The 576,716-nt window shown below is 42.0% G+C and overlaps 5 protein-coding genes, 2 non-coding genes and 1 pseudogene across 26 annotated transcripts in view; 4 read left to right on the forward strand and 4 right to left on the reverse strand.

Annotated features, from left to right (window-relative positions):
• SH3RF1 (SH3 domain containing ring finger 1) overlaps positions 1-89,699 on the reverse strand; it is a 152,392-nt gene extending 62,693 nt beyond the window's left edge. The window contains exons 1-2 of one of the 5 annotated variants that reach the window (XM_036856067.1): positions 89,589-89,699; positions 87,720-88,184 (exon numbers count right to left, since the gene is read on the reverse strand). In XM_036856067.1, coding sequence (XP_036711962.1) covers positions 87,720-88,112 — 393 coding nt within the window. In that variant the 5' untranslated portion in view covers positions 88,113-88,184; positions 89,589-89,699. Of the gene's footprint in view, positions 1-87,719; positions 88,190-89,004 lie in introns of all 5 variants that reach the window. The other 4 variants (XM_036856065.1, XM_036856064.1, XM_036856066.1 and 1 more) reach the window with 4 other exon arrangements.
• A 10,780-nt stretch (positions 89,700-100,479) lies between these two features.
• LOC118897622 lies at positions 100,480-100,586 on the forward strand. Its single transcript, XR_005020509.1, has one exon. It is a non-coding gene; the product is annotated as a U6 spliceosomal RNA (small nuclear RNA).
• Positions 100,587-165,912: 65,326 nt separating this feature from the next.
• On the reverse strand, positions 165,913-389,972 carry NEK1 (NIMA related kinase 1). 10 transcript variants are annotated; one of them, XM_036855389.1, is made up of 35 exons: positions 370,565-370,963; positions 357,060-357,191; positions 355,200-355,348; positions 354,441-354,537; positions 348,342-348,439; positions 329,678-329,761; positions 327,154-327,221; positions 326,942-327,028; positions 324,925-324,979; positions 322,599-322,799; positions 318,381-318,441; positions 315,321-315,472; positions 303,486-303,545; positions 303,192-303,251; positions 303,050-303,097; positions 302,486-302,560; positions 296,941-297,104; positions 283,897-283,999; positions 251,683-251,766; positions 251,172-251,255; positions 250,672-250,749; positions 249,996-250,091; positions 233,413-233,544; positions 231,490-231,555; positions 231,178-231,406; positions 224,834-224,986; positions 204,250-204,429; positions 201,916-202,036; positions 196,568-196,656; positions 194,940-195,172; positions 187,748-187,899; positions 184,506-184,714; positions 183,351-183,481; positions 183,045-183,177; positions 165,913-167,147 (listed from the first exon to the last, which is right to left on the reverse strand). In XM_036855389.1, exons 3-35 carry the CDS (start codon positions 355,314-355,316, stop codon positions 167,134-167,136), a joined length of 3,714 nt encoding a protein of 1,237 aa, XP_036711284.1. In that variant the 5' UTR covers positions 355,317-355,348; positions 357,060-357,191; positions 370,565-370,963; the 3' UTR covers positions 165,913-167,133. The 10 variants fall into 10 exon arrangements, with proteins under 10 accessions (XP_036711284.1, XP_036711285.1, XP_036711286.1 ...); XM_036855390.1 differs by lacking the exon at positions 357,060-357,191 and adding an exon at positions 362,667-362,744; XM_036855391.1 differs by lacking the exon at positions 357,060-357,191 and adding an exon at positions 369,839-369,965.
• LOC118896863 lies at positions 280,984-281,773 on the forward strand (annotated as a pseudogene).
• Positions 389,973-390,396: 424 nt separating the features above from the next.
• CLCN3 (chloride voltage-gated channel 3) lies at positions 390,397-474,672 on the forward strand. Of its 5 annotated transcripts, none has more exons than XM_036855489.1 (14): positions 390,397-390,797; positions 401,901-402,076; positions 442,268-442,425; positions 447,809-447,908; positions 449,213-449,400; positions 450,386-450,508; positions 451,666-451,872; positions 453,979-454,059; positions 454,986-455,531; positions 457,785-457,971; positions 460,503-460,901; positions 466,063-466,279; positions 470,410-470,485; positions 471,926-474,672. In XM_036855489.1, exons 2-14 carry the CDS (start codon positions 401,917-401,919, stop codon positions 472,070-472,072), a joined length of 2,589 nt encoding a protein of 862 aa, XP_036711384.1. In that variant the 5' UTR covers positions 390,397-390,797; positions 401,901-401,916; the 3' UTR covers positions 472,073-474,672. The 5 variants fall into 5 exon arrangements, with proteins under 5 accessions (XP_036711384.1, XP_036711388.1, XP_036711385.1 ...); XM_036855490.1 differs by having other exon boundaries at positions 390,446-390,584; XM_036855493.1 differs by lacking the exon at positions 470,410-470,485 and having other exon boundaries at positions 390,401-390,797.
• Positions 474,673-478,785: 4,113 nt separating this feature from the next.
• Positions 478,786-501,577, reverse strand: LOC118896884 (histone PARylation factor 1). Of its 3 annotated transcripts, XM_036855495.1 has the most exons (9): positions 501,463-501,574; positions 500,889-501,023; positions 498,295-498,454; positions 496,078-496,267; positions 494,854-494,952; positions 488,597-488,747; positions 483,858-483,945; positions 480,665-480,837; positions 478,786-479,032 (listed from the first exon to the last, which is right to left on the reverse strand). In XM_036855495.1, the coding sequence occupies exons 1-9, from the start codon at positions 501,508-501,510 to the stop codon at positions 478,901-478,903; spliced, it is 1,176 nt and encodes a 391-aa protein (XP_036711390.1). In that variant the 5' UTR covers positions 501,511-501,574; the 3' UTR covers positions 478,786-478,900. The 3 variants fall into 3 exon arrangements, with proteins under 3 accessions (XP_036711390.1, XP_036711392.1, XP_036711391.1); XM_036855497.1 differs by lacking the exon at positions 500,889-501,023 and having other exon boundaries at positions 501,463-501,577; XM_036855496.1 differs by lacking the exons at positions 500,889-501,023; positions 501,463-501,574 and adding an exon at positions 500,479-500,848.
• A 14,247-nt stretch (positions 501,578-515,824) lies between these two features.
• Positions 515,825-515,931, reverse strand: LOC118897631. The gene has a single exon (XR_005020517.1). It is a non-coding gene; the product is annotated as a U6 spliceosomal RNA (small nuclear RNA).
• A 45,051-nt stretch (positions 515,932-560,982) lies between these two features.
• Positions 560,983-568,842, forward strand: LOC118896925 (bcl-2-like protein 13). Its single transcript, XM_036855562.1, is given in 5 exon segments — positions 560,983-561,060; positions 564,947-565,000; positions 566,281-566,743; positions 566,863-567,880; positions 568,494-568,842. Coding segments are annotated over 5 exon segments (1,962 nt in total).
• Positions 568,843-576,716: the final 7,874 nt, after the last annotated feature.

The raw sequence follows: 576,716 nt of genomic DNA on the forward strand, positions 1-576,716 counted from the left end.
GAACGATGCTCCCCACGGGGCGGGGGAATCCGAGTCAGGCTCCTTCCCAGCCTCCTGTGCTGCTTCTCCTTCCTCAGCTGCTCCGAGCCCAATCTTTTCTAAGTTCACCCCCAGGTGATCTCACCCGTTCCCTTCTAAAACCACGCATACCTGCTGTTACCAACCAACCTTGACTGTATATTAGGATCAAGTAGAAAGTTATTTTCCTTCTTTTGAAGTTGCTTAAGGTCCCACCCCAAACCAATTTAATAAAAATTTCCAGGACTGGGTCCGAAGTGTCGGTTTTTTTAAAGCTCCGTAATGGTTCTCATGTAAACGGCCAAGACCTGCTGGTTTATACACTGATGTCTCCCCAACGTGACCTGAGCCACAACCTCCCCCTGGGCGCCCGCCTCTCCCGCCTCCTTGCTGAGTGTCTAACAGGTGCCCCCAGGTTTGCAGGTAGACCCTTTGCTCTCCGCCTGCTTCCAACACCTGATCCCGCCCGTGTTTCCCGCCTGGGCTCCCTGAGCTGCTCGGGCCCGAGGACGCTTCACCACGATGCCTCTGCTCCTGTCCCCGACACCCCACTCATCAGCAGGCCTGGGGCTCTGCCTTCAGGCCCCATCCCAAGCCAGCGAGCTCGGCACCACGCGCGGTGCCACCGGCCTAAAAGCCAAGAGGACGCTCGCTCTAACGGAGCCTGCTGCCCACGCTGTCCTGCCTGGTAGCCTCCCGAGGTTTCCCTCCCTCCCGCTGAAAACGACACACAAACTCCTTCCCACCAGGAGGCTTTCCACACCCGGCCCCGCTCACCTCTCTGGCTCTCCCCAGCCCCTCCGGCTCCCGCTCCCGCCCGACACCTCCCAGGCTCTTCCGCCCTGACTCCCACATGCCTGCATCTCCCCCGGGGCCGCCCCAGACCGTCTGGGTCTCCCACAGGGCACCGCAGGGGAGCCCTGCCCCCATCTCCCCTGGCTCCTTCCACCTGCCCCGCATTCATCACGCCTCAAGCTGTACTGCTTACTCACCTACCGGCTAGTAAGCTCTAAAGACAGCGCACTGTCTTGTTCAAGGCAGGATGGCAGGCCTGTGTCCGTACCAGGCAAGCTGTGGGCACTTGGTGCACGCTGGCTTTTATGAACAAAATGCCTTTGTCCTCCTCAAAATTCATGTGCTGAAGCCCTAATGCCCAGTGTGATGGTATCTGGAGGAGGGGCCTTTGGGAGGTGACAGGTCTGGATGAGGTCACGAGGTGGAGTTCCCGTGATGGGATTAGCGCTCTTACAAGAGGAGATGCCAGAGAGCTTGCCTCCTCTTCCTCTCCCCACACGTGGGCACCAAGAGGGTCATGTGAGCAGCACGAAGGCAGCTATCTGCAAGCCAGCAAGACTCTGTTCCCGCCAAGGATGGAATCTACCAGAACCCCCAGCCTCCAGAATTGTTGTGGAAGCCACCCAGTCTGCGGTACTTCGTTACAGCGGCCCGAACAGAGGAAGACACTGGTGAAGTGAATGAATGAGTCGTCAGAAAGAACCCCAGATGGAGAATGCTGAGATGTGCCCCAAAGCCCTGTACCTGCCCATCCTCTGGGGTGGCCAGCATCTGAATCGATGCTGTGAACGGAGGTGCTGAGTGGTGATGGATTTGTTGCGACACACACCTAGCAGGGAGGCCCAGCCAATACGCTGAACGACAGAAAGATTTTCACCGATGATCAATGTGGGCCAAACCAAGCAAATGTTTTTACTAGAACGAACGTAAATTTGTGTATTTCATCGTTTAAAACCACTCGCACAGATACAGGAAACTACAGAAGACCTGCCTGACCAGCAGACTGAATGAAAAAGACTCAAGGGCTTTGCTGTCAGCAAGTTCCAAATAAGCCACCAGGACCATGTAGATGTTAATCAGGACATTAGTCTGCATGAGTGAGATGCTGGTGACAAACGGGGAGGGACAGTCCTTCCACGATGGACTCATCGATGGCATGGGGGAACCTTGCTGGTTCCGTGTATCCCGGTTTAACGGGAATATTAGGAACACGATCTCTAAACACACACGGAGAATGGTCTAGAAATCATGTTAGAAGGACTTAACTTGGGGAAAACAAGCAGAAAGGGAAAATGACAACAGCAGTAGGTGAGCATTGACAGCGTGCGGTGCACACACTCACACGCGCAACAGCCAATGAGGCAGGAATCACGACTACTCCCGCTGAACAGCTGCAGAAACCAACGCTGCGCCCTGGTGACTGGTGCGGTTCGACCCCAAAGCTCACGCTCACATCAGGACGGAGCTTTTAAAAACTCGACCATTTGATGCAACAGAGCAATATTAGACTTATTCTTTATAATGAGATATTCTTTATAGTTCCCAGGCCTAACACTAGAACAACAAAGGGACATCACGATGGGCCAAGCTCACTGCCAGTGGAAGGAAGGATTTTCTCAGCCACGGCTCCTGGTCAGCAGCAAGGACTCAGGTGAGGGCTCAGGTGGAGGCTGCCCGCTTATCAGTATCCTGCCCCGCACGCGCTCTGGGCCCCTCTCAGCACTATTCTTCAACAAGACATGCCTCCTTTTCCATCCAGACATCTACTCCACACCCACAAAAAAGAACACTGGTCATTTTTCCAACTCTTCACAGTGGTGTCAGCCAGGTACACTGGAAAGGACAACAAGCCATGTCTAAGTACAGCGCTTGTCTGTCGTTTAGTTATTATGAGACAAGGATGTTTAGTTATTATGAGACAAGGGATGCCAGCCGTCCTATGTCACCCTGCACCAGCCACCTGCTGGACACAGACGCTCTCGTAAGGAGCATTTGCTCATCTCTTTGTCCTCCCATTTCAAATTCTTTGGGAAAACAGATCTTTTATTAAAGATTTCCTCAGCCTGTACGCTACAGATCTTTATAAACACCTACTTGGACCCCAAGGAGACATTTTTCATCCTCTAATTAAATAAGGAGATATAAACAAAAGACAGCATTTGCAAGAACAAAAACAGAGTTATAAAATCAAGCACTGAAAGATCTCCACACTGATCTTAACACACAATAGATCTGTAAATGCAAGGAAAGTTTATGAAATAAACATGAAAGAACACTCATACTCCACTGTATATGTCCATACCACTAAGAGGATTACTCTAACATAAGCGATTTTACATGTTAATAATTTTATAATGAGGCACATCTTAACTGTGTCAACTGTGTAATCTACTATTTTAAAAGTAAACTAAATATTCAAATGTTTTAAAATAACTCTGTACTTTCAAGTTCCTTACATATATGGAGACCAGTTTCCACGGAGGTAAGGGGTGAGAAGACAGAGGGAAAACCCTAAACATATAGTTCACTGACACAGTTCCCTGCGTGACCGAATAGAAAGCATTCCGTGTGTACGTATGGGCTGAACGCACACCCAGACAGATACTCACTCACAAAGTTGATGGGTAAAGGTGCTAAAGCCTTGGTTCTCACAGATGGGGTCCTTGAGAGTTAAACAAATTTTACAAACACTGAGCCTGACCCCTGTTTTGAGACGTAGAATCACAGGTTGCTGGGGCTGGAAGGAACCTGCAGGATTACTTAGCCCAACTCAGGCACGTCAAGACAAAAAAGGTGACGCTTATCTCAACATCACGCAGCTGATCAGTGCCAAAGCCAGGACCCTAAAACCCGAGAAGATGTGATTTTATGGGGTCAAAGACACTTGCAAGTGTGAGGCAGTTAAGAGCCTTCAGACGGGGTGCTTAATCCTGGACTCAGCGGGCTGAATGTAATCACGGGGTACGTAGACTCAGAAGCACCCCGGCTGCGTTGGGAGTCAGAGGCAGCTGTGCTCAGGGTGAACCCTGCCGCCGCGGAAGCGGATGTACAGGCTGCCCCGTCGCGAGCCGGGAAGGTGGAGGAGGGTCCCGGCCCACGTGGCCTCCAGACAGTGGAAGCGGCAGGAAACTCTCTGGGAGCATCGGGAGAGCGCTCCGCCTTGCCGCCGCTGCAGTGTCGGCCCAGGGAGACTCACGGCGCCTCGGACCTACCAGATTGTAAGAACATACATCTGTGTTGCTTCAAGCCACTAGGTCTGTGGTGATTTGTTACCGGAGCCCTAGGAGACTAACTCACCATGCGAACCCGTAGCCACCACTCGCACACCCGGGCCAGTCCAAGGTCCAAGGCCACAGGGGACAGGCCCGGCCTCACATCACGTCCGTCTGTGCGGCACTTCCCGTCTGTGCTCGGGTCACACGAGGATAACGGGGCAGCTCTGCACGGCTCGGGCCGGGAGAGCAGGCTGCAGGGGGCCCAGGCCAAAGACAACTCGGTCTGGGACGGGGTTGTCCACGAAGAATAAAGCAGTGAGGGGAGAAGAATCAAACTGAACACCTGCCGAGGAGAAGAGCTTGCCACCCAGACCTCCAAAGGCTCGAGTCCCAAATCCCGCTCGTGTAAATACTGAGCCTCCCCCTCTGAGCTGTGGGCACCGCCCAACCAGCCAGCAACCGTGGTTAACAGGGCGCTGCACACACCGCGCAACGGGGCATGCTACCAACCACCGCCCGGGTCAGAGCCTCCAAGCAGAGTCAGAGGGCGCCAGGTGCCTCGGGCTCTTTTGACCCACACGGTCCAGCCCCCAGCCTCTCCCCGACCCCGTTCGTTTCGTTTTTTATTTACTTGGTTCAGCCTTTGGTTGTCACCTACTCAAGCGAATAAGATTCAGCAAAAGCACCTCAAATACACCGCGTGACAGAGAAAAACACTAATTTACATCAGATTCGTGCGCATTCGAAGCGAACTCAGACACTTTACTCTTCCCCTCAGTAAATTTTAACATAACCACTGCCCCCTCCCCCTAGAACAACTGAAACCCAATGCTTTCAGGCACTTTTATTACCCAATTTCTTAATCTCTAATCTCAACAAACACACAATTTAAACAAATCTTCCAACGACTCGGGCACCCATGGGCATTCTCCTCACCAGCTCAAGAGAGTCTCACCTGCCCACGACACCGCCTCTGTCTCTAATCACACACTCACTCCAGGGAACAGAGGAAGCTGCACTCTTTCCTGGGCGAAGTAAATCAAATCTGAAAGGAACCCACCCAAGCTGCTCAGGCAAAGCACCCCCTGTGCAGGAGGGCTCAGTCCTCCCATGGGACGTGGGGTGCTCCTTTACAACTGTCTGGGACCACGGCCCCATACCTCTCCTATCTGGGAGGAGATTCAGAGAACACCTCTTCCACTCCTCTTGTTTTACAGAAGAAACACAAGTGCAGCATCTTTTCCACCCTGTTGCAATTCAGCCACAAACCCCTACTACTTGGAGCCTTCCAGGCTGGGCCAGACCCTCCTGAGTTGCTCCAGGTAAGGGCAGAGACAGCGCTGTGGCCCCCGCTCCATCCTGAGAGCCACACTGAAAATAATGGCCTTTCTGGGAAATTCATCCTCTTTCTTTCCTCCCTGATTTGCCTGGTACCCCGTCTTCTCCCCGCTCCCTACCTGTGTCCCACATCCAAAATTCTTTTCACAAGCATTCACTTTCATAGACAAACCTTTTAATAGAGAACTCATCAAGATTAATGAGATCTTTTAGGTACCAAAGAAATTAAACTAATGGTGAAATCTGAGGCACCCTGACGATGTCTGAGTGTGTAAGAGTCCTCGGTCCCAGCTCTCTTCCACCTATAGCATGTCGACAACTATCTATCATACTCTCGTAAATTTAACTACTTATGTCATTCAATTTTTATTCTTTTTTTTTAAACAGACATCCCAAGTTGATGATTTTCATTTTATTTTATTTTATTTTATTTTTTTGGCCGTGCCACACGGCTTGTGGGATCTTAGTCCCCCGACCAGGGATTGAACCCCGGTCCTGGAAGTGAAAGCACCGAGTCCTAACCACTGGACCACCAGGGAACTCCCCCAATTTTTGTTCTTAATTTCATTTTATCGTGGTAGGACAACTTCACATGAGATCTACCCTGTTAACACACTTTCAAGCACACACTGCAGTCCTGATAACAAAGGGCACAGTCTGTTTAGCAGCCCCAGAACCATCCTTCCTGCATCACTGAAACTGTGCCCTCAAACCCACGTCCTTGCCCACTCGGTCCTTTTGAAACTCTGCGGCTGTGGTCCACTCACTCCCATTCTTCTATGACTGTGGTGCCGAAGAAGAGGGGACGGAGACCAGCACCAGACCACGACCCCGGGGACCTCAAGGTCACCCAGCTGGTCGGTCTTTCCTGCAAGTGGCCTTGGGGCCTAAGTGAGGCCATCTCTCCATTCAGCTCTCCAGCCATCTTCCTGACCAAGTTTTTCAAACTCAAAATTAAGCTGCATGGTCTGACAGAATTGGTCTGGTATTTGCATCCCCCCCACTCTCCAAATCCTCTTACTGGGCTTCAGTTTTCTTCATGGTTCTCATAGCCCACTGCGTGTCTATCTAGACACCTACGACACTCTGTGACATGTCTATTTCTGCTGTCTACTGTGTCTCGCCTATTAAAAGAAGGAGGAGAGGGACAGTATCACAGGAGAGCTGTGCCTGGCATGATGCAAATATTCAGATCATTTTTGTTGAATTAATAAATGGAGTTTTTGTGGCTTTTGTGAGAGAATGAAATAGAATATTTGAAATGGAGACTATTCCAGAAAATCCAAATATTTGATTGCCACATTTACACTGCATATCCTTTTTTTTTGTTTTTTTGGAAGTATAGTTGATTTGCAATGTTGTGTTAGCTTCAGGTATACAGCAAAGGGATTCAGTTATACACATATATATATTCTTTTTTCAGGTTCTTTTTCCATTATAGGTTATTACAAGATATTGAATATAGTTCCCTGTGCTATGCAGTAGGTCCTTGTTGGTTATCTATTTTATGTATAGTAAGTGTGTATATGTTAATCCCAAAATGCTAATTTAGCCCTCCCCCCCTTTTCCTTTGGTAACCATAAGTCTGTTTATGTCTGTGAGTCTATTTCTGTTTTGTAAATAAGTTCATTTGTATCATTTTCTTTTAGATTCCACATATAAGTGATATCATATGACATTTGTCTTTCTCTGTCTGACTTCACTTAGTATGATAACCTCTAGATCCATGTATGTTGCCGCAAATGGCATTATTTCATTCTTTTTTATGGCTGAGTAAGATTGCATTGTATATATGTACCACACCTTCTTCATCCATTCCTCTGTCGATGGACATTTAGGTTGCTTCCACGTCCTGGCTACTATAAATAGTGCTGCAATGAACACTGGGGTGCATGTATCTTTTCGAATTATGGTTTTCTCCAGATATATGCCCAGGAGTGGGATGGCTGGGTCATATGGTAACTCTATTTTTGGTTTTTAAGGAACCTCCATACTGTTCTCCATAGTGGCTGCACCAATTGACATTCCCACCAACAGTGCAGGAGGCTTCCATTTTCTCCACACCCTCTCCAGCATTTGTTATTTGTAGACTTTTTACTGATGGCCATTCTGACCAGTGTGAGGTGATACCTCATTGTAGTTTTGATTTGCATTTCTTTAATAATTAGCGATGTTGAACATCTTTTCATGTGCTTGTTGGCCATCCATATGTCTTCTTCGGAGAAGTGTCTACTTAGGTCTTCTGTCCATTTTTGATTGGGTTGGTTGTTTTTTTGTTTTTGAGCTGTATGAGATGTTTGTATATTTTGGAAATTAATCCCTTGTTGGTCGTATCATTTGCAAATATTCCTCCCATTCTGTGGGTTGTCTTTTCATTTTGTTTACGGTTTCCTACGGAGGCAAAAGACCCGTACTCCAAAAACTATCAATTGCTGATGAAAGAAATTGAAGATCACACAAAAAGATGGAAAGATACACTGTGTTCTTGGATTGGAAGAATCAATACTGTTAAAATGACCATACTATCCAAGGCAATCTACAGATTCAATGCAATCCCTATCAAACTACCAATGGCATTTTTCACAGAACTAGAACAAATAATTTTAAAATTTGTATGGAAACACAGAAGACCCCGAATAGCAAAAACAATCTTGAGAAAGAAGAATGGAGTTGGAGGAATCAGACTCCCTGACTTCAGACTATACTACAAAGCTACAGTAATCAAAACAGTTTGGTACTGGCACAAAAACAGACACATAGATCAATGGAACAGGATAGAAAGCCCAGAAATAAACCCACAAACTTATGGTCAATTAATCTATGACAAAGGAGGCAAGAATATACAATGGAGAAAATACAATTTCTTCAATAAGTGGTGCTGGGAAAACTGGACAGCTACATGTAAAAGAATGAAATTAGAACATTCTCTAACATCATATACAAAAATAAACTCAAAATGGCTTACAGACCTAAATGTGAGACTCAATACTATAATACTCTTAGAGGAAAACATAGGCAGAACACTCTGACATAAATCGAAGCAATATTTTTTTGGATCCACCTCCTAGAGTAATGGAAACAAAAGCAAATAAATAAACGGGACCTAATTAAACGTAAAAGCTTTTGCACAGCAAAGGAAACCATATACACTACATATCCTTGACTGAATACAATCAATTTAATAATTTTAAAGTTACTTGTGCATTACTCTATAAATTAAAAGAAGGATAATACGTTATTACAACTTATTTGCTAGATACAGCTGATTTTCATGTTCAAATCAGGTAAAACACAATCATTTACAGGAGAGGCTGACCAAGAAAATCACTTCTCGAGCAAGTGCTTGGACATGAGGACCCATGTAGCATGACCATGTTTCAACACACAGGTAATTAAGAATGCCAAAACATTCTCTATTCCAAAGTATTCTTAATTTCCTAACATTACCTTAAAGTTCAACATTCCTCAAAAATATGATGACGGAGACTTTGAGAGAACAGAAACTAACGTAACAGAAAAACCAACCTCCACAGTTTACAATATAGGAGACACTTTAATAGTTTCTATCACAGACTCATTTGGGATCTTTAGGTGCAATCTTGGTCTAACATGACTTACAAAGGGCTTACAGGAAAGGTTTCCCCTGAACACAAGTGACTGATTTGGGTCCCCGTTAACAACCCCACTCCTTTCTTGCTGCAGAAGGACAGAGAAGAGGCAGTGGTCCAGACCTCAGATGGCCCGTCCACCTCCTTAAAGACATCACACTGTGACACAGGTCAGTAGGCAAGGCACTGCTTTTTTCTACCATAAAAGGAAAGGAGAAAGGTGACTTTTAGCAGGGTTTTTCGAGACTTTTTAACAACTGCCGAAAATTTTTTTTGACGTCAACAAGAAACAAATGAGTTAGGACATGACTGTGTGTTGGAAGCCTTGGCCAAGAGAAGAGGTATGTAGAAAACGGATGTTTCATTTCTGTAAAATCACCAATTTATGCGCGTACAAAGCTCAAGCTGACTCGTTTTCTCCATTAGCAGGGCTCACAGGAAGGGTTGTTTGTTGTTAAAAGCAGTAATAGCTCCTGTCACTCCTTCTGCCCAAATCTGAGACCTGGGGTGTGGGGTGAGGGGCCCAGAGCCCGAGCACGGCCCTTGGTGACACACGGAAAGCCCCGCCCGGAGGCCCCAAACCCGGGCGCCCCACGAGCAGGTGGACTGTCACCCCCAGCCCGCCTCCCAGACCCACGTGCTGGAGCAGGAGCTCTCCCGCAGGCCACCTGCGTCTTCCCAGCAAACTGTCTGCTGGACGCGTCACAACAACGCGCTGCGCTCAACCCTAAATTTTAACGTGTTTCTAGCTCCATCGGCACCTCACACATGCACATACCGACACGGGTCTGACCTGGAAGATTCTAGAAAGCCAGACAGTGAGGCCTGTAGGGGAACCCATGTGGGCTGCGAGTGGTGGGTGTTAGACCTGGGCTTCACCCCCATCACAACTTCTTCACCTCCCTGGCCTCACGCAAGGGAGCTCTTCTTCTCCTTTTGAGCCACTCATTCAAATTGAACAACATGAGGTCATCCTGAAGACAGCGAAGGCTCCCGACCTTCACCATCAATCCACAGCCACCACTCATGACCTGTGAGCCACTGAGGAGGAGATGCCTATCTCTGGATGATGAGGCTGGTCCAGAAAGGATCCCTAACTTCCCAGTCACCCGGGCTGGGAGGCTTTGCTATTTTTCGCACGCTGGCTCCACAAGGAATATGCCAAGACAGAGTCTGTGTCCCGGGGTGTGAACTAAATTACAGCTCGGCGAGCACCTCCTCCAGCTAAAGCAGCAGAAAACAGACGGCGGTGGACAAGATCACACATGTGAGGGATTATCTTCAAGATAAGGCTTTTAGTTCCTACTCAACTTCTTGGTGGCTCCTAGTTTCAATAGCAATGTTGCAGGACCACCAAGATAAAAGCCTCCCTATTCCAAACATGTTTTAAGTGCGTTGTCTGTGTTATCTGCTTCCTACGATGATGTTTCAATTGAAAGGGACAAGCTTGGGTAGGAATTTCAAGATTTCCTTTCCTACATATAAAGATGCTGTTCTTTCATGTTTCTCACTCATCCCACAAGTGTCCACTGGGTGCCCAGCCCCATGCTGGACTCTGCAGATAAAATGATGGATGAGGAAGACACGGCCTCTCCAGGTGGGAGCCCACAGCTGGGCAGCAACAAATCCCAGGAGAGATAGGGCCGGGAGGAAATGGAACCTTTCGACTCCAGACCTTCTCAAACAGTTGAAATATTCTAGATATGCTGGAGAGAAAGAATTCTAAAAATTTAAAAGTGAGTTATAGTCTCAGCTGACCTCTTTAGAGGCACAGGAAAGAACTATGACTCTCAGGGAGCATCATGCTTTTCTTCTAGGAAAATATCTTAATTGAACGGTGATTACTACCCGCTGACCCCCGTTCTCCAAGCCGGTGTGGAAAGGAAAGAAGAGGGATGAATAAAGAGCTGGCATCCACCTAATGAGGTAAGAGGACGCAGGCCAGGCGCTGCTCACGCCGGGGGGCGGGGAGGGGACTAGGGGAGGGAGGGCAGGACGAGGCCCAGAGTTAGGGAAGGACGGGTCAAGGTGGGGATCGGGGGGGAATGAGTCCCAACACCAGGGTCCCAGCCTCCAGCCCGAGGTTCCAGGAGTCTGTTCTAAGCTGGGTTCTAACTCAGCCTCCTGTATCCCCGAGCCCTCAGTAGAGTCTGTTACACAACAGCTCTGAGGCGAGTGGTACTTTGGGAAGGAAGGAGAGGGGATGCTTTCCCCCGCTTGAGGCGGTGTGGCTGAGAGAGGGCCACCAGCACGGCTGGGGAGATGGGACAGGACAGTCAGGGCCCCACGGGAGCAGGGGTCCAAGGCCACAGAGGCCAGAGAAACGCCACACGGGCCCTCCAGCCACCTACTCCCCGGAGCCCCAGAAACGAGTCACACACTGGGCTGCCCAAACTCCACGGGGTGGGGACTCCAGCCGCTTTCTGTTACTAGGAAGGGAAGAGCACAGAGCTGAGAGATGTCGGGATCTGGAGGTTATACAGAAAACTTAGTGCAAATAGAGCAACGATTCCCCGTTCCAGCACGGGTCCCGATGGCCCTATTTCCCGAGTGCTTACCCTAAGAGAGAGCGCTGGGAATGCCCGACTCACTGCGAGGAATCTGTACAGTTTAGGTGTCTCTCTTTATAACACTGAACTTCTTTCTTCTCCAAGACTGACTATGAAATGCCTGTTTATATCATATTCTATTTTCTTTCTCATTCTATTATCAAGTATCCTGCTCCTTTAGGCTGAAGAAATAATGAAAACTGCACTTACAATTTTAAAAGGAACCCTTTATCTTTACATACATATTCCAAAACATTCTTTAGAAAATACCAACGTTATTAATAAAAATAGTATTTCCACAGGTACGTTTCCTCGGCTATTAAAATATGCTCTCCTATCAATAAATAATCTGTTCTTTACATTCGGTTTATACACCCTCTCCACTCCAGGGTAAATTAAGATTCTCTCTAAAATCTCAAGGTCTCTCTTTTACATAAAAGGATTCTTTTCGGTATTTATTTAACTATGAGAGCTACTAGCAACTATTGTTCTAGTTTCTGGTTAAAGTTTAAATTAGCTTGTTTCACATAGTTTTATTTTCTTTATGACAATCTCTTTCGCTCTCTCTTCTGGTTGACAAGCAATATGTGTAAGCTTATTTCCTTTTTCATGAGAATACATTTCATATACTGTATCCAGCAATAACAAAGTAGTCGAGATCTTACTGAAAACTAATCATGTAAAGATGTGGCACATATATACAATGGAATATTACTCAGCCATAAAAAAGAATGAAATAATGCTATTTGCAGCAACATGGATGGACCTAGAGATGGTCATGCTGAGTCAAGTAGGTCAGACAGGAAAAGATAAAGATCATATGATATCACTTATATGTGGAATCTAAAAAAACAGGTACAAACGAACTTATTTACAAAACAGAAATAGAGTCACAGATGTAGAAAACAAACTTATGGTTACCAGGGGGGAAAGCAGGCGGGGGTGGGGGTGATAAACTGCGAGACTGGGACTGACACATACACACACCAGTATAAAATAGATAACTAATAAGGACCTACCATATCGCACAGGGAACTCTACTCAATACTCTGTAATGACCTGCATGGCGAAAGAATCTAAAAAACTAAAAACAGAACTTCCATATGACCTAGCAATCCTACCACTGGGCATATACCCTGAGAAAACCATAATTCAAAAAGACATGTACCACAATGTTCATTGCAGCTCTATTTACAATAGCCAGGACATGGAAGCAACCTAAGTGTCCATCGACAGATGAATGGATAAAGAAGATGTGGCACATATATACAATGGAATATTACTCAGCCATAAAAAGGAACGAAACTGAGTTATTTGCAGTGAGGTGGATGGACCTAGAGTCTGTCATACAGAGTGAAGTAAGTCAGAAAGAGAAAAACAAATACCATATGCTAACACATATATATGGAATCTAAAAAAAAAAAGAAAAAGAGTTCTGAAGAACCTAGGGGCAGGACAGGAATAAAGACACAGATGTAGAGAATGGACTTGAGGATACAGGGAGGGGGAAGGCTAAGCTGGGACGAAGTGAGAGAGTGGCATGGACATATACACACTACCAAATGTAAAATAGCTAGCTAGTGGGAAGCAGCCCCATAGCACAGGGAGATCAGCTCGGTGCTTTGTGACCACCTAGAGGAGTGGGATAGGGAGGGTTGCAGGGAGACACAAGACGGAGGAGATATGGGGATGTATGTATATGTATAGCTGATTCACTTTGATATACAGCAGAAACTAACACACCATTGAAAAGCAATTATACTCCAATAAAGATGTATAAAAAATAAATAAAAATTAAAATAAAATAAAAATTGTAAAAGAGTGGATATATGTATAGGTATAACTGATTCACTTTGCTGTACAGCACAAACTAACGCAACATTGTAAATCAACTATACTCTAATAAAAATTTTAAAAGAAAAAAGAAAACTAATCATCTAATCAGGCATCTGCAGCCTATACATTAAAAATTTTAAGTTAAGCTGTAAATAAGGTGTCAGTAAAATGAAGTAAATGTGCTTTGGAACAAATAAGGAAGGATATCTGTACTGGGTTAAACAGTCCAAAATCCATGTCCACCTGGAGTCTCAGAGTGTGGCCGTGTCTGGACACAGGGTCTCTGCAGATGCAATCTGTCCAGATGAGGTCGTCCCGGAGTGGGGTGCGGCGGCCTCTAATCCAAGCAGTGGTATCCTGACACGGAGGCCACGTGGAGAAAGAAGGGCCGTGCAGAGGGACAGGGGCTGGGGAGCGGTGGAGGACGGCCAGAGATCACGCAGGGAGCGCGGCTGGCAATGAGCCCCAGGGCTGAGAGGGCGGGAAAGGACCCCTCCCCAGAGCCTCCCGAGGAAGCGGCCCTGCCCGCCTCGTCCCAGCCTCTCCCCTGGGGGCCTGTGGTCTCACGGCGCCCGGTCTGCAGGAACTGACGACAGCAGCCCTCGGAAACGAACATAACGTCCTTGACTCCAAGGCATGACTGGAGGAAAGCAGCTTTCCCAGGACCCGCTCACCCTTCAAGTGAAATCCTAACGCAACAAAGATACCTCGCGCGCTGCAAATCCCCACCAAGTATTCCAACCACGCCATCCTCCCCCTCCCACCACCGCCCTCACCGGAGACCGTGGGGTCCCCCCTCCAGGCAACCCTGTGCACCTGCCCTGCTGCAGAGCAGAAGCCCACGGGGCCTCGGACACCCAGGGGCTGAACAAAGCCTGTTCTTCCAGCAGCAGGACCGCTGGGGAGACACACACTTGTCTCCTTCACCACTTCTGGAGCCCTTCCCTAGCGCACAGTACAAAAAGGAACGGAAACGTAGTTTTAATTGTTAAAAGTCACTGAAAATCTGACAGGAAAAAAGCCCACATCCCAGAACATCGACACACCCAAAATCTTTAAAGCTTTTCTGGCTTATTTAATAATTTCAACCTGCCTGCCGCAGTTCAATAAATTCTAAATGAAAAGCTTTGTGCAGAAGTGGCCAAAGTGGCAAAATAATTTCTTCCATACTCCCTGCATGAGTTTTGAGTGTGTGCGTCAACCTTTCAGCAAGGAGTGTGAAACACAGGCTCTTTTCTCCTCCAATATTTTGGTGGCTGCATCAGTAGGGAAATAGTTTATCAATGTATCACTTGTAACTGACTTTTTCAATGGAATTATGGAGCTACCTTGACATTTTCAACAAATTATGAACTGTGGAAAAGAAAAAAAAATTATACATACACACACAAATGAAAATTTCTGGGAAGACATTTAAACTGTCTCATTCTCGTAAAGATAGCTTTGGCTTAAGGAGTTATTCTGAAGAGGCTCTTACCGGTTCAAGTAGAAGCTCTGCCAAGCGTCTAAGCACTCGGTGCTTTTCTCAATTCTATTTCCACTGATGCAACATTCAAGTGCCCTCAGAATAAAGTGACCATTGATCACAACAATGAACGCAATGCCCTCCACAGACCACTTAAATCAACTCAGCAGAGGCTCTCTGCAATCAGGTACACGGTAGAGCAGCGCAGCCTGCAGCACCGGCGCTGATAGTCTGCTGGTACTCAGTCCCATGAAAGCCCCTCCTTTACAGAGCTGGTCCCCACGTGGGGCCGAGCGGGCAGAGCCAGGGGGACCAGCACGAGCTCCCCGCCCATCACAGCTCCGGCTGCAAAGCCAGACAAGGCAGCATCGGGGCAGGGGGAGGACTCGGTCACGGCATGTGCACTACGGCTCCCCTACCGGCCTCTCTTCCACGGATCTTTCGAGTCACAGATTTTCTGTTTCAAGGGCCATCAGCACAATACCCCAGGTTAAAAATAAAACCAGTATCTCCCCGTGCCTTCATAGAAAGTGGGGCACGTGGGGGAAGAACGAGCCGTGGACCCCCGCCACCAAGCTTAGTTAGCTGTTTGCTCTCAGACAAACCGCTCAACCTCTCTGAGCTTCTTCATGCTCGTGCTGTTAGGCTGAAGCAAGGACGAACATGCAAAGCACCCGAGGCTACGGACTGCCGCTGTGCTCCCCCAGCCACATTCAGGTTTAAGTTTCAGCAGGAACACGGTGTCAGCCTCCAGCAGACAAAGCACGAGGACTCCTCCCCCTGGAGTTATTTGAGGGATATCTTTTCCTTTCACATAAGTAAGTGCCGGTAGCTATTCCAGAGCTGCTAGGTTCCGCGTCAGTATATAGAAATATTAAGCCTGCAAGTTAAAGCTGTCACTCAGAACTGTTCCCTCTGGGACAGACAGACTTTGCCCCGCTACTAAGGGTGCTGCGCCTGCTGGGTGGCTGAGGGATCATGACAGCGTGGGCCCTGTTAGCGAGCACATCCCGCCGCGCACACGGGGCGGGGGAAAGGTCTCCTCACGGCCTGCCCGTCACCGGAAGAGAAGGTTCCTGGGCCTGGGGACTGCACCGAGGACAAGGTCTCTGTTTAGAAGTTAACAGACACCCGCTCGGGGATGAAAGAGGACAGACAGCCCACGAGCCTTGGGAAGAAATCAGCTGCTGCAGGATTGGAAATCTGAATGAAAGAGTCTTTTCCAGGTTTATGTTCCTTTGATGTTACTGGGGTTTTTTTTTCCTGCCCTCTCCTCCCTGGATGTTTGGTAAAATCCTCTTTTTAAAAATCTTTATCCGCTGTGCTAAGGCAACCTAAGGGATGTGGATTTTGTTCATATTCAGGCCAGAGCTGTAAAGGGGACCAGGGGACCGGCCGACTCCTAGCAGCGAGCACAAGAGCCCCTAAAAACCTGTCCCAAGAGAATCTCCAAAATATTAAAAGAAAGACAGACAGACAGGGACAGACACACACACTCAGAGAAAATGAAATCAAGACAGTTCTCCATCTAAAATATTTTCTGTATAATTCAAGTATGACTGAGTGTGTATTTTAACCTTTTCGTTGTGAAATAAATCACCCGCAGAAACATGTGCAAAAACAAGAGACGCAGTTCAAAGATTGACCACAAAGGGAAACACTCACATACCAGCACCAGGTCAAGAGACAGACCCTGCCAGGACCCTGCCTCCCCATGATCCTAGTGACAAACAGCCCTTCCCCTTCCTAAAGGCTCCCGCCATCCTGCCTCTTACCTAAGTCTGCATCCTTAACCACGATGGCTCTGTGGTGCTTTAAAAAAATGTAACTTAAGTGAATCACGCGGTCTGTATTCCTATGTGTCTGGTTGCTTCTGCACCACGTTACGTGTGTGAAATTTATCAGTGTGGTTACATGTACTCGTCAGCTTATCCCTTTACATCCATGCACAGTCCACTGTACGCATATATAATCTGTCCGTCTCATCTTGGCGGACATGTGCATTCTTTCCAGGTTTTAGTCATTATGAATGTGCTGTCATGAACATTCTTTGAATGCGTCTTCTGTACGCACCTCTGTTAAGTGTATATTCGGAGTGAAAGTGCTGGATCACAGGGTATAAACGTCTGTAGATCACCCCAACTCCCTAAAGTGGTTAGCAACTCACGTTCCTCACCAGCAGAGCCAGAAAGCGCCAGCTGCCCCTCCTCGCCACACTTGGAGGAGTGTGATAGCATCTCATGGTGGTCGTACCTCCCATTTCCCTGTAATAAATTACGTTGAGCACATTTTCAAAACCTACATGTCATGTGTTTTAACTCTCTGTATATTTTAACCCAACAAGACATTGTTACTATTTTATATAGTGAGTAGTTTCTCGATTCCTCTGCATAGTCATATTTATAGTTATATTTCTGACCAGCTGGCATAATTTTCCTCCTACCTAAATAACACCTTCTAATCTAACCTTAAAATCTGCTCATGACAGAACCTTTCAATTTCTGTTCATCCGAAACGTCTTTATTTCACCCACATACTTGAAGGATATTTTTGTTGGACAGAGAACTCTAGGTTGGCAGGTATTTTCTTTCCACTCTTTAAAGATACCATCCCATCGCCTTCTAGCTTCCACTGTTTCTGCTAAGAAGTCAGTTGTTGATTTAAGTGTAGCTTGGAAAGTAATTTGTCTTTTGTTCTCTGGTTGCTTCTAATAACCTTCTCTCTGTTTTTGCTTTTATCAGTTTTACAACGATATGACGTGGAAGGACCTGCTTTTTATTTATCCTTCTTGGAGTTCACAGAATTCCTTGAGTTGGTAGATAGCCGTTATCATTTAGAAAGCTCTGAGTCACTTTCTGTTCAAATATTGCTATGTTCCGTATTAGCTCTCATCTCCTTTTAAGATTCCAATTATAAGTACGTTAAAACTTCTCACCACATCCTGTAACCTCTCTTGCGTATTTTTTCATCCTTTCGCTCTCTGTGTTTAATTTTGCATATTTCTTTCACCTATTTTTCAGGTTGCTAAATCTCTTCTTGGTTATATCTAACCTGTTGTTAAACCTAACCTCTGAGTTGTTCCTTTGGTTATTGTAATTTGCAGTTCTAGAGTTTTCACTTGGTTCTTATTTATGCTTTCCAGTTCTCTTGAATTCTTGTCTTTCCTCGAAAATAGTGAACATAATAATTTTGAAGTCTGTTTCTCATGACACCAATTTGTGACGCTTCTCTGCATTTTTCCACTGCTATTGTTTTTCTGGGTTGTGCTAATGTTGTCCTTCCTCACCCAGTGTTTATTTCTGATTGTCAGATGTTGTTTTTGGCAAATTGTTAGTAGAAATAATTTAAGGGTTAGGGTAATATTAAATTCTTCCAAAGGGGACTTAAGCTTGTTTCTGCTGGACGTCTATGGGACTAGTACTCTGGAATCACCTCCATCTCATTTCAGGGAAAGAGATGATTTGAAGCTGGGCCTCCATCCTCCCTGATCCTGGCCCCATAATTTTTCACTGTCTTATAACCTCCCCAATGCCTCTAAGTAGAATATTTTTTAATTTAAAGACAATTTTTAAAAAGAGAAGTTTTAGGTTCACACCAAAATTGAGAGGAAGGTACAGAGAATTCCCAAATGCCCTCCACCCCTACACATGTATATAGCCCCCCCATTATCAACGTCCCGTACCAGAGCGATACGTGTTACAACTGATGAACCTATGTGAACACATCATAATCATGCAAGGTCCATAGTCTACATTAAGGTTCAGTCTTGGTGCTGTATATTCTATGGGTTTGGATAAACGTACAATGACATGTATCCACCATCATAATATCATACAGAGTATTTTCACTGCCCGAAAAATCCTCTGTGCTCCACCTATTCTTCTTTCCCCACCCTCACCGCCTGACAAACAATGATCGCTATACTCTCTCCATAGTTCTGCCTTTTCTAGAGCGTCATAGAGTTGGAATCATACAGTAAGTAGCTTTTTCAGATTGGCTTCTTTCATGTAGCTATATGCATTTAAGATTCCTCTCTGTCTTTTCATGGCTTGAGAGCCTGTTCCTTTTCAGCACTGAACAATATTCTAACACCTGCATGTACCAGAGTTTATTTCTACATGCACCTACTGAAAGACATCTTGTTGCTCCAACAACAAGTTATATTTTAATTTGCTTTCCTAGTCCTCCTTAGCAAGAGGGTTAACTCAACTTACCTAGCCCACTGCCCTAGCCCTGTGTTTTATTTTAACAAGCTGATCCTTTACTATATCTCCTCAAAGCCAACCCATATATTCACCCATGAATTTGCCTAAGATTGCTTTAGTTTTATCCAACAAGACATTTATTCTCAACTTCAGTTTTGTCCAACTTTAGTCTTACTGAACAAGACGTTATTATCAAGTATTTAAAGTCCTTAAAATAGTTTTGACCATTTTATTCTAAAAATACTGAAAAAGAAACACTCAAAAGTAAACAAAAGTCAAGTAAAAGAAGACAAAGAGGGAAGACCAAGTGAAGGCCATGAAAGGTGGCACCCACAAGCCAAGGAGAGAGGCTCTCAGAGGAAACCAACCCTGCCCACACCTTGACCTGGGACTTTTAGTCTCCAGAACTAAGAAAGCAAAAAAAGAAAAAAGAAAAACAAAAAAAGAAAAAGAAAAAATCATCTGTAATTCTATAACTTTTACTTTTAATTACACGAAGGCCCACTGCAGAATAACTGTGCTTGTATTATGTTTTATAAAACAAACTGAATTTGGAATGGCATAATAATCCTTTAAATATAAATGAAATTATTAACATTTTATATTAAAATCACAGACTTGGTGCTCTTTCCATAAATAAATGATGAAACTTTTCTAGCACCTCTTGGTTAGAATAGTATTATATCCTTTTAAAATATGAAAAAAAGTTAACTCCTGACTATAGGACACTGAGGAAGAGAAAAATATAAAAAGTTCCAACAGTTTTCTTTGCTGTACAAGAAAACTACAGTTGGAGCTTCCCTGGTGGCGCAGTGGTTGAGAATCTGCCTGCTAATGCAGGGGACACGAGTTCGAGCCCTGGTCTGGGAAGATCCCACATGCCGCGGAGCAACTGGGCCCGTGAACCACAACTACTGAGCCTGCGCGTCTGGAGCCTGTGCTCTGCAACAAGAGAGGCCACGATAGTGAGAGGCCCGCACACCGCGATGAAGAGTGGCCCCCGCTTGCCACAACTAGAGAAAGCCCTCGCACAGAAACAAAGACCCAACACAGCCAAAAATAAATAAATAAATTTAATAAAATAAAATTTAAAAAAAAAGAAAACTACAGTTGATTTGCCTGCTGGAACTGCTAAATAAAAATTGACACCTCAAAAAGAGAAAAGAAAAATTTTATTTTTCCTTTGAAGGAAAAATTAAAATGTTCCATAATAGTGGTTTACAAAAATCAAATGGCCCAAAGTTACAAAGCATCTAATAAGATTTTCCACCCTCTCTGGCAATATTTTTGAACTGGAGAAAAAGTTAAATTACCTAATGGAAAGGTTAAAAACAAGGTCCTCTGTACCCCCCTTTCATTTGCTTTCTATAATCAAAAATTGACTGTCAAACTACTGTAGTTTTCATCAGTTTAAACCACAAATGAAAGGCCTCATTTTTAGACCACCAGCAAATGAATACTTTTATACATATGTAACATCCTTAGTTATATTCATATTAGTGTTCTCCTTCTGCAATGCATTTATGTCTACAAATAGCAGAGTATTAAAACACCAAGTTCTTAACTCTTTATATGCTGTAATTTTCCATAGGGCTGGTCAAGATAAATGTGTATTTAAAATTACACACCTTTGTACATGTCCCAAAAATACATGTATTTGTTTTTGCCCCTACTTTTAATATCATATTCAATGTAATATATATATATACATATACATACCAACACATGCAACCTGATTTGTACAATATTTGGAAAGAAATTTGTGTTATTAGAAATAATGCACTCCCTAGGGAGATGAATTTTATAATTGACCTTTTTTAGATCATCCCAATTTGTATAAATCTTTATAAATGTATAAATAAATACATTATGCAAAAATGAATATTAAAGAGAATAAGTAGGATTGGAAGAATTAATACTGTTAAAATGTCAATACTACCAAAAGCCACTTATAGATTCAGTGCAATCTCTATCAAGATTCCAATGTCATTTTTTACAGAAGTAGAAAAAAATTCCTAAAGTTTTTATGGAATCACAAAAGACACCAAAGACAAAGAAACCCTGAGAAAAAAGAACAAACCAGGAGGCATACTTCCGGATTTCAAGTTATACTATAAAGCTAGTCATCAAAACAATATGTTACTGGCATAAAAACAGAGAAATAGATCAAGGGAACAGAATCAGGAGCCCAGACATGAGCCTAATCATATCCAGTCAACTGATACTTGACAAAAGAGCCAAGAATATTCAATAGAGAAAAGACAATCTCTCCAGCAAATGGTGCTAGGATAATTAGATATTCACATATAAAAGAATGAAGCTGGACCCATTATCTTACACCACTCACAAAAATTAACTCAAAATAGATTAAAGGGGCTTCCCTGGTGGCGCAGTGGTTGAGAATCTGCCTGCCAATGCAGGGGACGCGGGTTCGAGCCCTGGTCTGGGATGATCCCACATGCCGCGGAGCAACTCGGCCCGTGAGCCACAATTATTGAGCCTGTGCGTCTGGAGCCTGTGCTCCGCAATGAGAGGCCGCGATAGTGAGAGGCCTGCGCACCATGATGAAGAGTGGCCCCCACTTGCCACAACTAGAGAAAGCCCTCGCACAGAAACGAAGACCCAACACAGCCATACATACATACATACGTAAATAAAAAGAATGTAAGCAGACAAGAATCTCATTAAAATATTAAAAAAAAAAATAGATTAAAGATGAACATGTAAGACTGTAACCATGAAACTCATAAGCTCCTTGACATGGGTCTTGGTGATTTTTTGGATATAACACCTAAAGCACAAGCACCAAAATAAAAAATGAACAAGTGGAACTATATCAAGCTAAAAAGCTTCTGCATAGCAAAAGAAACCATCAGCAAAGTGAAAAAACAACCTATAGAATGGGAAGAAAATACTTGCAAGCTATATATCTGATATGGAGTTAATATCCAGAATATATAAAGAAAACATAAAACAATAGCCAAAAACAAATAACCCAACTTTAAAACGGGCAAAGGACCTAAACAGACATTTCTCCAAAGAAGATATATGAAAGGCCAATAGCTACATGAAAAGATGCTCACTGTCACTAATAATTAGGGAAGTGCAAATTAAAACCACAATGAGGTATCACCTAACCTGTTAAAATGGCCATCATTTTAAATGCTGGTGAGTGCTTGGAGAAAAGGGAATCCTTATGCACTATTGGTGGGATTGTAAACTGGTGCAGCCACTATGGAAAAGAGTATAGAGGATCCTCCAAAAATTAAATATAGAATTATCGTATGATCCAGAAATTCCACTTCTGGACATAAACCCAAAGGAAACAAAAACGTTAACTCTAAAAGATAGTTGAACCCTAAGGTTCATTTCAGCATTGTTTACAATAGCCAAGACATGGAAACAACCTAAGAGTTCCTTGATGGATGAGTGGATAAAGAAGTTATGAGAACACACACACACACACGCGCACACACACACACACACAAAGAGTAATATTATTCAGCCATAAAAAAAATGAGGAAATCCTACCATAAGCTACAACATTGATGGAGCTTGAAGGCATTATGCTCGTATAAGTGAAATAAGTCAAAGACAAATACTACACGGTCTCACTTATATGTGGAATTAAAAACAAAAACAAAAACCAAACTCCCAGAAAAAGATATCTGACATGTGGTTACCAAAGGTGGAGACTTGGGGGTGGGGGTGGGGGGAAGATTGCAATTTGAGGAAGGTCACCAAAAGGTAAAAACTTCCAGTTATAACATAAATAACTGCTACAGATTAATGTACAACGTGATGACTATAGCTATCACTGTCAGATGATAAACAAGAAAGTTGTTAAGAGAGTAAATCCTATGAGTTCTCATCACAAAGAGAAATTTTTTCCTTTTTAAATTCTTTCTTTCTTTTCATTGAAAAAAAAGAAGAGGATAAATAAAAAGAAATCACGCCTAGACACATTATAATGAAATTGGAGAACATCAAACACAAGATAAGATTTAAAAGTGAAAAAAAGGTAGAACATATAACAAAGGAATAACAATTAGGCTGAAAACAAATTTCCACCCAAACAGAAACAATGGAGACCAAAAGTTAGTGGAAATATCTTTTTTTTTTTTTTTTTAAGAAATTTTTTTTTAAGGCATTGTTTACTTTATTTATTTATTTTTGGCTGTGTTGGGTCTTCGTTTCTCTGCGAGGGCTTTCTCTAGTTGCGGCAAGCGGGGGCCACTCTTCATCGCGGTGCACGGGCCTCTCACCATCGCGGCCCCTCCCGTTGCGGGGCACAGGCTCCAGACGCGCAGGCTCAGTAATTGTGGCTCACGGGCCCAGTTGCTCCGTGGCATGTGGGATCTTCCCAGACCAGGGCTCGAACCCGTGTCCCCTGCATTGGCAGGCAGATTCTCAACCACTGCGCCACCAGGGAAGCCCGGAAATATCTTTAAAATGCTAAAAAAAAAAAAAAAAAAAAGGAAAGAAAGAAAAAAGAAAAACAAAAGCCATCAACCCACACTTAAAACCTAGAATTAAAAGTATAAGAGAAAAATAAGACATAGTCACACAGACAAAATGTGAGATTATTTATTACTAGTAGAGTTCTATCCACTAGAGCTTCTAAAGGAGGCACTTCAAGAAGGAAAATGTTCCCAGAAAGCAAGTCTGATATGTAACTGACCTACCGAACACACAGAAATAAACAAAGACAAGGCAAAATGAGGAGAAACAGGAGTATTTCCAAAGGAAGGAACAAGACAAAACCCTTGAAAAAGAACTAAAGAGAAGAAATCTATCTTATAAAGAGTTCAAGGTAATGATCATAAAATGCTCAACAAACACAAGAGGAGAAAGGATGAACACAGTGAGAAATTTAATAAAAAGTTTAAAACTATAACTAAGAACCAAACAGAGCTGAAGAATACAATAACTGAAATAAAAAATACATTGGAAGGAATCAACAGTAGATTAGATGATACAGAGGAACAGATCAGCAAACTGGAAGACAAGAGTAGTGGAAATCACCCAAGCTGAAGAGAAAAAAGAAAAAAGATTTTCTTTAAACAATGATAGTTTAAGAGACCTCTAGGACAACATCATTCATACTAACGTCTGCATTATAGTGGTCCCAGAAAGAGAAGACAGACAGAAAAGGGCAGAGAACTTTTTTGAAAAAATAATAGCTAAAAAATTCCATAACCTGGGAAAGGAAAGAGACATTCAGGTCCAAGAAGCACAGAGAATCCCAAACAAGATGAATCCAAAGAGGACCACACCAAGACACACTGTAATAAAAATTGCAAAAATTAAAGACAGAATCTTAAAAGCAACAAGTGAAAAGCAACTAGTTATGTACAAGCGAACCCCCATAAGACCATCAGCTGACTTTTCAGCAGAAACTTTGCAGACCAGAAGTTTGCAGTTCTATCTGGAAAGGCTACCATTCAGATTTGAAGGAGAGATAGGGAGTTTTACAGACAAGCAAAAGCTAAAAGAGTTCCGTGCCACTAAATCAGCTTTCCAAGAAATGTTAAAGGGACTTCTCTAAGTAGGAAAGAATTACAATAGGGAAAAAAATCTATTGGTAAAGACAAACATACAGTAAAGGTAGTAGCTCAGCCAATATAAAGCTAGTAGGAAGGTTAAAGACAAAAATAGTAAAATCATCTATATCCACAATAAGTAGTTAAGGGATACACAAAACAAAAAGATGTAAAATGTGATGTCAAAACATGGGTAGGGGAAGTAAATGCAGTGTTGTTACAATGTGTTAGACATAAGAGAATCATCAACTTAAATTTATGTATATGTTGTTTTATATGAGTCTCATGGTAACCTCAAACCAAAAACCTATAATAGATACAGGTACAAAAAAGAGTAAGGAATCCAAACATAACACTAATGATTGTCAGCAAATCATTAAGTGCAAAGAACAAAATAAGAAAGGAACAAAAAAGAATTATAAGAACAACCAGAAAAGAATCAATGAAATTGCAATAAGTACATACCTATCAATAATTATTTTAAATGTAAATGGACTAAATGTTGCAATCAAAGACACAGCATATATGCAGCCTACAAGAGATTCACTTCAGAGCTAAAGACAAACACAGACTGAAAGTCAGGGCATGGAAAAAGGTATTCCATGCAAATGGAAACAAAAAGAAATCTGGGGTAGCTATACTTATAGCAGACAAAATAGACTTTAAAACAAAGACTGTAAAGGGACTTCCCTGGTGGGTCCAGTGGTTAAGACTTTGCGCTTCCACTGCAGTGGGCACAGGTTTGATCCTGGTCAGAGAACTTGATCCCATCCCGCATGCCACTTGGTGAGGCCAAACACCCCCCCCGCCAAAAAAATCCCCAAAGACTGCAAAAAGATAAAGAAGAACATTACATAATGATAAAGAGATCAGTTCAACAATATATAGCAATTACAAATATATATGCACCCAACACAGGAGCACCTAAATACACAAATCAAATATTAACAAACATAAAGGGAGAAACTGACAGAATCACAATAATAGTAGAGGATTTTAACACCCAACTTACATCAGTGGATAGGTCATCCAGACAGAAAATCAATAAGGAAAGACTTAAATGACATATTACATCAGACCAGCTTAATGGATATATATAGAAATTCCATCCAAAAGCAAGAGAATGCACCTTCTTTTTCAAAGCGCACATGGAACAATCTCCAGGATAGATCACATGCTGGGCCACAATACAAGCCCTCAATAAATTTAAGAAAATTGAAATCATATCAAGAATCTTTTCCCACTACAAACGCTATGAGACTAGAAATCAAATGCAAGAAGAAAACTGCAAAAAAACAGAAACACCTGGAGGCTAAACAACATCCTACTAAACAACCAGTTGGTCACCGAAGAAATCTAAGAGGAAATTTTCAAAAACCTGGAAACATAACGTTCTAAAATCTGTGGGTTGCAGTGAAAACAGTTCTAAGAGGGAACTTTCTAGTGACATAAGCCTACCTCAGGAAACAAGAAATATCTCAAGTAAACAATCTAAACTTACAACTAAAGGAATCAGAAGAAGACCAACAACAACAATAAACCACCAAAGTTAGTGGAAGCAAAGAAATAATCAAGATCAGAGCAGAAATAAGTAAAATGGAGATTTAAAAAAAAAGGAAAAGATTGATGAAACTAAGAGCTGCTTCTTTGAAAAGATAAACAAAAATAATATACCTTTAGTATATATTAGCAAAAGAGAGAGGGCTCAAATCAATAAAACCAGAAATGAAAAAGGAGACGCTACAACTAATACCACAGAAATACAGAGTATCATAAAAGACTATTAGAACAATTATACACCCCAGAAAATGGATAACAGAAAAGAAAAGGATGAATTCCTAGAAACATATAATCTCCCAAGAAAGAATCAGGAAGAAATAGAAAAGATGAACAAACCACCAGTAATGAAACTAAATCAGTAATATAAAAAACAAAATAAAACAAACGAAAAAAAACTCCCAACAAACAAAAGTGCAGATGGCTTCACAGGTGAATTCTACCAAACATTTAAAGAAGAGTTAACATCTATCCTTCTGAAACTATTCAAAAAAATTCCTTCCAAAAAAGGAAGGGAACACTTCCGAAATCATTCCACAAGGCCAGCATCACCACGATAACAAATCCAGACAAAGTCCCCACAAAAAAAGAAAATTACAGGCCAATATCACTGATGAATATAGATGCAAAAATCCTCAAAAAATTACTAGCAAACCGAATCCAACAAAACATTAAAAGGATCATACAATTAAGTGTCATTTATCCCAGGGATGCAAGGTTGGTTCAGTATTGGCAAATCAATCAAGGTGATACACCACATTAGCAAACTGAAGAATAAAAAGCATGATCATGTAAATACACGTGGAAAAAAGCATTCGACAAAATTCAACATCCATTTATGACAAAAACTCTCAACAGAGTGGGTGTAGAGGGAACATACCTCAACATAATAAAGGCCATATATGACAAACCCACAGCTTACATCATACTCAATGGTGAAAAGCTGGAAGTATTTCCTCTAAGATCGGGAACAAGACAAGGATGCCCCACTCTCAGCACTTCTATTTAACATAGTATTGGGGGTCCTAGCCACAGCAATCAGACAAAAACTAAAACAAAATTAAAAAATAAAAGGAATCCAAATTGAAAAGGAAGAAGTAAAACTGTCACTTTTTAGATGACATGATACTATATATATAGAAAGTCCTAAAGATGCCACCAAAAAAACTATTAGAATAAATGAGTTCAGTAAAGTTGCAGGACACAAAATTAATATACAGAAGTCAGTTGTTTCTATATACTAACAACAAATTATGAGAGAGAAATTAAGAAAACAATCCCATTTACAACTGCATCAAAATGAATAAAATACCTAGGAATAAATCTAACCAAGGAGGTAAAAAGAAAAAAACTTGTACTCAGAAAACTTTAAGATTTTGTTGAAAGAAACCAAAGATGACACAAACAGATGGAACGATATACTGTGTTCATGGATTGGAAGAAATAATATTGTTAAAATGTCCATACTACCCAATGCAATCTGCAGATTCAATGCCATCCCCACCAAAATACCCACGGCATTTTGCACAGAACTAGAACAAATAATTCTAACACTTGTATGGAAACACAAAAGACTGCAAATAGCCAAAAACAATCTTGAAAAAGAACAAAGCTGGAGGTATCATACTCCCTGATTTCAAATTATACTACAAAGCTACAGTAATCAAAACAGTATGGTATTGGCACAAAAACAGACACATAGATCAATGGAACAGAATAGAGAGCCCAGAAATAAATCCATACACAAATGGTCAATTAATCTGTGACAAAGTAGGCAAGAAGATACCATGGGGAAAAGAAAACCTCTTCAATAAATGCTGTTGGAAAAACTGGACAGCTACATACAAAAGAATCAGTCTGAACTACTTTCTCACACCAAACACAAAAATAAACTGAATATGGATGAAAGACTTAAACGTAAGACCTGAAACCATGAAACTCCTAGAAGAAAACATAGGCAGCATTCTCTTTGACATTGGTCTTAGCAATATTTTTTTGAATCTGTCTCCTCGGGCAAGGGAAACAAAAGCAAAAATAAACAAATGGGACTACATCAACCTAAAAAGCTTTTGCACAGCAAAGGAAACCATGAACAGGAAAAAAAAAAAGGTTGCCTACTAAATAGGAGAAGATATTTGCATCTGATATACCTGATGAGGGGTTAATATACAGAATGTACAAAACTCATACAACTCAACATCAAAAAACAAACAACCCAATCGAAAAATTGGCTGAGACCCTGAATATACATCTTCCCAAAAAAAGATAAACAGCCAACAGACACATGAAAAGGTGCTCAACATCACTAATCATCAGGGCAATGCAAATCAAAACCACAATGAGACATCACACCTGTCAAAATGCTATCATCAAAAAAACAAATGCTGGAGAGGGTGTGGAGAAAAGGGATCCCTCCTGCACTGTTGGTGGGGATGTAAATTGGTGCAGCCACCGTGGAAAACAGTATGGAGGTTCCTCAAGAAATTCAAAACAGAACTACTATATGAGCCAGCAATTTCACTCCTGGCATAGATCTGAAATAAAAACAAAACACTAATTTGAAAAGATACATGTACCCCAATGTGCATAGCAGCACTATTTACAATAGCCAAGATATGGAAACAACCCAAGTGTCCATCAACAGACGACTGGGTAAAGAAGATGTGGAGAGATATACATATATGTATGTATGTACGTGTATATAAATATATCATGAAATACTACTCAGCCATGAAAGAGAATTAAATTTTGCTATAGGCAGCAACACGGATGGACTTGGAGGGCATTACACTAAGTGAAATAAGTCAGACAGAGAAGGACAAATACTGTGTGATTCACTTACATGTGGAAACTAAAAAACAAAAATGAACAAACATACAAAACAGAAAGAGACTCATAGATACAGAGAACAAACTGGTGGTTGCCAGAGGGGATGGGTCGGGGGGATGAGTGAAATAGGCGAGCAAGATTAAGAGGTACAAACTTTCAGTTATAAAATAAGTAAGTCATGGGGATGTAATATACAGCACAGGGAATACAGTCAATAATATTGTAGTAGTTTGTGTGGTGACAGATGGTAACTAGACTTATCATGGTGATCATTTTGTAATGTATAAAAATAATGAATCACTATGTTGTACATCTGAAACTAATGTAATATTGTAAGTCAATCATACTTCAATAAGAAAAGAGAGCCTCTACATAATGACAAAAATTAACTGGAAGGTATAACAAATCTATATATTGTATATTTATTAAAGTTGCCTCAATTATGTAGATATAAAATTTAATAAAAACACAGGAGAAACTAATAAACCCATCATTTGGTAGGAGATCCCAAGACATGTTCAATGTAGTAAACACAGGTAGTACACTCAATAATAAGAATACACATTATTTCACATAAACGTTTTCAAAAACTTTGTATGTGCTAAAGCCACAGAACAACGCTCAAGGTTAGTTGATTTCAAGATTAGTTATTATACAGACCATGTCCCCTAATCACAAACCAATTAAGTTAAAAGTCAGTCATACATGGATAAATTTGAAATACCTATACTTGGAAAAAATTTTACCATTTCTAAGTAACCCATAAGTGAAAGTAAAGACTGGAAAGGAAATTTATAGATTAGTCAGAATGAATCACAGCTCACAACAACATAGATGAATAAAAACACAATACTGGGTGAAAAAAACACATTATGACTAGTGTATTTCCATTTCTTCGAAACTACTTGTACTAATTTGGTAAAGTACATAACTCTATTTTTACAAGACGAGTGAATAATAAACACAACCTGGTAGAGGAATGGGGCAGTGAAAGAACACACGTCACCTCTCACTCGCACACACTCTGACTCTTCAACAGAAGAGGTTCATCATATAGGCAAGTTTCATAACACAGACACCTTACGCTCTCTCCTAGGTATCATGTGTTACCATCATCTGATAACAGGCACTTATGCCTGTGACCAATTCAACTCTCTACGTACTCCTTCCGTCATTTGAAATCCTCTTTTATTTAAAAGAAAGCTCCACTTCTACTCACTAGTCTCTTCCTAATCACAGATTAGGAAATACTTCAGATCCCAGAACAGACTAGGGAGAAAGATACTTCTGATCCCACACAAATTTGTGGTACTAACTCAAGTGAGTGAGCTGACAAGCTTCTAGAGCTTCAGGGGCCAGAACCACGTGAGGCTCCTGTCACAGTAAAAGGGCAGCAGAAGAGACACAGACATCTCCAGGGTGCCCCGGAGTCAGGCAGACACAGGGCCGGTTAGAGACAGAGCACATGAGGATTCCAAATACACACAAAGTAGGCGGTGAACTCTCGCCACCTCCAATTCCCAGCGATCTAAAAAAATTTTCTGTGACAAGATTTAAGGCATATGACCAATGTTCTGAAAGAAGCATTTTCTGGAAAGGATTACATTTACTGAACAGACGACAGGAACATCGGAATTTGGGATTCAAGTTCTACTGGGAAAAGAATGTTTTTTTATGAACCCCCTCCATCCAACTGCAGAATCAGCATTATCAATTAACAAATACCCATGCTAACTTACCCCATAGGGAATCTGGTGATGCAAAACCCAGGATGAACTGGGAGATTTGGGATTGACATGTATAAAATGGATGACTAATAAGAACCTGCTGTATAAAAATATAAATAAAATTTAATTTTTAAAAAATTTAAAAACAAAAACAAAAAAACCCCAGGAAACAGTTTATCTCCACTGGGAATATCTTCAAGAAGGGATTAGAGGGGGCTGGGCAGGAAGGATACAAAAAAAAAAAAAAAAAAGCAGTATCTGCTAACTAAAACACATACGCACACATGGGAATTATTTTACTTCATCAAGTTCTGAAAGTAGTAACGAACCAGGGAGAGTAAAAAGAATCATTCACATGGGTGTTTCAGGAAAGCTGAAAGCAGCAGGCATTTAGACCTCATGTTGCTGAATTTGTTTGCTTTTCCTCAGCCTCTGTCTCCTTAGGCTGCTAATTTCCCGCTCGAGGTTATAGTTCTGCATTCATAACACCATCATCGTTGCCATGGTAACTTCCTGCGACGTCACAGAGAAAACACAGCTGAGTCCCTCCGGCAGCCCCGATTCCCCCCTACCCCCGTCAAATCATACGTTGATTTTACTCCTTCCAATGTAAATAAGAGGCTTACTATTGAAAGTTCTGGGGAGAAGGTCTTAACACCGAAACCCCACCTGCCATCCCCACTGAGGCAAGAGAAACCCAGCAGCCCGAACCCTGGTGAAGCTGTAAGGAGCAGAAGCCAGCTCCTGGATGTGTACCCGAGCTCCCCCGGCTCTGAGACATGGGCCTCGGGCACAGCACCCAATGGTCTCCAGCCTCCGTTTACCCATCTGTAAAATGGCCAAGGACCTCATTGGATTGTTCTGAGAATTAAATGAGATGATATAATGAGACACAGCACAGTGCCTGGCAAATGTCCACTTAGTCAGAGGCCACCTTGAGCTCCCGCAACTTTCATTGATCTCTGACCTCCAGATACAGAATTAAAGGGGAAGCTATGGGTTCAGTCACTCAGGAGATACCGTGTGTGCCTGGTCTGCCATCACCCAGTGCCCGGGGGCCGGGAAGGGGTAGGGCCGTGCGTGTGGCTGTGGCCACAACAAAGGCTGTTTCTCCCCCCACTTCTTCAGTTTAATGCGCACCTTCTCTGCAGGAGTCTGGCTCCTGGGATGAGATCAACCTTGGTTCTGGGCCCCATCTTCTCCTGTGTCCACACATCCAGGCAAATAGAGCATAGGTTTATAACTGAAACAGTGAGCCTCTGTGTGGACGAGAATGGAGTCCAGGGTGGACAGGACTATTTCAATTTACCATCTCCTCCGAAGGAGGGGAGGTGGTTCTTTTCGGAGGGGAATTTAAAATGAACAAAAGTCTTCAGCTTGCAGCCAGCTTATAATTATTATTTGGGTTTGAGGCCCAGGGACAACTGTCCGAACCTCTGAAAACCCAATGGAAGTAAATACCTACCTTGAGAAACCAAAGTATCAGTTCATTCCAGGCCTGTGGAAGTGCCTATTTCTAAATAAATAACATAATAATTTTACCAGGCAACTTCATGACAAGTGGAGAAGCAGTTTACGTTGCTTAGATACATTTGTCATCAGATATTTAATCTGTGCACCTAAAGTAAAGCTTAGTAATTTACCATTAGAAATGCCGAGGCAAAGACAAATATCATATGATATCGCTTATATTGGAATCAAAAAAAAATGATATAAATGAACTTATTTACAAAACAGAAGTAGAGTCACAGACACAAGAAAACACACCTATGGTCACCTGCGGGAAGGGGGGGGGGCGATAAAACTGGGAGACTGGGATGACATAGACGCACCAGTATATATAAATAGATAAAACTAATAAGGACCTACTGTACAGCACAGGGAACTCTACGCAAATACTCTGTAAAGACCTATATGGGAAAAGAATCTTTAAAAAAAGTGGATATATGTATACGGATAAACTGATTCACTTTGCTGTACACCTGAAACTAAACACAACATTGTAATCAACTATACTCCAATAAAAATTTAAAAATTAGAAACACTGAGGTGTTCTTCAATAAGAAGAACTTTGAAAGACACAATTGTGTGCTTTCTGAGCAGGGGAGGAAAAAAAAAAAAACTACAGGAGGAAAACACAGCATTCTGTATCTAGATAGTAACGTGAGTTCTCCTGAACACTGTTTGGGCTAGAACTCTTAGAAAAAAAGGGTTCATGGTCAACATAAGCTTGGCAATACCGCATGAGACTGACAATCCACATGAGTGTATTAATAAGGGCTCCAAGAAGTTCTGCAAGTAAAGAAACTATTTGTATTTGACCAAATACCCCCAGAACACACCTGAAGGAATGCTGTTGTTGAATACTTTCCAATCCCACATAGTAACATAGTTACTGGACATAGAAAGTGCACCACAGGGTATTAACTCAACACTCAAAACATTCTGCTGTTTGTAGTGCCCTCAAAATAAAGACATCCTAGTGTTGTTCTCTAGTTGTTTAACAACCTCCACCAGAGATAAGAATCATGGTCTAAAAATGTGTAAATCGCAGCTAAATGATATAAAAGAACGGAAGCCTGTTTGGTTGAAGATACACCTAGAACAGTATCTGGCATATAAAAATACGTGTTGAATGAATGACTGAATAATCCTCTTTCTTCTTCATTCTAGTCAAGAGATAGCTCTTCTGATTTGCCCTCCAAACTCCCTAAGAGGAAGCAGGGACCAGGGATGTTATGAAGTCACACACTTACGAGCACATGACAGAAGAAAGAACACAGACCTGGTGCAAAACAGGGCTGTGTGACCTTGAGCGCTTACTTTTTGCAAAACAGGAATTAAAACTGTTTTATATCCCGTCAGACTACTATGAAGAAAGTGCCTGGCGTGATCTTGGCACAGAGAAGGATTCAAAATATACCAATCCCTTCTCTCTCCCTCATTCTGACTGACTTTTCACTAATTTAAACCCCGACGAAACAGCAACTCAAAGGATAAGTAAAACGTCCTGGGGACTGTTGAGTGAGATGAATAAGCCAAAATAAATCCCACATCAAATACGAGACAAGAAGGAATTCGCTTCCAAAGACTGTAACACTACTCTGCGTTCGCCTTCCTAAAGGTCTTGAGTGCTGGAGCGTCTTTTAATCTTGAGGTGCTCATCTTCTTTATCACACTAATTCAACAAAACTCCCAGCATATCATCTCATTAAATCACCCTATTCTCTGTCAAAGGCTTCACAACTTCAAAATCAAACCAGCCAGTTTTCACAATAAAAACACGGTCCCTTTCGTCCAACAGCTCCACACCTAAAAATGTCCCCAAATAAGCCAAGTTTAGCACTGCACATACGCTAACGACAATTCGAGTTTGAAGATGGGCATGGAGCACACACCTAACTTACACAAATAAGACTGCATCTGGGGACCGCCCCGGCGGTCCAGTGGGGAAGACCCCGTGCTCCCAATGCAGGGGGCCCGGGTTCGACCCCTGGTCGGGGAACTAAGATCCCACATGCTGCTGCCACCAAGACCCGGCGCAGCCAAACAAACAAACAAACAAACAAACAAACAAACAAATAAATAAATTTTTTTTTTTTTTTTTAAAAGACTGCATCTTGCCAAGCTGTCAGATATCAACCTCCCCCTTTGAAGAGTCTGGGCTCCTGTTTATCTTGTTTCTGAAATCCGAAGTAATCTGTAATACTGAGAAGTTGATTTGATGATGAAAAGCCTTTATAACAGGGCTGGGTTTCCTTTCTCTGTGCCAATCAGGAATCAGGGAACGAAGGAGAGATGGGAATCACATATTAAAATGGAAATTCGTGCAGTTACCTGATATGCTGACAGAATAAGGGGGGAGTCGGGAGAAACTGCTTCATTAAATGCACTATTTACATTCCAGTAAATCCAGCGTTTGAAAATGTTGACATTTGTTTTGAAACCAGATTCAAATTTAGTACACAGTATTTCTTTGTTGGCAAGAGCTGCAAGTGAATGCCAGTAAGTCTGGCTGTTTTATACACACTCCGTGTGGAGGGTATCAGAGGACCTATGAATCAGGTCAAAATTAACACCACATGGATGACCTTGGTGAAAAAGAAATGACTTGTCAGACTCCTATCACAAAAACTAATTTATATTTTTGTAATCCCACTGATAAGGCAGTAATAAGCATGGCTAACTCCCCCATGCGCTATCTCTTTTATATTAATAACTCTGATTTTGCAAAACTAAGATCAAATCACCCAAAAATGCAGGCCAATTTCCAGGCCTGTCAAATATACTGCCCTGCACAGAGGGGCACGGGGGAGGCAGTGAGCACATCCTTCTGGGGTTGTTGTTAAACCAATCTGACCTCATTAAAGTGTGACAAATACTCACCTGTCAGAAAAATCTCCCAGCATATTTTTTCACTTAGTAACACAGCCAGGAACTCTTGGAGGAGCCCAGTGGCATCCCTAACTGGACTCATAAATTTCGCTCTTCCCCTTTCTTGAAATTTGCCAACACACCACACTGACACTCGTGAAAGTTTTCTGACTCGAGGAAAGGAAAGATAACACCAGGAATATGTGAAGAATTTCTTAACAAAACACACACACACACACACACACACACACACACACACACACACACACACACACACACACACACACACACACACACACACACACACACACACACACCACACACACACACCCTAACTTGGGAAAACAAGCAAACCACAGTCACAGGAGTTCTCAAATCCGCTTTGGCGAAAAAGCCCCTGAAAAAGCAATGCCAGCCCACTGAGGCCTTTTACAACTGGGTCTTGCCCTCACCACCAACACAAGAACAATAAATAAATTTTTAATTCATGTTTCTAAACGGAATAAATAGTGACCGGACCTGGAACGCAGCCAATGCAGCAGCCTGAGAGACACTGCGCCCGAACTCTCTCAGATCAATCAGTCCTTCCAGGCACTTGCAACAGCGGATCTGAAGAGCGCCCTGAATATCCCACTTGAAGAGAACGTGGAGGAAACATGACCAAACCTAGGAGACACTAACTGATGTAAGTGGCACCACACTTCCAGTTACCTGAAAATGATACCCTTTTGCATCATACATGATTCCGGCCACAAGGGACGCTGGAAGGTCCACTGGATTCATGACCTCTTGCAATAATTTCGCGACCAGTCCTCACCCGGGGCCCGATCAACACTGCCCTAGAGTCTAATGTCCAAAAAGACTGCTCACAGGATTCAATCAAATTTTAAAAAAGGAAGTCAAAACACACCTGGGCCGAGCACTTGCCCTGCGCGGTGAAGGTAGGTTATACAGGGAGCCCCCATCCCAAGCTCTCAGGGCAGCGAGTGTGCGGCAGGAGACACACCGAGCTGCAGACACGCACAGGGCAGGGACAGAGCGACGGGCAGTAATCCAAAAGGACACGGCACCCGCTGGCTTCTGGGTATCACACCAGGGTTCCTACATTTTAAACCGAGTCGCCACGGTACACTCCAACCTTTCAGGATCGCCTCTGGCCTCGGGACCAATACGCGCCCAGGGAGGCTGAGAAGCTGGGGCTCTGTCCACACACGAGGTCATGAGAGCTCCTCCACAAGCCACCCCGGTGGAGGACGCCGCTTCAGACAGCTCCCCCTTCTTTAACTGCTCTTCGACCGCCAGGACCCACGGAGACGCAACAGAGGGCTGCTGAGACGCATGCCACCCTCCGAAACGCATGCCACCCTCCGAAGGGGCCCCCGGGGGCACCCAGCCCGTGTGCCTCGGACTCAGGTCACAGGCCTAGTGCCCACACCACGGGGGGGACCCTGCACCGGAGAGGAGCGGGCAGGCGTGGCAGGGCCCAAACCAAGCCGAGTGGCACCCCTGGCCTGCCAGCCGGGCCCTCCTGCACCACAGAGCTAGTGGCACCCGCTCCAGCAGAGGAAGCGGGTCTAGAAATGTCCAGACCGAGCTCAGACGTGCTTATTCAAGGCGTCCAGTTTGGGCTTTTCTCCTAAAAGGAAACCACCTTCCTTCACTAACCCCTACTTCACCCACGCCCCGCTGTCGGACCCCAGGTACTGCAGTTTTCTGCCCAGAGTTGAAATGACCTTTGCCTTCCACCCCTCTGGCTTGGCCCGGAATTCCATCCATCCTTTGTGCCCATGGAGGCCACTGGGCCTCACTCTCCGCCCACTTTACTGTATTCCTCAAGAAACTCTCCACCAAGGAAGCACCTAGTTATCACTGGGCAGAGAAAAAAAGGACGAAAAAGCAATCTTAACAGCATAAAGCTATACCTCTTTTAGGAAGACAGACACAAAGGTTTCTAAAAAACATACACATAATGTATTGTATGTGGTTTTAACAAACTTGGAATGGTTGCTATCAAGTCAAATGTTTCCTTCCTAATGATTTAGTAAACAATTATTTTTCATTCCTATTTAATACACACACTGAAGGCCCAGTAAATGACCATCGGGCATCTTAGCTACACCAAGTCCGCTGTGTCCTGACAACCCAAGGACAAAATGAGGTGACACTCAGACTTGAATCAGTGTCAACGTAGGGCCTGCAGCTGCGAGCCAGCTCCTAGAGAGCCCCGGACATTAGCTGCGAGTCACACGTAATTGCAGGGACAGAGCCCAGATGTAGGCTGTGAGCTCCACCGCGCACAAACCCCGAGGCGTGAACAACGGTGTCAGGACTTCCTCAAGACTCTGGTTTCTATGGCTGGAAAATAAGAAGGAGTGGAAAAGAAAAAAAAATAGAAATGGGGAAAGATGAAACCACACCAAACAAAATAAAAATGACTCTGAAGTGAAGTGGAGAGTTGTGTTTGCCTTAGTCCTTCGGTTCTCAAAAAGAAGCCCCCTCCTCCAAGAAGTTTTCCCTGATGCCAGGGCTGTTTGAGGTGCTGCCACCCTGAATCCTCCCACGCACTCCCTTGTCTACAGCACGTATTGCCCTGCAGGTCACCGTGCAGTCACTAATCCACCCTCCCCACTGGGATTCAAGCTGAGTGAGGAAAGGGACCAGATGGAGCCTGTAATTGTAGTAGTTTCAATATCAAGCTTGGCCCATGATGAGTCAGCCACTATTACTAGAAAAAGGAAATCAGATGTGTTCAAACCCTGTGTCTTCTATTAACTCACACTGTGACGTGAAGTACTCAAATTTCCTTACCTGCAAAATGGAGACACTAAGGTAGATAAGATTGTATGTAACACACCAGGCGGGCGGGCGGGCTCAGCGAGGGTTCCAGGCTTTCCCTTCTTCCTGCCCTCCTCCCTCGACACCCCTCCTCTGCTCTGCTCATCCCCATCTGCCAGAGCCTCTCTGCTTTTTATCCTTCGCCTCCCTCTTCTTCCCCTTCCTGCTCCTCCTCCTCTGTTTGCCTTCCGGCTTATTTCCATCTTCTTACCACAGAGGATCATTTGCATCTGAAAACTGCAAGCTTCACCTTCTAACTCACACTAAGGCAAAATGTTTTGTGTGACCCCTTCCCTCATTCTCTAGATACCTTTCAACCTATGATTATGCATGATATGAGGCAAATAACGAAGCAAAGCTAATTTTATAAATGATAAAGAAACATTATGCAGATTTCAGTTTATTATTTCCAAAAAAGATGTAAGCCTAATAGGGTGTTTAAAAAAATTTTTTAAGCCTATTGAAATAAAATTGCATTTGCCTAAGTAGTTTATGAAAAACATTTCTTTTCATAATAACATGCACAACTTTGCATAATTATTATTTTATTTTTTTATGCTGCTTCAATGTTACGCTCTCAAAAAAAAAAAAAAAGAAAAACCACCACGTTCATCAAAACAGAATTACTTTCACAAGACAATGCAAATAAGAACAAAAGACCAAAAACACTTACATCCTTATCCCTAAGCCCCATAAAAAGTCTCCACTAATCTAAAAAATACAAGTAGTGAATATAACAAAAAAGAAGCAGACTCACAGATACAGAGAACAAACTAGTGGTTACCACTGTGGAGACGGAAGGGGGAGGGGCAAAATAAGGGTAGGGGATTATAAGATACAAGCTATTAGGTATAAAATAAGCTGCAAGGATATCCTGTACAACAAGGGGAATATAGCCAATACTTTACAATAACTATAAATGGAGTATAACCTTTAAAAATTGTGAATCACTATATTGTACACCTGTAACTTATATAATATTGTACAGCAACTATACAATTAAAAATAATAATTTTTTCAAAGAAAAAATATTAAAATCTATGCATTGCTTAAAAAAAAGTCTCTACTACTGTCCATAATTGAGCAGGTTTGGTTATTTCAACCCATTCTCTAAGGAACTAAGTCCAAGGTCGCCATGCTGCCATCATTCACTGGAGAATCAGGACAGGCTGGGTACCACCCACATCAGCCGGGTCTGCGGCGGATGAGGAACTAGGTCGAACCCTTCTTAGACAGCAAGTTACCTCGATTTCAATGGTGGCCTTGTGTGCGTCCACGGCATGTTTCATAGTTAAAGGCGCAGAGCACCATGGACAGTTATAGGCTAGACAATGAATGTATAAACCTATCTGTGTGGTTGGTAGACAAAAGCGTTCAGAAGTTTTGTTTCCATGTATATCAGAGAATCTGTCAGATGCCGAGGAAACGGGCACAAAATCGTGCTGATGCCACCCAAAGCCACCATCTGGATGGCTACCCCTCTGACCCCACTCACCGATGGGGCTTTTCAAAGTGGTGTTAACTTACAGTTTACATCCTAATGCTGAAAATGCAAGAAAAATGGCAAAAATCCAGTTTTAGATACTTCTTCCCAAATGTAGCTAATTAATCTTTCCGTCATTCATACCCCGACGTAGCCTTTTGCGAATAGCACTGAAGAGAAATAAATGTTTCTGTGATACCTTCGTTATCTCGTTTCTAAATTAGCCTCTGAAATGTTTAATCATTACTGAAGAAAAAGGAAAAATTTCTAGTCCGAAACAACAGAATGACACAATAAGTTCAGTACTCTTTTTAATATTTAAGCAGGTATCTTTATTTTTTTCCATCATTCCTTCTATATTTTTCCTTTTAAATAGACTTTGCCTTTTAGAGCAGTTTTAGGTCCCCAGAAACAGTTAGGCCAAAGTATGAAAGAGTTCCCATATAACCCTGCCCCACACACACACAGCGCCCACTATCAACAACCCTCACCAGAGGGGTACACCTGTTACAATCAACGAACCTACAGTGACACACCTAGATCACCCGAAGTCCAAAGTCTGCGTTAGGGTTCCGCCTTGTTGAGCGTCCTGTGGGTTCTGACAAATGTATAATGACACCCACTGTTACAGTCTCATGCAGAGTATAGATTCACTGCTCCAGAACTCCCTCACCCCTCCCCCGTAACTCCTGGCAACCACTGATCTTTTTACTGTCGCCATAGTTTTGCCTTTTCCAGAATGTCATATGGTTGGAATGATACAATATGTAGCTTTTTCAGATTGGCTTCTTTCCCTTAGTAATATGAATTTTAAGGTTCCTGCATGTCTTTTTATAGCTTGATAGCTCATTTCTTTTTAGTGCCGAATAATATTCCACTGTCTGGATGGACCACCGTTTATCCAATCACCTACTGAAGGACACCTTGGTTCCTTCCAAGTTTTGGTAATTATAAATAAAGCTGCTATACACAGCTGTGTGAAAATACGTTTTGACTCACTTGGAACACAAGTGCTGGACCGCCTGCTAAGAGTATGTTTAGTTTTGTAAGCAACTGCCAAACTGTCTTCCAATGGCTGCACCATTCTGCATCCCCCCCAGCACTGAATGGGAGTTCCTGTTGCTCCACATCCTCAATAGGTTATGTATGATGTTGTCAGTGTTCCAGATTCTGGCCATTCTAAAAGGTGTGTAGTGGTGTCTCGTTGTCTTAATTTGCATTTCCCTGCTGACATATGATGTGGAGCATTTTTTATATGCTTATTTGCCATCTGTGTATCTTCTTTGGTGAGGTGTCTGTTCAGGTCTTTTGCCCAGTTTTAATAGGGTTTTCTTTTTTTTATTGAGGTATCATTGGTTTAAAACATTAAGTATCACATACATTATATTTCAACTTCTGTGTACACTACAGCATGCTCGCCACCAAAAGTTCAGTTTTCATCTGTCACTATACACTTAACTCCCTTTACCCCTTGTTTGCTTTCTTACTGTTGAGTTTTAAGAGTTCTTGCAAATTTTGGATAACAGTCCTTTATCAGATATGTCTTTGCAAATATTAGCTCCCAGCCTGTGGTTTTTCTTCTTACTCTCTGGATAGTGTCTTTTGCAGAACAAATTTTAAATTTTAGTGAAGTCCAGCTTATCAGGTTTTCCTTCATGGGTCATGCCTTTGGTTTTGTATCTTAAAAAATCATCATCAGATCCAAGGCCACCTAGATTTTCTCCTATGTTATCTTCTAGGAGTTTTATAATTTTACATTTTATATTTAGGTCTATGATCCATTTTGAGTTAATTTTTATGAACGGTGTAAGGTCTGTGTCTAGGTTCATTTCACTGCCTGTTGTTGTCCAGTTATTCTAGCACCTTTTGTCAAAAAGACTATCTTTTCTCCATTGTATTGTCCTTGCTCCTATGTCACAGATCAGTTGACTATTTATGTGGGTCTATTTCTGAGCCTTCCATTCTGTTCCATTGATCAATTTGTCTGTTCTTTTGTGAATACCACCCTGACTTGGTTACTGTAGCTTTATATTAAGTCTTGAAGTCAGGTAGCATCATTCTTCCAACTTTTTTGTTCTTCTATATTGTGTTGGCTATTCTGGATTCTTTTGCCTTTCATGCATACCTTGGAATCGGTTTGTTGATATCCACAAAATAACTTGGTGGGATTTTGAATGGGATTGCATCAAATTTAGAGATCAAGTTGGGAAGACCTGATATCTTGGCAATATTGAGTTTTCCCATCCATGAACATGGACTATCTCTCCATTTAAGTTCTTCTTTGATTTCTTTCATCAGAGTTTTGTAGTTTTCTTCAAATGGATCTTGCACATATTTTGTTAGATTTATACATATTTCATTTTTGGAGGTGATAATGTAAACAGTATTGTGTTTTTAATTTCAAATTCCACTTCTTTGTTGCTAGTATGTAGGAAAGCAACTGACTTTTGTAAATAAACTTTGTATTTGCAATCTTACTACAATTGCTTATTAGTTCTAGGAGTTTTTTCACCGATTCTTTAGAATTTTCTACATAAACCATCATGGCAGCTGCAAACCAAGACAGTTTTATTTCTTCCTTCCCAATCTGTATACCTCTTATTTCCTTTTCTTGTCTTGTTGCATTAGCAAGGACTTCCAGTATGATGCTGAAACGGAGCGGTGAGAGAGCACATCCTTGCCTTGTACCCGATCTTAGTAGGAAAGATTCGAGTTCCTCACCATTAAGTACGATGTTAGCTGTAGGGGTTTTGTAGATATTTATCAAGTTGAAGAAGTTTCTCACTATTCCTAGTTTAATAAGAGTTTTTATCATGAATGGGTATTGAATTTTGTCAAATGTTTTTGCTGCATATATAGATAATCATGGCATTTTTCTTTTCTTTAGCTTGTTGATGTGACAGATTACATTAATTCACTTTTGAATGTTGAACCAGACTTGCATACCTAGGATAAATCCCACTTGATCATGGTGTATAATTCTTCCTATACATTGTTGGATTCAGTACGCTAATACTGACATTCTGTTGAAGGTTTTTACATCTATGTTCATGAGAAATATTGGTCTGTAGTTTTCTTTTCTTGTAATGTCTTTGTCTGATTTGGATGTTAGGGTAGTTCTGGCCTTGTAGAATGAGTTAGAAAATATTCTATCTTCTTAAAGAGACTGTGGAGAGATCAGCTCGGTGCTTTGTGACCACCTAGAGGGGTGGGATAGGGAGGGTGGGAGGGAGACGCAAGAAGGAGGAGATATGTAGCTATACGTATATGTATAGCTGATTCACTCTGTTATAAAAAGCAGAAACTAACACACCATTGTAAAGCACTTATACTCCAATAAAGATGTTAAAAAAAAAAATAAAAGAGACTGTGAAGAGTTGATATTTCTTCCTTAAATGTTTGGTAGAATTCGCCAGTCAACCCATCTGAGCCTGCTGCTTTCTGTTTTGGAATGTTATTAATTACTGATTAAATTTCTTTAATAGATACAGCCCTATTCAGACTGCCTATTCAGTGACATCATTTTTGTTTGTTATGGAAGTTGCATTTTATTTCTCTCAGGAACACCAAATTCACAGATTTATTATTGAACATGCAGGATAATCACTTGTTTTCTAATAGTCAAGTAATGTAGTATATGTAGTGTATGCTAACTATGTGTCTAAATCTTTATTTCTAAGCCAGGCAAATAACTAAAGAATCCTTTAAAAATCCATATTCTGTATGAGGTTTAGGAAAATTGGAAATTATACTGTTTAAAAATAAGAGGTTTAAGCATTTAAAAAGTTAGTTTAGCATTCCTCTCCACAATTCCTGAATTAAAGACATTCAGCTATTTTTAATTGCTTTCTCTCATTTTTGAAATATACTTTTTCATATAAATTTTTCTATAACTGTCCTTACTTATTTTGTTGTTGTTGTTGAGTGTAAATAAAATCTATGCAATGACCACCATATCTGTTCAGAAACAAGAAATGCTTTCTCCTCATGTTTTCATATCAAAGACTCATGTTACACTCTAATATATGAAGAATATGTCTTGAAGGCAAGTCATTTGAAAATTACATCTACATGTACAAAACAGTATAACTGCCTAGTTATTCCGAGCAAAAATTCTTTTCTCTCATCTACTAGATAAACACATACACACACACGTAAACTAAATATAACAATTAAACAATTATTTGGGTGTAGTTAACTATTTCTTTAAAAGACTTAACAGTAAACTAATTAAATCAAGTTTGGAATAAAGTTTTTAAAATCTTAGAATAAAATGTTAATAAAAACCGTCTTGGGGTACTGTCACAGGGTAAAGGAGCTGGAATAGATTGGGAGGCCACGCGGAGAGGGGCCAGGTGGCCTCTGCTGAGGGGCCAGACGTGAGGGGGAGTCATCGTGGACTTCCAAGCCCCAGCCAGGCTCCCAGCTGAATGCAGCCTACAGGGTGACGTCCGCAGACAGTACACGGGGTAAAGAACCACCCAGCCGAGCCCAGCCAACCCAAGAACCAGGAGAAATGATAAATTCTTGCTTTAAGACATCAGCTTTAGTGGTCGTTTGTTAGACAGCAATAAACAGCAATACAGCAACATAGGAAAGTATCTTCATAACCTGGGTTAGTACAGATTTCTTCAGCACCTCGTCGAATTTCTTAATGGGAATTATTCTTCCATCGCTTTTGTATTATCCATTAATCGCTAACTCAAAAATTGTTTTTAGAAAAGCAGTTCATGGTCTTCAGTACTTTTCCTGCTATTTAGATTTTTGGTAAATGAAATACATTTGGTATTTCATTTTTCAGTGTCATATATTATAATACAGTAATGTGCCATTTAGTGCCTTGAACAGTAGACTTCCCAGGGTCGAATTTTAAATCTGCCTGATGTTATTTCTCACATGGTCAGGAGGCCTTGGTTACCCACCATGAGCTGGGCAGGCAGGTCAGGACCAAGGCCAGTACAGGCAGCTGTAGGAAGAACAGAGCAGCCTGGGAGAAGTCTCAAAGCTGGAGGCAAACACCAGCGCTAACTGCTGAGCAACAGAGAGATGACCCGACAAAGCGGCACCATCAGGAGCGTCCGGCACCAGGCGGTGAATCGGAAAGACAGGAGCAGGGTAGGTGACGGCTGACCGAGTCAGCAAGTCATCAGCGAAGGGGCCTAGACACTAGTCAGAGCTCAGGGGAGGCTGGAAGGAAAGCAGCACCAGAGACAGAAAGTGAACCCAGACCTGGAGGGCATCTGGATGGGCACTAACCAGGGCTGGGCTGGATGAGACCGGATGTGATTGACGGTGAGGAATAAAACACTGACCTGGTAGCAGGGGGGGTGGGGAGGGAGGAGCAGGGGGTGACTGTTTGGGGGGAAGAGGAGGAGTTCTGCAGACAGATACACAACACCGTGAATGGACTTAATGCGTGAGAACTCTACACTTAAAATGGTAAATTGTATGTTACATATATTTTATTACAATAAAAAGAAATGTTTCAAAACTGAGGGAAAAGAATGCTTTCTATCATCATTGGTCAAAAATACTGGGTCTCTTCAACTACCCTGGGAAGTTCCTATGATCCGTCAAATCACTGCAGTGCAAGAACAGTCTGCAGATTGAACTTCCAACAAGAAATTAATTCAAGTATGAATGCCTTCATCCCTATGGAGAATAAGCAGTAGCCAGGATTTGCAACAGAATCAAGTTTGATGCAGCCACCTTTACTTCAAATGTGTGTGTACATACATACTTATACGTATACATACATATACGTATACATAATAAACATACCTACACACATTTAAATAAAACACTTGCCCCTCCCCCCCATGAAACTCACCAGCCTGACCTGGAAACCCCTCACCATTTCCCTGGAGCTGGGACTGAGAGCCAGGGGATGTGGCTGCAGCCACTGTGACACAGGCAGGGGAGGGTAAGAGCAGGGACCAGAAAGGACCATCACCACCCACGATCAAAATGCAGAGAAGGCCAAGGTCATTTACTGGTCATTTGGGAATTAGAGCAGCGTTAACTACCTAATGATAGCTGGTTGAAGCCAATACTGGGATGTGTTTGTAGGCATGCAAAGTAGGTAGTAGAGTGCCTAATAAATACATAAATTTATTAATGGGAGGAATTATGTAAGAATAAAAAGTGTAAGTAAAGGTAATCTAGAAGTAGATTTTGCTCAGGCTAATTAGGGGTTAACTGTTCTTCCAAGGTGCCTTAAAAAGTACACAGTAATTTAGAGCATTTAGAAATCAGACTTTGGACAGATCCACCCTCTAGCACACAGCCCTGAGCACAGAAGCATGATTCCTCCACCCAAAGACCACGTGCCACAAAGCCCCCAGACCCACACTCCTTCATAACCTTCCTTACACAGCAGAGAACTCACAGTAAACCCAGCTACCTGGTTTCTCAACGCATACAAGATTAGAAGGCGCGTCTGACAGGTGCAAGGATAGTAACGTGGAAGAGGTGACAGAGTCCAAGTTGGGTGGAGGCCTGGAGCCACACTGAGCACAGGGCAGGGTCCCAAATCCTTAGGGGAGGGCCGTCCACGCTGTGCAGTCTTTGTCCAACCCAGTGGAGGGAGCGCATGATGCGTTTAAGGAAAGACTTCATAAAAATTACAAAAGAAAAAGGGTTCTGTTATCTGATGTCATAAACAACAGTCCAACAAATATTCATCCATGAAGATACCTTCTTTCCCACCAATGTCAAGCCAAGGAGCCACTGCCTGAGTTCAAGGCTATCAAACACTGCCTGCTAAAAACGAACATATTCTCCTCCGACAGCCCTCATCAAGTACTGGAAGGATGTGAGCAAGCTTGCGTTCCCTCTCCTGTGTCCACTGTCTTCTGCCCCCTGTGGCCACTGCGGGCGGGTGCCCGGGACACAGCTGCCCCCTGACCCAGAGCCAGGTCCTGCGTTTCCTGCTGCGGAAACCAGGGGCTTATAAGTGTTGAAGGTGGGAATATTTCTTCATTTGTGCTCCTCTATCTTCTCTTATCAAGCCAGCAATCACCAGAATCAATTGTTTACTTGTCACCCTGTGTAAAAGCATTCCGTTCACTTAAATGTCATGCTTTTTATTCCGAGATTTTAATTTTGTCTCAGTGACAAAAATGATACTTGGATAGTTGTTTTTTTTTTTTTTTTAAACAATCAACACCCGTGCAATCAATTCAAATTAGCTTGTGCTAATCTAAATTAGGGGAAAAGCAGAAGGGAGGGAAGAAGAAAAAAGAGGAACTTTTCATTAATACTTTAAAGAGATATCAAAATTACTTCAACTCAAAGTGAATCGTCAGTCTGCCAGAATGCCTCACTGCCTGTCTACAACTAGAGAAAACTAAGCCAGGAAATAGTCTGTGTTCTAGACTGCACATACTTTTGACTGTTTTAATAATGAGATTGAAATTGACACGATTTTCTGTCTTTACTATGAACTCCTTGTAACGGGAAGAAAAACGCCCAGAGCTGGCTGCCTCCTCACAGGAAGACTGTGAAGAATAAATTTCATTCTGAATACATGTCACTTGACAAGTTCTAGGAGTAAACATTTATACTAGCTCTCCTTGGTCAGCAATGAATGAGCCAAATGAACCTCTGTGTGATCCTCTCTTCCACAAGATAAATTTCCTTTTTCTAGTACTTCTGCAATGCACATTTTGGCATGGGTGGCTTGAGGAATGGGGGACACTTGCTCGGCTTCAAGAGCGGCCGCTGTCTGGCCTTTGCAGATTTTAGCAATTCAAGGTCTGGCCCACCGTCCAGCAGTCTGGGCACCTGGGCACCCAGCTGCAGGGCGAGTCGCGTCCACGACACTGGACTCTTCAGCCAGACAGCTGACCGCACGGCTCCGAGCTCACCATCACGCACTCCCGCCTGGCCACGCTATAAGCCCCCTATCATGTAGGGGTGGGTGACACACAGGGAACGTGACTTTCCGTGAAAACGCGTCTGGAGAAAGAGTCTACCATCCATACGCTTCAAGAGGTCAGTATCATCATGCTCAAGAACAAAGTCACAGCAGAGGCTCTGATTATTGTGAAAATGAATGAGATGGAAGGTCAGTCACATGTAAAATGTGCCTTCAAGGCAGAAGTTTAACAGACAGACAATTCTGGTTTAGTTAAAAGTTCAGTTAAATTTGAACGTCACGTGTCAAAAAATGGTTTAAACACAACTTAACTGTAATTCCAAAGGGCCCCGAGCGGTTCATCAGAAATGAGAGGCATACGCTGCCTTTTACACAGCTTCCAACTTGCTGACACCACCCATTCCATGCCTCGGGGGACCCGGAGTGGCCCCAGTGGCATCAGGATGAGACAAGGGGCACCAAACCATGGCAAGTCAAGTCATGATTTTATTCCTTTTGTCATTTTTCTTTCGAGTGGAAGATTCCTAACTCTCTGCTCCTGGCAATGTTTATAAACAGAACTCTGAGAAGCCTCCAAACACATAAAAAAATCAGTCTTTTCAACAAAGTGTGATAAAGAGTGAACCAGCTGAGTCCTCACCCTGCAGACTCGGTGGAAGCCCTTTTAAGGCTTCAAAAACAAAAACACAACTCAAAAACTGCCCAAATTGCTGGTCTTGATCTCCATCAAAGAAAAATCATGTATAACTTAAGCTTTACCATAATCCATTATACTAACAACTCTGTTCTGGGGAAATTTAGAAGACGTTGACATTGGAAAAGAAGATTTGGTCAAATATATGCAGTAGGCTAAAACCTTCTCCTCAACAGCATTTCATTTCAGCCTATAAAGACTATACTCTTGGTAATGTACCTAACAATCTACAATTATGTCTTATAATAACAGAATGTAGCTGTTTGAGCATGGTGACCATTTTGAAATACACATAAATATTGAATTACTATATTGTATACCTTGAACTAACATAGTGTTATAGGTCAATTATACTTCAAAAACATGTAAACAAACTCAGAAAAAGAGATCAGATTTGCTGTTATCAGAGGTGGAGGTGGAGGGAGGGGGGAATTGGATGAAGGTGGTCAAAAGGTATAAACTTCCAGTTACAGGAAGTACTAGGGATGTAATGTACCCTGTGATTAATATAATTAACACTGCTGTACGCTCTGCATGAAAGTTGTTAAGAAAGTAAATCCTAAGAGTTCTCACAGAAAGGACAAAAAAAAATTTTTTTAATCTATATGAGATGGGCATTCACTAAACTTACTGTGATGATCATTTCACGATGTATGTAAGTCAAATCATTATGCTGTACCCCTTAAACTTATACAGTGCTCTATGTGCATTATAACTCAATGAAACTGGAATGAATAAATATTTTTAAAAAGAGCATAGCTGTTAAATCCAAGATGACATAACACTTCATTTTTTCCTCCCTAAAATTTGCCATGAATTTCATGTTTCATCATGCACATAATGTCTACATTCTACAATTCCAATAGCTTTTTATTAGAGGGACCCTGAGTCTTTGTATAGCACATATACTAAATTGCTAAGCTAAAGCATAACCATAGTGCTTACTGGATAATCAGACTACAATATAATAAACTGTACAATTTGTCCTTCTAAAAGTAAGCCTTTCTCCCTTCCTCCACCCAAAGGACACGCCACTAGCTCCTCCGTGTAACGTTATGAAGTGTGATAATAACATATATCGGATCCATTTGTTTGGTGTTTAAGGCTGACTTGTTTCCCTCCCAGGCAAAACATTCTGCAACATAAAATCAGCAACGATTATTACCTGTTTTTAAATTATAAGTCATTGGTTGTTCTGTATATTTTGACACCTTCCTAACAGGGATTTAAGATAATAGAGTTTAACTCCAAATTAACAACATCGTTAGATAAATACCGGAACAAAATAAAAACGAAGTCTGCTTCAATAAAAGTGGAATCATAATCTGAGGATAAAATTCAGTCAGTTTTCTGTTTCCCTTGTTAATCTTTCACCTTCTAAACTGCATTTTACAACTAAAAGTGAGAGAGAACTGGGGTTAACAACTCTCTACTTTGTGACTCTTTAACTTTTACGGGTTAACTCCCCGAGATCCGTCCTGCTCCCGACCGTACCCCTAACTCACCACTTCTGCTGAGAAAGCGGTCTGGACAGGAAGTTCTGCACGGGCTGACCCAGAACCCGAATGGGCGGGACAGCGCCCCCGGATGCACGCGGTGTGGACGGCACCCCTGGTGCTGTTGGTGTGGACGGAGCCCCTGGTCCTGTGGGTATGTGTGGAGCCCCCGGATGCACGCGGTGCGGACGGCACCCCTGGTCCTGTGGGTGCGTGTGGAGCCCCAGGATGCGCGCGGTGTAGACGGCGCGCCCGACACGTGTGGGTTACCAGGTGCCCCACGCGCCCGCCGGCCTGCGCAGCCGCAGCCCCCACGGGGGAGGCACCCACGACGCGGCCTCCAAGGCCCCTGCAGGTGGCCCGGGTCCCCCCCCATATGCACACTTCCCGGCCCACACCTCAGGGGGGGCCTCTCCTCCAGGAAGACACGGCAGGGCACCTACTCAAGTGACGGGGGAGGAGGTAGGCAGATAAAGGCCCAGGAGCGCTCTGAGGAGCCGCCAGATCGGACACGGCACAGCTGCAAGGGCCCCCAAACGACGGCGGGAAGCGGAGGTGCAGACGGAGCGCCGGAACCGGTGCGGGCAGCAGGGGCGGGAGCGGCGCGCCCCCTCGGTCCACGCCCGCCCCACAGCGCCCTCCGGAAAGGACGCGTCAGCGCAGGGCACGGGCACCAGGCGGTCACGGCGCCTCCTGGCGGGGGACGGGGTGCACCGCGAACGCGACCGGCGGGCGCCGCGCTCACGACCTCGTTCTCCAGGGCAGGAGACGGGTAGACAGACCCGCGGGCAAACACAAAAGCTCACGACAGGTCGTGAGGGGTACCGAGAGCAAAGACAAAGCGGAGTAAAGGCGCAGTGATGTTGGGGGCATGCTGCAAGAGGACCAAGGAGGAGGTGACACGTGAGCAGAGACCCGCACCAAGTGAGAGAAGTGACTCAGGCGGAGGAAGGAAGGATGGGAGAGCACGTGCAGAGGCCCTGAGCAGGAGGGCGACAGCAGCCTCGCAGGACCAGGGAGGCTGGGGTAGAACCAGCGAGCGGGCGGGAGACAGAAGCCACGGGAAAGGCAAGCAGAGCGGTGCGCTGTCCCAGCAAGGGCACTGCTGTCACTGGGGTAGGAGAGGGTGGTCCCGTCCCGCTCGGCATCGTGGGCCCTGAGGCACTGAAAGCCAACAGGACCATCCCTGTAACCATCAGAGAGCCACCCTCGTGCCAAACACTGCTGCAGGGACAGGAAGGGGCACAGCCGCCCCTGAGAACGGCCGGCCAGATCCCACGTGGCTTTGCCGCCACAAAGAGTCGGTGTGACTCTGTTCTGAGCACGACCGAGGGGCCCGCAGTGCTGGGAGCAGAGGAAGGAGCACGCTGTCTGTCCTCTGGAGCTGTGGCCAGAAGTTTACCTTAGAAGACGTCTCTGTCTGCTGCTCGAGGGCCTGACTCTGGGAGGGGAGGGCAGCCTGGGGTGACGGGGCTCAGACACTGCAGTCATTGGGGGTCACGACAGCCTGGACAAGGTTGGCATGGCAGGGGTGCTGGAGAGTAGCGGGGGGGAGGGATCATGAAGAGAGGGCCAGCAGAGCCTGCCTGGGGCAGAGCATTGAAGAGGGGACATCAGAGAAGAGGCTGGACCCCTGAGTCCCTCGGGGCCGGCCTGGGCCACGTGGCGGCCTTCCGCAGGTGACAGCGTGCCAGGGCAGATCGCCCCCTCTCAGCAGAGACCCCAGCACAGTGCGCATGCCGCGCAGGGACGAGGACAGACCGCAGAGGGAGCCCAGGTGCGGCGGCCCCGGGGGGCTGGGGGCAGGACGCCACCTAGACAGGCCGAGGGGTGATGCCCGCCGCCCGAGACTCCCCCGGGGGCACAGGGTGACAGGCCACGAACTAGCCGACCCGGAGAAGGAGGGGCCTGAGGAGAAGGGCAGCGCGCCCAGCTTCAGCCTCAGGCACCTCGGCCAGACGCCTCCCCAGCAGGAGAGTCAGCTGGATGTGGGCCCAGAGCCCAGGCAGAGGACAGGGTCACCGCTCGGCCATCAGCAAGGCGGCCCCCACTGAAGTCACAGACTGACGTCACCACCTGGGGGGTCGGCAGAGGAAACCTTGGGTTGAAGGCTGGCACGGGAGGAGGAGGAGGAGCCTCAGGAACCAAGCTGTGTGGCAAAGTCAGACGCACAGGTGCCTGGAGGGGACGCAGGTGAGGGACACCTGGAGGGGATGCAGGTGAGGGACACCTGGAGGGGGACGCCGGTGAGGGACACCTGGAGGGGGACGCAGGTGAGGGGCACCTGGAGGGGGACGCCGGTGAGGGGCACCTGGAGGGGGATGCAGGTGAGGGGCACCTGGAGGGGGACGCAGGTGAGGGACACCTGGAGGGGGACGCCGGTGAGGGGCACCTGGAGGGGGACGCAGGTGAGGGACACCTGGAGGGGGACGCAGGTGAGGGACACCTGGAGGGGGACGCAGGTGAGGGGCAGCGCTGGTCAAAGCTGCTTCGAAAGGAAGGGAATAAGGGGCGGGGGTCGCTTGAGGGAGGGGCGGGGCGGGGGAGAGGTCGTGTGAGAATGAACTCGAGGAGCTTAGAGGGAAGACCCCAGTGTCAGGGAGAGACGGACCCTCGGGGCGATGCATCTAAGGGACAAGACAAAGAAGACAGCCAGCAGCGTACTCTGAACGTCACCAAGGGGGGGGAGAGAGCATCCTGACGGCCACTGTCCCAGTAACGACATCAGAACAGGCCAGGCTGGGACTCAACGCTTGTCTCGTTTTGTACGTTTAATGCAAAGGAAAGAGGTGGGTGGTTAAGTACCTGTGGTAAGTGAACAAAGAAGCAGCTTCCAGATAAGGCAAAACATGCTGAACGTAAGAGTATATTTTGTTTCTGAAATTAAGTTAAACTCCCACTGGGTTTGTTTTTCACAATCACTTGACATTACAATTCAGCTTCAAATTCATAAATCGAAAGGATTCTGCTTTCCACCATAGTTGTCGTGTCTCTATACCAAGGTTTTTCCTGGTCACCAAAACACCCCCATTCCATAGCAGTGAAAAGCAAAACACGTAAGATGCTACAAGGAAGAAAATTTTGATGATGCTTCGTTAAAAAAAAAAAAAAAAGGCAGGAGAGAACAGAATACCTAGATGAATTAAGTAATTAATGAGATAATAAATCATAGCTCATGCTAACTTCATTTAACCATCCTTCCCTCCCCAAAGGGAGGTACAGTAACTGCACAGAGCAACAACAAAAAGCTTCAGGTCAGAAACTTTCTAAATATTTGGCCGTGACACACCATCAATTTAATAGGAAACTACTGTAGATAATGAAAGTGTATCTTTATAACTATATTTATTCAGTGCACCAAAACTGTCATGAAGGTAAAGCCTTATAATAACTGTGACTGGATAACAAACTGAATGAGTTAAAATAGCATTAGTTACCCTTAATTCTAAATCTAAGTTGTACACACCTCAATTACCAAACTGGTTTTACAAACACATAAAAAAAGAATTGGTAGTTCAATTAATTCCAATTACAAAATGTTAACAAGAATAGGAAGTTAAAAAATCACTAGACTATAACATCAATCAATAATCTATTTTCAAGAAACTCAATTTATTAAACACTAAATAGATTTGAAATGGCACATGAGAAGCAAAGAACTATTCCCTACTTCACATAATTTAAAAATGTTCCTCTTGAATAAAATGTATCTGTCACCAAATATTCCATCTTTCACTGATAGGTACACAGTAAAATGATTCACGGAGACCACCAATGGGAACAAAAGTAAGTGGTTTTCTTAACAGGTGTGTCAAGTTGGAATTTATGCTTTACAACTTGTATTGGAGCCCCCAGCAACGCAGTGTTTCTTTTAAAATCTGAATGAGCACTTTATACTCTGAAACAACATTTGCCGGGGGTAGCTGGGGTCCTTGGGGGTCCCTCGGCATCTCTGCATTACTCATCTCGCTGTACCACACACTGATGGTAATTACTCTCCACCGGTGGAAACACCTTGAGAGCAGAGACCTCAGATGCCCAGGCAGCAGAGCAGTGCCATCAAGATAAACCCGGCCACTTTCAGAGGAATGTCAAAGGGCAAGGGTGGCTACAGTGGAATTTCCCGCAGGGAAACATACCATCCAGGATTCTGGAGCAGAATCTCCCGCGTCCCCAAACGCTTCAATTCAGGCCACTCATAAGGAAAACTTTTTAAAAGGTATTTCACAAGAGGGAATGAAGGGAACTCTATAAATCCTGGAGTCATGAAGTGACTCTGAATCCCAAAGCCCTGATCTGAACTTTATTAAGGACTTTATTCCCTATGAAAATAACAGGATGCCTTTTCAATTCTTATTTTTCTTCAACAAGTCGTTACACTGCGTCACTTTTTAACTTTATACTGCGTCACTTTTTAAAGGAGCAGTAAGCAGATCGCCACTGAATACATACTCTAAATGCACATCTTCTATAAGAACTACAAAATCTGCACCAGAAAACACTGGCTGTAAAACGAGGTGATCTTCAAATACAGGGAGTCGACCCAAGCAGATCAGAGTTCACATGCGTATTAGCTTCCTGGGGCCACTGTAACAAATTCATACAAACTTCACGGGTTAAAACCATCCAAATTGATCATCTTAACAGTTCCGAGGTCAGAAGTCCAAACTGGGTCTCGCTGGGCTAAAATCAAGTGTGGACAGGACTGCACTCCTCTCTGAAGCCTCCAGGGAAGAACCATCCTCTGGCTTTTGCCCCCGTACGGAGGTCGCCCACCTTCCTTGGTTTATGGGTCTTTCCTCTACCTCAAACTTGCAGCAAAAGCTGAGCCCTTCTCACGCGGCATCACTCTGCCCTTCTCTGCTTCTCTCCTCCTTCGAAAGGCCCTTGGACCCCACTGGACCCATCTGGGCACGCCCAGGTCATCTCCTCACCTCAAGGTCAGCTGAGTAGCAAGCTTAATCCCATCTGCGCCCTACTTCCCCTTTGCCACGTGACAGCATGTTCCCCGGTCCCAGGATTCGGGGGGAGGGGGGCCATCGCTCTGGCCCCCCACAATTTCTAATCATCTACTAGTACACATACCATTTTATTTTTTTCATAGAGACACACAGACATATACCACACACACACACCCACACATACACTCTTTGGATTTTCCTGCTCCAGTTATGAGTTCTTGACCGACTGCTGAATAATTCTACAAACATGTGTAGAACTTGGTAGTGTTAAAAAAAAATTTTTTTTAAAGAAATCTGTTCTTGAAAGAAATTTCAGATGGCTCCTAGAGTACAAACCAGAAACCATCTTTAAGTAAAAAATAATAATAATAAAAGCAAAAAAGCCCCACCAAAGAGCTGTTTTAGGTTCATGGAGAGTTTGATACCTCCTATAAGCCCATTTCAGGGCTTATTCCAAAAAAGATCCAAAGGCTCCTGTAGGTATAATTCATTCTGCTACAGTCAGGTTGACCTATGGCTACACTTCCATTAAGTTAATTTTACTGCATCTCCAAAGAGTGAGTTTTTCCAGAAACTCGCAAGGTCTCCATTCAGTCAACCAAAGATATCTGAACTCTGTCTCAACTGTCACTGCTTTCCAATAAAAATAAAACATGACATTTTAATTCCAACCTCAGTTGTGGGAAAATGGACTCATCTTTACAATTCTCCTTTTTTTTATTAAGTGAAGAGACTTGCATAGAATAAATATGTGAATTTAATTAAGAATACTTTTGTCAAACTCAGTTCAATTCTCAAATACTTCTGTTGGCCACTTTCTTTAAATAATGATCAGAGGAACAGTTTCTGAATCTTCTAAAGAGCAATTTTAATAATAATTTATTCTAAAATACATGACCTTTTTGTTCCCCAAATTGACTGTGTTCCTTGGAACACTTGGAAATATAAATGGGTATATCTCAAAAAACAACAACAACAAAACCCAAAAAAACAACAAAACCTCTTCTGTGGTCACATGTGTTTGGGAAAGGATGTATACATTATCCTCTTTTAGAGGGTCACCAACGCATATTAACTGTTTAAAATTTACAAGTCCCAAAGCACTGAAAGCTCTAAGTGTTCAACCTCACTGTTCTCAGAAAGTTTTCCCAACGCCCCTGTGAACCTCCGGAGAATGAGAACATCTGCACAGGGCATCATTCACTGAGCACTCAGGGCAGTCTCCTAGCAAGTGGGAACAAAACCAGCCCCAGCTTAGCCCACGAGAGTTTATGGGATCTATTTGCAAATATCAAATGTACAATCAATGCCATATTGCAGCTAGGATTAAGATTTACTTGAAACAACACAACTGTGAAAATGTACTGTAGCCTCTAATGGTATTTATATGCATGGGTCATTTAGAAGAAACAATGTTTAACTCAATATGACTTTAAATGATCCCTGTCTAAACAAACCATACCATGTCTATAAATAGTCAAAATGTATCTTACTCAAAATGCTGGTCCTCAAATACAGCCATGGATGTTTCATCCACTATATGTAAGCAACAGATTGGTAAAAGGCATTCCAAAGGTTTTTTTCTTCATCCACGGAGTTAATCAAAAAGAATATTCAATTCAAATAAGCTGAGGTTAATTTTTGAAGGGATGGGGAATTGTTTTTAAGTGGTTCTCACCCTGTTTTTCAATAAAAGTCTAGAAACATTTCAATCTAAACTAAAAATCTCACCTTTAATCTTAAACTATTAGCTATTCAAATATTAGTGACTCTCCCTTTTTAAAAAATTCTATAAATGAGATCTACTTCTTTAAATTTATAGTTATTAAGTAGAAACAATACACTAAGCTCAACAGGTTAAAAAACACTGTCTGTGGTCAATGAGCGACCTGCTCTGAGAGTTGCTAAGATACAGCATATAAAGACCACAAGGTCGTGGCCCGGGCAGGATCCCAGCTCTGCACACGAGCTGCGGGCCCTGGGCTGCTCACCTTCCGGCATCCACGTTTCTTCATGAACAAACGGGAGAGGCAAGGGCCCTGGGTTAACATATGCAGATGCTGAGAACAGCGCCAGCACACGAGCATTCCGCAAACGTGTCCTGTTATTACATTACTGCTGATTTCACGACACTCCGGCTGATCATGTTTGTTGCCCCAAATTTGTTTGTTATTCACAAACACAAAGGAAAATACATCTCTCCCCCACTCCAGATCCTAAATTGTGAAGATTGGCTTTTCCCCAAAGCCGTGACAGGATACTTCTCCTCCGAGGACCCATAAGCACCAACTCCCACTTCTGTTGCCATCAGAGTCCTGAACAATTGATGCCTTTTTCTACTTCTGCCTGGACCATCTGTCTTCAATTACTGATTCCTTCAGCTATATTCACCAAATACCCAATACCTCTCGGGCACTGTTTGACACGAGAAATATAAAGATATATAAGTATCAGGTCCTGTCTTTAAAGCCTATTAGTCTGGCTTCCCTGGTGGTGCAGTGGTTGAGAATCTGCCTGCCAATGCAGGGGACACCGGTTCGAGCCCTGGTCTGGGAAGATCCCACGTGCCGCACAGCAACTGGGCCCGTGAGCCACAACTACTGAGCCTGCGCGTCTGGAGCCTGTGCTCCGCAACAAGAGAGGCCACGATAGTGAGAGGCCCGCGCACCGCGATGAAGAGTGGCCCCCGCTCGCCGCAACTAGAGAAAGCCCTCACACAGAAACGAGGACCCAACACAGCCAAAAATAAATATAAAAATAAATAAATAAATAAATAAAAAGAAAACTAATTATTAAAAAAAAAAAACCTATTAGCCTAGAAGGAGAAAAAATGAAAAAAAATTTTTTCAACAGTTTTAAAAATTCTAGAATGGAAATATATCCAAAACATAGGACACACTATTGGCAAAAAGGCAGGCCTGGCTACCTGGCTAAGGGGAGGGGCCCGAGGCCGGAGAGCCAGCCAGGTGGACAAGGGGAGGGAGGCAGCTGAGCATCTGCTCCAGGCGCCGGCCGGCCGGGGAGGGCACGAGTGAGGGCCAGCGGGGGCACAGGGAGAGCGGATGGCAGCCCTGCGGCCCGCGGACGGGGCCAACACTGAGAGGCTCTGTGCTCCACCCAGCAGAGGGCCTGAGAGGTTCAAGCAGAGGCCTCAGTGCTCACGTTCGCGCTTGGAAAAGCTCACTCACTGCAGCAACGGGGACAGTAAAATAAAGCAAGTAGGAAACATGGCAGACCAAGTCATAGAGCGTCACGGTTTTCACAGGCCCCGAGAGCGGTAGACCAACTGGGCCTCCTCACGCCCTTCCACGTGGGACACTGAGCCTCAACTAGGTCACGGCCTCGCCCCAGGGCACACGACAATGCTGGAACCACGGCGGAGACGGCCCTGAATCCAGGTCTCCTCCTGCCACCGGCCCCTCCTCTGCACCCCTCGAAGGTCAGATCAAAGGCCACCTTTGGTCACATCACGTCCCTGGCGTGGCCAGGGCAAATGAACCGACCTGGGATCAGATGCCTTCTGACTGAAACAGCAGGGTACACACATCACAGCTACACCAAATGAAGCTGATTTGGTACACCTGGGAAAACTGTGCTTGAGCCCTGAAAGCTGGCTGCTACAAGAGATTTTTACCCTTCTCCGGTCATGTGCTCAAACCCCCAAATAAGATTCATGCCCATCAAATACTTAATGCAGGACTTCACCTCTTCCATCCCTGTTAAGTACCATCTGCTCACCCGTCCTATGCTCTGAGATAGCCCTCGCCTGCCATGCTGATCCTAAGGAACCCCCAAAGTGAGAAGTATCCCTGCTTGCTGCTGCTGTGGTTCTTCCATTCTCACCTCACTCTGCCAAACCCGTCCATTTAGCCCACCTAAACACCCCTGGAAAAGCAGCGTCCTCACCCAAACCACTCCGGAACTGGGCCTCCATGGGGCGCGCTTCAGGGTTTTAGGTCCCTCCTGGTCAGGTGGAGGGGTTTGGGGAGGGGGCTGCTGCTGGCGTCTGGTGGGTAGGTTTCAGGGATGCCGCTAAATAAGTATCCTACGACGCACAGAACAGACCCACCCAAAAGGAACCAAAATGCCAACGGTTCGCAGTTGAGAAGCCCAGATCGAGAATGATCCCAGGCCAAGCAGCACAAGCTTCAAGCTCTCACAGGGCGCAAACTACACACAACTCTTCCAATACAGCGCCACGGCAGTCAGAGAGCGTGGGTTTGGGTGGAGAACCTTCACTGCATCTCAACAGAGACGTCCCGATCATTGCCTTCATCGAGGATGAATCAGCGCACTTCTGGCAGCAGACTTCTCACTGACCAGCCCCGCCACGCCCAGGGCACAGCCTTGCTAGGACAAGCACCCAACGCGTCTGGAGACGGACTCCTACTATCTCCAGTAGGGGGTTACAACGGCCTTGACTGCACGGGATCCCACCTGACCCGGAGGGCTCTTCCTATGAAAGCCATCCACGTGTACAGATTTCTACCTCTCGGTCAGGTTTCTCATCCTTGGCACGGCTGGCATTTTAGGCTGAATAATCCTCTAGGGCAGGGTCTGTCCTGTGCACTGAAGGATGTTTATCACCATTTCTGGCCTCTACCCACTAGATGTCAGCCCCACGTCCCCCATCCAGGTCAACACAGGTCCAGACACTGCCGGACGTCACTGGGGGTCGAGACCACTCCACTGATGACCCCTGCTCCAGAGCTTACACACCAGACTTCTCACTTAGGTTTACACATCTGCATTTTCATTCACTCATTTGCTGGGTATAAATGTATTTAATAACTAAATCAACAGGTTCTTTTACGTTGATATTCTTGAAATAGGATACCACCTGTAACCCTACCGTGGGAAACACGACTCAGAGCAACACTTCCCTGATTCTTGATGAACACAGATGGCAATTTATGAACACTGTTGGCACCAAGCATCAGGACAACCTGGCTTCCATGACATCAGAGCGATACCCTGACAGGCCAACCTGGTCGTCTGTCTGTTTTGCGTAGAGTTAAGTTTGTAGAGACGTCATTTACTCTGTGGCATGACGAAATTCACAGTAAAAGGTAGTAGCTGCCATTTGCTCAATATTTACTATGAATTCCACACTTGCTATTCTAATAGCAATACCCACTCTGTTTTAAATGATACAGTACCTCTATGTGACAGGTGCTACTGCTACTCCCATTTTACCGGAGGCAACTGAAGCACAGAGTGGTCAAGTAACTCACCCAAGGTCACACAGGAAATCCACACAGAGCTGGCATTTCAATCCAGAATCCACCCTCCCGCCTATCCTGCTCCTCCACCTCTCGTGTAAAAGCATGCCATATTCATAACTACAAATCATGTAATAATGAGCATACTGCAGGGGGATTTTACTTAATCTCTTTCAAAGACACGCCCTCTGCACCATAAGCGACAACACCGTCGCTGACAGCACGCACCTTAGGCCACCTGCCACGCACTCCCCACGGCTGTGGTCACTGCACTGCGGCAGAGGCTGGGTCGCCCACCAGGCTAGTCCCGAGGCTGCTCACAGACCCCACTGCTCCCTGCAGGATGCACCTCCCGCCGCCTTCAAACTGGGTCAGGGCCCCGCAAGGGTGTGCACAATGGAATGTGAGCAGGAGGGAAATGTGTCACCTCCAGGGGGTGGCGGGAGACGCTCTGGAAGCCAGAGCCCGCTGGCCAGCCCCCTCCTGGAAGCAGAGCTGAGACGGACCCTCCATGGCGCCGGGGCTCCGAGGACCGCACCCGGGGCACGCGGCACGAGTGAGCACTGAGTGTGGGTCCTGGGGGCCCCTCGGACTGCAGCGCCGCCCGTCAGCAGCCACAGCTTAACCCGCCCTCAGTGACACACGCGCTCACCAGCTGAGGGACCTTCACCTGGTCCCTCAGCTCTCCGTGTCTATTTCCTCATCCCTGAAACCGAGATGGTAACAGCGACCACCTCCCGGTGCTGCAGTGAGAACCACCCAGGCTCACAGGCGTGAAGACCCGGAACCCGCCCGGTGCGGTCGGCACCCACCGTCCACCCTAACCCCTCCCGCACGCCGGCCGCCTCGCCGCCAGGGTCGAGGGGCTTCACGCCACAAGGAAGGGCTGGGCAGATACACATACTGCTCCTGACTATCCTAAGAAGGAAACGATAAATACGCAGACTCAGACACTAACAAATAACTCACTGACCGTACGGAGGTTTCTCAAAAAACTAAAAAGAGAACTGCCCCACGACCCAGCAATTCCACTCACTCCTGGGCATAGATCGGAAAAAAATGAAAACACTAATTAGAAAAGATACATGCATGCCCATGTTCACAGCAGCACTATCTACAGTTGCCAAGATGTGGAAGCAACCTAACTGTCTATCAACAGAGGAACGGATAAAGAAGATGTGGTCCATATATACACAATGGAATATTAGTCAGCCATAAAAAAGAGGGAAATAATGCCACTTGCAGCAACGTGGATGGGCCTGGAGGGCATTATGCTAAGTGAAATAAGTCAGACAGAGAAAGACAAATACTGTATGGTTTCACTTATATGTGGAACCTAAAAAATACAACTAGTGAATAAAGCAAAAAGAAGCAGACTCAGAGATACTGAGAACAAACTAGTGGTTACCACTGGGGAGAGGTAAGGGGGAGGGGCAGTACAGGGGTAGGGGATTAAGAGGTACAAACCATTATGTATAAAATAAGCTACAAGGATATATTGTACAACGTGGGGAACATATTCAATATTTTTAAAACTATAAATGGAGTATGACTTTTAAAAATTGTAACTATATTGTACACCTACCTGTAACTTACATAATGCTGTACATCAACTATACTTCAATTTTTTTTAAAAAGTAAATAAATAAACAACTCATAAAAAAGAAAAAAAAAAAAACCTGAATAATAACACCCATGATCTCCTCTGGTACAAAGTGATGGAAAAAGAAAGAAAGTGGAAGAGAGACGACTGCCTTTAACCAGCCCAACTGTTGCTCCTGCCTCACCCTCTGCCAATAACACGCACATAAACAAACACAAATACACACACATCCCCTTCTCAATGAGCAGACAATCTGCCAGCCAGCTAGAGATTCAACAGGAGCCCAAAGTGCGGTGCCAGCTGGCTGTGTGACACGCACGGTAATGAATGTCTCCTGAGGTCGAGGGGGCGGGGACAGAATCGGCAGGCAGAGGAGGAGTGACGGGACGGGGAACCAGCCGGGGAGGTTCCTTGACACGCCGGCAAGGCGACGGGGCGGGGAGAGGATCGTGCTTGGCGTCACGGAACCTTCTGAGGAGCAGAATCGTCCCAAGGCCACTCCCACCAGGTGCTTTTTATTCACTTGGGAGAAAAGTAAAACTGATTTCGAGAGCGGAAATCATCGTCCGTGCCCACAGGAGGTCGCCCGCATCAACGACCAGCTTGTTGCAAACGCAAGGTTCTGACGTCTTTACGAGACGTAATTCTGGTGAAGAAAACAGAGGGGGACTTCCTTAAACGTAGAGACAAGAACCACGTTTACATACTGAAAAGTGTCTTACGCTACTGAAAAATAACCGAGTCAGGGGGCTGGTGTGATAAAATGTGTATGTGGAGCTTTACGTGTTTTTAACGTTTTTCTTGGAGTACAGTTGATTTACAATGTTGTGTTAGTTTCAGGTGTACAGCAAAGTGATTCAGTTACACATATGCGTATATCCGCCCTTTTTTAGATTCTTTTCTCACACAGGCCATTGCAGAGTACTGAGTAGAGTTCCCTGTGCTGTACAGTAGGCCCTTATCAGTCATCTATTTTATATATAGTGGTGTGTATATGTCAGTCCCAATCTCCCACCGTATTCCCCACCCCCCCTGCACATATCGTTTAAGTGCAGGTCTGGATGACAAGGCCCTGAACGTGGCTGGTGGGAGGTCCATCAGCTGAGTCACGGGCAGAGCCATGAAATCTGGGGAGCTTGCTGGCGGCGAGTTACAGAGGGTGCTGGACAAATCAAGGGGAGTACCCTGCGGCCGGCCAGAGGAAGAAGGCAGTGAGGACAAAGGTCAGATGCAGGCTTCGCCCCGTGAGGAATCAGTGCTGAGACCACAAAGGGTGGGCACCCCGCAGCCTCACCCAGGGGACAGGAAGACCCGCGCACGGTCCGGCTGTGGAGCCCTGGGAGAGCCCGGGGAAAGTGCAGGGGCCCTCTCTCCAGAAAAAAACACATTTTCACGTACACCCAGAATTTTAAATTTTGGTGGCTAGCCCGATAAAACGAAAAGTCTGTTCTGACCACAGACATCTACAGACCAAGCCTGACTTTGGCCAGTTCCTAAACACGAGACCATACCAGAGACACCTGGCTCACCTCAGTAATGCTTTGATGATCTTTTTCCTACTTACTTCCCTCCTCAAGTGGAATTTTTGCCTTTTCAAACCATATGTGGGTCGCTCTTTCGGCCACGACTGCACCAATAAGGAAGGTTAACCAATCGACCTGCTTTGTACAAAGGGATGTTTTTGTCGAGGTCACACATCTCTGTTAAACCATGAGGGGTCTCCTGCAGGCCAGGTGTGCAAGCAACGTGCAGACAGAAGCTGACGCCCAAGGGGCAGGGCGTAGGGGGGAAAACGGGAGGTTAGCAGGGTGAGCTCAGAGCCACACACAGTTGTTCAGAACACAAAACAAACAACTGCCAGGAGCAGCCCTGGAGCCAGTCAACAGGCAAACATGCATTTCCACTAAACAGCCGTTCACAGACTTCTCCGAAGAAATGAAAAGGCGGCGTCTAAGGTTTAAAACTTTCAACCGTTCCAGCGTTAGCAACGTCTGCCTCGTTACCAAACATTTCTACCTCAATGAAATAAGTACAATCTTTTAAAATACTCGGGAGAACTGCAATTAATTAACTGCAAATCATAATATAACACGAGACCCAACAGTGAAAAACTTTTCTTTAAAAATAATGAAGGGGCTTCCCTGGCGGTCCAGTGGTTAAGACTTTGCCTTCCAATGCAGGGGGTGTGGGTTCGATCCCTGGTCGGGGAGCTAAGATCCCACACGCCTTGCGGCCAAAAAACCAAAACATAAAACAGAAGCAATATTGTAACAAATTCAGTAAAGACTTTAAAAATGGTCCACATCAAAAAAAAAATTCTTTTTTCAATAAAAATTTTTAAAAATAAAAATAATGAAGTCTGACAGTCAGTATCACAGAGCACAGACCCTCCAAGTGGACACTGGGACACCTACTCCCAGAATCTTAAGATGGTCAAATTTCTGAAAGTCAATTAATACTTCTCAACATGCTTTACAATGAACTCAGTTTCACTTAATTATTTAAGGAAGTGGTTTCAGAAACTGTCTCCAACTTGGGATGCCAACCTGCGCTATTCCTTTCCTGCCTACACTGCCGGCGCACAGCGCTCGCTCGGTAAACGGTCCAGGACTAACTGAACATGGCCCGAGCATCCTTCTCACTGCAGGGAGGCCTCAGAAGGGAGTGAAGCCTTTTTGAAATGTTCACTAGGGGCTAAAAAATTTAAAGCTAGGCCAACGGCTCAAGTCTATGTGAAACGGACCTAAGTTTAAACCTTCCAATTAATATAGGAAATGCAGGCTGGATACACTTAGAAGGGGCTTAAATAGATTTCCTTCAACAAACACACCCTTCGGCACAGGCAGTGAACTTCAGCCCCACTTTTATGTAGGATCGTTTGGCCTTATCTTGTAGGGGTGCTGTTTGTGCTTTAAATTACCATCCCCTGCAGTAAGGGCCTCAGAGGTGAGGAAGGGTCGGAACGCACCTGAGCAAGGAGATGTGCTTTGGTGCAGGCCTGCCGCCCACATGGGCACCTGAGCTCCACGCACAGACACGGAGAAAGCCAGCAGGCCCCAGGGTGGGATCCAAGATCAGCGGCTCCAGAAATGCACCCAAACCGAAAGGAGAACATGGCTACCCTTCTAAAAGCCGGGGCCGAGACCCCACTGGAGTGTCATTCGGGCACCTGGACCGGGGACGTGAGGCCAGCCTCCCTCCACAGGCCCTCGGCGCCCTGCAAAGCCAACCCGGTTGTCTGCCCTTATGGCCGGTCCCTAAATTCGCGACCGGGTAGTTAAAACAGCAGAAGGCATAGCATCAAAAAATGTTTTAAAAAAATATAAGATGACATTTCACTTCAATCATATTTCCAATGAAATCTGAAAATTTTACATATAAACAATAATACTTATACGCTCCAAATATTATAAATAGGCTCCTTTGGTGGGAAAGGAGGGACGTGATTCTTAATCAAATATTTTTCTAGTTGAAGGAATTCCCTGGCAGTCTAGTGGTTAAGACTCTGCACTTCCACTGCAAGGGGCACAGGTTCGATCCCTAGCCAGGGAACTAAGATCCCACAAGCCATGCAGCGTGGCCAAAAATATATATATATTCGTATATTCTTTTTCTAGTTGAATTAGAAGACTTTTTTTTAAACAGAGGAGTAAAAATTATAATGATAAGTGACTCTGCCACTCTCCCCAAAGGGGAAATACTCTGCTGAAGCCATTTCGATCATTAATCTACCTGTGATTTAATCCCAAACATACAACTGCTTTTCTATGAAAACTTTTCTCCCCACACAGACACCTCGCTTGTGCAGTGACCCAAGTTCTAGCATCCGCATAATCATTTCTATCAAGCAATGTTTTTAGGATGCAATACCACTTCCAAAATTTTCCAAAGTTAAGAGAGATTTGAAAACATTCAATCCCTGTGTCTTAATAGCTAAGACCTGCGTTTACATCTTGGAAGTGTTTTCCTAACATTAGCACAAGAACTTGTTCAAAATACAGATTCCCGAGGGCCGGCCCCAGGAAACCGAAACCAGTGGGTCTTGGGGGAGGAAGGGGGGTACTAGGAATCTGCATTTTTAATAAGCACCCTGGTGTTTCTGATGCAGGTGGTCTCGAAAAATAGCACCGCAGGGAAGACAATTCATTTCCATTAGAGCTGTCTGTCCAGGCTTCAAGTCCGTGATTTTTTTTTTTCATTTGACACTTCTTAAACACTTGGATGAGTGTTTTTCAAGGAGAATCAGTGAAATGTCATTTTCACTGCAACTACAGCACAACACCAGAAGGCAAGGCACAGCAGACACAGTGAGGAATGCAGGAAAGCTCACCTCCTCTAAGGAATCATTTAAAATTACAACTGCACGCGATCTTGATCGTTCCAGGCTAGGTCTCTCATTTTCACCTTTAAACAATATTTTCAGCACTCCCCTGACTATTAATTTTGTTATCTCCATTCTCCAGTTACCTCATTCCGCTACAAAGTGAGAGGATGCCTGACATTTAAATCAGTCTCCGCAGCCTCTGCCCTGGGTTTTCAGGAAGTCTTCCTTTCAGGTACCACGCTTTCCTATTTGAACTTTTTAGAATCAGATTTTATTTCTGATCCTTGATGTCATTATTTTCCACAAGATGACTGAGAACCTACTGGAAATCTCCACCCAGCCACAAATGTAATTTGTCGCACCGACTACGGTCAACTCGTATTTTCAAATCACAAATTCAGATTTTCACTCAAATAACTGCAGACAAGGAGAGCTTACCCTGGCGTTACCAGAGTTGATATGTGCAGTCTGTCTCCAGGGCAACAGAGTAGTAAACGAGGTTGTGAACCGCACTCCTGCTCGTTTGTGATTTAGCAACAGGCTTCTACACGCTCCCATCATGCTCTGGCCATCCCTTTGTCTGATCTCGAAATTACACGGAGTGACTTTTTGGTGGCTGTCCTACTATTTTGTTTTAAGACACTCTATTTCAAATTTTCTTGCTGTTTCCACACACGTTACCTTTTTTTTTTTCTAATTTTCACTCTCAAGTCATTACATGCAGCTGCTCTACACAAACTGGACAGGGGCCTCACCACCATTCTCAAAGTTTTCCATGTGAATTGAGGACTGTAAGTATTCAGTGGCTTAATTAGAAATCTGCAAACCCCTCCACACAATGGCCTAGTGCTGATTCAGTAAGAACTTCCTGCTGCTTTTGTAAAAGCTCTTCCCAGTTTTTTTTTTAAAGCCACTACACAGCCGATCTCTTTCTACCCAATTCTGCAGTTTCACAATACATCTTCTTTTTTGTGAATTCAAGAATTCACTATGCTCCCAATGCCAGAATGTCAATCAATCTAAATTCTCTCAGACCACAAGTTAATAATTTAAATTCATCTAACTATAATCAGAATGACTTGAAGGGGGAAGAAAAACAATACCAAAATGCATATGGGAATATTTAAGACAATATTTAAGATAGAATATGGGAAGCCTGTCTCATAAAATCATACAGAGGACAAAATAATGATTTTTTTTTGAGTTGCACATATTTAACCAAGACACAATGGCAACCCCAGTGATAAGCTTTTCTAAACTTAACCCGTGGTTTTCAGTTCCGTTTTTATAACCTGTTAACTCCTTTAATGTCTTTAAATTGTACTATTATTTAACAGTTTATTAATAGGAAACAAAAAGGATAGTAAATAAGGCTCTGCATGAAAAAGGTACTGATATTATAACAAAGCAAAAACGTGAGTTACCCAGTGTTTATTAAAGGTTACGCGAAACGCGGGATACACATATACAGAGATGACTACGCACACGTGTATACACGCACACAGAGATGATACAACACACAGAGGTGAACACGCTACAGCAAACACACCCGTATTCTGTGAGCAGATACGCCAGCATAATGATAGCACAACTAGCATCGAACATCCGTTTAAAAGAATACATTTATCTTTTGCTTTACTACAAACCAAATTCCTAGACTGGTCTAGATTTTAAAGGAATGTGCTTATGCTTACCATATTAAGAAGAGTGGCTTTGTTTCAAAGATTAAAGGAAGAATAAACTTCTCGAACAACAACACTTTGACAGAGTAACCTCCAAGAAGGAAGGAGAAAGTAACTGTCACCCCTGAATGGATCCACTCAGAGTTAAGGCCTGTGTCTGCGGATGAACCGTGAACAGAGAGGCCCTAATGCTCGCGCACAAGCCTCACTGCCCGATGATCTACATATTCAAATGTCCGTGTTAAATATCTCCATCTAAATTTGTCTATCGCTCACCTACATCCACTGCATTCTGACAGCCACAGATGAAGCAAGCTTGTCTTCTTACACCAGGATTAGCGAAAACAGTCAGAAAACAAAGGTCCAACTGGCCTAACACCATCAGCCGTCTACCCTCAAGATCCCATTTTTGCAGGAGGAAACCTACATGGAGAAAACCACACAATCCGGCCGTAACTAGAGCAATGAGAGTCAAGCCCCAGTTTCTGCTGCAAATAACACAGTCAGAAATACAGCAAATGCAGCTGAAAGAAAAAGCAAAATCGCTGTGGTAGGTCGGTAATAAAGACTGTAGTCTTGTAACAGCAGGATATCCTGTAAAACGAACGTGTAATTTATAAATCATTTTTAATGCTACCAGAAACCAAAGGAAGGGCAATAGGGGAGGATTTACAGAAGACCACCTTCGATACGTCTTCCCATAAAACCGAATCTACGGAAGAGAAAAGCGCTCCGGTTAGCTTCTAATGAAAAGGCAGGGAAAACATCTCTGGTTCATTCTCCTGTGCAAACACCAACTGCTTACGTCGAAAAGAAAAACAGTTTTGTCAGGGGTGTCACATCCGTTGTAGCTGCACTAGTTGAAGACCTGGCGGGTATAAGAGGACTTCACAAGCCAGGTGGCCCCTCCCCCGGCCCCTCCCCCTGGCCTGCAGCTCTCTTTCATGCTAAGGGTAAGTTGTCAGGCAAGGTGCTACTTATTCAAGTTCTACTCTGAAACTCAAATCATTTCATTGTGTGCAGAACAGGACTCAGCTATGGTTTACTCCAAATTGGAGCATGAGAAAAATATTTCAGAGAGAGCTCAGCCTTCCAAAAATAAGATTTGGTTGGTGGGGGGAGGTAGTAGCTAGAGAACAAAAATGGTCCCCAGCACGTCTCAGTCTTGCCACCTAAGTGTGCTGGGCAGGTGTTGTCGCGGAGCTGGGGGGTCTGTGACCCTGCCCTTCTACAGCCTGTCACTCTGTTCTGCTCTACAGACTCTGACGAGGTCATGCTTAATGGCCAAGAAATCCACCACATGCCTAAAGGAGAAAGTAGAAAAAGATAGGCAGGCCTGCGGGTGTGACGTCTGTTGAGGCATGCAACTGTTATTTTAAACGTAATTAGACTAATTGCCTCGCCATCTCCACCGATGCAACTGCACACGCAATTAATTAGAACTGATTTTAAAAGCCCTGTTTGGAATCCTTTGTTCCCCACTTCCTACAGATCAAATTATCAAGGAACAAATTCAATTTTTCAACTTTTATTTTAAGAGAGGCACACACGTGCATTAACTGGGTCTGATCCACTAATGCAAGTCATTTAACCAGCAATTACTCTACTCTGAAACTAAAAGCCAACTCAAATTTTGAATACTATTATAAAATAATTCCCTGGGAAGTATGACCATCTTGCAAGACTGCTGGTGAAAAACATGAATAATCTTAATAGCTCTCCATCTAGAAAGGAAGGTGAAAGAAGACAAAGTTCTGGGACCTCCCTGGTGGCGCAGTGGTTAAGAGTCCGCCTGCCAATGCAGGGGACACGGGTTCGAGCCCTGGTCCGGGAAGATCCCACATGCCGCGGAGCAACTAAGCCAGTGCGCCACAACTACTGAGCCTGCACTCTAGAGCCTGCGAACCACAACTACTGAGCCCACATGCCACAACTACTGAGCCCGCGCACCTAGAGCCGGTGCTCTGCAACAAGAGAAGCCACCGCAATGAGAAGCCCACGCACCACAACGAAGAGTAGCCCCCACTCGCCGCAACTAGAGAAAGCCCACGCACAGCAACGAAGACCCAACGCAGCCAAAAACAGTAAATTAAATAAACTAGTTTAAAAAAAAAAGACAAGTTCCATTTCACAGGAAAATTAAAGTATCAAGAAAACCGCCTCTTAAAGAAAGTATCAAGAAAGCCGCCTCTTACCACGTGCTTTATTCTCCACAGGTTTTTCTACCCCCAGCCAAACGTAGTTCATTTTAAAAAAGACATTAAGGAAAACACAACAAAGTAGTGAATATAACAAAAAAGAAGCAGACTCACAGACATAGAGGACAAACCAGCGGTTACCAGTGGGGGTGGGGAAGGGCTATGTAGGGGGAAGGGAGGTACAAACTACTGGGTGTAAGACGGGCTCAAGGATGTATGTACAACACGGGGAACAGAGCCACTACTCTGTGATTACTGTAAATGGAAAGTAACCTTTAAAAATCGTACATTTGTTTTAATCTAAAAAGAAAAAAAGGCCTCCACGGGCTATTTAACAGAGTCGGGTGCGATGGGCTGATTGGCAAAATTGGGAAAAGGTGATGACTGAGGACAAAGGCTGAGATACTGGAGTTGGAGACGGGCGGGGAGGGGCAGAGGGGCAGGAAGATGACACAAGAGGTCGCAAGACGGAAAAGAGAAAAAGCAAGCTTGACGGCTGCAGGAAGGAGAGGCGGTGGGACCAGCTGGGGGTTCCTCCGGAATCGGCGTCTGCGAAGGGACTGAACCACGGGAGGGCAGCGCCCACGGCCGCGCCGGAGGTTCGGCCGCCCGCCCGGCCGCAGTGACCACGAGTGACCAGCCCCGCACGGCAGGCCTGAAGGTGGCAGCGGTCACAGCTCACGTGATCTGCGCTGACGTCTAAGCTCCCGAGGCGGCCGCACTCCGACCAAGGACGGCGATCCGCGCGGGGCACAGCACGGGCTGTCACTACAGAGCGGCTTCCGCCCACGCGATCGGAGGCCGCGGAGGCGCACGCCCTTGCTGCAGGCTCCGCAGCCCCCGCAGCTGAGCACGGGAGCAGGAACGGGACACGGGGCCAGCCACGCAGTCCTGCGGCCAGCGCTCCCAGCAGGGGCCGTGGCCCCCCGGATGGGACACCAAGGGGGCCCCCAGCGCGACCTGCTGCCGCCTCACAGCGACCCTGGAGAAGCGCCCGGAACCGCCAACAGGCAGCAGCGGGGACCCTCGAAATCTATGTGGAGACGGACCGTGTGCCGACACGTGGGAAAGCACAGGATTCCCCGGGAGCGAGAAGCACAAAGACCCCTTCCCCTGCTGGGAGCACCCGGGCAGCGGCGGGAAAAATCGATTTCCAGCAGGCGGCGACCTCCCGGGCGGGGAGCCGAGGAAGGGGTCTGGCGTGGTCCCTGGTGACACACAAGGGACCACGGGGGATGCCCCGGTGAGTCCTGCGTGTAACGAACCACAGCCGCGACCGGATTCTGAGCAGGAAAGTGGCTCCTGACAGGAACCGACAGCAACCAACCCCCCACTCAGCTGGGGTATTTTGGAGAGGAAAATACAGGCTATCTTAGAACGAATCTGCATCCCCACTGCATCACAGGAGGGCTATGCCGGAGTCACGACACAGCCGAGATGACTAGGTGTTTCCACCCACTCCTTAAGCAGCTGTAGGTACAGAAAACAATATCCCTCCTCCTCCCAAGAGTACGTGAAGCACAGGATTTGCAGAAATAAGTGAAAAAGACCACGTTCCTCTCTGTGCTCTCATGATTCTGGGAGCTTCACCAGAAGGAGCACTGAAGCGCTCTGTCAGTGATACAGGGCGTGGGTTCATTTCCAAAAGCTGAAAGCAGAGGCGCCGCTCTAGTCTGAAGTCACGTTGCTCACCTCTTGGGTTGAACAAAAGGGCTCACGGCAAGATTATTTTTTAAACCGTTCCACATTTATCCTCATAAAACAGAACAATACAAAATGAATGGCCAAATAAGCAAACACGACACTGTAATGTACTCATCTATAAAAGTTCTCAGTTCCAACTTAAAACATCTGAATGATTCACGATCATTTTCCCATTTGCCACATTTTTTCAGCATGACGTTTGCAGAGTAGTGGAGACCAACATACTTCAAGTAAAACTCATTCACCACTTTCTTGATTTAACAAATTCTTTACCGAGGGCCTATTACGTGCCAGGCAGCGTTCTAGCTGCGGGGGATAGAGACAGAAATAAAATGAATCAAAGTCCTGGCCCTCACAGAGCTTACTGTCTATTTAAGGGAAAGAACAAACAAGTAAGTAATCCATGATTTTAAATGGACCTAAGTGCCACAAAGAAAAATTAAGCAGGGCAAGGCCAGCAGAGTGACAGGAGGAGGGCGAGGGGCTTTTGGGGATACGGTGGTCAGAGAGGACCTTCTGAGGAAGACAGCAAACTGGAGGAAGGGAGCAGGCCACGTTGAGATGCAGGTGAAGGCAGCCCTGCCCTCCAGGGAGGGCAAACAGCAGGTGACAAGGCCCCAGGCCTCAGTGATTTAATAAACGGCAAGAAAGCTTGTGTGGCTGGAGCAAAACACGGAAGCAGCAAAGACAAGGTGGAGGGAAGGGCGGGGCTCAGGTACACGGCTCCCGTGTAACCATCCTGCAGTTCTGAACAACAGGCGTCACGTCACGCTGACGGAAACACCAGGGACCCCGGGGGACACGGCGGGGCAGGAGGACTAGTTAGGAGGCGATTTCAACAGTTAGAGCTTAATCTGACGCTCTAAACGCTTTCACCCTCAGATCTTGCAGGGGGTGGGGACCCACTTCTTAAATTCACCTCTTTCTAAAGAAACGAGACATGGAGACGTATTAGCACACATGCCTCAGCGACTTTATCAGTCTGAAAAACTGACAACTACTGTTTCAAATAATCTCAGTGGGGCAGCCTTAAAATCAAGCACAAAACACGACGACCATCCTCCCCTCCTTCACTGTAACTACGTGAAAGTCAAGTAGGAGTGAATAGCTCTTTTGTCCTTAAACAGGCTATTTGAAAAACAGAAGCACACTGTCTTTTATTGTCCATTCATGGTTCACGTAGCCCCTGGGGTTGGCTTTCGTCCTTCGAAAGCCTTTAATGGACAGGTACACGTAAGCCTTGCTCTGCGGACTGAGAGAGCTGAAGGCGTGGGGAGGGCCCACGGCTCCCCTGCGTGCGTGAAAGGAAAGGGGTATCAGGTACGCAGGGTGACCTCACCTGTGAGGTATGCGCCAGGGACTCAGAACAAAGGTGGCTTCCTTCCTTCATAAGGAAACACAATCTGTCCAGAAAACTGCTTCATTGCTCTTGAATGATGTAGGGCTGCACAGTCTACCAGAAATAGCTCCAGTCTTTAACCTCTGTTTATTTTATGAACAAAACTGTGTGTTACATCATTCTTTGTTCAAACCTTAAAGAAAAGCCCGGCATATTCATTAATCAAAACTATATATTATTGTTCAGGGCACCTTGGATCACGTGTGTTTGTGCCAGGTAAGTGTATTTATTCGTCAGAGACTGTAACGGACACACTGTACGTCTCCAGGGTCAGGACTCTGGTTTCCTGCCCACATGAAATGTGGAAGGAAGGCACTTAAGCTGATGTTTTAGGTTGTACTTAGTATATAAAAGGAAGGCCTGCATTTTCACATTTTAGGGCATGTTGAGTTTTCCAGCGTATGAAATGTTATTATCACTGCTCCCTTTTTCAGATAGGGATATCGATGCAAAACAAGTTCTTTGAGCACAGAACGCATTCAGTCATGGCTCGCCTAGATGCGACCAACAGAACACCAAGTTGCTGAAGTATTACTTCACTCTTTCAAGATCACAAAACATCTTGCTACATATTTTTCCTCCAAGGTCAGGTAGTCAAGAATTTACTCTCTTGAATCCCACACACATTACTGCATAGGATCAGCTCCTAAAGTGATATCAGACCGTTTAAAATTGATTTTGCTGTCGAACTACGATTGCTACTATTTTCACCCTAAAGTTACTGATAGATAGCTGTGATCTAACTTCTCCCAGCTTTGCAGATTGCCCTATCAGGACATAGCTGCCAATAACTGGCAAAGCTGCATACTTGTCAGATAACACTCAATGGACTAGAAAAATTGATACTAAGTATCAAACTGAAAATCAATCTTGGCCTCGATCTGCCTTTAATTCACCTATTCTACTCTTTGGTTTAAGTTACCAATGTGTCTGGTAACTTCCAAGAAATGGTGACCTTTCAATCCAGTAACAGAGAAAAAAAAGTGTACTGAACGGGCAAAACACAGCCTGTTTTCATACCTTCTGAAACTCCAACATTTATATGTAAGGCATGTTGAATAGGTCCCACCCTGGCCAGCACCCCCCAGTTACAGAAGGGATGGGTGGACCGCACCGCAGCAGGGCCGCAGGTAAACAGAGATAAGACACCAGCCAGCTCTTAACGCCAGGACTCCCTGCCCAGACCCTGACCTGATGCCACTATTGGAAGGAGAAAAAAGCCGCCAGCAGGGGGGTGAGAAATTTACATACCAGGTTAATGTGAAAAATAACCTTGCCTCTCAGTCCAGGAAGTAAAGAAAGCTAAGCTCACAGAGAAGAAACTTAAAATAAACCTAGCAACACATGCGACTTTGCATAATAAACACGGACGTACCATCACGCTCCTTTGACAGAAAACTCTCCACGTACAGCACGCCGAGAATGCGCGGTGCGAAGCATTTCTAAGGTTACCAAGCCTATCTGATGGGCTGGCTGTCCCTCAAGACGGACCACTCTCTTAACTATAATGAAATGTTGGGTCGATGTAGCGCTACTTATTTGTGAGTATCACACAGCTCAGTCTCCTGACAGAGGCGATAGCAACTCAAGGTATTTCCACGCATTATAGTTAAATATCTGACACATGAACAATCACAGGGACTCATCCTTGCAGGTATCTGAACCAGAGCTGGCTTAGGATTCGAGAACTGGAAAGTGTCCCTTGGGGCTACTTTATTCTTCTAACTGCCCCCTTTCTTTCCCCTTTCTGCTTCATTTTCAGGAATTTTAATTTAATTTTGACCGTGCATGATGCCTGTCGTGGGATTTAAGGTGTGGAGGTGCCATTCATTGCTACCCACATCACCACCTGTGCTTCCTGCCATCCGCAGGATTGCCGGCCACAGGAATTACTCAGTATCTCGATCACCTGCACCAAAACCGAGGCCTTGATTACAGGTAACATTTTCACTCCAAAAGCAGACTTGCAAGCAGAGCAATCAGAAGGTGTCTGGTACTTCAGCATGTGCTGTTAGGAAGCTGGACAGCCACATGTAACTCAATGAAGTTAGAACACTCCCTCACACCATGCGCAAAAATAAACTCAAAATGGCTTAAAGGGCTTCCCTGGTGGTGCAGTGGTTGAGAATCTGCCTGCCAATGCAGGGCACACGGGTTCGAGCCCTGGTCTGGGAGGATCCCACATGCTGCGGAGCAACTAAGCCCGTGAGCCACAGCTACTGAGCCTGCGCGTCTGGAGCCTGTGCTCCGCAACGGGAGAGGCCGCGACAGTGAGAGGCCCGCGCACCGCGATGAGGAGTGGCCCCCGCTCTCCACAGCTGGAGAAAGCCCTCGCACAGAAACGAAGACCCAACACAGCCAAAAATAAATATAAATAAATAAATAAATAAATAAATAAATAAAATTAAAAAAAAAAATGGCTTAAAGATTTAAATAGAAGACAAGATACCATGAAACTCCTAGAAGAGAACATAGGCAAAACATTCTCTGACATAAATCATACCAATGTTTTCCTAGGTCAGCCTCCAAAGGCAATAGAAATAAAAGCAAAAATAAACAAATGGGGCCTCACCAAATTTATAAGCTTTTGCACAGCAAAGGAAATCATAAGCAAAAGAAAAAGACAACTCTATGGACTGGGAGAAAATATTTGCAAATGATGCGACCCACAAGGGCTGAATTTCCAAAATATACAAACAGCTTATACAATTCAATAAGAAAAAAACAAACAAACAATCCAATCGAAAAATGGGCAGAAGACCTAAATAGACATTCCTCCAAAGAAGACATACAGATGGCCAAAAGGTACATGAAAAGATGCTCAACATCGATAATTACTGGAGAAATACAAATCAAAACTACAGTAAGGTATCACCTCACACCAGTCAATCACCGTCATCAAAAAGTCTACAAATAACAAATGCTGGAGAGGGTGTGGAGAAAAGGGAACCCTCCTACACTGTTGGTGGGAATGTAAATTGGTGCAGCCACTATGGAGAACAGTATGGAGGTTCCTCAAGAAACTAAAAATAGAGTTGCCATATGACCCAGCCATCCCACTCTTGGGTATATACCCAGACAAAGCTATAATTCTAAAAGATACACGTACCCCTATGTTGACAGCAGCACTATTTACAATAGCCAAGACATGGAAGCAACCTAAGTATCCATCAACAGATGAATGGATAAAGAAGATGTGGTCCATATATACAGTGGAATATTACTCAGCCATAAAAAAGAATGAAATAATGCCATTTGCAGCAACATGGATGGACCTAGAGATTATCATACTTATCAAAGTCAGAAAAAGACAAATACCATATGATATCACTTATATGTGGAATCTAAAACACGACACAAATGAACCTATCTACAAAACAGAAACAGACTCACAGACACAGAGAACAGACTTGTGGTTGCCAAGGGGGAAGGGAGATGGGGGAGGGACGGACTGGGAGTTTGGGGTTAGCAGATGCAAACTAGTATATATAGGATGGATAAACAAGGTCCTCCTGTTGAGCACAGGGAACTACATCCAATATCCATCCACATATGACAATTCTCTATTACAGAAACAGCATCTGGGATGGACAGGTTTCAGTTCCGATGGATGGTTACTGACTCTACCGTGAGGATTACAGAAACAAGAGGTGGTTTAATTAGGAAGGTACTCAAAACTAAGGGCTCAGGGCTTCCCTGGTGGCGCGGTGGTTGAGAATCCGCCTGCCAATGCAGGGGACACGGGTTCGAGCCCTGGTCCGGGAAGATCCCACGTGCCGCGGAGCAACTGGGCCCGTGAGCCACAACTTCTGAGCCTGCACATCTGGAGCCTGTGCTCCGCAACAAGAGAGGCCGCGACAGTGAGAGGCCCGTGCACCGCGATGAAGAGTGGTCCCCACTTGCCGCAACTAGAGAAAGCCCTCGCACAGAAACGAAGACTCAACACAGCCAAAAATAAATAAATAAATAAATAAATAAATACCTCCCCCCCAAAAAAAGTAATCTGTGACTATGGTACTAATAAAAAACAAGAGGGAAGAGATATGGGAACATATGTATATGTATAACTGATTCACTTTGTTATGGGGCAGAAGCTAGCACACCATTGTAAAGCAATTGTTCTTCAATAAAGATATTTAAAACAAAAAACAAAAAAAACAAAACAAAACAAAAAAAACTAAGGGCTCAAATAAGAGACGGGAGAAAACCAAACTCTCAGGAAGAGAAGATCTGAGGGCCCAGGCAAAGCATGAATCAGCAATGCAGGGAGTTATTTTTACACATACACATTGCATTGCACTCAGGAGGGTCACGTGACAGCCCTTCCCCAGCGCGAGGCTCTATTCTACCCAGAACTTCTTGACCAGGCTCAGGGCTCCTCTGGACCGGAACCCAAGCACAGGGAGGAGCTGGCGGGCGTCCAAAGGACAGCGACTAAAGCGGTCAAAACATTAGGAAATAGTAGGTCCTAAGAGGATGTGTAAAGAAAGTGCAGTATTTCGGCCAGATAAGGGCTGGTTAGGGCCGGCACAGGGAGCACTTCTTTCCCGTTAGGGACGGGACGATGAGAGGAATGGGATTAAACTGCAAGGCCGGGGATTTGTATTTGATACAAAAAAAAAAAACAACAAGAACTTCCTGGCTGGGAAGACTGTGAGGCTCTGGAGCAAGTTGCCAACAAGGTTTGAAATGTCCTTTTCCAGAGACTTTAAAATACAGTAGATGATCATCTTCATAAAAGGTTCACTCAGTGTCCTTTCTTACCCTACAAAGGCAGGAAGTGAATATTTTAACTATAAATAGAAGCTCCATTTAAAAAAAAAAAACAAACATCCAGACTTATTAAAAGTGGAAGCACTGCAAGCTTCTTCACTGTTGCTGCATTTTCAAAATTCATCAGAAAGTTATCAGCTGCTGGTGGCGCAGTGGTTGGGAATCCTCCTGCCAATGCAGGAGACACGGGTTTGAGCCCTGGTCTGGGAAGATTCCACATGCCACGGAGCAACTGGGCCCGTGAGCCACAACTACTGAGCCTGTGCGTCTGGAGCCTGTGCTCCGCAACAAGAGAGGCCGCGACAGTGAGAGGCCCACGCGCCGCGATGAAGAGTGGCCCCCACTTGCCGCAACTAGAGAAAGCCCTCGCACAGAAACGAAGACCCAACAGAGCCAAAAATAAATAATAAATAAATAATAAATATATTAAAAAAAAAAAGAAAGTTATCAGCTACATAAATGTACTTACTTAGCCAGAGATGGGTCTAGTCATATAAAAAGGTGATCAGCTGCTCTAGGTAGGAGACATAAAAAGAACCAAAACATTGATAAACTAACCAGAGTGTCTATCTAAAAACATGATGGGCGTGCTCTGGAAGGAGGGGCGGGCAAGGGTGAAAAAGGTAAACAAAAATCGGCCGCAAGGAATAAAACACACACACATTCTACATCCAGCATCCATTAAAGGACCCTTGTGAGGGCATTGTAATCCTTCCTAACACCAATTTTTAAAAATTAGAACCAAACTACAAAGCACACCTAGTCTTTCTTAACAGAAGTCTTAGGAATCTAAGACTCTTCAAAACTATGCCAAAGAACAAAGTCAAAAGATAAGTATTTCAAATTATTTCAGCTATTATTTTCCCCACATCATCAAAAAGAGAGATAGGGAGGGAGGGAGGGAGGGAGGAAACAGTCACGGCTGGCCAGCACATAAGGAATTCCACGGCCGCTGGGGCCACAGGAGCAGGAGAAGGAGAGACCTGAGGGCCCCAGCTCCTTTCACAGCCCAGGCCCAGGGTCACACCCAGCCAGTGGCAGAACCTGGACGAAACCAGATTTGGCATCATTTGCAGTCACTAACTCATGAACAGCTTGTGAACCTAAAGTTTAAGCTGCCTGTTTAAAACAGAGCAAAATGCCCGATGACGTGTACATTACAAATGTCGGTTGACTAAATCACCAGACTCCACCAGCCCGCATGCATGCGCGTGCACACGCGCACACAGGGTTGACTGCACCACGTAACTGACACAGGGCACTCCAAGCTCTCACTTCTGGAAACAGGATTGGCAGCTGAGCGTCGCAGGCCCCGGGCACTGGAGGGCGGACCCTCACGGCCCCACGAATGACGCCGGGCTAAGGGAGGTGCCGAGCCACGCAGGCAGCAAGGGGCAGAGGGGGCTCTGCCTGGTGACAAACCCCCTGCCTGTTCTGCCCCACGGCCTGCTCTCCTGCGCTCAGAAAGGAGCGTTCGTGCAGAGGAAGACTCAGCTCCCGAGTCCCCCCGACCCGTCTGAAGGAGCCTCTGTTTTCTGGGACATCTCCCCGCCCCGGATGAAGCCCCCGCTGCCCCAGACGGTCCCCGATGCCTCCCGTGGACTCTGCAAACTACCAACAGCATCCCTCCGCACTCCCACCGCACGTGTCCCTGTGTGCAGGATCCAGTCCACAGCGTCTGCCGTCCTCCGCCCGGGCTTGTGCGACCCCAGAGAAGCTCAGCTACTTCCCACCCGCATTCAGCATAAATACGCCGCCCGCCAGCTGCCGGTCAGAGTGGGACGGCACGGCGGTGAGATGGGCTCAGGCCCCTCCAAAGCGCAGCACCCCTGGCCGTGGGGACACCCCGTCCCCAGCTGTGGGGGGCTTCAGGCAGCGGGATGACACTGCGGGCGGAACAGAGGGAGGTCGTTCCGCCCAGGAGGCCCAGCGAGCAAACCAGCCCCAAGTCGGGCTCCTGGCTGCCCCCCACCTTCCTGCTGAACGCCTGGCCCACCCTACCGTCCGTCTCAAGGCCCCTGTGGCAGGCGGGGCCTCCAGGGGACACCGAGGAGATGCCGGTGTCCCGGGGTGACTCTGAGGCCCATGTCACATCACCGCACCCAGACGATACCCAGACGCCAGCCTCAGTCTGTCCTAAATGCTTCACGGCCGGAGCTGGCCTTGGCTTGGGCAATCGTGCCAAAATTTTCAGGGCCGCGCAGGAACTCGGATACAGAAACCCCTCGTTTCAGAGAAGAGGAAACGCCTGCCGATGGAACAGAAATCACTGGCTCCAAGTCACCAGGCCAGGACTAACACCAGGGCCCCATCACTTCACCACCGCGCAAGCGGCCCTCAAGTCACACTTCCTACATTCTCGCACCTCCTTCGGCGAGACCAGAGCTTCTGGTGCCACAGCTGGGCCTTCTGGGGCTTTGTAAACATTTCACACCGTCACCTGATGACGACCTCCAGCTAACGCTTCGGTTTCAACAAAATCACTACCTTTGTATGACAAGAGTTTGGGGTTTCCGTATCTTCTAATATTTTGAACTTGTCATAAAAATAAATAGAAAAATGAAAATGCTAATAGTATTATGTACTATGAAATACGAAATACGGAACGAAAGTAATTAGACTGACCAAAAGTGGCAAACATATTTAGCCTGAAAGACTTAAGCACTTCAGTTGTGCTCAGCTGCGGGGGAGAAAAGGTTAAAAACGTATGAAATGACGGAAATAATACATCAAAGAGTGTGTTTAAAAGACAAACTCAACCATGGGAGGAAAAAACTGAGACATCTGTTAACTAAATGTCACTTCGAATGAGCCGAGCAAATAAAAATTTAAGGTCTGAGGTTTCATTTATTACATACATTGTTTAATCTATGTGTTTAACGTGTTAAAGAACTTTGAAAGTTCTTTAAAGATATATGTTTAAAAACCAAGCAGTTATACAATGAAGAGTGTTAGAAGATTTTTAGCTCTACAGGAATTTAATCCCCTCGTAAGAAATCTAATGTTCACCCTTTCATCCTTGGTGTCCAAACACCCTTCCAGGAACCTTACACCGATGCCAGGGCTGCTGGTACCCACACTGAGGTTCTGCTCCGTCGCTGCTGGATTATTTGTGGGGACGGCGGGGGGTCCTTCACATGAATTACACCCAGGGATGGAGCCCCTATAGCAAACCCGCATTTCATCCTGGGCAGTTCTCACTACATTTTAAAATAAGGAAAATTCACCCCTGTTCATTCATTGCTGAATTATAAACAGTGAACATACAGTGTTTCGAAAGGATTTCTGTCCTTGCAAAAAATACTTGGAGGAATTTTTACTTCCTTAGGCTACGAGAAGAAAGTTCAAACTTGACAGGCCTTGCCTTTCTGCACTATGTTTACTGCAACGTAATTCACTTGCACGGCCTGCTTACTGCTGCCTTCTTCCACGTTCCACAAGACAAATCATCTACTACTTAACCGGCACCTCCATCCCCTTCCCCACTACCTGGAGGAGCCCACTCACGGGCCGTCCTTGAAGCAGCTGTGTCTGCAGCTGCACGTCTGCCAGCCTTCAAGAGGCCAGCACTCCATCCTCCGGACGGGGCACGGGCTCGGCCAAGGGCAAGCACGGCGGGGCCGCACACAGGGTGCTTGGAGCTCACAGGTTCTCTCTTTAGCGTCACCGCTCTCAGAAGTCTCTGAAGTTTAGAAAAAAGTGAGGAGATATACGCAGTCTTTAGGACAAAAGCTCGGAAGGATGAAGCCTGAGTTCCACAGTGAGGGTGCCTCAGCAGCAAGGCTGCTTCGCGTGTAAGGTGCTACCCCAGGCCGCTGTGCTGCTGCGGAGAGCCCGCCTGACCCACGCCCGAGCGGCACCCGGGTCCTCGCCATCCTGGGCGCGGCGCGCGGTGTCTCCACCGGGGGCACACGCGACCCCCGATACCGTGCACCCCGCGCCCGCCGGGCTGTGGGGGAGATGGGGACACAGACACACGGGCAGAAGGCCCTGTGAAGAGGAGACGGGGACGGGAGGGGTGCGTCCACAAGCCGAGGACAGCGGGGTGTGCCGGGAGCCCCCAGAAGCCAGCGGAGGCCACAGCTCTGCCGACACCTGGATTTCAGACTCTGGCCCCAGAACTTCTGTTGTTCTCAACCACCGGCCGGGGGGTGCTTCGTTACAGCGGCCACAGGAAACTAATACACATTCAACAAACCTCTCCTGAGTGTGTCCTGTGAGCCAGGCACCACGAAGGTTCTCAAGAGTCACAGGTGAACCAAACTCAGCAATCCTGGCCCCGGGCCCCGCGTGGAGCTTCGGGCCCTCGGTTCTGCGTTTCTGTGAAGAAACGGAGCCCAGAGCGGCCGACACAACCCGGACCTCCACCCCCCTCCCTTCCCCGCCGCCAGCCACACCGGGGAAGGGCTGGGCCCACCTACCTCCATGGCACGGGGTCCGCCTGCCCCTTTTTGTCAGAACAAAACAGGCACCAGGGACGGTGAGGCGAAAGGAGCCCCGCGAGTTACACTGAGGAAAGCTTCCAGGGCCGCAGCAGCGCGAGGGCGAGGGGACACGGTTAAGGGGGGTTAAGGGGACGAAGCGGGGAGCAGACGGGCCTGGGGTGGTGGCCGGCTCCCTCCTGACAGCGGGGGGCCTCGCACGAGTCTCTGGGCCTCTCCAGCCACCCTTCCCACGTCCATAACACAAGGATGCCTTCCTGACCAGCAATGAGAGCAGACGGGAAGCTCTGAGAGAGATGCCATTTCAGAGAAAACCTCAAATTGCAAAATAGCACATATAACACGATCCTATTTCTATTCAGTTTTTTCCTGGGGGGAAAAACACACAGAAAAAACCTCTGCACAGTGGTCACCTCTGGAGATTAGGGACAGACAGATTAGAAGCCTTGATTTTCCCCTTTACATCCTTCTCTACCACAAATTTCTTACTATGAGCACATACTACCTTTAATTTTTTAAATGGAGAGAAAAACAGTATACAGTCATTTAAAAAGCATGGAGCATGATAATTCAGTGAGTTGTACACTCACAATGCGTGCACTCTTCCGTATGTACAGTGTACCTCAATAAACAGGTGTTTTCTTTTTAACGAGGTAGGTGTATGTGCTCAGCCATGACAAGATTTCCCAGATATATTCTAGTCATCAGATATGCAGAGTAGGGAAACCCACTTATGTCAAGAATCAAAACAAGCAGATGCATACACATATAAACACATAAGAAGAGATACAGAAGGACACACATTATACTTCCAAAGTGGTGAACTTTTTTATAGCCAGAATGTTTTTAGGAACTCATTTTGCAATTTACATCTTGAACATTTTTTAAATAACAATACTCCTTAGCTGCAGAGGGTTGTTTGAGATTTACACGGTAACAGACGATACAAATGTGATAAAAGAAGACTCATTCAGCATTTCCGGTTGTACACAGGCTCCCTGCCCATCCCAGCCCTGAGCCTCGATGCAGGCCTGACTCAGGAACACGGGAGCGGTCAGGGCTGAGGTACAGGAGGGCTGAGCAGGGGTCAAGGATGACACGATGAATAAAGAAGAAGAGATCAAGAATGTCTGCAACACAGTGTTTGGCAAAAACAAACACCTTTTTCTACTTAGACTCGGCCACTGGGAAACATCAAAACCTCTCCCTCGGTCCAAACCACTACCTGGAAGTCTTGCTTCTTAGGTCCAGGAGGGATGGTCCCCGCTGTGCCCTGACAGCCACCCCCTGGCCAGGGGGAGCGGGTCCTGCCCACTCTCGCCCCCCTCCTCCACGACCCTCGTCACAGGCACGATCCTGTACCTCACCGCACAGTTCGGGGCCTCACCACCTGCTGCCTTGCTTGCTGTTTCTTGCGTGCTCGGCCTCCGCTAAACGCACTCTCCCCGACACGTGCGCTCGACCGATGCCCCGCCCAGCGGCGTCACCCCCCCCCCCCGGCCCCCCCCCTCCTCCCGCTCCTGGACCCCGCCAGTCCAGCCGGCCAGGCTCCACCGGCGGGCCTGGCAGGGACTGAAGGTCCACTCGAGGTGACTCAGCATCCAAGGGCGCGGAGGCCTGACCCCCGCCCTCCCGCAGGCCTGTAGGACCAGCCCCGCCGGCACGCAAGGGACCGAGGGGACCGAGGCCACGCGGGGCTGACCCGCAGGAGCCCATCCACAGGCAGCACTGGGGCTGCACAGGCCGGCCGGCTGAACAACAGGCGTTTATCTCATCATTCTGGAGGCTGTGCGCCTGAGACCGAGGTGTCGGCGGGGCTGGCTCCCCCCCCCCCCGAGGCCTCTCTCCTTGGCGTGAAGGGGGCCGGCCGTGTTCCCACTGCGTCTCCCCTCTACCCGGCTCTGCGTCCTGATCCCCTCTTAGGAGGACGCCAGACTGAGGATTAGGACCCACCCGCGTAAGCTGCCTTCACCTTAAGCACCTCTTCAAAGGTGCCACCCGTGAGCACAGCCTCACACTGAAGACCTGGGGGACGGGACTTCAACCTGTGAGCCTGGGGGGACACGTTTCAGCCGCTAACAGTCAGCTGCAGGGAGAGAGGGAGCTGGCGCTATGGGGAAGTGAAAGCGGCAGGGAGGAAAGCTCCCCTGTGCCCCTCTTCTTTCCCCGTCTCCCAGGCCCCCGAGGCACACTCCAGCCACTTCTGTGCTGAGCCCGGTGGTAATCTCAGTCCCGAGGACCCCTCCTTCCGGCCCCACGGGCAGGGCACTGACCAGTGTGGCCGCGCGGTCCTGGGCGGCTCCCGGCGCAGTGCTGCACCACAGGCCTCGTCGTAGGTCACCAGCCCGTCCCTCGCTTTGTTCTCACTCACTGTCCTCGTTTCTTCCTGGGAGCTCTGCCTCATCCGGCCGTAGGTCAGGACCTCTGGAATACTCTGTCCCTTTTCCCGCCAACCCCTCTCAACTAATTAATACCATTTCACCCTTAAGACCTCAGTTCAAATGCCTCGGCCTGAAGAAGCTTTTGAAGACACACAGACAGACACACACGCACTAAACCAGGCCCTCGCCTATCATCTCCCCAGCTCCCAGCCTAACACTTAGCACCTGTGATGACCTACCTGCACTGTTATCATGCTATTACAGGTGTGTCTCTCCCACCAGACACACTGGTTCATAAGCAGAATCTGAGTCTGGTTTGCCCAGCACTATCTATCCAGCAGCTAGGGCAGGGCCTGGTACCTAGTAAGTGCTTGATAAATATTTGCTAGATAAAGAAAAGAATACATGAAGTGCAAGTTAGTGTAAATCAGGGGTCATGTGATCAGTGTTTGCTGAATATGCTCGCTCTGAGGGAGCGAAGTAGCAGCACCTAGACAGACAGATACACGCACAGGTATTAGACCTGGAACCAGCGGAGCCACAGCTAGAAAGCAGAAATTTATTCCATTAGGTCACAATTCTACAGGGATTAATCACACATGTCCACATGGAACTCCGTACATACTTATATATATAAAATCCACCTTCTGCAGGTATTTTTCAGCCCCTGGAAGCAAGTGTCTGCAGCCACCGCTCCCTGCGCCTCGCCCCACTGGTCCACCGTGGCGCCAAACCAGCAGGGATTCTTTACTCGCAGTAAAGAGCTGGTGGTTTCCAGTGGTGACGCCATCCAACACTCTTCCATTTGCTCCTTCGTATGAGGCAGGAAACACTAAAATTCTGGGAACAAGATGTGTGTCACACGTTGGAAATATTCGCATCTGCTGATAACACCCAGTGTCCCTGAGGTACACACATGAGGAAGCCACATGGCCACGACCTAACGGAACATGGGACATAACCAACCACCGAACTGCATCCCACGTGGTATCAGCACTGGCTTCCACCACACGTGGGAACAGGCTCTCACACCCCCGGGTCGAGTCAGAGCAGCTGAGGATCTAGGATTTATGATGTCATTCACCTCAGGGGACACCCCAGGGGCTGGCTGACAACTCCACGGGTCTGACTTTTAAAAGAAGCATTTTCTAGTTTGGGATTCGCAGATGCAAACTATTATATATAGGATGGATAAACAACAAGGTCCTACTGTAGAGCACAGGGAACTATATTCAATATCCTGGGATAAACCATAATGGAAAAGAATCTGAAAAAGAATGTGTATATATATATTTATATATATATATGTATAACTGAATCACTTTGCTGTACACCTGAAACTAACACAACATTGTAAATCAACCATACTTCGATAAAATAAATAAATTTTAAAAATAAAATAAAGTAAAAAAATAAAAGGAGCGTTTTCTGAAATGTATATATCTTTCAGGTCCTTGGGCTGTTTGTGTACCCCTGGTTGTTTTGACTATTTCAAAGTAGAAGGTACCAGTAATTGCTAATGAGAAATTATTTTAGACTTGGGGGGAAAGAAAGTGCTTTTGACAAGAATTACAGCATCTGCTCAACCCACATTACTGAATAATTTTGTTTGTTCACTGTCTTGTCCTCCACTCTCTGTGCCCCCCGCCCCCCGAAAGTAACAGACATGATCATCTCCTGCTTTTATTGGCCTCAACTACTTTATCCAGATTATAAAGCTCAAGCTCAATTGAGCTTCTTGGCAAGTAATTTTTCTCATGCCAAAGAAGAAACATAAAGCAAATCAGGAAAATCGTATCAGCCAGAATAATAATACTGACATCATCAAAATCACAGAATAATGTACCTAAGAAACGTGAAGCTCAACTTTGGGAGATTAGCAGTTCAAATAAGTGAACATTCCAACATCACATTGTCAGTTTCCACATCAGAAAGAAAACTTAAAATCCAAAGGACACTGAGCTGAATGCTTGAGCCCTCTTCTTAAATTCCTTTTTATCAGTAATCAAACATTCACCACATTCCTCACAACAGGTAAGGCAACGTGTCAACAACTGAGACACTTCTAGTCACAGCCAGAGGCTAGGCCTCTCCAGTCTAATTAACAAGGAAACAAAATCCCTCCAAGGAAGCAAATCTACCCCCTAATTAAGCGAAGCAGACTTGGGTCGGGTGTCTCAAAAACGATGGTTCTGAGGTTGAAATATTCATGAGTCCACAGATACTAATCGTGTAAACTCCATTAAAAGAAGAAAATCTAAGAAAACCCTATAAGCAGACCAATTTCAAAACTAGGGGGCTTCAAATAAGCAAAGAAAACCTCCAGAACCCAAAGTTCTCACTAACTTTAAAAAAAAAAAAATTAAATATGACTCAAAAGAAACCTGATAGCCTGGGGATAAAACTGTTTTCCAGCAATTAAAAAAACACTTTGCGTACTCTACATCTAGTGATGTAAATACATCATTTGTAAAAGATGAACTTGAGAAGAAAGGAATGCTTAGAAGGTAGTCATTCCCTACAGCTCCCAGAGAGCCACATCTGTGAATTTACACTAGTTAATGCCATCCCAAAGGGTTATTCCTACCTCACATGAAAAAAGTCAGTTTTGAGTGTTTACTACGAATTTTTGAAAAAAGAATTCTCATCCAGATTAACTGTTCTTTAAAAATAGATTCTCTCAGTTTGGCCAATTATCAAGATTGCTTCTTCCGACAAAAATGGAAGTGCTTTAATTATCGAATGTCCATAACTACTTTTTAGGTTTACAAAAATGAGAAAAGCATGTCTTAACTGGGGTGCGTCACAGGCAACATAATTTACATTTCTTCAAAATACCTTACCTTCTAGAAGTTTCAGTAGTGGTAACTACCCAGATATTTAGCCTCACTTCAAATTATTTCAACCCAAACCCAAAACCCAAGAAAAATCTTTCTGATGGAAACATTTCATTTCACTCCCTATAAAACCCAACATAAAGCTACATCTTCTGCTGTCTTAGCATGGCTCTCAATGACATTTTGTTGCTACAGCAACAAAACTCTGCTACCTGTGGCCACGATTCGTTAAGAATTCCTCCAACCAGAAAATTCTGTGCTGTGCATTCATAAAACCAATAGAATGGCTCCAAGCCACTTAAAAATTAAAGCTCCATGTCCTACTTGTGATCTACCCACACACATATTTATAACACGTCTACATATATGCACACATACATACATACTCATGGCTCTCCCAACACCATCGAAAAGGTAAAGCCACACCAAATTTCCATTTTAAACTCGGCATAAAAAACTTCTGTATTTTAGATTTCATTGAATAATTGCTACTGTTTCCCAAGATTTACCTTAAAACGTAATAGAGGCCCACCATCCGGGAGAGAATTTTAAAAACAAGAAGAATTATTTCTATCCAATCTCATTCCAAAAAGAAAAAAAAAAAAATTCCCAAGGCATAATCTCCTATCTGTTCCAGTAACGCGACTTCTTTAGCCATGAGCTGATTTAGGAAACATCCGAAGACTAAAGAATACACACTGGCCATCAGCACCGTCACCCACCGCACCGCCTCTTCAGGCTACTCACCCTCACCGGGGGGCTCCAGGCTTGCGCCCGAGGCTGCTGTCCACCCTGGGGGCAAGGTGGATCTTTCGAGCTACAAGTGGCCACAGCGCTGCTCGGAGCCCTCGAGGCGTTTGTGCAGTTGGGGCCACTGCCCCCCGCAGGGCCGGGTTTCCAAGGCCTCTGCTTGATGCCGTCCAGAAGTCTGACCAGCAGGATATTGCTTGGAAGCTGCTCCACGCCCGCGCCCACCAGAGTCCGGCACTCGGGGCATCTGAGTTCGTTGCGGGAACCGACGATACCCAGCAGGCACCGTTTGCAGAACGTGTGCTGACAAGGCAGGACCCTGGCAGAGACGTCGAGCCGCTCCAGACACACGGGACACTCCAGAAGGTCCAGAAGGGCCGACTCATCCATCTTCCTGTAGCTCACCGAGGGAGACGCTCCACGCGGCCCTGACAGTGGCTCATGTAACACCCATGTCAGACGCTGCTCTGGGGGCACCGGGGCAGGGGAAGAAAAGACAGAAAAGTATGATCATCGGGGGAAAGGTGCAGAGGAGAGCCAGGAACCAAACAGCACACAGAAGCGCTGCCTCTGAAGAGCGTAGCTCTGCTCTGGAATATGGGGCCTGAACTCCAGCGTCAACAATTTAAAACAAAATAGGCTTTCTAAGCAATTCAAAATGAATCCGGAAAGGTATCTAGTTCAGTGCGCAGAAAGAGCTACCAAGTACTATTCAGGACTCTTGCCGTAAATAGGATTTATGAAACGTAATAAGAACATAATTTCTTCGGCTATCAAAGTGAAATCTGCTGCCTTAGTAAAGTCCTCAACTCACCTGAGAAGGTGAAAGTGGCAAATGAACGTTTCCTCCACCTGAAATTCCTTTTCAATCCCACCAAGTTCCCAGTATTTAAGCCACTCTGGTGGTTAAGAAACCGCGCCTCATGTGATTTCTGTGGCACATGGTCCCAATATTAAATACATATGTTTCTTCGCTGCTCTTAAAAATAGAACTGTTTAATCCTGCCCAACCAAAACGAGACGAAGGTTCACAATTCTAAGCAACACACTAAAGATGGGCCTGAAAGCAGCTCAAATATAACAGCACCCATCAGGGCAGCGGTTGCCAAACTCAGAAACGATTTCTGAACGGCCTGTGTTAATCCCATTCAGAAAATCTGGCAAAATTATCACCCAAAGAATTTGAGAATGGAATGCTGGACTGAGAACCGAGGGCTTAATATGAAAAAGGGGCCATTCAGGAAAAAGCGTTCAAACCAGAGCCTGCACCGCTCTCCCCTACCCCCAGTTCAGTGTGGACGTGTCCAGGGGAACCGGGTGGCGTTGTGGACGTCGGCAGGAACTGCTGCCCCTGACGGCGGGGCGGGGTCGGCCGCCCCTCTGCTCGCCGCAGGTACTGCGGGCCCGCGTGGACGCCGGTCCAGGTGCCGGGCCGCCGGTGTAGACGCGCCCACGGCCAGGGGCGGGCGCCTCCCGCGCAGACGCCGGGGCCAGGGGCCAGGGGCCGCCCGCGCAGACACGCCGAGGCTGGTGCCGGGAGCCGCCCGCGCAGACACCCCGGGGCTGGTGCCGGGAGCCGCCCGAGTAGACGCTCGCCGGGGCTGGTGCAGGGGGCCGTCCGCCTAGACCCCGGGCCAGGGCCGGCAGGGCCGGTGGGTCCCCCCGCCTCCTGGCCGCCGCCCCGCGCCCACGGGAAGTTTCGGGAGCTCAGGACCGCCCGCAGGCAGCGTCGCCAGGTCCTCCCGCCGTGCGCCCGGGCGCGCGCCGCCGCCGCAGTGACCCGGGCCGGGCCGGGCCGCCCCGCTCCGCTCCAACCCGGCCCGGGGGGCGGGGGCCCGGGGACTCGGGGCCGGGGGCGGGTCCTACCTCCGCGCGGCGCCCTCTTTGTCCGCACGCCCCGCGCTCTCCCGCTCACCAGCCTCGGACGCCGCGGCCGCACCGGGCTCCGCTCGCCGCCTGCGCGCTCCCGCCGCCGCCTGCCGGGCCCGAGGGAGGAGGAGGGGAGGGGCGAGGAGGGAGGGGATGGGAGGGGCGAGGAGGGAGGGGAGGGAGGGGAGGGGAAAGGAGGGGGAGGGGAGGGGGAGGAGCAGGGGAGGAGGAGGGCGGAGAGCAGAGACGGAGGAGGAGGAGGAGGACGGACGGGGGAGGCCTGCCGCCCGCCTCCCGCGCCCGGGCGCTGCCGGGGTCCAGGGTAGGTCCCGGGGGCACGGGGAAGGGGAACTGAGTGTCCGCCGCCGAGGCTGGGAGGACGGCCGAGTGGGGACGCGCTGCCCGCAGAGGAGGAGCGGGTGCCACCCGGTACCCCGGACACAGACCCGGGCGCGAGCCTCGGGACCCGGCCCAGGACCCGGAAGACGGGGTCGACGGGAAGCCCGGCCCGGAGGCCCGTCCTACCCGCCCGCGACCCGGGGGTCAGCCTGGCCCGGGGCCCGTGTGGCCCGAACCAGCCCCGCGGCCTCTGGGGGGCCCCCCGCACACACCTGTAAAGCCAGGCACACACCTGTAAACCCAGGCACACACCTGTAAACCGAAAGGTCCTTTGGAAAAACACGTGTCCACAAGTTTGGGGGTTTGTTTCTCAGCCTCAGTTTAGCGGTAAAACAAGTTAAAATTTTGTCATTGATCTCAAAATTGTCATTTGATTTGCATTTGCCATCCACATAACAAAAATTTTTCCCAAATACCCTCCTCAAAGGTGTGCAGAAAATAAGGAGAAAGGGTGACAGATACGCCTTTTCGAGAAACCAATGGCCGACCTCTAACCAGCCTGACCATTTGAAGGGAGTTGATGATCGTCTAGTCTCCAGCCAGGGCCACAGCGAAACCAGTGCAGACAAATGAGATTCACCTGAGTAAGGAACCGCTGTGACACTACAGCTATCTCTCCCTCACTGTGTGCAGTCACCCGCTCCACACTGGAGATGCGGTCATCTAGTCCTCACTGAAACTCTGTCCATCTTCCCTCTTTAGCTTTGTGCTAATGGATGAATATGTGGACAGCCCTACTGTATGAGTACCAGAAAGGATAGCCCACTTCCCCTCCATTAGAAGTGAGCAAATACATATATAGAGAATGGATAAACAACAAGGTCCTACTGTATAGCACAGAGAACTATATTCAATATCCTGTGATAAACCAGAATGGAAAAGAATATGAAAAAAGAATATATATGTATAACTGAATCACTTTTCTGTACAGGAGAATTAACACCACGTTGTAAATCAACTATACTCCAATTTAAAAATATTGATAAAAAAAAGAAGTGAGCAAATACACATGCATTTGAGTTGAGAAAGACAAAGGGAGAAATGATCAGAATAGAGCATTTTTAATCCAGTAATCCACCAACAAGTCACTCTAAAAGTGACTGCTTAGCCCATAAACTTCTGCACCTGCAACTGCGTGCCTGAAGGGGAGGCTGATTGGAAGGTCACAGTCAGTAAACAGATAAACATTATTATATGCCATTTACACTTATTAAAACCAAAACTCAAATAGGTTCACTCATCACAATAAGCCACGTTGGACCAAGACTCAACCTCATGTCTGGATTCCAAGTCCAGTTTTCTTCCCACCATCCCAAGGACCTCTTTCACAGGTCACCTCAAGCAAACCCGAATGCTCTTTGTGTCCTCCAAGGGAAAGCTGACAGTTAACCAGGTAATGACTCTGGAGACCAAGGGACAATTTTACTTTATTTTGGTCTTATTTTGGTTGCTTGTTTGTATGTAGAGAAGAGTACACAAGGTCCTGGGTGGAATGGTCCAGCTTTTGAAACTCCAGACCAGAAAAAGCCTAGTCGCACCCATTATCAAAGACCTGGAGACTGCGTCCAGGGTTCCAGGATGGAAGAAGCTCTGACGAATGTCACCTGGGACATGGCTCAGTTCTTTCAACATCCCCGCTGCTCATTCACTCTATTTTTTAGAATGCAACTCTTTTATTAGCTTTAATTACTCCAACTGTACAATGAAGTTTTAGGCAAATTACTTGAACTTCTTGAGCCATCTTTCCTCTGTCAAATGGTGAAAAAAATCATACCTTTCCTAGACTGTTGTTGAGGATTCTATGAGACAGTGCACTGGTTCTTTGTAACCTGTACATCTCTTTTAAAGGAAGGTATCATCATTATCTTTATCAGCCAAGAATTACCTGGGAAAAGTTATACTGGGCAAAATCCTTTCTTCCCAGGGTCTTTAAAAAGTCTTCAACAACACTAATAATTGCAGAATACTGTCGAGAGAATACTACAGCTGAAGGGAGAGTTGGGGAAAGAAAAACATGTTCACCTGACCATTTCTGGGAACTGAACCTGAAGGAAAGAATGTACACATGATATATTCATGGCCCCTGTGACTTTGAGCAGATACATGAAAAATAAACACACCCTGACATGATAATGGTAGCTTGGATTTATACAGTCCTTGTCCAACCAAGACTTCAAAGTGCTTCCCTAAACGCTATCTCATTTATCTTCTCAGCAACCCTCTGAAGCAGTGAAGACAGATATAATCATCCCCATGTTGCAGACGGGAAATAATGAGGTGTCGAGAAGTTACTGCTCGTAGTGATGACGTGCTGACACAAATCAGACTTTTCAGTTCCCAGTCCAGAGTGCTTTTTGGTAAGCTCTGGTACCGTGCTTACACACACGTATACATACGTGTGTCTGATGATCATCTACCTTCAAAACTAATTCCTCCTCCAACCCGCCTACACTGTTGGTGGGAATGTAAAATGGTGTAGCCGCTGTGGAAAACAGTATGGAGGTTTCTCAAAACACTAAAAATAGAACTACCATATGACCCAGCAATTCCATGCCTGGGTATTTATCAAAAAAAAAAATGATAAAAATGAAAACCCTAATTAGAAAAGATTCTGCACCCCAATGTTCATAGCAGCTCTATTTACAATAGCCAGGACATGGAGGCAACCTAAGTGTCCATTGACAGATGAATGGATAAAGACGATGTGATATATATATATATATATATATACATATATATATATATATATAATGGAATATTAATATAATATATTATAATGTATATTATACATTGTATATAATGGAATATTAATCTAATATTATATATTACAATATAATATATATAGGAATATATATGTAATGGAATATTACTCAGCCATAAAAAAGAATGAAATAATGCCATTTGCAGCAACATGAATGGACTTGGAGAATATTATGCTAAGTGAAATAAATCAGAGAAAGACAAATACTGCATGATATCACTTATACGTGGAATCTAAAAAATACAACAAACTAGTGGATATAATGAAAAAGAAACAGACTCACTGACACAGAGAACAAACTAGTGGTTACCCGTGGAGAGAGTGAAGCAGGGAGAGGCAAGATAGGGGTAGGGGATTAAGAGGTACAAACTATTAGGTATAAAATAAGCTGCAAGGATACCTTGTACAACACAGGGAATATACCCAGTATTTTATAATAACTATAAATGGAGTATAACCTTTAAAAATTGTGAATCAGTATATTGTACACCTGTAACTTATATGTTGTACATCAACTATACTTCAATAAAAAATATTAGAAGCCTCAACTTGTAACCAGCCTTCTTTAAAATTAAAATGAATCAAAATTCAATGATGTGTGATGAGAAACATTAAAAAGACATAAACTAAAAAAAAAAAAGACATAAACTAATTCTTCCAACATAAATACATTAAGAAATCAAGAATTGTGCACCATTAGTTACCACCTCAGAAAGTTAAAGAAAAGAAAGTTATAAAACATTTATGGGGCGTCCCTGGTGGTGCAGTGGTTAAGAATCCGCCTGCCAATGCAGGGGACACGGGTTCAAGCCCTGGTCCGGGAAGATCCCACATACCGCGGAGCAACTAAGCCCGTGCGCCACAACTACTGAGCCTGCACTCTAGAGCCTGCGAGCCACAACTACTGAGCCCACGAGCCACAACTACTGAAGCCCGCACGCCTAGAGCCCGTGCTCTGCAACAAGAGAAGCCACTGCAATGAGAAGCCCGCGCACCGCAATGAAGAGTAGCCCCCGCTCGCCACAACTAGAGAAAGCCCTCGGGCAGCAACAAAGATCCAACCCAGCCAAAAATAAATAAATAAATTAATTAATTAATTAATTTAAAAAAAAAAACAAAAAAACATTTATGTTTCAGTCATTCCACAAGAACCTAATAACCAAAGAGACACTTTGGAAATCATCCAGGTGAGGCAAAGCTGTACTTGACCTGTTTATTATTACTGGGTTAACAATTCTTATCTATGTTTATTGATATTTAATGACAAATTGAAAAACCTACGTAACTTTTTCAACAAATATTTGTGTAATTTCCCAGAAATTTCACACTTGATTTTAAGTTTTGTGGTTAAACAAAAAGCTTGTAGGGACTTCCCTGGTGGTCCAGTGGTTAAGAATCCTCTTTCCAATGCAGGGGACACGGGTTTGATCCCTGGTCCGGGAATTAAGGTCCCACATGCCGTGGGGCAACTAAGCTCCTGTGCCACAAATACTGAGCACGTGAGCCACAACTAGAGAGAAGCCCGCACGCCACAATGAAAGATCCCATGTGCCACAACTAAGTTCCGATGCAGCCAAAAATAAATAAATATTTAAAAAAAGAAAAGCTTGTAAGACGTATTTGTTAAAAGTAACTTCATTTGATTCATAATAAATATTTATTACAGAAAAAAAAAACTAATTCCTTGTCCAGTTGCAACAATATTGGTAAATAGCAGCATGATTTATTTATCCGGGGTTTAAACCAGGAACCCAGGGGTCATCATGATTTCTCCCTTTTCCTCTCTACCGCTCTCCATCAACAAGTCTGCCTGCTATACCCCCAGATATATTTCAGTTTCTACCCACTTTGTCATCTCTGCACCCTTCTTTCAGCTGTCACCGACCTTGGCCTCTGCGCCCCCTCACCAGCCTCTCTGCCTCCAATCCTGCCTTCATAGTCTGCCCTGGATGTAGTGACATTCAGAGCAAGCTGCAAAATACGCACAACATCGTGTCACTGCCTTGCTGAAAACTCATCAATTTCTTCCCATCACACTTGGAATAAACCTCAGACACCTTTCACGTCTGACAAGTCCCCATGTCGCCTGGTCCCTGGGCTAGCAAGTTCTGTACCATGTCACCCCCGTTATCTGTATAGTACTTTTCACAGGCTAAGCTTTCATTTCTTTCTTATTGCCTATCTCCCTCACCTGAATACAAGCTCCCTGAAGCGGACCGGGGCTGTCTTCTTCACCATGGGATCCTTGACAGCAACTCATAGTGGCGGCCAGAGGAAAATTCTCGAATAAGAATGAATCGAGTAAGGGGTTGTATGTACTGCCCAAAGCTACAAATACACTTACTACTTCATGGCCCTATGGATAGGAAATCAGGCAGACAGTGCTCCAAATTCCACTGAGTGGTTCTTATAATTGATCAATCAATACATTTTTAGGTAGAAAATGAGGACGGGTGGTTCTTCCTCTTATGTTTCACAGGGAAGCTGTAGAAGTAGCCAAATGGCAGCTATGTAACCCAGAACATAAATGTGATGCTGGTTTATCTTTGTTCTGGGTCTCAGCTAATGGTGTCACCGTTGACCTAGTTCCCCGAGGAAGCAAGAAAATGGAGCGCTGTCTTCACTCCTTCCCACACCTCCCATCCAGACAGGTGATCCAGAGATCATCAGAAGGGGTTCCCAGATCTGTCCCTTCCTCCCAATCATTATTTCAGATCTGTTTATCTCCTATCTGGGCAATAACTACCTTCCCTGATTACTTGATTCTGGAGAGACCACTAAAGTCAGGGCTCCCCCATCTACTAACGGGGTGTCCCCAGGCAAGTTTCTGGTCTTCTGTGCCTGCGTCCCCCAGAAAAGGGGGCATAATACTCCTCCCTACCTCAAGGTTTTTGTGGCAGTATTACATAAGTTAGTAAAAATACAGTGCTTGGAACTATGCCCAACACATGGTAAGTGCTTCATAAATGATAGTTAATATTATACTTTTCTTTAGGACCTGGATTCAACCTTGAATCCACTACCTGTTAACTGAACAACTTTGCAAAGTTCTTTAATTTTCTGAGTTTCGACTTCTGTATCTATAACAAATGGACATGATGTCATCCTTTGAAAGTCTGTTGTAAAAAAAATATCGATGACAAAACTGGTTGAAAAATCTAGCACAGCACATTTCTAGCACGTTGTGAGGACTCAAAATTTTGTTCCCTGCTTCTTCTTCTGTGTATCTGTTTGCATCTGTTCCACATAATGATGGAGTGGATTGGATTATCTCTAAGGTTCTTTCCAGCATTAAACATTTATCTCCATCCTAATTGCATAAAGGACATCTAAGGGCAATGGAATCCCCATGGAAAAAGGCAAGTGGTCCTGGGGCACTGGAGTTGTCAGGAAACAGGGCTCTTAGCAGCTCAAGGAAGGCAAGCCCGGAGGAGGTATTTCGGTCTCAGCAGTGGGAAGGTGGTGCAAACGCCACTGTCTGGCAAGAAGTCTGAGCAGATGGAGTATTTATAGGCCCTCCCCGGGGACTTCAGCGCAATCAGAGTGGATGCTGGGCCCCCGGGGACTTCAGCTCAGTCAGAATGGATGCTGGGCAGTGAGACCGAGGAGTGGGTGCAGAACCGCATCTTCCTCCATCATCCCTGACACAGGGTTGCACGTCTGAGGAGGTGCTTGACAGCCAAATACCTGGGGGAGCTGGAGCTCTCTAAATGCCTCTAATTCTAACCCAGCCTTCCGGGAGCGGGTCCTGAGGTGTAGTGCGGCCAGAATCACCTGCAGAGCTCATTAAAAATGCAAATGTCCCAGCCTTGTACCTAGAGACACTCCCTCGGTAGGTCCAGCATGGGTTCAGGAATCAGGCGATTCTCACATAGTGATGCTGGGACCACAATTTAGGAAAGGCTAACCTAGTCACCCAGAGCTGATTAGAGAAGCTAGTCCATCGAGGGCCATCTGGGCTTTGGTTAATATAACCAAGGAAGGATATGGGAGCTCCAGCCATTGCTGGTTTGCTGGGGCAACAGGAGAGACCCTGCGTGTTGCAACCTTCCTTCATTCTGGTTGGCCCCCCTTCCTGCCCACCCCACCATCCGGGGCTCAGCCTCTCCTCTTAATAAACGCTGCACGGATTTATAAAGAATATTGGTTTAGGGACTTCCCTGGTGGCTCAGTGGTTAAGAATCCGCCTGCCAATGCAGGGCACACGGGTTCGAGCCCTGGTCTGGGAAGATCCCACATGTCGCGGAGCAACTAAGCCCGTGCGCCAGAACTACTGAGCCTGCGCTCTAGAGCCCACGATCCACAACTACTGAGCCTCCGTGCCACAACTAATGAAGCCCGCACGCCTAGAGCCTGTGCTCTGCAACAAGAGAAGCCACTGCAATAAGAAGCCTGCACACCGCAATGAAGAGTAGCCCCTGCTCGCCACAACCAGAGAAAGCCCACGTGCAGGAACAAAGACCCAACACAGCCAAAAATAAATAAACAAACAAACAAACAAATAAATAAATAAATAAAAATTAAAAAAAAAAAGAATATCAGTTTAAAAGGGAGCCAGAAGATTAGCTTTCCCAGAGAAATACACATGGCTGGCCCCGAGTTACCCCAGGACCCAAATGTGGACCAGGGTCACCCATATCAAGCCTCAGGAGGTCCTGCTGCTTATACTGTGAAACTTGTATGAAAGCACACAGGAGCACTGGGTGCGCGAATATACTGCTGACGTAAGTTCAAAGATAAACGTAACCTCTGTGAAGAAAATGTAATAGGATGGCTTCCTTTCTATGAAAAATACTTTCTCTTGTCAAGCTCCATTCTCGTTTTAAAAGTTTAATCCTTGAAGTGGTCTTTTTGCTTCTAAGCAGTCTTCGCCCAGCCCAAACTATTAGAGAATATGCATCACTTTATCTCACCATCTCCAGGAAATGAAATCCCATCATCTTTCTTGGCAACCCATCTTTATATATTAAAGGTTGTTTATCAATTTTCAGACTTCTTTTTCTCTGTTCAAATTAAATATAAATGTTGACTTTTCTAATGGCATTTAAATAGGTCAGCTTAAACACACACACAAGAATGAATTCACGGGAGATTCATGATGTATGACCCAGGTTTCTGTTTTCAATATAATATTGGGTGAAAGATGGGCCTTTCTCCATTTACTCTCCCTAATTCACATGTACACTCAGACACAAGCCTATATTCTGTGATCTCGAAATGAGTGGAAATGATCCCATCATAACATTTGCTTTTGTCTACAGCTAACACGTCTCCTTCCCTCTTTCTTGCCCCTAAATAAACGTGAGTTTATCCATGTTCTTTTTAATTTAATTTAATTTATTTATTTATTTTTGGCTGTGTTGAGTCTTCATTGCTGCACGCCGGTTTTCTCTAGGTGCAGTGAGCCGGGCTACTCTTCGTTGCGGTGCGCGGGCTTCTCATTGCGGTGGCTTCTCTTGTTGCGGAGCACAGGCTCTAGGCACGCAGGCTTCAGTAGTTGTGGCACACGGGCTCTAGAGCGCAGGCTCAGTAGTTGTGGCTCACAAGCTTAGTTGCTCCGTGGCATGTGGGATCTTCCCGGACCAGGGTTCGAACCCGTGTGCCCTGCATTGGCAGGCGGATTCTTAACCACTGCGCCACCAGGGAAGCCCTATTCATGTTCTTAAAAGCATAATTATCATGACACCAGATACTAATGGTGCTACGCTTCAAACCTGTTCTTCTGAAAACTTGCCTGAATTCAGTAAGTGATTTTCCTCCTTTCGCTGAAATCAGATTCCTCACTAATTTTCTGTGCCTCAGTCTCCTCGACCAACAGTGCCAGAATTTTCACCCCAACATTTCACATTGTTCCTTAGAATTTCTGTCCTCAAAGCGTCTCGTGCACGTTCTTCCTTTTTTTAAAAATTTTGGGTAATGTGTGAATCAGGCAAGCATATAAAGCTTAAAAGGGCAATGTGAAAATCTTTTTTTAAAGTAATAAACATAATTTTTAAAATTAAATTTCCATCATCCTTTAATGCCACATAGGTTAATCTGATGAAATACCTAATAAATTTATTACAAACACTGCCCATGTAAATTACATAATGTATAATAAAAGTACTGAATAACTCATCTAAAATGTGTTAATGGTTGATATTAATGAATTAGACCTAAGCATGGCAAAACAGAAGATGTTCTTAATCATCTCACTCAATTTAATCTCTTTTCCTTGTGACTCAAAATGAGTGGCTCCAATAAATAAATAAATAAATAAGAAAAACATGAGTGGCTACAGAGCTTTTTAAAAAATAGGACACCAAGAGTGTGTCAGTCCACTTGCCATTCTCTCTCTGTGACAAGGTTGTGGAAGACTAAAGATTAACATAATTTCCCTGTTTTCCATGATGCTTTTATGCAAAAATGACGATTTGCATAATTTCTTTTCAGTGTCAATTGAATTTCTGAAGCTCTTTTTCAAGCAAACTTCCACATGTCTCCAGCGTACACCATCTGTCTCATCTCTCTTTCTCTCTTTTTTTTAAGTATTACAATTATCTTGTAACAGTAGCTGTCAAATCTTTATTCCCCAAGGATTCTTTCTTTTGATAAATGAAAAGGAACTGTATACACTGTTATGTGTGGTTGTACGAATGTGCCACGGGTTCAGGAAAGGTTAGATGTTCAGAGCAGTTACCGCTACACTGACATATTGGGGGAAATGTGATCAGGTAAGCTGACTAGAGATTTTCAGTCAGATTCTTTACTCCAGGAAAATGAAGCAATGTTTAGTCAAAAGGTGGGGAGGTCTTAAAGCAAGAAAGAATTTGAAAATAGTCTTTCCAAGAGTTCTGTGGCCCATACTCCAAGCATTAGAAAAAATATGGAAAAAGGAGGATGGCCTTACTCAGAGGCTGCAAATTGCTTATAAAGCCTATTGGCATTTGCAGATGGTTGATGCTTTTACTGGGAAATCAAGTTTTATATTTATACAGTAAGTGTACTCAGTAGGAACTTCCAGGAAATCTCATGGATTGCCAAGAAAAAGTCCATATTGAAGTATTATTTTGAAAAAAAATTCTGCCGAAAACATTTAAAAGCCTTTTTAAAATTGACGTGTGTGAGGAAATGCAATAGATAGAACTTACATAGGACTCAGAATTTACAACCAATATATTTTATAGCATTTCATAAAAATTTTACTTGCAACTTGATTGCGACCAATTTGTACAGATGTAATTACTGAAATTTAGTAAGAAGCTTCAAAGTACAGTTAAAGCTTCAGCTATCCAGAATTCTTGAAAAATGGGTCACTCTGGAAAACCAACTTTTTTTTTTTTTTTTTTTATAAATCTGATTCTTTTTTTTTTTTTTAATTAATTAATTAATTTATTTATTTTTGGCTGTGTTGGGTCTTCGTTTCTGTACGAGGGCTTTCTCTAGTTGCGGCGAGCGGGGGCCACTGTTCATCGCCGTGTGCGGGCCTCTCACCATCGCGGCCTCTCTTGTTGCGGAGCACAGGCTCCAGACGCGCAGGCTCAGTAGTCGTGGCTCACGGGCCGAGTTGCTCCGCGGCATGTGGGATCTTCCCAGACCAGGGCTCGAACCCGCGTCCCCTACATTGGCAGGCAGACTCTCAACCACTGCGCCACCAGGGAAGCCCTGGAAAACCAACTTTTATCTGGAAGAAAATACTTGAGAGATAGTATAACTTTCCCTGATTTTTGAAATAAAAAACATCAGAGAGCACTCGCTTCGGCAGCACATACACTAAAATTGGAACGACACAGAGAAGATTAGCGTGGCCCCTGCGCAAGGATGACACGCAAATGCGTGAAGTGTTATATATTTTTCTACCAAGCGTAAAATAGCTAGCTAGTGGGAAGCAGTCTCATAGCACAGGAAGATCAGCTCAGTGCTTTGTGACCAGCTAGAGGGGTGGGATAGGGAGGGTGGGAGGGAGGGAGACGCAAGAGGGAAGAGATATGGGAACATATGTATATGTATAACTGATTCACTTTGTTATACAGCAGAAACTAACACACCATTGTAAAGCAATTATACTCCAATAAAAACGTTAAAAAAAAAAATCAGAGATTAACATTTACAGATGACTCCAGGCCGTCATTACAAATATCAGTAATTGTACACACAGAATAGTTAGGACCGTGGACTCAGACAGACTTCGATTTGAGGGCTTTGGAAATGTTTACTTATGTGACTTCAAGGAAGTTATTTAGCGTCTGTCAGATTTAGTTTCATCATCTGGAAAATGGAGATAATGGTACCAACCTCACAGTTTTCTGTGAAGCTTAAAAGACAGAAGACATTTGAAGCGCCTGGTGTATTTACACAGCACTTAGTAAGAGGTCAGTAAAGCTTCAGCAGTCTTATCAGTAGTAATAGTGTTGACATGATTATTTTATTTTATTTATTTATTTTTTATTATTGAAGTATAGTTGATTTACAATGTTGTGTTGGTTTCTGGTGTGCAGCAAAGTGATTCAGTTACATAAATATACACTATATTTGTATGTGTGTATATATACATATATATTTATATATACTTCTTCATATTTTTTTCCCATTATAATTACAGGGTATTGAATATAGTTCCATGTGCTGTATGGTAGGACTTATTGTTTTTCTATTTTATATACAGTACAGTGTATCTGCTAATCCCAAACTCCTAATTTATCCCTCCCCACCCTTCCCCTTTGGTAACCAGAGTTTTGTTTTCTAGTCTATTTCTGTTCTGTAATTAAATTCCTTTGTATCATTTTTTTAGATTCCACATATAAATGATATCATATGGTATTTGTCTTTCTCTGTCTGACTTACTTCACTTAGTATGATCATCTCTAGGTCCATCCATGTTGCTGCAAATGGCATTATTTTATTCTTTTTCATGGCTGAGTAGTATTCCACTGTATATATGTACCACATCTTCTTTATCCATTCATCTGTCGATGCACATTTAGGTTGTTTCCAGGTCTTGGCTGTTGTGAATAGTGCTGCAATGAACATTGGCGAGCATGTGTCTTTTCAAGGTTTGGTTTTCTATGGGTATATTCCCAGGAGTGGGATGGCTGGGTCATAGGGTAGCTCTGTTTTTAGTTTTGACATGATTGTTTTACACTGAGGTATTTAGGAGCACTTTTTCTTAATAACATCAGAATTCTATGTCTTAAGTCTTGCATTTAGCTTTTTTGTTTTTGTCTTTCTTCTCTTTCTCTTGGCACCAGAAGCTGCCCAAACCTCTAATGGTGAGGGTTGGAAGTCAGAGGGGTTAGGGGACGGGGCGAGGAGGACAACCCACAGCCCTGCTCTGTTGGCGCCCTTCCTGCTCTGAGCTCCAGACCCGTCTCCCAGGACCTGATTCTTTGCTGAGAGCCGCCCCTGAGTCTAAACGTCCTTGACCTCTGATGCTCGCCTCTCACACCGACTCTTCCTCCCCTGCTCCCCACCCCCTCACCCGCCTTTGGTAAATAAGCGTCACCTGTGGATTTTGTCTTACACTGCCCTTGGACCTCTGTCTGCACAGATACTTTCCTGAGTGTGCCTGTCACCCGTCCAGCCTGCTGCTGCTGGCTCTGGCTCGGCCTCCTCAGCTGGGGCAGTGGATCTACAGACTCTTACCTCCCACTGTCTCACAGTAGCCATCTTTCTCGATTAATTTATCCAAACAGCTGGCGCCTCAGCAATCAATTAACCCAGATTGTAAGGACTGTGTGCAGAGCAATAGAAATTAGTCAGAATGGAGCAATACCACCGAAACTCATCTTCTCCTTCTTATCTGTACCCACCCGTCTCCCAAACCAATGTACGGTGCTATAACCACGTGGGTGAGCATGCATATTTTTCTACTTGCTCATGTAACCATACATAAAATGGCTACATGTATTGGGAAGTTAGCTTTGTTGAAAACATAGGATTATATCTTACATATTTCTCTGCATCTTGCCTTTTTTCCCGCTACAAATACATTGTAGGAATCCCTTTTAGTCAGCTGGCAAAGAGCTTACATTCTTTATCATGGTTGCATAGTTTTCCACGGGATGCTTGTATCCCAATCATTTTCCTATTAATAATCATTTACTGTTCTGTTTTTGCTACTAAAAACAAAGCCGCAATGAAGATTCTTGTCTCTATATCCTGATTTACAGAATAGATTCTCCAGGATGGAATTTCTGGGTCAAAGGAAATGCATTAAATAATTTTTAAAATTGAGATATAATTGACATATAATATTGTGTAAGTGTGAGGTGTACCACGTGTTGGTTTGATACACGTGTATATCGCGATATGATTCTCACAGTGGCGTTAGCTAACACCTCTGTCATGTCACGTCATCATCATTTCTGCTTTGTGTTGAGAACAATTAAGACCTAGTCTCAGTAACTTTAAAGTTTATAATACAGTGCTATTGACTAGGATCACTGTGTATTAAATCTCCAGAACTTATTTCTCTATTAGCTGTGATGGAATACCCATTTTTAACAGACATTGCCAGATTTCACTCCACAAAAACTAAACAATCTAGATTTCTACCATCAAAGGATGAAAATACTCACTCCACATCTCCAAGTCACACCTTCTGGCTGCCACTCTTTAAAATCTGTGTCATTATGATAGGCGCCTTATGATAGGTGGCCAATATTTTAATTGCTTGTCCCTGGCAATGATGAGGTAACCTCTTCTTGTTTGTTTGTTGTCCCCTTGCCATGTGGGTTTTCTCTCATTTCCTCTGTATCTTATCAGTTTAATCAGAGCCCCTAGTATGTTAAAATTTTAGCTCTTCTGTGAAGTTGGTGCTGTTCAGAGTTTTCCCAATTGCTAGTCTTTTCACTTTCTATACAACTTCTCAATTTTGTTTAATTTTGAAACGATCTCAAATTTACAGAAAAGTTGCAAGTGCAAGATAAAGAACTTTCACTTTCCTGAACCATCTGAGAGTGAGCTGCCGATATGATGCCCCATCACCTCACAGACGTCCTCCTACGAACCACAGCACAGCCATTGAGATTGGGCCGCTGGCTTTCAGACATCACCACCAGTGAGTCTGGTCGATCATCAGTAATAATAACAAGACCAAGGAGGAGAAGGGGGGGGGGGAGGAGCCAGCCCCGCAATGTCCTCTGGAGCAGAGATCCGTCTACTTCAGAATCACACTTTTCACATAGCTAGCACACCTCTTTACTCTCCTGCAGCTTGGAAATCATTCTCATTCTTGAATCCTTGAACTCTTCAATTCCCTTGAAGGTTACAGGCCAGATACTTTGTAGAACTGGGGTTTGACCCTATTCCGCATCATTAGAGGCGGGCTATGCCCCTTTGGAAGAAAATGCACGGAAGTGATGCTGTGTCCCCGGCCAGGCGTCCACCGGGGGCACACGAGGTGGGTTTGGGGATGTGCAGCTAGATGGCTTGTTTCAGAGGGTGTCGCCCGTGCTCTCCACTGCGGCGTTACATGTTCTCTCTCTAGTGTTTTCTTAGGAAGCATTTTGAGATGAAAGTATGCTCTTACTTCTCAAACTTGATGTGTATATGTACACACACTCTCATGGGTTTCAATTGCCTCCAGAGGGTTACAGGCGTTTCTATCATTAGCTGTTTTGATGCTTAATTTGTCCCCGATTTGTGGGCATCCTTCATGCTGGCTTCTGTGTCTCTGAGCTTCGGGAGCACTTCTTTGCTTCTGGGCACGGTAAGGCATTCCAGGTTCCTTCTGGACTCACTGGGCCTCAGCCTTGCAATCTCATTTCTCCAAGGAGCCCTGGCTCCTTTCAGGGGTGAATGGTTTTCAGAAACCAAGATCCTAATACTGCTGTGCTCGTTGCTTATGGAGTATCTCAGCCTCAGGCCACCTCAGTGGACCAAGGAGGAACACAGACACACACACACATATTTATTTCTATATCTGTATGTATGGAAATCCATGAGCTCAGGATACTTGCAATTCCAATCAGTACCACAGGGCTGATTCTATTTTCCCTCCTGTATGTATACCTCCCTCCACCCGATCCCCGTTTTCCTCAGCATGGATACTTCTTTGATGAGTCCTCCCGTGTGTCACCATCCCCGTGCCCTAGGCTGGCCCTGCCTCCTTGAGGATGCCCTCTCCCTGCCTCAGCTCTGGCCCCCTGCTCCCCACACTGGACACCCTCCCTGCCTAGCCCAGCCTCCAACCCCTCGGGCCAGGCCACCCTCTGACACCTGCACCAGGATGCCCTCCTCTGCAGACCCCCTCACCTGGCCTGGGTCCTGACGTCTCCGGTGTGAACCCTTCATCCAGACACCTTCCCTGCTCATCTCTGACCTGGTTGTCCCCCCCCACCGGTGGACAACTTCTCTGCCCTGGGCTGCCCTCCTGACACCTGCTCCAGCCTGCTACTCTGTCGAGACAGCGGCACCATCATCACCCCAGGCTCTGTCGCCTTGGCTGGGACACTCCTCTCCGCCCACGCCGTCCTCAGGTCGCGATAGCCCCAACCCATGGACACCCACCTCGCTCAGTTTTACCTAAAGCCCCTGGGACCGAATTGTTCAGGAAGGGAAGGGAGGGGGGAAGGGGAGGGGAGAGGAAAGAGTGCTTTATGGTTTTTTTCTATATTCAAATATGTCAGTCGTTTTAGTTACAGCTTCTAGGTTTTCTTCTTACTTAAAAGGTGTCCCCAGATTCTGGGTCACAATCCCCCTAAATCATCATCTCCTTCTTCTTCTCCTTCCTCTGTACACTGACGTCTTCACTCCAGCTGGCGCTTATTCATCTTTCATGACAGCATGTGGTTCGCCGTTTTATTCCAGACGGATGGCCGTTCGTGCAGCGTCGCTCATCTCCACATCCCCTCCAGGCGATACAGGAGGGGATTAGATTTCAGATGTGGGATTGAAGACAGTCAGTGCAGAGCTGCCAGGCCAGGCGGGAGTGCGGAGGGTGCTGCGTCCCCACCTCCCCTGCAAGTCTGCTGAAGCAAGCTTCAGGAAATACACTCGTAGTGGTGGACACTTGACGGAAAAGGATCCTGGCATTTCTCCCCCTGGCTGTGGGACCAGGCACGCATCGTGAAGCTCCGGGGTCTCTTGTGAATACAGCACTAGAGCTTGTCTAGTGCTGAGGGGTCTGCAGGGGGCAGGTGGGCTGGAGCAAGCCCTCCAATGGCCGGTGGGGGAGGCCAGCAGCAGAATAAGGAGTGTTTTCACCATCCCACAGTGAAAGGATGCTTCTGCTTTTTTCATAGAACCCTTAGTAGCAGGGCTTGGGTCATCTTGCAATGATTCCTTGAGAGAGAGCTGCTTGCCAGGGTGAATTGAATTCCAAAAAATCCCCACAAAACGAAAGGCAGAAGGCAGGGGTGAGGGATGGCTGGGGTGCCTCAGAGGTGGGCGGGCGAGTGCATCAGCTGCTCCAGGGAAAGATGCAGGTGTGGTGATCTCCTCGGGCATCTCCCAAGACTCCACACACCAGAGACAGAACCAGAACTTGAGAGCGTGTGTCAGGAGAGACCGAGGGAGAAGTACAAGTGGTGCCGGCTCCACGCGCTCACAGCCCCAGCTCTGGGGGGACTGGGGGCCTGGGGGGCAGGGCACAGGCGCAGTGGGCAGTCACGCCCCTCCCTCAGCACCGGTCCAGAGGGCAGTGAAGGGCCTGCCCCAGGAAGAGGGGAAAGCATGGACCTAATGAGATAGGTTTTTCACTTAGGTGGGATCAAACCGCCAGGTCCCTAAAGATGGGACCATTTTTAGAACGAAAGTGGGTGAAAAGCCATGGGAGCTACCAGAAATGTCACCAAGAGCAAGGCAATGTTTCCCACAAAAATGCGGAGGCAGTGGTGGGAGAGAGGGAAGCAGCTTCCTGACCGCGGCCCTCGGGCCAGCAGCTCAGATCACGGTCCTTACACGGGTTTTCGTGACTTCTCTCTCATTTCCCTCATCAGACCGGGAGCTTGTCTACTCAGGGGGTCTTTCTCAAGAGATCAGCTCTTAGATGGACTTACCTTTTCTACTTGTGTTGTTTTCTATTCATTAATTTCTACTTTAATCTCTTTTCCAATTTTTTGGGGGCGTTCATTTTATTGTGCTTGTTCTAATTTAGACTGAGCTCTAAGTTTATTTTTCTTCTTTCGTTAATAATAAGGCATTTAAGGCTATAAATTCCCAGTTGGAATAGTTTGAGCTGTGTCATGTATGTGTTGGTATGAAGTTTCCCCCATCGTTGCTTTGTACAATAGGTGATTTGTAACTTCAGTTTTATTTACCTTTTGATGAAGGGTGATTTAGGATATTGGTTCTTAATTTCTAAGTAATTAGAGGATTTTGGAAGGGATGGGAGTCCCTTTTCATTATTTATTCCTTTCTGAAAAATTACAGTCAGGTGGGCTTCCCTGTTGGCGCAGTGGTTGGGAATCCGCCTGCCAGTGCAGGGGACACAGGTTTGAGCCCTGGTTCGGGAAGATCCCACATACCGCGGAGCGGCTGGGCCCATGTGCCACAACTACTGAGCCTGCGAGTCACAACTGCGGAAGCCCATGCGCTCTAGGGCCCACGTGCTGCAACTACTGAAGCTCGTGCGCCTAGAGCCCATGCTCCTCAATGGGAGACGTCACTGCAACGAGAAGCCCATGTGCTGCAGTGAAGAGTGGCCCCGCTCGCCACAACTAGAGAAGGCCCATGCAGCAATGAAGACCCAAAGAAGCCAAAAATAAACTTAAAAAAAAATTACAATCAGGGAATGTGGATTATAAAACCTCTACTTTTGTGAATGACTTCATATATCTTATATATTATTTGGGACCAAAGACAAAATTAACTTTTATAGATGCTCCATTAAAATACAAAAGAGAGGTGGAATTAAGAAGGCAAAGTAGGAAGACCATGAGCTCACCTCCTCCCATGGATGCACCAAAACTACAAGTACATGTAAAACAACCTTTTCTGAGAACACCCTGAAGACAAACAGAGAGGTTCTTCTACAATTAAGGATGTAAAGAAAAAAACCGCATCAAGACAGGTGGAGGGACAGAGACATGATCCAGTCAGGACGCACAGCCCCACGGATGACCCAGGAGCAGAAGGTGATATCACAAACTCTGAGGTCCTCCCTAAGGAATGAGGGGTTCAAGCAGCACATTGGGCACCCCAGCCCTGGTGACCAGCACTGGGAAGATGAGCCCCCTTGATGGGTTTTGAAAGCCAGCAGAGCTTACAACTGGGAGAACTGGAGGGCTGTAGGAAACCAAGACTATAGTCTTAAGAGGCGTGCACACAAACTAACTCACTAGTCCCCACACAGAGGCAGCAGACGGAGAAGCACCTGGTGCCCTAGCCAGCCTGTCAGCTCTGGCTCCAGCTCTAGCCCACCCTCCACAGGCCCCAGGAGAAGCCCCACCCCACACTGGGCTACAGCTGCAGCCCCATCCTGCAAAGGCAGTGGCCCCCGGGACACCCTAGGAAAAGCCCCAACTTGTTCCCATTCAGTTCCAGCTCCTCCACCAAAGCCACCAGGCACACAGAGTCTGCATAGGGTCGCTCCCACACAAGGACACACCTTCAAGACCAGGAGACGTAACTGTTTTACCTAATTCATACAGACAAACACAGAAAATCAAACAAAATGAGAAGATAGAAGAATATGTTCCAAATTAAAGAACAAGATAACTCCAGAAAAAAGGGACTGCCCTGGTGGTGCAGTGGTTAAGAATCTGCCTGCCAATGCAGGGGACACGGGTTTGAGCCCTGGTCAGGGAAGGTCCCACATGCAGCAGAGCAACTAAGCCCATGCACCACAACTATTGAGCCTGTGCTCTAGAGGCCGCGAGTCACAACTACTGAGCCTGTGCTCTAGAGCCCATGAGCCACAACTACTGAAGCCCGCGCGCCTAGAGCCCGTGCTCCACAACAAGAGAAGCCACCGCAATGAGAAGCCCGCGCACCACAACGAAGAGTAGCCCCTGCTCGCTGCAACTAGAGTAAGACCACACGCAGCAACAAAGACCCAACACAGCCAAAAATAAATTAATTAATTAATTAATTTTTTTTAAAAAGGAAAGGCTTAAAAAATAAAGAACTCCAGAAAAAAATCTAATGAAATGGTGATATGAAATTTGCCTGATAAAGAGTTGAAAGCAATCGTCATAAAAGTGCCCACTGACTTTGGAAAAAATAGAGGTCATGGTGAGAACCTGAATAAAGAATTAGAAAATACAAAAGAAGACTCAATCAGAGCTGAAGAATAAAATAACTGAAATGAAAAATACACTAGAGGGAATCAACAGCATATTAGATGATACAGAAGAACACTTAAATGATCTGGAATACAGAATAGTGGAAATCATCCAATCAGAACAGCAAAAAAGAAAAATAAATTTTAAAAAATGAGGATAGTTTAAGGGACTTTTGGGACATCAGGTGTACCAACATTCATATTACAGGGGTTGCAGAGGAGAACAGAGAGAGAAAAGGGCACAACATGTATTTGATAAAATAATGGCTGAAAATTTCCCTAACCTGGGGCAGGAAACAGATATCCAGGTCCAGAAAGCACAGAGTTTCAAATACAATGGACCCAAAGAGATCCACACAAAGACATATTATAATTAAAATGACAAAAGTAAACAGAGAATTTTAAAGGCAGCAAGAGAAAATAAAGAGTCACATACAACAGAATCCTCCATAAGTCTATCAGCTGATTTTTCAGCAGTAACTTAGCAGGCCAGAAGGGAGTCGCATGATATATTTAAATTGCTGAAAGGGAAAAAACCTACAATCAAGGATACTCTACTTGGCAAGGTTATCATTCAGAATTGAAGGAGATATAAACAGTTTCCCATACAAGCAAAAACTAAAATAGTTTATCGTCACTAAACCAGCCTTACAAGAAATGCTAAAGGGCCATGTTTAAGCAAAAAAGAAAAGGCCATAATAAGACATAAGAAAATATATGAAGGAAAAAAATCTTGTTGGAAAAGGCAAATATATAGTAAAAGCAGTTGATCAACCACTTAAAAAGTCAGTATCAAGTTAAGAGACAAAAGTTATAAAATCAACTATAATAAGTAATAAAGGGATACACAAAAGGATATAAAATATGATGTTCAAAACATGAAATGTTGGGGGAGAGTTAAAAATGTACAGCTTTTAGAATGTGTTTGAACTTAAGTGACTATAAGCCTAAAACAAATACAATAATCCTAAAATTTGTATGGAGCCACAAAAGATCCCTAATAGCCAAAGCAATCTTAAGAAAGAAGAACAAAGCAGGAGAAGAATAGCAGAAGTTAGTTTCCCTAACTTCAAACTGTACTACAAAACCACAGTAATCAAAACAGTATGGTACTGGCTCAAAAACAGACATATAGATCAATGGAGCAGAATAGAGAGCTCAGAAATAAATCCATGCATCTATGATCAATTAATCTACAACAAAGGAGAAAAGACAGTCTCTTCAATAACTGGTGCTGGGAAAACTAGACAGCTATATGTAAAAGAAATGAAATTAGAACACTCCCTAACACCACACACAAAAATAAACTCAAAATGGTTTAAAGACCTAAATGTAAGACCTGAAACAACAAAACTCCTAGAAGAAAACATTGACATTGGTCTTAGCCATATTTTTTTCAGATCTGTCTCCTCAGGCAAGGGAAACAAAAGCAACAATAGACAAATGGGACTACATCAAACTAAAAAGCTTTTGTACAACAGAGGAAACCGTCAACAAAACAAAAAGGCAAACTACTGAATGGGAGAAAATATTTGCAACAATATGTTCAATTAGGGGTAAATACCCCCAATATATAGAGAACCCATATAACCCAACAGCAAAAAAACCCCAAACAATCCAATTTAAAAAATGGACAGATGATCTGAATAGATATTTTTCCAAAGAAAACATACTGATGGCCCACACGCACATGAGAAGTTGCTCAACATCACTAATCTTCAGGGAAATGCAAATCAAAACCATAATGAGCTACCACCTCACACCTGTCAGAATGGCTATTATCAAAAAGACAAGAAACAACATGTGTTGTTGGGGAAGGGGAGAGAAGGGAACCCTTGTGCTTTGTTGGTGGGAATGTATACTGGTGCAGCCAGTGTGGAAATCAGTACAGTGGTCCCTCAAAAAATTAAAAATAGAACTACCATATCATCTTGCAATTCCTTTTCTGGGTATTTATTTGAAGGAAACAAAAACATTAATTCAAAAAGATATATATTCCCCTATGTTCATAGCAGCACTATTTACAGTAGCCAAGATATGGAAGCAACTTAAGTGCCCACCAACAGATGAATGGATACAGAAGTGGTACATATACACAATGGAATACTACTTGGCCATAAAAAAGAATGAGATCTTGCCATCTGCGACAACATGGATGGACCTAGAGAGTATTATGCTTAGCGAAATAAGTCAGACAGAGAAAGACAAATACACTTGACCCTTGAATAACACAGAGGTTAAGAGTGCCAACTCTCTGGCAGTGGGAAACTCATGTATAACTTTTGACTCTCCAAAACCTTAACTACGAATAGGCTACTGTTGACCAGAAGCCTTACCAATAACATAAATAGTCAATTAATACATACTTATATGGTATATGTATTAGATGTTATATTCTTACAATAAAATAAACTAGAGACAAAAATGTTATTAAGGAAATCATAAGGGAGAGAAAATTCATTTACAGTACTGTACTGTGTTTATCGATACCATAAGTTTATGTTGTCTGTTTACAAGATGAATTGTCTTTCACTACCAAGGTCAATATTGTCTTATATGATACAAAACACTGTAGATTCTATTTGTACCACTAACACTAAACATCAAAAATGAAAAGATAAGGTGAAAAAGAAATTCATATTTATTCACAGGTAAAATGATTCATGCATTGATAATGAAGAAGCAGCAATATGGTTTTTATGGTAGCCTAACCTATACACTAATGAATCAATTGTTACAGTAATTTTATGACATGCAGTATTACAGTCATATTTATAATACTGTATCAGAAATAATTAAAAAAAAAAAAAAACACTCTCCTGTGATGATAGGCTGATATGCAGTTTCTCCAGTTACGAGAGAGAGAGAAAGAGAGACAGACAGACAGACATACTGTATGGTAATGTAATTTTTTGAAAGTAAAGTTATAAAACAGTAAGAAAACTAATACATTACTAATTATATATTAAACATCACCTATGCCTGTGTAAGGATAGACTAGTATCTACATATATTTTATGCATTCATGACATACCTAACTTCTTCTTAATTCTTTTGATATTTCTAGTCTATCTGGTTCATCTGTGAGTTTTTTCAAATTGTCACAGATCTCCAAAATTTTTTCCAATATTTTATTGAAAAATATCCACATTGAAAGAAATCCTTATGTAAGTGCACCTGTGCAGTTCCATCCCCTATTGCTCAAGGGTCAACTACACTGTATGTTTTCACTTATATGTGGATCTAAAAAACAAAACAAAGAACAAATTTCACAAAACACACACAGACACACAGATGCAGAGAACAAACTGGTGGTTGCCAGAGTGGAGGAGATGGGGGATGGGTGAAATAGGTGAGGGGATTAAGAGGTACAAACTTCCAGTTATAAAATAGGTAAGTCACAGAGATACAACGTACAGCACAGGGAATATAGTCAATAATATTGCAACAACCTTGTATGATGCATAATCTATAAAAATATCAAATCACTGTGTTGTACACCTGAAACTATTATAAGTCAACTCTACTTCAATTTAAAAAAATACAAAAGAAATATAGTTATGAGATGTAGAGTTTCCATACATCTTCTAAATCAAATTTGTTGGTTGTTTTATTCTATTCCTTTGTTTCTTTCCTTTTTTTTTTTTTTTGGTCTAAATTTGTCTGATCCTGAGAAATGGGTACTAAAATCCCCTATCATAATTGCATTTTTACTACATTCTCTTAATAGTTTTTGCTTTATATATTTAGCTACTATATTGATTGGTGAACATGGTTTATGGTTGTTATACCTACTTTATAAATTTGTCTTTTATCATTACATAATATCAATCTTTATCCTGTTTGTTCTAGTAATGGCCAGACTTGGCTTCTTTGGGTTTATATTTACCTGATGGCATCTCTTTACATCCTCTGAATTTCAACCTCTCTCGCTTGTTTAAAGTGGGTTTCTTAAGTAACATGTGGTTGGGTTTTGCTTTTTTACCCACACTGACAGTTGTCAGTAGATATTACCCTGCTGCCCTCTGATTTCAGAGTTGCAGATAGAAATCTAAAGCCAGCCTTACTCTTCTGCATCAATAACTTGTTTTTCCTGTCTGGGAGACTGTGGAACTTTATCATTATCCTGGAATGAGGACATTTTACTGCACTCTGTCTTGAGTGTCTTTTTTTTTTTTTTTTTTTTGGTGCTCCTTCCTTGGAACTCAAAGAATCCTTTCTATCTGAAGATTCGAATGTTTCTTTAGCTCTGGAAGATTTTCTTCACCTATTTGCTTAAATATTGCCTATCCTCCCTCGCTTGCTTTTTCTCCTTCTGAAATTCCTACTTACGTACACGTTACAACTTCTGCATTCACCCTCTGGTCCTCTTACATTTGCTCTGGGGTTACTGTCCTTACATGTTTGCTGCTTTTTTTTTAAAAATATTTTTAGATTTATTTATTGATCTATTGATTGATTGCTATGTTGGGTCTTCGTTTTCTGTGCGAGGGCTTCCTCTACTTGTGGCAAGCGGGGGCCACTCTTCATCGCGGTGCGCGGGCCTCTCACCATCGCGGCCTCTCTTGTTGCGGAGCACAGGCTCCAGACGCGCAGGCTCAGTAATTGTGGCTCACGGGCCTAGTTGCTCCGCGGCATGTGGGATCCTCCCAGGCCAGGGCTCGAACCCGTGTCCCCTGCATTGGCAGGCAGATTCTCAACCACTGCGCCACCAGGGAAGCCCCATGTTTGCTGCTTTGAGAGATGTTTTCCACTTGTTTTTCCAGGCCTCTGTTCATTTCTCAACAGTGGCCGTACCCTTTTTCAGCACATCTGCTGTTTTTTTTAAGTTAAAGCTCGTGTTGCTGAGTCCCGGTGACGGCAGCTGAATGCTCCCTCTGGAACTCAGTGCCCTCCTCCAGCCTCTGCTCTGCTGGCACCTGCCCACCCAGGGAGCTCTGCTTATCCTCCCCTACCTGCAGTGCTGTTCACCCTGCAGCCACATCGCAAGGAACAGTGATCCTATGAATTATGGGAGGCTCGGTGGTCTCTGCCCCCTCCGCTAGACAGACACGGTATCAGCTGGAAAATTCTCAATTTCTCATCCCAGCTTCTCTGCCCGCCCCGCTCCAGGTTCCTCAGCTCCGAAGGTTAGTTTTCTTACAGCCTTGAAGATACAGAGGCTTCAGCTCACCTGTTAACTCCCTGCCACTCTGTGAGGGCCAGCGAGACCAGCAGGTCCTTCAGGGACGCCAGATAAAATGGATTCCATGGGAAACATTTACACTGAGAGAATTTTTCAGTATTTATCTGAAGTACAAATTTAACTGGACGTTCTGTATTTCTCTCTCTCTCTGGATAAATTTGGCCTTCCTATCCACCTGGGTGGTTCTCCTCTAATCCTTCCTCTTATCTATGGATTCCATGGCCCAAGCTGTCTCCAACTTTGGGACTCTGACCCTTGTATCCAAGCCCCTTTCTGAGGCCCCTAATTCTCTCCAGCCTGGAGCACAGGCTCTGTCCACACTGGACCCCACAGCACCAAAGGCCCTGCACATCCTCCCTCCCCAACTGCCGCCCCCACTTGAGAAGGAGCTCCCGGGGATGCTGAGCTTGGAGAGGACAGAGCGCTGCTGGGTGTAAATTTAGGCAGCTCTCATGGAATATGTGAGGAAACCTTCTCCTCCTCAAGCTCTGTGGGCAGCCAATCTATCAACTACATAGAATACACACAAACTATTTTCAGACCCACAAGCACTCAGAAAGCCTATGTCTTACGTATTTTTCTGAAGAAGTTGTGTGAAGATGTGCTCAAGCAAACAAGGAAGTAAAACAGGAGAGAAGAAGCTACAGGATTAGAAAAAGAGCAGATTAACCTGAGGAACACAGGGAAGGGACGTTCCAGAGTGCTGGCCGTGCAGTCGGCCTGGAGTGGAGCCAGGCCAAAGGAAAGCAGAATCAGGACTACAGCAGGGAGATGCCCGTGTGTAAACAGTGTGGAGACCACAGAGAGGGTGAGCATGTAATGGGAAGCAGATGACCCACGTTCCCCCAGCCAACTTTTATTCAAGATGCGATCAGATCATTCCGGGCTGTTCACTCAGAGTTGATCCTATTCAGATTCCTACCCCCAGGGGCTACCCTCAATCAAACCAGTATCTGAAGGATGAGATAGGATGTTTGTTAAAAAGCCAATCAACGCAATCAATCCTGCTCAAATTCAGATTTCTGAGATTTCAAAAGAATTCATTTCAAACCTTGAGTTCCCACATTTGTCCTGCTTCCATCCATTCTAGCTAAAGAAAAATAGACTAAAAAGCGTACTTGTGGTTCTGGTCTGGCATGTCAGGAGCTTGGAAGTTGCCACTCCATTCTAACAGGGTAGAAAGCTGAACACACTTGAGAACTAAAATGTTGCTGCCATATCAGTAAACAAAGGATGCTGCAGCCGTCAAGCCATCACGTTACAGCCGCCCCGACGGTGAGCCCTGCGGACACTCAGGATGAGAAAGCACAGGACGCTGGCCCCAGAGAGCTGAGGTGCAGATCAAAGGCATGATTTCAGTGAGCCCAGCCTTTGCCTCTTCCCATACATAGAAAAGCTCTAAATGCATTAACTTGAGATGTCTAGCTTTCTTTAATTGACAGTAATCTTTTGATGTTCCGACTACCTGGTCTTTGTTGCAAAAACTCTTGTATATCCTGGCTCCCCCCATCACCTCCGTGGAGCAGTCTCTCAGAGTTATCTGAGATGCTGTCTCCTGGGCCTGAAGTCCTAAGCAGGTCCACCGCATAAAACATAACTCTCAACGTTTAGGTTGTGCATTTTTTTTTAGTTGACACATGAAAACCAACTCTCCTCAGATCTGTCAGAGAAGTGAGGGAGTAGAGCAAACCACTGTCACCAAAACTGGAGACAGACAGATGGATACAGAGGATGACAAGCCACTGGTGCACAGATCCACAGCTGAAACGTCTGCAGGAACCAGTGGCCAGGTAGGGAAACCTTCACGGTAGCTGACACATTGATGGAGGCCCATGTGGACAATAGGCATGGGGTACAATTGTGTGAGTTTCCCCTGTTGGAGCTCTACCAGCTTCTCACAAAATGTCAGAGAGAATCCCCTCTGCTTCTGGCAGGGGAGAGAAACACATAGGGCCTTCTGTTCTTAGCAAGGTGTCTGTCCTCAGGTGAAGGTAGTCAACCAGAGCCTAACCTGCTGGGTTTTATCAGAGGCTAACTGACCTGGGGGAAGGGAAAAACCCAACTCCAGGCCCCTCTAGCTGCCTTGTCCCACCTGTGGTGGGGGTGGGGGTACCTGAGAAGTACAGGTGAAGCTCACAGTCCAGAGGCACAGCTCACAAAAAACTAAGACCCAATCCAGGACCACAGAACGCTTCCCCTCCCCTGCACCGCAGCACCTCATTACTAAGAGCCCACTTACAGAAGTTGCTTCTAGCCAGCACATCACATCCAGCTATCAAGAAAAATGACAAGACATACTAAAGACAGAGCAAGCATCAGAACCAGGCTCACATACGTCAGAGATGATGGGATTATAAGACGTGGAATATAAAACAACTATCATTAATATGTTTAGGGCACTAATGGATAAAGACATTAGTCCTTATTAGACAACATCCAAGAACAGATGGGAAAGGTAAGCAGAGAGATGAAAATTCTATGAAAGAACCAAAAAGAAATGCTAGAGATCAAAAACAGTCCTAAAAAAAAAAAGAAAAAAAAAAAAGAAAAAAACAGAACAGAATATCCAAGAACTCTGGGACAACTACAAAAGGTACAAATACATGAACTAGGAATACTAAAAAGAGAAGAGACAAAGGAACAGGAAAAATGTTTGAACAATAATGACTGAGAATTTCCCCCAAATTAATGTCAGACACTTAACTACAGCTCCATGCAGCTCAGAGAACACCAAGCAAGATAAGTGCCCCAAAACTACACTATGCATATCACTTTCAAGCTACAAAAAAATCAAAGATAAATGAAAAATCCTGAAAAAAGCCAGAGGGGAAAAAACACCTCACCTCTACAGGGTCAAAAATAAGAATTACATCTAACTTTTCCTCAGAAACCATGCAAGCAGGAAGACAGTAGAAAAGGAAAGTATAAATTATTTGAGGTGCTGAGAGTAAAAACCCCCACCAACCTAGAATTCTATACCCTGTGGAGTTCTCCTTCAAAAATGAAGCAGAGGACTTCCCTGGTGGTGAGTGGTTAAGAATTCGCCTGCCAATGCAGGGGACACAGGATTGAGCCCTGGTCTGGGAAGATCCCACATGCCATGGAGCAACTAAGCCCACGTGCCACAACTACTGAGCCTGTGCTCTAGGGCCTGCGAGCCACAACTACTGAGCCTGTGTGCCACAACTACTGAAACCTGCATGCATAGAGCCTGTGTTCTGCAACAAGAGAAGCCACCATAATGAGAAGCCCGTGCACTGGAATGAAGAGTAGCCCCCACTCGCCACAACTAGAGAAAGCCCACACAAAGCAACGAAGACCCAACACAGCCATAAATAAATAAATAAATAAATAAATTTATTTTTAAAAAATGAAGGAGAAATAAAAGCTTTTTCAGACAAAACAAAAATTGAGGGAATGCATTGCCAGTGACCTGCCTTGCAAGACATATTAAAAGAAGTTCTTTAGAGAAAAGAAATATGATATAGGTCAGAAACCTGGATCTACATGAAGAAAGGAAGCCCATCAGAGAAAGAATAAACACTTCATTTTTCTTATTCTTAATTGATCTAACAGATAACAGTTTGTTCAAAATAATAGTATCAACAACAACAGATTATGTATGTGTATATATGTGTGTGTGTGTGTGTGTGTGTGTGTGTGTATATATATATGTAAAATGCTGATGTGTGCTAATGTATAAGTGGAATGAATGACAGCAATAATACACAGACAGGAGGGGGAAATTAGGATTATTTATCATATAAGTTACCCACACTACCTGTGAAGTAGTATAGTGCTATTTGAAAGTGGACTTGGATTAGGTGTAAATGTATATTGCAAACTCTAGAGCAACCACTAAAAAAGTAAGAAAGAAGAAGCATAAATGATGTGCTGAGAAGGGGGAGAAAATAAAATCAAGTAAAATGCTCAATGAAAACCACAAAAGGCAAAAAAAGACATGTAAGCAACCTAAATGTCCATCAACAGAGGAATGGATAAAGAAGATGTGGTACACATATACTATGGAATATTACTCAGCCATAAAAAAGAACAAAATAATGTCATTAGCAGCAACATTGATGCACCTAGAGATTATCAAACTAAGTGAAGTAAGTCAGACACAGAAAGACAAATATATGGTATTGCTTATATGTGGAATCTAAATAAAGGTTACAAATGAAATTATTTACAAAAGAGAAGCAGAGTAACAGATGTAGAAAACGAACATATGGTTACCAGGGGTTAAGGGGGAGAGGGGTAAATTGGGAGATTTTTTGGAACTGACATATACACACTACTATATATAAAATAGATGACTAATAAGAACCTACTGTATAGCACAGGGAACTCTACTCAATACTCTGAAATGGCCTATATGGGAAAAGAATCTAAAAAAGTGTGGATATATGTATATGTATAATTGATTCACTTTGCTGTACACCTGAAACTAACACAACATCGTGAATCAACTACACTCCAATAAAAATTTTTTAAAAATAAAAAATTAAATAAAACCACAAAAGGCAAAATAAAAAAGACTAGAAGACAGAAATAGGAACAAAGAACAAGGGCATAAGTAGAATATAGTAACAAATATGATAGACATCAATTCAACTATATCAATAACCACTTTGAAAGTCAGTGGTCCAAAGTGCACCAAATAAAAGACAGAGATTGTCAAAGTGGATGAAAAAACAAGACCCAACTATATGTTGTCTACAAGAAACTAACTTTAAATATAGACACACATGTAGATTAGAAGCAAAAGGATGGAGAAAGATGTATCATGTAAACCTGAATAAAAAGAAATCAGGAGTAACTATAATAATTTCAGACTGAGCAGACTTCAATCTAAGGCAAGTTATCAGAGATTAAAAAAGGGCATTACATAATGAAAAAGGGGTCATTTCTCTAAGAAACATCACAATCCATAATGTATATGCACTTAACAATGTTTCAAAATATGAGGCAAAAACTTATACAGATGAATCTACTACTATAGGTGGAGACTTTATTTCTATCAGAAATGGACAGCTCCAGCAGGCAGAAAATCGGTACGGACATAGTTGAAATCAAGAACATCAATCATCCAGATATAATGGACATTAATAGACTATTTCATCCAGCAACAGCAGAATACACATTCTTTTCAAGCTGACCTGGAACATTCACCAAGATAGACCACATTCTCAACCATAAAACATACCTTAACAAATTTAAAAGAATAGAAATCATACAATGTCTGTTCCCAGACCACAATGGAAATAAGTTAGAAATCAAAAACTGAAAGATAGCTGGAAACTCTCCAAATACTTGGATTTCAAATAACAAACTCCTAAATAACCATGGATCAAAGAAAAAAATTCAAGATAAATTTAAAATATTTTGAACTAAATGAAAATATAACTTATCAAACTTTGTAGGATGTGGCAAAAGCAGTGCTTAGAAACGAATTTACAACATTGAATGCACATATTAGAAAAGAAGAAATATCTAAAATCAATCATCTAAACTTCTACCTAAGAAAACCAGAAAAAAGAAAACAAATTAAATCACGAGTAAACAGAAAAAAAGAAATAATAAGAATTAGTGCAGAATCAATGAAATTGAAAACAGGAAATTAATAGAGAAAGTCAATGAAATCAAAAGCTGTTTCTTTGAAAAGATCAACAAAATCAATAGCCCTCTAACCAGGCTAATTAAGAAAGAAAGAGAGAGTACACAAATTAGTAATATCAGAAATAAAAGAAGGGACATCTCTGCAGATCCCATAAACATTAAAGGATAATCAAAGAGGAGATAGGTTCAAGATGGCCGACTAGAAGGATGTGCCCTCACTCCCTCTTGCAAGAGCACCAGAATCACAACTAACTGCTGAACAGTCATTGACAGGAAGACACTGGAACTCACCAAAAAAGATACCCCACATCCAAAGACAAAGCAGAAGCCGCAGTGAGATGGTAGGAGGGGCGCAATCAAGATCAAATCAAATCCCATAACTGCTGGGTGGGTGACTCACAAACTGGAGAACATTTATACCACAGAGGTCCACCCACTGGAGTGAAGGTTCTGAGCTCCACATCAGGCTTCCCAACCTGGGAGGCTGGCAGCGGGAAAAGGAATTCCTAGAGAATCAGACTTTGAAGGCTAGCGGGAATTGATTGCAGGACTTCGACAGGACTGGGGGAAACAGAGACTCCACTCTTGGAGGGCACACACAAAGTAGTGTGCACATCGGGACCCAGGGAAAGGAGCAGTGACCCCATAGGAGACTGAACCAGACCTACCTGCTAGTGTTGGAGGGTCTCCTGCAGAGGAGGGGGGTGGCTGTGGCTCACCTTGGGGACAAGGACACAGGCAGCAGAAGTTCTGGGAAGTACTCCTTGGTGTGAGCCCTCCCAGAGGCTGCCATTAGCCCCACCAAAGAGCCTGGGTAGGCTCCAGTGTTGTGTCGCCTCAGGCCAAACAACCAACAGGGAGGGAACCCAGCCCCACCTATCAGCAGACAAGCTGATTAAAGTTTTACTGAGCTCTGCCCACCAGAGCAACACCCACCACCAGTCCCTCCCATCACGAAGCTGGCGAAAGCCTCTTAGATACCTTCACCCACCAGAGGGCAGACAGCAGAAGGAAGAAGAATGACAATTCTGCAGCCTGTGGAAGGAAAACCACATTCACAGAAAGATAGACAAGACGAAAAGGTAGAGGGCTATGTACCAGATGAAGGAACAAGATAAAACCCCAGAAAAACAACTAAATGAAGTGGAGATAGGCAACCTTCCAGAAAAAGAATTCAGAATAATGATAGTGAAGATGATCCAGGACCTCGGAAAACGAATGGAGGCAAAGATCGAGAAGATGGAAGAAATGTTTAACAAAGGCCTAAAAGAATTAAAGAACTAACACCTAGAAGAATTAAAGAACAAACAAACAGAGATGAACAATACAATAATTGAAATGAAAACTACACTAGAAGGAATCAATAGCAGAATAACTGAGTCAGAAGAACGGATAAGTGACCTGGAAGACAGAATGGTGGAATTCACTGCCATGGAACAGAATAAAGAAAAAAGAATGAGAAGAAATGAAGACAGCCTAAGAAACCTCTGGGACAACATTAAATGCAACAACATTCGCATTATAGGGGTCCTAGAAGGAGAAGAGAGAGAGAAAGGACCTGAGAAAATATTTGAAGCGATAATAGTCGAAAACTTCCCTAACACGGGAAAGGAAATAGCCACCCAAGTTCAGGAAGCTCAGAGAGTCCCAGGTAGGATAAACCCAAGGAGAAACACGCTGAGACACACAGTAATCAAATTGACAAAAATTAAAGACAAAGGAAAATTATTGAAAGCAACAAGGGAAAAATGACAAATAACATACCAGGGAACTCCCATAAGGTTAACAGCTGATTTCTCAGCAGAAACTCTACAAGCCAGAAGGGAGTGCCACAATATATTTAAAGTGATGAAAGGGAATAAGCTACAACCAAGATTACTCTACCCAGCAAGGATCTCATTCAGATTTGATGGGGAAATCAAAAGCTTTATGGACAAGCGAAAGCTAAGAGAATTCAGCACCACCAAACCAGCTCCACAACAAATGCTAAAGGAACTTCTCTAAGTGGGAAACACAGGAGAACAAAAGGACCTACAAAGAGAAACCCGTAACAATTAAGAAAATGGTAATAGGAACATACATATCGATAATCACCTTAAACATGAATGGATTAAATGCTCCAACCAAAAGACACAGGCTCGCTGAATGGATACAAAAACAAGACCCATATATATGCTGTCTACAAGAGACCCACTTCAGACCTAGGGACACATACAGACTGAAAGTGAGGGGATGGAAAAAGATATTCCATGCAAATGGAAATCAAAAGCTGGAGTAGCAATACTCATATCAGATAAAATAGACTTTAAAATAAAGGGTGTTACAAGAGACAAGGAAGGACACTACATAATGATCAAGGGATCAATCCAAGAAGAAGATATAACAATTAGAAATATATATGAACCCAACATAGGAGCACCTCAGTACACAAGGCAACTGCTAACAGCTATAAAAGAGGAAATCGACAGTAACACAATAATAGTGGGGGACTTTAACACCTGACTTACACCAATGGACAGATCATCCAGACAGAAAATTAATAAGGAAACACAAGCTTTAAATGACACAATAGACCAGATAGATTTGATTGATATTTATAAGACATTCCACCCAAAAACAGCATATTACACTTTCTTCTCAAGTGCACACGGAACATTCTCCAGGATAGATCACATCGTCAGTCACAAATTAAGCCTCAGTAAATTTAAGAAAATTGAAATCATATCAAGCATCTTTTCTGACCACAATGCTATGAGATTAGAAATCAATTACAGGGAAAAACTGTAAAAAACACAAACACATGGAGGCTAAAAAATACGTCACTAAATAACCAAGAGATCACTGAAGAAATCAAAGAGGAAATAAAAAAATACCTAGAGACAAATGACAACGAAAACACGACAATCCAAAACCTATGGGATGCAGCAAAAGCAGTTCTAAGAGGGAAGTTTATAGCAATAGAAGCCTACCTCAACAAGCAAGAAAAATCTCAAATAAACAACCTAACCTTACACCTAAAGGAACTAGAGAAAGAAGAACAAACAAAACCCAAAATTAGTAGAAAGAAAGAAATCATCAAGATCAGAGCAGAAATAAATGAAGCAGAAACAAAGAAAACAATAGCAAAGATCAATAAAACCAAAAGCTGGTTCTTTGAGAAGATAAACAAAATTGATAAACCATTAGCCAGACTCATCAAGAAAAAGAGGGAGAAGACTCAAATCAATAAAATTAGAAATGAAAAAGGAGAAGTAACAACTGACACCATAGAAATACAAAGCATCCTAAGAGACTACTGCAAGCAACTCTATGCCAATAAAATGGACAATCTGGAAGAAATGGACAAATTCTTAGAAAGCTATAACCTCCCAAGACTGAACCAGGAAGAAATAGAAAATATGAATAGACCAATCACAAGCAATGAAATTGAAACTGTGATTAAAAATCTTCCAACAAACAAAAGTCCAGGACCAGATGGCTTCACAGGTGAATTCTATCAAACATTTAGAGAAGAGCTAACACTCATCCTTCTCAAACTCTTCCAAAAACTTGCAGAGGAAGGAACACTCCCAAACTCATTCTATGAGGCCACTGCCACCCTGATACGAAAACCAGACAGAGATACTACAAAAAAAAGAAAATTACAGACCAATATCACTGATGAATATAGATGTAAAAATCCTCAACAAAATATTACCAAACAGAATCCAACAACACATTAAAAGGATCATACACCATGATCAAGTGGGATTTATCCGAGGGATGCAAGGATTCTTCATTATATGCTAATCAATCAATGTGATACACCATATTAACAAATTGAAGGAGAAAAACCATATGATCATCTCAATAGATGCAGAAAAAGCTTTTGACAAAAGTCAACACCCATTTATGATAAAAACTCTCCAGGAAGTGGGCATAGAGGGAACCTACCTCAACATAATAAAGGCCATATATGACAAACCCACAGCCAACATCATTCTCAGTGGTGAAATACTGAAAGCATTTCCTCTAAGATCAGGAACAAGACAAGGATGTCCACTCTCACTACCATTATTCAACATGGTTTTGGAAGTCTTAGCCACGGCAATCAGAGAAGAAAAGGAAATAAAAGGAATACAAATTGGAAAAGAAGAAGTAAAACTGTCACTGTTTGCAGATGACATGATACTATATGCAGAGAATCCTAAAGATGCCACCAGAAAACTACTAGAGCTCATCAATGAATTTGGTAAAGTTGCAGGATACAAAATTAATGCACAGAAATCTCTTGTATTCCTATACACTAATTATGAAAAATCTCAAAGAGAAATTAAGGAAACACTCCCATTTACCAATGCAACAAAAAGAATAAAATACCTAGGAATAAACCTACCCAGCGAGACAAAAGACCTGTATGCAGAAAACTATAAGACACTGATGAAAGAAATGAAAGATGATACAAACAGATGAAGAGATATACCATGTTCTTAGATTGGAAGAATCAACATTGTGAAAATGACTATACTACCCAAAGCAATCTACAGTTTCAGTGCAATCCCTATGAAATTATCAATAGCAGTGTTTACAGAATTAGAACAAAAAATCTTAAAATTTGTATGGAGACACAAAAGACCCCGAATAGCCAAAGCAGTGTGAGGGGAAAACACGGAGCTGGAGGAATCAGACTCCCTGACTTTAGACTATACTACAAAGCTACAGTAATCAAGACAATATGGTACCGGCACAAAAACAGAAATATAGATCAACAGAACAGGATAGAAAGCCCAGAGATAAACCCACACACCTATGGTCAACTAATCTATGACAAAGGAGGCAAGGATATACAATGGAGAAAAGACAGTCTCTTCAATAAGTGGTGCTGGGAAAACTGGACAGCTACAGTTTACATTTACAGTTTCATTACAGAATGAAATTAGAACACTCCCTAACACCATACACAAAAATAAACTCAAAATGGATTAGAGACCTAAATGTAAGACTGAACACTATAAAATGGAGGAAAACATAGGAAGAACACTCTTTGCCATAAATCACAGCAAGATCTTTTTTGATCTACCTCCTGGAGTAATGGAAATAAAAACAAAAATAAACAAATGGGACCTAATGAAACTTAAAAGCTTTTGAAAGGCAAAGAAAACTACAAAGAAGACAAAAAGACAACCTTCAGAATGGGAGAAAATATTTGCAAATGAATCAACGGACAAATGATTAATCTCCAAAATATATAAACAGCTCATGCAGTTCAATATTAAAAAAACAAAGAACCCAGTCCAAAAATGGGCAGAAGACCTAAATAGACATTTCTCCAAAGTAGACATACAGATGGCCAGGAAGCACATGAAAAGCTGCTCAACATCACTAATTATTAGAGAAATGCAAATCAAAACTACAATGAGGTATCACCTCACACCAGTTAGAATGGGCATCATCAGAAAATCTACAAACAACGAATGCTGGAGAGGGTGTGGAGAAAAGGGAACCCTCTTGCACTGTTGGTGGGAATGTAAATTGATACAGCCTTTATGGAGAACAGTATGGAGTTTCCTTAAAAAACTAAAAATAGAATTACCATATGACCCAGCAATCCACTACTGGGCATATACCCAGAGAAAACCATAATTCAAAAAGACACATGCACACCAATGTTCATTGCAGCACTATTTACAATAGCCAGGACATGGAAGCAACCTAAATGCCCATCGACAGACGAATGGATAAAGAAGATGTGGTACATATATACAGTGGAACATTTCTCAGCCATAAAAAGGAACGAAATTGGGTCATTTGTAGAGACGTGGATGGCTCTAGAGACTGTCATACAGAGTGAAGTAGTCAGAAAGAGAAAAACAAGTATTGTATATTAACGCATATATGGGGAACCTAGAAAAATGGTAGAGATGAACTGGTTTGCAAGGCAGAAATAGAGACACAGATGTAGAGAACAAAGGTATGGACACCAAGGGGGGAAAGCAGGGGGAGGGTGGTGGTGGTGGGATGAATTGGGAGATTGGGATTGATATATACACTAATATGTATAAAACGGATAACTAATAAGAACCTGCTGTATAAAAAAACAAATAAAATTAAATTAAAAAAAAAATTTATGTCCACAATGTTCTACGATAATTTCTTCAGAAATTAAGACAGTATTAAGCGAGCATATTAAGTAAAACAAAAATCAGTGCCTAAGAGCTAGACATAAACTGAATAATACTCTCATGTAACAAAACACTTACCAAGGGCCACTCTACTCCTTGAGCTGGGCCTTGCTCGGGAGTCGCTGTAACCAGCAGGACTCCCTTCCGCCCGCAGCTCACTGTGGCCTATGGCACCACAGACAGACAGGTACAGGTAAAGCTCTCAGGTGCGCCTGCAGCGTATGGCAGGGCCCACGGGTACCAGCCACACCAGGAAGAAGATCACCCCTGAGCCTCACAGAGTTCACAAATGGAAGCAAAACCAGTTACTTATGCCCCCAGGAAAGTGAACCCCTTTCTGTCCTCACAGGAGCCACCGATGCCCTCCAGAGCCCTGGGTCTGCTCTGCCCTCTGCACACCAAGGTTGCCCCCCCTCGGCCCTCCCCCCGCCTGGCTGCCACCCACCTGCCCAGGGACCCCAGCGCCGCAGGGGCAGTGGGGTCCTCGCAAGGCATGGGGTAGGGGGTGCTTCCCAGGACCGGTCTGTGACCGGGACCCGAGGCCCCTCCGTGAGAGGGGTTGGGAGGAAGGAGTTTTTGGGGCAGAACGGTCGTGTAGACACCTGCAGACAAAGAGGGGCTTCCAAGCCATTGTAAATCCCCAGGGAAGGAATGTAGCTCCTCCTCCCGTTGCTGGGCTGCGCTGACTCACACCCTGTCTGCGAGGTTTTCCGGCTGTGCTGTTCTCATGCGTCACCCTCTTGCTAAGCACCTGCGACATCAGCCTCATCTCGGTGACTTGACCGCGTTCCGCAGTGACTTCTGTTGTTCGCTTGCTCCACACGAACAAACTGGTGTCCTTCACTGGAGCACAAACCACAGTGGGGACAGGCGCCGGGCCTTACGGGTGTGTTTCTTAATAACAGCTTCATGGAGAGATAATTCACAGGCCATACAATGCACCTCTTTAAAGGGTGCAGTTCCGTCGTTTTTAGCGTATTTGTAGAGTTGGGCAACCACCATCACAATTTAGAATATCTTCACCCTCCCCCAAAGAAACGCTGGACCTGTGAGCAGTGTCCCCCCGGTTCTCCATCTCGTGGGTTGAATTGTGTCCCCCAAGAGATTGTACGTTCAAGTCCTAATCCCTGGAGCCTGGGGAGGTGAGCTAATATGGCAACAGGGTTTTTGGCAGACGCCAAAGATGCAGTCACACTGGATTTGAGTGGCCCGAAGTCCAGTATCTGGCATCCTTAGAAGAAGAGGGAAGTTTGGACGCAGAGATACAGACACAAAGGGGTGGAGGCCATGGGAAGACAGAGACAGAGGCTGGAGTGTTGCTTCTACAAACCAGGAAAGCCAAGGATTGCAGACAACCATACGCTACATGAGGTAAGGAAGGCATCTTCCCCAGGCCCCTGGAACCTTCTTCTCTAGGCCCTTTGGGGGAGCAGGGCCCTGCCAGCAGGGATCTTGGACCTGTAGCCTCCAAAACTGTGAGAGGATAAGTCTCTGTTCTAAGCCACCGAGTTACGGCAGCCCTGGGAAACTTACACACCCCCCCTCCCCAAAACGCCTCTGAACTCTGCCCTAGGCAACCACTAATCTACTTCTTGTCTCTATAGATGAATGTATTCTGGACATTTCACAGAATGAAATGGAATTACACAGTATGTGACCTTTCTTTCACTGAGTGTGAAGTTTTCACTTAGTATAAGTTTCATCCATGTTGTAGCACGTGTCACAGTACTTCACTCCTTTCCACTGCGAAGGAATATTCCATTAGATGGGTGACCTAACCACGTTTTCCTTATCCATTCATCAGTTGAGGGACATCTGGGTTGTTTCCACCGCTGGCTCTTTTGAATAATGCTGCTATGAAGATTCACGTGCAAGTTTTTGTGTGGACGTGTTTTCATTTCTCCTGAGTACATAGCTAGGAGTGGGCTTGCTGAGTCATAGGGTGACTCTACTTAACCTTTCCAGGAAATGCCGTGCTATCTTCCAGAGTCACCGCACCATGTTACGTTCCCATCAGCGGTGTCTGAGGGTACCAATTTATCCACATCCTTTCTGACACATGTTATTATCTGTCTTTTAACCACAGCCATTCTCATGGATGGGAGGTGTATCTCACTGTGATCTGGGTTTGGGTTTCTCTGATGGCCAGTGAAGCTGAGAACCTTTTCACGTGCTTACTGACATCTTCTTTTGAGAAACGTCTATTCAGATCTATTGCCCATTTAAAAAAAATTGGGCTGTCTTTCTTTTTGTTGTTGAGTTGTAGGAGTTCTTTATATATTCTGGATAATTGATTGTCTCTTGCTTATTGTATATTCTATAGCGTTTAGCTATTCCTTGCCGTTCTCAGTACACTGAGGGCAGGATGGGGAGCATGTCTATATCTTGCGCGTCACTGGTGTTCAGAAAGGATCATGTGGTTTTCATTTTATGCTTAATGAACAGGCTGCAATAACATCTTCCAGAGCTGCTGAGTCAAAATTTGGGGTAAAGAAAGGAACGTAATCTTTACTGACTGCCCACCAATGCAGGTGTTGCTACCGGGTGACCCTCACAACAACCTAAGGAGATTCCGTGTCATTATCCCCAAGAGACAGGTGAGCCCAAGGAAATTACTTCCCAGACATCACACAGTTGATAAGCAGTAGAGCTGTTTTTGTCCCTAAAGCCTGTGCTTTTTAAACATCCTGCCCCTTTGTCCCTTCATGATGTTGGTAAAGCAAAGAGACATCAAAGCAGAAGGACCCTCCCCCGGGCCTCTGACGCACGTACACGTCACCTCCCGACTTCACATCTCACCCAAGCAGTATAAACAGTTTACATGGTTTTCCAGCTCATAAATGCATAAAGTCTGTGCAGATGCTTCTCTTGCAGTGAAGTATAGGAATATCCGTACTGTGCCAATTCTTCTGTTAAAACGGAAGCCCAGGATGGGAATATGTGGAAATTCACTGAGCAGTGGAAGAAGGAGGCTGCGCTTCTGGAGTGCCAGCAGGGAGCACGTGAGTCCGGCAGAGGCTCCCTGACGGGCCCGCCTTGAACTTCAGCGACATTTCCCAGGGGCTCCAAAGTGCACGTGGCTCCTGCAGCTCGTGGTTCTGGCTCCAGGCCAGCAGCGCGCCTGCTGGACCTGCAGCCAAAGGCCACGGACTCTCTGCCGAGCACGTGACCGGCGTGTTTCCGCCACAGAGTGTGCCCTCCTGGAGACCTGCTGACACCCAGTTCTCAGGGATCCAATTTCAGTTTTATGGACAAGTGTCTTCACACTTCCAACCCTAAAAATAGAGGTGAGACGAAAAATAAGAGTGCTGGTTGAGAGGGTCTTAAAAGTGCTCTATAAAGTCCCCCGAACACTTCAAATCCTGAGAGTCATCTCTGGGAAACAGTGCATCTGATTATCTTCATTTATAGCCTATTCTGGAAATTTCTCTCCTGGGAAAAAAGCCATCTGCAAGCTATTCTTGTTTGTAAATGAATTATTTTCTTAAATGTCAAAGGAAGACATCAGAAAGTAAAAAAATAATTACAAGTGGAATTATTTCCTGAAATTACCCTACTTGATTATGGGCAAGACAACCCGTAGGTCTCAGGAAAAATGAGAATGAGATTAATACGGCCATGTCAATAGTTTGACTTATTTTCCAGGGCTTTCCAAGCAGAGAGAGAGAAAGAAATTATTTTTCCATGAGATAAGGCTAAGCCCACCCCTGCAAAAGGGAATCCCCAGAAAGATTGCTGCTAATGCAAGAAAGATCATGTCTTTGGGATTTTCTCACATGGCCTGTGCCTGTGTACTTCTGTCCCGTGGGGACCTGCTTCCTGCTTGAATGTCCCCATGAGTCAGGCTCCACGAATGCCCCCAGGACACCATTGCTGCCAGAATTCTAGAGATAGTGGACGATGGAATTTTGCCTTCCTGGTCTGAGAAAAGGGCCGAGAAATGTTAGATTTCCCCAAAGGCCAGTTGAAAAGTGAAGCCCAGCGCTGGCCCTTCCCCCTGCGCTCCTGGTCCTCCGTCTCCCTCCATGGCTGCGGCATCCCCGGGCCTTGGAGGTGCTTGACAGCTGCAGCTGGAGTGATACTTTCTTATCCCAAGGTGACAAGTGGCTTCTGCAGGTTCTGAGACCCCACCGACAGTCTGCATGTTTGAAAGCGTGAGACCTAATTTTAACATCACTTTGAAGAAGCATTTTGTATTTATTTACACAGTGAGTGTATCTTTTTTATTCTGTACTTCCCCAGGAATGCGTTAATTGAAGGTCATGTCATCCTAGGTCCGGAAGGGATGAGGGTGACGAATAAGTTTCCTCTGGTTGCCAACTCTCCACCTTTCCTCACCTGCAGCTTTGCTGAGTATTATCCATCTCATCTGAACACCTAATTTGAACTAAAAATGGGTTGAGAGGAGTAATGGCTGAAAGGATGCAGTTTTCTCTTAGATCACTTATTCAGCGGGTGCTACAGATTTGGGGGACTTCTTGTCTTGATTGACGAGTTGGCCTTTACTTGGGTTAAATCCAGTGAATATCTGAAAGAATTACATAGACTAGGCCCAGAAAATTGTACAGTATATGTAAAACATGATTTTAAATGTAAATCTATATTCCTCCTTCACCAAAAAGCCAGTCATATTGGTGACAATAATGTATTTTTACGTATTTTTGGAAAATACAAAATCACAGGCAAATCACTACAGCACCTCTGGAATCATAGAACTGATTTACTGAGCACCCACTATGGGGGAAGGCCAGTCACTTTACGAATGTGATTTCTAAGCACCACAAGGTGGATATTATTACTTCCAATTTACAGATGAGAACTGAAGTTCAGAGAGAAGTCGTTTGCCTGAGGTCTGAGCCCCACAGGATCAAACCCATAGTCCACCAGGATGGAGTGGACCACGTGGGTCTAAGGTCCTAAAGCTGAGCTCAGTAGAGGACATGGTCACTGAGGACAAATGGGGAATGCACGGGATGCCAGGACACACGATCCTTTAAACGACAGGGCATCCTCTTGAGAGGGCACGCACCACCTCCCCCGTCTGGAAATACTCCGTGTGCAGGGGTTGAGACAGTGCAGTGGGGTGCTGGGGGCACTTCGTAGGAGAGTGGAGGGTGAGGAGGCGGCACTGACAGTTAGTCTCAGGCAAGCTGCTCCAGGACCTAAGTGCCAGGAGAGGGGCCTGACCTTGACCTGTGGGCCAGGCCACAGCACTGCTAACTCTGCCTGCTGATGGACCAGTGCTTCACCCCCGTTATTCCACTTGACACCAAGAGCGTGACGGCTGGTTCACCCAGAGCAGTCGGGGGACTCTCCCAAGACCACTGAACTGCTACGCAATGCGGGTCCCCGTTTCTGCAAAGCCTGGGCTCTCCCCACTCTTTCATACCACTTGCTAGCCTCCAAGTCACGCAGTCCTTCGGGATGACAAACTGCCATCAGAAACCACCAAGAAAAAGTGAAATATTTCACGTGGGAGAATAGCACATGGCCAACCCATTTTTCCATGAGCAGGGGTCACAGCGGTTCTCCGGGAAGGGAACAAAGTCCTAGGGGTGGATGTTAGGAATGCGGAAAGAGTGCGTCATCACCTTGCCTTGATTATGAAAGTAGTCAATACTTTATAGGAAATAGAGACTGTCATGCAGAACACAAAGGTCCCTGATAATTTCACAGCTAATAGACAACTTTACCATTTTGGTACTTTTCCTTCCAGCCTTCAGCACACGCTGGCCAGAAACTTGAGTGTCCTTCTTTACACTTTGCATCCATCCGACCCCTCCCGGCCTCTCTTGTACAGGCCGCCCTCACCCCTCGCCTGGATCTTTCCCTGGAGCATACCTCGCCCAGTCTCCGGCGCTCCAGCCCAGCACAGCCCTCCCCGGCACACATCACACATCACACCCATCCAGGGCAGTTTTCTAACATGCAACCTGCCAGAAGGCCGAGGACGGCTTCCACTGCCCCTGGGATAAGGCTCGAAGCACTCACCCTGGCTTCCAAGGCCTTCACCTCGGCGCTGGCGCCTCACCTGCGTCCCCCACACCCAGCTCCGCATACCTGGGCATGCCCTGTGGGAGCCGCCGCTCTCGGCTCAGGCCCTCGGGAGGATTTACGGGTCCCCTCCCTCTCTTTGCACAGGGTCAGAGGCTCCTGCTACAGTCTGATTTCTCCCTTGTAATAATCACTCCGTCATCATCGTCCTGTTTAACTGCCTGCCGCCTCCTCGTGGTGGGCTGTGAAGGGGGTCTGCACCCCCGCGCTCACTGCTCCACAGTCTGCATGGAGCTCAGTCCTGGCCGAGGGGGGGCTGGGCCGCCACTCACTAAGCGCACAGCGCATCCCGATGTGAAACGTACAGTGTGCCCAGACATCTTAGTCACCTTTCCGCGGGTTCTCCTGGGTCTTCTGTGTAGAAACTAATGTCGTCTCTGAATGACAGCTGGGCATCTTCCTTCTAGGCCCGATCCCTTCTGTCGTTTTCCTCGTCTTGCTGTGCAGCTAAGAAGGAGACCGCCAAGGCCGCGTGGAACAGATGTGCTGATTGTTGGCATGTTTGTACCTGATTTACAAAAGGAAAGATTTACCATTTCAACATTAAGTATCATGTGCGATGTAGATTTTTGACTGTTACTCTTTGTCATTTTAAAGTAATTCCCTTCTAGTCTTAGTTTACTAAATTTCTCTTTGCATAAATGACAATGAACGCCGAATTGTATCTAGTGCATTGTCTGCTTCACTGAGATGGTTTATCTTCTTTAATCTGCTGACGTATTGAATTATACTAGATTTGCTAATGTTCAAACGTGCCACATCCTTGCATTGGTCATGATGTATTATTGTTTTATACCCTGCTGGATTTGATTTACTCAAATTTTATGGAGAATTTTTAAAATCTATGTTTATTAGTAAAATTAGCCAATAATTTTCTTTTCTATTCTTATTCTTGTCTAGTTGTGACATTGAGAATCTTTGTAGTCTCATGAGTTGGGGAAACTCTCTCTTTTTTCTATTCTCCAAGACAATACATGTACGCATAATAAAGATTCCTTAAACGTTTGGAAGAACTCATTTATAAAGCTCCTGGACCTAGTGCAGGTTTATGTATCTCTCCATTAACTGAAGTTTGTTAATTGTCTTGTTCAAGTCATCTGTGCCCTTCGACCTCATGCTTCTTGTTTTTGGAAAGATTCTTAAATTTGTGTTACATTTCAAATTCAGTTTTCAACACTGTCAGTTCTGCTCTGTATTGCCTTTATAAGCACTTTAATTTTGTTTTATTCTTTTAATCCAGTGCTGTCTTTGTCTCAGTCTGCACCCTTACCCGTTGCTCTTCTGTATCTTCCATACCGTTTTGTAAAGTTAGTATTTTCATGTAGTTGTTTGAGATCACAAACGAGCTGGTTTCCAAGGCTGGCATCCACTTTTGCTACAGTAAATCTCCTCTAAAGTATAAACTTATTCTTCTTCTTTAGGGCCATGCTCTTCATACTTTAAAATTTTTATGGCCCCTATATTGTTGTGGTTTCCGTTTATTCATCTGTAAACACGAAAATCTGGAAATGCCTATGTACACTGACTGTTAGAAAATATTCCATGGTACCTATTACCTTGAATACGTGGCTGTACCTAGAAGGTTCCATATCATTCTAACGCGCATTTTTCACACGATGCCTTGGTAAGAGAGTCTTGTCCACGGTGCTCAGCCCCCGCCACATCCTCCAAGGAGCACAGGCCCATACTGCTTTTTCACCTGGTGTAGTCTAGATGCAGCTGACCACTGGAAACTTCACACAGGTCCTCCATCTGCGGACAGAGGCATAATAGAAGGAGGCCATCGGTAACCAACAGCACACCACGGGGATAACACATGGGTCTCATCTCAGCCTCCTCGTCACACACCAGGGACTGACTGCCTGGACAGCTTTGTCCAGGGGGATTCTGAGGCCCCCTCCGGCTTGCTGGGCAAGAGTGCACTGATTCATTAGTGATATCTACCAGGGCCGCGGGAGTGGGGAAAGGCAGAATGAAGCCGCTCTCTGCTGGCCCGTCCTAAGGGCTGTTGACCGCTGTGGCCTAAGATACAGGAGTCTAGAGTTGGCTGAAAGGGCCCTCGCCTCCCTGAAGCTTATAAGGGAGTCCGTTCCACAGGACTCAGCGCTATCGGACGGTGGATCTGCAGTGGAAAGCGCTTGCCCCAGACACTAGTGACCAGAAATTGGCCAAAACCCCATCCAATAGCAGACTCAACCCAGGCCCGCCGTGTGGTTCATTAAGTGCAGAGCCGCCCAAGCTGCCGGCGGTCTGGCTGTTCACGGCCACTGCGGAGCTGGGTCTGCACTGGCCTTGGAAGGGGCGTCTCTCGTTAGGTCTGCGAGGACCTGCGCCCCACACTCTCCCTCTCCCCTACGAAAGAGCCGGCCACCAGGGGGGCGCTCAGCCGTCCTCATCCAGGTAGCACGTGAGGCCACCTGGCACAGGCCTGGACCCCCAAACGGGGGGCGACCCAGGCTGGAACAGAGCCCTGGTCTTGGATCTTATGGTTGAGCGCTAGGACGCCGAGCAGGGATGCAGACGCCGAGCAGGGATGCGGACGCGGGGCGCTCTCGCCACAGGGATGCGGACCGCGTACAGAGGAGGAGGGGCAGCTGCCCTGACGTCAGTGGGGTCTCCCGAGCCTGCCATGTACACTGCACCCCCAGACTTCGCTTATTGACTCCATCAGTCCATGTTTGATTCGGGCTTCTGCCCCTTATGACTGGAAGAGTCTTGATGAACAGCACGGGGACTCCTTTCCCGGGACGCCAGGGACGTCGGTCTGCCTCCGTTGTGGAAGGACTGATGGGCAGAGGTTCCCTCGCTGGCACCGCCTCCACTGCCCTGGAGGCTTTCCCGAGGCCCGGGTGCCCCTCGCCTCCTCCGCTGCGGGGAGGGTCCTGCGGCCGGAGCAGCTGCCGCTCTGGGTCCACACCCCCCAACCCCAAAGCGGGGGAAGGCACAGGGCAGTCCGGAGAGCGACCTTCTCCCACCGACATTTATGTCTCAGTTCAGCCCGTCTAAGCTGGGGCCCCAGCCTGCGGCATGTGGCTTTCAGGCTGCGCTGCTGCCGCGGGGGCCTCCCGGGCTCTCCACGCAGGAAGCAAGGAAGGAGGTCAGGGGCTGGCGAGCCAGGGAGAGCCTGGCCGACGTGCTGGGCAGGAAGGATGGTGAACAGAGCAGCCTCCGGTCCACGCTGCCTGCAGCCGGCCCTGGCCAACGAGCCCATCCTCCTCGCCCTTCCCCCCGCCCGGTGCTGCACGACGACAGCGCTGCTGCTAGGATGGGTTTATGACGTTTAACCACACAGGGCGCCAATCAGTCATTTCATAAAGCTCAACGTGCACCGATGCGATTCCTTATCTGAGCTCTCCGGGGCGGGCGGGGGGATTGGGAGAGGAATGCGTGTCTCTCGCCTACAGAAGAGCTGTCAACAAATCAGCTCCCCATCTAATTCGAGGGGACAAGCAGGGATGATTTGTCCTCACGAGAGCGCTCTTGAGTCCACGTGGCTTTGTGAAGATAACACGTGTTCATGTTCCTGCGTGCCCCGTCTCTACTCCTCGACTCAGCAGATTTTTAAAAGCAAAAATTTCCCTCTTCTCTACTCCCCTTCCCTAACTGACACAAATATACAATGTTATAATAAATCGACCTCTTTACAGTTGTTCTGCTTCTCTGACAAGTGACTCGTTCACATGTTTTAGAGAGTTTCGAGGGAGGGGATGGAATTAAGTCAGGCATGTGCAGAGCGTGGAGGCAGAGCCAGAGTGGTGCCCACAGCCTGACGACAGAAGATTCAAGAATGGTGTCTGTCAGTAACTGGGAAGAGGCCGAGATTCAACCTACAGTCAAACCCACGAGTAAATCTGCAGCTTCCTGGATACTGGTAGGAGATGAGAGACTCCTGGGGTTAGACACGTCGTATCACTCACAGGAATGGCAGAGCCCAGGCGTCAGCATTCCGCATGGCCCCCAAGCCCCAAACCCCACAGGTGATGGAGGCGGGCCAGATGATGCCTGAACACGCAGTGGTCTGCACTTCAGGGAAGCCCTGAACGTGGGGAACCCAAATCTGTTACAAGGGGCAGTAGTTGTCCTGCCCTTGGCTCCGAAGGCAGATACTGCCTCCAAGGCTGATCCTTGAAAAGATGATCCAGGACAGAGGGCGGTCAGTGCCTTTCTTGTAAGACACACAGAAATGAGAATATGGAAGCAAACGAAGTGTCCATCGACAGAGGAGTGGATAAAGAAGATGTGGCACGTACATACAATGGAATATCACTCAGCCATAAAAGGAATGAAATAATGCCATTTGCAGCCACACAGATGGACCCAGAGATGATCATACTAAGTGAAGTCAGACAAATATCATTAAGATACCGATTATATGTGGACTCTTAAAAAAAATGATACAAATGAACTTATTTACAAAACAAACAGACTCACAGATATAGAAAACACACTTGCGGTTACCAAAGTGCAAAGGGGTGGGGGAGGGATAAATTAGGAGTTTGGGATTAGCAGATACAGTTGAAACTTTAAGTTTTCAAATTCACACTACTCTATATAAAATAGATAACCACAAGTACCTACCGTAGAGCACAGGGAACTCTACTCAACATCTTGTAATAAACCATAATGGAAAAGAATATATACGTGCAACTGAATCACTTTGCTGCACACCTGAAACTAACACAACACCGTCAATCAACTATATTTCGCTGTAAAAAAAAAAGAGATATTCATGGAAAATTTTCTCCCAACAATAGCCAATCCTCATTTCAACACGGTTGTATCAGTTTCCTGAAAGCTCCAGAGCCAATGACCACAGATTAGGGGACTCAAAACAACATAAACTTATTCCCACACAGAGGCCTGGAGTCTGGAATCTTTTGTCATATATATATGACAAGATGACAAATTATATATATATATATATATATTTCTCTGTGTCTCCTATACTCTTCCCTAGGATTTCAGACAGCTTACAAATACATATCAAGATCACAGTAATTACATATCAGTAAAAATATGTTGCAATGTGGAAAAATTGATAGATAAAATAGAACTAGGAGTGAATTGACGCAAGAACATATACTTCTAAAGATTAAGCAACAAATCTGATTCTAAGTTTTCTACCAGCCAGCAGAAAGAGAAAAATGCGATCAATGACACAATTCATGGTTCAAAAAACCCCACAAACTAGTTGCTGTGTTACCGAATCAGGTTCGTTTTGCCCATCGCACAGCAGAGGTTCATAGCAGAGGGTTTATTCTCCAGGCAGGCAAGTGACGACATGGAAGAATAGGCCTCAAACGTGCCCCCGAAGCCAAGGGGCCAGTGGTATTTATAGGATAACGAATAAAGAAGCAGGGCGGTCTGAGGCGTGGGGAGCCTGGGGAAAGGGGATTGGAAACAGGTGCACAGCCATCATTCAGGGCAGGTGTACCTGGGCTACAGGCCGATGCACGTCCTAAAGGTCACCGAGTGGACACTGGCACAGGCTAAGTCGGAGGGTCTGGGGTCCCATCCAGTCTCAACCAGCTCAGCTCGAATTCGACACAGCTGATTCCAAGTTTCTGGAAAACAACTCAGGCAAAAATCTTATTGTTTAGGCTCCATGCTGCTTGGAGGACGGACCTGCAAGTCTTAAAATGACCGATTAGTGACGGCAGGTGAAATGGATTTGACTAATAATTACACGTGGTTTCACTTGTGAGAAGCATGTCTATTTCTAATATTAAGCCTGAATCATAAATTTTCCCCAAGGGTCTTTAACTAACAGGGTATAATGTAGCGAAATGAGCACAGATCTCAACAAAGAGGAGTTGTAGGATATTTTTGGCGCAGTAAGCAGCTCTATGCGCAATAAGCCGCTCTATGCGCAGTGCTGAGTTAGGGAAGAACTTTCGGTTTGTTCTGTTTTGTTCATGTAGCTGCAACTGCATCAGACTGGCTTTGGGACTGTTCAAGACAAAACGTGAAAGAAGAAAAAGGAAGCCCGCGTGTATTTATTCGGTGCTCACCGAGGGCCAGACACGTTTTATGTGCCTCACTCAATGACGCATTTTATATGATATTTCACTCAGCAGGACTTTGAGGCCGCTCCATTTTACAGATGTGCAGACTGAGAGGTGACTGACCTAGGTCACCAGACTAGAAATCACTGCTTTCTGGAACAAGTTTCATGAGTCAAAGTGACTTCCTCAGCGTATATTACTGTTTTATGTTTGTGACCTAAAGAAGCCTCTCATTTGTATTAACTGCCCCAAGGATATGAATAAAACGGCCATTCAGTGAATTTCTGAAGCTCCATGCTGGACACCCCAGGGAAACCAAGGGGAACTAAATACAGTCCCTTTCCCAACTATGAAACTCACAACCGAGTGAGCTGCTCCTGGTGACACACTCTGATTAGGTAAGTGCATATTTCAAACAAACGTGACACTTTTGTTACAAATTTCTGTGGCCACGGTTGAAGTCTTTCAACTTACTTTAAAGATGGTATTATTGTATTTTGTAATGGCCTTTGACTAAAATCATGAATTAGTTAACTCTTTAAATTTTAAGTCTTCAAAGCTAAAAGCTCTACTTTGGAGTTTCCCAGGAAGAGGAATGGAGAAGGGAATAAGAACTGAAATACTCGGCAATAATTCCGGGACCCCTTCAAAGCAAATGCTCTCTCCTATGATTCCTCGACCCCCATTCCAGTCCACAATGGGGCATAAAATCCACACAGAGTATCTTTAACTTAAGACAATTTAAGAAAGAGTGACCATTAACCGATTTACATAGATACAAATGACAGATTCCAAACTGACTAGGTTCCCTCGGCAAACAAAAGCATGGTCCCTGCAAGTAGCAGCAGGACGCACAGAACCTCTTGAGGGCGGGGCGGGGCTCGAGCACGCAAGGGGCAGAGGGAAGATGCCCTGCTCAGAGAAAAAGAGCCTGAAGGCAGATTCCACTTTTGTGAGAAGCCACAGTGGACACCAAGGCTGATATATTGTTGGGAAACGGGAGCTGAAGGGGGAGAAGCTAAAATCTGAGAAACAGATATTTTTTTCCACGTCTAGTCTGGAGAAAAAGCCAAAAGTATTCATCCTATCCTATCCCAGCAACTTTTTTCCGGCTCTTCTGATTATCTACAGGTCACCCTTAAGGAGGCACATTCCATTGTAACTCTCCTAAGTTTCAGTATTCTAAGAAGCATTTTTGTGCCATCAAGAAAAAAAATCAACTCATGTTTTATAAGGTCCTTGTGATTCCATCAGACGGCCCCACTTGGAGCTTGGAAGCAATAATGGCGACCAGCTTGTGCAGCTAATTAGCCGGTGATCTCTTCCAGAATGACGTCAGGGGAGGGCCTGACCCGCCGTGAACACTGCCTTTGGCAGTGCAAGCAGCCGTGACTGCCAAAAGGTGCTATTTGTTGAAGCGTGAAACCAAACCAGGGAAGGATAAAAGGAGCTTAGTCCTTATAAAAATAGTATTGTTTTTCGTTAATGAGCTCTTTCTAATCAAGTGCTCTTAATCAGGAATGCTTTTCTTAACTAAAGTTTTGAGTTTCCATTTTCAGGTAAGAAGTTTTCAGTGCCACATGTAAAATTTATCTGATGAGGCTCAATCACTTTTATTGGCCAGCTACAGGAGTTCGTCATTTTCATTGCTTTTGTCTAATTAATACTACGCAAACTTTATACTGAAGATAAAATTTATTTTCTAGAATTTCCACAGGCTGTAAGGGATTTCTGTATTCATCCATTCAACAAACATTCACTGAATCCCTACTCTAAGGCAGGCATGGGGCCAGACATCAGAAATGCAAAGACAAATAAGACAGTCATTGCTGTAAGAACCTTGCAAAGCCTCTCGGGAAGGAATACTCAATCAATAATTGTTCTGCAATGTAGGAAGTGCAAAGCTTTGCGGTCTGCGTGGTGTCAATGTTTTCACAGAGGAAGGAGGCATTAGCAGTGTCTGGAGCAGTAGAACGTCAAAGAAGACAGAAGGGGCCACCCCCAGATGGCACCTCGGCTCCTAAATGGAGCCTGTAAGTGAGAACGGGCACCAAACCAGCCTCGCCCCTTCAGGAATCTTCACGCCAACCTAGTTGTTTTCACCTTATGTATCATGTATACCACTACTTACTGGAACTTATTCCTCTAAATGACTCACTTCAAAGATGAAATTCCGTCTGCGACGTGCTCTGACATTTCTGTAACCGTGCTCGTAGTGACCGGGTTGGCCTGGGTCAGTGTCCGCCACTTTGCGTGTCCCGAAGCCTCGTGTACTTTTGCTCCCAACGGTCAACACTTAGGACACTTCTTGACCGGCTGCCTTCAGGCCACTGGAGCACTGCAGCTTCTTTTATCTGTATATTTAAATTGGGTTTCCCTTAGGCAGGCACAGACTTGGCCTTATTTTTTTTTTTTTAATCCAAACTGACAATTTCTGCTTTTTCAGTTGGGGTATTTAACACATTTGCACATAATGCGATTATTGATATGGCTGGGTTTAAATCTGCCCTCTTGTTATTTGTTCTTGATTTGTCCCATTTCTCATTCGTTTCCCTTGTCCTCTTTTTCTCTTTTTTTTTTTTGATTAACTGAATTACTGTTATAATTTCATTGTTATCTCTTGTTGGTTTATTATATATAACTCTTTGTTTTCTTTCTTTTGGTGGATGTTTTAGAGTTTATAGTATACAACTTTGCTATATACCACCTAACATTACAGTATAAATTTTTGATGTCAAATATAAGTAAAAAATGGAGAAGAACATCTGAAAAATTTCTCCTCCATAAAAGCAATGATAAAATTGGCAAAAATGGTCGAGTTCAACTTTTTTCAGAACTCCGGAAATTAACCAAAAGCTTTCGGCAATCCGGGGAGCATTTATTTAATAAAAATGACAACCTCGGTAAGAGCAGTGAGATTCGTGGCACTTTAACTCGCCCTGCTCTCCTCTCCCTTTCTCTGGTTCTGCGGTAGCCTGGAAAACAAACATCTCTTAATCCTGATGAAAAACAGCAGCCTGGCAGGGACCAGAGGGGGCCAGTTTGGATCGGAACTCCTTCAAACCCTCACTCCCAGAGAACTGTGATTATATAACCTGTTTGGTGGTTCCCTGGAAGACCCCACTGCCAAGGCTGTTTTATTTGACCTGACTTGGAGCTCACTCAGTACAAAACTCTTTCCTCCGAAAGCATCTGTTGAAAATAATCAGAGGCACGTGTTGACTATCGTGGCTGCCTCAGGCAGTGGCTAACAGCTGGGCCACTCAGTAAGCTCGCCAAAAACTTAAAAGGAAAAATCTGGGGACTGAGACCCCCATCGGGGCTTTGAAATGCTCTGACGTATTCCTGGGAATTTAGAAGGCTATGTGCTTGCACAGGGCTGTGAACATGCTCAGGAAAGATCTGAGAAGGCCCTAAGCTCTCACCCTTGCAAACAGTTTGTTCTTTCTGAGGCTTACATTCAAGGTGGTCCTGTTAGGAAGGGTCAGAGCAGCCTTGGGTCTAGGAAGAATTCTGCACTACTACTGAGGCGGTATCTTTCCGAGTAGCCTACCCAATGCCCCGTGCATTGTTAGGTTTTTCCACTCCGGCTAGTGGGGACATGAACTCTTCCTGGCCATCTCTTTGCTCTAAAGATTGTTCCACCTGCTCTGTTCCAGTAGTGCCTTCCCGGAGTTTCCTTACACACACACTAATCAGGACTGACTGAGGTGAGGACTTGGGGGAAGCCCTCTGCTGGTTTCAGCTTGTCATGTGCAGCTCTCTCCTGTCCAGGGCTTTATTCTGCGACTTTTAGCCATCTTGGTGTCCTCAAATTCTCAACTCTTTTTCCTCATCCAAGGGAGACCAACATGGTCTTGTTTGCCTTCCTCTCCCTGTGCTGTATCCTCACAGCTTTTTCTAGGCAGTAAGCTGGGCAATGATAAGATTCACTTAATCAGTTTCCTTTCACTCAGAGATCATTGTTCTGTAGGGCTTTGTGTCCAATGTCTGAAAACTGTATTTTGTCTGTTTTTGAAGTCGTTTAAGGTAGGAGGGTGTGATGGTTAATTTTACATATCTACTAGATGAGTGCTTCTGTATGAGATGAACATTTAAATCGGTGAACTCTGAGTGTAGCAGATTGCCGTCCATAAATGCGGTGGGCCTCATCCAATCAGTTGAAGGCTTGAAAAGAACAAAGAGACTGGTCTCCCCGAGCAAAAGAAAACTTCTCCAGCTGACAGTCTTCAGATTCCACCTGCACCACCAGCTTTTCTGGGTGTCTGTCTGCCAGTTTTTGCACCATCAACTCTCCCAAGTCTCCAGGCTAGTGGCCTTAGAACTAGACCTGCCCAGTGTCTCTCCTGTATCTTGGGCCTGGTCCACACTGCAGGTTTTCTATTTCCTGACTCTATAATTATGTGAGCCAGTTTCTTATGATAAACATGCATCCTATTCATTCTGTTTCTCTGGAAAGCCCTGAAATTTACAGAGGGTAAATCTGTTCCATATTATTCCATCATGATGCATTCTAAAGCTGTAATAATTAAGACAGTTTGGCATTTATGCATTGCAAAGAAAATAAGATAGTGAACTAAAATAGAGAGCCCTGAAACAGATCCACAAGTACATGGATACTTGACATATACTGGGATTGCACATTTCTGGGGAAAAGATGGCAGTATAATTATTTTTGCTGGGGCATATGTTTATCTATATGAAAAATGAAAATAAAATGATTGCATTATAACCAAAAATCCATTTTAGAAGAATTAAAAAATCTAATGAAAACTTTTGGTAATAATAATGTAAAGTATATTCATAACCTCTGAGTATGAAAATAAAGAAACATTTTCAACAATGCCCCAAAAGCACAAATTATAAAGGGATTACATTTTTAAAAAGTGAAAATCAACCTATAAATTTGGAGTAGATATATGTAGCACATACAGCAATCAAATATTAATATTCAGAACATATTTAATCTTTAAAGTCAACAAGATAAAAAACTCAACTTTAAAAAGTAAGCAAGATATTTTAACAGGCATTTGCCAGAAGAGAAAACCTAACTGGCTACTGGAACAATCAGAAGGGGCTCAGCTCAGGGAAATTCAAATGGAAACCACTGTGGGACACAACTTTACACCCACGAGCCTGACTAGCATTAAAAGGATGACAATAATAAGTGTTGGTGAAGTGCTGGAATAGGAGGGCAGACCGTGGATAAATGTAGTAACTGGGACAAACATTTTGGAATATGATCTCCTCTCATAAATCTGAGCCGTGCTTCTAACTCAGTAATTCTTTTCCTATGGAGTAGGAATTCTTGACACACGCATGTATCAGGAGACGTGTGTAAGAGCGTCACTGTCTGTAACAGGAGGAAAACAACTGGAAATATTCCAACTATCCTTTGATGGGACAGTGGAAAACTAAACTGTGATATATTCACACATTTGAATACTTTTTAGCAGGTTAAACGAACGAACTTCAACTACTGTCAACAACATGGATGAACCTCAGGAAAATAATGTTAAAATTTTAAAAACAAGTTATAGGAGAATAATACCATACAACTATTTATACAACATTCAAACACAAGAAAAACTATCCAATATATATTTTAGGTAAAAATATATAAGCAGCAAACCCCAAAGATGATAAAACTCAGCAGGATGTTATCTCTGGAGGGGAGAAAGGAGCTGTGTTCAGGGAAGGGCCCAGTGGGTTTGATGACAATGACGATATTTTGTTTCTTAAGCTGGGTATATGGCCATTCATCTCATCGTTATGCTTATAAAGTATGTAAATCATATATATTCCATATTTATCAGGTATTTCATAAATTTAAAAAAGTTAAAGAGGGAAAGTGGAAAAAGAAATTGAAGGATGGAGAAGAAAGAAGGCAATAACAAGAAAACAGATGAGAGAATTGGGATCAATCAAAACAGGGAATGAGATCAAGAGATGATCATGAAAGGGAATTCCCTAATGGCGCAGTGGTTAAGATTCCATGCTCCCAATGCAGGGAGCCCAGGTTTGATCCCTGGTCAGGGAACTAGATCCCACATGCCACACCTAAGAGTATGCATGCCGCAACTAAAGATCCCACATGACGCAACTAAAGATCCTGCATGCTGCAACTAAAAATCCCACATGCTGCAACTAAGACCCAGTGTAGCCAAAGAAAAAAAAAAAAAAAGAGAGAGAGAGATGATAATGAGAAATGTACATCCCTAGAAATCCCAGAAAGTGCCAGCTGAGTTTCCCACAGTGTTTGGAATGAGGACTCAAGCCATTTTATTTAAGTATTAAAAGAAGGGATTTATTGAGGACCTATTATATCCAGGCCCTGTATCCAATGCTGATAATGAGCCTTATTTCTCAATGTTGGTCTTTTAAATACCTGTTCTATTTTTAAAATTATGTTGTTGATCCCTATTTACTTAGACATCTTTATTAGCCTGGTTCTGATTTCACTTTAGAAAGATGGTAATGATGAGTAGAAAAGTACCCTCTTGGAATTCTATGCCACCCCAAATAAATAGATACAAATATCATCATGGTAAAGTACCAAATAAGAGAATTAGCATCTTTGAGAGGGCCCACATGTAACCTTAAGAAACAGGTGGTCCATCTAGTAGTCTCTTGCTTGACATGAGTTAAGAACTAATAGATGGTTTTGTATTAACAGGTCACTTTCTGGGAGGTGTGGTTCTGCAAGCCTAATTCATTTGAAATTGGTTATAACCATACCCTGGTCTGGAGTCATAGATAACAGAGACTTGTATCCTAGTAAGAAATTTCAGTGATTTACCTTAAAGTAATGTTGGTAATGGCTGTGAGATTTGAATGTTTAAAGCTGTATGTCAAATGGAGGAAGATGATTTCACTCCCAAATGAAGTAAACTGTACTCATGAAAGAGTCCTGCGTTCCTTCAAAATGAGAAAAAATGTTCCATTGCTAATTGTGAGGCTTTGATGAATGAAACTATGTTGCCTACTCCATCCCTGGACACATTCAAGGATTAGAAGTTCCACAAGTAAGGAACCAAGTGCAAAAGCAAGTTTACTTTAGAAGCTAAGACATGCCCGTAATCTTCTTGTTGAGTCATGACTCAGCACACAAAACCAACATTTTCATGTTAATTCTCTAGAATGTTTTCTATTGAATAATTTACAAAATTACTATAATTGTCATAAAAAGCAGTCTCATTATGCTTGATTTCCTTTCTAATTATTGGGGACACTGATTTAAGTATAATTAAATAATTATAACTGAGTGTTTTTAACTCATTAAATGTACATTTCAAAATCTTGATAAATAATATTAGATGCTATTTTCAAAAACTGTGTCTTGCATTACATTTATTTTTACCATGTAAAAGAACCTACAATATACCCCCCTGGAGATGGATTCTTATATTCTTACAACTCTATAATCGGTTGTGAAGGTGCAGTTAATGCTCCAAGGAGTCCGTCTCAATGTGTGACACCAACTCCTAATAGAACATTTTTAGAAAGACAGCATTCCTCGTAGTTCCTGGCTGGGAATAGTGTTTCTCTAAATCCTCAAAATCTCAGTTTTACACCTAGAAAACTATTTTAAATGGGAACAAAGCAAATGTCTTCAGTAAATTTTTTAAAATTTTGAAAGAGATAAATTTGCTAACATTTTCAGTGAGCTATAGTTTATGAAACATTCCCACAGATAATTTCTCCTTTGATAAAACCACTCACTTTGCAGTTGAGAGCATGGGATCCAGCCTGGGAATCAGGTCTTCTCACTACATGCCCAGAAAGAAAATTGAATATGCATATACAAGCACTCATTCTGCATTTTGGCACATTATGGTGATGGGCACAAATATGTATCCCAAATCTGGCAGCCTGGGTCACTTGCCTAGAACGGTTCAGACTGGCCAGAAACTACCACCCCACCACTGGCCCTGGGTCTCCTTCTAATTACAACCCCTCCTCCCTTTTATGATAATTTATTTCCTTGTTTTTCTCTGTAATTTTACCCTTTATGATTGTTTCCCTAAGCCTACTTCTTTGAGGCTTTGAGTAGGTGGAATCCTGTTGGGTACATTCTGTTATCTTGCTTAATTCACACAAAACTCTTTAAGATTCATTCATGTTTTTAAATGTGGTATAATGTTCCTTCATACAAACAGTTTAGCTATCCCTTTTAATGCTGATGGACATTTGGGATTCTTCCAATCTGGAGCTTCTAAAAACGATGCTGCAATAGGCATTCTTGGGCATGAATTCTCGTGAACATGTACACACATTTCTGTTGGTTATATACCTCGAACTGGAATACTGGTTATCAGAACTGCGTATCTTCAACAATCTACAAGACAATGTCAAATCATTTCCAAACTAGTTGTACAAATTTATACTTCCATCACAACATGTGAGTTTACTTTGCCCCACAAAATTGGCAAGTATTGGATTCATCTCATCTTTGCTAATCTGATGGGTGTTTAATGGCTTTGCATTGTGGTTAATTTGCATTTCCTTGTTTACCAATGAGATTGACCATCTTATCAACTTTTTTGGGGCCATAAAGGCTTTTTATATATTCTAAATACTAGTCAAAATTTTTACTCTGTGGCTTGTCTTTTCACTTCCATTATGGTATCTTTTGAGGAAAGGAAATTCTTTTTTTGTTTGTTTTCCTTTTCTATTATGGTTTATTACAGGATACTGAATATAGTTCCCTGTGCTATACAACAGGATCTCATTGTTTATCCATCTTAAATACAATAGTTTGCATCTGCTAGTCCCAAACTCCCAATCCAACCCTCCACCGCAACCTGCCCTTGGCAACCACAAATCTGTTCTCTATGTCAGTGAGTCTGTTTCATAAATAGGTTTTAGATTGTTTTTTTACTTTCCGTTTCTGATATTTCATTGTTAGTATAAAGAAATGCAACCAATTTCTGTATGTTAATCTTATATGCTGCTGCCTTGCTGAATTCATGTATCAGTTCTATTAGTTTTTGTGCAGAGTCTCTAAGGTTTTCTATATACAGCATTATGTCATCTGCATATAATGACAATTTCACCTCTTCCCTTCCCATTTGTATACCTTTTATTTCTTTTTCTTGTCCGATTGATGTGACTAGGACTTCAGGAATGGAAATTCTTAACTCTGATGTAGTTGAATTTATCAATCTTTCCTTTATGGTTAATATTTTAGAGTTGCTTAAGAAATTCTTCTCTACTGTAAGGTCCAGAAGATATTTGCTTCTGAAAGATTTTAGTTTTCACATTAATATTTTGTCTGGAATTGATTTTTGCATGGAGTAATCTAGGTCCAGTGTCCTCCCTCCCTTCTTTCCTTCCCTCCCTCCCTTTCCCTCCTTTTTTCCTATGTAGATATGCTACTGTCCCAGCACCATTTCTTTAAGAGACTCTTTTCTCCACACCCCAGAAGTGCTACTTCTATGAAACATCCATATTTGGATGAATATGTTTCTGGGAAGTCTACTCTGTTCCACTGGCATACTCATTTTTCTCTGCACTATTATATCTTAATTGCTGTAGTTTTATAATAATTCTTGATACCTGGAACAGCTAGCCCATCTACCTTTTTATTTCTAAAAGTTTCTTCACTATATCTGACCTTTCTATTGGGTTGGCCAAAATGTGCCTTCGATTTTTAAGTAAAAATAAAAGACACATTTTTCATTTTCACCAAGAACTTTATTGAACAAACTATTTACCCTTTTGTTCCATTACCTTCTGCCATTTTTCAGGCAACTTCATAATTCCATCTTCCAAAAACCTTTTATCTTTTTGAGCAAAGAACTGTTCCAGGTGCCTTTTACAGTTTTCCAGGGAATTGAAATTTTTTCCATTAAGAGAATTTTGTAAAGACCTAAATAAATGGAAATCCGAAGGTGCAAAGCCTGGTGAATATGGCTGATAAATCAGAACTTCCCAGCCAAGCTGTAACTGTTTTTGCCTGGTCGTCAAAGAAACATGCCATCTTGCATTATCCAGATGGAAGATTATGTGTTTTCTGTTGACTAATTCTGAACGTTTTTTGTTGAGTGCTGCTTTCAGTTGGGCTAAATGGGAGCAGTACTTGTTGGAATTAATCGTTTGGTTTTCCGTAAGGATCTCATAATAGAGGACTCCCTTCCAATCCCACCATATACACATCACCTTCTTTAGATGAAGACCAGCCTTTGGTGTGGTTGGTGGTGGTTCATTTCACTTTCCCCACGATCTCTTCTGTTCCACATTATTGTACAGTATCCACTTTTCATCGCCTGTCACAATTTGTTTTAAAAACGGAACATTTTCATTACGTTTAAGTAGAGAATCGCATATGGAAATACGGTCAAAGTTTTTTTCGCTTAACTTATGTGGAACCCAAACATCAAAGTGATTGACATAACCAAGCTGGTGTAAATGATTTTCAACGCTTGATTTGGATATTTTGAGTATGTCAGCTATCCCCCGCATGGTATAACGTTGATTGTTCTCAGTTAATGTCTCCATTTGATCACTATCAACTTCAACTGGTCTACCCGACCGTGGTGCCTCATCCAGCAAGAAATCTCTAGCACGACACTTTGCAAACCACTTTTGACGGGTTCGATCAGTCACAGCACCTTCTCCATACACTGCACAAATCTTTTTTTGCATTTTGGTTACGTTTTTACCTTTCCTGAAATAATAAAGCATAATATGCTGAAAATGTTTTCTTCCATCTTCAATGTTAAAATGGCTACACAAAAATTCACCAATTTTGATGTCTTTTTTTAAATGCATGCTAATATGACAGCTGTCACATACAATCTAACAAAACTGTTTTGAATAAAGTTAAAGACAACTAAGTGCTACTAGAGCCACCTTATGGAAAAAACCAAATGAACATTTTGGCCAACCCAATATTTTCATATAAATTTAAGAATGAGCTTATCAAATTAAGATTTAGATTTTGATTGCACTAAACCAATATATCAATTTGGTAGGAACTGACATTTTTATACTGTTGAGTCTTCTAATTCATGAATATGGTACTCCATTAATCTAGGCTTTCTTTTATGACTCTTAATAATGTTTTACAATTTTCCCCTTGGAGGACTGCACACCTTTTGTTGCTTAATATTTTTGATGCTATTATAAATAGGACCTTTTATTTTCTATATGTTTCTTGCTGATATACAGAAATATAATTTGCTTTTATATATTGACTTTTTATCTAGGAACCTGACTAAAATCATTTATTAATTCTAAAAATTTGAGTTGGGAGGTTTTCTATGCACGTAATGATTTTATCTGTGAATAATGATTTTCTTTCTGTTCAAAACTTACCATTTTCTTATATTATTGCACTAAGATCTCCAGTACAATGTTGAATAGAAATGAGTAGTCAGCATCCACAACTTATCTCTCCATTTATTTATGTCTTTTAAAATTCCTCTCAAAAGACATTTTGTACTTTTCAGTATATAAAGCTGTTCAGATATTTTGTCAGATGTATCCCTAAGTATTTAAAATAATTTATGCAATTTCAATGGGATATTTAAAAATTCAATTTCTGACTTTTGCTAGCATATAGGAAAACAGTTGATTTTTGTATATTGAGCTTGGATCCTGCAATATTTCTAAATTCATTTATTAGTTCTAGTAACTATTTTGTAGATTCTATCATGTTTTCTAAATGTAGAATCTTGTTGTCTGTAAAAAAGGACAGTTTTACCTCTTTCCAATCCGGATTACTTCTATTTTCTTTACTTGTCTTATTGTACTAACTGGAACTTGCAGTACAATGTCAAATGGGAAGAAACATTACAATTTTCATCATTAAGTATCATTTTAGCTGTGGCCTTTTTCATAAATGTCCTTTATCAAGTTAAGGAAATTCCCTTGTATTCCTAGTTGCTTAGATACTTTTTGCAACATGTGGTGCATTTTCTCAAATACTTTTCCTGTGAATATGCAGATAATCATTTACTATTTCTTTTTAGTTTTGTGTCTTTATATGTTCCGTGGTGTAGCTTTCTTCATGTTTCTTGTGCATGAGATTTGTTGAGTTTCTTGAATCTTTGTATTTATAGTTTTAATTAAACTTGGAAAAATTTCAGTCATTATTTCTTCAAATATTTTTTAATGTCTCCTCCCTTTCTATTCTTCAGAGATTCCAATTAGACAAAATTAGCCCACTTGGATTTGTTCCAAAGCTCACTGTTGCTGTTCTATTATTATTATTACTATTATTATTTTCTGTTTTATTATTAGAAATCTAGTTTCTACTGTTATGTTTTCAAGGGCGATAATCTTTTCTTTTGCAATGTCTAATCTGCCATTAATCCTCTTCAGGGTATTTTTCATCTCACACATTGTGGGTTTCATCTTTAAGTGTTTCATTGGATCTTTTATTTCTTCCATGTCTATTTTTTTGAACATATGTAACATAGCCATAATAACTATTTTCTAATTGAAATCTTTATTGAGATAACTGTAGTTCACATGCAGTTGAAAGAAATTATAGAGGTACACTTTATTCAGTTTCACCAGATGTTAACATTTTGCAAAACTATAGTACAATATCAAAACCAGGATATTGGCATTGATATAATCCATCTCTAATTCATATTCCCCCAGCTTCTCTTGTACCAACATGTGTATGTGTGTATGTATGTCGTTCTACAATTTTATCACATATTTTTTTTATGTATCCACCACCAGAGTCAAGATAAAGAACAGCTCCATCACCACAAGTATCCCCCAAGTTGCCTTTTTGTAAACACACCCATTCCCTCCTCCTGGCCCATTCCTACCCCCTGACAAACACTGATGATCTGTTTACTAATTCTACGTTTTTATCATTTTGAAAATGTTATGTAAATGTAATCATACAGTATCTAACCTTTTGAGATCTGCTTTTTTTTTTTTTTTTTTTTTTCTTTTTTTTTTTTTTTTTTTAATTTTATAGCTACTTTTATTTTTTATTTATTTATTTATTTTTGGCTGTGCTGGGTCCTCGGTTCGTGCGAGGGCTCTCTCTAGTTGCGGCAAGCGGGGGCCACTCTTCGTCGCGGTGCGGGGACCGCTCTTCATCGCGGTGCGCGGGCCTCTCACTATCGCGGCCCCTCCCGTCGCGGGGCACAGGCTCCAGACGCGCAGGCTCAGTAGTTGTGGCTCACGGGCCCAGCCGCTCCGTGGCATGTGGGATCTTCCCAGACCAGGGCTCGAACCCGTGTCCCCTGCATTAGCAGGCAGACTCTCAACCACTGCGCCACCAGGGAAGCCCCTGAGATCTGCTTTTTAAAAAAAGTATCATAATTCTCTGGAGAGTCATCCAAGTTGTTACGTGTAACAGCATACTACTATCCTACTATTGCTGAGTAGTATTCCATGGTATGGATGTACCACTTTATTTAACCATTCACCTGCTGAAGGAACTCAGGGCTGTTTACAGCTTTTGGCTATAGCAAATAAATCTGCTATGAACAGTCCTGTACATGTTTTTGTGAAAATGTAAGTTTTAATGGTTCCCTAAATAAGTGCCTGAGATAGTTAGATCGGTTGCGTTGTAGTTGCATGTAGCTTCATAAGAAACTGCCACACTGTTTTCCAAAGTGGCTGCATCACTTTACATTCCCTTCAACAGTATATACACAATCCAGTTTCTATGCACCCTCATCAGCTTTTGGTGGTGTCTCTGTTTTTTATTTCAGCTATTCTGATAGGTGTGTCATGATATCTCATTGTAGTTTAATTTACATTTCCAACTGCTCAAGATTTTAAGCACCTTTTCATGTGCACATTTGCTATCTGTATATTCTCTCTGGTGAAATATCTGTTCATGTCTTTTACCCATTTTTAGATAGATTTTAATGTTGAGTTTTGAGAGTTCTTTATATACTCTAGATATTAGTCTTTTGTTGGATATGTAGTTTGTAAATATTTTTCCCAGTCCATGTCTTTTCATCCATTTCACATGATCTCTTGCAGAGCAAAAGTTTTAACTTTTGATCAGGTTCAATTAATATATTTTCTTTTTATGGATCATTCTTTTGGTGCCAAATATAAGAATTATTCTCTTATACCTAAATCTCAAAGATTTTCTTCTATTCGTTCTAAAAGTTCTATAGTTTTATGTTTTACATTTAAGTTCATGGTGTATTTTGAGTTAATTTCTTTTACAGGTTGTGAAATTTAGGTTGTTTCGTTTTTTTCCTATAGATGTCCATTTGCTCCAACACAATTTGGTAAAAAGGCTATCTTTCCGCCATTGAAACGCTGTTGCATCTTTGTCAAAATCAGTGGTACATATATGTATGGGTCTATTACTTGCTTCTTCATTCTGTTCCATTGATCTATATGTCTATTCCTGCACCAATACTACACTGTCTTAATTACTATAGCAATATAGTGAGCCTTAACTTGTGTAGGGTTAGTCCTCCCACATTATTCTTCTTTGACAAGATTGTTTTAGCTATTCTAGGGCTGTGCCTTTCCATATTAGTTTTATAATAAGCTTGTCTGTTTCCAAAAACCCTTATTGGGATTTCAATAAAAATCTCATTAAACCTATAGATCAATTTGGGGAAAACTGAAATAATTACTATGTTAGATTTATAGATTCACAAAGTATGATTCTCCATTTATACAAGTCTTCTTTGATTTCTATCATCCGCATTTTGTAATTTTCATCATATAGACCATATTGAGTCTGTGTACGGTTTGGGAAGTACTTCATTCACTTTAAAGTGACTATGAATGGCATTGTGTTTTAACTTCAGTTATGGCATGTTCATTGTTTATAGAAATGAGAACAATTTTTTAATATTGATCTTGTATCCTGCATGTTTGCTGAACACATTTATTATTTCCAGGAATTTTGTTTCTGTATTTCTTCCTTTCCCATTCACATGTCTGTTATTTCTTTTCCTTGCCTTATTATGGTGGTGAGAATTTCCAATACTAGGTTAAATAAGATTAGGGACAGTGGGCACTAGAGAGTTTTGTTTCTGATCTTCAGGTAAAAGACTTCAGTGGTTCACCATTAAGCATGATGTTAGTTGTAGATTTTTTGTAGAGGTTGTTTATCAAGATGAGGTAGTTTCCTCTCTATTTCTAACTTGCTAAGAGATTTTTTATTATGAATTAATACTTTTCTTAGCCTGTTGACATAGATTACACTGTTTGAATTTTCAATGTTGAACCAGGTTTGCATACCCAAATAAATCCCATTTGGTCTTGACGCATAACTCTTTTTTAAACAAAATTTTGGAGGGCAGATAGCATTGACTGATTGATTGATCAATTTATCTTAATCCCACAGCCCTAACTCTCCATCCCTCCTTCCCTTTCCCCTTTGGTAACCAATAGTTTGTTTTCTACATTTCTGAGTCTGCTTCTGTTTTGCTACATATATTTTTTTGTGTTATTTTTTAGGTTCCACATATAAGTGATATCATATGGTATCTGTCTTTCTATTTCTGACTTACGTCATGTACTATGATAATCTATAAGTCTATCCGTGTTGCTGCAAATGGCAGAAATCCATTATTTTTTATGGCGGAGTAATATTCATATACATACACATATACACATATATACACACACCACATCTTCTTTATCCATTTATCTGTTGATGGGCACTTGGATTGCTTCCCTATCTTAGCTATTGTAAATAGTGATGCTATGGACATTAGGGTGCATGTATCTTTTCAAATTAGTGGGGTTTTTCCCCCCCAGATACTTACCCAGGAGTGGAATTGCTGGATCACATGAGTTTTATTTTTAGTTTTTTGTGTAACCTCCATAATGTTTTCCATAGTGGCTGCAACAACTTACATTCCCACCAATAGTGAAGGAGGGTACCCTTTTCTACACATCCTCATCAATATTTGTTATTTGTAGACTGTTTAATGATAGCCCTATTGACAGGTGTGAGGTGATATCTGATTGTAGTTTTGATTTGCATTTCTGTAATAATTAGCAATGTTGAGAATCTTTTCACGTGCCTGTTGGCCATCTCTGTGTCTTCTTTGGAAAAATGTCTATTCAGGTCTTCTGTCCTTTTTTTTGAGTGGGTTGTTGTGTTTTTTTGTTTGTTTTAAGTTGTATGAGCTGTTTATATATTTTGGATTAACCCCGTGTCACTTGTATCATTTGCAAATATTTTTCTCCCATTCTGAATGCTATCTGTTCATTTTGTTAATGGTTTCCTTTGCTGTGCAAAAGCTTTTAAGTTTAATAAGGTTCCACTTGTTTATTTTTGCTTTTATTTCTTTTGCCTTAGGAAACAGATCTGAAAAAATACTGCTATGATTTACGTCAAGAGTGTTCCTTCTAGGAGTCCTATGATTTCAGGTTTTACATTTAGGTCTATAATTCATTTTGAGCTTATTTTTGTATATGGTATGAGGAAATGTTCTAATCTCAATGTTTTCCATGTAGTTCTCCAGTTTTCCCAGCACCACTTATTGAACAGACTGTCTTTTCTTCATTGTACAATCTTGCCTCTTTTGTCATAGATTAACTGACCATTTATGCATTGGTTTATTTCTGGGCTCTCTGTTCTGTTTCATTGATCTGTGTCTGTTTTTGTGCCAGTACCATACTGTTTTGATGACTGTAGCTTTGTAGTATAGTCTGAAGTCTGGGAGGGTGATCTCCAGCTTTGTTCTTTTTTAACAAGGTTCCTTTGGCAATTTGGGGCCTTCTGTGGTTCCATATGAATCATAGGATTATTTGTTCCAGTTGTGGGGAAAATGTCAAGGGTATTTTGATGGGGAATGCATTAAATCTGAAGATTGCTTTGCCTAGTATGGCCATTTAATAATATTAATTCTTCCAATCTAAGAACACAGATATCTTTCCATTTCTTTGTATCATCTTCAGTTTCCTTCATGAATGTTTTATAATTTTCAGAGTATAGGTCTTTCACCTCCTTTGATAAGTTTATTCCTATGTTTTATTCCTTTTGATGTGATTTTTAAAGGGATTTTAAAACTTTCTCTTTCTGATAGTTCAATATTGGTGTACACAAAAGCAACAGATTTCTGTATATCAATCTTGTATCCCACGACTTTGCTGAATTCATTTATTAGTTGTAATAGTTTTGGGGGTAGAGACTTTATAGTTTTCTATATAAATTATCATGTTATCTGCAGGTAGTGACAATTTTACTTTTCTTTTTCTTGTGTGATTGTTGTGGTTAGGGCTTCTAACACTATGTAAACAGAAGTGCAAGAGTAGGCATCCATGTCCTGTTCCTGAATTTAGAGGAAAGGCTTTCAGCTTTACACTGTTGAGTATGATGTTAGCTGTGGGTTTGTCATAAATAGCCTTTATTATGTTGAGATACGTTCCCTCCATATCCACTTTGCTGAGAATTTTTTTTTAATCTTGACTTTGAATTTTGTCAAATACTTTCTACACCTACTGAGATTATCAAGTGATATTTTATGCTTCCCTTTTTTTTTAAACATCTTTATTGGAGTATAATTGCTTTAAAATGGTGTGTTAGTTTCTGCTTTATAAAAAAGTGAATAAGCTATACATATATATATATATATATATATCCCTGTATCTCCTCGCGCTGGTGTCTCCCTCCCAACCACCCTCCCTATCCCACCCCTCTAGGTGGTCACAAAGGACTGAGCTGATCTCCCTGTGCTATGTGGCTGCTTCCCACTAGCTATCTATTTTACATTTGGTAGTGTATATATGTCCATGCCACTCTCTCACTTCGTCCCAGCTTACCCTTCCCCCTCCCTGTCCCCCTGTCCTCAAGTCCATTCTCTACGTCTGCGTCTTTATTCCTGTCCTGCCCCTAGGTTCGTCAGACCTTTTTTTTTTTTTAGATTCCATATATATGTGTTAGCATATGGTATTTGTTTTTCTCTGACTTACTTCACTCTGTATGACAGACTGTAGGTCCATCCACCATACTATAAATAACTCAATTTTGTTTCTTTTTATGATTAATAGTCCATTGTATATATGTGCCACATCTTTATCCATTTTTCTGTCAATGGACACTTAGGTTGCTTCCATGTCCTGGCTATTGTAAATAGAGCTGCAATGAATATTGTGGTACATGACTCTTTTTGAATTATGGTTTTCTCAGGGTATATGCCCAGTAGTGGGATTGCTGGGTCGTATGGTAGTTCTACTTTTAGTTTTTTTTAAAGGAAATTCCATACTGTTCTCCATAGTGGCTGTATCAATTTACATTCCCACCAACAGGGCAAGAGGGTTCCCTTACCTCCACACCCTCTCCAGCATTTACTGTTTGTAGATTTTTTTGATGATGGCCATTCTGACTGGTGTGACGTGATACCTCATTGTAGTTTTGATTTGCATTTCTCTAATGATTAGTGATGTTGAGCATCCTTTCATGTGTTTGTTGGCAATCTGTATATCTTCTTTGGAGAAATGTCTATTTAGGTCTTCTGCCCATTTTTGGATTGGGTTGTTTGTTTTTTGATATTGAGTTGCTTGTAAATTCTGGAGATTAATCCTTTGTCAGTTGCTTCGTTTGCAAATATTTTCTGCCATTCTGCAGGTTGTCCTTTTGTCTTGTTTATGGTTTCCTTTGCTGTGCAAAAGCTTTTAAGTTTCATTAGGTCTCACTTATTTTTATTTGCATCACTCTAGGACGTGGGTCAAAAAGTATCTTGCTGTGATTTATGTCATAGAGTGTTCTGCCTATGTTTTCCTCTAAGAGTTTTATAGTGTCTGGCCTTACATTTAGGTCATTAATCCATTATGAGTTTATTTTTGTGGTGTTAGGAAGCATTCTAATTTCATTCTTTTACATGTAGCTGTCCAGTTTTCCCAGCACCACTTATTGAAGAGGTGTCTTTTTTCCACTGTATATTCTTGCCTCCTTTATCAAAGATAAGGTGACCATACGTGTGTGGGTTTATCTCTGGGCTTTCTATCCTGTTCCATTGATCTATATTTCTCATTTTGTGCCAGCACCATACTGTCTTGACTACTGTAGCTTTGTAGTATAGTCTGAAGTCTGGGGGCCTGATTCCTTCAGCTCCATTTTTCTTTCTCAAGATTGCTTTGGCTATGCGGGGTCTTCTGTGTTTCCATACAAACTGTGAAATTTTTTGTTCTAGTTCTGTGAAAAATGCCATTGGTAGTTTGATAGGGATTGCATTAAATCTGTAGATACTTTGGGTAGTGTAGTCATTTTCACAATGTTGATTCTCCCAATCCAGGAACATGGTATATCTCTCCATCTGTTTGTATCATCTTTAACTTCTTTCATCGGTGTCTTATACTTTTCTGCATACAGGTCTTTTGTCTCCGTAGGTAGGTTTATTCCTAGGTACTTTATTCTTTCTGTTGCAATGGTAAATGGGAGTGTTTCATTAATTTCTCTTTCAGATTTTTCATCATTAGTGAATAGGAATGCAAGAGATTTCTGTCCATTAATTTTGTATCCTGCTATTTTACCAAATTCATTGATTAGGTCTAGTAGTTTTCTGGTAGCATCTTTAGGATTCTCTATGTATAGTGTCATGTTATCTGCAAACAGTGACAGCTTTACTTCTACTTTTACGATTTGGATTCCTTTTATTTCTTTTTCTTCTCTGATTGCTGTGGCTAAAACTTCCAAAACTATGTTGAATAACAGTGGTTAGAGTGGACAACGTTGTCTTGTTCCTGATCTTAGAGGAAATGCTTTCAGTTTTTCACCACTGAGAACGATGTTGGCTGTGGGTTTGTCATATATGGCCTTTATTATGTTGAGGTAAGTTCCCTCTATGCCTAGTTTCTGGAGGGTTTTTTTTATCATAAATTGGTGTTCAATTTTGTTGAAAGCTTTCTCTGCATCTATTGAGATGATCATATGGTTTTTCTCCTTCAGTTTGTTAATACTGTTTATCACATTGACTAATTTGTGTATACTGAAGAATCCTTGCATTCTTGGGATAAACCCCACTTCATCATGGTGTATGATCCTTTTAATGTGCTGTTGGGTTCTGTTTGCTAGTATTTTTGCATCTATGTTCATCAGTGATATTGGCCTATAGTTGTCTTTCTTTGTGACATGTTTGTCTGGTTTTGATATCAGAGTGATGGTGGTCTCGTAGAATGAGTTTGGGAGTGTTCCTCCCTGTGCTATATTTTGGAAGAGTTTGAGAAGGATAGGTGTTAGCTCTTCTCTAAATATTTGATAGAATTCGCCTTTGATGCCATCTGGTCCTGGGCTTTTGTTTGTTGGAAGATTTTTAATCACAGTCTCAATTTCAGTGCTTGGGATTGGTCTGTTTATATTTTCTACTTCTTGCTGGTTCAGTTTTGGAAGGTTGTGCTTTTCTAAGAATTTGTCCACTTCTTCCAGCTTGTCCATTTTATTGGCATATAGTTGCTTGTAGCAATCTCTCATGATCCTTTGTGTTTCTGCAGTGTCAGTTGTTACTTCTCCTTTTTCATTTCTAATTCTGTTGATTTGAGTCTTCTCCTTTTCTTGATGAGGCTGGCTAGTGGTTTATCAATTTTGTTTATCTTCTCAAAGAACCAGCTTTTAGTTTTATTGATCTTTGCTATTGTTTCCTTCATTTCTTTTTCATTTATTTCTGATCTGATATGTATGATTTTTTCCTTCTGCTAACTTTGGGGTTTTGTTTTTCTTTCTGTAATTGCTTTAGGTGTAAGGTTAGGTTGTTCATTTGAGATGCTTCTTGTTTCTTGAGGTAGGATTGTATTGCTATTAACTTCCGTCTTGGGCTTCCCTGGTGGCGCAGTGGTTGAGAATCTGCCTGCCAATGCAGGGCACACGGGTTCGAGCCCTGGTCTGGGAAGATCCCACATGCCGCGGAGCAACTGGGCCCGTGAGCCACGATTGCTGAGCCTGCGCGTCTGGAGCCTGTGCTCCACAACAAGAGAGGCCGCGACGGTGAGAGGCCTGCACACCGCGATGAAGAGTGGCCCCCGCTTGCCACAACTAGAGAAAGCCCTCGCACAGAAACGAAGACCCAACACAGCCACAAATAAATAAATAAATAAATTTAAAAAAAAAAAACTTCCATCTTAGAACTGCTTTTGCTGCATCCCATAGTTTTTGGGTTGTCGTGTTTTCATTGTCATTTGTTTCTAGGTATTTTTTGATTTCCTCTTTGATTTCTTCAGTGATCTCTTGGTTATTTAGTAGTGTATTGTTTAGCCTTCATGTGTTTGTATTTTTTACAGATTTTTTCCTGTGATTGATATCTAGTCTCATAGCGTTGTGGTCAGAAAAGATACTTGATACGATTTCAATTTTCTTAAATTTACCAAGGCTTGAATTGTGACCCAAGATATGATCTATCCTGGAGAATGTTCCATGAGCACTTGAGAAGAAAGTGTATTCTGTTGTTTTTGGATGGAATGTCCTATAAATATCAATTAAGTCCACCTTGTTTAATGTATCATTTAAAGCTTGTGTTTCCTTATTTATTTTCATTATGGATGATCTGTCCATTGGTGAAATTGGGGTGTTAAAGTCTCCTGCTATGATTATGTTACTGTAAATTTCCCCTTTTATGGCTGTTAGCATTTGCCTTATGTATTGAGGTGCTCCTATGTTGGGTGCATAAATATTTACAATTGTTATACCTTCTTCTTGGATTGATCCCTTGATCATTATGTAGTGTCCTTGTCTCTTGTAATAGTCTTTGTTTTAGAGTCTATTTTGTCTGATATGAGAATTGCTACTCCAGCTTTCTTTTGATTTCCATTTGCATGGAATATCTTTTTCCATTGCCTCACTTTCAGTCTGTATGTTCCCTAGGTCTGAAGTAGGTCTCTTGTAGACAGCATATATACGGGTCTTGTTTTTGTATCCATTCAGCCAGTCTACGTCTTTTGGTTGGAGCATTTAATCCATTTACATTTAAGGTAGTTATCGATATGTGTGTTCCTATCACCATTTTCTTAATTGTTTTGGGTTTGTTTTTGTAGGTCTTTTCCTTCTTTTGTGTTTCCTGCCTAGAGAAGTTCCTTTAGCATTTGCTGTAAAGCTGGTTTGGTGGTGCTGAATTCTCTTAGCTTTTGCTTGTCTGTAAAGGTTTTAATTTCTCTGTCGAATCTGAATTGAGATCCTTGCTGGGTAATCTTGGTTGTAGCTTCTTCCCTTTCATCACTTTAAATATGTCCTGCCACTTCCTTCTGGCTTGCAGAGTTTCTGCTGAATGATCAGCTGTTAACCTTATGGGGATTCCCTTGTATGTAATTTGTTGTTTTTCCCTTGCTGCTTTTAATACTTTTTCTTTGTTTTTAATTTTTGGTAGTTTGATTAATATGTGTCTTGGCGTGTTTCTCCTTGGATTTATCCTGTCTGGGTCTCTCTGCACTTCCTGGACTTGACGGACTATTTCCTTTCCCATATTAGGGAAGTGTTCAACTATAATCTCTTCAAGTATTTTCTCAGTCCCTTTCTTTTCTTCTTCTTCTTCTGGGACCCCTATAATTCGAATGTTAGTGTGTTTAATGTTGTCCCAGAGGTCTCTGGGACTGTCCTCAATTCTTTTCATTCTTTTTTCTTTATTTTGTTCTGTGGTAGTTATTTCCACTATTTTATCTTCCAGGTCACTTATCCGTTCTTCTGCCTCAGTTATTCTGCTATTGATTCCTTCTACAGAATTTTAAAATTCCATTTATTGTGTTGTTCATCGTTTGTTTGCTCTTTAGTTCTTCTAGGTCCTTGTCAAACGTTTCTTGCATTTTCTCCACTCTATTTACAAGATTTTGGATCATCTTTACTATCACTACTCTGAATTCTTTTTCAGGTAGACTGCCTATTTCCTCTTCATTTGTTTGGTCCGGTGGGTTTTTTACCTTGCTCCTTCATCTGCTGCGTATTTCTGTCTTCTCATTTTCCTTAACTTACTGTGTTTGGGGTCTCCTTTTCGCAGGCTGCAGGTTCGTTGTTCCCATTGTTTTTGGTGTCTGCCCCCAGTGGCTAAGTTTGGTTCAGTGGGTTGTCTAGGGTTACTGGTGGAGGGGACTGGTGCCTGTGTTCTGGTGGATGAGGCTGGATCTTGTCTTTCTGGTGAGCAGGACTGCATCTGGTGGTGTGTTTTGGGGTGTCTGTGAACTTATTATGATTTAGGCAGCCTCTCCGCTAATGGGTGGGGTTGTATTCCTGTCTTGCTAGTTGTTTGGCATAGAGTGTCCAGCACTGTAGCTTGCTGGTCGTTGAGTGGAGCTGGGGTCTTAGCGTTGAGATGGAGATCTTTTGGAGAACTTCACAGTTTGATATTACATGGAGCCGGGAGGTCTCTGGTGGACCAATGTCCTGATCTCGGCTCTCCCACCTCAGAGGCACAGATCTGACACCCGGTCGGAACACCAAGACCCTGTCAGCTACACGGCTGCAAGTGTTGGCGGGCCTCCTGCAGAGGTGGGGGGTGGTTGTGGCTCACTGCGGGGACAAGGACACTGGCAGAAGTTCTGGGAAGTACTCCTTGGCATGAGCCCTCTCAGAGTCCGCCATTAGCCCCACCAAAGAGCCAGGCTGCTTCCCTTTGTTAATGCGGTGCTATCACGTTTGTTGATTTACAAATGTTGAACCATCCTTGCATCCTTGGAATAAATCCAACTTCACCATGGTGTATGATCCTTTTTATATATTTTTGGATTTGGTTAGCTAATATTTTGTTGAGGATTTTTGCATGTATATTCATCAAAGAGATTGGCCTGTAATTTTCTTCACTTGGAGTGTCTTTGTCTGGTTTGGTATCTGGATAATGGTGGCTTTGTAAATGAATTTGGGAGTGTCCTGTCCTCTTCAACTTTTTGGAATAGTTTGAGAAGGACAGGTATTAGATCTTCTTTATATGTGTGCTAGAATTCCCTGTGAAGCTGCCTGGTTCTGGACTTTTTTTTGCCGGCAGTTTTTTAAATTACAAATTCAATTTCACTACCAGTGATCCATCTGTTCAAACTGTCTGTTTCTTCTTGATTTGGTCTTAGGTTGTATGTTTCTAGAAATTAGTCCATTTCTTCTAGGTTGTCCAATTTGTTGGCATATAACTATTTGTAGTATTCTTATGTTTTTTGTATCTCTGTGGTATCAGTTATTATTTCTTCTATTTCATTTGTTATTTTATTTGGATCCTCTCTCTTTTCTTCTTGGTGAGCCTGGCCAGAGGTTTGTTAATTTTGTTTATCCTTTCAAAAAACCAGCTCTTGGTTTTACTGATATTTTCAATTGTTTCTTTTTTTAAATTAATTAATTTATTTATTTTTGGCTCTGTTGGGTCTTCGTTTCTGTGCGAGGGCTTTCTCTAGCTGTGGCAAGCGGGGGTCACTCTTCATCGCGGTGCACAGGCCTCTCACTATCGCGGCCTCTCTTGTTGTGGAGCACAGGCTCCAGATGCGCAGGCTCAGTAGTTGTGGCTCACGGGCCCAGTTGCTCCGCGGCATGTGGGATCTTCCCAGACCAGGGCTCGAATCCGTGTCCCCTGCATTAGCAGGCAGATTCTCAACCACTGTGCCACAAGGGAAGCCCTTCAATTGTTTCTTTAATCTATATTTTATTTCCTCTCTGATCTTTATTATTTCCCTCCTTCTGTGACTTTAGGTTTCATTTGTTCTTTTTCTTTCAGGTTGTTTATTTGGAATTTTTCCTGTTTTTGAGGAAGGCCTCTATTGCTATGAACTTCCCTCTTAGGACTGTTTTTGCTGCATCCCACAGATTTTTGTATACTTGTGTTATCATTGTCTCAAGGTATTTTAAAGTTTCCTCTTTCATTTCATCATTGACCCACTGGGTTTTTAATTAGCATATTGTTTAGTCTCCATGTAATTGCTTTTTTTCTTGTTTCTCTTTCTGTGGTTGATTTCTAGTTTCATGCTGTTGTGGTCAAAACAGATTATTGAAATGATTTCTATCCTCTTAAATTTGTTGAGGCTTGTTCTGTGTCCTAGTATGTTGTCTACCCTAGAGAATATGCCATGTGCACTTGAAAAGAATGTGCATTCTACTGTTTTTGGATGCAATGTCTTGAAAATATCAATTAAGTCTAACTGTTCCATTGTTTCATTTAGGATCTCTGTTGCCTAATTGATTTTCTGTCTGGAAGTTCTGTCCACTGCTGTTAGTGGGGTGTTAACGTCTCCTACTATTAATACTACTTTTGTATTCCTGTCAATTTCTCCCTTTATGTATGTTAGTATTTGTTTTATGTTTTTAGCCTCTCCTATATTGGGTGCATGTATGTTAATAAATGTAATATCTTCTTCTTGTATCTATCCATTTATCATTATGTAGTGTCCTTTACCTTTATGGTCTTTGTTTTAAAGTCCGTTTTGTCTGATATGAGTATTGCTACCCCATTTTCTTGTCATTTCCATTTGCATGAAATATCTTTTTCCATCCCTGAAACATATCTAAATCATTTTGCTGTACATCAGAAACTAACACAATATTGCAAATCAAAAATACTTCAATTAAAAAAAGATGTGTTTAGTTCACAAATATTTGGAGATTTTCTAGCCCCTCTGTGCAGCTCTCTGCTTTCTGGAACTCTGCAGTGCAAATTATGGCTGCTTTCACCTCTCTAAATTCTAACTTCTATATCCTCAATTTAGGAAGAACCCTGGGTTTTTTATTGCTCCCCTGACGTCCATGCTATTTCTATGCAGTAAACTTGGGCAATCACATGGTTTACCGCATATGTCTCCCTTTGTTGTCTGTCTCCCACTGTCTGAGAAGCATTGCTTCATGTATTTTGTCCAGTGTTTGAGTTGTTAAAGGTGGGAAGGTAAATCCCCTCTCTTTTACTTCTTCATGGCCAGCAGTGGGAGTCAGAATTCGTTTTTATCCACCCATGAGACATTTTTACTACGTATGTAATTTGGAATGACAATTATTTTCTTTCAGCACATTACAGATACCATTTCAGTGTTTCACTACTACTGTTGAAACACCAACTGTCAGTCTTTAACATTCCTTTGAAGGTAGTATGCCTTTTTTATCTTCAACTTCTTTAAAAAATTTTTTTTGTCTTTGATGTTACACAGTTTTACTTTGAAGACACCAGGCATGCTTTTCTCTTACTTTATCCTGCTTGAAATTCACTATGCATCTGCAATATGTGGACTGGAGTCTTCCAACAGTTTGGAAAAATTCTCAGCCTTTATCTCTATGAATAACTTTACCCCTTTCTTTTTTTCTAGGACTCCAATCAAACATACATTAGACGTTCCCACTGAATCTCTTTCCTTCTCTTGTATACTTTCCAACTTTTTCTCTCTGTGTGCTTTATTATGGATAATTTCTTCCAGTTTTTTAATTCTCTTCCCTGCCACATACAGTGTGTTGCCAAGTATGTCCACTTGGTTTTTAAATTTTGGTTATTGCATTTTTCATGTAAATGAATTCTATTTGGTTCTTCAAATCTACATCACTTTTTAGCTTTAAACACAGTAAATATAGTTGCTTTATAACACATTTCTGATAATTCCAAATCTAAAGTCTGTGCATATCCTGTTCCTGCTATTTCCCACTTACACTGTCTTGATTTCTTGTGTACTACTGTATCTTTAACTCTGTGTTTATCATTGCTCTTAAAATTTTATTTATGGTGCTTTTCAAGACACAAAAGAAATGTGCCTTCCTTCAGACAGGCACTGGAATGGCTTCTGCTGGGTTCACGAGGCACTACCAATCAGGAACCACCTTAAATTATGTTTGAGTCTAAATTCCCCAACCCACCCAGGTTTTGTTGCTCAAGATACAAAACCAGTTGATGGCTGGTTTGTGGCTACAACTGCCAGGGGATTTTTGGTCCTCTTCTCTTCTGACAGTCCCTGAGTTTGGGGTTCTCCCTGATTGTGAGGATGTAGCCTTCTGGAGTCTCACCTTGACACGGGGTTTCCTACACGATTCTCCAGTGTGGTGGATGCTTGGCCTTACCTTTTGCACCTTTGCTCCGTGAGCCCACTCTACCCAAGTGAGAGGCACTGGACATATGTTCCAGTTAAAAGTGCTTATTTTCTCTCCAATATTCATCTCTGGGTTGAGGCTTTCTCCAAAGTGATGGCCTTGCAATTCACCTTCTTACCTCTTCTGTTTTCAAGTATATATTAAACACACACATACACAAGCAATCTTGAAAGATCCATCAATGAAGTGATAAAGGGTAGAGTATGTGCTAATTTATGGATAACAAGCCAACTTTATTTAACATTTAAAAGTTGTTTTCAATAGCGAGGTAAATTAGAATAGTGTGCTATTCCCAGAAACAGAACATCTCTGCAGAATTCTTAATGCATTAATGCTAAATGTACCTTTTCCTATTAAATCTATTCCTTTTCACTCTCTAGAGGAGATAAATTTTAAAAGAATGTGGAAGTAATAGCACAGGGTAAGGCCAGGAACTGGTCTGACCCTGGCCATCTACACAAGTGAATTCACTCATGTGACAACTCAGTGCCCTCGTCTGAGAAATGTAGATAATACTAAATTATCCTGATAGCCCTCGCTCGCTCTAACGTTCTATGAATCTATAGATGCCTCCACGTTCCTCCTCCAACACCTACAACAGACCTTACTGAACAATAAAAACCCTCTTTACCACTGGCACAGAAAACCTTTCCATAATAACGCCCCAGAGCCACTCACTACCAATTGACTGAAGATGGCACATATCCTATTTGTCACCCCTATTCTTATATAGATGACATCTTTTGAAATATGGCTAAACAACTCTTTCTACTGTGTTATACTCCTACTTGCATTTCTAGGTTAAGAATTTAAAAATACTCACTCCCACAAATCATTATCATCATTTAGGACTATAGAGAATTAAAGTACAGAATTCAAATATTCTTCTATTGAAAAAGAAAATAAAATGTTCAGGTAAAATAATCAAAAGTATTCTCAGCTCTCTGTAAAAGCATTCTATTAATAACAGTGCTAATAAATAAAAGACAACCAATAGTGTACATCAGGTAGATAGTAAAAATTTAATAGTAATATCATAAAATAAACAAACATATAAAATCAAGTATTTAGCTTTGGATATTAGAAATAATATACATAATTAATTCAGCATACTACTGATAGTGCTGCAACATACGATTTTACTGTTGAAACCACAGATTATGCCAATAAGGCTTCTTTGTTCTCAGAGTTTCCAAAATTCTGCTTTTATTACTAAAAGCATCTGGACTTCAGACATCTCTAATGATGTAATACCTGGCATATTGCAACTGAAGCTGTGTGACCATTGTCTTAATGACCTAACAAAATTTTCTCATAATGGTATTGAAAAGGTAAACATTTCCCCCCTTTGCAATACTAGTTACCAAAACTGTCACACTGTCAAAATAAAAATGATTCCTTTCTCCTTTTGAACCTCAATTAAAAAGCACATGCATGAGAGGAAGCTGAAAACCAAAAGGGCAACTTTATGCTATATGCTAGATCAATGTTAAAATTCAGAGACTAATTTTTAGATATAGTCTTCCTTGTTCTGGTCCTCAAAAAGAAACAAAAGTAATTAACCAACTTTTTAAATATCAGGGAATATATTTTTGCTATTTTCTCGTAATCAAATTTTTCAATGACTTCTAAGACTGTTTTTATAGCCTGTTTCCATTCAGCTAGTTCAGGAGACACACTGGTTGAAAAAGGACTGAGAATATAAACTTTAAGGCTAAAAGTTCCATCTTCGAAATGTTAAGATTTAAATAGAGCCCTCGACAAGGTTATTTAATCCAGAATTGCTGGCCATGAAAACAAGTAGACAGAAAAAAGGGTCATGCTTAAATGCGTAATTGAAAAAGCAAAGGCAAGTCTTTCACAACAGAAGTTATTCTTTCAACTTAAAGACATTTGCTGAAAGTAAAAATTACCTTGCTGCATGGTACATCTTCTTCAAAGCCATTAAGTCCAGTCTGGATCACTGTGTCTTACACTTTGGTTGGAACATTTAATAAAGTATATATTCTGTAGGAGATGACTATAGAACTCAACAAAATAAAATAGATAAAAAACTAGAATCTTGATTGAAAAATGGCATGTTTCTCCATCATTTTCATGCAATCAGTATGCCCATTTTAAATCTAATATTTCATTTATAAAAAATCGCTACATTTCCCACTGAAGCTTGTTATTCTGATGAGCCAAAGTTTAAATGCTTTCATTCCGCTGAGGATTAAAGAATGTTCTGAGGATTATTCATCATTATCTGTACAAAAAAGAAAAAAATTTAATTCACTCATTGCAAATCAAGCTCTATGTATTTACTTAGTAAAAAACTCATTCTCTGTCACACTAAAGGAAAAGAGCCTTACTGTAGTTTTAAAGGTAGTTTTTAGTACAATATCACACACTCAATGTGAAATATTCAGACATTACAATAAAGAATTAAGTGGGAAGCAAAAATCACCTATCAGCCAAAGACAACCAAAGGTAATAGTTTTATATAAATCTTCCCAGATTGCTTATCTATGCATACCCAAATATGTTTTAAAAAATTACAACAAGATGCAGTTCTGAGACTCGAGTTTTTCCCTTTAAAACACATAATGGATGGAAAGATGGACAAATAAGTGATAAAGCAAGATTATAAAATTTTAATGGAAGAATCTAAACTTTGATTGGGTTATTTGTATGGAAATATGCTAATATAAATGTTTCAGACATTACATGAAATTTCTAAAAATCTTATATGTTCTGGTATAATGTTATAAGTCATAATCCTAGTTATTACTTTAAAATGTATATCTCAGAAATAACTAATTTTCTTGTCAACTGCATTATTATGAACTTACATCAAATCTTTAACCGTGGTCATTTTTAAGTCTTTTGTCATTTACAGACAGTTCTGGGTGTACTCTGATGCTTTTGCAAATATGTTCCTATAAAAGGGTCTCATCTTCAAGAAATTCATGGAAAAGACTCTGACAAGTACAGGTTTCTGGCAACTGACTGTACTGCTGAACTGAATGAATAAGCATTTTCAGAACTCTAATGAAAAACTGATGAACTCATAAAAGGGCTAACAAAAGATCAAGATGAAAAAAAAAATTAATTACATGGGACTGAGTGAACTGATGAGGATGAGTATAATTTTTGTGACTTTCTGTTTGAATTAAAAAAAAAAATCCCACAAGGACTCAGAGGCAAAGAATATACAAATCAATTTTCACTGCAAAGTAAAGGAGCTGTTACAGTGGAGGATTACTGGACTGAATGTCAATATTATGACATAGTATGAGTGTGTTTCATGTTTGGTAATTGCAATCGTTGTTGCTTTTGTTGTGGTCATCCATGTACAATGCTTGGTGTCAGTCTATTTGTCTCTTGTAAAAATAAAATACAGTGTGTGTGTGTGAAAAAAAAAATTACAACAAGATGCAGTTCTGAGACTCGAGTTTTTCCCTTTAAAACACATAATGGATGGAAAGATGGACAAATAAGTGATAAAGCAAGATTATAAAATGTTAATGGAAGACTCTAGATGGTGGGCATATGGGTGGTAACTGAAGTTTTTTCAACATTTTCATATGATAAGAATTTTACAATAAAATGTTGAAAATGAATAAATCATAGATATATTCCATGTCAGTTTCAATGGCTGTGTAGTATTTTCTTTACAGATATGGCGTATTTAAATTAACCATTTGTATTTATAGACATTCTAGTTATCTCCAATTTTTCATTAGTCTAGAAAAACACGGTGGAGTGACTTAAACAGACTGCTTAATTTAACCTTACATAACAGTCACTATCTTCACACTCCAGAAAGAGCTCGTCCGTTAAAATCGAAGTGTCATCTCTAATCACTGCACTGCTTGAAACCCCTCACGAGCTCCCCACAGGCTCACGACAGAACCTGTGCTCCTTATGTGGACTGCAGTGCCCTTCAGATCTGGCCTTTTAAGTACTTCTAGCCTTGTCTACTTCCATTGCCCATCTTCCCCAGCTGTCCCCATAATATATGCTCTAGTAACACTGAAGAGTTTACAGTTCCTGTAGTACAACAGCTGGCACCCCTCTATGTACAAGTAGACATATGCCTTGGGGGATAAATCCTCACTTATCTTTCAAAATCCAGCTCTGACGTCCTCTCCCCTGGGAAGAATTATCCTGACACTTTTATTTCTTCCAATATAGCTGGACCATCACTTTATGCAACATATTTTTTTTGCTTTCAGTGTTACACTTATTGCTGTGTACTATAATTTACTTATTTTTTTACAATGACAAACTGTTTCAAACAGAAAAGTACAGAGAATAAACTAATGAACACACAGGTACCTAATATCTAGAATTAGTAAAAGTTAACTTTTGGCCACACTGGTTTGGATAATTGATTCAAGAAAAACACATTAAAGAGAGAGAGCACCCTTTTCCCATCTTACTGCCTTCTCCTCCTCCTGAGGGGTGTTATCAGTATCCTGAAATTGATGTGTGCCCTTCCTTCCCATGGCTTTTAATTTTTATTACATATATGCACATTTAAATGAAATTGTTTTTAAATATTATATAAATGGTATCATGTACTACTTATTCAACTCATCATATTGGTGGGGCTTATCCAAGTGATAGATGAAAATTTCATTCCTTCACTATAACTGGTGTACAGAATCCCATCACATAAATAGCACAATATTCTATCTAAAATAAATGTAGAAGGAAGGTCTTTGTTTCCTTCTTAGACGTTTACAAGCTTGGACTGCTAAGATCAATGTTCTACACGAGGACGTGCTGCTGGCCTTTGCCATTCTATCACTGTCTACAGTTGGCTCCTCCTCTCCTTAAAGAATAAATTTTTTAGAAATAATATAAAGCAGTTCACACATTGTACTATCTCTATTTGATCTCTGACTCTAGCCTAGCTAGTACCTAGCTAAAGACTAAGTGGCATTAATTTTACCAATCGCTACACCTGTAGGCACTTAGCAAATCTGCAATGTGACGATATGAGGGAGTTGTATAGAGTAGGTGCTCACCACACCTGCACTGTGACAGTATGGGGGTGTTGTATAGTTCAGGCTGTCTTTTGAGGACTCACATAATTTCTGATTAAATAAAACAGAAATGTGTTGTAGAAAATCTTTTTAACTTCTAACTTATTGACCCTGATACCACTATTGGGTGTACTAGATATCGTTATTCATTCCCTCCCTCATTACCCACCACCAACACAGAAAATAAAAGTGTCTAAGCACCATATGCAGATGACATGGTTTTACTGTTATCTCCTAAGATGTGACCTAAAAGACGACAGTCTGGGGAAAGAGAGCTAGATCTGCAGTATAAGAATTTCGAATAAGAAGGACTCTAAAGGGAGAGATCAAGATGGCAGAGTAAGAGGATGTGGAGCTCACCATCACCCCCACCAGGAACACATTAAAAATACATCTACATGTGGAACAATTCGCACTGAAAACGAACTGGAAACTAGCCGGATTGCTGTACAACCAAGGCTGTAAGAAAGATCTCAGAGAATCTGCTATGACGGGAAAAAGAGAGATTGGGTCGTGACCTGTGCCCCTGGGAGGGGACTCAGAGGAAAAGGGAGATTGCAGTGATGGACACTTGCCTTGGGGAGTAAGTGGGTCGAGCCATAGACTGGGGGTCCCAGTCATGGGGTCCTAGACAGAGGACACAAGCCCTGTTGGCTGGCTGGAAGATGCTGTGACAAATACAAGGGCTGGAGAAGCCTGGAGTCCAGTCGTGAGGATCTCGAGTGTTGGCCCCAGAGGCAGGGCAGAGAGAGGTGTGCTCTAACGGCTGAGGCTCTTCCCGGGACCACCTCATCACACAACCCCAGCCCGAGCACAGCCAATTCTCCAGCCCCATTCACTCCAAGCCACAGTGTTGCACTGGAACTGGGGCAGCAAGGACTGGGGAAGAGACTGAACCTTGGGACACAGAGGTGACCCAGGCCTGAGGCAGAGCCGGGTGGGGTAGCAGGTGCCACTGTTGGCACTTACTCAAGTGGTACCATATGATATCACTTATATGTGGAATCTAAAATATGACACACATGAACTTATCCACAAAACAGAAACAGACTCACAGACATAGAGAACAGCCATGTGGTTGCCAAGATGGGGTGGTGAGGAGGGATGGATTAGGAATTTTGGGTCAGCAGATGCAAACTATTATATATAGAATGGATAAACAACAGGGTCCTACTGTACAGCACAGGGAACTATATTCAATATCCAGGGATAAACCATAATGGAAAAGAATATAAAAAAAGAATGCATATATATATGTATAACCGAACCACTTTGCTGTACAGCAGAAATTAAAACAACAATGTAAATCAACTACACTCAATAAAAAATTAAAAATAGAAAAAAAAAAGAAAGAAAAGGCAGAGGAACTGCTCTCAATTCAAGGAGTAAGAGAAAACTCTGGATAAATAATGAAACAGAAATAAATAATTTTCCAGATAAAAAATTCAAAACATTAGTGAAGAAAATGTTAACTGAATTAGGGAAAAGAATTGATCTAAACACTGAACATTTTAATGAAGAACTAGAAAATATAGAAAAGGGCCAATGAGAAATGAATATTACAACAGCTGAAATAAAAACACACTATAAGGAAATGAATCACTAAGTGATACAGAAGACTGCACAACTGATCTGGAAGGTATAACTGAACAATGGAAACCACCCAATCAGAACAAGAGAAAGAAAAATTGCTTTCATTTAAAAAAATTTGTTTAAGAGATCTTTGAGATAGCATTAGGTGTTCCAACATTCACATTATAGGGGTCCCAGAAGGAGAAGAGAGAGAGAAGGGGATCAAAAATGTATTTGAGGAAATTATGGCTGAAAAATTCCCAAACCTGTAGAAGAATATAGATATCCAGGTACAGGAAGCACAGAGGTTCCAAATAAGATGAACCCAAATGGACCCACACAAAGACCTATCATAATTAAAATGGCAAAAGTTAAAGATAAAGAGAGGATTCTAAAGGCAGCAAGAGAAAAACAAAGAGTTATATAAAAGGGAACCCCCAATAAGGCTATCAGCCGAATTCTCTGCAGAAACTTTGCAGGCCAGAAGGGAGTGGCAATATATATTCAAAGTGCTGAAAGGGAAAAACTTGCAACCCAGGACACTCTACTCAGAAAGATTATCATTTAGAATAGAAGGAGAGAGAAAGAATTTCTCCGACAAGCAAAAATTAAACAAGTACAGCAATACTAAACTGACTCTAGTAAGAATGTTGAACTGTCTCCTCTAAATGGAAAAGAAGTAAAAACATATAAGAAAGGGAAAATCCCACTAGGAAAAGCAAATATATGGTAAGGATTGAAGATCAACCACTTAAGCCAGTACATAGGTTGAAAGACAAAAAAAATGTTAAAAGCAACGATAATTACAATGAACAGTTAAGGGATAAGCATGAATATGTAACATATGACATAAAAAACACAAAATGTGGGAGATGGAGTAAAAAATGTAGCTCTTTTGGAATACATTTGAACTTAAATGACTAGCAGTTTAAAACAAGTAAATATAATTATGGGTCAACATGCCAACATATATAAATCCCATGGTAACCACAAATCAAACCCTACAATAGATATACAAAAATCAAAAAGAAAGAAACAAAGCATACCACTAAAGAAAATCATCAAACCATAAGGGAAGAAATTAACAGAGAAGAACTACAACAGCCAGAAAACAGTAAGAAATGGCAGTAAGTACATACCTATCAATTAAGTACTTTAAATATCAATGGATTAAATGCTCTCATCAGAACACATAGGGTAGCTGATTAGATTTAAAAAAACCCCAAAAACCAAGGCCCTTCAATATGCTCCCTACAAGAGACTCACTTCAGGGCTAAAAGCAAACACAGATTGAAAGTGAGGGGATGGAAAAAGACATTTCATGCAAATGGAAATGATAAGAAAGTGGGGGTAGCAATACATATATCAGACAAAAATAGACTTTAAAACAAAGGCCATAAAGAAAGATAAAGAAAGACACTATAACAATAAACGGATCAATACAAGAAGAGGATATTACATTAGTTAACATACACGCACCCAATATAGGAGCACCTAAATATATAAAGCAAAAACTAACAGACATAAAGGGAGAAATTGACAATGCTACAATAATAGTTGGGGACTTTAACACCCCACTTACATCAATGGACAGATCATCCAGACAGAAAGTCAATAGGCAACAGTGGTCTTAAATAGCTCAATAGACTAGTTGGTCTTAACAGATCTCTATAGGACTTTACATCCAAAAACAGCAGAGTACATATTCTTTTCAAGTGCACATGGAACATTCTCCAGGATAGATCACATGCTAGGCCACAAAACAAGCTCCAACAAATTTAGGAGGATAGAAATTATATCAAGCCATACATCAATTACAGAAAGAAAACAGGGAAAAGAACAAACACATGAAGACCAAACACCATGCTACTAAAAACCCAATGGGTCGATGAAGAAATCAAAGAGGAAATCAGAAAACACCTAAAGACAAATGAAAATAAAAACACAACATTCCAAAACCTTCTGGATGCAGCAAAAGCAGTTCTAAGAGGAAAGTTCATAGGGATACAGGCCTCCCTCAAGAAATAGGAAAAACTTCAAAAACACAACCTAAACTACCACCTAAAGGAACTAGAAAAAGAAGTACAAACAAAGCCCAAAGTCAGCAGAAGGTACGAAAAAACATAAAGGAAATAAATAAAATAAAGACCAAAAAAAAAAAAAAAAAAGAAAAGATTAATGAAACTAAGAGTTGATTTTTAATAAGATAAACAAAGTTGATAAACCTTTAGCCAGGCTCACAAAGAAAAAAAAAGAGGACCCAAATAAACAAAATGAAAGTGAAGAAACAACAACCGATACCACAGAGGTAACAAAAAATCATAATACTATGAACAGTTATACGCCAACAAATTGGACAGAAGAAATGGACAAATTCCTAGCAACACACAACCTGCCAAGACTGAATCAAGAAGAAACAATTTGAACAGATCAATCACTAGTAGTGAAACTGAATTTGTAATAAAGAAAACCTCCCAGCCAAAAAAAGTCCAGGACCAGAGGGCTTCACAGGGAAATTCTACCAAACATATAAAGAAATAATAGCTATCCTTCACAAACTATTCCAAAAAATTAAAGAGGATGGGATGCTCCCAAATTTATTCTATGAGGCCACCATTACCCTGATACCAAAACCAGACAAAGGCACTACAGGAAAAGAAAGTTACAGGCCAATCTCTTTGATGAATATAGATGCAAAACTCCTCAACAAAATATTAGCAAACCAAATCCAAAAATATATAAAAAGGATCATACACTACGATCATGTTGGATTTATTCTCAGGATGCAAGGATGGTTCAATATTTGCAAATCTATGAATGTGACAGCACCACATTAACAAAGGGAGGCATAAAAAAATCACATGATCATCTCAATAGGTGCAGAAAGCATTTGAGAAAATTCAACATCCATTCATGATAAAAATTTCCATCAAAGTATGTATAAAGGGAACACATCTCAACATAATAAGGGCCATTTATGACAAACCCACAGCTAATATCACACTCAACAGTGAAAAGCTGAAAGCTTTTCCTCTATACTCAGGAACTAGACAAGGATGTCCACTCTTGCCACTTCTATTTTACATAGTGTTAGAAGCCCTAGCCACAGCAATCAGACAAGAAAAAGAAATAAAAGGCATCCAAATTGGAAGGGAAGAAGTAAAACTATCACTTCTTGCAGATGACATGATACTTTATATAAGAAAACCCTAGTCTCCCCCCCAAAACTATTAGAACTAATAAATGAATTCAGCAAAGTTGCAGGATACAAGATTAACACATAGAAATCTGTTGCTTTTCTATACACTAATAATGAATCATCAGAAAGAGAAAAAAAAATCCTGTTTAAAATCACATCAAAAAGAATAAAATACATAGGAATAAACTTAACCAAGGAGGTGAATGACCTATACACTGAAAACTGTAAAATAGTCATGAAGGAAACTTAAGATAATACAAAGAAATAAAAAGATATCCTGTGCTCTTGGATTGGAAGAACTACTATTGTTAAATGGCATACTAGCCAAAGCAGTCTACAGATTTAATGCAATCCCTATCAAAATACCCATGACATTTTCCCCAGAACTAGAACAAATAATCCAAAAATTCATATGGAACCACAAAAGATCCTGAATTGCCAAAGCAATCTTGAGGAAAAAAAAAACAAAGCTGGAGGCTATCTCCCTCCCAGACTTCAGACTACAGGAAGTCTCCTACATACGAACATTCAAGTTGCAAACTTTCAAAGATGCAAATGTGCATTCTCATGTCCTATCACATAAGTTAGTTCGCATGTCTGGTGTACACTGTCACATGCATGCATCCTCTACAAGTGGTTGTGCTTTTGTGTACGTTACTGTACAGTACTGTATAGAGTACAGTAACACAGTATCTTTATTTCAAGCCCAGGAAGCACACGTAAAGGCAGCGGTGTGTAGCTGGTATGGCTAAGAAGTGCCAAGCGATAACGATGGAAAGAAAAGTGAAAATAATTGAGAGTGGAGCTACAAGAGGAAGAAGAAGTAACTGAAGAACTGAAGAGATTCACGATGCAATAAATGGCAAGGGGATTTTCTTTATTTGAGGAAGCACTGTTAGTCTCTGAGGCTCAGGACCCAAACATAGAATGGTACACAAAGGTCGCAGCAGCCGTTCAGAATGCAATCCAGTGCTACCATGTCATCTACGATGAGAAAAAAAGAGCTACTACACAGACATCATTGGATCGTTTTTTTAAGAGGGTAGATAGAACTGAATCCAGCAAGGAAGCAGAACCTGTGCCATCAGCGTCAGGCGTGAGTGAAATTGCAGCTTGTCCTCTGTCTCCTATTGCTGACGATACTGCAGCTCTACCATCTCCCACCTCCTCTCCCTCCTCCAGTCAGTAGCTCTTCTTGCCTGTTCACTCGATGCCACCCCGGTATCCCAGCTGTTGTACTGCACTACTGTACTTTTCAAGGTACTGTACTGTAAGATTAAAAATGTTTTATTTTTTGTGTTTCTTTGTTTTTTACATATTATTTGTGTGAAAAGTATTATAAACCTATTGCGGTACAGTACTATATAACCGACTGTGTTATTTGGGTACCTAGGCTAACTTTGTTGGACTTATGAACAAATTGGACTTACGAATGCGCTCTCAGAACAGAACTCACTCATATGTAGGGGACTTACTGTCTACTACAAAGTTACAGTAATCAAAACAGTGTGGTGTTGGCACAAAAACAGACATATAGATCGCTGTAACAGAACAGAGAGCCCAAAAACAAACCCGCACACCTATGGTCAATTAATCTATGACAAAGGAGGTAAGAACATATAATGGAGAAAGACATTCTCTTCAAGGAGTAGTGCTGGGAAAATTGGACAGCTGCATGTAAAAGAATGAGATTAGAACATTTCCTCACACCGTATACAAAAATAAACTCAAAATGGATTAAAAACCTAAATGTTAAACCTGAAACCGTAAGACTCATAGAAGAGAACACAGAGCACTGCTGACATAAATCACAGCAATAATTTTTTGGATCCATCTCCTAAGGCAAAAGAAATAAAAGCAAAAATAAACCAATGGACCTAATTAAACTTAGAAGCTTTTTGCACAGCAAAGGAAACCACCAGCAAAACGAAAACACAAACTTTGGAATGGGAGAAAATATTGCAAATGATATGACTAATAAGGGATTAATATCCAAAGTATATAAACAGCTCATACAACTCAATATAAAACAAACCCAAAACCAAAACCAAAAAACAACCTAATCAAAAATGGGCAGAGGGCTTCCCTGGTGGCACAGTGGTTGAGAATCTGCCTGCTAATGCAGGGGACACGGGTTCGCGCCCTGGTCTGGGAAGATCCCACATGCCGCGGAGCAACTAGACCCGTGAGCCACAACTACTGAGCCTGCGCGTCTGGAGCCTGTGCTCCGCAACAAGAGAGGCCACGATAGTGAGAGGCCCGCGCACTGCGATGAAGAGTGGCCCCCGCTTGCCGCAACTAGAGAAAGCCCTAGCACAGAAACGAAGACCCAACATAGCAATCAAGCAATCAATCAATCAATAAATTAAAACTTTAAAAAAAAAAAAATGGGCAGAAGAGGGAGTTCCCTGGTAGCCCAGTGGTAAAGAATTTGCCTTCCAATGCAGGGGACGTGGGTTTGATACCTGGTGAGGGAACTAAGATCCCACATGCCATGGGGCAACTAAGCCCGTGCACCACACCTACTGAGCTCGTGTGCCCCAGTGAGAGAGCCCATGTGCCGCAAACTACAGAGTCCGTGCACTCTGGAGTCTGCGTGCCACAACTAGAGAGAAGCCTGCATGCCACAAGAAAGAGCCTGCGCCGCAATGGAAGATCCCACACACCTCAATGAAGACCCCCGTGGGCCACAACTAAGACACAATGCAGCCATAAATTAAAAAACAAATAAATAAAGAAATAAATGGGCAGAAGTCCTGACTAGACATTTTCCAAAGACATACAGATGGCTAACACACATGAAAAGATGTCCAACGTCACTAATTATTAGAGAAATGCAAATCAAAATGAGATATCACCTCATCACCTGCCATCACCAAAAAGCCCACAAATAACAAATGTCTGAGAGGATGTGGAGAAAACGGAACCCTTGTACACTGTTGGTGGGAATGTAAATTGGTGCAGTCATTATGGAAAAAAACTAAAAATAGAACTACCATATGATCCAGTATTCTATTCTTGGGTATATATCCTGAAAAAAACAAAAACACTGATTCAAAAAAGATACATGCACCCCAATGTTCATAGCAGCATTATTTACAATAGTCAAGATATGGAAGCAAACTAAACGTCCATCAACAGATGAATGGATAAAGACGATGTGGTACATATATACAATGGAATAGTACTCAGCCATAAAAAAGAATGAAATCCTGCCATTTGCAGCAACGCGGATGGACCTAGAGAATATTATGCTTAGTGAAAGTAGTCACACAGAGAAAGCCTAATAGTGCATGATACCACTTACTTTGGAATCTTTAAAAATAATACAAATGAATATACATGCAAAAAAGAAACAGACTCACAGATACAGTAAACAAACTAGTGGCTACCAAAGGGGAAAGGGAAGGGGGGGAGGGGCAAATTAGGGGCATGGGATTAAGAGATACAAGCTACTCTGTATAAAATATATAAGAAACAAGGATATATTGTACAGCAAGGGAATTATAGCCATTATCTTCTAATAACTTTTAATGGAGTATAACCTGTAAAAATAATGAATCACTGTGCTGTACACCTGAAACTAATATAGTATTGTAAATCAACTATACTTCAGTAAAAAAAGAATAAATGCATGACCTTCATTTTTAAAAAAAGGACTTTAAATTAGTTATTCTAAATCCAATCACTGTCTAACATTTAAGTGTCATATGATGAACAATACAAAACAGCAAGTTAATTTATTTAGAGCAGGGGTCCCAACCCCCAGGCCACGGACAGGTACCGGTCCATGGCCTGTTAGGAACCGGGCCGCACAGCAGGAGGTGAGTGGTGGGCCAGTGAAGCTTCATCTGTATTTACAGCCGCTCCCCATCGTTCACATTACCACCTGAGCTCCGCCTCCTGTCAGATCAGCGGTGGCATTAGATTCTCACAGGAGCGCGAACCCTACTGTGAACTGTGCACGCAAGGGATCTAGGTCGCGCACTCCTTATGGGAATCTAATGCCTGATGATCTGAGGTGGAGCTGAGGCAGTGATGCTAGCACTGGGGAGTGGCTGCAAATACAGATCATCATTAGCAGAGAGGTTTGACTGCACAGAGACCATCATATATCAGTTACTTGCAGACTCATATCAAAACCCTATCAGTGAGTGGCAAGTGACAATTAAGCTGCATCTAATGGGGTAGACTGGACATAAGCAACACACTTTAGGTGTCACTGTCTCCTATCACCCCCAAATGGGACCATCTAGTTGCAGGAAAACAAGCTCAGGGCTCCCACTGATTCTGCATTATGGTGAGTTGTATAATTATTTCATTATATACTACAATGTAATAATAATAGAAATAACATGCACAATAAATGTAACGGGCTTGAACCATCCCCAAACAATTCCCACCCCACTCCCCACTCTGTGGAAAAACTGTCTTCCATGAAACCGGTCCCTGGCACCATAAAAGTTGGGGATGGCTGATTTAGAGAATTCAATATACATTTTACAACCAGCTTAGTGAGTTGATACGTTTAGCTGCTTTACATTTTTTTCCAGGCTAAAGGAATTACTGCAGGCTTTATGATCCAGAACTCGGGGTCCTCGTGCCCTTTCATTTGTGTGGTAGAGAAAACCTGGTACTGCTTCTTGAGGAGTGCATTAGCCGGCATGATTGGTGGTGCTTTGCAGGGGAATGGCCTTCTGTGTAGGCATGTGTCCTTCTGAAACCACTCAGCTCTCACAGGACGGTGTCAATTCTACCTCGTGGCTCAGCTGACTGTGCTTTTTCTCCATGGAAGGGGCAAGTTTTCCAAATACCTGTCAAGCAACGCTAACTCCCAAGCACACTGTTGCTGACTACTTATGAAAAGCATCTTGAAACGATACTTGTGAGAACTGCCTGAAGGACGCAGTCTGAGTATGAACAGAGCTAGTCTGATACTCTCCACAGATCCACTCAAATGCAATCATTTTTCTGGCCTCATGCCATTAACTTCCACATGCCATATTATGAGAAAGGCTCCTATGAAATCCAAATATTGTAAAAGTTACTGAGAATGTTTTCAGGCCATAACAGGACTGTTTTATAAAATGGTGTCCAAGATTTCAATTGAATCAGGAATATACAAGTTCCAGATAATGTTTATATTTCATATATTCGTTTTGATAAAAATATTTTTTTATATATATAAAAAAACCCCATGTTTTATAGTAATAAACACAACTGACAGACATTTGCAAAGACTAAGACTTGAGTTTTTCACTGCGGTCTATGGACTTAGATTCTTGGAGTCTGACAAAGTATTTTCCCCTTTAGAGGACTCCACATGTTACCCGAGTTTGAGGAACACTGTATCATAGTCCCCTTTTTAAAAGAATCACTGGACATTTTTCTTTTGTTTCAATACCAAAAAGAGCTGTCCTCTGAGTAACGAACATATTTTGTCTCAAGTAATTAGTTAGGTTTCCTGCTTTGCTACAAATCTCAGCACCAAATTTGTGAATTATTTTCCCAAATTGTAGAGACCCTTTGACCATGAACTTTCTGTTCCTACTTCAACTTGGCTTAATATTATATTGCTTGCACTCATTTGCCTGAGGTATTCATTTGCCTGATATGTTGACTTTCCCAAACACTTGTTTCTAACTTAATTTCAGTTTTTTCTGTGTGTGTGTGTGTGTATACACACACACACACACACATATATATACATTGTACTATATATAATGTCGTTAAACGTTTTCTGGGGGAACGAGATGGAATATAAATAAATCTTATGAAAATTTATACTGCCAAAATTACGCATCAACACTTTAAATCCTTGACTCTAGTCTACAAATCATACCTTTAAAGTAATAGTATTAATTTTTGACAAATATTTTTAGAAATGAATTCTTGTTCAAAATATTCTAGATCAGTTTACAAACTGATTATACAAATTAGGCTCATTACTGCATGGTAAGTTACTTAAAAAGATCACATATCATTTATCTTGATTACCCACTTCATTCACTAAACTTGGTTGCAAGTAACTTTAAGCTTTTTCCAAAAAAATTAAATGCTCTCAGAATAGACTTGTATGAAGAAAGACAATCAAAAGAATCTGGTATATAAGCTGTCAGGGAATTTCTGAAAGAGAAGTTTCAAGATATTTTGTGTAATGGAATACCTTCATTAGAATAAGTCTGTATCTCTGCTTTGAAGACACTAAACATTTATTTGGATAAGTACGTTCTTATATTTTTTCCCCAAACTGGAATTACTTTATTGTCCTTTGGCATTTTTTTTAATAAAGAAGAGCTCCCTTAAGTTTTTACTGATAGGTTTCATAGCAACCACACCATAAGCATAAAACATGATTCTGTTTGTGCCTATTTCTGATAATCTGAACTACTACATAGTGAAGCACACAGGCAGCACTAACTGCTGGCTTACAAAAAGGACTGGTTTACATTCAATCTGTTCCTTGCTGCTAATGGCCTGAACTACTCCTTGGCAGTTATTCTGTTAGCTTAAGAAGAAAAGTAATGAAAATGCAGTGGGGTCTGAAGCTATAAGAGTACTTACTGGGCTTCCCTGGTGGCATAGTGGTTAAGAATCCGCCTGCCAATGCAGGGGACACGGGTTTGAGCTCTGGTCTGGGAAGATCCCATATGCCGCAGAGCAACTAAGCCTGTGCGCCACAACTACTGAGCCTGCACTCTAGAGCCTGCGAGCCACAACTACTGGGCCCGTGTGCCACAACTACTGAGGCCTGCGCACCTAGAGCCCGTGCTCTGCAACAAGAGAAGCCACCACAATGAGAAGCCCGCACACTGCAACAAAGAGTAGCCCCCGCTCGCCGCAACTAGAGAAAGCCTGCGCGCAGCAACGAAGACCCAACGCAGCCAAAAATAAATAAATAAAATAAATAAATTAAAAAAAAAAGAGTACTTACTCTACCTGAATATTTTCTAGTTTCAATTTAACGATAACTATTAGAATTTTAACAAGACTTTTACTTCCATTAAAGCAACTCAAGAAACATTTTTTGCTGAGCTTACAGTTAATGTAAATAAGTCTACATAACCATAAAGTTTCTCCCAAAATAAAAAGCATTCTTGAGTTGTGATTTTAGCAGACTTAATTTTTCATTAGTCAAAATGTCAAATATTTTAATAAAACCCTGGCTCTGAAATACCTGAACTGAACACCCCTCTGAACACGAAGTCCGGGTCCTCACCAACTCATGCCTACTGCCTTACCGTTTCCATCAGGTGCTCCCGCTGCCTCTTCCACTCTGTCAGTCCTTTCACTTCAGAAACCTTCACTGGTTTCCTCCATGTGCCTTACACATTTCACAGTGTCAATCACAAAGACTAATTCTCAACAGGAAGCTCCTAATACAGTCAGTCTAACCCTAACACACATGAATCGCTGGTTTGTTCTTTTCCCTACAAGTCACGCCCTCTACGTTTCTTTCCATTTTTCCCAGTTTGATCTCCCTTCTCTAATTCCTACTGCACTGAAAACATTTCAGAATGAGCACTTCTATGTATAGTTTTACACTTCCTTTCCTATCTATCTGTCTCATCTCCCAAGGAAACTGTACACAACACGTAAGCACAGACCGTGCCCTTCAGTGGCCGCAGAAATGAAGTGCCAGGCCCACGGGGGCCTCCATAAACACTCTGAAAACCCACCACAGTGCATGAGATTGGAGGTCATGCGCCATCTGACAGCAAAGGAAACAAACTCGAGGCAAAATGAATCACCTTGTGTCCTGCGACCAGCCTGTCAGAGCCGGGACTGTAACTCTGGTCTCTAGGTCCCATGCTTAGCGCTCTTGACCAATTCAAGGGGAAGAACATTTGTAACTTTAATAGCTTTTAATAAAGTCCTAACACATTCTAAGTGATTCTATTGGTAAATATTTTCCAAATATAAAAATGGTTTACCCTCAAATCACTGTAGATGAACTCTACTTGCTCTGAACAGAAGAGATTACATTTGGTTCTAGTTAGGAGAAATTTTACGTATGTGTCTAAAAATTTAATTCTGCTTCCTTAATAAAAAAGCATTCTAATTTCTAGAGCTGTCCAATAAGGAGGCTTTTAAAAAATCTCATTCAAATGTTACTTGCAAATTAAATTAAAATATTGACTTAAAAGACCAATAAAGCCAATAAAAGCTTATGCCAGAATCAGTCAAAGAGAAGGACACAGTTAATTGCTTAAAAGTACGAGATATAATTCCAATATAGATTTCACCAAAATGCATGTGATATAAGCTCATCAATTTACATTTGTCATTTTATTTTTTGCACGTTTATTTAAAATATAAGGATGTGAGGAAATCTTACCTTCTTGATAGGCTCCATCTGCCATAACTAAATGAAGAATCTTGGAATAAAGATGCTGATGTTCATTTCCCAAAAGATTCTGAACTACTGTTGAACAAATCTCAATATTTTCATCTTCATCTTCATGAACAGCCTATACCAAATTTCCAAATATAAATTAATATTTGAATGTTAACCTCCTCTAACTGGAGACTTTGTTTATTATTTATAATGGGTCTACTGACCAATAAAAATCACTGACATTTCACTAGTAATTCAAACAGAGCATATTTCAAAATTAAATGTTTTAAGTGACATTTTACTCACTTTTATTTTCTCGTAAACCTCAAAGAACTTTTCGAAGCCTATTTCCTGCTCTAGGTGAAGCCTTAGTTCCTCTAAATGATTAAAGACACTGTCGTATTCACATTCACTAGTTATCTCACCGTCACTGTTATCTAAAAAACATAAATAAAAAAGAAGACATTTTATGATTTAAAAGACTGAATAAAATAATTCTTACCATAATTGATTAAAATCCTGTGACACGTGAATATTGTCATTGAGATAGACTACTTGTACATTCAATATAAAGTTTCTGTCATTATAATACTTGTCATTTATATAGGTAATCAATGTACATATATATAAATTTGTCTTAACAGGAATGTTACTTTAGAAATCTTTTCTTTTATAGACATAAACAGTAAGTCAGGTTAGAATAAAAACTTTTCCAAGAGATGTCAGTGAATTTAGCTAAAAAAAAAAAAAAAAAAAAAAAAAAGGAAAAAGCATACCCATATGTTCTGCACTGAGGCAACCAACTCTATTTTTAAAAACTTGATATTAAACATGGGGCAAAACATGAACGAGCATACAGATGACCTAAGATGTATATCATAAAACTTGGAAGGCACTTAAAAAGTATTATAAATGCTTTATATGTTTTATGTCATGTACACACCCAAGGTAATTTGAAAAATTCTAGTAAAAAAAAAATGAATGCAGAATCATTCCTTTTCACATTACCTCTTCTTCTCAAATAAATTGTCATTTAAATACACAAATTTTCTATGCATCTTAGGGTCAATGATATGAACAAGGAACTGTTTCCAAACCAAAAAAAAAAAAAAAAAAAGTGTCAAGGTTTTAAAAACTCTTTCAGTTTAACCCTGCTGGTTAAGCACTGTATGTGGAAGCCCTTTGTAAAGCATAAAGGGCTAAGAAAACTAAGTTATTATCTTTATTACTAGGAAAGTAAGTCAAGAAGTGGAGGATAACAGGATAAAAATGCTTCAGAAAAGCATTTCCATACTTCAGTGGAAAAGAAATGGGACAACTACGTATGGAGACTTTGTGAAAAGAGAGAGTGAACGCCAAGTCAGCGACGCAGAGCAGGCTTCAGCCTCACTTAAGGCTGGAAGGGGCTCGTGTTGGAGGCCAGGAAGAGACACTCTGCTTGCAGGGTGGGCCAGCACGCACCCGAGTGCCACTCCTCGTTGAGAGCGCTCCCGCTGCTGGGGCTGTCGTCCTCGTCGCCCGCGTCCGTGCCGGTGGCGGCCTGCTCCGCGTCGCTGGTCCTCAGGCCCGACCCCTCCTCCTCGCTGTAGTCCTCCCCCGGCTGCTCTCGCAGCAGCTGCTCCATGGAGGCCTGAAGCGCTTGTAAGTCTGTGTCAGCCTCTTCAAACGCACTGAGAATTAAAAATTAAATGGAGCGTTACCAAAACTTTACCTTTCTGAAATTTTACTTCAACTCAATATACATGCGCTCCTTTCTACGTAAAAGTACTCGTGGTGGGTAAAAAGAAATCTGAAAAAACACACAGTTTTTAACAAAGGAAATGAGGATTCACACAATTGATAAATAAAGCACACAACACATCTTCTGGAATACATACGCCCAAAGATGACTTGTATAAAATGGTCCTGATTTGTCAGAGAGAATCACGTAACTATCAACATTATTAATTCCTTAAATTTTGAAAGAATGTTTCAATATTGAAGAGCCAGACTAAATATTTTTCTTTCATGTAGTTCCGAAGGTTCAGCAAAATCTTGGTGTGGATGTGCGACAGCTGTGCACCAGCCTCACTGCGGGGGGTCTTGCCCTCCAGGCACTGCCCAGAGTATTAATTCTACTTTCGTGCAATTACAGATGCTGAAATGAGCTGATTTATGCAAGTAATATCTTACATTCGTATAATACCTTAGTTATCAAAGCTGTTTATCCTATTTAAATTTTATCCATACAAAACTCACTTTAGAAAACAGGGAAACTATGAATCAAGGTGCTCAAGTGACTTGTCAAGGCCACATGGTCAATAAATGACAAAAACGAGACTGAGATTTAGGCCTTCTGACCACGTCTACAAGACCCAAGAACCACACTCAGCGGCTCCATTCCTCCGAGGAGCTGCTTCTTGCTCCCTGGGGCATACAAATGGAAAAACTTGGAGACTAACAGTTAATTCCAGTTTTAGATACATAAAGTCCTCTGAAAGATTAGGGACCCCCAGTGAGGATTTCAATAGTGGAAAAGTGATATTAAGCAGAACACAAGGCTGATGAAGCCCTTTCTTAAAGTTTAGACTCTAATTGAATACACAAATACTTACTGAAGAACTAAAACATAAATATTATTATGCGAGACCTCATACAAAATTTTCATTAACAGAAAAATAATTTTTAATGTAGAAGTATCTTTATTTTGTACATATGTGTACAAACTCCTACACTTTGACTTTGCAGCAGTTAAAGAAAAGTAAACATCATCTAATTAGAATGAGAAGGACAGTGTCTAATCTTTTGGATCATCCTAGGAGCAGTTAGCTTAATATTTAATTACCAGACTTACATACCACGCACATCTGCTAGGTGCCATTGCTATGTGACTAGGCATTAACCTGTTGGTAAAATCTTCCTGGAGAGGAATTAGTTTCCACCACAGATGGTATAAAAGCTAGTGGGCTGCTAACTATGCCAGTGTCAGAAAAGTGTAAGAGGATTAATATCTTTTATGAAGTGAGCACTCAAAAAATTGACTCAGATACTTTAAACCCTGGTCCTGAATTTTCTTTTTAGTAGGTTTTCTTATTATATGATCATAAGTAAAGTTTGGATCAAAAAAATGCATATTTTCCAAAGAAAAATGTCAAGTGAAATTTCCCTATATGCATATGGAGTAACTTACTTGAAAAAAACTTAGTTTTCAAATTTAAAAAATAACATTAAAAGCTTCTAACTTAAATTTTAAAATAAAATTCTGTCATCAACTCGTTATTAAAAGAATATAAGCCACAAATAAGCTATATTCACTCAGATAAAAACTGATGACTTATAAAAACTTTGAGGAAAAAAAAACTGTTACCAAGGATTTTGTCAACCACAGAGGTGCTGAAATGTTGTCCTGTTATCCAACAGGCTTAATAAAAATACAACGTGAAGTGCTTAATGACTACAGCCAAGCAGAAGAAGCAAGGATAAAAAAGTAACTTTTCCTCCAAATTTTGAGGGCACCAGCAAAAATCTACAGAACTCTATGGGGGGAAAAAAAATGTCAACCTTTATTTTATTTATTTCTTTGGCCACGCTGCGTGGCTTATGGGATCTTAGTTCCCCAATCAGGGGTTGAACCCGGGCCCTCGGCAGTGAGAGCATGGAGTGTTAACCACTGGACAGACAGAGAATTCAAAAGTCAACCTTTGAAAGATAAAGTTTGGCTAGAAATTTAAAAAGAAAGGGCAAGCCTTAAGAAAAACAAAAACAGAAAATAAAATGCACCAGATGCAGTGCCCGGCTCAAGAATTAGAGGGAGAAAAATCATGAGACTGATATCATGCTTTCAATTAGACCAAAACACACATTGTTTCTATTGAAAGGCAGAGGTAAAAAGGAGAAACTTAAATTCAAACAAATCAAAAGATAAACCATAAAAATTATAGCATTTTGCAACCTATTTTCCTGGTGACTTGAATACACTTCTTGAACACTCTGGTTTTATTTCCCCAAAAAGTCTGTAACATTTGTCGGATGGGCTGAGAAGGCCGACTGATATCAAGGAAGGTGAAGGGGTATTACTGTTTAAGGAGCTGCCAGTTACCAGCTCTTCCAGGAGTGTTGGTTAAATTTTCCTCGGGGATTCTAGATTCCTCAGGCATTAATAAGAAGGGAATTTTGTGAAAGCAGTTAAGTGCAGAACTCACATGCGAGCATGTGTGCACACATACACACACACACACTATTCCACCTGCTAACTCCCCACTGGCATGGTTTTGAAATCACAGCTGGCAGGAGACAGATGTGGACGGAGCTTTCTAGCATCTTCCTGGGGCAGAGTAGAGTAGTGAGTCCTTCAGTTTCCCACTGCAATCCCTGTACCATGTGGCATCACACTACCAAACAGTCATTATCCTGCTGAGGTTCACTCAGTTAAGCACCAGCCACATCAAGCGTTGTGATGGGTGCTCAGTGGCCAGTAAGACAGAGAACACAATGGTGACCCTGTCCTTACATTCCTCAAGTGGCATTAAGTTACAGTATTTAGAGGCAGACACACATATCAAAGTTAACTTGACTGTACTTTAAATACATTGTAAAAAGTTAAAGGAGTAGTGCAAGGTCAGCTACAGATCATGTTTAAAAACTGGGTGAGTCTCCATCTCCACAACATGTGTAAATTCAGAAATCCTGTTAGTGTCGGTATCTACGAATGTCACCATGCTCACATGTCCTCAGAGTCGGAAGGTCCTTCCTTCACATGCTCATCTTCCATTTCATCCAGTTCAAGATTGTCCTGACGTCCATCTCCGACAATGGGGATATCCATCAGTGTTCTGAACAGCTTGGAGAGGTCTGGAAGTGAACATGTCCTCAACATCTATAAAAAGGCAACCGACACCTTATTAGGAGTGAGACAGTGAGAAAATTAAAATGAGAGAAAAAATTAGAAAATTGGAGCTAATAATAATTTTGTTATTTATATATACACATCGATCATCCATTTAAAGCTAGAAGCTTCAGGGGCGACTTGCCTAAGCTGAGAACCTACTTCTCTTGAACTTCAGCTCAGTATTTTTTCAGTGATGAAAGTAAGCTTGCGAGTTCTGCTTGGGTTTCGATGTGAAGTGGACTTTAAAAGGTAGGGAGGGTGTTTATCTGGGGTGCGCACATGGAGGCAGCTGGAGCTGGGTCAGGCCCTGCCACCCCTCGGCCACGGCACCCCTCCTGAGTCTTCCTCTCACTTCCCGATGTCCAACGCGCTCCGGGTATTTTTGCCCAAGCTTGGCTAAGCAGCACCCGACACAGCTGGTGGCCCTTAGTGTCCCTTTGCCCTAGCAGATGCTGGGTGGCCAACGGCTTAGAGTGGGGCCTCCAGTTAGTGCAAAGAAGAGCCCCCTGGGGCCTCCCTGAGCAGCGGCCTGCGAGCAGCGAGCGCCTTTCCCACCAGAGAGGACGGCTGGGAAGACAGGCACCTCCAAGTTCACGCTGACAGCACCTGGAGCGGCAGGGTGAGGAAGAGCCCAGCACACCGAGATGAGACAGCAAAACACGGCGGAGGTGCTTGGAACGTGAACCGCGTTGGACAAGAGCAGGATAAGAGGGACAGCCTCTGTCCAGCACCCTTTCCACAGTTGGAACGTGACGGACAGACAGGGCTACGGCACACACATCTACAGAAGTCAGTCTCAGGGCTGGTCAACCCTAAAGGGATCGGTAAGATCTGAAACGTGACTCCTAAGGCCCCGATAAGAACCCAGCACCAGATGGGAGACTGTGCAGAACACACAGTGTTTAGCATATTAATGAAAATGTATATACTTGGCCAATTTTATTGGTACAATCTGTTTTTGAGAATAAAAAGGAATAGACTTCTATTATTTGAACTTAATTTACATATCACAGCACTCAAGAGGAAAAATATGGTGATGCACTACAAGATGGTGCAGATACACTGCCTGGTTAAAGCACTTAACAATGGTACTGTCAGCAGAATTTACGCTTGACTTGTTTGTTATCTGAATGCTTTGAGCCACATATATTATAAACCCGGAGTATGCAAAATACGCAGCCACTAACAGTCTACCCAGATACATGCTAATCGATAAAAATAAATAGCATATACGCATTGTATACCTAAATACAAGGGGACTACACAAAAGGATACAATATTTTTTAGGCTGAGATAAATTTTAGCCCTGGTAAAATCATCTCAATTCTAGTTTATTCCTGTCATTAATTAAAATAAACTTCATCACCTAACATAAAATAATAGGGTTAGAAAGAAAATTCAAGTGGTCTGTACCTCTGGGAATGGGTTTACACACCCAGCAATCCAACAGTTCCCAAAGGTCCTATATTTAAAATCCTAATGTTCACAGTCTTCCCTGACAGACTGTTAAAGTTTTAGACAGGATATTCATCTTCATAAGAAGAATTTTATATAAGAACACTTCCAGTTCTGTAATTCTGAGTCTACTAGATTTCTTTCATATTGTTTAAATAATATTCTATAGTTTGGACATTAATAGAAAGAAATCCTCCTGAAAATAGCTATTAATCCAGAACATGTTGCCTCAGATCTTACTTCATTTATAGTCAGACTAATTTTTTCCAAAATTTTTTGTAGTATGATTATTTATGCAGCTAGCATTTTTTTTTTTTTTTTTAACTTAAGCATCAGTGGATAATATCTCACTCTGTGACCCTGGAGAATTAATAAGCTTTATTTTATTTATTTATTTATTTATTTATGGCTGTGTCGGGTCTTCGTTTCTGTGCGAGGGCTTTCTCTAATTGCGGCAAGTGGGGGCCACTCTTCATCGCGGTGCGCGGGCCTCTCACCATCGCGGCCTCTCCTGTTGCAGAGCACAGGCTCCAAACGCGCAGGCTCAGTAATTGTGGCTCACGGGCCTAGTTGCTCCGCGGCATGTGGGATCTTCCCAGACCAGGGCTCGAACCCGTGTCCCCTGCATTGGCAGGCAGACTCCCAACCACTGCGCCACCAGGGAAGCCCGCAGCTAGCATTTGGTACCATTATAAATCAAACAGGAAACCAATGTTTTAGAAGACCTTAAAACATTTAAAAAAATGCAGTTCCTTTAGATCTCTCACTGTTGGTTCTATTTTTTCTCAAAAATGAAGACAACCACATAAAGAATGAATGAATTTAGTAGTAGTTGCACTAATAGAACTTCACATGAAATTCTACTTAATTCTATCAACTCAGTTTTTCATCTGTAGTATTTTTAATATAAAATTATATGTTAGTAATCCCCTGGCTATACTATAAAATAGTTTATGATGAGCACATTTGTTTAGCTTCTGCTTACTGCAATTCAACTGTAACACTACACCCTCAAAATAGCTTCTACAAATACTTGCTCACTTCAACCCATAAACAAGGTTAAAAATGGACTTAAAACATTAAAAAATTATGAACACTTACCAAAGGCAAAAATTACAGACATTTTCTAAGAATTGATATTTTAGCAAATCAAAACAAGACATTTAAGGCACTTGTGTTATTTGTGAATTGTACATTAATATTTACTTTCCCCCACTCTGCATTTTCTATAACAAGAAAGTAAGTTCTCCAGTTTTCATAGAGATCAGTCTTCCACTCTACTCCCCAAATGAGATCACTAGGTCTCATCTTTACACTATTTCATCCTGACCTATTACAAATTTACCTTCAATAATCTTCATTTATGTGTTATACTCTCAATTTTATTAAGTCACTCTGTTACAACTGCCTTATGAAAGCTGCCACTGTATTTATGGTGTTTCTTGTCAGAAACAGTGCAGTCCAGAAGACAACGTAAGTCTAGATCTAGCAGAAATACCCTTTCAAAGTGAAAGTGAAATTAAAATGTTTTTAAATAAACAAAAGCTAAAAAAAAATTATCACCAACAGGGACACAAGAAGTGTCAGAGAAGTTCTTAAAGTCGTAGAAAAATAATACCAGATGAAAATTTGAATTCTACACAAAGGGATGAAGAATGTTGGAAATGGTTAATATGTAGATATAAAAGACCTCCTTTCTCAATTTTTACTTTCTGTGAATGATAATTGAATGTTGAAAGCAAAAACAATAGAAATGTATTGTGGAATTTATAATACATGCAGAAATAAAACACATGGCAACAATTCCACAAAGGACAGGCAAGAGCAGGGGAATGGAAATGTACTGTTGCAAGGCTCTGATGCTATTCGTGACACAGTACAATATTTGAAGGCAGACCAGGATAAACTAAAGATGTATACTGAAAACTGAGAATGACCATTAAATATTTTTTAAAGTCTACTTTATAAGCAAATAGTAGAGATTAAATAAAATACTAAAAATACTCAATTCAAAAGGGAGAATAAAAGTAAAAAAGGAATGAAAGAAATAATGAGACAAATAGAAAACAAATAGCAAAATGATAAGTTTATCAATCATATCATTTTGATAATATATTGAAAATTACACTAGATATAAATGGTCTAACCTCTTTAATTAAAAGACTGTCAGAATGGTTAAAAAGCAAGATTCAACTATATGACAACTACAAGAAGTCTATATGAAATAAGTATGATTAAAAGTAAAGGATGTAGGGACTTCCCTGGTGGCGCAGTGGTTAAGAATCCGCCTGCCAATGCAGGGGACACGGGTTTGAGCCCTGGTCTGGGAAGATCCCACATGCCGCGGAGCAACTAAGCCCGTGCGCTACAACTACTGAGCCTATGCTCTAGAGCCCATGAGCCACAACTGCTGAGCCCACGTGCCACAACTACTGAAGCCTGCGTGCCTAGAGCCCGTGCTCCGCAACAAGAGAAGCCACCGCAATGAGAAGCCCGTGCACCACAATGGAGAGTAGCCCCCACTCGCCACAACTAGAGAAAGCCCGTGTGCAGCAAATACCCAACGCAGCCAAAAATAAGTAAATTAATTAAAAAAAAAAAGTAAAGGATGTAAAAATATATACCATATAAACACTAAGCATAAGAAAGCTAGGATGGCTATGTTAAAACCAGGCAAAGTAGATTTCAGAACAAGGTGACAGGATCAGGGATAAAGTGAGTCATTTCATAATGATAAAGGGGTCAATTTATAAAGAAGACATAAATATTATTAATTTACATTCAATTGACTGGAAATGTCAACAGTGCTTTCCCAGTAATTGATAAACAAGTAGAAAGAAAAGAAAAAGGATACAGAAGACTTGAAAAACACTATTCCAGAGTGACACTTCATAACAATAAATGTATCGATTCACCCAGAAGAGAGAACAATACTAAATTCTTATTCACTCAATAACAGAGCTTCAAAATGCATGGAGCAAAAGTTGACAGAACTGAAAGGAGAAATAGACAGTCATGCAAGTATAGTTAAAAATTTCAATCTTCTTTTCTCAGCAACTAATAGTTAATGTAGACCAAAAAAAATCAGTAGAAATAAAGAAAACGTGAACACCACCACTGGACTTAATTCTTGACATTTACAGAACAATTCACCCAATGACAGAAGAATCTATACTCTTTTAAGGAGATCTGTTAGTAGTAGTGGCTGCAGCAAAGGAAACCGGAGAGTGACAATGAATGCAGAGGAAAACCAGGAAAGATGGTACGCAGGATGCCTACAGATAAAATGATTATAAAAGGGTGTATATCAACTCTGTTGAAAGAAGAAAAGTCAAGAAAGGTGAGACAAAAAGGTACAGGGAACTTGATAATGTACTGGTAATTGGTGATTTTGGCAAGAGCAGTTTCAGTGGAGAAGTGGGCTGACAACCACACTGGAATGTACTGGGAAGTGAGTGGCAGGGACACTGCAAAAATACAACAAAGAGAAGTGGGGTGGGAGCGGGGGAGGACATGTGCTTACGGGAAGTTTGCCATTTATGATGGGACCTGTTAGAGCAGGTGTCCTGTGGGAATGACCCACCACAGAGAAAGACGTTCATGACGCAGGCTGGAGGGCAAAAGTAAAGGAGTGACTTCCTTAAGAAGGTGAGGGAGGTTAGGGTCCAAAGCTCAAGAAGGATTTCCTTTAATTAAAAAAAAGGACAAAAGTAGTATGACTTAACATTTAAAAAAAAAAAAACTTTTAACAAAAATCTCTGTAGGAGGTTAAATTATCCCATTTTAGTAAATGGATTCTATACACGCTTATAAATAGTTTTCACCTTTTCTTCATGATTTAAAGCCACCATTATGAACACTGATTATTTACTATTTTGGCACAGTGATGAACTCTCATGATCTCAGAGATTTATGGGATAGGCAGGCATGGCTTTCTGTCCTTGCCTTAAAATGGCTATAGACTGCTTTTATTTTCCAGAGATTTTTCTTGTCCCCTCCCTCTACATGAAATCTGCTTTGCTGTGCTTAAGTCCAGAGTAAGTACTTCTACAGAACTACTAAGGCTGAACTAAGGTCATGAAAGGAAATCAAGTAATCAAATGTATTATTCAGTTAAAAGTCCATTCACTTTTATAGACAGCAGTAAGTTATTAAAAAGCTCTGGGATAAAGACAGCTATACACCTTTACTACAAAAGTAAATACATGAATTATATGGTGATACTTTTCTGCCCACCAAGGATACACTAAGTTTACACCTTTGAAAATCTGAGTGCTATCAGATAAGTGAGAGAATTTAGCAGTCTCTGCATTTAAGAAAATCATAAGAAAATATTCCACAAAGTAAAAACATATCCACCTGGAAAATTAAACTGAAAATCAATTTTTCATTTAAAAAATATTTAAAAAACAGTTAAGGACAAGAGAATTCAGGTAATTCATTCATATGCAGAGTTAAATATATGAAAAATGTTCAACTCACTGGTAAAAACAGAAATATAAACTTTAAAGTGTTGATACCATTACTCATTCATTAAATACACAATTTTTAAGTAAATGATAATAGTTGGTGTTATTTAGAGTATGAACTCTCACATACTATTTATAGCACTATACACTGTTTCTTGAAGGAAAATCAGACATTATACAATATACCTTTTTGAATTATACTTACAGAAATTTATTTTATGGAAATAATTGTGGATATGAACAAAGATACAGACGAACGTGGTTATAACAACAACAAAAACTGAAATCTAAAGGCCCAACGATAAAAACAGATTAAAGAAAGCATGATATAGCAGAACAATGGAATTTGTTGCCATTCAGGAGGATATGAGAGAATATTTGACAATATGACAAAATACTGTTTTTGTGATAGTAATATTTGTAATAATTTTATAATATATACTAAATAGAAAAGCAGGTTACAAAAAGAGTATGCATAATATCCTATTTTATTAAAAAGTTACAAATATGTAAAAATTGCATATATGAAAAGTAATAAAATGATATGTGATTACTTACATTTCTAAATTTTCTATAATGTTCTAATCTCTTAATAAGAAAAAAATTGGTTACATATTTTTAAAACAGAGAGTGAGAAAAGATAAGAGGTCTGGAAAACTTTTACCAGCAAGTGCAGATGCACATCTACTAATCTTTCTAGGTACAAATTAGGCAGCACGGCACTTCCATCCCTTTAAGACATGATGCTCAAGCTTAGTCTAATACTGAAAATGGGATTTGGGCTGGGAATGGGAAGGGGACGGAAGAAGAGGGTGTACGAGGGACGTTCTGCTCCAGTAAGCGTGGACCCTGTGAAGAGGCCCTGCACACGGAGCCTGCGAGGCGGCCTTTGGCCTAGCTGTACCCCCAGTGGCAACTTCTTTTCAGTACTGGGGAGAAGATGGAGGCTTTTTCTTGTTTCTGCTTGTTTTGATGAGTGTGTTTTCATGTGTATGTGTTTGTTTTTAAGGGATTAAAACTCAATATTATAGCTTATCAAAGAAAAACAGAAAATGTGAAATGTTATCAAATGGATAACGTTTTCCACTTGAGGAGCCTACTTGCCTTTGGGTTGTTTGCATCAAATAGACCAGTTGAAAGTCCAATCAGCAAGGAACTCTGTTTTTTATTTCTTGGTGGTGAACCACAGTGAGATCGAAGTGGAGAGGATTCTTCTGGTGAACAGAGGACTGACTGGACTTGAGAGGCTGCTTTCAAGTGTTTATGGAAAAATGGTTCTGGTTGCATAGATTCATCTACATCACCCTCAGAGTGTGGAGAACCATCCACCCCAGGTTCTGTGGAATAAAGGAAAGATTACATGACGAGTCTATACAGTACTCAACGTGCTAAGTGATACTGAAAAAGTATACTATTTAACATGAATCATAGCAAAAACTCCATGAAAAACAAAATCAAATATATATGTGATTTTATTACCTTATAAATAATCTTTAACCAGGTATGTTTTATTTTCAGAAAGGAGATTTAACTTGTTAAATTCTTCCATTATAACAGAAGTTCAAAAATGTGACACAAAAGCAAGGACATGTGAAAAAGTACTGTTTAAACACTCAATAGCTCCAGGTTATCTTTGTTCCTATAGGTTAGATATTAAAAAATTGTACTTCTTATATTTTAATTAACACTATTAGAAATAAGAAGACCACTTATTTAATGTCCTGAGATACTGGCTTAGCTTTGGCAAGCAATTCTTTTTGTTTTGAACATTCAGTAAGATAACTGACCAAAAAGTTACACTGCCCACATTGCCAAACAATACAGGCTTATAAATGCAGAGTCCAGCAGCCATAAAAAAGAATGAAATTCTGCCATTTGCAGCAACGTGGACCTGGAGAAAATAATGCTTAGTGAAATAAGTCAGGCAGAGAAAGACGAATACTGTATGATATCACTTATATGTGGAATATAAAAAATAATACAGGGGCTTCCCTGGTGGCGCAGTGGTTGAGAATCTGCCTGCCAATGCAGGGGACACGGGTTCCAGCCCTGGTCTGGGAAGATCCCACATGCCGCGGAGCGGCTGGGCCCGTGAGCCACAACTACTGAGCCTGCGCGTCTGGAGCCTGTGCTCCGCAACAAGAGAGGCCGTGATAGTGAGAGGCCCGCGCACAGCGATGAAGAGTGGCCCCCACTCGCCGCAACTGGAGAAAGCCCTCGCACAGAAACGAAGACCCAACACAGCCAAAAATAAAAAAATAAATTAAAAAAAAATAATAATACAAATGAATCTATGTACAAAACAGAAACAAATTCACAGGCATAGAAAACAACCTTGTGTTTACCGAAAGGGAGAGGGAGCAGGAAGGACAAATTAGGAGTATGGGGTTAACAGATACACACTACTGTGCATAAAATAGATAACCAACAAATATAGCACAGAGAACAATACCCAATATCTTGTAATAACCTACAATGGAATCTAATCTGCAAATTAAAAAAATGCATCACTATGCTGTGCACCTGAAACTAACACAATATTGTAAATCGACTATACTTCAAAAAACATAATCAAAAAATAAATGCGGAGTCCAGTGCTCTATGCCTATTATATTTTTTAGATAATTAAGGTCAGTGGTTAGCAATGCTCTCCATTAATATATAGTCCAAATAGAACAGGTTAGTGCTAACGACCTTCCAGAAAGTAATCAGGCCAATACAGCGATGCTCACCTACGTGAACTTCACTAAGGTGATCCATGCTCCTCGGGGCTCCATCTTCAGAAACTTCGTTTTGCTGAATGGTGATCCTATCTTCCAACCTGCCACAAATAGAAACACCAGTTAAAAAAACATGGCTTACTAGAAATAAAAACACTCTCAAATACAAAAGAGTGGAACACAAGTTCACTAGAGCCCTGTGATCCCTCTTCCGAATACTCTTCTCACTTATACACACACTGTCTCTTATAAACACAATCCTACGTTTCAGCCGTTCAAACCTTCACCAGTCACACTCATTCACAACAACCAGGCTCAACATTCTCATCCCAGTGGTTCCCAAAGTGTGGCCCCCTAGACGTCAGCAATACATGGAGACCTGTGTGAAATGCAAATTCTCAGGCCCTGCCCTAGTCCTGTGAGTCAGGAACTTTGGGGGATAAGGCTGAGACAGTTGTTTTGAAATGCTGCAATGTTTGAGAACCACTTCTGTAAGCAATCAAAATGCCCCTTAATATCAGAGAATAGAAAGCAATGATGATATATACTATGAAATATTATGCAGCTATTTAAAAAATGAAGTAGAGATCTGTATAACCAGATATGGAATGATAAGATATATTATTAAGTAAGCAATTTTCAGACCAATTTATATTAAATGGTGTTAGGATTTGAAAAAATGCTGGGTAGCACAGTAAAAGGAATAGAATAATATGTATAAAAACGTTTTAACCCTTAAAGGGAATGAACTGATTTATGTAAAGAAGAACTCACAATTTTTATCTCAATATATGCTGGGAACTAAATTGATGTATTCTTTTTTTAACAAAAATGTAAAAACTAGAAGAACATGTTCCAAAAGTTGCCAGTAATTTATTTCTGGGGTTTTTGTTTATAAGGCAGTTTTAATTTTGCTAGTACTTTTTAGTCCATTTCAAATTTAAATAATTTTTTACTTTTTCAGTTTTAAATTTTGAGCAATTTTCTATTTTTATTTCTAAAAGTTTTGCTTTATTTTTAATCATACAAGTAATACATTTCTTCATATGAAATGTAATGTTCCTTGGTTCCTCAAAAAGTGAAACATAAAATTACCATATGCTGTGGCAATTCCACTCCTAAATATATATACTCAAAAGAACTGAATACAGGTGTGCAAACACAGAATTGTACACAATGTTCATGGCAGTACTATTCAAAAGAACCAAAAGGCAGAAGCAACTCTGGAAATGACCCACCATCATCTGCTGAATGTTGTCAACTGCTCAATGGATAAACATATAGGGTATATTCATGTAATGGAATATTATTCAGCTATAAAAAGGAATGAAGAACTGATACATCCTACAACACAGATAAGCTTTGCAAACAGTATGCTAAGTAAAAGAAGCCAGATGCAAAAAGCCACACACTGTACGGTTCCACAGGAAATGTCAAATCCAGAATAGGCAAATCCACAGAGATAGAAGCAGATCAGTGGTGCCAGGGGCTGGGGGAGGGGAACAAGGGGAGTGGCTGCTTATGGGCACAGGGATTCCTTTGGGGTTGAGGGAATGTTCTGGAACCATACAGTGTCAAATTGTACACTTTAAAATGATTAAAATGATAAATTTTATGTTATATAAATTTTACCTCAATTAAAAAAAAAATGATTCTTTTAGGAGTCCCCTAACCACTCAATTCCCAGTTGCCTTTACTGTTATCAGTTTTGTGTACATCTTACCATACTTTTCCCTCAAATTTACATACCTATATATTCACTTAAGGATATATAATAATTTTAATAGGATTATCATAGCATTATTCTAATATATGGAAATGTTTTTTATTCAAAATAATTTTATTCTGTTAATCATTCAATATTTTGACATATTTCCATATTAATACATGGAGCTCCGTTTTATTTCAGTGCTGCGTACCCATTATGCGGTATACTGAGAAAAGAACAGTATTTTTAGCTACTTCCATACTAATGATTACTTAGACTATTTCAAATGATTTCCTATGACTCTCCTGCATAAACATGCTGGTACAGCTTTGCATCCATGTCCAAGGCCAGCCCACCTCCTGCTTTCACAGATAAAGTTGCACTGCAGCAGCCATGCTCCCCTGTTCATGTGTTACCTATGGCTGCTTTTGCAGAACAAAGGCAGAATCGAACAGCTGCATCACAGACCATATGGTCTACACGGCCAAAAAAGTTTACAATCTGGCCCTTTACAGAAAACATTTGACAATCCCTGTTACAAGCACAGCAAAGGAAGGAACTTCCAATTACTTTTTAAGAAGGAAGATAAAAAGAACACCAAAATACGACAGTGATTTCCCATGACGAAAGGGAACTACAGATGACTCTCCAGAGTACTAATGCAAAAGTGCTAAAATGAAGCATTAGCAAACAGAAGTACATTAAAATAGTAGTACATCATGGCCAAGTAGAGTTTACTAAGGTATGCAGGATAGTTCAATATAAGGTAACCTATTAATATAATTCATTATACCAATAGATAAAGGAAAACAATTATATGAATGGTTCCATAGATACCGAAAGGTCATTTGACAAAATACACTCCTGACTTTTTTAGCCAGTAAAATATGAGTAAATACTCTGAGCTAGAAATTATAGTCATGCCTAACGAGGGTTAACATTAGAATCATTTCACTGAAATGAAGAACAAGACAAAGATAGCCCTATTTCCAATATTTAACACTGTATAAAGGTACGAAGCAATGCAACTGGAGAGAAAGAAACGAGTGTTAAAAAAAACTGGAAAGACATAAAGCCATCATTATTTTCATATGATATGACTGTATATCTGAAAAATACAAAAGATTCAACTGAAAATCTATCATGAACAATAGTAGATACCAATAAGATGGTAGGGTACAAAATCAATATAAAGAAATCCACAGCTTTCATATATACAACCTTCTAGTTACAAGATCTCACAGAGAAACAGGCACCATTTATAACACCAAACAAAAGATAATAAAGCTAGGAATAAGCTTACCCATAAAAGCACAAAGCCTAGATAAAGAAAACTCCCAACCTGATCAAAAAACAAGGCCTATTCTGTTCTTCTCGGACAGGAAGAACACACACAGCATGTTCACGTCCCTGCATTAATTTATGAATTCAGCATCCCGATAAAATATAAACTGATTTTTTTTATGTGAGGGAAGGTGGGCTAAATTTAATAAATTCTAAATTCAGATGAAATATTATACAGGCAAGAAGAGCGATGAAAGTGAATAAGCCTTACATGATCTTAAAATATCTTTTACATTTTAATTAAAACAGTGTGTACCAGCACACTGAACAAAGATCAATGGAACAGGAAAATAAGGTATAAGCATGAACCCAAATAATTAAGAAAATTCAGTACATATTAAAAGTGGCATTTTAAATCTGTGCAGGAAAGGTGGGCTCTTTAATAAATGGAGTTACAACTGTGTAGCCATCTGGAAGAAAAACCGAATCCATGGACACCAGGATAAATTCCAAATAGATCAAAGAGGTAAATATAAGAAGCGCCTACATGAAAGTACCAGAAGAAAAGATTAAAATACTCTTTGATAACCTTAGAGAAAACAAAGTTTCTCTGAATAATTATCAAAATCCAGGTAAACATGACAACGTAAAAACAAACAACCAAAAAACTTCTGCATGGCAAAAAAATAAAACATAAGTGACCAATGGTGAAATAATAGTTACAATTCACATAATAACCAAGTATCTCTAATATTTAAGGAGTTCTTACCAATTTATCAAAGACCAAACAACCAAATTTCAAAAATGGGTCAAAGATGTAAACAGGGAATTCACAGAAAAGGAAATACAAATGTGACTTAAACATCTGAAAAGATGTGCTCAACTTTACTTATAAAGAGATAAACTAAGACCCCAAACTGAGATACTACTTTTTAACCTATCAGACTGGCAAAAATCAAAAACTTTGGTAATAAAAGTTTGGCAAGTCTGTGGGGAAAACAGGAGGTTTTATACATTCTTTCGGAGTGCATAAACTAGTACAGTCCCTGGGGAGAATAATAATTGCATTTATAAAACCATACTTCTTCGTCTCTATCCTCCAGATACACAGTAGTCCCCCCTTACTGACAGGGGGATACAGTCCAGGACCCCCAGTGGCTGCCTGAAACAGGGACAGAACCGAACCATGTTTTCCATTCATGACTTTTACCCACAAATTTAATGGCTTTTCATCTTAACTAAGCACCTATCACACCCTGTAGGTGTAACGTCTACAGTTTGAGGTTCGACAGCAAAACTAGCACAGATTTCCTTTTCCATCTTCACAACTTCACAGGTAGAAGTTTCATTCTTAACATAGACCTTAGCAACCTCAGGTATACGATTTTCTTCTTTCTTTGTTAAGTCGAGAACTTTCACCTTTCACTTAAAGGAAGCATCTTGTGGCTTCTATTTGGCACATCCGAACTGCCAGCATCACTACTCTTGAGCTTTGGGGCTGTTATTAAGCAAAACAAGGGTCACATGAACACGAGCACTGGGACACCCAGACAGCAGATCTAATAGCCTAGACGGCTACTAAGTGACTGACACGCAGGTAGCACACACAGCGTGGACACGCTGAATGAAGGGATGGTTCACGTCCTGCACAGGACACATGGGGACAGCAGGATATGTCATCACACCACTCAGAACAGCACACAATTTAAAACTTATGAATGTGTATTTCTGGAGTTTTCCATTTCATATTTTCGGACTGTGGTTGATGGCAGGTAATTGAAACCATGAAGAGCGAAACCCTGTTGAATAAGGGGGAATGACTGTACTTATACACATGCAAACTACCCTTATTACTTAGGTTATCCACTACAGCATCATTTGTAGTATCCACTGCTGTAGGAGACTAATCAGAGTTATAGTATATTCATACAATGGACTAGTACATAGCCATGAAGTAACAAAAAAAGAGGAAGCCCTCTGTGTGTCAGTATGAAAAAATTCCCAGGTTACTGACTAAAATAAAAAATGTGTACATTATACTAACAACTGTACTTAAAAGCGAGGGAGACTGTATATTCGCTTTTGCTTCTGTTTATGTTAATATTCATTACTATTAAACATGTCTGGAAAGAGGAGAGAGTGGGAATTTGCTGGATGGGGATAGAAGTGGGAAAGAGATTTTTCACTGTTTATCTTTATACACTTGTGGATTTCTGAACCACATGAATGTAATATCTATTCCCAAATTAAACTACTTTTATAAGGTATTATAATAGGATTTAATGTAATATTGGGTTATTACACTATTTCTTTAAAAGGTATTACAAAAAGGGACCAGGTTTTGAAATGTAAGAAAGAGGTAACGTACTCAGCCTCCTTTGCTTCTTTAATCTCACTAACCCACACGTCGAGTACAGGGCATGGCAAGCCACCGTCCCTGTCTGCTCCACTTGGCTCCTGCAGAAATTCTGCTTCCAAGTCATCAGGCTCTGCACGGCAAAAACATAACAAGAAACAGGTCTCAAAGCAAAATCCATTTAGAGAAAATGGAATAAACCTCCTATAAGTTATCATACCTAGTTTTAGGCTAAAGTATTAACAGTAATTACATCGAAAAATTTAATATTTTATCTATAGATCTTTAATCTTACTGTGTTGACTCTCTAGTTGTTTCTGAAATAACAGACTTTTCCTTTTGCATTTTCACTGCAATAAAAATACCCCAAAGAAATACAGTACACTGTATTTTGATTATTATAAAAAATTTTGTCTTCATTAAAATTTCAGTAATATGTAAATTGCTTTCTAGAAGGTATAAAAACTAGTTTAAAGAATAACACTATCTGTGGTTAGAAATATGGAAGGGGAGAAGATATCACTGATTAGTAACTGACGGGAAAGTTCAATCATCAAAAAAAACAAACAAAAAACACTGAACACCCCATTACCCGGACTTTTACAATGATATTGAGAACATAATTGGAGTGCACTAAATCTATTTTCCTAGACTCTCAGACAATTAACAACCAGGGTACTACCTCTGTTTTCTGGCAGTGGCTCATTTTTCATCTGGGTGATAGTTCCTGGAAGTAAATAGTAATGAGAAACGGTTTCTGTCTTCATTTGTTAACTTTTCTTTTTCTTCTCCAGTTCTTATTTCAGCCACCATGACCACCGCTTTTTTTCCTAAAATCCAGATACTCTTTCCTTCTGTATTTTAAAAGTTTCCAATCAGTTGTCCAGTTTAGAAAGATGATTGGTATTGTACCAATCTTTGAAGTTCTTATCTTTTACTCAAATGATTTTTTGGTCATGCATATGAGGTAATAAGCAATTGGGGGAGGCGGATCCTTAAAAGTTTTTTTTAATGAATATTTGTTCTCTAGCACCTTAAGCCCTATCAATATGACTCATTCTACGAACTAGATTTGTCAATGTACTGCCCATAAAGTCGAAAATATTTACTATGTGACTCTCTATAGAAGAAGTTTGCCAACTCTTGCACTAGACTATACAGCCTCTATTTATATGCCTAACAGGGTTTTTCTTTGTTTTTTTTAAGAAAAGGCGTAAGGTACATGTTAACTATGATTCTAATGAATAAGACTATTTAAGTAACTATGAAGTTACTATGGTGAATTAAAGACAACCACACATGAAGCAAGGTGTCCAGCGTTCCTCTCATTTAGAGGGGACTCTGTTGCCCCTCTCCTTGAGTTTGCCCCGGCAGTGAGATCGCCGGGACCAGCTGAGTACAGCTGGAGTCTTGTAAGCCAATTCCACGGCCAGCCTTGAAGGGAACTGGCAGCTTCCACCTTGGAATCTGGAAGCCTAAGCCACATGAAAGAAGTTTAACGATCCTGCAAAGACCACATGGCAAGGCCCTGACACTAAGCTAAGGGGCGGGACCCAGCGGAACAGGCCCAGCCAAGCGCTGCCGAGATGCCACAAGTGGGAGTGACACCATCTCCCACCCTCCAAGGAGGCACAGCTGACAGCTCAACACCACCGAGCGATGCCAGCTGATGCCACAAGGAGGAGGAGAACCTTCCCAATTCCTTATGCACAAAAGTGTGAGATAAAACAAAACAGTTCTTTTAAGTCACTGAGTTTGGGGAGCAATCTGCTTTGCAGCACTAGATAAGCAAGACAGAACTTCATATCTGAAGGTGGGGTGCTGCCATGACAAAGCTTCTACAAGTACAAGCGGCTTCTACAAGTACAAGCGGCTTCTACCTGGGGATGTGGGAGCCCTGTGAGACGTCAGACCACCCTGCTGCTGGAAAGAGTGCATAGAAAGGCCTGGAGACCGCATGAAGAGGAAGGGGCGAGCCGGGCCCAGCCTCTGAGCTGTACCTGTCAGGACACCAGGTAAGCCCTCTCGGACCCATGAGACCAGATAATCACAGAGACAAGAGCACACGGATTAGAAAAGCACATGGCTGAGCCAGGTCTTGACTCAATTCCCAACACACAAAATCAGGAGACAGAGTAAAATGGCTGTTCTTTTAACACTAGGTTTTGGGGTGTTTTGCTATGTGGCGATAAAAAAAAAAAAAAGACCAGTTACTAGAAAAAAGAGTGAACTTAATTTGAGATGAATCACCCAAACATATATACATATTTTGAAGATCCATTTATAAAGAAGACATTAAAGTGTTACTAAATCAAATCAATCTCATTTTGCCCCATTAAAACATACCATCCAAATTTCCTTCTGGTTTCAATGCCGTCTGTGGAGATGGCTCACTAAAGTTTGGACTGTTTGTCTCAGCAGAAGAATCAACAGTAGCTGATGGCAGTGAGATTTCAGGTGAAATACATTTTATTTTTTCTTCTCCAGTAATTAAGGGTTTGCACTCCTCCCCTTGAGGAGAAATCTCTGAAACAACAAAAAGATGAAAATTCATGCTACGTTCTCAAAGTGACTTGAATTTTATCTGTAACAGCACTTAGAACAAAGTTCATTATTACAGCAGGTAATTACTGGGTAAGTTCTGTAATGTACTAGAAATGAATAAACGATTAAGGCACATGATAGCCACACTTAATTCAAATTGGAAAGGCATTTTTGTTATAAAGACATTGTTTTTCAGGCTTTTCAGATTAGTTAGAAAAATGTTTGCCTTTACTTAAAATCACAGCTCTCATTAAATTTAAAAGTGAGATAGTACTAAAACTCACTTGACAAGTATTCTGGACTTAGACATTTCAGCATTAAAGCAAGTTAGTACACATCAGTGTCCTAACCTTTTTGAAGGTCTGACACCTAGTTTAATAGCTAATTTAGCGTGTCTGGGTGGTGTTCTCCACATGAGCACCCAGTGATACCGCTGCTCTAGTACCCAGTTCTCTACAGCAATCTACGTTCCCCTCTAAGCTCTGTGCCTCACCTGTAATCACTGATGACAAGCGTGACTGTGAAGCATGACCAAACTGTACAACTGAATAGGGTAGTTTTCCAAAACTGTGGTGAAATACACGTGTGATATGGCTGACCCGCATGACTTTTCTATTTGCTGGGATTGGGTCTGCATTATGCCCATGGAGAGACATTTTAATGATTATGAATTATAAAAATCCCTTAAAATCAAAAAATTTAAAATCAAAAATTTCCCATGGGATAGAGACATATTTCAGTGTCAAGCATAAAGATTCTTAAATATACAGAATTAGGTTACACCATTCATATGTGTGTGATTTTGTAATAATACTCTCAAATTAATAAAAAGAGATTTCAATTTCTACCATTGTTGTATGAATGTAATTTTATTTTTTAATAACCACACTCATGTATGGTTTTGATTATCCCAGTTGAGTTACTGTGTATGTATGCACAGGAATGTTTTGTTCAAATATATTTTTGAATTTTCAATAATCATAAATCAAATCTTACCTTTATGTATAAAACCCTTTATGTAATATAAAATGTATAATATTATACATAACATTCAGAATACGATTATTTTGACATGTTGGTTTGTATTTTTTTTTTTTTAAGTAATTAATTTATTTATTATTTATGGCTGTGTTGGGTCTTCGTTTCTGTGCGAGGGCTTTCTCTAGTTGCGGCGAGCGGGGGCCACTCTTCATCGCAGTGCACGGGCCTCTCACTGTCGCGGCCTCTCTTGTTGTGGAGCACAGGCTCCAGACGCGCAGGCTCAGTAGTTGTGGCTCACGGGCCCAGCTGCTCCGCGGCATGTGGGATCTTCCCAGACCAGGGCTCGAACCCGTGTCCCCTGCATTGGCAGGCGGATTCTCAACCACTGCACCACCAGGGAAGCCCGGTTTGTATTTTTAATGTCCCAGTTGCAGTATTTAATTATTTGAAACAGACTGAAACTTGGTAACAGTCAATAAAGCTAAAAAAACCAAGTGGTAAAAAAAATAAACAAACAAAAATAAATTTCTAAGGTGGCTAACATACATTTCTAAGGTGGCTTACTTGCCTTTTCCTTTAGATGAAACTTTTACATATATATATAAATGTCAGAATGATATATTTATGTCAAAATGATATTTTTAAAATTATGAACTAACCGTTTTTGTGTGTTTCTGGTAATTGCTCAGAGACTTCCCATACTTTAAACTGACACCAGGAGAGGTTGGATTCAGCTCAGAACAGCTGACTGCAGTTACCTGGAAGATGCCCAGGTCAGTCCCGTCCATTCCTTGGAGAAGCTCCTTTCCAGCTCACTACTGGGAGCTCCCCTAACACCCATTCTGTCTTAGCTAATCTGCTGGACTTCTGGCTACACCAGTAAGCCTTCCTGTATCTATCTGGGCTGGTCAGTACATCTCCATGACGTTTTCTTCCCCCTCCCTCAGTCACTCCAATGCTCACATCTCGGAGATCCTGTCATTCAGTACAGCTCCTCAAAAAGTTCACTGTTAAATACCCCACCTTCTAATTCCCAACATCCTGTGTTTCCACTCACCTCCCTCTACTACCCCAACTCTAAAGAATGTTACCCGACCGGGACCTAAAATGCACTGATCCTACCATGGTTTCTCTCCCCATCGTCCCCATTAAAATCCATCTACAGCCCATCATTAAAAACATTCTCTTCCATACGTCCTCAACTCACGGTATTCACGGCAAAACCCCAACTCCACATCATTTCCATCTTCTGCCTGCCATGTCTGAACACATGTGGCTGGAACAGTTGGAGAAGAACACAGAGCCTTGCTCCCTGGTCCCAACTTCAATTCATCATCACTGAAGTCAGGTGGGGCCTTGGTGTTGCCCACGTCCTTCTGTAACACTGGGCTAGCAGGCACTGCCCGGTTCAGTTAACTCCTTAGGAAACACAGCTGCGCACACGTGCTTGTGAGCTGCTTTACCTCTTACTTCTTCCTGGCCCATGAGAACAAAACTACAGTGCTGCCCAGGTTCTGGAACATCTTCCCTTCACCAAGCCTCATCAACAATGTGACAGTGGCAGAGGTCACATCTGTGCTCTGCTCATTCAGTCTAAGTGTTCTGCTATAAAATAATGTCTATTAAAACCAGGAACAAGGATGCCAGACAGCACTATGATTACTGAAGATTGCTCTGGAGGGTCTAACAAATGCAGTGAGAAGGAAAGGGAATAATCAAATAAATACTAGACAAAAAAACCTATTTCTTATTACTGATGAGATAATCTGCACATTTATAAGATTTACGATGTCAAAGAAAAAAACTTAATAGATTTAATGAAATAATTCAGTAAGGAGTCTGGCTATAAAATTTTTACATAGCTGGGTAATAGAAAGAATAGCTTTATTTTAACTAGAAATAACAACCTAGGGAAATGGAAAAAATACATCATCTATATTATAATAAAGACAAAAATATACCCATTGTATAAAAATAAATTTACCAAAAAAGCTTTTAGAACTTAAATGAACAAAACAAAATGTTACTGAAAAACACAGAACAAGACCGGTGCAAAAAGAAAGACATACTTAAATTCTCGAAATAAAAAAAATTCCAAAAATCATGGGGACTTCCCTGGTGGTCCAGTGGTTAAGACTTCGCCTTCCAATACAGGCAGTGAAGGTTCGATCCCTGGTCGGGGAACTAAGATCCCACATGCCGCGGGGTGCAGCCAAAAATTTAAAGAAAAAAAAATGCCAAAAATCAATATACAAATTTAATACAATTCTAATCATAATACTCAATTAGATAAAGTGAACTTAAAATTCCTTTGAAATAATAATTGTCTAAAAACAACCAAGGACGGGACTTCCCTGGTGGTGCAGTGGTTAAGAGTCCACCTGCCAATGCAGGGGACACAGGTTCGAGCCCTGGTCCGGGAAGATCCCACATGCTGCAGAGCACAACTAAGCCCGTGCACCACAACTACTGAGTCTGGGCTCTAGAGCCTGTAAGCCACATCTACTGAGCCCACGTGCTACAACTACTGAAGCCCATGTGCCTAGAGCCCACGCTCCACGACAAGAGAAGCCACCACAATGAGAAGCCCACACACTGCAATGAACAGTAGCCCCTGCTCGCCACAGCTAGAGAAAGCCTGCGCACAGCAACAAAGACCCAACGCAGCCAAAAATAAATAAATAAATAACTTAATTAATTAAAAAAATACTACTATAAAAAAAATAAAATAAAAACAACCAAGGAAAATATTTTAGAATTCCAGCTAGGTTAAAGATTATATACATGTATGCATGCACATGTGTACACATGTCTGTTATCTATCTATCTAATCCAAAGATTTGCCAAATTTTTCACCCAATAAAGGAAGTTCAGAAGATATAAATAAAAGATATACTTGCATGAAAATTTTAAAAAAAGAAAAAAAAAAACTCTGTACGGCCAAAAATAGCATAAAAATAAGTGAAACAGCAGAGGGTGGAAAGAAACTGTGATGATATACTAGATAAAGGTTATTTATACCAGATTAAAAATTCATAAGAAAAAAAACTGGAAATGTAATATAAAAAAGGCAAAGAATATACACACAATTTACCGAGAAGCAAATCAAAATGGCCAAAAGACTGTGATATGATGAAATTCACTCACAATCAGAAAATCACAAATGGAATCTTAACTTGTAAGATTGGTAACAATGAAAAAAAAAGTGATAATATTGACAAGGCCTGCTTAATATTTGAAAATCAATCAATGTTATTTGTTACATTAATATAATCAAGGAGAAAAATCATACAATCATCTTAATTAAGTCAGAAAAAGGGTGAGATAAAATTTAATGACTCTTTATAAAATAAGACTAGAAGGGAATTCCTTAATCTGAAAATGGGTATTTTCAAAAAAGACTTGAGTTAACATGATACATTTTACTCCCTTGAATCAAGAACATGACCCTTCTATTCAACATTCTACTAAATGGCATTTTTTGAAGAGAAGTTGTTAATTTTATTATAGTCCAATTTATTCAGTCCTCTTCTTCACAGTTGGCATTTTTAAGGACAAGTTTAAATGGACAAGCCACTAAAAGACAAAATATATTTACAACACATGTAACTAACAAAAGGCTTCTATCCAGAATATACAAAGAACTCCTAAAAACCAAAGGGAAACCAACATAATGGAAACATAGGCAAGACACTTGAATAGGCACTTCAGAAAAGAGCATATGCATCTTAGTAAGAAATTTTTGGATATGACACCAAAGCACAAACAAAAACAAAACAAAACGGTGGGTCTACATGAGTAAAAGCTTGTGCACAGCAAAGGAAAAAATCAACAAAATAAAGAGGTAACCTACGGAATGGGAGAAAATATTTGCAAATTATATATCTGATAACAGGTTAACATCTAAAATATTTAAGTAACTCAAACAACTCAACAGCAAAAAGATGGACATATTAAATTTTTTTTGCCATTATTAATGACAGCAATTTAAAAATCGGCAAAGGAACTCAACAGACATTTCTCAAAAGAAGACATATAAATGGCTAACAGATATATGAAAAGGTGGCTCAACATCACTAATAATCAGGGAAATGCAAATCAAAACCACAGTGAGAGATCATCTCACTCTTGTTAATACAGCTATTATCAAAAAGAGAAGAGATGACAAATACTGATGAGAATGTGGAGAAAAGGAAACCCTTGTGCACTGTTAGTGGGAATGTAAATTGGTGCAGCCACTATGGAGAACAGTACTGAGGTTCCTCAAAAAACTAAAAATAGAACTACCATATGATCCAGCAATTCCACTTCTGAGTATTTATCCAAAGGAAATTAAATCAGTACCTTGACGAGGTATCTGTACTCCTATGTTCACTGCAGCATTATTCACAGTAGCCAAGACATGGAAACAACCTAAGTGTCAATGAATGAATAAAGAAAATGTGGTATATATATACACAGTGGAATATTACTCAGCCTTAAGCATGAAGGAAATCCTTGGAAGATACTATTCTAAGTGAAATAAGTCAGACACAAAAAGACAAACACTGCATGATATTACGTATAACTGGAATCTAAAAAAGTCAAACTCAGAAACAGACAGTAGAATGGTGGTTGCCAGGGGCTGGGAGGTGGGAAAAATGCAGAGATGTTGGCAAAGGGTACAAACCTTCAGTCATAAGATGCATAAACTTCTAGAGATCGAATACACAGCATGGTTAATTACAGTTGCCAATATTGTACTGTACACTTGAAATTTGGTAAGAAAGTAAATCTCAAGTGTTCGCATCACACACACAAAATGCTAACTATGTGAGGTGACGGGCATGTTCATTGGCTTGATCGTGGTGATACACGAGGTATACTTATGACAAAACACCATGTTGTAAACCTTAAACATATATAATTTTTAAAATTTGTCAATCATAACTCAATAAAGCTGGAAAAAGAATTAAAAGCCATATGAATGGCTATTTCACTCTGGATGCAACCTATTCCCACGGCCACACCCAGTTGCAAAAGGAAGCTGGGAAATGATGTCTCTGCCTAGGCAGCCATGCGCCAACCCAATCCAAAGTGGGCATGGGGGCATGGGGAGACGCTAGCACTAAAAAGGAAGGAGGGAGGATTGGACACCGCAGGACAGCAGCGATTTCTGACACACACACACACACACACACCATGTCCCACAGATGCCAGTAAAATGGGGGAATATATCAAGAAAAAAGAAGCCATGGACTCCAGACAATAAGAGATCTAACATCAGGACAGATCTAACATCAGGACAATAAGAGATCTAACATCAGGACAGATCTAACATCAGGACAATAAGAGATCTAACGTCAGGACAGGTTAGGGGAGAGGCCAAGATGGCATCTCTCCAGCAGGTCACAGGAAAAACTCGTCTGGTTTGGAGCCGGTCAGAGGGGATTCCGAAGAAATGGTTCCAAGATTAGACCCATATACTACCTAATGTATCTGGATGATCTGAGAACAGATAAACATATCTAGGGAAGAGTCTGGCAACAAACTAGAAATAAGTTTGTGAAAAACAATGCAATTATTCACTAAAGGGAAAACAAAATATTGTGCAAGAAAGAAAAGTAGTCATGGTACAATTACCGCAGCTTTGATTAGAATATACATGGTCAAAGTAATACCAACACTGTACGATGATTTCACCAAAATTACAAGTACATTTGGAGGATCTGGGGATAGGAAGTACAGCTGTATATGGTGAGATCAGGGGAAAAAAAAACAGATGGAGGAAAGGCAGCTAAATTCTTATCTTCCAAAGTAGGAAGTCCATAGATAATGTCTAAAACTAAAATAATAATAATAATAATAATAAACACTTTTAAAAATCAAGAAGTAATAGTATAGGTATATGATTTATAATTATGTTGATAAATAAGAAAACAAATAGTTAAAAGAACTGAAAGTGGCTGACTTTGGGAAGCAGAAAATAAGGTGACGAGTGATGTCTAGGAACTGCAGTTTTTCGTAAAAGACTTCCAGAGCTACTTGGCATTTTTAATTATGTGTACAGATAACTTTTATAACAAGAGAACTAGACTTTTAAATAAAAACAAAATTTATGTGATTAACAGGAACATAATCTCTAGGTAGCAAGGTTCTAGGTAATTTCAATTTTCTACAGCACAGTTTTTGGTATTTTCTAATGTTTTACAATGAAAATATACTATTATAGTCAAGGGAAGAAAAAGTTAGTTTAAAAAAATGTAGGGACTTGTTTTCCTGGCCATGACAATGTAACTCATATTGGATTAATTGCCCACTGAAAATAAATATCAATGATGAACAACAACAAAAAATATTAAAAAAGCTGTTTGGAAGCACTGGAGAGTAAGTGATGCAGGCAGGGCGCACTGGGCCACGACGGAGAGCAGCAAACACTAGGATGAGCTCCACTCCATCCCAGCTTCCCTGCGGGCACTTCGTAAGTCCAGCACAGGCAGGAGGCAAGTCTTACTGGGCTAATAAGCCTGCAGCTACAAAGTGACCCAGACTGCAAGGAAAAAATCACCAAAAAGTTCCCCTCAGCACAACAAAAAAAATCCCCTCTATTTTCGGCTAACTCCTAAACTATGCATTCATTCACAAGCAACACTCTGGGAAAGCTAGCATAAATCAGCAGCCAGGAGGGTGACGTGCTGGGCAAAGATGAGCAGCTGGATGGTGCTGGGAGGGAGAGTAGAGGTCAGGTCCCAGGAATGCGGAGGGCATGGTGAACAAACATCATCAGCACTGAGAGGAGGTCTCAGACAGATCAAGGCGTAGGAACAAGGGCTACCGCTTGGAAACAAACAGGCCACAACTAACTTCAACAGTATCAAGGTCATCTGCTGGCATTATTTAGTTTTAAGAAGAAAACTTAACCTTCTTTGAAGAAAGATAACATTACCCAGAGGCTATTAAATTTTTCATCCACAATGTCTGGCATCCAATCAAATACTGTAAAACTCAGGTACAAAAATTCTAACCTGCACTGTGGTTTTGTATAGCCTACAAGTTATGAAAAACGTTTACATTTTTAAGGGCTGTAGAAAATTTTTAAAACAAGAAGAATATGTATATATGGGCTCACAAAGCCTAGAATATTTACAATCTAACAATTTATAGAAAAAGTTCACTGCTCTATGTTATAAAGCATGGTTTATAACAAAGAAACAGGAAAAAATGACTGAAAACCAAGAAAAAGAGACAACAGAAATAGAACAGATCTAGCTAACAACAGATCTAGATGACTCAGTTATGAGATTTATCAAGAAGGGACCTTAAAATAAGTGATTAATATGGTCAAGAAAATAGAGATGGGCCAAATGGACAAATCCATGAATACTTTCAACAGAAAACTGTAATCTATAAAAAATATGAAATGGACATCCTAGAACTGAAAAACACAGTATCATATTAGGAACCCACTGGATTTGTTTAACAGGTTAGAGAGAGCAGAAGACAGAATCAGTGAAATGCTAAAGGGCTCAACAGATTTAAACAGACTGAAGCAAAAAGGAGAAAATGTAAAAAAGCAGAACAGAGCACAGAAGACATATGTGACAAACTCAAACGGTCGAATATATGTAACTGGAGTCCAGAATGAGGAAGAGCAAATGGGCAGAAGCAATACAGGAGAACCTACGCACATAATTTTCCCCAAACTCAAAAAAGATACCAACCTCCAGGTTTAGGAAGCTGAGAAAGCCCAAAGCACGTTAAAAGCACAGGAAACTCTACCTAGGCATATCCTGGTAAAACTGCTGAAAATCAAAGAGAAACTACTAGATCAGCTAAGAGAGAAACATATATTGCTTTCAAACAAACAAAAATAAGACATAAAACTGACCTCATTATGGATACCGGAAGAAAATGTAACGACACCTTTAAAGTGCAAAAAACAAAATGAAATAAAGCAAAAACAAACTAACCCCCCGCCTCCATCTAGCTAGAGTTTAATACCCAGTGATAATACGCCTTAAAACTGGAGGTGAAATAAAATCTTTTCAGACAAACAAAAGCTGACAGAATTTACGAAGAGCAGATCTGCACTACAGGAAATACTAAAGGAAGTTCTTTACACTAAAAGAAAAAGATATCAAATGGAAGTCTGTGACTTCAGGAAAGAATAAAGAGCATTGTAAAGAATAAAATATGGGTAAATGTAAAAAAAAATTGATTGTTTAGCATAATAACAACAGTAATAATGATGATGCCTTATGAGCTGTATAAGATATAAAAATAAAATATATAATCATAGTGGCATAAAGGGTTTAGAGGGGAATAAATAGAATAATATTGGTAAAAGGACTGTGCATGGTTTGAGAAGGGATATAAATACTAAATTTAGATATATATAAATGAGCATTATGGTAGAATTAAGCAAGGATGCAAACTGTAATCTTTAGGACCATGACAAAGGGCAAATGAAAAATGTACAATTAAAAACAAATAGAAGGACTTCCCTGGTGGTGCAGTGGTTAAGGATCTGCCTGCCAATGCAGGGGACATGGGTTCAAGCCCTGGTCTGGGAAGATCCCTCATGCCGCGGAGCAACTAAGCCCGTGCGCCATAAATACTGAGCCTGCGCTCTAGAGCCCACGAGCCACAACTACTGAGCCCACGCGACGCAACTACTGAAGCCCGCATGCCTAGAGCCTGTGCTCTGCAACAAGAGAAGCCACCGCAATGAGAAGCCAATGCACCGCAACAAAGAGTAGCCCCCGCTTGCCGCAACTAGAGAAAGCCCACACGCAGCAACGAAGACCCGACACAGCCAAAAATAAATAAATAAATAAATTTATAAAAAAACAAAACAAACAAAAAAAACCAAATAGACGATAAAAATGAAATGTTTGATTAATCCAAAAGGAGGAATGAAAATAATGAAAGGAAAAAACCAATAAAGAAACAAAGAACAGATGGGACAAATAAAGAACATATAGGGACAAACATATACATAGGCTAAATCAAAGCAAATCAGTAATTACATTATATGTAAATAAATTAAACTCTCTGAAAAAAAGACAAAGACTGTGGGGCTGGATTTCAGACAAGAGACACACTTAAACATAAGGAGTCAGAGAAAATGAAAGAAAAGGCTACAGAAAAAGATATACTAAGGAAACATTAACCAAAAGAATGCTTGCTGGTGTAGCTCTGTAATAGGGCATAAAGCAGCCTTTAAAGGAAGTAATGTTACTAGAGATAAAAGTGGACATGTCATAACAATAAAGGGTCAGTGCAGCAGAAAGATGCACAAAGTGACCAGTGCAATGATCTAAACACTTTAAGGCAACAACTTAAGTTGCTATGCACTAAATAACTTAGCTTCAAAGCATAAATATCAAAAACTGATAGACTTAAAAGGAAAAAATGTAAAAATCCATACATACACTTGGAGATATTAATGCTCTTCACTCAGTACCTGATACAACAAGCAGACAAGTAATCAGTTAAAAATACAGGAGATTTGAACATCATGATTAAACAACACAGAATATATTGGGTGGGCCAAAAGGTTCGTTCATTTTTTTTCCCGTAAGATGGCTCTAGTAGCACTTAGTTGTCTTTAACTTCATTTGAAACAATTTTGTTAGATTGCATGTGACAGCTACCATATCAGCGTGCATTTAAAAAAAAGACCTACATTGACAGATGAATGGATAAAGAAGATGTGGCACATGTATACAATGGAATATTACTCAGCCATACAAAGAAACAAAATTGAGTTATTTGTAGTGAGGTGGATGGACCTAAAGTCTGTCATACAGAGTGAAGTAAGTCAGAAAGAGAAAAACAAATACCGTATGCTAACACATACATATGCAATCTAAAAAAAACCCCAAAGAACCTAGGGGCAGGACAGGAATAAAGATGCAGATGTAGAGAATGGACTTGAGGACATGGGGAGGGGGAAGGGTAAGCTGGGACAAAGTGAGAGAGTAGCACTGACATATACACACTACCAAATGTAAAATATATAGCTAGTGGGAAGCAGCCACACAGCACAGGGAGATCAGCTCAGTGCTTTGTGTCCACCTAGAGGGGTGGGATAGGGAGGGTGGGAGGGAGACGCAAGAGGGAGGGGATATGGGGATATACGTATGCATATAGCTGATTCACTTTGTTATACAGCAGAAACTAACACAACACTGTGAAGCAATTACACTCCAATAAAGATGTTTAAAAAAATTCAACTCCACAAGCATTACTCAAGCAAAAAAATAAATAAATAAAATAAAAAAATAAAAAATAAAAAGACTTAACAAAATTGGTGAATTTTTGTGTAGCCATTTTAATATTGAAGATGGAAGAAAAAAAGCAACATTTTCAGCATATTATGCTTTATTATTTCAAGAAAGGTAAAAACACAACTGAAACACACAAAAAGTTTTGTGCAGTGTATGGAGAAGGTGCTGAGACTGATCGAACGTGTCAAAAGTGGTTTGCGAAGTTTCGTGCTGGAGATTTCTCGCTGGACAATGCTCCACGGTCGGGTAGACCAGTTGAAGTTGATAGCGATCAAATTGAGACATTAATTGAGAACAATCAACGTTATACCACGCAGGAGATAGCAGACATACTCAAAATATCCAAATCAAGCACTGAAAATCATTTGCACCAGCTTGGTTATGTGAACTGCTTCAATGTTTGGGTTCCATGTAAGTTAAGCTAAAAAAACCCTTCTTGACCATATTTCCGCATGCGATTCTCTACTTAAACGTAACGAAAATGTTCCGTTTTTAAAACAAATTGTGACGGGCAATGACAAGTGGATACTGTACAACAATGTGGAACAGAATAGATCGTGGGGCAAGTGAAATGAACCACCACCAACCACACCAAAGGCAGGTCTTCATCCAAAGAAGGTGATGTTGCGTATACGGTGGGATTGGAAGGGAGTCCTCTATTCTGAGATCCTTCCGGAAAACCAAACGATTAATTCCAACAAGTACTGCCCCCAATTAGACCAACTGAAAGCAGCACTCGACAAAAAGCGCCCAGAATTAATCAACAGAAAACGTATAATCTTCCATCAGGATAATGCAAGACCGCATGTTTCTTTGATGACCAGGTAAAAACTGTTACAGCTTGGTTGGGAAATTCTCATTCATGCGCCGTATTCACCAGGCATTGCACCTTTGGATTTACATTTATTTCGGTCTTTACAGAATTCTCATAATGAAAAAAATTTCAATTCCCTGGAAAACTGTAAAAGGCACCTGGAACAGTCCTTTGCCCAAAAAGATAAAAAGTTTTGGGAACATGGAATTATGAAGTTGCCTGGAAAACGGCAGAAGGTAGTGGAACAAAAGGGTGAATAGGTTGTTCAATAAAACTCTTGGCGAAAATGAAAAATGTGTCTTTTATTTTTATGTAAAAACCGAAGGCAATTTTTGGCCAACCCAATACATACATAAATACAGTAACTGTGAAATACATATTCCTTTCAAATGCATATGAAACATTTACAAAAGAGACCATAAGTTGGGCAAGAAGGCAAGCACCAAACATGTCAAAGGACTGAAATCATGTACACTATGATGTTCTATAACCACAACACAGGGTACAAAGCAACAACAGAAAGATAACTAGAGAAACCCCAAAATGTTAGGAAATTAAATGCAAAATACTTGCAAATGGTCCACTGACACAAAAGAAATCACAACATAAATTAAATTTATGATTTAAATCTTCCCACAGAGAAAACACCAAGTCCAGATGGCTTCACAGGTGAATTCTTCCAAATACTTAAGGAAAAAATAATACTAATCTTTCACAAAGTATTCCAGAATATAGTCAAAATGGGAATGTTTCTGTCAATAATAAATGCTGCCTGCCATATCGATAAACAAAGTAAGCCATCACATTACAGCTGCCCCAAAGGTGAGCCCTGAGGGGACTCAGGATAGAAACAGGATGCCCCCCCATCAAACAGTCACTGCTGCAGCCACTCCCCATCCCCCTCCGCCCCCCTCCCCAATGGTGCACCCTGAGGGGACTCAGGATGAGAAAACACAGGATTCCGGCCCCGCACAGCTGAGGTGCATATCGAAAGGTAAATATCAAAAATAATTATTTCAGTGAGCCCAGACTCTTGCATCTTCCCATACATAGAAGAGTGCTGAATTCCTTAACTTGAGATGTCTGGTTTTCTCGAATTAACAGCAATCTTTTGAAGTTCTGACTACCTAGTGTTTGTTCCAAAAACCCCTATATATCCTAGCTCCTCTATTACCTCTTTGGAGCAGCCCCTCAGAGCTGCCTGAGATGCTGTGTCCTGGGTTTAAGTCCTCAGTTTGGTTCACCAAATAAAACATAATTCTCAACTTTTAGGTTGTGCATTTTTTTTTCAGTCGACATTTCCCACCTTGTTTCATAAGTCAGGCAAACCTTAATTCCAAACCACCATAAGCACTTTACAAAAAAGGAAAATTATAGGCAAACTTCCCTCATGAATTATTTTCTTGGGTAGAGAGTTATAGGTGTTACATGTTAAGAAGGGAAGAATAGTCAAATTGAACAAAAATTTTTAGAGCAACACCATCCATGGATTAAATATTTAAAGCCAAATAGAGAAATTCTGGCAAGATAGCAAAGAACATAGTTTTTTTTGTTTTTTGTTTTATTTTTTTAAATTTCCCTGAACCCCCCCACAAAACAGACAAAACCAAGAGAACCAAACGCCCACAAATAACATCTAAAGCAAATCTAGGTGACCTCATAGCCCCCAAAACACATGTGAAAAGGGACAAATCACAGTCAGCTCCAGACTTAGGTGGCAATAGCATCTGTGCAAAAGAAAGCAGAGGGAAACAATGGGGCACCTGACAGACCCCAGATCAGGAGAACCCCAAAAAGCCAGCAAGTATTCACAGGCAAGCACGACTGGCCAATATAAGGAGGGTAGCCAAAACAGGAAGTGATTTTACACATTCCAATTTTCATTTAAAATGAAGGACCAATGGAGAAGTCAAAAAGGGTGGGGCAGTCTGCTCCTAAGAATTCTCGAAACTAACCACCTGAAGCGCCCTTTGAGATCAAAGCCCCACATTGAGGAGAAATTGCTGGAAAGAAAATCCAAATTGATCTGTGCAGGGATAACAGAAACAAAGGACAGAGAAAAGAGGGGGAAAGGAGCAAAGACAGAAGAGCTCAGACTCTACGAGGCCATGGTTTTTAAACATGCCATAAAAATAACAGAAGAGGAAGCTCAAGTTATAAAGTTAGAAAAGCTATTTTTACCCACTCTTCCTTCCTAAAATTTTAGCAAATCTAATTTCACATGAAAATAAGTAACATAAAAGGATCATTGTTAAATTCTATACAAAGTTACTGTCAGGAGAAAAAAAAAAAAGAATAAGAAGTAGAATAGAGGGACTTCTCCGGCGGCACAGTGGATAAGACTCTGTGCTCCCAATGCAGGGGGCCAGGGTTCGATCCTTGGTCAGGGAACTAGATCCCACATGCATGCCGCAACTAAGAGCTTGTATGCCGCAACTAAGGAGGCCTGGAGCCACAACTAAGGAGCCGGCCTGCTGCAACAAAGAGCCGGTGCAACCAAATTAATTAATTAATTTAAAAAAGAAAAAGAAGAAGAAGAAATAGAATAATGTCCCCATAGATGTGTTTCCCAACTTTGGCACTATTGGGTCAGATAATTCTTTGTTTGGGGAGAACACTTGTTACAATATGCACTCTGTGTGGCCTCTCCCCACTAGATACCTACAGTAACCTTATCAGTGACAACCAAAAAGTCTCCAGACAATGCCAAGTGTCCTCTGTGGGCCAGAGATAATAAAAATCCATGAAACAAATTAAAATTATAACCTACTACTTAAAAATCAAATAGAAAAACTAGGAACATGGTAGAAGATATAAGAGAACAACATAAAAATATAAATTACAATATAATACAATTACAGTGAGAAAAGAATCAGAAATGAGGCAGTTGATAGAGCTCAGGAAAGATTAGAAAAGAAGGAAAAAAATCTGAAAAATAAAGATTCTAGAAAAAACAAGATCATATAAGCAAAACACACAATGTCTTAAGAGATATGGAAGGTAAATAGGAGAAAAAAATTTTAATTAAAGAAAAAAATTGACAAAAAGGATTCAAGAGAAAGTGATAAGCAAAAAAGATCCAAAATATACCTAGAAGTCCCTGAAGTACACTTAAGGAACAGAACAAAGAACTCAGAAAACTATAATTCAAGAATACTTTCCTAAAAAAGACTGGAAACTACATATTAAAAAATATACCATGATGAAGAAAACTACAAAACTCTAATGAAAAAGATCAAAGAATAACTAAGCAAATGAAGAGATATTCCATGTTCATGGATAGGAAGACTCAACACTGTCAAGATGTCAGTTCTTCCCGACTTGATATATGGATTCAATGCAATTCTAATTAAAATCCCAGCAAGTTATTATGTGGATATTGACAAACTGATTCTGAAGTTTACATAAAGATGCAAAGATCCAGATTAGTCAACACAGCATTGAAGGAGAAAAACAAAGCTGGAGAAATAACACTACCCAACTTCAAGACTTACTAAAAGCTACAGTAATCAAGATAGTGTGATACTAATGAAAGAACAGCAAACAAATCAATGGAACAAGCAGAGAGCCCAGAAATATAGTCAACTAACATTTAACAAAGGAGCAAAGGCAATTCAATGGAAAAAGGACAGTCTTCTTAGCCACAAATGGTGCTGGAACAACTGGACATCCACAGGCAAATAAACAACTTTACACTCTTCACAAATATTAACTCACAATTGATTACAGACCTAAATGTAAAACTCAAAACTATAAAACTCCTGGAAGATAACATAGGAGAAAATCCAGGTGACCTTGGGTTTGGCAATGACTTTTTAGATACAATACCAAAGGCACAATCCATGAAAGACATTTAATAAGTTAATTTCATTTATCTTAAAAAACTTTTGCTCTGTGAAAGACACTGTCAAAAGAATAAGAAGACAAGCCACAGACTGGGAGAACATATTTACAAATGAAATAAAAACAAAGGACTGTTAACCAAAACACACAAAAAACTCTCAGAACAAAAATAAGAAAACAACCCAGGACTTCCCTGCCAGCGCAGGGGACACGGGTTTGAGCCCTGGTCCAGGAGGATCCCACATGCCGCGGAGTAACTAAGCCCACGCGCCACAACTGCTGAGCCTGCGCTCTGGAGCCCACAAGCCACAGCTACTGAAGCCCACATGCCTAGAGCCCGAGCTCCGCAACAAGAGAAGCCACCGCAATGAGAAGCCCACCCACTGCAACGAAGAGCAGCCCCCACTCGCTGCAATTAGAGAAAGCCTGCGTGCAGCAACAAAGACCCAACGCAGTCAAAAATAAATAAGTACATAAATAAATTTATATAAAAAAATCCATCCTTACATAGTTACCAAAAAGAATTAAAAAAACCAAACCAAAACTAAAACAAACCCAATTAAAAAATGCGCCAGGGCTTCCCTGGTGGCGCAGTGGTTGAGAATCTGCCTGCCAATGCAGGGGACATGGGTTCGAGCCCTGGTCTGGGAAGATCCCACATGCCGTGGAGCACCTAGGCCCGTGAGCCACAATTACTGAGCCTGCGCCTCTGGAGCCTGTGCTCCGCAACAAGAGAGGCCGCGATAGTGAGAGGCCCGCGCACCGCGATGAAGAGTGGCCCCCGCTTGCTGCAACTAGAGAAAGCCCTTGCACAGAAACGAAGACCCAGCACAGCCATAAATAAATAAATAAATAAATAAATAAATAAATAAAATTTAAAAAAAAATGCGCCAAAGATCTGAACAGACACCTCACCAAAGAAGATACAGAAGGCAATGAAGCCTATGAAAAGATGCTCCCCATCGTATGCCGTTACGGAACTGCAAATTAAAACAAGGTAACACCACTGCACACCTACTATGGTGGCTAAAACCCACAGCAGTGACAACAACAAATACTGCTGAACAATGTGGAGCAACAGGAACTCTCAGTCCACATGGGTGGGAACGCAAGATGGCACAGCCACTTTGGAAGACAGTTTGGTGGTTTCTTACACAACTAAATATACTCTTACACCATACAATCACAATTGGGCTCCTTGGCATATACTCAGATGAGGTGGAATCTTATGTCTACACAGAAACCTGAACACAGATGTTTACAGCAGTTTTAATCATAATTGCCAAAACCTGGAAGCAACCAAGATATTCTTCAATAGGTGAACAACCTATTAAATAACCTTTATTGACAAACTGTGGTATATCTATACAATGGAATATTATTCAGCACTAAAAAGAAATGAGCTATCAAGCCAGGAAAAGGCATGGAGAAAATTTAAATGCATATTGCTAAGTGATAGAAGTCAGTCTGAAAAGGCTACACACTGTGTGATTCCAACCATAGGACATTCTGGAAAAGGCAGAACTATGGAGACAGTATAATGATCAATGGTTGCTAGGAGTTTGGGAGAAGGAAGGGATAGTCAGGTAGAACACAGGGGTTTTTTAGGGCAGGAAACTATTCTGTATGATACTGAAATGGTGGATAAAGGTCAGTAAATATTTGTCAAACTCCACAGAAAGTACAACAGCAAGACTAAACCCCTAAGGTACACTATGGATTGGGGTGGTAATAATGTGTCAATGTCGATTCATCGACTGTAACACATGCACCACTCTTGGTGGGGAGTGATGGTTAGGGAGGCTCTGCATGTGTGGAAGAAGGGGGTATATGGGAACTCTCTGTACTTGCTGCTGAATTTTGCTGTGAACCCAAAAATACTCTAAAACAAAAGTCTATGAAAAGAAACAAACAAACCAACCATGTACTAAAAACAAACAAACAAACAAAAAACCAACAACAAAATATATTTTAAGAAATTGGATTTTAAGGAAAAAGATATCCTTTGAGTATCCAAACAAAAAGACCAAGCCATTTAAAAGGAAAAGAAAGTAAGATTGTCACCAGACTTCCTGACAGCTATGCCTTAAGTCACAATACAACAGTGTTATCCGTTAAAGACATTCAAGGAAAGGAAATGTAAGTCAAGGATTTATATTTAGCCAAACCTACCTTCAAGAAGAAAGTCTTCACACAAACTTATGAACATGCAAAATCTTTGGCTGCACTGTTCACATGGGCTCCTCCTAAGGAATCTATCACAAAAGAGCTTCAACAATCAAAATGATGAAAGAGACAGTGACATAAGGATTGGAAGACTAAAGACCACACAAGTCCATCCTGTTTGTCATTTAATCCACAAAACAGTCCTAAATGACAGTGTTTCCATTCTACACACCGAGCACCTGGAAGTCAAAGTCAGAGGAATTTGCCCCATGGTTGCTGGCAAGTGATGAAACCAGAATTTTCTTTCCATGACATGAAGATGCTCTCACACATGTTAACGAAACCTTTGCGTCTTTGCAAATTGCCTAGAATTTCGTCCTCTCCCCTAACTACCCAGTGGGCTCTTTTGTATCTTTGGCCCAGCTCAAAAGCACCTGCTCTCTCTGTGGCTTTCCCTGACCCAAAAAGCCTAGCAGCATCAATGACACGGGACAGTACTGATAACCCAGAGCCCCCTCGGCTGTGGGCCCACACCGTCTCACAGGCGACACCTCTGCCACACACTCTGCCACATGTGATCTCCGTGACGCCAACAACTGTAACTTCTTTGTCTTAAAATCTCAGCACAGAGCATATTCTTGTAATTAAATGTAGTTAGAAGAAAAATTTTAAAAACAGCAGATGACAGCGCCTGGAAGCCTTCCACTATCACAGATAAAGTCAATTACATAAACACCTCTGCACTACCTCTTAACTTTGTGGGTACTTCTAATCTTGCCCTTTTCATGCAATATTACCCTTTATTTGTTTTCATTTGTGTCTGCCTTCTGAGAGCAACGACCATCTTTTACTCTTTGTAGCTTTACCACCAAACACATAATAGTATGCACAGCTAATAAGTATTCAGTAGTTGGTAAATATGATTTTTAAAAAGACAAATCACAAAAAAAATTTCAGTTCCAATTCTATGTAGGTGGACTATTTGTATGGAGAAGGAGAGTCCTGCTTTCACACTGCCTAACTCTTATCATAGACCATTATTACATTTATTTAAGCAATAAAAATTTTACATAAGAGGAATCTGAATTTAAATGTAATAGTTCTAATGGGAATGAACATATTTAGGACTTTTAGACTACCAAATAATCTGAAATTTTTATTATTTTTGAAATGCTTTAGCCTGGAGGCACTTCTTTCTAAATAACGCCTGGGGCATTTGAGAACAGGCTCAGACTGAGGTGTAGGAATTTGTTACTAGTATTGTATTTTTGGTTGTGATTGTTATTTGGCATCAACTGCACAACTTCCAGACCCAAGAGTGTGAACAAATTGATTACAAATATACACACTCATGTACTTGCCCTTTTTTCAAACAAATGATTTTATACACTTTGTTCAAATTGTTTTTTTTCCCTTTAATATTAAAGAAATGCTATAATGATTAGCGGCTGGGAGGTTCACTCTTAATAAGGAAAGAACAACCTACTTTTGCTACTTCTGTAATAAGTATGTAGGTTCATTTCCGTAGCTAATTGTCAGCATCTGGCTAATTCCTTTTTACATAATGTGAGTAGCTTCACCTCCCAGGTTATTCTTGTGTCAGTTTTGGATATAAGTTTCACTCTAAGCTTTAAGGAGAGGCAGATAAAAAGAAAGAGAGGGTGGGAGCGAGCATGAACCCACAGAAAAGTGACATACACACACATTCAAGCCTTGACACAACTTCCAAAAAAGAAAATCCGTCTTCGACTCCCTCTTGGTTTGAGTAAGCTGTGAACTCCTAAAACACCTGTTTGATAACAGGAGCACTCCCCTCTTGGCGCAGCTGTAACACTGAGACCCATCGCACTCGTGGACCACAAGCGCGTTCCTCTTGCCTCACACCAACGCATCCTCCCAGGCCTAGGACAACGCCTGCCGTGCCTACGACAAGATCTTTCAGTCCTTCAGTCCACTCGACTCCTGAATCCCCATTAAACATACACCACTCATCTCAACGCACTGCTACTCCATCTTTCTTCACGTGAAACAGCATTCTGACGGCTCTATTTTTCCGGCTCCCCCTCTCCCATATACATTTCCTCTTCCTTTATTTTTAGATCCCACCCAGGTTACTTCAGATCAAAACTCAAGACTACCGTTTGAGACAACTCCCCAGAAAATGCAACCATTCTCCAGCTAACTAGAAAATTATTATAACAAAAGGTAGTCTATTACAAACAATTCATTTAAAATAGACACATCTTTAAAAATACAATTCCATTTTTAATATTATTTGTAGTATAGAAAAACAACTAGTTTCTCTGCTTACCACTTCTAATAGTTGTGTTTTCCAAGAGTTCTGTCTGAAGTTGTAGTTCAGCTTCTCCAAGTATCTTTAGAACAGAATCTGTAGGACTTCTTCCCCAGACTTTTCTTGGAGATCCACCAGGATCTAATTTAATAACCTCTCCCACTGTATGTTCTAGAAGAAAAAGATATAAAAAAATTTCTTAAGGCAGATTTAAGATCTTCTCTCCAACTGAGTGCTTCACAGGAAAAAAAGGTTACATCACAAAGAGAATATAACGATGGTGCTTAAAAATGGACCTACAGATTATCAAACTAAGTGAAGGCAGATAGAGAAAGACAAATATCATATGATATCACTTAGATGTGGAACCTAAACCAATGGTACAAATGAACTTATTTACAAAACAGAAACAGACTTACAGACTTCAAAAACAAACTTATGGTTACCAAAGGGGAAAGGTTGGTGGGGGGGAGGGATAAATTAGTAGTTTGGGATTAACATATATACACTACCATATATGAAACAGATAAACAACAAGGGCCGACTGTACAGCACAGGGAACTCTACTCAATACTCTGTAAAGACCCATATAGGAAAAGAATCTTTAAAAAAGTGGATATACGTATATGTACAACTGATTCACTTTGCTGTACACCTGAAACTAACAGAACATTGTAAATCAACTATATTCCAATATAAAATAAAAATTAAATAAAAAAAAATAAATAGTCATCAACATAAAAAAACAAAACCAAACCCAAAAAAAGGACTTTCGGCGAATGAATAATAAATGATAGAAAAAAACAAAAGCAACTAATACTACTAATAATAAATATATCTAAAGTTGCCTTTTAAAACACTTATGAATTAAACTCTAGTTTTAGGGAATATAAAAATGGAAAAAACATAAATTATGTTTCTGTAAAATTTTTATTTGAGAAAAAAAATTATTTTAAACCTAAGATAATTAAGAATAATTTGGGGTAGTACAAAAATAGATAAAATATAAATTAATGTTTTGCTTCTGTAAATTTCACTGAAGAGAATAGAAAAAAAAATCTTAAGATAAATGTGCATATGGATTAAAAGTAGAGAAAAGTATTTCTAAGAAAATTTGTTTTACCTTATTTATCGTAAGTAGACAACTGACACTTCCTTTTTGACAATAATAATTTGGGGTAAACCTTTTTACTAAAATTTAGCAAAGCAAAAACCAGAAAAGGACCTACTGAAGTTTGAGTCTTTAGAACATTTGATAATAATACATGAAGCATATAGGCACCTAGCAGTAACAGACAGGATATTATTATGGAGTGTAAGTCATATAAACTTTCAAAGGTGACCAAATACATGTTAATACAAATTTTTGTGTACTAGTCCATGAAAGTAAATATCTGCAGATTAGCTGGTAATTTCAGTTTTGTTCAGGGAAAATGATTACCAATAAGGAACAATTTTTAAAAGGATAGTTAAGAAGGGTAAAGAACCCAGAACCGACCCAAAGCTTACAGCCACGTGGTGTTGGATAAACGTGCCAAAGCAATCTAAAGGGGGAGGGTGGAAAACGGGGTGAAGCGGGTGGGGGGAAGGTGCAGAGCCAGCAGCCGGCTGTACACAGACAATACTGTGAAGAGCTCTGCTACAAGGAGGGCTTCAGAAATGGGGGCAGTGGAACAACAGGGTCCGAATGAAGGAAAGGAGCCCGCCGTGCAAAGGGCTTGGGAAAGAGGAGAGGGGAGGAGGGCCGTGAAGTAGAAAGAGCGGCTGGGCGCCAGCGGTGGGAAGGGAGCCTCACGAAGGCAGAAGGGGCAGAGCGAGAGGCAGTGGGGCCACGGGGCGCCAGCGCAGGCACCGGAAGGGACGCTGGGTTCCCATGTGCACCGCGACAGAGGTCAGGCAAGTACTAAAATGGGTGCGGGGATGCACTTTTATCCTCAAGGCTCTTTTCCGTAAGGTTCCAGCACCCGGCACCACCCTCATCTCTCTTCTCCTCACAGCTTAGCTTCTGGAAGAGGCTCCTTCCTCAGCTGCCATGCGCTTCTTAATCCCTGGATTCTATTTCTGCCCCCAGCCTTCTAGCGACGCTGCTTTCATCAAGGTCACCATGCCTCTACCGACAAACTCAGTGCAGATATTCTAGCCCTCGTCTTGCTGTCTCTTTTTCTTGTAAATCCATACCACACTCTCAGTTTTCCTAACTCTGATGCTTCCTCATCTGCTTTTCAAAGTTCTTGCCCTGACAAACTTGTAGAAGAGTTTCCCTTGAAGCCCTTACAAGTCTGTCCTCGAGAATCTCTTACATATGTCTGATTTTATTATCTCTCAGTTAAGGTCTTCAGTTTTTGTCTAGATGAGTGCAACAGCCTCTAAAAACTGGTCTCAAGTACGTCCACTCCCAGTAAGATAGAACAGGGTGACCAGAGTTATGCTATTGCCTGGATAACCAAAACAACTGGACAAAATATATAAAACATCAGTCTCAAGACACTGGACAAGAAGTAAGATAAGAGGTAAGAACATGGATCCTGGGAGAAGAGAAACAAACAAGACAACTCCTGTGACGGCCCCTCCTGCTGCCTTGGGAGTTTCCAGCTGCAGCTCAGGAGGGGGACCCAGGCAGAGCCCAGCAGATTCCCTGAGTTCTGGCGACAGAGCTAGGACCGACCCTTGGGAGACTAAGGCAGAAGAAAGAGAAGTCCAGAGACTTCCAGAAGGTAGCCTTGAGTATTCAGCAGACCACTGAAGGGAGCAAATGTGTGAAGAAATGACCTCAGGTAGGAAAAGAACCACGCGAGAGACTACAGGGAATACAGGACGTGAAACACTGCTTGTTCCCCACAGCCAGACTGGAAAATATCATAATTCGTGGTGAACTGGACACTCAGAAGGGCTTTCCCTCTGTGCTAGGAAGAATCTGCACTCTAGTTAAATGCGGCCCTGATCTCACCTAACAAATCTTAAAAACAGACATAAACGAATCAAACTGAGCCCAACTAACTTAACTGCATTCCAGAACAAAGCTCCAGAATAATTACAGAAACACAAAAAAACCTAGCACCCATCCAGGTAAAATTCACAATGTCTGGCATCCAATCAAAAATTGCCAATCATGCAAAGAAGCAGAAGAATATGACCCATAATAAGGAGGAAAATTAACCAATGAAAATGGACTCAGAATGGAGACAGACATTAGTATTCTCACACAAGCACACTAATAAAGTTTTTATAACTGTATTCCATATGATCAAAACGTTAAGTACAGACATGGCAGATACTTAAACCCAAATCGAACTTCTAGAGATGAAACACACAATATCTGAGATGAAAAATACATTGGATGGGATTAACACTAGATTAGGCAATGCAGAAAAAAATAAGTGAATCTGAAACTCTCCAGAATGAAAGGCACAGGAAAAAAGAGAATCTTAAACAATGAAAAGCACATCAGTGAACTATGGGACAACTTGATACACGTGAGGTTGCAGCCCCGAGAGGACGGGGAGGCAGCACAGGAAAATACCTGAAGAAATATTGGAAAAGACGTTTCCAATCTGATGAAAATGATAAACCACAGACCCAAGATGCTCAGTGAACCCCAAGGAAAAGAAACATGAAGAAAACTATGGTAAGGCACTTCACAGTCAAACTGCTCAAAACCAGTGATAAACACAAGTCTTAAAAGCAGTCAGAGGACAACAGCATGTTATGGAGAGAGGAACAAAGGTAAATCTGATTTCTTGTCGGGAACAACGCGAGTAAAAGGACGACAGAGCAACATCGTTAAAGCACTCAAAGATGACACTGCCAACCTAGAACTCTATACCCAGAGAAGACAGCTTTTAAAAATTAAGGTATACAATTTTTAAATTTAAAAAAATTTAAATTATACCTTATAAAATTATATAATTAACTCTATTAATTTAAAAATAAGGTATAAAATTAAGTAAAAATCCTCTTCAATATACAAAAGTTGAAAGAATCTATCACCTGCATTGCAAGAAATGTTAAAAGAAGGAAGATGATACCATGGATACATAAATCTAAACAAAGAAATTAAGAACAGCAGAAATGGTAACTACATGGATAAGTATAATAAACGCTTCTTTTCGTAGTGTTTACACGTCTAAAGGATGACGAGAGTTCCGACTCCTGGGAAGATGGAGGAATAAGCGCGCGTCAGCCGTGCCCCCCACTGACACAGCTCTAAGGACCAGGGCCCGCGCAGGAGCAGCTGCACGAGGACGCCGAGCAGCAGCCAGCAGCCGGATGAGCGGAGAAGACAGGAACTCAAAGCACCCCCGGCAGGCGGTACACTCCATCCCCCTCCCGTTTTCCCCAGTCAGGAACCCACGGGAGGGCACTGGGCTGCGGACAGAGGAAGCTCGAGGAGGGGCCTTCCACTCTGTCCCAAGGGCCGGGCCGGGGAACCCTGATGCCTGGAGAGAGGGAGAGGGTGAGGATCTCTCTCTCCTCCCTCCGCCGCCTCCTTTCCAGCCCCCACGCGCTGCCACGGGTAATCAGAACCCAGAGCCCGTAAAGCTGGGGAGAGGACGCTTCTGTCCTGTTTGGTGGAGACGTGGTGCCCAGACGGCGCGGCTGTTTCCTCCAGCTCTTGGCCACCCTGCTCCAAGCACAGGGCAGAGTGAGGTAACCAGAGCCTCAGCTTTCTGACCAGAGGACCAGAGACAGAAAACACCAGGGAGACAGTGCAGACAAAGGAGCTCCAGAAGGCAACCCCCTGAAGTTGCCTGCTATTACCTGCGCTCACCTCCTGTGCACACGTGGATCTGATCCTGTGCTGCGTATCAAAGACTGAAAACTGAGCCAGCAAACCGAGGACCACCCAGGTCCCAGACCAGCCGCCACGTGGTACACAGCCGGACAGGTCAAGAGGCACGGCCAGGCTCTGAAACAGGAGCCGACCCTGAGAGCACAGGCCACAGAAGGCAGGTGGGAGCTCAGGCCCTGACGCTAACTGGGCCGACTGCAAAACTGCCCATGTTCTCCGTCAGATGGAGACAAGACCAGAGCCTTGCAAGAGGTGTTCAGAATGTCTAGGGCATAAGTCAAAATTACTCAGCATAAGAAGAACCAGGGAAACCTTAACTCTCTCGGGAGGTGGCTACTAGCTGCCGACAGCAATGTAACACACATGCGAGAATGATCCAACAAGGATTTTAAAGCAGGTGTTACAAAAACGCCCCAGGAAGCAATCACGAGCACTCTAGACAGCAAAGGAGAAAGAGGAAGTTGGAGAGAAGAAAGAAGATATAAAGACAATTTTATGAAATTACAATGTCAGTGTCCCTAAAAAAAAAAACACCATACTGGAAACACGGCCCCACGAGTACCTTTGCACAGTGCCTGCTGCTGCTCCTGCGCAGCGGTGTCGGAGTGGAGAAGTGGCAGCACAGTCCCTGCGGCCTGCGAAGCCTAAGCTATTTCCTACCTGGCCGCAGACAGAGCCTGCTGCAGGCATGGTCCGCTCCAGCTGCGGCTTCTCCGTGCTCTGGGCCCGCTCACCCCTCCCTCCCCGGAGGATTCGGGGATTCTCACCTTCGCGTCCGTGCTAGCTGCATCAGCTCCCCAGGGTCCCAGGCTCTCCCCCACGTCCTGGGCTCAGGGCAGCTCACGCGTCTCACCCCTCAGCACGCCATGCCATCCAGAAACCACCTCCTGGCGACTGACCAATGCCCTGACTCGCACTCTGCTCTCAGGGAGGGGCTCTGTCTCAACCACTGTGGTGTCCTCACTGCTCAGCAGTGTGTGTGGCAGGTAGTGGGACTCAATACAGAACTGCTTGCTGTGGAGCCTGTGGACTCTCCTCCAACTCCAGAAAGAATTCTACCAAAGCGGTCCATCAGAAAACTCACGTAGAACTGCACTTACTTAGCTGATGGGCAGACCGGCCCTTTAGAAAGTGAGCCTCCTGCGAGCATGTGTGTCTGTTGGTTCCCTGCTGCACCTCCAGAGCCAGGAACCATGCGAGAAACGGGCAGTGGCTCAGGAATCATCGCTGAGCAAAGGGGTCACTGCGTGAGACCCTCTCGACACCCCTGCTCAATGCCGACGGGCCCTTCTGAGTCTTTGCTGAAGTTCACTACTCTGATTCTCACCAAGAACTACCCCTGCTAATAGGTGACTCTAACGTGGGAGAAAGGCCTAAAGTGCAGTAACACAATTTAAACGTGCGCCGCTAGTTCCCGCTCTCACGCTACAGACTGTTGTGAAAAACCCGTGCCACGTGAAAGCTGAATCGTCTTCGCCACGTTGCACCCATTACAGAAACCCTTCCAGCCTCTCTCAGCCCCTCTAAGCGCGCCAGGCCGCACCAGGCAGGACACGAGTGCGCTCATACGCACTTTCGGTCACAGAGAAGGACGCGTCCGGTGCCAGTTCATCCATGGGAATCACCAGGTGGCCTCCAGCCTCCCATTTCTTGCGATCCGACGAAACCGATTTTTCTTTTTCCTGCTCTTTGGCGTCTTCGTGAACAATTACTGCACCGGTTTCAGAGTGACTCTGCTTTCCGTTTTCATCTTCTTGAGCTTTAAGATTTTGATTTAATCTACGTAGTATTTCGCGCTTACTCTGAAACAGTTAAAATGTTGTATTTTAATAGGTATACTATTAAGTAAAATGATTGAGAGAGAAAATTTGAAAATTGTACCTACCGAAATAGCACTGTTAGCCTTCTGCATTTCTTCTGAGGTTTCTTGGGCATCAGTCAAACTTCTGTCCTTTAAACACAGATAGTTACAGAGTAAGAAATAATGTTATTTTAAAAGTCCACCTTAAAATTTTTGATATTTTTACTTTTTGTTTTCATTAACATTTCATGCTCCTTGTGAATTTTTTATTCCTGTAAAATGTTAACACAGCTTTCTTCATTATCAGCAATGAGAAATAGTTACATATTATCATTTAATAGATGTAATATATACTAGAAGAGCCAGTTCTCAATTATTTGTCATATTTTTGGATTGTTTGATCACATATTTAACTATATTCTCTTCCTCTTTGGCACCTGATTCTTGGTAATTTTACATTTACTGTAGAAATTTTAAAAATTAATTCATATACTCAGAGCTAGGGAAGTTTTGATGGATGAATAATTCAAGACAGGCTGTGTTATTTTGAAGCTGTCTTTATGTTTCAGGTACATATATTCTTATTAAGCCATACTACTTACTAAACATAATTGAGAACTGGCTTTTCTCCCTAAGCAAAGAGTAAAAATAAAGAGTTCTGAGTCCTTGGTACTAAAGATAAAATAAATTTTGTTTTTTGTTTAGTATAATCAGAGTAATCTAGACGATCTAGAATTTGTAAATATATGAAAAGAAGAAATTAGTAGTTATGAAAACTGCGAAAGCAAAGGTATCTGGAAGACTCAGGGCAAGGAAAAGCGGTTCTCAAAGTTTTCAGGAAGTGATATTTAGCAAGAAGACACATAAAGAAAAACCATTTAGTTACATGGATTACCTCAAATATTATTAAATAGTAGTCAGTTTTAAAGTAATACATGTAAAACAGACAAAGAGCATTTTACCCAGTAAAGTGGCAGGCATTAGCAGTCGCTACGACCAGAGAGGTGAGCAGCTACGTGGGATGTGAGACTGGGGACCGGGAAGGGCCCGCACAGGGGCATCTGAAGTTGGAGTGAACAACGCAGCACACACTCGTTACCAGAGAGAAGAGAGACTACACCTGCTTGAGCAACAGTGGCTTCCTATATCAAGTCCTTGAGGGTGACCAAGGCTGGTATTTCCCACTCAATCTTATTTTCAAGATAAACACAAAGGCTGTAAAAGACTGGTGTGCCAATAACGTCAGTGCTGTCTGCAAAAACTTCGTGAAATTCAACAAATAAAAGGCACAGACTTCAATGACCAGGAAAGGACAGAATCAGGGTAATGTGTAATATGACTCAGGACTCTTCCCTCTGCCTATGGAGCTCTAGGCTGAAATTCCACACCATGAGCCCCTTTCCCTGAACCTCAGAACAGAGTTTTTCACATTTCAGAGAGATGCCCGAAACATACTTCCAAGTTTAAACTTTCTACTTGCCCACAGTTCTCTGTTTTACTATCCATATGACATGATAGATTCAAAAGTAGAAGGTTAAAGAAATAATTGATGAATTAAGGGCAATTATGCTGAGTCCTCTAACATCTGCTATGCCAAAAAGTTGTAAATACATGTACACGTCCTGGACACTATTCCCAGAGTTAAGTAAGTACCAGAGAGACATTATTTTTTAAAAAAGTGAACCCTTGCTAATTGTGAGTGCTAGGGTATAAAAATGTTTTCTGCATTGTTTTTCATACATTTCTATATATTTTTTTGTCCAATAGTCTTTTAAAGTAAAAAAGAGAATCATTTCAATATATTCTTACCTACCAGGTGGTCTTAGATATAAAACCTAAGACCAGTGAGGTTCCAATATTCAGAGTAAACAACACATGAAAATCTTAAGAAGTAATTTTTTCCCTAGAAAAACCTAATGGGACATTAGGAATTAATGTAACTTCATTAAATTTAATCCTTTTAATAATCTTTTGACTTGGAGGAGTTCTAGATTTTACGAAACTTACCATACCCACTTCTTTCAAAGCAGAAGTCACAGAAATAACAGGTCTCATCTGTTGCTTTGATGGAGAGCCACCTGTTTCCTGCTGTCCTGAAGGTGGAGACACATCAGAGTTCTTTATTCCTTTGGCCACCAACTGTAACAAAGAATGTAAGTACATTGGGGAATTTATATTTGCATGAAGAGATAAAACGGTGTATATAAGGTCACTGTCTATACACTCTAACCACAGGGAGTTTTTTTCATTCCTCAAGTTTTGTTGCGCAAGGCAATGTGCTAGGTGCTGGGGAAAGATCAGCCAACACAGAGAAGCATCTCCGGCCTCACATGTAAACCTAATCATGCGCCACGTAGTACTAAATAACTCCTTTCCATCGCATTAACAGTGTTTCACAAACAGCCTTCCAAAAGATTAAACATTAGTCCTCTTACTCTAATTTTAACCCATTATAAAATTTGGCGAGAAGAAAAAAAGATTATTTACTCATCTTATACTTCAAAAAGGAACGCTTCTGAAAATTCTACAAGTTTGGCACCATCTTAAAGTTTGAATATCAATCACCCAACGTGAGAGCCCTGATTATAAAATTGTCAACATAAATAAGAAAGAAAGAATTGAAAAGTACAGGAAATAAGATTTACTTCACTAAAGATACCATTTGTTATATTCATATATGTTTTTGCTTTTATCTTGACATTTAGACTCTGTAAACAATGTGAAATAATGTTCTGAACTTTCGGTAAATATAAGGAAATGGCATTTCGCAGTATGCTCACAGGAACATGGCAGCAAGTCACTCCCAACTTCTATCTCTTCTTCAAACCAGTAAACAAGAATTTCTGTTGAGTAAATACCAATATTTCAAATGCAATATTTATTGAGCATCTTCTAAGCATAAGATAGTAATCCAATTCTAATATTTAGTTTTCTGTACTTTCATTTTACACCAGTATCTATTTTGCTCAAACGGAGATGGAAATAGCTAACACACTATTGAAGGAGAAGAACTAAGTTGGAGGAATGATACTACCTGACTTCAAGACTTACTAGAAGCTACAGCAATCAAGATAGTGTGATACTAATGAAAGTACAGCAAACAAATCAATGGAACAGAACAGAGAGCCCAGAAATAGAGTCAACTAACATTTAACAAAGGAGCAAAGGCAATTCAATGGAGAAAGGACAATCTTCTTGGCAACAAATGGTGCTGGAATAACTGGACACCCACAGGCAAACAAACAAACAAACAACCTTACACCTTTCACAAATATTAACTCACAATTGATTACAGACCTACATGTAAAACTCAAAAGTATAAAACTCCTAGAATATAACATAGGAGAAAATCCAGGTGACCCTGGGTTTGGCAATGACTTTTTAGATACAACACCAAAGGCACAACCATGAAAGAGAATTAATAAGCTGGTTTCATCAATATTAAAAACTTCTGCTCTGTGAAAGGCATTGTCAAAAGAATGAGAAGACAAGCCACAGACTGGGAGAGCATATTTACAAAAGAAATAAAAACAAAGGACTGTTAATCAAAATACACAAAAAACTCTTAAAACTCAAAAATATGAAAACAACTCAATTAAAAAATGAGCAAACAACTACTGAGCCCACGTGCCACAACTACTGAAGCCCGCGCGCCTAGAGCCCATGCTCGGCAACAAGAGCAGCCACCGCAATGAGAAGCCCGTGCACTGCAACGAAGAGTAGCCCCCGCTCGCCACAACTAGAGAAAGCCCACGCATAGTAACAAAAACCCAACACAGCCGAACATAAATAAATAAAATAAATTAAAAAAAAAAAAGGGCAAAAGATCTGAACAGACACCTCACCAAAGAAGATACAGAAAGCAATGAAGCCTATGAAAAGATGTTCCCCATCGTATGCCGTTACGGAACTGCAAATTAAAACAAGGTAACACCACTGCACACCTACTATGGCGGCTAAAACCCACAGCAGTGACAACAACAAATGCTGCTGAACGATGTGGAGCAACAGGAACTCTCAGTCCGCATGGGTGGGAACGCAAAATGGCACAGCCCCTCTGGAAGACAGTTTGGTGGTTTCTTACACAACTAAATATACTCTTACACCATACAATCACAATTGGGCTCCTTGGCATATACTCAGATGAGCTGGAATCTTATGTCTACACAGAAACTTGCACACAGATGTTTATAGAAGTTTTATTTGTAACTGCCAAAACTTGGAAGCAACCAAGATGAATGGGTTAAAAAACCAGTACATACATGGAAGAGTATTCAGTGCTAAAAAGAAATGAGGTATCTAGCCATGCAAACACAAGGAGGAACCCTAAATGCATATTCCTAAGCTAGAGAAGTCAGTCTGAAAAGGCTACATCCTTTAAGTTTCTAGCCATATGACATTCTGAAAAAGGCAAAACTACAGAGACAGTAAAGAGATCAGTGGTCGCAGGGGCTGGTGAGGGAGTGGGGGTGGTGGGAGGGATGAGCAGGCAGAGCAGAGGGCTTGCAGGGCCTGAAGACACCATATATAATGCTATAATGATGGATACATGTCATTACACATTTGTCCAAACCACAGAAGGCACAACACCAACAGTGAACCGTACTGTAAGCTATGAACTTTCGGTGAGGGTGTGTCCATGCAGGTCCATCCACTGTAACAAATGTAACATCTAGTGGGGGATGTTGATAATGGGGTATGCATGTGGGGGACAAGGGGGTACATGGGAAATCTCTTCACTGTCCTTTCAATTCTGCGGTGAACCTGCAAATGCTCCAAAGAAAATAAAGTCCTTATTAAAAAAAGAAGAGGAAGATGGAAACATTGCTTTAATCCCACAGTTCAGCACTGTTGAAGTATACTGATATTTAATGTTATTATAAATAACTTAAAAAAAAATCTAGAGCTCACAAAACTGAGTATTATCTCCCTGAAAAATTATATAGAAATGTTTTAAAACTTTGATTGTCTTATTACCATAGAGTATATTCAAAAAAGTATAAATTCTGAGGAAATATAAACATACTCCAATTGGTTCTGATCAAATAGCAGCATTTTTAGGACAAGTATGTTACTTCCCTAGATGATTATTTTGAAGGAAACAAATTAATCTGGGTGTGCAAACTCTGCCATTTTATTTAAATCAGTAATTACTGATGGGAGAATTTGAGAATTATTTGAGGGTTACAGCTCAGTCAAGTTAGGAAAAAACCCAATATATTATAGATCAGAACTAATTGCAGTAAGCAATTTTCAAAAAAAAAAAAAAAAGGAGGAAAAACCAAAATGATGACAAAGTGTTTTCTCTGAAAGGATTATAAACTAGAAGAGAACAGGGAACACATGAATCAATCAGCATGCTGCAGTGAAATAAAGTGGGCAGATGCATGCTCAATACTCTGGGGAGGAAGGAACTCCAGACCAGGGAAAGAGCGTGAGGTCGGACAGCCCCGCACACAGCCCCGCAAGTGCACACAGGTAGGAGGGGCCCACAGCTCTGGCGCACCTGCCCTCAGTGTTTCTTAGCCTCTCTGGACCTCAAATCTCTCTAAATTGGGAATGCGGTACTCACTGGATTAAATGTGTAAAGCGCACAGCTGTGTGCCTAATAAATAGTAGTAATTATTATAGTTCAGCAAACATTTATATAGTTTCCATTAAATAGGGTTATTTGCCTTAAACACTCAGAATCCGGTTTCAGTCCCTGACGAGATGAAGACATTTACACAAAGCAAGTTTCTGATCTCTAGAGTACAGCACAGAGCAAAACCCTCCCATCAGTGCAGAATCAGAAGTGAAAGTGTTAGCACCGTATGCAAAGGTTTTATAGAAGTCAATAGGAAGCAGAAACCTGAAAGACAAATACCTTACATTACAAATTTTTAAAAATCTAAGATAAAAAAGTGATCAATAGAGTAATTTAATTGTATGAATACACAAGAGTGATAATATGAATTTAACCAATTTCACTGAAGTAAGAATAGCACCAACCTCCCTTCTCAGCCTCTGATACAATTTTCATTGATGCTTATAGAGACTATCTCAAAAGTCATTCCCAAAATCACTGGTCAGCTGCCTAGAATAATAACATTAAGGAAACTCTTAATAAAAGAAAAAAAAATTCACCCATATACCCCTGCTCTGGCTAATTGCACTTCATTTATCTATAGTTCTTTTTAATGTTTATCCACACACACACATAATTCTTATATAATTTAAACAAGGCACTGGCACAACTCTCTGAAACTGGAGATATGTGACCTAAGAAGAATTTAAAAACCTCTATGGAATACTTAGCAAATTTGTCCTTAGTTAATGGCAAAAGTCACATATAAAGGGATTGAAAACCCTTTATTTTGACCTTATAGTCTTAAGTTGTAAAATATATTACAGACATTCCTATATTAGTCTCAACCTTAAAAGAAACCTAAAGTAACAGAAAAAAAAATCTGCTTATTGATAAAGTGCTATGAGTTAAACAGGGCCTGAGACCAATGACAATCAAATCCAGTCCAGCAGGACTGGGCTACGACATGGGAGATTTCTGTTAAGTTCTCTGCACGCTACTCATCTTTGAAAGGAAATCTTTTCTTTTAATCAACAAAAGGCATTTTAATGAAGAAAAAGTTTCACACATGACTATTGAAATTCTACTCCGTAGTATATTAACATCTGTCTGGCTGCCATACATATGGCTAACGACCGGTACAGACAGAGTCTCTAAGATATCTGATCCACTGTGTGAGAAAGTCATTGTCACCTTTATAAGAAGGATCGTCTGCAGCCTTCAGGAAATGCTTATGTTCTATAATCAAACATGTACTAGTCTCTCCCCGGGTCAGCTAAGCTAAACATACCAAAAGAACCTGAGATAACAAACAAGCAAAGAAAGATATATGAAATCTAAACCAAAGAACAAAAAAGCAAACAGAACACCCAATTTACTCTTAGAAATACTTCATAACAAAACTAATTCAGTTATTGAAAAATTAAGGGTAATTCAGGGTAACTACTGAGACGTGGCAACACCTTTATAAGCCAAGGTAACTTACTAAGTTACATCAGTAACTTACTAGCACAGGAGAACTTGGGCCTTCTGTGTAAACATCATGGATATATTATTTTTAGCCAGAAACGTTAATGTTATTCAGTATTAACCAGACCTTGAGATAGAAGATAATAATGTATCTTTAAATTTGTCAAAAGAGAAAACATTAGATCGAGCTTTTAGTTCAGAAAGATGACTGAATATGGTAAAACAACACAAAAATTAATTAAATTAAGAAAACAAAACAAAGTTTCATAGAAGAAAAAACCATAAAACTTCAAAACAAAAAACAAATAACCCAATTTTGTTACAAATTGATCACCTGGTTATGTCTAGAATACCTACTTCATTCTAACAGTTCTTCAAAATTCAAAGTTTAAAAAAAAAATTGCAATAGGAATAAAACATTGACCTGAAAGTTTCATAAGTCAGGTTTAAGAAACAAATTGCTTTAGAAGATTTTTTTCCCTAGCTATTTTATCATCAGGTTAATAAATTCAAGACTTTCCCATACTGCTTATATTTCCCCAAAAGATTTTTAATTATCACTGTAAAACTCCTCCTATTTTATCTGTCAGTTTTACTATTTGCTGAAAAATTAACCAGCAATGCCACCTAATGACAAAACTAAAAATTTCACCAAATACTGAGGCCAGGTTTATAAATACATGGAATTATAAGTTTAGCTACTCTTGAAGTATAAATACAAATACTATTTCATCTCTATATGCTGAATGACTAGTAAGATTTTAATGTATATTAGAAAAATATTATTAAATGCCCTGATTTAATATTTTGAGTACAGAGCAACTTCACACATAATTTTATGTAGCCTAAAGATACATCTTGGCCAAATTTTAGCAAATTCATATTTAACTTCTCAAAACCTTGTCTTTGAAGTACCAAAAATATAAAAGTGTTTGTATCTGAATTTTTTTTCTGAACTAGTACTACTATAATGCATTTGTAAGTATGTCTAAGAATAAGAACATGCCAAGGTAGCCAGAAGGGTAAGTGTGTCCACCCTGGTGGAGGCTTTATAGGCCTATGTGGCAGGTCTAAAGAACACGACAAAGACAGAACACAAATGAAATACACAAGAAAGAGTCCAACGCAATTAAGAAGAAACTCATACTCAAAATATAGTCTCTGAATTTCCCTAATTCTATTTTTCACTGAATTTTAGATTACTAAATACATTGCTACCGTTTTAAAAAACTGAACCTATCTTCCTTATATGTTTTACTCACCATATGAGCATATACGCTGGCTGGGAAAACCAACACTATTATTTGGGTGGGAAAACTCTATCATCACACATGAAAATCATTCTCCATTCTAAAGTCCTATTTAGTACTACAATTTTTACCATTAAGTGTGCCAAAAAGAAAAATTTATAAAATTGGGTATACATGCCAAAGAATCAGAATAATTAAGGCAGTGATTTTTACTGTTTGTTAGATAAAGGATACTCTTGAGAATACAATGAAAAATATGTGGTCTTACTGGGTAAAAATGCATCAACAAACATACAATCAAACCTTTAATGAACATTTCCGGGAGCGGAATAATGCTAAGCCCAGCCTGAAATACCATGTGAGCCACTCCTGAGTTAGAGTAGGTATAGACATATAAGCCCTATAATACATCTAGCTTGTGCTAAATTAGACTTCCTGTTCAAACAATTACTTGGTAAAATAACTTTTATCCACTCTTGTAGATTAAACTGGACCTAAGTACTTACACTGTGAAGGTTATTTTTCGAGGCAACATTGAGACACAACAACATTAGAGATGGATGAGGCAATAAAGGCCCCCAAACATTAAGGCAGTCCCCCAAGCAGGTTAATTATCTGGCAGAGCTGAGACTAGACCCAGGTCTCCTGACGCCCAGCCTGCCGCTGTCCTCACCGCTCCAGCACGCGTCCTCTGTGCACAACTCGGCACAGCATGAGCCACAGAATTCCTGGTGAACTCACTGCTGCTGCTATTTGCCAGGTCCCATGCGGAGCACGTTACACAGTCAATCTGTTAAGGTTCTTTGGCTGAAAGCAACAGAAACTAACTCTGGAGGAAGGAGATGGGGGGGATGGAGTTGGAAGAGAGGAGGGGAGGGGGGAGAAGAGAGAAGAGAGCTGTAGGCGGATCACAAAGCAAAGGGAAGCCCGCCACGAGAAGAGAACAGGAGCCGGGGTAGCTGCATGGATCTGGCAGCAGAAGCTCACTCCTGGCTTCACCAGGTTCTCTCGCTTGATGAAATCAACTCCAACTTCCAACCCGCTCACACTTCACGCCCTGGAGAGACTCCAGCTGGTCCACCTTAGATCACTGGCCTGTCCCTCAGCTGGGAGAAGCCAGGGCACCTTGTTCGACGGTCTTTCCAAAAGTGCACACAATGAAATAATTCTCCCAAACAAAAGGGGGCTGCTTGCCTGTTGGACCTCAAAAGCCAGGCTCACTGCCACAGTTTAATTAACGTTGCCACCGTAAAAACCTTTGTGAAGACACATGAGGAAATACAAAGTTGTGCTGCACTAGAAACTAGTATTATCTATCAGGAATACAGCCATAAAATCTGTCATTTGTGTGCACTTTAGAACTATCTAAGACAGATCTACCATTAAAATTAAAAAAAATTTACACTGGTTTTACATGGCTTAGAGAGCCAAGACTTCTAAGGGAGCTTTTCCTGGGCTGTACTATAAGCATGTGGTTGCTCGTGCAAGTGTACTGGTGGGTGTATGAGGTCTAGGGCAGCCTCTGGCAGAAGAGGCCGGGCTCCAGCTGCCATCTGAGGAGTCAGAATTGCTACTGTGCACGTGTGCAGCTGCCCAGCAATAAAGGTCTTATGATAAGAACGCAGAGCACCTGCTCAAAGCCAGACCACCACTGGACACAGTCTGTAAAGTACACTTGCTGGAACATAACACCTAACAGTGCTTCCAGAGGTGCTCCCCTTCCCCTCCTCCACCAACTGAGTACCCTCTGCTCCTGCTGCTTAGGGAAAGTCAGCTTGATGTTAGGAAGATCATCAGAGGATTCCTCGGCATAAGTGGAATCCTGATTCTCTCTGATGTTCTTGAATCCTTTGATGTCAAACATATATTTCAGAGATCTCTGGAACTCTGTTAATATCCAGTGAGACTTGGCTCAGAGAGCATTATTCCAAAGTGACCTCAGGATGTGTCTATTTAGATGGATGAGATTAGATGGCAAGACAAAGGATAGAAGATTCTGAGGTGGCCAAGTTGGGGAGTGTGTCCACCCTGGGGGAAGCTTAGAGGCCTGTGTCCAAAGAATGGGACAAAGACAGACATGAAATACACAACAAAGAGTGAAATGCAATAAAAGAGGAAGTCATCATATTCAAAACACAGTCTCTGACCTAACCAAGGAGCAGACTTTCACCAACATGCCGCCTGAATTGATGCGAAGAAGTGTGCAGACTGTGCACCAGGCTGTGACAGCTTAGATGACAGGGGTCACGACCTCATCCAACAGGCAGGACAGTGAGGAACAAGTGATGGAAAGGAAGCCTGCTTGGGGAACTGCACTTTAGAAAACCATCATACAAGATGTGCTCAAGACCACGTTTAAACATGCTTGTGGGCTATGTTTCAACCCACCAAGGGCAGATTTTGGGAAAGAAATATAATGACAAAGCTCATGCTTGTGTTCTCTGAGATATACTAACTTGAGCCATTAGAAGCGTAACATTCTAAATCACTAACGTGAGCGGTGCCTACGTGACTGGGAGAAAAGGAAACATCTCCCAGTGATTAAGGTGCTATTCCAGGGTCCCACGTGCCAACCACAACGTGAACGATGACACAGCCATTCGCTCCACCTTGTGTGAGGAACCATACAAGGTGTCTATACAGGCAGCACAGTGAGGGCCTCTGCATGCACACTGAGGGGAGGGATGCAGAGCACTGACCACCTCTAAGACTCCAGGGTGTCGCCATGCAGGCTGCTGTCATCAAATACTCCGAGGCCCCGTGCAGTTCTGCATAATGGATCACATTCTTAAAATAAGGCTAATGTGCACTAAGCATAAGCTCCTCACTGTATTTAATGGCTACCTTACTCTCACAATCGCCTTCATGTGCTATGCAGATGGCCAGAATGGATTATTAAAGACTAAACTGTAACCTAGGAGGGGGTGATGGCCCTTAAAGCTTGCAACTGCGATCCTGCAGCTGAACACAAGGATGACAGCAGCAGGCTGAACCCAAGAAAGGCCGATTAAAAAGGATACACAGGCAGTTTCATACTGTTTCACCCTGATAGAAACTGCCCCACTATGCAAATCAGCAAAGGACGAAATGTTTCTGCTTCCTGGGCTCAAGAGAACAAAAGCAGACCGTTCCCCACTCCACTATACAGAGTCCACCAAAGGTAGGCTCACTCTCATTTCCACATTAGGTAAGTTTGAAAGGATTCGGCTAAGAGGACAAATTACTAGCTCTGACTATGAAGATGAGATATTTCTACTTCTGACAAATGTGGTTGCTACAACGTTCTCTTGCAGAAGAGGCAATAAGTTAGCACAGCAATTATTTCATACTCACCACCTATGCATGCTATGTCTGAAACAAAGGAAAAGAAAGGGGGAAATATGCCAGAGGGCAGAGAGCAGAAGAAAAAAGAACTACAATCCTGCAGACTGTGGAACAAAAACTACATTCACAGAAAGACAGACAAGATGAAAAGGCAGAGGGCTATGTACCAGATAAAGGAACAAGATAAAACCCCAGAAAAACAACTAAATGAAGTGGAGACAGGCAACCTTCCAGAAAAAGAATTCAGAATAATGATAATGAAGATGACCCAGGACCTCGGAAAAAGAATGGAGGTAAAGATCAAGAAGATGCAAGAAATGTTGAACAAAGACCTAGAAGAATTAAAGAACAAAAACCTAGAAGAATTAAAGAACAAACAAAGAGAGATGAACAATACAATAACTGAAATGAAAAACACACTAGAAGGAATCAATAGCAGAATAATAGAGGCAGAAGAACGGATAAGTGACTTGGAAGACACAATGGTGGAATTCACTGCCATGGAACAGAATAAAGAAAAAAAAATGAGAAGAAATGAAGACAGCCTAAGAGAGCTCTGGGACAAAATTAAACGTAACAACATTCACATTATAGGGGTCCCAGAAGGAGAAGAGAGAAAGAAAGGACCTGAGAAAATATTTGTAGAGATTATAGTCGAAAACTTCCCTAACATAGGAAAGGAAATAGCCACCCAAGTCCAGGAAGCGCAGAATGTGCCAGGCAGGATAAATCCAAGGAGAAACACGCTGAGACACACAGTAATCAAACTGACAAAAATTAAAGACAAAGAAAAATTACTGAAAGCAACAAGGGAAAAATGACAAACAACATACAAGGAACTCCCATAAGGTTAACAGCTGATTTCTCAGCAGAAACTCTACAAACAGAAGGGAGTGGCACAATATATTTAAGGTGATGAAAGGGAAGAACCTACAATCAAGATTATTCTGCCCAGCAAGGATCTCATTCAGATTTCATGGAGAAATCAAAAGCTGTACAGACAAGCAAAAGCTAACAGAATTCAGCACCACCAAACCAGCCCTACAACAAATGTTAAAGGAACTTCTCTAAGTGGGAAACACAAGAGAAGAAAAGGACCTACAAAGAGAAACCCATAACAATTAAGAAAATGGTAATAGGAACATACATATGGATAATTACCTTAAACGTGAACGGATTAAATGCTCCAACCAAAAGACACAGGCTTGCTGAATTGATACAAAAACAAGACCCATCTATATGCTGTCTATAAGAGACCCACTTCAGACCTAGGGACACATACAGACTGAAAGTGAGGGGATGGAAAAAGATATTCCATGCAAATGGAAATCAAAAGAAAGCTGAGGTAGCAGTACTCATATCAGATAAAATAGACTTTAAAATAAAGAACGTTACAAGAGACAAGGAAGGACACTACATAATGATCAAGGGATCAATCCAAGAAGAAGAGATAACAATTATAAATATATATGCACCCAACATAGGAGCACTTCAATACGTAAGGCAACTGCTAACAGCTATAGAAGAGGAAATCGACACTAACACAATAATAGCGGGGGACGATAACCACTCTCTTACACCAATGGACAGATCATCCAAAATGAAAATAAATAAGGAAACAGAAGCTTTAAATCACACAATAGACCAGATAGATTTAATTGATATTTATAGGACATTCCATCCCAAAACAGCAGATTACACTTTCTTCTCAAGTGCACATGGAACATTCTCCAGAATAGATCACATCTTGGGTCACAAATCAAGCCTCAGTAAATTTAAGAAAACTGAAATCATATCAAGCATCTTTTCTGACCACAATGCTATGAGATTAGAAATGAATCACAGGGAAAAAACCGTAAAAAACACAAACACATGGAGGCTAGACAATACGTTACTAAATAACCAAGAGATCACTGAAGAAATCAAAGAGGAAATCAAAAAATACCTAGAGACAAATGACAATGAAAACACAACGATCCAAAACCTATGGGATGCAGCAAAAGCAGTTCTAAGAGGGAAGTTTATAGCTATACAAGCCTACCTAAAGAAACAAGAAACATCTCAAGTAAACAATCTAACCTTACACCTAAAGGACCTAGAGAAAGAAGAACAAACAAAACCCAAAGTTAGCAGAAGGAAAGAAATTGTAAAGATCAGAGCAGAAATAAATGAAACAGAAACAAAGAAAACAATAGCAAAGATCAATAAAACTGAAAGCTGGTTCTTTGAGAAGATACACAAAATTGATAAACCATTAGCCAGACTCATCAAGAAAAAGAGGGAGAAGACTCAAATCAATAAAATTAGAAATGAAAAAGGAGAAGTTACAACAGACACCACAGAAATACAAAGCATCCTAAGAGACTACTACAAGCAACTCTATGCCACTAAAATGGACAACCTGGAAGAAATGGACAAATTCTTAGAAAGGTATAACCTTCCAAGACTGAACCAGGAAGAAATAGAAAATATGAACAGACCAATCACAAGTAATGAAATTGAAACTGTGATTAAAAATCTTCCAACAAACAGAAGTCCAGGACCAGATGGCTTCACAGGTGAATTCTATCAAACATTTAGAGAAGAGCTAACACCCATCCTTCTCAAACTCTTCCAAAAAACTGCAGAGGAAGGAACACACTCAAACTCATTCTATGATGCTACCATCACCCTGATACCAAAAGCAGACAAAGATACTACAAAAAAAGAAAACTACAGACCAGTATCACTAATGAATATAGATGCAAAAATCCTCAACAAAATACTAGCAAACAGAATTCAACAACACATTAAAAGGATCATACACCATGATCAAGTGGGATTTATCCCAGGGATGCAAGGATTCTTCAACATACGCAAATCAATCAATGTGATACACCATATTAACAAATTGAAGAAGAAAAACCATACGATCATCTCAATAGATGCAGAAAAAGCTTTTGATAAAACTCAACACCCATTTATGATAAAAACTCTCCAGAAAGTGGGCATAGAGGTAACCTACCTCAACATAATGAACGCCATATACGACAAACCCACAGCCAACATCATTCTCAATGATGAAAAACTGAAAGCATTTCCTCTAAGATCAGGAACAAGACAAGGCTGTCCACTCTAACAACTGTTATTCAACATAGTTTTGGAAGTCCTAGCCATGGCAATCAGAGAAGAAAAAGAAATAAAAGGAATACAGATTGGAAAAGAAGAAGTAAAACTGTCACTGTTTGCAGATGACATGATACTATACATAGAGAATCCTAAAGATGCCACCAGAAAACTACTAGAGCTAATCAATGAATTTGGTAAAGTTGCAGGATACAAAATTAATGCACGGAAATCTCTTGCATTCCTATACACTAATGATGAAAAATCTGAAAGAGAAATTAAGGAAACACTCCCATTTACCACTGCAACAAAAAGAATAAAATACCTAGGAATAAACCTACCTAGGGAGACAAAAGACCTGTATGCAGAAAACTACAAGACACCGGTGAAAGAAATGAAAGATGATACAAATAGGTGGAGAGATATACCGTTTTCTTGGATTGGAAGAATCAATATTGTGAAAATGACTATACTACCGAAAGCAATCTACAGATTCAATGCAATCCTTATCAAATTACCAATGGCATTTTTTACAGAACTAGAACAAAAAATCTTAAAATTTGTATGGAGACACAAAAGACCCCGAATAGCCAAAGCAGTCCTGAGGGAAAAAAATGGAGCTGGAGGAATCAGACTCCCTGACTTCAGACTATACTACAAAGCTACAGTAATCAAGACAATATGGTACTGGCACAAAAAGAGAAATATAGATCAATGGAACAAGATAGAAAGCCCAGAGATAAACCCATACACCTATGGTCAACTAATCTATGACAAAGGAGGTAAGGACATACAAAGCAGAAAAGACAGCCTCTTCAATAAGTGGTGCTGGGAAAACTGGACAGCTACATGTAAAAGAATGAAATTAGATCACTCCCTAATACCATATACAAAAATAAACTCAAAATGGATTAGAGACCTAAATGTTAGGCCAGACACTATAAAACTCTTAGAGGAAAACATAGGAAGAACACTCTTTGACATAAATCACAGCAAGATCTTTTTTGATTCACCTCCTAGAGTAATGGAAATAAAAGCAAAAATAAACAAATGGGATCTAATGAAACTTAAAAGCTTTTGCAAAGCAAACTAGAAACAAGACAAAAAGACAACCCTCAGAATGGGAGAAAATATTTGCAAATGAATCAACAGACAAAGGATTAATTTCCAAAATATATAAACAGCTCATGCAGTTCAGTATTAAAAAAACAAACAACCCAATCCAAAAATGGGCAGAAGACCTAAATAGACATTTCTCCAAAGAAGACATACAGATGGCCAAGAAGGAAATGAAAAGCTTCTCAACATCACTAATTATTAGAGAAATGTAAATCAAAACCACAATGAGGTATCACCTCACACCAGTTAGAATGGGCATCATCAGAAAATCTACAAACAATAAATGCTGGAAAGGGTGTGGAGAAAAGGGAACTCTCTTGCACTGTTGGTGGGAATGTAAATTGATACAGCCTCTATGGAGAACAGTATGGAGGTTCCTAAAAAACTAAAAATAGAATTACCATATGACCCAGCAATCCCACTACTGGGCATATACCCAGAGAAAACCATAATTCAAAAAGACACATGCACCCCAATGTTCACTGCAGCCCTATTTACAATAGCCAGGTCATGGAAGCAACCTAAATGATCATCGACAGACGAATGGATAAAGAAGATGTGGTACATATATACAATGGAATATTACTCAGCCATAAAAAGGAACGAAACTGGGTCATTTGTAGAGACGTGGATGGATCTAGAGACTGTCATACAGAGTGAAGTAAGTCAGAAAGAGAAAAACAAATATCGTATATTAATGCATATACGGGGAACCTAGAAAAATGGTACAGATGAACTCATCTGCAGGGCAGAAATAGAGACACAGATACAGAGAACAAACAGCAAAGGGGGAAAGCGGGGACTGGGGGGAGGGTGGTGGTGGTGGGATGAACTGGGAGCTTGGGATTGACATATATACACTAATATGTATAAAATGGATAACTAATAAGAACCTGCTGTATAAAAAAATTTTTTTAATGAAATTCAAAAATTCAAAAAAAAAAGAAAGGAGGAAGTAAAGAACACTAGAATTAAAACATGATTTAAACAGCATAACAATCTGAAGCCAGGTAAGACTGGGACCAACAGGGCAGAAGATAAGTACCAGATAACAGTAATTATGATTTGGGAGGAAGATGAGATACCCTGTGACAGTTACTGTCTCATAGTCAAGACTTGTTCATGACGTGGCAAACAAGACGAGAGTTCTCCACTACTGGACTCTGGAAACTACAGAGAAAAACGTAACTAGCGGAGGGTGGAGAAATCAAAATTGCTGGGAGGAGAAAACGAAAGGGAACTATCAAAAAACCCTTAGACTTATTCTGATTTTTGGAGTTCTGTCTCTTTCACTCATGCTTCATAGCTAAACGGTTCTTTTTCATTAGGAATACGGTAAGAGAATCTCCCTGTATATGACATCAACGGGTGGATTCAGAAGAAACACAATCATATTAAGAGATACACAAAAGACATCTGATAAAACACCAAAACACAAGTCTGATAAAAACTGTAAAACCCAGATGTAAAATTATATTCCTTACTATTTTACCATACATAACAGAGAAATGACTAAAGTATTTCCATTAAAGACAGGAACAAAAGTATTATCCCCATTACTATTTAACTCTGTCCTAGAAGTTCTGGCCAATGCAGTCAGAATAAAGTGGTAATAAAAGGCAAAACTTAAAGAAAGCAGGGGAATTAGGCGTACCGCCTAAGAATACTAAGACTTCGATACCTGACGGGCACAGGTTCCTATCCCTATTCCATACTTCCTGAAAATGTGACCTCATCTAATTGTTTTATCCTTTCTTTATCTGCTTTGTAAAGTCGTAAAGAGTTAAGTGAAGCGATCCATGGGCAGTGGTTATAATCTGGCTTGCATACAATAAACAATTATGAACGGTAGCAATTAGTGTTAGGATGTATATCATGACTGCTTGTCAGTGATACTGTTGCATGCTGAAACCCCTCAAAATTGGTAGAACAGGCACACTCACTGCATAAGAGAGAAGCAAAACCCAACAATTTCTCCAAATATCAGCACTATTCTGTTAGAAAAAAACAAACGTTTAAAAGCAGAAATGCAATGATAAACCATCAAGAAATGAGCTTTACAAGAAATATAACAAGTATGAGTTAAAAATGATCAAAATTACGTAAGAGATATAAAAGATACAAGTAAATGTAGATATTTAACACGTTTCTGGATAAAGACTATTATAAACCCGTCAGTTCTTCTTAAGTTAATTTGTAGGTTTAAAGTAGTATGATCAAAATCCCAACAGGATTTAAGAAAAGAAAAAAGAAAAAAAATTACCCTAAACTGTACCTCTCAGAGAAAAAGAGAGCAAATAAGTAAGGAAAACAAATGAAAAAGAAGAGTGAAGGGGAAATGAGGGAAGAACCCTTCCAGGAATTAAATATATTCTAAACCCATAATTCCAAGCAAAACAGGGCCCTGGGGAATAGGCATGGACTCGTCCTCCAGGACACACAGGCGTCTCGTCTCTCACAGGCAGCACTGCAGATCAGGGGCAGAAGAAATGTTGCAGGCATTAAGTGATGCTGGGACTTTGATTAACTACTTGGCAATAATAAAGACTAAATAAAGCACACTGGGTTCTCACCTCAAATCAAACCCCAAAATAACTTCCATATGGATCGTCCTTAAATGATGACAGAGACAGAGAGATGCAGGGGAAATGAACGAGAGGGAGAAAATAGGACCACAGAACCGTAAGGCTGGCGCAGGACCCAGTGAAAGCGGGCGGGCAGGAACCCGGCAGGACGACGACAGGGGCAAGGCTCACATGCTCCTCCCACAGCTTCTTCTCTCTCTCGTACGCCTCCTTCCTCCTACGTTCTAGCTGCTCCTTCAGCACAGCCGCGCGGGCGCTCACCTGGGCCTGGAAATGAAGACAATCAGCACAGCTAGTGCCAGAAAGAAAGGTGCGGGGTTTGCCTGTTTGTTTTTCCAGGTCTATAAAAATATTTCCTTATTAGCCAAAAAAGAGGTGGGTGTGTGTGGTTCCAGAACACAAACGTAAGCTGCATGCCCAGCACCTAAACGGGCTGCCAACACACAGCAGTTGCTCAATAAGTATTTCTGGAATGAAAATAAATGCAGGTACAGTCAAATGGAAATAAAAATTTAAAAATTTACAACTATGACTATTATGCACAAACTTGTCTTCACAGAAATGGAGATTATGTTTTTCACTTTTAGGGTTACCATTTTCTCTTCTTAAGGTTACTTGTGTGATAGTTTCATGTATTTATGCTGTGGCTTCATCAAATTGCTCTCCATAAATATGACATGAAGAGAGAAAAACGTTATTTTTCAGAAATGCAAAAGTGAGGGATAAAAGGGAAAGAAAAGTTAAGGCAAGAGAATAAGTTGCTTTACTACGAAAGACTTAAGAACACAACTTTCTATCTCGAGTTCCCATTTCCTCTAAGAAAACCTGTATCACTTCCAGTACATACCTTCAGCACTTCCACTTTCTTACGCCTCACGTCAGCCTCCTCACTTCCTTCCTGTCCTTCGGAGCTGTCAGCTTCTTTCTACAAAATAAGTAGTGAGCAGACCACTTAGGATAGAACCACAAACTCACTGTAGACTTCACATGAATCAACTAACATCTAAAAATGAAAAATGGCAACTTGTTCACAGCTGCAACAGAACTCTCTACAACCGTCAACTCCTATGGACACTGAGAAAAAAGACAGAAACAGAAGGATATAAAATGTACCATTTTATATGTCCATGGGTACCACTCACACTCTCCTCTCAGAATCTCTCCGGAACAAAAGGTCTTATCAATTTAAAGTCATATAAATAAGATATACTGTAACCCTATGTATATAGTTTTCTGGTCTTTGACTTTCACTGTCTTCATCAGACTTTATTTTGTGTTAGTGGCACATAATCTCAGTGTATTATAATGTCATTCAATTACTTTCTGAAAAAGAGATTTTCAACCTGCCTTTTCACCACGAAGCTTGGCTCTAATCTGTTGGCGCTCATTGAAATTCTGCAGTCTTATTTGTCTCAGCCTTGCCAGATAAACCTACAAAGAGAAAAAAAAAAAACCACAACATTTTAATTTAAAAGAAAAACTACCGTTTGCATTGCTAAAATGCTTTTCATTTAAAGAAAGGTGTTAATGTGAATAGAAGAAATAAAAGTTTTGAAATCTGGTTAATGGCAATGTAACATTAGCTTTCAAGTGTTTAATCTAGATCAATTTGCTTCTGAAAAGAAATACAACACAATAACAAATTTTTAATTTTATCAAAAGAAAAGAAATTGAACTCAGAATTCTGAATAACAGTTATGGGGCAGAATTATGACACAGTATGTCAGTCAAAATATATTAACAGGTCCCTACAGACCTAAAGATGGTCCAGTCATTGTTAGGAACGTAAACCATGCAGGGAAGGAAGGCAATCAACTCAAAGTGACGGCGTGAGGCAGCGAGCATGCAGGAGGCGTACCTCTTCCTCTTTGCTTCTCGGCTTCCCTCCTCGCGAAGAGCTGCGCCTGCCTTCGCACAGAGCTGCCAGGTTGTGCAGGGTGCCCTGTGCATCATTTAATGTACTAAGGTTAAAGAACGACTAGGGCTACAGCAGCATCTTACCTAGGGACCACCCGGCGCCACTACTTCTGGTGGCAGATACTGATCATGTCTAGCTGATTAGCTGATAAACTGATAACAGACGCTGGCATTCTCCTTTGGCGATTTAACCAACACATTCAGTGAGAACAGAAGGAAGCAGTTAAACCCCAAATGTAATTATTCAAATAGAGACCAGCTACCTTTTTATTAGCCATTTAAGTCAACAGGTTTTTAAAAACTGCTTTGGAGGTTAGCTAAACCCCAAATCAAAATCTTCCTCTACAAAGGCCCATCATTTCCACGTGTTCGCTTACATAGTAAACACACATGCGTGCACACACACACGCACACGCACACACACACACACGACAGGGAATAACATGAGCTCCAACTCCCTGCACCCGGGCACGCCCTGGTCCTGGACTGCAAATGACCCGCCCAACCACATGCCAACTAACATGGTTTATCACAAGCATGGAATGATCGCCTCCTTAGAAATTACTCATAATTACCCACTTTCTCTTCCTGCGGCACCAGCTGCGGTTCAAGAGCCTCCCAATTGAAAAATCCTCGTCCCACTTCCCCTTCTCACGTCTTTCTGTCGGCTTGCTGAATGCGTACTTTTTATATTTCCCTGCTTTTACCTGCTTCCCATTTATTTTTAAATCTGCTACACTCTGTGTTCTGATCCCACTGTGGCTCTGAAAATCTTCCAAGACTACCAATGCCCTCCAAGTTCGTAATTCAAACGGACCTTTTGAGCAAATTTGCAATGAACATATCCATTGGAAATTAGTTTTCATTGAATCCATTTAGCTTATGTCAGTATTTTTTTTCTCTCATAAAAATCATATATGTTCACTGTTGAAAACATATCAAACAAAGAAAATACAAATCATTCGTAATTCTACCATCTGAGAAACTTACAGTTTCAGAGTGTTCTCCTCCAGATTTCCTTCTATGCCTATGTAGGAATTCAACCATTTTACTTTGAAATATTATAGATAACAACAGAAAGGTGAGAAGTAATGTACAGGGAGGTCCCGTGTACCCTTCATCCACCCTCTCCCAACTGTATCGTCCTGCGTAACTGTGGTACCTATCCACACTGGGAAGCTGGCACTGCACGAACCACAGAGATTTCACCAGCTACAAGCGCTCACGTTTCTGTATCTGCATCAGTCCAATTTTATCACACGCGTAGCCTTATGTGACCACCATCAAATCAAGATACTTAACTGTACCATTACTATGTCACTTGGCAGCCACAGTCACGGCTCCCATCCCTGCCCGTCAACTACTGATCTGTTCTCCACGTCCACAGTTGTATCTCACAAGTTCTGTACGTATGTCTGGAATCGCACGGTATGCATCCTTCTGAGGTTGACTGTTTTCACTTGCTATTACTTCCTCGCAGTCCCTGCAAGGCACTGGACGCACGACTGAATGGCCTGTTCCATCTCAGTGCTGAGCAGCAGACTATGGTATGGAAGTACCATAAGTTGTTCATTCATTCACCCGTTGAAGGACACTGGGGTTTCACAGTTTTGCCTATTAAGAACAAAGTTGCTAAGAACATGCATGTAATAAGTTTCTTAGTGAAAATAAGTTTTCTCTTCTCTGGGACAAATGCCCAAGAGCGGAATTACCTGCTCTTGGTATGACAGATCCATTTGTAGTTTTAAAAGGCACTGCCAAACAGTTTTGCAAAGTGGCTGTATCATGTAACATCCCTACTAGCAATGTTATGGTCAGCCACTTTTTCCACATTCTCACCAGCATTTGGTTTTATCACAATTTTATTTGAGCCATTCTGATGGATGGGTAGTGATATACTATTGCAGTTTTAATTTGCATTTCCCAAATGGCTAATGATGTTGAACATCTTTTCATGTGTTTATCTGCCATCTGTGTCTGTGTCTGCCATTCATCCTCCTCAATGAAATGTTTAGACTGTCTTTTACCCATTTTCTAACTGGACTCTTTGTATTTTTAATGTTGAGTTTTGGTGGGTTTTTATATGTTCTAGATACAAGTCCTTTGTTAAACATGGGGTTTAGAAATATTTTCCCCCAATCTGTAACTTGTATATTCTTCCTCTTACCAGGGTCTTTTGCAGAGCAAAAGTTTTAAATTCTCATGAAGTCCAGTTTATCAAGTTTTTCTTTTATGGATTGTGCTTTTGGTGTCAAGTCTAAGCACTCTTCGTCTAGTCCTAGGTCTTGAAATTTTCTTCTTTTTCTCTAAGTTTTACAATTTTATGTTTTAAATTAGAGTGCATGATCTGTTTTGAGTTAATTATTTTAGGTGTGAGGTTTAGGTCAAGGTTCATATTTTTGCCTACAGATGGATGTCCAATTTCTCCAGCACTAACACTGAAAAGGCAATCCCTCCTCCACTGAACTGCTTTTGCTTCTTTGTCAAGAATTAGCAGGGCATATTGGTGTGAATTTACTTCTGGGTTCCCCACACTGCTCCACTGACCTAAGCAAGCCGTGACACCAGGAAGAGTCATTCTTCCCACTTCAGTCTTCTTCAGAATTGTTCTGGCTATTTTAAAGCCTTTCTCTGTCTATATAAATTTTAGAATAAGCTTGTCTATAAAAAAATGTTTCTGAGATTTTACTAAGAATTACAATTATTAGTAAAACAATTTAAGAATACTTGCCGTTTTTATTACCTTGAGTCTTCCAATTAATGAACATGGTATGATTCTCCAAATATTTAAATCTTCAATTTCATCAAGATTTTGTCATTTTAATTGTACAAATCCTGCATGTTTTGTTATACTTTTTTTCATTTTCTTTGGAGCAACTGTAAATGGTATTGTGTTTTTTTTAATATGTTTCCACTTGTTCATTGTCAACGTACAGAAATCAGTTGATTTTTGTGAAGTGACCTTATACTTTTATAACTATAATAAATTCATTTTTTAGTTCTAGGAGTGTTTTGATAGAGTCCTTCAGATATTCTATGCAGATAATCATGTCAACTGGAAATAGCAACAGTTTCATTCCTTCTTTTCAAATCTGTATGCCTTTTCTTTCTTTTTCTTTCCTTACTGCAGTAACCAAAACTGCCAGCAGTATGTTGATTAACAGTGGTGAGAGCTAACTTCCTTGTCCTTTTCCAGACTGTAGAGGGAGAGCATTCAGTCCTCCACCTGTAAGTATTAAGTTAGGTGTAAGTTTGTTTATAGACGCCTATTATGAGGTTGAGGACATTCCCCTTGCTTTCTACTTACTGATAGTTTTTATTTATTATGATGTTGAATTCTGTCAAAAGATTTTCTGCATCCATTGTTATGATCACATGATTTTTCTTCTTTAGCCTGTTGATATGGTGGGTCTCACTGATTTTCTAATATCGAAACAGACTTGGGTTTCCAGACTAAATCCCACTTGGTTGTGGTTGGATTCAATTTGCTAAAATTTGTTGAGAATTTTTGCATTTAAGTTAATGAGATATTAGTCTGTGGTTTTCTTTTTTGTGCTGTATTTGTACAGTTTTGCTATCAGGGTAATACAGGCCTCAAAATGAGTTGGGAAGTGTTCCTTCTGCTCTGACAGCCTGAAAGAGAGAGTATCATTTTATCACATTGATGTTAATTCTTTGAGTGTTTGGTAAAATTTGCCAGTGAAACCATTTAGGCCTGGAGATTTATTTCTTGTCAGTTTTTAATCAAAAGTTCAATTTTAAAAATAGTTATAGGGCTATTTATCTATTTCAATTTGGCTAAGTTCTGGTAGTTCGTGGTTTTCAAATAGTTGGTGCATTTCTTCTAGGCTGTTTAACTTATGAGTGTAAAGTTGTCATCTTTTTACTCACTAGATCTGTAGTGATATCCTGTTTCATTCCTGATATTGGTGATTTGTGTCATCTCTTTATTTTTATCAATCTTGCTAGAGATTTATCAATTTCATTCATTTTTTTCTAAGAACCAATTTTTTGTTTCATTACATTTCTCAGAAGTGTTCCTGTTTTCAATTTCACTGACTTCTACTCTTAATGATTTCCCTCATTCTGCTTGCTTTGGGTCTATCTTGCTCTTCTTTTTCTAGCATCTTCAGGTAGGAACTTAGACTACTACTTAGACTACTGATTTGAGACTTTTCTTCTTTTCTAATTACCTTAGAATTAATTAGAATTCTTAATTAAGAATTAAGGCTATAGAATTATAGCCTTTAGTGCTATAAATTTCCCTCACAGCAGTGCTTTAGCTGCATCTCACTTTTTTTGATATGTGATGTGTGTATTTTCATTCATTCTTTGTATTTTTAACTTTCCTTTTAGATTTCCTCTTTGTCTCTGTATTATTTAGAAGTATTTTTAACTTTCAAGAGTTTGTAGATTTTCTTGTCATCTTTCTATTATTGATTTCTAGTTTGATTCCATTACGTTCAAAGAATATGTCATATAACTTTAATTCTTCTGAATTAGTTAAGATGTTTTATGATCCAGCATATGGTCTATCTTGGTGAATGGTCCATGGGCACTTGAAAAAATAATGTATTCTGCTATTGTTGGATAGGATGTAAATTAGATCTTGGTGGCCTGTGGTGGTGTTTAGCTATTCTATACCCTTGCTGATTTCCGACTAGCAGTTCTATCAATCACTGAGGATGTGTTCAAGTCCCCAACTATACTTGTGGATTTGTTTATTTCTCCTTTCAGCTCTATTAGTTTTATATATTTTGAAGTTTGGTTGTTTGGTATACACCCATTAAGGATTGCGATAACTCCTTATTGGACTGATTCTTTTGTTATTATGTAATGTCTCTCTTTCTCCCTAGTAATTCTGTTTGCTACGTTAACAACAAATTCTTTTAGCTTATTTCATTTGAGAATGTCTTTATTTCCCCTTCATTCCTGAAGGACGGTTTCATCAAATATAGGTTTCAGGGTTGACAGTTCTTTTCTTTCAGCACTTGAAAATTTTTATGCCACTTCTTTCTGGACTCCGTGGTTTCAGATGAGAAATTTGGTGTTGTTCCAATTGGTAGTCCTTTATAGCTAATGTGTCATTTCTCTCTGGCTATTTTAAGATTTGTTTTCTTTGTCTTTTACTTTCAGAAGTTTAATATTCCTAGGTGAAGATTTCTTTAAGTGTATCCTATTTGGGGGTTTGCTCAGCTTCTTGAAGCTTTAAATTTATGTCTTTCACCAAATGTGGAAAGTTTTCAGCCATTATTTCTTCAAATACATTTTCCAGTCCCATGCTCTTTCTATTATCCTTTGGGCTCCAACGATACAAATGTTAAATCTTTTGTTATTGTCCCACAAATCCTTAAGACTCTGATAATTTTTTTCAGTCTTTTTTCTGTTGATCAGATTGAGTAAATTCAATTGATCTGCCTTCAAGTTCAGTGATTATATCTCCATCAGCTCCACTTTACTACTGATTCTACCCAGTGAATTTTAAATTTTGGTTATTATATTTTTCCAATTATATAACTGCCATTTGGTTCTTTTTATAACTTCTAATCCTTCACTGAGATTTCCCCCTTTTTTCATTCCAGAGAATTCCTAATTGCTTGTTGAAGCATTTGTTTAAAGCAGCTTTAAAATCTTTGCCAGATAATTCCAGTATTCAATTGGCCCTAGGTCAGCTCAATGTCAAGTTGTGGTTTTCCTGGTTCTTGGTATGACAAGTGATTTTTTTATTGTATCCTGAATATTTTAGGTATTATGTTAGAAGACTCTTGATCCTATTTACATGTTCTGTTTGAGCAGGCCATTTAGGTCCAGGCCTACTTTTGTGGGGCTTTACTCCAATGACAGTTTGGCCTTCTGAACTCTTGTAATGTTAATCTGGTCTGCTTTGTTGTTCCGGTGCTGATGGAGCTCCTGCTCAGTCCATCCTGCTGTTATTCTGTGAGGATGAAGTTGCTTCCCTGCATCACCTGCTGTTACTGAAAATCTCCTGAGGGTGGGGGTGAGGGGCAGATGCCACTGGGCCTGGTCTCCTTGTCATTAGGTGGACAGCATGGGGACACAGAGCTTTGTGGCAACTGCTGCTATGGGTAGATGGATCACCTGCTCATGTACCAGTTGTTGAGTAGACTGGGACAGTCCAGGGCTTTGTTGCCACTGGTGGGTCAAACTGCCCTCCAAGTCACCTGCTGATGCTCCAGTTGTGGGATGGGGTTGGGACACCCTGGGGCTTCACTGCTGCCCATAGTTTAAACCACTCACCAGGACCCCCCTGTGGCACATATTGGGGTTCTTCTTTCCTAGTACGTTGGCAAGTGAGAGGATTTTCTTGGGGTTTTTTTGTTTGGTTGGTTTCTTTGTTTTTTGGTCTATCTCTATGGTGGATCTGGATTGCAGGCATGTCCAGCACCCAGTCCATGATATACAGGAGATGTAACTTCCAGAGTATTTAATTGTATTTAGGCGGGAAGAGCAGGGAAAAGTGAGTCTATGCCATCTTGTCCTGGAACAATGCAGAAGTCATTTTTTAGCAGCTAGGGTTTCTGCACTGCAATACGCTCTACGATAAGACCAGTACAGTTGACCCATAAACAATATGGATTTGAACTGTGAGGTCCACTGATACTTAGATGTTTTTCAATAGTAAACATACTACAGTCCTACACGATCTGCGGTTGTTCAATCCATGGATGAGGAGCTGCAGACATGACTTGGAGGAACCATGTATACAGAGGGTAGGCGGAGGGTAGGCTTAAGTTATATGCAGATTTTCAACATCAAGGCAGGTTGGTGCCCTCATCCCTGCATTGCTCAAGATTCAACTGTATATTAAGGTTACACAAAGTTACCTGGGATTGCTGTAAAGACTAAAAGAGAGCCTTATGGGTTGAACTGTGTTCCCCCAGAATTCATATGCTTAAGTTCTAACCCCTAGTACCTCAGAATGTGACCTTAGTTGCAGACAAGATCTTTATCAAGTTAAAAGAGATCATGAGGGTGGGCTCTGATCCAGTATGACTGGTGTCCTTAGAAAAAAGGGGAAATTTGGAGACAGACGCCCGTACAGGTAGAACACCATGTAAAATGAAGGGAGAGGCTGGGGTGATAACTCTACATGTCAAGGAATGCTAAAGATAGCCAGGCAACCACTAGAAGACAGGGAGCAGATTCTTCTCACAGCCCTCAGAAGGAACAAACCCTGCTGACATGCTGATCTCAGACAACTACCCTACAGACTGTGAGGTAATAAATTTCTGTTGTGTAAGATATTTAGTTTGTGGAATTTTGTCACAGCAGCTCTAGTAGACTAATACAGAGATAATGCACATAAATTGTTTAACATAATGTCTGGCATAGTAACCTTTCAATAAACAGTTGTCATTTATTACTTAATTTTTGGTTTAACTGTCTATCTCCTTTACTGCTTAAGTTCTCCTGCTGGCACAGAACCTAATATATTAGTCAATAAATGTTTGTGTAATACTAAAACAATGAGTGAAAGAATGAATTAAATATTTAACACTTCACTGCACATTTTAAAGGCATTTTTCCATTAATGTAAATAAATACAGAATGACTTAAGATGAGGTAGTAAGACAATAACATTTCTCAAGGTAAATGATACTGCTTCATCATTTTTTATAAAATTCGTAAGTGTTCTGTTAAATCATTCAACAGAAGAAAACAGATAACCAAGAAAATTCTTGTATATGTGTACCAGGAGACATGTACAAGAATGTTCAAAGCAGAAACTAGATCCAACCTAAATATCTACTGTCAGGTGAATTACCTGTGGTATATTCATACAACAGAATATTATACAGCTAAACCCAACTATGTAAATGAATCTTAGAAAAATAATGACGAATGAAAAAAGGCAAGTCGCAATCTATATACAGTAGGATATAATTTTTATAATGCTCAAAAATAGGCAAAAGAGAACAAGACATCATTCAGACACATATACGTAAGTGGAAAAAGCATTTTTAAAAAATCCATAGGAATGATATATCCAAAATTCAAGATAATGGTCACCTCTGGGAGAAGACAGAGGAACAGTCAGGACAGGGGTTGACAAACTATGGTTCAGGGGCCAAATTCAGGCTGCCACCTGTTTTTTTATGTTTCATAAGCTAAGAATGGTTTTGCACATTTTTAAATGGTCAAAAAAATGAAAAGAGTATTTCATGACCACATAAAAATGATACGAAATCCAGATTTCAGTCCCTAAGTAAGTTTTATTGAAACTCAGCCATGATCACTCATTTACACAGTGTCTATCGTTACTACTTTGCTACAATGCAGAGTTAGTAGTTATGACAGAGATCTTATGGTTTGAAAAGACTAAGATATTTACAATCTGGCCCTTTACAGAAAAACACCCACCAATCCCTAGATTAGGGAACAGTACACAGATAGAACTTAGTGTTCTACCTCCTGGGTATGTTATTTTGCTTGATAATTTACACATATATATTAAATATATGCTTTTTTATGTACCAAAAATTATATTTTAGAAGGACAATAAGGGAATCATTTTTTTAAAAGAACTGAAAAAATTATCTTCTCAAAATGAACAACTTAGTGTTGAAGAACTCTACAAGAGTCAGTAAACTACAATCCTCAGGCCAAATGCGGGCCAGCTGCCTGATGGTGTAGATAAGGTATTTTGGTTTTTTTTTAAACATCTTTATTGGAGTATAATTGCTTTACAATGGTGTGTTAGTTTCTGCTTTATAACAAAGTGAATCAGCTATACATATACATATATCCCCATATCTCCTCCCTCTTGCGTCTCCCTTCACCCTCCCTATCCCACCCCTCTAGGTGGTCACAAAGCACCGAGCTGATCTCCCTGTGCTATGCGGCTGCTTCCCACTAGGTATCTGTTTTACATTTGGTAGTATGTATATGGACATGCCACTCTCTCACTTCGTCCCAGCTTCCCCTCCCCGCCCCATGGTGTCCTCAAGTCCATTCTCTATGTCTGCATCTTTAATCCTGTCCTGCCCCTAGGTTCCACAGAATTTTTTTTTTTTTTTAGATTCCATATATATGTGTTAGCATATGGTATTTGTTTTTCTCTTTCTGACTTACTTCACTCTGTATGACAGACTCTAGGTCCATCCACCTCACTACAAATAACTCAATTTCGTTTCTTTCTATGGCTGAGTAACATTCCATTGTATATCTGTGCCACATCTTCTTTATCCATTCATCTGTTGATGGACACTTAGGTTGATTCCATGTCCTGGCTATTGTAAATAGAGCTGCAGTAAACACTGTGGTATATGACTCTTTTTGAATTATGGTTTTCTCAGGGTATATGCCCAGTAGTGGGATTGCTGGGTCGTATGGTAGTTCTATTTTTCGTTTTCTAAGAAACCTCCATACTGTTCTCCATACTGGCTGTACCAAGTTACATTCCCACCAACAGTGCAAGAGGGTTCCCTTTCCTCCACACCCTCTCCAGCATTTATTGTTTGTAGATTTTTGGACGATGGCATTCTGACTGGTGTGAGGTGATACCTCATTATACTTTGGATTTGCGTTTCTATAATGATTAGTGATGTTGAGCATCCTTTCATGTATTTGGTGGCAATCCGTATATCTTCTTTGGAGAAATGTCCATTTAGGTTTTCTGCCCAGTTTTGGATTGGGTTGTTTGTTTTTTTGATATTGAGCTGCATGAGCTGCTTTTAAAATTTGGAGATTAATCCTTTGTCAGTTGCTTCATTTGCAAATATTTCCTCCCATTCTGAGGGTTGTCTTTTCGTCCTGTTTATGGTTTCCTTTGCAGTGCACAAGCTTTTAAGTTTCATTAGGTCCCATTTGTTTATTTTTGTTTTTATTTCCATTTCTCTAGGAGATGGGTCAAAAAGGATCTTGCTGTGATTTATGTCATAGAGTGTTCTGCCTATATTTTCCTCTAAGAGTTTTATAGTTCTGGCCTTACATTTAGCTCTTTATCCATTTTGAGTTTATTTTTGTGTATGGTGTTAGGAAGCGTTCTACTTTCATTCTTTTACATGTAGCTGTCCAGTTTTCCCAGCACCACTTATTGAAGAGGCTGTCTTTTCTCCACTGCATATTCTTGCCTCGAAGATCCCACATGCCACGGAGCAACTAAGCCCGTGTGCCACAACTACTGAGCCTGCGCTCTAGAGCCCGCATGTCACAACTACTGAGCCTGCGCTCTAGAGCCCGCATGCCACAACTACTGAAGCCCACGCGCCTAGAGCCAGTGCTCCGCAACAAGAGAAGTCACTGCAATGAGAAGCCCGCATACCGCAACGAAGACCCAATGCAGCCATAAATAAATAAATAAATAAATAAATAAATAAATAAATAGATAGATAGATAAATAAATAAATAAAATTTAAAAAGGTGACCCTGACCCTATGGGTGTGGGTTCATCTCTGGGCTTTCTATCCTGTTCCATTGATCTATATTTCTGTTTTTGTGCCAGGCCCAACTGTCTTGATTACTGTAGCTTTGTACTAGAGTCTGAAGTCAGGGAGCCTGATTCATCCAGCTCTGTTTTTCTTTCTCAAGATTGCTTTGGCTATTCGGGTTCTTTTGTGTTTCCATACAAATTGTGAATTTATTTCTTCTAGTTCTGTGAAAAATGCCATTGGTAGTTTGATTGGGACTGCACTGAATCTGTAGGCCGCTTTGGGTAGTATAGGCATTTTCACAATGTGGATTCTTCCAATCCAAGAACATGGTAAATCTCACCATCTGTTTGTATCACCTTTAACTTCTTTCATCAGTGCCTTATAGTTTTCTGGATACAGGTCTTTTGTCTCCCTAGGTAGGTTTATTCCTAGGTATTTTATTCTTTTTATTGCAGTGGTAAATGGGAGTGTTTCCTTAATTTCTCTTTCAGATTTTTCATCATTAGTGTGGAGGAATGCAAGAAATCTGTGCATTTTGTATCCTGCTACTTTACCAAATTCATTGATTAGCTCTAGTAGTTTTCTGGTAGCACCTTTAGGATTCTCTATGTATAGTACCATGTCATCTGCAAACAATGACAGCTTTACTTCTTCTTTTCCGATTTGGATTCCTTTTATTTCTTTTTCTTCTTTGATTGCTATGGCTAAAACTTACGAAACTATGTTGAATAATTGTGGTGAGAATGGGCAACCTTGTCTTGTTCCTGATCTTAGTAGAAATGGTTTCAGTTTTTTCGCCATTGAGAACGATGTTGGCTGTGGGTTTGTCACATATATGGCCTTTATTATGATGAGATAAGTTCCCTCTATGCCTACTTTCTAGAGGGTTGTTTCATAAATGGGTGTTTGAATTTTGTCAAAAGCTTTTTCTGCATCTATTGAGATGATCATATGTTTTTTATTCTTCAATTTGTTATTATGGTGTATCACATTGATTGATGTGTGTACACAGAAGAATCCTAGCATTCCTGGTATAAACCCCACTTGATCATGGTGTATGATCCTTTTAATGTGCTGTTGGATTCTGTTTGCTAGTATTTTGTTGAGGATTTTTGCATGTATGTTCATCAGTGATATTGGCCTGTGGTTTTCTTTGTGACATCATTGTCTGGTTTTGGTATCAGGGTGATGGTGGCCTTGTAGAATGAGTTTGGGAGTGTTCCTCCCTCTGCTATATTTGGGAAGAGTTTGAGAAGGACAGTTGTTACCTCTTCTCTAAATGTTTGATAGAATTTACCTGTGAAGCCATCAGGTCCTGCGCTTTTGTGTTTTGGAAGATTTTTAATCACAGTCTCAATTTCAGTGCTTGGGATTGGTCTGTTTATATTTTCTATTTCTTCCTGGTTCAGTCTAGGAAGGTTGTGTTTTTCTAAGAATTTGTCCATTTCTTCCAGGTTGCCAATTTTATTGGCACATAGTTGCTTGTAGTAATCTCTCATGATCCTCTGTATTTCTGCAGTGCCAGTTGTTACTTCTCGTTTTTCATTTCTAAATGTATTGATTTGAGTCTTCTCCCTTTTTTTCTTGATGAGTCTGGCTAATGGTTTATTAATTTTGTTTATCTTCTCAAAGAACTAGCTTTTAGATTTACTGATCTTTGCTATTGTTTTCTTCATTTCGTTTTCATTTATTTATGATCTGATCTTTATGATTTCTTTCCTTCTGCTAACTTTGGGGGTTTTTTTGGTTCTTTCTCTAATTGCTCTAGGTGTAAGGTTAGGTTGTTTATTTGAGATGTTTCTTCTTTCTTGAGGTAGGATTATACTGCTATAAACTTCCCTCTTAGAACTGCTTTTGCTGCATCCCATAGGTTTTGGGTCGTCGTGTTTCATTGTCATTGTCTCTAGGTATTTTTTGATTTCCTCTTTGATTTCTTCAGTATCTCTTGGGTTATTAAGTAGTAGTGTATGTTTAGCTCCATGTGTTTGTATTTTTTACAGATTTTTTCCTGTAATTGATATCTAATCTCATAGCACTGTGGTTGGAAAATACACTTGATACGATTTCAGTTTTCTAAAATTTATCAAGGCTTGATTTGTGACCCAAGATATGATCTATCCTGGAGAATGTTCCATGAGCACTTGAGAAGAAAGTGTATTCTGTTGTTTTTGGATGGAATGTCCTATAAATATCAATTAAGTCCATCTTGTTTAATGTATCATTTAAAGCTTGTGTTTCCTTATTTATTTTCATTTTGGATGATCTTTTCATTGGTGAAAGTGGGGTGTTAAAGTCCCCTACTATGATTGTGTTACTGTCGATTTCTCCTTTTATGGCTGTTAGCATTTGCCTTACGAACTGAGGTGCTCGTATGTTGGGTGCATAAATATTTACAATTGTTATATCTTCTTCTTGGATTGATCCCTTGATCATTATGTAGTGTCCTTCTGTGTCTCTTGTAATAGTCTTTATTTTAAAGTCTATTTTGTCTGATATGAGAATTGCTACTCCAGCTTTCTTTTGATTTCCATTTGCATGGAATATCTTTTCCCATCCCCTCACTTTCAGTCTGTATGTGTCCCTAGGTCTGAAGTGGGTCTCTTGTAGACAGCATATATATGGGGCTTATTTTTGTATCCATTCAGCCAGTCTATGTCTTTTGGTTGGAGCATTTAACCCATTTACATTTAAGGTAATTATCGATATGTGTGTTCCTATTACCATTTTCTTCATTGTTTTGGGTTTGTTATTGTAGGTCTTTTCCTTCTCTTGTGTTTCCTGCCTAGAGAAATTCCTTTAGCACTTGTCGTAAAGCTTGTGTGGTGGTGCTGAATTCTCTTAGCTTTTGCTTCTCTGTAAAGGTTTTAATTTCTCTGTTGAATTTGAATGAGATCCTTGCTGGGTAGAGGAATCTTGGTTGTAGGTTTTTCCCTTTCATCACTTTAAATATGTCTGCCACTCCCTTCCTGGCATGCAGAATTTCTGCTGAAAGATCAGCTGTTAACTTTATCGGGATTCCCTTGTATATTATTTGTTGTTTTTCCCTTGCTGCTTTTAATATGTTTTCTTTGTATTTAATTTTTGATAGTTTGATTAATATGTGTCTTGGCATGTTTCTCCTTGGATTTATCTTGTACGGGACTCTCTGCACTTCCTGGACTTGATTAACTATTTCCTTTCCCATATTAGGGAAGTTTTCAACTATAATCTCTTCAAATATTTTCTCAGTCCCTTTCTTTTTCTCTTCTTCTTCTGAGACCCCTATAATTCGAATGTTGGTGCATTTAATGTTGTCCCAGAGGTCTCTGAGAGTGTCCTCAATTCTTTTCATTCTTTTTTCTTTATTCTGCTTTGCAGTAGTTATTTCCACTATTTTATCTTCCAGGTCACTTATCCGTTCTTCTGCCTCAGTTATTCTGCTATTGATTTCTTCTAGAGAATTTTTCATTTCATTTATTGTGTTGTTTGTCATTGTTTGTTTACTCTTTAGTTCTTCTAGGTCCTTGTTAAACGTTACTTGTATGTTCTCCATTCTATTTCCAAGATTTTGGATCCTCTTTGCTGTCATTATTCTGAATTCTTTTTCAGGTAGACTGCCTATTTCCTCTTCATTTGTTTGGTCTGGTGGGTTTTTACTTTGCTCCTTCATCTGTTGTGTGCTTCTCTGTCTTCTCATTTTGTTTGACTTACTGTGTTTGGGGTCTCCTTTTCGCAGGCTGCAGGTTCATAGTTCCTGTTGTTTTTGGTGTCTGCCCCCAGTGGCTAAGGTTGGTTCAGTGGGTTGTGTAGGCTTCTTGGTGGAGGGGACTAGTGCCTGTGTTCTGGTGGATGAGGTTGCATCTTGTCTTTCTGGTGGGCAGGTCCGTATCCAGTGGTGTGTTCTGGGGTGTCTCTGAGTTTACTATGATTTTAGGCAGCCTCTCTGCTAATGGGTGGGGTTGTGTTCCTGTCTTGCTAGTTGTTTGGTATAGGGTGTCCAGCACTGTAGCTGGCTGGTCGTTTTAGTGGCGTTGAGATGGAGATCTCTGGGAGAGCTTTCGCCTTTTGATATTATGTGGAACTGGGAGGTCTCTGGTGGACCAATGTCCTGAACTTGGCTCTCCCATCTCAGAGGCACAGGCCTGACACCCGGCCAGAGCACCAAGACCCTGTCAGCCACGCAGCCCAAAAGAAAAGGGAGAAAAAAAGAAAGAAAGAAAGAAAAGAAAAGAAAGCTATTAAAATAATGAATTAAAAAAAATTAAAAAGTAATAAAAAAAAAAAGAGGAGAGCAACCAAAACCAAAAAACAAATCCACTGATGATAACAAGAGCTAAAAACTATACTAAAAAACAAACAAAAAAAATGGACAGACAGAACCCTAGGACAAAAGGTAAAAGCAAAGCTGTACAGACAAAATCACACAGAGAAGCATACACATACACACTCACAAAAAGAGAAAAAGGGGAAAAAAAATATATATTGTTGCTCCCAAAGTCCACCTCCTCAATTTGGGGTGATTCGTTGTCTACTCAGGTATTCCACAGATGCAGGGTACATTAAGTTGATTGTGGAAATTTAATCCGCTGCTCCTGAAGCTGCTGGGAGAGACTTCCCTTTCTCTTCTTCGTTTGCACAGATCCTGGGGTTCAGCTTTGGATTTGGCCCCTCCTCTGCGTGTAGGTCACCTGAGGGCATCTGTTCTTCACTCAGACAGGACGGGGTTAAAGGAGCAGCTGATTCGGGGGCTCTGGCTCATTCAGGCCAGGGGGAGGGAGGGGTACGGAATGCGGGGTGAGCCTGCGGCAGCAGAGGCCGGCATGACGTTGCACCAGCCTGAAGTACGCCATGCATTCTCCCAAGGAAGTTGTCCCTGGATCACGGGACCCTGGCAGTGGTGGGCTGCACAGGCTCCCGGGAGGGGAGGTGTGGAGACTGACCTGTGCTTGCACACAGGATTTTTGGTGGCTGCAGAAGCAGCCTTAGCATCTCATGCCTGTCTCTGGGGTTTGCGCTGATAGCCGCTGCTCGTGCCTTTCTCTGGAACTTGTTTAGGCGGTGCTCTGAACTCCTCTCCTCGTGCATCCCGAAACAATGGTCTCTTGCCTCTTCAGCAGGTCCAGGCTTTTCCCCAGACTCCCTCCTGGCTAGCTGTGGCACACTAGCCCCCTTCAGGCTGTCTTCACGCAGCCAACCCCAGACCTCTCCCTGGGATCTGACCTCCGAAGCCCGAGCCTCAGCTCCCAGCCTCCGCCTGTCCTGGCAGGTGAGCAGACAAGCCTCTTGGGCTGGTGAGTGCTGGTTGGCACCGATCATCTGTGCAGGCATCTCTCCGCTTTGCCCTCCGCACCTGTTGCTGCGCTCTCCTCCGTGGCTCCGAAGCTTCCCCTCCACCCTCCCCGTCTCTGCCAGTGAAGGGGCTTCCTATTGTGTGGAAACCTTTCCTCCTTCACCGCTCCCTCCCACTGGTGCAGGTCCTGTCCCTATTCTTTTGTCTCTGTTTTTTCTTTTTTCTTTTGCCCTACCCAGGTACGTGGGGAGTTTTGTGCCTTTTGGGAGGTCTGAGGTCTTCTGCCAGCATTCAGTAGGTGTTCTGTAGGAGCTGTTCCACATGTAGATGTATTTCTGATGTATCTGTGGGGAGAAAGGTGATCTCCACGTCTCACTTCTCCGCCATCCTGAAGGTCTCCTAGATAAGGTTTTACCAGCACAGCCCTGCCCATTTGCTTCAGCTTTCACTGCCACAGCAGAGTTGAATAGTTACTCAGGACGGCATATGGGGTGCAAAGCCTAAAACACTGACTATCTGCCCTTTTACAGAAAAGGTCTGTCTACCCCTGCACTACAAAGTCATCAAATCCACACGTTTTACCTAAAGTAAAGCAAATACTAATATGGGATATAAAAAGGAACAAACAGCAAAGCAAACTAGCTAGAAGAATGATCTCGAAAGTCAGACACACTGGGCTTGCATGCTGCCTCTGGACATACCAAGTGATCTCGGGCAAAGTACTAATGACTGAGTCAGTTTCACAACCTGTGACCTTGGAATAAAAATCCCCACTGCAGAGAATTACTGTCAGGATTAGATTCTAAGTAACTTTAGTTTATTTTTATAAATACTGCTCAGAGAAAAACAAAGAAACAAACCACCTGGTTTGAAGTCTTACTTATTAAGAGTTTCCTTAAACTTCATTTTTAAAAAATGTCAAATTACCTGAACAGGGAAAATTTTGAATTCGCATACAAGCATATGAAATTACTCTGAAATCCATGGTTACTTTAAATTATAATTCAACCTAAAAATTGTTTATGTCCTAAATGCTTATTCACAGGTCGGGGACTTTCATTTCATTTTGCCGCAGAAACAATGTTGTAATCATTATGATTTCCCAAAGCAGTTAATAAAATGTACTGATCAAATAATTTAACTACAGCAGTTTCCCAATTCCAGAGGATTAATCTTTAAGACTCAGAACTTATTCTTAACCGTTTAGGTTTGATTATTTATAATGAGGTTGTTAAGTATTAGAAAACACATATTAGGTTTAAGACGTGTATCTGTCACAATCTCTTTAAGACTGCTTCTCTTCATCAGCAAAATGGATATTTTATGACTGGTTATAAGGATAAACCACAGTGTAATATATATACATTTTCAAACTGTACAAACAAATCATGAGTATTAATATTTATCAGTGGAAAAATATTTATTATGTGCTACCTTAAATCACTGGTGTTAATATGTTTTTCTTGAAGAGTCAGGGTTATTACCATAAATATCCATCACAGTCCTGTGCTACAGGTACAGTTGTTATATAAAGGTCTCAGTAGTTACAATGCAGAATGCTGTCAGAGTCCAAAAAATAAGCATTAATGACCACTATAAAAGTAGTCCCCAAGTAACACCAGTTTCTCCTCATTCATCACATCAAGGTCTCTGTTGATCAATCTCTCCCTGATTGCTGAATGTTGTAAATATCTGACAACATAGTGCATGTCTAATGCAAACTGACTGGCAAAGAAAATTACTAATCTTGCCAACGATGAAGGGTTTCATGAAGATGATAACAATGATACTGGAAAAATTTTTCAAATCACACGTAAAACCGTCTACAAATACAACAGGATTAGATAAACTAAGTGAATTTTTTAAAAGTGCAAAGAATTATGATGTTGGTCCTTCAAAATATTATGGGTATTAAAAAATTCAGAAATGATCTTTGGAAAACTGCCAAAATCTCAGCCATTTTTGCAAGAAACAGCCCTCTTTTATAATATAGTTATAAAACTGAAACATACAAAAATTGTGACGTGAAGGGTATACCACCTTTCATCAATTCTAATATGAACATTGTTCACATTTTAACATCTCTGAAATGGGGTGCATCTTACAATCAATAGCATCTCTATGATCTGTTATAATGTTATAAACTGTGGGCCGGGCAACAATTACAACATAGATGTTACTGCCTGAGAATGTATGAACTTTGTCAATTTTTTATTTCTTGGCGTCATAACTGGACAACCTCAACTCCTCAGTTTTAAACTAAAAAAATCACATACTGGCTTGTTCAAGAGGAAACAGGAGCCTAGTAGTTGTTGAAAACCTTCCATTGATTCCCTCTGATAAGAGCAAGAAAGCACCAGCACCAAAGCTTGCAGACTGGTGCTGACTCCCTGCGAGAAAATTCGGGTTCTCTTTTAAGAATCGCTGAAATCTCAGTGTAATCTCAGGATAATATTATTTGAGAAAACATGAACGTCAATGACCCTAATTTTAAAAACGAATGATTGGAAAGTCAAAGTATGAAAGTAAAGTAGATTTAGGAATGTATACCTTTACCAATTTATTTCATTCATATTTTCCTTTGTATGGATGCTCACGAATAACATAATAAAAAAAATCCAAAAGACTGATTTCAACAAGTATAAAATAAAAAGGTTAAGTGATAAAAAGCATTGTATCAAGTTAAACTGGCAAGATTTTTTCTCTTTTAGTCATATATATAATAACAATATACCCTATAGTTGTATCTTAGATTTGATAAAATACATACTGTATTCATTACACAATTCTAACAGAAAAATTATAATCCTCCTCAAGTTAGTTACTTTCAGAATCAATATGGACTTGGAAGTATATCCAAAATTCTGACAAATATAAGACAAAATAATTTTTAAATTTCATTTTTCAAGGTAAAATCCCAATCAAACCCTTTTTCCACTCTTCACTACAAAATGTGGGTCTCTATTTTAGCTGGATTTACTTTAAGTGGCTTTTCCCAACATGAATGCTGCTGGGCTAAGGAGGGTCTCCTACACGAGACACAGGGCTGGCTGACTCAGCACCTCACGCTGAGTGAGCGACGGCTCCCAGGCTCCTGGCTGTTTCCAGAGGAGACTGCGAGGCTCTCCCTGAGGCCTCTCCTCCCTGAGGCTCCCCGGCGGCTTCATTAGAGCTGATAAACTCTCGGAGCAGCCAGGTCTCCCTGTTCCAGCCTGTGCAGCATAAACGTGCAGTCCAGACCTGCAGCACAGAATCAATCGTTTTCCCATGGCAATAACGGAATGCCTACTCTTTGAAGATACACGAGGCCGGCAAAATTAGAGAGCTTTACGTAAACTACGTAAGATGCTGTGCAAATTAATAGTAATTACTTCTAGAGTTAATCACCATCCCCTCCTCAGCAGGAAACAAATGCAGTGGCAGTAAAAACATGTTTACCTTCCCCCTGAATCTCTCCCACAGCCTTGGCCACAGTCCCCAAGGCAACAAGGCAACAGAAAGGTACCATGAACTCTCTCACGAAGATAAGGCAGATGGAATCTCAGTAGAAACTAGAAACAGTGTCTTCAGGGAACTGCAAATAGTCTGGTATGGCTGAAGTTGAAGGGAACGGGAAAATCAAGAGCAGTAAGAAAGACAAAGGGTAGACCCCTTGTGCTAAGCTACCAGGTTTAATTTATCCTCTAAACAATAAACAACCACTGAGTAATTCCAAGCAGATGGGCAATGTGTTCCATTTGGCTTCAGAAAGACCACCTTGGCAGCCCAAGCCAAAGATGCATTAGAAGGATCCTCAATTAGAAGCAGTGAGATGAAAAGACTAACAAGAGGTAAGGATCTCAACAAGGGCAAAAATAACAAAAAACAGAAAGGAGGAGGTGGCTACGGGATATTCAGAAGGCAGAAAACGCGATCTGGTCGCTGACTGGCTATAAGTTGGGTGGGTCGTAACAGAGAGAAGATGCTACGAGATGGCTTTCAAACCAGAACCCCCAAAGTCAAGCCATCTTTGACGGTGATTCTCTGCAGCAGGATGGGTACTACAGGAAGGGCCGTGGGTCTGAAGACAATGAAGCAAATTTGGTTTTGGAAATAAAAAAATGAAGTACAGAAAGCTCTAGTCCCGGGTAAGATGGAAGCACACGCACCCCCTTTCCCACTGAACGCATGATAAAGTGCAGGCACATCTGGGGCCCCTGAAAAGTAAAGAGAGGCAGGCAGAGTCAAGAATGCCAGAGCTCAGAGTACCTGTGAATGCACGATGAGGGTACTGCATTTTTAAAACTGCGGTATCTTCTGGCCTAAACCTAACTTGGCCAAAAACCCGAAACTGAGCACTCTGGTAACGACAGCAGTAACTCTGGTTATCTCTTCCAGTTCCGGAGTGGGGAGGGAACTCTTAGGGAAAACTTAAGGAGAAAGTACGAAATGTTCCAGTTTTTTTCTTTCTCTCTCCTTTTTTTCTTGTGCTGCAGCCCCCAAGAAAGCTCACTGCTGTGGTGGCAGCCGAGACAGCAAGAGGAGCTTCTGGGAACTACAATGGTGAGGGAGGGACCCTTTTTCTCCTGTGACGTTCATACTCCAAAAGCCAGAGCAAAGCCTGTGGCCTCTCCCTCTCTCCTTCTCTCTCTGCCTCTGTCTGTCTGTCTCTCCTCCCACCGCTTCGCTCTAGGAGTGAGGGAGCCCTAGGTATGCGAGGCCTCAGACTGAGAGGTGAGCCCAGGAAAAGGCACGCATCAGACCAATGGCACACTGTGGGGCTCCGGAAAATGGCCCCAGAGTTGTTATAAAATCCTGGGGTTGCCTGCATCTGTGTGTGGGCAAGACCCTGCTCTGCATGAGCACAGGGCTGGCCGACAGACTTCCACCCAAATCCCGGGTAGACAACACTGCACAGTGCACACGAGGGACAGAAGGAAAATAGGAATTTGAAGCCTGACCCCGACAGGTCAACTGCCTGCTAAAACAAATAAAATCAACAGCCTCCGTAAAATTTAAACAAAATCCAGAGTCTAATAATGTAATATTCCAAATGTCCAGGGTACAACTCAAAATTAATCAGCACATAAAAATCGACAAAAATCTCAACCTACCTGGGAATATACAATAGACAGATTATGATTAGATGAAACACATGATATAATTATGTGACAAAAACTTCAAAGAAGCTATTTTAAAAGTGTTTGAACAGCAATCAAGTGGTGAAAAAAGGTTAAAATAGAAAATATTAGCAGAGAAAGAAAAGAAACAAGGAAAAACCAAATGGAAACACAAGAAACGAAAAAATACAATTACCAAAATAAAACCCTCCCTGGCTGGACCAAATAAGCAGAATAAAGATGAAAGGGGAAAGAGGAAGTGAACCTGAAAACAACAGAAATTAACCAATCCGAACAACAGAGAAAAAAACTGTAAAAAATTGAACAGAGCTTCACAAACCTGGGGAAAAAGAACAAAAGGTCTAACATTCATGTCATCAGAGAACCAGAGAAGAGAAAGAGCAGAGCTGAAAAAATATTTGAAGAAATAATGGCTCAAAAATGGCATAAGGCATAAATCTGCAAGTTCAAGAAACTTAGCAAACCACTAACAGAATAAACCTAAAGAAATCCATGCCCAGAGACAACTTAATCACACCGCTGGAAACTAAGGACAAAGAAAGAATCTGGAAGCATCCAGAGAAAAATAAGACATATCTGCAGGAGAAAAAAAGGTGAGGATTTCTCTTCAAAAACTATGGAGGACAGAAAGCAGTGAAGTAACTTTTTAAATGAAAATAGAAATGAACTGTCAACCCAAAATACTACAACCATCGAAAATACTGTTTAGAAATAAAGATGAAATAAAACTAAGAGGATTTATAGCCAACAGACCTAACCTAAAAGAACTGCCAAAGGAATTTCTTCAGACAGAGAGAAATTATATAAGAAGAAATTTGGATCATTAGGAATAAGTGAATAGCAAGAAAAATGGTAAATATTTGTGTAAATATAAGAAAGTATTCCTGTCCTATTGCCTTCTTAAACATGTTTGAAGTTGCAAGCAAAATTTATAACACGGCCTAATGAGGATTTAAATGTATGTAAATGTAATATATAAGACAACTATGGCATAAAGGGTAGAGGGTAAGGGTACCTACATGATGGAAAAATTTCTACATTCCAAACTGAAGCAGTAAAATAGTGTTTACAGCTGACCCGGGAACAACAAGGGGTTTGGGGCACTGACCCTTCATGCAGTTGAAAATGAGGTAACAAATAAGTGTTGTTAAAAGCCACTAACTTGTACTAATTTGTTACATGGCAAAACAAAAACAAAAACAAAAACAAACCCCTCCACTAATATGAGGAACAAAAAGAGATTACATTTTGGTAAGAAAGGTCAATTTACTCTAAAACCCCAACAATTCTAAATGTGTATGCTCTCTAAAAAAAAAAAAAGAAAGAAAAAGAAAGAAAGAAAGGAAAAACTGACCAAACTAAAAGGAGAAACAGATAAATCTACAACTATATTTGAAGACTTCAACTCTCCTATCTCAGTATCAAACAATGTTGGCATAATGTCAGTGTGGATCAAGTACTAAAAAGCACCATCAACTCACTGGATCTAATTGAAACATATAGAACTCCACTCAACCACAGCAGGGTACACTTTCTTTTCAAGTGCATGTGGAATATTCACAAAGATAGATCATATCCTAGATCAAAGTACAAACCTTAACAAATGTAAAATGACTGAATGAAGTCCTACAAAGTATGTTCTCTGATCATAAAATAGAACCAGAAAACAATAACAGAAAAAAGTAGGAAAATGTCCAAACACTTGGAAATTAACCCATTTCTAAGTAATCCATGGGCCAAAGAGGATGTTTCAAGGGAAATTACAATAAATTTTGAACTGAATGAAAATGAAAATAGAACACAGAAAAATTTGTGGGGTGCAACTAAAGCAGTGCTTAGAGGGAGATTTATAGCCTGCAATACCAATATTAGAAAAGAAAAAAGGTCTCACCCTCAGCTGTCTAAGCTTCAACCTTAAAAGACCAGAAAAGCGGGCTTCCCTGGTGGCGCAGTGGTTGAGAATGTGCCTCCCAATGCAGGAGACACGGGTTCGGGCCCTGGTCTGGGAAGATCCCACATGCCACATGCCGCAGAGCAACTGGGCCCGTGAGCCACAACTACTGAGCCTGCGCGTCTGGAGCCTGTGCTCCGCAACAAGAGAGGCCGCCATAGTGAGAGGCCCGCGCGCCGCGATGAAGAGTGGCCCCCGCTTGCCGCAGCTGGAGAAAGCCCTCGCACAGAAACGAAGACCCAACACAGCCAAAAATAAATAAATAAATAAATTAAAAAAAAAAAAAAAGACCAGAAAAGAGCAAAATAAACAGAAATCAAGCAGAAGGAAGATAACATTGTGACTGTACCTTATGCTACTGAATTGTGTATTTTTAAATGGTTAAGACAGAAAATTTTATGTTTTGTGTATTTTACCACACTAAAAACATTTTCTTTCATGGATCATAGATCTAAAGGTTAAAAGTAAAACTATAAAAATTTTTTGAAAAATAGGAGCAAATCTTCATGACTGCTGGATAGGCAGAGAGTTTTTAGACATGATAGAGCAAAAGCATGATCCGTAAACAAGAAACCTGAAAACGTACACTTTATCGAAGTTAACACCTTGTGCTCTGTGAAAAATATTGTTAAGAGAATGATAAGCCAAACTGCCACTTAGGAGAAAATATTGGCAAGTCACTTACCCAATAAAAGATTTGTCCAGTATATAAAGAACTCTCAAAGCAAAACAGTAGCAACACAACACAATTAACATGGACAAATTACTCAGACACATGGTTCTCTAAAGAGGATATAAGGATCACAAATAAGCACAGGAAAAGGAATTCAACATCATTAACATTTAGAGAAATGCAAATCAAACCACAATCAGATACCCCTATACATAGATTAGATGGCCAAAATAAAAAACAGCGACAATACCGAATGCTGATGAGGATGTGGGGCAACGGGCGCTCTTGATCACTGCTGCTAAGAAGGCAAAATGGTGTGAGTGCTCTGGCAAATGGCTGACTTTTGAAAACTCAAGTTAAGTCTACACTTACCACATGATCCAGAAAAGCCACTCTTGGGCATTTACCCCAGAGAAACAAAAACTTACTCTTCTCCAAACACCTGCAAATGAATGATCAAAGCAGCACTGATTATAATTACCAAAAACTAGAAACAACCCAAATGTCCCTCGGTGGGTGAATGAACAAATGAACTGTAGCACATCCATACAATGGAAGACCACGCAACAACAAAAAAGAAAAAGTTACTGATATATGCAACAACCTGGATGAACAGCATTAAGGTGAATGAAATAACCCAACCGCTAAAGGTTATATACTATTATATACCACACACAAATACCATATAAGACATTCTTGAAAAGACAAAACCATAGTAATGGAGAATAGACAGTGGCTGCCAGGGTATTAGGGAGTGAGGGGACAGCATGACTATGTTGAGAGTACAAGAGAGTTTTGGGGTGATTGAATGGTTCTGTATCCTGACTGTGGTGGTGGGTACGTGAACTTATACTTGTGTTAAAATTCATAGAACTGGAGAAGAAAAATAAAGTTAATGCTATTGTATGATGATTTACATAATAAAAGGAAATTTTAAAAATAAGGTGCCAATGTGACCGCTAGGAAATGATGTCCAGAAGGCAGCTAGACAGGATGGAAGTCAGGAGGGTAGTCTGCGTAACTGACAGAGACTTTGAGGTCACCAGTCCCTTGCAGAATAGTAAGTGAGATCACCCCAGGGTATTAACTTACAGTGAAAAATAACCAAGGACAGAACCCCAGGAAATATAAGCCTTAGAAACTAAAGAAGAAGAGGATCCTGTAGAAGAAGATATTAAGAAATAATAATCAGGAAAGTAAGGGGAAAAACAGAGAATTTGGTGTCACAGAAGGCAAGGAAGAAATTTTGAAGAAGTAACTCATGAGATCAAATGTCACAGAAAGGTCAAGTAAGATAAAGATTTAAAATACTCTATTTGGCAAGATGGACATCGGTGACTTCTGTTTCAACAGGATTATGAATAGCAGGTAAGCAACGACGGAGAACAGAGCTTCATTCATTTGAGGTGTCTGGCTATGAAAAGGAGGAAGGAGCTGGGAACGTGAGAAACATGAATATATTTATGGGCTATGCCAGGAAAGAAGGGAAGTTCAGAAAAGAGAGGAAACAAGTGACAGAGTAAGGAGGACCCTTGAGGAAACAGACAGCATGGCCCAGAAGATAAGGCCATGAAAGCGTGGGCTCTCAAGTCAGACCTCAGGGATTTAACACGATGTAATCTATCATTTGGTTGCTGTAAAGCTCAAGCTGTCACTTTAGCTTCTCCACCTCTGCCTCAGTGAGATGTAAGATGGGAAGACGACAGAACCTGCCTCAGAGCACTGCTATGAGAAGTTAGTTAATACAGGTATAGAACTTAGAACTAAGCCTGACACATAATCATCCAGTAAATGACCAATGTTAACAATTACCAGCATTATAATCATCAAATAGGATGGAACAGGAAGATTACTTTTGAACAGAGGAAGTTATATCTTTCTCTGAGACTGGAGAAAACAAGGACAGATTGGATAAAATTATGCATAAGTTTATAAGTATGGAGGCAGAAAACGTGATGAAATGTGGGATTCTTAAGCCCAATTTTCTCTGTGATGCAATGATTATCTTCACAGAAAGGGAAGAAGGATGAAACCATGGAGGAAAGTCCCCACTGTGGGCAACGGGAGAGGCTGCTGACCATGGAGATTCAGAGGACAGCCGAGAAGGACTGACAGCTCTGCTGAAACCAGAGGCCATAAACCCATCCGACACTAGTCATCACAGCTTTAACTTTCTCCAGCAGTGTTCAGAAGCCTGAGAGTAAAAATATTCACTAACTGAGTTACACATAATAAAGAGGGATATGCCCACTCAGAAAGAACGGCTCTGTGGGAGCATGGGGAGCATATAATTGAGTGAATTTAATGATCAGTGACTCCCATGAGCTTTAAAAGCATCTCTTTTAGAAACTATACAAATGTCCATCAACTGAGGGCTGAACAAACAAACTGTGGTACATTCACACGATGGAATATGACTCAGGAATAAAAAAGAACTACTGATACACACCAGCCTCAAAACTCTATATACTGTATGATAATTTTACATGAAATTCTAGAAGAAGCAGGACCACAGTGACAGGAAGCAGATCGGTGGTTGCCAACGGCTGGTAGAAGACTGACTGTCACGGGGCACAAGGAAACTTCTGCCTCCAGTTTTGCTGGGACACGACTGCCTCACAACACTGTTGGCTTACGGTGTACACGTAATGACTTGACACACGCATGTACTGAGACAGGATCACTAGGGTGATCACTGTGGTAAGTTTGGTTATCACCCATCATCTCACATACCCACAGTTCCTTCTCTGGTGGCAAGAGGAGGAGCCTTTTAAGAAATGATGGAATGGTGCTGTCCTGTGATTGTGGCAGTGGTTACATGACTACATACACTTGTCAACACTCACCCAGATACACACCTAACACTGGTGAATTTCACTGTATTTAAACTTCATGTTAATACAGCTGACTTCTTACAAGGCTCTGTGTGGACACCTGGGTTGCGTGCTCCACCACCAAGCACGGGCTCCAGACAGCTCCTCCCCCTCGCCTTGTCTACATCCCCAGACGCGGCCTCTAAGTCACAGGCAAAGGGACTGTGGCGGGCAGAACCTGCAGAAGACCCCCAAGGCTTCCTGATACCCACCCCCACTCCCCAGGTGTGCAAGTCCGGTGGGCTGTACCCCCAGGATTGGGTCACGAGAAATGGGATGAGGGACGTTAAGCCAGTGAGCTGACCATGAAATGCGGAGTTTTCCTGGCTGGTTGTAGAAGCGGCAGGTGGGGGGTTGATGCACGGGGAGTTCTTTGCCGCTGAGATGAAGGGGCCACGTGGTCCCAGTCAAAGCTCTCAGACAGCGAGGCCTGAGTTCCACAGCGGCAGGGAGGGAAGTCCTGCCAGCACCCTTAGGGGTCGGTGAAGACAGCCGAGCCTCCAGCTGAGGACACAGCCGTTGACACCTCCACCTCAGCCTCAGGAGACCAGGAGCAGAGAACTGTTACAACGTGACAGAGTCCTGGCCCGGAGAAACTGTGGATCATAAATTTGTGTTGCTTTAAGCCACTACATTTATGGTAATTTGTTATACAGCATGGAAAAGGAGAGGCCAATTTTAAACAGTCCCTCTACCTCATCATAAAAAAGTTCCAATTTAGAACTTAAAATTGTGTGAACTTAAAATCTTAAAATCCCCACAGCTAACCTCAGTCTTAGCCTCTGTTCTTTACCTCACGCTTGTCTAACACCAGACTCTAAGTTGTTGCAGAGAGAAACTATATCTGAGTAAAGCTTTAATTAAGTTATCTTTAATCAATTAATTAACCTATTACCCCCAAAGTGTTTAACACACTGCCTAGTTGTTATATTAGTGAATAAAGAAAGTAATATATGATGTACACACCCAAATATACTGAAAAGTAAAAATTCTTCACTTTTTAGCCACATTTTTCTAAAGTAAAGTTTCATGTGTACATATAGTCATCTAGGGAATGAAGAAACACTATACAGGTTAACAAAACGAATCTTGGAAAGTCGTATAAAAATCAGTCAACAATGCACTGATTTCTAAAGCACATCTTTTAAAAATGATAAAACAACAAAATGAAAATACTAATATCTGATTGCAGTGAGACCATGGCCTCCCCTTCTTCCAAAATTCTAGACTTGAGAAGTTGTTAAGCGAATGCGTATCAGCACTCACAAACAAGTGAAATTCTTGGTAGTCCCAAGAACAGAAGGAATCCAGAGGTAAGGAAAGTACACACATGGGTTTAAGATGAGAAGCGTCATGAGCACAGCCTGTAGGGAAGAGGCCTCGGCAGCGGATGTGAGCAACAGGAGGCTGCTCTGCGATGAGCTGGCAGCCGGGGCACGAGGGGAACGGCAGCAAATGGCGCTTAAAGAAGAGGTCACCCAGCACACTATCCATCTCCGTGAGCAGCTCCCTTCAGACACGAGTGATGAGAGAGCCCGGAGTGAAAGGCTGGGCCGGTGCCCCAGGTGACCGGTGACACCCTGGAAGGTGGGGTCTCCAAAGCCCAGAAAATAAGCTGCCATGTATTTGCCTAGCCGAACAGCAATGTGTCCCACCCATCCTCTACTCTGATGGAACACTGAACAGAGGAGAGGTCAGCAACACGTGCCCATCTCGCCAGGGGGCCACCCAAACAGAGGCAATGAAGGGTAAAATAGACACCCCCAAACATGAACACACCAGCAAGAACACCAAACGTACGAGGGATGCCAGTACCATGAAACGGGGAGCAGACTTAAAAACTGAAGACACCGAGGTGACATGGCCAAGAGTGCACTAAGAACAAGACCTTATGATAACCAAAGTATCATCAGAGAAATGAGCACATGATCAAGGAGCTTTCAAGGAAAACTAAGAAGATTCATGGACATGAGAATACAAGGTTCTAAACTTAAGAGAAAACATCACTGGATGAGCTGAAGAGCAGAGTAGACAAAACTAAAGAACATGTTACGAGCTGAAATTTGGGCCCAGGAATCCTTCCAAAACAGTAAGAAGGGACAAATGGATAAAAAAGATGAAATAAAAGTACAGAAAAAAAGACATTTGATGCAGAGGTTCCAATCTATCCATTTAATGGGAGTTCTCTTAAGGAGAAAAAGAAGAAGCAATATGGGAAGAAGCATCAATTAAGAATGTCCCAGAACAGAAGGTGAGTGCTCAGACTGAAAGCATCTGGTTAGAGTCACGACAGGTCAGTTAAAAAATACCGAGAACACTCAAGTGATATTTCAGAACATGGAAGGTAGAAAAACAGTGCCAAAAGCTTTCAGAGAGGAAAAACCCCTTACAGAGGAACATGAAGGAAAACAATATCACAAGACTTGAGAGCGACAATGAGACCATGATGAGGCAGCAGCTTCAAGGTGGGGTGGGGAGAGCTTGCAACCCACATTTCTTCACCCAGCAAACTACCAGCCAAGACTTCCACTTGCAGCCGCGGTGGAGTAACAGGGACCAGATCTACCCTCCCACCTTCAGCAACTACAAGTCTGGACGAAGCAGATGAAACAACGATTTTCCAACACTGGCAAACAGGCAGCAAAAGCAGATGAAACAACAATTTTCCAACACTGGCAAACAGGCAGCACAAGACAGTGATCCTTGTGAGAAGAGCAACAAGTGAGGTAAGCTCAGTAATTGCCCAGTTTCCAGGCTGTAGCACAGGGAGAGGGTGTCCTGAGTTAGGGAAACAGCAGCCAGAGCCTGGGAGGGTGAAGAGCACTAATATTTGCAGGAAGGGGTACCAAGGAAGAGAGAGCTGCCCAGAGAGTCCTGGAATCGGCAGAGGTTTCCCCTGAGTCTCCTGCTGAGTGATGGTTACCATGATGTCACCAATCCCTCAGGCTCGCTGAGGGCTGGGAACACATCACACTTCCAACAGCCAGACTAGAAAGGCCTCCAAATCAACAGAGCATTGGAGTACCACCAATCCATCACCAGAGCGTCAAGAGTACTGCCTCGCTTTTCTGGTAAGTGGCCTGAGGTGACCTCTAAAAATGGTTCGCTATTCACTTGACCCAGAAAACCCCACAAAATCATGCAAGTCGAGAGGTTCAAATCTTCGTGTTCACTTTAAGAACACTTGTGAAATGGCCCAGGCCATTAAGGGTATGCATATCCGAAAAGCCACCAAGTATCTGAAGGATGTCACTTTAAAGAAGCAATGTGTGCCATTCTGTCATTACAATGGTGGAGTTGGTAGGTGTGCCCAGGCCAAACAGTGGGGCTGCACGCAGGGTCAGTGGCCCAAAAAGAGTGCTGAATTTTTACTGCACATGCTCAAAAATGCAGAGAGTAATGCTGAACTTAAGGGCTGAGATGTAGATTCTCTGGTCACTGAGCATATCCAGGTGAACAAAGCCCCCAGGATGTGGCGGAGGACTTACAGAGCTCATGGTCGGATCAACCCATACATGAGCTCTCCCAGCCCCACTGAGATGATCCTTACTGAAAAAGAACAAATTGTTCCTAAACCAGAAGAGGAGGTTGCCCAGAAGAAAAAGATATCCCAGAAGAAATTGAAGAAACAAAAACTTACGGTCCCGGAATAAATGCTGCAAAAAGTAAATGCAAATAAAAGTAAAAAAAAAAAGAGTACCGCCTGAGCGGTGGCGCCAAGTGCGTTCTAGACAAAAGGCTGTTCTCCACCTGCCTAGCAAAGCTGAGAATCAACCTTGAAAGACTCACACTATTTTCAAGTAACATAACTGCATCACAGAATAAATTTATTCATTTGTATTTAAATACAAAAAATCCAAGATAAAATACACAATGCCAGGTATCCAACCACAAATTACCAGGTGGGTAAAGAAGCAGGAAAAGATTACCCAAATGAAGAGAAAATCAATCAACAAACAGACTCAGGAATGACACAGATAACAGAATTAGTGACAAGGTCATTAAAAAGGTGACTATAATCATATTCCATATGTTCAAGAAGGTAGAGAAAAGTGTAAGTATTATAAAGACAGACATGGAAAGTATAAAAGTGACCCAAATAAATTTTAAGAGATTAAAAAATACAGTATCTGAAATGAAAAATATACAATGTCTGGATGGGATTAAGAGCAGATTACACAAAGCAGACAAAAAGAGTAATGAACTTGAAGATACAGTAACAGAAGCTACCCAAAATCAAACACAGGAAAAGGACCAAAAAGAAATGAATAGAGCATCAGCAAGCTGACATATGGGTACTGAGCACCCAGAGGAAAAAGGAGAGGAGAACAGAAAAAAATGTTTGAAGAAATAATGGCTGAATTTTTCCAAATTTGATAAAAACAATAAATCCACTGATCCAAGAAGCTCAATGAACCCCCAACAAGATAAAAATGAAGAAAATTACACCAAGATACATCTTAATCAATCCACTTCCAGTGATAAGGAGGAAATGTTAAAAGCCGTCAGAGAGAAAAGACACATTACACACAGAGGAAAATTTAAGAATGAAAGCAGATCTCTGGTCAGAACAGGCGTGCCAGGATGTTAAGTGGAGAAACATCTTTAAAGAACTGAAAGAAAAAGAACTCTCAACCTATAAGACTACATCCAGCAAAAATATTTTTCAAAAAAGAAGACAAAATGCTTTTTCAGAGATATAAATGCTAAGCAAATTCACCAGCAGACCACCACTACAAATTAACATTTAAGTGTGAAGACAAAATAAGGACCATTCCAACAAATCTTTGACAGTTTCTCTCCAAAAGGTTACGAGAGGATAGTCTCCATCGTGAAGACAAATAAACTGAGGGAGGACAGTAGTATATAAGGAACTGTGCTGAGGAAAGAAATGTGTAAATCTTGGTAAGTCTAATAACTGTTTTAAAATATTTTTAATTAAAATCTGTAACTAAAATTCCAGATGCTACTAACATGGGAGAAATAGGGCAAGGGAAAACAAAGGAGGTTCTCCTCTGTCTATAGAGAGGCTACAAATACAGATTAATTCCAGGTATTAGAAAAACAAGCTGATGGGTGTTAAACATATACAGGGTAACCATTAAAAATTTTAACTATTTTTCTGTGATATTATTTCAAAGAAAAAAATATCCTAAGTTGGAATAATTATATTAATTAACTCATAAAGATATCACTTATGGACTTACAGTAGATCTAAGTCTAAAGAAAACATATTACCACACAATTGACCTATTTCCTACGTGAGCATGATGCTTCACGGGTGCTGAGCTGACAAACAATCACCATTTGTTCTGGGGACAAAAGGTGAAAAGGCATTTGTGTACCTCTGCAAGTCAAAACTATTAACTATTGAAATGATGGTCTAAAACTGTTAATATTTTCTTATGTACACGACTTAATTCAGTTAACGGGCATAATTAGAGGCTTTAAAATACTTTTGTTCCTAATTTGCTTTTGAGTAAATGCACAGTTACATGGATATTTACCCAAATGTTTATTTCCCATTTTTCTTCTACAATTCTTTGCTACTTAAAAGTATTTAAAACCAAAAGCATATTGGAAGAAAAAAGTAATGTAAGAACTTATTTATTTAATATAAATATCTGGGTTGCTATACCTACTTCAACTCTTTTAAAAGGAAGGATACAGCTACGAACTTACTCTCAATTAACCAAGGAACAATAGAATTTCACGCATGGCATAAAAGAAATAGCTGAAGAGAGGTTAAATGCTCTGCAAATGTTCAGAGGAAATGTTTGTAAAAGATTACGACTCTTGTCGTTTATACCTACCTTGTTCCAGACCTTCTCTTTGAATACTAACATGTTCAAAAATCTCAAAAACAAAATCCTACCATATGCCCCTCAGCCCGAGCCTTGTTCTGCCTCGCTTCCCGTCTTCGCTGTAGAAACTCTTCTACCTGCTTTGCTCTTTCCACAGCCAGCTGCCCCTTCTGCCTGAGGAATTTGGACAAACAGCAAAGTTAGAAATTCTGAACATTAAATATTTCAAAAAGTTTAAACTTATACTTATTCTACATATTTTCTTCAGAGATATTTGCAAAATATGAAGGCTGATATGAAAATCTTCCTCTGTAATAAAGAAATTGCTATACATATATTAGAATCTACCACTTAAATTGGAGACATTATTATTTTAAATAGGGGTAAAATCTACACTGCTATGTTCATTTAATCTATTCTACTTATAGACACATACAATGATTTTAGACTATACCTATAGAAAAATCTCAATAGTCTTCAAGTAGGTAAGCTTATTTCAGAACTCTGCATCAAATATATCAATCAGTATGAAAGTAAGATTAAAGCAGCAGAGTAGCAATTTCAAAGCTCATCAAAAATAATGAAGAGTTTATGTGAATTTTCAAAACTGCAGTAAAAAGTGAAGTCTGAATTCCTTGAAAATCACAACTATTAAAAAGAAAAATGGATAGATCAGGGGAAAAAACTAAAAGCACACTTATTTGTTTCCATCTTTTCCAATTACATTTCTGTATACTCCTCTAACAACTATGAGAGAATGTAAACATGTTGGGCTTAGACGACAACTAAAAAATATCAATGACATTTTGAACATCTAATGTATATTGTGTGGGACTTCCCTAACCAGTGGCACAGTGGTTAAGAATCCGCCTGCCAATGCAGGGGACACGGGTTCGAGCCCTGGTCCGGGAAGATCCCCCATGCCTCAGAGCAACTAAGCCCATGCGCCACAACTACTGAGCCTGTGCTCTAGAGCCCGTGAGCCACAACTACTGAGCCCACGTGTCACAACTACTGAAGCCCGCGTGCCTAGAGCCCTCTGCTCCGCAACAAAAGAAGCCACCGCAATGAGAAGCCTGCGTACTGCAACGAAGAGTAGCCCCCGCTCACTGCAACTAGAGAAAGCCCACGCAGCAACAAAGACCCAATGCAGCCAAAAATAAATAAATAAATTTATAATATATATTGTGTCTGCTACCGTGTACTAAGAAAGATACAAAAATAAACAAAATCCACCCCCCATAAACAGAGAACTCATTGCATAGTATCAACTGCAGTAATTCTGTGAGTAAGGAAGAAAGATGAGAAAGTTATTGACTGCACTTCTCAGATACTGGCTACGAAGGCACACAAAATTCCTACAGCCTCTGTGATGGACCATAACTAAGTTACGTTCAGAAAAAGATATGAAATAATGCCTTCTCTCTTCCAGTAGATTTAAACACTTCTGATTTTCATACCCCAAACAGTCATTTCTTTTACATGTTTTGTTAACAATTACAGTTGACCCTTGAACAACACAGGTTTGAATTGTGTGGGTCCACAATGCGGATATTTTTCAACAGTAAATACTACAGCACTACATGTTCATGGTTGGTTGAATCCATGGATGCAGAGGAACCTCAGATATGGAGGGCTGACTATAAGTATATGCAGATTGACCCCCGTATTGTTCAAGGGTCAACTGTACTGAGACATGTAAGAATTTTAAATATGAAATTAAACAGCAGAAATTTAAAATCTGATTCACCATAAAGCTATGGAAGATAGTGGCCTGAGATTCATTTAACTTTCATAGTGCTTAAAAGATATTCTTGTGAAACTCCATCACTGGAATTTTCTAGGATTAGATAATCTCTAGAGCTGGTTCAGAGCCTTTCCTGCGTACTAATTTTGTATCCTGCAGCTTTACCAAATTCTTTGATGAGCTCTAGTAGTTTTTTGGTAGCGTCTTTAGGATTTTCTATGTACAGTATCATGTCATCTGTAAACAGTGACAGTTTTAGTTCTTCTCTTCCAATTTGGATTCCTTTCATTTCTTTTTCATCTCTGGTTGCTGAGGCTAGGAAAATCTCCTTCATATACTGGGTTGGTCAAAACGTTCATTTTTCTGTATGTTACAGAAAAACCTGAACAAATGTTTTGACCAACTCAATATATAGGCAAGGCTGTTATTCTGGTCTGCTATAGTCCCATTTATATAAGGCTGGGCCTAAAGACGACAGATAAACTTTCAGAGAGTATGACATTCAGATATGTCATCTGAAACTGTATATCTACTTGTAAGGCTCTTTTGAGGAGTCCTGGATGCTTATACCACCATATACAATTAGATAAAATCTCTGCTTTGTATCCTGACTGCACTGACTTCCTTTTCTATCCTTTATAAAAGTAAAACTTCTATAAAGTTTTTATGTTTGATTTCCCATTCTAAGATACTGAGTATCTCCAATGTTTGTCAGTCTGGGGCTCCAACTCACATATGTTAATTCATATTCACTGATTGATTTGATTCACTAAATCAAATAATTCAGCTGCACAGAAATATTTTACTAAGAACCTGATCATACACATAACAGCTTTGATTTAAAGAATGTTCACAGCATTTATGTAAATATAGTACTACCCGTTCTATTTATTTATGTAATCTATAAGTTTTGCTTTACTGAATAGTTTTTTCCTAACCTGGTTTAAATAAGCAGGTATATATAACTGGTTGCTTTCAATCACAAACTTAAAACCTGTAGTGATATTTGCTTACCATTATTTCTTTTTCCTTCTCATTTATTAAACAAATACTTATTGAGTGTCAACTATTTACCAATATTACATCTGTCTTTGAAGATATAAAATGTATAAAACAGAATTCCTGGAATGCAAGGTTGGTGCAACATATAAAAATCAACCAGAGTAATATACCTTATTAAAAGAATAAAGGACAAAACTAGTTTAATTGATTCTATGATTCCTTATAATATTTAAAAACCTATACTGTTTTCATTTTTCACATGCATTTCTGTTTCCTACTTAACACATACCAAAAAGAAGAACCCATTCTCATATTTTTATTCCCCTCTAAAGTAGTAAAACTGTACTGAATTGTGAGCACAAACTATATATGTGTGCAAAGCTCATAGGGATAGAGGAAATAGTCAATTAACTTCTTAATAGTCATTGTCTTCATTAAATGTTATTAAGAATTTATATGTGGGACTTCCCCAGTGGCTCAGTGGTTGAGAATCCGCCTGCCAATGCAGGGGACACGGGTTCGAGCCCTGGTCTGGGAGGATCCCACATGCCGCAGAGCAACTGAGCCCGTGCACCACAACTACTGAGCCTGAGTGACACAACTACTGAAGCCCACGCACCTAGAACCTGTGCTCTGCAACAAGAGAATCCACTGCAATGAGAAGCCCGTGCAATGCAACGAAGAGTAGCTCCCGCTCGCCACAACTACAGAAACCCTGCATACAGCAACAAAGACCCAACACAGCCAAAAATAAATAAATAAATAAAAGAATTTATATGTGTATACTCTGCTTTAGACAAATAGACTATATCTTTTGAGTTCCAAACTTATGCCACTTAAAATCAGTAGAACATTAATCTAGGTTAATAGTAAAGGAATGATTAATAGAAATACTATATAAGCCACAAATATACAGTAAGAAATTAGGAATCTGGAAAGTGAAATATGGAGACATTAAAATGGGTAAAAAAGAAATAATGAGACAAACTCTTTTTCATCCTGACAAGAGAAAAAAGGAAGTTATTTTCTTTCTTTTTCTTATACAAATGCATCAATAAATGGAAAGATCTGGGTAAGAATGGCTCAAACCTTTTACTAAGGGAAATTAAAAATTTTGAAAGATGACTAAAAATGGATTTTTTTAAGAGGTGAAAGCAACATAAAAATGGCAGCAATCTAGGTAGCAGAAATAATCCGAGAAATGAAAAATGAGTCAATATGGTTTAAGGTAGAAGAGTTGGGGTGGTATAAGTTTAATGAAATGAAAAAAGGATGTTGTGGCTGTATTCATTAAGCTTCCTCCTCTGTTTAAGTGGCATAATGTTGATCTGAGGAAACGGAATTGTTGTCAGCTTTACTCAAATGAAGCAATACAGAGGAAAAGACTTGGAAAAGTAAAAGCTCAATAAAATACAAATGTTTAGAGGCACTCAATGGTTTCATAAGATGGTCTCACGTGATTGAGGTTCTAATGTTAAAAGCTAACTGAATATAAGCTCACCAGTTGTAACAAACATACCACTCTGGTGGGGGACGCTGACAACGGGTATAGGGACAGCATGTGGGAAATCTCTGTACCGTCTCCCTCACCTTTGTGGTGAAGCTAAACTGCTGTAAAAAGTTAAAGTCTTTAAAAAAAAAAAAAGGTAACTAAGGTGTGTTATCAAGACATGGATATAAAAAGCAAAGTTAGACTAGCCAGAGTTACTGATAAAAAGGGAAGAAGAAAAATAATTAACACCATGAAAAAGTAAGAAGCAAATATGGGCTATCTAAAATATGAGGAAAAGATCATCTGAATGAGTCTTAGATGACTATAGATTTCAGTTTGCTGATTCGGTTTGAATCAGGGAAAGGAACTGACTACATATGACAGTAACAAACAAATTATAAAAACCAGAAGTTATGACAGTGTGGAGAAAATGCTCTATAATGCCAATGGTGCTAAAAAGTTCAACAAAAGAATAGGGAAGCAGCTGCATAGCGCAGGAAGATCAGCTCGGTGCTTTGTGACCACCTAGCGGGGTGGGATGGGGAGGGTGAGAGGGAGACGCAAGAGGGAGGAGATATGGGAACATATGTATATGTATAGCTGATTCACTTTGTTTTACAGCAGAAACTAACACACCATTGTAAAGCAGTTATACTCCAATAAAGATGTTAAAATTTAAAAAAAATCATAATATTCAAATTGGAGGAGACCCTGAGTATTAACTAATGCAACTTCTTGCTGAATAAAGTATTCTCATATTCCCATCTAAATATCCCTGACACATGGTCATTCAAACCCCTAGTTTAATACTTTCAGTTTGAGAGCACTGATTAAATCCCACAACAGCCCATCCACTAAACACACCTCATAATGGATGGAAATCTGCTTCTTTACTTCTAATCACCGTACTTCTACAATGTGGAAATACAAAGAAATCTAATTCCTCTTCTACAAGACAAGCCACCCAATTCTTCTGAACTTGTTCCTTTAAGCATGCTTTCTTTAATGGTAGCGAAATTTTCCCAGCTTCTCTAATTTTCCTCATAAAATGTTTCAAGCCTTAGTAAAGTCAATATGGCACAAAAGTTAAGTGAGTCATCTTTGGCACCAAACTGTCCAACTTCAACTCCCGGTTTTACTAATAAACAGTTATGTGGCCTTCAAGAAATTGGTTATTTATACAGTCATTTATCATATATCAATTGCTTAATCTATAAAACTAGGAATAATAATATGTGCCTTGTAGCAATGGTGATGACTAGATGAGCTAATAATAATCAACTCTCATTATTCCTGGTAGTTACGTTGTATAAAGTCACCGTGAATATGAATTAGCACATACTGAATGATTACCCCGAGGAGAATTACAGGGTTAGGCTCCTGACAGCCTCTTGCTACAACATTTTCGCCAATGGATTAATATACAACCTCGTTTTATGTGTGTTTCTGTTTAAAGACACCTTATTACACGGTCCATTCATTAACACTGAACTCTCGGCCAACAACACTGTAACTCACTCCTCAATGAAGCTTCTCTGATACAAATATTTCCTCCATGAGGAACACCACAGCCTTCCTGCACTTATGAACACCAGACAGCACTTCAGCACAAGGCATGAGGGCCATTTTAAGCAATGAAATCACCAACAAAATGCCCCAAAATGCAGAAAATGCAGCTGAGCAGACTATGAAAGTACATTTGTTCATGAGCGCTGAAACAGGAAAGCAGAGCTGGCCTTGCTCCCGCTCAGCTGGGACTTGCGCACTGGGTAACTCAAAGTCCCTGGGGCTCTGCACATGCCCAGGAACAACGGTGAAGGGACTGGGAGTGCTGATGTGCGGCTACACATGAATTTTAGCAAGCAGGCAAATCCACAAGCACACAATCCACAGGTAGCGGGGACCGGCGAGGCATGTAAATCCCTCCGCGGTGGTCTTGGGACAGAGTACGCAACCCAGCAGCAGCTCCTATGTTTATGTCACTATCATCATCCTCATCATCACCATCCTCATGGGCACACGCTTTGTCAATATTCTGTTGTGTGACCAGTAGTGAATATAGTGAAAACTTCATTTCCTCCATTATTTTAATTTAAAATTTTATATTTTTCAAAAACTTCTTTAGCTCCTAAATGGTACTAGTCAGGGGGCAATAAAATGGGCACAATCATATACTGTTAGACTCAGCATAAATTGGCACAGCTTCTGTAGAAAGACAATTAGTAGTATTTAGTTAACAAATTTAGTTAAATTTAATTTCATAAATTCAATAAATTTAGTAATATTTCTTTCTAGAGCCTTCATAAAGAACATAACAGAGCAACTCCTTTAATCCAGGAACTACCCTTCTAAGATTGTATTCTACAGAAATAATGAGAAATAAAAAATATGTTCAAAACAGTGTTCAAAAAAGTGAAAAATTACAATGTATTATATTAGAGGATTTGCTATATAAACTGTAGCTAACAGCACTGGAATCAAATACAGACATCAAAAATCCCATGAAAATAATTTTTAGCATGGGAAAATTTTTATGGTAAAAATGTTAAATAAAAACAGATACCAAAAAAAAAAAAAAGAAACTCCAGCAGATAAAACTTTGTGCATGATTTGATCTCCTCTAACTATAGAAAAAGAAATATGAACAAAAGATGCAAGAAAATAGACCACAGTCTTCATAGTGACTGCCTTGCAGGATGAGCAGTGATTTCTTCTCCTGTTTCTAACACCCGCTGATACCTTCCAATATTTCTAAAGCTAACCTATATCACCTTGGTAAGCAGAAAAACAAGACAAAAAAGCCACTTGCGACTTTCCTTCAGGTTTTCTTTTTCCTTGAGCGAAAGGGAGAGAAAAAAGAGGTCTGAACATTTGGCTGAGAATCCTAAGTGAAAGGGGGACGACAGGATGGTTAGCTGCCAGTATTTTAAAATCAGGAAATATGTGAGCTTTCTTGACTTCAGCAAAGGAAACAGCATTAAAATGGAACTTGAGGGTTAAAGGAAGAAAAATAAATAAATAAATAAATGCCTTTGAATAAAGCAAAACACTGGCATGCAAAGACGACACTTAATGAACATTACAGTACATGACTCTTTTTGAATTATGGTTTTCTCAGGGTATATGCCCAGTAGTGGGATTGCTGGGTCGTATGGTAGTTCTATTTTTAGTTTTTTAAGGAACCTCCATACTGTTCTCCATAGTGGCTGTATCAATTTACATTCCCACCAACAGTGCAAGAGGGTTCCCTTTTCTCCACACCCTCTCCAGCATTTATTGTTTGTAGATTTTTTGATGATGGCCATTCTGACCGGTGTGAGGTGATACCTCATTGTAGTTTTGATTTGCATTTCTCTAATGATTAGTGATGTTGAGCATCCTTTCATGTGTTTGTTGGCAATCTGTATATCTTCTTTGGAGAAATGTCTCTTTAGGTCTTCTGCCCATTTTTGGATTGGGTTGTTTGTTTTTTTGATATTGAGCTGCATGAGCTGCTTGTATATTTTGGAGATTAATCCTTTGTCAGTTGCTTCGTTTGCAAATATTTTCTCCCATTCTGAGTGTTGTCTTTTCGTCTTGTTTATGGTTTCCTTTGCTGTGCAAAAGGTTTTAAGTTTCATTAGGTCCCATTTATTTATTTTTGTCTTTATTTCCATTTCTCTAGGAGATGGGTCAAAAAGAGAAAAACAAATACCGTATGCTAACACATATACATGGAATCTTAAAAAGAAAATGGTTCTGAAGAACCTAGGGGCAGGACGGGAATAAAGATGCAGATGTAGAGAATGGACTTGAGGACATGGGGAAGGGGAAGGGTAAGCTGGGACGAAGTGAGAGAGTGGCATGGGCATATACACACTACCAAATGTAAAACAGATAGCTAGTGGGAAGCAGCCGCATAGCACATCAGCTCGGTACTTTGTGACCACCTAGAGGGGTGGGGTAAGGAGGGTGGGAGGGAGACGCAAGAGGGAGGGGATATGGGGATATATGTATACGTATAGCTGACTCACTTTGTTATACAGCAGCAACTAACATAACAATGTAAAGCAACTATACTCCAATAAAGATGTTAAAATAAATAAATAAAAATTAAAGAAAAAATGTGTACCAAATATTAAAAGATAGGCTGTCTTAGAATAATTTCATATCACACCAGATTGCAAACAAATGAGTCCTTGTACCAAGGTGCATTGGTAATTCCTGGATATGAATGACATTAAAATGAAAGTACTGATTGAGAGGGCAGACCCATTGAATTCTCCAGGCTCGATATACAGCTTGCTTCATTGTTAATGGCACTTGTGTGTCCACACAGTTGGAGAAACAGACTCCTGTTCATTTGTTGCTTTCAGTATGGAATACTTTATACCAATAAATTTTAAAATGTTAAAAAAAAGACAACACTTAAGTGTGATGGAGTAGGAAAAGTTATTGATCTACGACAGTGGAAAAGGATTACAAAACATACGTAAATATGAGACAGTGGGTATTAGCAAGTATGAAGTTAGGAGCATATCACACACACAGTAGTTGAATTCTTCTCTTACCAATGATTACTAGCTACAAAAGATAAGGGCATTTTTATTCTTACAGCAATATATAATTATACTAGTTTTTTGTTTTTGTTTTTTTAAATTTAAAAAAAATTTTTTTAATTTTTTTTAATTTTTGGCTATGTTGGGTCTTCGTTTCTGTGTGAGGGCTTTCTCCAGTTGCGGCAAGTGGGGGCCACTCTTCATCGCGGTGCACGGGCCTCTCACTGTTGCGGCCTCTCGTTGCGGAGCACGGCTCCAGACGCGCAGGCTCAGTAGTTGTGGCGCACGGGCTTAGTTGCTCCGCGGCATGTGGGATCTTCCCAGGCCAGGGCTCGAACCCGTGTCCCCTGCATTGGCAGGCAGACTCTCAACCACTGCGCCACCAGGGAAGCCCTATAATTATACTAGTTTGAAAGCTTTTTATTATTTTTCTTTTTCATTCACAAGGAGTTTGCAGGAGAAGCAAATCCTTCAAATGTGTTTTAACTGGCTGATTTGTCAACACGATTAAACTTGCTTCTTTCCTAATTTAACCTACTGGAGTGTATACCTTAGCAGGATCTGAAAATAAAATAAATAAATTTGACTTCTTAATATTAAACTGTAAAACGAACATACTGAAAGAAGAAAGAGCTGTAAAGCTGCCCTCACGAGACAGAATGGCTTGCTGACCAAGGCAGAGTTGTGTGAAAGCTGGTTATACTAACGTTACACATAAAAGCCCTAGGGTGAGGACAGCGGTAGAGGCACAGTGGTACCGATGGCAACAGTGATGGGGGTGCCCGAGAAGCTCCCCGAGGAGCCGTCCGAGCAGCAACCGAGGGGCTGTCCGGCTCACAGCTCAGGCCTCACGTGGAGGCCCACGGCGGGATGTGAGAGCCGCCGCCCAGACCACAGCCAGCTGAGGCTCGGAAGAGCGTGGTGATCAGCCTGGGTACGTCCCCTAGCCGGTGGTCACTCATCACTAAGTTTCCAACAGTTGTCAACAACATAAAGAAATGACTAATATAATTTTCACAAATCCAAATTTATTTAATCCCAAAGGGTAATCTGTATTGTAAGATTGTGTCACCCTACTTTTTTCACATTAAAATGTTCATTCTTTTACCAAAGGATGGAATTAGGGCTGAGAAACTTTTTTTTAAATGAGCTTACTTGGCAAATTAAAAGTTGGAAGTCCTCAATCAGGTCTCCAATTTTATTTTATTTTTCATTTTATAGACCTGGTAAGTGCCTGTCAACCTAAACCAAGGCCAGAAGAGTAAGCAGGAATTAAGCAGGCAGAAATGTAGGCCGAGGGAGTAGCAGGTACACCGGAACAAGGACGAGGAAACCACGTCCTTTAAGTCTGCGCTCCCAGAGCTCTGGAAACGAAGAGCAGAAGACAAGGCCATGGAAGCACACAGGCCTCCAAGAGACCTGCAGGCCATTCAGGGGCTGCAATTTGATCCAAGAGGCAATGAAAGGTCATTAGTTCAACTTTTTAGTGTATGCTATTTACAAACCTTTCCCAAGGGTATATTTATTTGGTCAGATAATTTTTCAGACTCAAAACTACATCAAATTCCCATTAAGTTTTCTCTAAATCAAGTTAGTTGTAGCTATGGTCTACTGAGATTATTTTGTTTCCTGATCAATCATACAACATATCTACTATTTCTTTCTACTTTATGTCTTCTGGAAATATGACTATATCCTTTGAATGTTTTTTCTATGTCCTCTTTAAAAATGGAGATTAGTTACAGGAGGACACACTTCTAAAACTTTTTTAATTTGGACATCAAAATATTAACCAGCATCCTCTGAATATAATTCTTTAACCAATGACTAATCCACCTAACAAGTTTTACTTATATTTCTTCACCATGTCTACACTGAGACACCCTGGCAACAGTATCTTGCTGAAGTTTATATACCCTACTAGGTATCTAAGTAACTTTTTCACAATGCCTCTAAGGCCAACAGAAATACCTAGCAGTCCCATTCATTAAATAGTTAGGTCAAAACTGCTTAACAGTATGGTCTACACTTTGTCCAACAGATGTAGTTACGTTTCCCTCACAACTGTAAAATATCCAAGGCACTGTGATGCTCCCAGTTGCCTCAGCACACAGTTTGAGAACTAGAGCTCTAGCCTACAACCCTAAGAAGAAATAAAGGCTGTATCTGACAAAATCCATTCTCTGTGAATTTATGCTGCATTGCAGTGATGACTGCTTCCTTTTAAGATGTTTGCAGGCTCTACTTTTAATCTTGCCTGGGATGAACATGAAAAAAACTAGTCTAGTTTATAGAATCTGACTTTTGAAAATTATATGATACTTGATGATCTCCAGTTTGCTACCAATTCTTCCATTTTCTACATCCTCAGATAAAACCAAAATAAATTCAATGAATATATATGAAAGTTCATTCGGTATTTGGTATCATGTTTAATCTTTAAAATATCCAAAATTTTAAAATTTTATAACCAACTAAACCAATAACCGTTCTGCCTGTTCACTAGTAGTATCTCAAGAAGCTGCGAAGTCCTTACAATGGTGCTCGAGGAGCTGAACTCTACACTCAGACGGACTTAGTTTAAATCCTACCACCGCCGCTTACTAGAGGCCTGATCATACACAGGTTTTAAATCTCTGCAGGTCCTAATTTCTTCATCTTATTAAAAGGGTGATATCTAATTCAAAGGGATGCTGTGATGAGTAAATATAACTTGGTATATAATAAGTATGCAATAAATAATATCCATCATCAATAATAAGTTCAAAGCAACATAAGAAAAGGTATGCTATATGTTTGAGTACTACTAAGCCCCCCAAAGTTAGCAGAAAGGAAATGATAAATGATCTCACAATCACAAGTGACTTAAAAGCTGAAAATTAAAATATTGAAACTATATCTGATGTTCAAACAAAGACTTAATGGAAGCTGTGTTCTAGTGGAAGAAGTAACTGAGATACACAGCCATTGAAGACAATATGAAACTCAAGTGTAAATCTATGTGAACACTTCAAGGTTATATGGGAGCCTGATACAAATGGACCAAACTAGTCCAGTACTCGTCACTCCAACTGTGAAGAACCAAGAAACCTTATGGAAGATGAACAGTGTGAAGAAGCAAAACATAGTTTTCCCTATTTTCTTAATACTATACACATTTATTTTAGGAAATCTGATTAAAATTAAACAAAAAAAAGCCATACAAATTATATAGTAGAAAGGTCAATAATACCAGAGGATAAAACCCCATGCAAAAATCTTCTTTACCATTTCATAAAAAACATGCATATGTGGAAGTCTGTGGCCCTCTTTTCTCAAAAATGGGAAGTATTTACAGTTAGCTTAACACTTCAGGCTACTGTACATAATTCATACTGTTAATTTATATTCACCTCAATTATTTACCTCTGCTCAGCTACCTTTTAATAATCTTTTATAATTGGGAGAGCCATAAAGAGTTTTATCACACTCAAAAGTATTCTCTGTAAAATGACAAATTAAATTTTCACAAAATGATATCTGCTCTTCCTTAACTGGAACGTTCTTATGGAAGAAATGGGAAGATCTAAAAAAACACATATGCATACTTTAAAAAAAGGAACTATGCAAATTAGAACTATTGACTGCAACCATATTAAATTAATTAACGGAAGAAAAGAAAAAGAGCCAATGAACAGGACCACAGTGAGCCATCAATCAGAGATGAACATGAAGAGAAAACGACAAAGAGGAAAGTGGGGTTCTACGTAATGAGGAAAAGGAAGACCCAAAAGCATGTCTTGGAGTTCTGCATAGAATGTAATTCCATTTTAAATATATTCTGACTTATTTAAAGCAAGTGGATAAAGTTATTACAACCATATGTTGGTTCAAAGTTATCGCATGTTCCTTTAAATAGTATGTTCAGCCTATAACATATATAAGCTACAAAAATTAGGCTGAAGAGCTACATGTTTCCCACATGTAATCAAGGGCCAAATTTGCACATAAGAAAACGACTGCATCCAGAAGGCAACAAGTATCGTGCGTATGATGGAGAAGACACCCAGAAGGTGTCGGTGTAGGCCGTACATGACAGGACAAGTTCACATGCAAGGGCGAGTTTACGGATCATCACAGTCCAACCTGTTTATACCGGCTTGTTTAGACACGGTCTTCACTCTTTTCCAAGTTTTTCTAAGAGCATCGGCATCAGAGGAAGGGTGATGACCTGCAGCCCCCTTGGGAAATCCTGGATGTGCTCCAGGTGGGATTCCTCTGCCAATAAATATGCACGATGACTTCCATTACTTTCTCTAAAGCAAAGCACAAGCAACTTCTGCAGAACACGCCATACCTTTCTGGAAGCCTTCGGCCACGGATTTCTCCCTTCCACTTAGCTTCATTATCTTCTGCTCTCTGTTGCTGCATCTGATCAAAAATGGCGTGGTAATGTTCATACTGTCCTCGAGAAGAAAACGATGATGGAGCCACAGCCCCTCCGCTGCCAAAAAGGGGAGCCTAGGAATCAAATAAAGAGCTCTCACATGCCTGTCTCACAAGACCTTAGGTCTGTACTACCCTCAAAAGAAAAAAGTAAATTTCAACACTTGACTCTTAAAAAGCAATTACCTAATTTAACATGTTTTCCTACTATATTATAACCATTAGCAATCAAAAACTAGTATACTTTGTTACTAACAATAAAGCTTAATTCAATGTAACAAACTAAAATATAAACTGTCACTAAATTTATGTAACTATGAAAAAACTTGGTCTTAATTAACAAGTTTTGAAACAAGTTTCTAGTATACATTTCATGTGATCCCATCCTATTAAGTTTAAATATGCATAGCTTATAAATAAAACAGAGACCGCTTTTGTAACACTCAAAATTACACCTAACGAAAACATACGGCACTTAACATACCCCAAATCCAATTCAACAAGCAATGGTGATATAAACACCACTGAAACATACTCTAGGTGTAAATAAAAGAAGCAAAACAACGTACCTATCCTTAAGCAGTTGACAAACACACTGGGAAACAAAGTATAAAGCTTGAAAAACATTTCATTTCCTGTAGTAAATGAGTGGCAATAGGCACACTCTAAAGTAGTAAATACGGAGCAAATTTACAAAATAGAAAAAAAAAAATTATGAGAAATAAAAATTCCAAAAAAAAAAAAATCACTGGAGAAAAATATTATTCAACCCAGCCTTGAAAGCAATGTAACAAAGAAAGAGTAAATGATTAAATATGAACCATGGTATTAAAGTAAAACAAAGTAAAAATAAGCACTGGAGGTATATGTTTAGGTGTCGGCAGTAGGGGGAAAAAGGACACAGGAAGACGTAAGAAGTTAACTAGAAAGAAGGCAGATAGGGAGTGTTATATTTGGTCCTAAAAGGTCATCACAGGTAACTGCCCTCAGCCTGGGTGTGTGAGTTCATAGAATAAACAATAGAAAGCATACATACATTTTTTAGCAGGAAAGTGCACTCAGAGTTTCTAAGAAGGTCGGTGGGACTTCCCTGGTGGTGCAGTGGTTAAGAATCCGCCTGCCAATGCAGGGGACAAGGGTTCGAGCCCTGGTCCAGGAAGATCCCATGTGCTACGGAGCAACTAGGCCTGTGCACCACAACTACTGAGCCTGCACTCTAGAGCCCGCGAGCCACAACTACCGAAGCCCGCACTCCTAGAGCCCGTGCTCCGCAACAAGAAAAGCCACTGCAATGAGAAGCCTGCGCACCGCAACGAAGAGTAGCCTCCGCTCACCACAACTAGAGAAAGCCCGTGTGCAGCAACGAAGACCCAACGCAGCCAAAAATAAACAAACAAATAAATAAAGTTAAAAAAAAAGGTCAGTAAGTCAAATTACGCATGATAAGCAAGAATAAGAGAGAGAACAAAGTAGAGGAACTAATTAGAAGGCTTGCTGCACTGATACCAAGCCAAGAAGCCAAGAAGCCTGCGAGCAAAGAAAGGCAATCAGAGAAGAAGTCAACGGTGAAGGGAGCTGTCGGTTCTCTGCTGAAATAACAAAGGATGAAGGCAAAGGCATAGGACGCAGCCTCAGAACACACGCACCCAAGCGCATGGAAAACTCACAGAAAACAGAGATGTCAGGATGAGAGTTGAGTAAGTGTAGAATGTTGCAGAGGTCAGGGGGCAAGAACTGCACTGCAAAGAGGAAATAGGAACCTCAAAGGCAGAGGCCAGCAGCACCAAAAGGAAGACAAAGTGACGTGACTCAAGTGGAGGGGCAGCGCTCAAACGCGGATGAGAGCAGAAGCCAGAACACTGCCAGGAAAGGGAGAAGAGCTTCCAGGTGACGACATCCTGAGCAAGAAGTCTGGCTAAGGAAAATACGAGAACCAAATAAAAGGCATTTCAGTGTACCCAATGAGGTAAAACTTGTGTTAACATCTTGACGCAAGAATTGCGTACAGTATTATAAGAAAGCCTGTTTTTTAAAAAATCAGCTCAAGATAAAAATAGAAAACTGATTCAAGATGCTTGAATAGCAAGAGATTAAAGTTGCTAGAAATAGGGAAGATACCTCATTAGGCAGGAAACTCCATCAAGGTGATTTTTATATACATTTTCAAAATGTGCATCTCAGGGCAAGATTATCAGAATCACAATTCTGGTAAAAGGTGGTCATACCTCCTACGAGACTGGTTCCTCGAGTTTAGTCTGGCACTAATATCATCTTAAGTTTGAGTGTTCTAAGGTTTCTCTTTAGCAAAATCAAATGTATGTACATATCTCTGAAGATACCTATACTCAAAATAATGCTGATAACACTGTACTAGAATACTGAAGCAATAGGATCTTTTAAACATGACTTTATTCACCAATTATAAGCGCAGGTTGATGTTCTGACAAATACAGACACTCTTGGAACCACTACCACAATCGAAAGCATATCCATCACCCCAAAAGGTCCCTCATGTTCCTTTGCAGCCAACACCCCCTCCTTCCAGCAAACACTGATCTGCTCTCTGTCACAGAAATTGGATTTGCCTTTTCTTATCATTTCATATAAATGGATTCATACAATATGTACTCTTGTGCCTGGCTTCTTTCACTCAGTATGCTTTTGATTGACCCATGTTGTTGCATGTATTAATAGGCTATTCCTTTTCAATGCTGAGTAGCATTCCAATATATTGTCAAACAACAGATACACTCATATATAATGGTTATCTATATAATCAAACTATATATGTGGAACATTTCATAATTTTTCTAAAAACACACTTTCATAAGAGATACATCAAAAATGGATAAAGCATTGAAAATCAACTACAATTTTGAAGAAGAAAAAAATACCTATCAGAAGAATCAAAAAAAAAAAAAGAAAAAATGGATAAAGCAAAAAGTCCCAGATTTTGCAGATACTAAGTAATCAAGGACAGTAGGTTATTTATACTGTGCATGTCTTGGTATTTAGAAGTATATAATAATAGAATATTAACTTTGAAATATTTCCCTTAATGTTTAGTTTTTGTTTTATCTTTATTTTGGGGAATCTCCTTAATTTGATTCACATTTTTACTGAGCTTCCAGGTCCTTATCAACTGTACAGAAATCAAACAGCTGAAGAAGTTAAATATTTCAAACCTCATGGGGAATAAGTACAGAAACTAACATAGACTTTGCTTTACGTCATGGAAAATAAATTGTTTTATTAATCCTCACAGAAAGCAGTATAGAAGTTTATGAAGCAAACCAGAAACCTATTAAGCACATAGTATCTCACACTGTTGAGAAACTATAATCAAACATTGATAAAACTGGACTTTGGGATTAAATATGGCTTTAGACATCATAGGGAAAAAAAGTGCTTTACTGCATAAAGAAGATATACGCAAAGGGAGAAGAAAAAATAATCAAATTCTCAACACTAATCATGGACTGATATAAAATGCTTGACAAGATCTGAGGGCCTGCACTTTGGTAAGATTTTACTGTCTAATCCTATAAGATATGGAGTTAGTTATTTTAGAATGGGCCAAATTCTGTCTGAGTCATTCCTTATCACTCAGGAGGTTAAAAGTTCAATTTCACAGTAAATTGGATAGTACAGTACAAAAATAGTAAAGTACAATTTTAAAGATAAAATTGTATTACTAAAAACTGTATAAGTCTATATTAATACAGAATTAGAAAAAGTGACTCCTACTGGGTTATTGATATGTGATACGAAAAATGTGTCATCTCAAGACACTGAAATACAAACCAAGAAAGCCAGGGCAGAACATGTATGCCTACATAAACAGATAAATTTTTACTCAAATCATATCTTTCGGGGAAAAAGAAACAAGTAAGAATGGTAATCATTTCAACTTAAATATCTACTGGGAACCTAAATACCAAGTTTACTGAGCATGGTCAGGCGAATTCACAGTTTAAAGACCTTAAGTAACAGTTGATTGGATGATACAAATTAAAACTGGTAATACAGAGGAATAATAGTACGTATTCATTTTTTATTGGTGTGTCATGAAGTACCACAAACTCAGCAGCTTACGACAGACCCATCTGTGGTCTCAGGAGTCTGGGCATGGTTAGCAGGGTCCTCTGCTCGGGCTCTCACCAGGCAGAAATCAAGGTGTCAGCCAGGGCTGCCACCCTCATCTGAGGCTCAGGATCCTCTTCCAAGCTCATTGGTTCCTGGCAGAATTCACCCCCTTGTGGCTGTCACGGCTAAGGTCACTACATTCTTGCTAGCTGTTGGTCAGAGACCACTATCAGCTCCCAGAGGACACCTGTGCTTCCCTGCCACATGAACGCATGCTTTTTCCCAGGCCAGCAGAAGCTGTCTCTCTGACCTTCTCCCTTCCAGGCTGCTATGAGGGAGGCTTATAAAATAGTGACGTGACCACAGGAGTGGCTACCTCATCAGCAGGGCCATACAACACAGCCTGACCAAGGGGCTGCGACACACCCTGTTCACAGGTTCCCCCACGCTCCAGTGGAGGGATAACATCAGGCCTGACCCCTGGAGTCAGGAATTTGGGGACCACCTTAGAATTCGGCATGTAAAGGATGCTATGAGGGCAAAAGAAGAAACACAAGATTCAGACTGGCAGAGCAAGGAAAGGAAAAGGAGCTTAACAGGTGAGTCCTTGCAGGCCAAGCTCGGACACTGCTCTTGAAATTTCCTTCCTTCCCTCCTTCCCTCCTTCCTTCCTTCCTTTCTTTCTTTTTTTAAATGAAGAAATTAAGGCTCAGAAAAGTTAAGTAACTTGCCCAAGGTTGTACAGTGTGGATCTGCCCAAAGGAAACGTCTGAATTAACTTACATAGGTAAATGGCTGGTTAGGTCACTGGTTACCTAGGTAAATGCCTGGAGGTAGGAGTGAGAGTGAGGAGGGACGGAGGGTGCTTTCAGGTAAAGAGAAACACGAGTGTCAGGACGTAGCTCCAGCAGGCCACACACAGGGGGAAACTGCAGTACGGTCCTTAGCTCAGCACGACTAGAGCGCACAGCGCTGCGCGGTGGGACCAGGATGAGCGCGGAGAGACGGGCAGGGCCCGCTTAGTACGGGTCTTCTGAAAACGGAATCTCAGGTCTGTGTGAAGCTACAGGAGGACTTTAGGCAGAGTGGAGACAAACTATTTGATTCTAAAAAGACGCCTCAGGCAGGAATGGCGTATCACACCCTTCACAGCAAACTTCTTATGCAATTTTAACAGTGTCACATATTAGTTATCAGTACAAATTACATACCAAATACGTGCAGGAAAACTAAGGAGTCATAACAGACGCTGAAGAACTCTAGTAAAAAGTAAGTGTATCCCCCCAAAAAGCCAGTTGTACACCTTATCAAGAGCAGGGGGAAACTGGAGGAAAAGCAGTAGTGTAAGTGCACTGGCACCAAAGGCCTACCTTCATTTCACCGCTTCCACCAGCACTCAGCACGTTTCTCCATCCTTGTTCCCTGGCCCTATTTATTTTCTCCAACTTTTGGGGAAAAGAAACAAAAAAACAAAACACCATTTCAAATATTTAGTATAAAGTACATGAAATACATTTAGAAATAAAATGGAATCAGTGTATCCCTTTAAAAAAAAAAGGGTGGTGGGGACTTCCCTGGTGCCGCAGTGGTTGGGAGTCCTCCTGCCGATGCAGGGGACGCGGGTTTGATCCCTGGTCCGGGAGGATCCCGCGTGCCGCAGAGCGGCTGAGCCCGTGAGCCACAGCTACTGATCCTGCACTCTAGAGCCTGCGAGCCACAACTACTGAGCCTGCAGGCCTAGAGCCCGTGCTCCGCAGCGGGATAGGCTACTGCGATGGGAAGCAAGTGCACTGCGGCGAGGCGTGGCCCCTGCTTGCCGCAGCTAGAGAGGACCTGTGTGCAGCAACGGGGACCCAACGCAGCCAGGGAAAAAAAAAAAAGGCGCATGTGTAGGAGGCAGTGCAGCATACCGGGGAAACGGACCATCCTCTTACCCTTTCCTTTTCTTGCCTTTTCATCTGTTCAGCCTTCATTAAACTAATCTGTAACAAGTTTTAAAGACAAACTTTTTAGAACTCTTCAAACTATTATCCTCTCCAACTTGGCAGGGGAAAAAAGTAAGAGCGAAATAACTACCTGATCCTTTTGTTTCCTTTCTTTTTCATTCAATTCCAGCCTTCTCTTCCTTGCTGGTTCCTTAAATAAAAAAAGAACATTTTTTATCAATAATAAATACTACTTCTTCTAGTTTCATCAGTAAAGCTAGCATACCAATGGTAGATGTATGCCCAGGGAGGTTAAAAAACAGAAATAAGTTAGAGGTATTTGAAAGAAATAAGGAGGAAAGGTTTGGAGGTTTTATAAGATTTGTTTCTTTTTTTATAATTATTTTTACAAAGCTTTAAAATAAGCAGACAGATGTCTTTATACCTCAAACAGTTTCCTCCTTTCTTCTCCAGGATTCACTTTCTTCACTGGACTTTGATGGGCCTGGACAAAAAGTAAAACTACAAATTAGATAAGGATTTTGAAAAATTCAAATGCATGGAAATTTAAAACAGGAAAAAATGTAAAGCCAATACTGCCATAACTGTCTTTCAAAATATACTATCCCTGGGGCTTCCCTGGTGGTGCAGTGGTTAAGAATCTGCCTGCCAATGCAGGGGACATGGGTTCGATCCCTGGTTCAGGAAGATCCCACATGCCCGCGGAGAAACTAAGCCCGTGCACCACAACTACTGAGCCTGTGCTCTAGAGCCCGCAAGCCACAGCTACTGAGCCCGCGTGCCACAACTATTGAAGCCAACGCGCCTAGAGCCTGTGCTCCGCAACAAAAGAAGCCACCGCAATGAGAAGCCTGCACACCGCAACAAAGAGTAGCCCCCGCTCACAGCGATTAGAGAAAGCCCACACGCAGCAATCAGAGAAAGCCCACGCACAGCAATGAAGACACAATGCAGCCAAAAATAAATAAATAAAATAAATAAATAAATAAATTTAAAAAAATTTTTTTAAATAAATAAAAATAAAGTCACCTATAAAAAAGTAGATAAAGGACATACACAGAGGTTAGCAAAAATAAAGGAAACAGCCAGTAACTACCACCCAGGTCAAGGCACAGAATACTGCCAACACGCAGAAGCCCTCCACCAGTGAGGCAGCCACCATCCCGACTTTACTAATCACTATCTTGCTTGTCTTTATGGCCTTGCCAATTATGTGTGCCTTCCTAAGCAATACAGTTTAGTTTGCTGTGTTCTGAGTTGTATATTAATGGAATTACACAATATATATTCCTTTGTATCTCACTTAACTGTTGCTCAACATTGTTTTCAGAATCGTCCATGTTATTATTTGTATCTGCATTTGTTTTCTTCATTGATAAGTAATACTCCATTGATGTTGATTCCTTTCTTGCATAGTTATCTTGCACTTTTCTCAGCAGGTCTATTCTAAAGTATTTGAGAATTGGGAGATTGGGATTGACATATATACACTAATATGTATAAAATAGATAACTAATAAGAACCTGTGTATAAAAATAAAATAAGGGCTTCCCTGGTGGCGCAGTGGTTGAGAATCTGCCTGCCAATGCAGGGGACACAGGTTCGAGCCCTGGTTTGGGAAGATCCCACATGCCACGGAGCAACTAGGCCCGTGAGCCACAACTACTAAGCCTGCGCGTCTGAAGCCTGTGCTCCGCAACAAGAGACTGCGATAGTGAGAGGTCCGCACACCGTGATGAAGAGTGGCCCCCACTTGCTGCAACTAGAGAAAGCCCTCACACAGAAACGAAGACCCAACACAACCAAAAATAAATAAATAAATAAGCCTACACCTTTAAAAATAAATAACATAAATAAAATTCAAAACAAATAAATAAAAAATAAAATAAAATAAAGTATTTGAGGGAGTCTGTCACTATGTCTCTCCATTTCCTTTTCTGATTATTCATTTTTGCATGCTGAACTTCTATCAGGCCACTTTACTGAATTCATTAATAGTGTTCTGCTGCTTCACTAGGATTTTCCACATAGGGAATCATATCATCTGTAAATGTCTGTTTTCTCTTCTCTCCCAGTATTTATGTTTCTTATTTCTTTCTCTTTTTAATTACATTAGCTAGGCTTTGGAATAACATTAAATAATAGCAATCATTGCAAACATCCTTGTTTTGCTCCTAACTTTAATGTAAATGCTTCCAATTTTTCAGTATTATGTATAATGCCTGACATGGGTTTCTAGTATATATAACTGTGTCATGTTAAGAACTTTCCCCTCTATTTCTTGAATGAAAGAAATTTGGATTTTTAAAATTTATTTATTTATTTATTTATGGCTGCGTTGGGTCTTCGTTGCTGCGCGCGGGCTTTCTTTAGTTGAGGCGAGCAGGAGCTACTCTTCGTTGCGGTGCACGGGCTTCTCCTTGAGGTGGCTTCTCCTCTTGTGGAGCATGGGCTCTAGGCACGTGGGCTTCAGTGGTTGTGGCATGTGGGCTCAGTAGTTGTGGTGCATGGGCTCTAGAGCGCAGGCTCAGTAGTTGTGGCACATGGGCTTAGTTGCTCCACAGCATGTGGGATCTTCCTGGACCAGGGCTGAAACCTGTGTCTCCTGCATTGAGAGGTGTATTCTTAACCACTGCGCCACCAGGGAGGTCACTGGATCTTTTTTAAAAACCATTTTATTGAGGTACGATGGACATACAAAAAGTTGTACATGTTTAATGTATACAACCAAAGAAGGTTTTTTTTTTTTAAAAAGTGTTAAATTCTACTGAACTTTCAGTATCTACTGAGATCATTTATGTATGATTTTCTCAACTTACTAATGAAGTGAAATTAACCAGTTTCCTACTGTTGAACCATCCTTGCATCCCGAAATGTATCCTATTTAATAATTCTTAAATCATTCTTTTGATAAATGATTTGAGTTTTTGAAAAACTTCTTTTAGGATTTCTGCATGTGTGCTCGTAAGTATAACTGACCCATGGATTTCTTTCTTTTTTTATCCTGGGCTAGCTACTTAATTCTGTGAGCAATGTTAAGCCTACTGTATGATCAGTTTTTCAAACCGTTCAAAATACAATTCTATATACCAGAAAAGATTAAAAGTATTTACAGGAAACTCTAGTTATTTATCATGAACCAATTCTAAATTTTTCAGCTACCTTAGGAAAAAATGAATATAAAAAGAAACACTGTACAAAATTATTTACCTATGTTGGGTTTCAACTCAAAGGAAAGCAAATGCTACTTAAAAAAAATTATTTCAGTGGTCATTTACATTATTATTAAAATAATTCAGCATTTGATTATATCATTAGAGTGTCTCCACTAACAATTCCATTTCAATAGCAGCTGTATTTTGGCAAAAGTCAATGTTATGAAATTACTCTCATATACCACTTATTGCTTCAACTTCCTAAATTTTGTAAAATGACCATAACGGATAAGCACTAAAATTCTAAATGCAAATTCAGAATATTACAAAATAAATATGACCCACAATCAATATGAAATTAATATAATTAATTCCAGAAATATATTACTGTTAAGATATTATATAGCTCACAACACATAAAAAAGAACTAGAAAGGCACCAAAAGTTTCCTTTCACTAAAAAAAAAAAATTCAAAAAGATATTTAAAGTTTCTGCTTACTTTAGAAAGCAACATGATACATAATTTAAACATAATTTCTTCCTTAGGAAATGCAACTAACTTATTTTAATGAATACATTATTTAATTTGAGCACAATAAAATGATAATATTTAGAATATGTAACATCATCAAATGGGTTGATAAACTGTTAAAATGAGAATAATGATTCTCTTATACTGTGTTTTGGCATTTTAATTAAATGACCATCATAAACCAAATCCATTTTTATTGATACAGCATGTTTTAACTCAAAGCTACATCATCAATGTGATAAGTGGTATTAAGTCTCGTACCAGGGACTTCCCTGGCAGTCCAGTGGTTAAGACTCGGCACTTCCACTGCAGGGGGCATGGGTTCGATCCCTGGTCGGGGAACTAACATCTCGCAAGCCGCGCGGTGCAGCCCCCCAAAAACAAAACAAAACAAAACCTCACACCATGACTAACTAAATAGCAAGTTCACTCCCTGACAAAATGACCCAAGCAGTAGGTTCCCGGAACCATCCCATCTCCTCCTCACTGTATTACTAGATCCTAACTCCTAACCTAATGCTGGCTAGTTATTTCAATTCAACTTTCACTTAAGCTGAACCATGTATCTCACCACCTCACTCCAGGAAAGACACTAGGGTTAATGAGACGACAGTAATACTGAAATATTTAAAGAACAGTAGCTTTCTAACTTTTTGTAAAAGCAACCCACACTAAGAAATATATTTCACATCCAGGCCCAATTAAGATACACACACACACACACACACACACACACACACACACCCAAGTTCCATAAAATACTTTTACTATGTGTAGCTGAGTCTGTTACTTTCCATTCTATTACTTAAAAAAAAAGTCCCTGCTCTTCACCCACTAAATGGTTTGGCCACCACTAATAGATAGCAACCCCCTCTTTTAAAATAGTCAAGAGAGCGTTCTGGGGGCACTATTACTGAAGTACAAGGAAAAAACAATTGTATATAATGTTTTTTATCGCATTACAATCACAAAGTTAACATTTCAAAGTATGTTTTATATATATATATAGAATTTAAACTAGTGGGGAATGCTACCCAGGAGCTTTGTAAAAATACATATTCCTTCCATACAAAAGAGTATTACTTGCCAATAAACAGGAATGAAGTACTGATACATGCTACAACATGGATACATGCTACAACCTTGAAAACACTATACTAAGCAAAAGAAGCCAGTCACAAAAGACCACGTACTGTATGACTCCATTTACATGAAATGTCCAGCACAAGCAAATCTATACAGAGACAAAAGAAGATTAGCAGCTGCCCAGGGCTAAGGGTTGGGGAAGAACAGGGAGTGAATGCTAATGGGAAAAGGATTTTGTGGGGAGGCAATGAAAATGTTCTAAAGTCGATTGTGGGGATGGTTGCACAACTCTTGCAAATTCATTAGAAACCATTTAATTCCAAACTTTAAAGGGATGAGTTGTACAGTATGTGAGTTATATCTTGATAAAGCTATTTTCAAAAAACACATATCCCCAAGAGTTGCTGAATTATAATTTCTGGACACAGAGCCTTGCGTTCTACATTTTGACAAGTTCCACAGGTGAACCCTTATGTAGCAGGTCTAGCACTGGTCTCCACATTTGTGAACCACGACACCCAACAACTTAAAAATATTAACGTGAGTGATACAGCATCTCACTATACATGACCAGCTTTAAACCAGATTACATAGCCGTGTGCAACAAGAGAGTGTTTAACTAAGACACCTACGTACTCTTGGGTAAGTCACATGAAAGCAAGAGTTATATTCATGTTTTGGTCCTCCAGATTGCCTCACATATAAGATACTCAAATATTTGTGAAATAAAAATGCCAAGCTGTTCCTCTGAGATCACACAAGTATTATCAGAACACTATTTGTACACAGAAGAGAAAAATATGGTAACATAAAACATACATACTAAAAGAAAAGTGTTTTGTTTCTTTGCTAAAGTCAGAACCAAAATACTGAAACATATTCATGGAGCTCCCTCTGGTGGCTTCATAACCACTCCTTTGTTTTAACTGAAGCCTTTTAGAAAACAGCTGTGATTATTAATAGGAACTGGAGCAAAGAAGGTTTTTATGACATCCAGATATTTTTATGATATGCTGAGTAATAAAAACTTAATGTGTATTAGCTTAATTTTCTGCAGTTAAAAAGAGACAGACAGGACTTCCCTGGTGGTGCAGTGGTTAAGAATCCGCCTGCCAATGCAGGGGATACGAGTTCAATCCCTGGTCTGGGAAGATCTCACATGCCGCGGAGCAACTAAGCCCATGCGCCACAACTACTGAGCCTGCACTCTAGAGCCCGTGAGCCACAACTACTGAGCCCATGTACCACAACTACTGAGCCTGTGCTCTAGAGCCTGTGAGCCACAACTACTGAGCCCGTGCACCACAACTACTGAAGCCCATGCGCCTAGAGCCCGTGCTCCACAAGAGAAGCCACTGCAGTGAGAAGCCCGCGCACCGCAACCAAGAGTAGCCCCTGCTCCCCACAACTAGAGAAAGCCCGCGCAGCAACTAAGACCCAATGCAGCCAAAAAATTTTTTAAAAAAAGAGACAGGCACTATCAGTAAGGGGTTATGGTTTTCCTTATAAACTTCTCCTTTTCAAGCTTGATAGAAGGTTAAATTTAAAATTCCAAGAGGCATTACGAATTTGAATCTAAAAGATGCTTCAGATTTTCTGGGGACAAAATATGTCTTTAAAAAAATATACGAGTCATATAAAAACCAAAAAAAAACTTATTTAAAAAAATCACATTTAAAATAATTTAGACATTTAGTTTTTTTCCTTTAATTCTTTTCATTGTTAGGCTTGAAAAACTTCACGCATGTGTCGTTTCTTTTCTTTTTATTTAGTTTTTATTTACCTCAAATTTTTTCTAATTTGTTTTCATCGTGGTAAAACACATATAAAATTTACCATTTTAGAAAACAGTATGGAAGTTCCTTAAAAAACTAAAAATAAAGCTACCATATGATCCAGCAACCCCACTCCTGGGTATATATCCAGAAAAACCAGAAACTCTAATTCGAAAAGAAACATGCACCCCAATGTTCACTGCAGCACTATTCACAATAGCCAAGACATGGAAACAACCCAAGTGCCCATCAACAGACGACTGGCTTAAGAAGATGTGGTACATATATACAATGGAATACTACTCAGCCATAAAAAAGAATGAAATTTGCCATTTGCAGCAACATGGATGGACCTAGAGATTATTATGCTAAGTGAAATAAGTCAGACAAAGACAAATACTATAGGATATCACTTATATGTGGAATCTAAAATATAATACAAATGAATGTATATGTAAAACAGAAATAGACTCACAGACACAGAAAACAAACTCATGGTTACCAAAAGGGAGAGGGACAAATTAGGAGTACAGGATTAACAAATAAAAACTACTATATATAAAACAGATAAGCACCATGGATTTACTGTATAGCACAGGAAATTAATACACAATATCTTGTAATAACCTATAATGGAATATAATCTTCCCCCCCAATATACTGAATCACTATGCTGTACACCTGAAACTAACACAATATGATAGATCAACTATACTTTAACTAAAAAAACTTTACCATTTTAACCATTTTTTAGTGTACAATTATGTGGCATTAAGTACATTCACACTGTTGTGCAAAGAAATCTGTCGTGAAATGTTGTTTAAATAAGCTGTATGATTATTTCATGTGCTAATTATTATTTAGTTCTCATTGGTCTGGTCTAGAAAATCATGCCAAATGCCAAAAAACTTCAGGGCAACAACCCTGCCTGAACTCCAAAACTCTTATAACTATTGCCTGAATCATGTACCTGTCACTGACTATTTGATGGGATGATATCTGCTATTCAGGATATTATTAACTGGAATCTGAAAATACCACAGCATGCTGCTCTTGCATACTGAATAAATGCTAACTGAAAATGAGGGAAACATTAAGAACACCAACATACTGTTTGATTTGACCAGCCACGTGAAAGAATAAACACTTGGCTATGATCCCGCCCAAGGGTGAGGACCACCTGCTACATCTTCAGTCCAGCCTCACCAAGCGCTCTGATCTCTCCACTTGGTCAGGTGAACACTTGGCCCAGAGGTAAGACAAATGACCTTCTACAAGTCCACCCAAGTATGTATTTGGGTTACAAGAGAAAGTTAAAGGGATCATCTTAATTTTTAGTCTCTTCAGTACAACTATTGATAATAATCTTAGCAGACTACTTGTCTTTCTAACTAAAGAAAATAGCTATTGAGTCTATTTTTTTCCTCCTGTGTCTTTACGGAGTACAGACACATCCCAGTGTGCTCAGGAGTTGGTCATTATCATTTTTCTCTCTTGGTTTTGTTTTTCTAATAGTTATCAATTTGCTAAGAACGGTAACAAAATGGCTTCTGCACAGAGTTTTACTAACAACTTTTGGGTGTTATTCATTCTTTTAAAGAATTAACACTTGAGTGACTTGACAAACTCTAAGTTAGTGCTCTCTAATCCACTCCTCACTCACTTATCCAGTCAGTGTTTACTGGGGGCCCCACGGGTTCAGGCACCAGTGAACAACATCACCCCTGCTCTCACAGAGTCACACCTCCACGGAGGAGGCTGGAAACAAGCACGTGCAAGAAAAACAGCAGAGGAAAAAGCAGACGGAGCTGTGGGGGTGGGCCAGAAGGGTGGATGGCGCTTCTATCCACAGAGTTGCGAGCACAGCCCGAAGGAAGGAAGGAAGAAAACTATGTGAGAGAGAGAGTCCTCCAGGAGAAGAGAGGAGCAAGTGCAAGTGCTCTTCTGCAGGTGAGTGCTCGGCACGTCCGAGGACAGCAAGGTTTCACGAGCGCTGCTGGACGGAGACTAGCAAGGATGGAGCAGAGATGAGACTTGCGGAGGTAACAACGGCACCTTCTCTGAGCGGGAGGAAAGGCTGCTGGCACCTCTTGAGCAGGAAAGGGCAAGGATCACCCTTCACCATCAGAGCAGCACTGAGGCTGCCGCGTGCGGACAGACGCAGGACGCCGGTCTGAGTGCAGTGAGGCCAGGCCGGGGAGGGCAGGGTGGCCTGGACCAGTGTTTGACAGAGCGGTGAGCAGCAGTCAGACTGCGAACAGAACAGATTCTGCAGGCGGCGGACAGGATGTGACGGTGACGGGGCGTCAGCGGACTTCAGGAGCATGAGGCAAGACAAGAACGATAAGCCTGGGGACGGCATGGGACCTGGCGTTCGGACCTACACACCCGCATGCTGGGATGCCCGTCAGACACCCGGTTAGAAATGCGAGGACAGCACGGGTCTGGAGTTCAGGAAAGGAGTCCAGGCTCGAGACGCAGACGTGTCGGTTTACAGGTGCTGCCAGAGAGCGAGGACGGTCCAGGAAGGAGGTGGCCCCGGCCGGTGTCCTGAAGCACCTGAGCGTCAGGGGTCAGCAACAGCAGGAGGAACTTGCGCAGGGGGAAGAAGAGCAGGCAGGCAGGGAGGAGGACGGTCAGCAGAGTGTGATATTTGGACTCAAGAGAATAAAAAGTTTAAAAAGAGCAGGTAACCAAGGGAGTCCAAAACCGAGGCAGAGGAAGAAGACACCTGACCCCTGGACGTACCCAACTGGGCTCCCTGAGGTCCTCGCCAGGAGCCGCTCCTGACAGCCGTGACAAAGCAAGAGGAAAGGGGAAGCAAGGAAGCGAAGATGTACAGACAAGGCTGGGGGAAGTTCTGCCGTTAAAGGAGCAGAGATACAGGGCAAGGGCTGGATGCAGGGAGACATGGGAGGGAGGATTTTGTTAAGAAGACTGAAGATACAACATGTTAGTTTGCTAACAGGAATGATTCAGGAGAGAGGAAAGATATGATACAGAAGAGAGGGTGAAGTCCTTTAGTAGGCAGAAATGCTAACAACAGACGGTCCACAAACGGCTGGGTCGGCTCGGGATCAAAACCCAAACAGACCATCAAAGTTAACAGGAAGAAAGGCAGGACGTTTACAAACACGTAGGACCGACTGGCAGCAGTGCTGCTGAGTGTGGGCAGTTTCCTTCCACTTGCTTCTGCTTTCTCAGTGAAATAGGAAGCAAGGTCATTACCCTGCGGGGAAGAACAAGGAGAAAGGAGGAGATAACCATCTTAGAAAGTGCGAGGGTAACTGGACTGTGGAAACGTTAATAGGGTGGTGGCCGCGGTGCTTGCCTGACGCTGGGGGTTTAAATTTAAAGCGAGACCAGTTAGAACAGCTGCCTGTTTTTCCCACCACATTCCACTGGGGCAAGACAGTCGAGGTTCTGGAAACTATTACAACGAGAGAACATGAAATTAAAGCCGGAGAAAGAAAATAAAAATGAAGACGGGATGGACAATGAAAGAACTAGTTAAGATCCACGGATCCAAACAGAACAAAGAAGTTTTGGTGGCAGAGTCCGCAGGGAATGAGCTGAAAACACAGGAAGTAGTGGTCAGAGAGTGGGGTACTTGTAACTGAGACTACGACATAGATGCTATTATTGATGACAAATGTGATGGCATGCCTACAGGGGAGAGTTCCTAGGTGAGGCAGGAGACACGATCACTGATGAAAGAGAACCATCAAGAAAACAAGGCCATGCACTACTGCAAGGGTCATCTTCTCAGATACTGAAGTCACCAAGAATCATGACAGTGTGGGGAAGTGTCTAAGATGACCCTCACATGGAGGCGCAGCAGCTGACACGAAGCCTGGCGGAGTGGCTTAGGGAGCAGGGGAGAGTCTGGCCATGACAAGCGAGGGACACACCTCCATCGTCCCACCTCTAGGCCCGGCAGGACTGAGGGACCAGAGGGAAAACGGTCCCCAAGAGAGACGCATGACAGTGTGTTCAGGGACAAGCCAGGTTTTAGAGCAAAAGAGGTGAAGACACTCTTGACAAGGTCAGAACACAGGGGATTTTGCTGGTGATGTGCTATCCGAGGCTCTGTGGAAGGGTTCAGGGGTTGGATCGGGGGAGGACCAGAGCCTTAGGGAGCTGAGAGACTATGAATGAGGGCACGCCGGGGGCGCTGGGTGTCTTGTGGTGACTGAAGAAAAGAGGGCTAAAGGCTATGATGGAATCGCTCCATTTAGGCCTGAATAAACATGGTACCAAAAAACAGAAACACAAACGCGGTGTGCCAGCTGTCACAATGCCCCTCAGCTCGCAGGTCACCCTCCACTGTCCTGCTCGTGACCCTGGAGCTGGACAGGGCAAACCTCAGGCCTGCAGCAGGATGTAAGCGTTGTCCACAGACCATGTTGGAGGGAGGGACGCTGCACAAGGAAAGGGCTTCTCTTCCTCTTGTCCCTCTGGGTGCAGGACATGCGGTGACACCACCCCTGCAGGCAGAGTACCCCCGGCAGCCTCTCTGCGAGTTGCAGCGGCAGCCTCGAGGCCAGCTGCCCGCCGCACCCGGTGCCCCAGCCGGCAGCCCAGCCCGAAGAGCCCAGCAGCGCCCGGCAGGCTCCTCCATGGGCCTCCCAGCACAGTTCACCCTATGAAGGTTCCAGGAGTCTGATCAGCTCCACAGTGGACAGTCTCGCGTCTGCCAGCCTCGGCCCTGGCACCTCAGGGAACTCCACTACCCAGGGGTCACCTCCATCCACACCCAGCAGGCTCTGAGTCTCGGCTTTAAGGGCAGGCGGGGTGATACTCTGGCCTCTGTCTCTCCTATGGGGCCCTGCCTCTGCACCTGGAGCAGTGCCTGCTTCCTGCGTCTGTCTGCTAGGCCTGTATTCTTTAGAGTTCTCTTTACCCCTTAGAAGTCAATTACCTAAAAACAGATAATAATTACTTACACTAAACTTTCCCCTACCAAATTATTATGTTTTCTGTCTTCTGACTGGATGCTGACTTACACAACTTACTTGAAGACTGCTTTACAGGGATCATGTTGAACGACTTTATCATAGCTTCTACCCAAAGAGACGGACCACCCCTACTAGGAGGTCTGTCTTACAGCATTACGCACACCTTTGTAACTACACGTGTGTGTACCTGTATGTATGCATGTGCATATGCAGTGCAAACCAACAGGTTCCATATACCAGAGAACACAGCTAGTGACGTGAAGAAAAATATCAAATTCCTGCAACTAATACTCTGTGTTCTCAGACACAACCCCTAAATGCTACAGGCCTTAATTTTCATCTGAAATATGACAGACTATATGATCATATTCCTCCAGCTCTATGATTTTGATTTATTTATCTCATCGTGAATTCTTAAATTCAAAATTTCCCCAGATTATTATGATGTTTATCACAGATATTTACTTATTTTAGGCACAAAGACAAATGGCTCTGCTTAGGTTATTCAAAAATGATTTCATTTATAATGTTACTTTCTTTTTACTGCACCAGCTACTTTACTTAACTAATGTTTCTTTATGACTTCTGTAAGTCTCCCAAGTTTTAGAAGACTGGTGAAGCAGAGAACAAAGTTCTTTAGTAACTTAATAAGAACAATCCTATGAATATCAAGATTAACTGAATTGAGCTACAATAAAATAAGGTCAAACTGAGCATGTTATTAATACACAGTTTGTAGCATGATCATCATACCTGTTTATGTTTTTGGAGTGGTTTCTTTTCATGTAATTTTTTATCTCCATATTTCTTATACGTTAAAGGGACTCCATATTTAGCAGCAGGCTTTGTAATTTTCTGAGCAGACACAACAGAAGCCAAGCTTTGTCCTGAACCTGGTCTTTTAGCTACATGAAAAAAATAGAAAAAAATTATTTTCAGAGTTCTTAATAGGAAACCCCTAATTTCAAAATTCTTCAAGATGGCCTTGTCCATGTTCACAATCACTGAGATCACTGAATCTGAGACTTTTCATTAAACGTCTCACTCCCTCCTTACCACACGGCAATGCCTCCATTAGGGCTATTCCACACTAAAGCCACTCTTTGAAAGAAGAAGCTAACTTGTTGAAATTTCTCACACAGAACAAGCACGTCCCTGAAACTGACTGTGGATGATGACGGCACGTATCTGTGAATATACGAAGAAACACTGACCTGTTGACTTTAAATGGGTGAACTGAATGGTATGCGGATTATATCTCAATAAAGCTGTTAAAAATAAACTTTAAAAAGAACATTCAGTGTCTTAGAAATTACTTTTGAAATCAGAATATAAACCTCAAGAGTAACTGTTAAACATTAATTCCATCACTATGAGCCCTTTAATATTTGCTTCATATAGAGTCTGAGTAATGCCTACACCTACAGACCCACTGAAGAACAGGTACTTAAAAGAATCTCTATAGCTAAGGGTCCCATGAAATGAGTATGTTTATGCACTGCTGGTAGGAATACAAACTGGTCAAACTTTCCAGAGAGCAATCTATATCAAGAACAATGTTTATGGGAATTCCCTGGTGGTCCAGTGGTTAGGATTCCATGCTTTCACTGCCAAGGGCGCGGGTTCAATCCTTGGCTGGGGAACTAAGATCCCACAAGCCGCTCAGTGTGGCCAAAAGAAAAAAAAAAAGAACAATGTTCATGAATTGATTTTAAAGAAATAATCAGAGAAACACAAAAATGTATACACAAGGATAAACCCTGCAGCATTCCGTATTAAACTTTTATTGAAGCCCAGACAAGATTCAGTCTTAGAACAATGATAAATTCAAGAAAAACAGACTAAAGTAATGAAAAAGAAAGTCTACACCATACGGCCATCAAAGATACTAAAGGAGGTCAAAGAGTCTCCTCTGCTCAAAGCCTTCCTGGAGCCCCTTCCTCCATGACCCCCTCCCCCTGCTCAGCCCCACTCCTCACTCAGCCTGCCCTCCAACCCAGGGGTGTACCATGTCCTAGAGCCACGTGATCAATCTCTGCCAACAAGCACGCTTCTCCTTTAAGAGGGGAATGGAGAAAAAAATTACCTGGGAGTTCACGAGGAAATACTACCATTAAACTCTGTTCTTCAAAGAATATTTAATTGTATTAGAAAATGATCAACATATAATACTGTGAATTAAAAGAAACGAACCTTTGTTTATAGAACACAACCCCAATTTTCAATCATTATGCATCTCCTATCACGGAAAAAAATATACCAAATATAACAGTCTGTGTTAACATTAGGGTAATTCTTATTTTCTTCTTTTTAATTTTTATAATGAACACATACTGTTCATATAATTTAGTAACGTCTTACAAAAATAAAAATAATATAAGCCATTTGATTGGCAGTTTAGAGATTCACAACTAATGTGTGTGGAAGATCTGAGATACAGTGTGGTACAGTAAGTTTTTCCAAACACATACTCCAACTGTATCAGAACAGGAACTAGGAAATGTGAGAAAAAAATTTCCCCTTTGAAAATTCAACTGTAAGCGCCAATCGGAAGACAGATTTACAAAGTCACACCGCTGCAACCTGGCTACATATGTTAACATAACGAAGGAAATACTGTGCGTACCAGAAAAGGGGCAAGAGGCACAAACACTCCCCAGAGAAGAGGGAGGACTACTCGTCTGGCTGCCGAGGTGTCTCATCTCAGAGGCGAGGCTCCCAGTAGGAGGAAGCTTCCTGCCCACGGGGAGGGGAGGGGGCCCACAAGGTAGTGCCTCGCCATTACACATCTCCTCCACCCAGCTCCGCACACCAGAGTAGAGCAGAGCTCCTGCGCTCTACCTCCCAGGAGGCTCGCCCACCGGGAAGAACGTGCTGACACGGGTATTCCTTCCTGCCTGTGTGACAAGGAGGCTTTTGAGGAAGATGTGACTCCGCGCCAGGAGGGACACGCTGACCCTGCCCTGGGTCTGTCTCATGAACTTGGCTCCAAGTGGATCTGATCTCCCAGGACGGCCAGTCTCGGCTGGCGCAGAGGATGAACCCCAGGGTGTGTAAGAAGCGCTAAGCCAGCTGGCCTCCCTGAGAGCACACAGTCACACCGCGTCCAGCTGGTATGGACTCGCTTTTATGTTACAGGATTTATTTTTTTTAATGTGTTCATACTCAAAATGGAGTAGAACATGCAAAGCATTATGTCTGAAAAACAACACAATCTTCAAATCTTAAACGACTTCCACTGATTTTAGAAACCCATTCTGAAATCATTCCATGCAGAAAAAATATAATTTCTCTCTCACAGAGATACACTTACATACATAAACATAAACATAATATATAACCACACTCACAGCCCTACAAATATTCCACCGCTGTTGGCCATATTTAAAAGAAAACCTATCCTTACTAAGGTGCCTGACTTCACACTGATTTACATTTAAAATACTCTAGAATACTAAATATTTCTCAAAGAAAATTATTTTACATAAATATTAAGTATTTCTCAAAGAAAATTATTTTACATAAAGATTTGCAGTTAACTAGGGCATTTTATAACAATGTTCTCAGAATATGAGCTGAACATTTGAATAAGACAGATTTCAAAATAGAATTCATTTAAATAAGGCAGATAATAAATGGAAATTTTGTTATGAATTCATCAGAAAGTGTTGTATGTTGCCATATACCATAAAAAATTTAAAGATGCGTTTCCTCTGGATTACCCCAACTTACTACATCTACAAATACCTCTAGTATAATTAGTATACTGATTATGGCAAACAGGGGAAAGGATTCATATTAAATTTCATTTACCTGGTATAGGCTGTGCTCCAAACCTGGAAAATGTTTTTAGACAAAATTCTTCTGCAATAAGCTTAAATTGAAAGACGGGGGAAATCGTTAGAAAAAATGTTAAATTAACAAATTAAAAAAAAAAACCTAGCCATTAATCAGAACACATTTTTTCCCTTTTTCAGTCACAATTATGCTGCCAAATAAACTGTACTAAAATCCAAGTTATCCATTCAACAAATTCCTCTCACGCTACCTTCTCCCCAGTCTTACCAATATCTTTTTATTACTTCTCTGGACAAGCTCTCTTCTTGAATTAACAAAACGCACCCCCCAGGCCCCTGCACATTGCCTGCCTGTTCTGCGTCTCGGCGATTTAACAACACTGCCCTCCATCTGGAATAACCTCTGTATTGAGGTGCATCCGTCTCTCTCATCTACTTCAAAACTGCTGAAGAATCACTTCATTTTCCCTCCCCTGGATTAACCTCTCGGTTATTTCAACTTTACTCTGAATTTTCTCAGCATCTCCAATGAGTTTTCGATCTTATCAATATATAATTGTAAACACATTACTGGATAAATATTTGAATATTCTTACATAACTTAAAAGTTATCTCCTTTTACTATTACTACAACACTCCACTACTTATTTTGAGAAGCAGAAATCATTAGTATTTCCTGCAAGTAACTTTCTCTCCCTACTCACTATATTTTTTCTCTCTTTAAATGTAAAACTATGTTAGCAACAATGTAATTGCTAAGTCGATTTAGGCCTGCTTTTTTTCTTACTGGGCAAAGAAGGGAAAGGCAAGTGAATTTTCTTTCTTCGAGAGAACAGAGGGGTGGTGAAGGGAAGATTGCCCACAGTGGAAGGGATCAGAAACTCCAACAGGCAAAAAGCCAGAAGCTGAGATGGTCGCCTTTCCCATCAGGGATCCCTAGAGCAGCAGTTCTCAAAGCCTCAGAATATCAGTGAATCAGCATCACCAGGAACTTATAAAATATGCCAATTCTCAGGCTCCATCTCAGATTTACTGAAATAGAAATAGAGGTGGGATTCAGCAGCGTCCTCCAGGTAATTTTTATGTATGCTAAAGTTGGAGAACCACTGCATGAAAAGTCTGCTTCACAGGCAACTGAGAGCCAACTGTGTGAGTGTGTTTTCTCTTCTGAACATGTGCGGTTTTTTTTCTTTTTCATGGAAGATGTGCTTTATGATCTCCACCTTGCCCTAAATTTGAGAGTGAGTCTGTCTTTTCCCCTGTGTGAATGCACATGTGAACTGAGAGATGGGACATGTGGAATCCAAGAAGATTCTGGAATTCCGATGTTGTGGCGTCCAATATACTTGCCACTACCAACATGTAGCCATTTGGAGTAAAATTTAAAATAAATAAAATTTAAAGTTCAGCTCTTCAGCCACACTAGCCACATTTTAAGCTGGTGGCTATGAGATTACACATGCAGATATAAAACATCTTCAGCCTCACAGAAAGCACTACAGGACGGCACCTACATTCCTAATGGACCAGAGCTTGTCCACGATCTATCAAGCCACATCCAAGAAGACATCTCCAGGATGTGCTGGACTGAGAACTATGCCCCACAGATCCTGGCTGACGGCACTGACAGAATTCAGGGACTAGAAATTTAAAGACAGTATAGAATATTATAGTGATACTGAAAATAATAGTTCACATGCTGCAGTAAAAGTTCATATTGTTTCAAAGTTAAAGCCTTAAAAAAAAGTATCATAAACTTTGTCGTTAAAGTACCGAACAAGTGATATATAGCAGAAAAATCATAAGAACAAAAGTTTTTCGTGAAGAGTGAAATCTAGGTGGTGCATAAACAGCAACGGGGTACTATGTATTTAGTAAGCATGTGTGTCAAACACTCTGCTAACAGCCATAATCTGCCCTTTTGTCTTTAGATGTTACAGGCTTTGTGTATATCAGGCTTCAATATTTTCTTTTGTAGCTGGCTAATTGAATTCCAGTGCTTCAGCCTTGGGACTGCACGTCCTAACCGCTGGTATGCGGGGGAAAGAAACTCAGCGAGATTAAATGCAGTCATTCTTTCTTCTCCAGTAGTTGCCAAAAAACAATAGTACGCTGCACCACAAATCTGTCCTTGAAAATGTTATTTATAACAAAGGAGTCTTGTAAGACACCCACACTTCAGAGACTGTAGCTATGTCCTATATAAGTGGCCTTTAACCGCCAAATTTTAATTGGCTTTCTTGCTTACTAATGTGTTTTCCTGGATGTAACATTTAAATCCACATCTCTGTTTTCTAAAGATTGTTTGTTCATATGGATGTTCTGTTAAAAGTCAGAGGATATACACTTCCCTCTCATCTCACGAACACATAAGAGTAATAAAACTATGATTTGCTAGATATCTGATTTATACAAGAGTATAAATGATCATTGTTGATCATTTAAATCAACAAAGGCCACACAAACTACGGAAAATAATTCCACTTTCAGGTGATCATATTTATATCAATAACTTACACTAATTGACTTGATATAGATTTTTGATAAATCCTGTAAAATTAAAATTCAACACAACAAATATTTATTATGCACCTATATGCAAGTACTAGAGGAGGAATCATGAGTCAATAATCTATTACACATACATATAAATGCCCACACATCAGTGGTTTCCAATCATTTTCTGTTAGAGAAAAAACAATTACAATCATATGAATTATAAAGATAACATATTTATATTAGCATAATAAAGTGATACACTGATAATATTTAATATATATTGAGTATACTGAGTACTTATTAAGTGTGAGACATCAGGCACTTCACATGCAGAGTCACTTTTGATTCTCACAGCCGCCTCATGATGTAGGTACATTTACAATCCCATTGTTCACAGGTGAGGAAAGGGAAGCACAGAAGTGTTCAATAATCTTACTGTCAGAAACCAGAGAAGACAGAGTACAGAAAGACGGGTGTCAGGGCTGGGGAGGGGGAAGCGGAGTTACTGGTTAATGGGTATAGAGTCTGTTTTCCAAGATGAAAAGAGTTAGACAGATGTGGTGATGGCTGTACAGCGTTATGAATGTAGTTAATACTACTGAATTGCATACTCAAAACTGGTCACAATAATAAATTTTATGTTATGTCTATTTTACCACAAAAAAAAAAAACTGGAAAACCAAACGAGAGGAACACAAGAGACAGAGGAGTAACTCTGTGCTGCGGCGACACGTTAGGGAATATATGCTTGGTCTTCGCTCAGTTCTTGGCACACAGCCCTCAAATCCCTGTGATTCCCTCAGTGGGAAGAGCACAAAAGTGTCTGTTGTTCCAAACAAGCCCCTTTCAAACACACCTGAATTTATGTTAATGAGGTGATATCTGGAAAGCACCTAAGGATGGAGGCTGGTTGCCAGGGAAACCAACCACCTGACTAGAGGGTTAAAACTTTCAATGCCACTCCCCTCCCTGACCCAGGAGAGGAAAGGGGCTGGAGCCAATCACCAAGAGCCAATGACTTAATTGATCATGCCTACTAATGAAGCCTCCATAAAAACCGAAAGGACAGGGCTCAGAGAGCTTCTGAGTTAGTGAACATTCAAAGAGGGACCCCAGTTCCTACACTCGGGACCCTTCCGGACCTCGCCATATGCACCTCTTCACCTGGCTGTTCATCTGTATCCTTTATCCTATGCTTTATAATAAACTGGTGAACGTAAGTAAATGTTTCTCCGAATTCCGTGAGCTGCTCCAGCAAGCATATTAATCAAACCAGAGGAAGGGGTAATGGGAACCTCTGATTTATAAGTCACTCAGAAGCACAGGTGGCAACCTGTGACTTAAACTGGCTTCTGAAGTGGGGGTGGTCTTGTGGGAGAGACAGAGCCCTTAACCTGTGGGATCTGATGCGATCTCCAGGTACACAGGGTGAGGGCTGAAATGAATTCTGCTTGGTATGTAAAAACTGCCACACATTTGGTGATGAGAAGTTCAGAAGTTCAGCAGTAAGTGTTAAGAGGAAACACAGAAGGTACGTTTTCCCTCCTATAGATGCACAGCTCAAAAGCAGACAGCAAGGGGAAGAGCTATGTGAGAACAGAAAGGAAGCTGACGCCAGTGTAAAGGCAAGCATTCCCCCACAGCTGCGATGTGCTCTCCTCCAAAGAGGAGGCCACGTCCTAGCCAAGCACCATAACCCTACTGTTCAATTTAATTATAAAATTAAAAAACATACCTGAGGGGAGAGAAACTTTTCAATGCGTTTGGCTATAAAACCTTTCTCCAATATGGAGTTGACTGATGGTCTATCCCTAGGATTTCTTTTAAATAGTTGAGAGAGCAAACTGCGGAGATCATAAGAATAATGCAAAGACACGGGTGGAAAAGATCCAGATATGATCTTCAGTACCAGGTTTTTCATATTGCCAGCTTCAAACTAAAATCCAGAAAATAAATTAACATATATGAAACACAAGTCGAAAATGTCAGTTTCAACAATGAGAAACAGTGCTTTTCCTAACAATACAGAACAGAATTGCAACCCTCTTCCCAGTTTTAATCAGCACATGCTCTCTAGAGCGAGGTTCACTTGGTTGTTTACGAACACATTTGAAAGAGAGTATCAGTCCTCATAAAATGGTACAACTCGCTATAAGATTAATTTTTACTTATTCAAAAAACTAACAGATGGGATATAGGTATCAATTAGAGTAAAGAGTTTATAAAAACATAACAGTAATCAAGATGGTAAAACAAGCAAAGCTGGTAGTCTTCATTTAAGACCTGCCTTCCTGTGCCCCTGCTGTAGCAACTAGAACAAGAAATTAACTACAGAACTAAAACTATTTGGTAAAAATATAATAAATAAAGGTACTAATTAATTTCCTTTTATACACTGCTCATTATTACTTTTAAGTGTGTGATGCTCCCAAAAGCCATGGGATCAGCAATGTGGCAAATATTCCAAAGGGGAATATAAGCCTTATCAATGGGAATATATATTTTAGGATTAAACACAATATAAAGTCTAACTGAAGTGGGGGGAAAAAAGAGGTGGGGCAATTTAAAATCTAAAGACGATTTCATTTTGAAAGTAAAATTAAGCTTTTGACATCTCAGCTAAAATAGTATAGAACAGTTGTACACTATCAATATGTTCTTAATGCACACGTTAAGAAAACAAAACATGCTATAAGTTAGGCACTGGTGATTATATCCAAGTATGAAAGAGTTCTGTTAAATGTGGAATTCTCCTAGCATTTAAAATATGATATTGTTTATTAAGATTTAAGTACAATTCAATCATCTAGAAATATTTATATACCTAAGAAGGAATCCTAAATGCAGAATTGGTCATTATTCTTTCATTACAATGAAGTTTTGTTTATCTCTCAACTGATAAGCTCTTCATAAATAGACGTTAATGAATTACTTAATTTTATGTGTCCACTTAAGGGTAAACAATTCCAAAATACAGAAACAATGGTGACAGAACAATGTATTGTAAATGAAAAGACTTTCTAAAAATATGCAGATTTAGACCTACATGACTGTGTGTCACAGAAAAACTGACCAATTCCTTAAAGTACAGATCTAATATCCACCAGGCCATATCACTTTGGCAGTCTATGCTTTTTTCCTTCAGAAAAATAAAATCTTAAGGGAATACAGTAGAAGAGTATGCAACTATGAATAAACACAACAAAGAAAAATACTCCCCAAATAATATCAGGCAATAAAAACAAACTATAAAGATGCTTATACCACATAAACAAACTCTTGAGGGAAAAAAACCAAAAACTCATTTTATAAATTATTCTAGAAGTCTAGAAGGAAACAACAAAATATTACAAGTAGTCATTATTAGCTGGAAGAATTGCTTTTGATATTTATTCACTTACTTATATTTTAATCTCTTCCCTTAAGTTTTCTGTAATGAAAATATATTATTGCTTAATCAGTGGGGGAAGCATTTTTAAAAAGATTTTAAAATGGAAAGTGATTAAAATTCAACCTATTTTGGACAAGAACTCCCCCTTTTTGGTGAATTATGTGTCATCTCAAAAGAATCTCAACAGTGAAAAATTTAAATACTTTGAATTAAAGATTATTTAAATTGATAAAATCCCCCCTCAACGAATATGCTGAGACATGTTCTTTAGATAATTTCAATTCCAAACTCAAATAATTTGGATGCTTTGAGAAAAAATGCTAAAATGAAATTAATAAAGTTTGTTAAGCTGAAATACCAAATTCATATGTGAATTTAACATTAAAAAGACAGCAAATTTATTTGTCTTTAGAAATAATTTTCTGGAATAAAGTATGATATATGTATTATAATAACATATATAATATGTATATGTAATATATGCATACATATTAAGGGAAAATTGATTTAAATTTATACCTCAGAGAAGACGAGAAATTTATAAACCAACAGAGAAGAATTTCTAGCACAAGAGGGTCATCTGAAAGATGGCATATGATTTTTTTAAATCAGAAATATTATACGTACTTTTTGACATAATTTTTAAAGTATCTCAGAAACTTCTACTTACTGCATGTTTAAGTGTGCACATCTCATAAAGGACACACCCCAGAGCCCAAATGTCACTAGAAAAGAGAAAAACGAGAGATCTTCTCTAAATATCAGAATTTACTTTAAAAGGTTTTTTAAGTTAAAGGAGACAAAAGCAGCATGAAAATGCTTTGCAAAAATATGTGTTCCATAAAACATGACCTGTCAAACTTAAAATTTCAACCATAACCAAATGACAAAAGCAGCTATCCCAGATTAGAAAAATAACAGTTGCCCAAGTAATTACTTTAAAAGTTTCATTAAAGAAATCTTTAAAAGGACAAAAATCAGTAAATTTCATGGATGCTTCATTTAGTTTTTTTATTTTGCATAAATCAAAATGTTTCATTCAATTATTTGCAAAATACCACAATTTCTTAAATACTATAAAAGCAAAATACTGCTTTAACGAAGAAGAAAATATTAATTTACTAAAATTAAATCTGAAACAAATCTGTGACAGCCAACTAAAATATGTAAGTACATTAATTTATTTTCTCCTAATTTAAAGACTTAGTTACACTATCTTCTTTATCCATACTCCCTTCCGCTCTTTTATCTTAAACAGATAGTTCTGTAACTAAAAGACTACTTCTATTTTTAAAAGGAAAAAACCCCCCACAATTTAGAGCTACAGTGGTCCTTGGAAGTCAAAAAAAACCCCACTGCTCCTGAAAGTTGAACTTATTGGAAAAGAATAAAGCCCATTATTGAAATCCAAAAGTTATCTTTACCCAAACTCTCACAAAAATCTACAAATATAAACTTGTAACCTCCAAAATCTGTTTAATTTTAAGATTCAACTAAGAAAAAAATGTAAATGTAATTAAGCTTTTAGTAACTTGTACATGTTACAAACTAAAAGCTATAAACAAAAACATTAAACTAATGATCTTATCAATAAAATACTTTAAAATACATTTGGGAAAATATGAATTTCAAAGTATAATTGATGATGTTCATCCATTACATTTTTAAAGCATTTTCCCCACAAAACCAATTTTACATAAAATTCTCCAAGGCATGATTAAATCCGTTCCAAATTTAAAGACTAATATTTTCACAGTTGAGTTATCCACAAGACACAGAAACAGCATTAAAATGTAAAATTACTTTAGCTCAAAGAAAATACTACTATCTTTTAGAATATCTACTAATAATACACTGCATGGACTTGACTGATCATTGTAATTTAAACTGATCTTAAATACATTCCTCGGACGACGTTCTCAGACCTTCTGCTCAGGTCTGAAACACAGCTTCCTCTCTACCCTCAAAAAAAAAAAAAGGGGGGGGGCAGGGGAATAGCAACCATGAATACATGCATTACTGCCAGCTACCAGTTTCTTCCTTTCAGCTTCTAAGGGTGCTTTCAAAATTAAGACCAATGCTTCTTGGTTGGCATTTTTTAATTAGTGTGTATGAGAGAAAATAAAGGGTAACTGGAATTCAGTGGCAGAATTCCTCTTCCCGACACATATATTAGTCAATCTGTTAGCCATAATACTGCCCAATGATTAGGAATTTGTGCTTGGGAGCCAGATGCCTGGGACTTTGAAGTTACTTTACCTCTTTCTACATTTGGAAAGGAGGAATGAATAATACCTACAACTCACAAGGTTATCGTGAAGATAAAAAGAGTTAATGCATAGAATGCATTTAAAACAGTGCCTGGTATATAGTAAGTGTTCAATAAATATTAACTATGATAATTCAATAAGTGACTATTACAAACAGAAAGACAAAGAAAGCACTCTATTTCCCATTATAGCTTAAATAATAAAGTGATTCTTTCTATAGCTCCTTCAGCAAGATAGTGAAACAGCTTCTTTATAATTCCCCTCATTATATACTAAAAAAATGTATATACATATGTATATATATGCTTACATATGTGCATTACTGATTTTAGAATAATATTCTGAAGGTTAGTAAAGACAGTACAACAGAGAAAGACGTAAAGGAAATAAACATGTACTGAATATCATTTTAAATACCTTTTATTATTATATGGTTTGTTTTCACAGATTTCGGGTGACAAGTAGTATGGGGTCCCTATGCAAGTCCGAACCAGCTCCACAGTACTAGAACAAAAGAGAGTTACTGGAGAAGCTTAAGACACTTAAAGACGTTACCACACATACATCAGCAGGGATTAAAATTTCACTGAAGACATTATAGCAAACCAAAGTTTAAAACTGTATGTTACCTATTAAGAACTCTAGCAATTCCAAAATCTCCAAGTTGTATTGTCCCATCTTTGGTTAAAAATATGTTCTGTAAAAGAGATGAAAAAAAAAGCCAGAAATATTGCTACAGTCCAGTTCTTAGTCAACGACTTCTGTCATAAAAATGAATCCAGTTAAAAAATAATGCTGGGATAAGTGGATATCCACATGCAAAAGAATGAATGTAGACCCCTATCTCACACCATAAGCAAAAATTAACTCAGAATGGATTCTAGACCTAAATGTGAGAACTATAAAACTCCTAGAGGAAAACACAGGAGTGAATCTCCATGCCACTGGGTTACGCAATGATTTCTTAGATATGACACCAAAAGCACAAGCAAAAAAGAAAATACAGATAAACTGGATTTCATTAAATTAAAAACTTCTGTGCAAAGGACATCATCAAGAAAGTAAACAGACAACCCACAGAATTGGGGAAAATATTTGCAAATCATGTATCTGACAAAGAATTTGTATCCAAGCATAAAGAACTCTTACAACTCAATAATAACCGAAGACAACCCAATTTTAAAATAGGCACAGTCATATATTATATGATCCATTTGTATCAAATGTCCAGAATAGGCAAATCCACAGAGACAGAAAGCATACCACTGGTTTCCAATGCTCTATCATCAAACTGCGGAGCCAGGAGTTTGTGGGGTTACATGAATTAAACTCCGTTATCAGTCAGATGTGAACCAAGCACATGCTCACAGCCAAAGATGGCACAAGGCAGGGTTGAGTGGAATGGAGTAAAATGGTCTGAAACGGGATTAGGAGGCAGAGGGCCGGGAGACAGGAAAGATGGAGTAGGGAGCCCCACCACAGTCCCTCTCCTTCCCACTACTCATCCTGGGGCTACAAGGCTACATAAGCAGCTGCAGGCCTAAGGAGGTAACAAGACAGACACACGGCCTTGACGTCAGGAAACAAAGCCCCTCTGCACTACCTACTCTGGGAATTGCGTGAGCCCAAGTGAGGCAAACGTGAAAGAAACCTCGATGCAAAGATGAGTGACCTGTGGGGACAAAGTGTCTCCCACAAAAGAATCCAATACACGTGAAGAAAGCTACTGCAAAGAAAAACAACCAATAAAATAACCAGAACCAGAATTCACTACAGACAGAATTAGTTTTATAAAGCAGTCCAATAAAAACTTTGAAGTAAATATATTTAGAAACTTGCAAAGAAATAAATGAAGAAATAAATATGCATTTGAAAAGAATAAGATATTATGAAACAAAACCCAATTACAATAAGAACAGATGTATATGAAAAACCATTTAGAAATCTTGGAGAGAGAAAAAGTCATAATAAAGTCAACAGATGAGAAAAGCACTAGTTTACACAAAATTTCAAAGGGATTTAGTTAACTAGAAGATAGGTCGAAAAATTCATGTAGAATACAACTGAGAGAGACACAAATAAAAGGTGAAAGAACAAATAAGACACTTGAGGGGACAAACTAAGAAGTTCCAACATGTGTCTAGAAAAAAACCCAGGAGACAACTGTGAAAGTAGCAAAAGAGAAATAATATTTGAAAAAATATAGCTAAACATTTTCTAGAACATTTCTAGAAGACATATACATTCTCAAAAGTACACAGCATAATGAATAAAAGTGAGCCTCACCAGTTCACAAACTGTGAAATTTCAGAACCATGGGACAGAGAGAATATCCTAAATGGGCCAGAGAGAAGAAACAAGGGCAAGAAATTGCAAATTCATAAACAGCAACACAAGAAGCCAAAAGACAAATGGGCAACATCTTCAAAATTCTGTAGGAAAACAATTTCCAACTTAGAAGTTGATAACCAAATTATCATTAAAGTAAGAGAATCTTGGACTTCCCTTGTGGCGCAGTGGTTAAGAATCAGCCTGCCAAGGCAGGGGACATGGGTTCGTATCCTGGTCCGGGAAGATCCCACATGCTGCGGAGCAACTAAGCCCATGCACCACAACTACCGAGCCTGTGCTCTAGAGCCCGCGAGCCACAACTACTGAGCCCGTGTGCCACAACTACTGAAGCCCGCGCACCTAGAGCCCGTGATCCACAAGAGAAGCCACTGCAATGAGAAGCCCACGCACCGCAATGAAGAGTAGCCCCCACTCACTGCACTAGAGAAAGCCTGCGCAAAGCAACAAAGACCCAATGCAGCCAAAAATAAATAAATAAAAAATAAATAAATTTTTTCAAAAATTAAAAAAAAATAAAGTAGGAGAATCTTCAAACATGCAAAATCTCAGAAAAAAAAAATCCCTTCCACACAACCATTGTTCTGGATTTCCTCTATCATAATGAGAGAGCAGGACATGAAAAGCAGGCAAAGACCTAACACACGATGCCTGTGTGATCTTCAGGGTTACAGTGGAGTGGGGACCGTGAAGGGAGAAGACAGTCGGATGCAGACTGCACCAAGCTCAAACATTGTAGCCCAAGACAATGCTGGCCCCATGTCCACATCCACTGAGAAGTTAGTAGTGACAGAATAAACTTACCTGTGATTTTATGTCTCGATGAAGAATTTTTCTATCGTGTACATGTTTCAGAGCCAAACATATCTGTACAAACCAGTCCAAAATCTAGGGGGGAAAAATCAGATCTGTCATTTCTTTTAAAATTTACATTTCACAGTAGTCTTTCCTTGATCATTAAAACGATTCAGAAACATTCAGGGATGAGGGGAACTAAATCCTTAAAAAAATTAGGCTATAATGTTTCACTTCACTGTACTGTAATTAATGTCACTAACATTAGGTAGATATTCGAGCCAACTGACACATTATGTGCAGCACACATGGTAAGTTTAATTGTAAGACACTGCTACTGAACCGTCTCTTATAAATCAGAATTAATATGGAAAGAAATTTCCAGAGAAAAGTGAAAAATAGAATTACTTTATATTTTAGTATAGTATGATGGTAAGTGACTTTTTTTTGTTGTTAAATATACCTTTTTTTCTATATACATAAGTAAAAATCATAAGAGGAAAAAAATTAGGCTGGAAATTTGGAAGACATCTCTGACTTTTTTCTCGCCCCACGTTCATCAAATAAAAACACACACTCTGGAGTTGGCCACTTGAAAGTAAAAAGGTTGACTTTCTACCTCACTCCTAACACCAAAAAAATTCCAAGTAGATGGCATTTTTAAACATGAAAAAATTAAAGTTTAAAACGAGGAAGAAAACATAGGTTAATTTTCTATACGCTTTGACTGACGCAGGACTTCCAAAACATGATACCAAACCCACAAGTCACAAGAAAAGTTCCCTATATAAATTTTAAAACATCTGGATGGCAAAGTATACAATTAAATTTCATAATTATTTGAGAAAATACCTGCAACATAACTCATAGACTGCTAATCCTCTAATACACAACAGTTCTTCAACATCACTGAGAAAAACATGGCAGCCAAAATAAGAAGTGGACAGAAGATGGGAAAGGCAAATGACAGAGGAAACATAAGACAATAAACACATAAACCAAATACTAATTTCCCACCAAATTAAAAAAATAGCAATTAAACAAGATACCACTGTAACCTGACAAAGATGAAGTGATAAACAATGTTGGCCAGAATGTGAGGAAATAAGTCTTTGCATACCCTGTTTGTGAGAAAGTTAATTACAGTTACTTGGTAAAAATTTTAAATTCACATACCATTTGAAAGAGCAACTGAAATTTCAAATTTATCCTACAGATAAAATGTCACAAATACAAAAGAATATGTACAAGGATGTGTACTCCAGGATTGTTCGTCCACCTAAACATCATCAAGGGCCTGGTAAAATATCACAATTGGTATCACTAGAATTCTATGCAGCCACTGGGAAGAAAGAAGTACTTCTATGTACGTACACCGTGAAGGGAAAAGAAGAAAGTCACAGCACGGTATGCAGAGCACACTCCTTTTTTTAAGTCTCTTTCTGTCTATAACATACCAGAACTCTGTATAATTGTTTACAACTGTGTGCTGTGTGTAGGGAGGGTGCACAGAAGGACAGCTACCCATCAGTTAACAGTGTCTTCTTCAGGGAAGTAGATTTTCAGAAGAATGAATAAAAGGCAAGTAACAAGCTCTACTTTTTATTCTTCTCTCTTCAGTATTTTTTTTAAAGAACAAACGTTACATTAAAGTAACCTAAAATTAGAGACTCTGGGAGGGCTCATGCCAAGGAGTACTTCCCAGAACTTCTGCTTCCAGTGTCCTTGTCCCCGTGGTGAGCCACAGCCACCGCCTGCCTCTGCAGGAGACCCTCCAATGCTAGCAGGCCAATGAAATGGGAGACAAGGGATAACAACTTTATTCGGAGAGCAGAGAGTCCAAGAAGATGGAACACTAATGTCCCAGAGAACCATCCTGCCAGGCTCTGAACGCTAGTTTCTTTTACAGAACAAAGAGGTATTGTAAGATTCAGGCTGCTAATGTTGGCATATGCGCACTTAGCCTTAAAAGAGATTAAGTTGAGAAGCAAGAACTACAATCCTGAAGCCTGTGGAACAAAAACCACATTCACAGAAAGACAGACAAGCTGAAAAGGCAGAGGGCTATGTACCAGATGAAGGAACAAGATAAAACCCCAGAAAAACAACTAAATGAAGTGGAGATAGGCAACCTTCCAGAAAAAGAATTCAGAATAATGATAGTGAAGATGATCCAGGACCTCAGAAAAAGAATGGAGGCAAAGATCGAGAAGATGCAAGAAATGGTTAACAAAGACCTAGAAGAATTAAAGAACAACAAACAGAGAGGAACAATACAATAACTGAAATGAAAACTACACTAGAAGGAATCAATAGCAGAATAACTGAGGCAGAAGAACGGATAAGTGACCTGGAAGACAGAATGGTGGAATTCACTACTGTGGAACAGAATAAAGAAAAAAGAATGAAAAGAAATGAAGACAGCCTAAGAGACCTCTGGGACAACATTAAACGCAGCAACATTCACGTTATAGGGGTCCCAGAAGGAGAAAAGAGAGAGAGAGGACCCAAGAAAATATTTGAAGAGATTATAGTCGAAAACTTCCCTAACATGGGAAAGGAAATAGCCACCCAAGTCCAGGAAGCGCAGCGAGTCCCATACAGGATAAACCCAAGGAGAAACACGCCGAAACACATAGTAATCAAATTGGAACAATTAAAGACAAATTATTGAAAGCAGCAAGGGAAAAACGACAAATAACATGCAAGGGAACTCCCATAAGATTAACAGCTGATTTCTCAGCAGAAACTCTACAAGCCAGAAGGGAGTGGCACGATATACTTAAAGTGATGAAAGGGAAGAACTTACAACCAAGATTACTCTACCCAGCAAGGATCTCATTCAGATTTGATGGAGAAATCAAAAGCTTTACAAACAAGCAAAAGCTAAGAGAATTCAGCACCACCAAACCAGGTCTACAACAAATGCTAAAGGAATTTCTCTAAGTGGGAAACACAAGAAAAGAAAAGGACCTACAAAACCAAATCCATAACAATTAAGAAAATGGTCATAGGAACATACATGTTGATAATTACCTTAAATGTGAATGGATTAAATGCTCCAACCAAAAGACACAGGCTCACTGAATGGATACAAAAACAAGACCCATATATATGCTGTCTACAAGAGACCCACTTCAGACCTAGGGACACATACAGACTGAAAGTGAGGGGATGGAAAAAGATATTCCATGCAAATGGAAATCAAAAGAAAGCTGGAGTAGCAATACTCATATCAGATAAAATAGACTTTAAAATAAAGAATGTTACAAGAGACAAGGAAGGACACTACATAATGATCAAGGGATCAATCCAAGAAGAAGAGATAACAATTATAAATATATATGCACCCAACATAGGAGCACCTCAATACATAAGGCAACTGCTAACAGTCATAAAAGAGGAAATCGACACTAACACAATAATAGTGGGGAACGTTAACACCTCACTTACACCAACGGACAGATCATCCAAAATGAAAATAAATAAGGAAACAGAAGCTTTAAATCACACAATAGACCACATAGATTTAATTGATATTTATAGGACATTCCATCCAAAAACAGCAGATTACACTTTCTTCTCAAGTGCACATGGAACATTCTCCAGAATAGATCACATCTTGGGTCACAAATCAAGCCTCAGTAAATTTAAGAAAACTGAAATCATATCAAGCATCTTTTCTGACCACAATGCTATGAGATTAGAAATGAATCACAGGGAAAAAACCGTCAAAAACACAAACACATGGAGGCTAGACAATACGTTACTAAATAACCAGGAGATCACTGAAGAAATCAAAGAGGAAATCAGAAAATACCTAGAGACAAATGACAATGAAAACACGACGATCCAAAACCTATGGGATGCAGCAAAAGCAGTTCTAAGAGGGAAGTTTATAGCTATACAACCCTACCTCAAGAAACAAGAAAAATCTCAAACAATCTAACCTTACACCTAAAGGACCCAGAGAAGGAAGAACAAACAAAACCCAAAGTTAGCAGAAGGAAAGAAATTGTAAAGATCAGAGCAGAAATAAATGAAATAGAAACAAAGAAAACAATAGCAAAGATCAATAAAACTAAAAGCTGATTCTTTGAGAAGATACACAAAATTGATAAACCATTAGCCAGACTCATCAAGAAAAAGAGGGAGAGGACTCAAATCAATAAAATTAGAAATGAAAAAGGAGAAGTTACAACAGACACCACAGAAATACAAAGCATCCTAAGAGACTACTACAAGCAACTCTATGCCAAAAAAATGGACAACCTGAAAGAAATGGACAAATTCTTAGAAAGGGATAACCTTCCAAGACTGAACAAGTAAGAAATAGAAAATATGAACAGACCAATCACAAGTAATGAAATTGAAACTGTGATTAACAATCTTCCAACAAACAAAAGTCCAGGACCAGATGGCTTCACAGGTGAATTCTATCAAACATTTAGAGAAGAGCTAACACCCATTCTTCTCAAACTCTTCCAAAAAACTGCAGAGGAGGGTTCCACTCCCAAACTCATTCTATGAGGCCACCATCACCCTGATACCAAAAGCAGACAAAGATACTACAAAAAAAGAAAATTACAGACCAATATCACTGATGAATATAGATGCAAGAATCCTCAACAAAATACTAGCAAACAGAATTCAACAACACATTAAAAGGATCATACACCATGATCAAGTGGGATTTATCCCATGGATGCAAGGATTCCTCAATATACGCAAATGAATCAATGTGATACACCATATTAACAAATTGAAGAATAAAAACCATATGATAATCTCAATCGATGCAGAAAAAGCTTTGACAAAATTCAACACCCATTTATGATAAAAAACTCTCCAGAAAGTGGGCATAGAGGGAACCTACCTCAACATAATAAAGGCCATATACGACAAACCCACAGCCAACATCATTCTCAATGGTGAAAAACTGAAAGCATTTCCTCTAAGATCAGGAACAAGACAAGGATGTCCACTCTCACTGCTATTATTCAACATAGTTTTGGAAGTCCTAGCCACAGCAATCAGAGAAGAAAAAGAAATAGAAGGAATATAAATTGGAAAAGAAGAAGTAAAACTGTCACTGTTTGCGGATGACATGATACTATACATAGAGAATCCTAAAGATGCCACCAGAAAACTACTAGAGCTAATCTATGAATTTGGTAAAGTTGCAGGATACAAAATTAATGCACAGAAATCTCTTGCATTCCTATACACTAATGATGAAAAATCTGAAAGAGAAATTAAGGAAACACTCCCATTTACCATTGCAACAAAAAGAATAAAATACCTAGGAATAAACCTAGGGAGACAAAAGACCTGTATGCAGAAATCTATTAGACACTGATGAAAGAAACTGAAGATGATACAAACAGATGAAGAGATATACCATGTTCTTGGATCGGAAGAATCAACATTGTGAAAATGACTATACTACCCAAAGCAATCTACAGGTTCAATGCAATCCGTGTCAAATTACCAATGGCATTTTTACAGAACTAGAACAAAAAAATCTTAAAATTTGTATGGAGACACAAAAGACCCCGAATAGCCAAAGCAGTCTTGAGGGGAAAAACATGGAGCTGGAGGAATCAGGCTCCCTGACTTCAGACTATACTACAAAGCTACAGTAATCAAGACAATATGGTAGTGGCACAAAAACAGAAACATAGATCAATGGAACAAGATAGAAAGCCCAGAGAGAAACCCACACACCTATGGTCAACTAATCTATGACAAAGGAGGCAAGGATATACAATGGAGAAAAGACAGTCTCTTCAATAAGTGGTGCTGGGAAAACTGGACAGCTACATGTAAAAGAATGAAATTAGAACACTCCCTAACACCAAACACAAAAATAAACTCAAAATGGATTAGAGACCTAAATTTAAGACCGGACACTATAAAACTCTTAGAGAAAAACATAGGAAGAACACTCTTTGACATAAATCACAGCAAGATCTTTTTTGATCCACCTCCTAGAGTAATGGAAATAAAAACAAAAGTAAACAAATGGGACCTAATGAAACTTCAAAGCTTTTGCACAGCAAAGGAAACCATAAACAAGACGGAAAGACAATCCTCAGAATGGGAGAAAATATTTGCAAACGAATCAATGGACAAAAGATTAATCTCCAAAATATATAAACAGCTCATGCAGCTCAATAATAAAGAAACAAACAACCCAATCCAAAAATGGGCAGAAGACCTAAATAGACATTTCTCCAAAGAAGACATACAGATGGCCAAGAAGCAAATGAAAAGCTGCTCAATGCCACTAATTATTAGAGAAATGCAAATCAAAACTACAATGAGGTATCACCTCACACCAGTTAGAATGGGCATCATCAGAAAATCTACAAACAACGAATGCTGGAGAGGGTGTGGATAAAAGGGAACCCTCTTGCACTTTTGGTGGGAATGTAAATTGATACAGCCACTATGGAGAACAGTATGGAGGTTCCTTAAAAAACTAAAAATAAAATTACCATATGATCCAGCAATCCCACTACTGGGCATATGCCCAGAGAAAACCATAATTCAAAAAGACACATGCACCCCAATGTTCACTGCAGCCCTATTTACAATAGCCAGGTCATGGAAGCAACCTAAATGTCCATTGACAGATGAATGGATAAAGAAGATGTGGTACATAAATACAATGGAATATTACTCAGCCATAAAAAGGAACGAAATTGGGTCATTTGTTGAGATGTGGATGGATCTAGAGACTGCCATACAGAGTGAAATAAGTCAGAAAGAGAAAAACAAATATCGTATATTAACGCATGTATGTGGAACCTAGAAAAATGGTACAGATGAACTGGTTTGCAGGGCAGAAGGTGAGACACAGATGTAGAGAACAAACGTATGGACACCAAGGGGGGAAAGCCGCAGGGGGGGTGGGGATGGTGGTGTGATGAATCAGGCGACTGGGATTGACATGTATACACTGATGTGTATAAAATTGATGACTGATAAGAAGCTACTGTATAAAAAACTAAATAAAATTGAAAAACAAACAACAAACAAAACAAACAAAAAAAGTAACCTAAAATTAATTAAAAAATTTTGTTTTAAAAAACAACCCTCTCGGTTCAGTTCGGTAGATATTTACTGAGGACTACACAAATTTTAAGTTCCTTTCCATATTCACATAAGGCGCTGTAAGTAGAAAAGTTAAGTATAGTTCTCTGAGTTCATTCATACAGTGGCAGAAATACACTTTTAGACAAATACCTAATAAAATGCACAAGTCTTATAACAGCAATGTGCACTGAGAGAGCAATTAACTCCAGCAGGGAGGGGTCAGGAAAAGTATAAAAAGAAAATGAATATTCAGCTCAGTTGAGTCTTGTTATACAGTCTATCTGGAGCGCCTGGGACACATGCTAGGAACCACCAATTCCTCGTTTTACAGATTACTGTTTTTCATTACCATATTTCCCATACCGGTACTCCTTTATAATTTGACAAAAATGTATTCAGCACCAACAGTGTACCTGATATGGGCTGGAATTGGCCAAAAAAGTTAATACAAGAGCTCACAGACCAGGAGTCAGCAAATTTATTCTGTAAAGGGCCAGAGGGTAAATATTTTAGGTTTTGCAGACCCTATGGTCTCTGTCCCAAGTCAAATTTGCCACTGTAGTATAAATGCAGCCAGAGATTATATGCAAACAAATAAGCATGAACTGTTTAAATAAAACTTTATTTACAAACAAAGACGTGGGCCAAGTTTGCTGACCCGCATCAGAGACCAGGACGGAGATGAGTAAGTACAGCAGAGGTGATGCTCTGAGTGTTGACAGCACAGAGGACAACAGCCAACTCAGCCTGGAAGCGATAAAGCAAAACCTGACAGAAGACGAGGTTCCAGAGGGAAGTTCTGAGGAGGAGGAGGAGGGCACAGCGGGCATGAGCAAAAGTCTGTGCTCCCTCTGTCTGTCCAGTTCAGCCCGTCTTACATCAGGGCTGGAGGGGAGGGAAGGCATTAAATTACAGGCCTGCTTCTAACCACTTCTCCTCTTCACTTCCTTGAACACATTAGCTCACATTAATATTTACAAAATAATGTTGGGATAATGGCATTCTCTTGCTCAAAAGAGAATGTCCCTATTTGTTCCTATTTGCCAAATTCCAATGCTATAAAATGTTGAGCCAGCCCAACTAAACACATGGTAATTATCATACACTTGTCTGAATTACAGCTTTATGTGTACGTGTTATTTCCATTACTATAGACTGCCTTAGAGCACTAAAACAATTCCACAGTCCACCTTCTCTGCTCCAAAACTCAGGTTTCTTTGTGCAAGAAAATGTGTTAAAATTTACTAAAGTATGCTGTTTTGACATGTTTATTCATTGTAAAAATTTTTTTGAGAAACTTTTACTGACAAATATTATATTAGTGGAAAAACGGAACTTGTCTTTATAATAGAACCGTAAATTGATCTTAGAGCCCCTGTAAGAGGTTATAAGAGCTTACTTACTATTTAACTTCCATGTAATTTGCCCAGAAAGCAGATATCCCAGGTCCACCAGAATAATTTTCTCTGCTTTCTACTGACTTTATCGTTTCTGTTTTTGAACAAAGGTTCCTCACCTATGAGAGTGCTAAGGATCCTTATAATTGTATTACCTTCATGTATATTTTAAAAAAATTTTAATTGTAGTAAAATACACAGAACACAAAATTTACCATCTTAACCATTTTTAAGTGCCTACTTCAGTGGTATTAAGTACATTCATATTGTTGTACAACTATCACCACCTGTACAACTCTTTTCATCTTGTAAAACTGAAACATTAAATGTTAAACAGTTCTCCCCACTCCCCTCTTTCCCTCGTCCCTAGACATCACCATTCTACTTTCTGTCTCTATGATTTCGAGTACTCTAAGTATGTCATAAACATAGAATCATACAATATTCATCTTTTTGTGACTGGCTTATTTCACTTAACATAATATTCTCATGGTCAATCCACTGTAGTATATGTCAGAATTCCCTTCCTTTTTTAAGGATGACTGATATGGAGAGTTACTTCTGTCACTTTCCTATTTGTTTTCTATATGCCTTGTGGTTCTTTTGCCCCTATTTTCTGCATTAGTGTCTTCTTTGTGCTTAGCTGATTTTTGTGTTGTGAAACATTTAAATTCATCTCTCACTTACTTTTTAAAAAAAATTTATTGATTTATTTATCTTTGGCTGCGTTGGGTCTTCATTGCTGTGCACCGGCTTTCTCTAGTTGTGGGAAGCAGGAGCTACTCTTCGTTGTGGTGCACAGGCTTCTCATTGCGGTGGCTTCTCCTGTTCCAGAGCACAGGGCTCTAGGCACGTGGGCTTCAGTAGTTGTGGCGCGTGGGCTCAGTAGTTGTGGCTTGCAGGCTCTAGAGCACAGGCTCAGTAGTTGTGGCACACAGGCTTAGTTGCTACGCAGCATGTGGGATCTTCCTGGCTCAGGGCTCGAACCCATGTCCCCTGCACAGCAGGCAGATTCTTAACCATGGTGCCACCAGGAAAGCCCCTCTCATTTACTTTTATATATTGGGTTGGCCAAAAGGTTCGTTCAGTTTTTTCCATAAGATGGCTCTAGTAGCACTTAGCTGTCTTTAACTTCATTTGAAACAATTTTGTTAGACTGTCTATGACAGCTGTCATATCAGCATGCAATTAAAAAAAGACATCACAATTGGTGAATTTTTGTGTAGCCATTTTAATATTGAAGATGGAAGAGAAAAAGCAACATTTTCGGCATATTATGTTTTATTATTTCAGAAAGGTAAAAACACAACTGAAATGCAAAAAAAGATTTGTGCAGTGTATGGAGAAGGTGCTGTGACATGTCAAAAGCAGTTTGCACAGTTTCGTGGTGGAGAGTTCTCGCTGGACGATGCTCCACTGTCGGATAGACCATATGAAGTTGATAGCGATAAAATCGAGACGTTAATTGAGAACAATCAACATTATACCACGCGGGAGGTAGCCGACACACTCAGAATATCCAAATCAAGTGCTGAAAATCATTTGCACCAGCTTGGTTATGTGAATCGCTTTGATGTTCGGGTTCCACATAAGTTAAGCGAAAAAACCTTCTTAACTGTATTTCCACAGGTGATTCTCCTCTACTTAAATGTAATGAAAACGTTCCGTTTTTTAAAACAAATTGTGACAGGCAATGAAAAGAGGATACTGTACAATAATGTGGAACAGAAGAGATAGTGGGGCAAGTGAAATAAACCACCACCAACCACACCAAAAGCTGGTCTTCATCCGAAGAAGGTGATATTGTGTATATGGTGGGATTGGAAGGGAGTTGTCTATTATGAGCTCCCTCCAAAAAACCAAACGATTAATTCCAACAAGTACTGCTCCCACTTAGACCAACGGAAAGCAGCACTCGACGAAAAGAGTCCAGAATTAGTCAACAGAAAATGCATAATCTTCCATCAGGATAATGCAAGACTACATGTTTCTTTGATGACCAGGCAAAAACTGTACAGCTTGGCTGGGAAGTTCTGATTCATCCGTTGTATTCACCAGACATTGCACCTGCGGATTTCCATTTATTTTGGTCTTTACAAAATTATCTTAATGAAAAAATTTCAATTCCCTGGAAGACTGTAAAAGGCACCTGGAACAGTTCTTTGCTCCAAAAGATAAAAAGTTGTGGGAAGATGGAATTATGAAGTTGACTGAAAAATGGCAGAAGGTAGTGGAACAAAATGGTGTATATGTTATTCAATAAAGTTCTTGGTGAAAATGAAAAATGGGTCTTTTATTTTCACTTAAAAACTGAAGGCACTTTTTGGTCAACCCAAAAAGTGTATACCTATTTTCTTTGTATTAACAAGGGGATTACTTTCGATACCATAAAACTACAATACTCTAATTTGGACTTGTAGCAGCTTAACTCCAATAACATGTAAAAACTCTGCTCCTGGGCTTCCCTGGTGTCGCAGTCGTTAAGAATCTGCCTGCCAATGCAGGGAACACGGGTTCGAGCCGTGGTCCGGGAAGATCCCACATGCCACGGAGCAACTAAGCCCATGCGCCACAACTACTGAGCCTGTGCTCTAGAGCCCTCGAGCCACAACTACTGAGTCCACGTGTACAACTACTGAAGCCCGCGTGCCTAGAGCCCGTGCTCTGCAACAAGAGAATCCACTGCAATGAGAACCCCGCGCACTGCAAGGAAGAGTAGGCCCCCCTCGCCACAACTAGAGAGAGCCCGCGCGCAGCAATGAAGACCCAATGCAGCCAAAAATAAATAAATTAAATTAAATTAAAAGAAAAAAAAAAAACTCTGCTCCTTTACATCTCTGTCCTACTTCTTTCAGTTGCTGATGTCACCAAATTACATCTTTGTACAATTACATCATTTGTATGTTTCAAAATGTAAAACTAATAATTTTTTAAAGTGCATTTGTCTCTTAAATCATGTAGAAAAGCAAAATGGGGAGTTACAAACCAGTTACAATAATACCAGCTTTTAGACTAGTAATTGCTTTTTAAAAAATTTATTAGTCTCAAAATCATGTAGAAAAAGGGGAGTCACAAGCCACTGTTGTAACAATTCTAGCTTTTATAACTGCCTGTGTATTTACCTTTACTGAGCTCTCCATTTCTCCACATGGCTTCAAGCCACTGTCTAGTGTCCCTTCCTTTCAATCTGAAAGACTCCATTTAGCACTTCTTTCAGTGCAACTCTAGTAGTAACAAATAGCTTCAGCTTTTGTTTATCTGGAAATGTCTCTCATTTCTGAAGGACAATTTTGCCAGATATAGGATTCCTGGTTGATAGCTCTTTTTTTTTTAGCACTTTGAATATATCAGCCCAGTGTTTTCTGGCCTCTAAAGTTTCCACTGAGAAATCTGCTGGAAATCTTACTGACGATTTCTTGTATGTGATGAGCCACTTCCCTCTTGCTGATTTAAAGATTCTCTGGCTTTCAACAGTTAGGTTATAGTGTGTCTGGGTGTGGGTCTCCTTGAGTTCATCCTACTTGGAGTTCACTGAGTTTCTTGGATGTTTGTATACATGTCTTTCATCAAATTTGGGAACTTTTCAGCCACTAACTCTTCAAATACTCTGTCTGTCCCTCTCTCCCTCTTCTCCTTCCCATGATGCACATGTTGGTCTGTGTGACAATGTCCCACAGGTCCCTTAAGCTCTGTTCATTCTTCTTCAATCTTTTAACTTTCTGTTACTCAGACTCAACAATTTCCATTGTCCTAGCTTCAAGTTCAGAGTCTTCTTCTTCAGGAAAGGTTCAAATCTGCCTTTGAATCTCTCTAATGAATTTTTCATTTTAGTTATTGTATTTTCCAGCTCCGGACTTTCTTTTTTGGTTTCTTTTTAGATTTTCTATCTCCTTATTGATATTTCTGTTTTGTTCATATAGTTTTTTTGACTTTCTCCATGTCTTCTTTTAGCTTTGAGCCTCTTTAAGACAGCTGTTTTCAACTCTGTCTAGTATATCTGCCATCAGATCTTTTTCAGGGACAGTTCCTGTTAGTTTTTTTTTTTTCTCCTATGAATGAGCTATACCTTCCTGTTTCTTCTTTTTTTTTTGCTGGAAAGTAGTCATTTGAATCTAAAAATGCGGTACCTCTGGAAATCAGATTCTTCTCCTTCCCCAACATTTGTTGTTTTTTTTGTTTCTGTTTTTGTTGATTGTTGTACGTTGTCTCTGAGCCAAGATCAGCCTGAGGCACAAACTTAAAATCCTCTCAGGTCTTTTCTGAGTCTGCATGTTTCTCTGGATATGCACGGTGACTTTTGAATTTCCCTCAGATCTGTGGTTGCTTTGAATGCCTTAAGTTTTTTTTTTTTTTTTTTTTTTTTTTATTTTTTTATAGCTACTTTTATTTTTATTTATTTATTTATTTATTTTGGCTGTGCTGGGTCTTCGGTTCGTGCGAGGGCTTTCTCTAGTTGCGGCAAGTGGGGGCCACTCTTCATCGCGGTGCGGGGACCGCTCTTCATCGCGGTGCGCGGGCCTTTCACTATCGCGGCCCCTCCCGCTGCGGGGCACAGGCTCCAGACGCGCAGGCTCAGTAGTTGTGGCTCACGGGCCCAGCCGCTCCGCGGCACGTGGGATCTTCCCAGACCAGGGCTCGAACCCGTGTCCCCTGCATCGGCAGGCAGACTCTCAACCACTGCGCCACCAGGGAAGCCCTGCCTTAAGTTTTTAACGTATGGCTCCCCAAAGGTGAAAAGAGAGAAATGAAGCAGGGGGGAAAGGAGCTGCTGGCCCTTTACATCCTCTGGAGGTCACTTCAGCCAGAAGGGGAGAGGCTTGCAACAAAGTGGGGAGGAACAATAACAATGGCTGCCCGCCTCTCCCCCCAGATCTGAAGTAGCCATCAACAATCAGAGCACAGACCCTGATACGGGGGGGACAGGGACCTGTTTGCCCACCCTGGCTCCCACAGGGCGCATGCAAGCCGCTTCTGGGATGCATGCACAGCTGGATGTCTCAGTGCTGGGAGGCGGGGGATGAGTAGCCCCTGCTCCCTAACTAAGAGGTGAAATTGACTGAAATTAACCACAATTTACTATCCAAGCCTTCCCCTGGAAGCTGCAAAGCTTCAAGAGATTCCAGAGACCCAAAATAGTTACATCAGATCGATTGTGCCACTATATTGTTGTACAGGCGGGGAGACAGATTCCTAGTGTCTCCTACTCTACTATCTTCCCAGAATCTTCTCCATCTGTATTTATTTTAAAATACTTTATCTCTTTGATTAAATAGGTAACCAAGTATTACTTTTCAGGTACGCAAAACCATCTCTTAATCAAGTGACCAAATCTCTGACAACTCTGTAATCTTTCCTTCCCAAGATTAGATCCTAAATTTAGAAAAAATAAAATAAAAATTCTAGGCTACCTCTCACCATGTGTATTAGATAGCTCAACATTTTTATAAGAGCTGCATGGGAAGACTTACCAAATCAACAAAGATGCTCAGCATTTTCCAGGTTAGGTTTGTATACATAAAATATTATTAATATAAATATTTCAGAAAATGTATGCTTTATGGGAGGTCCCAGAGATTTGTCAATGACTTTGCTGTCTGTTTTTACCCTTAGGGAAAATATTCATCAAGCCCGTATCAAATACCCCTATGGAGAACTGTGTTCTACTATTGGTTACTGTAAGAAATTAACTACAGCCTTTCAGGCTCATTATCAAACAGGCCTTTGCTTCTTGATGACCAGAAGGCTCCTGGAAAGGACTGTACTAGGAACACTGAACTAATGACACCTCAAAAAACACACTCTTGAGTACAGGCTTCTGAGCTGACACTGCTGACGTTGAACAATGGACTGAGTCAATATTCCTAAGGCTTTTTCAGTCCAGAAGCTGATATACATCATAAAAGCAGACTCACCCAAAACCCAGCATGATAAGAATTACTAGGACTGAATGAACTGAATTAAATGAAATTTAATTGTGTCTATTTGTTTGGAATACTACTGGTATTATACATATATTTTTAATGTTCCATCCTTCTATACTTAATGAACATATGAAGTCCTTTTCTTTCTCTTCTTAAGCTATCTCTACTCTCAGTTTAGTAAATTATGCTTTTCTAGACTGAAATATAACATCTTAAAATGATTATCTGCTTCTCACTGACCCATTCAGAATTTAGAAATAGTTTTACTGAGTTTTACTTTTCAGGAATATTGTAATTTTCATTGGTTCAATAAGAATGTACACTCCTTTTTACCAGAATATAACTACACAAATCAATTGTGCAACCAAAGCCATACCTGGACTGTCTTATGTGAGGATGATTTTCATTCAATCAGTTATGACAAGCCTGCTGCTAACAATACACACAGAGCCAATTCCTACATTGTGCCACCAGGGAACTGGCCTAGTGCCTGACTTACAAGGTGTCAGCATCACAGGTGGCAAGGTCATTTAGTAGTAGCCAAAAACCTTGGCAAATCTGAAAACCCTCAAGAAGAAAGAAAATCACCCAAATTTATAGGTACTGCAGGTGAAATTCGGTGGAAAATGTACTGGGCTTGGTTTCCTGGCCTTGGGATAGAAGAAGAAATAATATTTTAAAAAATCCAATCTAAGATTCCTTATGAAAACTTCTGGACAGAAATCAATTCTGTGGCCTTAGTAGCTGCATAGTTGCTCAATTTTATAAGGCTCTGGATTTTCAGAGCAAACTCAAGGAAGTCTATATGCCTAATTAACACTCTGACTGCACCTAAATATTAGGGCCAACCCTACGAGACCAAACTTTCTTCTAAAAGAACATACATTTGGAAATTATCAGAAGAGGAGACTATCAGAAAATTTATCCAACACTTAGAAATAAGCCAAAAATAGTCAGTGGCACATCTTTTTAATATCTACGTGGGGAAAGGCCATCCAAGGATTGTTCAGCAGAATGTACTTAGTTCATACCATTGTTTACTACTGATTAAAAGTCACAGACTTAGTCAACTTGCTTCCTAACTTGATGAGCTTTTTTTCTAGTAAAGATGCAAACAAGGAAGTATCACTGAAGAGAATGGCTTGAGCAGTTGGAGAATTTCCTTCTCTCACACGTCTCTGCTCCCACTTCCTTCTAGAGATGGAACAAAACCATCTCAGACTGATTTCAACCTACAGCCTACAGCAAAAATGGCCTCTGACCTCTGTTTTCCCGCTTCAAAGCCCAGAGAGTAGCAGGTTGTTTTTGTGTAAATAATTACCATTCTAAATAGGCTAACAATACTTGTCATTTTGAAGGGTAGGAAAAAATGCTATTAACTTAAAAGAAAGACTTACCAAATTTTTATTGTTTATATGGAATAATCTCAGAGATGGACAAAAAAACTAGAGTAAATCTCCATAATTTCTAGGATTACAAGAAAGATATATGTACACACACACACATATATAACATTATGTATTAAGAATATTTATCCAACAGTAAAACCAAATCCATAGGGCTTCCCTGGTGGCTCAGTGGTTAAGAATCCACCTGCCAATGCAGGGGACACAGGTTCGAGCCCTGGTCTGGGAAGATCCCACATGCCGTGGAGCAACTAAGCCCCTGTGCCACAACTACCGAGCCTGTGCTCTAGAGCCCGTGAGCCACAACTACTGACCCCACGTGCCACAACTACTGAAGCCCACACGCCTAGAGCCTGTGCTCCGCAACAAGAGAAGCCACAGCAATGAGAAGCCTGCGCACCACAACGAAGAGTAGCCCCCGCTCGCCACAACTAGAGAAAGCCTGCGTGCAGCAACGAAGACCAAAAATAAATAAATAAATAAATAAATTTAAAAAACAAAACTAAACTAAATCCATAGACTATCAATGTACTTTACAGTATAATGTTACAGAATTTAACAGCAAGCATTTTAAAGTCCAAAAGAGACAAAAGAATAAAAATAAGCACAAGCAATGGAATATATCAGATAAAACTGTAATAAAAAAATAGCACTTTGTACACAAACAAACATTACTATCTGACCTGCACCACAACAGTACCGTCGGCTACCTGGTAGGAATATCCCTACTACCGAATGAGGATGTAAAGTCACAAAGCAGTTAAGTAACTTGCAAACATAATTACCAAGCTGATAAGTAGGACAAACACTCAAACCCAAGTCTTCTCACTCCAAGTTTTGTGCTCTGCCTAGTAGGCTTAATTGTGGAACATGAGGTAAGGAAAGCTTGAGGAATACGACACTACCTACTCGATAGTACTTTTAACTCAAGCTCTCACCCTACCATATCTCCGAGTTGCTGCCAAGACCCTCAAAGTCCCCATCTGTATGACGTTATCAATCAGCTGATGAACTGTGCCTAGGCGGTGCTACCACAGACGCAGTCTTCCTCAGTACCCTGACGTAAGCAGACTGGGGTCTCCGCTCTACAGTAAGTTACAACCTGCTCGGGGAAACAACTCTAATGTGACATTATTCAGAGTACATTCACAAGGGTGCACGATGCGCTAAAGGTGAGTGTAGACTGGGAGGAATCCCATGGACTATTAGGTCGGAGCTAGAAACAACAGATGTACAGACAGCAAAACGGATGGATCAGAAACAGTCCTTAGGGGAAAAGTAAAACTGAATGAGATATAATACAACAGGTACACATTTAAAAATACATGTATACAAAACAATGATGGCTATTTTGCAAACATAGACAGAGATATTGATTAAAGACACTGGAAAGGCTGCCTAAGGATAGAGGGGAGTGGAACAGAAATGAGTAGGAAGTGAAAAGAAACAAAGCAAGGGCTTTGCTGGAATGGAATATAATGCAGCTCTTAAAACTAATGCAACTGATCTCGGGACTTCCCTGGCGGTCCAGTGGTTAGGACTCCAAGCTTCCACTGCAGGGGGCATGGGTTTGATCCCTGGCTGGGGAACTAAAATCCTGCATATGGCATGGCCAAAAAGCCAAAACAAAACCTTATACAACTGATCTATATGGACCGACATGTCAAAGTAATCAAGATAATTTTTAAGTGACAAAAGCAAGACAGAGCATGGTATGTATACTATCCCATTTCTGAATACACACATCTCAGTGTATACACGTGTATGTTCAATATGCAAAAGAAAGCACACCAAACCAAAAGCAGTGGTAATCTCAGGGACAGAACAGCGCGGGAAGACGGCTTTCCATCTCCAAACCGCTGAATAATTTTACAATTTAAGTCTGTAAAAAGAACATTTTATAAACTCTGCTGTTAGATAGGGGTAGGTTCAAACACCAACTGTGATTTTGGGCAAGCTACTTAACCTTAGATTTCTCACCTATTAAATAGAGAAGACTACAGTACGCTAATTCACAGGGGGTTTTAAGAATTAAGAGAGACAACAAATGCAACACTCCTAGCACAGAGCTCCCTCCATTCTCCTACATAATAGCCTGCAATTAAAATTAAGGATGGGTGATAATGAGAAATGCAATAGGAATTCAGAGAAGGAAAAGATCATGGAAAATCAGAGTACCTATGGAAAATCTAAAGAAGAGGCTGGGACTTGAGCTGAGTTTTTTTAAAAATGGTAAAATATTAGTAACAGAGAGTCAGGGGTGGGGGGGAGAAGGTATTACCAAAATAAAATAAATTATCAGAATAAATACACAGGAAGAAGAATGAGAGGTATAAACCTATGTCCCAGTGCCAACCACAAAATGTATGCGCGATAAACATCTGGTACATCGATGAAAAAGGGTGCACACTAGGGAACAGGAAACAAGACTGCGTACGCAGAATAGCTCATATTTTAGAGATCCTTGAAATCAAAATGAAGACTGGATTTCACGCAGTTGTAGGGCAAGGCTTCTAGAGCTGGAGTTACCTGCAAAGCCACATTCTAAGAAGATAAGGCAGCAGTAAGCCGATTGACAGCACGCAGAGTGTAATCAATCAGCTACCCGCATAAAAATATACTTACACACACACACACACACACACACACACACAGAGGACACGACGTATACGACACACACAGCAGCATCGCCACAGACGGAAACGAGACGGGACCTGAACTCAGGAGGGAGGTCACGAGAGCTGGAGTAGGCATCCAGTTAACACTCGTAGTACAAACAAACAAGCGCTGAATGAATTCTCAACAACACTTACGGAGTAAGAGCCCAGTCTCCCACGTGCTAACTCACCTGGTCCTCTTGAAACAAAATGCCTTTCTGGGCATTTATTCGTTTAAATAGATCCCCTCCTTCACAGTAATCCATCACTATGTAGAGAGAGCCATTTTCTACAAAATATAAATGTTACAGTCCATTTTTTAAAATGTACATCAAAAGCATAGCTACATTAAAGGTACCTAAAGGTTTACTAAAAAGCAGCAATTAATTAAATACATTCCACTAAACTAAAAACAGAACCACAGCCAGAAGAATTGAAGTGCAAAGTCAAGGTTTACTGGTCGTACAGACTGTGCAGTAACGGGTTAACAGGCAACTCCATCATGAGTGACTTTTCTGCCAAGAATACACCATCCCATTATCCACACTGACATAAACATCTCTGCAATATGGACAAAATACAGACAGATATAGTTGTTTTCATTTAATAGATATATTTCCTTAAATGTCAACTATAAAAATCACATTTTTCCACTCATTTGTCAGAGATGGGTAAGCTTGGTTTTTAGCTGACCATTACTTTCCAGCTTTATTTCATCCACTTGATTACCTGTGAAACAAACACAGTAACAGACGCTGCGATGAACTGTCAGGACTCAGCAGTGAGACAGTCTCTACTCCCCTGGAGCTCTCTTTGTACTGATGTATAATCTGTGAACGAACATGAAGATGGGGCACTTCCCTAATCACCTGTATGCCTCAGTCCAAAGGATAAAAGACTTCCATGACCTTTCCTGGGGTAGACAGGACAAGAAGAACACTTCCAATCCTTCTCTCCGCCCTCACTCTTCCATAGGACTAAGACCACACCGCCTCTTCGCAGGTAAGGAAGAGCGGCCAATATCACCTATTACAGCTCAAGGAACAGCCTTCCCAGAGTGCACTTCCCGTGCTGCCTTGTGCTGATGGCCTTGCTGCGGCACCTTGGGTGGTGGTCTTGTTACTCGCAGTGCTCACATTCACCTTGGATACACTGCTTCCAATGTGCCTGGGGTTGGGAACCTACATGAGTGAGCTGATTAAGAATCTGTATAACTCTTTACAATTGATACGAAAAGATCATCCAAATATACATGTGAGAAATCACTGTGCGAAAAAAAACCCCAGAAAACCGTACAATCTACTACTTATGAAAAATATGCATAGAATGTCACCATTTACATAGCATGAGAAACAAAAAGCAAAAAAAAAGTACCGTGTGCTATGATTTATGTATGCTTATTAACGCTTAGAACATTTCTGGAGGGAAACTCAAGATAGTGGTAACAGTGGGTACCTCCAGGAGGGAAAAACAGGTGACTCAAAAATAGAAACAGAAGGCAAATCTTTTACTGTTATGTAACCTTTGAATTCTGTACCATCTGCATGTAGCAAAAATTAAATAAAACCATTACAACATTTTTTAAAAAAGGTGTGTGTGTGTGTGTGTGAGAGACACAGACAGACAGACACAGAGACAGGGAGACAGAAGGTTAAACAGGACCTGAGAAAGGAAATGGAGAAGCCATCCTGAAGAAAAATATCTGAGCTCTGTTATATTTTTTGCTGTTTACACATTTATCATTTGTTTTGGGATAAATACTAGTTAAAATGTAAGGTTAAAAGAATAGTCTTTTCTGCATGAGGGAAATACTAATCTGTTTTGTATTCCTTCGATCATTCAAGCATCTGAGTGCCAACTATGTTCCAGGCACTTTGCACAAGATGCCAGGGATACAGAAATATAAGACACCACCCCTATCCCCAATGCATGAGCACCTAGAAACTGCTTGAAATTGAGGCAAAAAGACTGTAAGGCAAGTGACAAAGCCTCAAAGCATGTTAGAAAATGACCGAGAGTTTAAGAGAGGACACGAACCACGACCACTCAGCGAAGCACGCACTGCTGGCCCGCTAACCCTGTAATTCTAACACTTTTCTCCCTTCGTCGCCTCTCACTTGAGAAGCTGAAAAAAATCCCACATTCCCTAATTCCCAGTCTCCCCTACAGTTAGAGGTGGTCACTGACCCCGTTTCGGTCACTAAGATCTAAGAGGAAGTCTGACCAGTGGCTGCTGAGAAAGCACTGGCTCGTCTGGTCACAGGAACAGACAAGAGCAGAGCTGCCGGTGCTGCCCTTGCCCCTTCTTTTGGCATCTTTTGGATGCAGGCGCTGCCTGGAGTTGCAAAGCGTCTTCTCAGGACAAGGCGACAGCATTAGGCTTAAAAACGTGCCTATTAAGGATGTCAGAGTAGAAATCAGACAGAGCCTAACCCTATCATATACCCCTATACACAGGACCGCTCATCTTTAAGACTTCCTGTCAGGTGAGATCATTAAATGTCTTTCTCCCTTAAGCCAGTACTGGCCAGATTTTCTGTACCTGCAGCAAAAAGCAATCCAAATTTAGCCTCAAAGAAAAGCTTTCTTCAAGTACATAGAGAAGTTAGATTTTGGCAACACCAATCGGGAACAAGGTGAATGCCAACATAAGCTCTATAAGTGAGACTGAAAAGCTTCCATTAAAGATATACAAACTACTTTTGCAACAGTAAGAAGTAAAACAAACTTATGAGGTTAAAAAAACATAGATTGTAGGAAAATACAAACAAAATGAAAGCAATTAGAAGGTGATAGCTAGAGACAACTAAAAACAGAGAGCAATATATGAATAACAGTAGAGAAAACAAAACTGTATAACACAGATACCCCAATATACAGTGACACAACACTTTCTCAATGATAAGATCAAATTTTTAAAAATTTAAAAATGTTAGGAATATAGACAAAAAGTGTCTAATTATAATATTTAATATAATCTAATTATACATTTATATACCTGGAAATACTGTTTTCTCCCCACTCTCCAGTTTTACAAAACAATTTTATGCAAATTTTTCACATCTGTCATCAATATAAATGTCTTTTATTGATTCACCTATGTTTTCCCGATACACATGATCTTCATTTCCTTTTAGGCTAACTGAAAGAGAGCACTTTTAAAATCTGTTTATGTTGTCAGTGGAATTTTTTCTATGTCCTAATTCCCATACATGTAATATTGGGACTTTAAAAAAAATCATCCTAGAGAGTTCATACGCATGATTGTCACAACATAACCATACTGCCTTTTAAGTGACTTTAGAAGACTTACAACAGTATCTAATATCTGCAATTATGACATCAGTATTAAATTTCTTTGATGCCTCTTTTTAGAACTGATTCTGCCTGAGGACCTCTATAAGCACTCAAAACTAACTCAGTGAAGTTTTCTCCCCAAAACCACTTTGTTATTTAATGTATTTTAAAATTTGAGAGCATATCCTGTAATACAAGAGATTTTATAAGAAAGAATTCATCTGTAAGCTAAGACAACTTTATGACAAACAAATTTTGGAATATTTTTCCTTATTTTAAGGTATAAATGGATATTTTTAAAATAGTGAAATGAAAACTTTCCTGAAACAAAGAAAAACCAGAATCTGCAGGCAGAAAGGGTACAAAATGTTCCAAGAGAGACAGAATCAGAATTATTAATACTAAGCCATATTCTGGTGAATTTCAATTCTAAAGAAAGAATCCTTCGAGCATCGAGGAAAGATAAAGTAAATTACCTTCAAGAGGAGAAGCTTTATGCTGAACTCAAACTTTTCTACAGAAACATTCAATGCCAGAAGACATAATGTGCTTGTAAGGGAAAAGGGGTCATCAAAGATACTTATTCACGTATAAAAGCATCAGTTAGACACTCTCAGAAATGCAAACAGTAACTGCATTGAGGGAATACAGCATCCATAAGCTCAACATGAAAAAAAATTGATGAAATCCAGAAAAGTTGGAGATAAATTCAAGTATCTCTGGAAAGGGGTATCTAAGTTATAAAAGAACTAACAATAAGAATTGAATCTGTCTAAATACAGAACCAAGGCCAAACAACTCTAAGAACTATAATTTCAGAACAAAAGATAATTATTAAATATTTTTACCCTGTCAAGATGAACAAATATCAGTGGGGAGGCACTGTAAAGACACTAATTTCCTCACCTTTCACGGCAGACATTCAAAATAACATCAAAATTTTCACTTTTTTAACCAACTTGCTTATTTTTAAAAATTGAGAGATTTAAAATGTTCACATATGTAAGGTATTTTTAATCATTTTAGAGAAAAATTAAATATTTGTGTTTCAGAGCTCCCAGAAGCTCTATGAGAAACTAAGAGGTCCAGGGGGCTTCCCTGGTGGCGCAGTGGTTGAGAATCTGCCTGCCAATGCAGGGGACACGGGTTCGAGCCCTGGACTGGGAGGATCCCACATGCCGCGGAGCGACTGGGCCCGTGAGCCACAATTACTGAGCCTGCGCGTCTGGAGCCTGTGCTCTGCAACAAGAGAGGCCGCGATAATGAGAGGCCCGCGCACCGCGATGAAGAGTGGCCCCCGCTTGCCACAGCGAGAGAAGGCCCTCGCACAGAAACGAAAGACCCATGCAGCCATAAATAAATAAATAAATAAAATTTAAAAAAAAAATAAAAAATTAAAAAAAAAAGAAACTAAGAGGTCCAAAGAGCTACATGATTAAAATGAGAAGATGGCTCAGGTGAGGCAGCAACAGGGACCAAATTCCATACCAAATGTATAGAATCACCAGATGAAACTACACCGTATAAATCTGAGAATGAACTTACAGGCCAGGGTGGAGAGCTTGTGAGAAAAAGGAACTCTCATGCCCGTTAGTCTAAGAACTCCACTCCTAAAAGACTGCCACAGTACACAGACACCTGCACAAGGACGTCCAGTGCAACACTACCTGTAACAGTGAAACACTAAATACAAGCTAAGTGTCCATAACAGAAAAGAGGCTAAACAAATTGCGATACAGCCATAAAGTGCGTCCAGTGGAAAACACTGCAGATGTTACAAGAAAGTTGTAAAAAATGGGGTGCATCAATACACAGTGACATGGAAAGGTACCCATGAGAGACAAAGTGAAAAGAACTAGATGCAGACATACATAGATACGATCCCACTTGTTCGTAAACATCAAAGGCTACACACATATGCTTGCTCCACACGGGCACAGAAAGTACAGTAAGGAATCAACGTGGAGTTATTCACATTGCTTACCCCTAGGGAATGAGAATGAGTGGGAGGAACAGAGAGCTTGGGGTTCATGCATGTCTGCACTCCTGAGTGTGTTTACCATGACCGTTTACTCCTTTAAAACTAAACGCCAGTAATAATATAACCTTATTTAAAGAACGTGCTATCCCTTTTGAATCATTCAGATGTTTCTACGTGAAGCATTCAACATAAATGCAAAACGTCTGATAGAATATGTGTTGACATACATTCAAACCTTTTACCTTGAAATAGTAAAATCTTGGTGATGAAAGAAGAAAGAAACTAAAAGACAGATGCTAAGGGAAAGATAAATAAAGGAAATTCAAGGTCCTGAGAAAGAAGAGATGGTTAACATTGTACTCTTTCACATGAGCTATAAAGCCTCATTTCACTGCCATCATAAAATAAATAAACTGAGTACTTTATGGCATAAGGTGTTAATGATCCATATACTTTTTAAAAGTATGTTCTACTTTAATAGATACCAAGTTTATTTGGGAACAAGGATACTTTAATTCAGCTGCTGAAACTAGTATGTAAAATGCGACACTGAAATGGTCATTTAAACTGTCTTTTACTTTCAATCTAGATTATCTTTCTATTTTGCAACCGACACAGATTTACGATAATGGGAATGACTTCAATAAACCACCTTTTCCTGCCTTTACAGAAGCTTTGTCTTATCTTAGTTCCTGCATTACCAAATATGATGGTAGACATTTCCAAAACAGCAATACTTTATAATATTTTAAGAACCTGAGAACACTCTCAAGCAGGATACTTTCTAAAATCAGAACATTTTCTCAGTGGCAGTGATGGTAGCACTTAAAAGAAGTTTAAAAAGGTGTAAATGACTGTTCCTCCTATGTCTAAAATGCATGTGTACTGAAGCAGAAATGATATACTTTTCTTCCTGAGAATAATTCACAAAAAGATCCTTAAAAGGGAAGTATACAACAGTTGTCATAAGGCTTCGGAGTTCTTTTGAGCGCTCTTGCAAAATTTATCTGACCTTCAAATGATTCTCTATACTGGACAATATTTGGATGCTTCATGTTTGCCAGCACGGCAACTTCTCTCCTTGATTCTTCCCTTTCTTTACTGGACATCTTAAATAGAAGGAAAAAAGAAAATAGTAAATTAAGTAAATAAACAACATAAAAGTCCATCAAAAAGAGAGTGGTTAAGAATAATGCTACCGGGACTTCCCTGGTGGCGCAGTGGATAAGACTCCGTGCTCCCAATGCAGGGGGCCTGGGTTCAAACCCTGCTCAGGGAGCTGGATCCCACGTGCATGCTGCAACTAAGGAGCCCGCAAGCCACAACTAAGGAGCCCGCCTGCTGCAACTAAGGAGCCCACCTGCCGCAACTAAGGAGCCCGCAAGCCGCAACTAAGACCTGGTGCAACCAAATAAATAAATAAATATTTAAAAAATAATAATAATGCTACCAATGAAGCACAGCCCAAATACTAAAACATAGCTAGAAGTTAAAAAGAATAAGTTGAAAGCACAAATATAACAAAAACATTTTAAGATGTTCAAACCAGATTAAGTCACAGAACAGTAGGTGAGGTATCTTTTTTAAACACATAAACATGAGCACACATCACAGAAAAAAATCTGAAAGGATTTACAGACTCTTCTGAAATTAGTGGTTCTCTCTGCGATTATGGCAGTCTTTCACTTTAGGTCATGCATTGCCATATATTTTTTTATTCTCTCTTGTAACCAGACTTCTACTTGGATGACCAAACAAAAAATATACTTACGCTTGAGATGTTAATTTCTTTGATAACATACTGTCTGCCATCTTCTATAGATTTAACAAGAATGGCTTTTCCGAATGAACCTTCTCCAATCTTCTGTACTCTAACATACTTCTCCATGGTTCTTTTTCTAAGGCATCTTAACAGATAGGCTAGATATAAAAAAAAAAGAGTAACAGTTAATAGAAATAAAGCATGTCACCTATAACAATTATAATATTTAATTCAAATTCTATTCCTCAGAGATTTGCTTACTTAAAAAAAAGATATATAAAATCTTTACTGAAGGTTAAATAAACTTTACCTCAATTTTAGTCATGCAACCTAGAGATAGCTAAAAAGAGAAAAACAGTGACATTTCAATCTTATAAGAATACTTTGGAAAGTCAAATACTGTACATACTTAATGGAGGAAGAAGCAAACCTTTTCATACATGAACTAATTAATTAGCAGCATTACTTTACTACCTGCAATAAGAATACAAGCTTAGCAAGACTATTTCCCAAAGTTGTTTAAATAATACTCTCTTAGACATTTAAGCTGTTTACAGTGTTTTGCTATTATAAAAGAACTTCAGATTAAATTTCTGTACATACATTTTTATGTACTTATTATAAAGATTTCCACAGTACACACTGTGAGTTCAAAGAATATGCACGTTAAAGCTTTCAAACACACTGCTTGTCTTACAGAAACGCCTACTAGCTTGCATTCTGACCAGCAGTGAATAAAAGTGCCTGTTCCTACGTACTCTTTTGACAGTGGTTATTATTTATTAAAATCTTTCAGAGGCAATAAAGGGTAGTAGTCAAAGAGCACTAAAACCTTAGAGTCAGAGAGCCTGGGTTTAAATCCTGGCTTTAGCACTTATTTGCTATTTGACCTTGGACAAGTTACTTATCTTTAAGTGGCACAGTTTGTTCATCTGTACAATGTGGACAACAGGACCTGCTTATAGAGCTGCGGGGAGGATTAGTCAATTTCATTAATGTCTGGAGAACAGTGCCCTACACACAGTGAGCACTGTGCCACAATCTGTTCTTATTGTTATTCATTATGTTGGATGGGGGGAAGTAGTGTCTCGCTTTTTTTTGTAAGTTCCTTTGCTTACCAATGAATCTGAAAAATTCTTCCACATTTCTGAACTATTGTATTTCTTCTCTTTTGAACTATTCATTCAGGTTCTTTGTCCATTTTCTACTGGGACAGTCTTCTTTATTGTTTTTTAATTGAAGTATAGTTGATTACAATACTGTGTAAATTTCAGGTGCACAACAAAGTATTCCAAATACATGTATACATATTTTCAGATTCTCTTCCATTATAGGTGTTTACAAGATTAGGAATATAGTTCCCTGTCCTATACAGTAGGTCCTTGTTGTTTATCTATTTTGTATACAGTAGTTTGTATCTGCTAATCCCAAACTCTTAATTTGTCCCTGTCACCCCTGTTTTCCCTTTGGTAACCACAGTTTCGTTTTCTATGTCTGTGAGTCTATTTCTGTTTCGTCAGTAAGTTCATTTGTATCATTTTTTTAGATTCCACATAAGTGATATCTTATGATATTTGTCTCTGTCTGACTTACTTCACTTAGTATGATAATCTCTAGGTCCATCCATGTTGCTGCAAATGGCATTATTTCATTCTTTTTTAGGGCTGAGTAATATTCCATTGTATATATGTTACCACATCTTATTTATCCATTCCTCTGTCAATGGACACTTAAGTTACTTCCATGTCTTGGCTATTATAAACAGTGCTGCTATAAACATTGCATCCTCTTTATAGTTACTAGTTGCTTGTTACAGTGATCTGCATTTCTATCAATAATCTTTCTTAACTCCTTCAGCATTTTTATTACCTCCTTTTCTAAATCAGGGTCTGGTAGACTGGAGAGGTCTGTTTCATTGTTTGTTCCTTCAGGGGATTTCTCTTGTTCTTTTACTTGGGAGTAGTTCCTCTGCTTTTTCATTTTAGTTAAATTCCTCTGACTCTAAGAATTTAGGAGAAACAGTTATCTATCGTGGATTCTTAACCTCTGCGCCACCAGGGAAGCCCCATAGATGTATTTCTGATGTACTTGTGGGAGGAAGTGAGTTCCACATCTCTCTACTCCACCATCTTCAAGTTCATCTTCTTTTCATTAGTTTGTAAAAGCTTCTTAATGACGATGTTAGCCCTTCTCCAGCATGAATTTTTTTTGCTTATATGCCAGTTGTCTTCAATTTTATTGAAATACAAAAGTTTATTTTGATATGAACAAATTTATTAATGTTTTCCTTATATTTCTGCCATCGGTATCACACTTAGAAACTTACTGTACCAAATAACCGTAAGATACTTGATTAAGGTTGTTAATTTCATCAAGAGTAACTTCAGGAGAGTGGTGGAGACAGAAGCGAGAGTACAATAGGTTAGGTAGTGAAAACTTAAAAAAGTGAAGGGAAGGGGAGGAGGATAGATGGAGGGAGAGGTAGGGAGAGAAAAAGTATCCCAAAAGCAACCTCTAGCACTGCCTACTGGCAAGATCACACATACTGTGAAGATACACGAATTCACTTTGTTAATCTAAAAATAATAAATATTTAATTTAGGGGGGGGTGGCCAAGATGGCAGAGTAAGAAGACCCTGAGCTCACCTCCTCCCACAAACACACCAAAAGTACAACTATTTAAAGAGCAGCTACCTATAAGAACAACCAGAAGAACAGCAGAAAAGATTTTCTGCAACTGAAGATACAAAGAAGGAACCACAATGGGATGGGTAGGAGTGGTGGAGACCCAGTATAGACAAGACCCACAGCCATGGGCAGGTGACCCACAAATAGGAGGATAATCACAAATGCAGAGGTCCTCCCCGAGAAGCAAGGAGTTCAAGCCCCACATGAGGCTCCCCAGCCCAGGGCTCCTGCACCAGGTTGATGAGCCCCCAGAATACCTGGCTTTGAAGGCCAGCACAGCTTGCAAACAAGAGAGCCAGAGCACTGTAGAAAAAAAAGACTCTCCTCTTAGAGGGCGCACACAAAATCTCACCCACTCTGAGATACAGCTCTGAGAGGCAGTAATTTGAAAGAAGCCTATATCAAACCCACTTGCTAATCTTGGAGAGCCCCCCGGAGAGGCAGGAGGGCCACTGGGACTCCCCTGGGGATACAGACTCTCGCAGCAGCCATTTTTGGAAGTCTGTTCTTCCATGAAGACACTGATGGTGCAAAAGCCATTTTGGAGTCCTCCCTCTAGCCTGTTAGCGACAGGAGCTTACCCAACCACTAACCAGATGGCAACAGCCCTGGAGGCCACCCCCTGGGGAACTGTAGTCAGCTACGCTAGTACCCAGCCCCACCCACCAGTGGCAGCCACCACAGGAGGCAGGACCTGACAATCAACCAGGCCACAGGGCAGCCCCACCAAAAAAGGGCCCACAAAAGGGACACTCCTAGAGCACATAGCTCTTGTGACCAAAGAGGAGTGTGCCACTGGGCCCCATAGGACAACTCCTACACAAAGCCACTTGTCCAAGATTGGGAAACACAACCGACCTACCTAATTCACAGAAATAAAGATAGATAATTCAGTAAAATGAGGAGACAGAGGAATACATACCATAGGAAGAAACAAGACAAAACCCCAGAAGGACTAAGCAAAATGGAGATAAGCAATCTACCCAATAAAGAGTTCAAGGTCATGATCATACAGATGCTCAATAAATTCAGGAGAAAAATGGATGAACACTCTTAGAAGTTTGACAAGGAGTTAAAGAACAGAAGGAAAAAGCCCAACAAATATGAAGAATACAATCACTGAAATAAAAAATACACTAAAAGGAATAAACAGTAGATTAGATGATACAGAGGAACAGATCAGCAAACTGGAAGACAGAGTAGTTGAAATCACCCAGCTGAAGAGAAAAAAGAAAAAATAATTTTTAAAAATGAAGATAGTTTAAGAGACCGCTAAGACAACATCCAATGTGTAACATTAGCATTATAAGGGGTCCCAGGAGGAGAAGAGACAGAGAAAGGGGAAGAGAACTTATTTGAAGAAATAATAGCTGAACATTTCCCTAACCTGGGAAAGAAAACATATCCAGGTCCAAGAAATACAGAGAGTCCCCAACAAGATAAACCCAAAGAGGTCCACAGCAAGAAACATTAAAATGAAAATGGCAAAAATTAAAGATTAAGACAGAACCTTAAAAGCAGCAAAAGAAGGCTTTTCCCTGGTTGAGCAGTGGTTAAGAGTCCACCTGCCAATGCAGGGGACATGGGTTTGAGCCCTGGTCTGGGAGGATCCCACATGCTGCAGAGTGACTGGGCCCGTGCGCCACAACTACTGAGCCTGCGCTCTAGAGCCCGCGAGCCACAACTACTGAAGCTCGTGCACCTGGAGCCCATGCTCCACAACAGGAGAAGCCATCGCAAAGAGAGGTCCACGCACTGCAAAGAAGAGTGGCCCCTGCTCGCCGCAACTAGAAAAAACCTGTGCACAGCAATGAAGACCCAACACAGCCAAAAATAAATAAATTTTTTTAAAAAAAGCAGCAAAAGAAAAGCAACTAGTTATGGGACTTCCCTGGTTGTCCAGTGGTTAAGACTTCACCTTCCAATGCAGAGGGTGTGGGTTCGATCCCTGGTCAGGGAGTTAAGATCCCACATGCCTTGCAGCCAAATAAACCAAAACATAAAACAGAAGCAATGTTGTAACAAATTCAATAAAGACTTTAAAAAATGATCCATATCAAAAAAATCTTAAAAAAAAAAAAAAAAGGAAAGGCAACTAGTTATGTACAAGAGAACTTCCAAAAGATCATCAGCTGATCTTTGCAGGCCAGAAGGGAGTAGCATAATACATTCAAAATGATGAAAGGAAAAAGCCTATAACCCAAAATACTCTACCTGGCAAGGCTATCATTCAGATCTGAAGGAGAGATAAAAAGTTTTACAGAAAAGCAAAAGTGAAAAGAGTTCAGTACCACTAAACTGGCTTTACAAGAAATGTACAAAGACTTCTCTAAGTGGAAAAGAAAAGACCGTAACTAGAAATATTAAAATTACAAAAGGAAAAATCTTATTGGTAAAGGCAAACATACTGTAAAAGTAGTAAATAAACCACTTATAAAGCTAGCAGGAAGGTTAAAAAAGAAAAGTTGTAAAATCATCTATATCCACAATAAGTAGTTAAGGGATACATAAACAAAAAGATGCAAAAAAATGAAGACAAAAACATTCAATTTGGGGGGGTAGGGAGAAAAAACACAAAATTGTGAGAATGCATTAGGACTTAAGAGATCATTAACTTAAAATAATCACAGTACATACATATACACACACACACATACGTGTGTGTGTGTATATATATATAGAGAGAGAGAGAGAAGGAGAGAGAGAGAAGAGAGAGGGAGGGAGGGAGGGAGAGAGAGGGAGACAGTGGGGAGAGAGAGAGACAGTGGGGAGAGAGGGTTAGGGAGGGAAGGGGCTTGTTATATATGAACTTCATGGTAACCACAAACCAAACGTATAATAGATAGATATACAAAAAAGAGAAAGGCATCCAAACGTAACACTAAAGATAGCTATCAAGGGAATTCCCTGGCAGTCCAGTGGTTAGGACTCGGCACCTTCACTGCCATGGGCCCAGATTCGATCCCTGGTCAGGGAAGTAAGGTTGCACAAGGCACATTGCGCAGCCAAAAAAAAAAAAGATAGCCATCAAATCACAAGGGAAGAGAGCAAACTAAAAACAAAAAGAACTTAAAAAAGAATGAGAAAACAATTAACAAAAGCGCAATAAGTACACACCTATCAATAATTACTTTAAATGTAAATGGACTAAATGCTCCAATCAAAAGACACAGCATGTATGATGCCTTACAAGAGACTCACTTCAGAGCTAAGACACACACAGACTGAAAGTGAGAGGATGAAAAAAGGTATTCCATGCAAAGGGAAACGGAAAGAAAGCTGGTGTAGCAATACTTACAGCAGACAACAGACTCTAAAACAAAGACTGTAACAAGAGACAAAGTGCTAACACATATATATGGAATCTAAGGGAAAAAAAAAAAGGTCATGAAGAACCTAGTGGTAAGACGGGAATAAAGACACAGACCTACTAGAGAATGGACTTGAGGATATGGGGAGGGGGAAGGGTAAGCTGTGACAAAGTGAGAGAGTGGCATGGACATATATACACTACCAAACATGAAATAGATAGCTACTGGGAAGCAGCCGCATAGCACAGGGAGATCAGCTCGGGGCTTTGTGATAACCTAGAGGGGTGGGATAGGGAGGGTGGGAGGGAGGGAGGGAGATGCAAGAGGGAAGAGATATGGGAACATATGTATGTGTATAACTGATTCACTTTGTTATAAACGAGAAACTAACACATCACTGTAAAACAATTATACTCCAACAAAGATGTTAAAAAAAAAGAGACAAAGAATAACAATAGACAACGATAAAGGGGTCAATCTAACAAGAAGACATAACAATTGTCAATATATATGCACCCAACATAGAAGCACCTAAATACCTAAAGCAAATATTAACAAACATGAAGGAAGAAATTGACAGAAACACAATAACAGTAGGCAAATTTAACACCCCACTTACATCAATGGACAGATTATCCAGAGAGAAAATCAATAAGGAAACAATGGCCTTAAATGACACATTAGATCACATGGACTTAAAGAGATATATATAGAACGTTCTATCCAAAAGCAGAACACACATTCTTCAAGCACACATGGAACATTCTCCAAGATACATCATATGCTAGGTCACAAGTCTCAATAAATTTAAGAAGAGTGAAATCATATCAAGCATCTTTTCTGATCACAACAGAGATTAGAAATCAATTATAAGAAGAAAACTACAAAAAAGTAAAAAATGCAGATATGTTACTAAACAACAAATACATCACTAAAGAAATTAAACACGAAATCAAAAAATACCTGGAGACAAATGAAAACAAAAACACAATGATCCAAAATCCGTGAGACACAGCAAAAGCAGTTCTAAGAGGGAAGTTTACAGCAATACAAGACTATCTCAGGAAACAAGAAATCTCAAATAAACCATCTAACCTTACACCAAAAGAAACTACGAAAAGAACAAAACCCAAAGTTAGTAGAAGGAAAAAACAGAGTTCACAGCAAAAATAAATGAAATAGAGACTAAAAAAAAAAATAGAAAAGATCAATGAAACTAAGAGTTGGATCTTTGAAAAAATAAAGAAAATTGCTAAACCTCTAGCCAGACTTATGAATAGAGAGAAAAATATATAAAATCTGAAATGAAAGAGAAGTTACAATGATACCACAGAAACACAAAAGATCATAAGTTATTACTGTACATAATTATATACCAATAAAATAGACAACTTAAAAGAAATGGATAAATTTCTAGAAACATACAATCTCCCAAGACTGAAACAGGAAGGAAAAAAAGTATGAAAAGACTGCTCACCAATAATTAAATTGAATCACTAATCAAAAAACTCCCAACAAACAGAAGTCCACAACCAGGCAGCTTCACAGGTGAATTCTACAAAACATTTAAGGAAGAGTTAACACCTATCCTTCTCAAGCTAGTCAAAGAAAACTGAAGAGGAAGGAACACTTCTGAACTCATTCTACAAGGCCAACATCACCTGATACCAAAACCAGACAAAGATACCACAAAAAAGGAAAATATCACTTTAAGGGTCAATATCACTGATGAACACAGATGCAAAAATTCTCAACAAAATATAAGCAAACCAAATTCAACAATACATTAAAAGAATCATATACCATGATCAGGTGGGACTTAACTCAGGGATGCAAGGATGGTGAGATATCTGCCAATCAACCAATATGATACACCATATGAAAAAATTTGAAGAATAAAAACCATACGATCATCTCAATAGATGAAGAAAAAGCTTTTGACAGGATTCAACATCCATCTATAAAAACTCTCAGCAAAATGGGTATAGAGGGAACATACCTCAACATAATAAAAGTCATATATGAACCTACATCCAACAGCATACTCAACAGTGAAAAGCTGAAAGTATTTGCTTTATGATCAGGAACAAGACAAGGATGCCAAATACTGCCATTTTTATTCGACATAGTATTGCAAGTCAAATCAAAGCAACTGGTAGCTTTGCTAGCCAAAGCAATCATACAAGAAGAAGAAATAAAAGGATTCCAAGTTGGAAAGGAAGAAGTAAAACTGTCACTGTTTGCATATGACATGATACTAGAAATACCTGATATATAGAAAATCCTACAGACACCACCAAAAAGCTATTAAAACTAATAAATGAATAGAGTAAACGTGCAGGATACAAAATGAATATACGGATATCTATTGCATTTCTATACACTAACAATGAACTATCAGAGAAATTAAGAAAAAAATCTCATTTACAACTGTGGCAAAAAGAATAAAATACTTAGGAATAAATATGACTAAGGAGGTATCAATAAAAGACCTATATTTAGAAAACTGTATGACAATGATGAAAGAAACTGAAGATGACACAAACAAATGGAAAGATATACTGTGCTCATGGATTGGAAGACTCAATATTGTAAAAATGACCATCCTCCCGAAGGCAATCTACAGATTCAATACAATCCCTATCAAAATACCAATGGCATTTTTCAAAGAACTAGAACAAATAATTCTAAAATTTGTATGGAAATATAAAATGCCCCAAATAGCCAAAACAATCTTGAAAAAGAAGAACAAAGCTGGAGGTATCACACTCCCTGATTTCAAACTATACTACAAAGCCACAGTAATCAAAACAGTACGGTACTGGCACAAAAACGGATACACAGATCAACTGAACAGAATAGAGAGCCCAGAAATACACCCACACTAATATGGGCAAATTAATCTAAGACAAAGGAGGCAAGAATATACAACAGGGAAAAGTCAGCCTCATCAATAAAGGTTGTTGCGAAAACTCGACAACCACATGCAAAAGAATCAAACTGGACTACTTTCTCATACCATATATAAAAATAAACTCAAAATGAATTAAAGACTTAAATGTAAGACCTCAAACCATAAAACTCCTAGAAGAAAACATATGCAGTATACTCTCTGAAATCTTAGCACTATTTTTTTAGATACCTCTCCTCAGGCAAGGAAAATGGAAGCAAAAATAAACATTTGGAACTACATCAAACTAAAAAACTTGCACAGCAAAGGAAACTATCCACAAAACAGTAAGGCAGTCTACTGAATGGGAAAAGATATTTGCAAACGTTATACTTTATAAGGAGTTAATATCCAAAATATACAAAGAACTCATACAACTCAACATCAAAAAAAAAAAACCCATTAAAAAATGGGTTGAGACCCTTAATAGACATTTTTCCAAAGAAGACCTACAGATGGCCAACAGACACGTGAAAAGATACCCAACTTCACTAATCATCAGGGAAATGCAAATCAAAACCACAGTGAGATATCACCTCACTCCTGTCAGAATGGCTATTATCAAAAAGACAACCAAAAAAAGGTGTTGGAGAGGATGTAGTGAAAGGGGAATCTTCGTGCACTCTCAGTGGAAATGTAAGTTGATGCAGATACTCTGGAAAACGGTATGAAGGTTCCTCAAATAATTAAAAATAGAACTACCACATAATCCAGCAATTCCACTTCCGGGCATTTGTCTGAAGAAACCAAAAACACTAATTCAAAAAGACACGTGCACCCCAATGCAGCATTATTTAAAATAGCCAAGATATGGAAGCACTCAAATTGTCCATCAATAGATGAATGGATAAAGAAGACTTGGTATATATATACAATGGACTATTACTCAGTCATAAAAAAGAATGAGGGGATTCCTTGGCAGTCCAGTGGTTAGGGCTTGGCACTTTCACTGCCGGGGCCTGGGTTCAATCTCTGGTTGGGGAAGATTTTGCAAGCTGCGTGGCACAGCCAAAAAAAAAAAAAAGAGAGAGAGAGAATGAAATCTGCTATTTGCAATAACATGGACATTACGCTAAGTGAAGAAAGTCAGACAGAGAAGGACAAATACTGTATGATTTCACCTATACATGGAATACATTAAAGAAAACAAATGAAGAAATGTAACAAAAGAGAAACAGACTTATAGACACAGGGAACAAACTGGTGGTTGCTAGAGGGGTTGGGGTGGGGGGGTGATGAGTGAAATAGGTTAGGGAGACTAAGAGGTACAAACTTCCAGCTACAAAACAAATAAGTCATGAGGATGTAACGTACAACATAGGGAATACAGTCAATAGCACTGTAATAACTTTATATGGTGACAGACTGTAACTAGACTTATCATGGTGACCACTTCGTAACGTATAAAAAATCGAATCTTTATATTGCACACCTGAAACTAATATAATATTGTAAGTCAACTATACTTTGATAAAAAAATAAAGTATAAATAAATAATTCAAATAATAGTGATTCACATAACTTGCTCTTTTCTATTTCCATTCCATAGCAAGCAGGCTTTCTATGTACGATTCCCTTCTAGGAGAAAATGAGCTTGTCATGAAGACTATATTAAAAGTTCTATGACAGTTTACCATATCTCTCATTGTAAGTGAACAAATCCATGTTCTCATTTCACCCATTAATACTAAATTTAATTTTATTTTGCCTCTGATATATTGATCCAGTCTCCTTAAATGGCAAAATTCGTATCCTGGGCCTGTAAGACTCAAAGGCCAGAACTTTGCCTGTGGTAAATCAATGGGATAATCATGCTTAATAGAAATTTGTGGGAAAGAGCCTTCTTCTACCTCAGGAAACTTTTCTATTTCAAACTTTCTGTAAGAAATGACGTGGCTTTTAGCAGCTGTAAGAGAAACAAGAAATTAACTATTATGACAGCACTACAGCATCGCTAGTGAGTTAAAGAAGAAAAGTCACTCCAAACATATTTTCAAGCCCAAGTTTGGTCAACCGGCATAATATAATAGCTCTCTGGGCACCAGCCAGAATTTAATGATTTCTCCAGGACAGGATATCACATTACCACGCTGTTTAGAAAAAATATAAACTCATCTTAGAGAACTGAATTTCATAAATCAAATTACATTAAATAGTAACCGTACAATGAGACTACTTCACAACCATCATTACTCTGTGACTTCCGCCAAGAAAAAAACACAATTAGTCCATTTGGCCCTCCCCCAAAACGGAGCTGCCAATTCCTCTCGAGGGACCGCACTAACAAGATGGAGACTCCGAGGGTCCCAGCACCGCAGTCCGCTGCCCACCACAGGACTAGTGTGTTCTGCCACCTCAGGAAAGTGGAGGAGAATCTACTGCCCTGGAAGTGAAGAAAGACGGCTCTCACTGCCACCAAACAACGTCCAGCGCAGACACCTTTCTGGACAATGAAAGGCGTGGTAGGTGAGTTTCAGAGCAACCAACAACCCCTCCTATTCTGCAGAGTCTACACTTGACTAGTATCGGACGCCAGACGAAGTGAAAGGGAAAACACGGCAAGATAGATAATTTCAGCGTCTTAAAGCATATCTAACTGGGGTACTTACTTCCTAGTCAGGAGACTTCTCAGCTGAATAACAACTCTAGAAGATTTTTAAACCAAAGTTAATAAAAGGTAACAACAAAATGTAATATAGGCTTACACACCCAAAATCGTTGTAACATGTAACTGAAGAAGCACACGGATCCTGTTCTAATTTCATTACTGTAATAAACCCAAATTATAAATAAATATTTGTCCTTTATATGCTTCAGCTTCCAAAGTCAGAGGGAAATCACATACCAACTTGACAGTATCTTAAGGTCTCTAACAATTACATCAATTTAATCCTCGTAATACATATGTGATACTGAAGATATTCAAAGTATAAAATTAGAGATTTTTTTGATATTTAAGATTTCCAAGAGTCTTGTGATATAACAAATAAAGCAATGGATTCAGAAGAGAAAAGCTACATGACCAAAAGCAAACCACCCGACTTCCCTGGGTCTTAGTTTCTTCATCTAAAAACACTAAAGATTTAAATATAATACTATCTTAAGGGCCCTATGAATTCTAAGTCTGTGACTCAAGGAGGAAAAAATTAAAAAGTAGGTCAGAAAGTAGGAAACTTCAACAATTTAAAATTGCACTATTAGCCACAAAGAGTAGGAATGACAGAGAGATGGCCAAAGCCTTTCCTTCAGAAAAATCAAAAGATGCCACAGATCTTTAGCCTAAATCTTTAAAAAGCCAAAAAATAAACTGCAACTTACAATTTAAGATACCAGACTGAACGTAGATATTTACCCCTGCTTCTTCCCTAAACCCAGCTAACGCAGCTTGAAAGGACCAGAAAGGCAGAAGAGGAGAGACGGCAATGGCAGTAAAATTCTGGAAGCTGACAACCACAAGAGCAAGCAGCAACTGACTCAGGAAACTAGAGGAAGCTGTGTCCTCAGCCACGAGTGGGGAGGAAGTCATTTCCACTACAGACTAGCTCAGTAACTGGCAGAGACTTTGTAAGAAGCTGTCTGACACACAGCTCCTCCATCCCCTCTCCCAGTCAGGTGACCACCCCTCCCATCTTGGCAGCAGGCGAGAGATGTCTCCAGATTAGGAACACCCATCACAGCTGAGAATGGAAATACCGTCTGGGAGACTGAATGAAAGCTGACATAATGAACGGTTAGACTGTTCCGACCATGATGGTGCACTTGTACCAGACCACCCTGCCTCCAAAAACAATCATGAACCCTGAGTAAAACATATAAAAGAACAGAAAGAAATTCACTGAGAGGTGGGGATATCCTAGTGAGTCCCACATTACCCCAGCCTTTTCCCTGAAGACATTTTCCCAACTGTGGCACAGCAGAATGGAGCTTGAGTAGAAAGCAGCAGCCTTATGGGCTGAGGACAGAGAGGTCAGAGTTTAGGGCCGCCAAAATCCTGGGGAGGAGGAGATGGAACAGGAGGCCAAAGATGTGCACATAAATTCCTCTCCTGTCAGTCAGCCCACTCCTAAGTTGTGCAGATACAGGGCAAGACTAAAACAGACTAGTCCTAACGATAGAAACAGACGCACGAACGACTCAAATACGGAGCTATCAGCAGGGGACTTCAAATAACCTTGATTAATAAGTTCAAGAAAATAAGAGGAAATGATGGACAAAAGTGATTTTTTAAAAGATGGAGAATTTCAACAAAGAACTGAAATTTATTTTTAGAAACTAAATAAACTTCTAGAACAAAAATATAAAATATCTGGAATTAAGAACTCATTGCATGGGTTTTACAGCAGGCAGCATACAGCAGGATTAGTAATCTGGAAAATAAACCAGCAGAATATATTCAACAAAAGAACAGAGAGAAAAAATGAAGAAAAAACGAAAAGACACACCTGGAAGGAAGGAAGGAAGAAAAGGAAAGGAAGTTTCAATATTTGAAAGATTTTAATTCTTAATCTCTAAATTTAATGCTTCCCTAGTAAAAACACAGACTCTGGGGGTGAGGGTGATCAGACAAGCTGATTTTTAAAGTTAATGTGAAAAAAAGAAGAAATAATAGCCAGAGATACTGAAAAAAAAAAGAGCAAGGAAGGAAGAGTTGTTCTACTTGACATCAAGACACATTATAAAGCAGTAATAATTATGAACTAGACAGGTAAATCACAGAAAGTCCAGAAATATATAAAAAAATTTTTTTTTAATTTGGTGGATGACCATGGTGACATTTTAAATCAGTAAGGAAAAGATGGATTTTGAAATAAATAGTTTTTAGACAACTAGGTAGCCATATGGAAAAAAAATTAAATCCATTTTCTTCGCTTTACATCAATACAAATTTCAGACGATAAAATACATAAATGTCCATCAAATTTTTCTATATGGCATCACTGTTTTCAAGTATGTCAACTACGCTCCAGAAAAAATATCTTAGCCTCTAGTCAAGTTAGACATCTTTCCTCACTTTTTACTAAGAACACCTTTAAGCCACGAATAAACGTTTGACATAATAAAATTTTGTGCACTGAATGAGAAAAATGTCAGAGTATATGAATGAAAAGCTGTATCCCCACCAATCTGGAACATTAAGCCTCTTCAGCTGCTTCAGCTATTTGATACACAAGCAAGTTGTCCTGAAGGAAAACACTGGTAAAGAAGTGTCAACAGATTTCAGGAAGCCCTCAGGGTACTGTCTGCAACCAGGATCTACACACATAGTTCTCCCCAAATAATGAATACCATTTTGGGTTATGGGAGAGACTCAGTTTAACTCTTCAATGAGGAAAGGCCCTGTCTTATTTCTCATAATTCAAAAAAGCAGAAAAGCAAAAGCGGGATTCCTAATAGTTTTTTCAAAATATTTGTTGTTCTTCTCTGTAAGTCTATTCCTCTCTGTAAGACTATTCAGACAACAATTAACAGCTTCCCTAGTGAAAGTACCAACATGTAAATAAAGAGTTTACATTCATGAAATGGATATATTCAAGTCCAGGGGATTAGACAGAGGAAAATTTATTTGGAGTACAACGTCAATGCATTATTAAAATGACCTCAAAAGAACTCCCGTGGCCAAGTTCCATAACCTTTACTAAACTCCCAGAGGTGACTCTTAACGTGCAAAAACCTGTTTTCCCACAAAATAGGCTCCTTACCTCTCACCAAAAACAAGCGCGCAACGTTAAAACAGATCTGCGGATGCTCTAATTTCAGACAAATCTAAAGCAGAAACAAAGAACTACTTCTCTCCATATCTGGCTTCCCTCCATCATCTCTGCAATACTGCTGAATCATAAGAAAAGGCCATTATTAGCATACACTGGATATTACTTTTAATCCTTCATAATTATTTCTGATATAACGTACCCTGGCAATGCAAAAATTTCTGCTTCTTGAGGGGCGGATCTTACATTAGAGAACAAAAATCAGGCCTGCATAAAAAAAAGCGTTGTGATGAACTCTACAAGTCCTAGAACTTTCAATGCCTCCCATAAAGAAATTGTTGAATCAAACTATGGGAACTGAAATACAAGATTATGGGCCAGCCAGTTAACTGCGACTCATTTTCCAGTTAAAAGGTGTACGTAAAGATCGCAGACAAGATATAAGCAACGTAAACTACTTCTTACCCATAGCAACGCTTCTATTCTTATTTTAATTCCATGATCACTATCGCTTTTTAAATAATGTCCAAAGGATGCTCACTAACACACACGGTTCCTTAGAGAACTCCCATCTTGACGAGGTGCGGCTACTGGTGCTATTTTCCGCGCGCTGCAGGGAGGACCCCGCAGCCTCTACATCGGAAGTCGAGGCAAGCTCTCCCGTTTCCCGAGCGACCCCACCATCGCGCACGTCACGCCGCCCCGAGCGCAGCTCACCTCAGGACCCAGGCCGTGGGCGGGCACCGTCCGGGGGTCGCCGCCTTCCCGCGGGGCTCAGCGAGCCCGAGGCACCCCCCGGCGGTCCGGAAAGGGCATCGGGCCGCAGCCCGCGCCGCCCCGGCCAACGCCCCGGGACACGGGTCCGCGCCGCCGGACGAAACAAACCGGTTTCCGAGCCCCTGACAACGGCAGCGGCGGCGGCGTGGGGTGTTCCCCGGGCGCCGCCCCCCAACTTCTCACAGGCGGCTGCCGGCGGCCTCGCGGGCCGGGCGCATTGGGGCTGGGGGCTCCTTGCCGGTTCGTCCCCCAGCCTCGCCACGCGGGCGCTGGCTACCCGACAACGCGGAGATGCGCTCCGGGTTCGGGCTCAGGACTCCACGAGCTGCGCCTCAAATCCCGGAGCCAGAGCAGAGGGCGGGGCGTCCCTGGCGCGGGCATGTGACGTCCGCGCGCCGAATCCGGCGCGGAACGGGTGTGGCCGGGAAGGGCAGGCGGGGGCGGGGGCGGGGGTGGGCTCTCTAGGTGCGGGAGGAGGGGAGAGGAGGAAAAGGAGACCGGAGCGTCCCTTACTCACAGGAGCGAGGCCAGGCGGCAGCCAGAACCCACTGAAGCTGGTGTGGAGTAAAGCCTGTGATAAATTCGTCCCGCACATACCGCACAGAAAAAGGGATTTTTTTTTTTTACACTTGAGGGCCATTTCTTAGGGATGCCATATTTTTAAACTAAATTTGCTTTAAAAAGCAAGACAAGTGAAATAAGTCAAATACTGTATGATATCATTTATATGTGGAATCTAAAAAATAATATAAACTAGTGAATGTAACAAAAAATCAGCTATAATCCAACAAATATTTTTTTTCTTCTTTTATAAATTTATTTATTATTTTCAGCTGCGTTGGGTCTTCTTTCCCTAGTTGCGGGGAGCAGGAGCTACTCTTCATTGCAGTGTGCGGTCTTCTCATCGTGGTGACCCTCTCGTTGCGGTGTGTGGGCCTCAGCAGTTGTGACACATGGGCTCAGCAGTTGTGACACACGGGCTCAGTAGTTGTGGCTCGCAGGCTCAGTAGTTGTGGCTCATGGGCTCTAGAGCACAGGCTCAGTAGTTGTGATGCATGGGCTCAGTAGTTGTGGCTTACAGGCTCTAGAGCACAGGCTCAGTAGTTGTGGCTCACGGGCTCAGTAGTTGTGGCTCATGGGCTCTAGAGCACAGGCTCAGTAGTTGTGATGCATGGGCTCAGTAGTTGTGGCTTACAGGCTCTAGAGCACAGGCTCAGTAGTTGTGGCTCACGGGCTCAGTAGTTGTGGCTCGGGGGCTCTAGAGCGCAGGCTCAGTAGTTGTGGCGCACGGGCTTAGTTGCTCCGCAGCATGTGGGATCTTCCCGGACCAGGGCTCGAACCCGTGTCCCCTGCATTGGCAGGTGGATCCTCAACCACTGCCCACCAGGGAAGCCCTCTAATAAATATTTTAAAAAACAAAACAAACAAAAAACAGCAAAAAGGAAACAGACTCACAGATACAGAAAGCAAACTAGTAGTTACCAGTGGGGAGAGGAAAGGAGGGAGGGGCACGATGGGGGTATGGGATTGAGGTACAACTACTACGTATAAAATAAATGATAAAGGATATATTGTACAGCACAGGGAAATATAGCCATTATTTTGTAATAACTATAAATGAAGTATAACCTGTAAAAATATTGAATCACTGTGTTGTACACCTGAAACTTATGTAATATCGTACACTGACTGTACCTCAATAAATAAATAAATAAACAGAATGTTTTTAAAAAGCAAGCCTATTCCTAGTATATTCTGGATGATTAAAGCAAGAAAGTATTTTTAAGTCTTGAAATTTGTTTTTAGTATAACTTGGTTTAAAGAGAAAAAATTAAAACAAAAACAAAACAAATAAACAAAATGTGGTTCTACACCTTTACATCTAACGGGTGTACGCATTACTCGCTGGTATATTGAAAGGGTTAGTGGTCTAAGTACCTTTCTTCATTGCAGGACTTTGAAAGATAGAGACAGACTTTGTGTAATAAGGGATCATGTGCGGTGTAGTCCTTCAGCTAAATTGCCTTCCCTAGAGTAAAGCCGAGATACTGGAGAATCCAAACTCGAGGCTGAAGGAGGACGGTGGTCTAGCCACCTTAGTTACTCCCCAGGTTGTAGTACCTGTTTGTATGTGTTGTGTGTAGCGTGGCAGAGACACCACAGATTCTGCCAGAGACCTCAGATGTAAATGACTCAGACCTTGGCTTCAAAGAAATCTGCTTCCTTCCCCCTCATGCCCTCCCAAACACACCAGTGCCGAAAACCTCTCTGGGTTCTCCTGCCAGTCTGGTTTAGTCCTGCTTATAAGAAGTACTTTATTGCTAGCGTAGAAATTGAACGTTTTTGGCTTCTTTGCCAGAAGATGGCACTGCAAGTCATCCAACCTGGCAAGCTGGGGCAGTCTGCTTTGGTATATCTCCTCTCTTCAATCTACAAGCAAAAGACTTGTTTCCCTCATTTCCCGACTCCTAGGCTAACCTCCTGTGACCCCTCCCACCCCCAGTCAGTAGGAATTTTGGTGTCTGAATGCACAATAACACCAGTTCTACCCACATCCCTTTGTACAGCAAAGCAACATGAAAACATTGCCAATTGCTAATCTAAGTAAATTCTTTTTTGCTGCTTTCATGAAGAATGATTAGTCAGATCCTTCTTTAGGCTCCTGTCATAAACTGTTGGTGGGAACATAAACTGCTATAGTCTTTGCAGAAGGCATGACAGCTATATGCATATCCTTGACAGCAAGTTCACTTCTAAGACAAGAGGGCAAAAAAAAAAAAAAAAAAAAAAAAAAAAAAAAAAATATATATATATATATATATATATATATACAAGGTAACCATCATTGTTTATAATCAGAAAAACTAAAAACAATGTAAATGTCTGACAATAAGGAATTGACTGAATACATTCCAATATATCCAAACAATGGAGTATTCTGAAAACACTAAAAAGGGTGATTGGGATCTATTTGTACTGACACAGAAAGTTGCCCCTGACATACTGTTGAGTAAATAATGCAGTTTACTCTTTACTGTAACAGAGCAAAGGGCCAGTGCCCAAGGCGTAGAAAGCCAAACTCCAGCAGGAGTTTGCAGCAAAGTAAGGGTTTATTGCAGGGATCCAAGCAAGGAGGTGGGAGACAATCCTCAGATCCACTCCCCCTTGGTCTTTGAGTTGTGTGTGTGTGTGTGTTTTTTGTTTGTTTGTTTTAAAGGGGAAAAACAGAGAAGCTGGGGTTAATCATTGTCTTGTCACATTTCTTAATCAAAAATCAGGAGTTAGGACGTCTCTGGATTATGATTCTCTGGCCAGGTGTTCCATGGCTGGGGGGTCTGTGAGCTCATCTTGCCCTGGAGAAACAACCTGCATTTATATGTTAATGATATCTATAATAGTAATTTTAGTACTTTAACAATGTTATCAACAACAACAATTTTAGTCATCTGATTCTGGTTGATGAGTGTTCAGTGAGCATAGGATTGAGGTCATAGGGGACAAGAAAGGGGATAAAATTTTGGATGGAGAGATGAATCATAAACTCAGTAAGGGAACTTGGTTTTAGGGGGACTCAGTTTCATTACCTGAGTTAAAAGGATTACCTGATTATTTCTCTTTCTAGTTTATATACTTCGGTAATATTTTTTTCTTTTTACAACAAGAGTGTGTTTAGGTTCCTTTGATTCTTTTTATTTAAATATTTTATTGGATTTTTCTTTCAAACAACAAAAAGTCTGTTCCTTGCAAAAACCCAATAACACAAACCTGCATACGTAAGGTCCGTATGCAGTCTGTTTCCAGAACTCACCCTGCGCTCACTCCCCCAAGAAGCCACTGTTAACAGTTTCACATATATAATCTACATTTTTCTCTAAGCTCATAAAAAATACATGAGCTTGTATTAATATATATTAGTTTTAATCTTTTAAAATGAGATTATAGTATATACATTATTTTGCCACCTGAATTTTTTTAACAGTAAATCATGAACATTTCTGCAGAGATCAATTAATTCTTGTTAATTATATCAATACTCCATGAGATAAATGTATCGAAATCTATTTCATTAGATCGCACTCAACAGACATAGAGATGGTCTCCACTGGTATTATTACTTCCGAAGGATAGATTCTGAAAAGAGGGTTGGCTGGGTCAAAAAGCATACTTTTTTTTTTTCTTTTTTCACTTTAACAGGTACTCCTGTGCTTTGGTTATATATTTCTGTGTAACAAACCACCCTAAAACTTAGTGACCTAAAACAACAACGATTTATTATTTCTCCCACTTCTGAGGCCAGGAAGTCAAGCAGGGGTCTGCTGGGTGGTGCTTTTGCTCCCTGTGGCCCTGGCTAGAGTTGCTGATATGTTTTATGGCATCTTTGACCATACAGAAATTTGTCAATTTGTTTGTGGTCAAATCTATCGGTCTTTTTCTTTGTCACTTAGGTTCCTCATCTTGCCAAGCGAATGTTCCTTCACCCCAGAATTATCTAAATAATCTCAATGTTCTTGGGTTTTAATTGTCTAATGAATTTAATGCACTTGAAATTTATTTTTATATATAAGTAACATAGGGAGAATAACTTGGTTTTCTTTTGGAGGAAAGCTAGTTATGCCAGAATCATTTGTTAAATGTGATTTCCTTTTCCACTGATTTGAAATGTAAACTTTATCATACATTACATTTACTATTTATACCTGTGTCTATTTATGGATTTGTCTTCCATTTACCTATTAATTTCTTACTCAATGTGTCCATTTTAAAAAGAAAAAGTTTATTTTGGGACTTCCCTGGTGGCCCAGTGGCTAAGACTCCACCCTCCCAATGAAGGGGCCCCAGTTTGATCCCTGGTCAGGGAACTAGATCCCACATGCCACAACTAAGAGTTCACATGCTGCAACTAAGAGTTCACATGCGTCAACTAAAAGACCCCACATGTTGCAACTAAAGATCCTGCACAGGGCAATGAAGATCCCGTGTGCCACAACTAAGATCCAGTGCAGCTAAATAAATAAATATGTGTGTGTATATATATATATATATATTTTTTTTTTTTTTAAAGAATAAGTTTGTTTTAGTAATCAAGAAATTCTGTAAACAATGTTACTGAACCAAACTTGGGTCCACTCTCCCTCGCTCAGTAAAGCCAATCTACTGACAGCAGGTTGTGAGGAAGGAAAGTGCAGTGTTCATTACAAGGCACCAAGCAGAATGGGCAGCTCATGCTCAAAACACCCAAATTCCCTGATGACTTTCATGGAAGGGTTTTGAAAGGCTGGGGAAGGAGAGGGTCACAGAGTGCATGATCAGCTTGTGTACAATTCTCTGATTGGTTGATGGTGAGCTGACAGGGTGATATTCCAGGAAACTCAATTACCAGTTTTCTGGCTCCAAGCAGTCTGGGGTCTACGTGCTGGTGGTCAGCATGCAGTTAACTTCTTCCACGTGGTGGGGGTTTCAGTATCTGCAAAACAGCTCAAAGGACGTGGCTCAGAATAGTACCTATTGCCCTTGAGGAGTAATTAAAGGTCCTTGACTTTGTTTTATGGCTACACTTTTATTATTCCATCTTGTTTGACTATTTTCTTTTTTATGTATTTTCTCAATTCTCTGATTAAATTTGCTGTTTGAAACCTGGAGAAGGCCTAAGAGGCTAAAGCGTTTCTAAAACGCTTAGGCAGGGGACATGGGGGGGAAGGAGGGGTCTGTCCCCAGGGAAGACCCCACAGGACCCTGCTTGGTTTCAACAATATTTCCATTTGAAAAAAAAAAGAAATGCCAACACTAAAATAATTTTTTGTTCAGGCCTCACCACATGGCTTGTGAGATCTTAGCTCCCTGACCAGGCATTGAATCGGTGCCATAGCAAGTGAACGCGCCAAGCGAGTCCTATCCTCTGGACTGCCAGGGAATTCCTAAATTAATTTTTAAAATGATGATAATTAAACAGACCTTCTATCCTAAATATGGTTATAAAATTATACTTGTGGACCTCTTTTCTGGTAGAAAAAAAAAAGAAAATTCCTTAAACCTTTATTCATAGCAGTGTATAACATGGCAAGCAGAAAGGGACTATTACTAAAGTACTCTTCCACTGAGGTTTTTCAGAAATATACCCTGTCATTCATTCACAGTAAATTGAGTGCCATGCTGGGTGATGGGGACAGACATATTCAGGGCTGGGTATTGTGGTTTGTTCTTTCCAGAAAGCAGGCAGCAATGAGACAAATGGGAGGATAACAAATTAGTGCAGGTGGTTGGCAGTCCACTTACACTGAGTGTTTTCCCTTTGTGAAGTTATGAAAAGGCCATGTGTTTGTGTAGCTTTATGTATGGGATCAAACTATCCTGACACATGAGTCATCTTTTGTGACTGGGGAAGAGGAAGACCTAAAACCTTAAATAGGAGGAAACACATTCTCTAAAATCCAGACCTCTTGAAAACATGTAATATTCAAATGCAAGAGGAAAACAACTCAGTGTCTGTGCACTCCACCTTTTTATATTCTAAGAGGAGAGCTTTTAGTTTTAAGCCACACTCCTGAAAGCCTGCTCTGGCCTTATGCTAAATGCACAGTTTAAACTAACCATGAGCTGCAGGGAGCTTGGATGGAAATGGCAGCAGCCTGCTGCATTTCTGGATCTTAACCTGGTAGGTCTAGCTTCATATGCAAAGATAAAACATTATCTAGTCACGTCTTAAATTTAAGGCTTTCTGGGCTGGGTAACCACAAGAGCTCATATGAGAAGGAGGAGCTCTGACTGAGGAGGAAGATCACAATTTATTTCCAGGAAGAACAGGGCAAATCACTGAGCCCTGAGCTGGGTAGAGCCTGAGACAGGAGTCTCACCATGAGACTGAACTGGGGACGGGCTTGGATGAATAGCTCAGACTGTATCAAATTCCAGGGAGGCTTAGATAGGGGATCTATAGGAGAGAATCATGAAACTGGAAGATTGTCAGCCCTGTCAAAGCCTTCAAAATGTAATCAAGGAGGTCCCAGCCTGTCTGACCAAGACTGACTATCTTGAGGGAATCTTTACATGGTGGAGCCATTACTGAGATGAACCTTTGCAGGAAACATGAATGCCACCACAAGTTACTGCACTCTGTGGGAGCCCGGTTCATTCGCTTTGTGCCCCTGGAGTGGAATCCAAGTGGAAAGATCAGCATGATGGTTGAGGTCTATGGATACTCCTATACCACCAGAGACCTCTTGGCTCCAGGTATTATCAATCAGGGAGAGCTCTCCCAGAGATCTCCGTCTCAATGCTAAGACGCAGCTCCACTCAACAACCAGCAAGCTCCAGTGCTGGACACCCCATGCCAAACAACTAGCAAGACAGGAACACAACGCCACCCATTAGCAGAGAGGCTGCCTAAAATCATAATAAGTTCACAGACACCCCAAAACACACCACCGGATGCGGTCCTGCCCACCAAAAAGACAAGATCCAGCCTCATCCACCAGAACGCAGGCACCAGTGCCCTCTACCAGGAAGCCTACGCAACCCACTGAACCAATCTTACCCACTGGGGGCAGAAACCAAAAACAAGGGAACTACGAAACTGCAGTCTGCGAAAAGGAGACCCCCAAACACAGTAAGTTAAGCAAATGAGAAGACAGAGAAATACACAGCAGATGAAGGAGCAAAGTAAAAACCCACCAGACCAAACAAATGAAGAGGAAATAGGCAGTCTACCTGAAAAAGAATTCAGAATAATGACAGCAAAGAGGATCCAAAATCTTGGAAATAGAATGGAGAACATACAAGTAACGTTTAACAAGGACCTAGAAGAACTAAAGAGCAAACAAACAAATATGAACAACACAATAAATGAAATGAAAAATTCTCTAAAAGGAATCAATAGCAGAATAACTGAGGCAGAAGAACCGATAAGTGACCTGGAAGATAAAATGGTGGAAATAACTACCACAGAGCAGAATAAAGAAAAAAGAATGAAAAGAATTGAAGACAGTCTCAGAGATCTCTGGGACAACATTAAACGCACCAACATTCGAATTATAGGGGTCCCAGAAGAAGAAGAGAAAAAGAAAGGGACTGAGAAAATATTTGAAGAGATTACAGTTGAAAACTTCCCTAATATGGGAAAGGAAATAGTCAGTCAAGTCCAGGAAGCACAGAGAGTCCCATACAGGATAAATCCAAGGAGAAACACGCCAAGACACATATTAATCAAACTATCAAAAATTAAATACAAAGAAAAAATATTAAAAGCAGCAAATAGCATACAAGGGAACTCCCATAAGGTTAAAAGCTGATCTTTCAGCAGCAACTCTGCAAGCCAGAAGGGAGTGGCAGGATATATTTAAAGTGATGAAAGGGAAAAACCTACAACCAAGATTACTCTATCCAGCAAGGATCTCATTCAGATTTGACAGAGAAATTAAAATCTTTACAAACAAGCAAAAGCTAAGAGAATTCAGCACCACCAAACCAGCTTTACAACAAATGCAAAAGGAACTTCTCTAGGCAGGAAACACAAGAGAAGGAAAAGACCTACAATAACAAACCCAAAACAATTAAGAAAATGGTAATAGGAACATATATATAGATAATTACCTTAAATGTAAATGGATTAAATGCTCCAACCAAAAGACATAGACTGCCTGAATGGATACAAAAACAAACCCATACATATGCTGTCTACAAGAGAATCACTTCAGACCCAGGGACACATACAGACTAACAGTGAGGGGATGGAAAAAGATATTCCATGCAAATGGAAATCAAAAGAAAGCTGGGGTAGCAATTCTCACATCAGACAAATAGACTTTAAAATAAAGACTACTACAAGAGACAAAGAAGGACACTACATAATGATCAAGGGATCAATCCAAGAAGAAGATATAACAATTGTAAATATTTATGCATCTGACATATGAGCACCTCAATACATAAGGCAAATGTTAACAGCCATAAAAGGGGAAATCAACAGTAACACAATAATAGTAGGGGATTTAACACCCCACTTTCACCAATGGACAGATCATCCAAAATGAAAATAAATAAATGACACATTAAAAAAGATGGACTTAATTGATATTTACAGGACATTCCATCCAAAAACAACAGAATACACTTTCTTCTCAAGTGCTCATGGAACATTCTCCAGGATAGATCATATCTTGGGTCACAAATCAAGCTTTGGTAAATTTAAGAAAATTGAAATTGTATCACGTGTCTTTTCCGACCACAACGCTATGAGACTAGATATCAATTACGGGGAAAAACTGTAAAAAAAATACTAACACATGGAGGCTAAACAATATACTACTAAATAACCAAGAAATCACTGAAGAAATCAAAGAGGAAATCAAAAAATACCTAGAAACAAATGACAATGAGAACATGACGACCCAAAACCTATGGGATGCAGCAAAAGCAGTTCCAAGAGAGAAGTTTATAGCAGTACAATAAGAAACAAGAAAAAGAAACAAGAAAAATCTCAAATACACAACCTAACCTTACACCTAAAGCAATTAGAGAAAGAAGAATAAAAAAACCCCAAAGTTAGCAGAAGGAAAGAAATCATAAAGATCAGAGCACAAAAAAATGAAAAAGAAATGAAGGAAACAATAGCAAAGATCAATGAAACAAAAAGCTGGTTCTTTGAGAAGATAAAATTGATAAACCATTAGCCAGACTCATCAAGAAAAAAAGGGAAAAGACTCAAATCAACAGAATTAGAAATGAAAAATGTGAAGTAACAACTGAGAATGCAGAAATACAAAGGATCATGAGAGATTACTACAAGCAATTATGTGCCAATAAAATGGACAACCTGGAAGAAATGGACAAATTCTTAGAAAAGCACAACCTCCCAAGACTGAAGCAGGAAGAAATGGAAAATATAAACAGACCAATCACAAGTAATGAAATTGAAACTGTGATTAAAAATCTTCCAACAAACAAAAGCCCAGAACCAGATGGCTTCACAGGTGAATTCTATCAAACATCTAGAGAAGAGAGAACATTTATCCTTCTCAAACTCTTCAAAAATATAGCAGAGGGAAGAATACTCCCAAACTCATTCTATGATGTTACCATCACCCTGATACCAAAACCAGACAATGATGTCACAAAAAAGGAAAACTACAGGCCAATATCACTGATGAATATAGATGCAAAATCCTCAACAAAATACTAGCAAACAGAATCCAACAGCATATTAAAAGTGTCATACACAATGATCAAGTGGGGTTTATCCCAGGAATGCAAGGAATCTTCAATATATGCAAATCCATCAATGTGATACACCATATTAACAAACTGAAGGATAAAAACCATATGATAACCTCAATAGATGCAGAAAAAGCTTTTGATAAAATTCAACACCCATTTATGATAAAAACCCTGCAGAAAGTAGGCACAGAGGGAACTTACCTCAACATAGTAAAGGCCACATATGACAAACCCACAGCCAACATTGTTCTCAATGGTGAAAAATTGAAGCCATTTCCTCTAAGATCAGGAACAAGACAAGGTTGCCCACTCTCACCACTATTATTCAACATAGTTTTGGAAGTTTTAGCCACAGCAATCAGAGAAGAAAAAGAAATAAAAGGAATACAAATCAGAAAAGAAGAAGTAAAGCTGGCACTGTTTGCAGATGACATGATACTATACATAGAGAATCCTAAAGATGCTACCAGAAAACTGCTAGGGCTGATCAATGAATTAAAGTAGCAGGATACAAAATTAATGCACAGAAATCTCTTGCATCCCCATACACTAATGATGAAAAATCTGAAAGAGAAATTAAGGAAACACTCCCATTTACCTTTGCTACAAAAAGAATAAAATACCTAGGAATAAACCTACCTAAGGAGAGAAAAGACCTGTATGCAGAAAACTATAAGACACTGATGAAAAAAATTAAAGATGATACAAACAGATGGAGATATATACCATGTTCTTGGATTGGAAGAATCAACATTGTGAGAATGACTATACTACCCAAAGCACTCTACAGATTCAGTGCAATCCCTATCAAACTACCAATGGCATTTTTCACAGAACTAGAAGAAAAAATTTCACAATTTGTATGGAAACACAAAAGACCCCAAATAGCCAAAGCAATCTTGAGAACAAAAAATGTACCTGGAAGAATCAGGCTCCCTGACTTCAGACTATACTACAAAGCTACAGTAATCAAGACAGTATGGTACTGGCACAAAAACAGAAATATAGATCAATGGAACAGGATAGAAAGCCCAGAGATAAACCCACACACATATGGTCACCTTATCTTTGATAAAGGAGGCAAGAATATACAATGGAGAAAACACAGCCCTTCAATAAGTGGTTCTGGGAATACTGTACAGCTACATGTAAAAGAATGAATTTAGAACACTTCCTAACACCATACACAAAAACAAACTCAAAATGAATTAAAGACCTAATTGTAAGGCCAGACACTATAAAACTCTTACAGGAAAACATAGGCAGAACACTCTATGACATAAATCACAGCAAGATCCTTTTTGACCCACCTCTTAGAGAAATGGAAATAAAAACAAAAATAAACAAATGGGACCTAATGAAACTTAAAAGCTCTTGCATAGCAAAAGAAACCAGAAACAAGACAAAAAGACAACCCTCAGAATGGGAGAAAATATTTGCCAGTGAAGCAACTGACAAAGGATTAATCTCCAAAATATACAAGCAGCTCATGCAGCTCAATATCAAATAAACAAACAAACCAATCCAAAAATGGGCAGAAGACCTAAATAGACATTTTTCCAAAGAAGATATGCACATTGCCAACAAACACATGAAAGGATGCTCAACATCATTAATCATTAGAGAAATGCAAATCAAAACTACAATGAGGTATCACCTCACACCAGTCAGAATGGCCATCATCAAAAACTCTACAAACAATAAATGCTGGAGAGGGTGTGGAGAAAAGGGAACCCTCTTGCACCGTTGGTGGGAATGTAAATGGATACGCCACTATGGGGAACAGCATGGAAGTTCCTTAAAAACCTAAAAATAGAACTACCATACGACCCAGCAATCCCACTACTGGGCATGTACCCTGAGAAAACCATAATTCAAAAAGAGTCATGTACCACAATGTTCATTTCAGCTCTATTTACAATAGCCAGGACATGGAAGCAACCTAAGTGTCCATCGACAGATGAATGGATAAAGAAAATGTGGCACATATATACAATGGGATATTACTCAGCCATAAAAAGAAATGAAATTGAGTTATTTGTCATGAGGTGGATGGACCTAGAGTCTGTCATACAGAGTGAAGTAAGTCAGAAAGAGAAAAACAAATACCATATGCTAACACATGTATTTGGAATCTAAAAAAAAAAAAGGTTCTGAAGAACCTAGGGGCAGGATAGGAATAAAGACGCAGACGTAGAGAATGGACTTGAGGACATGGGGAAGGGGAAGGGTAAGCTGGGACGAAGTGAGAGATTGGCATGGACATATATACACTACCAAATGTAAAATAGATAGCTCGTGGGAAGCAGCTGCATAGCACAGGGAGATCAGCTCGGTGCTTTGTGACCACCTAGAGGGGTGGGATAGGGAGGGTGGGAGGGAGACGCAAGAGGGAGGGCATATGGGGATATAGGTATACGTATAGCTGATTCACTTTGTTATAAAGCAGAAACTAACACAATATTGTAAAGTAAGTACACTGCAATAAAGACGTTAAAAAATGTAATCAAGACTGCAAATCTATTCAATATAATTTCATGTTCTCCCTTAGGGAAAAAGGCAAAGGACAAGAAAAGGTCATTTTCAACTACTTCCCTGATGCTGGTGAAATCAGGAAGAAATCCTAGACTAGAACCACATCACTATTTTCCTAATAGAACTTCTCAATCCCTTTCCCTCTCTCTTGACAATGTGCATGAAACATAAGCGATAAAATCAACGTTCTTTTTCTGAAACAGCTCACAAATACATGAAGCAGGTCTCCATGGCTTTGTTCATATCTCTGATTTTCTGTGGACCTGTTTTTTAATGTATTTCTAAAGTTGTTATTGGAAATAATCATATCTCCAGGAGTTTCTATTTCAGGGAAAACTTAGAGCAACTTGACTGAGGCCAGACAGCAAGAATCTAGGAGAAACTGAAATCTGATTCCCAGTGCTCTTTTTCACTTCTTTTGCTACGTCTATAAAATAGCACATTACAAGCTGCCACTCCCAGAGTGACACAAATGCTGGCAGAAAGGAATGGGTGCCACCACACGCACTCACTGGCGATGTCTACCATGTGTTCTCTGGATCTGCCGGGGCACCAGACCTGGCTGGAATAAGCACACCCTTAGCACTGTGCATTATTCTTCTTTTTCACCGTCCTTGAGAGCGTCAAGGTTTTGTTGGCTGGTTGGTGGAGGAGGAGTAAAGCTAGTACGAGTCTTGGTAGAGTTGTTGTTATTAGTGCTTCAGCTCAGTTCCAACCAGAAACTATGACTTAAAGTACAGGAGCCTGGCTTTATTCACATAACATAGTCTGCCGTGCCTCCAACTACTTCCTGTGTGCTGACAGCTTTTTATTTATTTTTAGTCATTGGTTTGGTTTGGGTTTTTCCAGTTTTATTGAAATACAGTTGATGTACAGCACTGCATAAGTTCAAGGGGTACAGCATGATGATTTGACTCACATATATTGTGAAACAATTACCACAATGCTTAGTTAACATCCATCATCTGATATAGATACCAAAAAAAGGAAAAACATGTTTTTTCCCCTTGTGATGAGAACTCTTTGTATCTGGTACCTGAACAATTTTCAAATATACCACATAATTTTCAAATATACCACACAGTTAACTATAGTGTTAACTATAGTTCCTCATGTTGGACATTATAGCACAATACTGTGACTCTGACTATTGTCTGTTCTCGAATCTAGGCACCTCTCCCCCAATTTAGGCTACATATCTTCAGTGAGAGAAACATAGAATGTCTGTAAATCTCTTGTGAAAAATTCCACTTAGTTTAGAAAAGTTTTCACTTCCTTTTCAACATTTTTCTAAGAAAGAACCTAAGAAACTTGTCCAACAGTGTCCCAAGTAAAATAAGAGAAAACTGGGCTTGGATATGACCATGGTTCCGTGAATTCTACCATGATACCAGCAATGAAAGAGTCCCGAGAAGTTTGAATGCATTGTGGGCACCCCCATCACCACCTGGGCACCGTACCAGCTCTGAAGCCCAGCACTGTGTTGTCTGAGAAAATTGAATTCTGTCCTGGGAGAAAAGAAATAAATAGGATAGAAAAAACTCATGTGTTAAGCACAGACAAGTAAGTTACTCAGCTGTGAGACATGGTGGACAGATGAGGTCAGTACGGCATATACTGATACTTGGGAACAGAGATTGAAAAGGCTGGAAAGCCCAAGAGATGGCACATGTCCATGAGGCACTAAACATACAAGAGGCATCGAATATGCATCAAGCACCATATCTTCACGGCACACTAAATGTCCATGAGACACCCAACATTCACGGGTCTTAATCCTGCCACCCAGAGGTGACACTCTTACTGTGTCCCACGTGTCCTGCCCAAAAAGTGCTCAGCAGGTTAACTGGCAACCTGGGGCTGTGGCCAGGCCCTCTCGCTGTGCACCTCTCTGATAGAGCCAGTGTGTCGTTGGCTTAGGGCACCTTCCATTTCTGCACCCTCGCTCAAACCTCACCTCTGGTTCTACTCACCCCACCATCCACAGGAGGCTGACGTACCAAAAAGAGACAGGACGTATGTACATTGCATGACCACAGGTTTTAATCTTTCCGCCCCCCTTGTACCCTGTCTAACTGTGTTGACTTTCTTTCTCCCTGGCTTCTCAGGGTGTGTTGGCTTTCTTTCCCTGACCTATGGGATAGCTCGTCTGCTCGTGTATTTGGAGGGTACCATTGCACGGAGGTAACCTCCCACACAACACCAAGCAGGTAATCTCTGGGTATTACTTGGCCCTGTATATTAAAAAGAATTAAAAAAAAAGGAGTGAAAGTCTTTTGCCTGATATCCTACAATTTCCAACTCTTTGCACTCAGAAGTATACAAGGGAGAGTAGACTTTCCTGGCAACAAGGGGAAGGATCCCTAATTTTGGCAGGTCCTAAGATACGTCCTTAGAAGACTTTTGAATCTTTAGGCTTTTCAAATAAACCAGACACACAATTTTTGTAATATTCTGGGGCATAGTTTATTTTAATTGCAAGAAGCTGAATTTCTTGATCCTACAAAGGTCACCTGAGTGGCCCTCTGACTACCACACACGTTGGGTGAATAGGCCTCATGGTTCTGGGCTTAGATAGCAAGAACTTTGGGTGTGTTCTGCCTGTTTGTTTAAATGGCCTAGCCTGAGATTTGGAGTTAAGGAAATCTGCTGTGTAAACTCCTATAATTTTATGTGAGGCCTAGCGACAGGGAAGGGCAAAGGGGTTTATGAAATAAAGTCACAGCGAGAAAAACCTGCTTTGTGAGCTGGTGCCGGTGCTGAGTCAGGAAATGAAGAGGCTGTCAGCCAGTGAAGCAGATACAGGAGCTGGGAAAGCTGATGCTCTAGCCTATTAAGGCACAAAATCCTCTTGGGTGAGGGCAACACAAAGGGGATTTCCTTTTCTCAAAAACACGAAACCACCCCAAATCCAACTACCGCGCTCAGGGAAGAGAGGGGCACCCTCGCCACCGTGGAAGGCGGCTGTGTGTTGAGAACAGGCCCCCATCTTCCTTCCTCTCCCTGTGGACTGTTCCTCTGCCTGTCCCAGCCCTGGATTTCGGGAGTGTTGGGAGCAGGTAACTTGGCTCTTTAGTGTCACTGGTCCACAGACGAAGAGGAATTAGTGGATTACACCCAGGGGCCCCATCTTCACCTGACTTGGAAGAGCTTTTGGACACTGAACAGATGAGATTTAGATTTAGATGAGACCCTGGACTTCACGCAGATGCTGTACTGGCACGAGGCCCTCGCGAACGTTGGGAAGGGGTGAATGCACTTTACCTGTGAATCATTAGGGGCTGGAGGGGGGGCTGCTGCACGAAGAATTCTGATGTGGCCCCGAGATTCCCAGGCCCTGGTGTACACGCCTGGTGTAACTGCCGCTCCTTGAGTGTGGGCTGCTCTATAAATATGGTGGATTTCACTTCCATGATAACGTTATTAGTCAATTGACTTTGAGTTCATAAAAAAATAAAATTATGATGGGTGGGCTTGACCTAATTACATAAACCCTCCTTCCCTTCAAAGAAGTCAAATTCAAGGGAAAGGAAGATAAATTCTGCTGGCTTTGAAGAGGTAAGTTGCTACGCTGTGAGAGCCATATGGTTGGGACTTGAGACCGATCTCTAGGAGCTGAGAGTGATCTCTGGTTAACAGCTGGCGAGAAAGCAACAAAACAGCGGCCTCAGTCCTACAACAAGTAGAATCATGTCACCGGACCCAACTTAAAGACCTTTTATGTGATATGTTGTATGCAGCTATCAAAAAGGATGAGTTGAATCTAGAATGTTGATATTAATGCTTATAGAGTGCTATGTGCCTCAAAGATACAAAAAAATACATATTTAGATCAGATATTCATTACTCTCTTGTGTTTTTACTGGAGGGCCCCCAAAGTGTACATAATCAAAAGCATTAGTGTGTGATACAGAGTTTGATACAATTTGGTAGGGAGGCAAAGAAGCTTCTCTTGCACACCCTGCTGTGCAACACTCGACAGCAAACTCTCCTCCAGCACTTACCCCACCTTCTCCCGGTCGACAGGGCTCCTTTCCCCCCCTTTCCTCTCTCCAAAGAAAAGCAGCCTCCTCTCCCTCCACGTGCTGCCCTGGACTCTAGGAACCAGCTGAGACCTATCTAGGGTCTCCTACCCTAAACACTTACCAGAAGGTTTGGCCAAGCCAAGCCAGTTATCTCTTAACAGGGCTACTGGTGAATAAAGTTTCCTCCATCATTTTATGTACGTAATATCTTTGTACATGCCTAAAAAGTCCCTGGAAAGATATTCAAGACATACTTAATAGTATCTTTTTGTGGCGAGCGGCACTAAGGTTGGTCAGGTTGTACAGGACGACATCAGCTTGCATTTCATACTTTCATACAAAGTACCACAAACTGGGGGTCTTAAAACAACAGAAATTTATTCTCACACAGTTCTGGAGGCCAGAAGTCTGAAATCAAGGTGTCAGCAGGGTTCTGCTCTCCTGAAGGGCTCTCGGGGAGAATCCTTCCTTACTTCTTCCAGCTTCTGGTGCCCCCGGCACTCCTTAGCTCTGGACAGCATCACTCCAGTCTGTGCCTCCATTTTCACATGCCATCTTCCTGTATGTCTGTCTTTGTGTCTCTTCTCTTCTGAGGACACTAGTCCTGTTGAATTAGGGCCCATCCTAATGACTTTCCTTGATCACATCTGTAAGACCCTACTTCCAAATAAAGCATGGGGTGGGGGAGGGGGGGTAGGGTCTTCTTTGGGGACACAGTCAATCTACACAAGCCATGATTACTCTTACGATTAAAAGACAACTGTTCAACGTGCAACATTCTACAAGGCAACTTGTCTCTTTAAAACATCAGTGCTATGAAAAATGGGAGGGGCTGTTGAAGAATAAAAGAGATGTAAGAAACATAACCAAAATGCAACGTTTAAAACTTGCCTGGATCCTGGTTTGAAAAAAAAGTTTGCAAAAGATGTTTCATTGTTGTTGGCAAATGGCAAAATTTAAATATAGCCTGGTTATCAGATGATATGAGGGATTTATTGTTAACTTCCTAGCTGTGATATTGTGATCGTGTTGGAGAGGTGTTATTCTTAGGAGATGCATGTTGAAGTATCTTTGGGGAGAGTTTCATAATGTCTGCCTCCGACTGTCACAAGTTTCGGGGTAAAAAATTACACCCGAATACAGATGAAGCTAATACAGTAGGATTTTTGCATCTAGATGACTGATCCCGTCATGCCCATGATTAAAACATTTCCATGTTACATGCAGCTACTGTAAGTTGACGTTAGACTTCTAAAAAAAAAAACTTATTTATTTATCTTTGGCTGCATTGGGTCTTCATTGCTGTGCGTGGGCTTTCTCTATTTGCGGTGAGCGGGGGTTACTCTTCGTTGCGGTGGCTTCTCTTGTTCCGGAGCACGGGCTCTAGGCGCGCGGGCTCAGTAGTTGTGGCACGTGGGCTCAGTAATTGTGGCCCACGGGCTCTAGAGCACAGGCTCAGTAGCTGTGGCGCATAGGCTTAGTTGCTCCGCGGCATGTGGGATCTTCCCGGACTAGGGCTCGAACCCGTGTCCACTGCATTGGCAGGCGGGTTCTTAACCACTGCGCCACCAGGGAAGCCCGACTTTAGACTTTTAAGACAGAAAATTTTAGAGTGTTTATCATATACCTTAAAGAAATGAAAAACCATATTTGAGTATGCAATAAACTCATTTCATACTCTCAGGTTTTTTGGGTTTGAAAATTTTCATAATAAAAATTGTGCAGGAAAAACTACTCAAACAACAACAACAACCACAACCGTTTCAACAACTCCCAGTTATCTGGGATAAAACACAAACTCTTCCACACAACTGCATCAACAACCCACCTCCTCATCCCCCTTCCACCTACATTCCAGTAACACCAGGGCACCATTCGCCTTTACACTTTTTCCTTTCCTTGCCACCAGGTGCTGTTGGACATCCCCCTCCGCCCCCCGCCCCCCCAGCTCCAGGTCAGAGGTCACCTGCGGGATTCAGGACGTCCCCACGCCGCAGAGCCCCGTCCTCTCATTCCACCAGGTGCTGTTGGACATCCGCCCCCGCCGCCCCCGCCCCCCCAGTTCCAGGTCAGAGGTCACCTGCGGGATTCAGGACGTCCCCACGCCGCAGAGCCGCGTCCTGGACTGTCCTTGAGCGGCCCTCCCTGCTCTGGGACTCCGCACTGGCGCGCCTGAGGAGCTCCACAGGTGTTTGCCAAAAGGAAATCAATTCAGCTCTGCCATTCGAGTCCTCAGGTTACATGTTTTCTCCAAAATAGTCAATTAACAGGCATTATTTTTGAGAATTCGTAACGGCTAACCGGGTGCCGGCGCGGAGCCGGGTCCGCGCGTAAGCTCAGGCAGACCGGCTGCCCACGGAATCAACGCTCCCGCCACAGCAGCCCCGTCTCCGCGCTGCTGGACGCCGACGTCCCGCCGGCGCCGAACCCGAACCCACGATCCGCCGGACGGCGCGCAGTGCCCTTCGGGGAGAGCGGCCCGGTGCGGCCTCAGTCCTCTCGCGAGGTCACCATGAGGAGGACCCGACACTGCGAGGGGCGTGACCAACCACCTGGGAAAGGTCGCGCCCCCAGCCGGCCCCGCCCCAAGGCGCCACGGCCCCGCCCACTGCCTCGCACGGCCCTCCCACTACTCACACACGGCCCGCCCACTGCTCCCACCTGGTTCATTCACTGCCCCACATGGCCTGCCCCCTGGTCCCACAAGGCCCGCCCACTGCTCCCCAGAGCCCGTCCCTGCCTCCACACGGTCAGACCCCTGTTCCCACCTGGTTCTCCCACTGCTTCCCCAAGGCCCGCCCCTCGCCTCCACTAGGCCCTGCCGCCACAAGTCCCTCCCCCATCCTCCACGAGCCCCGCCCCTGCTTCCAAAGGTCCCGCCTACTGCCTCCACGCGTCCCGCCCCCTGTTCCCACACGGCCCAATGGGCGTCGACGCGGCTCCGACGGGCCGTTCACGGCTACGCGGTGACGTCAGGCGCCGACGCACCTGTCGGCCCTGCTAACGCTGCTCCTGTCGGCTTCCCGGGGTCGGTGGGTCGGGCGGGACGGTCCCGAGCCGCAGCCCTTCCTGCGGTCCCGTCGCCCGCGGCCGGAGTCGGGCCGAGCGCCGAGGAGGGGTGCTGGTGGCCGGCCGCTCCAGTTCCTCCCCGAGTTGGAGCATGGCTGCAGCTGCGGTCCCTCCAGAGGGAGGTGAGCTCGGAGGCGGTCGTGTTTGATTCGGGGCAGCAGCGGGTCGAGTCCAGGGCCCCGGAGCCGGCGGCTCCAACTTGATGCGGCTCCCGCCCGGCTGAGCCCGTGGGTCGCGGTCGCGGTGGGGCTGGCCGCGCCGGCCGCCCTCAGATGCGGAGCCCGCCGCGGCGCAGGACGCGGCCCCGGGGCTGCTGTCTGCCTCTGAGCGGCTAGGTGAGTGGCGGCGGCGGCGGCGGCACGGGGTCGGGGGCCTTGGCGTCCGCAGGGCAGGGGCGGGCCGCTCGCCTCTCGGTCCTGGGACGCTGACCCTGCCCGCAGCAGGTGTGGCCCGCGGACGTTCTCTGAGCTTTCACCTGCTTCCTTCGGGAACCGCCGAAAGACCTTTGAGCAGAATGGACGTAGGTGCCAGGAAGAGATTAATTGTGGGTTTTACTTTTGCGAAATTTGCCCAAATATAAAGTTCAGTGTCTCTTTCTTTAGATTTATGTGTATATCAAGACATAGTTTGTGTGTATGTGTAACATTTGTGTTTTGTTCTTAGACTTGGACCGGAAACCACCTTAGACTCAGAAATCGATTTTGTATATAATGTGCTTTATTAGTATAGCATTTCAAAACCGGAGCACCTAGAAGATAATTACACATACTTTATGCATATTAGAGGCCGAGATTTGTGTTTCCTTTGGAAGAAAATTCTTTTTTTTTTTTTTTTTTTAAATAAGAAATGAATCAACAGTGACCGTACCATTTTTTCTCTTCGGTAATTCAAAAGTTCAGTTCTGCAAACTATAAACTTTTTTGAGTTTACAGCATGCAGTTCAGTTACAGCAGCGTCACTGTGGTTTGTGTCTTTGATTGTTGAATCTTTCCAGAAATGCTTTTCTTTTCATCTCTCAAGAGTTAATTTAGAAGAATCTTTTCTTGATGAGGTCGGCATGGAAATAATTTAACAGATGTCAGTCAATTTTACTTCTGTGAGTCACTGGAAAATACTGTCTGTGTAGCACAGGAGTACACAGAGAAGTTAAAATGCTCGTGTACAGGTTGTTGATTTCATCTTAAAAGGTGCTGTTGCTGATTTTCTTGTTACAGCCTGTGGCTTAAAAACCAGGTGTGTGCCCTGCAGGTATTTACTCAGGTTAAGCCAGCTTATATGACCTCTGGTTAATAGGAACAGCCACTCTTGGAAGAACCCATGGCAGATTGCAGCTCTGCCACACCTAACTCCCCACACTCTTCAAGGACTGAATCTTTGTTTGAAAAACAAGTCACATTATTTTAAGAGATCAATGTGAATGTATAGTACCTACAACTTTAGTTGGAACTAGGGTTTTAGCATGTGTTTTCAGTCATACATAGCTCATTAGGAATGCCAATATTTAACCCGGTTTTGGATATATACAGTTTAGGGGAAGGATTTGCTGAGGTTAGGATTTTATGTTAGCGAATTGGCTGTTTTCCAGGTCATGTTGATGATAGGCTTTCCATTTCCTGTTGTGACATGTTGGTAATAATTTTCAGACGGCTCAGGAAGCCAGATTTGATCTCTGTGGTGGGTCAGATATCAAAGCAGTATCCTGTGAGGTTTGGCCAGTATCACTGCTTTGTAGAACTTTCATCTTAGTTTCTAGTCAAACTTTTCAGCAGGGATCTAAAATATGATAAGTGTTAATATTTACTGAGTGAATTCTGTGGTTCAGGATCTTTCCTAGGTGGTTTTGTGGATTATCTCAATTCTCACGCCAACCCCTTGAAGTAGGTACTTTCGTTTTTCCCGTTATAGAGCTGTGGAAACTGAGGCATAGAGGATTTAATTAATTTGCCCAAGGTCTCAGTCAGTGTCAGAACTGAGACTGAAGCCTGGCAGTGTGATTTCAGAGCTCTTGCTCTCAGTGGCTGCACTTCATTGCCAGCAAGGCTCAACAAAATGCTGGAAGAAAAGATGGGGTGAGAGAGATGGCACCACAGGCCCATTTATTCTTCAGTTATAAAAATAATGTAAAATTACAGAAACTCTGGAAAGTCTTTTTTTTTTTTTTGGCCTCGCCACGCGGCATGTGGGATCTTAGTTCCCCGACCAGGGATTGAACCCGTGCCCCCTACATTGGAAGCTCGGAGTCCCAACCACTGGACCGCCAGGGAAGTCCCGGAAAGTCTTTTTTTTTAATCCTCATGCCACTACTCTAATAAACTCCTTTCTTGTATTTTTTAATTATGCACTTTCACATGTGTATATAAACATTGTAGCTATGATACATTTTGCTTCTTAAAGATCAGTGTTCTTTGGTTAAGTATAAAATGAAAGATGAACCCACGTGGGGAGACTGCCCATTTGCATTGCTGAAATATAGAGAGATTTGATCTGCAGCTTTGATTGGAACCACGTCGGGTAAATACATTTCTTGCCCTCATGGGAAGTAGTTGAACAGTTTCTGTCTTGTAAAGTCATGGAAATTATTTAGCTTTCAAAGTCTAAGTCTTCCACAGCATCTTTTTGTTGGATTGTTTACCTTTTTACTTGTTATAGTCTGACTTTTATATTTGTGTGTGTGTTTTTCCTTTTAAAATCATCCAGCAGTTATCTTTTGACTGGATCTAAAAATATTTATGAATCTCGGAAATCTTCTTCAGAATAGAAAGCCACTTTCTTTAGCAGGTTATCCATTTAATACTTTTTTGAAGAGAAATATCTAAGGTGCAGCGATTTGGACATGCAGCTAACTTAATGGACAGTAGGATAAAATATCAAGAAATATTACTTTGGGGAGAAATCAGTTTCATTACTGTCGTCTCTTGTAAGTACTGACAATTTGTAGTAGTGTAAATTTTTTTTTAATATGGTGATGTTCTGATCTAAGTTTCATGATGTTGTAATGGGTAGAGGGGTCATTCCCTGATAAAATAAATTTGAGAAACTTTTAATAAATTTTGTTTATGAAGTTAATGTTTACTACAGGTTTTCTCAAGAACCTTTCTTATGCTGTTAGCCATTACAGTTCTAGACAGGGTATGTTTTATTACCCAAACTTATCTGACCATGAAACCTTGTACTGGACTTGTGTTCTCTGCACACACTCACTCATCTCCAAATGTCTTTGTCACCTTCTTGGCTCCATGGCTTGATTCACACCAGTGCTTCAATGTTGCTTCAATGAACTAACCTCTTCTCCCACCTCTGCGCCGTAAAATCCCACTTGCCTTTTTTTTTGGCCATACCACCTGCCTTGCAGGATCTTAATTCCCCTCCCAGAGTTTGAACCTGGACCCCTGGCAGTGAAAGCACGAGTCCTAACCACTGGACCGCCAGAGAATCCCTCCCACTTACCTTTTAAGGTCCAATTCAAGTGTGTCTCTTCCAAAGAAGTCTTCTCATCATCAATTACAGATGGATGCGATCTTTTCCCCGAGCTCTTATAACAATTATAGTGTCTTCTGTGACATCTGTCATGTGTTGCCTTTCATTATATGGATATATAGTAATTTATAGGAAAAAATTACCATATCCCTTTTGAGGACAGTATATTATGTAATTTATGCTGAAGTTTATTGAAAGCTGTAAGGCTTATACAAATATGATGCCATTAATCAATAAAAATTTTATCTGTATTTTTTACAGTTTCTGGTACACGAGTAGCCATTTTACAAACTTTAGTAAATGTGTAAGTGATCATGTTGAAATTCATCGTCACGTTTTAACCTTTGACAAGTCTTTCGCACACCTAGTTCTTGAAATACTTATGTGAGAAAGCTCCTTACTTCCAAGTGGCTAGATCAGTCAGAGTTCCACCTCCCTGCAGTCATTGCTGTTGAGACTTTTTGTTTATTTGTTTGTTTTTTAATTTTTGGCTGTGTTGGGTCTTCTTTGCAGTGTGCGGGCTTCTCATTGCGGTGGCTTCTCTTGTTGCGGAGCATGGGCTCTAGGCACTCGGGCTTCAGTAGTTGTGGCATGCAGGCCCAGTAGTTGTGTCTCGCGGGGTCTAGAGCACAGGCTCAGTAGTTGTGGTGCACGGGCTTAGTTGCTCCACGGCATGTGGGATCTTCCCGGACCAGGGACTGAACTTGTGTTCCCCGCATTGGCAGGCAGATTCCTAACCACTGCGCCACCAGGGAAGCCCTGCTCTTGAGACCTTTGTTCGTCTCTCTGGCTGCTGACATTTGGGATTTTCTTTTCTTCTTTCTCTGGGGTTGATTGTGCCTGCTGTTCTGTCAGATAGCTGACTGACACGCCTTTGAAACTTAGCCTCAGTCCTACCCAGTCCGCTTGATGAGAGGGCAGAACCTTGTTGGAAGCTATGAAGAAGCAGCGTACCTCCCTCAGGCTCTGGGTTCCAGGTCTCCCTCGTTCTGCTCCCCACCCCCCCAGCTCTGGTGCTGAACTGCTCAGTGTGTGCAGTTCGGGGGCTAGACTGGTGCACTCAGGGTCGCCATCCCCTCACTGTAGTCTGGCCTGGGACAGGACTAAAGCCTGGGTGTGTAATCCTGCCATTGGAAAGAACGCTCTGGTTCTGAGTCCTGCAAGCTGCTGGAGACTGCACTTTGTTTCTTCCAGCTGTTTTGAATCAATCGAGTCAGAAACCGAGCAGATACCTTAGATTTCTCCTTCACGTTCCTCGCATTTTGTTAGCTACCATGGCCTCTTAACTGTCCCTCGTAGCCCTTCCTGCTCCTTCATGTGGCCATGACTCAGTTCGGTGACGACCTCACTGTGCTGTGTCCAGGGCTCTTCAAGGTCTCCTGGAGTCCTCCCCGGATCACTCTCGCCCTTCTCCTCTGCCTTCCACGCTGCTGCTGCTGTTGGCTTGTTAAACTTTGTATCTGATCAGGTGATTTCTCTTTTAAACCTCTTAGTGGTTTCCCACGTGTTGTCACGAGTAAGTTCCTCAGCAGGACCTAGGAGCGCCTGTCTTTCTCTGGCGTCCGTCCACCTCCCCGGCTACTCTCCAGCCCCTACCTCTTCCATAAGCTACCCGAGCAGGCTTTATTATGCTGCTGTGTTTTTGCACGTACTTCTTCCTTTTCCTTTACTGACTTGGCACCTCATAGTTGGCCTAGTTAACGCATCTGAATCCTTCAGCACTCGTTTCCTCTTTCAGTGTTTGCAGACTTTCCCAGGCAGCAGCTTGTTCCTGCTCAGTGTCATCATGTACCTCGTGCAGACTTCTCCTGAGGCACTTCTCACACCATATACCGTTGTTTGTCTGTCTTTCACCTTCACTGCCTTCGGAATAGGGACCATTTCTTACGCATCACCCCAGCACATGCTGGGTGCTCAGCAGATGGTTGTTAAATACATTAATCAGTGACTCTCAAAACTGCCTTTGGCTGCTAGGCAGATGGTGATCCTGTAACCTGAGATGGGGAGAGGGGGAGGGCAAATGTGTATTCGGCTTGGATCTTGTTGAATTCGAGTTCCCGTGCAACATCCAAGTACAGATGTATCAGTCATTCGTTAGGCATTTGTTAGTCATTCATACTGTAGATATTAACTGACCCAGCAAGATTCTGCAGATATAGACCAGACTATTCTAAAATTTGTATGGAAAGGCGAAGGAACTAGAATAACCAAAACAATTTTGAAAAATAAGAACCAAGTGTGAGAAATCAATCTATCCAATTTCAAGAGCTCGGGTAGTCAATACTGTCCTTACTGCTGTAGGTATAGACACACAGATCAATGAAACAGAACAGAGAAGTCTGAAATAGACTCACACAAATATGCCCCACTAATTTTTGACAGAGACCCCCAAACAATTCAGTGGAAGGAAGATAACTTTTTTGGCGAATGGCATTGGAGCAGTTGGATATCCATACGTCCAAAAACAAAAACAAACTTCAACCTGTGTCTTACGACTTATGCAAAGATTCACTCAACATGGACCACAGATGTAACATGTAAGACTATAAAAATTTTAGGAAAAAATTTAGGAGGAAATCTTTGGTAGGTAGATTTCCTAGAGTTGACGCCAAAAGCACGCTCCTTAAGGGAAATACTTAAGGGAAATACTGACAAGTTGAACTTCATCAAAATTACTTTTGCTCTGTGATAGACCCTGTCAAAAGGAAGAAAACTAAGCTACTGAGTGGGAGAAAATATTTGCAAGCAACATACCTGACAAAGGACTAGTATGTAGATTATATAGTCTAAAATATGAAACTCGGAAGTAAATCCAGTTAGAAGATCGGCAAAAGATATGAACAGTCATTTTACTGAGGAGGACATGCAGGTAGCAAGTAAGCACATAAAAATATGTTCAACGTCATCAGCCGTTAGGGAAATACAAATGAAAAGAACAGTGAGATACCACTACACACGTATCAGAATGGCTAAAAAAAAAGAAAAGAAAAAAAAAAACCCGACACCACAAGTGCTGGTAAGGATGTGGAGAAAGAGGCTCACCCATACGTTGTTGGTAGGGCTGTAAAATTGGGATGTTAAATTGGCAGTTTCTTTAAAAGCCAGCCATGCAGTTACCATATGGCCCAGCTGTTGCACTCCTTGGCTTTTATCCCAGAGAAATGAAGCCTTAAGTTCACAAAAAATCTGTACGTGGATATTTATAGCGGCTTTGTTTATAACAACCCAAACCTAGAAAAGAGCCAGATAATTCTTCCACGGGTGAATGGTTAAACAAACATATGTGGTGTGTCCATATCGTGGAGCACTATTTAGCAACGAAGAGGGAAGAACTGTTGACACACACAACCCCTGGATGGCTGTCCAGAGAGTCATGCTGAGTGCAGAGAGCTAATCCCCGAAGTCATCGACTGTACGGTTCCATTTATACAACGTTGTTGAAGTGGAAGAGTTTTATAAATAGAAAGCAGATTATGGGTTGCCAGGGGTTAAGGAAGGGACGGGGGACTGGAAGAAAGTGGGTGAGGCTGTAAAGGGCAGCACGAGGGGTCCTTGTGATGGAAAGTTCTGTGTCAGTCAGTGTCAATATCATGATTGTGCAAGAAGTTACCATTGGAAGAAACTGAGTAAAGGGTACTTAGGAGCTCTCTGTATTATTTATTACAACCACATGTGAAATCACAATATCTCGAAATAAAAAGTTTAATTTAAAAAAGTGAACCCCTCGTAGGTGCGTGGTACTGTGCTAAACATTGCAGAGTTCAGTACAGATGGGCACAGCCAGGCCTCATGCCACTCTCCGGAGGGGAGGACTTATCACGTGAATCGGGGTGACGTTACACCTGGGCTAAGTGCTGTCAAGGAGAGGTGTGAGAACTCACAGTGAGAATTTGACCTGGTCAGGGAAGCCTGGCGCGGGTAGGAGGTAGGTTAGGAAGGCTTTCCTTATAGCTGCATGACTTTGGGCCAGTTACTGCAGCTCTTTGTGCTTCAGTTTCCTCATCTGTTAAATGAGGATGATGATAGCACCTAAGATTTAGGGTTGTGGTTGTATTTAGTACCAATCTTAAATGAGTTAACTTGTAATGTGCTTAGGATGGTGCCTGACATATAGTAAACTCTGCTTGAGAGGTTTTTTTTTAAATTAATTAATTAATTTTTATTTTTGGCTGCGTTGGGTCTTTGTTGCTGTGCACGGGCTTTCTCTAGTTGTGGCGAGCGGGGGCTACTCTTCGTTGCGGTGCGCGGGCTTCTCGTTGCGGTGTCTTCTCTTGTTGCGGAGCACGGACTCTAGGCGCGCAGGCTTCAGTAGTTGTGGCACGTGGGCTCTAGAGCACAGGCTCAGTAGCTGTGGCGCACAGGCTTAGTTGCTCCGTGGCATGTGGGATCTTCCTGGACCAGGGCACGGACCCACGTCCCCTGCATTGGCAGGCGGATTCTTAACCACTGCACCACCAGGGAAGTCCCTGCTTGAGAGTTTGTTAACTGAGTAAAGGGATGCTTGAGGTGAGAGCTGAAGAATGCCTCGGAGCATTACCTAGATGAGGAGGTGAGGGTCTGTTCCAGGCTCAGGGAGCAGCTAAGCCTAGGGCAGGAGCTGGGGCCGGCCTGGTGGGGCTGAGAGGGAGACGTGCGCCCCAGGAAAGGCAGCAGAGGCCGGGCTGCATGGGCTTTGTGCGCTGTGTGGAAGAGTTCGTCTGCTAAGCATGGTGAGACGTGGTGAAGACCTAAATCCATGGCATGAGCAGAGATGACCCATCAGACCTGCTTTTAGAAAAGACCATGCTGGCTGCGGTGTGATCAGATGAGAAGAGGTCAGGGTGACTGTACACAGATCATTTGGGAACTCACTGCAGTGCACCAGGCCTTCTCCCTAGAGATTTTCACGGGTTAGCTCTACTCTTCCTAGCTCTGCAAGAATATATTTGCAAGCCGCTGTGTCTATTATAATGTTTTGTAATGGTTTTAAATATGTTTTTGACAATTTAAAAGGAAAAAAATGACTTTGTAGTGTTGTTTTCATTTTTTATATGGCAAATTTCAGCTGCTGTATTAGGTTTCAATAGCCTTTTGTAGTCAAGCCTAGGAATCGAGTTTGAAACCTGAAGTGATTTAACACCGGTGTCCAGATTCCTTCTGTGTATTTCTTTTATGCTACCATAGAATCTTGACTATTTTATAGTAGTGCTGTGCAATAAAAACATTTGTGCTGCAAATTCAAGACACATATGAAATTTTCAATTTCTTAGTGTACACATTAAAAAGGTAAAAAGGAAATGGTGAGATTAATTTTAATAATATATTTTATCTGAAGTGTTATTTCAGCATGGAATCAATATGAAATTTTTAATGAAATATTTGACATTCTTTTTTGTCATGAAGTCCGACAAGTGCTGTAGGTATTTTTCCTTAGAGCCGTGTTTCAGGACTAGTGGCCGCTGATCAGACAGTTCAGCTCTACAGGTTTCTGGGTCAATAAGAATAGTTTTTTTTAAGTTACTGAATTTATAGAAATAGGAACCTATGCAGGCCTGAGTTTAATAAACCTTTGGAACAGAGTTGGTTGCTCTTGTTATAAGGAAAGGTATGGAGTCTAGATGTCTCAGAGGTGTTCGTGAAATGAAGTTTTAAAACATTTTGAAAGGGTTAAGTTAGCAGTTATCACTAGTGGTTTTTGAGGACTTTCAGGGATAAAATGTAGGAGCTATGTTGCAACTTGCTGATTGAGGGCCTAGGACACAGACAGTTTTATTTTAGAGTGATTTCTCAGTGCTGTATAGCCTCTAGCGAATTAACATTCATTGACGTATGTTATCACATGTATTAAGTGCTTCTAGTGTGATAGTCATTTAAAGAAGTGAAGAATAGAATGTCTGTGTCCTTTGCAAAATCTTAGCATATGTGCTTTGCTACATCAAAATTAAAATGACTCTTGAACTATTAATCCTTATTTTCTTTTAAAAGCCTTTTAGTTATTTACTCAAGAGCCACAATATTGAATTTGATCACCTCTATGGATACTGTAGAGTTCTTAGCATAAACAGTTATTTTCATACTATTCTATTTTAATATTTACCTTAAAATAAAACTCTTGTTTTAATTAGTATAGTCTAACAAGTCCCAGTATAATAGGCTGTCTTTGGTAGAGGTAATCATAAAACATTAATAAAATTGCAAAGTGGTAAATACTTAAGGTTTTCTTTGTAACTTAGGTGCTAGGTTTTGGTTATTGTCCCAAGACCAGATGAACACTGTTGTAGAGAGGATTTGTTTATTGAAGACTGAATTCACTTCTCTTTTTCACCTGGTTGATTGAGAAAGCAGTCTGGCATTTTGACCACTATTATCCGTATATTACATTCCAGTCACTGTGCCAGATGCTGAGACTAGAGCTCTCAAGCTTCACCTTCTCTCAGGTGGTCTTTAAGTTAGGGAATTTATATAGTATACCTTTTAAAAGTAGTTATCAGTATTTTATTTTTCTAAAAAGTGTAAAAGCTTTACAAATAATTTTTAATCGTTGCAGCTCTTTGAGGTTGTTTTTCCATGTGCCAAAGGAACATTCACTGAGGACAAGAGATTGTCTTAAAACCCTTCAAATCTTTGGTGCTAGAATTCAGCACTCGAATTGGAGTGCGTGTAACTCCGTGCATCCTTTACTTTCTGTGTGTACTCATCATGACAAAGCTAAGAAGTCTTGCTTTGCCAGGCTTACTGGGTGGACCGCTCCTACGGCTTCACCTTTCAAGTCCCACACACGAACCTCTCAAGCCTATTGCTGGTGTCTAGCTCACTAATGTTGAACTGTCATTTGGATGTTGAGCAAGTAAGGTGGATGCATTTAAAACATCAAACTGTTTAGGAGTTACATTGTTTTTAAAGTATGGAGTAAGAACAGTGAAACGTGTGCTTACTTGTTATCTGCTGGGAAAAAATAGAAATAGTGACCTGTTATCATACTTTTCATGACTGATATTTGACCATGGGCTCTGAAGGTTTAAATTTTTAAATGGGGACTTCCCTGGTGGTGCAGTGGTTAAGAATCCACCTGCCAGTGCAGGGGACACGGGTTCGAGCCCTGGTCCGGGAGAATCCCACATGCCGCGGTGCAGCTAAGCCCGTGCGCCACAACTACTGAGCCTGCGCTCTAGAGCCCGCGAGCCACAACTACTGAGCCTGTGCTCTAGAGCCTGCGAGCCACAACTACTGAGCCCATGCACCACAACTACTGAAGCCTGCGCCTAGAGCCCGTGCTCCGCAACAAGAGAAGCCACTGCAATGAGAAGCCCGCGCACCACAATGAAGAGTAGCCCCCGCTCGCTGCAACTAGAGAAAGCCTGCGCGCAGCAACAAAGACCCAACGCAGCCAAAAATAAATAAATAAAATAAATAAATTTTAAAATGATGAAAGAATGAAATTTTAAAAATGTTTAAATGACAGTATTTTAAAATTAGTATTTGCATCTGGTAAGATATTCAAAAGGGACATACAGTTTCCCTTTCAGACCTGGTACTTCAGCCACTGTTCCTTTTCCCTGTGGGCAGCTTTCTTGGAACTCCCTCCAGAGATGGTCTGTACATACACAACCAGTTGTGGACTGTATTTCATCCTTTACCACAAACCCCCTTTTTCGGGGGGACCCCCGACATATATTGTAGTGTACTATAAACCCTTCTCTGTACTTTGTGTTTTAACTTAACAATTGATCTTGGAGATTGTTTTATACCACTACCGGAAGAAATTCTTCATTCCTTTTTACAGCTTCTTGGTGAGAATAGAATTATTAAATGATCCCCAAAGACTTAACACAATAGAGTTAGCTATTGTTACAGTGAATGAAGTTAGTATATATATATTTTTAATACAGAGATCAGAAGTTTCCTTCAACTTGTTAAAGTAGGTGATTTTTATTATATGTTGGGAAAATGTTAAAGCCATTTCTCCACCTTTGTTTTTTCAGATAACCAGACAGCTAAATGGAGTCTGAGCAGCTGTTTCATAGAGGCTACTATAGAAACAGCTACAACAGTATAACTAGTGCAAGTAGTGATGAGGAGCTTTTAGACGGAGCAGGTGTGATTATGGACTTTCAGACTTCTGAAGATGACAACTTGTTAGATGGTGACACAGTAGTAGGTAAGTTTGGCATTACAACTCTTAATATTCATAGTCATGAATGTCTGCTAATGAATATATACATTGTTTTACTGAGGTTAAGTCTTGGGGTTACTTTTCTTTTTAACTGTGGTATTTCATATAACATAAACTTAACCATTTTAAGAGTGTACAATTCAGTGGCATTTAGTACCTTTACAGTGTTATGCAACTGCCATTTGTGTCTAGTTTTCTTTACCCCAAAAGAAAGCCTTGTATATGGGTAAACTTTAAAATTTTAGTATACATAGTACAGAAAGGTATACAGCTGTAATTGGAGCTGTCAGAAGAACAGAACTGATGGGATAGAGAGAGAGAGAGGCATGTAGAAGGAGATTTATTATGAAAGATTGGCTCATGTGACTGTGAAGGCTAAGTACCACCGTCTGCCGTCTGCAAATTGGGGGCCCGGGAGAGCTGGTGGTGTAGTTCCAGTCCAGACCCAAAGGCCTGAGAACCAGGGCAGCCAGTGGCGTAATCCCAGTCTGAGTGCGAAGGCCCAGACCCAGGAGTGCTGATGCCCCAGGGCAGAAGAAAGATATCCCAAATCAAGCAGAGAGCAAAGTTTTTAGGCTACCGATTCAAATGCCTATCTCTTCTGGAAAGACCCTCACGGACACACCCAGAAATGATGTTCTGCCAGCTATCTGGGCATCCTGAAGTCCAGTCAAGTTGACATATAATATTAACCATCACAACAATCATCACATCACAAGCGTGGAAAGTAATGAATTTCTACAAAGTGAACACGCTCATATACCTCAATCAAGAAATAAAACATGACCGGTTCCCCCAGAATCCTCCCTTGTTCCCCCTTCTAGTTTCAAAGGTAACTATTATTTTGATTTCTATCACCACAGATTACTCTTGCAGGTATTTAAACTTTATATAAATGGATTTGTACTATATATACTCTTGAGTGTGGTGTCATTTACTTATGTTTTGATTCATCTGTTTTGTTTATATAGCAGTAGTTAAATTTATTTTCATCGCCATGTAGTATGCCATTGTGTAAATATGCTGCAATTTATCTGTTCTACCCATCATATATTGTTAAAGGGTATTTAGGTTTTTTAATTAAAATTTTTTTTTTAGATTTTGGCTATTAATAATAATGGTGCTGAGAATTTTCATATACATATATTTTAGTGCATATCATGTACACAGTTCTGTAGGATTTATACCTCAGAATGGCATCTTAGATGACAGGGTGTGTGGGTCTCAGTGCTACTACATACTGTTAAAGATAGTTCCAAAGTGGTTGTAACCTGTACATTCTGTCAGCAGTGTGTGAGAGTTTTGGTTGCTTCACACCTTCACCAATACTTGATGTTATCAGTTTTTAAAATTTTGGCTATTTTAATTGTGGGTGCAGTAATGTCATATTTTGGTTTTAATTTACATTTGCCTAATGACCTGTGAGTTTAAATGCCTTTGGTATGTTGATTGGCTTTTTAGATAGCCTCTTTTGAAGTGCCTGTTCAATCTTTTTGCCTATTTTATAAGAGTTCTTTATGCTTTCTGATTGAGTCCTTTGTTAGGTTTATGTATTGCAAATGTCTTCTCTTGCTGTGTGGTATGCCTTTTCACTCTTAATGGAATCTTTTGATGAAGGTGTCGTCAATTTTAATGAAAACCAGTTAATCTTTTCCTTTATTTTTTATACTTTTTGTGTTCTGTTTAAGATAGCTTCCCATACCTCAAGGTCAAGAAGATATTCTCTCGTTTTCTCCTAGAAGTTTTATTTTTTGTGTCTTTCACATTTAGACTTATAATCTACCTGCAATTAATTTTTATATGTGATGTGAGTTAAGTCTTCAGATTCATTGTTTCCCCATATGGATAACTAGTTGGCCCATATATTGAAAAAACTTTCCATTCTCCAGTGTACTGCACTGACGTCTTTGTCATCTATCAAGTGGATGTATTTCTGTAGGTCTGTTTCTTGACTTTTTACTCGGTTACATTGAAATATTTGGCTATCTTTGTACCAAAACCCAGCATATATATGAGTTTTGTTTTTCACATTGGTTTTATGTAAATGTAGTCCATTTACATTTAATGTAACCACTGATATATTTAAGTTCAAATCTACTATATTTGTGTTCTATTTGTCACAGCTGGGTTTTTTTCCTTGCTTTCTTTCTCTTCCCCCCCAGTACCCTGTTAGTTATGCATTCTCTTATATTTTGTTTGGTGGGTTACTCTAGAGATTATAACATGCACTCTTATTAGTTCTACTAGAAATTAGTACTTTTACCACTTTATGGGAAATGTAAGGGCCTTTCGATACTTTACCTCTTTTTATCCCCCCTCCTGCTTTTTGTGCCATTGTTGTCCTCTCTTTTAATTCTTTATATATTTTAAACTGCATGAGACATTATTATTGTCATCTTATGTCAAAGTCTATTTAGATTTTGTGGCTTTACTTTTTCCATTGCTCTTCATTCTATCCTGCATTTTCATGTTTCTGTCTGGGATAGTTATCTTTCTGCCTGAAGAACTCTCATTAGTGTTTCTTTCAATTATAATCTACTAGCAATAAATTCACTCAGTTTTTGTACAAGCCTTTGTTTCACCTTTATTTTTGAAGGATATTTTTGCAGCTGTATTCCAGATCTACAGTTATCTTCTTATCTTCTTTGAACACTTTAAAGATGTAATTTTGGTGTCATTTGCCATCTGCTGAAAAGTCAGCTATCAGTTGTATTTTTCCCCCACTCTGGCTTCTTTTAAGGCTTTTTTCTTTGTCTTTGGTTTTTCAGAAGCTTAACCATAGTGTGCCTAACTGTGGTTTTCTTTGTATTTATTCTGGCTGGGGTTACTAGAACTATTGAATTGTGACTTGATTTTTTTTTTTTTTAATTTCATCTTTGGATAATTTTGACCAGTGTGTCCTCAAATACTGTTTCTGCCATCTCCCCTGCCCCCCCACCGCCTCCGCTTTTAGGACTCCAATCACATGTGTTACATCTTTTCACTGAGATCCTTGTGTCTCTTATGCTCTTTTCTGTATTTTCCTTTTTTCATTTGGATATTTCAACTCATTAGGGTAAATACCAAGGAACACGATAGCTGGATCAAATACTATGTTTAGTGTTGTGAGAAACTGCCAAACCGTCTTCCAAAGTGGCTGTACCATTTTGCATTCCCACTTGCAGTGAATGAGCGTTCCAGTGCTCCACGTCCTTGTCAGCATTTGGTGTTGTCAGTGTTCTGGATTTGTTGCAACAGGTGTGTAGTGCTATCTCATTGTTTTCTATCAAGTTTTGAATTTCAGTTATTTATGAGTCATGAAATTTCCATTTGATTATTTTTTTTCTTTATGTTTTTGGCTGCATCGGGTCTTAGTTGCGGCACACGGGGGTCTTCGTTGAGGCACGCAGGATCTTTCGTTGCGGTGCAGGCTGTTCGCTGTGGCTCGTGGGCTTCTCTCTAGCTGTGGTGCGCAGGTTTCTCTCTAGGTGTGGTACGCAGGCTCCAGGGTGCGTGGGTTCTGTAGTTTGCGGCACGCGGGCTCTCTTGTTGAGGCGCGCGAGCTCAGTAGTTGTGGCACGTGGGCTTAGTTGCCTCACGGCATGTGGGATCTTAGCTCCCTGACCAGAGATTGAACCCGCGTCCCCTGCATTGGAAGGCGGATTCTTTGACCCTGGACCGCCAAGGAAGTCCCTCCATTTGATTATTTTTAAGTAGACTTCTGTATTCTGGGAGAAATTCTGTGTGTGTGTGTTTTTCCATATTAATCACTTGTTTAAAGTCTGTGTCTGAGTCCTCTAATGTATGGATCACCTGCGGGTCTGTATCTTTTGCCTCTTTTTCCTCTTGGTTTTCAGTCTTTTGGCTCTACTGTGGATGGGCTTTGTAATTTTTTACGGAATGCTGGATATTGTATACAAATAATTATAGATGCTCTGGATGATATCTTCACCATAGTGTATTTAGGTTTTTTTTGGCAGGCAGGTAGTCTAGGATCCAATTACAATGATCCCATCAAAGATGGAGAGAATTTGCAGCCTGGTTTCAGACTTTCTGAGGGTTAGTCTGTTTTGGGCTGACTTTATTTTTAGGGCACAGCCCCTTGAGGATTTTAGTAGAAAGCCTACTAAAGTGTGTATACGAAGACTCTTTCTCTTTCTTGGGCCCTGAAATTCAGTTTCTGTCTCTCTGGCATTTTGAAACTGATGACAGCTCTGCTTATCATTTTAGTCTCTTAACCACTGCCGTGTGCTTGGTTTCTCAGCCTCTTGCTCATGAAGTTTAGGAATTGTAGATATTTTTAAGGAAAAGCATTTTGGCATGAACTGTTCTGTCTCTTTTCTCCAGGATATTGGCCCGTTCAAGTCCACTTGCCTTGGTGGTTTTGTCTCTGTGGCCCCGTGAGACTGGTGAAAGCTCCCAGCTGGGCCTCTCAGTCACGGTGCTGCTCTGAACCAGGAAACGACTCAGGGCAAACAGTGGCCGAGGCTGTTGGGTTTACCTGTTTCACTTCTTCTCGCAATGTTGGCACTTCAGGTTCTCACTGCCTTGTATCTTCTCCGGCTATTTTGTTGAATGTTCTTTGATTTAAAAACAGCAGCAGCAGTATTTTGCTGTTATAAATCATTGGCTCGCCTCATCATTGATGGAGTTTTTCCTAATTTTAATTACAAGTTATAAACCAGCTAAACACATGTATTCATAATTTGAAAAAACCAGGTGAAGTTTAACAGTATACCCACTTTTCTGTGTTTCAGTAGCTCCTTGGCCCTGTATGTGAAACAGAGAAGTAATGCAGGGCAGTAGAAAGACACAGGAGGACCTAACTCTTTCCATCTTTCCACACTGCCATCCAGTGTTGGTGATGTCTTCACTCGTGGTTTTCCATAGGACACAGTGTCACGTAGGAAGGAAGGGGCAAGGGGGGAAGAAAGGGTCTTTTTTTGTTCTTTTTTTTTTTCTTTATCAGGGAGGACAATTTTCTAGAACACAGAACACACTCTTACATCACTGGCCAGAAGTGGGTTACATGACCACACCTAGACTGATCACTGACTAGGAGGATTATTGACTGGTTAGAACAATCATGATTTGTTCCCTGCAGTTAGGCACATTACCAACCAAACAAAATTAAGGTTCTGTTAACAAGGGAGAAGTTGGAATGACCATAGGGTAAGCAACCATTAATGTTTCCCGTACAGAGTCTGTCCTCTGAGTTAGCTTAGTTGAAGGTACAAGTTGTGGAACAGCAGTTGAGGACAGCTATCTAAGTGTCAAATTGGGTGGTACAGATTATAAATTTTACATCTCGAAAAAAGGATATTGTTTCAATACCTGTTTAGAATTTTGGAGTGTTCTGGAAAGGGAGATAATGCATGAAGGCCCAGCGGTAGGAAAAGGTATTAGGTTGTGAGACAGTGAATGTCCTTGGTAGGATGGTGATATCTTTTCTTTCGGCAGAGCCGAAGTGGTTCTGTTCTGTAGCTGGGAGAGGACAGCCTTGCGGTAGAAGAAGTGCGGGCCTCAGCAAGACCTCCCTGCCCGGGCCATGGCAGGTGCCCAAAAAGAGAGCTCACCTCTGTGTCTGCTCTGTGTATGGAGCATGGAAGTAGACAGTGGACAAGCAGTTGAGTCTTAAATATTCTTTTATGACTCAATATCTCTCTAGAATACCAAAGAATAATTAATCACTGGAAAGAGCTGGTAGTGTTTGGCATATGTGTTGAGTAGAAATCTTATGTTCATTGGCTTTCAAGTTGTAGACCTGAACTTACATCTTGGCTCTGCCAGTTACTCGCTCTGTAACCCTTGCAAGTCGCTTTGCCTAAGTTTTTTCCTCTGTAACTAGTAGTGGTACTCTTTTCTTCTGTGTTCCTTCCCCTTTAGGTGTATTAGACTTTGTTCCCCCAACTTGAACAATTTCCTTTTAATTTAGCATTCAAGTGAGATGTCAGGAACATTTCTGGTAGTATTAAAAAGAGATGTAGCTCTAAAACTAAAATACGACTCTGAATTAGGATTTAGGTTGTAGAGATAAACCACTTTGGACTCCCCTGACTCCAGTGGATAATTGAGTTACTTATTTGTTACATAGCTAGTCCTTGTTTTGAAAACAAAGAGATGGACCCAAATCTCAAAAATGAAATCAGCCTTGTCTGCTCACAGTGAATCCTAAATAATCCAGAACACACTGTGACTAAAAAATAGAAGTTATCCTTAATAATGATGACTAATTAGTAGTATCGAAAATCTAAACTAGGAAAAAGCTGAAAAATTAGACTTGATATGTATTTATATTAAGTATATTGAGTGAGTCACTTAAGTCTAAAATTCAGATTCTTTGGAAAATGCAAAATTTTTCATTACAAGTAGCAGGAAAGGAGTGCCAAGGTTTTGTTGTCAGAGTTGTATTCATTAAAGAGAACCATAAGGTTCTTGCTTCATTGAAGGTGAAACACACAAGCGTTCCTCTGTACACCTGCAGTGTTATTCTTAAATGTACGGCTCTCACTGGGAGTAAGAAAACTGACTGACGGGGTGAAAACTAGAGTCGGCCACTGTTGAGCAAATTAACTCTCAACGATTAATTTGTGCTAATGATGGTAACGAGTTTAACATTTAGATTCTTAGATCCCTCTTCGTCAGGCATGAATTGTGAATAGTATGGCTTACTTGCTGTATCAGAAGTCACTCCCAGCTTTCTAGATTGTGTGTAAATGGTAGTGTCACAAACCGAGAGAGGAAGTGGGCAAGGAACGGTGCCATCCAGAGGGCTCACTCCTGATTGCTTCTGTTTCCTGTCTATAGAGAACCTTAAACAAACTTTGGAAATACTAAATTCAAATGTCAGGTGTTACGTTTTTTTCCAAGACTTTGGGACATATAATCACTGGGAATGGAATGCAGAGACATCACATAGACTGTTGTATTCTGTTTCACATATGTATCGCATCCTGAGCCTCAGAACTCAGAAACCGCGTACAGCTGCATGGGCTGAGAGGTGGATTGTTCTGTTCTAGGTCTTGTGACCCTTCCACCTCTGCTCGAACTTAACTTACCTTCTGAGCTGTTACAAGAGATTCCAGCATTTTCATGTGAATATCTACTGTTAGATTTCGCTTTATTCAAAATGTTGTGATTTTATTTGTCACATACCCTCTGGGTGGTGTGTTTGTCAGAACTGTCTCTACTAGAAATTTCAGCAGGAAAGTCCTGGCGAAGTGGACGCAGAGGGACCATGCCAGAAGCTGGCTGGCCGTCGACAGGATGCCTCTTAGGATGTGGCCAAACCTCGCAGTCCAGGGCCCAGCCCTTTGTCCTGCAGACACAGAAGCATGGCATCAGCCCCAGGAAACTGGGCTGTGTCTTAGAAGTGGATTCATATTAACCAGGATCTTGTATCTTGTTAGGTAAAAGTGCTAATGTATTTACAGTGAGTAATATCCTAATGCTTTACTTTGTTTGAAAGAAAGGACGTAAAGCAGCGTATAAAGATACACAAAATTCAGTAATTAACATAAGTATTTGAGAAGGCTGAAGCAAAGGGAAAACAGGTTGAAATGACGTAAAATGTAGAGATGAATGAGGCCAATGGATACTTATTAGTGATATACTACTTACTTCCTGAGGGGAGACTAGGAATTTGGCTCTAAGCTTTGTAGCAGCAAGTGCAATGAGGGAACCTGTTTAGTTAAGTGATTCACAGGGTTTATGAGAGAAAAACCCAATCAGTTTCTCAGCAGAAGCCCTATTACTGATATTAAGATAATCCATTTTTGAGTAACATTATGAAGTGGTTCCTATCTATGTACTAGACTGATTTTCAAGACTATGCTTGGAGTAAACAGCAGTGATTTTCACAGGGCATTTGTGATAACATCCATCAGTATTGCTGACTTGAATCACAAGACCTAATTCCACAAGGGTACTGTATTATATGGTACAGGCATTGATTATTTACGATGATCTGGCAGGATCCATAGATGTATTTTAGAGTATCTTGGAATAGATGGACAGTATGAAGAGTTTCAGAAGTCATCAAGGTATATTATTATTGTGATTTTTTTTTTTTGCTGAAGGTTTGATATATATTAGATAGCAGTGATTTTAGAATTATATTTCGGAATTATAACAGAGCTATTTACTTACATTCAGCTCGTTTTCCTTAAGAAGTTGAAAAGCCTAACAAAACCTAAGACTGAATAGAAGCCACTAGAAGGCCTCTTAGTGAAAAGTGGGCAGGGTTGGGGGTCTTTGTTTTGCAAATAATTTTGTGCCTACTGGAAGTCATAGGTAAATGATTAACAGAAGGTCCAAAACTTATGTTCCATGTGACAAGGTCATGATGATTGCAGCTATGATAGATTTTAAAGGGAGTAGCTACCACAGACATTAAAAAAAAAAAAAGTATCCACAAAATGCCTGGCTTAGACTAATATTTAAGTATACCTTTTAAGGCAATAGTTCTCAGACCTTTTGTTCTCAAGATCCCTTTCTATTCTTAAAAGATTATTGAAGACCCTAACAAGCTTTTTTTTTTTTTAAATGTAGGTTATAGCTATCAATATTTACCATATTAAAAATTAAATTTCAATCCTTTATTAATTCACTTAAAAATAACAATAATTAGTTATATTATAACATTAATAACACCTTTTATGAAAAAATAACTGTTTTCCAAAGTAAAAATAAATTGAGTGAGAAGAGCCGTTTCTTGTTTTTGTAACTATCTCTAATGTCTGGCTTCATAGGAAACATCTAGATTCTTAGATCTGCTTCTTCATTCAACCTCGTGTAATGTGTTCAGTTGAAACCTATGAGAAATATGTAAGAAAATTTGGCCTTATACAAATATATAGTTAAAGAAGAAATAATTTCATAGCCTTTGCAGATCATTGTGGATATCCTTCTTTGATACTACACCCAAACTCGACAGAGGGTAATTTCTTAAAGGTTAATTGCAGTGTGGTCAGTGAACCCATACTAATGAACTTTCTGCGTTGCGTTACATTAAAATCCATTGGCCTATCTTGTGCTTTTGAGTGGATCTATTACCCATGCATGCTTTTATAATGTGCATTAGTCATTTGGAAATTGAGGCACTGATTTATCAGTTTGCTAGGGCTGTGGTAACAAAGTACCACAGACTGGGTGGCTTAAACGACAGAACTTAATTTCCTCACAGTTCTGGAGTCTGAAGGTCCAAGATGGAGGTTTTGGCAGGGTTGCTGGTTTCTTCTGAGGCCTCTCTCCTTCGCTTGTAAATGGCAGTCTTCTCCCTGTGTCCTCACATGGTCTGTGTATATCTGTGTCCTAATCGCTTCTTCCTTGAGGGTGCTCGTCCTACTGGATTAGGCCCTGCCCCAGTGACCTTACTGAGCCTCAGTTACCTTTTTAAAGGCCTTACCTCCAAGTCTGGTCACATTCTGAGGTGCTGGAGGCGAGGGCTTTTATCGTACGCGTTTGGTGGGACACGGTTCAGCCCATAATTCAGATTTATGCAGATCTTGCTAATGTTCATACATTTTATTACAGAAAACCAACAAGTCACATTTTGTTGCCACCAATCCCACAATCCCATCAGAAGTCTTTAAGTGCTGGGAAGCTGTCAGGCTCACATTGGTGAATACAAGTTTTCCAAAATTTAATTTTTGCTTTTCCTCAAGAAGGAACCATTGTTCCACGGTATACACAAAAAAAGGCTTTGTGTATTCTTCCCGTTAAAAGGATGTATACTCAAGAGTTGGCGATTTCGTAAAGTGAATAACTTTTACTGTTTTGTGAAGGACATTTGGAAGGGAAGCAGGCCTTTGTTCTCTGGTGATAACATGGTGGTACAGAATACAGTACCTGCTGGTCCATCTTGGTGCCACTGCTTGGCTTCGTGCTAGGTGCCAGCCTTGTACCATAAATACTGTAGAGTGAAAAAGACACATACTGTTGTATAGGCTCACTAACCCTCCCACCCCCACTCCGAGATTCCTGGGGCCTGTAAATAGGTTACTTTACATGGTAGAAGGACTTTCCAGTTTTGAGTAAGTGAGGAGTCTTGAGATGGAGCGATTTCTCTTGGATTATCTGGGTAGCTCCTTGCAAGGCGGAGGCAGGAGGCTGAGTCCGAGACCCGAGGCTGGGGTACTAAGAGGAAGGGGCCGCGGCCCAACCGGAGAAGGAAGCTGAAAAGGGCAAGGGAAGACGTCTCCCCCGGAGCCTCCAGAAGGAGCACATCCCGGCAGACACCTTGATTGTACACGCCTGACTTCCGCAGCTGGAAGAGAACACATTTGTATTGTTTCAAACCACTCAGTTTGTGGCAGTGTGTTACAGTAGCAATAGGAAACTGGTGCAAATGTATCATTTCAGTCATATACAGATGTGTTATTATGAAAATGTTTTAACCCCACAGACCCCCTGAAAAAGATCTTGGGCATCTCCAGGGGTCTGTGGGGCACACGTGAACATACTGTGAGAATTCTGACTTAAGATAAGCCAGCTGCAAAATGCACATTGGGTAACTGAATAAGGTGACTTGCTGTGTTGTATTATAAGCTATAAGAATGGAAGGGCTTATATAAAAAAAAGGGTAAAATCTGTTTGTATAATGTGATCCCAGTTCTCTTAAAATACTATATACACACACATACCCCGCACAAATTTGGAGGGAGATACACCAAAATAATGATTTTTTTTCCCTGGGTGATGGAATTTTTTTTTCTTTTTTTAAAATGCTTTGCAGCGTTTTCCAAATTGTCACCAATTTGTCTTCAGATTTATAAAACTGAGCCAAAACTTCCAACTCACTATAAGGTGTATTTGTCAATGTAGGAAGATAGAACATATTTCATGAATAGTTTAACTTGCTTTATAACTTAAAATTTAACCATGTGGCAAATGGGCCTTCTTTGGTTCTCTCGTGCTGGGCGTTGTAAATGTCAGGTTGGGGCTTGTGCCTGGCCGGCATATCTCCAGGTCTTTGAACATGTTTCCTCTGCCTATAATACCAGTTAGTACATGTGCTTTGCTTCTCAGGTTACACCTCACGCCCCTAGAAGGCCTTCCCTGACTTCTCAGGTTTGGCTTAGGGACCTCTCCTGTGTTGTGAACTGTGTTGCTTCTGTTGTACGTTTGCTTTCTTGACTTTTCTTATTTGTTTTGGTTGTAGCTTGCCTTCCTCCTAGACTAAGCCCACTATCTTTCTGTCTAATTATCCTACTAATTTGTGTTGGCCTGTAAGTCATTTATTTTTCTGTCTGCATTGTTCTGTTTAGAGCTGATCCATTATGTACTGATGACATATCTTAACTCTTGATGAGCAGTCTTATTTTCCTTATTTCTAAATTTTGTGGGGCTGGGATATTAGTGAACCGTGGACAGCCACGGATGCTGTTTATTTCATCCTCCCTTCTTACAGTGTTTAATATATTGGCATACATCCAGTAGAAGCGTGTTAAAAGTTTGCTACTTTATAAAATATTCATCTGTTTAACATATTAGCTAGTCTTATTTTATAGTGTTTCGGCGTCTTTTTTCCTTTTTTTTTATTGAACGAATATTGGTGTATTGAGAAAAGTTTTGGTTTAACGGGACTCCTGTGAAGCAGTAGGATGTTCAGTGGAGTGGTAGGAACCGTCCTTCAGCCATGTTGTTACAGCTGTGTTGCACAGGGGCCCAAAGTGGCAGTGTCATCGCCATCCAGGAGGGAGAAGACACAGGATGGGATATACTGGCTGTGTTATGTCCAGCTCCCCGACGGCACTCACTGTCTTCACATCTGTTTCTCGTTTTTCTTATCTGAAGAATGAAGACAAAATATCAAACCTATTCTACCCACCCAACTCAGATTAGTTTTGAAAACAAAACAGAAGAATATAGTAAAAGAAATGGTGCAAATGTTGCTATTATACCTGAGAGTCCTTTGTGGCAATTTTGGCTTGGGTGCTCGGAGGTTAAACTTACTTATACCTAGTGTAGCCATTAAACAGATTACATCGTGACATTCACATAGATTATCCTGGGTTCACAATAATCTTATATGGTTAACTTCAGGGCTTAGTGATGACTTGGCTTGCCTTGGAGAAATGCTAATTCTAGACCTGGGGCAGGGAAAATACAAGATGAGCCCAGGGTATGTGTACCAGAGGAAGGAAGTGCTCAAAAACAAAAAGATGAAGGCGTGTCAAAGGAACACTGGAACTAACCTCAGAGAGTACCTAGTGACCAAACCTGGAACCGTTTGAGCAAAAACCAATAAGGTAGAATTGGATTATAACCAAAGTGTAAGATAAATATAAATGAGTACATATACATACAAATAAATAAATGGGGGGAAAAAGACAAGTCTCCCATGTAGAATTCCAAATAATTTATGTAGCTATTCCACCCTCACGGAGGAGGAGCTTAATTCCTACCTCCTTCTCCTTTGAGGGTGGGCTAGACTTAGTGACTTACTTCCAACGAATAGAGGAGGAAATATGGTAACTCTGCAGTGGAGAAAGGTGGCGAACACTGTTATAACCGAGTACTGGATGTTCCCACCAGCCCTGAGGCCATATGGATGTCACATACCCCCAGTATGCGACGAGAAGGGCACTTGCCTTTGTGATATTCTTTCCAAAGACCCATAACCCCAGTCTAAGCACAAGAGAAACAATAGACAAAGCTAGACTGAGGGCATGTTTTGCAGGACAAGGTCATGAAAAACAAGGAAAGACTGAGAAACTGTCAAGACCAGAGGAGTGGAGGGAGACGCATTGACTAAAGACGCATTGACTAAATGCAATGCGGTGCCCTGGATGGGACCCTGGAATAGAGACAAGACAGTAAAAGAGAAGCTGGTGAGCCAGAGAATGGCATGTCTGGGCTTGACTTAGTGGTAATGTATCAATGTCAGTTTCTTAGCTGAGAAGAATGTGCCCTGGACACGTAAGATGTTAACAGTCTGGGAAACTGAGTGAGAGGGCTTCAGGACCTCTTTGTACAATCTTTGCAACTTTTTTTTATAAATCTAAAATTAGTCCAAAGTAACGTTTATTGTAAAATATGAGTAGGAAAGAATTAACTTGTAAATAATAAAAGCAAATGTGCTTATTGCAAAAAATGTGAATGAGAAAAGGTAGTAAATTGAGATCGCTCGTAATCCTGCTACCCATGGATAGCTGATTGTTTTGGTATCTTTTTTCTAGACTTAATTCTATGTATATTCCATTCAGCAAATAATTCTTAGCCTCTTTTATGGGCCAGGCACCATGCCAGGAGCTCGGGATAGAGCAGCAAACAAGAATGATGCGAGTCTCTCTCACGGAGTCTGTGCTCTGCTGAGAGCGAGTGAGCGCCATTAAAATAAATGATAATTCCACAAGAACCAGTTACAGTGGTGTTGTGGGAAATGCTGTAAAGAAGCAGTACGGGCGTGAGGACATGTAGGGGGGAACCTAAGATGCACCATTGGAGGCGAGAACTGAAAAATGAGGGGTGGGGCAGGTGAGGGAGGGTGGAGTGGGGGCCCTGGGAGTTCGGGTACAGGTGCAGGTACAGGCGGGGGACCCTCAGGGAGGAAGGCGTTAGGAGCTGGGTGGGGAGGGGCTGAGGCTGAAGAGGTAGTTAAGCGAGGTTGAAATCCTGCATTTTAAGGTTTGGGCACTTTTTCCTAAAGAGTGATGGGGGAGTGATATGTTAGTAATTTTAGAAGATTATTCGGCTGCCGTGTGAGCAGGTGGATTGGAAGGGAGCCGGGAGCAGGGAAGGAAGTGTGGTCAGTCAAAGGGAGGTGGTGGTGCTCTGACGGGCAGAGGGACAGATGCGGAGCCGACGGGTTCAGTATAGCTTCTGAGGTGAAATCAGGCAGACGTGCTGATTGTTTGGATGTGGTGTGGGGGTGAAAGGAGACTTAAGTGTTCTGTATTCCTAGCGCAGGAAGCTGGTAATGCAATGTATGAGGCGGGACCTTTTTCAGTTAATATTAAAAACATTGCCTTATGTTACAAAAGCTTACCTTAATAATTTTTAATGGTTGCATAATATTTGAATACATGAATGTATTCTAAATTCCCAGAAAAAATTACTGGGAGGAAGGCATTTATTAATATCTGCTAATGTGTAGTGAATACAGTGGTTTGAAAATGGATGGTAGAATTGTTGCTAAAAACTCTAAATGCTGCTAAGACAGTTGGAGCTCGTCGCTTGCTGTGAATAAGAATAATGAAGGTCTTTGTTTGACGGCAGCTGCAGGTAGGAAACATTAATAAAGTAATCCAAGAGTCATTTTTTAGTGAACTCAGTTTCTTGCATGGAGATTTGTAAGCAGAAACAAATTACTGATAGTGTAAAGTTGTGGTATAGCTCAGAAATCCAAGAAATGTATTCTGAGTTAGGATAATTTAACTTTGCTACAGCTTGTCAGAGGTTACGTTTGTGCATGATGTCATCAGTAGGTGACAAGTTGATTTTAGTTTCATCTGGCATCTACCGATGACATTGGTGGCATGGTTCTAATGAGTGAGGCGTTTGGCTCTAAAGTTGAATTTGGCAACATTAATTCAGCCCTTTAAAAAACATGAAATGGTTACATCGTGAATCCTCAGTAAAGGGTTTTTTAGAAATTCTTAAAATCAAGTTAATAAAACACTGCCACTACCATTTAATGGCTGTCTGTCAGCAGAAGGTCAAAACTCTTTCAAACAGTCTACTCAGAATTATTTTTAGAAATGAGCAAATAATTCTAGGGTTCATCTGATACTTATTCTAAGCAATGTTCTTAATACATTTGACACCCTTCACATTCTGTTGCCAACTACCTTGTAAACATTTTCTGCACCTGTATTTCCTACTTAATATGTGTGGAGTAGGGGACTTCCCAAATTTGTGTGCTTGGATAAGGGTTAGGTCACACATTTAGGGAGAACTAACCCATACTAAGTTTATGAAGTGCTGTAATTCAAGATGTTACTAATGAACTAGGAAAAAGAACTTGGTATTGTAAAGTGGTGCCTTGATGAAATTAGCCTAAAATACCAATGGAAAGCCAATCAAATACTGGTTGGATATCCTCAGGAAGGTCATTGGAAAGAAGTGAGCTTAGTTTTGATTTTCATATATAGAGCCTGAGGATTTGTACCTCAAATGTCACCTGTAATTATTGTCATTGCTCCACAAAAAGAAGTCCATAGAAAGTTAACTAAAATTACTCGGTCAATGAATAATTGTTTGGTACGTGTACTCTACCCCTCTTACCCTAATGTCATGATGTAATGAATTGACTTTGTTCCTGTGCACGTAGAGCATTACGTATGAACTGTTCTTGGGAGAATTGAGAACATAGTCGGTTAAATCCCATTTTGTGTTGTGGTTCCAGTTAAAAATTTCAGTTGAAAAAGACTTCAGGAGTTATGAATTAAGCCTATAAAATCATCAGCTGAAGTAAATACATAAAATCGTAGGGAGTCTGTGGACCTGTTTAAACAGTTCTAAAACACTAACATTTAGAGGAGGTTCTTTGGAAGAATCTGTGCTTAGAACAAATGAAAGTCAGTGTAGATACTTATGAACCTGTTATCTGTAACTGATTGACACTGTAAATAAGATTTGACTAGAGAGGTTTAGGATAGGGAAGAAAAAAAGAAAAATAAATCCACACTAAATGTTAGTAGAATTAGAGATATTTAGGATAAATTTCTAACTTTTCAGACTTTTGAATTGTGAAGTATAACACACGTCAGAAAAATGCGTAAAGCATACTTGTGCAGCTTAATGAATTATTACAAGGCAAGCACCTTTGCAACCCACTCAGGTTAAGAAAATAAAGGATTACTGTACTCCAGAAGCTTGCTGATCACAACCCCTTCCCTTTCCCTAGAGATAAATACTGTTTTCTCTTTGTCTAGTCACTTTTTTCGCTTTACTTTATGGTTTGATCGTCTAAGTATGCATCAATGGGATTATAATTTAGCTTTGCCCTGTTTTTGAAGGTTAAATAAATGGAATCATACAGTAAATATTTTTTTGTTTCTTGCTTTTTAAAAAATATTAATTAATTAATTTATTTATTTTTGGCTGCGTTGGGTCTTCGTTGCTGTGCTCGGGCTTTCTTTAGTTGCAGTGAGCGGGGGCTACTCTCCGTTGCGGTGCGCGGGCTCTTCATTGTGGTGGCTTCTCTTGTTGCAGAGCACGGGCTCTAGGCGTATGGGCTTCAGTAGTTGCGGCACATGGGCTCAGTAGTTGTGGCTCGTAGGCTCTAGAGCGCAGGCTCAGCAGTTGTAGTGCTTGGGCTTAGTTGCTCTGCAGCATGTGGGATCTTCCCGGACCAGGGCTCGAACCCGTGTCCCCTGCATTGGCAGGCAGATTTTTAACCACTGCGCCACCAGGGAAGCCCTGTTTCTTGCTTTTATGCAGCATGATTTTGAAGAATCTTCTTTGCTGCAAGTAGTAGCGTTTGTGATGTTGCTCTAGACTATATCATTCTTTTTTATAAATACACCACAGTGTACCTGCTCATTTTACTACTGATGGATCTTTGAGTTCTTAACAGTTTTTGGTGGGTACAGGCAGTGCTATTTTGAATACTATCCATGTATCCTAGTGGGTATGTGCACAAATTTCATTGGTCTGGGTGTGAACTTGTTGGGTCGTAGGCTATGTTCTCCATGGTGGTGTTCCACTTTACACTCAGGTAAACATGTATGAGAGCTTCCCTGGCTCCACATTCACTGACCACTTGATGATGTCCGACTTTTAAGTTTGTCCATCTGCTGGCTAGGTTATGGATTCTGATTGTGGTTTTAATTCGCATTTCCTTGGTAGCCAAAGAGATTCAGCGTCTTGTCATGCTGATGAGCCATTTGAAAAAAATTTTTGAAGTACCTGTTCAAGTCATTTGTTGATTTTTCTATTGGCGTATCTGTCTTAGAGGTATGTAAAAGTTATTTATTTTCTATAAACAAGCTTTTTGTTAAATGTGTTGTAAATATCTTTTATTCTGTGGGTGGTATTTCACTCTCTGTCTTGGTCTGCTTGGGCTGCTATAACAAAAATACCACAGACTGGGTAGCTTCAACAACAGACATTGATTTCTCACAGTTCTAGAGGCCGGAAGTCTAAGATTGAGGCACTGGCTGACTCCGTGTCTGGTGAGAAGGAGCTGCTTCTGGTTCATGGTCTGCCATCTTTTTCTGTGTCCTCTAGGGAGCTCTCTGAGGTTTCTGTTATAAGGGCACTAACCCTATTCACGAGGGCTCCACCCTCATGATCCAGTCACCTCCAAATACCACTACATTGGGGATTCAATATATAAAATGTTTAGTTTTCAATATATAAATTTTGGTGGGATACAAACATTCAGTCTATAACATTCTCCTAACGGACAGACTATGAACAGATGTTCTTAATTGTAATGTGGTCCTGTGTCATAATCTTTTGTGTTATGGCTAATGCTTTTTGTCGTAAGAAAAATTTCCCTACCCTGAGGTCATGAAGGTATTTTTCCGTATTATTTTGTAAGAGCTTTATTTGCCTCTCACATTCAAGTCTGTAACCATCTGAGTGATTTTTGTGGGTGTGTATGGATAAAGGTGTATTTAATTTTTTTTTTTTCATGGAGGTAGCCCGTGGTACCAATGCTACTTACTAAGAAAACCATTTTCTTACCCACTCTTTTATAGAGCCACCTCTGATATATATCAGGGGTCATATGTAAAGGAGGGTCTATTTCTAGACTCCTTATTCTGTACTGTTGGTTATTTTTCTAGCTTTATGTCAAAAGCACTCTGTTTTAATCACTCTAACTTTTATAAACAGTCTCAGTGTCTGGTAAAGCAAGTCCTCTCACCTTATCTTTAAGAGTGTCTTAATTATTCCTGGGCCTTTTCATTTCTATGTAAATTTTAGCTGAGTTTGTCACAGAAACGCCCTAATGTTTAGCTGAGTTTGTCACAGAAACGCCCTAGGGTTTGGGGTTTTGTTCTGTTTTTAAATTGAAGTATAGTTGATTTACAGTATTGTGTTAGTTCCTGTTTGATTTTTTGATTGGCATTTTATTAAGTCTGTAGATCAGTTTGAATGTTTCAATTCATGAACATGATATACTTCTCCATATATTTGGGTCATTTTAAATGTCTTCAGTCTTCCCTGTTGACTTTTGTCTTCATTCTTTGTTACACTCATTTCTAGGTAATTTTTTAATGCTATTGCTATTTAATGCTGTTTTTATTTGGAAATTTAATACTTTATATGCTGGTATATTTTGAAATTCAGTTGTTGAATATTGATTTTTGAAAATTCATCAACTTTGTTCAACTCTTACTAATTCTAATGACTTATTTGTGATGTCTTTAAGATATAGTCATGTCATTGGCAAGCAGTGGCAATTTTGTTTCTTCCTAATCCTTATAGCTATCCCCTCCCCATCTGCCTTTGCTTGACTGCACTGGCTAGGACCTCTAGTAAACTGTTAAATGGTAATGGTGATTGCAAGTCTTTTTTTAAAGGAATTAAAAAAAAAAAAAGTAGCGTGCAAATCCTAATCCAAAGAACATTGAGCCAAGTTCTGCATTGGGGTCTGTTTTAACTACTCTTCAGCTCTGGGTTGCTGTTTTTCTATATATATTGCATTATGTATGTCTGAAAGATAATAATTCTTTTAAAGGCTATTACATCTAAAAAATAAATAATTCCTTGTAATCAATGATCTTGTCTATTTCACATTTCCCCAGTTGTTTCATAAAAAATTGTACATTGAAACTGGTTGATATATCTTTTAAATCTTTAAAAAAAATCTATAGGGCTCCCCTTCCCTTTTTTTTTTTTTTTTTTCCTTACTGTGTATTTGTTGAAGAAACGAACAGATCAGGTCATTTGCTTCCCATTTTGAGTTTTCCTGATTGTGTTGCTGAGCTGTCATTTAACATGTTTCTCTGTTTCCTGTATTTCCTGTAAATTGGCAGTTAGATCTAAAGATAAAAAACATTTTTGTTTTTTATTTTTTAAGCACTTCTAATGTTGTAGATTTCTTGGATCGTGTGGGTTCGGAGGGGCTTGAAGGTTGAACATTACATATAGTTATGTATGTGTTGTTATAGTGCATGGTTACAATCATATAATCATCCCCTGTGCCTCCCTGATTCTCACACCTCCAGAATCCCACATCAGTGTGAGGTTAGAATCGAGGGTGCATTTGGAAGTAGAAATACCTGTCCCTTTTGAAATTCTAAGTGCTTTTTTATGCTGCCACTTCAGTGTTTCGGTTCTTCAGAGGTTCAGTCCGGCGTGTCGACTAAAAAAAAAAAAAAAAAAAAAGCACAATGTGAGAGTTGTGAGTTAAGTTTTATTTGGGGCAAAATGAGGACTATAGCCCGGGAGACAGCATTTCAGAGAGCTCTGAGAAACTGCTCCAAAGAGTCTGCGGGCAACGTCAGTATATATGTGATTTTGGTGAAGGGGGAGTACATGCAGTCAAGCACATATTTTTTGCAGGTTTGGTTTCTGCAAGTCACGAGGAGCATACGTCACCAAGAAAGATTTTAGTGCTTTTCTAGATACGAGGAGATGCAAGAACTGGGCTCATAAAATCTTCTCCTAAAAATATCTATCTGAAGACCTGTTCTGCCAGTTTTCCCCAGAGCCCAGAGTGCCTGCCTCATTCCTGCTCTCCACCCTGAACTCCTTTCAGGGGGTGCTGAAGGTCAGCAGCCGCAGCGGCTCATGATTTGATCCTTGTAGAGGTAGATGGCAAGTGCCAATTTGTAGGTGACATGAGCATTCCCCTGCCCTGCCCCACAGCCGTGCCTAGGAATTCTTGAATTTGTCTTCTGCTCTCTTTAACTGTAATTCAGCCTCTTAGTCTGATAATACCTAATCTGTGTCCAAGTCCTCTTCGGTCACACCTTCCAGTTTACCTCTTCCCTTTCTAAAGTGTAATTGGAAAGCACCTCAGCCTGAATAATAATTCTTTTACTTTAGGAGAAAGTGGCAGCCATGGACCCCATAAGCATGAGAAATGTGTTCATTTCTGCAATTTTTTTTAATTTTCAGATTTATCATTACAAAAGTAATCATTTATTTCAAAATTAAATAAGTAATATATTTGTTTAAAACTTTTAAACAATGTAGAACTTTATATAAAGTAAAAACTGAATGTACCATCATCCTCCCCACTTCCACCTCATTCCTTCCTCAGTGATAATTGTTAAGTTTGGTATATCTCATTTTAAACTTAACTCTATACAGATACACGACATATTATATATACATGCATACGTATACAAATGTTTTGTTCTTTAAAAATATTCAAAACTTTTTACTTATGCTACAAAACTTTTACCTATGCAACACTGTCAATCTATTTTATAGGGAAGGTATTCTTCCCCCTCTAGTTAGTGTTAGCTAGCTATCATTTTCATTTTTCCTGTATGACCAAGTTGTAAATCAGGAAAAACAGGTTAAGAGAGTGCCTACAAATTACCAGGAAAACTTGTAGATAGCTTTTCATTTTATAAAAAGGCATGGAAGGGGCTTCCCTGGTGGCGCAGTGGTTGAGAATCTGATCCCACATGCCGCGGAGCAACTAGGCCCGTGAGCCACAATTACTGAGCCTGTGGGTCTGGAGCCTGTGCTCCGCTAGAAGAGACGCCGTGATAGTGAGAGGCCCGCACACCGCGATGAAGAGTGGCCCCTGTTTGCCACAACTAGAGAAAGCCCTCGTACAGAAACGAAGACCCAACACAGCCATAAATACATTAAAAAAAAAAAAAAAAAAGGCATGGAAGGATGTAAGTAGTATAAAAACTAAATTATTTATAAATGCCATATAGCTTATATTTTTAAAAGGTCTTATAATAGTAGAACTTAACACACCAAAGTACCAAAAAGGACCAAATTTATACTTAGTTAATTTAGCAAAGTTAGCTCTTTGTTTAAAAGTTCGCTTTCCTTGTTTAAAAAAATCATTTCGGGGGGTTGGGGGCTTGGACGGGACAGGGTCGTGCCAGGGCTGGGGGTAGGGACGGGGTGGGGGGAGGGTGGAGTTGCTGGGCTCTGACACCTTTCTCCATGCAGAAAAAAGAAAAAAAATCATTTCCAAGAAAATTGGAAAAATACAGAAAATAGAAAGAGAAAGCCACCCATGGTCATTTCATAAATGTTAATAGCCAGAATCAGAATTAGATGGAATAGTCCTATGGCAGTGACTAGTCTATATTCCTTTCCCAGAACCTTTTTTCCCAAATCCCAGGTGGGATTTTATAAGAAGGTATGTCTTTCTGAGGTTCAAACTTTTTGAAATATAAAAACTTTATTTAATCTAATTTTTAAAAAGTTCCCAAATAACTAAGATGTACTAGATGAATAGAATTTCTCTTTACTGCCATCTGAGTCCTCTCTTTCCTTCTCTTGCCCCCAATTCTCATATAAAATCATTGAATTGGAGTAGACCTTAGGGTTGGCACATTCAGTACTTAGGAAAACAAATTTTACAAAGCCTCTGAGTCCTGTGGAACTGCTTCTAATGAATAGCACATTTTTGATTAGTGGCATCGCCCCGCCATAGCTATTTCAGAAGGAGAATCTCCTAGTCTACAGTAATCATCTGAGAGGCAGCTGTAAAGGTTTGAACTCAGCTTAAATGAGCATCAGCTTTTTTTTTTTTTTCTTTTGGTTGGAATGAAGTTTGAAACAAAAAGTTCCTTTATTTCTGAATTTCATAAAGTATCTAGCAAAGAGACAGAGTGCACTTTGAGACATATTTCACTAAAAGCCTTTTAATTTTATTTATTTATTTTTTAGCACAACAAAAATCTTTGTGAGGTAGGAAAAGAAGTCAGGAGAGGAAATCTCCAACCTAGTACATCTCTTTTTGCATAGTTTCACAACTAGCTAAATTATTTACTTAAGATGTTAAGTTTCTTTCTCCTCAAACCTGGAATGTCTTACTAGCCAGTTCCTTGAAGGAAGGAAATAAGAGGCTGCTGAAGGGGATTAGTACCGATCCAGTTACTGAATTTTTTTTTTTTTTTTTCAGTTACTGAAATTTTGAATCCACAGTATAAGTCCGCATTAGTACATTTTAGATAATTAGGAATAGGCTTTTAAACCCAAGTTTCTTGAAGCCTTTGGTATCTTCTAGGTCTTTATCTTTATGATTCACGTGACGTTACTACCTACAAATTAGTATATTTTTACTGTAAAATCACACGGCCTTATTAGAGTGTCGCTCGCATTTATCTCCATTAGGAATGAAAAGGTTCATGCGTTGTGGACACGCAGAATTTCCGTTCACAGCTCTGTGTCGGAAACCGAGAAGTACGGTTTCTGTCGCCGTCCTGTGGTTGCCCCCTTGCTGTGTAAGCTGTTTGGTCTGTCACCCCCGGGCTTAGTCACCGTCACACGTAGCAGGGCCTGCTTGATGGGGAGGCGAGCCCGTCGCTCTGGCAACCGTGGCACCTTGGTGACGTCAGCCCGCGGGGCTGCGCGCGCCGACCGGTCGGGCATGGCGGCTGCCCAGCCTGCTGCAGCGGGGCTGCGGGGCGCGCGCGGGAGGTGAGCTCGCGAGCTTTCCCTCCGCGTCTTCCTGCGGACCTCGGCCATGGACGCCGCCTCCGACCCCTACCTGCCCTACGACGGGGGAGGAGACTGCATCCCCCTGCGGGAGTTGCACAGGCGAGGTAATGCGGGCGGGCGGCGGGGCTGCTCCCGGGCCGCGGGTGTCGAGGGCCTTGGAGGGTGCTGGTCCGGCTGTTCCCTGCGTGCGCATCGCGGCCGCCGTCACATCGCACCCCGGTCCTGCCGGGTGGCGCGGGCAGTGGCACTTCTCCACCTTAATTCATACCGTGAAATCCAGTGCGTGTCCCGGTGCCATTGGATTTCAGCTGCTGCCGGTTACCGTGGAGCCCCTGCACCCTAACGTCAATTCCTAGGAGAAGCTCTACCTGCCTTTTAGAACACTTTCAAATGGCAGTAGAGAAGAACACTGTTTTATATGAATGTTTTTATTTAGCATGCATTCAGCTGATTAACTACATTGTCTTCCACAGGTATCTGGTAAAAATTTATATGATAAAAAGATACAGGATCATTTTTACACATCAGAAAAAATAAGAGTCAGTAGTTTGTAAAAGCCAGAAAAGCGCCCAGCATTCATGTAAGTCCTTTGGCAGGCACTGCCAGAACTGATTACATGTTAATTAAACTGCCCTTTTTTCATTTTTCTTAAACTTATTATTCTGAAAATAGACTGGCAGTTCTAGAAAAAAAAACTGAACCTCAAGAAAAATCTCTTAGCTAGATGACTTCATTTATGAGCCACATTAGTTTGAATTTCCTGCATGATATTATGAACTCATTTTTTAAGTAAGGAAGTCATGATTTTCCTGAGCATATTTAGCCTCTTATTTAAAATATAGTTTGTATTCTGATAACACCTTTCTTTAGTATTAAGTTCCATTAGGATGAAAAAATGGTAATATATTTAACAAATACTTAATGGTTGACTTGTGTCTTCTAGACTATTTTAGGCTCTGAACAGTTGTAACATTATATATCCCATAGTATTCTGTTGTTAGTAAAAGCGTGCTTTTCAGATTTTGAGAAAAACTATATGAAGATCATGTTATATATTGTGCTTTCTCTTAGTTACCTTTTTAGTAAAATATACATATATATGTATATATAAATTATTTTAGAACATTTGGGGAAATACCTAAAGCATAAAGAAGAAAATTAAATTTTCTCATAATCTTAGCACCTAGAATTGTTGGGTTTGTTTGTTTTTCCAGTTCTAGTGTGTTCCTACGCTTTCCTTTTTTTCTGTGTTCCCATCATGCCTTTTCTGGTAGGGATTTCTTTAAACAGGAAGCAACATGAATGAATGGTGACTGTTCAGATGTCACAGTATTTGCTAATCAGTAATTAAGCTGTTTTCTTTGAGCTGTTTCAACCTCCATTTGTTGATTTATAACAAACCAGAAGACCTGGGGTTGGGAAATATAAATTCCCAGTGTTAGCCATGGCAATCTTTGACATGACTTGGCGTATGGACCCCACCTCTGTATAAGGTGTGCAAGTAATAAGAAGTAAGCCAAAGCTTATGTGCGAGTAGGCATGGTTCCTGGTACGATTATTACTAAACTAGAAGCTTTTGGCTTCTATTATATTTTCACAAATAGTCCTTTAGGAACCTTGCTTAAGGTCTAAGTCAGTCTCACTCTTGGCAGCTCAGACGGGTTCCTTATCCCTTGACAAGACCTTCCTCAGCCAACCTAAGGCGTTTTGTTTGAGAGTAACACTGTGTCTTTGTAGTACAGGTCAGTTGGTTATTAGCTTCACTTGACCGTTCTGTAGCATCCTAGCATCTCTGGGTAAGAGGTTATTTGTGTTCCATAATTTATGACCTGTTCTGTCCATGAGTCAAAACAAAGGAACTGGAGATGTGGAGACAAGCAGTTAACATGAATCAAGAAAAAGAATCAGCTTCCCTGTAAGGACAAAATTACAATGACTAGAAATATCTCTTGGGACTGGGAAACAGCGAAGAGGCAGATAACCCAAGTATAAAATTGTAAAGGATATCAGTGAAGGAAACAGAGACTGTTTACTGAATCCCTGAGTGCTAGAGTTAGCAATTACCTTTGTGGAATAAATTAGATTTAATGCTCCTTGTCCAGGCAAGATGGTAAATATGACAGTTCCCACTTAAGGGAATAATACAGAGACTGGAAATGTATGTAGATTAAAAATAGAATTAGGGCTTCCCTGGTGGCGCAATGGTTAGGAATCTGCCTGCCAATGCAGGGGACACGGGTTCGAGCCCTGGTCCGGGAAGATCCCACATGCCATGGAGCAACTAAGCCCGTGCGCCACAACTACTGAGCCTGCGCTGTAGAGCCCGCGAGCCACAACTACTGAAGCCCGCACGCCTAGAGCCCGTGCTCCACAACAAGAGAAGCCACCGCAACGAGAATCCCGCACACCGCGACGAAGAGCAGCCTCTGCTCGCCGCAACTAGAGAAAGCCTGCACGCAGCAGCGGAGACCCAGTACAGCCATAAATAAATAAATAAAATAAGTAAATTTATTAAAAAAAATAGAATTAGTTAATATATTGTTGATGGATTAGAAATTAGAAATTAATATGACATTTTAGAAATAGTTATCTTTGGGGGTAAATTTCCTATCAGACACTATTAAGTTCTTTCATAAAATGTCTCTTCCATTTTCATCGGGGTGGGGGGGAAGAAAAACCTTTGGTTTATTTGGATTGTTAGTTTTATACTCTGACTTTTTTCCTTATTTGTTCATGAAGTTTAGGTAGTTTGGAGGTTGAATTCTTTTTTATTCTGACAGGCCCTTATAGTGGATTTGATCTTTGGGACTTCTGGCATTTTTTGAATGTTGTTTCATTTGAAGCTTGTGTTGAGCTGTCTTGTGCGTATAAGGCACTCTCAGGTGCTGTGGAGAACTGGTGGGAGTAGTAATGGTGATGTTAATAAAAGCTGATACCTACACACTGTTCTAATAAGTGCTTTACGTGTGTCAGTTCATTGACGTGTAACAAATCATTTTAATCCCTGTCACAGGCTGTGAAGTAGGAACGGTTATAATCCCCATTTTCCTGTTGACAAAACTGAGGTAAAGAAATGTTCAAGAAAAGTCAGGATTCAGTGCAGATGATGAGACTCATAGTCTGATCGTGGAGACATACTGCTTTGCACTATGTGTGTCCCTGTGATAACTTGGCATGTGCAGTCTGGTAGGAGCGTAAGAAGGCTTCCCAGGTTTACAGACAAACAAACAAAACCCCAAGGAAGCTAATTTCTCGTGAATGGTGCAGACTGCATGTTCTGTGAGTCTGTTTTTGGGGGGGCGGAGGGGTGGAGACCAGTCTTCTTTTGACAAGTGTTATCAAAGTTGGCCGAGTTTCCACGTCCACAGGGGATTTGATACGTGTTCCTGGTGGGGAGGATAGGCTAGTAAGTGCTCTGATGGGACCAGGTGCCTAGTATGTTGTTCCCTGATTAGTTTTGTTGTGTCACTGGGTCAGCTGAAGGGGTCCTATAGGAAAGTAGAAGAGTGCCAGATCCCAGAGGAACTTGAATGCTAGACTAATACTGGTCTTAAACCACAAGAGGTGTGGCTTTCCTTATGAAATAAAGTTTGAGGGTTTTTTGGTTTTTTTTTTTTTTTCAATTTATTTTTTATTTTTTTTTGCTGTGCCGAGCAGCTTGCGGGATCTTAGTTCTCTGACCAGGGAATGAACCCAGGCCCAGAGCAGTGAAAGCGCTGAGTCCTAACCACTGGACCACCAGGGAATTCCCAAAGTTTTTTTTGTTTTGTTTCGTTTTTTAAAGTTTCTACCTGAAATCATTTCTTGACATCCATTAGCTCAGACATATATTTAAGTAAAGCTTTTTTCTTCCTATTATAATAGATGAATTTGTTCATTTTTATTCCCTCCTGAAAGTATCAGTAGTTAGCATTTTTTGCACATTATTTGAAAATCCAGGTGTTAGATTCTTATTGCCATAGGGGCATTCTGTAGATTCTTTGTAAAATAATTTTAGGATTCAAGTCCTTATTGTACTTCTCTTACCTTTAATCTTCTAGCCAACTAGAAAATTAAATCTCTTCTTACAAATTAATTCGTCTGATGTCAAAAAGTCTTTGTATTCTAAAATAATAGTATAAAACAAAGCCTGTCTTTAGATTTATTTTGCCCACAGTATATGAATTTAAAATCTTCAAGTAAATGTGTTTCTTATTACTATCTCTAGCTCTATTTTCTAAAATTAGCTGACACTTTTAGTATGATTAATTTTATACCATCTCATGGCTTGTTGTAACTTAAAAATGCTTTGTGTTTCAAGATATCAAAACGTGAGCAGGTCTCTTGCCACGTAGATTAGGTTTGTGATTTTGGCCGTTTTCCCAGCATTGAGGTCTCTGTTTCGTGCTGACATGAGGCCCCAGGAGACTGGTGGCTTAAATTGTATTTTAAAGTTTTGTTTTTGTTTTTTAATAAACATGTTTAATTCGTAGTTTTTCGGTAGTCCTTTACAACCTTAACTAGGTCAAAGATGGATTTGCTTTAGTTTGTCAATTTATTCCCTCCGCCATTTAAGAGAGCAAATTCCATGAATCTTTTTATTCATGTAATCTACAAATCATCTTATGTGCAGAGATAATAAGTGAACATGGAACTTGTTTCCAGTTATACAGATGTCTTAATACCCAGTTTATCATCCCTACCTAAGAATGTGGCTTTTTATTTTGGGGTGTCAATAGAACAGAGAAGGAAACAGTGAATTGGGTAATTTAGCATTGCTACTTACTGGTCGTGTATCTTCTGTCAACTTCTTTGCCATTTGGTTTTAATTTCCAATTGCCGTTTAAATAGGTGGCAGTTAAGTATGACTGTGAATGGCAGAACAAATTTAAAGAGCAAATACTTTATTTATCATATTAATTTATCCAGCACATGTCCCGTTGACCACTTCCTAAGTACCAGCACTGTGCTGTTACACTTTTAATCTTCCATTTGGAAATCTGCTGACATTCTGGGACTTCCACTATCAACTTACAACACTCACTTTCCCCTCCCTCACCAGGGTGACCATTTCTTATCAGTAGGGTCACAGAAGGAGGAGAAAATCCACTGGGGACTAGACTTCCTGCTCTTAATACACAGATGAAACTGGGCTGTTGGGGAAATATGCAGAATTTTAGATTTCTGCCTGCCTTATTCCATAACTTAAAATAAAAGCATATATGTTTTATATATGTGTGATAGGACAGTAATCTGCCTATGAGCTTAAATGGCAGGGATCACTGCCCTCAAATCTTTTGAGATTGACCCCAGCGGTAATAAGCAATAGTCTTAGTAAACAAATATATACCTACTTTTGCATGTAGAACTATTATTTGGATATTCCCCTGTGAGAAAAGACTTAGACTGCGGAAGAAGTGTGATGGTGAAATTTACTAATAAATTAGTTCACTCTAAGGTGTAACAATTGAGTACTATTTTTTTGTAGCTCAGTTCAGCAAATATATATTGAGGACTAGTGGGTGGGAATATAAAGGTTTTTATTTGTGGGAAAGCAGATAATTTCATTAATGTCTGTATTTCTCTAGTTCAGTGTTTGTCAAATTACAAGTTTCAGCATGTTGGGTTGTGACCAATATTTAAAAAAAAGAAAAAAAGAGGAAGGAAGGAAACAGAAAGTAAAAATACCAGCGTATATGCCAAAGAGTAAATATGCTAAACTTTGGTTTTACTTAGGTGCATATCTGTATACTGTGTCAGTGAGAAATATTTCTTGCTGTGGGCCACCGTTAAAAAAGTTTGAAAACCAATTTCTAAGTAAACCCCTGGAGGGGCAGCTGGCTCTGCTTCCTGTGCCTAAGATGACTTTGGGACAACCTGAGGATGAGAATGGGATGTGTAATTGTCACTGACCTCTGCTGAAGCACAGGGATGTGAGTGCTGGTACCAAAGCAGTGCCAGTGACAACTTGTGCAGCAGACTTGTGGTCTGGGGCCAAAGGCAGAGAGGGCTGGTGATGGTGAAGGGTTGGGTTGTATTAATTGTATGAGCGCTCAGTGCATGTGCGTAGGTGTTTTGGGAGAAGGCAGCATCAACAGTCTTAACCTATTCGCAGAGCAACAAGCAAACAAACCGTGAAGCTATTTTTAGGCAGTACTCATAGTGGTAAGAAATGCCTTTGGAATCGAACTACTTGAGTTTGAATCCACGTTCCACTACTTACTGTGTGGCCCTGAGCATGTCTCTTAACTCTCTGTGCCTGCCTTTTCTAATTTGTGAAATGGAGATTGTAATACCTATCTCCTGGGGTGGTTGTGAGGATTAAATGAGCTAATATATGTGAAGTGCTGAGAACAATGTCTAGCACACAGTAAGCACTCAATACACGTTAGTTCTTTTATCGTTAGTATTACACACAATGTCTGGCCTCTAGGTGGGAACGATTATCTTAATTCTGATGTAGTCTCGTTTATCTGTTTTTTCTTTTGCCACCTGTGCTTTGGTGTTTTATCTGCAAAACCATTGCCTCACCCAAGGTCACAAGGATTTACTCCTCTGTTTCCTTTTAAGAGTTTAATAATTTTAGCCCTTACATTTGGGTCTGTGATCCATTTTGAGTTAAGTTTCATGTATGGTGTGAGGTAGGTAGGGTCCAACTTCATTCTTTTACATATAGCTAGCCCATTGTCCCAGCATCGTTTATTGAAGAGACTATTCTTTTCCCATTGATGAAAATATTTCTTTAAATAGTAATATGACCAGAAAACTACTAGAGCTCATTAAAGAATTCGGTAAAGTTGCAGGATGTAAAATTAATACGCAGAAATCTGTTGCATTTCTATACACTAACAACAAAAGATCAGAAAGAGAAATTAAGGGAACAGTCCCATTTACCATCGCATCAAAAAGAATAAAATACCTAGGAATAAACTTACCTAGGGAAGCAAAAGACCTGTGCTCTGAAAACTGTTAAGAGGCTGGTGAAAGAAACTGAAGACAACATAAACAGATGGAAAAATACACCATGTTCTTGGATTGGAAGAATCAATATTGTCAAAATGACTATACTACCCATGGCAATCTATAGATTCAGTGCAATCCCTATCAAATTACCAATGTTAAAATTTGTATGGAAGTACAGAAGAACCCCGAATAGCCAAAGCAATCTTTAGAAAGAAAAATGGAGCTGGAGGGATCAGGCTCCCTGACTTCAGACCATACTACAAAGCTACAGTAATCAAAACAGTATGGTCCTGGTACAAAAACAGACATATAGATCAATGGAACAGGATGGAAAGCCCAGAAATAAATCCATGCACTTATGGTCAATTAATCAACAACAAAGGAGGCAAGAATATACAGTGGAGAAAAGACAGTCTCTTCAGTAAGTGGTGCTGGGAAAACTGGACAGCTACATGTAAAAAAATGAAATTAGAACATTCTGTAACACCATACACAAAAGTAAACTCAAAATGGATTAAAGACCTAAATGTAAGACCAGATACTCTAAAACTTCTAGAGGAAAACATAGGCAGAACACTCTGACATACATCATAACAGTATCTTTTTGGATCCATCTCCTAGAGCAATGGAAATAAAAACAAAAATAAACAAATGGGACCTAATTAAACTTAAAAGCTTTAGCACAGCAAAGGAAACCATAAACAAAATGAAAAGGAAACCTACAGAATGGGAGAAAATATTTGCAAACAATTTGACAAGGGATTAATCTCCAAAATATACAAACAGCTCATACAGTTCAATATCAAAAAAAACCACAACCCATTCAAAAAATAGGCAGAAGATCTAAATAGACATTTCTCCAAAGAAGACATACAGATAGACAAAAAGCACATGAAAAGATGCTCGATATTGCTAATTATTAAAGAAATGCAAATCAAAGCTACAGTGACGTATCACCTCACAATGCTCAGAATGGCCATCATTAAAACATCTACAAATAATAAATGCAGGAGAGGGTGTGGAGAAAAAGGAACCCGCCTACACTGTTGGTGGGGATGTAAATTGGTGCAGCCACTATGGAGAACAGTATGAAGGTTCCTTAAAAAACTAAAAATAGAGCTACCATATGATCCTGCAATCCCATTCCTGGACATATATCTGGAGAAAACCATAATTTGAAAAGATACATGCACCCCAGTGTTCATAGCAGCACTATTTACAATAGCCAAGACATGGAAGCAACCTAAATGTCCATTGACAGATGAATGGATAATGAAGATGTGGTATATATACACAATGAAATATTACTCAGCCGTAAAAAAATGAAATAATGCCATTTTCAGCAACATGGATGGACCTAGAGATTATCATATTAAGTGAAGCATACTGGACAAAGAAAGACAAATACATGCTATCGCTTATATGTGGAATCTAAAAAAAAAAAAGTGATACAAATGAACTTATATACAAAACAGAAATATACCCACAGACACAGAAAACAAACTTATGGTTACCAAAGGGGAAAGCAGGGGGAATAAATGAGGAGTTTGGGATTAACATATACACACTACTATATATAAAATAGATAACCAACAAGGACCTACTGTATAGCACAGAGAACTCTACTCAATATTTTGTAATAACCTATAAGGGAAAAGAATCTGAAAAAGAATAGATATATACGTATAACTGAATCACTTTGCTGTACACCTGAAACTAACGTAACATTGTAAATCAACTGTACTTCAATACAAAAACCAAAACCAAACCAAAATAAATAACAAATTAAAATTTTCTGACAGATAATTTAAAAACTCTTTGTTTAGATTATAGATGTTAATAAATAATAAAGTTGTGTTTACATAGGTATGCTTTTGTGTCTGAGGAAAAAATAAACAAGGCAAAAAGTCTTCTTATCAATAAAGTTATTTTTGCAAGAAAGCTGCAAACCAGTTACAGCTCATTGATTGGATAATTTTTCCTACTTGCTGAGGTATTGATATTTTAGTGTTAGTGATACTTGAACTATGAAATATTGTTGGTGATATTTAAATTGTACGATGTCCATTTTATGGAAAGGTTGGTCATTGAGCATACATTTTATTTTATTTTTTAATGGTATTTCCTTTTTTAATATATTTATTTATTTATTGGCTGCATTGGGTCTTCGTTGCTGTGTGTGGGCTTTCTCTAGTTGCAGCGAGCGGGGGCTACTCTTCGTTGCAGTGTGTGGGCTTCTCATTGCAGTGGCTTCTCTTGCCGAACACGGGCTCTAGGCATGCGGGCTCAGTAGTTGTGACTCTCGGGCTCTAGAGCACAGGCTCAGTAGTTGTGGCTCACGGGCTTAGTTGCTCCGAGGTGTGTGGGATCTTCCCAGACCAGGGCTCGAACCCGTGTCCCCTGCATTGGCAGGCGGATTCTTAACCACTGCGCCACCAGGGAAGTCCGACCATACATTTTAGAAATTTGTTTTTGTGTCCATACCAGGTGTAATGAATTAAGTTATCTGTTAAAACTCTACAGGACTTTTGTTCAGTATACAGTTGCAGAAGAACTCATTGCTCAAATTTGTAAGACTCTTTTTCTTCCTTTTGTCATATTTCAGTCTTCTGGTTAAGATTAATACCATATGAGTAACATAATTAAACCTGATGAAATTTTAAATGCCAAAATATTTGAGCAGAAACAATAACTTGTGTTTACTGATCTCCTACTGTTTGTCAGATATATTAGTTGGTATTTTACATGTTTTATCTCCAGTCCACACACCACACTCTAAAAGCGGGTGAGATCACCCAGGTACCTCTAAGAGGTTAATTCGTAGTTCGTGCTGGCTTATGTGGCAGCACTGGGGTTTGACTCTAGGCCTTTCTGACCTCAGAGTGCCTTAAGGTCATGGAATTTCTCTACTAGGCCACTCTGAAAAGAAAGTGATCTTTTCTCTAGTCTTTTCTTGTTACTGTTTTTCAGCCATTGGGTAGTGGAAGGGTAGTCACTGGCATCTGGTAGCCAGACCTCCAGAAAAGTTTTTGTCTTAAATTTGGGAGCTACTACTTTCAGATCATACTTTCTTATACTCTAAGATCTGGGGATCTAGGTAGCAGGGACTATCCTATATCCTTCTGAAGTTCAGGTGTTAAAATTAATAAACTCCTACTGTCTTTGTATCACTCTGCTCAGGGTTTATATTTTCAAGAGGCAGAGTTTGATTAACGTACCTTGGATTGTGTGCCGTTTTCTTAGCTGGACAGGGGAGGATACTTTGATTGATGCCCCCATCAAGATTGCATGCAGTGAGGAATAGAAGTTTCCTAAAAATCATTGGGTTCTGTTTCAGAAAGAAGGGGAAAGGGTTACTAGGTGGGCAGAGACCATAAGGATCCATTACATAAATATTAACCGAATCTGAGGACAGTTACTAGGTCATGTGGTTATTTTAAATTTGGCGATATATCTGGTTATTAATATTGAATATCTGGACATAGGGTTGCGAAAAAAAGTTGAGAACAAGAAAAAGATTAAAATTTAAAAAATTAATTGGAAAAGAGGATGACTACGGACACGTGTGTTCATTGTATGTACTGTTTTTAATGCAAGCTAACCTAAATGATAGTGAGTACATCACAACAGTGACAGTAGTCTGATGTCCTTTGAAAATGATGTGCATATGCATTTAATGACATGAGATGGTTTTTAGAAACTATGTTGAGTAATGAAAATACGCTAAAAGCTTATAAATAAATGTGGCTAATTAGATCTTATCTTTTTTTCTTGTATAAAATGTTAAAAGCTGAAACCAGTTGCCAGTTTAACTATTTTAAACTCTCTTGTTTACTCAATTCCCTCTCCTTGCTTCTCCTGCAAACCTTATGTAACTGTGTAGAATTGCTTCTTCATCTGTTCTTTTTTCAATCCAAGGCTTATTGCAGAAACTCTCTTTTTTACTTAAAAGATTTTGAAACCCAGAAACCCATTGCTTACAACTCAAAGGTATTGGCTTTTAAGACTTTGCCTTTTATGTGGGTTTCAAAAGCCTGAGTTGGAAACTCATAGAAGCCACAGTGCTGAATCTTGTTTTCTGTGTTCTGCTGTGTGTTTCTTTCCCTGTGGTGGTGGGTGTTTCCTGAATTGGTGGGGAACACGTGTGGAGAGGATGAGGAGATCGTGTTGGATAAGGAACCTGGTGAGTAGTATTTCCAAAAGGTGTCCTGGTACGCCTCTGCTACTGTCTCCACAGATAGATCAGTGAGAGCTGCACATGCTTTGAGAAATGGGAGGTCCAAGTAAATCATGTCATTTTGTGTTCATGCACCTATAACAAGAGTTTTTACTGAGGCAAAGAGAGGCCTTGTCGGGAAAGTGTGGCGTCACCCCTTTATTTCATCCTGTCGACCTCTTTGTCTTCTGGACAGAGAACAGCTTTAGGAAAGCCATGTTATAATTTCCTAATTAACCAACCCTTGAAGTAATATTTTAGGAAAGAGAGAGGGATGCACTTAACATATGAGAGAACTTTAAAATTTATTATTTATTTATTTATTGTGGCCGCACTGGGTCTTCGTTGCAGCACGTGGGCTCTTCATTGCGGCGTGCAGGGTCAGTAGTTGTGGCATGTGGGATCTTAGTTCCCTGAGCAGGGATCGAACCCAGGCCCCCTGCATTGGGAGCGCAGAGTCTTTTTATTTTTTTTTAATAAATTATTTTATTTTATTTTATTTTATTTATTTTTGGCTGCGTTGGGTCTTCGCTGCTGCACACAGGCTTTCTCTAGTCGCGGCGAGCGGGGGCTACTCTTCGTTGCGGTGCGCAGGCTTCTCATTGCGGTGGCTTCTCTTGTTGCGGAGCACGGGCTCTAGGCACCCGGGCTTCAGTAGTTGTGGCACGTGGGCTCAGTAGTTGTGGCTCGCGGGCTCTAGAGCACAGGCTCAGTAGTCGTGGCGCACGGGCTTAGCTGCTCCACGGCATGTGGGATCCTCCGGGACCAGGGCTCGAACCCGTGTCCCCTGCGTTGGCAGGCGGATTCTTAACCACTGCACCACCAGGGAAGCCCGGGAGCACGGAGTCTTAACTGCTGGACCACCAGGGAAGTCCCACATATGAGAGAACTTTAATTTGTGTTTGTGGCATTACCTGCAAGGTATGTGCTACGTTCATGCATAAGATGAAGTGGAGAGGGGAAGCTGGATAACTTACACAGTTGCTTCTAAGAATTTTATTAACACACAAATATAATTTATTTGTGTTCATCTCATTTTATCTAGGTTGCAGTGAACTATACACAAAGAAATGATAATTAGGAACATTTAAAAACCATTGTTATTGTTAGGAAACATAATACCTTTAAAATTACTCCTACTGAGGGATATATAGGCATTTCTGTGATTCTGTTAGAAATGAATGTTCCCTACCCAGTTTAGAATAGGACAGAAAGTCTTTCCTTTTCTCCTTCTTTGTACTATTCAGATTTCCACGTTTGGCAGGACAAACTATAAAAGAAAATGCATGTAGCGATGTCATACACATACTAACGTAAATGTGTGAATCTTTTTTTTAATAGCCAGCTGATTCTTGAATTTTATTTAGCAATCGTAAAGCAGACTTTTTTTAAAACTAAATAAATAAATTTATTTATTTATTTATTTATTTATTTTTGGCTGCGTCGGGTCTTCTTTGCTGCGTGCGGGCTTTCTCTAGTTGTGGCGAGCGGGGGCTACTCTTCGTTGTGATGTGTGGGCTTCTCATTGCAGTGGCTTCTCTTGTTGCGGAGCACGGGCTCTAGGTGCGTGGGCTTCAGTAGTTGTGGCTCGCGGGCTCTAGAGTGCAGGCTCAGTAGTTGTGGCTTACGGGCTTGGTTGCTCCGCGGCATGTGGGATCCTCCCGGACCAGGGCTCGAACCCATGTCCCCTGCATTGACAGGCAGATTCTTAACCCCTGCGCCACCAGGGTAGTCCAAAGCAGACTTTAAATATAAAAAATATGTTAATTGATTTTGCGTTCAATATGATATATCTTCCATTTGTTAATAATAACCCAGTAAGAAACAGGATGAAAGGAGAGAGGTTAAAGCCAGGTTGCAATGTCTGCGTTTTGGGACTTCCCTGGTGGTCCAGTGGTTAAGACTCCGTGCTTCCACTGCAGGGGGCGTGGGTTCTATCCCTGGTGGGGGAACTAAGAACCCACATGCCACGTGGCACAGCCAAAAAAAGAAAAAAAAAAAAGAAATGTCTGCCTTTTTCTTCTGAAGATTCCTTTTAATTATATTTATCAGAGCCAGAGAAATATTCTACTCAGCTAGCAAAAAGGTGTTATTTCACTTTCATAGCAAAATCCATCTTGGTTACTTTCTAAGCCGATTTGATAGCAAGAGTCACAAGAAGGACTCAAACCTCTTTTCGGAATAATTTAGAGGGGAAACAGTGAATCTCTGTTTCTGTGGGCTCCCCCAAAACCAAGACCAATCAGCAATTCTCCCATACTCTGCTTTTTTCAAACAGCATTGCTGTGTCAGGTGGAAGCAAATAGGCATGAGAGGACAGACTGACTTCAAATAGTCTGTTGGGGACACAAACTGCTCTGGCTAATTCCTACCCTAAAATGTGCAGTGGCAGCCCCAGAAATTCCAAGGAACACACATAAAAGTCCCAGAACATAAATCATTGGTGCACAGGGTCCTCTGGTTTAAAAAGTTTGAATACTTTATATCTGACTTTCAGGACTTTCGAATTACTGTGTAGTTATGTAAGTTAGATGTCAGGGTAGTTTCTACAGGCTAATGATTTGGAAGTCACTGAGGCAGGACACAGGGCTTCTGTGGATGTGTGTGTGGTGCTGCCTCCGATGTTAGGCATAGTGGACTCTCCCCGCCCCTCCCTAGCTCAGAAGCCTGTTGGAGGGATACACTCTGTGTTTGCTTAGTACCCGCATGCTGCAGACGGTTGGGAATTCTCATCATGGGGCTGGTGACATATTGTGTGCATGCATGTTAGGTGCTGTAGAAATTTTGCTTTTGATTTTTCATAGAAGATAATAATAAAGATCAGTAGTTCATGTCTCTTCAACTCTACCCAGATAAGGGCAAATAGGGGAAAAGTTTGAAGTTTGCAAAATATATCACAGTAGACTTAAAAAATTTTTTTCTTTTAATTTCAAACTTAGAGATGTTGAAAAATAGTGCAGAGAATCCCATATACCCTTCACCCAGATTCCTGAAATGTTAACATTTTACCACATTTGCTCATCCTGTGTCTTGTTCTTTCTCTCGCTGTTATATGTACTGTTTTCTGTGTAATACATAATATATACGGCTATTTATATGTATGTGGTGCATATAATTACCACATAATTTTTTCCTGAACTCTATACGGGTGAGATGCAGACGTGATACACTTTAACCTCTAAATACTTCAGTGTGTATTTCCTTATGGAAGGGTATATAGCTTATGTATAGCTAAGTACAGTTTTCAAACTCAGAAAATTGACATTGATACAGTACTGTTATTAGAGCTGCAGGCTGTTTTCAGATTTGCTGCTTGTTGCCCTGTGTCCTTTAATACAGAAGCGCAAACATGTCTGTCCCAGTCCTGCTCTGGTCACCCAGGGCACAGGTTATGTTCCGTGGCTGGCTCTTTTGTCTCCTTTAATCTAGAGCCGCTCCTCAGTCATGCTTTGTCTTTCGTGACTCTGACATTGTTGAAGAATGCAAACCATTTATCTTGCAGAATTTCCCTCAGCTTGGATTTGTCGTGTTGATGATGCGTTTTGGGCAGAGCACCCCAGAAGTCTTCCTAAATGGTATAGAGGCTTTTGGTGCTTCCCTCCAAAAACCATCTTCACAATGACCAATTTTAGTGTTATCGTACAGAAAGCAGAGTCAGATTCTGAAATTCGTCAAGATATTATAAATGCCCTTATTATTTTTGCTCTCCTGTCGCTTTTTCTTAAGAAAATTTGTGGGCTTTCAGTTAGCTTTCACAAAGTGGAAATTAGTGAATAAAGTCAGGATAGAGGGAGGAAGAAAGAGCTAGTGTATGTAAAGGCTGAAGAGGAAGGTTTAGAGCATATGTTTTATGTAAGCAAGCATGGGCCATTGCAGGGCCTGGGCCTTTAAACCCTCAGCCAAAATGGTGAGTTATTTATTCCCAGAGGGTTTCTGCCGACACACTGAAGTCAGTACACCCCTCTCCTTGTAGAGGTTGTGCACCCGTCCAAGGCGAGCACAAATGTTTTAAATGGGGAGGTAAGAGCTCTGTTGTGTCTGGTAGAAGTGAAGAGACATTAAGTGTATCAGTACAGTATTCAGTACTTACTACATTGTTTGAAATACTAACCCTTTTTGTGTTAATGCTTGTTCCTAATACTGCCTCTCTGACTGATCAAGAAACAGAGCTTGCAACCCACAGTGTCGTCTGTTTGGTTTCTGTCTGAACAGTAACAAAATGAGTCCCTGTCTTGACGTGGTGGCTGTGTGTGTCTCTTCCTCCCACCGCCCCACTGCTTCAAGACCCTCTCCTGCTCTAATCTAGCCGCCGTTTATAAGCGAGGGGGGAAGGTTCAGATTCTGGCTTTGCCACGTGCTCCTTTGGTGAATGACTTAACATTTATGAGTTTCTTTGTAAACGAAAGAGAACGAGTCAGTTTAAACCATCAGAGTGCAAGAGTAGTCTAGAAATTTTGCTCTATTCCTTAAAAGCCACAGAATAAAATAAACTGGTTTCTTGGGTTTCTTTTTATAGTGTTTGTTTAAACATTAGTATAGTGCCACTCCTTATATTCTATATCAGTTAGTACATTTTTATTAAAATGACACACTTTTAGATGATGATTTTTGGCATAAAATCTATATTACTGCTACATAATTTGAAGATGTAATCTGTAATCACTTATGCTAAGATCACCTGTTTGAAATTATGTACCAGCTTTTCTAAGTTTTTAGGGCTTTAGAAAAATTCCAAATGCTTCTTTGCTTGTATGTCTTTGTTATAAGGTATAACAAAATGATATATAACATATATCATTTAGATGCTTAATATTTGAAGATGACTTGTCCAAAGTTACTTAGCTGTCTAAGACTAGAATCTGGGCCTTTTGGTAGCAGTTTGTTGCTCTTTTCACTTAACTAATTGTTAGATCCATTAGGATTCCTTTATTCTCAGTCCCGTTCACATCCCTATTAATAGTGTGTGTGTTTATTTAGAAAAGTAATTTTCATTGAAATATATATACATATATACTACATATATGTGTGTATGTGTGTGTATATATATATATATTTATATACCTACAAGGGTTATGCAGACAAAGTTCATTCTCTGCTTTTTCTAACAAATCTACTTGCCAGAGGTAACCATTATTAACATGTTGTTTCATCTCTCTTCATACTGTTTTCTCTGTATTTAAATATACATGTAAGCGTAACTTTTTTTTTTTTTAATTTATTTATTTATTTTTATTTTTGGCTGTGTTGGGTCTTCGTTTCTGTGCGAGGGCTTTCTCTAGTTGCGGCGAGCGGGAGCCACTCTTCATTGCGGTGCGCGGGCCTCTCACTATCGTGGCCTCTCTTGTTGTGGAGCACAGGCTCCAGACGCGCAGGCTCAGTAGTTGTGGCTCACGGGCCTAGTTGCTCCGTGGTACGTGGGATCTTCCCAGACCAGGGCTTGAACCCGTGTCCCCTGCATTGGCAGGCAGATTCTCAACCACTGCGCCACCAGGGAAGCCCGTAAGCGTAACTTTTAAACCAAAATAAATTTTACTAAATAATTTTCAAATTAAACATGCTGATCCGCACTTGAAAATAGGGTCAGGGGTTAGGTCAGATCTCCTTCTTCACCTGTAAATAAACTGTTATTGAAACACAGCCATATTCATTCATTTATATATTGTCTATGCCTTCTTTTGTGCTACTGTGGCAAAGTTGAGTAGTTCTGACTATACGGCCTCCAAAGCCTAAAAGATATACTTTCTGGCTCTTTTGCTGACCCCTGTTTTAGATCGTAAGCATCTGGCATTTGTTTTTGCTTACTTTCTGGAGCACTAGTAAGATGTTCTCCCCACACTGTGCATGATTTATGGACTTGTACAAGGATAAGTGCAGGAAGAATTCCTAGATATGTGGCCGCTGGGTTGGAGATTGTCTGTGTAGCTTTGCCTGCCCAAAGAGGTTATACAAGTTTATACTGAGACTAATGCTTTTGTGGCAGGACCTCTTTTCCCCATACCTTCGCCAACTCAGTGCATTAGCCAGCTTTTTTAATCTTTACCAGTCTGATAGAGGAAAATGATATCGTAGGTTTTATCTGCATTTCTTTTTCTGTGTTAGATTGAACTTCTTTTCAAAGTTAATAGCCAGTTTTTATTTCTTTTTTGTGAATTGTCTTTGTCTCCTTCCTTGTACCCTCAAGTCTGTTACATAGTGGACACTTGTATTGAACAAGTGGACACTTGTATTGAATATTTATTGAACTCTCATGAGGGAACCAGCTTGATGACAAAGCTGATTTAGGGGACAGTGTGTGAGTTGGAAAGGACATGCCATAGTCTTTTTGCCTATTTCCAAGTTTCAGATGAATTTTTCTAATGCTTTCCTTCCTCTGTTTTAGTGTAATTATTTCAAGTGGTACCTGCTTCTTTACGAATCCCTAATGAAGTGCTGAGGAGGCTGCGTAGTTCACCACTGTGCCTCACAGAGCACGCTCATGGTCCCCTTCTGCTTTGTAGGAACTCATTACACCATGACGAACGGGGGCAGCATCAGCAGTTCCACCCACCTGCTGGACCTCCTGGATGAACCCATCCCCGGCGTTGGTACCTATGACGATTTCCACACCATTGATTGGGTGCGGGAGAGATGTAAAGACAGGGAAAGGCACAGACGGGTGAGTGTTTTCAGTAGTCCTTAAAATGACAGTGCACAATTAGATCATTTAATAATATGTGATCTCGGCCTGCCAAAATACGTTATACATTAAAAGTACATTCAAGTAAATTCCTCCATTTTATAAGTAATATATGTTTTTTCTCTATGTAATTTTTAAAAAGTTTATTTATATCCCATGTCTTTCTGGAAAGGATTTGAAGTAGCTTAAAATCAAAAAAGTATAGTAAGACAAAGCAGGAAGGAAAGGGAAACCGCGACATGTGAATTGAGGGTGGATGAAGCCAAGTTCAAGATGTAGCAGTCAGCATGATATCTGGCTTTGAGCCGCACCGCAGCTACGGCAAAAGAGGAGACGTATTACATAATTTCAGTTGTTGGAAAAAGAAGCAGCCTACTGGGGAGATAGTTTCCCGGGGTTTTGCTGTTTTCTTTTATCTCCTTTCTTGGTTTTAAATTCTGAGAGATTTCTCAAATTGAGTCCTGTGTGGGGCATATTGAATGTTGTAATGAATCACTAATCAAAAAAAGAATGGCTTTTGCTAAAAACTGCAACTTGTGTTAACTTTTTTGTTGTCGATTGTGCCTTACTGATACAGTGTAATCCAAAAATAATTTTAAAAGAGAAAAAAAAAAAATCTCTTGAAAATAAAATTCCAAATTCTAAAAGGCCGTTTGCAAATTCGAGCTCTGAAAGTTAACTTGTAAATGAAATAATTGCTTGTACAAATTAGGTATTACCTTTCATAATAATGTATATATGTGTATTAAACCTAAAGTTGGACTTAGATTATATTGTTTATGAAAAGTACTGCTTCTGAGATTCATCAGTCAATATTTACCTTTTCTGGGAACATTATAAATCGAGTGTAACCGAAAATAAGAGATAATACCATATTAGATACTAAAACTGAGAAATTTCAAAAATATTAATTCATTTAAAAGTAACAATAACAAACCCATTACATGTTAACATAAAAAACATATTTTTATGAAAAATAACTGTTTTCCAAAATAAAAAATATTTAGTGAGAGAGTGACATTGTATTACATCTTTGTAAATCATTCGTTCATTGTCTAGTTTACTAAAAACTGCTGGTTTCTCATATCTGCTGCTGCAGTCTGTTGTGATATGTTTTGGTTGAAGTAAAAACTTTTCTTCTTTGGATGAAGAAAATCCAGCCTCACACAGACGTGTAGTTGGAAAAGCCAGGAGTATTTTAATAACCTTTTCAGATCATTGTGGATATTCTTTGATACTGCATGACAGTGACAGTGACAAGTGGTAGTTTCTTAAAGGTTAGATGCAGTGTGTAATCTGAAACTGTATCAATGAACTTTTTGTCTCCTATTACATTAAAATCTGTTGGTTCCTTTTGAACTTTGAATGGATGATTTTGTAACATTATGCCATGATCCTTTGAAAAATAGTAAAAAAATAAAAAAGAAAAAAAGAAAGAAAGAAAGAAAAAAATAGTGATTCATTGATTCATGTAGTTCTTTCAATAGTTGACACTTTCATTACACCATATCATTATACAATATCAAAAAAGGCACATTTGTTAATATCAACACTGATATCCTCAGAAAAGTCTTTAAGGATTGGGATCTGTCATTCTTATAGGGATGGCTACAAGTTTTCTAAAATTCATTTTTACTTGAAAGCTCACGTTCTATCATTGGAAACAAATACACATTTTACTTGAAATGACAGGCTTACTTGGTTCATTTTTGAGAAAAATACCTGTCAAATTTCCAAGTCTGAAAAAACCATGGCTTGGTGGTTTTCTTTCAAGTAGTATGGGTGTTCCATGGAAGCGGTTTATTTTGCAGCTCAAGTAGATGGCGCAGGTGCTTTTCCTCAAGGCCTCGCCTCTGGCTTCAGTGTGCGTCAGAAGTGCTGTGTGTATACTTCAGTCATCACACGCAGTGTTAGGAAGCCGCAGTGTTAGGAAGCCTCAGTGGACGGGGCGCAGTACTTTTTACTGCTTCCTCAAAGACATTTCAAAGTGAAACTGGCACGTACTGACCTTTTAGCTCTAAGTGGCAGTGAAGAATGTGATGACTGCCAGGGTGTTTGGATGCCACCGCCTTGACTCTGCTGAGGACCCAGCAGTTTTGTTACCGCTTTTGCGTTATCAGTGAAAGCATCAACGTGGTGAAAAAGGCGCATCGTGTTTTAGTATTACTATGAAAATAGCTTTGACCTTGAAGACCCCTGAGAAAAGGTCTCAGGGACACACAGGGTGTCTGGGCCACACCATGAGAACCACTGTTTTGTTTTGTTTTTTAATTTATTTTTTTATTTTTATTTTTATTTTTGGCTGCGTTGGGTTTTTGTTGCTGCGCGCGGGCTTTCTCTAGTTGCGGTGAGCGGGGGCTACTCTTCGTTGAGGTGCGCGGGCTTCTCATTGCAGTGGCTTCTCTTGTTGCGGAGCACGGGCTCTAGGTGCTCAGGCTTCAGTAGTTGTGGCATGTGGGCTCAGTAGTTGTGGCTTGCGGGCTCTAGAGCACAGGCTCGGTAGTTGTGGTGCACGGGCTTAGTTGCTCTGCGGCATGTGGAATCTTCCCTGGCCAGGGCTCGAACCCGTGTCCCCTGCATTGGCAGGTGGATTCTTAACTACTGCGCCACCAGGGAAGCCCCCGAGAACGGTTTTAATCCAGTGTGCCTAAATCACACACACTATAAATTCCGTACCTTGTGTGATTGTTAGGTAAACACAGTTGTACTTGGAAGTGTATTACTTTACAGAGTCACTGACATATTCAGGGAGGGTTTAAATGTGTTGTTCTCAAGTGAGGGGTAGGAAAGGGTCCATAGATACCGTGTTTATAAAATTTTAGAGAAAACTGAAACTAAAACCACAACACACATCCCTTTTTTTCTAAGGTTATGAAAGTAGTCCATGGTCCTTGAAAACATTTCAAATAATATAACAATAAGTGAAGTAGTCAGTGAGTGTCCTAGCTATTCACATCAATCATCTCTTTCTAAGTAAGTCAAATATCATTTTCATTGCTTTAATATATGCTTATATAAGCATAAAACTCTGTTAAAGCTGGGAAGTTCTACATGTAGATGTTCTTACTGTTGTTCTTAAAGCACCAAATTAAAAAAAAAGAAAACTTTCTATTTCAGTGCATATAGCTATCTAATTCCTTTTTCCCGTAAACTTTTTATTGTCCTTGTAGCCCTCCTACCCCAGATTATTTTGAAGCAAATCAGCATTATATCATTTCAAATATTTATGTCAGTATTTCGCAGGATGGTAGCAATCTAATTCTCATTCCGCTTTTATTTATTAGCTTGACTTTTTCTATAAAGAGAACCTTCCCACACCAATTACCTGGATTCGCTCAAGTTCGGATGGTACAGAGAAGGGAGGAAGTTTGACACCTCACGGCTCCCTAGCGCCCTCAGAGTTGACCAGTGAGGTTTTGGTTTGCTTGTTTGGTTGCTGTTTCTGTATCTTCAGGGGTCTAAACATATTTGATGTGTTTTAATCATCACAATTATTATCCTTATTGATGCCCACGTTATTCCATTTCTGACCAGTGGCAGCTTATTTAGGTTGGTGTCTGAGTCCTTTGGCCCGTGCTTGGTAGACTTTGATGTATCCTGGGAAGACAAGATAATCCTGGCTCATGTTACACGTTTCCTGCACCGAACCCGGACCTCTCCGAGGAGCTCTGGTTCCTTTGAAGGAAAATGGTACTCAGGCAGCCTGAGCGCTGGAGGCTCTCACGGCTTGCAGGCTGGCCATTGTGTCTAGCCTCTTAAGTTTAGAGGAACCTTCTGATTTAAATTAAATGCTGGAGGGCTTTCATTTGACTTCTAGTCCTTAAACCTGTATCTCCTTTCAGCCAAGCCCGGAATCTCAGCGTCACATGCATTGATTCTCCTCACAACACACACAGCAGATGTGTTATTTCAGAATAATGCTGCCAACACTCTCGCCGGCAATATGCTTACTGAAGAGTTTGTGTTTTCTTTTTTTACGATACTTTTTGTCCTTCGTGTTTATCCCACTAGGGTTATACATACAAATTACTTTCTTTTATAGTCCCTGTGTCTCCCAACTTATTGCCTTCCTCCTCTTACAGGTAATGATTCACGCTTTCAGTGTTATGTTTTGTCCCTTTATTTTTTAAAATACAAGCATATATATATTTACTTATTTTTCTTAGATAAATGGTAGTGTCCTGTACACACTTATACCTTGCTTTTCGCCCCCAAATGATACTGCATTTATCTCATTCTTTTTTAATGGCTTCAGAGTTTTTCATGACATAGATGTACTGCAGTTTATTTAACCAGTACTATATTGATGAACATTTAGATGATTTTCAAATTTTTACTTAATGTTATATCTCATTAAACATTACAGTTATTCTTACTTAGAGGAAGAAGCAACATGAGGTTTATTGTTTTTGAAAGGAATGACCTACCTTCAATTCTAAAGAATGGTTAATATCTGTGATTGGTTGCTTATAATATAGAAGGAATAAAATTGCCGCATTCAATTTAGGACTTACTGAGTCTTTTGAATGGAGCCTTGTGGCTTGAAATAGAGCAAATGTTTGAAATAGGCCAGATCATTGAATTCCGGCTGTAGCCCTCCCGTGGGTTGAAGGAGCACTGAAGTCCTGGCCCGAGAATGTGGCTTTGTAAAGCAGCTGTGGTAGTAGGACAGAAGAGGTTTGGGCAAGTTAGGGATCGTTTCTTAGGAAGAGAGGAGAGACTTGCCCTCTTGTGTCTTAGAGTGAGATCTAGAAATCAAATCTGTTGCCGTCCTGCGAATCTCACCTCCTGCTCTGTATTTGTAGAGGACGTTTCTGCCTTACACAGTGATGGGACCCTTCCCCTGGGATTGGAGCGCTCCATTCCCGCATATTACAGGCCTACACATTTTGGCATCCCCTTTATTCACATGACTGCTTTGTACTACATTTATGGGCATAGTACTGTTATTCACTGACCTTGCCTTTTAAAGACTATTATATTCCACTTAACTGCTAGAAGCAGAGAATGAGCAGGGAATGACAGACATTTCAAGCTATAATGTCTTATTTCTGTTAATATAAAAGATGTATACCAGCTAAGATTGATTCAGTTTAAAACAATCTATGTCAGACTTTATGTGGTTTGTGGACCCCTTTGCTCTCATCCTGTGGTTCTTGTTTAAAATACAGATTTCTGGGTAAATGCTTGTCATCTGGGTCACAGGTGTCTGACCCCGTGATTCTGCCCCAAACTCACTTATCCCATTATTTAGTTCAGAAGGTACTGTTCCATGTATAGTAACTGAGAAAATCGTTAGATTCTAGAATTGTGGCTTCTGTTCGTAGTTTGAAAAATGAAGCGTAAACGTTTCTAATTTCAGATCAACAGCAAAAAGAAAGAATCAGCATGGGAAATGACAAAGAGTTTGTATGATGCGTGGTCAGGATGGCTAGTAGTAACACTAACGGGATTGGCATCAGGTAAAGAAAATTTTTAATGTAACCCTTTCTTGGTTAACAGGATAATAAATAGTTCTCCGCTCCTTCTTGCAATTTTTTTTCAGGTACTTTTCGATTTTTAGAAGCATTTGTTTTGTTTCTTTTCTTCAAAAAAATCTTCTTAAATATAAGACTAGGAGGCAGGAGGCTCAGGGTTCTAGTCTTGCCTTTGTCACCTTACGTGTCTATCCAATTTGGTTGATCTTTCTCGCTCAGTTTCTTTATCTGTAAAATACATGGTTTGGACCAGATGATCAGTGAAGTATATCTTAATGTTAACATCACAGTAAATAGCTAATATTTATTGAGTGCTTCCTGTGTGTCATACACTGTTCCAAAAGCTTTACGTGTGTGTAAACCTCATGGCAATCCTATGGTCTGAGTCTTAACAGACGAGGGGACTAAGCACAGAGAGCTTAAGCGACTTGACCGAGGTCATGTAGCTAGAGAGTCGGCAGGCCACGGTCAGAGCCCACACTTAAGCTCCGTGTGGGCTGCACCATGCCCAGAGGCCCTCTGGGTGAGACTTTAATAGCAGTTGAAGATGTGAAAACAAACACGAAGGGCTGTTTTACTGACTTTCAGCTTCCACTGTGGAAGATTATGTCCCGAAGAACATGAGGGAAAGTTAAAATTTGTGTAGAGAGTAGAGGCATCTGATACCCCTTATTGGCTGGCCACTGTTTATGTGACCCATTGATCTTTTTATATGAGAAGGACCTAGATTTTGACCATAAATTTGTGTATTCTCTGTATTCTGTCAGTAAGATGATCTTGGTATATTTGATTTTCTGTTAAAAGAAAAAAAAAAAACCTGGTAGTCTGTCACAGTAATTCATTAATGCCATGAGTTTCACTAATTCTAACGGATATTCCATTTTAATGAGTTTGAGATCCTTTGTAAATCTATGGATTAGGTTTCAGATTAAAACACACTAGTAAAAACTATGACTTTCACAACCTGAGATGAGCCCCTCCTGCCAGGTAGGTTGTCTTTGGAAGATTCCGACACATTTTAAAAATCACAGTGAATTTTAATGATGTAAGTAGTTTTAATTTCAAGCGAAGGATAACAATTTTATTTTAAAGAATAGCTAGTTACACTTTTTAAAAAGTAACAGAAACTTATTTCTAATACGACTTGAAATCTTAAATTTGTGTAGTATTCCCTTTATGACCCTTTATTTGTAGGGAGTCCCCAGCTTTCCTTGACCCTTTTAACCTGATAGTTCTGGGCTCCCCAGAAATGGACTGCCTGTTTTCACCACCTCCAACATTTTTTCTAGGGGCATTGGCTGGTTTAATAGACATCGCCGCCGACTGGATGACTGACCTCAAGGAGGGCATCTGCCTTAGCGCACTGTGGTACAACCACGAACAGTGTTGCTGGGGGTCTAATGAAACCACATTTGAGGAGAGGGATAAATGTCCACAGTGGAAAACATGGGCGGAATTAATCATAGGGCAAGCGGAGGTGAGTCTTGCTTTGTGTCAAAGTGAATTAATAATTGATACCGTGAAATGAGTCTCCAATTCATTTAATTGTAGAATTAATCACATGTTAGATGACTGCAACTGCATTAAAGGAAAATAAAGAAAGAAATGTAATAGGATAGAATGGAAAGTATGAGAATACGTTGGTGTGAGTAAAATGTAGGTACTGTTTCAAGAGGCTCTTCTATTAACTGCATAGCCACATACAAATCTGCTGGGTTATGACGTAAAATGTGTTTCTTATTGTAGAAAAGAAGTGCAGTAGGAGCTGTGTAACCACAAAGTGCCTATTAACATAATACATCACAATTGTTTGGGAAGTATGAATTATCAAAAACTGTAGTGAAAATAAGCCTTCTAACTGGAGATATCTTGCAGAAATGCCTAGATTTTTCTTTGTGGCATGACAGTTTTTAAATGAGTATTTTACTATTGTTGATGTTCTATAAAGAACATTTTAGAAGTTAGAATATTATATTTTATATATATATATATGGTTACATGGTAAGATATGGATATGTTTTTAAAATTTTATTGTAGCTGAATTTTAGCACTCAAAAGACTATGTCTGCTGGTGAGATGGGCAGTATGCTGTTTCTCACTTAATCTTCAGGAGAATCGCAGCAAAATAAAATCTGAGTGTGAAGCTAGTTTTGTCTTCACCAACTGTTTCCAAAAAGTGGTTTGTGGGTTGGCGGAGATTGAAGTGCAGCTGAGATTCTTGGCAACAAGACTTTGAGGATCAGGAAGAAGCTAGGAAAGATATTAAATAGATTGTCTCCTTGGTGTGTATACAAATATGTTTTTAGATTCTACTTAAATATTTTGTTCATATAAAGCTTTTATTATCGTGGCAGTAAACCAGGAGCCTTCGACAGGTTTTACGCAAGCTGCTGAGGTGGCAAGCGCTTGAATTAGTGGTGCCCGTAAATTAAGTTCATGCTACTGAACGATTTGTTTTTTAGGGTCCTGGTTCGTACATCATGAACTACATAATGTACATCTTCTGGGCCTTGAGTTTCGCCTTTCTTGCCGTTTCCCTGGTGAAGGTGTTTGCTCCGTATGCCTGTGGCTCTGGGATTCCAGAGGTAAGCCGTGCAGTGTTTAGTGCCATTAACATTTTGCAGTTGTGATACTGATCTTTTTGCCTGTAGGGGGAAAAGTAGTGGTTTTTCTGGGGAAGTGGTTTGTTTGTAATATGAAAAAGAAAATTTTTAAAATGTCAACTGATAGTAGACATCTTTGAAAGAAATTCTTCCCCATACTCGTTTCATTGTTTTTTGTGGAGGTTGATTTTTTTTCCTCACCACTAATTTCGCACATGACTAAATGAATATCAGCACTCAGCTAAACACCAAGAACCTGGAAAATATCTTGCAGCCTAAAGTTCTTTGGTGACTTAGTTGATGTTTTGCTCATATGAACCGGATTTGATTACGTTCATTTTCTTTTTATAACTATCTTTTAATTAGATAAGTTAATAATCCTTGAATTTGGCAGATAACATTTATAACCCTTTTGTACTTTAAAATAAATATTTGATCATAGTGGGTCCATAGTACAAACTTTTGGGTTTTATTTTTTATCAACAGTGACTGAAAGAAGAATATACTTAGGATTGAACATGATGTGAACTTATTTCTTTTCCCTTTTTAGTTTTCTGTCTTAAATAAGTTACTAGCTTTTTCTAGTGCATTGCTTTTAAAAACAATTTTAGTGATTTTAAAGCTGTATTAATTAAGAATATCTTTAATAAGGAGCAATACTGTGTAGTATTTAGCAGTCGTCACTCATCCTTCTTAATATATAGGAAAATATTACACATTATTACAGTACTCTGAGAAGGCACAATATCTTTAAAGGCAAAATATCTTCATTTCTGACACAGAATGTCTGAAGTGTATCTAACTGTATTATATGTCTGTAACAGAAATATCCCAATTTACCATTTGCTGGTTATGTAATTATACCCCTTGCATTGAAGTCTGTAGCCCCTTAACATGGCCTGGTATTTTAGTTTTGTTCATGAGATAGGGTTGCCTTCTATCCTTGCTGGGGAAGAGAATTAGAATACGTTACAGATTTATTATATAGAGCATGATAGTTCAAGCTTTCAAAAAATGAATTGTGAATCTTTCCATTGTCCACCAAAGTTTGCAGGGTGAGTAAAACAAGAGAGTAATCTATTAGTTAAGGTCTCATGTTTCTTAAAGGAAGTTAAGCTGCCTTGATCTTTCCTTTGTAGATTAAAACTATTTTGAGTGGATTCATCATCAGAGGCTACTTGGGAAAATGGACTTTAATGATTAAAACCATCACATTAGTACTGGCTGTGGCATCAGGTTTGAGTTTAGGAAAAGAAGGGCCCTTGGTACACGTTGCCTGTTGCTGTGGAAATATCTTTTCCTACCTCTTTCCGAAGTACAGCACAAATGAAGCTAAGAAAAGAGAGGTAAGCGTCTTCTTTTGTTTGACAGATGAACATCTGTTAAATAGACTTAATCAGTGAAGAATTTCCTAGTGTAAAGATCACATTGGATAAATTCTGTATTCAGATTACAATTTTAATGTGTTCTGAATGATCTCCAGTATCTGTCTGGAGTCCATCCCCAGTGCGGCTCACTCCTGTATTTCAGGGAGGTTTAGATGGCCTGGTGTCCGTTGGTTTCACCTGAATTTCACAGAGGTTTGCGTTTGTTTTTGCTCTGCCTGACACCTCTCCTCCTCTGAAGTGTTTCCCAAATGTAACATTGTTTTTACTCCCGTTTCTCTGATCAGTGTTTCTCCTGGGGTGGGCCATCTCACCAGCTGTCTTCCTCTGGAGGAGGTGTCTGGTGCCCAGTGGGAGAGGTGTGTCATCTCAGAGAGCTCTCTGGCACCTTACAGAAGCTCAAAGGGTCTTTAACCTCCTGAGGTTACATCAGAGATTCACGTTAAGGGGATACAGGACTTCCTCTTGCCTGAGATCTTCCAGGAGACCTTTAAACTTGATATATCATAGAGTTCCCCTGATGTTTCTAGGTTGCTGTGGATATTTTCTAGAAGAAAAGTGGGCTCCTGGGACCTTCTTATTAGCTCTAGACTTTGGGAGCCCAGTCCCCTCCTGTTTCCCCAGTCTCAACTGCATTTGTCTACCCAGTGCAGTTCCTTTACTTGCTATTGTACCTTGACATTTGTGGGGTAAGATTTTAATTTCTATTTATTCATTATAAGTACAAAAATCAATTTATTAGAAAATATTATAGAAATTAAATTCACCCAGATTTTCATGTGCACACTGTGAAGATTAGTAATGTTTATGACATTAACTTGATTCTGACACCTTGGCGCGTAAATGACTAGAGTTCACACGTTAGTTGAAAGCATTTAGGCTTCGTATTTTGGCCTTCTTCCCTTGACCACTTCCTTGACGTGTTTAAATTAAGTGATTCTTAGATATTTATGAAACAGACAAAAACATCTGTGACTTTTAGGTATGCGGGTGCTAGCTTGATTGTAAAATTCTATTATAATAAACGTGGAATCAGAGAATTCAGTTAAGTCTGTTGTCTGCAATCCTGTTGGTGGAAGAAAACAAAACGGTAAGTTAGATTTGCTCTTCCTCCTCCCCCAAACAAGCAGTCTGCCTTCTAAAGCCGGGTACAATTTAATTAAAACAAGTATTTGTTCATTTTTAATTTACCAACTACTGACTCTGGAGCCTGACTATGGAGTTCGTGCTCTTAACACTTACAGTTTAATTTTTATTATTTCAAATTTCTCTTTCAGAGATGTCAGAATTCACCATTTGAGGAAATGCTTTGGTAGCCTCAGATATTTACTGGAGTAAAGTAGTGAAAGGAATAAAGACTTAGGAAAGTACTTGATTACCAGTAGGTGCCCCGTGACTTGCTATGTGTGTTTGGCTTCGCCCTGGTGGGAGGTGGGCAGCGCTCACTGGCCGCCTGGGGACGGGAGGGAGGCCCGCGCGTGCTGTTTCTTCCTTGCTGTGGCCTGTGGTGCGCGTGCGCCCTCGGGCGGCCGTGGTTTGCACCTTCAGCCGAGGGTCCCCTGGGGGCAGGAGCGGGCTCTTCAGAGGACTTAGGGAACGGAACCTGTAGGGAGCGCTATAGGTTTTAAGTTCCCTGGACATTTCACTAGCACGTGGGCTGGAGTAATTATTAATGATGCAGCAGTGAGCTCCAAAATCTGAAGAAGTAATACCCTGTTTCAAAACAAACAAACAGCTCTCTCCACTGGTCTCTCTCCACTGGTGTCCTCAAGCACACATCTCGAAGGTTGTCTGTGGTCATTGCCTTTTCTTTACATCCTGCTTATTACATTGGTATATCTCGCGCAAATGTTTTTTGACTGAATATTGAATATAAGAGTGACCTTTCAATTAAAGCAGAAGAGAAGAAAATCTTTTTAGAAAAAATATTTGCCTTTGCTTGGAGAGAGGGAGACATGTGAGTTAAATTCAGAAGGGCATTTCGAAAATTTGAGTAACATGAAGAACTTGTGTTTGGTATATTTGAGTTTATAAGAACATGTGAAATAACCTGCATCCTCTTTGTAGGTGCTATCAGCTGCCTCAGCTGCAGGTGTTTCTGTAGCTTTTGGTGCACCGATCGGAGGAGTTCTTTTCAGCCTGGAAGAGGTAGGTTAAAAACAACAACAACCAGCAATTAAAATTATGTATAATTACCATCACACATGTATTTTGGCACACTTTTCAGTTTTATAGCTAGTGTAATAGACACAGACTTTGCTTTTAAGTTTTCAAATTTATTTTCATAGTTATTTTCCACTCTTTCTTACATTAAAAAGTCATGAAAAGTAATATATATGTTCTTTATTGAGAAAAGTCTTTTTAAAATATTATTCATGTATAAAATGTTAGTGATTATTTAAAATTTAACTTTGTTGAACATAAGAGTAAGCACAAATAGAAAATATTGGAAACAATCCTTATTGGCTAAATTATAGCCTTGTTTTTATTTAAAGATTTTTAATCAGTTTCTAAGTCTTTTTAAGTTTTTCTTGTGTGATTATTTCTATGGCAGTTATTGATGTTTAAGGAAATAATTCTGGTCGCCTCAGTGGAATATTTTGTTTTTGTGTTCTCACTGGTGCTTAAGAGTTTTTACACATTTACACAAAAATGTGACTTAGAAATGTTTAAAATTTACTTTTCTCCACCAGTTGTTTATGTTCTTCTTTTTGCTTTAATATATAAGAGGGAAATTAAATACTTCTTTATGAACTAACAGGAGTTGGTGGTGGTACATTTATTCTTAACTACCATGATTGAATTGGCATGAAGCTCATGTTAAAAATAACACAATGCTACGTATTTTAAATAATTATTAGACACTTATAATCAGTTGATACTGTGAATTAGTAATGATGTGATAGCCAAAGTTACTAAATAGTTGTATTTTTCTTACCACGGTAAAATCCATTATATGTAAATTCTAGCTGCAGCAAAATTTAGAGTGTTGATATTTACCGTTCAAGTTATAACATATCAGAACTATCTTATAAAATTATAGCATTAATTTTTCTTTTCCTTTTTTTTTTTAGGTTAGCTATTATTTTCCTCTAAAAACTTTATGGAGATCATTTTTTGCTGCTTTAGTGGCTGCATTTGTTTTGAGATCCATCAATCCATTTGGTAATAGCCGTCTGGTCCTTTTTTATGTGGAGTATCATACACCGTGGTACCTTTTTGAACTGTTTCCTTTTATTCTCCTTGGGGTATTTGGAGGGCTGTGGGGAGCCTTTTTCATTAGGGCAAACATTGCCTGGTGTCGCCGACGCAAATCCACCACGTTTGGAAAGTACCCTGTTCTCGAGGTCATCATTGTTGCAGCCGTCACTGCTGTGGCAGCCTTCCCTAATCCCTACACGAGGCTCAACACCAGCGAACTGATCAAAGAGCTTTTCACAGACTGCGGCCCCCTGGAATCCTCTTCTCTCTGCGACTACAGAAATGACATGAACGCCAGTAAAATCGTTGATGACATTCCTGATCGTCCAGCAGGCCTTGGAGTATATTCAGCTATATGGCAGTTATGCTTGGCGCTCATATTTAAAATCATAATGACAGTGTTCACTTTTGGTATCAAGGTAGGTGCTCCTGTGAGGTGATATGTAAGTAGTCTTGGCATGTTCAGAACTTGTATGTGGAATGAGAAATGAAAGTTTTATCTAAAGATGGTTGCTTCATAAATGTAGGCTGAAAAAGTTATCTTTTGGGTTCAGTTCTTAGTAATGAAAAGAAGAATTTTTTAGGATATATTGTTGAGCATGGTATTTCTTGCGGGTTAACAACTTACCCCAAACCCAGCAGCTTAAGAGAACCGCTTACTGTGCTCTTCATGTTGGGTCAGTAGGATGGGAGGGTCTCAGCTGGGCATATTGTGTTCGTGGTCAGTTCCACGGTTGTCATCAAGACACGGCTCGGCTGATCATTTCAAAGCCATTCGTGTGTCAGGCATCTCAGAGCCATTCGTGTGTGAGGCATCTCAGAGCCATTCGTGTGTCAGGCACCTGGGCTGAGCAGGTTCAGACAGCTGGGGGGGACCATCTGGGCCCCTGCACTGTCTCTGGTTTTTCCCTCGTGGTGGCCTCAGGGTGGGTGGATTCCTCACATGGTGGCAGTTCAGGGTCCCCAGAGCATGGTTCCAAGAGGACTGTTTCTAACCTAGCCAAGGATGTCCTGCAGCACGCCTCCTGTTGAGTTCTGTTTCTCTGCGCGGTCACAGAGGCGCCGGGTTCAGGGAGGGGACACACACTCTGCCTCAGAGTGGGAAGGGGTGTCAGAGAATTCATCATTATGTTTTAAAACCACTTTTAGTAGCTTCCTGTTGCTGCTGTGACAAATTACCCCCAAATCACATACATTTATTACAGTTCTGGACATCAGAAATCCAAATTGGATCTCCCTGGGCTAAAGTGAAGATGCAAACAGGGATTTACGGGGGCTCTGGGGGGGAGTCCGTCTTCTTGCCTTTTCCAGCCTCCACGTGCCTTGGTTCCTGGCCCCCTTCCTTCATCCTCAGAGCCATGGCTGGTCAAGTCTTTGCTTTATCTCAGCATTCTGACACGAGCTCTTCTAAAGCCTTCTTTCACGTTTAAAAAGCCTTTGTGATTACTTCAGGCCCACCCATATCGTCGGGGTAATCTCCTGTTTTCAGGTCAGCTGATTAAACAACCTGAATCCCCCCTGCGTGCGGCGGACTGATTCCCAGGCATTCGGATGTGGGTGTGTGTGGGGAGCCCTTGCTCTGCCCCCTGTATCACTGTGGCGTGTTGGCTGGAGAGGGCCCTGTGGGCTCAGAGCTCAGTCACTAGGCCTGGGAGTACCAGGCCTTTCCACCAGGGGTTTCAGGCAGCTAGGCCTTGTGCCCTGGGACATTGCTTCTTTTGAATTTATGCAAGTGAGAATAGCATTCATCAGTTAGTGATTTGCCGGAGATGTAATTCTTACGATCGTCAGTGATGTGTGTGGGAATCAGATGTCTGTCCTTCGGACCCTCGTTCTTTAAAGGCCAGCGCCTGTGGCTGATGCAGCTGCTACCATTCACCGGTGACACAGCACTGTGAGCCACGGGGAGGACAGCTGCAGCTCAGCAGACTGCAGCGGCAGCAGCCTTTGAACCACCGTCTCTCTCTTCTGTTGGGCTCTGCCTTAGTCCGCTGGGCATGTGGGTTAAGTGATAGAAAAGCCGTGAAGTTTCCCCTTTTTTCATAGAGAACCAAGTTAGAAGAGCCACTATAGCCCCCACTTCTGCAGGGAGTCTGCTCTGTAAATCCAGCTTTCTCCCACGGAAGCCAGAGGCAGCGGGCAGGCCGCCAAGGCCCACGTTGCCCTCCACTCTGGCTGAGGGCCTACCTGGTGGGAGAGTGAAACGTCTGTTTTGATCCCTTCTGTGTGCATATTCTTTTCATGACCTGACACAGTTGTCAACACGTATTGCTCTGTGCTGGGCTCGTTTCGTGCCTGGCAGGTTGGAGCTGTTGGTCTTTTAATATTGGTTAAATAGTTGGTCTGCACTGTTCCTGGTTTCCTCACTAAATTGAATCAAGAAAACTGTGCGCCTTTTAATCATTTCATGTATGTGTGTATGTAAGGGACCGGCATGAAGAGACCCCTGAGCTAACGGAGAAATAACCCTTGGGTCACCTTCTCTTTGGGCTGGGGAGTGTGGGTTGTTACTTTGTAACTGAGCTGGTGGGATTGTTGCCCTTACAGTTAGAACAAGGGTTTGCTGCAGTTCCCTTTGCGCCAGGATTCCGTGCTGCGCCTCAAGGCTTAGACCGTCGGTCTGGAGCAGGCGCGCAGGGGACGTGCCTCACCGAGCGCTTGCCCCGTTGCAGGTCCCGTCGGGCTTGTTCATCCCCAGCATGGCCATCGGCGCGATCGCCGGCCGCATCGTGGGCATCGCAGTGGAGCAGCTGGCCTACTATCACCACGACTGGTTCATCTTCAAGGAGTGGTGTGAGGTCGGGGCCGACTGCATCACCCCCGGCCTCTACGCCATGGTCGGCGCGGCCGCCTGCTTAGGTAACGGGGCCCTGCGCATGCGCGCGTGTGCCTGTGGCCGGGAGAGGAGCGGGGCGGGGGAGGAGGGCACGGCGAGGCATGTGGCCTGTGCAGCGCTGGTTTTCATCTCGCCAGTCCCTGCACACTTGTGAATGCAACACCGTAGGAGCAGTTAACGTCTTTTTAATATCGCGTGATGCTGTAGGGCAGAAAACATCTCAGTACAACAGAGCCTTGATTTGAATCCTGGCCAAGGAGGTGTTTGTTTTCTCGTTGTCGGGGTGCGTGGCTTACCTGCAGCCCCTCTAGCGTGGTTCCTGGGTTAGCACTCAGCAGAGCTTCGGGGTACCTTTACTCCGCCTCTGCAGAGGTTCCCCGTCAGCCTTAGTAAAAGGTTCTTTACCAGGCTGCCTCCATTTAAGATGCATTTACAGCCGAAGGAAAAAACTAACTAGTGCTTTAAGGCAAAGAAAAGCAAAATGTCTGCATTACATTCTTAAGAGTCTATTTTTTGTCCTCTTGGACATGGAAAATCATTATTTTATTTTATATTTAAAACGTCAACTAAACTTTGGTTATAATATTTAACTATAGTTGGTATTTTGACTCAGTTTTGTTCAGTGAGCCAGAATTGTGTAGTTATTGATCTTCCAAAGTGTCATATTAAATGCAAGTGTTGGGAGGAATCGTTGTCTGCAGAGCAGCAAGTAGGCATCCGCTTTGCGGTGAGCGCCGCCGCGCGGGGTGCGGTGCGCGGTACAGAAAGCAGCGTGAGCGTGGGCCCTCCCCTCGCGAGCCGCGGGGCGGGGGACGAGGCCAGCGCTGGTTAAACGGAGGAGCACGGCGCGAGGCGATGGGCTCCAGCGCAGGAGCGCGGTCAGGGGCCCTGCGGGGATCCAGAGGGAGGGTGGCGGCAGGGGCTCTGGAAGAGGAGCAGGGCTTGAAGGGGCTGCCTTTGTTGGAGAGGAGAGTGACGTGCAGACAGCGGGGTCGGGGCGCGTGAACGCGGCACGCGGGGGGCTTTGGAGAACCTGGCATTGTTGAAGTAGAGAGTGTGTTTGGGGCACTTTGGGAAAGAAAGGTGGATTGGTGAGAAGGAGGCAGTGACTTAGGTCAGGATGAATTTCTGTTTGGAACTGGTCAGATCCGTGGTAGGGTTGTGGCTTTGCCATTTTTAGTGTGATGATTTTGGGAAAATTCCTTTACTGCTTGATTTTTATCTTATCTTTAAAATGGAAATAATAAGTACTTATTTCCTACAGTTGTTTTTGAGGATTGTGTAAAATAAAATGCATATAAAGCTGTTAGCACGGTGCCTGGTAAAATACGTGCTTGGTTAAAAAAATAAAAGCCTTTGTAAACCGCCTAGGGTATCCCAGGCATAGTGTAGATACCTAATATATAGTAGGTTCTTTCTCCCTTCTATTTTTAGGTTAAAAAACAAAAAGGAAGAGCTTTAGCTTCACACAGTATCAACTGACAAGTCCTGGTAGGTTTTTGAGCAAAGGAGCAACATGGTGAAAGTAGCACTTAGGGAAGATTAACCTGGGGACATGGCTTATAAAGTGGATGGAAGGTAATGGGGCCCGTAGTCAGGGAGGTTAGATGAAACAGTATTCAAATTCAGGAGCCGAGACTTGAGGGTCTGACTAGGTGGGTAATAGTGAGAATACTGAGAAAGGGGCCCCTAGATAGATGTTTGCAGAGCACATCAGCTAGGACTAGGTGAGAGTCTAGACGTTGGGATAGAGTAAAGGGATGAACCAGGAGTGGCCACTAGGTTGTCAGGAGGGATGTGTTGTCTGGTCCTGGAGTTGGGGGCCAGGATGGGAGCTCTCTGGGGGAGAAGAGGGGTTTGGCTTTGAGTGTGTGGTGGTTTCTGCAACAGTGGGTCCCCCAGAGTCTTCGCAGTTGGAAATGAGACCAGCGTAGCCGGAAGATAAGGTGTGGGTAGCCAGAGACACGGGACAGACACAGCGCGGGTGGAGGGGCCTGGGTCAGGGAGGCCTCAGCAGAGAGCAGGGCTCACAGTGGTGATCTGGTAGATACCTGGAATAGTTCAGGTGAGTTTTCTAAGTGGGGGCATTACACTGTTACCAGAAACCGCAGGCGTCAGAGTGTTTTATTCATTTTGAAGAGATTTAGAGGAGAGAAATGTATTAATTTAATATTCTACCCACGAGTTTAATTTGTAAATTGGTAGTAAACAAGTTAGCTATGCTGTGCTTCACCAAGTTCTTTAAGAATTAATTGTAAGCTTTTATAGCGGTGAAATTATGTCTTTGTGATAGCAGTAAACCAAAATGGCAAACTGTATTACTCGGTCAGCTGTGATTTTTTTATCTGAAGTAAACCAGTTTTAAAATGTTATTTTAATAGTCTTCTGTGTTATAAACAAAGAAGATGGTTTCTCTAGATCTTATTAAAATAGCGATGATCCTTTTCACTAAGTTCTGTTTATAATTTGCGTCCCCCTGCCTAGGGCGGAAATTCTACCACCGTGGATTGATGAGGACCCTGCCCTTCCTGACCTGTGGTCTTATTTTTTTCAGGTGGTGTGACGAGGATGACCGTGTCCCTGGTGGTCATTGTTTTTGAGCTCACTGGAGGCTTGGAGTATATTGTTCCCCTGATGGCTGCAGTAATGACCAGTAAATGGGTTGGAGATGCCTTTGGGAGGGAAGGCATTTATGAAGCTCACATCCGGCTAAATGGATACCCTTTCTTGGATGCAAAAGAAGAATTCACTCATACCACCCTGGCTGCCGATGTCATGAGACCTCGGAGGAGTGACCCTCCGCTGGCCGTCCTGACCCAGGACAACATGACCGTGGATGACATAGAAAACATGATTAACGAGACCAGCTACAACGGCTTTCCTGTCATAATGTCCAAAGAGTCTCAGAGATTAGTGGGATTTGCCCTCAGAAGAGACCTGACAATTGCAATAGGTACCCTTTTAAAGAACTACACACATATATACGTCTATCTACGGCTCTGTCTATTGGTATCTAGATACCTAGGTGGACAAATATAAATACAGAATAGATTTCTGAAAGAAAGCAAAGCTATAAAATTTAATTGGTTGGGTTCGTGGGGACAAGTGGTGTATTTTATGTCTCGTAATATCTTAGGTTCTTTAGGAAAGGAATTTACCCTTCCGTGGTATGTTTTCCAGCTAAATACTGTTTTATCTTCTGATTTGGCATTGTTATCAGAGACTGGAGTCAGACTCTTTCTTTTCTCACTCAGATAAGTCTTGTTACGTTGACAATATTCATAATAGCATGTAATATAAGGCCTTAGTAACTGCCAAGGCATACAGCTAAATACCTTCTTGTAGTTAATAAAGTTGGCTTATTTGAATGCAGGTTATTGAAAATTCCATCATCTTTGGTCTGTCTCATGTCAGATCCGTAGGGTTTTGCGTTTTCAATTTTTGGATGTAGATTTACAGTATTGACTTGTAATATATAGTTTAAAGCAGCAGTCCCCAAGCTTTTTGGCACCAGGGACTGGTTTCACGGAAGACAGTTTTTCCACGGACGGGGTGGGTGGGTAGGGGTGGGGGATGGCTCAGGCGGTAATGCGAGGGATGGGGAGCCCGCAGATGAAGCTTCATTCGCTCACCCACCCGCCCGCCCGTCGCTCACCTCCTGCCGCGCGGCCTGGTTCCTAACAGGCCGTGGACCGGTACTGGCCCGGGGTTGGGGACTCCTGGTTTAAAGCGAAAAAAATTATAGAGATGTTATTCTTGGTTAAATGCCAGGTTGAAAAAGTATATAAGGCATTAACCATCCTATGTTATTTCTTGGATAGAAATTAAACTTCTGAGGAGGAGGAAGCCAATTTTGTTCCTCCAAAAGTTATTTATCCCCTTTCCTTGTAGTCCTGCAGTATTGATGAGGAGCCCAGTAAGGCTTCAGTCCTTTTCTACACCATCTGACTCCTCTTCCCAAACCCCCAGAGGTAATAGAGCAGCGGTCCTCAACCTTTTTGGCACCAGGGACCGGTTTCGTGGAAGACAGTTCTTCCACGGACGGGGCAGGGGGATGGCTCAGGCGGTAATGCGGGCGATGGGGAGCGGCCGATGAAGCTTCGCTCGCTCGCTCGCCCGCCGCTCACCTCGTGCCGCGCGGCTTGGTTGCTAACAGGCCGTGCGCCGATACCGGTCCGTGGCCCAGGGGTTGGGGACCCCTGTGATAGAGGGTATTTTCGTCCAGCCGTTGCTTTGATACCCCTGGTGTTCAGCAGAGGACTCGGAGCTGAACATGTAGAGCGTTCAGCCTGTCCCCAAAGGTCATTCCTGTGAGCCCGTCACCTCCCTCCAGCTTACCTCTGTGGCCACAGGGTTGTAAAGTATTTCAGTTCCTGAGCCATTTGAAGAGGGAGGGCTGGGTGGTGTGGGTGGGCAGCGTCTCTCAAAGCAGACTGGAAGCTCTCGGTTTACAAGAGCTCTTCAAGCAGAAAGAAGAAAGAAAGAAAAGAAAAGAGCCTATGCACAATATCCAGCTCAGCTAAGGAAGAGGCTGCAGCTTTGGGAGACTTGCTCAAAGCCTAGCATTCCCTTGAGCTGATAGACTGGTAGTTGTCCGAGTGGGCGGAGTGTGTGTGTGACGTGGCCGCGTTCAAGTGTTTCAGCCTCTGAGCCGTCACCACGGCCGACCTACAGTCGGAGAAGAGTTTCGCTGTTCACATTTTGTTCTTTACGTTGTAATAGTAAGCGAAAAAGAGAAGGGTCAGAATTTTGGAATTTATGTGGGAATTTAAAGGAAAAAAAGCCCAGGTTTTTAAAAGATAAAGTGGTAAAGTTAAGAATTATTTATATTCCCATTGATTCTGTGGACATATTTTTAAAAGCTGATTTTATTACTGTCTTGAGAAATAGAACATTGGGATAGCAGATAATGTCAGTTTAAAGGAATAGGGGTACTTTAGATGTGTGAAACAGCAACTCGTGTCGTCAGAAGGGTTAGTCACAGCATGATTTTTTTTTAACACACCTTAAATATTTGCCAACATGTATTTTGGTAAAGTTTTAGTTTTTGAATGGGAAAAATAAACCTGTACACTAGAGTTTTGTATATAATATGTAGTTTATAGATATTTATATAAAATAGTTTATCAAAGGACTGAAAGGAATGCTTGAATAAATTGTGAACTATATACTATGTCTGGGGGTGGAAAACTCAAGATTTTAAAAGAGCAGTTTTCTCCAAATTTATTTATAAACTCGGCATTAAATTTTGTTATATCGTTAAAAAAAATTTTTTTTTAATTTAATTTTAGTTTTGGCTGCTTTGGGTCTCTGTTGCTGTGCACAGGCTTTCTCTAGTTGTGGGGAGCGGGGGCTACTCTTGGTTGTGGTGCGCGGGCTTCTCATTGCAGTGGCTTCTCTTGTTGCAGAGCACGGGCTCTAGGGTGTGTGGGCTCAGTAGTTGTGGCATGTGGGCTCAGTAGTTGTGGCTCGTGGGCTGTAGAGCACAGGCTCAGTAGTTGTGGCGCACAGGCTTAGTTGCTCCGTGGCATGTGGGATCTTCCCGGACCAGGACTCGAACCCGTGTCCCCTGCATTGGCAGGTGGGTTCTTAACCACTGCGCCACCAGGGAAGTCCCTTTTTTTTAGTTTGTATGTAGATAGTACATTCACATAGTTCAAATTCGAGAAGATTAAAAGTTTATAGTGATGAATTGCCATACAGAGAAAGAAAAAAAAAGGTATATAGTGAAAAATCTCTCACCCATGACCTCGTAATCACCAGTTTAGCTCCGTAGGCGACTGTCTCCTTGGCTTCTTACGTTTTCTGTAGGTATCATTCTCTGCTTGTGTAAGTAAGTATATACGTTTTCTCCTTTTTTAAAAAACAAGTCATAACATGCTACCCAATACATGCTGTTCTGTCTTGTTTTTTTCACTAAACAATGTTTTTTTGGACATCTTTCCAAATCATTTTATTTTTAACAGCTACACAGTACTCCACTAAGTGGATGTACCGTGGAATACATCATGATTTTTTAAATCTGCTTCCCACTGATGGACATTTAAGATGTTTTCAGCGTTGCTATGATAAAAATTGCTGCCTCACATATCTGATAACCTTGTGTACTTGACGTTTTGCCTATGCAGATGTAGGGAAATACTAGAAATGGAATCGCTGGACCAGAGAGTAGTGCATCTGTAATTTTGTAAGATATTTTCAGATTGCACGAAGTCGTGGTTCTGTCTTGGACTCTCTCACCAGGAGGAGATGACAGTTTACTGTGTTAAAGTTTAGTCCAAATGGAGAGACATTCCTCCTGCATTTTTTTGGTCCAGATGGAAAAGTGAGGCTGAATGTTTTATAGATTTGTTTAAAATGAAGCATATATTTAATACTACATTTATAGTGTGAATTGAATCATCTTTCCTATCTTCCACCTTAAGGTATAAAAAGTGTACTTGCTCCTTTCTGATTATGTGCTAGGAGCTGTGAGTTTTACAGGGAGATTCTTAACGCATGAGAACTCGAATACCGCTGACATACTGAACACGATGAGAAGGGTACCATGGCACAGTGACAGACTGCTCCCCTCATTGTACTTTTCTCCTGCCCCCTCAGGAGCTTCTGTTCAGAGTAAAGCTTTAGCTTGTGCGCCTGGGAGAGAGGATCTGCCGAAGGTTTTCCCCATGGCAGTACTATTATCAGCCTTAGACTGTGAAACAGCGTTTACTCAATAATCCGAGCTGCAGTACGTGGACCAGCCTTTTGTTTATCTCTCTGTAGGAGTTAAAATTAACTTTGTACCTGCCCAGGTAGTTGAAACACCATTTTATGAGTATAGAGACTTTTTTGGTTTCTAAAATGAATACAAGTGAAAGAGCTGTAGATCCCTGGAGTCTGTCACTACCAGGTTTCACAGAGCAGCTGTCATGCATGCTCATAGCACCTCCATTCCTCCATTCACAGGCCATTAGCCTGGTGCTTCTACGGGCCAAAAGCAGCTTAACGAGCATTTTTCAGAAGTCATTTATGTCAGTCGCTGATGGGCTTTCTTCTTCTCCGTGCCCTTCTCATGCTTCTGAGGTGCTTTGGGGAATCCTAGCGCTAGAACGTCACTGACTGTGACAGCACAGTGAAGCAGGGCCTTGCTGGTCAGAAGGAGTAGAAAGCGTTGCAGTGTGTGTTTATGAGCTGGGCTCACTGCTCGTGTAGGGCGGATGCTTGTTATTTTGGCCTAAATATTTTTGTGGCAAAACTCATGTTGAGAATATGTTCAGTATGACAAATACGATACTTGTACACACGGCTTTGGATTCATACTACCTAGGAGCATAAGCTCTTCCATTTTGCTATGTATTCTCTCCCTTTCGTGGGTTTCCTCCTCCTCCCCATGGTCTCTGCCCCTCCTCTGCCGTTTTCTGCGTCTTGGCCACCTGTTGTCTCACAGTTTGAGAGGTGGCAGAGAGGAAGTAGGCACAGGACAGGAGCACTTGAGGCGGAGCCCCGGAGAGCGGGAATGAACGGAGCCTGTGCAGATCAACCTCGAAAGTCGGTTGGTGTCTGTGACGTGTGTAACTGTACTTTCAACCCACCTCATGACGCACCTAGAAAATTAAGCTTGAACGTCAGAAAAGAGAAGGAAGTAGCTGGTTCACAGGGGTAGGATAGACAACACGGTCCAGGCAAGGATGAGATTCTCTGTGGTCCCACCTGCAAGGCAGGAGGAGTGGCCCACGGCACAGGCAGGCCACTCGGGGGTGTGTTCCTGTAGTCAGTGTGCTCTCGTTACTTGTGTACGTTTAAAAGCCCGTACTCCCAACATGCTTCCTTGTCCCCCAGAGTTAGACCACAGCAAAGAAAATTATACCATGATATAATTATACCACAAGTATTTTATTTGCATGAAGGTGATTTGTTATTGGTGGATTCTAATTCTGTCTAATTTAAGAAATTGCTAAATGGCTTTTCAGTCGGTTTTTTTCTTGGTTAGGAAGATGGGAAAAGAAAGAGGGGACCAAAAGGATACGTTTATTTATTGTTTTAAACCTCTGAATAAGCAGGTTGTCCTGAAAACAAAACAAACAAAAGAAAACCTATCAGTTTTTAATTTTTGGTCTTCTCTGTCTCTTCAGAGAGTGCCAGAAAGAAACAGGAAGGGACAGTGGGCAGCTCCCGCGTGTGCTTCGCCCAGCACACCCCGTCGCTCCCAGCAGAGAGTCCCCGGCCGCTGAAGCTACGCAGCATCCTTGACATGAGCCCGTTCACGGTCACGGACCACACGCCCATGGAGATCGTGGTGGACATCTTCCGCAAGCTGGGCCTGCGGCAGTGCCTGGTCACGCACAACGGGTGAGTGTGCTCAGTCCCGCCCCGCCAGCCTGCGGGGCCCTCTGGGGGGGCCCGGGAGGGGGGTGCCCAGTCTGCCTTTTAGAATCGGCCCCTCGGAGTCCCACTTACCGACGGTGGGCAAAGCGTCAACTGCCAGGGCTTTGCCAAAACAGAAAGTGACACTTGTCAGGAGCGCTTCGGAGCTGCAGGGAGCCCGGAGGCGGCATGGTGCGGGGCGGGCGGGGCGCAGCTGAGGGTGTGTCCCCTCTTAGAGGGCGGCCGAGCCCGCGTTGTGGAGCACGGCGGCAACCTGTTCTCTTTTTGTAAGTATTCCGTGGTTAGGGTATTCATCTCCAGTACAGTAATAGCTTTCTAAGTGTTTTGCTGTTTATTCTTTGATTTATCGTGTAATGAGGGAAATCAGATATAATTAAACGAGGTTTGTGAATTAGATGAAAACCCTTTGCAGATGCTTTGTTTCTGCTTTTCTGTGGTCTCCATCCACAAACCTTTTGAATAAAGTGCTGGCAGATGAACACCAGTGCACTTAAAATGTATAAGTTGATTTCTCTGCCCTTTGCACGTAAACTGGCCATGTTTCCCCACGGTAGGAGTGTGGGAAGTACGGCCTGGCGGGTGTCAGGCAGCGTGGAGACGCCCTGCGGGCCCGGCCTCAGCGCGGGCCTCAGCCTGGCGTTGCTCCCCTGCTCCTGGGCTGGCGTCTGCCTCCTGCCCTTTCTCTGCGGGCCCCTTGACCCCGACTGCGTTGCTCTTCCTGCCTGGAATCCTCAGGGACAGTGTTCTGCCTGCAGGCTGATGACGGCAAGGCCGGACTGTGTGTAGACGGGATGATTCCCCCGCACCGCCTGAGGCTCCTGCGAACACCGCACACTTAGGGGACCCAGCGGTTTAACAGACAATCCCGTAGGGACAGAGCACACGACCCCTCCGTAGAGAGAGGAGGGAAAGCGAACACCTCCCGCTGGGACACCGCCTTCGAGTTTCTCACTGACCTCTGCGGCCCCCTGCACAGAGGTGGTCGTGGAGGCTGGGGAGATGTGTCCAGGCACGTGGTCAGCACGGCACAGCTCAGGGGCCAGGTAGCCTTCCAGCTCGGAAGCCCAGCCTCGTGCTGCTTTACGTGGTAATTGGCCGATAGAGTCTGTCTTCTTTCTTTGTGATTTCTTAAACGACTGTTTTCTTGGACAGTATATTAGCCTGTATTGGGTTAGGAATAGAAACAGAAAGCTAGAGAACTCGATCCATGATTGGTGTTTCCACTGTGCCAACCAGTTAAGTTAAGTCTAGGTAACAGGAAATAAATCATTTGAGGGATGCAGCTCTTGATCAAGGGCAGGGAGTCTGACGATCAAATGCCACAGATACCGATGGGAGAAGAGATGTATGTTGTAAAATAACTACTTTCTTCTGTTTAATGTTTAATTTAAAGAATAATGGTACCAGACTTCATGGTTTAAAAAGCTTAATAAGTACACGCTAAATGGAGTACCTTTTCATGAAGGTTTGGGGTCCTTTTAGTAATGAATGGCTCACTTGGAAGCCGAGCTGAGTGAGTTGGCTTATTAAACGTTGTCCTGCTCTGTGTTGCTCTCTGTGCCTGGCGTGGCTTGTCCTCTTGTGTCATAACAAGTGTGGATGTCCTTCTCCAGTCGTGGTGAAGCATGTCACAGGCTGTGTGGGTTCGTGCCCGTCGTGCACTCTGCTGACGGAGTTCAGGCTCTCAGCAGCACGGATGCTGGAAAGGAGTGAAGGGGTGGGGGGGCAGCGGATGAAGATCTTACCTGATCCCGCCGGTTTGTAAGAAAGCGTGGGGTGGGAGGTGGCTTTTTATGTTTATTGGCCTTGATTATATTTTCCTTACTTCTGTCCTTCGAGGAAAATAGATTGATAGCTAAAAGAAGAAGAGAGCTCATCTCGTCTGCATTTTAGTGGAGAGTCTAATGGTCAACGTGTTACAGTTTATACTGGGTCCTTCGACGTGGAAAATAACTATGTGTCTGGGGGGAAGAAGACCTGAGGAACCTAGACTCTGAGGTGCAAGGAGAAAGTGAGACTAGGCTGGTGTCTGGCAACGTCGAAGGTGCCCCACGTTCTATATTCTGATTAGCAGAATTTCTCAAAATCTTCTAGTCTTGGTAGAACCAGCAGGATGTTAACTAGAATGGCTCAAAAAAGAGGTCCGTGACCATATGCGTTTGTAAAGTGTTGGATTAAACACAGTTGAGGTTCTTTACTGTGGAGCTTCTCAGAGAGGGGTGAACAGCAAACGTGGTTTTCCAAACGTGCACCCTTTAGGGGAGGAAAACGGGAGCAGAGGAACTCCTGGGACTGGTGTTTCTTGGAAACCAGTATTGATACTTTGGGAAGATGCTGGGTCGTGCCCTGTTTACTCTGACGTCATTGTTCGCCACCTCCCTCCAGGGAACAGAAAATTGTTTTCTATGTGAATCACATTTTGCATTGATTTTCCTTGCACTTCTGAAAGTAATAAAGCAGCGCTGAATTTGCCCTTATTACTCTCAAATCTCTTTTCTCCAGTAACTAAAGAGGAGATATGTGTATTTCCTCCTTTTTAGGGCTGTTACTTGGTGAATACAAAGATTACTTTAGAAGTCTATAAATTTGCCATTGTGTCTTTAATAAATTCGTGACTGTCCTCACTGTTGTGTACCTTGCGGTTTGGCAGAGGTTACTAACATGTTAACTGAAATTAATCATTGTATGTAACTGGGTAGAAAAGAATGAGTAAGAACTAAACTGGGATTCTTTTACTGAATTGTCAGGATGCTCACATTTCTTGATTCCAGCTATAAATGCAAGTGAATTGATGGTTTTTGTCTGTTTTACCTCAAACATTTAGTCAGAGAAGAACATCTACTGAGTTAGTGTTTATTTTATGTAGTGCATTTTTTGAGCTTTTTGGAGGGAAACTGGCTCCCATGCTTTGAGAACTGTTCAGTTAGTTTGTCTTTGTTCTTAAGGAAAGGTACATTATTTTAAAACATAATGAGAAAACATTAACAAAGAACCTGTTTCTGCCTTTCCCATTCCCTACCCTCCCTGTTTGCCGCCCCGCCCCGAGCATCCCCTAGTGACTGCTTTTTAACTGACATCGGTGGGGGACCAGAGCCTTTGACTGAACGAGGTCCCCTGTGACTTCTTCAGAGAGTCAGGATGGTCTGAGGCAGTGCCATACAGAGCTGACTTAACCGGATCACAGGGACGTCCAGTCACCCTGAAGGGCACGCTGGATGGGCTTTCAGAATTCAAAGATTAAAGCTTTTTGGGGTTCTTGACATTCACTGTCTGTATTGCCATACATTGTAGTTGAAGTCATTCACTTCCATTATAAAGCCAGTTACCAGAATTTTGTTTTAATGAATGAAAAGCAGTTGAATTATTTTCAAGTACCCTCATGAGAATTTGTTCATCATCTTGCTTGATGTTATAATAATATTAACCGAGAAATAATCATTATTTAGAGAAAAATGTATAAAATTAAAAAATCATTTTTATTAAGCTTATTTTAAGAAGCAGAATTTGGCAGGTCCTGAAAATCAGGGAGCGCATGTATTAGTCAGCTTTATTTAGTGTGCGTTTTCTTTCATTTTAATTCCAAGTAATAGTCACGGGATTTCTTAAGTCTCTTGACAGGCAAGAGGCTTGGAGGCCAGAGCCTGAGGAGCCTGAGCCTTCTCCTGCCTTTTCCCCGGTGAGGGGGATCCGGTGAGGAGGGCCGTGGGCTGACATTTCAGAAACGAGAGAAACACTTTCCTCTGTGGAAAGAACACTGAAAATGAAACTCCATTTCACAGTTTGATAGCTGTGATAGACGTTGTTTCTTTGTACTTTTTTGTAGTCATCGTCATTGTGAGCTTTTGATTTTTAATTTAAAAAGGATAACCACCCACCAGTGTTTCAAATAGGATCGTGTCACTTTGGAAAGTCAGTAGAATTCATGCCGTGGGACCTGGGATTTCAGATCATTTCTGTGTTTGTTTTCCCAAAGCTCATTAAAGCATTCTTATGGTTCATGTTTTAATTTTTTCTCGCATTCTCTATCATTATGATTGGAAGCCCCTCCCGCCTAAGTTCTCCCGCAGTCATTAGCATCACGTGGTCTGTTGCAGGACCGTCTTGGGGATCATCACCAAGAAGAACATGGTAGAGCACCTGGAGGAGCTGACGCGGCGCGCCGAGCCCCTGGTGATGACGCAGCTGCTCCCCAGACCCGGGGTGGGGGCGCACCGTGACCCTCCCGCCCCCGCACGCACGCCCGCAGTCTGTCCGCGAGGCTGGGGGCGTGTCCAGGCCCCACCGTAGGGAGGGCCAGCGGGTCCCGCCTCCCGTCAGGGTCTTTCCTTGGATTTGGGGCTGTAGGCAGCGTGGTCGGCGGACGAGCGGACCCTCTTGGACGTTCTTGCGGCAAATACGTGCCCTCGCGGACGACCCGCTCTGTTTACAGTGCCCCCCAGCCCCACCCCGTCTCTGTCTTGTTCCCTGGTCTTCGGCCGTCTCGTGGGGACTCTGGCTCAGACGTGGCTGTCACCGGCCTCCGTTCTCTGCCGTATCCGCAGAGTCCTGGGGCCTGGGCCCCGGTGCCCTTCGCGGGCTGTTTCTGGAACGCTGTGAGCAGCTTTGAGAGCCACGTGCGGTGGTTCTCACTGGCTCTCTGTCCCAGTGGGGTCCTGACTGGAGATGATTTTGAATCATCTGATAGGTGGCCTGGCTGTGGCAGTTACTGCCTGGAACTGTCTTGGCCTGCAGTTGCCGTCCCTCCGTGAGACCTGTCCCAATCCAGCGCCGATCAGGCACCCCTGTTGTGCGCTAGCCCTTCACAAGTGTTTCATGCATCCTTTTTAAAAAAAAGCTACTAACCAGAAGAGTAAGTAGCTACCCACCCATTCTGCTTTCTGCTTCGTCTGTAATCATCCTTTAGGGCTGCTTCTTGACGTTTTCACCTATCTTTCAATGTACGCATTAACAACTCAGACTTTCATAAAAGCACTGTATCTTAACTTTTTTGACCAAAATCAAAAAAGGAAGACATTGATGACTGTACTAGAAATTTGGGTTGTCTTAGAGATTTATTCTTGGGATTCTGAAGTTTGGGATTGAAATTCTGTGTTGACCATTTTATATGCATTTTATCTCAATTGTATGTGCTTTCATGTAGATTCTGCATACAACTGGGCAATCCTTAAGTTATTTTTTTAAAGTTAGTTCATTTTGGCTTTACAAAAAGCGGAACGTTGAGGGGATTTGGTCATCAGACACTTCTTTCTTGACGCGGTGGGGACGAGTTTTCCTTCCCAGGTGGTGTCAGCGTCCTTTCCTGTTCTGCATCCTCCCGTCTTTGTCCCTTCCTTGCTGGCACACGTTACTCAGGGTGGCTCTGCTTCAGGGGGGCCCAGTCCTCAGTCTCGGGGAAAGGACACCGAGCTGTTAGTGACGTCGTGCTCGCTATATCCAAGGATGGGTGCTGGGTATTTAATTATCTTTACCAACAAAATGCTTTTAGAAAATACAGAATCAGGCTGCTTGCTTTGCTCTACTCCTGTCCACAAAAAGGGTTTAGCTGTGGATTTAGCGCCTCTTTTCTTTTCCTTTTAATTTTAACGGCAACCTTCTGTTTATCCTTTTCAGACGCCTCCTTGGTATCATCACAAAAAAAGATATCCTCCGTCATATGGCCCAGACGGCAAACCAAGACCCCGCCTCCATAATGTTCAACTGAGCCCCGTGACGTCGGAGGGAGAGGAGGCCCGCCTGCTGAGCAGCACCGCGCTTTAACCCGCTTCAAAAAAGGAAATAGAAAAGCCGGGCCGCTGCAGCATGGTTTGCAATACTGCTGGTGGAATGGAGGAGTTGTCTGGGGAGGGAAAGGAGAGAGAGAAGGAGGCGAGTGAGTATCTCCCATCCCACGAGGGCAGCACGTGGTCTCCTGTCTGCGCTGGATGCGCTCAGCCCGGGGTGTGGCCTGGGCCTCCCTCCACGGGGAGGGCGCCCGAGCCTGACCCCGGCCCCCGGCCTGCTCTCCAGCACCGCAGAGACGTGCCTGTTTCGGGAGGGATCCCTCTGAGTCGAGCCATCTCTAAGACTGCAAGGTCTTGCCCTTTTTTAATCAAAACTTTTCTGTTTAACTCATGAATTGTACAGTTAAAGCGTTACCTTTCTACATTCCGGACGAGCTTCTCCCTCTCCCCACCACCCCTTCTCTCTCGCGCTCTAACAAAGCCTCTGTAAGTCGGTGTGCCCTTTGGAAGCAGTCCTTTCTCATATTGAGATGTACTGAGGTTGTACTGAGGTTTCACACACAAGAAGGGAGTGTTTCTTGTGTCCTTAACCCTGTAGTTTGCCCCATCACGAGATGCTCGGTGCCGTCACGTGTGCGCCGACAGAGGCCCATGGCACCGGGAAGACCTCCACGGAGGAGAAACGAGCTCTCGCTTGGGTGCCGTGTGGTTCAGAATCAGCAACGGTGAACTTGACTTGTGAGGATAAACAGTTTTCTTTTTGCTTTTTTTTCCACCCCTCTCTGACTTTATGGATAATGTGACCTGGTCGTATGCAGATTTTCTGTTTCTAAAACTCCTATAATACACAAGTACTGTTGCGTGTAAGGAGACAAGAGGCTGCTTCATTGACAGTGCCGAGAAGGAGGAATTCTGTTTAGCTGCACCTGGTGTGAGTTGCATGTTTAAACACTGGAATTTTCTTTTTCTTGAAATTAGATCAGTCTTTTTCTTTTCTTTTCTTTCCTCAAGGTGTTTTACTGCTGACACTGAAGAAGAAATGTAATTCATAACTTGCACTAAATGTATATTTCTTTCTTAAAAATTTACCATTCTTATTTATATTTTTATGGATTAAAATTTATAAAATACAGATCAGTTAATATCGCACTTAAGTAATTTTACCTTTTTAATGTGATTTTTGTAGACTAATTCAGACTTAGAAATATGGAGATACGAACAAAGTTTACAGTGGGAACAAGGGTTTACGATGTGGTTATGGTTATTTCTCTGTGATCAGATGTGTACGGAAACCTTTTCTGATCTTTCACTGCCATCCCCTGGGTTGTCTTCTGACCTGTCCATTTTGACTCATTAACTGGAAGCTGAAACTACATATTATTTTGCAGATTAAAACCAAAAGTTTAATACTGTTAACCTTTAAAAGAAAAATGGAAACAGTAGAATTGCAGAGTTGGCAGTTAAAACGTTAATCTGAACAGAACCTGTGACTCTTTGCATAGGTCGCATCCAGGTGTCCAGTGACGTTTTGAATCCACACTGCACTTTTTTGCAGGATGAGTTGAAAATGTACTGGGATGTGTTTGGAATTGTGGGTTTTGGAAATATCTGACTTAATCGTGGTCTTAATTCACTATTGGCAAAGGCAGTTTACTTGAAGCACTGGCCTAAAAATTCTGGATTATGTATTTTTGGAGGCAAAAATGAATTTTTACAGACAGACGTTTTCTGAAACATAACTGGCATTGAGCTGTTTTTACATTTTAGCAGTGGTTCTTCACTGCCTGGTTCTTAATATATCTGTAAGATCTGTGAGGTCACGGAAGATCTTTACGATCTGGAAGGTTTATAAGATCATGAGGCCAGATTAGAGTGACAGTTGAGAGTTGAGCAAAATGTTAGGAATTTCGTGAGACCTTCTCAGTTTTGCTGTGTGCCTGCAGTTAGTGTTTTGTCCCCGTTCCTCCCCCCTTGGCTGCCTCCATGCTTTCTTCCTGGCGTCTGGAGGTCAGTCCTTCCTGAATGATGGTCCTGTGCATCTCCTCTCGACCTGTCATCCGTGCATTTGCCCCGAGAGGCACGGCCTCATGAAGTCACACGTGGCGTGGATTTTGTCTCCCACGTTTCCTTTCCGATTTCAGGTCCTGCTTCAGAGACTGACATCTCGGGCGGATGTTGATTTTCTTCTCGGTGTGTCCGCCCTGCTGAGACAGGGGAGGGGGGGGGCCGTGTCTCCAGTGCGCTGGTGGTTGTCTGCGTCACTCTGTCCCACTTTTCCTTTTGGTACGTTGGGGTGTGTCTGCTTTTCTGCCAAAGGAGGGAACACTGGAGACCATGAGATCGATGTGCCTGGCTCACTGGCGAACGGATTGACCGATGTGGGTGGAGTGCCTCATTTGAGTACCTTTTGGAGAAGGTATGATGAGAATGGGCAAGGGTGTCAGCATCTCTTCTTACTCAGCATTGTTTTCAGTTTTGGCTCATGAAGAATGCTTAGTTTGTTAATCTGTGATGTTGCCTAGAGCTGTATTTATCTGTTTTTATTTATACTCATGTAGTAAAGCTGCATATCATTACAGTAAAAACGGTTACTGTGATGAGTCAATCAGAAACTCTATTAAAATCTGTATGACAGTGTGTGGTTTGGCCTTTGATTCCCTCTGTCACCGTCCCCCGCGGTCACTGCGCTCTGCGCTGTGCAGCCGAGGCGCCCGGCGCACAGCCTCGAGGGTGGGGGCGGGAGGGTCCCGCGTCTCTCGCGTTGCAGGGCCGGTGCTGTCCTTTGCAAGCAGGGGCGACAGGGGGACTGACGCTGGGGTAACAGCGCGTGGACGTACCAGCGATGGTGTCGGCGGCGTCTGCGGGCCCACAGAGAGATGGCTCTCAGTTTGCTGTCACACCCCTGAAAGGAGACGCGTAAGTCGGCGGCACCGTGTGTTTTTAAGAACGAGTGTGGAGGTTTGCTGAGAGAACTGCCTGCGAGGAGGTGGTGACAGGTGCGCTGTGGAAAGGCCCCCGAGGTGTCCGGCGGAAGGAGCCCGGTCCCCACGCGCCCGGTGGGCGTTGTGTCATTGCTCTCGCGTGCTGTTCGCTCGGCACGTGGTGAGCACCGACTGGGTGCCCAGCGCCGCTCCCTGCTCCCGAGGCCTCCGGGCACGCGGGGTGTCAGATGCTGACACGTGTCGGGGTGCGCTGTGGTGGTTGCCGAGCACGTGTGTTTACGCGATCCCAGGGACCGCGCGCCGCGGGGACAGCCGGTGACTCGGGCAGAAATCCCCCGGCTGGGAGGGTCCGGGGACACAAGCCACGGGGGGCGGAGATGCTGGTCGTGTCCGAGGGGCAGGGTGACTCGTGAGCGCACCGTGGGGGCGGCCGGCTGACGCAGTTCCCCGCCGGGGGAGGAGCCACGCTGAGCACGCGTCCCGAGGCGGGAGCCCCGGCAGGTGGGGGGCGGGCCTCCGGCGCTCTGCGGGTCCAGACCGTGGGGGGGCGGGGTCCTGAGGCTCGGCCTGGGGGGCGGGGCGTCCGGACCCTCGGGGCGTGCAGGGCTGGAGCGGGGTGCCGGCCGTCAGGTCTCCCGGGCTTCGGGCCAGGGAGCTCGGAGCACCGGCTGCGTTGGGCGAGGGCGTCCAGTGGACAGTTGTGTGTCTGAGGTGCGTGTTCGGGACGCAGGCCTGACCTCAGCCTCCTCGTGGGGCAGGACAAGGCCACCGTGGGGTCGAGCGGCCAGGGCAGCGTGAGGCCGGGTGCAGAGGCCCCTGGTGGGAGAGGTGGGCCCCCCGGGCGCGTGAGTCACGGTCGCCGACAGGTGAAGGCAGTGAGGACGAGAGTCGGCCCCGCGGACGTCACTGATGACTTTGGCCGGGGCAGGTTCAGCGGGATCCGGCGGCGGCCGTCTGCCTAGAGGGAGCTCTGCAGAGATGGGAAGGGGCTGAAGGCATCCGGGGCCACTTCCGGAAGCGCGATGTGTGATGGAGGGTGCTGTGTTGTAAGCTGCGGGATGTTATGGCTTTTGTTGTTGTTCGTGGTGTTATAAGGACACAGCGGGCCCCGACGGAGGCCCTGTACCAAGCCCAGGTCACCAAACCGCGGCTCAGTCCCTCAACTAAGGGCAGGTCCTGGCCCCGGCAGCCTGGAGGTGCCCGGTCAGCACCAGTGAGGTCATCCGCCGCGGGCCCCTCTGTCTTCTGCAGGTAGGTCACCTGAGCCCCAACAGGGCGCCGTCCCCCCTTGGGCCCAGGAGGGCGGCCCGTTTTGCACAGCCCCTCGGACCCCCTCCTGCTCGCTGGATGGGATGAATCGCTGAACACAGCCAGCAGGGTCTTCGGGGTTTACTCAGTTGGATTTTGCTTCTTTTAAGCAGTGGGGATGTTTGAGGGAGACTCTCTGCTCTGAGAGGGGGAGGGGGGGCCTTGAGTAGCAGGAGGGACTCCAGGGGGCGGGGAGCAGGTTGGACAGGCGGCCTTGAGCGGGAGCTCTGAGCCGGTGCGAGGGGTGTGTCCTTGTGGAGACAGTTGAGATCACGGTCTCGGGTGAGGTTTATTGCTTCCGCTTCTTTTCTTGGGTGAATCATTCTACATGTGTTAGAGGTCACACAGAAAAAACTTTTCAAGCTCCAGGTGTGAGCTTAGCTAAATTTGAGCTAGGTAATGATTTTGTTAAATTCTGATTGGGTCAAGGTGCTTTATTCATGAAAGAGCCCAGGTACTTAAAATGAACAGGAAGGCAGGTGGCATTTGGAGGCCGCAATAGCCATTGAAGAGTAGATAAAAATATGTAGTAAACGAGGTTTCAAAGGACTGTGCCTTCAGTGCAGGAAAAAGGTAAGAAAGGAATGCTTGGTGTCGGGCTGGCAGGAGCTTGTTCTTGAATGACTGAGGCTCGGTCCTTGGAAGGCCAGTCCCTCCTGAAGCGTGCTACCAGCCCTCGGACACAACTGCTGGGCTTTGAGACTGGAAATGTGTCTACTTCACAAGACTGTCGTCCTCAGGAAGCTCTGCTCACAGCTGTATAGCATCCAAATTGTAACTGCCACGTTCTTGGCACTCCTGCCCAAATCCTGTCTTGGCTCCAGTATACCCAGCTTTCTGAAGATTTGCACTCAGCTTTGTGTAAGGTATGGATGAAAAGCTGAATTTTTTTGTCCCCTTTCATTTATTCCTTGGTAGGAAATCCTGTTGAAATCTGCATTACTGATCACAAGAAGGCAGATTTTAAAAACTTACATTTGAGGTTGTTGGATCAACAAATAGCAAAGTTAAAGGAACCTAGGATTTCTAGCTGAGCAGACCGTTTTAATGGAAGACACTTGAGTTTCGTAATCAGTATTTTAGATAAATGTGTTAACTATTTCTGAATACTGCCACAGTACTGACAAGCACCCTAGAAAGTAAAGAGATCTGTGGGAAAAAGCTCAAGAGCTTCTTAAAAGGTTATGTTAAGACCAAACGTGATCTGGTTTTTCCCGAATCAAAGCACGTGTGAGCTAATTGTCACTGTCACGTTTTAACATAAAGCAGCTCAGTGTTCAGATGGGCCCAGGTAGCTGCAGGCAGGGCCTCACGTAACGGAACTGTGTCTGTTCTTAGAACGGGAGCCCTGCTGTCGGGATGTGGACGTTCCTGGACGGGAGTGAAAGGGAGGGGGAGGTGCCGTCAGCTGAGTCCTAACTGCCCACAGCGGCAGCACGGCCGCGGGGAGGAGGACGGCTGCCACATGTGGGCTGCAGCAGCGGGGGCTAGTGACCCCCGAGGTCGGGGCTCCCCGGCTTCTGGGCGTCTCACCAAGCAGTTCCCCCGACCGTTCCCCTGGTGCTGAGTGCGGGCCACTGTGGTTAACAGATAACGTGTGTGTTCACGGGTTTGTGCCACTGAGGGACCTTAAAGCCCACAGCCTCACCAGGGAGTGAGTCCTGCCCCCGTCAAACGCCTGCCCGTCCCCTCGCCCTCCTGCCACGAAGCGTCCGGGTCTCAGGTGGGCTCTAAGGGGGCGGCTGGCACAGTTAACTCTGGGGAGGTCTGTGGGCAGGTCCAGTCAGTCCTGCACGATGGGGGTGAGCCAGGTGACCTGTGGGCTTTTCCACCTTGAACCTCACGAGGGAAACCTCACTAAGGGGCCCTTTGGCCCAATCCAGTTTGCTATTTTGTGTCTCACTGTGAGCGCTGAGGTTTTAAGGTGAAGGACGTCTTGTCAGGTTGAAGAAGGATCTGAAGCTGGTCAAACACAGCTGCCCACACACTGTACTGGAAACCCAATGGAAAACTTGAATGGTATACTGACTACATACTGTGTCGACGTCCTAATGCTGTATCGACTGGGAGGTACAGACTGAGCCCGGGGAGCGCTGCTGGAAGGAATGGACCTAGCAGAGTGAGTGGACGCTCGCGGGGCGAGGCCCGGAGTGCCTGCAGGTGCTGTTCAGGTGCAGCTGTGGAGGCTCTGGGGCGGGTCCTGAGTCTGCTGCCCTGTGCCCCCCTGCTGCCCACAAGCCCAGTGCTTACAGCTGCAGCGCCTGTCAACTCAAGTCCCAGAGACACGCTGCTCGCTGCGCACGTGTTACACGCTGAGGCAGGACTCGCTCCTGGGAGGAGAGGACCGCGTGCTCGTCCACAGGTGTCAGGCGTGACATCCTATGATGACGTCGGGGAGGACCACAGTGGCTGCATCCCCCCTTCACACGTGAGGAGGGCATCACCATGCAGATGATCTGAGTGCACGTGAAAGAAAGAAAACCAGCCACGAGAGCTTCAGAAAAGTTTTTAGCAAATGCTTCTGTCCATTTATTTTCTGTACTGCTTAAAAACAAAACATCACGTTTCATACTGAAGCTCTGAAATACTGTATGCGAAAGAAAGGCACCTCCCACTCATGCTGCAAGCTGGTCCACGTCCTCTCTGCTTCTGTCCGCCAGGTGAGCTTCAATAATTTCTGCAAAGAGATTCCTCTTCAACAGATTATATGCAAGAGGTAAAAGCTGGCCAGCAACTTTATGAAAATACTGAAAAACAAAAGAAGATGACATTAACCAGCGGACGCAGCAGGTAATAAATAGAAAAAGCAGTTGTTGACAAAGCCCACTCCCCACATGCTGGGTTTCGTCTGCGTGAGAACAGTGAGTTCTGAGACAGCGCCTGGCACCGTCCCTGGGGCAGTCGTGCAGCTCTTCAGGACGAAGGGCACTTCCTGAAGGAAACTCAGAAGAAAAGCAGGTAAAAACTGTAGGCGTCCTTATTCCCTCAGATACGATTTATTCACCCCCTTTCGCCCCCGGTACGCTCCGATGCCTTTTCCTTCTCGGCGGCGCGTCCCCACCAGTTGAGACTTCAATCATCACTGCCGTCAGCTGACGCTGTCAGAGTAAGGAGCTGAATGTGAGTTCTCACATCGCACTGAGGACTCCGTGTCTTCGGTTCCTTCTCTCCCCACGTGGGCCCCATGTCAGCCTCCGCCCCTGAGGTCGCTGCCTCCGTCTGTCAAGGGCCCAGACGCGCTTCGAGGACAAAGGAGGGCAGCCGCCGTTGGCGCCTGCTGCCTGCCTCACCGTCCCTTGTCTTCTCAGGTGCTGCTGGATTCTCAAGACAACCGAGTTTCTGTGAAGCTGGTCAAGCACTATTCTGACCGGTCACTGACTGACTCTGGCTGTTAACCATTCTGATTATTTTTACTGCTAACAAACAACCAACCAGCCCTACACGAGGAAGACAGAGTCCCCAAAGAAGACTCCCCCGACAGCGGCGTCAGCCTGACCCAGTAACTGTCGATCAGACACGCAAATGCTCAGGCCCCAGTGGGAAGGGAACTCGGTGAGGCCCGGGGGGCTGGGGGGTCGGGGGCGCCCGGGGCACCCTGACGCTGGCGGGGCACTGCTCCAGCCCCGCGGCGTCTCCAGGTGACCCTGCACAGTCAGCTTCTGGGGTAGAGGCTGACGCAGGAGCCGCCTGCCCGTGTGGCCCTGAGCACCCGAGGCTCTTTCTGTGCCGCAGGTGACACGGTCGGTGAAGGGAGAATTAGGTGGTCTCCACAGCGGGCAGACGGCCTGGGAGGGCCCCGGGTGGCGCGGAGGTGCGGGGAGCACGGCCCACGCTCACACGGCCACTCCCGGGGAGACGGGACTCAGGCCGGAGCCACCACTCCTCCCGCCTGCCGGACCCCCAGCCAGCCGCGGCTCAGCGGCCTCCCGCAACTGCCTCGTACGTTCCTCCTACGTGATGAGCAGGGAGGTCACGGTGAAACGGCCTCTCCTCTATCGTAAAGAATTTCAAGCATATTTACAGCCAGCATTTCCTCGTCATCCAGGAATTCACGCACAAGAACCAACCCCCCACGGAAAGAGAGGCGGAGCCAGGAAGGCGTGTCCACACCCAGTGAAGGGCACAGCCGTATACGCAGCTAATAAGTCACTTGGGCAAAACATCCGGGTCATTCACCTCAGCCAGAGTACAAGATGAACTTCAAATAAAAAATAATATGCTCACAACATCTGCTTAAAAATCATTTCAAAATGTTCATTTTGAAATTCAAGCTGAATCCGTACCCTGCGCGTGCTGGACGTGGGGACGGCAACGAGCAGGAGTGCGTGTGTGGGGAGGGGCGGAGGGGAGGGAGGAGGGGGCAGGGTGTGCTCACTCACATGGGAACCGTGGCAGAAGAGGTCCATCCCCAGCTCCAGCCCCATCCCGTAATCGCACTCGTCATTAGCAAACTGCACGTAAGTCATCATTTCCTGAACAGGAGCAAAAGCTTTGAGTCTCTCAGCATCACTGGGGGCCTCCACGATCGTCCTGCAGATTCTCCTGAGACTGGCTGAAAGACCAAGGACACAAGGTTACCTGTAACCACGGTGGCGCAGATGGTGACCTGGCCGCTTCCTCATGACTCTGTCCTAGTGCACCGGATGCCTCCTTGGTTGGCACTATAATTTACAACGGCCGTTCTATGGGTTTTCTACTTAAGATTCAAGCATGAAAATGGCTTACTTAACAAAACAGACTTCCTGTATTAGCACAGTGGGACCGTTTCCTGATGACGCTAGCTGCAATCAGCAATCACAGCAGCTTCCAGAGGTTCTCCTGGGCTAGTCCAGGGTCCAGAGACTACGGCCAAACCTGACCCACCTGTTTTTAACTGCCCTCAAGCTAAGAGTGTTTTTCCATTTTTAAATGGCTGGAAAAAACAAAAACAATATGGAGACGGAGGACACGTGCAGCCCACCCCTGGGCTCATCCACACTAGGAGTGGGATTAAAACAAATCCAGACAGAGTAAAGTTTGCTCGTTCTGCCCCCTCCTACCTTACTTAACAAAACAAAACAAAACCCAGAAAGAGACATACAAGAGACAAGAAATCATTGTAGAATTAAACCTTTACCAGTACTTTTACCAAAGTGGGGGAAGTGCAGCTACGGCCAAGGTGTAATCTGAGGTGAGAACAGAGAAAATTGCTAACAAACATTTATCTAAATAAAAAAAAGCGAGTGGTTTAACATTTCTATCTGGACTTTCAACGTTTTTCTCCCTGCTTTCGAATGCCAGGGTGCGTCAGCTCCCACGAGGCCCGTGAGAGGGAAGGCACCGAACGATGCCTCATTAGACTTCCTTTCTGACAAACTGGGAAAATCCGACAACGCAGACGGGCTGTCACTCACTCGGAGCAACAAGACACGTTCCTGGACACGGGGCTGCCCTGCCGGCGGGGACGAGGTTCGGTTACGACATGAACGGTCACGCCTGGAACTCGCGGTGCCGAGTCTCGTGCACGAGGGACTGATGTTACACACCTACTGACACTAACCTCAAACACAGGCTGGCGACAGCGGTGAGCGGCTGCCAGGGCTTGACCTCGGAACGCGAGCTCCCGGCACACACCCTGCGCGTGAGGTCACGGGCTGTGCTCTGGCCCCTGCCCCGTGGCAGGCAGTACTGCACTGGGCAGACAGCAGTGACGTTTACTGGAGGACAGACATGTTCTTCCCCCGGCAACATTCTGCAGCGCGTCACCTCACAGAACCCAACCTGCGAGACTGTATAAGCAGCCTTCACCATCACTACGCTTCAGTACCTGCTGCTGCTCTGCTCCCGCTGCTACCACCCCCGGCACACCGACACGGAGCCACAGGCTGCAGCACAGGGAAGTCAGGCCGCCAGCTCGGCGATCACGCGACAGTCAGAGCCACATCTCAGGTCCCCACCTCCCAGATGTGAGAATAAGACCCGCTGTGAAGGCCTGGGTGCGGATTAAGTTAACACTGTGTACACATCCCCCGACAGCGTCAACCACGACACGATCCAGTGCTCAATAAATGGTACCCCCCGGGCCCCGTTACAGTGTTATGTGCAGAGAGCCTCGGGGGAAACTGGTCAGGAGCAGAATTCACTGTGACCCGCTGAGCGCTGTCACCCGTCCACAGACCGCCAGCCACTTACACCTCCTGGCAAACAAAACAGTGAGACACTAGATCCTTAACTATGTCTGCTACCACTTCTCATTCAAAAATAATTAAACCACGTAAGGATCTAATGCTAGAATGTTAGAAAAAAGTACAAGTAGATAAAAGTGACCCTGGACATAAAACCCAGGGCACTGCAATTTAACACCCACCGCGATCGCTATAACAGATGTCCTCCATCTCCCCAACAGGATAGTAAAGCTGCTGCTAAAGCGCGGGGTGGACTGGCTCACAGGGAGGCGGCGAAGACCAGGGTTTGCCCCCGCCCCCAGGACAGAGCCCCTCTCCCCTCCAGCCTCAGGGAGGAGGTCCAGGAAGGTCCAGCGTGTGCAGCGCGTGTGCAGCGCGTGTGCAGCAGGCTGCGTGTGTCACCCACCTCGGCATCGTACCAAAACAGAAATGTGAAAGTAGTTTTAAGCTGTCTAACCCAACATATCCGAAACAGTATCATTTCTACATATGGTCAATGTAGGAAAAACTTAACGCTGCTGCAGTTTTTACATCGAAGTGAGTTAAAACCAAGCCAGACTACAAGTTCAGCTCCTCCACCGCGGGGCCCACGTGCAGTGCTTTTCCCTGGGAGTCCTCCAGGCGGAGGGCAGCCGGGGCCACAGCTCTGTTCTGAACAAGGGAGGGCCTGCATTTTACGTGCTGCGCAGGGGCGCCTCCAATTCCCTCTCGCTGAGTGCCCCTCACCCCGCTGCCCCCAAGCGAGCAGGGTGACGAGAAGGTGGTGCCCTCGGGGGTGCTCAAGTAAAGGGGGGTGGGCAGGGGGAGCTGAGAAGCGATTTCATCCTCTTTTTTCAACGTGGCAATTAATTAGATTTTGTGTAGTTTTTATACTTAACAGATGAAGTAACTCAGCACTGGCTTCTAAAAGCTAAACAGACTTACATACAGATGAAAGACTGCTCACAAAGCACTACACAAACGTGTGCTGTCTCACTATACTGTACGTTGTTCGCTACAATGTCAAAGGTTCTGAAATAGTTCAGAAAAAGTCACCTAGACCAGAGGTTCACATTCTTTAAACTTGTAAAAATACTCTGTTTTGAGCGCTATCAGGCAAGCGGTGTGCTAAGCCCTTACGTGCTCGGTTACACCCCAAACACCCCTATGGAGGGTATTCACCATTACTAACCCTGTGGCGGATGAAGAAGACCACGGTTCAGGGTAGTTCAATAACTTGCTAAGGCAACACAGCAGCAAACCCGGCTTCAGTTCAGGCTTCACTGACCGTAGAGCCTGAGCCCTTCTTCACTAAGGGGAGGTGACTGTCCCCCAAAAGGCACATGTCCTCACCTACTTCTCAACGTAAGGAAACCTTTCTCCGCATACATTAACGCACATGCACATGTTCATGTGAGAAATACGTTACCATCCGTTTCAGGGAGCTCTCTGTATCCCACATCATTTTTGTCTACTGGGACAACCAAGCCTGCCCCGTGAAAGGTCTTTGTCACGACCTAAATAAAAGGAAAAAACAAAACAAAAAAACCAAATTTAGTCACCGTAAATAGACAAAAACAACAACAGGGGGAAAGAAACCCCCAAAACAAAGCACACACACAAACCCTCAAGACTTCTGCCAAAACGCAACATTCAATGCCCTTTTATTTCAGTAAATTTGGACCCCAGGGCACAAGTTTAATATTATTTCTTTCCTTTAAAATTAGCCAGAAGTCAAGCACTTGAAGTAACTACAACAGCGGAACAGCCGGCTTTTATTAACTGTGTCAGCTGTCTGGAAGTCCGTGCCGTGCGTCCCACTACAGGAAGCAGGGCGCGGTGTCAGTTCCATCCACGGCCACGGGATCTTCTAGGCAGAGAGCCTGAGGGACTGGGCCCTGCAGGAGAAGGAATGGTTTTTGTCAGCAGGAAGACATGGAGGGCAGAACTCCTTTCCATCTTGTGAAATTCAGGTCCCCCATTTCTACCTGGAAAATTCAGGCTCGTCAGCAAACTTCCCCAAAGTAGGGCAGTTTCTAGTTTTGTGGTGCCCTTCACGGAGGCAAACAGCATAAACCGGTGAGCTTTTCTCAAGTGTTCATTTTCAAAGACAAACAGAGGTCCAAACACAACCCCCATCATAACCCTTCCAGTCTGCGTTTTCCTCTTACACTAGTGGCATTCTTTCTTAGGTCTTTCCTGAACAAAACATCTGCTTCCAGTATCTCTCTGTGCAGTCCAGTGACATTCCCGAGGGAAGGACGCTCTCAGTTTTAAGGTCCTCGCCCCCAAATCTCTGTACCAGCTCTCCACCCTCTCGCTGCTTTCACTGTCTTTCATTAAGCAACACAGGGGACAGGTTATTCCAAACAAGTCCCAAGACAACTGCTCACCCCTTGGGAAAAAACAAATGAAGTCACAGTTATGTTGTATCTTACTCCTGATACCAAAATAACTTGCAGTTGGATTTCAGGATTAAATGTAAAAATAAAACCATAAAACTACTAGAAGAAAAGGCAAATATTTTATATGATTTTGGGTTGGAGAAGGAAAAGACTTACAGACTTGACTACATTAAAAAAAAAAAAAAATCAGACTTCCCTGGTGGCGCAGTGGTTAAGAATCCGCCTCACAATGCGGGAGACAAGGGTTCGAGCCCTGGTCTGGGAAGATCCCACATGCCGCAGAGCAACTAAGCCCGTGCGCCACAACTACTGAGCCTGCACTCTAGAGCCCGTGAGCCACAACTACTGAGCCCGCTTGCTGCAACTACTGAAGCCCGCAGGCCTAGAGCCTGTGCTCCGCAACAAGAGAAGCCACCACAATGAGAAGCCCACGCACCACAATGAAGAGTAGCCCCCGCTCGCCGCAACTAGAGAAAGCCCGTGCACAGCAACAAAGACCCAATGCAGCCAAAGATAAAAAAATTTTTTTTAAATCAAGTAAAAACCAAGAACAAAATTAACACAAATTAAATGATGAAAAACATCTGCAATATATACGTATAACAACAAAGTTAATAAAGATGAATGTCTTTAAACTATAAAGCATGTCTTAAAAATAATGGAAAAGACTTAACACCCAAATGAAAACACAAGTAATTCTAACCTGACAGGAAAAGGGGCAAAGTTCAAGCAGTTCACAGGAGAAATATAAATGGCCAGGGGAGAAATGAAAACGATTTAATGTCCTTTACAATCAGAGAAATGCTGATGAAAACAATGGTCGATCATTTTATACTTTTCAGGATGGAAAGACCAAAGGGACTGTTAAGACCAGCACCGGCGAGGGCCCAGGGAAGGGGGCGCACAGCCCTGCAGGTGGGGTGCGAAGGAGTCTAACTCCTGGGGGGGTTCTGCAAACAGAGAAAACACACACACACACACACACACTTTTCTTTTTTTTTATACCTGTATAGATTTCTTTTAAAAACCACTTTGGACCTGGCAATACTACATCTAGGAATTTCTTCTAAGGAAATAATCAGGTAAGTGTGCAAGGAAAGGTATGAACGGTTACTTATGGCAGGCTGTCTGCATGTGTGGAGTTTTCAGCAGCCTAAGCCCTGAACATAAGCACAGCGCCCTTATGAGGCAGAGCTGCCATGCAGCACGTGGAGCGATGACCACAGTGTGTTCACAAAGCAGTGCTGACGATGAACGCAAAAGGGCAGAGTGACGGCGCGACTGTCTTCTGCCCGACTCAGGCCGACACCCGACAAAACCATGCCGTGTACGCATTTTCACTGATGAGAAACTGTACTAATTGTCCATAAAGAGCTATCAGTTATTAGTAAAGCATCAGAACCCTAATTTTATTACGAAGAATCAGATTACCAGTTTAGGAAAACCCTGCACAAGGGTGGGTGATGTTGTGAGGCATCAGAACCAGAGGTGGATAGAATGATGGACCCTCATTTTACAGCAACATTAACTCAATGTCGATTTAAAAAGTGCCATCTAGGTATTAGAAAAGGTAAAGTGGCACATAGCCAGTGAGTCAGATCGGGTGAAAGGAATGCTAGCTATGAAAGATGTGAGCTTAGGTCTCAGATCTGTCATGTAAAATTCTGCACGAGGAGCAAAGCCTCTGCAAACCTACTGTGCTTGCCTGCCTGTCGCAGGGGTGGAATGAGCAGCTCACGAGGACTTGGGGCCAAAGCACTATAAGGCACGGCTGGTATAAACACACACATTCCCAGTGTGCTGTGGAGAGCTCCACTATCCTAGAATGCACGTGCTACTTTCACACGTAAGGACCAAGTCACTAACTCACATATACTAGTGGGGCTGAGTTTTTTTCAGGACTAGAAAAATATCTATTCCATGAAGATCTCACAATAACAATAAACTTATAATAGAAAAGGATCTGGAAGCATTATCACCACATGTTGTCTTTGGGAAGATAAAATCATGGTTGTCTTAGAAGTTCTTTTTTTCTTTGAATTTGTGTTTACCAGCTATTTTTATAAGAAGAACAAATACTAAAAAGAAACCTCATGGGGGGAGGGGGCCAGGACAAACATTCCTATGAAACTTAATCTAATAAATTTAGATTAAGACTCAGATTAGATTAGACTCCTATCTAATTTGTAGTTATGGGGAAGGATTAATGAAATCTCATCCGAAATTACTGTTGATGACAGAATGTGCTGCTGGCAGCTGTTCTGCTCAGAGAAGCTTCGTCTTTAGTCAAGACAAGTTAGGATACATCACAACGGGGTGAGAAATGCTCCCCTTCCTACCCTATAAGGTGGGAGAGGCTCCCTGTGAAAACTAGAAAGGTGAAATGGCAATATGAAATCTTGGAGCAACTGAAAAATGCCCCATTGCAAGGAGTTTCATTCAAATGAACATTTTTAGAAACTGCTTCTGATCTCAAGGACTAAGGAAAGAGTTGATCAGACTGCGATTCCATGACTACAGCTTATCAGAACATCACCCCTGCAGCTGAGTCGAGATCAGAAAAAGTGCTGAAGTAGGATTTTCAATACCTAAGTAAGCTGATGTACTTAGCTGCCAGCACTCGTTTACTCCGGGTTAGCTAGCACTTTACTTGGCCTAGAACGTGCAGACGAAGCAGCCACACACAGGAGACACTGCCGAGAGGCCGGCTGCCCTGACTCTGGCGATGGATGCCCTCCTTCCCCAGGGTGATGAGGACAGACTCCTACAATTCTCATTCACCCCGGGGCAGAATTCTTCTAGCTCCTCTATTTACTTACAAGTGAAAAACCCAAAGGATCCAAAACCCAGAACTATTTGCTGTTTACAAAACCACTCACACTGCAGGCACCAAGGGAAGCACTGGGCGCTGGGCTCCGTAAGGCAAGGAGAGGGGCCTCCTCACGCACCATTTCCTGGAGAAGTTCACACACCTCAGTGCACACGGCTCTCAAACGCCAGCTGCCTGAGGGGCTGTAACTGTAAGGCACCGTAAGGCAGACCTTTGCACATCTACCCCCAAAACACCTGGCACGAAGTCAACAGACCTTAGCCATTAAAAAAGAAATTCAACGGGGCTTCCCTGGTGGCGCAGTGCTTGAGAGTCTGCCTGCCAATGCAGGGGACACGGGTTTGAGCCCTGGTCTGGGAAGATCCCACATGCCGCGGAGCAACTAGGCCCGTGAGCCACAACTACTGAGCCTGCGCGTCTGGAGCCTGTGCTCCGCAACAAGAGAGGCCACGATAGTGAGAGGCCCGCGCACCGCGATGAAGAGTGGCCCCCGCTCGCCGCAACTAGAGAAAGCCCTCGCACAGAAACAAAGACCCAACACAGTCAGTCAGTCAGTCAGTCAGTCAGTCATAAATAAATAAATAAAATTTTTTTTTAAAAAAGAAATTTAAGCAAATATTATGTACAAAGCCACTTTCACTCTTCTTCTACAGGAGAAACTGGTAAATCAAGATGAACGAGCGAGAAGGCCTGGCTGAGTTCTGCACCCGCGGCAAGGGCACTGCGTCACGTGACCCAGCCTGGCCGACAGCCTGCAGGACCTCCCAGGCCAGGTCCTGGGCCGCCTCCGAGGGAGCCCCGCGAGGGCAGCGTCCAGCTCTCCCCAGGACAGGGCAGCAAGAGATGGGGAGAAGGTGCAGGTGGGACGGAACCAAGAGGAAAACCCCTATTAAAACAGCAAAAGAGTCAGAGACTAACAGACGTAAATCATACTTTCTTGTCCCTCTGTTTCATCTTCACGGTTCTCTGCTCCAGTGAGAACCCCAGTTCTCTGGCTGCTTCTGTGAGTTTCTCATCTATGGTTTTCAAGAGACTAGTTTTCTTTTTATCTGTTACTTCTTTAAGTTTTTTCATCAAAAATAATCTGAAAAAGAAGTAAAAGCCCTCATTAGTATGCAGGCCACTGTACTAAGCACACAGACCTTGGGAAGTTACGGGGACAGACATCAAACTCCATGCAAGGGAAAGACTGCAGAACCACCACCAGAGCCCCCCAAAATCCCGAACAGGTTCTTCAAGCAAGAGAAAAGCACTATTAATAAACAGCTGCCAGTCACAGAAACAGCAAACAAGATTTGTCTGTATTATCTCTGGAATGTCTACAACAAAGACATACAGTATTAACAAAATGAGGTTAAGCTAAGTTCCTGTCCATTGCTTGATGCTAAGATCCGGCAAACCGCCTTGGAGAAGTCTGACGTAACAGAAGAAAAGAGTGTGGAGACACCAAAAAGGATTTTCTACTTTTAAAGAGCCAGAGGACGTTTAGAATACTTAAGCATCAGCAGATTCTTTTCAATGTTACCTTCAAATGTGCATTAAGATAAATTTAAAAAATATAAAAGGAAAGCAAAACTATTTTATAAGCTGATACAAAAGCACAATTCAAAATATTTTTTAAAGGTATGTGAATAGTACAACATATTATTGCCAGTTACGGAAATAATTTTATGTTAAGAATGCTGCAGAGGGTGTGGAAAAAAGGGAACCCTCTTACACTGTTGGTGGGAATGCAAACTGGTACAGCCACTATGGAAAACAGCATGGAGGTTCCTTTAAAAACTAAAATTAGGGTCACAAGATGATCCAGCAATCCCACTCCTGGGCATATGTCTGGAGAAAACCCTAATTCGAAAAGATACTTGCACCCTTATGTTCACTGCAGCACTATTTACAATAGCCAGGACGTGGAAGCAACCTAAAAGTCCACTGACACAGGAATGGCTAAAGAATATTACTCAGCTATAAAAGAACAAAATAATGCCATTTGCAGCACATGGATGGACCTAGAGATTGTCATACTGAGTGAACTAAGTCAGATAGAGAAAGACAAATATCATATATCACTTATATGTGGAATCTAAAAAGGTACAAATGAACCTATCTACAAAACAGGAACAGAGTTAGATGTAGAAAACAAACTTATGGTTACCAGGGGGTTAAGGGGGAGGGATAAATTGGGACATTGGGACTGACATATACACACTACTATATACAAAATAGATAACTAATAAGGCCCTACTGTAGAGCACAGGGAACTCTACTCAGTACTCTGTAATGGCCTATATGGGAGAAGAATCTACAAAGGAGCGGATATATGTATATGTGTAACTGATTCACTTTGCTGTACACCTGAAACTAACACAACGTTGTAAATCAACTATACTCCAATAAAAATTAAAAAAAAAAAAAAACGACTTTTGCCATCAGAGCAAGAGTGAAAGGAAGAGCTGGACACAGTGCCCAGCTGGACACAGCTGGTCCCCCTCCTGCAGGCACTACCAGGCGCCCAGGAGGAAACCCGCTCCTGCCCACCACTAACGTTCAGCAGTTTGCTATGGGCTGGGCGCTGTGGGTGCTATTCTGATCCCCGTTTTACAGGTCAGGAAACTGAGGCACAGAGGATAATCAACTTACCCAAGCTGACAGAATTAGTGCGCGTGGATTAAAGTGCCACAGAAGCTAAGACCACCAAAATCACGGTCTCATGATTACAGCACAGCATCACAGTAAACCTCACCTTCAACCTCACCAGCCGCGTATCAAGAGGCTCTGTCTACGACAACCATATGAAGCACACCGGCGACGCCAAGGCCCCGGGGCTGCTGTCCTCACTGTGCTGTTCTCTGTCCATAGCACCCTTCCTCCCGGGAGGCTCTCGCCTTCATCAGGCCCACGGGAAACACCCGCTCAGAAGACGTCCACCTCTCCTGACGGCCCTCGGTACTGGTCTTCTCTTCCTTACTACATTATAGGACCACTTCCTTTCCAGTTTATTAAGCTTTTGTCTCTCAGGTTCAAACCTGCTCTCCAATACTCTGCTGCAGTGTGCACACGGAAACAGCCAGAACGTTCTGTGCTGTCCCATTAAACCTAATGGGAGACTGTGAGCCTTGAGTGAGTCCTGCAGTCTGGGTCATGCAGAAAACACTGGCTCACTAAGTTATGCACATCTCCCAAAGACTGACCCCTTTCACTGTATCTGATTTACTCCATTCTATCACAATATGAAAAAACCACATTTGTTAATAGTACCACCAACCTCGTTAGCGAAGTCTTCAGAAGGTGAGAAGCTGTCAAGCTCACAAGGGTGGTCACAACTGACCCCAATTCTAACGTTTGCTTTTGAAATCTTAAATTTTAACACTGGCAACAAACACAGTCAGCTGTTTTCACCGGTTCGTTTGAGACAACGCCGGCCAAACACATGTCAGAGTAGCCAGTGTCTGCCAGCCTCTCTTCAGCAAAGTGGAAGAAAGCTGGGCTCACAACTCGGCCTCACAAGACCTTTTTCCTCGAGACAAACCCTAACACCTAAGTGTGCGGAAGTGCCTTTTCCGTACCCCCCCTCCCGTCACACAGGACGTTAAGAAGACACGTGCCCAGCGGCAGGGATCCGATCCGCCTTTACTGTGTCATCACGGACCTCCGCAGTGACACCCGCGTCCCGCCCCAGCTGTGATAACCCACCAGGCCCACTGCCCCGAGCCCGTCGCGGCGCCAGCAGGGCTTCCCGCCTCCACCTTTGTGCTGTTGGTGTGAGAACGACTGTCATCACCCAGAGTTTGCAGCTCACAGGCCTCCTGGGAAGTGGGCAGGCACCCCTGGGGGGCCACACCCCACTGTTTGATAGCTGCTGTTAATGGTTTTAAACGAGACTACACGTCAGAACCTCCTGGGTTCCTGGTTGAAAGTGCCCAGGACAGCAACGCAGGGTGGCAGAGAATACTGGGGGGTGCAGACAAGAGGAAAAGAGACTATTTAGCAGCGCGTCTCGACCCAAGCGCTGATATCCTGCCTACACGTACTCTTGTACTACGCACCAAGTGTTTTAAATGGTCTTTGGGCCCGTACAAAGGAAGCGTTCATTAAATGTTAGTTAAAATGAATGTTCATTCACTTACAACGTTCATTTGAAATGAATTTTTTAAACTTAAGAATTAAAATTATAGATGTACAGGTTTGAGATTTCTAAGTATATCCACACTTAAATACGCCTGGAACATGTATTTTTAAAGAACGTTCCCGAGTCCTGCTCTAGACATGCAGAAGTGGAGCTGAGGTGAAGCTCTTAACCACAGGCCAGGGAGCCTTCCATGTGTAGTCAGGTTTGAAACCATTAACTAAACAGCAGTGGTCAAATAGTGGTCTGTGGACCCCAGGGACCCCTGAGACCTTTTAGGAGGTATGTGAGGTCCAAACTATTGCTACAATTATTTTAGGGAAAAGAACAGAATAAAAAGAAAATCATTCCTAATTTTGTTGTCCAAAGGTAAGTATTTTAAAACTTTCAATCTATCTAGATTTCTCTCCATGTGCATTAGAGGATGTGAAAAGGGAACCGTTCCACACTGTTCTGTTATTTGACCTCTTCACATAATGCATCAACTCCTTCCCAAAACAACAGATCAATATCCTGGTGTTACACTTTATGGACATTTTCTATTTAGTTACCTAATTTTCTCTAACTGCTGGATATGTATGTTTTTTCTAATTTTTCCTTTTTATAAATAATCTGAAATATACACAGATATTTATGTGTACCCATCCAAAATTTCTTCAGATAAATAGCTAGAAATGGAATCACTGATTTAAGGTATAGCATATTAGCTGGCAATGTTCATTATCTGTTAAGAAATCTTTGAAAAAATATTTAAACAACCTTATTCCAACTGCTTTCCACAAACGTCTTACCAATTAACACGTCAGAAAGGTTTCTTCTACCCTAACCATCCTTGGGTATTACCATTCTTTAATCTTTACTCATCTCTGCTAGCTGAATTTGCATTTCTTTGGCTACTATTAAATCTTACACAAAGAGAACTAGTTTCCCTGGGCATAAAAATAATTTGTGTATAACAAACGGTCTGCCTTAAAAGACATTACTGAGGCTGATATAGAAATTGTTTTGATTAGCTGATTTAAGTAAAGTCTCAAAAAAGTATACTATATATACTGTAACACTTGAAAGTATTATAACCTTTTTACCTTTATGTTTGAGATAAATTATTGGAGGTGCAAAACATTTTTTGTGTGAAATAGCATTAGGTACTCAAATATACTCACTTGCTGGTCTTCACCTAAGTTATAAATCACCAATGTATTTTTGTTTTCTATTTCCTTTTCTGTATTCTCCAATAAGCTAAAAAAATACCAGAACGATCTTGCATTATTTTTGATAACAACTGTATCTTTCTTTTTTTTTTTTTGTAAGACCACTAGGACTAATGAAAACTTAGTTGTTTTTGCTGTCAGAGTGTTTGTGGAATGATTCACCAAGCATCTACAAGGCAGGTGCTGTGCACAAGAAAAAGCCTCTGCCCTCATGAACTTACACATTAGTGCAAGAGACAGACAATAAGGAAATAACTATAGTTGTTTCCAATAAAGACAGCACCAATTTAAATTCAACAATAAATCTGAAGGGTGTAAAGAACTATAAATTATAGACAGCAAGCAACGTTTTCTATAAATTTCAGTTATCAGAAGAGAAAAAAGAGCCTTTCTGGGACATCTCCCACGCCCTTTAGATACACCAGTATGCACACAGCAGCCCAGCAGGTGCACTGATCTACTTAGTTTCAGTTCTGTTTACTGCAAATTTGTGCTATTAAATCACAGGGAATGAAAGTCTTCTTAAAAAGTAGGGTAGCGACTTCCCTAAGTGGCACAGTGGTTAAGAATCCGCCTGCCAGTGCAGGGGACACGGGTTCAAGCCCTGGTCCGGGAAGATTCCACATGCCGCGAAGCAACTAAGCCCATGCGCCACAACTACTGAGCCTGCGCTCTAGAGCCCATGAGCCACAACTACTGAAGCCTGCATGCCACAACTACTGAGCCTGCGCTCTACAGCCCGCGAGCCACAACTACTTAAGCCTGTGTGCCACAACTACTGAAGCCCACACTCCACAACTAATGAGCCTGCACGCCACAACTACTTAAGCCCACACGCCACAACTACTTAAGCCCGCACGCCACAACTACTGAGCCTGCGCTCTAGAGCCCGTGAGCCACAACTACTGAAGCCTGCACACCTAGAGCCCATGCTCCGCAACAAGAGAAGCCACCGCAGTGAAGAGTAGCCCCCGCTTGACACAACTGGAGAAAGCCTGCGTGCAGCAAGGAAGACCCAACGCAGCCAAAAACAAATCAATCAATCAAGTAATTAAAAAAAAAAAAGGGTAAAGAGGTCACGCAAAACATGGTCTACTTATTTTGCCCAAGGTGATGAAGGTGCTATCTTCATTTTATTAGCGTGCCCACGGCCCAGCTGCCGCGGCGGCTCGGATGGTGTCTGTGTCCGCGCACCGCGGGCGGCTCCCTGGCTGGGCTCTGAGCCGCCCCGGCGCTGCCGCACCGCCCGCCCTGCGCTTCAGCTCGCGCTGCGGGCGGGGCCGATGCCCCACCCGGCTGCAGACGCGGGGCCCTGACCCCGTGGGGGCGGGTGTGGAGGTCCAGCTCTGGCCCCACCCGCGCACGCAGAGGTCTCAGCCTCCCGGCGGGAGGGGCGGCGGGCAGGGCGCCCTCTCACCGGCGCAGGTCCTGCCAGACAACGCGGTCCCGGAGCACTCGTGCGGCCGCAGCTGGCGCTCTGGCGGGGAGCCCCCTGCGATGTGCCCACCGTGGCTTCACCGCACTCAACCTTCCGTCTCAACCACATACCACGGGTTCTCAGAACGAACTCTTCAAGACTGTGTTTGACCTAAGATGCCTAAAAAATCTTTTGAGTTTGCCATGGGACAAACAAGGTCAAGATTAAGTAGTATTTTCATTAAATAATTAGTTATAAAAGAGGTCTGTTTGGCGAAAAGTTGAAGTGTGGATAAGATGCCTGCAAAAGTCATGTAAATGATCTCCAGGTATCTAGAAATTTTTGGTTACCTCATTTGCCCTCAAAGACGGACTGATACAGTACAAAAACTGTAAACCAATATAAATAGGAGACATACTGAAATAAAACATTTTCTTACTTGACTGCAGCAAACACATTATCTCCATTTTGAACAATTATACAATTTTTCTTTGCTTCATTTGTACCGACAAATACAGGAAGTTCATCAGGCGAATCCCTGTTTAAGCAAAAGATATTAAAAATTTAGCTGCCCATAATTCGTATTATCAGAAAAGTAGAATTTTAGGTCTATAAACAACAAATTATATCTGCATGTTTTAAAAAATTGCCAATGAATTTGCCAGGTTTAAGCTCTAGGTTTCTTAGGAATATCTATGACAAATCTTATTTATATAAATAACAGAACATAAAATTAAGATTCTTAGGACCTAGTTATTTTTATACCTGAATACAAAGAAAGAGGTAATAAAGCTTGTCAAAAGAAGGCGAAATTATACACAATCATCTCTACCCCAGTTTAATAGTCTGTGAAAAAAAGAAAGGTGGAGAAACCAAAAGAAACAGGGCAGAAAGGATCACAAAGCATTGGCAGTGAAAGGAGCGGGTTCACATCCACAACCAAACCCCCTCACTCTACGACTGCGGAAACCGACAGAGAGACGAAGCGACTCGGCCGCGGCCCCGGGGGGGCGGCAGGAAACCAGCAGACCCAGGCGCCCCCGCTCCCAGCCCCGCGCGCCCACGGCTCCCCGGCCCCCCGCACACCTCCTCCACGTCCTCTCCTCCTCGCCCGGCCGTCAGCGACAGCGCCGCTCCCAGTGGAGGAGCCACCCCCCACCCCCAGCTCCACTTCCAACAGCCTAAGCTTCCTGCATGTATCATTTCACCCTCCGAACGTTCCCGTTAGGCGTGTCTCGTGATCACAGGACAGGAAACTGAGTCGCAGAAAGTCACAGGCACTAAAAGGCGGGCACAGGGTCAGCCAGGCAATAAGTAGGAGGACCAGCCTGCCTCCAAAGCGCGTTCTTAATTCTATGGCCCCTGGAAGCACAGGGCCAAGTTAAGTCACAGCAGCTGCTCTAAATTACCTTTCCTAGGCTAAAAGAGCTTTTCTGAACTCAAAAGGAAAAAAAAAGTTTGTAACTACAGAGGAAAAGCTGGAGAGGTTCAGCCTAACGAGTTCACCCATCCCAGGTTAGGTTAGTAGGTTAGAACGGCAGACAGCCTGTGTACCCACCAGGAGAGGGTACACATCCTTCACCTTGGGTGAAGCCAGTGAACATCTGCTTACACTCGTTACAGGGACAGTAACTGTATTTTAGGAGAAGAAAAGACCCTTTACCTGAAATACCCCATGTGGAACTCAGTTTTACAATCTCCAATAATAATGGTCTGGAACTCAGGAGGATCATAGTAAAATCTCCAGTGAAGGTTAAAATTCAGGCTTGCTGACTTTTTCTTCATTTTATGTTTTCCGGCAAGGATATCATAAGGACCCACTAATCGAAGTCCAAGGCTTGCAGAAAGTGAATCTATAAATTAAATATGTTTATTTAGACAGTGCCTTTCTGGAGGCAGATAGGAAATACTGCCTTTCATTCAGAAAATATTTCTAGGCAGTTGTCTTAAAAAAGAGCTTCTAAAGGAAAAGAAAGAAGTCTTTAGTTACATGTGAAGATGTTAGTTGTAAATACTCAATGGAAAAGAAATCAGAGCAATGAAGATGTGGCACTTACATTTAGGATTTCCTCTTAACTTTACCACTGATGACATTTCAAACATTCCTGCTGTTTCTTATTTTGGCCAAAACAAGACTGTTTTGTGTTCCTATGTGCTGCAAACCTTTACCTTGTCTCATTACTATGTTGCTGTCGGCCTCAAATATTTGTAGCACATCCAGACCAAGGGAGAGGCAACAGACAGCACATGAGGACGAATAATTTAACTAAAAATGTGTTTAATGAAAGTATTTCCTTCCCCTTCCCTCCACCTCAGCTAATTATCACTCTCGACTCGTTGCCTCCTTGACCACCCATCTGGCTCACCCTAATCTTGGATGAGCCCAGCTTCTTTTTCCATCCACAGATCAGTCATCAAGTCTGTTCAAATGTACACGTTTACGGCATCAGATGGGCCTTCGTGCTTCTCTAAGAGGGAGGCAAGCACTTCAGGCAGGACCTGGATATGCAAGGAGGTGAGGATGGAGAGAGGAAGAAAATTCTTGGAAGAGGTAACAATGTGAAAAAAAAGCATGGGGACAGTTTAATTTCCCCCCTCTACAAACAGATATAAATATATAGATGTTTTAAAGGGAGGTCATGCTGTTTTGGTGTTTTTTTGTTCTTCATCCTGTCCTCATTTAAATCTTCTGAATAGTTTCCCGTGCTACTAAATGCTTCTTTAATATGTCTACTCTACCATTGCCAGGCATTTACTGTTTCTTTTTTATTCTAAACAATGCTTCAGTGAAGATCTTTGCTAACACATGTTTGTACACATCCATGAGTACTTTTAGAGAAGTTGCTGCATGGTTGCAGTGTTCTGATATACTGCCAAAATTCAGTTATCTCCCAGTACACATTTTCGTCAGCAGTCTCTGGGACTGCTTCCCCCCACCTCATGTGAAGACATTTATAAACAGTACAAAGGGGTAACAATGAAAAGTAACTGTTACAACATTATCAGTTTTTAGTGTACCTTTTCAGAGATAGTATACGCACATAGGAAGTATGTAGGGATCTGTGTGTGTGTGTGTGTGTGTGTATTCTTGACCTAAAAATACTAACGGTAGCATATGCTACACACTCTCCTTTTTTCGTTTGAAATATTCCAGGCATGATACTTTGTCATCGCTTAAAACTCTGCCTGAGGGCTTCCCTGGTGGCGCAGTGGTTGAGAATCCTCCTGCCAATGCAGGGGACACGGGTTTGAGCCCTGGTCCGGGAAGATCCCACATGCTGCCGAGCAGCTGGGCCCGTGAGCCACAACTACTGAGCCTGCGCGTCTGGAGCCTGTGCTCCGCAACAAGAGAGGCCGCGATAGTGAGAGGCCCGCGCACCGCGATGAAGAGTGGCCCCCACTCGCCGCAACTAGAGAAAGCCCTCGCACAGAAACGAAGACCCAACACAGCCAAAAATAAATAAATAAATTAATTAATTTAAAAAAAAAGGAAGAAAAACTCTGCCTGATTCTTTTAAAACTATATATGTCCACTGAAAGATGTGTAACTGATGAGCATTTAAGCCATTTTCTGCTTTCTGTTTCAGTATCATTTAACATAGTTTGGGTTCACCTAACCCTTACGACAAGTTCCTAGGAGCTGCACTGCTAAGTCACACTAAAAGTCCTGGAACACACAGAAGTATATGCTTGTTTTCTTTCAAACTCTCATCAAAGCATGTTGTGGAATGATGTACCTTTGCTAGTATAGCATTTTATTTCTCTCATTTGAAACACCTTTGGAAAAGTTCCTTTTCCATGAACTGTTTAGCTCCTGGGTCCAGTTTCCTACTGTCTTTTCCACTGGCAGAAGCCAGAGAAAGATTCTGGAGCAACTCACCAGCTGGCTGTTCAGGAGCAAGTCCTTCACAGAACGTCCAGAAGTGATAGAAATCTTCAGGCAGAGAAAGCCTGTAATGACTTTCTACTTCTTTTCGAAGGTCACTGGGCACGTCAGCTTCACAGCATTTACCCTTCTTCACGGCGACTGCTTTTTCACACTGAAAATCCGCACACAAAACTTTGTTTCTCCCAAAGTAATTTCAGCAACTTGGACTGCTTAATTATATTGCTCATTTTTGTTCTCCCCAACTCTATGTGTTTCCTTTAAAACTCTATAAATGGTATTTGAGTAAAATCTGGGGATTCTTTTGGGTGAGGAAAAAAAGGAAAGAACAGTTTATAATACATAGGTGTCAAGAGGGACACACACAGCAACTCTTTAAACATATTTCCCTAAGAAAATGGAAATGCAGAAAACAAAAAACCAAAAAGTATAAAAGAAAAGGTAAACAGCAGGAAAAGAGGAATAAGAAAATGGCAGGTTTTGCCCTGTTTTGGTAAACAGGATGTCATCATGCCTTTCCTTTAAATAGACTCAGTGACCACACCAGAAGCAAATTGACAGAAATAACTGGATGCAAGGGGATTTACCGGTTAAAACAATGCTTTCAGAAAAGGTCGTTTAAGGCCAGACCAGGTTGTAAAACTCAGCTCCAGCAGCTCTGCAGTACAGGTTCATTCTGTACGTATGCTAGGCTTTAGGATGCTTATGACATCTGTGACCTGTTCCCACAAAGACAAAACGCTTGGCTGGAGGGCACGCATCTTCAGTCTTGGGAGCGGCCGTGCGTGTTGTTCTTTCTGGGAACCTGGATCCTTTCCTTCCTGTCTTTTCTTCCCATCTACCAGTACATCAGTGCTGCCCAACCCGGAGGTATTCTGCCCCCAAGGGGACACGTTGAGCAGTATCTGGAGACCTTGTCGGTTGTACAAACTTGGGTGTGCGTGTGTGTGCTGCTGGCGTTCAGTGGGCAGAGGCCAGGGCTGCTGCTAACGTCCTACAGTGCACAGGAGAGGCCCCTTAACAAACACCTATCTGGCCCCGATGTCCACAGGGGTCACGACTGAGAAATTCTAACCTGATGTTTCTCATATTTACATTCTTCCAGCAGGCTCGAGTTTGTTGATGTTATTTTGGGTATTGTTCAAAGTCTGCAAAGTGTATTTATGAACCAGATGACATATACAAGAATGTTCTTGATGGCATTGTTTTACGAGTGGAAAACAGGACAAATGAAAATGCCTATTGCCAGGAGAATGGTTACAGGACTTTCAAACAATGGAATATTACGCTTAGTGAAAAGGAAATAGAGCCACACACAGTACGGATCAATCTTAATAATATAATGCTGCATGAAGAAAAAAGTCCCTGAAGATTATATGCAGCATGACAGCCTTTTTATGAAGTTCAAAAAATACTGTTCAGGCATAAACTCATGGGTGATAAAGCCATAAAAAGAAGACAGAGGAAAACAAACAGTTCAGGATCGTAGCTACACCGAATGGAGTCGACAGGAAGGAGTCAGGCAGAAAGGACAGGTGAGCAACGTGAAGATGGAGAGCCACGGTCAGCCTTTCAGTGCTTGGCCTGGGCAATGGCCTCACAGGTGTTTGTTCTGTTATTAAACAAATAAGGTAAAACAGGACCATGACCAAGAATAACAGTGTATCACGCCAAGGATTATAACATGTCTATCTGAGGTCATAAAAAATTAAATTGAACAAAAAGGCTGTTCAAATATGGATCCAAAAATTGATGGTGATAATAGCAAACAGTAATAAACATAACAGTAAAAACAATAAGTAATAACTACTTGTTATGCACTTACTACGGTGCCAAGCCACTGTGCTAAACTCCTTCTATGGATTAACTCATTTAGTCCTCAGAAGTTCCTTATGAGCTAGATTCTATTATCCACATTCTACAGACAAGGAAACTGAGGTTAGGTGACTTCCCCTGGGTCCCTAACTAGAAAGTGGGAGAAGAGGCATTTAACCCCAGGTGGGCTGGCCCCCCAGCAGATCCAACCACTTCATGCTGTCTCTCCAACTGCAAACACACAACAGCAGGAGCATGTCACGTCCTGACCCAGCCTCCTCTCTGTGTGTATGCCCGCCTTTGGTGAGACTTCCAAAGACTGGCTCAAACTTAAGATGTCAGAAAGAACAGCCTTAAATCTACCCTGCTGAAAGGCAGTGATGCATAATGGTTAGGCTGCCCTGGTTGATTCTTGACTCTTCCCATTTCCAGCTCTGTCACCTTGGGCAAGTTACCTAACCTCTCTGTGCCGTTCTCTCAACTACAAAAAAAGGCCCATGTAGTACCTCTATCATAGGGTTGTTACAAAGAATAAATTATTTGTAAAAATACACAGAACAGTGCTAGCACAGAATACATAAATGCTGGCTATTACTGTTGGCCATAGTCTCTGTAGACGCATAGTAATTTTTGATGCTTTATCTCTAAGACTAACACTCTGTCAAAGTAGTTCATTGCCCCTGCCTGAGCTCACACGCTAGCTGCATCCCCAAATCCCTAATAACTAGAGTTTAGGACGGCTGTGCCCTTCAGGGGCTGCCCTTATCCTTTACCCTTCTGTTCCTGGAGAGCGGGACCGGGGTAGAGAACGCGGCCGTCCTGCACCGTCTCACCCCACCCAGCTGACAGCGCAGCCAGAAGGAGTTTTGGAAACCTTTACTTCTTTCCTGCCTGACTCCCTGCTGCTCTTGCAGTGGTGACAGGACGTGTGAGGTCGCAAGAAAGCCTGAGCCGACGCCCCTCCGTGGTCAGCGCCCCTCCGTCCCCACCCCGGCCTCCCCGCGGCCGAGCTCGGCGCTGCCCCCGGCCACCCCTCCGCCGCGTCTCCCGCCTTCGGGGACGCCCTCCTTCCGGGCCGTCCGCGACTCTTTCTACGCTCGGCGGGGCCGGCCGGACCAGAGGGCTGGGGGAGCGTGGTGTGGGGGGACCGGGCTGAGTCAACCCGCCCCCCGGGTGAGGGCCCCTGACTGCGCCAACCCGACCCCGGGGGAACCCCGGGCTGTAACCCACCCCGGGTCCGCCCCGGGGGGACCCAAGGACGCGAGGCGCCGCTCTCCGCTCCGCCTGGGGGCAAACGCGCCGCGCCGCCCTCGGACCCGCGGCCGTCCTCGGCCCTCCCCGCGGTACCTGCGGCCCATCCCCGCCGGGCCTGCGCTTCCCGCCGCCGCCCACCATCCTGTAGCCGCTGCTGGAAGAATCCCGTCCCGCCGAGAGCCCGAGCGCCGCCGACTGCTTCCGGTTCAAGGGCGACCAATCGCCTCTCCGCGCCGCGGCGCACACAAATATAGGGAAGGCCCCGCCCCCAGAACAGAGCGCGCGGCCGAGGCCCCGCCCACCCGGCTCGCCGGGCAGGTGTGCCCTCCGTCCGCGCGTGCGCATCCCGCGGGGTGATCCGCCTGAGCTTCTCCGGGGGCACATGGACCCCGGCCCAGACTCGGACACGGCGGAGGTCTGCTTCCTCCCCAGGCCTTCACTGGGTCAAGGCCGGTGCTCCTTCGTCTATATTTGTTTAAAAGATTCCTCTTTCTGTCCCGCCGCTACCGCGTTTTTCTTGCCCAGCACTGATTCATCTTCAATGGTTTGGAATCACACAATTTCTGTCCACCCAAGCTTTTGTTTTACTTCACTGAGTCGGTCTTAAATAAGATCCTCTTGAGATTTGTATCTTTGAAAGGTATTCTTTTTTGTTAATAAAAGTTTGTCAGTAAGACAAACTAAAGTCTGCCTAGAATTAAGCTACAGTGTGTCCGTAGATTTGTATAAAATTGTTGACCTTGCTAGGGGAAAAGATAATATTTCTTTGGATTATTTTTTTTTTTTTTGCCAAATTTGGGGTAGTACAATTATCACCACCATACTTTAAAATAGATATTTTTGTTGGTGATGGTGCTGGTGGACTTCTGAAGGAAAATTCTCTATATGAAAACAGGGGAATTGACAAGTAAAATCAGTGAAATGTTTAAGATCGCATAGTTGAAGGCTCTCAGACTCAATAAAACGCTAAAATAGAAAAGGATGCTAATCACAGTACAGACTGAGAAAACACACACTGCAAAAATAGTAGCTACCAAACGAATATCTTTTTTAGAGCTAAAAGTCACTGGGATTACTATTTAGGGTTAGACTGTTAGTAAACATGGATTAATAAAAGACAATGAAAATGGAATCAGAATTCCTCAAGAGTGATTGATTCTAGGATTCAGCTAACTTTAAGCTCCTGATCCAAGATAAGATTTTAAAAGGAATATTTATTTCCAATCTTTTTCATGCTTTCAAGACAATAGACGTCACATCTGGCCTCTGGAATAAACACCTCTTTCTGCATTTGTTATGAGAGCTGCTGCAAATTAAAGACAAGACGGGATGCACTTGGAATTCCAGGTCCTGGGGTGAAACCAGACCCCTACTGAAGCAGTATGAGGCTCTGGATGTGGGAACCATTAACACTACCAATCAGGAATGAGCCCCTGACAAGGCACTGCCCACCCCTGGAGGGTAGCACCAGCATTGAGAAGGCCCAGAGCCCCTAGGGCATTCAGGTTCCTAGCCTGTCCTGGCAGAAAGGACTTCTTGTAGGGACTGTTGATCGTGAGGGACCTAATTAGGGAAACCCAGGTGATTGTGTTAAACCCAGAGGACAGGGAGAGGTGGGAAGGGTCCATTTTTGTCTAAGTTGCCAGATCAAAAGTCAGAGGCAGCTTCAGACAGAGCTGGTCCCAGGTGGTTGCTACACTGATGGACTGCAGATGAGCTGTCGAATTCATCTTTTTTTAAATGTAAAATCCTTGATGCAATCCACTTCAGTTTTTTGTTGTTGTTGTTCTGTGTGTGTGTGCTTTGTTTTTTTTTGGCTGCGCTGGGTCTTCCTCGCTGCGTGTGGGCTTTCTCTAGTTGTGGTGAGCGGGGGCTACTCTTCGTTGTGGTGCACAGGCTTCTCATAGCGATGGCTTCTCTTGCTGTGGAGCACGGGCTCTAGGCACACGGACTCAGTAGTGGTGGCGCACGGGCTTAGTTGCCCCGCGGCATGTGGGATCTTCCCGGAACAGGGCTCGAACCTGTGTCCCCTGCATTGGCAGGCGGATTCTTAACCGCTGGACCACCAGGGAAGTCCTTGAGTTAATCTTTGATACTGTATGCTGACCCTATCTGTGACCACTGGACCCTAGCAAAGTACCAACTAAACAGTGACTAAACTCTGCCTGGTCTGACCCTGTGACCACTGGACCCTGGCAGACTACCAACTAAACAGTGACTAAACTCTGCCTGTTCTGTCCAGCTATGCTTAATCCAGATCAGTAGCCCTGGGACCATTTATCCTTTAGTTAGCACTAGGAGGATGATCCAAACGCCTCTTAAAAAGGCTTCACAGATGCCTGAGGCTTCACATTTACACTGGATTACAGGTCCAGCTGATGCACCAATCCACTTTTTCTCTACTACAATGTCGTGGAATCTAGCTCCAAGCACAAAGTGGCACATCATGGGTTCTCAATAAATATTAATTGACTGGCTGACCTCCGTTAGCAAACAGCCATCACCGCCGTTAAACAGTGACCCTTCCTTCCATCCGTTTAGTCATTCACTCATTCGAAACATTTATCAAGTGCCAGTTACGGATCAGAACTGTGTTAGGCACTGGAAAAGCCAAGACGATGCAGGTGGTGTGTTCCAGGAGCTCACAGGCGACTGAAGTGCCCTGGAGACATGGAGAATCCTGTATCCACGTAAACAGGTAGAAGCATCACGTTGTCTTTATCACACTCCAGTCTTCCAGATGTCTTGCTCCAGATCAGCCTCCTTCAAAGAACTGCTCTAATCATTTGTATTCTTAGAAGATCACAGAGTTGATCAGACCTAAAATTCTGAGCAAGTAGTGTTATTACCAGGAAATGACAAATGACACAGCAGCAAAGGGCAGTACTGATGAGTACTTGATTAGGGGACCAAGCTCAGTTGAAACAAGGACTTCACCTGGTGATGTTACGGGGGGCGGGGCATCAAAAGCAGTAGCCAAGACCAAGAATGAGGAAAACAGCCAAGGAAACAGGAGATGGGAGCTTGGGGAGCAGTTACTGCAAGGATGCAACCGAATTATGCTGAGTAATATCTGTCTTGGATGAGGTCATTCTCCTTACCCTCCAATTTTATTTTTTAATTTCTAAATATAAAGTTGTAATATACATTAATTTTAGAAAGTCTGAATAGTATGGAAAAATACAGAAATTATCATATCCCACCACCTAGAAGCAGCCTCAGCTAAGATTTAGTATAGTATTTTCCTACTTGTTTCTTTTTTTAAATAATTGAGATAATACTGCTCTTAAATTTTTATAACTTGCTCTAAAAAAATAAAGCTTCACAAAAAACATTAATACTTCATAAATATTTCAATGGCTACATAAATATGCCATTGGACAAATGTTTAATAAGATAATGAACTTTTCTCTTAGTAATAAGTTTTCACTATTTTTCCTAACTTTTTGTTGCTATGCATAACTCTATGTGCAACATCTTACATTTTGGAATATTACCTCAGTGTGGCTCCTCAGAAGGATCGCTAGATCCCAAGACGTGAAAAACTTAGAGTCATGACACATGTTGCAAATTGCTTTCTAAGTAAAGCAGTTTGAAATTAGAGCAAAAAACGTTTTGTCATTTAGAAGTAGTATGTGAGACTGCTCTTTTCAAAACAGCATTGGGCATTCTCGTTAAAAATAATCTTTGCGGGCTTCCCTGGTGGTGCAGTGGTGGAGAATCTGCCTGCCAATGCAGGGGACACGGGTTCGAGCCCTGGTCTGGGAAGATCCCACATGTCGCGGAGCGACTGGGCCCGTGAGCCACAATTGCTGAGCCTGCGCATCTGGAGCCTGTGCTCCGCAATGGGAGGGGCCGCGATAGTGAGAGGCCCACGCACCGCGATGAAGAGTGGCCCCCACTCGCCGCAACTAGAGAAAGCCCTCGCACAGAAACGAAGACCCAATTAATTAAATAAATTAATTTAAAAAAATAATAATCTTTGCTAATTGTTTTGTATTTCTTTTGAAGTTAAACAGCAAAGATGGTAGCTATTGACCAAAAGTTTGTGCTCACTTTTTTTAAAACATAAATTTATTTATTTTTGGCTGCGTTGGGTCTTCGTTTCCGCGCGAGGGCTTTCTCTAGTTGCGGCGAGCGGGGGCTACTCTTGGTTGCGGTGCACGGGCTTCTCACTGCAGTGGCTTCTCTTGTTGCGGAGCACGGGCTCTAGGCACACAGGCTTCAGTAGCTGTGGCACACGGGCTCAGCAGTTGTGGCACACAGGCTTAGTTGCTCCGCAGCACGTGGGACCTTCCCGGACCAGGGCTCGAACTCACATCCCCTGCGTTGGCAGGCGGATTCTTAACCACTGCGCCACCAGAGAAGCCCTCTCACCTTTCCTTAGCGTGAGTTTGTACTAGGAAGGAGGCGGTGGTCCAGCCAGGGACTATTTCCCAGTCCCTCCTGCATCCCCGTGTGTCCAGTGACGCAGTGTTGCTGATGGACTGTGGGCAGAAGAGATGCGTGTCACGTCCAGGCCGGGTTTTCTCAGGAAGCATGTGTGCCTTCTCCACTTACTCTTCCCCTGCTGGGTGGCTGAAAAGGGCCCTGTGGCCCCAGGGGATGGCAGAGCCGCAAGGTAGAAGAACCTGGATGCCTCAGTCATCATGGGAGGAAAGCCACTGACAGCTAAGCACAGCTGAATTGACTGGACTGCTTCATGAGCAAGAAATAAATGTTTATTACATTAACTCACGGAAATGTTGGCAGTCACCTGTTACAGTAGCTAGCTTTATCCTCTCCAACATCGGTATCCACATAAAAGATGATCACACAGAGGGAACACCAAGTGCTCCTTTTCTTTCATTTTAACTGTAGAAGCCATATATACATGTCACAATGAACATGAAAAATGCATTACCTAAAAATTAGGAATGAAATTGATGTCTAACACAACCACACTTTCAACCATTCATCTATCCAACCAGGCAATCATTTAACAAATATTAGGGGTCACACATGTGTAAGACACTGAGAACTGGTTTCTGTGATTTCCTGCACATCCAGATGACCCCCAAATGACCTAGGCACTGGGTACCATCCCACTGAGAGCCGGTGGCAGTCCACCCCACACAGACATATCAGGAGCACTTCCGTTAGGAAGGAGGTGAGATTTCGAGGTCGTGCAGCTCACGCACCCAAGGACAGTTTTGGGGAAGAGGGTCCACAGGCTGGATTGAACCAGGAACATATTGGTTATCAGGGTGGTCCGCGGAAGCTCTGAGACCAGAGAGAAGAGAAAGCATCCTTGGGAAGAGCCAAGATAGGGAGATATGAAAAGTCAGGTGGGAAGTGGTCTTTGCGTTGTGCCGCAGATGCGTGAGCAGACCCTCCGGTGCTTCTCGGCAGGCAGGACAGCGGGCCCTTTCTGTTCCTTGACGAGGAGTGGCGTCCAATAGGTCAAGTTCAGAACAGTATTTTTTTCCTGTTATTACTTTCTGGTTTTGAGCTGTATCTTGGATAAACTGAGGCCCGCTGTCTTGGTTTGTTTTGCCTTTGCCCCCCCCCACCCCCCGCAAGTTCATGTCCTTCTGGTATGTCATCAACTCAAAAGTCTCAGTCCAAAGTCTCCTCTAAACACCATCGAAAGCAGATGTGGGGGAGACTCCAATTCCTCTCCAGCCGTGAATCTCTGGTTCCAAAACACTGGTGAGGCAGGCATAGTACAGACAGAGGAAGGACAGAGTGCCCAGCACCTCCAAAATCCAACAGGGCAAGGGTGGATCACACCTCAAGGTTCAGGAATAACCTTGGGCTCGGTGTTCTGGCCTCTGGCCCACCTCGCAGAGGTTCTGCCTTCCAGACACACTGGGATGGGGATTCTGGAGCCCCTCTTTGGAGGGCTCTAGAGGGCCTGCCCCGGGGGCTTTGCTGGGTGGGAGCCCAGGCATGTGGCTGTCTCCATGGGAACTCACCACACCACAGCTGAGTCCACTGGCTTCCCTCTGCTGTCCTGCTGGGCATGGCCCTAGCGGGGGCTCTCGACACGGGCCCCACTCCCCCTGCGGTTCTCTGCCTGGACCTGAGGCTCTTGGGGGCATCCTTTGAAGTCAGGGAGGAGGCAGCTACGTCCCCACAGCTTTGCTCCACCAGGGGGGCGATGGAGTGCAGGGTGTGGGGCAGAGCCCCTCCTTTGAAATCGGTTGTCCCCAGCCCCTTGCTCTCAGGGCCTGTGATGGGAGGGGCAGGTCTGATTCTCACAAGAATTGATTAACAATTCCATCTTTGTCATGTCTCTCTTCTTGCATTTTATTATAAGCAGCCAAGAGGCATCAGGCGATTTCTCTGACACTTTGAAATTTTCTCAGCCAAATATCCAGTTTCACCCCTCGAAAGCGTACCTTCCACAAAACCCTCGGAGGTGAGCATAATTCCTCTAAGCTCGTTGCTACTTTGTAACAAGGTTGGCCTCTCCTCCATCACTCACTCAGCTGTTTGCCATTTCCATCTGTGATCTCATCAGAATGGGCTTCGTTGTCCATATTCCCACCAAGACTCTGTTCAGGATTCCTTAGGTATTCTCGAAAACACTGAGGCCTTCTCTAGAAGTCTATTCTTTTCTTTCTGGTCTCTGACCAGAATCGCCCTTCGTGGTCTGTTCGTGGCAACTGGGCTTCTTCCAGCAGGAACCTCAAAGCCCTTCCAGCCTCTCACCATTACCCCCTTCCAAAGCGTCTTCCACATTTTTATGCATTTGTTACAGCGGCATCCTACTCTCGGTACCAACGTCTGCCTTAGTCCGTTAGGGCTGCTATAACAAAAGCCCACGAACTGGTGGCTTATACACAACAGACATTTATTCCTGTAGTTCTGGAGGCTGTGAGTCCGAGATCATGGCGCTGGTAGATTCCGTGTCTGCTGAGGACCTTCCTCCTAGCTGACGGCTGTCTTTCCACTGTACCTGTACCCGCATCGGCAGTAGGGGCGAGGGAGCTCTGTGGGGTCGCTTTCGTAAGGGCACTAATTCCCTCATAAGGGCTCTGCCCTCATGACCTCATCCCCTCCCAAAGGCTCCACCTCCTCACACCATCACAATGGGCGTTAGATTTTTAGCATATGAATTTGCGGGGGGGACACAATCTTTCAACCTATAGCACCTGCCAGATAAATTATTTCCGGATAAATGGAAAATTCTTTTTCGTTTAACATTTGGGACGTTTGAGTCATGGAAATAGGTGGTTTTCCTTTTTTTAGGCACAAATATTCTCCCACTGTTGACGCGGCACCGAATTCCGGGCTTTTCCCTTTGGTAAGTCACCGCCATGAAATTGATGAGAATGGCTTCAGAGGCCACCCACAAAGTAAGGAGGTAAACTCTGTTCCTTCTGTCCTCAGGCTTTATTTCCTCTTCCCAGGGAAATGTGTATTTGTCACAGGGCTGTTTATTCCTAGGTCTCTTAGACTCAAAGCACCGTGTCATGGCTACAGCTGCAGTGAAGCTGCTTCTTCGCATGCTTTTCTGCTTACGCAGGGAATCATTGCTTGATTAAAGTAGCCACTGGAGGGCTCCATCCCAGTTTCCAGGAAAAAAATGTCTGCAGTTGTACTTTCCTGGCACATAACTGCATCTCTGCAGCTTTCAGTGGGTCATACCTATTTAAACAGGTGAAATAAGGAGCCAGGGCATGGAGCTCGGCTACATTCAGAATGTTCATTTGAAAAGTCTAGAGATTTTTCTGGAAGCCTAGAGTGTATTTCTGTGGGAAATAGCACGAAAACGAGACTTGAATTGATAAGCTCTGGTTTATTTATTTTATTTTCATCTCAGGCATCTTAAAATTCATAGCAACAGTTTATATTCAGGATATGCAGTTAATTTACAGGTGTCACATGAAAAAAACACCTATTCTTATGCACTATCCATTATTTTTCTTCCTGTCCAATGAAAAGACTTTTATTATAATCCAGTCTGATGGTCCAAATGCTCCACGCCTTCATTTTCATGTATAACAGTGCTTCCTAGCATGTTCTACAAGATGACAATAGCTATTACAAGAAGAAAATTATCGGGACTTCCAGGAGGAACAAAATTGAGTGCAATTCTTTACTACAGAGCTTATCAGCACACCACTCTGCAACTCCTAGAGAGGCATTTCATGCGCATTTGCTACTCTTCTTGGAGATGAAAAGCAAGGTTTCAAACGTTACTATATCAAAAAAACATGCCTGAAAAGAGAATCCAAAACCTGAGACCATACCTATTCTGAGAAACGGGGGAAACCACATGGAAAGTATAAATTATTGTATTGCCTGATGCTTTTGGAATTTCCTCCTGGACCTCATTGACAGGAACCCTTATAGGCATTACAACACAGGGCCAGACCCAGCAGTAACCGGGACACCCCCAGTTTTGAAGTTCTAGCTCACTCTCCTGTAGCTGTCAAGGGTTGCACTTACCATTTTATTTGTCTCTTTTTAATTTGGAAAAAAAAATTAGTAGCTAGGGAGTCTAGTAAATGCAAACTCTTGGTGACAAATGTGACTGTGTTTGTGGATTAAAGCACATGAACCCAGACCAGGGGAGAGATGGTCACGTAGGAGATGAAGGAGCAGCATGTGAACTGCTGATTCTGAAAGAAAAATCACTAGTCTCATCATTTCACAATGAAATAACTCTATAAATCACCAAACATCACAATAGGTAATACATACTTTTTTAAAAAAAATAAAAAAGGCATTTTGTGGCTAAATGGCAGTTTATGTCACACTTCCTGAGAACTCACTGAGAATCGTGACTGGCTTTGGGCAGATGAATTGATTTTTCTTAGTTTTGACGGATCCACCTTCTAGGTCATCCCGCTGTTGAATTCCCTAGTCTGAGTCTATTCTTTCCTGTATCGCTCATGTCTCCCCCGCCCCCAAATCCTACGCTCTAAACACACCAGAAGATTAAACCAAAGTAGCCTGCCCTACTGGACACTTCTGATTGGCATTTTTCTTTATCTGGGTTGAGGAAAAGGAGAGGAAGCAGCATGAGCTGCCCAGGTGCATGAACACAGGACTGTGCAGATAGAGACCCTCCTGTACAGGGCTGGCAGATCAAATCCTGCTGCCGCAGGAAATAAAGAAGTAAACCCAGGCAGCAGCTCAGGAAAAACTTGTCATGTGGCCAGCACCAGGGGAGCTGGGAGCTCGCAAATGGGACACATATCTTCCAGACATGCTCTTTGGTTAGAGTTTTTTTTTTTTTTAATACAATTTAAAAAAAATTTATTTATACTTATTTTTGGCTGTGTTGTGTCTTCGTTGCTGTGCGTGGGCTTTCTCTAGTTGCTGCGAGCGGGGGCTGCTCTTTGTTGCACTGTGTGGGCTTCTCATTGCAGTGACTTCTCTTGTTGTGGAGCACGGGCTCTAGGCGCGTGGGCTCAGTAGTTGTGGCTTGCAGGTTCAGTAGTTGCGGTGCATGGGCTTAGTTGCTCCGCGGCATGTGGGATCTTCCCGGACCAGGGATCGAACCCGTGTTCCCTGCGTTGGCAGGCGGGTTCTTAACCACTGCGCCCCCAGGGAAGCCCTAGAGTTCTTAAAGGCTGCTCTTCTTAGAGTGGAGATGGTGGAGTCCACCGCCCTAACCCCGAGACCATCTTCCACGCTCCTGCTGAGACGACTCCTTTGGTCAAGTATCAGATTAGCCACACCCGGGCCATCTTTCTCCTTTCCTCACTTTGTTCCTTTGTCTGTTATTCCACCTCCACCTCCCAGTTTGGAAAGTTCTCTCCAGGGTTCAGAAATGGACAATGTTGGTTCGAATCCCTGATCCTTCACTTCCCAGCTATGAGAACTTAGACAAATTACTTGATATCACCAGGCTTTAATTTTCTCAGCGGTAACTGCAGATAATAATAGTACCCCCTTCACAAGGTTGTTGAAGGGATTAAGGAGTAATAGCCATGTAAAACACCATATTGAGCTGTTATTATTACACAGCATTCATGTCTCAAATTCACATCCCACTTCCTCATAAAGTCTTCTCCAATGAGCCATGTTGGAAAGGATAGTTTCCTTTGCTAATTTCTCGTAGCACTTACTGTGCTCATGACCAATAGGGCCATAGTCTACACGGCCTTGTGGTCTAGTTATTTGTGTACATGTTTTCTCATCAGAACTAGAGGCAAAGTTTCTGGATGGCAGGGAGTGTGTCTTATGCAGTACCTAGCACAGTGTTATCCTGTAAATTTTTATTAAATCAAAAAGTCAAATGGATATTTTAATGAATTGGTCGAGTCAATCAAAGGTGTAGGTGGTCAGAAACCAGTAATGATCTCAATCCATTACTCACATATCTGGAGAATTTGGCCTGGGATTCAGCTCCTGGGGACCCAGAGGCACCTGAGTGAGTGGGTGCCCAGGTGTGGGAATGAGAGGCCAAGGAGAGAGAAGCCCCAGGTCCACTTGGCCGTGTCAGGCCTTAGCTGAGAGAGAAGACGTTAACTCTGAATGAAGATTGAAATTTTAACTTGTTGCACCAGACTGGATATAGTCGTCCCTGAATCGAAACAAATTTTTAATGACTTAACATTGCTGGAGGCTTTTTGATATCTGAGGGTGACTGTAAGAGTTTTTGTCCAAATGCAAGAGGAAGAGCCTGCCCAGAGAGTGGATGTGAATGGTCAGGTGGGATTTCACAGCAGGAGGCCTGCTGCAAGGTACCAGGTTCACGAGCTGACTCAGTGTGGCCTTGGCCAGTGGAATAGCAGCGAGAGATAGAAGTGTCTGCAGGGCGGGGAATGAGAGGGATGGCCTGCCCCTTGCCCACAGTCCCACGGCCGCCACCTCCATCTCTCCAGCTGCCTTGACTGCTGCAGAGGATGTGGTGGTGTCCCAGACCCTGGGCTTCTACTTCTCTCTCCCCCAGGTGACAGCTTCCTGCCATCTCCCGTGAGCTCCCTCCCCAAGTCACTGCCCAGCTTTTGCTTCTTGGGCCTCACAGGTCAAGCCAGGAGCAAACCCTCCAACTGACCAGGCTCTCAGGGAAGTTCTGGTTCTTCCAAATCTCTGTTGGATTGCTTTTATCCTAATGTTTCTGTTGGGATGCAATTGCCAGTTGCCATGGTATTCTGTGCAAACAGAAGCTCTTTTATTCTGTGGGATGATTTCATCATGCAGTGTCTGTCACAGAATGAATTGCTATTAGAACCAGTTTGTTTATAGGTTACACCTCTAGTTGGCAAGCCCTTGAGATTTTATTATGCGTGTTAGCTGCACCTGATATCCATTTGAGACCCAGCGCTCGCAAATTATTCCACGTGAAACTGTGAACTCTCAATTAGGTGCCATTGATATTGGCTTGGAGAGGAAAAGGTACATTTTGAGGGCTGGCAGAGATAGGAACTAGGTAGACTGTTTTCCTTTAACGCCTGCGGATTTGGGTAATAATTACAGAACCCAGGTTTCGCTGTAGCATCATAGCAAACACTAGTTCAGCGGCCAAAGGTAGAAACTAAGTTGAGGATGGTTGCTTTGTCATCTCTCCAGCTTCCATTTCTTTTTTTTTTTAATTGAAGTATAGTTGATGTACAATATTATATTGAATGTTACAAGTGTACAATATAGTGATTCACAATTTTTAAAGGTTATACTCCATTTATAGTTATTATAAAATATTGGCTATAGTCCCTGGGCTGTACAATTATGTCCTTGTAGCTTATTTTATACCAAATAGTTAGCACTTCTTACTCCCGTACCCCTATGTTGCCCCTCCCCGCTTCTCTCTTCCCAGTGGTAACCACTAGTTTGTTCTCAAGATCTGTGAGTACGTCTTTTTGTTATATTCACTAGTTTGTTGAATTTTTTTAGATTCCACATATAAATGATATACAATGTTTGTCTTTCTCCGTCTGACTAATTTCACTTAGTATAATGCTTTCCAAGTCCATCCATGTTGCTGCAAAAGGGCAAAATTTCATTCTTTTTCATGGCTGAGTAATATTCCATTGTATATATGTACCACATCTTCTTTATCCATTCATCTGTCAATGGACATTTAGGTTGCTTCCATGTCTTGGCTATTGTAAATTCTGCTGCTATGAACATTGGGGTGCATGTATCTTTTTGGATTAGTGTTTTTGTCTTTTTCGGATATATCCCCAGGAATGAATTGCCGGGTCATCATTCTATTTTAGTTTTTTGAGAAACCTCCATACTGTTCTCCACAGTGGCTGCACCAACTTACATTCCCCCCCAACAGTGCAGGAGGGTTCCCTTTCCTTCATATCCTCATTAACATTTGTTATTTGTCCAGCTTCCTTTTCTTTATTTTTGGCTGTACCACTTGGCCTGTGGATCTTAGTTCCCCGAACAGGGATTGAACCCAGGCCCTCTGCAGTGAAAGTGCGGAGGCCTAACCACTGGACCGCCAGGGAAGTCCTGAGCTTCCTTCTCATCTCTGCCTTGTCATTGCCTCTCCAGTCCCCACTATCACCCACTACTTCCCACTTTAGAGCCCTGAATTTGTAACTTCTGGGTAGTGTCCCCCTTTCCAGACTCTCCTGTCCTTCAGTGATAATTTATCACTGCTAAGAGAACAGCTGGAAATACAACATATAAATCAAGCTCAAGCTATTAGTGGGAGCTAATGGCTGAAGGCACGGCACTGGGGCTTGAGAGACCTGTTTTCTTTTTTCTCTCTCTCTCTTTTTATAAAAATTTATTTAGTTATTTATTTATTCATTTTTGGCTGTGTCGGGTCTTGGTTGCTGTGCGCAGGTTTTCTCTAGCTGTGGCAAGTGGTGGCTTCTCTTGTTGTGGCTCGTGGGCTCTAGGTGTGCGGGCTTCAGTAGTTGTGAAGCATGGGCTTAGTTGCTCCGCGGCATGTGGGATCTTCCCGGACCAGGGCTCGAAACTGTCCTCTGCATTGGCAGGCGGATTCTTTTTTTTTGGCCGTGTTGGGTCTTTGTTGCTGCGCATGGGCTTTCTCTAGTTGCGGCGAGCTGGGGCTACTCTTGGTTGTGGTGCGCGGGCTTCTCATTGTGGTGGCTTCTCTTGTTGTGGCACACAGGCTCAGTAGTTGTGGTTCGTGGGCTCTAGAATGTGGGCTCAGTAGCTGTGGTGCACAGGCTTAGTTGCTCTGCGGCATGTGGGATCTTCCCGGACCAGGGCTCGAACCTGTGTCCCCTGCATTGACAGGCGGATTCTTAACCACTGCACCACCAGGGAAGTCCCTCTCTTTTTTTAATTGCAGTATAGTTGATTTACAATGCTGTGCCTATCTCTGCTGTACAGCAAAGTGACTCAGTTATACACATATATACATTCTGTTTTTTATATTCTCCATTATGGTTTATCATAGGATATTGACTATAGTTCCCTGTTTCCATTACGGTTTATCATAGGATATTGACTATAGTTCCCTGTGTTCTACAGTAGGACCTTGTGGTTTATCCATTCTAAATGTAATAGTTTGCATCTACTAACCCCAAACTCCCAGTCCATCCCTCTCCCTCCCCCTCCCCCTCTCCCTCTTGGTAACCACAAGTCTGTTCTCTATGCCTGTGAGTCTGTTTCTGTTTTGTAGATAGATTCATTTGTGCCATATTTTAGATTCCACATATAAATGATATATGATATTTGTCTTTCTCTTTCTGACTTACTTCACTTAGTATGATAACCTCTAGTTTCATCCATGGTGTTGCAAATGGCATTATTTCATTCTTTTTTATGGCTGAGTAATATTCCATTGTATGTGTGTATATATCTATATCTCTCTCTATATATCGCATCTTCTTTATCCACTCATCTGTTGATGGACACTTACATTGCTTCCGTGTCTTCACTATTGTAAATAGTGCAGCTATGAACATAGGGGTGATGTATCTTTTTGAGTTATAGTTTTCCCCTGGTATATGCTCAGGAGTGGGATTGCTGGCTCATATGGGAGTTCTATTTTCAGTTTTTTAAGGAACCTCCATACTGTTCTCCATAGTGGCTGCACCAACTTACATTCCCACCAACAGTGTAGGAGGGTTCCCTTTTCTCTAGACCCCCTCAAGCATTTTGTTATTTGTAGACTTTCTAATGATGACCATTCTGACTGGTGTGAAGTGGTACCTCATTGTAGTTTTGATTTGAATTTCTCTAATAATTAGTGTTGTTGAGCATCTTTTCATGTGCCTACTGGCCATCTGTATGTTTTCTTTGGAGAAATGTCTGTGAAGGTCTTCTGCCCATTTTTGGATAGGGCTGTTTGTTTTTCTGCTGTTGAGTTGTATGAACTGTTTGTATATTTTGGAGATTAAGCCCTTGTTGGTCGCATCATTTGCAAATACTTTCTCCCATTCCGTAGGTTGTCTTTTCATTTTTTTTTTTTTATGGTTTCCTTTGCTGTGCAAAATCTTGTAAGTTTGATTAGGTCCCATTTGTTTATTTTTTGTTTTTATTTCTATTGTCTTGGGAGACTGACCTAAGAAAACATCGGAACAAAAATATGCCACGCTTCATAAATTTGTGCATCATCTTTGTGCAGGGGCCATGCTAATCTTCTCTATATCATTTCCATTTTAGTATAAGTGCTGCTGAAGTGAGCACGGGAGACCTGCTTTTAAACTGTGATGGGAAAAATAGACTTTGCAAGATGCTAGTGGAGCAGGGGCCCCAGCTTGAGCCAACTCCCAGGAAATGTATTCTCATCGGGGATTTGTCTGGAGGAGAGTGGTGTCCGCGGAGCCTCAGGGAAGGATGCAAGGATGAGGGAAGCCAGATGGATCAGAGCGCAGATTCTGCGGCCAGAGGACCTGCCTGGGGTCAGGTCTCCCAGCTCCACTGCCTAGGGGCTGGTGACAATCTTGGACAAGCCGCTCCATCTCCTTTTACAACTGGGGGCGTTGGCAGTTGCATGCCTCTCGGGGGTTTTAAGTTGATCTGTGTAGCCCACTTCGAGCAGTGCGTGACATGGATCACGTGCTCTGTAAGTGCCAGCTGTTAACGTGGCTGTGTCTCTCCAGCCCTGCATACTGGACGCCTGTCCAGCGGGCAGAGAGAGGACTGCGTGACCCCGGGGCATGGCAGCTCTCTGTTTATCCTCAGCCGAAAAAGTGTGACCCAGAGAGGGAAAAGGATCTGTCTGCCTGCTACCTGGAGCAACGCGACTTACTGTGGTGCAGTGAAGACCCCAGGCTGTAAAGGCCCCAGGGTTCCCTCCTTGGGAGACGGTGCAGATTTCACGAGGGCCCAGCCCCGATGCTGCCGGCGAGGGCCGCGGAGCGTGAACGGAGGGCTGCTCTGCACGCGGAGCCACACCAGCACCTCAGAGATGCTTCAGGGGCTTTCCAGGGGGCCAAAGTGGCTTATAAGAGCAGGCTGGGAGCCGTTTACCCTGAGCTGTAACTTGTATGGCCCATCCAGATGAAAGGCTGGCAAGACCTTGGGAGACTCCAGTTACCCCAGTAAAAGAGATTTCATGAAATCGATCGACTCTTGGAGACTCTTCTTTTCTTGCTTTCTTAGCTTTCCCTCCTTCCTAAACTATGCAGTTTTCTCTTAAACATTTGCGTTTTAAACATAGTTTTGGTCGTGTCTATGGGAACCGGAAACCAGGCTGGGAAGCTATTTACCCATTGCCTCTACTCACGGCTTGGGGGGGGTCTTTCCCATGGAAGCTGCCTCAATCTCCCCACTGCCCTCCACACACAATATTACTCATTAATAAAAGACAGTTAATAAAACACACAGACACAAATACCGTTAACAAAGCCGAGATAATACCGGAGCAATAGCGATGTTCTGTGCTGGCTGATGATGTAACTGACTCTGACAGGTGTCACCTCAATGCTCTGTAGGTACGAAGGGACCTGGGTGTGCTCCTGCCCTGTGTTCTTACTGACAGAAGGAGCTGGCTCGGGCTTGAGGACTGACCTCGGGGGCCCCAGGCAGGGCAGGTCCTGCTCAGCGTCTCAGACTTCAGCCCCTAACCGCCCTCTAGATGACTGCTTCATACGCTCGTGCTGTCTCTCCAGGTAGACGATCATTTCTTGGGGACAAGAGTCCTTTTACACTTCTTTGGTATTTCTGCAGTATTTAGCAAAGTCCACAACATAATAAAGCCTTACTAAATATAAACAAATTAGCGCCAGGGAGAAGACATTTCCTCTGTACAGCTCACGTGGCATCCACGCTCTTCCTGTTTGTGTGCTATTTCCCCCGTAAGGAGAGATGCGTCCCATCCGCTCCGCTCCCCTTACTTCTCCACACCTTCCCTTGGAAGGTGGCTGGTGTGGACTTTTTACATATTAGGGAAGACATTGCTGCCGTGTCAGTAATACGGAAACAAGGAGTGAGGGTTCATAGGAAAGCTGACTGTAAGAAAAAAATTCTTTTCATTTGTAAACTCAGCTCTGTTGTGACTCGGCAGTGATGGTGAAGAGACCCAGGATACAGCGGCAATCTAGTGGGTCTGAGTAACATCAGACATGCGCGTGGAAATGAACATGTGGTAGAACAGAACGCAGAAATGAAAAACAGGTCTTTACAGATGGATCCTCATTAATTTATTCAATAAGAGTAATTCTGTCCCCATTTTGTTGGAGCAAACTTTTGCTACCCATGCACATACGGGACACTTACTTGCACAATTGCCCTTATGCATTTTTGCATACACCACATTTTGAGAATGCAGTTGAGAATTGGGTGTTTGCGCACAACTGCTCTCTTTTACTGCGTTGACAGAGAGGTGATTGTTAACGGGCTTCTCTATGAGGATCGTGCCTCTCTTTTTCCGAATGTTGCACACAGTGCAAATTAAGCCAGCAGGCAATGCAGTTCTTCCAACACAAAAGCTATTCAGCCCTCCTGCTCAAGCGCTCCTTCTCCATCCTCTTCTTCTTCCTGCTTCCTTGTACCAGTTCTGGGCAGGGCACCCAGGGCTGCTGTACCCTCCCAAGTCCCACCTAGGGGTGTGGATTTGTTTGCTAGGGCTGCCATAACAAAACACCACAGACTGAGTGGCTTAAATGACAGGAATGTATTGTCTCCAATTCTGGAGGCTGAAGTCCAAGATCAAGCTGCCAGCAGTTTAGTTCCTTTTGAAGCCTCTCTCCTTGGCTTGCAGACGGCTGCCTTCTCACTGTGTCTGCACATGGTTGTCCTTCTGCCGTGTTTTCTGTGTCCTAATCTTCTTCTTGTAAGGACACTAGTTGTAATATGACCTCACTTTAACTTAATTACCTCTTTAAAGGCACCGTCTCCAAATACAGTCACATTCTGAGGTAGAGCAGTTAAGGCATCAACATACGGATTTTGTGGGGACACACTGAGCCTTTAACAGGGTGTTACTTGAAAATGCTGTTCTTGTCTAGTCTTGTTCTAATTAGAATGAAAATACATAAGCTCAAGCATGATTCTTGAAGTATCAGAAGTAGATACCACCTTTTAAATATGTAGCAAACAGTTTCCTTTTCTTCTCTTAAATGATTAGTGATTTTTAGGGAAGGCAGAACAGCTCTTGGTAGCATTTTAGAAAATTTCTGGAAGTTTTGATTATCACAATGATTGGCAGGTGCTATTTTAAGGCATAGCAACTGATTATTTCTGCAGTAGCTACACACTGAACTACATTAAGAAAATTATAACTTTCTGTTTATATTTTATAACTAAAATACATATTATATTTTATAATTTATATTACAATTTATATTATAAATTTATGTTATAATTTACAATTAGGGCATTATAATGGTTTTTTGAATTTGTACGTAAACTACTTATCGATTTTATATCAGAATCGTGATGGTGGCATTACAAAATATTTGTTTTAAGAAGGAGTGTTGGGTTTGATAGGGTTGAGATTCTCTGCACCAGATGTTAAACTCCTAAGGGTCAGACTCTTTTCTTTCCCGAACTCTAAACCACAGGAGTGCACAAGAGGTGTTCAATGCATGGCTGTTAACTAAGGACATGCTTTCCACAGATCTTCTATTCTTACCATTGTGAAACTGCTGAAGAAGGAGAAATGTGAACAGCTCTGTGTCCCGGTGCTTTCACTGATGTCTGCATACCTTTAGGTAGTGTACTCTTCATTTTTTGGTTTTATTTATTTATTTATAAAATTTTTTATTTCTTTTTGGCTGCGCTGGGTCTTCGTTGCTGCACGCGGGCTTTCTCTAGTTGCGGCAAGCGGGGGCTACTCTTCGTTGCGGTGTGCGGGCTTCTCATTGCCAGCAAGTGCAGTTTCAAGCCTGTGGTGGCATATGCTCTGTAGTAAAATGGGGTCATGGTATGGTTTTCTCTCTCCGACTTGTGACATCTTCCGGTCTTCTCTTCGAGGATTTACAGTCTTGCTTTTCTCTTTTCCCTGAGAGTAAATATTGAAGAATGAAACAAATGCATCAAAATCTGAAAATGGTCAGTGTAATACCGCATCTAAGGCAGATAGAGGAACATGTCTCTCCTGCCCTAACAAAGATCGTTTTTCCCCTTCGTGGGACTGAGGTGAGAAAGTTCATGACTCAGCGTGGGAACTGTCAGAACAAACAAAACAACTCTGCTTAAACACTATCCTCTCATTTACCTTCGAAGGTGATGAGGAAAATCATCGATATTCTGTGGCAGGACAATCAAACTAAGACAGAAAGAAGAAAAAAGAAGAAGAATGACATGTGCCCTTTGGGCAGGCTTTTCCCAGTGTGCGATGTGCATCTGCATTATACATTAACCAGACCTCCTCAGAGCAGGAGGACGAAATCAACCTGTGAGAAAAAGTTGGCCCCTTTCTTCAGAGGCCAGCATTGTAATATTGTAATTCTATGATTAATATGTTTCTTTTTCATCTCATACAAGGGTACAAGGGGCCGCATTGACCAAAGGCTTGTCTGTACATGCATAATTGAAAAAAAAGAAAAAAGAAACTTTGTTGATTGAACTATGGATACAATGCTAACCTGTCAATATGATACACAGTTTCTTTGTCTCAAAAATGTATAAAACTGCATCTTTAATTCCCGATCAACGGAGCAGTTCTCAGAGCTTCTGAGAATCTGTTTCCCAGGTTATAATCCTCAGTTTGGCTCGAATAAAATTCTCTTTTCTTTCTTCTTAGCTTGATTGTTATTTGATTTCTCATCGACAAAGGGAATCACCAAATTTAGCCACCACAGTGCACACCAGCTCCCTGGGCCATATTTTGTTTCCTGTTGGTTTTCTCCCCGCTTCTTGCCAGACACTTTTAGAGGAAATTCTCAGATCCTGTCCTCAGACGACCTCCCACGTTCAAAGACGCTTCCTCAGCTGAAAGACTTAGGCTCCTTATTCAAACTAATTCTAGCTTTCAGACAATCCAAAAGGCTGGCATTTGTTTTCCCGACTAGGAGAAGCTTTCTGCTTTGGGGCCAGAAAATCTATTTTGATTTCAATACCAGCAGCTAAAAAATGTGTGATACAAAGGGCATAAAACAAGCAGCAAATTTAAAGGAATATTTCTCACGGTTTGCGTGGCACGGAGGGTCTTTCATCTTATATTCACACCAAGCATTTCCATCTTTACAGAAGAATGTATGAATTCCGGTTTTCTCTTCCCTCAATCCGTAGTCAGAATGTTCAGATTATGCTGCATTGAATATAATGCTCAGAAAGGATGTTCCATTTGTGTCCTGTTCCGAGTGGTTCCTGGAACCTCCAAGGAGTTCCACAGAAATTATCTTCACGGGTCCGTTGTCTCTTACTGTTCAAACCCTGGGCTTTGATTTTCCACGTGGGTTCTCTCGGGCGTGATTTTGGAAGGCAGATGACCTTAGGGTTGTAAGATGCCTCCAGATAGGCGGTGCCGGGCGCCCAGCAGCTTCAGAGACGGGAGGAGGTGGGAGCTGCCGGGAGGTGCCTTCTGTGTCCGCTTGTCTTCGGGCTCTTTCCTCCAACACTGTGTGTGAGGTTCGTCCCTGTTTCTGCGGTGCACAGTTGTGGGTGATGTCCTGTCTTTGCTGTGTGCGGGTCATTTTACACCTCCCCTCCGCCCCTGACTTTGGTTTCATCATCAAATCCTATCAATGGGATCTTCAAGTAGATCTAAAACCTGCGCCCCCTGCCCTCTCCTCACACACCACCCAGGCCCCGGCCGTCCTGCCTGGATGTTGCATGGTCCTTGGGGAGTGTCCTCGCTTCCAGCCCCGCTCCCCTCCTGTCCTGCCTGCTCAGGCGGCCAGCGTGGCCTTTCAAAGAGACCACGGTGCGTCAGGGTGATGCCCACTGCCCACCCACGGTCACGAAGCACCTGGCTTCGCCCTGATACTCCCCCCACCATTACGCGCTCCCAGTCTCTCAGGAGCCAAGCTCCACCCGCTTCTCCACGTGGGCACCTGTTATCTTTCCTCCTTAATCTGGCAAATTCCTACTCAGCCCTTTCTCAGAGAGACCGCCTTCCCTGACGCCCCGTCTACATCGAATAGGTCGTTTTCAAGGACAGTGATGGCCACGCCCCACGTTAAACAACGATTCGTCGTCCCACTAGGCTGCGGCATCCCAGGGCCATGTCTGGTTTGCTTACTGCCTCTCAGCATCTGGTACAGTGCCCGGCAGGCAGACCCCCCCCCACAACCCCAGATATTTTTGGAATGAACAACTGATTAAAGTTTCAGGGACATCACAGCGTGTACCAGAAAATGCATTCAGGGGACTTCCCTTTAAACCTTTATGATCTGAAGCTTTGCAGCTGAAAATGGGTAGATTGGGCATCAGGAATTCTGAGCACCGTGCAGCTCAGTCAGTGCCTGAAGGCAACAATCCTCTTTGTGAGCTGCTCTGGCCAAAGCATTCTCGAGAAACACAGCCCCTGAATTAGAAGCAGCATGAACGCGATGCCAGAGTCCCAGCCTGGAACTGGAACGCTGATTCCATCCACACACGCTGCAGCCACAGGCAACAACATCCATCCCAGCCCCTGGCTGCTTGCCCACCACTGTAGCAAATATATAATTTATTAAGAAAATGTGCAGTGAATAAAATGACCTAAGAAGCTGACCAAACTCTGAGCTGCCAATGGCTGTTTAGGCCACAAGAGGGAGCTGTTTAAATTCCTGTTAAAGAAAAAAATTGAAAGAGAAGAAATTGGCAATCATAAGGTTGGCCAGATGGACACCTATTTATATGATGTTGACTGCGGAATTCCACTTATTTTTTAAGCTACAAAAATTCCAATTCTTTTTGTCTGCAAAGTAATTTGCATTTTAAATAGTGTTATTAAAGGCAGAGAATCGTTTTTCCCTTAAAATCTAATTTTAAGTCTAATTTAACTAGTGTGAGGAAGTGTAAGTATTCAGCGAAGGGACAAAGAGATGAAAATTCCTTTCGAAATGAATCTTTTTCTTCTAAATCCTTTTTTTCTAAAACAGCCTCAGGGGCGATATAAGCTTTCTTTAAAAATTTCCTGTTTCGAGACACAGACTCACAGACATAGAGAACAGACTTGTGGTTGCCAAGGGGGAGGGGGGTGGGGGAGGGATGGAGTGGGAGTTTGGGGTTCGCAGATGCAAACTATTATATATAGGATGGATAAACAACAAGGTCCTACTGTACAGCACAGGGAACTATATTCAATATCCTGGGATAAACCATAATGGAAAAGAATATGAAAAAGAATGTACATATATGTATAACTGAATCACTTTGCTGTACACCTGAAACTAACACAACATTGTAAATCAACTATACTTCATTAAAAAAAGTTACTGTTTCTTTCACTAATTAGCCTATAAGACTTCAAATATCTAAATATCTGTGCCAATCATCAGATTTTTAAAAGAAATGTATAGCCTATGGCTTGAGAATTTATTAAGAACACTGAGTCTAATCACAGATGTGTTTACCTACCACAAGTTAATTTATAGTAGCTCCGCCTGCCAGCCCTCCTGGTCACCCCGAGGACATGGGTGAGTTGTTGAAAGGGCCTGACCCAAGGGCAGAAGGAGGCTTTTCTGAGAAGCTAGTGAGAGGGCACACGGGGGCTTTGATGGAGTCAAATGACCCGTGAGGATAACACCATACGGGGAGTGTCATGCGGTCCAGGCTCTGTGCTGGGAACTTCACATGGACCAGCCAGTCTGTCCTGCACAGAGATGTGTGGAAGCCATGGTTATGTTTCAGTTTGGGGATGGGAAAACTGAGGCTCAGAGAGAAAGCCTGAGTGTCTTGTATTGAGTCAGGGGGCCACGATTTGAACCCCCCTCCAGGGGGAGGCCCTTGAATGGAATTCTACTCAACTGGCCAGTCTGAGTGTGGGTCAGATCACTGGGCCCCGGGTAATGTGCTTCTTCCTTATAACGGGCCAAGGATGTACATCGTCACCCTATTGAGAACACCAGGATTTGGCCAAGATTCTCTTCTTCCCCTAAAATGTTTTGCCCTAAGAGGGAGAGAGGAAAGCTTTTATAGTGTCTCAAGGGCAGCTATTTCTGGGATGATTGTCAGCAAATAGTAAATGTGGTAAAGATGCTGGTTTTCTGCTGACTCACCTGGGTGATGTCAAGCCTTGTGGGAACACAGAGAAACTCATCTGAATCATGATGAACACACACCATTTCATGTTCGAGAGAGGTCATCGAAAATGCTCTAAGCACATGACTTTTAAAAATTCCTACACTCTTCCTGTAGTTGTCTAGAGCCTGAGCGTGTGTTCTGAGTAAACACTCAGACACGTGCTGCGAGTAGACATCAAAAGATCATCTTCCTGGCTCGGGGTGGGAACAGGGGTGGGAATGGTGGTGAGGGGGCGGGAAAGACCTCTTGCTACTGACTGTCCACTGTCTGCCTGCATTTTCTCCTGACCCTGCTCTCATCCCTACTCCTAGCTGGCCTCCTTTAAATACTTGGAGAACATTGCTGGTTTTTCTTATCAGAGTACCTAGGAGAAAATGGCATTCCTGAATATAAAAATAAATGACCCGTTTCTTATCCTTTCTTTTTTTAAAACGTCTCCTCACGTCTTTACTCAAGTTTTTATGAACCAGGCACAGAGTGTGAATGAATTTTAAGAAGGACTGACAATCGTAGTGCCTTGGGATGCCTGTTTTCTGTTGTTAATGCAGGGTCAAGCCCGCTTGCCTTTTCATTCCAGCGGTTGACCAAAGTCCAGCATCAGGACTGGAACATGATTCTGCCCTTAGAAGCATGTATTCAAATATGGCAGCAGATTTGAAAAGGTTCTCTGGAATTAGACAGGCTGAGGCTCAACCCTCAGGCAACCCTTCCCCACAGCGTCACCCGTTTAAGTATAGGCTGTTCAGGACTTCCCTGGCGGTCCAGTGGTTAAGACTCTGTGTTTCCAATGCAGGGGGTGCAGGTTTGATCCCTGGTGGGGGAACTAAGATCCCACATGCCATGTGGCACAGCCAAAAAATTAAAAAAAAAAATACAGGCTGTTCAATCCAATTTGAATTTTGGATAAACAACAAATAATTCTTTTCGTAAAAGTATATCCCAAGTATTACATGGGAGATACTTGCACTTAAAATAATTCATTGTTCGTCTGAAATTCACATTGAACTGGGTGTCTTGTGTGTGTATTTGCCGAGTCTGGCAGCCCTTCTCCCTGCCTCACCGATCCTGGAGCTTCGTGGTTGAGGACAGGCCCTGGAACCAGAGCGCTGGGATGCCCTGCCAGCTGTGTGGACTTCAGCAAACTACTTGGCTTCTCTGTGCTTAGTTTTCCTATCTGTAAAATGGGGACAATAATAGAATCCCCCACCTCAGAGTTCTGTTGTCAGGATGAAACAAACTAATGCATCAAAGCACTTAGTAATCAAGGTGATACTCAACAAATGTTAGCTGTTATTATTCCTATTACTTTTAGAGATGGTCTAAAATGCGGACAGGACCAACTCCTCGGTCCTACTAGAGCGGTCAGACTAGAGCCCTCCTGTGCTCCTATTTCCAGGAAAGGCCAGAAAGGGGAAAAGAAAGCTGAGCACCTCATGTTTGGGCTCAGCTTTGTCTAGAGAGGAAGCAAGACGGGGATGAAGATCAAGGCCAAACATGAAAGTACCTGCCCCTCAGACACTGAGAGAGCCCCAAGGTTAGAGCCAGAAGACACTGGAACCAGGATAAGGCGTGGATCTAACACACCTGATACCATCTGTCAGTTTATAGGCAAGGAAACCAGAGCCCTGGGCAGGCTGGTGACTTCCACAAGGCCGTGGGTCTGGGTAGTGATGGATCTGGAGCTAGGACCCTGTCCCCTCGTCTCCCTGGCTGCTGTCGATTTTGTAAGGTGACTATTGCCATCCTCACAGGTGCCAGCTGACATCCGCTGAGCACTTACACCTGTCGGAGGGGAGGACAGGGAGGGAGGACACAGCCCTGTGGAGCTGGGAGTCACTCCAGGAAGTGGAAATGGTTGGGACTGCGCTTCAAATGCCCAAACATTTTAGGAGTCAGGGTGTGCGCTGTGTATGAGTGTGCACGTGTGGGTGATGGGCGACCCAGGAGGACCTTGGGACCGGGAGCGTTTCAGTGGCCACCATACGAGGTTAAAAAAAGCCTAAGATGTGATTCCTGCCCCTCTAGTATTTATAAACCACCTGAGGGAGAGCCGCGACTCGCCCTGTTAGAGGCAACCAGCGCACTTGGTGTTTTAGAAGCGAAAGTGTAGCCCACTTTTCTGACCCTTGGGAGAACCAGCTTCTGTGAGTCTCTCCAGTGAGGAACACTCTTTTGTCTCACGAGGCGGGCATGTTTGGCTCCTAAGGAGACCAGGAGTCTTAAGCATATAGCCTCCTGTTTAATAGAAGATAAAACACCAGTGGCCTACACTTTTTTACCAGTTTAAAATTTTCATCCAGAAATTGCTGTCATAATGCTTTTACCAGGAACATGCTGCAAAATATTTTTTTCCAGTGGCATTAGAGTCACAATTCTCAGTTTTTCTTTTCCTGACAATTTTCAGATGTCTGCCCTTTTCTCTCTCCTGTCTTCCACGGCCAAGCATTTATTTTGTAATAGGACCCTTCAGTATCACCTTAATAATAGTCGAAGATGCCATGCTGGGTGCTGTTTCCCAGAGATGAGAAAGACACAGCTTTCCCTGATGGAGCAGGTGAGCCAGGGGGGGCAGGAGAGCAGCAGAGGGGGAGGGGCGGAGGGGGTGGGACCGGTGTGAACAGTGCCCTGAGAGAGGTACCAAACATGCCACGTGAACCGGAGATTAAGTCCACTTTGGGGCAGCCTTCAGGGAAGAAAGGGAGGAATTGGGAAAGATGGTGTGTAAAAGACGGCATTGAAATTGGTCCTTGAAGCATAAGAGGCAGGATGTTCCAAGGCTGAGAAGTGTAGAAGAATCAGGGAAGAATGAACAGCCCCGTTTGGCTGAAAAGTAGGCTATTCTAGGGAACTGGTGGACGTAAGACCGAGAAAACGCTCTGAGAGAATTTTGTTTGAGGAGGAGTTTGGGTTTCAGTCGATGGGCAACGGGGAAGCCTCGACCATGGCTCAGCAGAGGAGCCACAGGTCAAATAACGACCGTGGTTTTGCTACCAGGCACTTCTGTTGGAAAGAAACAAACTGCAAACCTGCTGGCTGCCCCAGAGATCGTGCTCACACCGAGGACCACTCAGCTGTGCTGCTGAACTGGCTGCACCGTATCTCCTGTACTTTTTTTTTATTTTTAAATTTTTATTTAAAAAATTAAAAAAATTGAAGCATAGTTGATTTATAATGTTGTGTCCGTTTCAGGTGTACAGCAAAGTGGCTCAGTTATACATACATATATATATATTCTTCTTCAGATTCTTTTCCATTATAGATTATTATAAGATTTTGAAGGGACTTCCCTGGCGGTCCCGTGGTTAGGACTTCGTGCTTCCATTGCAGGGGCACTGGTTTGGTCCCTGGCCAGGGAACTAAGATCCTGCAAGCCGAGCAGCCAATCCATCAATCAATAAATTGAATATAGTTCTCTGTGCTATACAGTAAGTCCTTGTTCATCTATCTTATATATAGCAGTGTGTATATGTTAATCCCAAACTCCTATTTTATTCCTCCCCCTTTCCCCTTTGGTAACCATAAATTTGTTTTCTATGTCTGTGAGTCTGTTTCTGTCTTGTAAATAAGTTCATTTGTATCATTTTCTTAGATTCCACATATAAGTGATATAAGTGCTATGGTATTTGTCTTTGTCTGACTTGCTTCACTTAGTATGATAATCTCTAGGACCATCCGTATTGCTGCAAACGGCATTATTTCCTTCTTCTTTTATGGCTGCACTTTCTACATGAATCCTGTTGTATCGGCGGTATGAGGGCTGCAAAGCACTACTTTGAGAATCGTCAGGAGAAGACAGGCAGCAACGTGGACGCATCTCACAGGAAGTGTGCTAAGTGACGGAAGCCAGAGTCCAAAGACGACATACCGTGCGAACCCATTCACACGACATTCTGAAAAAGCCAGGACAGCAGAGGTAGAGACCAGACCAGTGGTCCCCAGGGGTTGGGGTGGGGAGAGGGTCTGACGTCAAAGGGTCAACATGAAGGAGTTCTTTGGGGTGATGGAGTGATGCTGTTTCCTGCCTGTGGTGGTTAGAAGAATCTCTGCATAAGTTATAGCTCAGAGAACTGGACGTGAGACATCTTACTGTAGGTACATTTAAAACATAAATAAATATGAAAAAGCAGGTTAATTATGTTCAGTTTTCTGGAAATCATATTTATCCAATTTTTCAAGAAAATTCTTGGTAAATTCTTTGTAGTACATATGGCAAGTCTGCATGTAAAAATTAATGTACAAATAATTATATAGCACTATATAATTATATATTATTTAATATATATTTAATTAATCAGAATTAATTATCTAACTATGGCTATCAGAAAAAACTTGCTATACATTCTCAAATGTTTGGGAACTTTATTAAAGATTGCGCTGGCCCTCATGTATTAAACAGATGACACCTATGAGGGTATATTGTGTTTTTTTTATATTTAAAGATTTTTTTACAAATTCTTCTTCCAATCTTGTTTGTTAGAAATTTGCATAATAATCTTTTTGATTATAATCATATTAAATGAAAATCTCAGATCAGATTGGATCTCATAGATTTTGACTTAGTGGTGACTTAAATGAAGTTTGTTTGTGAAGTCTGGTTGTTATAAATACTTTTCTCTCAGTAGAGAATCTCTGTAATAGCTGGCCATGTTTTCAAAGTATAGCTACTACAGCACATAATCCAGATCAAAGGTTCAACCCACGTTATCAGTGCGTGGAGGACGGAAAGTAAAGGGCTTTGCTGTTTATTACAGCTCAGGATCAGAAGGGGGGCTGACCCTGTTACAGATTAGAAGTTCCAAAATGATTTCCTTCTTTTTCCTTTGAAGCCTCTTTCCACTTACCCTAACTTCACTCTGTGTCTTTGACTAAAATAGCGGTTGGCAACAAAATAACACATTCCCTTTTAACTTAAACCTGTGTTTACTTCGTAGAATAATACGCTCCAGGATCTGAGTGCCTTGCTCCTCAAAGCCACCATGATCACAGCCTGCATGTTTACAGGGGTGGCGCTTCCCGCCAGAGAGAGGGCCCCAACCAAATCCAACTTCTCTGAGAGCCACGGGGCTGCAGCCACAAACCACATAAAGTCTGGTGGCTTGGGATGGAGTGAACAATTTGGGTGTCCATTGAGGTTTTTATTTTTGTTCTCATGAATGACTGTCGCTGAGGATAAAAGGAAATTATATGTTGTGAGGGCTATTTTTTAAATCAGTAAAAGTAGGTTGTCGAGGTTTAACATCCTTAAATGTTCCAGGGCACTGCCTTCATCAGATGCAATTTAACATCTTCCCTTGTAAGTTTTACTGGGTTGGCCAAAAAGTTCATTCCGGTTTTTCCGTAACATCTTACGGAAAATCCCGAACGAACTTTTTTGGCCAGCCCCATACTTCTGATGCACAGTTCCTATCTCTGCCCCACTGTCACTGGGCAGAGCTCTCCCCGAGCTTTCGCTGTGTTCTGGCTGCCCTTGCTTTCACCCCTTCATCTACAACGCTGCAGAGCTCACTGACAAGCAGGTGTATTTAAAATTCTTGAGTGGATCCTTTCTGTTCTCAGGATAAAATCCAGAATCCTCAACAGGACTGAAAAGGCCGGCATGGTCTGGCCCTTGCACACTCTGGCAGCTGCCCTCCTACTGCTTCGCCGTGGTTTTCCTTCCTTGGAGCCTTGGCTCAAGCTCCCTCTGCCTGGAATGCTCTCTCTGGACCCCTCTTCCCCACCCATGTCTCCGATCCCTGTCTGAGCATCCATTCCCAGAGGCAACCTCCCTGAACTCCCAGGCTGTCACTCCTTCTTGGTATAAACATCTTCCATTTCCCCTTAGTAACACCTGTCAAAATTGTAGTTGAGCAATTACTTATGAAATTATTTGTTGATTGTCTTCTCTGATGGAATTGGCCCCTGTGCTTCCAAGGAACATTTCTGGCTTGTGTTCTTGTGTTTCTCCAATGCCCAGTCAAGTGCCTTGTTCATAACACTTGTGCCATGAACATTTGTTGAGCAAATAATTGAAAATCCAAGGCAACCATAAGCTGACTATCGAATGAGTCGAGTGGTGAAATGGGAAGGGGTACAGGTTGATTCCAGCCTGCGAATCCATGGGTCTCAAATCTCCCTGTGCACAGGGTTACCTCGGGAGCTTCCCGAACAAGCAGCTTCCCTGACTCCACTCTCAGAAACACTGATTTCATACATTTGGGGCAGCGGCCAGGAGTCCGCACGTGTAACGTGCATCCTGGGTGATGTGATGCAGGCGTTCGAGGATAGTCTTCGGGAAGCGCTGCTGTGAGTTGAGCTGCACGTAAAACCAGCCCAAAGTTATAACAAGTGCATTTGTGGAAGCGATTTGGACATGGTGCTCAAATTCAACTAGCTACCTTGGAAACAGGCTTGCAACCTTAACAAAAGCTAAAAAAGAAACCCCTTATAATCAAGTAGTAATTAAGATGTGGAAATAATTGGAAAGTTATTCATTATAAAATTGGGCTAGAATTCTGCATCTGAACAATAAACAAGCCAAGGGGCCTGATGTGATTCAAACTAAACCAATGTCGATGCATATAATAGAAGGTGTCAGTCATGATGACAAAAGACTGATGTTTCCAAATTAATCCTTTACAGAAAACCCAAGTCCTTTCCTCCCCTAACCCCCAACAGCATGAGCAGCAGAGCTGTACACAGTTCTCTTGGGCGTCTCTCAGTTTCGTGTTTCCTGTCATTTCTGGCACATACATCTTTTGGGGGCAGGGTGGCGGTGGTTTTATACATCTTCTAGTGTGATTACCCAATTTCACCTAATTTCACACCAGGTTGACAGTGACTCAGAATCACTGTGAAGAGAAAAACACCCAGAAGTAAAAGATTACGGTTTTCACCCTTTAACTTTGTTGCATTTGGGGTAAAACCCAAGGCTGATGGGACTTTCCGGGGTTTTGTTTCAATGGGATAACAGAATGTGAAGAGCAGACCAAGGGACCATCTGCTTCTGAAGGTCTGCTTCTTCATTACGTGTTTTGTTAGAGGTGCCATAAATGCACTTTCTCTCATGCATTTTTGAGAACTTTTTACATTGTAGCCATCTGGGCTACAATGCATTTTCTCTCATGCATTTTTGAGAACTTTTTACATTGTAGCCATCTGGGCAAATTACTACCCTATTTAAATTAAGCATCCTTAAAGAGATCAATTCACAGTCTCTGAGCTAAATTCCACGTAGCAATTAATGCCTGAGAGATTTCTCGAGAGCTCCCGGCTTTGTCAGTGCTGAGTACTAACGATCCTATTCCAGGACTCAGCATCCAATTTGCATTACAGAGCCTGCTGTCTGCAGGTTGGGTTAGAATCTGTTAGAAGAACATGAATGACATAAAGGACATGTTTGGATTGTCATTGTGAATATCTCTGCTCTGTAATACATTTGCATTTAAGGCTTTGGATTCTGAGATAACACACTTGTTTAGAAAATCTTTGCTCATCTTTGCTAATCTTTTGGACTTCTCTATCAATGCCCCTGTAGAACAGTAACTTTTTTTGGTGGAAATAGCCTTTGCATTTCATTGAGCCTTTTCAATACCAGGATCTCTTTCATTTAGTTGGACGCCTGCCTTGAAATGAAATTGTCAGTAGACATGATCAACTGCTATCCTCAAAGTGTCCAGGTGTCAATTTATCCATAATGATCCTTCATTTAACAGCTGTGTTTTGGTATTAACGACAGTGTGAAAGTCGTTGGGGGAAAAATCTGGCAGGACCTGGCGTTCACCTGGGAAAGATCCAGGCCTAGGAAGATAAATTTCTCGTGTACTCTGCCACTGAGACCAAACTGTGTCATCCCCAGGGCCATGGCAGCCCTCTGGAATCCTGAGTCCTTCCTGTTTGAGAGAGAGACCAAAAGCTGGGCAGTGGTGGTGGTGGGAATAAGCATGGTTCTCGCACACTACAGGACCTATATCTGGCACAGGTGTGAGACTCTTACCAAAAACCAGCCTCCTGTGGGTGGACCTGCTTAAGAAACTGGGTCTTGGAGAGTGAAAGACATCAGGCTTGCTTGGATGAATTTTGCTAGCAGGGAGCTGTCCAGGGTGCTGACCCTGTAGACCTGAACCTCTGTAGTCCTTTTGCTGCCCTGCTTGCCCAGCACTCGACAATTGGTCAGAAAGGAGGCAATGCCTACTGCCTGAATCAAGTTCTGTCCTGTTGGCCTGGTCTGACCCAGGCTGACCTGGCCTGGCCTAACCTCTGCCCTGCCTGACCTGTGCCTGTTGGAGCTGGGACACCGTCCACTGTGACAGCTACCCTAGTTTTGCCCTAAATCAATGGCTCCCAAACCTGGCTCTGACCAGAGTCGCGAATATCATGAATCAGAGTGTCTGGGAGCAGGTCTAGGAATCTGAGGGTCACTGTCTTGGAATAACTTCTTGGTTCCTTTACCATGTTTCCTTTCAGTATTGGGTCTAATTCCTCTTGTCTATCTCTTTCACTGAATGGAAAGTAAGTTGTAGTACCTAAATTTTTCAGAGGGGTTATTGAGGAAAAGTGTGTTGAAAAACCCATGCCCTGTGGGTTTGGAGTCTGAGGTTCCTAAGAAGATTCAAAATAAAACTACCATATGATCCATCAATCCTATTTTTGGGTATTTATCCAAAAGAATTGAAAGCAGAATTCTGAAGGGATCTTAGCACTCCCATGTTCCTTGCAGCCTTATTTACAATAGCCAAGCTATGAAAACAACCTAAATGTCCATCAAGGATGAATGAATAAAGAAAATGTGGGGACTTCCCTGGTAGTCCAGTGGCCAGGACTCCGTGCTCCCAATGCAGGGGGCCTGGGTTCGATCACTGGTCAAGGAACTAGATCCTGCATGCCACAACTAAGAGCCTGCATGATGCAACTAAGAGCCTGCAAGCCGCAACTAAAGATCCTGCATGCAGCAACGAAGATCCCATGTGCCGCAACTAAGACCCGGCACAGCCAAAGAAAGAAATAAATAATTTTTAAAAATTATTTTAAAAAAGGGGGGCTTCCCTGGTGGCGCAGTGGTTGAGAATCTGCCTGCTAATGCAGGGGACACGGGTTCGAGCCCTGGTCTGGGAAGATCCCACATGCCGCGGAGCAACTAAGCCCGTGAGCCACAACTACTGAGCCTGCGTGTCTGGAGCCTGTGCCCCGCAACAAGAGAGGCCGCGATAGTGAGAAGGCCCGCGCACCGCGATGAAGAGGGGCCCCCGCTTGCCACAACTAGAGAAAGCCCTCGCACAGAAACGAAGACCCAACACAGCCAAAAATAGATGAATAAATAAATAAATAAAGTAGCTATTAATTTAAAAAAAATTATTAAAAAAAGAAAATGTGGTATTTACACACACGACTGAATATTATTCAGCCTTATAAAACAGGAAATTCTGACATGTGCTACACTGTGGATGAACCTTGAGGACATGATGCTAAGTGAAATAAACCAGTTCCAAAAAGACAAGTGCTATATGATTCCACTTATATGAGGGATCTAATGTGGTCAATCTCAAAGAAACAGAAGGCAGGATGGAGGTTGCCAGGGATAGTGGGAGGGGGGTGGGGAGTTGCTGTTTAACGGGTACAGAGTTTCAGTTTTGCAAGAGGGAAAAGTTCTGGAGGTCTGCAGTACAACAATATGACTACCGTTAGCACCACTGAACGTTGAAATATGGTTAAGACAGTGACTTTTATTTTACATGTTTTGCAATATTTAAAAAAATTAAAAAGAAACCACCCCCCATACTCTGGCAAATACTATATTTTGGGACAATTCAGTTCAAGGTAGAAATGAATAAATTGATAACTAGATCCACGTATTTGCTAGACTCTAGTTACCTCGGATTTCATAGGATTGCTACATTTTATTTCTCTCTCTCGGCCCAGATTTTATTTAACACTTCTGCTCATAGTATCTGGGTTTGAGTGTGGCTGCTTTATAGAAAAGGATGTTCTTGAAATGATTTTTTATCCGTATCTGTATCAGACCTTAGGGAATACTAAAGGACTTTTTTCTCTGGGTCACACTTCTAATTAAATTGGTTTAGGGACTTCCCTGGTGGCGCAGTGGTTAGGAATCCGCCAGCCAATGCCGGGGACACGGGTTCAAGCCCTGGTCCGGGAAGATCCCACGTGCCACGGAGCAACTGAGCCGGGACGCCACGACTGAGCCTGCGCTCTAGAGCCCGAGAGCCACAACTACTGAGCCCGCGTGCCACAACTACTGAAGCCCGCGTGCCTAGAGCCTGTGCTCCACAAAAAAAGAAGCCACCATAATGAGAAGACTGCGTGCAGCAATGAAGACCCAATGAAGCCAAAAATAAATAAATAAATTTATTTTTTAAAAATTGGTTTAAATTTTGTTGATGTTATTTGGTTTCATTGAAACATATTTAATTCCCAGTCTAAGTGCTGGAAATCTGTAGAACTGAAAGAGTTTTAGCAGCAGAAAGTAAAGTTCACTGGGTCACTATTAACCACTAATGTTTGACATGTAAGCGAATGCAACGGGAAAAACTATTTTAGCAACAACTGCTCAAAAAACCAACCTAACTTTCCCTTTGGAGTGTCTGGGGAAATCCGCATATTCCTGACCAGATCTGACCCCTTTTTCCCCACTAAGCCTGCCTTACAAGCCATATAAACCTTTGGTTTGGCTTTGCTACTGCTCAGAGCTATTGGATAAATAGCTCTTGCGGAAATAGCCTGAGTGATCCCATCTCGAAGATGAAGAGAAAACCAAGTTCTCTGTCCATCTACCCAGCACTTGTGACAACGTCAGGCTTCTGTTCAAGGACAACCAGAGGATGCTGGTAGAGGAACCAGCCTGGAGGAAAACACACGCTCTAAACTCAGCAGGACCAGGACAGGTGGCCACCAGCTGAAGCATCAGGAGAAGCACGTCCAACCCCCAAACTTCCCAGAGCCACGTACGTCCTGGCCAAAGCTGGTCAGCTCTAGTTGCTCCTTACTCAGGCCCATTCAAACCCTGCATGTCCAAGTCCAGAGCTGTGATTCCTACTTTCCTTTCCTTGTTTCCAAGCTCGGCTGGGTCCTCCAACTGCTTGGCATATATTTATGGCCGTCTGGACCCCTGTTTCTGTCAAGGAAAAGGGAGGACTGCTTACCTATCGCCACTGTCCTGGGGAACGTTTTTCTGACTTGAGTTAAAGTTTTCTCACTAAATACAGATGTAACTTGGAAATACAGAATGATAGAATCCGGGATCACTCTGGGAGAAGGTTTATTTCTATCTTAACCTCAGATGTCAGCATCACAGAATATTTCATCGTTAGCCATTCTCCACCCCTCTTAGGATGTATGTTTAACGGGTGGCCAGTGATTATTTTCTATTCACATCAAGTCCTTCCTGTTTCTCTCCTGGACTGGCGAGATTATAAAAGAACAAGATGAGGTGAAGGGCTTTGTACTGCACTCCTGTCTCTCGTTTTCCAAGGATTTCTTGTAAATCTTCCTTGGGTATCTTAAAGACAACGGTTTTATCTCCCTTATCTACTGATTGCTGATTATCTAAAATTTGCTCCATATTGGGGTAAACCTAGGGGTGTCACCCTTCTAGATCATGATTTAACAAGGACTGTTAAACAGCTGAAATCCACTTGACTGGAATGGAAATTTCCCCCATACCTCTCCTGAGTTCTTGTGGCTGAACTAATAGTAAAATTGGCACAAAGATTAACAGGAGAAAAAGAAACAAATTTTAATTCGTGTGCATGGAGGTCTCATAGAAATGGGACCTAAGAAGTGGCCAAAGCAGGCAGCTTTAGTGCTTTTAAGCAAAGACAACAAATTTGTGAGGAAATGACATGACAGAAGAAAGCAACCTAGGTTTTGGAAGCTCAATTTGTGAAGAATCTAAACAGATTTTAGGCTGGGGGTAGTCAATTAAAGAAGTCACAGAGTTTTTTGATACAGGCTTCTTGCCCCAAATCCCTTATCTCTGGCAATAAGGGCATCCTTCTACCTCCAGATGCAGGGGTACACCTTTCACAGGGGAGGTTTATTTCCTGCTTTCAGGGAGATGGATACGAGACTCAGAGCATCCCTCTTGTGTTGACTGTTTCTTAAGTAACCTTAATTCAAAATAATCAATATACCATTGATGCAAATTTTGGGGCCGCCTGCCCTGAGCCCCAGTAGTAGACTACACACAAAAGGAAATTCATAAGAGGTTCCTAGAGTCTTAGTAAAATCTCTATTACCTCCACAGACTTGAGCAAAAATATTTACTGTCTTCTGCAATAATGTTTTTTTTTTCTCATAAAAAGAATACAGGCCCTTCCATGTAGAAAACTGGAGAAATACTTAAACGTACTAAGTGCAAAGAAGTAAAGAAAAGTAAGTAATATTTTCTTACCATAATAGGTGCTATGATTAAGTGCCTTTCTATGTGTCAAGTACTGTGTTAAGTGCTTTACAATCACAATCTTTTTTATATTTACAATAATCTTAAGAATTAGTATTATTATCCTAGGTTTACAGATGAGGAAACTGAGCCTTAGAGGTTAAGTGACTTGCCTAAGGTCACACAGCCTGTGTGTTGCAGAAAGAAGATTTTAAATCCATGTTGGTTTCGCTCCAAAACCCAGATTCTTAACCAGGAAGCTAGTTTTTAAATTTATAATTTTATGTTGTGAGAATTTCTCCATGCAGGGGAGCAAAATTTGCTACTCCAAAATGACTCTTTGGCATGAGGACTGAATTAGGCTGATTAGTTTTAAGAAATAGAAGACTCGGGAAGTTTTTCTTCTTACCTCCCTCTGAATGGCCTAAAAGAATTTAGCTACAGGGCCTGTTCCTGGAATAGAACCATCACCAGAAATATCTGCAAAGAACATGGGCCGGGTGTGGTAGGGGAACTCGGCAGGGCCCAGAGATAAGAATCCTCTCTGTCTTGCTGTCACTGTCTGGCCCAGCAGACATTTGTTTACCAAACATTTGCTTTTCTGTCTCCATGCAAATTGCCTTCCTCCTCTTTGTGGTCCAAACCACTACCCCCAGCATCCTTTTTTGTCTTTAGTTAAAGATGGTATTTAAGGTGAGTGTTTGGGCCATTTTGACGAGTGACTCAGTTTTCCTGGGTCTCTCCCATGTATACATGTTATTAAACTTTTGTGTGATTTTCTCCTGTTCGTCTGTCTCACGTCAACTTAATTTGTAGAAGAACCTAGAGGAAACTGTCTTCTTCCCCGACGCTGTAATCAAAACAGTCTGGCACAAAGATAGACATATATCAGTGGAACAGGTTAGAAAATCCAGAGATAAACCCACTCACCTATGGTCAATTAATCTATGACAAAGGAGGCAAGAATATACAATGCAGAAAAGACAGTCTCTTCAGTAAGTGGCGCTGGGAAACCTGGACAGCCACATGTAAAAGAATGAAATTAGAACATTATCTAACACCATACCCAAAAATAAACTAACAATGGATTAAAGACCTAAATGTAAGACCGGATACTATAAAACTCTTAGAGGTAAACATAGGCAGACACTCTGTGACATAAATCACAGCAATATCTTTTGGGGTCCACCTCCTAGAGTAATGAAAATGAAAACAAAAATAAACAAATAAACAAAAGGGACCTAATTAAACTTAAAAGCTTTTGCACAGCAAAGGAAACCATAAACAAAACAAAAAGACAACCCACAGAATGGGAGAAAATATTTGCAAACAAAGTGACCGACAAGGGATTAATCTCCCAAATATACAAACAGCTCCTGCAGCTAAAGAAAAAACAACAACAACAACAGCAAACAACCCAATCAAAAAATGGGCAGAAGACCTAAATAGATATTTCTCCAAAGAAGATATATAGATGCCCAAGAGGCACATGAAAAGATGCTCAACATCACTAATTATTAGAGAAATGCAAATCAAAACTACAATGAGGTAACACCTCACACCAGTCAGGATGGCCATCGTTAAAAAGTCTACAAATAACAGGTGTGGAGAAAAGGGAACCCTCTAAGACTGCTGGTGGGAATGTAAAGTGGTGCAGCCACTATGGAAAATAGTATGGAGGTTCCTTAAAAAACTAAAACTAGAGTTACCATATGATCCAGCAATCCCACTCCTGGGCATATATCTGGAGAAAACCTAATTTGAAAAGATACATGAACCCCAATGTTCACTGCAGCACTATTCACAATAACCAAGACTTGGAAGCAACCTAAATGTCCATCGACAGATGAATGGATAAAGAAGATGTGGTATATACACACACACACACACACACACACACACACACACACACACACATATACAATGGGATATTACTCAGCCATAAAAAAGAATGAAATAGGGCTTCCCTGGTGGCGCAGTGGTTGAGAATCTGCCTGCTAATGCAGGGGACACGGGTTCGAGCCCTGGTCTGGGAAGATCCCACATGCCACGGAGCGGCTGGGCCCGTGAGCCACAACTACTGAGCCTGCGCGTCTGGAGCCTGTGCCCCGCAACGGGAGGGGCCGCGATAGTGAAAGGCCCGCGCACCGCGATGAAGAGCGGTCCCCGCACCGCGATGAAGAGTGGCCCCCACTTGCCTCAACTAGAGAAAGCCCTCGCATGAACCGAAGACCCAACACAGCCAAAAATAAAATAAAATAAATAAATAAAGTAGCTATAAAAAAGAAAAGTGCTTTAAAAAAAAAAAAAAAAAAAGAATGAAATAATGCCATTTGCAGCAACATGGATGGACCTAGAGATTATCATACTAAGTGAAGTAAGACAGAGAAAGATAAATATCACATGATACCCCTTATATGTGGAATTTAAAAAAAGGATACAAGTGAATTTATTTACAAAACAGAAACAGACTCACAGACTTCAAAAACAAACTTATGGTTACCAAAGGGGAAGGCAGGGTGGGGAAGGGATAAATTAGGAGTCTGGGATTGACATGTACACGTTACAATATATAAAACAGATAATCAACAAGGACCTACTGTAGAGCACAGGGAACTCTACTATTACTAGGACATTATTGAGGATATTCTGCAATATCCTAAATGCGAAAAGAATCTGAAAAAGAATAGATATATGTATATGTATACCTGAATCACTTTGCTGTACGCCTGAAACTAACACAACATTGTAAATCAACTATATGCCAATATAAAATAATTTTTTTTTTTAATTAAAAGCAAATAAAGTGAGAAGTCATATTCTGTTTTGTCTCAGTCATCTTTGATTGTTACGGGGTTTCGGCTGAGCTGATCCAGGCTTTGGGTAAAGCTGGGCTCTGCCCTCTGTGAGGGACGTGGTTCCACCTCCTGGCTCTCCTTCTGTCCAGGCTCTGCAGGACTCTCCCCTCTCCAGGGAGCTGACCCCCTGGCTCCTCTCACAGCTGCCCTTCTTGGGTGGTTCTCGCCCATTCTTTTCCCGTGGCCCTACCTCTGATTTTCGCTGACATCAGCCTTTGCAAGTTTACACCCCTTGGTGTATTGAGATTCTTTCCTTCAGCAACAGATTTTTACTGCTTGCTATGTGCCCTGTACTGTTCTAGGATCTGGGAAAAGAGCAGCAAAAACCCCTGCTTCGTGGGCCTTAGGTTCTCACGGACACAGAGGGGAAGCCACGGTGAAACGAACACGCAGCACTTTAGATACAGACGGAGCCATGAGAAAAGAAAGCTGCGAAGGGTGGCGGGAGGTGAAGGGAGAGATTTACGGTGTTAAATGCAGCGACTGGGGAGTCGTCCCTGAGAAGATGATATTTGGGTGAGGACTTGAAGCTTCCCTTACCTGTGGAGGGAGCACCGTGTGCTCCAGGGGAAGGACTTCCCAGGCCGAGGGACCAGCCCGCACAAAGGCCCTGAGCAAAATGTGCCGGCACGTGCAGGAACAGGAAGCAAGGCAGCACTGGGTCAGGGAAGTCGTGTTTTGGGAGGATTTGTGTGTCTGTGGGGAGCAGGAGAGATGAGAAGGGCACTTGAGGGACACCCGCCTTCGACAGTTGGTGTGACTGAGAAACAAACCTCTCTTGTGCTGAGCCTTGAGAACTCGGGGTGGATTTGTTTAAACAGCGATTAGCCTGCCCTAACTCATCGAGGAGGACCCCACCGGCAGGATGATTACTGGAAGCCTCTTGAGGGATAATCATCTCTTTTTTTTTGAGGAAACTCAGAAAGACGTAAAGGACGGAGTAACATAAAGTCATTTAAAAATAAGTACGAGGGACCAGAGGAAAAAACCAAGGAGGGAAGTAAAATGGTGCAGATGCAGATCCAGAGGACTGGGAAACTGGAGTGGAATAGAGCAGGGGCGCAGGAATGGAGAAGGGAGAGATGGAGTGGATTCACGGCTGCTCGTAAAAAAAGAAAGGATGGGGCTTCCCTGGTGGCGCAGTGGTTGAGAATCCGCCTGCCAATGCAGGGGACACGGGTTCGAGCCCTGGTCTGGGAAGATCCCACATGCCGCGGAGCGGCTGGGCCCGTGAGCCACAACTGCTGAGCCTGCGCGTCTGGAGCCTGTGCTCCGCAACAAGAGAGGCCACGACAGTGAGAGGCCCGCGCACCGCGATGAAGAGAGGCCCCTGCTCTCCGCAACTGGAGAAAGCCCTCGCACAGAAACGAAGACCCAACACAGCCAAATATAAATAAATAAAATAATTAATTAATTAATTAATTAATTAATTAATTAATTAATTAAAAAAAAAGAAAGGATGAACGGGAGCAGCTGATGGTGTAAGTGAGTCAAAGATATCAGCAGAGTCTAGGCTGCCGTTTGGAACAAAGGTGGTGCCGGCAGTGTTAGCGGAGCACACGCGGTAAAAGGGCATACAGCCCTCTTTTTGGTTAAACTCCATGGACGTTATTTAAAAACCTCTGGCAATACTGGACAGGCTGACTCCATCGTCATTCTCTCTTGAATCCACTCTTTTCCGTTTTTTTGTTTGTTTGTTTGTTTGTTTGTTTTGGCCGTGCCACACGGCATGTGGGATCTCAGTTCCCCCACCAGGGATCGAACCCTTGACCCCTGCAGAGGAAGCGCAGAGTCTTAACGACTGGACCGCCAGGGAAGTCCCTGTTTAACCCTCCACTTCTCAGCATCCTTCGAAGATCCTTCTTTCTCTGACTCCCATTTAACTGTGGATGTTTCCCCAGGTGTAGACTTTAGTCCTTTTTTTTTTCATTACTCCACACTAAAGGTTGGCGATTTTTTCTGTAAACAGCCAGATGGTAAATATTTTAGGCTTTGTGGACATACGGGCTCTGCTGTAACAATTCAACCTTGCTGCTGTAGTGTGAAAGCAGCCGCGGGCGCTATGTAAACAACGGGCGTGGCTGGTCCCCGGAAAACTTTATTCGGAAAAACGGGCAGTGGGCGAGATTTGATCCGAGGGTCCAAGTTTGCTGAGCGCAGACTTACACTGTGCTCTTGGTGACGTATCAGCTCCCATCCATGTGACGATGGCTCCCATACGTACCGTATTTTCTTTAGGACAGACTATCTCCTCAACTCCACAATCCTGTGTACTACTCCTTACTGGACACCTGCATCTAGAAACCCGCATTCCCAGTTTGGGGCTCACGTATCCCTTCCGCCCCCAACAGTACCACACGCACATCCTTTCTGCTGAGCTCGGAGCCCCGTGAACCCCTCTCCCCAGGCAGCCACGTGGAGACAGGCAGGCCGTCTGTCATCTCCTCTGCTTAACTCAGCAACGTCCTCTTTGAACTCACCGCCACTCTCCATCCTTGCTCCCCTTCTACTATCCCCCAATCTGCTGCCAGAGGCATCTTTCTACCACACGATATGGTTAAGTTCCTTCCGTGGTTAAGACTTTGACTGAAGCCTCAGAATAAAACCCAAACTCCTCAGCGCGGCCTGCAAGGCCCTTCACCATCCAGCCCCTGATACTTCTGGAGCCTTGCTTCGTGTTGCCATCTGGCTGCCCACGCAGTGAAATGGGGCAGATCTCGGATCTCTCAGCCACCCTGGTGCTCTCACCGCCGGGGCTTTGCACACGCTGCATCCTGGGCCGGGAACACCTCTTCCAGGTGCCAATGCCCCTCCCTGATTAGCACCCACCCCCCGTGCCCATCCTCATCAAGATCCAGCCTTGTGCCACCTCCTTCTAGAAAATTTCCACGAGATCTAGTTAGGGGCAGGTCCAGATTTTGGGGGCCATGAAACTTATACCATGTCATTTTTGTCTCTATGACAAAAAAATACAAAAATATGTTCTGTTTTTTTCAAAATTTACAACGTATAACCATGTGAGTACATTACCAGGGTCCCGGGAGGGGTCTGTGCAATTGAGGAGCCTGGAGATTGCATCTGGGAATCTGCCCCGATGTGCCCCGTGCGGGGCTTCCTTATACCCTGGACCCGGCGCCACCACAGAACCCAGCAGACGGCACTGAATCCAAGGTCTGCTCATTTCTCTGTGCTCCACGCTGGACCGTAAACTCTGCAAGGACCAGCACTGTGTGCTAGCACGCGGCAGGTCTCCAATAATTGCTAGTACAGTGAATGGCAGCGTGAATGACTGTATGCCAGGTCTGCAGAGACAGGTGCAGCCTGCCCTGACTTCAGGTTGTGTACAACACGGGCGTGAGGGGAGGGGCAGGGTCAAGGAGGTGACCTCTGGCGGAGAGAGTTGTCCAGGGTACAAAATCCTCTGCCTGTTCCTGTCGAGAATTTCACAATTCTCAGCATGTGGTGAATGTACATTGTTTCCTAAGAACTACAAGTGACTTTCCAAGAAAATGCTGTCGTCATTATAAGTCTAACTTATGTCATTGCCCCAGTAACATCACGCTTTTTCATGACTGCATCTGAATGTGGGGAAAGAGGTGAGAAGTGCTGGCACCTGGCCAGGAGACTTGGTCACAACACAGAAATACAGCATCTAGTAAAAGATGATAAACTGACAGACTTGAGAAGAGAAAACGAAGAGAAATAAACTTCGCTATGTGTCTTCTCCTCAACTAATATGACATTATAGAATTATTTAAAGAATGGGAAATGCTGGAAACACGGAAGCATTGCAACTATAATTAAATTATATGTCGTATAGTATTGGATCGAGATGTAGAAAACATGCCTCTAATGTCAAATGACAAATGGCCTGCTCCGTGGCTGTCAGATGTGAAGTACATCTTATAAGTCAGGAATAAAGAGGCGATGCCTCAAGGCAGTTGGTAGACCTACAAAGTGGGGATCTCGGGGCTGAGCTTCTCATCTCTTCTCTACATACACACTTCCCCAAAAGCTTGTGGGTTTAAAACCTCTTAATATTTAATATTTCAATGACTCCCAAACTAATACCTGTTGACATAACTTTTTCACTGGGCTTTAGACAAGGATACCCAGCTGTCTACTTAACATGTCCACTTGGATAAGGAACATGCATTTCAAACTCTGTGTGTTCCCCACAGAATCTCCGATTTCCCCCACCCCATCCCATTTCAGCAGATGGCACTGCCAATTGTTCAATTGTTCAGCCAATTACTCCAGCCCCAAACCAGGGAGGGATCCTTGGTTTCTTTCCTTCCCTCACTCCCCGCAATCAATCCATCATCAAGTTCTATGAGCTCTACCTTCAAAATACATCTCACGTCTGTACCACCATTAGCAACTGCTTAGATGTGCGCACCCAACTATGAACTGCTGCCATGTTTTCACCCTTGTCCCTGCAACGCAGCTTCTACAGAGCTCTACGGAGCGGAGAGATCTTTTAAAAGTGTAAGTCAGACCATGGCCCTCCCACTGCTACTTAAAGCTCTCCCGACCACGGTGGCCTGGGGGAGTCACAGCAGCCTCGCCCGCCTCTGCGACTGCATCTCCTGCCTCTGCCCCCTCTGGCTCTCCTGCCTCGTGGGTCACACCAGGCCATGGCCAGTCTGGGGTTTCTATACTAGCAGTTTCCCTCCCTCACATCTTCAAGTGTTTGCATATTATGACTTAGGTCTGATTCTCATTATTTAGGTCTTGGCTCAAATGGTGCCTTCTCAGAAAGGCCCTTCCTGACCAAGCTAAGTAATTCCAATCATATCTTTCTTTGTTTTCTTCAAGATATTTACCACGAATTGAAATCATGTGTTCATTTTTTTTTTTTTTAAGATTTTGTTGTTGTTGATGGGGATCATTTTTAAAGTCTTTATTGAATTTGTTACAATATTGCTTCTGTTTTATGCTTTGGTTTTTTGGCTGCGAGGCATGTGGGATCTTAGCTCCCCAACCAGGGATTTAACCTGCATCCCCTGCATTGGAAGGCGAAGTCTTAACCACTGGACCACCAGGGAAGTCCCCCATTTATTTGTTTTATGCCTAACAATCCCCACTGAATTGTGAGCTACAGAGGGTGAGTTCTCTGTCATTTCACCGTTTATACCCAGAGCCTGGAGTAGTGCCTGACTCATGGTGCGAGCTCATCAAAACTATTTGTTCAATAAATGAATGAATGAATGAATGAATGATCTGCCCACTCTGAGCATGACCTTTGTACTAGGGCCTGGCTCTTTATGCTGATGGAAGGAATGAGACATTTTGCCAGCTGTACCTCCATGGGAGGGTCAGGTGGGTAGCGTGGAAAAGGCAGACCTGTGTTCTGAGACGTGTCTCTGTACGATGGGTGACCTTGCACAAGCCTCCCAGCCTTTCTGCCCTCAGTTTTCTAACCTATGCCATGGCAATAAATATACAGGCTGCTAGAGTTTTTCAGTAACATTTACAGAATTCAAGTCCAGCTGATATTCGTAGAACTTCTATGTGTAATTTATGAGTAAATAGCATATGATGATAGCAAAGAATATATACAAGTATAGCTATAAATACATATATATTATTGCTCAGAAGAATGGTTAGTTCCTTATGGGTTACCTTTCTAGCATGAAGCAGAGTCCTTAACAGCCTTATTTAATTGATGTTAACTGGTAATAATAGGGTAAATTTACAGAACTCACATTAAAAAAAAATGACCTCCTATTAGAGTGTTGACCCTGGGAGTTTTAAGAAGAACCATCAAGCTTGCTATTCAAGAAGTCCCTGCCACCTGTGACTAACAAACAGACCAAGGAGAAAGGGGTTGAGGGACCCCTTCAAAGTACTCAAATCCCTCAAATGTCGGTCAATCAACGGAACCCTCCAAATGAAGGCCGTTTCCACTTGGAGGCCTGTTGTACGTTTATAATCTCTTTCTCTCCCTCTTCTCTCAGAAGTGCTAATGAAATGTATTTCTCCCCCTTTTCTTTCAGGAAAGCCTGTTAGAGGCTTTTAAGATCAGTTTATCCTGCTCCAGATTTTGAGGTTATTTTTTGGCCTGTGGTCGGTAGGGTGGATCACAAAATTAGAATTTAGAGTTGGAAGGGATTTGATACCATGTAGTTCAAACTACTTTGTGCATCTTTCTCACAGATTAAAAAAAAAAATTGTGCTGTCAATTTTTAATACTGTTTTCAAGTCTTTGAAAGAAAGAATTTTGCTTTTCATAATTATAGGCCAGAACCAGCAGCATTCCAGGCTGTGAACTCTTTGAGGGTGGGATGGTTTCATTTGTTTTATAAGCCCAGTGTCTGGCATGGCTCCCACAAGAAATGCTTGAAGAATGAATCATTCCTGATATGTCACTTTGCTAACTAGACGAGCTTGTCAACATTTAATTGCTTACATTCGAAAAGACAGATGCACCGCAATGTTCATGGCAGCACTATTTACAATAGCCAAGACATGGAAACAGCCTATCATCTGTCTGACATGGACAGACAACAATCTGTCCATCAACAGATGAATGGATAAAGAACACGTGGTCCATATATACAATGGAATACCACTCAGCCACAGAAAATAATGAAATAATGCCATTTGCCGCAACATGGGTGGACCTAGAGATTATCGTACTAAGCGAAGCAAGTCAGAGAAACACAAATATCATATGATATCACTTATATGTAGAATCTAAGACAATGATACAAATGAACTTATTTATAAGACATAAACGGACTCACAGACTTAGAAAACAAACTTATGGTTACCAAAGGTGGGGAGGTGAGGGATAAGTTAGGAGTTTGGGATTAACATATACACACTACTATATATAAAATAGATAATCAACAAGGACCTACCGTACAACACAGGGAACGCTACTCAACACTCTGTAATAACTTATATGGGAAAAGAATCTGAAAAAGGATACATGTATATGTATAACTAAATCACTTTGCTGTACACCTGAAACTAACACAACATTGTAAATCAACTATACTCCAATATAAAGAAATTAAGAAAACATTTAATTGCTTACAACAAAATAAAGGGATAAAGGCATGGATAACCTAAAATAACAGGTAATTCAAGAATGATTTTATCAGATTTAGGAAATGAGTGAGAAGCCCCCCAAATAAGTCTAAACTTTTTCACAGAATTTCCTGTTTTCCACACTATGTTACTAACTTAATATCTCCGTCGGTGATTGATGCTTAATTGTGCGGTAGGAACATAAAAGCCCTGAATTTCTCAGATAATTCACAGAGCAGAAAATCGATTTTAGGACCAAAAAGAGAAATCAGAGTGTCAATAATTATTACCATCTCACTGACTTCACCTTCCACAGAACTCAGTTGGGATGGCATTGTCACATGCCCACATTCTACACGTGCAGACCTCTGTTACATGGCTCCACATTTTGTATCATATGCGTCTATAAAACCACCGGATCGTTCGGGATGAAACCTACAGCACAGAGAGGTTCAGTAACCAGCACAAGGCCAAACAGCTAGTTAGGTGGCAAAGCCAGAACTCTCAACCAGGTCAGGCCCTCTTCACTCTGCCTCACTGGTTCTGCCTGACAAGTCACAGAGCTGAAGGGATTTGAAGGTGACTTAATCGTATGACTGTGTGCCACTGATGAGGACCCTGGGGCCAGAGAGACGGGGACACGGCCCTCAGGCACACACAGCTGGTGGGTGGCAGCATCCTGACCATGGACTTTCACGCCCCCTGGAATTGAACGGGGTCAGAGCTAAGGAAATGGAAGTGCAGGTCCCAGAAATGGCGTGGGAAAACACCCCCCACTTTGTTTCCTGACGAACGAGCAGCAAAGCAGTCACAGCGTATTTGCACTTCAGAAATCTCTCTCTAGCACAGCTGGAGGATGGATTTGAGAGGATCCAACCGTGAGGAATGAGGAGGGCAGTTCCTCAGACGGCAGTGGTAATGGGGGTGCTGCGGAGACAGGTTAACACGTGGCTTCAGCAAGTGCAGGGGACAGGTGTTGGCTGGCAGACCTGGGATTAGGATCCCGCGTCCCCCCGGCTGTGCGCAGCGGCATCGCAGCTGTGGCTTATTGGGTGTCGCATCCTCCCAGGTGCACGGGGCACTCTGTCCACCCTGCTCACGGTTACAGCTTTAGTGCTCGGCACGCTGCCGGGCACACAGGAAGCCCTTACGTACTGTTCAGCGGATTAAATGAACATTTCACTCTTCCGACATGGCTGGGGAGAGAGGCAGTCTGTGAATGGATAGTTAAATCTTTAGTGTTAAAGCTGTATCTTTATGGGATGATAGTTAAAAATACAGTATTCAAATTCAGCGTCTTATAAACAACACACTGACCATTTCCTTTTCCTAGATGATTGTCACATATCCAGGTGTTCGGGTGCTCCATTTTCTTGAGTTGTCAGATCCTTGAGAGCAGCAAAATGCTGCATTTGTCAGATAAACCAAGATAAAGCTACTCCAGTAAGCCTGCTGCCAACCTCCCACTTAAGAATGGGAGGTCTTATGATTCCAGCAGCCTTGGAAGGAAGAGACATAAAGAAATGTTTTGGAAGCCTGCAGACTTAAGGCTCATTTTAAGAATAATTCTAAGGAGCAGAGACGTCAAACATTTAGGTTTGATAGACAGTCTTCAGCAATTCTGGGCAATTCAAAAGAGGTGCAGAGGAAAAACTGGTTCTTGTTCTCAGATGCAATATTAATAGATTCTTATCTGAAATATATTTTTTGCTATTATATAATCTGTGGCCTGAAAACAGATTGAATGATGCTGGCAAGAGTAATTTACAAGATGAAAACAAGGGAAAGGACAAGAAATATTGATCAAAGAGAAAATGTTACAAATAAAAGGCTTTTCCTGAATTAAGAAAAAAAGATGGCATTTGAACTGAACAACCAACCAATAACTTGGACGGTTAGCAAACCTCTTAATTTCCACTGCATTAGATACTTAAATTGATCTTGGGAAAATGTTGTTATTTGCTCAGGCATTTATGGTAATTTAATTGTTCCTTATCATATGCTCAACAGTATTTTAGAAATTGTAGCTATTACAGAAAATTCATTTTATCTCTTCAACTTGAGCCAAGAACAGGTTTCTTTTATTTTTTGAAACATTAAAGTTATAATGTGTTATAACTAACAGCAGGTGTCACCAAAACGTCTATAAATAATAAAGGCTGGAGAGCGTGTAGAAAGAAATCCTAGTGCACTGCTGGTGGGAATGGAAATCGGTGCAGTCACGGTGGAGAACAGTATGGAGGTCTCTCAAAAAAAAAAAACAAAAAAACTTGAGCTACCATATAATCCTACAATTCCACTCCTGGGTATATATCCGAAAAAGACAAAAACACTAACTCAAAAAGACACATGCACCCCAATGTTCATAGCAGCATTATTTACAAGAGCCAAGACATGGAAGCAATGAAATATTACTCAGCCATAAATAAAGAAGAATGAAATAATGCCATTTGCAGCAACATGGATGGGCCTGGAGGGCATTATGTTAAGCGAAATAAGTCAGACAAAGATAAATACTGTATGATACCACTTACATGTGGAATCTAAACATACAACAAACTGGTGAATATAACAAAAAAGAAGCAGACTCACAGATATAGAGAACAAACTAGTGGTTACCAGTGGGGAGAAGGAAAGGGGGAGGGACAATGTAGGGGTGGGAATTAAGAGTATAAACTATTGGGTGTAAGATGGGCTCAAGGATGTATTCTACAACACAGGGAATATAGCCAATATTTTGTAATAACTGTAAATAGAAAGTTACCTTTAAAAATTGTATAAAAATAAAAACTTAAAAGTCAGCACTTCTGGAAAAAAAAAAAAAAATAACAGCAGAGCTAAAGGTGAACCAGAAGAAGGGAAGCAAGTGTAGGGTTAGGAAACCTACTGCACGTCCCTGACATCACGCAGGACTGATTGCACCTGCCCCATCTCGGACTGAAGGTTGCAGTCTGATGTTTAAAGACTCTGAAGGGAGAAATCTGCCCTGTCTCCACAGTGTTTTCAATGATTACATGAGCCAGTGAGGGGTTATTGAGTAAAGCAGAGGGTAACCTCAGGTTTCTCTCATTCCCTCCCTGCCTTAGTCCGTTCGGGCTGCTGTAACAGACCACCGTAGACGGGGTGGCTTAGAAGCAACAGAAATCTATTTCTCACGGTCTGGAGGCTGGAGGTCCAAGGCCGAGGTACCAGCAGATTCGTACCAGCCTTCTGTGTGAGACTGCCATCCATGAGCGCTCCACTCATGACCTCCCAAAGGCTCCACTGACAAATGCCGTCACATTAGGGATCGGGCGTCCACATATGGATTTTGAGGAGACAAACATTCAGGCTCTGGCACTCCCATGATCAAGAAGGGCGTGCATGAGTCTGTGTGAGTGTGTCTGAGAGTACGTGTGTGGTTTTAACTCAGACCAATGCTCCTGTCCAATAATGAGAGTAACTGAGGCATGACTGAATTATGATTAAAGTTCCACACTGCAGAGTTGCCATTAACAAAGCCTGAAATCACAACCAGGACTTGGAATTCTCTAGAGTGAATACATTAAAACTGCCCTCATGGGTGAGGATGCATGGATGCCTTTTATAGGAATGATCACTGGCAACTGCTATGGGCTTGATGCCATTCTGTGCAATTAACGTGTATCCCACTTAATTCTTACAAGAGCCCTAATGAAGTTGGTATCACCTGCCCGCTACAGATTAAAAAAAAAAAACTGCAGCAAAGATCAGTTATTAATAACCTTCTGAGACATACTGTGAGTAAAGCCAGGTATGAACCTGGATAAACTGGCTTCAGAGTTTTTAGATTCTGAACCACTGTACTGTCTACCCACCCAGAACGTTTCTATGAATTAAACCAAGAGCACTCTAGAGACAACAGTGGGTAGAGCACAAAAAAGGTGTCATGGTTACTTGGTCACTCTCCTAGGATCCAGATGTAAGTCTTTAACCAGCTAGAGGGGCGGCTCGCTGACTTGGAGCGTTTTCATAGAACTGACGGCAGGTGAGAAAGCGGCTGGCCCCGGGGAAGCCTCCAGGGTTTACTAAGCAGAGGGGAGAGCTGCCTCTCTTTCTTTACTGGTGATGGGCTTTACCACGCATTATGATTCTAGGACCACCGTGGGGGAACAAAACATCACCAAAACGGCTATTTCTATCTTTGTTCTTAGTTGAGAAAATGCATTTTATAATGTGCAAGATTGGGTTGACTTTGCTAACCCAGCTGTGAAGTTTAAAATATGATCATTATATCATTTTTTATGTCGCAGCTCACATGTGGAAAGCAATTTTCCAGTTTTCAGTTCTGAAAAACAGTATATTTCATCCGTCATTTAGATACTCTGGTGCTTTTTCCCCCTTCTCTGTTCTTAAAGTCCGCTTTTTGAGACTGCTCCTGAATGGAGGTAATTCATGCTTATAAACACCATTTGAATCGTGAGCATCACAGATGTGGAGTCATGTCTTGGGGACCGGGTAATCGCGCGTGTTCAGGCGGGCCCCTGACAGGGAGTGCAGGCTTCCTGCGGCGGCACTGCTCCCAAGGCTATTTGATTACACAGAGCCGCTTTATTTCTGGCCCATGGTAATTGATCATGAACATATCCAGAGGTAAGATAACAGTTCGTAATGAAACGATTTAAATAGTAAAGTTTGAGTCTTTGGATCCTACCTGTGATGAGGTCTCTACCTCCTATTTTGTAGTAGTTCTTATAAGGAAACGTCTTGTTTTTAAAGTGGATCCAGAACATGGGTATATCCTGTTCAAAATACAGATGCTCTTATACCTGGACAAAACTATAATTCGAAAAGACACATGCACCCCAGTGTTCATAGCAGCACTACTTACAATAGCCAAGACATGGAAGCAACCTAAATGTCCACTGACAGATGAATGGATAAAGAAGATGTGGTAAGTATATACAATGGAATATTACTCAGCCATAAAAAAGAATGAAATATCGCCATTTGCAGCAACATGGATGGACCTAGAGATGATGATACTAAGCGAAGTAAGCCAGACAGAGAAAGATGAATACCATATGCTATCACGTATAGTGTGGAATCTAAAATATGACACAAATGAACTCACTTACAAAACAGAAATGGACTCACAGACACAGAGAACAGACTTGTGGTTGCCAAGGAGGGGGAAGGGAAGGAGAAGGAAGGACTGGGTATTTGGGGTTAGTAGATGCAAACTATTATATATAGGATGGATAAACAACAAGTTCCTGCTGCAGAGCACAGGAGACTATATTCAATATCTTGGGATAAACCATAATAGAAAAGAACATAAAAAAGAGAATGTCTATATGTGTATAACTGAGTCACTCTGCTGTACAGCAGAAATTAGCACAACACTGTAAATCAACTATACTTCAATAAAATATAAAATAAAATACAGATGCCCCATTTGTAAGCCATTTTCTTGTTCTGACATTGAAAGGCACTTGCAAAAATTATAATCTTCTTATCTTTTATGGTCAGTGAAAGGGGTTTTCAATTAGTTAATAAAATATTCTGGTTAATATTTACTCCATGTTTTAAGTGTGGTTTAATATTTTTAACGAACAATCACTGATCGTTCCATAGTCTATACTCTGTTGAAGGAACACTTATTTCTGTTTTCTGGTGTTCCCGTCGACGTGGGGGAAGATCCACTCAGTACAGAACTGGCTTCTCCCCAGCCTCTCAGTCACTCTCCCCGGGAGAGAAGGATTTAATCCGTTTAGTGCGCTTAGGCAGAGACGCTGGGCACCTGTAACCCCTCCCTCCACTTGCCTGCTTCGGGGACAGAGCTGCCCCTGAGCCAACGCTCCCCTCAGCTCCTCCACGCCGTCAGGACAAGCCTCGGGTGCAGGGCCGTCTGATTCCTTCTAGGGTTTGGTCCTAGGACGTCCATTTGTCGCAGATGTAATCTGTCCACCAGCCGAGGCTTGATCAGTAAGACATGGGAGACTGTGTCTTACTGACTCTTCTGTCTCGTTTCCCGATTGGATCAGGACTCATTGTGGAGGGGAGTCCCGAGCATCTCTGCGCCAGCGGCCCGAGCCTCCTGACGTGAGCCAGGGCAAGCCACCACGTGGGGCGTGGTGTCTGGCACGGCAGTGCCATCAGCGCTGGGGATTCTGTGCTAAGTGCAGATGCTCCCTGTGGGGAGCCGGGCAGCTTTGGGCGGCTCTGTCCACAGGCAGGGAGCTGCTTCTAAACTGCGATCCTGTTTCTCTAGAAGCAGAGGTGGGTCCCCAGGGCTGAAGCTGAGATGTGGGCCTTCAGCAAATCCGAGGGGTCTCAGAGGGCAGAGCGAGGAGGGTGCAGTGTTTATGCTAAGCGGGCAAGGCTGAGGCCGGCGTTGATTTCAGGGAGGGGTCCTCCCCTATGGCCTTTAGCGATTAGGGGGCAAACAATATTTGCCTTTTGAAAACAGATGCACCTGGTTTTAGCAGGGGCTCAAGAGCACTGGTGAGATCCCACTTGTACCCACGTGCCAGGCTAGGTAGGCAGCATGGGGCGGTTGCCTCAGTGTCTATTCTGTCCTTGGGTTGTTCCGGCTGCCTTCACAGCCCAGGGCGGGTACGGCCCATCCTGAACTTGTGTGGCTTGTCCATAGCCAGAGGAGCCCAACACCAAGGGCATATACTGTTCGATTCCGCTCATCTGATGCTCCAGAACCAGGCATAACTAATTTATCATGATAGATATCAGAATATTTGGTCTCTTTAGGGGGTCACCGACTGAATCGGAGCTCAGAGGTGCCTCTGGGTGCTGGAAAGTTTGACACCTTGATCTCGGTATTGGTTACTCAGCCATATACATGATAAAAATTCACTGATGTGCCTACTTAAAAGCTGTGCACTTTATTATATTTCTATTTTAAAAGAAAGCATCTATCTGAACATGGATCACACAGAGGACTTAACAGTGCAAACAACTTAGCTGCACGTTCCTTGCATGTGCCCCGTCGGTCCCTTAATTCTCACAGGCTACACAGCCTGTTGTGGGAAAGATCCTGTCAGATCTATAACACCTTACTGTTTCCAAGTTTACTTTTATTTAAAAATTTTTTTTTAATTTTTAATGATTTTGTAAAATTGAAGTGTAGTTAATTTACAATGCTGTGTTAGTTTCAGGTGTATAGCAAAGTGAATATACATATATATATACACGTATATGTGTATATATGTATTCTTTTTCAGATTCCATTATAGGTTATTACAGGATATTGAATATAGTTCCCTGTGCTATACAGTAGGTCCTTGTTGTTTATCTATTTTATGTATTGTAGTCTGTATATGTTAATCCCAAACTCCTAATTTATCTCTCCACTGAGATTTTTTTAAAATTTTTATTTATTTTTTTAACATCTTTATTGTAGTATAATTGCTTTACAATGGTGTGTTAGTTTCTTCTTTATAGCAAAGTGAATCAGCTATACATATACGTATACCCCCATATCCCCTCCCTCTTGCGTCTCCCTCCCACCCTCCCTATCCCACCCCTCTAGGTGGTCACAAAGCACCGAGCTGATCTCCCTGTGCTATGCGGCTGCTTCCCACTAGCTACCTATTTTACGTTTGGTAGTGCATATATGCCCATGCCACTCTCTCACTTCATCCCAGCTTACCCTTCCCCCTCCCCATGTCCTCAAGTCCATTCTCTACGTCTGCATCTTTATTCCTGTCCTTCCCCTAGGTTCTTCAGAACCATTTTTTGTTTTTTTTTAGATTCTATATATATGTGTTAGCATATAGTATTTGTTTTTCTCTTTCTGACTTACTTCACTCTCTATGACAGACTCTAGGTCCATCCACCTCACTACAAATAACTCAATTTTGTTTCTTTTTATGGCTGAGTAATTTGCCATTGTATATATGTGCCACATGTTCTTTATCCATTCACCTGTCGATGGACACTTAGGTTGCTTCCATGTCCTGGCTATTGTAAATAGAGCTGCAATGAACATTGTGGTACGTGACTCTTTTTGAATTATGGTTTTCTCAGGGTATATGCCCAGTAGTGGGATTGCTGGGTCGTATCGTAGTTCTATTTTTAGTTTTTTAAGGAACCTCCATACTGTTCTCCATAGTGGCTGTATCAATTTACATTCCCACCAACAGTGCAAGAGGGTTCCCTTTTCTCCACATCCTCTCCAGCATTTATTGTTTCTAGATTTTTTGATGATGGCCATTCTGACCGGTGTGAGGTGATACCTCATTGTAGTTTTGATTTGCATTTCTCTAATGATTAGTGATGTTGAGCATCCTTTCATGTGTTTGGTGGCAATCTGTATATCTTCTTTGGAGAAATGTCTATTTAGGTCTTCTGCCCATTTTTGGATTGGGTTGTTTGTTTTTTTGATATTGAGCTGCAGGAGCTGCTTGTAAATTTTGGAGATTAATCCTTTGTCAGTTGCTTCATTTGCAAATATTTTCTCCCATTCTGAGGGTTGTCTTTTCATCTTGTTTATGGTTTCCCTTCTCGTGCAAAAGCTTTTAAGTTTCATTAGGTCCCATTTGTTTATTTTGGTTTTTATTTCCATTTCTCTAGGAGGTGGGTCAAAAAGGACCTTGCTGTGATTTATGTCATAGAGTGTTCTGCCTATGTTTTCCTCTAAGAGTTTTATAGTGTCTGGCCTTATATTTAGGTTTTTAATCCATTTTGAGCTTATTTTTGTGTATGGTGTTAGGGAGTGTTCTAATTTCATTCTTTTACATGTAGCTGTCCAGTTTTCCCAGCACCACTTACTGAAGAGGCTGTCTTTTGAGATTACTTTTAAATTTCCATTTATTTATTTATATTTGATGCCTTCCTAGTACCTCTTGGCTGCTCTGGAGACTCACCAGGTATAAGTGGTGAAAGTCAGAGGCTCGCGGGTGTGGGTGATGACCTGACGTGTTTCTCCGTGTCCACCACACCACCTGGTGAATCCAAGGCTAGTGCTCCAGGTGTCCCCTCCTCTGGCAGGATGGGTCCCAACCTAGGTCTATTTCTGCACCAGATATAAAATATATGTGCTATATTTCAAATTCCTGCACATGTACAACAATCATCTAAACCAGAGGTTGGCAAACCTTTTCTATAGAGGACCAGAGAGTCAATTTTTTGTTTGTGAGCCATATGATCTCAACTGTGCATGAAGGCAGACAGACAGATGAGATGGTAATCAGGCAATAGGAAGTGTGTGGATGAATGACCAATCAGAAATCAAGGTTTAGATTCTGGGCTTTTCCAAGCTAGCTGTGTGACTCTGAGCCACTTACTTAACCTCTCTGGATGAGGCTTCACGTAGGACTCATTCCAAGCTATCTACATTTCAAGAGGACACCTAAAGAAGGCAACATTATAACTCAATTTTCAGTGGAGCCAAACGGCACACCGATGAAGGAGTTCATAAGAGCATCTCAGATCAAGTCGTGTCAGTATCCTCACCTCGTTTATTATGATGTCCATGTGACCATAGCCACACCAAGTGATGTGAAGGGTTCTGTCAATCACATCCCAACTTTTGAAGCCGATAACAGGCTAGAGAGGGTTTTCAGGCTAAGGAGTAAGATTATTTCTTAATCTCATTTAAAATACTGTCCAGTCAAAGGATGTAAATATACATTTCCTTCCCCTCAGTGCTTCCAAGTTTTACTCAAGAATTAAATACTTGCACACGAAAATATGCTCAACATCGTTAGTCATCAGAGAAATGCAAATTAAAACCACAATGAGATCTCACCTCACACCTGTCAGAATGACTATTATCAAAAAGAACACAAGTAAGAAGTGTTGGAGAGGGTGTGGAGAAAAGGGAACCCTCCTGAACTGTTGGTGGGAGTACACATTGGTGCAGCCACTGTGGAAAACAGTATGGAGTTTCCTCAAAAAACTAAAAATGGAACTACCATATGACCCAGCAATTCCATTCCTGGGTATATGTCTGAAAAAAACCAGAAACACTTATTCGAAAAGATACATGTACCCCAATGTTCATAGCAGCGTTATTTATAACTGCCAAGATATGAAAGCAAGCCAAGTGCCCATCAACAGACAAATGGATAAAGAAGATATGGTGTATATATACAATGGAATATCACTCAGCCATAAAAAAGTGCAAAATTTTGCCATTTTCAACAACACGAATGGACTTGGAGGGCATTATGCTAAGTGAAATAAGTCAGAGAAAGACAAATACTGTGTGATATCACTTATATGTGGAATCTAAAAAATACGACAACCTAGTCAATATAACAAAAAAGAAACAGATGCAGATATAGAAAACTAGTGATTACCAGTGGGGAGAGGGAAGGGGGGAGGGGCAAGCTGGTGGTAGAGGATTAAGAGGCACAAACTATTATGCATAAAATAAATAAGCTACGAGGATATACTGTACAGCCCAGGGACTAGAGCCAATATTTTATAACAACTATAAAGGGAGTATAATCTTTAAAAATTGTGAATCACTATATTGTACACCTGAAACTTATATAATACTGTACATCAACTATACTTCAATTAAAGAAATCCCAAATAAAATTAAGAATTAGCAAACAGGGCTTCCCTGGTGGCGCAGTGGTTGAGAATCTGCCTGCCAATGCAGGGTACACGGGTTCAAGCCCTGGTCTGGGAAGATCCCACATGCCACGGAGCAACTGGGCCCGTGAGCCACAATTACTGAGCCTGCGCGTCTGGAGCCTGTGCTCCGCAACAAGAGAGGCCGCGATGGTGAGAGGCCGCGATGGTGAGAGGCCTGCGCACCGCGATGAAGAGTGGTCCCCACTTGCCGCAACTAGAGAAAGCCCTCGCACAGAAACGAAGACCCAACACAGCCATAAATAAATAAATAAATAAAAGAACGTGAATTTCTTTAAAAAAAAGAATTAGCAAACACTCATTTGTTCCATGTTTATATAAAGGAACGGGCAGGCAATTGTTAGAAACATGGCCTTACTGCCTTTAGATTTTACTAATTAAACCAGAATTCACAAAAAATGTCAGCCACATCATGCTAACCCCAGCGGCTGCATGGGAACAACCCACAGTAACTGCTCTGTTCTTGGGGTGCCCCTTTCCTTTCAGAGTAGATGAAACGTAGCACAGGTACTCAGGGAAAAGGAAGGAGAAAATGGTGCTTCTGTTGTGTACGTTACCTATTCTTCCCCTGTGGCAACAAATACTTTAAGAGGAAATGACTACTACATCATCCTTCTACTTAAAAGAAATGCGTACCGGTTTTTCTCAGCGCAGCGTGGCCAGGCTGGGCATCGCAGTGTCGCGAGGGTCTCCACGGGGGGTGGGATGTGGGGAGTTGAGCGGCAGGAGGGCGGTGACCGTCCACGTGGCTTTCTTCACGCTTTCGCGCAGGGCCGGCCCTGCAGGACACACATGTTCCTTATTTGCAGATTCAAAGGGCATCTTGCTGGAAACAAATACTGCACCTTGTTCTCCTCCAAACTATTTACACATGAGGAGGGATCATGGTCCATTGGCCAGTCAGCTATCCTTCATTGCCTGGAGGCAGAGGCCGGTGCTCTGGCTGGGAGCACGGTCCTTGCACGACCTGACCCTCCTTGACTTTTTCTTTTTTTGAATTTTATTTTATTTATTTTTTTATACAGCAGGTTCTCATTAGTTATCCATTTTATACATATTAGTGTATACATGTCAATCCCAATCTCCCAATTCATCCCACCTCCATCACCCTCCCCCCCCCCCCCCGCTTTCCCCCCTTGGTGTCCATACGTTTGTTCTCTACATCTGTGTCTCTATTTCTGCCCTGCAAACCGGTTCATCTGTACCATTTTAAAACTTTTAAAACGTTCTTTTTCCCCACGTGCATCTTGACCTGCAGACGTTCCCAATGGACTCTTGCTCCACGGGCCAATGACGTCTAGTCTGAGTGCCTTTGCACGGGTTCTGCCTTCTCCTTAGATACCCTTGCCCTGGTTCCCTCCTAAGTAAGCACCCCGTCTGCTCAGAGAGCACCGCCTTTGGGAAAGCTCTCTGACCACAGGCGGGCATTTTCTCCCCACTGCGTGAGGATGGCTGCCAAGGGGTAAATGCTCCTTGGGCATCAGGCTCCCCCTAGACTTAGTGCCCCAACAAGGTCTGTCCTCCTTCTGTGCCTGGCAGAGTGGAGGACTTAATAAACGTGTGCTGGAAAGAACGAATGACCATTTTATACAGGAGAAGACGGTTTAGATTTCTACAGGATAGTTTAGATGTATACAAGAGAAGATAGTTCAGATTTCTAACATTCTGCTTTCATCACATTAATATTACAAATAGGAGTTATTTTTATTTTATTCATGGTTTTTAGTTTCTTTTAAAATTTTATTTGTATTGAGGTATAATTGCCATATAACATTATACTAGTTTCAGGTGTACGACACAGTGATTTGCTATCTGTATATATGGCAAAATGGTCACCACAATAAGTTATCATCCATCAGCATGCATAAAGATTTTTTCTTGAGATGAGAACTTTTACAGTCTACTCTCTCAGCAACTCTCAAATATGCAACACATTATTATTAACTATAGTCACATGCTGTACATCCCAGGACTTAGTTATTGTATAACTGCAAGTGTGTCCCTTTTGACCCCCTTCACCCATTTCTGCACTGCCCATGCCCCTCCCAACCTCTGGCAACCACCGATCTGTTCTCTGGACGAACAGGAGTCGTTAGAGGTCAGAGCCTGAGTCTCACTCTTCTTTGCCTTTCTGTGCTCACATAGCGCATGGTGGCGACACTTAACACATATTTGGTGGTTGAAGGGAGGGGCGAGTGGTCGAGCGGGTGATGTGGTGAAACCCCCACTCATCACCTCATACCACAAAGGAAACAGAGGAAGCTGTGGGCACCTCAGGCCCACAGATGCAGGTCTGATGAGGTGACAGAATGGGTAGAGCCATCGCTGCAGAGCTGGCCTGGGTGAGCAGAATAAACATGCCCTCGTGAAGCCCTTAGGACGTTCGGTCATTTATTTAACAAATATCTATAGGACCACAATTCCTAATCTGAAACACGTGAGGCCAGATATGTTTCAGAATTCAGATTTCTTTCAGATTTTAGGACAGTAATATATCATACAGCATGTAAAATGGGGTCTAGGGCAACACTATGGAATGAAGCACCTTAATGTTTCTCCAGAAAAGCGTTATTTACATTTACACCATTTGTGGGATAAATTAAAATAGGCTCATGCAACTCAGGTCAGGTTTTAACTTTGAAAGCATTCAGGTCAGGTCAGGCTTTGCTGCCAACTGTGTTAGCAAACACTTCCTGTTTTCAGAGCTGTTTGGGTTTTCGAATTGTGGCTGAGGGATCGCAGAACTACATCCATGTTCCTCCAAAAGAAACTTTCTCCAGAAGAAGAAATTTAGAGAAGACGTCAACAAACATACACTCCATCAGTGATTCCCAATGTGGTTTTACCGAACAAAAGTCATCTCAAAGGATCTTATTAAAATTGGAAGAAAAAATGAATTTAAATGTACTTTTTATTAAAAGATAAACCTTGACATCGCATGTATTAGTCTTAACCAATGGCAAAGTAGATCTGATAAGCAGGATAGAGGGTTTCTAAACCCAAAACAGCTGTTCCTTGCAATCTTCACTGTGGGGAAAGTTGGGGAAGGGGTCGGGGGGGGCAGTGAAGGAACAAGAGGCAGCGGCTAAAATTAGAGGCCGCTCTGCCCCAGGGCCTGGTGATCAAATTTGTACTGTACCTGCAAGGGCTCCAGAATCGTCACTTTCTCCTGTTATTTAATGCCGGACATTCCTTTATCTGTGCAGGATGCATTTCTTCACAGCCCTCCCGCCCCCCACCCCAAAACAAAAGTGGACACAAGGAGCTCTGCCCCGTGTGACGGTGCAGAACCAAATCCCCTCCACTGCGTTTCAGGCTCATTGCCTGACCAGATGGCGTCTGCAGTTTTACCACGAGGTGAAACCCTCTTTAAAAGCTGTTCAGAAAAATACATAATATTCCCTTGGTTGTTCTGGTTCCTGAATGTCTTTAAACTGCTCACCTCCGTGCCCAACTCCCCTGGCTTTTGCGGGGAAACTGAGATCCTTCGCACCCTACCAAGGCGACGTGCTAGAGCTTCACAGAGAGGAGGGGCCTGGAACCCGTGCAGACGGGTGCGCTCACGGGGACTGCGTGTGGGCGACCCTCTGACTGGAGCCCAGTGCTTGTGTCCCCACCCTCCCCGGCCTGGGGGCCCCCTGCCTGCTCACTCCCTCACTCTGTGGAGCCAGCCTCGGGCTCCTTCTGCCTTTAGTCTCTGCTTTGATCACTGTGGACTCACTAACAAAGAGACCTTCAGGCTTGGCCTGGAGAAAATCTGGGATCTTCTGCGGAGACAGCATTTTTGTCCTTGTACCACCTGCATACAATCGTCAGCCTCTCTTCCGGGCTTCCTCGCAGGACCAGGCATGGCTGGCCCCCTTGCTTCTGCTCCTGTGGGGTCACGCTCGTTGCTTATGTGCCAGTGGGCTTACCTGGGCCAAGGCGAGAGGAGGACCCTCCCCTGCTCTCTCTTAGAAGGGGCAACAGGGAAGAGGGATCTGCCAGCTGTGTCTAAACACTCAGATAAGAATGCTCAGCACACAGCCCCGCCCCTGAGCCTTCTACCTGCCCCGCATTTACAACAGTGGGAATGAGGCTCGTTTCAGGAAAAAAGAAATGGCCATCTGGGTTCACAGTGCTGGCGCAGAGGGCAGAGGGTGGGCGCAGAAAGGGAAACTTTACGACTGAAGCATGATCTCCAACTAAAGGATGAAGAACTTCGCCCTCGCACAGAGGGACGTCAGGGTCAGGCAGGTGGGAGGAGGGCTTGCACGGGGCTGGATGATGCGGACGGAACTGAAGAGGCTCATCTGCGTGAGGCTGGCCCCCAGGGGCCTGCATCTCTGCGGGGTCCCGGCGGAGGTCAGCTGTGGAAGCCAGCTCAGGCTCTCACCCTTTCCCAGATGGTGTCAGCGCGTATTAAATCCGGACACCATGGCTCTCAGGCCTCGTGGCAGCAGAGACATTGGGAAATGGCCATTTGGGAGAAACGGGAGACGGTCACTGATGGAGCCAGTGCTCGGCTGAGCGCCTTGCCGGACTCCTCACCACGCCCATCTCTGCGATGAATGCCCCCCGACGCCAGGGCCACCGAGGCCTGGAGGCTCGGTGCTTGTCCAAGGTTGCAGGGCTGCTGGCAGGTGGCGGCTCAGCCCTGCCACCGTGGTGGTGGTGCAGGGGGTTCTGGACCAGACTTTCCCCTCCTCGTGCACGAGCCGAAGGGAACAGGAGGGGGCCGCCGGGGGGAGCCGGGAGCACAGTCTGAGTGCCCTTAGCCTGTGCCCACGACGGTCTGATAATAAAATTATGTAGATCAGCGATGACTGAAACTTAAGACCCCCCTGCAGAGTGGGTGGAGATGCACAGGCAACGCAGACCCTTTCCTTGAGGTTTTGTCCATCACCGCCGGCTGAGCCACCTGTTTTCCAGAAAAGAAACCAGAGCTGGGGCCGCGGTGGAGCCTGGAGCTGCTCGTGAACTCTGACCTCGTTTTCCTTTGACTTCTTAAGTCTGAGACTGTAAACAGCTGGACAAGAGGAACCGGGGTCCACAGGGAGGACACGGAGGCGGGGGGCGGAGGGAGGGGAGCGGAGGTGAGAGCAGAGTCTCCAGCGGGGTGGTCTGCGGCTCCCACCCTCCTGTGATGCAGCCGATCACGCTTCTTCCATTTCATGCAAAATGCCGTAACGCTGGAGTTTCAACAGCCTCTTTCAGATAAGACTGCTGCCCCAAAGCCCTTTAGGAATGGAAATTCTGGGGACACTGAGGACCAGCAGAAACTCAGTAGAGCTGGTTCTATCAAGGCAGCTGGCTGACCTGAGCTGGGGACCCTTCTGCGGCCAGAGGGTGGGAGATGGCTTTGCTCTGGGCGAGGGAAGTGATGGAAACGCTCTAGGAAGGAAATCAAGTTACTGGCCTGATTCTGCTAAAGACAAGAAAACCCGTTCCTTGGTTTTCGTTCTCTCCAAGTTATATACATTTCACAAACACGGTCTATTCAGGTGTTTCTCATACAATTGTCATAATTTGAGACTGAAATTCTCTTTTGAAGGATTAATGGGTAGCTGATAGGCACTCACCCAGGTCACACGTCCTGTCCAAAGTCAGCCTCGCCCTGTGACAGACAGCAAAGCAGGAGGTGAAGGTGCACGAGCTTTGGCATCAACAGCCTTGGGCTTGAATCTGGGCTCTTCTCCTGTGTCTGCCATCACTTTCCAAAGCTCTCAGGGGCTCACTGTCCTAATTTCTTGCATGGACATAAAACCTACCTTGCAGATTGTGATGAAGCTGAAACAGGGTGGCTAGAAGTGCCAGGGTGTTCAGTAAGCAGGAAGCACTGTTGCCGGGGAGCAGGTCTCTGCCAGAAGCAATGTTCACAGATGGAACGCTGACCGGAAGTTGTCTGGGTGCTGTCAGCCTGGAGCTGGAGAAAGGGAACAGGGCACGGCTATTCCTCAAATCATTTACATCCGATGCATCCTCCCTCAGGCCGATTTACCTTGCTCATTACCTCCACCCCGGCTAGTATGGGGATTACGCTGTCTTTCTCAGCCATTGCTGGTGGCTTGTCTGAAAGGGACTGTGGCCCAGAGCATTCTGAGTGGTCTGGGACTGAGTGTGTCCAGGGAATTCAGCTACAGCGACAGGTATCCCCCGCTCCCCCAACTTGATTATCTCTAAGGAAGGATCCTTTGGACGCCTTCCCCCGACCTGTTCATTGCTTACTTTTAGTCTTTCTCTCCATCTGTACTCTGTAAGCTTAGCAGGATCAAATGAAGTTTCTCCCCTGACATCTCAAGACTGCAGTGAGATCGTGTCTCTGATGCTACAGAGCACATCACAGCCCCCACGGGCACCAGGACATTCCATTTTCTCAGACCCAACTTTCTCGCCTCTGTAACACCCGGGAGAAAAATAAAGCCATGCAGGGAGTTCTCACCGATCCTTTCAACGCCTTCCTTTCAACGTTTCCTTCTCGGCAGTGTGGCCTCTGCTCTCGGCTCTGGGAGCCTCAGGGTTGGATGACCATTGTTCCAACCAAACTGACACCCTCCCAGTGCTTCAGGTATTGAAAGGCACCTGGCTTGTGTTCATTTCAGTTGGAAGAAATACTAGCTACATCATGCCCTTTAATCTCAATGGTCAGTAAGCAAACAAATAAAGCCTGGAATGCTGCCTTCATCACTGTTTGCTTGCTTCCTACCGTCAAATGCTGGGGCTGTAACCTCTGTTCCGTACACTTGACACACCCCGAGAACTGCAGTCATGACCATGGAACAAGCCTCCCCCATCACTGGATTGCTAAGCAGGTACAGCCCAAATAAACTGGTTTTAAGTTTGTATCAGCCCTTCAAGCCCATGTTCCATAGGTAATTTACACAAAAAAATGACAGGCAGTACCTGCTACATCATCTTCAAAAGCGCGCAAATTCCTCGTGTGGATGGGAGTAGATATGAGTTACCACCATGTGTGGCAACTTACCTGAAGCTGAAGGGAGCCGGGGGACCTGGTCCTGTGATCGGATGCTGGCATCCTTTCTTGAGCATCGTCCTTGGAAGAGCCTTGTGGAGAAAAACGGTTGAGTCACTTGTTTAGCGAGCTTTAATATTTTGAAATTTCATGAAACTCGTTAGATTATATTACATAAGTATTTATGTTACATTAAACATTGACTTATTTGAAATATTATTTAAAATATTACAGGATCAATATTATTTAAACATATATTAAAAATAAATATTAACATAAATATTACATGTACCTATATTTCATGCAAAACTTAAAATTTTTTTTTCTGTTGGGGAAGTCCTTTTTGAAAATGAGCAGAAGCAGGTACCAACAAATAAAAAATATTATTTAAAATAAACAAATGATTTAAATGGTGCATGTTGGAGTGTGAGGGTGCCTGAGAAAATGCACCCTCCCTTATCAGACCAAGTTCTGAAACGACAGAGAAATATGAGGAAGAGTAAGGCAGGCGGGAGTTCCAAACATCAGCTGGTCTGTCTGTGAAGAGTGGGCTTCGGAACCCAGAACCCACAGGGACAGACCAGCCAAGCAGTCTGACCTGCCTCCGAACCTTCCTGCAGGGGGCGTCGCTGAGCCCGAGCTCTCTGGAGTGGGGGTGGGCGCTGGAGGTCCAGGGCCCGGGAAGTGCCTGGGCTCCACCACGGACCAGGGGTCCCTTCTGTTCTCCACTTAGGAGGAAGCTTCAGAACTGGGGAAAAAGCCACGCCAGCCCGCAGTGATTAACTCCTGAACTTAAGATTTCCATTTATGACGGTTCATTTATTTATTCCTTCATTATTTATTTGTTCCCTTTAATCCTCTGATTCCTTTACGAGATGAAATAGTATGTGAAGTTCATCAGACTCTATTTTCAGACTGCCTGGGTTTAAATCCTGGCTCCGCCGCTTACGAGCCGTGACGTGGGGCAAGTAACGTTTCTAAGCCTCAGTTTTCTGTAAAGTGTTTACCTATGTTATGATAATAGATGAAAAGCATCGGTTCAGTTCTAGGTGCACAGTGAGTGCTCAGTAAGCGTCACTGATGTTGTTGCTGAAGTTGTTTGTTTTTAGTCTTCCTGGTACCCTCAGGAACACACAGACCAGTGCTTCTCAAACGTCAAAGCTCAGACAGCTCACCTGCGAACTCCTTAAAATGCAGATTCTGGTTAGTCTACCTGGGGTGGGGCTAGAGCATCTGTGTGTCTACCACTCCCTAGGTGAGGCTGACCTGCTGGCTTAGGCACTGCACTTGGAGGTGTGGGACCTGCACGCCTTACGCAAGGTGCTGGATAAGGTAGACCCTTCTTAGTTTTCTCTTCTTCAGCTAAAACAAAATTCTCTAATAGAATCAGCTGTCTCTGTCTAATGCTGCTGTCCTGAGTATTTTAAAGGGTCAATCCATACCTAACTAGGTGGTAAAAGGCTTTGGGATGGGCTGGACTCAGGTCTGCCCCTAACGTTTGCAGGGTTCAAGGCAAGATTTCAGTTGGAGGCCCATGTGCTGTATGTCCAAATAGTTAAAAGTTATAATCAAACAAACGAGCTTAAATAAAATCTGTGCTACTCCCAACAAGCACATGGAAAGATGCTCAACATCACTATTCATTAGGAAAATGCAAATCAAAACCACAGTGGGATATCACCTCATACCCACTAGGAAGGTGCTATCAAAAAAAACCCATAATTCAAAAAGACACATGCACCCCAATGTTCATTGCAGCACTAGTTACAATAGCCAGGACATGGAAGCAACCTAAATGCCCATCGACAGACGAATGGATGAAGAAGATGTGGTACATATATACAATGGAATATTACTCAGCCATAAAAAGAAATGAAATTGGGTCATTTGTAGGGACATGGACATATCTAGAGACTGTCATACAGAGTGAAGTAAGTCAGAAAGAGAGAAACAAATATCGTATATTAATGCATGTATGTGGAACCTAGAAAAATGGTACAGATGAGCCAGTTTGCAGGGCAGAAGTTGAGACACAGATGTAGAGAATGGACATATGGACACCAAGGGGGGAAAACTGCGGTGAGGTGGGGATGGTGGTGTGCTGAATTGGGCGATTGGGATTGACATGTATACACTGATGTGTATAAAATTGATGCCTAATAAGAACCTGCAGTATAAAAAAACAAACAAAACAACTAATACTAAACTTTCATTGGGTTATTTGTATGGAAATATGTTAATATAAATGTTTCAGACATTACATGAAATTTCTAAAAATCTTATATTTGTATTTGTATGGAAATATGTATGGAAATATGTTAATATAAATGTTTCAGACATTACATGAAATTTCTAAAAATCTTATATTTGTATTTGTATGGAAATATGTATGGAAATATGTTAATATAAATGTTTCAGACATTAAAAAAAACACAAAAAACAAAAAAAAACAAAAAAAAAAAACCAAAAACAAAACAAAACCCCAGAAAATAGCAAGTGCTGGTGAGGATGTGGAGACACAGGTACCACTGCACACTGTTGGTAGGAATACGAAGCGGTACAGCTGCTGTTGAAAACAGTAGGGTGGCGCCTTAAAAAAAAATTAAAAACAGAGTTATCTGCCACCGCTGCGTCTCTCACCTCTTCGGGGGCAGGGGCCTGGGCCAGATTTCACACATCTACAAGCAGACCTTTCCAGAGCTCTGCCAGCCGACCCCACGGTGTCCTCTACCACTGGGCCTCTAGGGTCTCACTACGAAACAAAGTGTGTCGTCCTGAGCTACTTGGGAGTCCTCTCTCAGGAGAAGCCGCGGGAGCAACAGCTTTCCTCACCCCAAGGGGTTCGACAAGATACGGCTTCACAATCTCTGGATCAAGAAATTTTATTAAAAGTTAAAACTGAAATTGAAGAAGAGCTAAAATCCCTGGACGAAGAAATTTCTGAAGCCTTCGCCAGCACAGGCTTCACCCGGCACTCTTTGCCCGTGTTCAGCCCCACAAACCCCGACAGCTCCGCAGAGGACCGCTTGGCCCGCCTGGGGGAGAAGGCGTCGCAGGAGCTGAGGGCGCCTCTGCCGGGGCCTTGCAGACGCCCCTCAGCCGGATGCTAAAGCACTTCGGCCTGGTAGACAGACCCGCGTGGGGACTCCGCGGCGCACAGCAGCGGCAGACAGTTCAGGAAAGGAAGTGAAAGGACCGATGCACGCAAGCCGAGCTGCAGGGAGCACCCAGGCCAGGGACGTACCAAGCACGTGGGGAATGTACACTGGAGACCACAGCTCACGCCAGCGGCCGGAATAAGACGTTGGTGCCTCTGATTCTGCTACAACCAGTGCTCTTGGGGTTGACAAGGCGAGCTCAGGAACCTTGGAGCACGTCGCTGCAGTTTGGTGCGACTCTCCCGGAGGACCACGCCGCCGAGCGCATCACGCAGCAGGGTGGCTAGGGCACTGCCTTTAACCTGGAGTCCGAGGAGGAGGACGAGGAGCGCCCCGCGGAGGACAGCAACGACACCGACATCCCGCCCGGAGGCGGCGCCCCGCTCGCCAGCCCCACCGAGGCTCCGACGCCCGCGACGGCGTCCTGGCGGGCCAAGGGCCTCCCCGTGTCGCTGTCCAGCAGCCAGAGCTGGCGCACCGAGAGTCCACCGGAGTCCCCGGCTCCCGAGTCCTGGCAGCAGGTCGCGGCGGATCCTGAAGAAGTCGAGAGCTTGGACAGCAACGGGGCCGGAGAGAAGAGCGAGAGCAACTCCGCCAACTCGGACCTCGCGCACGTGGAGGAGGAGGCGGTGCCCGGGGGCGCGGAGGCGGCGGCCCCTGCCCTGATGGCGGCCGGGGAGCCTGGCCCCGAGGGGTCAGCCGGCCAGACAGCCAGTCCCACGACATCCCTGTCCGTGGAACCTGCTGAAGAAGAGGCGGGAGCGGCCGTGTCCGAAGCTGCTGAGCTGGAGCAGGAGGGGGTCCCACCGCTAGAGCCCCCGGGGGAGCCCCCAGCAGCCCCGCCGGGCGGAGAGCAGGCGGCCCGCGGGCGGGGAGGGGGGCGCTGGGGGCGGGGCCCTGTCCTGTGGCCACGGCAAAGCTGGCCCCCCGCCCGAGGGCAAGTCCCTCCCGCTCGGCGGAGGGGCAGCCGCTGTTGCCATCCTGGCGGTGGCAGTTGCGGTGGCAGTGGCTCTGAGAAGGAAGTAGATTTTTCGGAGAGAGAAGACAAAAAGCTGTAAGGTTTTAGTTGTGTCGACCGGACTGGAGCTGCCAGGAGCTGGCTGGACATCCCTTGGACACTCCGGGGTCAGGGGAACTTGGGTCCGCAGGGCAGGGGGCCGACCCACGTGTTAGGGCTTGAGCCGGAGGCTGCGCACGCCGGTCTGATCGGAGGTCCCGGGCCTGGGCGCCTGCCAGGTTCAGGGTCTTGTGTGTAAGGTGCCCCCCCTCCCCCGGCGTCCACGGCCCCTGGGTAGCTCCCGGGCCTGGGCGCCTGCCAGGTTCAGGGTCTTGTGTGTAAGGTGCCCCCGCCTGGCGTCCACGGCCCCTGGGTAGCTCCCGGGCCTGGGCGCCTGTGCGCTGTAGGGTGTGCAGCCTCTGCCCACCAGCCCCGTAGCGCCTTCCCCAGTGGTGACAACACCACCCCACGTGTCTCCCCGTGTTGCCAAACGTCCCCCAGGGATAACGTCGTCCCGTGAGAGCCACAGTCTCAGAGCGAGAGGGTCCCCGTGGGGGGACCTGGGGTGGGGGGGGAAGACCCCAGGCAGGAGGGCTTGGCTGTGGGCCCCTCAGCTGCCGGCGCGCTGCTGCCTGGAGGCTCTCGGCTCCTCTGGTCTTCCCGCCCTCAGCCCCGCAGCCCAGGTGCTCCGCCGGGTCTCAGCCGCCTCTCAGGCACTGCCCTGCCCGCCTCGCCCCAGGGTGCCCCGAGGCCCCGTGGAGAGGGCTCGCCCGATGCTTCCCGCAGTTCCCCGTGTAAAAATGCTGCCTTTAGTCTTTAAACGCACGAGACGGAAGAGACCCGGGGCCCCTGCCCATGACCGCGGGGCAAGTTTGCGTGTTGGGAAGCTGGAGGGTGGCTTAGCTGGCCTATCGAGGCTGCTTCCAGCCCTTTTGTCTGTGCGCAGCCTTGAGCCGACGGGGCCTCGCCGGCCGGCAGCGCCCCTCTTGCTGGGCATCGCTGCCCGTGACCTGGACTAGCGTGATTCCCAGGTTCTGGCCTCAGCCTCCTTCCCAGTCAGGCCGCTCCTCGGCGGTCTCTTGCCGCGTGATGAGGGTTTCCACACGTGGGCTTACAGGCCAGGGAATCATAACTCTCCATCAGCACACAAAGTCTCCTAAATACCACTGAAGTAAAAAGCAGGAAAGAGAGGCTGCCCTTGGGGTTCTAGCCTGGCTCTCGGAGTTCCGTAACGGAGGCTTACACTGAGCTCGTCACGACCCAAATGCCGGAGTGACAAACCATAGTGACCACGGTCAGCAGGTGCCCGCGGAGACTCAGCGTAGCCTCATCCGCTGACCGCGTCCCTCACGGGGGGACCAGGTCTCTTCATGCCTGAGGTCAGTGCCACTGACGGGACACACGTGCTTGAGACAGGTCATCTCAGATTTATCCTAGTAAATGTAACAGATTACTTTTTAAATCCTGAAATTTGTAATAACATTACCTATCCCGATCACCAAAAAACAACAACAAAAAACAGAATGATCATATAATTCAGCAGTTCTGCTTCTGAGTATATACCCAAAAGAATTGAAAGCAGTCTTGAAGAGATATTTGTACACCCGTGTTTATAGCAGCATCATTTACAATAGCCAAAAGGTGAAAGCAACCTAAGTGTCCATGGATGGATGAATGGGATAGAAGAATGGATAAACAAAATGTGGTCTGTACATACAAAGGAATATTATTTGGCCTTAAGAAAGAAAGAAACCTTGTCACATGCTGCAAAAAGGATGCACCTTGAGGACATTATGCAAATTGAAATAAGCCAGTCACAATAAAACAAATACTGTATGAGTCCACTTACTTAAATAAGTCAAATTCATAAGGACAGGAAGAATGGTGGTGGAGGAGGGTAAGGGGGTATTGTTTAATGGTGGCAGGGTTTTAGTCTTGCCAGATGAAAACGTTCTAAAGATCTGTTGCATTCAATACAACAATGTGAATGTAAATCAACATAAATGTCCATCGACAGAGGAATGGATAAAGAAGATGTGGTACATATATACAATGGAATATTGCTCAGCCATAAAAAGATTGAAATAATGCCATTTGCAGCAACATGGATGGACCTAGAGATGATCATACTGAGTGAACTAAGTCAGACAGAGAAAGCAAACATCATATGTTATCACTTATCTGTGGAATGTAAAAAAAATGATACGAGTGAACTTACTTATGAAACAGAAACATACTCACAGACATAGAAAACAAACTTATGGTTACCAAAGGGGTGGGAGTGGGGGAAGGGATAAAGTCAAACCCACGCACTTTCCTCTGGGACATGTTGTCTGGTGTGAAGTTCGGGAGAATATCCGATCATGAAGTATTGTCCCGTCATCCAACAGGCTTATCCTCTCCTTGGTGAGACAGGCATCCCAGTATGTTAGGTTATGAAGAGCACAGATGAAGTATGTTTAGTTGCACCAAGTACAGGCTGGACACTTCGCCCGCGAACTCTACTGGCCACACAGCACGGTTTTCGCTGCCCAGCAAGGACCTGGCACCTGCAGCCTGGGGCCAAGTCCAGCTGTGCTCCCTTGCTTACCTCCCTCCCAGGGCTGCCCTCTTGTTATAGAGGCAGAGGTGAGTCATCGCACAGGGAGAGCCCGGCTCATAAAGCTGAAAGTATGTTCCATCTGGCCCTTGACAGAGAAAGTTTACCAATCCCTGCTGTAGAGCATAAAAAAAATGAACCAACAGCACAAAAGAACACATGACGAATGAGTATAAGGCAGAACAAGCCATTTGCTGTAATGAATGTTTCTAGCTTAGCTATTCACAAGAAGAATAAAATGCTTTAGTTCTTAGAAAGCACCTTATTTCCACTGCATGTTGTTGCAATTATAAATAAATACATATTTTATGACTTGGGCAAAAACATACAGGTTCTGGATTGGTTGATTGATGGATTGATTCATTTCTTGCTATTTTAAGTGGTGAGTTTTGTTGAAAAGTTAACGCCATAAAACAAACAGAGCTTCAGCAACCCTCACTCCAAACAGGTCTAGCTGTGATCAAACTGTCATCCAAACGCAAGACGAAGTAGGATATTCACCCCATAGCTATAGTTCGCATCTCTTTTACATGCGGGGGATGGATGTTTCACGGATAGACCGCGTTCTCCTGGCTCTTTGTAAATAACGCCCTTCACCACCTGAATACTTTGCATTCTTCAGCCTGGTAACTGGTTTTCAAATATTTCATGTCATGATTAGCTTGAGTGGAAAAACAGGAAGTAAGGCAGCAGCGTGACACAGCGGCAGTGGCTTGGGGAGCCTGGAGTTCTCATCTCCGCTGTGCAGTTCCCTGGCCAAACCAGACGTTTAATCTCTCTGCCCTCATTTCCTGCAACCCGACTTTGGAGACACACAGTGCGTGTGTGGAGGGGGAGGGCCTCCAAACCGCAGTCCTCCCTACCTTCCCTCTGAAATCCTGCGGCATGTACCTCCCTGCAGCCTGGGGGTGCTTAACTGCAGAGTGAACCCAGTTGAGTTAATTATTTCAGCATCTCTTTAGAGCCTGTTCTACAGCCTATCAGCCTCTTCCTGGCTATAAAGGGAGGCATTTGAGGGGTTTGGCTGGGGGTGAACCAGGAAAGAGGGAGGCCAGTGTGTGTTGAGAACTCAAATCTCCACCTGATGGAAGTCTCTCGTTCCCAGGAAGAACCTTCAGTCCGATCTGCAAAGGTTACTCTGCCCAGATGACCAAGCAGAGCCTGGCCCGACCGTCCGGATCACCCAGTATAGCCTTTCTAATCAAACTCATAGCAGACATGACCGAGCAACTGGAGGCCCAGTGCCTTCCCCTGAGCTGTCTGCTCCACTGAGGGTCTGGAGACTTTGTCCCCTGAAGCCTGGGCCACACGCTCGATACCCCCCTTCGGAAGTGCTGTGGTCGTTGTTTTTCGCAGCATCAGTCTGGGCTCTGGGCTTTCCCTCCACCGTTGTTTCTTAAGCCGCTAGGTTGTTTCTAGTCCTGCCTTTTTCTCAGGCACAAGGGAAACTGGCCTCATTTGGCTGGTGCCTGTGGAATCCCGTGGTTTTTTAGTTTTCTCCCGGGAAACCTCTTCGTAAGGCAGAATGTAGTCTGCTCTCCACAGGGGATTATTTGGGAGTTGTTAGCGGAATGTTTTGCGATTCTTATCTATCAGATACTTTATTGATTGCTTATGTTATCTGTTGCTGAGAGGGGTGTATAAAATTTCTGTGAGACTACGGATTTGTCAGTTTCTCTTTGTAAACCTGTCAGTCTTTGCTTTGAAAAATTTGAACCTACGTCTTAGAGGTACACAGGTCCAGGATTCCATCTTCTTGGTGAAATTTTCCTTTTTAATCATTATGTTATTAATCTTTTCTTTTCTAATTTTTTTGTTTTTGGTCTAAAAGTCTATGTTGTTTAACATTTGCCTGGTATAGCTGGTTTTTCCTCCTTAGGTTTAATTCACTTTGTTTTTGCTGGTCTGAAACCACTGTGGTGGCCACAGCAGAGTCCTGAGTGCTCTGCAGTGAGACCAGGCGTGGATCTTGAAGGATCAGGAGATTCCCGATGGGGACACTGAGTCAGAGTGAGAGAGCCGTGCTTTGGAGATGGCATCAGGCAGCTTCAGCCGAGTCATCCAGGGTGGCAGCATACCACTGAACAGCTGGGCAGAGGGGCAGGGACACTGCCCTCCGGGGAAGGGGTGAGAGGCACAGGCACAGAGGTGCAGTGCCCAATCCCACCCCCTTGCCAGGAGGGAGAGGGCTGCTTCCCCAGCAGTCTTGCCTCCAAGAGGTCAGGGATGCCTTGCCCAGGTGATGACACAGGAACGGCAGTTGCCACTTCCTATGAGTGTTCAAATCTTGACCAGCGTGCCACGTGGTTCCCAACAGCCCAGGGTAACTCGGAGGTGGTTTCTGGTCACCTCTTTCCTTTCTCTGGAAGAGTGCAACCCTTAGTGCCTCATCCTCAAGAAATGGGCCCAGAAGAAGTCAAGGAAGGAAACGAGAGGGATCTCCTCCGGGAACTTGATCATCCCGTCCTTGATCAGATGACCCAGCCTGGTGTCCAAGCCAGTCCCTGCCCCTGTCCTTGTCCTCTGTCTGTCCTGAGCACCAGCGGCACCTGCAGCCTTTAGCTTGGCTGATTTCGTGGAGAAGCCTAGTGTACCTTTCTCAATCAGTTTGTCCTTGACCTTCCTGGGTTCATGTTTCTAACTTGTGTCTTTTAGCATATAGCTGATTAAAAAAAATCAATATAAAAAGTTCTGACTTCGAACTGCTTCATTTATCCATCATATCCATATATGACACTGATGCATCTGGTTTTATTTGTACTACCTACTGTGTGTTTTCATTTTGCCACTCCTTTTTCTTTTTGGTTGCTTTTTACTGCTTCGTTCCTGACTTCTCTTTATTCTTTCTTTTCCCTATTAAGTTTTGATTTTGTACATTCTATTTCTATTTTTTATGGTATCCTTTAAATTTTTAACATGCATAATTGACATATCAAAGTCCAAAGTGATGTCTACCATTCTTGAAAACTTATGTTTTAATTCTACTTTCCCTGTCCTGTTTTTCATATTTTTGGTGCCCAGCATTTTAGGTGTACCTCCTGTTAACTGTCCTTTCCATTTTGTTTTAAAAGAAAATCCTTACCCTCATTTACTTTATGTTCGCCACCTTCCTCACTCACTTCTCTTCCCCTCATTCCTTCCTTCTTGGTTCGGTTTTCTTTGTCTTTCAATTCTTTCTGTAAGGATCTGTTGTTCTTCGACTTTGTTTCTCTGAAAATGTTTATTACGCACTCTGACTCTTGAATGATGGCTTACCTGGGTCCAGAACTTTAGGACTTTGGAGATATCATGAATGTTGCTGATGGGAACTGTCATACCTTTGCAGGTGATCTGTTTTTTTGCTCTTTGTTTTGTTACTTTTAAGGTTTTCTCTTGATCCATGATGTGCTGTAGTTTCACTTCCATTTGTCTTTTATTTATTTATACTGTACTTAGAGAGCCCTTTAAATCTGAGGATTTATGTCTTCCCTCAATTTGGAGTCCTTTTTCTTCTGAAACTCAAAATTAAAAAGAGCTCTCTCTCTCTCTACATGTATATGTATATATATCTTTTAAGTTCCATACTCTGTTAAACTTTTTCATACCTTTTACAACTTCATTGTTTTGTGCTGAATTCTTGTTAATTTCTGCAAGTCTATTTGAGTCATTTAAGCTCTCCATTGACGTCAGCAATTATACTTTTACAAATCAAGCACTAAATAAACGCTAACTGTTATGGTCCTTCAGTAACTTTAGACATACTAATCGCATAGCCTCTCTGGCTGCTCTAAGGGGCTTGGCTTCTGGAGGTGTCAGTTTTCACATGGTCTCAAATGCTGACTCTTCCTTACAGCAGACTGCTTCTGTGTGAGGTTTGTGATTTTTTAAAGTTTAGGCCATTTTTAGCTAGGTTACTTTTTTATGTGGGAAACTCAAATGTTTTCGGTTTATTGAACAATTTGAGGTTTGTTTCTGTTGGATCTGCTCGAATAATCACAAATTTTTATTTTTCTTTTTTTCTTTTTTTTTAAACATCTTTATTGGAGTATAATTGCTTTACAATGGTGTATCACAAACTTTTACATTAATTTCTTAACTGTGGAATCTAGACCTCCCCATGGTACAAGACTGCAGATTTTTACAGCACACTTTTTGTGCTTTTTGTACACACATATATGCACACACACATATGTGTGCGTGTGTCCCAGCATTCAAGATTTTGTGGGATTTAGAGCCATTTATTCTCTATGTCTACATAGTAGATTTTTAATTTGCAACCAATTATTCAATATTTGGCCTTTCCTCACAGCACAAACAAAATCCAACAGACTCCCCAAACTTAAGGGAAAACTCCTTATTTTATTTGTCCTGAGGATGGTAATGAATTGGCCATCAACAAATAAAAATAGATTGGAGTTGAACCCGTTTAAATCTACCACACAACACTGGCATCACACTGAGGAGACTGGTTCAAGATGGCGGAGTAGAAGGACGTGCTCTCACTCCCTCTTGTGAGAACACCAGAATCACAACTAGCTGCTGGACAGTCATTGACAGGAAGACACAGGAACTCACCAAAAAAGATACCCCACATCCAAAGACAAAGGAGAAGCCACATTGAGAGGGTAGGAGGGGCGCAATCACAATAGAGTCAAATCCCATAACTGCTGGGTGGGTGACTCACAGACTGGAGAACACTTATACCACAGAAGTCCACCCACTGGAGTAAAGGTTCTGAGCCCCACGTCAGGCTTCCCAACCTGAAGGCCCGGCAACGGGAGGAGGAATTCTTAGAGAATCAGACTTTGAAGGCTAGTGGGATTTGACTGCAGGACTTCAACAGGACTGGGGGAAACAGAGACTCCACTCTTGGAGGGTACGCACAAAGCAGTGTGCATGTCGGGACCCAGGAGAAGGAGCAGTGACCCCAGGGGAGACTGAACCAGACCGACCTGCTGGTGTCAGAGGGTCTCCTGCAGAGGTGGGGGGTGGTTGTGGCTCACCGTGGGGACAAGGACACTGGCAGCAGAAGTTCTGGGAAGTACTCCTTGGCGTGAGCCCTCCCAGAGTCCTCCATTAGTCCCACCAAAGAGCCAGACAGGCTCCAGTGTTGGGTCGCCTCAGGTCAAACAACCAACAGGGAGGGAACCCAGCCCCACCTATCAGCAGACAAGTGGATTAAAGTTTTACTGAGCTCTGCCCACCAGAGCAATAGTCAGCTCTACCCACCACCAGTCCCTCCCATCAGGAAACTTGCACAAGCCTCTTAGATAGCCTCATCCACCAGAGGGCAGACAGCAGAAGCAAGAAGAACTACAATCCTGCAGCCTGTGGAACGAAAACCACATTCACAGAAAGACAGACAAAATGAAAAGGCAGAGGACTATGTACCAGATGAAGGAACAAGATAAAACCCCAGAAAAACAACTAAATGAAGTGGAGATAGGCAACCTTCCAGAAAAGGAATTCAGAATAATGATAGTGAAGATGATCCAGGACCTCGGAAAAAGAACGGAGGCAAAGACCAAGAAGATGCAAGAAATGTTTAACAAAGACCTAGAAGAATTAAAGAACAAACAAACAGAGATGAACATTACAATAACTGAAAACTACACTAGAAGAAATCAATAGCAGAATAACTGAGGCAGAAGAACAGATAAGTGGCCTGGAAGACAGAATGCTAGAATTCACTGCTATGGAACAGAATAAAGAAAAAACAATGAAAAGAAATGAAGACAGCCTAAGAGACCTCTGGGACAACATTAAATGCACCAACATTCGCATTATAGGGGTCCCAGAAGGAGAAGAGAGAGAGAAAGGACCCCAGAAAATACCTGAAGAGATTATAGTTGAAAACTTCCCTAACAAGTGAAAGGAAATAGCCACCCAACTCCAGGAAGCACAGCGAGTCCCACACAGGATAAACCCAAGGAGAAACACACCGAGACACACAGTAATCAAATTGGCAAAAGTTAAAGACAAAGAAAAATTATTGAAAGCAGCAAGGGAAAAATGACAAATAATATACAAGGGAACTCCCATAAGGTTAACAGCAGATTTCTCAGCTGAAACTCTACAAGCCAGAAGGGAGTGACATGACATATTTAAAGTGATGAAAAGGAAGAACCTACAACCAAGATTACTCTACACGGCAAGGATCTCATTCAGATTCGATGGAGAAATCAAAAGCTTTACAGACAAGCAAAAGCTAAGAGAATTCAGCACCACCAAACCAGCTCTACAACAAATGCTAAAGGAACTTCTCTAAGTGGGAAACACAAGAGAAGAAAAGGACCTACAAAAACAAACCCATAA

The sequence above is a fragment of the Balaenoptera musculus genome, chromosome 6 (assembly GCF_009873245.2).
Source record: "Balaenoptera musculus isolate JJ_BM4_2016_0621 chromosome 6, mBalMus1.pri.v3, whole genome shotgun sequence".
In the NCBI taxonomy this organism is placed as follows: domain Eukaryota; kingdom Metazoa; phylum Chordata; class Mammalia; order Artiodactyla; family Balaenopteridae; genus Balaenoptera; species Balaenoptera musculus.

Coding starts and splice junctions, on each gene's coding strand:
- CLCN3 (XM_036855489.1), top strand. CDS start 401,917: ATGGAGTCTGAGCAGCTGTTTCATAGAGGCTACTATAGAAACAGCTAC. Junction 450,509..451,665: donor GTGGCTCTGGGATTCCAGAG/GTAAGCCGTGCA, acceptor TTTCCTTTGTAG/ATTAAAACTATTTTGAGTGG. Junction 457,972..460,502: donor CGGCGCGGCCGCCTGCTTAG/GTAACGGGGCCC, acceptor TATTTTTTTCAG/GTGGTGTGACGAGGATGACC.
- NEK1 (XM_036855392.1), bottom strand. CDS start 355,316: ATGGAGAAGTATGTTAGAGTACAGAAGATTGGAGAAGGTTCATTCGGA. Junction 250,750..251,171: donor CCAAGCTTCGTGGTGAAAAG/GCAGGTTGAAAA, acceptor CTTATTTTGTAG/AAAGAAGCTGACAGCTCCGA. Junction 184,715..187,747: donor CCTTCCGACTCTGAGGACAT/GTGAGCATGGTG, acceptor TTTAATTCTCAG/TGCGTTTGAAGAGGCTGACA.
- LOC118896884 (XM_036855495.1), bottom strand. CDS start 501,510: ATGGTGGGCGGCGGCGGGAAGCGCAGGCCCGGCGGGGATGGGCCGCAG. Junction 488,748..494,853: donor AATGTGTTTGCTGCAGTCAA/GTAAGAAAATGT, acceptor CTTCTTTTTCAG/ATTATTTTTGATGAAAAAAC. Junction 480,838..483,857: donor AGAGCTCCCTGAAACGGATG/GTAACGTATTTC, acceptor TTGGTCTTTCAG/CCAGTCTCAGGAGAATCTGC.